This window comes from Uloborus diversus, chromosome 1, assembly GCF_026930045.1.
Source record: "Uloborus diversus isolate 005 chromosome 1, Udiv.v.3.1, whole genome shotgun sequence".
Classification (NCBI taxonomy): Eukaryota; Metazoa; Arthropoda; class Arachnida; order Araneae; family Uloboridae; genus Uloborus; species Uloborus diversus.
In genome coordinates, this window is record NC_072731.1 from 108898224 (window position 1) to 109450219 (window position 551996).

General features: G+C 33.9%; 8 protein-coding genes and 1 long non-coding RNA gene across 11 annotated transcripts in view; 6 read left to right on the forward strand and 3 right to left on the reverse strand.

The window, feature by feature from the left end:
• The window catches only part of LOC129219371 (putative deoxyribonuclease TATDN2), a gene marked incomplete in the record, with an annotated part of 46060 nt that extends 34318 nt beyond the window's left edge, over positions 1-11742 (forward strand). The window contains 3 exon segments of the mRNA XM_054853785.1: positions 1750-1879; positions 8019-8231; positions 11513-11742. Coding sequence (XP_054709760.1) covers positions 1750-1879; positions 8019-8231; positions 11513-11650 — 481 coding nt within the window.
• A 34059-nt stretch (positions 11743-45801) lies between these two features.
• LOC129231254 (uncharacterized) lies at positions 45802-189628 on the forward strand. The gene is made up of 13 exons (XM_054865536.1): positions 45802-46007; positions 134845-135107; positions 143450-143575; positions 149070-149218; positions 157251-157451; positions 159711-159884; positions 162866-163007; positions 165696-166069; positions 171304-171591; positions 172724-172982; positions 175278-175655; positions 184554-184803; positions 186482-189628. The coding sequence occupies exons 2-13, from the start codon at positions 134849-134851 to the stop codon at positions 186891-186893; spliced, it is 3012 nt and encodes a 1003-aa protein (XP_054721511.1). The 5' UTR covers positions 45802-46007; positions 134845-134848; the 3' UTR covers positions 186894-189628.
• Positions 189629-211675: 22047 nt separating this feature from the next.
• On the forward strand, positions 211676-218238 carry LOC129219459 (splicing factor 3A subunit 2-like). Its single transcript, XM_054853871.1, is given in 3 exon segments — positions 211676-211702; positions 211704-211830; positions 217248-218238. Coding segments are annotated over 3 exon segments (1116 nt in total). The 3' UTR covers positions 218210-218238.
• Positions 218239-251092: 32854 nt separating this feature from the next.
• Positions 251093-277724, forward strand: LOC129231273 (astakine-like). Of its 2 annotated transcripts, none has more exons than XM_054865560.1 (4): positions 251093-251237; positions 251675-251780; positions 273335-273420; positions 277455-277724. In XM_054865560.1, the coding sequence occupies exons 1-4, from the start codon at positions 251184-251186 to the stop codon at positions 277533-277535; spliced, it is 327 nt and encodes a 108-aa protein (XP_054721535.1). In that variant the 5' UTR covers positions 251093-251183; the 3' UTR covers positions 277536-277724. The 2 variants fall into 2 exon arrangements, with proteins under 2 accessions (XP_054721535.1, XP_054721543.1); XM_054865568.1 differs by lacking the exon at positions 277455-277724 and adding an exon at positions 275931-276076.
• An 800-nt stretch (positions 277725-278524) lies between these two features.
• LOC129231264 (probable leucine--tRNA ligase, mitochondrial) lies at positions 278525-356177 on the reverse strand. Its single transcript, XM_054865548.1, has 20 exons — positions 355875-356177; positions 350942-351025; positions 339371-339496; positions 337318-337409; positions 335446-335506; positions 335274-335363; positions 332333-332476; positions 331355-331706; positions 327341-327447; positions 315328-315492; positions 314746-314861; positions 313324-313490; positions 293620-293793; positions 290652-290743; positions 282650-282740; positions 282234-282394; positions 281514-281591; positions 280386-280538; positions 279220-279288; positions 278525-278819 (listed from the first exon to the last, which is right to left on the reverse strand). The coding sequence occupies exons 1-20, from the start codon at positions 355977-355979 to the stop codon at positions 278583-278585; spliced, it is 2664 nt and encodes an 887-aa protein (XP_054721523.1). The 5' UTR covers positions 355980-356177; the 3' UTR covers positions 278525-278582.
• A 219-nt stretch (positions 356178-356396) lies between these two features.
• LOC129231300 (60S ribosomal protein L13-like) lies at positions 356397-387755 on the forward strand. The gene is made up of 4 exons (XM_054865591.1): positions 356397-356508; positions 356690-356942; positions 368244-368417; positions 387497-387755. The coding sequence occupies exons 2-4, from the start codon at positions 356697-356699 to the stop codon at positions 387719-387721; spliced, it is 645 nt and encodes a 214-aa protein (XP_054721566.1). The 5' UTR covers positions 356397-356508; positions 356690-356696; the 3' UTR covers positions 387722-387755.
• Positions 387733-431008, reverse strand: LOC129231288 (probable phenylalanine--tRNA ligase, mitochondrial). The gene is made up of 5 exons (XM_054865580.1): positions 430402-431008; positions 422390-422549; positions 419435-419566; positions 399860-400020; positions 387733-388115 (listed from the first exon to the last, which is right to left on the reverse strand). Exons 1-5 carry the CDS (start codon positions 430999-431001, stop codon positions 387831-387833), a joined length of 1338 nt encoding a protein of 445 aa, XP_054721555.1. The 5' UTR covers positions 431002-431008; the 3' UTR covers positions 387733-387830.
• A 17642-nt stretch (positions 431009-448650) lies between these two features.
• LOC129219866 (uncharacterized) lies at positions 448651-463202 on the reverse strand. 2 transcript variants are annotated; one of them, XR_008580440.1, is made up of 4 exons: positions 463059-463202; positions 459824-459928; positions 455960-456184; positions 448651-448823 (listed from the first exon to the last, which is right to left on the reverse strand). It is a non-coding gene; the product is annotated as an uncharacterized LOC129219866 (long non-coding RNA). The 2 variants fall into 2 exon arrangements; XR_008580442.1 differs by lacking the exon at positions 448651-448823 and adding an exon at positions 449192-449403.
• Positions 463203-465487: 2285 nt separating this feature from the next.
• On the forward strand, positions 465488-483491 carry LOC129231309 (LYR motif-containing protein 4-like). Its single transcript, XM_054865602.1, has 3 exons — positions 465488-465592; positions 479128-479248; positions 483188-483491. The coding sequence occupies exons 1-3, from the start codon at positions 465513-465515 to the stop codon at positions 483266-483268; spliced, it is 282 nt and encodes a 93-aa protein (XP_054721577.1). The 5' UTR covers positions 465488-465512; the 3' UTR covers positions 483269-483491.
• Positions 483492-551996: the final 68505 nt, after the last annotated feature.

A 551996-nucleotide genomic window follows, 5' to 3' on the forward strand; every position in this document is an offset into this window, starting at 1 on the left:
AATTTTCATACTTTTTAGATGAAAAACTCTTAAAATTTGTCACTATACTCTGTTTATCAGCGCATAATCACACAAAAGTTTTGAAATGGTCTACAAAATTTTTAATTTATTTTGAAGATTAAAATAATTTGTACAATTTTTTCAATAGGATCCATAATACTGAAATTGAATTTTCTTTATTTCAATCTCGTATGAGTAACCTTATGTTTCTATGCCAAAATGAAACAAAAGCTTGGTCGAAAATTGTTTGTTGTGTTTGAAATTAGTTCTTTTGTACCCTGTAAATATTTCAATTATTTTGAAAGTTGACGTTGTTTTGGCCTTGACTACTTTTATTTGGCTTATTATAGTTCTTATTTTAGCAATTATTTTATTCTTTAAAGTTTTTTTTTTCTTTTTGGTTTGGAAATTGTTAGTTCCTGTTTTGTTTTTGGGAAAATACTAATTTTCAATCAATATCAATTATGTTTTATTAACTTTCACAATAAAACATATTTCAATGGTTACCCCCCCCCCCCTATAAACAAGAAACTAGTCCTTAAAAAGTAAAATAAATTCCTTAAGAACTCCTTACTTTTTAATTAGAGTGTGAACCCTGTATTACTATGACAACAGAAAATTTATGGATGAACACTGTATATTAATTTTGTGTTAATGAGTAACACAAATATATATGTATTGCTTACTTTGCATTTTTCAAGCAGTCTCTTACCACCAACTCACATTAAGAACTTTGTTATAAAGAAATAATGATTATACATTTTTCAAGTTATGTAGCTACAATAATTAAAGTTAAAGTAAAAATTATGATGCAAGATGTTATCTACAAAGTTACAGTAGTCCTTTGGATTCGGCATTCAAACATGCATGCCCGAACTAGTAATTATTTATTCAGTAAATTACCGACCCATTTGCCAGGGCTAAAGCAGAAATGCATGAAATACACCGCCAGCTCAGTCATTTCCATCCGAGGACTGCAGTTTCGTGCTTATTAGCACTCATCAGCCCGGCATAGGAAAGTGACTGAGCTGGAGATGGAAATCCTCTTAAGGAAGCCAAGAGTGCCAAACAAACTGGTAGCTAATATAGAATTAGCAAACCAGACGAGTGACTGAAGCAATGGTTTGGTTCAACTCGAAGCTTGAAGGCAAGACATGGTATATTCAGTAAATTACCGACGCAGTTTGTTTGGCACTCTTGGCTTTCTTAAGAGGTTTTCCATCTCCAGCTCAGTCACTTTCCTATGCCGGGCTGATGAGTGCTAATAAGCACGAAACTGCAGTCCTCGGATGGAAATGACTGAGCTGGCGGTGTATTTCATGTATTTCTGCTTTAGCTCTGGCAAATGGGTCGGTAATTTACTGAATATACCATGCCTTGCCTTCGAGCTTCGAGTTGAACCGAACCATTGCTTCGGTCACTCGTCTGGTTTGCTAATTCTATATTAGCTACCAGTTTGTTTGGCACTCTTGGCTTCCTTAAGAGGTTTTCCATCTCCAGCTCAGTCACTTTCCTATGCTGGGCTGATGAGTGCTAATAAACACGAAACTGCAGTCCTCGGATGGAAATGACTGAGCTGGCGGTGTATTTCATGTACGTAATTATTTGTTTGTCATGTGGATGTGTTGTACACTATAACTTATAATTTTGCTAAAATTTCTTTTCCACTAGTTTCGAATTGTTGATAACTGAATGTTTTTATTTCCTTCAAATTTGAATCAATACTATGTTTTAAAATTATTATTACAGAAATAATTGTACCAAAGAAAAGCAACATGAAGTTTTTAGGCGGCAGCTGAAAATTGCAAAGAAAATTAGTTTGCCACTAGTCATTCACTGCAGAGAAGCTAATGAAGATTGTATGGAGATTTTAAAAGAAGTGAGTGTGCATTATCTGTTGTTTTTTCTGTTTGCTTTCTGTATAAATATTTTCAGTTGTGTGTTCAGGTTCCATCTAGTTTTACAGAGCCTATAAAGTGCTTAGTTTCAGTAATTTGTAACAAAAGGCTCGTTAAAGTGCTTAATGTTGAATTAGTTTCTTTATTTTTTCCTAAAAGTCCTTTTTTGGGAGACCGTATATTTTCCTGCTTTTTTCTCAATTATTTCTTTCTCTTTTTTTTTAAATTTATAGTTGAATATTTATTTCTTTTGTGAAAATTTCAAATTTCTATTAGTTTATATCAGGGCTTCCCAAACTTTATAGCCAGTGGACCCCTTTTGTATGTCAATATTTAGAGCAGACCCCTTAAAAAAAGTTCTTAGGGGGCTGTCCATAAATGATGTCACGCTTTTTTTCCACATGCTTGACCCGCTCCCTCATTTGTAACAAAATCTCACACTTCACCTTTGCCCTTCTCTTCTCCTTGTTACATGTCACGCTATTTTTCATAAGCATATTATTATAAAATTGAGTGTCCCTCTTGTTTCTCTCCCCCTTTCTCCTATCACCAACTAAAACAATTTCCCAAGCCCCCTCCTCCTCAAAGCATGACATCATTTGTGGATGGACCCTTGGTAGGTAGTTTGCAATGCATTACTTTATTTACAAACTCTGAAGTACAAAAATCAAGTTGATCAGACAGAAATAAATTGGTAACGAAACAAATGAAAATTTAAAATTGAAGACCGAATTAATGGGAAGGGTGAAGTTTGTTTAGTTGGCACAATTTGAGTAGATATATTGGGTTTAATTTTTAACTACTGAAGTCAAATAGCAGGTTCAAAATCTAGACAGCTTCAGTTTTCAATTTTTCAGAGTAATCTTATGATAGTTTTTGAATTTGGACACTTGTCCCCTTTTTAAGCACTTTTATTATACTTAGCCTGTTTGTTCTTGGAGTAATCTGAGGCCTGGTTTTGCTTATATTTCAGCAACTAGATCACTTAGAGATTTATGGATATCACTAAATGATTTGCTTAATCATAAGGTACAACTTAACGCTGAAAAATTAAAATTCTGAAATAAAATTAATATTTCGGTTAGGGTGGAAAATAGCAAATTTCGTGCAATTTTCCCATTAAATGTTTAAATATAAAACCCATTGTTACTACCATTACAAATTTTGTTGCCTTGCAACAGTAATGTTAAAAGCAATCATAATGAAAATTTGGAATCGATGCTTCTCGGAAGTAAGGATGAAATTAGCAGGCATAAATCCTAGTGAGGAACAAGGATTAAATTTTTGTGCCAACTGCTTAAAGTTTTAGACACTTATATAGTTTTTTCCCCCTTTATGTACCGAGCATTTATATAAAAAAAATGAGGTGAAGTTTCGTGACGGTAAAATTATTCTATTCCTAAAATACATTTACACTAAAAAGAGTAAAATAACAGAATTTTTTAAAAAATACTAAGCACTTTTCATATGCACTCAATTCTGGGTCAGAAAGGATAATTTAAGCATTCCTGTAGCTTTCGAAAATTCCAAGAAAATGACACCACAAACGAAGAAAAGTGCGGTTCTAGCCATTTCAAACCAAACTTTCCCCTTAAGAAAAATATGCATGTTTGAACACTCAAATTTATGATTGAAAGCTAGATAATGATAAGAAATTCTCTTCATGACGAGCCACACTTTTCTTCGTTTGTCATTTTCTTGGTCACTTGGTCTTCTTCGTTGGTCACTTTCTCATTTTTTTTCGTCATTTTCTTGGAATTTTCAAAAACTACAGGAATGCTTAAATTGTCCTTTCTGACCCAGAAAGGTTATTTTGTCCTTTTGATTGCATTATGAAAAGTGCTTAGTTGTTTAGAACACTTTGAAGCATACTTTATGGAACTGCTTTCAAAACGTTTCTGAGAACACTTTTCAGAACTTTTATTTGGCTCAACAGAAGTTTTTACATCTTGGGAACAAACGCATTTGAAAACATTTTCGAAACACCGACACTCGTCGACATGCTTTTTGTTTTAGAGCGCAGAGTTTTTGAGTTTTTACAGTACTGATGGACCACTCCTTTGAGTATACCAGTAGTTTTTGTTGTTAGTTTTACCAAAATATTGTGATGTAGAATTAACAGTTGTCTGCATTTTTGTCAGCAGTGGGACGGTCTTCGACCAGGGAAGGCCTTCCTTTTTTCTGCCATTCTCGACATCGACCAACAGCGATCATTGAACAAAGTTTCTTCTAGTATCATGTTGAGACATTCCACTAATAGAAAAAGGTGTTAATTATATTTGTTGGAAAGAAAAAAAAATGTTTTCACTTTCTTTTTAACGGAGCAAATTTAGAACACTTTTTCTGACTGAAAGTCTTTCAAAAATGATTCCCATATGTACTGGGAATTTGCAGTGTGGTGGCTGCATGATCTAACAACATTGTATCTCCAGGTGTCAAAATGTTGTGTTCAATGGATAACTCCATACTTCGAAGGTGGAAATTTTGGATTTGAAATATAAGAGCATTATTAAAATGTCATTTCACCTGTTTAAAACATTTTTTCCCCAGAACTTGTTGCAAACCCCCAAGGGGTCCACGGGCCACAGTTTGGGAAGCCCTGGTTTAAATGATTAACCAATGCATTGGATCAATTTTTTTGAAAAATTGATTTTTTACTGAAGATTTATAAAAAAAAAATGTTTCCCTTACTACTAAGGAAAACTAGTATGTTGTGGCCATCACGAAACTTTCTACTACAGGGTTAAAACCTGGAATTGTCAAGGAAAATGAAAATCACCTAAAATGGTCAGGGAAATGTCAGGGACAATCAAAAATTATTGAAATACTGGAAATGCCAGGGAATTCCTTCCCAATTATCCATCTGATGGGTGAAATTGCTACTTCGTTTAGGCAAAAATGCTGAAGTATGGTAAATGTCGCGTTCCAGATATGCGCATTTTCCTCATAGTTAAGGGAATATAAAATTTTAGCTTATTTTTGGAGACTAATTGTAATATGTCTACAAAAAGAAAAAAAAAAGATATCCAATCCATACAAAAACCATAAAGTTCTGATTTATGTCATTACATTTCATTTTGCTTCTTTTGGCAAAAAAAAAATGCCATGGTTAGCTAGATATTACTAGTTTTTTTTTTTTTTTTGCAATGCATCTGGAATCTCATTAGTAGCCTTCATTCTGTGTAATTAAATTTTAAATTTATCTTAACTTTACCCAACTATAGATTAGAAACATTGATAATTTTTTAAACTATATTTGGTTCATAAAGTAGGTTTATTTACATTGAAAGTATGTTGTTTTGGTATTTAATAACTTAAATCGACATTTATTAACATGGAATTTTTACTTTCTTCTATATCTAATATATAGAAGAAAGTATTGGATTCGTGCAAATTTTCGAGTTTCGAATTTTGACGGATTCGAACGTTTTGAGGTGTGCTGAGTCCATTTCAACTATTTTTGGAAAATGTCTGTCTGTCTGTGTGTATGTGTGTCCGTGTGTGTGTAACATCTGTGTGTGACCAGTTGTTTGTGGCCGCTCTACAGCAAAAACTACCACATGAAATCGAACGAAATTTGGTACACATATGTGCCCCTATGTGAACTTGTGCCTATTTGTTTTCGGCGCGAATTCCTTCAAGGGGGGTGGAGCAATGGGACGTTTTTTGAGTTACACGTGCTTGCTATTCCTCAGGAAGTAACTGGCGGAATCAAACAAAATTTGGTCCATATGTTGCCATTAACAGGAACAGGTGCTGATTCAATTTTGTCGTCAATTGTGACTGCTGTATCTCAAGAAATAATGAACGGAATGAAAGAAAAAATTATCTGCAAGTAGCCCTTAGTGGGTATAGGAGCTGGTTTTATTTTGGTGTCAACAGCTAAAAAGGGGGGGGTAGCGCAATCGCCCGTTCTTTTTTTCCATTGTGAGTGCCCTATCTCAAGAAGTAATGCTACGTTCTGGTTGAAATTTGGAATATATGTGAATCCATATGTAAACAGGCTTTGGTTCAATTTTGACACCAATCGCTCCAAGAAGTGTTTTTTTTTTTTTTTTTCCCCAAGAATAAAAATAGCTTTATTAATGCAACAATAAGAAAGATAAATCGTAATAGATTGTCGTCTGCGTATTTCTCGTGATTTTAATTGTATGGAAATGATCGAAAATATTATCTCAATGATTTAAAAACTGTTGCCATCTTATGTTTGTTAACAAAAAAAATATTTGTAATTAATTCAAGCAAGGTTTTTAAAATAACTTTCAATTTTCGTTTTTTGCTTTGCTTTTGCAATAATTCAGATATTGTAATGGTCGTCAAGTTTTTGCATGTGTAATTTTGTTTTTGTTCGGAATATTGCTTCCTCGTCAAGCATGGGGAGGGATCAGAAAAAAAAAGAAAAATATAGAAGAAAGTTTCGTGATAGCCACAACATACTAGTTTCTAAAAGCAACTAGAAATGTCAGGGAATTTAATTCTTGAACTTGTGTTTCAACCCTGTTCTGCATCTTTCTTATAATTCTGATCCCTCCCCATGTTTGACGAGGAAGCAATATTCCTGACAAAAACAAAATGACACACGCCAAAACTTGACGATCATCACAGTTTTCGATTTATCTCAAAAGCAAAGCAAAGAATGAAAATTGAAAATTATTTTAAAAGCCTTGATTAAAATAATTACAAACATTTATTTGTTAACAAACACAAGATGGCAACAGTTAAAAAGTTTAAATCATAGTAATTTTCTGGTCATTTTCCAACAACATTCCATTGCACAATTCCAAAAATAGTAAAATTAAGATGTTGAGTTAAGATATAAAATGTTTGAAACAAAAAAAAATGTGCAGTTATCTTTTATATGGTCCCCGAATCCCCTACATTTTATTTAAAGATTTAAAAAGCTTAAACAAAACAATTTGAACACAGAAAGCTTGACCTTAGAGCAACCAACATTCATTGAGATATAAAAAAGGTATCCGGGCACTTGGAGAGTCAGGGATAGTCATGGAGTACAACCACGATCAAAATGGTTCTGGAGAGTCATGACATCTTGGTGGGGAAGGGGGGGAGATGTAGCAGTTTACAAGGGTTTAAAATTATATGTGCTCACAAAGAGTGTTTTTCGAACTCTGCAAGCTTTTGTAATGTTTTCGTGTTTCATGGCATAACATTTGCATTTTTTTTCAATAGCAATAAAAAAAATATAAATATTTTGTTTTTTTACTTTGAAAACGTCTTCTGAAAGGGCAATAAGATCCTATCTTGCCTATTTCATGATCCTTTAAAATTTGAAATCTTTTATCACCTTGAGTTTTGATCACACATGTTTTACTGCAAATTGCATTCAAGGGCACTTTTTATAATGTTTGTTCAGGTGTGCCACCCTCCAACCCCCCAAGAAAAAGAAAAATACCCCTCAAAACAGCCCACCCCCCATTTTAAAAATTTCAATGACACTCTCTGCCATGACCCCTTCCCCCCAGGTATGCACACCTGGTTTACTTTATCAAAAGTAGAAAGGCAATATTTTCTTTTGAAGCCTAAAATTGTGCTAGCATTCCTGAATTGAAACAAAAAACAATTTAAAGTTTAGGCTATCAAAATTAGATGCAATATACCAGACAGCCTGGTTACTACATCCAGAGACTGCAGTTTCTTTCTGATTAGAACTCATTAGTCTGGATTAGTGCATAACTGAGCTGGAGGAAGAAGCCATCTCATTGCAGCTGAGAGTACCAACAAACTGTTAGATGAAGTGAATTTATCTCACCAGTGAGTGTCCGCAGCATGGTGCGGTTCAACTCGTAAGTTGAAGGCAAAGTTTGGATTCTGCCATGCTGCATTTTTCCTAGTGCAGTTTCTTGATAATTTACAAGTGAGTTTTAAATCTAAAATTGTATACCATAGGGCTCCTATGTAGCTTTTGAAACATAACTGATGTTGTTCCTATTTCTAATTCTTAGTGTGTTAGCTTTTTGTGTTGGAATTAAGTCTCTTTTTATTGGTTGATGCAATTCTATGCTACTTAAGATTATGAATTCACTTTCAATGTACGTATTTTCAGCATTTTAATTATGAAAAACTAACTTGTTCCCCCCCCCCTTTTTTTTTAACCTTCAGGTTGTTCCAGAAGACTATCATATTCACCTACATTGCTTCACTGATACGTGGACTTGGGCAGAAAAGTGGTTAGATACTTTCCCAAACTTGTTTATAGGAATAACAAATGTCGTAACCTTTCAATCAGCTGAGTGTGTCCACGAAGTTGTCAAAAATATTCCTTTGAATCGACTTCTCCTTGAAACAGATGCACCATATTTTATTCCTAAAGCTGTAAGTATCATGTTTTTAGTATCTTAGGTTTAGGACCTTTAATTAGAATATGATGTAGAAGATTAAGATGCTACTTATTTTTAAAAAATGACGTTATATATGTATTCAAGCAGAAATTAGGTTTCAGTAAGAGCTGAGAAGAATCAAATTAAAAAAAAAAAAAAAAAAAACATGGTGCTGCTTGCAATTTTTGCAAGCAATAACTGTATACGAGCATATTAACTTTTAAAACTAGACTATTCTGAGGATTATAGGTTTTTGATTCCATCCACAGCCAAGCAATTGTAAATAATGTGCCGAATGCAAAGGAAGCAGATGGTCAAGCCTATACCATGGGTGACATCTTCTGAGTGGGCGGGAAAATCAAGTATGGTGCAAAAGCACAAATCCAAACCAGATTATTACCCTCTTGAAAAAGATTAAAAGGTGCTTAAAATGTGTTGTTAGGACATTTAATATTGGAAATATAAGGAGAGAGAGCCCTCGGTTCACACACTCCTCTTGAATGTCACTAAATATGATTTTAAACTGCATTTTTAGGATCAAAAAAAAATTTTGGTTTAGATTTTCTATTTTCAGCCTATTTTTTTATTTGTTATTAGATCAAATCCTAAAAATGCTGAAATGATTAAAGCAATGACAAAGGTTGAGTACAACACCGCTTCAGTAGTGTTGTGGATTGGGTAAATGCCCAGTGAGTAGGTAAATATTTTTGGTTCCCCCCCCCCCACGTATTTACCCAAGGCTTGGGTGAATACCCCATACTTTTTGACTCTGTATAAAAATCAAAGGCCTGGTACCTGTACCTATCCATTGGATCAGTGATTAAGAATCCACTTTAAAAAACCAAGCATTTACCCTTGGTTCATAAGTTTCTAATTTTAAGAGCAAAAGTAGAAAAAAGATTCAAATTTCAATATACAGTCTTTCTAAAGGCTATGTTCTTTTCAAAACATGTACATATATAAACAGGGTTTGTGCGCATTTTTACAAGTGCTTAAAAGTCCTTATTTTAATGCCCCAAGTCCTTATAAGTCCTTATTTTTACTCTGCCATTATTTAAAAAAAATCAGATTATTGTTTTTCTAATAGAGCACTTGCAGCTCAGGTCATCACCCTAACTGTGGAGGGCAAGCAGCGGTATTTTTACAAATTTCCTTTCCCTTAGCGATCTGCTAAGCTGGTGAGCAAGATTACAGTTGCTGATTTAAAAGTCAAGTGATTGCAAGTGCTTTATTTCCAGTAGGCCACAGCTTTAATCTCACACCTTGTTCAGGGAACTCTTGAAGAATTGCGGGAAGGGGCGAATGCGACCCCCATCTCGGCTGGCGTTCTAGGAATCCACATTCATCAGTGCAACTACCAAATCCGATACAATTAAACAATCTTAAACAACTAATATGAAAACTGAACTGTAATAGGCGATTGCAGCTGGCGCTTACATTTCTCAGTGTGTAATTAATTAATTTATTAAATTGTCTGGGTCTGTTAATCAAAGGAAAAGAATAAAACAAAGCAAGACAAAGGTATAAACAGTAGGAAGTACATTTTTTTTAAAAAAGAAAATGTTTCTCGAAAAAGACATAATAAACAAATGCGAAAGCAAATCATTTGGCAGATGAGGCTGAAAAATTAAAAGGCATTAACTTGTTCATTCAATCACATGAGCTAAAGACAACACTAACACTCCAACTGAAAAATAAATAGAAATAAATTTCTTGGATGTAAAATTAAAGGAAAAAAATTTAATAATTTAATTTAAAGATATTTAATCTAATTGCTAGGTTTTGACTCCCCCCTCCCCTTCATCATTTTATAATGTCACATTTTTAGGAATTTTTGTTATTATTTTTATTGTATCTTTTATGTTCTATATTGTTCATTTTCCTCTAATAGATTGAATTTAAAAATGTGTGCACCAATTTAATTAATTCTATTCTGAGATCCTTATTTTTTAGTCTTTACAAGTCAAGTCCCTATATGTCCTTACTTTTGTTTTAAAGCAGTGTATACTAACCCTGATAAAGTGTATATGTATATGAGATTTGAACATGATGAAAAAGAAAAAGCATAGGTATGCAAACAGTGTAAAGAGCACAAATAAACATAAGATTATCAGCATTATTGTGATGTTTCTTTGTCAGTGGGTGGGAGCAGCCTACCCTAAAAGGAGCCTCACAGGTTTCAGAATACCTCGCAAGTCAGCAAGAAAACAAAGTAAAAGCATTTTTTACACAACAAAAAACAGAGGTGTTGTAGCAAATAAATCAAAAAGTACATAAAACAAGAATTATAAAGAACCAATTTCTTATCAAAATGGCTTAAAAAGACTTGCTGAATCGCAACGTCCCCATCCATACCTGCAAGGCAAAAATTAATAAATTTAAAAAACTCAACTGCTCCCACAAATTCATCTGTTTAGCTTTTTCTAAAAAAAAACGTCATTTCATAGTCTTAGTACCATAAACGATCAGGTGAGTCTGCTAGACCACAAAAATTAATATATCCAGCTTTTACCGTTCCGCACAAACTTGAGCTAACAGTTATCATACTGGGAATTTGTATAACCGTGGTTTGGAGCCACTGTAATATTGAATGAATTTTAAAGGAGAATTTTTATTGTAGAATAGATTAGCAAAGAGTAATCCATTTCTTACCTCTTTATTAAAGTTGTCATAATTGTTACAAATCTTATGGAACCATTAATTTATAATTCTTGTCTTATATACTTTTTAAATTGCTGTCATCTTGTCTTTTTTTACATCTCATTTTATTTTACTTAATCTCTGCAACATTATTTCAAAATTCAGTATTTACTTCAACATCTTTTTTTATCCATCGAAAAACGCTTTTACTTAGTTTCTTTTTACTAGTTTATTTTTGATGTTTACATTGCTTACTGTCTGTCCTTTACGAAAAAAACTCTTGCCGTAAAGTCTAAGCCCGTCTACTGCCACAGAAACCAACTTAGTTCATTTTCTGGAAGGGTTAGCAGGAGGATTTTTTTGGCATGGTTTCGCTACTCGCCTTTGTGCAGTTGTACTAATTTTTCCAACATTAAGCTTTTCTTGGAAACATGAGACATGCCTCGTTGTTATAGCAATAGACAAGCAGACATTTCGCCCAGGGCTCTTATAGACAGTACCTAGGCCTTTTCTTTTTCCATCATGTTCTAATTGCATATATTTTTGTATAATTGTAATTGCTGCCCGTTACGCCTAGATTATATTAATTTTTTAATTGTTCCAGTATCTGTAAAATTTATATATTTCTTTTTTTAGGTTTCAAAGAAAGTAAAATGGTCCCATCCTGGTTTAGCTCTTCATGTTGCTGCACAAATTGCTGCTTTGCGAGGCATCCCGTTAAATGACGTTTTAAAATCGGTTAGGAGAAATACAGAAAGAATGTATGGAATATAATAAATGTTGCTTTTTGTTAAATTCGCTTTCTTGTTTTTTTTTTAGTTAAAAACTTATTTCTCATCATTAATATTGGCTTTTATTGCAGACTATGTTTGAATGAGATGTTATTGATTTTTTTTTTTTTTTTTTTTTTGAGCAATCCCCAGATTGCTAATTGTTTTTACTTGACGTCCTTGGCGTCCAGTTCCTTTTACAACCACACTGCAGGCGCCGCTCCTCCGGCCCTGAGCAATGTCCCACTTCTCTGGTCAGTGGCGTCCACACACAACACACACACCAACGTGCATACACACAGGTTATGCACACACACAAGAATATACATACACATACTACCATTTGCAGGTAAAGGCCAATAACTGCAAATTTTGCATTTTTGTCATTTATTGTACGTTATCTTTATTGTACAACCCCGCTTATTTGGTTTCCGCGGAAAAAAAAAGGCGCGAAAAAGAAATCTAACTCCAACACTTTCCTATTGTTAGTATTAAATCCACCACACATTTCTTCATATAACTCAAACTCATTTCTGCGATGCTTGGGGCGACAGGAACTGTTTCTAGAAACAAGTGAGTAGGGTCCTGTCGCAACTTGTGGTTGCAAAAAACACAATTTAAATTCAGGATTCAGATTAATTTTTTTTAGAATTAATTTGAGTACAGTTTTCAAGTTTGACCATTTGTAATGGGGCATAAAATAAATAATGAGTACCAAATGACAGTCATTTAAAATTTTCAGTCTTCCTTTTACAAAAAGAAAGTATTGTATTTGCGAAAAAAATTTCACTCAAAAATCGACTTTAATTTCCATTTTGCTCACCCCTGAATGAATTTTGAGTTTTTTTTTTTTTGACTCGACCACACGTGAATAAGTGCTTAAGAATGTATAGAACCGCAAAATATCTATTTTGACGATTCCTGAGTAAATTACAACGATTTTTCTCGTGACGTCTGTATGTACGTATGTGCACTCAAGAACGGTATGTCAAAGAAAATTGAAATTTGATACGTAGACTCCTAGTAGGGTCTAGTTGTGCACCGCCCCTTTTGGTTGCATTCTGGTGTTTCTAAAGGGGTCTTTTTCCCCTGTTTGGGAGGAAATCATTGTTAATTTAGATGTAAACTCAAGTGGTGTTATAATTTGTTGGACACTTGGCGATATATATCGCCAGTCTTTTGGTCGCCAACTTGGCCATCAGGACCAGCACTTTTTCCTCTTGACATGCAATTTAGTCGTCTTTTAAATTCCAAAAAAATTAAAAGGCGAAGAGAAAAGGCTATTCCATGCTTGGTCATCACCAGAGGGGATAATTTCCCCCCTCGTAATCCTAGTCGGTGGGTTAAAATTATCTATCTTGCAGTAAAATTTCAAGAAAGCCTTAGCAATATCTTGCTCTTAGGTCAAAGTTCTTGTGCCAATCTTCATAGGTTGTTTGCAAGCCTGTGTGCGTTTACCATTTAACGCAGATAAAAATCTAAGAATAAATCTTTTGAAAAAGAGTTTTTTCAAAGTAGATGGGGCAAAGCGGGGCAACGCAGCTATTCGATACTAATATTATAAAGAGAGAGAGCTGGCTCTTGTATGTTTATATGTTTGAGGTATTCTCCGGAACCATTGCAGCTATTTGAAAAATTCTTTCAGTGTATGAAAGATGCACTCTTACTGAGCGACATAAGCTATAATTTATGCATATATGTATTTAAACTATTTTTTTAAACCAGGTGTTTCTCTTTGCTACCATTTTATGTTTTGTATTGTTTTGTTCTAATGCGCAGAAAAATGAACATTGATTGTCTCGTATTTGGAATGGCCGAATGGTTAAAAGAAGGGTTCAGACTCGGTGCTGAGGGATGGAAACACATGACAGAAAAAAAAACCACAATGTTAGCATGACAAACACCAAAAGCTGTACATATATTTGATACTGCAGAGGATGAAGTATATAGCATTCTATTTGCAGAGTCACAGAATGCTTATGCTTCAAAAATTATTGAAACAAAGTATGAGATTTGCTTTGGGTAAATTAGTTTTTGAATTCAAGCAGTGAAGCCAGATGATTCTAACAGCTGTTATTTTGCATGCATTTTGGGATATCCTTTAAGGTTTTTTATTCATACTAAAATTAGAAATGAGAAACATCTGCTAATGAATTACCTTAAGTACATTTAGTTAAGAAAATTCTCAAGTCAAAAGAGTAATTGCACATAATTACTGTACATTCAAAGTATGAGCTAAAACCATAACAAACAAAAACATTGGATAGGAAAGAATTTGACAAAAAGGAAAAAATATATATATATGAAGGACTATTCTACACAATGACCATATTTAAGCATTTAACACAGACTTAAATAATATAGCCCACATGTATCCTATCAGAAAGAAAGTTCCAAAAAAAAGTGGAGCCATGTGAAAAAAGCAAGAATTTCGAATAAAACGAGTACTAGAGAAAGTTAGTAGAGTATACAGTATTGATCCTAATAGCCAATCGGAATTTTTTCACTTAAGATTTATTACACTAATTTATTTGGAACATTTTTGATCCTACATGATTCCAAAGTCGTTTGACAGGTAAATGTCCTGCCAATCTATCAAGCAGCATGTAGACAACTCGGTCTTATAGAGGACGACAAACTTTGGAAACTAACCTTAGTTTATACATGTAACTTTCTGACTTCGCTTCTAAACTCAGAGAATTGTTTATAGCTATTTCAACTTTTACGTCAACTTTTAGATCCTATTACTTTATGGCACATTTAAAAAGATCTCTGTGACAACCTATTGCAAGGAATCAAGCAGAAATATTACGATTGTCATTCAATGCCAAGCGATGTAAACCAAAGTCTAATTTAAGGAAAATGTGTCAATGAAGCAGTCACTCAATAGGAGAGTTCAGGCCGAGGAGTCAGTCACCTTTCTCACCTTTAGTCACCTTTTGAAAATTTGGTTACTTTTAGTCACCTTTTGCAACTTTTGTCACCTTTCTCACCTTTCTTGAAATGCGTCTTAGGATTTTTTTAAAATAATTAAATCTTTGAAAAGTATCTGAGTGATAGCTTTAACAGTGAAATTAATTAAAAAATAGCCTTAAATATGCCCCTCCCCCTCACCTTGTTGTTTAAGAAAAATAGCTATGCTACCGGGAAATCAGGGAATTTTTTTTATCGCTTGCAATTGCACCCTATGAGCAGAACCAGTCTTTTTATCCCTTCTACAGATGGACTTGCTCCTTATTTTCGGGAATGTATGTTAAAGGAAGCATGTTTATCCTATTATACTTTGAGCTTTGATGAAACTACCAATGTCAAAGACAAAAAAGAACTGAAACGAAGAATAAAATATTGGTCTGAAAGCCAATGTTGCATCACAACAAGGCATCTCAAAACTTTCTTCTTGGGCAAGGCAGTTGGTGAAATTTCGATTGAGAAGCTACGTGAAGCACTTACCGAGAGTAATTATCCATGAATAAACGTCTCATGCTTTCCTTTGGATGGTCCTTATGTTAATAAAAAGGTTTTTAGGTTGTTTGACACTATTATCCTTGAGACACGAGAAAAAAGCCTAATAAATATTGGTACTTGCAGTATTCATACAATGCATAATACGTATGTCAAAGCATTGCAATATTTAGGTGAAGAAGCATCTTAGTACTTAAAGTTGTTTTGATGGTTGGCCTTCCCGTTAGGAGGACTTCGAAGAAGTGCAAGCTCAACTAAATGCACCTCATCGCAAGTTCCTGAAACACACAACTACCCATTGGCTTACCCTTGGACCTGCAGCAAACAGACTACTGGAACAGTGGGATGCTCTTCAGTATTATTTTTTTAAACATGTGCCTTTAAAAAAGAATTCAGCTATGCAATGCAGGTCATATAAAGCTGTTGCAAATGTTTTAAAAAGACCTTCTATAAAAGCTGAGCTGCATTTTATCTTTTCATCTGCTGATTTGTTTATGCAGTTCACGAAACGCTTTCAATGCCAAGCACCTATGATACATAAATTGTACCAAGAAATAGAGACCATTGTTCAGAGTTTTATGACTCGGGTTATAAAAGCCTCTGTCATAAAGTAAGTTGATTTTTTAAACGTAGACACGGATGAACTGTTTGCAGTTGGTAACAGACTACCTCTTGAAGATGTCGTTGTTAGTGGAGAGGTGACAGATGAACTGTTAAAACTGAAAGAAAATGAAAAGGTTATGTTTTTCAGAGCTGATAAAAAGGATTGTGTGACTGCATGCAAGTATGTAATAGAAAAAAGTTGCATATCAAATGGGTTACTAAAAAGTTTTAAATTTTTGGATCCAAAAGAGAGAAGTAAATCTAGAAGCTGTAAGGATTTGATAAAGGTTGCCAAAATCATGCCTTTTAATGTCCCACTCGATAAGTTGCAAGATGAATGGAAACTTTTGCAGCCGGAAAAAGATGATGAAGCATCCGAAAACAAAACCATTGATATCTACTGGCAGCAGCACATTTCAAAAAAGGACTCAACTTCCAATGATCTAATGTTTCTAAGGTGATAAAAGCTTCACTTGCATTTTCACATGGTAATGCTGACATTGAAAGACTATTTTCTATTTCAAATCACCTTTTTGGTGAAAATAAGACAGCAAGGACTGAAAGATTTTTAAACAGCATACTTATAGTTAAAGACGCTGTAAAAGAATATCCTCATTTGCTTTCTTTACCAATTGGTCCAGAAATAATTAAATGTGCACAACAAGCACACGTAAATTACACAACATACATGGATGAATGTAAAAGGAAAAAGGATTTGAAATTGAAACAGAAGCGAAAAGAAGAGCAAAAAAGAAATGATTGTGAAGAATAAACTAAGAAAATGGCAAAAATTAAAACATATATTAAAAGTGAAACTGTAGAAATCTTTACAAAAGCATATAGGGCTATTTTGGTAAAAGTCGGTAAAAAGGGATAATCCTTTTCTGTTTTTTGAGTTCTTAACAAATTGCTTTTGGTCACCTTTTAGTTACTTTTTTGTCACCTTTTAGTCACCTTTGTTTTCAAATTTGTCACCTTTCTCACTTTTTTCAAAGGCCATCAGCAGTCCTCGGCCTGGAGGGTTTTATTTGCCACCGCCACAGAAATTCAACCAAAACAATTCTATTAAAACTTGATAAGTACACAAAAGCCAGAAATGCAAATTAATGTTAATTGGCATATCCAATGGAACTGAAAACAACACTATCCGAAAATCAATCAACAAGCTTTTGCAGTGTTTTTTTTTTTTTACGGAACTGCTGGGATTTTCCTTAGAGGTATAAAACTGACCAAACTTCATTAAAACTACTTAATTACTACTGAATATCTCCTCTAGGTATGTTTTGCAAGAAAAACATGCAGTTGGGAGAACTTCAACAGGGTGTCCCATAATTTTGGACGAATGTTCGATGAGCCACTGTTGGGCGTAAAAGGCTTAGATTGAACTCTGAAACGCAAAAAATGGTTCAAACAAAATTATGAGAGGTAACACCTTCGTATTTGAGGACTTCAAGCATAATTAAAGTCGTTTCCTCTTTGGAGCCCTTTATAATCTCTGTATCTTATGAACAACTATGAGAACCAGCTTAGGAGATGGTGGTATGTATTCCTAGCAGGCTTGGAGTAATCGCCAATTACGTAATCTGAGTAATCAATTACGTTTTTCCGTAATCGAAATCATAAACGGGATTTTCATGCGATTTTACATTTACTGATACTAAAATAAGCAAAAATTCAAAAATACCTCTTGGAACATAACATTGCAAGAATTTGATGCATTCATAATGTTTTTGTACGTACAAAGCAGCATTAGCCGCTAATTTCTGAAATGCAACTGAAACAACGCTGGTTATCTTCAGTGTCTTTTAAACTTTTTGAAAATTGTTTTATTACACATTCATAAAACCTCTACATATTTTAGATAAATTGAGTTTATGTTTATTTTACACTAAATTTTACTAATATATACCATTATGTGGGGAACTATGGGGTCAAAATTCTAGGTATGCGAAGATTGCCGTAATTTTAGTGATAAAAAATACACTTCTAATAATAGAAAGATAAAATTGTGCGTATTATGCAAACATTCGCTTGGAATGTTCGTATCAAGATCTCCCAAAAAATTATTTTCAAAAACAGGAATTAACGGCTTTGGATTGTCTTGGTGAATCTCAATCAAAAATTGGTGGAGCATTGTAAAGAGACGTGTGAGTAAAATGGACTGTTCAACAAAAATTGAATATGTTATAAAAATTTTATTTGGTAAGGATGAGATCAAATAATTTATGTTCTAATTTAGTGAAATCCATCCCAAGCCATGGACAAGATCTCATTCAAGCTAGGGGAAGACATATTTCATACTAGATTGTTGTGCCGTGCGGGTAAACTTATAGCAATTGAACAACATTTGAAAAAAGTTTTGAGCTTGTCTCAATTACTTTGCTCAGTGCTGTACAAGACATCACTTATTTTCTCCCTCCGTTACTGTTTAATAATTCAATTATATGCATTCTTATTTTTCACTTTTGTATTTTTGGAACTACCTTGATGAAATTTTGGGACAGAACGTTTTTGCCTTCAAAGTAAAAAGCGTGCTGAAGACGAGGAGGTGAGATCAATCCCACATTTGATTAGATTACTTTATTCTGTCCCATTGAAGATGATCGAAATGAAGTTAGGTTTAAACACTGAAGAAGAATGAACATACTCTTATGAATAAATATGAACTTGAGACTGGGCATGAAACTCAATTGTAATCTTCCACTGACATTTTTAAGGGAAGCAATCTTTGCATGATAAATGTTTCATTCTATTTAATTTTATTACAATTCCTGCCTTTAGACCAGGAGTTCCCAACCTGTGGGGGCGAAGCATTTCTTAGGGGGTCGCGACATTACCCCTACATTTAAAAATGTATTATTATATAGTTAAAAAATAATATTACATAGGGAAAGAATACAACCCAAATTCAAAATAATAGAATACAATCTTCGGAAAAAAGTTTATTCTAACTAAATATAAGTGAAAATTAGGTATTTAAATGAACATGCCACCTTTCTTAGACCATATAGTGTACATTTCATTTCAAATACACTTTATTAATAATAATCTTATAGTCCGGTCAATTTAGACAATTGAAATAACAAAAATTCCGGGAAAGCTAAATTTTTGTAGGGACCTTTGGCTTGCTATTACAAATAAGGTGCCAAAAGTCCCCATCGATCCCATGTGCGCTAAAAAAGTTATTCAGGGTCAAAGGTCAAAATTTTAGGTTTTTTGGATTTTTCTCAAAAACGGTAAGTTTTATCGAAAAGTACCGCAGACCAAAGTTGTAGATCTCAAAATTCTCTATAAAAATGGTCCTTATCATTTTTTTCTCCAAGACCAAACCTTCCCAGATATTGCGTACTCTCAAAAGACAGCCAGCCATTTACAGAATCCCCTCTACTCGCGTGGCCTTGAATAACATCTGGCTATTCCAGTCCGTGTGGCATCGTTCACGTACCCAGAGGTGCCCAACTGACTAAGAGCAAAGGCGCACCCCCCTCATTTTCGCGGAAATCCCCCCCCCCCCAAAAGCATGCCTCCCCCAAAATAAAAAATATTCCTCAAAACAATCCCCCTAAAAATTTCGATGGCGCAGTCTGGGCCATGACCCCTCCTAGGGGGTTGAGGGCACCCCTGACGTACCTGCTTCTTTTAGAGTTAAACGTGCAGTTCGAGTGAATAAACGTATTTATCACAAGCGTCTACTGCTGTTTGTGCTGATCAATATTTAAGAAAAATGTAACAATTTCGCTTTATTTGCAATAAACTTTTGACTGAAGGTGAAACTGTTGTGCTGCGCAGTTATGGAATGCCAACTTTAATCGATGCAAGTCTCGAGAGAAGTTATAAGAATGCTGATTATTTAAGAAGTCAAAAGTCCGTTACAATTCGCGTGAATTGCAGAAAATCATACACCCGGAAAAATTCAATCTCTGCAGCAACGTGAGGATATAGAGGCCAGTACTTCAAAAGTAAGTCCTCCTCGTACTGTAGCGCGATGAAGTGAATTTGAATCCAGCTTTTGTTTTTAAAAACACTGCTTATTTTGTGGCTGTAAAGCGGATGAGGAGGCTGAGAAGAAGAAAACGCAGAATAATGAAAGAAAAATTGATAAAGCAGCTACTAAATCATACTCAAAATTAAAACGTGCAAGAGCAGCTTTTGACACACCTCAGAACGATCTTTAGCTAATTTTAAAAGTGATTCTTTGAATGTAAGTGTGGAAACTTTAAATTTTTCTGCGATAATTCTGCGTTTTGTTCTTCTCAGCCTCTTCATCCGCTTCCTCGCCACAAAATAAGCAGTGTTTTTTACAACAAAAGCTGGATTCAGATTCACTTAATCCCGCTCTTGTTTGAGGTGGACTTACTTTTGAAGTACTGACCATGCTCATTAGGGTGGATTGAAAAAAATCAAAATCTGATCAACGCTAAGTAATAGCCCGGAAAAGTTGCCTTTTGTAGAGATATTTGGTTCAACAAAAGGATTTCGACCGCAAAAAATATCTAGAGGTGCCGCTCGCGCCTCGAAGTTGACCATAAATGCATAAAAACTGGAAAAAGTTATAATAATTTCATCAAATATCAAAATTTGAGAAATTTAATGTTATCGCTTTTAAGAGCAGGCTTTTTGTGTAGATTACACATTGCATAAGATCATTTTAATAATAAACTGTATTTTAAAGTTCCACACATGCGTTGAGTCTTCAATTTGACCAATACAGACAGAATTGAATAACATCGTGTTGCTTCGTACTTAGAGAAAAAAAAATAGAAGTTATGATTTGTAAAAGTTTGTTTTCATATTAATTAATTCTTACATAGATACGAAAAAAATAAATAATAAAAGCATTTCTTATCTAGTAAAAAAAATGTTTAATTCTCCACTTAGCAGATAACTTTGGCTCAAAATGTCAATTTTACCTATGATAGAGAACACAAGTTAAGTATAAAAATTTTTAAATAATATGGCTTGCAACAGCCCACATCAGTCACCCTTTGAAACAAAAGACGTTGCTAAAGAAATTTTAATGGGTTTTGAGCCCTCAAACTGTAACCACATTGATTACAATAAAACATAAGTTTGGCATGCGAGTTGAACTATTTTACTTCTCATAATTTTCAGTCTTGATTGAAATTGTGGCTTGATGGTACTGTGGCTTAATATTTCTATATTCTTATCTGACTCGAATAAATCCATCCCTTTTGGTTAGGCAGCAAACTGTACCTGACATTTATTTTTCTCATATTACCTATCGTCTCACTGCATTAGTATGACGCGTGAGGTTTTGAGTACCTGACACTTCTTTTTCTTATTTTACCTATCGTCTCGCTGCTTTAGTATGACGTGAAGTTTTGAAAACCATACTACTCAGTAGGTACGCCACCAAGCAATTTCTTTCAAAGTTTTATCGGAAGTCCACTTTTTGAAAGAGGGAGCTGCCGAGTTTTACCAGTTCTGCTTATCGATGAGCTCATAGCAGTCTCTCTGCTTCAAAATTGAAATCTGGAATTATACATGTTCATTGTCCATCTTCGAACTGATCGTCGTAATCCGTCTTGAAACAAGTTCTCTGATGATGGTCATCCGCAATGCCTAGTGTTATATTTTTTAGATTCTCAAAGTAACCAGTTTGCAGAACAAGAGCTGATGTTCTAAATATAGTACGATGGCAAATTTAAAAAATTCGATTGTATAGCGAAAATTTCCAATTTCAGATTTCAACTTGAGTTCTTTGATAAGCAGAAGTGGGAAAACTCGGATCATCTTCTTAAAAAAGGAATATCAGATAAAACTTTAAAAGAAATGGTGCTTGAGGGCGTAACTACTGAATTATATGATTTCCAATACATCACGTTATACTAAAGCAGTGAGACGATGCGTAAAATTAGACAAAGATGCGTCAAACACAGTTTGTTGTCTAACCAAGAGAGATGAATTTCTTAGAGTCAGATTAGAATCCAGAAATCTTACTCACAATGTATCACTAAGGCCAAACATTGTTAGAAGTCAAGATAATAACGCGACTCGCCAGCCAAACTATGTTTTATTGTATGAAATGTGGTTACAGTTTGAGCTCAAAACACATTTAAAGGGGGCTGTTTTGAGGGGTATTTTTCTCAATTTTTGGAGGGGGACTCTTGCTTCTTAGGGGGGGGGGGGGCTCCGCGATATTGAGGGGTGCGCCCATGCCCTTAGTAGGTCCGGCCCCTTTGGGTACGTGAACGATGCCACACGGACTAGAATAGCCAGATGTTATTCAAGGCCATGCAAGTAGAGGGGATTCTGTAAATGACTGGCTGTCTTTTGAGAGTACGCAATATCTGGGAAGCTTGGAGAGAAAAAAATCATAAGGACCATTTTTATAGAGAATTTTGAGATCTACAACTTTGGTCTGCGGTACTTTTCGATAAAACTTACCATTTTTGAGAAAAATCCAAAAAACCTAAAATTTTGACCTTTGACCCCGAATAACTTTTTTAGCGCACATGGGATCGATGGGGACTTTTGGCACCTTATTTGTAATAGTAAGCCCAAGTTCCCTACGAAAATTTAGCTTTCCCGGAATTTTTGTTATTTGATCACTATTTTTATGTCTAAATTGACCGGGCTATTAGAATAATCCAAAACTTTATAGTAATGAAAGTTTACATTGAGTCAAAAAATTAGAATATTCAAATTAAAAAGGGAAAAACATTTTAAAAAAACAATATAAGTACTTGAATGCGTCATTTTTTGCTGGAATCTGCTTTAATCCTTTCACATACAGATCCTACCACCTATTTACATTCATCGCTTCTGACACTGTTTTAAAATCGTCCTCAATGTGGCAACGAGTTCAATTTTGCTGGCGGGCACTAGATCTTAAACCGCTTTCCTTAGATCTGAATGTGACACAAATTTTTGATCGTAATTAGATTTGTTGAATTGCTTGACCAGTTTAATGTCGAAATCCCTTTTTCTGTTTAAAATCTACTAGTCGATTTAGAGATGTGACACGGAGAAAAACCTTGCTGAAAAATAAATGTGTCACTGGATGTGACACTGCTGTACCTCAGATGAAGTATCATGCAGTAGTCTTGATAAACAGTGGAAGTTACACATTGTTTTATTTTAAGATACATACAATTGCCCAATTCCAGCAGCCCTCACGTATCCACATACCATAAAGGATGTCTCAAATTTGAAAGAACATCTTACACAAGATTTCTCTTACTCTTTACTTTTTAAACGTCAAACCCGAACACCTTTTTTGTTCACAGATATTTTCAAAAAAAGATTCATCACTGAAAACAATACTTTTCCAACCTTGTTGCCCCTATATGTGTTTCTCTTCGCTCCAGGAGAGTAGTGCACGTTTCTGATTCATGTTTATCTTTGGTTTTACTTCGTATATTCGCAATTTAAGCTGCAAATTTTGCAACTATCCAAGTGTGGTTGACTTATACACGAAAACTAGAGAATATTTCAACACTTATGGACGCAATAAGCATTTTTGAAAGATCATTTTGGACAATTCACTTTAATTTGGGTTCACTTCTGCCAGTTGTTATAATTTTTCTACTTCATTTACTTTTGTTACTTTCTAGTTGGTCAGTTCTTCCACATTCCTTTAAAATCTTTTGTACCGTAGATTGTGAAACGTTCATTTGAATTGAGTTGGAATGTTTTTTGCTAATTTTAAACAATGATGCAGTACGTTACTTTGTTTTTTTCCTATTTATCCCCTTGATGACCCATTTTGAGCAATAAAGGGTTTTAAAAATGGCGTAAAATTATCCGGCACCAAGCTTCATACCTGTGACAAACGTTCGGTTAACAAGTATGTAAATATTTTCGCTCCTTTTTCTAATTCACATTAAACGAATAGATTATTCTAATATTTTGACCCATATAAAAAACTAATATAAATTTCCAATGTGTTAATGATCATAAGTTGGTAAAATAATATCTGCAAAGTTGTTGAAATTGATTTGCCCATTCCTCAATAACGTGTTTCACTCTTTTTATTAATTTGCATGCATTCATTTTTCTCGACTCAGGGACAAGTTTTGTTCAAACAGTTCTGATATTCTATTATTTTGAATTTGGGTTGTAGCATTATTTTGGAGTAGCATCAATACTTGTAATCCAGTCAATGAGTGCTCAAAACTGGGGAGTAGCGTGCATGGAATATGCGATAATTTTTGACTTCAGAATATTGTTAGGAATAGTAAGTAAGTATACATATTAAATGTCCCCGCTCCTAGGGGGTGAGCAAATTTTGGGTTTTTTCGAGAAAATGTCGGAAACGGTGGGGGAAATGCGTTTAAAATAAAAATTCAAGCTGAATAAACTTCCTATGAAACTGTTTCTACATATTTAATATTTTCAATAATTTTCCGGGTTATGAAAAATCGATAATTTTTGGAATTATTCTCTCATTTTGCAGGGGTAGAAGTAGTCCTATATATCCTATATTTCCTATATTTTCAAAAAAAAAGTATCCTATATTTCCTATATTTTTGAAATTGTCCTATATTTCCTATATTCTTATAGTTTGTTATGAAAAATTGTAGAAAATTATCATTGAAAAGCCTTCTGGTCACTTGATTCGCACTTTCTTTCACGACTTGACAGTTCAAGACTGCTTAAAAACAAGTTTATAAAAAAATATTTTTTTTTGGAATCTTTGGCCAGCACCCGTCTCTTTAAATTTTGTAGAGTATTTTTGACAAAATTTTAAATTTGTTTTTAGAGAAAGCTTCAATGATTTATATTTTATGACAAGCTCTCCAAACTATTGATGAAGCACTTTGCCAATGAATTTTCACCAACAACAAAATGTGGGGAGATTATTAATTCTAAAAAAAAGTTCTATTTGAAATATTTAAAAGTAGGTAATTATGCAAAAATCAAAAATAAAAAAGATAAATTAACCCTGCCTGGATTCAAAATTTGAACTTCTTACTAAAATCAGAATTTTACATTATTTGAACACTGTATTTTTAGCAGAATTTGTTATTGAAAAAAAAAGGCTTTTCAGAAATTTAAAAAAAGAAATAAAATTTTTACAGGATCCTTCCATTGATATGTCACTATCTTGTTAAAAATTTTGAGGAATGGGGATTGGATGTTACTTGGATGTAAATTTGTTCATTTTGAAAAAATGCTTATTAATGATAAAAATTGATCAGCTTTCTAGATGCAAATACTTAGGTTTTTAGTAGTGAAAGTCTTTAGCACCTTTCATAAGATGTAGCATCAGTTGAAAGAGGTTTTTCTCGCAAACAAAAAGATACTGACGTAAGAAAGATCATCTTAAAGCATTGATTCTGTAATAAGAGTTTTAAGGTTAAGTAAGGTACTGCAGTTGGGAAAGCAATAAATTATGCATGCATTACCAAGGAAAGAGTTCTGTTTTATTATGATTTATTACAGTACTAAATACAAAATTCATAAAGAAATGGGAAATTCTTGTAGAGATGCATAACAATCAGAGGCAAAAGAAAAGCTTCGTGTATCTTCTCAAAAAAAAAAAAAATATATTGAAACTTAAAGAAAAAATTGAATTTGCACAGTCTGATTAATGTAGACTGTCAAGGCATAGAAAATGGCCTTAAACGTAAATACATAAGTATGTATTAACTTTTTTTTTACTGAAGCTATTCTTTAAGATCTGCAGACTCATTCTAAGTAAAAATTATAACTTTTATTTGGGTTTTTTAACTGTATGCAGAATGATTAATTGAAATCATTGATAATAATTTATGCAACAATATCTAGGTTATTTATACTATGTACTATTTATTTTTTTCATATCGGTATTATTCATAAAACTTGTCCTATATTTTTCGTGGAAAATGTCCTATGTATTAAAAGTTGACCACTTCTACCCCTGATTTTGTCAAACAATTGCTTCTACTGCCTCCCAGGATCAGTATTCATGAAAATTGTTAGTAACGAAGTTGTAGAGCGTTAAATTTCCTTCACTTCGATATGCTATTTTGTTATATTTTTTTTACCCAATCAAAAGTTAAAGAATTTTAAACATGCACTTTCATGACAAAACATATGGAACACTTGCCATTCACAAATTTGAAACTGACTTGAAAGGATCATCGCGCACTTGCTCTTTCCTCAATGAGTTCGACAAACCTGATGGACAATAAAGAAGTATTTGTAGATTACTACAACACAAATGACGTTTAAGCAGTGGTTGGAAGTAGCGCGCTACAAGTAGCGACGCTACTGTAGTAGCTACATTTTTTGGTAGTTTGTAGTGTAGCGCACTACTTTAGTTCGCTACAAAAAAAAAAGTAGTTTGTAGCGATTTCTGGAAACTACTTTTGAATCAAGTTTCAAAAAAAAAAAAAAAAAAACGCATTTTCAAACGAATCTGACTGGTGCAAGTCTTACGCGAGTAAAAGTTGCACCAATCAGATTCGTAAGACTGAAAAATTCGAGCTGACCTCTAACATATAATTTTGACGTCATGTGTTGTATCTGTTTGACGCCATTACTTTGTTTGGCATAGAAACTTTCACATTTTCCCAATATTCGCCTTGAATAGAGCATGGCTTAAAAAGAAAGAAACGATTTTTTTTTCCGTTTCCTGCAAACTTTGCCAGTTAAGCAAAAAGCTTTCGGTATCAATGCCATTTGCACATGCAATCGAACTAATATTTAGTACCCAAGAAAGAAGGTGATATAAGCCCTGCGCTTCCGCTCCGAAAATTTTCGTGTAGCGGGTGAGGAATTCGCGTCAGCTGCAAAATTTGTTTCTCGAGTAAAACTCGCTCTATATAGACATTTCGCGTTAGTCGAATTGCGTTGTAGTCCTAGTCCACTGTTGTTAAAAATTACACATTGAAGTAAAGTAATCATTTTTAGTTATGTTTCATGTTTCGGATAATTAGTAGTACCGATTGGGATATTTTCCCTATTTCTTTATTTTGTCTTTTTTACTGATTGAGTGTTGATATATTAACATATTAAAAGTCAATTATTAAATGTTGTGAGTTTTTGAGGTTATTGGCAAAATAGAAAAATGCTTTTATTTCATTTTATCAGGGGCGTAAGAAAAGAGATGGTGTCCAGGTCTGGAACCCTAGCTTGAAGCTCAAAAGCAATCAATTCCTATGAAATAACTAATGTTATCCCCTAACTATGAAATATAAGTTTCTTTAAAATTAACTTATATAATGAAAATTTAAGTTTTTCTCTTTTGTTTAAAACATGCTCTTCATCATCTATAAATCAATTTTATGTATATGTGTGTCTAGTCAATGTAAAATTTAAACTAAATTACGATTGGATTTATCTCAATTTCAAGTAGCCGAGTTGCTCTTCTTGAATGAAATACTATTTACATTCAGGAAAGGATTAAAAATTTGAAGGCTGAACTCCTTCCACTTTTAAATCCATTCTTATTATTCGTGCAATTGGTAAAAAATGTTTAGATTGACGAATCGTTTCAGTAAAGGAAGAAAGAATAAATAATTTATAGCAATATTCCATGTTCAAATGAGCCAATATATCAATCTGAAAATTTTGTTAATTTTTTCATTCAATCTCAAACGGTGTGTATGTGTATGTTATTTATTTATTTAATTTTTAAAAAGTAGCAAAGTAGCGACTACATTTCAAAAGTAGTTTGTAGTTGCTACATTTTGAAAAAAGTAGTTGTAGTTGTAGTTAACTACATTTGTAACAAAGTAGTTGTAGTTAACTACATTTGTAACAAAGTAGTTGTAGTTGTAGTTAACTACATTTGTAACAAAGTAGTTGTAGTTGTAGTTAACTACATTTGTAACAAAGTAGTTGTAGTTGTAGTTCGCTACAAAAAAATGTAGTTTTTCCAACCACTGCGTTTAAGGGGGGAGGGCAGGGTTGTGAAATTGTCACTCTGTGACAAGGGGGAAGGAAAGAGTAAGAAATGTGATATCGAGCATTTTTTAATACGAATGTGTTTATAAAAATTAGTACATGAAAAGTACTTTGTGACAAAACGGGGAGGGGGTCAAAAAGTTGAAAAAAAGTGTAGCATCAGTTATGGACAGGCCCTTACCAAGAAATTGGATGAATATTTGCAGAACTAAGTATAGGAAGTATCAATTAGCTCCATAGTCATCGCATTATTTAACGAAAGTGAATTGAGGGAGTGCAGAAAGCCATTATTTCCTCTGTAAGAAATTAGTTAGAAGTAATTACAAATACAAATGCCACGACCAGCAACAGGCTCTGGACCAAGCTAGACTGGTCCTAGTCAATATATTAGTCCTCAATGAAGATCAATGTCCCTCTTAAATATATCCACCCCCTTGCTTATTACCGCCTCTTCCGGTAAGCTGTTCCAAGTGCCCACAACCCTAATTAAGTGATAGTTTTTCCTGATTTCCAAGTTAGCCTGAGATTTAAATAGCTTAAAACAATGACCCCGTGTCCTGCTTTCCATGCAAAAATTTAATCCATTAACATCTTTCCCTTTGATAAATTTAAATAACTGAATCATGTCCCCTCTGACTCTCTTTTGCTCCAGGCTATACATATTAAGCCTATTAAGTATGGTATCATAATCTAAATCTGAAAGTCCCCTTAGTCTAGTTACCCTTCTTTAAACCCTTTCCAATACAGAAATATCTTTCTTCAGATAAGGCGATCAAAACTGAATGATGATACAAAATGAGGGGTAAATGATGATTGATAAATAAACATAATGAAAGGCCCCCGACCCTAGAGGGTGGGGAGGGAAGTTAAAGGTGGGAAAGCAGCCAAATTTTGTGGTTTTCGATTATACCTCGGAAACGGCAGGAAAAATTACGAATAAATGTGAAAGTTAACTAAATTTATTGTGAAATTGTTTTCGTACATATATGTTACATTTTCAGTGGGTTTTTAGGTATGCGGTTTTGAAAATCAGTACTTTCCAGGGAAAAAAATATCTCGTTCTTTTTGTCTCGGAGTGCTACGCCAAGCAGGCGCTCAAGGAACCTTGTGCAGCAATCATAGAAATACCAAGCCTATGCCAAATCACCGCAACACCCAGCTGACAAACAATCAAGAACTATAAAGTTCTAGTATGTACTCAATTTCGTTATTCTCATTGAAATGAAAATGTGACACTATAGCATGATAATGAAAATTTTAATAATAGAAATAAGGTAAATGTAGCTGATCGACAGCACCTTTTTGTAATTATAGTATAGTTTTTATTACATTATTACTAATATTTTGAAAGCGTTTATATGAAATATGGACTGACAGTAATTAGAAAATCGAAATAGCATCTTTAAGGTGACATCTTGGTTTTATTCTGAATCGGAGGGGTCTTGTCACCAGCAGTGGAAAAATTGCTCTAAGAAATTGGAAATGTATTGATGCCATTGTCTTCCCTTCATCCAGGATAAATATTTTGATTCCGTTATTGCAACTGCCCATGCAATGCAAGATTGCGACAGCGTAGTTTAACGATGATTTTCTTCAGTAGACCTTCTGGCCACTTGTAGAAAAGTAATCGGTCAAAATCATCTTCAAAATTCCGTCAGGAGCAATAGTCAGGGTGCCATTTCGAAAAGCTTGTTCCGAGGTATGAATAAAATGTTTTGACTGTTTTTGATAGCTTATATTATGTACATTTCAGATCCGATTGATGCCACTTTGCCAGAGTTGAGCATTTTCAATAATTCAAGATAGCATCCAAGATGGCGCCCAAAACATTGAAAATTTTGTTATGAAGCAACATTAACTTTTAATACATTATTATATGGTCGAACCCGCTATAGTGGACCGTCTACGTACCCAGGTTTGTCCTAAAAAATAATTGTGACTGGGCGAATATTCTTCGCCCCCCCCCCCCCCGCGAAACACTTTTTTATAAACATTTAAAGACCTTCTTTTAAAACCCCGAAAATCGCATTGACAAGCTACTTAGGGCTTGTAATCGTGTGATAGAAAAGTACCGAACGTTATCATAACTTAATTTTTAAACATAGTTGAACAAGTAATCTTAAATGTATGCGTATCTTACGAAATCAAATCTAATGTTTGAGCATTTAAAAATTATTTTTGACAAAAAAAAATAATAATGATAATAATATTTTAGAAATTAAATTACAATGCATCAAAAATTTAGTTTACGACCTCTTCTCATATTTTAGTGCCTAGGGGCATCGCCCCGCTCGTCCATCTCTTCCGACGGCCGTGTGTGCACCCAGCAGTAAGTCCACTAAAACAGATGGTTTACTATAACCAAATCAGTATTTCCTTGCATAGTTTTCGACTGACTGCTGCCATCTTCAATATATTTGATAATTCTAACCTTATTCTCAATGGAAAATGTTTTGAGTTTTACAGAATTCAAAATTTATACATATATTGTCTGAAATCGATTCTAAGATAATGAAGAGAGTTACTGTAAAAACGAGGAAATTCATAGACTGTTCTACTTTCCGATTTTAAAGGGTTGATTTGAGGGAACAAAAGGGTTCTGACAAATTGCCTTTACACAAAGGAGAAAGTAACAGAAGAATCAGTCATGATGTTGTAGATAGGGATAAGTTAAGGAGAAAAAACTGGAATTGTGTATACAGCCTTGAAATCCATCAGAGCATCCTCAAGGATTGGTAAACATTGTATTTGGAAAAATTGTATCAGCTAAATCAGTTAATGTGGACAAGGCTTATGAAATGGCTAAGATAGTAGTGCATAATTTTCAAGAAAGTCTCCCAAGTGGATTTCATGTCAGTCAAAAAAAAATTTAATGTACGCATGGATGAGGATAAAGAGAGTGGCGAAATTCCAATCGCGTTACAGATGGAGGCTTCTCTTTTTTATTCCAAAATCATTGCTCTCCAAGCAAACAGAGATGTAAAAATGACTGATGTCTTAAAATACGAACTTTCTTCTGTGCCTCCATTTATGTTTAAAGACGATGGAAACATGAGAGAGGTTGTTGGTTTGTCTACCTTAATGAACACTGTGAGTGTGTTGCAATCTAATAGAAGTAAGCCACCGACTCTAATAATTGTTGACGGTTGTGCTTTACTGTGGGTTGTGCATTGGCCGGCCTGTAGGAGGGTCTGTGTATGATTTCCTGAAAAATTTCCTTGAAAAAAGCACTGACATGTTGAAAGATGCTCATGTCCACCTGGTATTTGACAGATACTATGACTACAGCATCAAGAGTGCAACAAGGGCCAGTCGTAGGAAGAAAGTATCAAGGAAGTTTGTGCAAACTGAAACGACACCACTTCCCTCACAAAATATAACGCTGTCCAATTACGAGTCCAAGTGCCAATTGATATACAGCTTTTATGTAACTTCATTTCTACAAAGGTTTGTATAATGTCCCATTTGAGAACAGTTTGGTTGTTACTGGACAAAATACTAAGCCATTTCAAGAACATAGGGGAAACCTCAGTCAGAGAACTGATTTAAAAACAAAACAAGAAGAAGCAGACATTATAATGTTCCAGCAGCTAGCATTTGAAACTAAAATGAAAAAAAAAAAAAAATAAATAAACTGTTCATGTTATATGTGACGACACTGATGTATTCGTGTTACTGTTATACTTCTACCATTGACTAGGCATGAAAAATGAAGTCTGTATGGTATCGTTAAAACCAGGAAGGGCATCAGTAGACATCAAAGAAACAGTTTAAAAATACAAGGATATAATTTTAAGTTTGCCGGCTGCTCATGCCCTGTCTGGCTGTGATTCTTTTGCTCCATTCGATGGGATAGAAAAGAAAATAGTTCTAAAGTATCTTCAGACTGATAAACAGTTACGAAAATTGGGCCATAAAGAGAGTTGTATGACAGAGGTAATTAAGGAATGCACAGCATTTATTGCTTCTTGTTATGGTGTTGAAGGTGCTACTGATATGACAGAAGTAAGAATTTCTCTTTGGACAAACACAGCTACGAGTTCCTTCATTGCTTCATTACCACCCACTAGGGACTGCTTTGCCGAAAATGTAAAACGGGCTCACTTTCAAACTATTTTGTGGTTATCTGCAAACATCCCATTATTTCTTCACCCAGATCCAACATCATTTGGTTGGCAAAAAGATGAAATCAACAAAGAGTTTTTTTTCCCATTGCCATTCCACAAAATACTCCAATTTCTCCAGACTACATTATAGCAATACGAAGTGTTCATGCCGATCTGAACAATCCTGCATAACTATGAGATGTAGCTGTAGGACAAATAATATTTCATGTAGTATAATGCGTCAATGCTTACATGCTGCAATCCAAATACTAATATAGCTAGCATTGTAAATGAAAGTGACTCTGAAGAAGAATTTTAGCTTGATTTGTACTTTACAACTATGTAACCTTGAGCTCAGGTAACAATTTCATTATATATCTTTTTTATATCAACTTCAGTACTATCTTTTAAACTGCAACTTTAGAAACTAATCCTTAATGTTAACATTTGAAACATAGTTTCTTGATTTCTTATTCAAAGCATTACAATATATTTTTGTCAACTTGATACAATAAAACTTTAATTCAACACGCTTACATGCATTTTTCACCAAAAATGACGTTGTATTCTGATTCCTCGACCTAAAAAACATATAAAAAGATATATCACATGATAAAATCGCTCCAAAACTAAATTTTCACCTTTTTGAGCGCCACCTTGGACGCCATCTTGAATTACTCAAATTGCTCAAATCTGGCAGAGTGGCATCAACCGGATATAAAATCTACACAACATAAGCATTCAAAAACAGTGAAAAAATTTTATTCATACCTCAAAACAAGGTTACCCTATTTTTGAGCATTTGGCGCCCAGACTACAACATTCGATTCAGAGGTTTCGGCACGAGTTAGTCATTCCTCCTTTCCCAAACCCCCAATCCGGTACTTCACCATTAAGTTCCTAGCTGCAGGTGTACCTGGGAGTACGGTATGGTACATGTTGACAGTAGAATGTTGTGATCAGTTAGGGATTTGGCTGTCAAGAGAACAACCAGGAAAACTTCCTCTCAAATGATAGCTACCGAAGAATTTTGTCATCTGATGATCGCCGTCTTCGCAATATCAACGTCAACATCACCTAAAGCTCGGAGTGTATTTGTCTCGTTTTTCAACAGCTTAATCTTAGCGGATTCGTCAGCTGACTATTATGAAAGTTGGACAGAGACCTTCTTGCTTGACAGTCGTTTCAATTTTCTAACTGACATTGATGTCCATATGGTTTGTACAGTCGTCTCTTTTTGCCTAACCATTTTGCAGATGGTATCCTCAGTAACAACAAATTCAAATTAAATTAAATCAATGTCGTTATCAATTTCCTTAAACAGTATGTAAGTGCTGATTTTCTGCACGTCCTCAGTCTACCAATTCATACTGCATATGCGTAATTTTGCAAATCATCGTCCGATTCCTTGGTAAAGGACTGTCCATAAATAATGTCACTTGTTTCCAACATTTTTAACCCCCCCCCCTCCTTGCCTTTATGATTAAGTTCGTTTTACAAGCTACTTTTCATAAACATATTCGTAAAAATGCTTGATGTCATACTTCTTACTCTTTCGTTCCCCCTTTTCACAATTTTACGTCCCCCCCTCATAAACATCATTTGTGTTGTAGTAATCCACAAATTCTTCTTTATTGTCCATCAGGATTGTCGAAGTCATTGAGGAAAGAGGAAGCGCGATCCTTTCGAGTCAGTTTGAAATTTGATGGCAAGTGTTCCATGTTTTTCCATGGAAAGGCGCGTTTGAAATTCTGTAACTTTTGATTGGTTGAATAAAATATAACAAAGTAGCATATCAAATTGAAGGAAATTTAAAGCTCTAAAACATTGTCAGTGACAATTTTCATGAATACTGATCATGGGAGGCACTAGGAGCAAATGTTTGACAAAAGGAGAATTTTTCCAAAAATCATTGATTTTTCGTAGCATATACCCGGAAAACTATTGGATATTTGACAAATACGTGTAGAAACATTTTCATAAGTTTCTTTTGCTTGAATTTTAATGTTAAACTCATTTTTTCCACTGTTTCCGACATTTTCTCGAAAAACCCAAAATGTTCTTCCCCCTTCCCTCCCCCCCCCTCACGCCCTATGGGCGGGGACTTTTAGTATGTTTACTTACTAACTACCCCTAAAATATTCTGAAGTCAAAATTATCGCATATTCCGTGCACACTACAATGTGTTCATTGACTGGACTATTGGACGCAATGGCGAATTCAAGAGAAGGACTATGGGGCTACAGAGTAACCTCTCCGACCTTCCTCTAAATTATCTTAAGCTTTGGTTTAAGGACTTCGGTCAAAACAAATTTCCGCGAAAGAGTCCCAAATTCACTCCCTCTAACTTCATTTAAAATCGTCTAAAATTTTGTTTTTGGAACTTCAATTTCAAATAATTTCTGCGAGAGATTCTCTAAATCCCAACCTTTATCCTGAAAAGTGTCCTGTAGTTGCATTTTTAAGACTTAATTTTGGAAATACTCCGTGGAAGAACCCCCGAACCTTAACTTAGTCAAAAATAGCCAAGAAATGGATTTTTGGGACATAAATTTCGAAAACTAAATTCCAGGGGAGTGCTTGCTGTCCCCCCTTCACATAAGGGTTGGCCGGATTGGACCCAATGGGCCTTTTTGAAGAAAAAAAACCATTTAAAAAAACTCATTATTTAGCCCACTTTTGGGTTTTTTTAAATTTTTGTTAGAAGTTTTTTAAAAAATTAATTTAAATACTTTCAATTTAAACTTCTTTTTTATTTGTTTTTACCACAGACAATGGACAGAAAAAAAATGAATTTTGAATTTTAATAGTATTTCTTAACTCTTAACGACATTAAAAATACTTCAAAGATTTTAAATAAATATATATTTAACTTTTTTCTTTAACTGGTAAATAAATAACTCAAATTATCGTGACTAAGTCATGTCACGTCTGATTTTCTCAATATTTGTAGATTGTACAGAGGAAACTACTCTAGCTAAAAGGCTTTCGTGTGAATTATTTTCTGCAAACCAACACGTCACAAATCTCGAATAAATAAGGTATATTTTTTTAGAAATTTACAAGTTTTACAAACGGCCGGACAGAAAACAGAATAGGATGTACAGTATTTTAATTATCTTACGAAAAGGTTTAATATTTCTTACTCTGTACACAGAAATAGAAAAACAGGCAACATAAAATTCAAGGAAATGTCTTGATTAAGCTGGAATTCAGTAAAAAGGGACTTAACGTACTTGAGGTTCTACAGTAGTTTTGCATGACAAAATGAAATACAATAAAGTAAAATGCAAAAAAAAAAAAAAAAAAAAAAAAAGAAAAATGCAGTAATTAAAAAGTAACTTTGCCCTAACTGTTGGTAATCATGGAAACTAAAAAATCTGAAACTTCACCATTCTTGGGTTTCGTCGTCTTTTTTACTTTTCTGCAGAAAACACTGAATTTTCCAGCTTTTTTTTACCCCAAGACAATTTTTGTGCTTTGTCCATATACTTACGCTACAATATGCTACAAGCACTCCACATTTTCCCTAAAAAAAGGCAAAAAAGTACACATTTCTTTTTTAAAAAACCCAGCTTTAGCTGTTTTTTTTTTGGGGGGGAGGGGTTATTTTAAAAAAACAACCTGGGTAAATGGGCTTTTTTTTAAAAAAAACACGAGTTTTTGCCAACCCTGCTTCACATAGTTTTAAAGATTACACAAAATCTCGTTTTTAGGACTTAAATTCCCAAAAATAAGTTCCGGGTGAGAATCCCCGAAAATTTCCCCTTGTTATCGAAGATAACTTACTATTCTGTTTTTGGGCTTAAATTTCGAAAAAATTCCTTGGGAGTTAGCTGAAATCCTCTACCCCCATCCCTACCCCACATCATTAAAATATTTCTAAAATTTCGTTTTTGGAACTCCGAAAAAATTCCGAGAGAGTGGCTCCGAAATCTTACCTTCTTTTTAACGTTTACAAAGATAGCTTATAATTGAGTTTTTATAATCTCAAATTCAAAAATTTTCCGAGGAAAGGCCACCCGAACCCCTTTTCTTCTTTAATTTCAACAATGGTTGTCTACAACTGAGCTTATTTAGGACATATCATTTTCATAAAAAATCAGAGAGCATCCCCAATCCTCCTACCCTCTTGTTAAAAATATTCTTAAAAATTCATTTTTAGGACTTCAATTTCAAGAAATTTCAAAGGCAGTCTCCCCGATCTTAAACCGTTCATAAAAGTCTCTGAACCTCTCCTCCTCCGAACAACATCAGAGATCGTGTAAACTGTAATTTTAGAACCATGCATAAATCTGGACTATATCTATCTTGCTATATATACGTTTGAAAATAATTGAGTCTTTTTCAAACGCCCCTCTCCCAATTTTTTGAAGTGGCGACAGCTTTATTACAAGAAAATGCCGCCATTCACTTCATTGAAAGTTGAAATAAAAAAAACAAATCCTGCTTTCGCCACTGCAAGGAAGCAAGAATTTTGAAAGTGCCGAAATGTATGTTTAACATTATCGAGACATTTTTTTTTTCCTGCAATTATTGTAGAAATAAAAAAGTACCGTTTTAAGCATAAATAAAATCTCCCAACTACCTTGCGTTGATGTGTAAAATGTGCGCATATGCATGCACAGATACACGCGCGCATACACACACAAACACACATCATATACAGGGTGATCCAAAAGTCAGAACCAACTTTGAACATGAATAATTTGGAAACAAATGAAGATAAAAAGATGCAGTTTGCACTGAAAAAATCGAAATGAGGCCGGGTTTTGTGTATCAACGAATCAAAAATAATTTTTTTTTTTGACCAACCCAAATTATTTGACCAACAGATGGCCTCTATAGTTTTTTAGTTCTCCATATTTTTTTTTTAATACAGCTAAAATAACGGGCTTTCTTAACTATGGACAGCATTGAGATGCATATTAGCTCCGATTACCACTACCTGCTGTCATCGCTCCTTTTTATATCGTTTGTTGCTTTGCATGATCTTAGATCAGAAATCCGACTCGCCATCTGTTGGTCGCCTCGTTGCCAAACAAAACCCGACTTCTTTTCCATCAGTTTAGTGCAAACCGCATCGTTTTTATCTTTATTCGTTTTCGAATTATTCATTTTTAAAGATGGTCCTGACTTTTGGATCACCTGGTATATATGGAGTACACTTAGGGGGTCGCTAGTTTTTTAGTTAATGAAAAGTAGGTCGCGACGTGAGAAAGGTTAAGAACCACTGCTTTAGACCCACATTTTATCTAGAATTCCTGACGCTTACTGATATCGAAATTTACTGAAGAGAAGTCAAAAAATGTCTCTTGTCAGAAAACAAAGAGGTTCTGTTTCTTCTAAACCACACCAGCGCATAATTTTTATGAGATGCTAATAACGAGAGTTAAGCTCCTGCACTTATTTTCAATCTTATGTGAGCTTTCATATTTAAGCAGGAATTCCGACTATTTCAATAAACTGTATCTTTTGGAGACTATTAAAAATTAAGCCCTGCTCTACCCAACTCTTAGCTATTAATAGGCAATAATTATCTTCACAAAAAAAGCAAAAAATATAATTTAAAAACCAATTAATGAAAGCAAGACTTGTCTGTCTCCTGTCGGTCGTAAAACATGCGGAGCGATTTCTATTTCTCTTGATCCTCTAATCTTCCAAATCTTCAACAAAGACATTATCTCCTCAAAAAGAAAAAAATACCGCTCTGATGGAAAAATAAGAATGTTTCTTCGTCCATCGAGTAGCAAAGGAACACTTCCCACGGAAACCGCTTTCACTCGAGTAGCTTTTTCCGCACTTTGGAAACTGAGGCAGTGAACCATCCCAAGCTGGGAGCATCCAAGCGGAAAACTTTAAGGCCTCATCACAAGTAGCCCTGGGGCTGTGGACGGAACTATCTGGCTCCTAGGTCGCTAAACTTTCATGAAGCAACCATTAAGTGTAACCATTAAGTAAGACTTGGAGAGCGACATTTCTGTGAGCTTCTGTAGGTAATTTATACTCGAAAACACTGTTCTTAGTTTTCTACGAAGTAAATAATGAGTAAAAAGTAGAATTGGTTGGCTTTATGGTTTGAGTTTAAGTTCATTAAATTCAGACAGCAGGGCCGATCGCAGAACCAAATATTTCGAGTTTGGATACTCCAGCAAGCATTACGACGAGTGTTTCTTCTATTCTTCATGGCCCAAATAACGAGAAGCCAACTTGGAGAGTTCTTTTCTGCTTGAGAAAAGGAGGAGGTTATTGACATACATGTTTCCGATTACTGAAAGGTAAATTTGTGGATTATTAGAGGAAAGTGTTGTACCTTGATACACTTTTCATATTTTAATTTTTTGTGTCAATTATTTCAATCAAATTTAAAATCTAAAAGTCACATTAAAATACCCCAACATATTTCTCTGCAATGTATTTTTTAAAATTCAGACAGTTTAAAAATAAAATATTGCCTGCCATTTAAAGTAAGTTCCAAACTGTCCCAAGGTACAACATCCTATTGTACCTTCGGACACATCCTGTTGTACTATGGTACTCTCTTCATGATTCAGGAAATAGCCATATACTTGAACCGATTCTGCACCAAAAAACAAAAACTTTTTTTCATGGTAATAAATTGAATTATGAATAATGAATAATGGATTAATGAAGTATTACCTAACATTAAATGTGTTTAAATGACTACTTCAGATTAGAGATCTAAGACTCAGAAACTGAACATACCTTAATTATTAAGAACCATGCATATGTTGCACCTTGTGACGTGTTCAAAGTACAGTACAGTATGTTTGGCTGTCCCGGGGTACAATCACCACGTGATTTTGAAGGGAAACCAAAATAGTGGTCAATCTAAATGCACTATCATTTTTGTCTCATAACCAAAATATTTTTGCAAAGTACTGCTTTTTTTTGTCGGATAACGCCAGTCTTTTGGTCGCCAAGTTTTGTCGCCAACTTGGCGACAAATTTGGCGGAGTTTTTTTTTTTTTTTTTGGTTTCAATTTGGCCATTGTTGGTGATATTTAGAGAATAAATATTGAATCACATTAAAATAGCGAATAATGGGGAAATGACATTAAATTGGAGTAAAAGGAAGTCATGTGATGCACACATCAGCTCGTTTTATAACAAGATAAAATTCAGTTTATTAGTTTTACAAAAAGACAAAAAATGAAATAAAAATGGAGAAAATATTTACTTTGGAGTCATAAAATTTTCTTCCTCTCACAAAATCCTGAATTTAACTCTTTTGGATGCTGATTGCTACTGTGGCACCATTTAGTGGTGGAGGTTACTATTGGAGATTGCAAAAAACATGGTTGCTAAAAATAGATTCTTAGAAATTAGCAGTGTCCCACAATGTACAACACTCTCCCCTACTAATAAAAATCAAGTGGTTTACTTTAAAAAGAGCTTAATTACTCTTTCGATTATTGTACTTTTTGACCTCTTAAATACATTGAGAAAACAGCTATTTTTTTGGAATTAGCTAACATATTTGACACATTGCTTGGTATTCTTCTCTTGTTACTAACTTCAACTCGAAATTCGGCAGTCTTCTTCCCCCTTTAAACGTGACATCATTTTTGGACGGCCCCGGGTTGACGAATGAAGCACTTTCTACGTCATTTCTCAAGATAAAAGCTTTATAATACCAGATGAAGGCTCAAAATACACGTGAGACTAATAGAGAAATAGAAGTTCGTTTTGCCATGCATGATTCTATGCGTTGATTGCATTAAAAATCTCAACCTTTATACTGAAGTTTCAATGAAACGGTTAGCTAATTCGAAGGAAACTTTCAGAACTCAAGTGATTAAATTCTGTTTGAATTTCTATGATAATTTTTCGTTCAACTGTTTCTTACGAAGCTCCACAAGCGCGACAGAACTTGACCTGTTCTGAACCTGCTTATTTCACGGTCAAAGAGAACCCAACCTCAACATCAGAATTAAGATTCCATTGAGGGACAACAATTTTCGCATCATTTCGCTTTTCAAAACAACACTTAGCTTATCTGTTTGTTTAAAAAAGACAATGACTTGGCCTTTTACTTAAACTTCCTTCATCTTTTTCTTTTTCTTTTTTTGCCAGATAAGTCAAAGCAATTGCTGTGACTCATCATACAGAGCGATGTTTTCTTGAAAATCTATGGAGAACAAGAACTGATAATTTTGTGAATAAAATCAGACAAAAATATACTGGCTATATACTTTTTTATTTGTATACTATTTAAAATAAATTAAGACATCAGTGACATCTACAACATCTGCAGCAATGCTTTTCTTGAAGTATGTTTGCTGCAGTTTTACATTGTAAGCAGGTTTGCTCAGTGCTGATCCGTCCGAAAGGGATTATGCATCTCTTTAAAAACTAAGGGGCACCTAAGAACGAGAACCCACCAAAAAGGAGAAAACATACTTTAAAAGTTTCAATCGCGCAGTTTGAGCTATGATATTTCCCAGTTTGTGGAAGGAATTGTCGAGCAGCAATGCGCTTTCAAAAAGCGTCCCAAACATTTCCAATTGAATTTAGGTCCGGGCAATGCGCTGGCCATTGGCCCGCTATGCTTGGACCGTTACCGACTTCCGGATATTCTGACACAACTGGTGTGCGATGTCATGTCACTTTAACTTCCAAAAAGCAAAACCTTTCTTTGACAACCACTGAAGACTTTTCGCTGAAAAGTTGAACATTATGTAGAAGAACCTCATCAATGCACCGTCGGCTGGTCATACATCCTCGGTCGAGCACACCTAGATCTATGCAGTCATTGATCCTGATTCATGATGCCTGCTAAGATTATGATAGAACCAGTAGCATATCTATATCTTTCTAGAATGTTTCCCCTGCAATATTTTTTTTTATATTTCCAATGGCACATTTAAAGACAGTTGAATATCAAAAGGATAACAACAGAACTATAAATGAAAACGAGCAGTCCAATAGCGTTCCCAGATGGATGTCCGAGGGAGAGCAGAACATCTGGACAAATGAGGCATGTCCATTACTTCGTGGAAATCTCCTGCAATATAAGCACAGGCAATCTTGAAACATGCGTTTACGGCTACAACCATCTGATTGATTGAATTTATTCATCTGGAGAGCAGATGAAGACCAGTCGTCATCAAATCAATTGCTAGGACGTGTTAGATGAGAGGAAGTGATTTTGAGATCTCTATGTGAAAACGTTTTGAAATTGAAATCTTAAAGACTTAATTTCAGGCTATCTTTAGTACAAATATTAGTAAAAGTGGGTATTTGGGAACTCGTGTGAGGAAATGTTTCAAAATTGAAGTCCTAGAAACGCATTTTGGGGAATATATTCAAACATTAGGGGAAGAGGTGCTCTCTCTCTCTCGGAAATGATTTGATCACGAAGATCTAGAAATGTATTTTATGGCTGAGTTTGGTGAAGTCAGAGAAAGGGAACGGATTCAAAGGCTATACACAGATAAACTTCATGTCAAAGCCAAGGTTGTAAAGCCGCAATTTTAAGCTGTATTTTGAGATATTAAGAGCCCCTTGATCAGCGAATGTCTGTAAATTATTTTGGCTATATTTTCATATTATAACCAGATATTCTTAATTTTGATATTTGATTATGACATGAAAATCATAACCAAATAAATAGAAATAATAAATATTCTTATTTCTTCTTATTTTAGAAACTTTTATCTCATTATTTCTGTGGCACGGAGATCCGAGAAAATTTCACATCATCAAATTGTCTCTTAATCTGATTTTACCTTACGTGTCGAACTGGGTAGTTCTTTTCTCTCCTCTCTCCTCTACCTCAACGATGAAACAACGACCACGCTCATCTATTTCTGCAATATTACTATTATTATCACCATCATCGTTTTTATATTATGGATGAGATGGACTCTTTGTTTCTAGCGTCAGAAGCAAAGAACTATCATTTGTCGAAATAACCTTGACCTTTGGTGGATCTCTTATTTGAACGACGTGACGGGCTGTTGAAGCAATCAAATGTGCAGCTCTCTTGTTGGAGGCATACATTTTTTAAGTCATTGATTAGTCAACTTGTAATATCTTGGCTGTTTTCCTTTTGTGAGTTTGTGTTTGTCTTATACGCATTACCGTAAAAGATGGACTGTGGGATGTCGACTGTGTGTGTGTCACCGTCACTGGTGAATCACCGGTAATGTTCTCTCTTGCCCGATATCTTTAGTAAAAGTAAATGTTGATAGTCTTTTGCCGACATTTTTCAGATTTCGAACTTTTACAGTAACATATGCACAGGGGTGGATGCAGACTAGCGTTTTACGGGGGGGGGGGAGCATGCTGAAAAATATGCAGTTTCGGTACGAAAACTTTCTGACACTGGTTGAGTGTCCATAAAAAGTACCAAATTTGGGAAAATAAGGCGCCTAGTATTGCTCAAACGTTTTGATTACTATCAGAAACAATGAAAGGAAACATTATTTCAAATATAAACTTAAATAAATAATTAATAAATCAAAAGGATTACGGAAAACACTTACATTTTACTCCTGAAGCATTTGAACACAATGTGTAAAAATGTAGATGCAGGAAATACTTTATCCATCCATCTCGTGTGCATTTTATTAATTATAATCACATACAATAACGATGGATGGATAATATTGCTGACGGTTTAAGGGGAGGGGAGGTCATGAATCCCATAACCCTCCCCCTGTATCCACCCCTGCATACGCATTGGTATTTATTTTTATTTTATTTTTTGTTTGTGTCCATTGTATTTATGTTATCATAAAAACAGACTCTGATTTTTGATGCTAATATTCATACAATTAAACAAAGAACCTATATAATTAGGGTCATTATAGGGTGTTTTGTGCAACAATTGATACGTCTATCAAAATGGAATTGACCTTTTGTAAATATAATTTCACAAATTTCAGCTCATGCCATACTAGCAATAACAAATATATAAAACTTCAGAATAAATGCGCAAAAATAAATAAATAAATAAATAAATACATAACCCTGAATTTTATAGAAACAACCAACTCCGAGTAGCATAGCGTTACAGTCATGCGGAAAAGAGTAAACGCATGTGACATTGAGATCTATTTGCCATGATCCATTTTTCCTGACCCAGTCTTCCTCACGGCACTGTCACCTGCCACTGAGACCTTAACTCCAAACTCAGATTTATCGTTTGCAATATTTATCGTACCCACTCCCACCCATAGATGCTCTCTACACGAATACTAATGCAATCAAGGTGACTTGATGACATGCATATTAAATTAGCCTTCCTAGAATGCTGTGTCTCAATCAATGCATACGTTCAACAGCAGTTGGCGCGATTTTAGGAGCTGATTTTTTTTTTTTAAAGTTGGTACATTTAATTTAAATAGTCTAATCAAGCCCATTTATGAGCATTTATGAGTTCGAGCTCAAAGACATTACGTGGGCTGTGATTACATCCGGGAGTATGCATTGGAAACCTTGCTAGAATGAAGCGGAATTCTAATTCTAAAAAGCAAAATTGAGTTACTTGGCCCGAGTTTGTAATGCAAATTACAAAATTGTGTTTTGCTGATTCTCAAAATCGGAGTCTTTTTCAAAAAGTACAATCTTAAAATTATTGTTACATTTAAATTTTTGAAATATATATATATATATATATATATATATATATATATATATATATATATATATATATATATATATATATATATATATATATATATATATTTGTAAATTCAATGTTCTGTATACTTTAGATGTGGCCAGTGTATCTTACTATTTAATATTTCACTAAAAAATAAATAATAATAACCATTTTTCATAACACATTTGTTAGTGGCAATGTGCAGAAAAATTCATGCAATGATACTAGTGTTTGTATGTTTATGATCTCATGATTGTATTCTTATGTCTCATGTGTATGTATGTATAATCTCATGTGTATGTATCTTTATAATCAACAAATGGACAAATTTGAACTTATATGAGATTATAAACCTTACAATAATAGCAACGTAATATTAACTTTCAATCACATTAAAGCATACCAAAGTTCTATGAAAATCAGTAAAATATAAAAGATTGATTGCTAATTTAAAATGAAAATTGCTATCTATTCTAATGACATAAAGTTGCTATGTTCATCTAACATTTGACTTTTCTCCCCCAAAATACCACAGATGCTTCTGTTTGCACACTTATTTAAAATGTCCACTTGTTGCCTTAGAGAATCGTGTTTTTTTTTCCAACTGTTTGTTGTTTATAAAAATAAAAAGAAATATTAATTACTAGCCGCTAAAATATGCGTTTGCATTAAAAATGAAATATGGAGAACGAACTTTTATTTCTTTTGTTTGGTATCATAATTTTTTTAATGTGTTTTTTGAATAAATAATCTCTTTAAATTCATTTAAAGAAAAATGAGTTTTTGGTCTTAAGTATCGTTCTAATACTTCAAAAATGTAGACAGTATACGAAGTATAGCTGCTGCGCTCATCCATGTTAATGACAATTCAAATATTTATTCTGTTTCAAAGTGTTTTTCACTGAAATGTAAATAATTTTTTAGTTCAAATAAAAAATGGTAGAAAAGCAAACATATCTGAAGCTTAAAAAATTCCTCAATGTATACGAAATTATTTTGAATATTTAGAGACAGGAATTCTCTTTATTTTGAAAATCACCCATTTTGAAGTTGCTTCTCCTGTACGCCCAACTCTTGACCCAATGGTCGTATTCAGTTCGAAATTTTCGGTCGATTTGCTAAAACCCGGCATCAAATTGCTTGTTGCGAATTTTTCCTAATTTTCTCTTGTTGAATGCGCAACTGCCCTTTAAAAGTCCTCCAGGATGACAGTTCTTCCTGGATCATCGGAAGTAAATTTATCAGACCCGAGCTTTTCCATTATTATACTTTAAGCACACAACGATGCAGATTTCTTATTCAGAATGCTGCTACGCGAGAAAAACATGAGAAACTCTCCCCATTCTATTTAAACTATTCGCGTAGAGTGATGAAAAAAATTAAAAGGTGCAAATAGTAAAGAAGAAGAAAAGAGAAGAGGAAATCTTTCCTCCCCTCCATCACTTTCCAATTTTTAGTTCAAAAAATGATTTTATAATCTAAAAAAAAAAGAAATAATTGTTTCAAAGCGAACCTCTGGATTAATGACTTTGCTGTGAATCCCCTCCATCATTTTTCAATTTTTAGTTCAAGAAATGATTTTATAATCTTAAAAAAATAATAATTGTTTCAAAGCGAGCCCCTCTGGACTAATGACCTTGCTGTGAAACCCCTCCATCATTTTTCAATTTTTAGTTCAAGAAATGATTTTATAATCCTAAAAAATGAAATAATTGTTTCAAAGCGAGCCTCTGGATTAATGACCTTGCTGTGAACGAGTTAACAGCCAGAAGAGGCTTTCAGAGATTAAAAGAGAACCTATTTAAGGGGGATGTGAGGCAAAATGTAAGATTATTTACCTTTTTTCAAAATCAATAAATCGGAATTGGTTTTGAAATTTGCAGTACATTAAGAAATAACAATGTATTAATAGAACTTGCGTTGGAATATTATTTTTCGATTTTGGTAGTATATTTGTAATTAAAAAAAAAGGAAAATGTATTTTTTTTTTTTGGCATGTGCAAAGTGGATTTTTTTCTCTTTTGTGTACCAATTTTGATTTTCGATTCAATATCATTTATTGTCGCAACGGAACTGTAAATGTTTTTATGTCTTATTATTAAAAAAAAAAAAAAAAGATGAAAGAAAGAAAGAAACTTTGCAAAATGGTGGATGTGTAGAAAAACATATTCAAAAAATCTCAACTCAGTGCTCGTGAAATTCCTTGTGTTCCAGAAAATTGTGTTATCTTTTTTTTAATGCATGATTTACACATTTTTGGTACAATAAAAAAACGTTTAATAAATACCACAAAAGAATGTTAATATTCTTTTTGAAAAAGCTCATCTTCGGTTAATATTGAACTTCAAAACTAAGTGCGAAAAGTCTTACGAGCGCGTCATTGGCGACCTTTAGCGGCTTGGCGAGAAAGTAACATTTTCAATGGCGGGTCACGCAAATTCTTCTCACAAGGTTCTCAAACAGCGTGCACTAGAAGTTCTAACAGGTTGATAAAGAGAGGAGCGTAGGGGAAAACCTCCTCGTCTTCTTTGGGACAGTTATCTTTTTTGAAACGAGGATTCAGAAGGAAGAATAATTGGAGAAGTGCGGTTTTTAATTAAACTGTGAACATGTGATATCATTCCTCCAAAAGCGTTTTTCATAATCGTCTGGAATTAAACTTTTCGAATTTTACAAAGGATAAGGATTTATTACTAGTTCAGGTTAGTAAGGTTTTTTAAAATTTTGTAGTTTGAGCTTATCAGGAGAAATTTTGATGTGTTAGATTGTGTATCTAGTTTGCAACATTCAATTTTCATCCCAATGAAGAGCTATTTTGCGAATGTAAAATTTTTTTAAAAGAAAGTAAACAATCCATCACAACAACATGCCTAAAATTTTTCTTTAAAATTATATTTTATGCCAAAGTTTGTTCAGAGACAGCATTTGTAATTCATTCTTCAAAATAGAACACTTAAAGTGAACCGTAGTTTAGAAGTTAAGTTTCTTTAAAACATAATTAGAGAAAATGAGTTGATTTTTCAAAAAGTTGTAGTTTTTGCTAAATAAGCAGTTTTTTTTCAAATTATTTAAACTTTTGTAATATTTTGCTGTTCTATTTTACTGTAGTAGAATCCAAGGAAAAGAAAAATGCACCAAAGTTTTATTGAATAATTTTATATTTTTTCTGTGCGGGATTAAATAAGTAACATTCATCAGTTTCTTTCTTTTTTTTTTTTCTTTTTCGTTAGAAAATGCTTCTTAAAAATGGAAGATTTAAAACCTCAAAATTTAAAGAATTGCAGCTAAGTTTTAAAATGCAACTATTAATAAATGCTTTTTCTTCTTTTTTATTGCGAAGTACCTATTAATATAAAGAAATATATTTTAAATATAGGGTAGACCGGGGCACGTTTACGCAGTACCCGTTTTTCAAAACGAATTATAACTGAGGAGCCAATAGTCATAACACATTGATGCTACTCCGTAGCAAATATTCTCACAAGTTTTTGAGCATTACTGGAGCTACGGTACAGCATGCAGAAAGAATAATCTGTTTTTTACCAAGTTGAGTAAATTTGTGTTGAACGTTTTGAAGCTTATTGTGAACAAAAAGCTTAGTTAAGAAAAAACAAATATATAAAAATTAGCAGATTTTTATCCTTTTTTGAGAATTGTATTTGTATAAACTGAAATATTATTATCATTTTTTTTTTTTTTTTTTTGCACGTTAAAAATAAATCTAAGCTTGGCGACGGGGCAAGTTTACGTTTTGAACGTCGGAGCACTTTTACTATCGTTCTTACTGTGTCTTACTTAAACGTGCCCCTGCACTTTTTTCGCTCCAAACTGTCTCACCGGCAATTTAGTTTTTAAGTTTACCATTTAATTTTTAACGAAGTTACTCATTCGTATCTTATAGCTTACAATCATATAGTGCTGTCTTCATGCCCTTTCAGCTTCAACGTTATACACACTTCAGTCTATAATAAATTTGCTTTATTTTAGCGATGGTAAGACATTATGTTCAAAACACTAACCGAAAAAGTTAGATGTCAAAATAAATATGCGTAAACGTGCCCCGTGTTCGGGGCAAGACGTTGACGACTTGGACCCCAAAATACACTCATGTTTGTGAAAAATGCAACACCAAGAAGGAATCATGCAAATGAACTGAAATTCACAGGAAATGTATGGCAGGATAAGATATGCAAATGATTAGAATTACAGAGTCGTCGCGTATGCGTGGACCGAGTTACGCTCTGTGAACTGCTGCGTAGACTCTGTACATAAAGGGCTGTAAAAGTATTTTGGAATCATTGTATGATTATCTGCCGATCATAGATGTTTCTCTAGTATTATTCAATATGAATTGTTCAAAACGCAGAGCGTCATACGAACGAGTAACGGAGTTCGAATGTAGCCGCATAATCTACATGCGTTAGGGTGAACTTAATTATAGAGAAATTAGTGCCCACACTTGGTGTAATGCCTCAACTGTGGTGTGCAGTTGTAAAAGATGGACAGAGGACGATGAAATTAGCCGAAAGACTCAAGCCAGCCCACGCAACCGAACAACACCACAAGATTATCGACACCTCTACCGTCTAGCTGTGATGGATCGTATAGCGCCCTCTCGTACACTAGCACAACGTTGGAGTATGGCTCCAGGAGTCACACTTGCTGCATCCCCGTTCGTCGACGTCTGCTGCCTCTGAGCCAGCATGCAAGGATTACCCAATGCAGGATTTCCTTTACCTTTAACCATTGTCACTTCCGGCTTCAATGGGCTCACCAACACACCCAATTGCGTGCGAACTAGCAACAGGTCGTCTTCTCTGATGAGTCTAGATTTAATCTGCACTATAACGATGGACGTGTATGCGTCAGACGTTACACATGGGAATATCACCTCCCAGAGGGTGTAATAAGACGTTATGCCGGCATAACGCCAGGCGCCATGGTCTGGAACGCTATTGAATATCAAGGGCAGCCCCATCTAGTCCGAATTACGGGTAAACTCAATAGCGAGCGCTGCTTCAGGGACGCTGTGACGCCGGAGGTACTACCCTTTCTTCAGAGCATTCCTGGTGCAGCGTTTCATCAGGACAATGCACGTCCACGTGTCTCACATAACGTACAAGTGTTCTTCGGTGCACGACAGGTTACGCTACTAACTTTGTCTGCGCGTTCTCCGGATATGACACCCGTCAAACATGTCTCGGATTGCGTTGGTTGGAGACTCGCCCATGTTTCTCGTCCGACAGTTGGTACGGAAGAACTTCAGCTTCAGATTGAAGCCATATGGGATGTTATTCCCGATCGTGACATTTAGAAACTCTATGATTAGATACAAAACGTGTACAGGCTGTCATAGCTGCGCGGGGTAGCTACATTCGATATTAATTTACGCCAGTTATTTTCATTTCAGTGATCTGTAATATTGATCGTTAATTTGTAGCACTATGAGTAACATGTGTAACAAATTTTATCCTTTTCCAATGAATCCTTCATGTTGTTGCAATTTTTACAAACATGAGTGTAATATTTTTAACGGTTAAAAACATAAGCTGAGCAACTACTGAATATACCAATTTTGACTCCTTAACTGCTTCATAATACCGCAATGTCTGAAATTTCCTAAGTTAAAACATAGAATTAGAAAATTCTTTGAAAAAAATCCTCGTAAACGTGGCCCGGTCTACCCTACATTTTTTAAATTATATTTTGGCAAACCACATAAATGTGTCATGTACTCCCATAACTACTATGTGGTATACATATGTGGCATAAATATATATCTATTTTTGTATGCATATATCTATACATTTTTGTAATACAGAAGTGTAGAGGCGACTACTATCGCTATATTTATTGCTTATCATTCGGATTCACTACTGGCCATTAATTTGCAGATTTGAGTAATGAAATCTGTTTTCAATACAATATAATTCCTCATCAAAGTTGGAATTAAACAGCCCTGCAAGTAAGCTAGAACGATGTGATTATTTATCACTTGAGACCAGTGCTAGATTTACCTATAAGCTAAACAAACAACTTTGGACCCTCGATTTATTGAGGGTCCCCAAATCTCGAAAAAATACATGATTCCTTTCTTAAAAAAATTAAAAGTACTTGAAAAAATTAATTCATTTCCAAGTATTTAAAAATTTCGAAAATGTTGTTGGTACACCTCGAATAGAAAGGGGGTAGCGAAGTGTACCAAATTCAACTTCTTAATACACCCTGTGCATCAAAATGCAAAAATTATGATTCTCGCGTTTTGTTGCATATTGTATGAGATAAATCTTTGCGACTCACAAGTTTCACATCTTCCTATTTCTTTGATCCCGAATTCAGTATTTTGGAAGTCCTTTTGTTACTGCTGTCCTTTTGTTTACTGTTTTTGTTACTTCTTCTGCATACTGTTGATCTGTTTAGCAGGAGGAAAAAACATTAGACTACTGTTCTTTTTCATTTTCTGCACTACTTGTGTTTGAAAAAAAAATGTTGCTTTGAGAAAGCTTTAGTTATATCTCTTTTTTAAATTTAAAAGAGGTGTTTCTTATAAAGCTAGAGCAATTCTGTAAAATTATACAATGAAGTATTAAATTGTCAGAGATTGGAACGTGTAAGTGAACTGCTTTAAATAATTTTATTTGTTCTGAAGTGCTTAAAAATAATGAAATATGTCTTTAAAACTTCTTGTAAAGTGCTTTAATGTTATTTCTTCTCAAGTGTATATAAACCATTTAATTGTCTGAATGGCCAGGATGGTACTCTCTCGTTACATACTTTCTAAACAATTCTATCGCCATTTTTAGACCATTTCTCTTAAAGCATTTTATGCATATTTTACTAGAGATCATTTTACATTTAATTCAGTACTGCGTTTGTTGGTCGATTGTGGGGATGATCAAATATCAAAACTAACTGTACAGAAAGCTGATGCAAGCAAGTGACGATGCGTTCACTTTTCTTCCCCCCCCCCCTTCTATTCTGTTGATTAACTCAATTTCCCACATAAGGCCTCAAATGAAGAATTTTATATCTATTTTTTTAAAAAACTCTCAGAGGGGGGGGGGACACCCGAACCCTCTAAAATGATGGGTATTTCATACTCCACTTAAAGGGAGTCATTGCACCACGCTCCTGATACCCACCACCTCCGAGGTCAATAAAAAGAAAAAATAAGACAGCTAAAGCATTGTTGAAACGAAACAAAAAATGCCATATAGCTGCCAAAACTCTCCCGAAACGTTCGGAGGCTCTCGAACTCCCTAACGAAGTAAACATCTCATTAAAACAAGCGAGATTTCCCCAAAAATGGATTTTTCAGAGATTAAAATCCGGAAAAAGTACTTTGGTAAAACAATCGCGATCGTAAAATCGGAACTTTTCATGCAAGTGTATGAAGATTGTTTGGGTCCGATCATTTTTGAAACACTTTTATTCTATTTTCCTTCATTCAAAAAGTTTTTGTTTCCCAAATTTTTTTCTGAACTTCCTTAAATTTTACCTGGTGCAAGGATTATTAAAAATAGTATAACTTCAATTTCCGAATTTCGAGTCCTATGTAGATTAAATTTAAGAAATCCCTACTTGTACTTAAAACATCCCTTTCACACTGAAACTTTTGAAACTAAATTCATTCATGCTCCCTAAATTTACACATAAGTCTCTCGAATTTTCATCCTTCAGTGTTAGGAGCTATTGTTTCTGTATCAGCGAAACAGACACATAGTGAAAAAAATGGCTTATTTTGCCTCCAGTAGAAATGTTTGGACTACAAAAGGGGCACCCCATACCTGAAATTGCTTAGGTCAGCCTTAAGTCTAATTCCGGCCCTGTATCAGAAGGCGATATATGTTAATCGTTTTTCAACCTCTTTTCTTTTTCTGACCCCCAATAAAAATAGGAAAAAGAAAGAAAAAAAAATAGATAGGCGTTTGAGTTAGGCGAATAAAAACTTGTTGATAGAATTTTTTATATAACTTATGGCCCGAAAATAGCTTTTAAGTTCAATTCTTCGTTTGCTGTATATCTTCTTTGTTAAAAGATTTGATACGCGTGATTGCAAATACTGCGTCAGAAACATCAAGCTTTCTATTAACCCCTTGATGACCGTAAGCTTTTCGATGAAATATGGTTTTAATAAGGTGGCTTTGTGGTGGTTACAAGTTTGCGGTGTTTTCAGAAAAAAAAAAAGAGAGAGAGAGAGAGAGAGAGAGAGAGAGAGAGAGAGATAGAAAGAAAAATAACTTTACTTTTTTTTTGAACAACAATTAATTTTAAACAACTTTTTTTCCCTTTTTTTTTGCATTAACTTTTTTTTTTGCAAACATTAAGATTCTAATGTCTCAATAACATGAAAAAAAAAAAAAAAAAACACACACACACACACACACACACACACACAAAAGCATTTGTATTTAATAATTTACAAAAAAGAAAATACTTACAGGAACAGCACTGTTGAACTTGAGTACTCCTTTAACTTCTAAACGTACTATTTCTTAGATGAGTATTTTCGTTTTTGAATTTACGCCCTGGGTTATCGTTTGACACATGCCTGATGCCAGATAGTGAATAAAAAAATAGTGTGTTGTAAAGACATACGATTGAAGTGAAACTTTTATCGTTTCTCTTCTTTTTCTTTTTTCTTTTTTTTTTCTTTTTTTTTTTTTTTTACATTCTAAACTGTCACTTTACCCGCACGTTCTCTCTCATGCCATGCTCTTTTTCTTTCGTCGCCTGACTTGGGCATATTCACAACATTTTTTTTTTTTTTTGATGAAGGAAGAAAAATTGCAAACAACGAGAAAATTAAACAAAACTCGAAATCCGCTTTTTAATTGTTTCTAAAAACAATGAAAAATAGTAACTATTATAAAATTAATTTTGTTAATAAAAATTAACAAACTAATTTCAAGGCTGAACTTTAGCAATGTGGATTACATTTTTAAACCAATGACTTGAGTTAAATCAAAAAAATCCTCGAAAAACTGTATAAGTTGAGAAGTTCAGTTAAAATCCACAAATATGCTTGCTTAAATTCAGCCTTGAAATTAATTTGTTGAATTTATTAACAAAACCAACTTTATAACTACTATTATTTCTCATTGTTTTTGAGAACAATTAAAAAGCGGTAGTATTTTAACTTTAGAATCGCTATAATTTTTCATTGTTTTTGCAACAATTCAAAAACAACCACGCCACACAAAAAATGTTGCGAATCAGAATTTCAAAGCACTCGCATAAAAAGTTTCACTTTAAAAAACATTGGAGGCTTTGTTTCTTCACCATTTATCTATAGAACATCAATTAAATCCGTGAAATGCATGCGTGAATAAAGCAGTAATCAACAAAAGTAAACACAATAATTTTCATAACGAAAAAAGGAACCTCCTTATTTTCAGTCAAAAAAACGACTTCTAGCATTTTTATTGACATTTACCTTTTTTTTTTATTCAGAAGATCAAAAGTAGTACTATGAACTTGACATCTAAAAATTCCAAAGAATTCATTGCCTTTACCACGAGAGCAAATTCACTGACTTTCAAGTCACTCCGTTTCTTTTCTTGCTAACTTTTCTGCGTCGCATTTTTTCCTTTATTGGTTTCGCCTAATTTAATTGCGATCGTCTGTCAAAAACTGGCCGTGAATGGTATGTTTCTTCCTTTCAACGTATAGTGACTGATGCGCGTGAATACTGAGAGTGAGTTTTTTTTTTTTTTTTCCTCCCCGGCAATGAATCATTATTCAAAACAATTTTCTTCAAAAAGTTTCCTCCACTGTCCGTAGTACTGTAATTTATTTTATACTTGAAAGCAAAATGATATGTTTTGTCATATAAGTTATCGTAAAATATCTTCATATACACGAGAAAAATACTTTTGAAAATACGACTGAATACCGTCGAATGATCTGATAATATGAATTAAATGTTTCAAAGATAACCTAAGACGAAGTTATTCTGCAATGTAGTATTGAAAGTTTAAATTATAATGCTTGAGCATTTTTCTTTAAAGACTCATCGATTTTTTTTTTTTTTAATTGTTATTATTTTCATGAATTCGACTTGATGTGTGTTTTGTATTGATGAAACATTATTTAGACGTGAGCAAAGTCTTGAAACACCGACATTTCATCACATTTGAAACATTAACAGATTGATTCTTTGTTTAAATGTCATTTAAGGATTAGCCAGTGAAAAGAAATATTTCGATTTATTCATGATATTACTATGTAAGCAACAGCAAGTTTCGAGATTTAGATTCAAAATCGGAAACATCAGTGATGTAATTTGTTTCCATTATAGATCTATTTATTGACTGAGAAATATTTCGATTAATTTTTGTTAGAATGTAACCGGACGGCAATTTTCGGAGATTTAAAAATTAAAATGTCAAACATAGGTAATGCAATTCATTTCACTCCATATTTATTTTTCCCTTCAGCCTTTTCTCTCTCCATCAAATGAGTGAAATACAATTAAAAGAAAATAATTGTTTGGAAATTATATAAAAAGACAGCTGTTTTGTTATAAAAAGAAAACTTATTCGAAGGTTTTTTTTTTTGAGTAGTCACAAATTCGTGAAATACACCGCCAGCTCAGTCATTTCCAGCCGAGGACTGCAGTTTCGTGTTTATTAGCACTCATCAACCCGGCATAGGAAAGTGACTGAGCTGGAGATGGAACTGAGCTGGCGGTGTATTTCACGTATTTCTGCTTTAGCCCTGGCTATTGGGCGGTAATTTACTGAATAGTCACAAATTGCTTATTGCTCTCACTTGATCACAGATGATGTTCCTTTGATTTCTTTTTTATACACAGAAATGCAAACTCCTCTGGTCCACGGGTCTCCTTCAGCATGTCCCTCCACCTCGGCGGGGGCTTCCATGTACACTGGAATCAAATTTATTTGTACTCAGTTCTCTCGACTTTACACAATCCTGTTTAAACAAAAACAGCATCCGACTCACAATATCCAGCCCATGGCATCAATTTGAGTTTTGACGTCTTGAATTCAAATTATTCTTTTCGCAATTATGATTGCAATAGGAGCCATCTGTAGGAATAAGAAACTCCACGAGCAGGATCCTATCGCAATTCGTGATTGCGAGAAACATAATTTTGATTCAAGGTGTCAAAATTCAAATTAATGCCTTAAGCTGAATGCTAGTTGTTGTCTGTTGAGTGCTGGATGTTTTTTAAAATTATTTTAAAGTTAATATCATGTATTCTTCATTACGAATTAAAACATAAAACTTCATTAAATCATCTGCCCCACAGCTGTCAGTTTTACTAAATTGCAAAAAAATATTTCACTCACTTTTACTTCTAAAAGATGAAATAGTTTTTTAAAAAACAATAAAATAAAAAAATGAAATAATTATCTCCAATCATCGGAATAGCAAAAAAAAAAAAAAATATATATATATATAATTCTCATCCTCATATAAATAATAGCCGATGATCGAGTAACTCGCATATTTCAACAATGAAACTCGCGCCACGGCATGATAATTTGATAATATGTTTGGGTAATGTTTAACATACAGAGAAATTCTTTATTAGGACAAGGCTGATCTGGTAACTTAATTGTTTTACTGGAAGACTGTGTCATTTCAGGGCGATGATGAAACGAAAACATGGTCTATTGGAGTTTAGGGCTAATCCATTGCAAGAGTTACCATTTCAAATATCAAAATACCAAAAAAACAGGCAATTGCTTCCGTCAAATGTGGGAGCAATTTTCACCCGTCATACCTTGACGGGCAATTTTCTTGTAGTAATGATAAAAGTATGTTCAGCAAAGAATGGTATTTTTAAATCTGAAACATCTTGTGAGGTTGTTGAGCATTGATTTAGAATTTATGCTTATTAGAATGTTTAAGTTATTGGGCAAGGCTTGTTCCGTTAAAATAGTAGTTGAAAGCAGATGATATCTTCTGTAATGACATTTAAATATAAGTGACTGTTTAGTATGGAGTAAATTTATTTGTCGAAAGCGGATAATATTTTCTGTAATGAAATCACAAAAGCGCAATAGACACGTAACGAAATTCCATTCTCGTTCCTCATCCTATAAAAACAATTTCTCTCTGCAAAGAACCAAAACTATGACGTAATTTTCCAACCGATTCACTTAAAGCACAGCAAAAAACATTAGAGATGTCTTTTTATCACTTAGTAGCTTCAACCGAAGCTTCCTGGATAACAAGATCTCGAAGTTGTAGCTGACTTCTGGATGCTGTTTCACTTGCATCAAAATCCTCATCTGTCAACTTAAGGGCAATTTCTTTGTCTTATTACGTCGCTCATTCTACCATGAAATTTGTTTCGTTCCTTTCTCTTCTTCCAGAAATAATCTGCAAACTTTTTCGTGAGCGTAAACATGACACTGGTGGAACAAACTTTTACTGTGTTCATGTTGAAACTGTAGGAAATAAAAATATCGTAAAATCACTTGTGAAAAATAATGAATGATTAGTAAAGTAAATCACCAACTTTCAATGTGAGTATGTTAGAAGTAGCAGATACTGTGTCAAAAGGACCGGAGAGGCATTTGGTCGCATCAAATTCTCTGGCATGCTTAAGAACAAGGGTTTGCAACTAAAGCATCACGAGTATCAGAGCAACCATTCCGGAGGCGCTTTCACTCTTCGGTGAAATTGTGTGATAAGAGAAAACAACAATAACCAGATTTCTAAGCAGCCACCTTACATCACCTTTAGTGATGGTACCAAAATTTTCCCTAACTCCTAAAAGTCGCGAGATGCAAGCGTCCTCGCATGTCCTGTCCGACTATTCAAGAGCAAGGTTCTAAACCGTCCTCTTCTTATATTGAACTAGTTTTGAATCTATTAAATCATAGACATCCTTGATTATGTTAGCTGTAATAGGGAACTAGAAAGAAGAAGAATATAAAACTTGCAAGGAATCATATTAGAAACTCTTATTTCAAGGTCACGTTAAGCACCTTCCCCAATTTACTAAGATATGTGCGTTCATTCAACTTGATGTGCTCTACTTTTCGCCAACATGACCCCCCCCCCCCTACTTTTCCCTTTTAACCTTACCTTTAGATATATTGGGGGGGGGGGGGGGCGGATTTTAACTGTCGGCAAAAAGTAGGATAAACCACTCAGCTCACATCAGTGCATAGAACGTCTGTGAACTGTTGAATACTCTTCGCCTTGAAATTGCTATCTCTCGTAATTCCTTGACAATTTGTGAGTTATTAGTCACCTCAATTTCTCATTTTGTTCACATTTTTGCCGAAATAGTTTTTGATCATTTTTCATTAAAAAATGTATTACTTATGGAAAACTGATTATCTTGCCGTTGAATAATAATATTAGTTGTTACGTGTAATTAATCAATTGTAATCTTTAATCACAAAAATGTTCAACTTTCATTAAAATTATTTGTTAACTGTTGGCAATTACATCGACAGTTTGTACAATACAAGGATACTCGCAAAAAATGGCATTATAGGCATACCATGTATTTTCTCAAGCATCTCATCTTCATAATAATTATGTGAGGTATTTATTTACTTGCTTTTTCAGCATCCCAAAATTTGATGAAATTACTTTTGTCTTTCGGCTCTCTGTTGTTTCAAAACCATTTTCATCATTTTGGCTTCCCATTCAATTTTATCTCCTGCAACTAACAAACGATTGCCTTTGCAGATAAACTCTATATCACAGAGTACGCACAAAAATTATAAAAATTAATTAGAAGATATAATATTTACAAGGATCCCTAGTGAGCCCTTGGACATCTGGGTAAAGAATTCGGTTTCAAGTAAAGTTTTGGATATTCCCAGTGACGTCACTACCGAGGGCTAGAGGGGTGGTTCGCCCCGGATGTCACCCGTCTAGGGGTGATAGCCAAAGTGGAATTGCAAGTTTTTGAAAAATATAAAGGCTTTAATTCAGAAAATTTCCCCCAATATTTAAATTATATTTACTCTATCAAACGCAGTTGCATCACCAGGACGAACCTCTTCTTCCCCGAATAATTATCAAAGATCATCTAAAAAGCATTTTTAAAACTACAAATTTTAAAATTTGTTGGGAGAAACCCCCAGACAGTGATTATTATATTCAGAACTAGAATCATACTGTCAATACTTAGATCTAGTAGTGACTTCCTCTTAAACCAAAAAACTGAAACCCAATATCTTTTCCTGTGTTTGAAATAGTTGAGAAGCGATCAGTTTTATACATCACCTTACTTTTTTGATCTCGCAACGGTCCTCATAGGCGTCTAGGGCAAATTACATAAAAAGTGTTTTTTTTTTTTTTTTTTTGTGCAGTAGCCAACTTAAAATTTCATGCTGAAAGTATGTAGTAGTTTTTGAACATTGTATGAATTTTATGTTGACATAGAACTCTGAAACCGTTTTTTCTTGAGTTTGTAAAGGGTGGGGGGTGACACCACAAATTACCGCCTCAGGGATCACCTGTGCTATGTACGCCACTGGTATTACGACAGAGTAGTAGGAATAAAGTATGTGGAAATGTGTATACCAAATGTTTCAGGGAGTTATTTTTCTTTTCGAAAGATACTTGCATAAGCGTCAGAGACCATGTATTTTTTTTTTTTTAAATTTGAATGCTTCAAAATAATTTATCGCTAGGTCTCAAGGAAAATTTAGAAAATCCCTTGTGAGTCCTGATCTAACGCACGGATTTGTTTCGAATAAACTCCACAAAAGATAACTTTTGAAGTAGATTTCGTTTAGTTCTGGGTGAACTTCCCGGGAAACTAATTTCCTTATTCATTATTTAATGTTTTAATTCAACCTTGAAACGGTTAAATTGTTCAAACTATTTTCCTTAACTTTTTGTTTTCGCTCAGGATCCAGAGTAATTACCATAACAAAAAAATTTAAAGTACTTTTACTTTCATTCCATTTTGCAAATCAGCTATTAGAAAACGATAAAAACTTGACTGTCCATTTCTGGAAAATAATGCAGACGATTATCATGCAATCATTTTATGGAAGTTCCAAATGGGTTGTAATGTTCGAAACGTAAGAAAATAGCATACTATTTTGCATTATTCGAATGTCGTAAAAAAATGCGTCATTAAAATAAGAGTTGTAACAGTTCTTAAGAACACTTCAGGAGTATTTCTAATTATAATCGGTGAGCAAAAAATAGCTCTAGAACTGGTGTGGCGAGAGATTTTTTTGTGGTTGATTCGCTCCATATGTTATGAAGGACGATCTTAGTTTGTCCATTCCGTGTGGAAAAGCATAAAAAGGACATCAATCTGTAGTAAAGAAAATGGCGTTGAGTTGTAAGGAAATTAATTCGTTTTCGGAGGCATTGAAAAAGAAAAGAGTGAAATTTGCATGGAGAAAACTAATATCAAAATTCGAAGTCAGATACAAAATTATAGTAGAGAGAGAAACTTCATATATCTAGTTATTGGGAAAGAAAAACAGAAAGAAAAGTAATTTGAACTACGAACTTATCGGCTTAAGATTTTCTATGAATAGCTAGATGAAACCGAAAGTATATTTGAAGTGAATTTTATCCCACAATTTCTGTTCTATGCATTGATAAACCAGTCGGTGTTACTCCAAGGCACGTGTATACAATATTTTTTTGAATTTTGCGCTTTGATCCGTTCTTTCTACAATCTATATTTTTAATGATATACATTACTTCGAATCATTATGTTTAATTAACCCTTTTATTTGGGGAAATCCTTCTCCCATAAAGCATGCTACGCTTAAGTTTACTATGACTGACAGATTTCAAATACTGAATTTTTGAGCTTGTTATACAATTATAACATTTTTATTTCGCAAAACACACAACGGAAAAACTCGTTGAGAAAGCAAAAACATTTATTTACTTAATACAATAGAATATTTTTTTCAAAAAGATTTTAACTACGAAAATACAAACTAATATGTATGGTTGTGTAAACGCTAAGCGGCTAGAGGCCAAAACAGTACAAAAATATTCAGTAAAAACACAAATTATCAAGACAATAAAATATGGAAAAATATCAAAATTATAAAACTTGAAATATTAAGTTACTTCTACCCCGATGCTTTTACTTTATGTATTGATAAAGCCATTTGTTGTTACTCTGAAAAAAGAGGAAATACAAAATAAGACCTCAGAATGAACAGTAAAGCAAAAGGTACTGGTCCTTCGTTTCTCCATTTTATTTATTTATTTATTTATTTATTTATTTTTTGTAATTTTGGTATTTATGTCTTATTTTACTGTATTGATAATTTATCTTTCTATTGAATATATATATATATATATATATATATATATATATATATATATATATATATATATATATATATATATATATATATATATATATATATATATATATAGTATTAGAAAAAGAAAAATAACAATGCAAAAAAAAAAACGCCATTTTGCAAATTTAATTTTCACGGCTTAAAGGTAAAGTACGTTGAAAAGAATTTAAAAAAAAATCGTAAATAAAATTCATGTCATTAAAGGTTGAAATCGCTCATTTGTACTTTTCCAATCTCGGAACAAAAGCAACTTAACGTGCTTTGAATAAAATGCAATCCATGGAAGATTTATTAGGTATCCTTCGACAGCGACTCCCCAAAGCTTACAGTCTGTTATCAATTGGGTTCTGAAATCGTACATGTGCTCATTGTTGTTTGATTCTTATAGGATCTTGTTTTTATACGATTTCACTAGTCGATGCTAAAGCCCTTTTAGACGATGCTATTCATCAAATTGCATGAAATATAAGTTATTTCTCTTAGGAGCTTATGTCATTTGAAATGTTAAAACGTATAATCCGGCTCTTAACCTTTTCCTTTGTAATCCTCGCTTGGAAATGTTCATACAGTAGAACTTCGATTTTCCGAAGCCACTTTAACCGAAGTCGGTTTCTTTGAATTTTTTTAGTAAGTGTGGATCGCTGTTAATTCAAGTTTTTGAAACGTTGTTAAACTTGAGGGCAATCGAATCTTAAAGCATATTTTCTTACAGCGTATTTATGTTTAAAACTAAAAAACAATAGATCAATTTAAATGCATCAATAAAGTCACAATGCAAATTGAAGTTAGCTGTATCAGGCATTGTTAAATTTGCATTGCATTTCCCGACTTGTGTGATTCCTATTGGACGAATTTCATGATTAAAGTAATGGCCACGTAATTAAAAACATCACATTTAGTAGTTATTTTGTAAATATAAAAATGCTTAAATCCATAGCTAAAGCTTCCGTGGCCTTTTAAAGTAGCCTCTTTTTCCCTAAATTTAGGATTTATCGAAAGTGGTTTAATTCAGATCACTTCGGTTAATTCAAGCAGGGGTGCTCCGATGGAGATCATGGGAGGTCATCGTGACCTCCAAAAATGCCCACATTTAGCAAATGTTGTCTGACAATTTTGAAAATTTGGAGACATTATTGCAGTTTTTATGTGTGCATACCCTTGATTTATCATTCAGAAAAATTTGGACTTCTTTTCTACAAATTGACAATTTTCGCCCTCCCAAAAATTCTAGGTTTTACTGTATGTTAATCTAATCACATTTATAACCTTTTCATTCCAAATGTACTTGATGATTAAAAAGTTGCAAAAAAAAAAAAAAAATCTTCTGTCCCCAAACCATTTGAAACTAATGAACTTTTTTTGAAAATAATGATAATAATAATAATGTCATTATCATCATGTACATGGCAGCACGGGTAGGTCAGTCTCAAGCACAATTTGCAAATGATAACTAGTTAAAGTTGGTTTTTTTATGGTGTGGATCGTTAAGCTATTTTCCTCTTCTGCTATGAATTTTTAACAATCAAGTGTTTTATTTTATAACTAGCCGCCTACGGCGACCAGCTGGTCCACCTTTTTGCGCCAGGGTTGCCGCCTTCGGCGGCTGCTTAAACAATTTAGAGACGGTATTAATCAATGTTTTTCTCTATATGTCAATATTATCATTCGCCTTTTAACGCCAATGTTGCCGCCTTCAGCGGCTGTCTAAATACATTTCGTCGCGATATCAATCAATCTCAATCTACCTATATCATTAGTAGTTTGAATAAAATATCTTCTAGATCTGTCTCCAGTTCCGTCGTTTGGCATATTTTTAAAAGAGGGGGAGGGGAGACACAAACAGTGTACTCTTCATGCAAAATTTGTCGAAAAATAACAAAAAGCATTTCCACTTTTATGTGAAAGCATTGTTTTTTCAAAGTCATGGTGTGTGTGTGGGGGGGGGGCATTGACACCCCGTTGAAGTTCCTTAAATGACGGGCATGTCTCTTTCTTGCTGTCCATCTACTATATCGACCTCTATATTTGTCTATCTATATATCTATCTATATATCTATCTATACGATCTATGCATATCTACCTCTGACCAGTAATTAACAATCTTTTTACTTTCTTCTATATCTAATACATAGAAGAAAGTATTGGATTCGTGCAAATTTTCGAATTTCGAATTTTGACGGATTCGAACGTTTTGAGGTGTGCTGAGTCCATTTCAACTATTTTTGGAAAATGTCTGTCTGTCTGTGTGTGTGTGTATGTGTGTGTGTATGTATGTGTGTGTGTATGTGTGTGTGTTACGTCTGTGTGTGACCAGTTTTTTGTGGCCGCGCTACAGCAAAAACTACGGCATGAAATCGAACGAAACTTGGTACACATATGTGCCCCTATGTGAACTTGTGCCCATTGGTTTTTGGCGCGAATTCCTCCAAGGGGGGTGGAGCAATGGGACGTTTTTTGAGTTACGCGTTATTGCTATTCCTCAGGAAGTAACTGGCGGAATCAAACAAAATTTGGTCCATATGTTGCCATTAACAAGAACAGGTGCTGATTCAATTTTGGTGTCAATAACTCAAACGGGGGTTGAGCTATAGAACGTTTTTCGTCGTCAATTGTGCCTGCTGTATCTCAAGAAATAATGAACGGAATGAAAGAAAAATTTACCGGCAAGTACCCCTTAGTGGGTATAAGAGCTGATTTTATTTTGGTGTCAACAGCTAAAAAGGGGGGTAGCGCAATCGCCCGTTCTTTTTTTCCATTGTGAGTGCCCTATCTCAAGAAGTAATGCTACGTTCTGGTTGAAATTTGGAATATATGTGAATCTATATGTAAACAGGATTTGGTTCAACTTTGGCGCCAATCGCGCCAAGAGGTGCTGATTTATTTTTATTATCATTATTTTTTAGCGAATAAAAATAGTTTTATTAATGCAACAATAAGAAAGATAAATCGTAATAGATTGTCGTCTGCGTATTTCTCGTGATTTTAATTGTATGGAAATGATCAGAAATATTATCTCAATGATTTAAAATTTTTAACTGTTGCCATCTTATATTTGTTAACAAATAAAATATTTGTAATTAGTTCAAGCAAGGCTTTTAAAATAACTTTCAATTTTCGCTCTTTGCTTTGCTTTTGCAATAATTCAGACATTGGGATGGTCGTCAAGTTTTTGCATGTGTAATTTCGTTTTTGTTGGGAATATTGCTTCCTCGTCAAGCATGGGGAGGGATCAAAAAAAAAAAAAAAAGAAAAATATAGAAGAAAGTTTCGTGATGGCCACAACATACTAGTTTTATTTATATAAGTATTAATTCGAAAAAAACATTGTTTGTCCACTTAATCTCTATCTATCTCTGTATCTACCTAACCTAACCGCCAATCCGTAACAGAAACAAAGATCGTGCAAAAATCCTGGAGCTTTATTTATTTAATTAAAATTGCCCGCAAAAGAAAGGCTCTATGTTCCCCGTAGTGTGCAAAAAGTAGCGCTTGCAAAAAGATTCCTATTGCTATTCAGAGTCACAACTGACTACAACTGTATTTATGTCGAGGACTGCATACTAAGTGTCTTGCCTCCATTATTTTATATACCGATAGATGGCAGCACCATCACCGGATCGGACAGTTAATGAGAATTTAGAACTAGTCTAGGAGCTAATAGCTACCTGGTGCTAGCACCCCCAGAGGTATCGTTTCACTTGGAGGACATTGAGACCACTAGCATATTTAACGTCGCCCAGTCCCCTTTAATAACGACGGTGGGTCTTCGACCATCGAGGTTCGAACCCAGGACCCTCCGGCCCCGAATCCGATACTCTACCGATCGGGCTACCACGGCCTTGCAAAAAGATAAAAAAAACTATTTAAAAAAAAAAAGTGAAGAGAAGGCAAACGATTCCAGTTGGATCACGTGATGCGGTAAGTTCGGAATTCAGCCGGCAAGCGAACAGCTCGCGTTGTGTTCTGCATTAAAAAAATTGTAAAAAAAACAAGCTGTTACGTATTTTTTAAAACTTTTTTTCTTCTGAAGAGAGCGGAATGTTTTTACTATTACCAACTAAAATTTTAGAATTGAGGATTCAATACATTTCGCAGGATGGGTTTCGAAAAAAAATAAACTCAGAAAAAAATGTTAAATAAAGGTTTTTTCAAAAATCTATAAAAAATACAAAAATTGCTCCATCTTCAAAATTTTTTCATTCATCATATTTAAAATTAAATTTCCTACACTATAGTACAAAAAATATCCGTCTGGCGCGATTAGTTCTGGGTCTGTGAGGTTAAAAGTACTAAAAAGTGCTAAAAATAACATAAAACTTTAAATAACTTTTTTTCTAATTAAAATTTCGAAAATCGAAGCCCGAGGTGCACATCTTCGGCAAAAACTACACCCGTATACCAAATTTCATCTTTCTAGGCCTTACCGTTTTCCTGGGATGCGTGCCACAAACACACACACACACACACACACACACAAACATCTTATTTTATTATATGTAAGAAGATAGATAGAAGAAGATACAAGTATCAAACATGAAGTTAAGCTGAAAAAAATTCACGTACAGATTTTATTTTCGTCTCTTCCGTTTTCAAGTTCAAGAAACGGTACATCTTTTTTGCCCTCAAAAAAACAGATAATTATTTTATCCAAATAATTTTGTGTTATAAGAGTCCCAAGATTCCAATATAAGTATATTAAAGTATTAATGTCTTCAAACTCTGTTTTTTCTTCGGGTATGATGCGGTTAATCCAGAAAACTTCTTGCTACACAGAGTTTGTAGAGTTAGCATATGCCAAAATGATAACTCCAAACCATATGTATTAATTAACTTTGCATCACTTCATAATTTTTCAGTGCAGTGGACCTCAAAAAGAAATGCTGAAAACCCAATGCTGCAAATTGCTTGCAAGATTATATTATCAGGTTTCTCCTTTTAGTTTTAATTAAATTTTGTGAAACAGACCTTAAGTAAATAGGTCTATGCAAAAAAGCCTTCGCATTTAAATTAGAAACAACCAAGTTTTAGTAAAAGTATTAGGTTTCAAAAGAAAATTACTTATTTTTAAGTTTCTGGCATTCAGTTACATCACTTCTTAGATACTATTATTGTTATGAATTATAGGCAACTTATCACTCAAACAGATTTGTGACGTTTAGGGGACAGATTCCTCATTGCACTACTAAGTTCACGGGAACTTAATAATTGATAATGCACAATCACACACATAAAAAGCAACGGGTTTCACTCTAAAGCACATGCACACAAAGCAAAGCTGCATTCAAGGGGTGGGCTTTTAGGTTCAAAACCCCTCCGAACATTTCCAAAGGCATTCCAAAACCTGCCTTTTATCGTACTATTATTTTTGCTGGAAAAAATATTATTATTATTTTTTTATTCATTTATTTTTTAATTTCATTTAAAAACTGAAATGTTTATTATTAACAGAATTATACAACTCAGAGCTGTATCTTCAGCATATATATATAAATTATTATTGTTATCATCATCATCATCATTATTATTATTTTGTAGTTTGTGCGAACATCATTTCTTACAAAACAAAGCAGCGTTGTCCTTCATATTCAAAAGCATCATAAATCTTTAAATTTGAAAGGGCTAGATTCTATATTCCACATCTTTTTTGTATTGTCAACTAATCAGAATTTAAGAAGTATTACTTAGAATGCACGTGTATGAGTACACACATCAATGCTTTCGAGTTATCGAAAGACACATCAATTAATAGGGATGCAAGAAAGTTATGTAGTGTACTCATTTTTCTTCATTAAATTACGTCACCAGGTACCTACATTTTTGCATAAAATTGCAACAGAATTCAATAGAATACATGAAAAAAAGTTTAATTGATCAAATAAATTTCGCAAAAAATGCGTTCGGTAAAAAAAAAAGTCTGGTTACGGTCCTGATACAAAGATAGAAGGAAAAAAAAAGACCATACGTTTAGAACAAAAGCAGAGCTTCTTTTACGTTAAGAAATGTGTTTTTATTGTCGGCAGGTGGTAAAAAAAATGATGATCGCTTCGGGATCTATTGTGTTTTAGGAACGAAATCGAAAATTCTTCCTCAAATAGTGACATTACTATTTCGTCATTGCACGAATTTTTGTGTTTCCGCTTGGATGAAGTTCAGCTTATACTTTTCCTCCTACTCCTCTTGATATATACATGTCATGAAGAACAAGCGCCTGTGTCTTCGATGGTATAAAATAGCAGAGTTTGCAGGAATAAAAATGTATCTTTGTAAAAAAAATGAAAAGCGTTTTCTCACTCTCTGATTAGATTGCCATGAGAAAATTCTAACTCTTAAAAGGGTGCCGTGGTTGGAAAAAGTTTGTTGATGCTATCCTTTGCATCACTACATAAGTATAAATATCAAAGCTCTAGTTAATGATCTGTCGATATTAGGATATTACTAGGCACATTTCATTTCAATATTCAGCAAAACCTCACTACAGTAATACTTAATGAACCCAAGACAAATGTGTCGAAAGGCAATACTTTTAGTTTACAAGAAAACGGCTGATTTGATATGCTTTGGGACATATTAATAATTTTGTGAAAAAGATCAAATCGTAACAGGCAGAAACTGCACTATCACTGCACTAGCTCCAAGTACCTTCACCACAAGTTCAGTATCCGAAACAGACTTGTCATCGAAGAGATTTTTAGCGCAAGAGGAGGGAGAAATCAGAATATTTTTCTTTTGTCCATTTGACACTTTTATAGATCTTCAACATAAAAGCATGATTTTCTATTTTGTTTGTCTTTAATGGGACACTAGACGTTCAAAAGGAAGAAATTTCTGTCAAATTTTTGACATTTTTATTTTTTGAATTTATTTGAATATGAGGACAATTTTGTGAGTTTTGTTTTATTTATTATAGTATAGAGAATGACTTAAAATAAGTTTCAGTGTTGTGAAATCAAAATAATTACGCAAGGGACTTTTCAAAGTTTTGTTAATTATCGTTAAGGTTATTTATATTTTTTTAAATAATTGGTCTTCTGATTAAAATTTTTTAATGAAATTTTATAATTAAGCTTGTACCAGTGTTTAAAGTATATGGTTGAAATTTCATGCAAATCCATCAATAATTAAAAAAGTCCGTTTTCAACGTTCAGTGTCCCCTTAAGCATTATTTGCTTGTGAAGGGCATTTCACATCTTCTACGAGGGTTGATCCAAAAGTAAGGTTCCCATGAATTTTACGAATATGTCTATTATTGAAATTTACATCGTTAGAAGGAGAAACGTTTCTCTATGTTTATACATAATCACCATCTTTTTAACCGACGAAAAAACGGAGGAGGTTCTCAATTCGACACGTATATTTTTTTTTTTAATGTATGACCACGCATAACTTTTTACAAAACAGTCTGATTTTGATAATTCTTTTTTTATTGGAAAGTGTATACCCCGAAGGTGGTCCCATAAAAATTTTGAAAAAAAAATCCTACCCTAAGGGTGGGAAAAGGGGGTTGATTTGTTGTTCACTCACATATTTTTAATGTATGACCACACATAACTTTTTACAAAATAGTCCGATTTTGATAATTCTTTTTTTATTGGAAAGGTTATACCCTGAAGTTGGTCTCATAAATTTGGAGAAAAAATTCCTACCCTAAGGGTGGGAAAAGGGGGATATTTGTTGTTCACTCACAGATTTTTTTTATCTATGACCACACATAACTTTTTACAGAATAGTCCGATTTAGAATATTCTTTTTTTTATTGGAACGGGAAGCCTGAAGTTGTTCCTATATAAATTTGAGGGAAAAATCCTACCCTAAGGGTGGGGAAAGGGGGGAGATTAGTAGTTCACACTAAGATTTTTTGATGCTGAATTGGGTATAACAAAAAAAAAAAAAAAAAAAAAAAAACCTTACGATGAATGAGATGCAGACTTGTATGTCTCTCGTGTGTACTGTCTTGAGCAGGTAAACGACAGTATCTGCAGAAATGAGTTTTCGAGATATTTGAAGAATTGTGCGCTGGATTCAGTACTATCAACTAGGAAATGTTGGAATTATATTTTTTTTAGCGGAAACCAAATAAGTTAGTTTGTACAACAAAGCTAACGTACAAACAATGATGACAAAATGCAAAAAAAAAAAAAAAAAAAAAAAGATGAAATTGCAGTTATAGCCCTTTACCTGCACACGGCAGTGTAGACCTCTCAATCTCTGGTACTTGTGATTAGGGTTAGTTTTCAGTGCCAGTCGTCAAACATTTTTTATATTCAGGATTTGTATGAAAAAATAGGGCGAAGTTTAGTGATGGTGACATACTATTTTTAACCGACGAAAAAACGGAGGAGGTTCTCAAGTCGACACGTATATATATATATTTTTTTTAAATGTATGACCACACATAACTTTTTACAGAATAGTCCGATTTTGAATATTCTTTTTTTATTAGAAAGGGTATAGCCTGAAAAAATTCCCCTATAAATTTGAGGGACAAATTCCTACCCTAAGGGGGGGGGAGAGGGGGTGATTAGTTGTTCACTCCAAGATTTTTTGATTCTGAGTTGGGTATTACAAAAAAAAAAAAAAGCTCACAATGAATGAGCTTCAGACCTGTATGTCTCTTGTGTGTACTGCCGTGGGCAGGTAAGCGGCAGTATCTGCAGAAATGAGTTTTCGAGATATTTGAAGAAATGTGTGTTGGATTCAGTAGTACTAACAATAAGAAAATGTTGGAGTTATATATTTTTTTCAGCGGAAACCAAATAAGTTAGTTTGTACAACAAAGCTAACGTACAATAGATGACAAAATGCAAATTCGTCAGCAATTTGTGTTATCGTAGAAATATCGATCACAGTAGGAAAATGCACACGAACATCTTTATACAGTGCATTATTCTTTAGGAGCCACTGCAATGCCACTTGAAGTTACCTATATCAATTTGAAACTCCCTAGAATGTTCTAAATTTTCACGACTTTCTACTACGAGCACTAATCCAGCTTGATTAGGTTCAAGCGGAAGTTATTCCGCCAGCTCGACCACATCCTGAGCAAAAAGGATTGCCTGCCCTTTGCACCAGTCTTGGCTCAAACGATTTTGAACTTTTATTATTTTAAGAAATGGCACTACTCTGCAAATAAAACGTTTCTCAATTTCCGATAACTCATCAATTTCTGTAGGTATTGCAGCTACCGACATTTTGTTCCAATAGGCCTGGGGTGGAGTTTTATGTTTTTTAATATTGTTTGAACATCGTGAACAAGTAATTATATTACCTAAAGCTACCAGTTCGTTAGGCAAAATAGAGCCTAAATTTTTAGTTTGCAATTTCCTACGTTGCTGAGGATACAATTTTTTTTTGCATATTGAACACGACAAGTCAGCATAAACATTAATTGATTTCTTAAAGTTTTCTGCGTTACACTGGTTTCTTCGCTCGCGAGCTGCTTGTCGCATGGCGCTTAGACAATTAGTTCTCTCCTCGGAAGATTCGTGAAGTACCACCATTGCTGAACAGTTACGAGCAGCATCCAAACGCAGCATACGTTCGTCCTCAATTTCATCTGAAACTTGCTCTCTTATCAGATCTAAACGATGAGGCGCGTTGCTCTTCACTCTCATTTGAAAGTCGCTCTCTTATCAGATCTAAACGATGAGCGCGCTGCTCTTCACTCTCATTTGAAAGTCGCTCTCTTATCATATCTAAACGACGAGCGCGCTGCTTATCACCTTCTTGCAATAACCTATCGTTATTGTAGCTTCTCATTCTCGACAGTCTTTCCTCGCGCTGACCTAAACTCTCCTGTGAACGTGTTAATGTAATTCTCTTCTGTTTGCTTACAACCTTTTTTCTTTCTCATTAATAGATTCTTCTAAACATCTTTTCCTCATCCGAGCAGCATTTTTTGTAGGCCTACCCATGTTAGTATATAAAGCCTGCTTTTTAAAAATTATTTATATAACACAACAGATAATTGTTAAAATACGATTATATATATATATATATATATATATATATATATATATATATATATATATATATATATATATATATATATATATATATATATATATATATATATATGTTAATAGCTAAAGTAAGGTAGGTAGCTATTTTAAAAGTAATCAAAAATATAAGCATACAGATAATAGCCACATTAGTAGCTTATAGCCACAAAAAATTATAAAATAAAATCTTTTTAACAAAAAAATTGAACCGCCGAAAAAACTGAAAAGCAAAAAATAATAAACCATTTTAATTACACCTTAATAACTAAGTTCTTAAACTGATGTAAGTATACCTAAGTATATATTTTTGTAATAATTTAGAGTTTTTAATTAACCTTAATAACTCAGTTCTTAAATTAATGTAAGTATACCTAAGTAGTTTTGAGTCGGTGCCAAACAATAAATAAACAAAGATCCCTAAATTACCTAAATTTAAAGAAATAACCAAATAAAATTAGCAATGTAATGTGAAATATCCGGCGATAAACATAAATGTTTCAAAAAATGCTCCCTCCACACGCCATCATTAAATCATGAATACTAGTAGAGCGTATACAACAAAAACTACCTCTCGTTGGAGCTTTGAAGCCTTTGGGGACCTCGCACGAGAGATGCAAACAACCAGTGAGAAAAATCTTCAGGATCATGTATGCAATTAACGGCTACAGTTGTTATGCCATACTTACGCTGAATAATACTATGACCCACAAAACCATTTATTTGAGCTTTTAACAAGATGAGAAATCCTTCTTCAGTATGATGAACAATGATATAAACATTTTGACTGTTGTATATGAGGCAAAAGCTCAGTAGCAGCCAAATACTCGACACGTGCTTCTTCGAGACCACTCGACGACGTTCGGGATTAACTTCGTGAACGCTCGGCATTTTCCAGCGAAGGGGCGTGTCGCCATACGCCACCGCTGCACCTCACGCTTTACAAAAATAATTAATTTGCTTGTTTGGCACCGACTCAAAACTACTTAGGTATACTTACATTAATTTAAGAACTGAGTTATTAAGGTTAATTAAAAACTCTAAATTATTACAAAAATATATACTTAGGTATACTTACATCAGTTTAAGAACTTAGTTATTAAGGTGTAATTAAAATGGTTTATTATTTTTTGCTTTTCAGTTTTTTCGGCGGTTCAATTTTTTTGTTAAAAAGATTTTATTATGTGCATTATTGTCGACGGTGCACTAGCTTCTGTATCGAGTGTCAAAGAATTTCACCGCCAACTCGTTGAGCAAGCGTTTCAACCCTTTTCTGACTTTGTCGTCGCTCCGGAAACGTTGGTCATCAAAGTATTCCTTAAACTTAGGAAACAAATGATAATCACCAGACTCGAGCTCCGAGCTGCAATCAAGAACGGAGTGGTTTGTTGATTGTCATGTCCCACTCTGCCGGTGGAATTCTGTGACACTCGATACAGAAGTTAAGGAACCGTCGACAATAATGCACAGAAAAATGATGGCGATTATGTATAACTAGGGGTACACAATAGGGAACCCCGCTCTGCTATGCCATCTGGGGCTTCCAGAGAACGGACCTTTCGGCCGGGGCCCCCTTACCCATAAGGGAACGAGAACTAAACCACTTACGACTCTAGACACCGTGGACCCAGGTACGGACCTGACTCCGGTGGTGCCCATTGCCTACTCACTGTTCCACTCGATAGCCACTGGGCAGATACAGATCTGCTCAAGCGTAAGTAAAGAGTGGTCGTTTTACATGCGTGGATGCTACACCATCGCAAAACCCTCCCCATTTACCCGGGCTTGGGACCGGCATAGGGACGGGCCTGGTCCCCCCAAAGAACAAACCCCACCTACGGCTGGGTTGTATAACTAGGGGTACCCGCACGGCTTTGCCCGCAGCAGAAACTTAAAAGCTCATTTGATCGCCTGTATATTTACAAATAATGGATGATGAGTTTCTCGCCAATTTGCTATGTTCATTTGCTCGCACATGTTGCGGTTCCACGTTATGATAATTTGGTAATTTACTTGTCCACGTTATGATAATTAGCTCGGTAAAATGTTGTTAAAATAGGAATAGAAAAAGAACAAAATCGAATTTTCAAAAAAAACGCTTCGAGGTGCTCATCCCTAAGCTACGAACTAATTCTGTGCCTAATTTCATGAAAATCGGTCGAATGATCTAGGCGCTATGCGCGTAACAGACATCCAGACATCTAGACATCCAGAGACACAGACATTCATAGACACACAGACATTTATAGACACAGACTTTCAGCTTTATTATTAGTAAAGAAAATAGAGAAACGTGTTTTTTTTTTCCAGCGATTTAAATTTCAATGGGAATAGACAGTGCTGCATATTTGTAAGTCAACCGCAATATCTTAGAATTTGCTGTCCATTCGAAATTGCGAGTAGCTATAGTCATTAGGGAAATAAACTTCATTCTGCCTCCAGGGGAAGGGTTATGGACGGTCACTGTGATCTCCTAAAAATTTCCTTCTTCGGCAAATTTTGTCGGGCAATTTAGCAAAATTACCATCATGTGGAAAAATTTAGAGTTCCATTCGGCAAAATTATCATCATTCAGTTGAATTTGGAGTCCATTCGGTAAGATTTGCTGTTTCATTCGGCAAAATTACCATCATTCGGCGGAATTTCGATTTCCATTCGGAAAAAAATGTCATTGTTCTGCAAAATTTTGAGTTCCATTCGGCAAGTTGAGAATTTCCGCCCACCAAGAAATATAAGATCGGAGCAGCCCTTGTCTTTCCCAGTTATGCTATAACGTGGATACAAAACATTCTCCAAGCATCCGTGGAATGGCGGAAATTGAATTCAGTGTATTCAATTCTCTGGATGATTCAGATTGTTTCGATGTTTTAATATGATTAATTAAATCATTATCCTCGAGCAATCTCTTGAACGCAGATCTGTTTCGTGCAGAGGACAAACACACAAAGAAATACTGAACCAATGATTTTCGGAAGAATCGGGATGTTCCCGAAGATCCCTTCAGCAATAGGTGACGTCCTTGAACCCATCTTTCGAGAAGGGGTCAGGCGCGGCCATCAAAGGTCGTTCGAGACCATTTACCTTATAGCCCAGAGTATGGAAGGATTGTCGGAAGTTGCGATCGGCATTGTGGCTGGAACAATAAGTTAGGACATCTTTATGGTCTCTGCTGTTAATTTTCCTCGAACCTGCTTCTGGAATGAGGAGGAAAAGAGATGGGCTTTTGTCTCGAGAAAGCGAAACGTTCGCTTTTTATGAGCAGGGGATAGGGGAATTGATTCAATTATTATTCTTGTTGGGAAATGATGGAAGAGAAGCAAGTGCATGAGATGGCGTTAGTATGTTTTATGGAGTTTGTTCCAGAGAATAATGCAATGTTGGTATGAGGGAAGAATGACATTCGGACGGTTTCTTTGCTGTCTAAACCAGGGGTCTTCAACGTTTTTGCTTACGGGCCACATTCAGTGGCGTAGGTAGGGAGTGGCGAAGGGGGCAATCCGCCCGGGCGGCACTTTTCGAGGGGCGGCAAATTAACCCTTTTCATGCGAGGAAAAAAAAACCTGTTTTTTAAATTAGGAAATTATGGTTTTAATCTGTTGCTGTAGGCGAAAAGAAAATCTTCGAATTGTAAGACTTTTGTGTCACTACCAGAATAAAATTACTTTTATACAAAAGTTTCTGCTTTCTTTCAAAAACTTTCCAAGTCTTTCTTGATAGCGTATTAGTACAATTCCTTGTTTTTTCTGAGAGAGCGACAGCGGACAGTCATGGGACCAATATTTTTTTTAGACTATAGAAGTTAACTCCAGGAGGAAGAAAACAATGAATTTTTCCAATTTTCGTTATAAGAAAGAGTTAACACTGGGTTTTAAGAGAGTTTTTTGAAAACTTTCTTGTGAAACAAAACCTTTTTGTTTTTAAACTTCAGGAAAATGGTGACAAGAGCAAGAAAGAGGGGAAGTGGGAGGAATGAAAAATAGTTCACGAAACAATTTATTACTCATCAAAGGGGTGACTTTAAATGTTGCAGAGTTTACTTTGATTTCTCATTCAATACAAGAGTTCTCTATTTCATAAGAAGTAAAAGGGATTTCTGTTTCTCACTTTTGAGAGTAGAAAATGTACCCAACAACTTTGAATCACATGTTAGACTATTCCTTATGGAAGGTAAGCGAGTTTCATTTTTCAACATTTGGTTTGGCCCCTCAACTTGGCCAAACATAGTCTAAAATTGTTTTTTTTTTTTAGCGTACTTTCAGTTTCAAATAATTCCGGTTTGGGAACCTCTTCTCCCACCTCCACTCTAGTCTAACAGCGTGAAAGATTGATTAAAAATGTTTTTAGGAGGGAGAGCTCTCGATTCTTTCATCTCTTTTCTTGATATCACCAAAGATAGCCTTAGCAATACGGTTTTAGACCTCAGTGTTTAAAAAATTTTGGGTAGAACTTTGAACCATGTCTTTTCCTCTAACGTAGCAAACACAGCCAAAAAGTACATATTTAGGTCTTTAATTCTGAAAACGTTAACGCAGAAATTTCCTATCCTCTCTTCTAAAGCCTCAATATATAGCCTAAAATTACGTTTTTAAAACTTCGATACTTCAATATCAATTTGTGAAAACAGCATTTGAATCTTGACTTTATGTCCTAACGTGATCAAAGATAGCTTATAACACGTTTTTAGGACTTCAGTTTCGTAATTACCTTAAGAGAGATACCTTAATCACCCCCCCCCCCCCCCATCTAACGTCTCCAAAAATTAAAACTGCGTTTTAGAAACAGGAATTTTGAAAATTTTCCGAGGAAGGAAACCAGAAATCTTCAGACCTTTTTCTAACATCCCCAAAGATAGCCCATAACTTCGCACATAGCAATTTGCGTGGGTTGCAGAGCTCGCTAATCCTTCTTTCTCAAAGATAACCTAAAATGAACTTCAGCTTTAAGAAAGATTTTGGGAGGGAAACCTACCTCTGCCCCCTTTTGCTCATAACGTTATCAATATCAAACAAAGCCTTAAGTCGGGCGTCAATTACATAAATTTTCCATGAGAGAGCCGCTTGGCTTCACAACATTTTTGGTGCCGTTAGATGTTAGAGAACCCTTTAATGTCATCAAAGGTAGCCTGGAATTCCGTTTTTAAGACTTTAGTGCTGAACGATTTTCAAAGAAAGAAGTCAAACCTTCCCCAATCCAGTAAATCACCAATACCTTTAAAATTGATTCAAACTTAAAAAATATTTCAGTAAGAAACCTCATTGCTTCTCTCTCCCCTCAGGGGTGCCCACAGGGGAAATTTTTGCGCCATCAATTTTTTTTATTGGGGGGGGGGATTTTTAAATTTTTTTTAAATATATTTATTGATTTATATATATATAATTTTTTTTGTTTAAATTATTTATTTTATTTTATTCTGTTCGTATTTTATTTCATTTATTTATTTTGTATGTGTGTGTGTGTGTCATTGGCTTAGCACAGAACTTTTCTAATAAAATAATAATAATAACAAAAAAATTCAAAAAGCGAGCTAAAAAAAAAACGAAAAAAAGGGCGGAGGAATTTTTTTTTTGGAGGGGGGAGACTTGGGCCATGAACTTGGGGAGGGGGATGGGCACCTCTGTCTGCCTGTCTCCCCTAACACCTACAACTACGTTAGAATACACATGCAAGTGCGTTGCTAAAGATAGCCTAAAATTGCATATTTCAGAGCAGAAAATTTTCGAATTGAGAATCCGACCATTCCTGCTTTACTTAAGATCTCTACAAAGTAACCGAAAACGACTTTTAAAACTTTGGTTTCGGAACATTCCCACCGATCCCCTAACGTGAACAAAAAAACACTAAAAGTGACTTTAGTTTTGAAAAAAATTCGGGAGCAAACCTAACCCGCCCTTTCCTTTTACTTTACTAAAAATTACCTAAAGTTTCGATCTTTAACGTAAATTTAGCAATTTTATCCAAGTGTGGGCCTCCTCCACCCCTAATTTTTTCTTTTGTGAGTATGTAGACATTAATTACGTCATTTTTCTCTTTAATTAAATTTCTAGCTTTAATTCAATCACTCTTGACAGTTTAAAATATTAGTATTTCACAATGAAACGGTGGCAAATTAAGGAACCGCCCTGGACGGCAAACACTGCAGCTACGCCACTGGCCACATTGTAGATTTTTAGGGACGAGAAAGGCAAACAATCTATTAATGTTTCAGCTCAGATGGTTATTAGCCATAACCCCGCCCATACACCAGCGATTTTTTTTTAATTAGTAAGCTTTCAGTGGTGGGTTTTGAGATTTCTGGACTTAGTTTTCTTAAATAATGCTTAAAAATAAATGTATGAGAAAATGTCAAAAAAAAAAAAAGAGAGAGAAAAGAAAAGAAATTCAGTTTGTAAGCTTTCCGAGGGCCAGATAAAATTCTGTTAGAGGGCCGGATGTGGCCCGTGGGCCATAGCTTGGAGTCCCCTGACCTAAGCCCATTTGCACTCTATAAAAATATCTTGCTTTTTTCTAAGACGTACATGATTTTAAAGAACTTCGTCAAAGAACTCCTCCTTTCCCTATATTTTATTGCATAAATCTGCAACATGCGCTGTGAGACAATTTGATGACGAACTCCGTGTTGAAACAGCATTCGTATACAAATCGTTTGTTTCACTTCACTTCAGGCAAAAGAACAGCTGCATTGCTTAATCCGTGTTGGTAAACGAGAGGAGCTCATGAAAATTGTCCTTGAAATGTTTTTCACGACCTCCCCCAGCTGACCAAATAGCCAACAAAAGGCATAGTTCAAATCTAGAATCGCATTGCAGATGTGGGATAAAGCTATGTAGGTACATAAGCAAAAGAGACACATATTTTAACTTTTTTAGTTAAAGGATATGAAGTTGTTGTCCTTCCATTCGAAACAGACATCAGCACGTTTTTTTTTCTCTAAGCCAATTAGTATTTTTCGGAAAAATTAATATATCTATTCGACGAACCCTTTTAGTATTTTTTTTTCAGGCATAGTACTCAGAAAATTAACTTTTTTCTTGATTTTCGTAATTCGTTGGGTTTCTTGTTTCTACAAATGTCTCCTATCCATCGCATTCATAATATCGAAAAACGTAATGTGAATTCAAAATGTCAAAAGTTAAATTTATGCCAGGGGCTTGATACTAAGACGTTGTGTGCTAGATGATTGATGTTGTCTGCTGGATGCTATTGTTGTCTGAAGCAGATTGTGCAAAAGTCGATAGGGCGAGGTAAAAAGTCAAGAGAGCATTCGATGAGTATTGGATATTGTCGAGAGACCATAAGATAAAGTCCAGAGACCATTGATTATAGTTCAAAAACGATTGGATAATATTCAGATAGGATTGATCATACAATTTGCATTTTATTTGAATATATTTAGAAGAACATTGTATGTGGTTCCAAGACCATAGGGGTCCAGGGTCGTTGCATAAAGCTCAGAGATAATTAGTTATAGTTAAACCAACATTGCATCTATTTTTCATCCTTTAGATTTAAGAGTGATTTTTGTCGCTGCTTATGATAACTAATTTGCAAATACGAAGTTCTTTCCTTGTTCAAATATTTTGACAAATCTAATCATTACAACAAAAATTAATGAATGTTTAAAATGTATAAACCGCGCTATTTGGGAATAAGTAATAATTAATACAAAGAATTCCTTCATTTTGCCCCTTCAAAGAAAATGAACTCTACTTATATGATTACGAAGGATTTAAGTACCGCCCAAATAATGGCATTCTGACTCATTTTTTCAGACATTAATTTCACGGCTTTCCAAGCATCGCAATTATTTATAGATGTCGCTTTCAAGCATTGTTATTGCACTCGAAAAGAGCGAAATGAGATAAAAAGAGATAATATTTCTCGCTCTAATACGAGCATTTATTTCATCTCTCAGTTCCATTGTCCGGCGAATACCAATTCCACCGCCAGCATCGTGAAAGTAATTAAAGCGGGTTTGATAAGAGCGTTGCTCTTATTTCCCTTTCCATGGAGGTAGTAATTAAGTGGAGAAGCGCATTCAGTGGGGGCTGATGATCTGGGAGGTAATCCTTTCGCGGGAACTTGAGGAAAAAGTATAGAATCGGGAAAATTCTCTCGTGTTCTAGTTTAGTGATATTTTGCGCTGTTTGTTGTAAGCGGGTAATTAAAGTGTGAGGCCTATGTGGATGTTATGTTTGTCGATATTTCTGCATATTTTACAGGGCTACAGAATCAGAGCTGGAGTCGAAGAGTCGGAATCAGACTGATTTTTGGGTAAAGGAGGCGAAGGTTTAAAGTTTCAAGAGTCAAATATTCAAGTTTCCCTCCGACTTCGCAGCCCTAATATTTTAACACTTGCAAAATCTTTTCGTCAGTATCAAAGAATCCTCAACGTGTGCTAGCATTCTATCCAATATTAAGTTTCAAGGAATTAGCATTTAAACTACATAAAAAATCAAATCTGTTATTTATTTCTTTTAAATTTCTATTTCGGCTGCGTAAGAGGTCTTAGCTTTATGAGGACATAGTGCGATTCCTTGATTTGACATTCATTTTTATTAAGTGTCACTAATAAAGCGCGGATGGCAATGGCATTTCAAATGGCTCTCAAGATGCGACACTTCCCTGAGGAATTTAACTAAGCCGTGAGTGACTGAGTCAAATATTCTGGAAAAATAAATAAATTGATTAATTAAATTAATGAACAAATAAATAAAAATAAATAGTAAATAAAATTAGTCTTATTCCATTATTTCAACTACCAAAAATTTGCATAAATGAATCGGTATTATGAGAATAATTTAAAATTTTAATGAAAGAAGAATTTTGCAAATGTGTGAAGTAGTTCACTCGAAAACAGGCCAGCAGATTTCACTGACGATTTCAGCTGGTTGACAATCATATTTGAACCAGGAATGGTTTAGAAAATGGTTCTAAAGAAATTCATCGATTGAACGTGCTCATTAAATCCGCGAGTTAGAAAGTCCTGTGATCAGTCGCTGCAATTGCCTTTGGTACAGAGCTACTGGAGACTTTCCCTCCCCTTCGAAACCTGGTCTAAATTGTTTGGGCGGGCGGCCATTCATTGAAACCAAAGTTGAACTCCTCCCCCCTTAGAGACCTCACTTTCCCAGATGCCGCATCTTTGCCTGAAATCCATACTTCCTACGTGAATGGGGGGTGAGTCTTCCAAGTGATATCAATAACAAATAACAACGACAACAAAAACAAACATATGCTAGTTGCAGAAATATTTTCAAATTTCAACACTGTTAAAGATCTTGGCTTGCTTCCTTCCTTCCATCTTTTACCATCCGGTAAACACTTCTAGTAAATATGTAGCAATCAACAAAGTCCAAGCAGGTTAATTTGCTTTTTATACGTATTCGACGTCGCTTTTTTTCACCAGTTTAACGATCCCGGAATGCCATCGGGTGAGTAATTTGCTTCGCAAATTAAATGCTGTAGTCTAGCGTTTCCAATCTTCAAATCTCAGTCTCAGCTCATCAAGTGTAAGCAAGAAGACTCAAAAACAGTATCACTGAAGTGTAAGTTAGGACGAAGCGTAACAGTCGATAACCTAGGGGATGGCACCGGCCCATCACCTTCTACCCGCAATCCTTTCCTGTCTTGAATCTACAACAACCTGTAGGACCTTGGACACGGTGAGCTCTTTCCCCCACCTTCCTCCTATCTCAGTTGTAAGCCAGCGCTGTGATTTGCAATTTGCCTGTCCATGCTTAGCGAACTGGACAATTTAAGCAGCTTGAGTTTCCAATGTGTCTTTTTTCCTTTTTGTCTTCTGTGGGAACAGGCGAAAGTCGTTTTCTTTTTTTGCAAAAGAGATAAATTCAGAAAAGATTCCTAAGAAAACAATGTCTTGGTTTCTCCCAACTTTGAGAACAAGTGAAACGGAAAACGAAACTAATTAAAATGAAATCGATAGTCAGTAATCAAATAATAATGCATCGAAATCGATTTTTCCTCGTACAGAATGTAGATGATTTTCTGCTACATCGTTGAAAAACGTAACAAATGTACTACTATATGTATAGAGTTTGGATTTTTTTTTTTTTTTTTTTGTAAAACTTAGTACTGAAAATCTGACCAATACTTGTTAATTTTAATTTCCCAATTGCGGTAATAACTTGCAGATTATTAAATAACTGCAAAAATAAATAAATAAATGAATAAATAAAATAAAATAAATAAAAAAGCATTGTTTTAATAACATTCCATTTTTTTTTTTTTTTTTTGTAAATAGCAAAGAGCTAACACAAACAAAACAACAGCTTTGAATGCGAATGCGTTTCATTTTCCCTGAAATTGACTGGGGGGGGAGGAAAAAACTTTAAAGGAATCCTATAATGGGATTATTTCTCTTTTTGAGGGTTAGAGCTAGCGCCGGATATTCGATTTTTTCGAGCCGGGGCAAAAAACTTGAAACTGCAGCCTTTTATCCTTGAATTTTCATATCGAGTTTTAATAAAAATACACAAAAATAGGGTGAATTTGATGTTCCTCCCCAAAAATTGCCACCCAGGCAAGAGCCCTGGCTTGCTCCCTCCCCCTCCCAATGACCTACACTGAATAGAACTCTAAGCGTCGAATTTACTTGAGAATTTGTTAAACTATCTTTCTCATAAGATAAATAAATACCTTTGTGCAGAACAGTATTTGTGCTTTTTAGACGTTGTTACTTTACGTTACTTCACTATCTTTCTCATGTTATTAGACATATAACTTAAAAATAGTTGGTTCTCTGCATTCTTGACGTTCCACAACATTGTATTTTATATTTTTAGCGCAATAAATAAATAAATAAATCTTTGTAAGAAATGGTTTGAAATACAAACAACATTAAAACATTGAACAATGAAATTTGCAGCGTAGTTTCTGAAGAAAAGTTTCGAGACAATTTTACTCAATGCAAACTTTAATCAGTTGTAGCATTTTTCTTTTCTTTTAAATAGATATCTTATTCTAGTGAGTACCCATGTTTAGTAGTGTATGGAGAGCTCTACTTTCGTTGCCATTTGACAATCTTTTTTTTTTTCGGGTAAAAAATAAAGCACTCCAAAATTTCATTTCATCGGTTTGTTGGCATGTAAGCTAAAAAGAGTTTGAAATTCTTCGTAGGCGTTGATGTTTACATGTTTTGAACTTCTCATTTAGGAAGTTGATTTATGAGCATATTCTTCGACAAGAGCCTTTTCAAACAAAATTGGTTTCAAATCAAATCTGTCTTCAAGTTCAGTGTCTATATTTGTAGGCGTTAATGTTGATTTTATTTCAAATGTTTATTTTGAACTTTCGTTTTTAAACATGGTATGCGTTCAGAGCTTTTTCCAACGAAGTTTGTTTGAAGCAAATCCGCCTTTAACTTTGGGATCCATATTCACCTTAAATTTTCCCGAAGGCGTTAATGTTACATTTTTGTCATTAGTTCATTTTGAACGCTTGTTTCTTAACATGTTCCTTATAAAGATCTTTTTTCAACAAAGTTTGTTTGGAGCAAATCCCACTTAAGTTCGAGATCTATATTTGCTCCAAATTTCCCAGTAGGCGCTAATATTAAAAAAAATTCAACTGTTCAAAATTGAACGAAAACTTGGTTCAAATCAAAAAATGAAATTTGAGATTGAGGAGTCCAATCCAAAATCTTTTGAACAAAAAAATAGTTTGTTCAAATCGGATTTTACCTTCAAAAGTTATTAGAGGAGCGAGGAGGGGGCAGACAGACCGACAGACACACATTTTTTCCCATCTCAAAACCCAACTTTCCATTTCTTTAATTTCCCAATATTTATTTAATTATTTTATTTGTTTTAAACTTTTTTTGAGCATTATTTTCAGGGTACATTAAGATTTTGTTCACGCTTTTTTCATTAAAAAAAAAAAAAAAAAAAACGAGAAAGTTAGCTAAAAAGAACAAACGGAAGTTAAATGTACCTTTTAGAACCCATAAAAAAGCTAAGAGTATGTATTACTTTAAACTTCTTGTGTGAGATGCGATCTTTTTGCTTAAGACTTGGCCCGAGATGGTCATCCACTGATCAAAAGCTTCGGTCATTAACTGAACGGAGAAAATACTTGGTAATGAAATGTGTTCTTTCTCGTTGTATTTCTTTTAGTTCCAAATGCCTTTCTGATTAGTAATATCGAACATTTTCCTAGTGAAAAAAATATGCTTTGAAGTTGCAGTAAATGTTTACGAACAGCTTCGAAATTGATGTTCGAAATTCAATCCTCAAATTCATGAAAGAAAGAATGAAACCTGGCGGAAAAATGTCTCTGAACTTAGAAAAAAAAGAATTTTTTTTTTTTTACTATTTATCGTCAGTAATCCGCTTTTGCCTACAAGGCAAAGAAAAAAAAAATCACCTAGCAGCTAAATATGTCTCGACTTCGCACGTGATGAATTCCTCTCCACCAAATGGCGAAAGTGAGGAACAGAAACAATAAAAGAGAGGGAGAGAGATGAGTTTTGCACGCAACTTGAATAAGGACACGCATGAAGACCCCGTTCTCAGGTTTAAATGGATTAAGTGAATTAAATTACGTCTTATCTGCAATTCTCAGTCGGAATCTCGAATGTATGAAAACAGATATGAGAAGATTATGAACTCCTTGGTTAAGTCAGAAACAAAAAGATGTACACATTTTTTTTTTAATTTTTTTTAAGTATGTACTGTGTATTGTGCTCATTTGGAGGTTAAGGGAAATACGCAATTGAAAATTCATGAGTTTTTCCGATTGACTGTTAGGGTGCCGCATTCAAATGAGAAGTTACTATCTTCATGTTACATTAATTCGTTACATTTTTTATTGGGTTATTTGTTAAATTGTTGTTGTTTTTTACTCATTATTTATTAAATTGTCATTTTTGTTATTAGTTAAATTACTGAGAAATCGCCCGTCATTGAAAATTGCTTTCTACATTCGAACGAAGCAATTGCCTGTTTAATGGTATTTTGATGGTTGATATTTTAACCCTAAATCTGGTGGATTAACCCAAAACTCCAGGAGATAGCGCTCATTGTTGACCACTTTTCCGCTTCTTCACTTGCATGAAATTGAAATCTTACCTGTAAAAGAGTTAAGTTACCGGATCCAGTTCAGCCTTGTCAAAATAAAGTCTTTCCTGCATGTCAAACATTGCCAAAAAATATTATCAAATTATAAATTGCTTACTGAATTTTTTGCGCTTCAACAATGAAATAATGCCATCACTCATGCTATATCGAGAGTTTCATTGTTGGTGATGTCATTAGCGTTTCTCGATCATTAACTTTCGCTATTTTGTCTATGAGGATTGACCTTAACTTTGAAATGTCGTTTAGCGTCTTAATATATAATCTGTGATTCAAAAGATCTTTTGACGTCTAGGAAAATGATTTAAAATTTAAAAACATGATCTACCTTGAAAAATGTAATAAGAAATTCGAAAAATCTTTCGACATCTAAAAAAATAATCTGGAACTCAAAGCATCTTTTGAAATCTAAATGTGGGAGAAGAATCTCTCTTTCTCTCTCTCTGCATCCGTACACATGATGGTATGAAATTAAAAATTAACTTTCGCAGTTGGAAGTAAGTCTAGAATTCAAAAATATTGTAGAACATCTTAAAGTGAAATCTGAAATTCAAAGATGTCGACCAAAGTTTGTAAACTTGCTTATTGAAAATGAAAGAAAAATAGAAAAGAGAATATCCGCCTAATCTATCAACGACAAATTCAAAACTTTTAATTTTAGTGTTCTTCTCTGTTTAAAAATTTTGTCTAAAGTTACTTATATTTCAGCAGCTGTGAAGTTGCAATCAAAGTTGAAATTGGAATTAAATCGAAATGAAGTAGAAATATGTCTGCGGTAAATCAATTGTTATAGATATAGAGTTCCTAATCTCATGGTATCGGAAATATTGGGGCCAGAAATTGTCAAACGGGTATACGGTTTTGTAGACGTGACCTTGAATTCTTGACAGTGACACCACTTGTTGAATTGTGAGCCCGGTGACATGGAACGGAGTCACTGAAGGAGAAAGTTCCCGATCACCTCCACTGGTCGAGATGAAACGGAAAAAAATATTATGGAGGTTATCGATAGATAATCGTTGCGTTGGGGAGTCCTCGTGGAAAATGCTTTTCTCTTAAATGAAATAGCAACTCATTAAAAAAAAAAGTTCTTTTAACCTCCTCCCACCCACTCATGGCACTTTGCAAAATGTTCGGGTGAATCTTTCAGACACAGACTCCCACCAGACGACCTACTTTAGATTTTTGAGTGGACATATAAGAGCCCTCAGGTTTTGTGAGGGTAATCAGACCCTTCCAGAATGCCACTGGTGTTCTGCTGGTGCATCCTCACCTGCTCACATTTTATTTTGCTTGGGATTTGCAAAGAATGAGGTCCTTTGCAACCCATATTTGTTTTGGACTTTTTAGAAATATTCGGATTCATGGGGATTGTCTAGCCCTGGTAGACAATTCCGAGATAAGTCAAAAAAAAAAAAAATGAAACTATTTCATTGAAATGAGTTCAAATGTGAATGATGCTCAAGCAATGTGCAGTAGGGTGGAGTGAAAAAATTAAAATTGGATAAAAGCTAAGTAATAGTACGGAAAAGTTGTGTTTTGTACAGATATTTAGTCATGCAAAAGCATTTTTAAAACAAAAAAATATCTTGAGGGTCCGCTTTTGCTTTGAAATTGACCAATATTGCATCAAAACTGACAAAAGTTATAAAAATTTCCTCAAAACTCGAATTTTTTTTAAAGCTAAGCAATAACGTGGAAAAATTGCCTTTTGTATAGATATTTTGTCATGCAAAAACAGTTTTATGATAAAAAATATCTTGAAGGTCCTCTCGCGTCTTGAAATTGATCATTATTTCACCTAAGCTGACAAAAGTTTAATAGTTTCATAAAAAATCAAAATTTGATTAAAGCTAAGTAATAATGCTGAAAAGTTTCCTCTTATATAGATATTTTGTAATGCAAAAGCATTTTTATAACAAAAAATATTTTGATGGTCTACTCGGATCTTGAAATTGATCATTATTGCATCAAAACTGATACAAATTCTAATGATTCCATTAAAGTCAAAAATTTTCCAATATGATGAAAAAGCACTTCCAAGTTGACCGTTTGTGTAAATTACATACCAAACTCAAATATTTAAATAATAAAATATACTAAATATCATATAAATGAAAAATTATCATATAAGCTTTGTGCTACAATATGATTAAGGTGAAAAAACAACGTAAATAAAGCACAAATATTAGAGATTTTTTCCTCCAATATTTGTGCTTTATTTACGTTGTTTTTTCACCTTAATCATAAATATCATATACCTTAAAATCACCCAATATCGAGTTAAAATTAAATAACATTACAATACTTAGCACACTGAGAAAAATGTATTCAAAGTTATTCCTTTAAAAAGATTAGCTTTAATATGCATCAGTTATTATTTATATAAAACTAAAAATTATAAAAAAACTAACAAGTAAAAGCATTTTTGACGAAAAAGATTCTCTGCTTGACAAATGTGACTTTGCACCAAAATGTGATTTTTGCATATGATAGATTACAAAATTTAAACATAAAAGTATGAAATTATCAATCCAATTTTTTACAGTCACAGAAATCACACAGCAAAACTAAAGAAGTTACTAAATGAATTCTCAAATTGTTGTTCCTTCAAATACAAACTATAATCCGCACACTACAAACAATGACGCATAGTTTGGCGGAAAAGTTGGCTTGGAGATCAGTTTTATGACTGACAATATTCAGATTTAGTGTTATATTGCGGCATAAGTTTTCTGGATTCTAATCTTACTCTAATTAATCCTCTCTTGCTTACACCACAAACCGTAGACCATGCTTCTGTGACTAATTTAACGCATCGTTCCACTGCTTGAGTGTGACATGGGAGGCTATGGAAATCAAACAATTCAGAAGGTACGCCATCAAGCACCGTTTCTTTCAAATCCTTATCTAGAATTCCACTTGTAAGTGGTGGCTCCGTGTGTTCCCAATTTTGCCAATCGATGAGTTCATGGTAGTCTTCAGCATCAAAATTAAACTCTGGAATTGTAAATTTTCGCAATCCAATCGGTGTCATAGATCTTGCATTCATAATTCGACGCAAACCAAGTTCTCTGACACAGTGTCAATCATCTGTGATCATCGCTATCAATATGTTTTCCGGATTCCCAAAGTAACCATTGCGCTGAATCACAGGATCGATTACAGCTTTTAAGAGAAAGAAGAGAGATAACGTGATTTTTTGATTGTATCAAAGAGGTTTTTAGAACCATCTTTGCAAGAGTGGTTAATCTTAATGGTGAACCACATTGGTGCATACACTTTCATAACATATTCTGCTAATGTGTATAAGTTCTGCGGCGGATTGTCAGTTGTCATGTACAGCCGTAAAATTCTATTTGCCGTCGTTAACCACCGTGAGTGTACTAATGTTCCAGGTTCTCGTTTAGACAAATTTTCAGAGCACTGACCGCTAGCTACAGCTTTACAAACATCAAACAAGTACTGTTGATCAGTGCTCATCTCATTTCTGTTTACATTCGGAAGATTAACCTGAATCGGTTGAAACGTTACAACTGGCAACTGTTCACTTGCATTAAAAGTGGAATTTTAGGAAAAAAGTGTAAATTTTGTAAACTTCAAGATCAAAGCGGACCCCCAAGATGGAAAGGTAGAGCAAAAATATTTGAGCCCTTTCTTTGTGGAACCAAACCACAACTTTTCCGCGCTATTAGAAGTTGAATTTCGAAAAAAAAAATTTTTTTCCCATACTTTCACTCCACCCTAATGTGCAGGGCCGAATTGAGCTTGATGCCGCCACTAGGCAGGTCAATTTAAATACTGAAAAGCACTTATTTTCACGAGTCCGTCATAATGGAGAAAATTTAAGAATCGCGAAATATTTCAACTCTATATTATTACTGTTTGACCACGGATTGTATGGAATTGGCAAACATCCAGTTTAGGCAATTCCATCTGAATGAGGGGAAAAATAAAAATTTTATGCGCGTATTCCGCTCATTTGAACGAGACTCTGCTTCATTTAGAGGCTAAAATACATCTGAAAAATCTGACATCCCTGAAAACTAATAGATGGGTCTATTTCCGCGTGTAAACCGGATGTTTGCCTTTCCATACAATCCGTGGTTAGACAGTACTAGCTTTTACCCGCGGCTTTGCTCACGTTGATGTAGTTTTTTTTCAATCGATTCAAGTTAATGGTCAACATAGGGAGAGGTCAAATAGTTACCAAAAATTGGCTTTTCCCCAGTTTCACCTACATTTGAAATGGCCTCCTCTTTTAATATATCAAAAGATATGATGAAAACTGAAAATCAAGGGAGGGTAGGCGGGTAAATGAAATGTCGGCAAAACTGGGAAGACACCCCCCAAAAAAAAAAAAAAAAATCACACAACATAAATCAGGAAAACGTTCAGTAGTTGTAAAGAAGTTAGTTTGGGTAATTCTCAAAAATTCCAGTTCAAGTGAGGTCAACAATTCTTAAATAAAGTCAATCATTTCCTTAATCTACATTCATAAGATATGAATTTTAATTCCGAACAGAAGATGCTACAAAGGAAATGTTTTGCATGTCTTTGGCCTTTCCTGGTAAAAAATAAATATTTTTTTGACGGTAACTGTGGATAGGGGGGAGGCAGACTATATTTAATAACTTTCTTTATTTAGTTACCAGATTGTTGTACATTGCAAAAATACCCGGCGTTGCCTAGGTATGTAATAATTGTGAGAAACAATATAATATAGTTACTTCTATTCGTTTTCTTCTGTAACTGAAGTAACTCAAAACACACCGCTTTGACGCGATTAAAAATCGAGCTTTTTCCTTACCCATAAAAGTAAAATGGCAATAAATACGAAGGATAAGATAGCACTCTTTTAGGAACGAAAAAACGACATTTAAGAATATACAAATTTGAGGAATTTCAAAAATATGAATTTAAACTTCACTTGTTTAAAACGATTTACCCCCTTTTTTTTAACATACTCTAAAATCGTCTCTATATTGCTATTGAAGTAGAAACTTTTGAAAAATGTAGCCGCCCGTAATCCCTTACTGCGATTTAAAATGTTACAAAATTTGCGGTAATCGTTTTGGGATACCTTGGATAAGTCTCCCCCTCCCTACTTTGTAAAACTGTGTGTTGCTAATTTTATCGAAGAGATAGCGTCGCCAAATACTGAGATACTTCTGGTAACCATGAAATGATGCTATCCGAAAAATAAGTAGTAAAGTTTGGCAATTGTGTTTGAAATTGTGCGCAAACTTGTGCTGTTTATGGATTTGATTAATTTAGTTGGCGGATCATGTTACATGTTAACAAATGATGTAAAGAAAGAAATATTAAAGCAATGGCGATATTTTTGTTACGTGGGGAAAACCGAGAAAGTAGTTTTAAGCTTCAAAAACAACGACAATTGAAAAAATTGCCACTTGATTTAGCTATTGAAATGATACCGCAAAAAAAGTTTGGCGAGATTCTAGGTGGTCGATCAAGCACCCAGTCAACACAAATAATTTAAAAAAAAAAAAAAACATTAATTGCCTCAAAGTTGCGTAAGACTGGAAAATAATCAGCCAAATCCATGTATTATTTGCCTATCTTGTGCAAAAAATCTTACTTTAAAATTTAACTTGAGAAAAGCCTTGAACAGTCAGACGAAAAGCAAAAATAGTCAACAATACAACGATTGTCGCTATCGATAGGGAGTTGAGATGATACCCTAAATACCATATTGTGTTGAGGAAAGCCTTCGAACATGGAACTAAAAAGCTCATAACTCGTTTTTTATTCTACTTAGAAATTTGGAACAGGTGCCATCTTTAGCAGAAAAATCAGAGCTTTCGATGGACATATAATGTTGATATGTGCAAGTATTTTTTCATCCTCATATTAGAGAATTTATACGAAAATTGGGTTTTATCGCCCCCTAGGAGGGTTGCCAACATAACGGGATGAAAACTACCCTATGTGTTATTCTTATGCATAAACTATATTATTGTAAAGTTTCATCAAAATCCATTCAGTAGTTTTTGGGTGTAAGAGTAACAAACATCCGCATACATCCATACAACCATACAGACAAACTTCCGCATATATAATAGTAGTAAGATTATCAAATTTTGATTCTGTTAATAGTAAATTCACAAAATATTCAAAGCGCAAAATCACCGATAGCTTTATTTTCGTGAAAATATATATATATATACATATATATATATATATATATATATATATATATATATATATATATATATATATATATATATATATATATATATATATATATATATATATATATATATATATATATATATATATATATATATATATATATATATATATATATATATATATATATATATATATGTATGTATGTATGTATGTATGTACTCTTTATACTCCTTATAGTCATATAGTGTATCATGTCATGTGTATAGTCATGTGTATAGTAGCATACACCCCATTTTTTTTTTCTTTTAAATATTGCAAGTATTTTGATTGCTATTAAAATTCGCAATCACAAACTTTTTAGGCAATCTGTAAGGCATGTTGAATTTATATGGGGCTTTAAATCTACACAAGGCTTAGAGAGTGTTTTTATTCTTTTTAGTTCGTTTCAAAAGCCTGATGATTTCAAAAACTATTTATTACAATTATATTCTGCCTTTTAGTATTTGTGTGTCCAAAATTTTGCTTTCGATTTTAAACACTTTCATAAGACAGTGACAACGGCATTTAAACTGACAAAAATAGAATTAAATTTATTTTTTCGTTTACAAAGTAACCACACAAAATTAACTGACCAATAAAAAACACCGTAATTTCAAAATCATTCGGTTCACTTTTTTTTTCAATATTCAAATACATATATTAAAATTATCAAATTGTGGCATTTTAAAGCGTCATCTTTCGTAAATAAACAATACATATTAAAAATTAAAAAAAAAAAAAAAGAGTGTGTCACGGGACGCTCGGCAGAAGTGATAACTTTCTTAGGATTAAATTATTGTCATTATTTAATCCTATGAAAGTAACAATTGGTTTATGGTAGCTATTTTAAGCAGCGAAATTTTTGCATTGTATGTTATCTAAAAATCTTGCAAAGACTGCATCAAGTACAGTGCCGTGACTTGTAGTGGCTTCTTCTGGCTTGTTAATCATTTGTAATTGTAATTTGAATTCTAGAAACGATACTAAATTTTTATCTCGTTGAGAAGCAAAATTAACAATAAAATCTCCGGTTAAAATTAAAGGAATTGTATAATAATCTTCATTAACTAAAGCAGAACCTTCTTGTGTATAGTTTAAAAGCTGTTTATGAATAAATTGAATAATACTTGAAATACTTTTGTTTGGAGACATAGGGTAAAAGCCCCAGTAGTCGGCCATTTAAGAGATCAGTTGTTCAGTTTTGTTAATCTATAAATTTCAGCTATCAATACAACAACAAAAACAATGTAAACCTTTAGGCTGTACCTTTTGATAATGATTCACTAACTTGATTCTGGAATAAAAATATTTTTATTTTAAAAACCCAGCTATCGTTAATACGAGAAAATGCTCCAGTAGTCGGCCATACACGGAAACCCAGTGCTCGGCCATGCATGAGCCAGTAGTCCGCCGTTTCATTTTCATTACTCTTATGAGGTGTAAGTGAATAAATTTGAACAAAATTGAATGCGAAACGTACAGCACAGCAATGTACTTAAAAAATTAATTGTTTCAGTAATTACGAAAGAATTTTGCATTCTGGATGCAGTGATGTTCCCATCAATTTTTCTGAGGGTATACGAATCCCAGTAATCCATTACGCACAATTTATGTATGCGATCATATACAATACATATTACGTCATAATATGAAAATTTTTGAAGTTTGAGGGTACACGCTATATGTCTAAAAAATGTTTGAGAGTATACGGCGTATATGAAGTATGGGAACAACACTGTCTGGATGTCTTCATAACGTTTTTCTTTATATTATCTTCTAAATTGCAATCAGTTTGAATATGCATCTCATGCAATATTTTATTTTTATTATTTATCTTCTACATCAGCGGTTCTCAACCTAGGGGGGGGATGCAGAAGAATATCAAGGCGGGGGAGGAGGGGGGCGATAGGGCACACACACACACACACACACACACACACACACACACACATATATATATATATATATATATATATATATATATATATATATATATATATATATATATATATATATATATATATATATATATATATATATATATATATATATATATATATATATATATGCATTATTAAGATTGTGAAAGTGACGAATGTGCACGCCAACCTCACTTGGAAACCAAATTATCTCGAAAAATTGCGTTTACTTCTTTTCATCTTCGATTTTATATGTTCTAGTAATAAGCTGTTCAAAATAAAGCTTTGGATAGTTGAGTTCTTTGGTGTGTCAAACTATCTAGATTTTCCTTATTTACTAGTTTTCAGCAATCCATATCAGCTTCAGTTTACCAATTAGATTGCTTGTATTAAGCACGTACGGAGGGAGAGGGGGGTTGAGAGTGACATCATGTCAGTCTTCAAAGGAGATGTAGAGCCTGAATGTTTGAGAACCACTGCTATACGTCATTAACTAAAATGATGTCATATGCTGCAAAAGAAGAAATTTGATGAATGGAAAAGACCCGAGTAAAGTTGAAATTTGTTTTGGGGAGAGAGGCATTTTGAAAATTTCCAAAAGATGAGAATTTGAACTCCCCCCTCCCCCAACCCTGGCACAAAAAGGTTTCAGTGTTAACTGTTTATGTTAGCATTAAGACTGAGCGAAAGAGTTGATAGAATTCATGACCAATAAAGAGTGAATTATTGATCGATATGATTGACATTTGACTAGTCTATGTCCATTAGAACGAAACTTCAACATACGGAATACAAAATTAAAATTGTAGTTTTGGAAATAATGTCACTAGAAAAACAGTAAAAGTAAAAAATCCTTTAACTTAAAAGATTAGTAATCAAGCTCACGTCTAAAGCAAAATTTATCATAAAAAAACAATGCTACTTCGTTGTGAACGAACTACAGTAAGAGGAATTATGTAGGCTCGTTTGTATTTTCAAAAAAAAAAAAATGTTTCGGCGAGAGGGGGGGTGTTTGCAAAGGGTATGAATTCAATTCATTTGAAAGGAAAAAAGCATCAAAATACAAGCAAAAATTCATAATTGCATTATGTTGTAAAAACCCAGAGGGGTCAATCGCCACCCCCCCCCCCCCACTGACAAGTTAGGATCAGTTATGTCGCTGTTTTGGGGGAAATTGAAAAGGAACTGATGTTTTATTTTCAAGAATAATAATTTAAAAAATTAGATTTAAGCAAAATTTGCCGCCCCTAAAAATTTTGCCGCCTTAGGCAACTACCTACTCTGCCTACTGGGAAATTGGGCTCTGGCAATGTGCCCAAATATGACTGATGCTAGACAGGCTCGAATCTATAACGTTTGCCTCCCCCTCCCAACTAAAAAGAAATAGAGCCCCCCATTAACTTCATTTTCCACCCCCCAACACCAAAATGTAGTAATTGTTTACTTGTGTTAGTTTTTTTTTTAACTTAACTTTTGATTTCATTTGTTTGTTTTAATTCATTATCATTCTTCTTTATTTTTTCTGATTTTTTAACTAATTATCTAGTTTTCTTGGGAAAGTTTAATTTTTTCAATCCCGCTTCTTTGAAATTCATTTTCAGAGTTTCAACTTCTCTTTTGATTAAAATTTTTTGGACTGTTCACCCGGTTAGACTTTGGATTTCGAAAATTTTCGACATTCTAAAGTCCACGGAATCATCTTAATTTGATGTAGGGCCTTAAGAGGAACGAATGTATGGAACTTAAGTTTAACAATTGGAAACCCTTTACTTGCATTTTGTTGCCTTGAAGCAAGGAAATATTTATAAAAGAAGTTCTAAGTCTTATCCTAAAAATGTAATTTGGATTCTGTAGGTGACGTCAGAAAAAGGACAGAAGTCTCTTCTGGAAATGTTTCAAAATTGAAATCTTAAATAACCCAATTTTAACCAATCTTTATGATTTTAGGAGAAACGAGCTGCTGTCGATGTATTATTCTCGGACCGGAGTCTCACAAGTGTATTTTGCATTTTAAATATCGATGCACAGTTTAAGCGTGAAGAAATTCATTGCAAATAATTCTTGCGATCAAATTTCGGTCACCTTGCCAAGATGTCACAAGAATTCTTCCAACTGGATTTCGGTCAACGTGCCAAGAAGGCAGGAAAATTCAAAAGATCGGGGAAACCGCACCGCAAATCGAAGAGGTATGCCGCTCTACATTGTGGACCGCAAACTCCGTTTCTTGAAAACAAGTAACAAAATAGTACAAAATAGTAGGAGGGGGTGAAGTGCGAATGCATCCGGTATACTCGGGAAGTGGGGAGTTCACCATCTGCTTCCCATCCTTGGGAACGCTCCCCAGTTTTTCGACAGGTGGGGTGGAGCAGGTACTGCTATCTTCCTCCATTTGTCAAGATTTCTCTTTTCTCACGTTTTTTGCTTCAAAGAAAACGATATTTTTGCTAAGCTTGTTATATTCAGGGAAAGTATGCATCCTGTATTCCTTTGCTTCTATTTGCAAGCATTTACGTTTAGTAAAGTAGGAAAAAATTGCAACAAACTTTGGCAACAAGGTTTTTTGGACTCGTAAAAATAAAATCGTTGTACAACTAAACATTTAGTTTTCCTCATTTAATTTTATTGAAAAAAATTTATTTTATTCTGGTCATTAAGCAAAAGTAACGTAATTAAAATAAAAAAGTAATAAAATTGGAGATAACGTGTTTCGAGGACACATGAAATTCCTTTATATGTGCATTAAACCATCAATGTAATGTTTGATATATTGATAAAAGGGCTTCCATGTAGTCCAAAACTGTTGCTTGGAATTTTGTTACTCATTTCTGCGTTTGAAAAAAAAAAAAAAAATCTCCATTCAAAATGGTTAATAGCAATAGACACTGACACTTTTAACACAAATAAGACTTTAAAATTAGAAAATATTTAGTTAGAGGAAGTATTTATAAAGTATTGTGCCTGATTAAATTGACTTTGTCACAGCTACATGCTACTTTACTTCTTTTGCAAAGTCTAAAGAGAATGACAAAAAGCTATATTAATGATTCACTTAGTATAATTGTCAACGTCTTTCTGTTTTCAAGCTCATTATTCGCAGGATCACTCCGAACTAGATTGATGATCTATTTTAAATATACAGGGTGTCCGAAAAGTCCTTGACACATTTTAAAAATTCATATAAAAAGAACAAATAGTAGTGTGAATGTGTGGTTTGTGCCATAATACTTCACAGGTTCAAGAATTTTTTAATGACATCTTAAAAAAAGTTAGAAAAAAAAAGGAAAGAAAAAAGTGTAATGGCGTTGTTTCCTTCAGCCAAAAGTAGTACTTTTTGTCACTGAAATTGATAGAATAAGTAAAAAAAAAAATAACATGGACTCAGAAAATACTTCTATTTTCCCAACAGTTATTTTTTGATTAATTTTTTTAAAATGTCCGATTCTTCAAACAAGGCGTGGTCTTAATGACTTCACAAATGATGCACTATGACGCATCTTTCTACCGCATTTCCACGTAATGATAATCAAGAAGCGAATTTTACAATTACACTCTACGCTTGCTATCAACCATATCGTTGCCAATACACGTGAGTAAAGATGCGAATTAAATATTTTGGACCGTGAATGGCAAGACTGAATGGCATTTCATCATTTGTGATGTCATCGGCAGAAGCGTTAAACGATGAAAGAGCACCGATTTAAGTAATTTTTTTTCAAACATTACACTTTAAAAAAAAATGATCAGATTCTATGTTTTTAAACATGCTCTTTCAGAAAAAAATACTTTGAAAATTTTGGAAACGACCCCATTATAAGTAATTGCTGTATCGTCACAGTAAGAAAACAAACGTCATGTGATGGTGTTTATCATTTTATTATACAGAAAACAATACCTTTCATTACCTGTGTTCAATGTGTGCACCGTATATTACTCATACGACATCTAAACGGTACTCCAGTTCATCTCATGTCTACGAACAGTGCACACATTGAACTCTGATCTCTGATAATGAAAGGAGTTGCTATCTGTTTAATCAAATGGTTAAACTTCGACGCTTGTGTTTCTTACTGTGACGATACAACGATTACTTATAATTGCAATTTTTTTTTTTAATACGATGCTACAAAAAATTTTTTAAACTTGTGAAGCATTATGGCGCCAACCACATATTCATATGACAATTTGTTGCTTTCCTATGAATTTTTTTAACGTGTCAATTACTTTTCGGGCACCCTGTATATTCACTTCCAAAAGTTAAGTACGGCTCGATAAATATTCCACTCTCACTCTACCTCTGCAGCAAAAAGCAACTTCTCCGTCCGTGGCAGAATGTTAGGTTAGGGGGCCCCATAGTCCCCGCATGGGAGATGCTAGGGGATACAACAGAAATGGGTGCTGGGCGGAAAAGGGGCCCGGTATGCGAAAAGCGAGATAAAACTACTTTTTAAACGTAAAATTCTTTAACTTACAGAGAAGCCGTCGCATGATCTGGTAAAAATGTGGACTGTGGTTGATAGAAGCACCTTTGTACAGCGCTCTTAAAATAAGAATTTGAGAAACAGGTATTTTTTGGAGCCCTTATGTATGTTTCCAATTTATATTGACTTCCCTGGAAATTAGCACTTTTCTTTGGTGCCTAAGTTTTGACAGTGAGGAGAGTTTCCATAATTTTGGAAAACTAATATTTAAGGAGTTTTCTTAAGTGTTACACCAATAGTTGCAATAACACTATGAGTGGAGCATTTAAAAATAGAGAAATTGCGGATTAAAGTTAGCATCACAGTGAATATACTGCAGGCAGCTTTGATGTAGTACGAAGAATATACAGAAAATACTTTTTTCCATTTATCTCTGGGGAATTGGAATCTCCGTGAGAAAATTCAATATGTGTGGCTGGGGGGGGGGAGGGGGCATCTGTGAGAGATAGAGAAAGTTTCAGACTGTGTCCGTTTTCAATTACAAAGGAACCAGTTCTTTTGGTGGTAAAAATTATGGGCGGAAGATTTTCACGGATGTCGATGAACTGTGGATAGAAACTGACGGTCATTTTCTTCCGCTAAAGTATCGCTTTCAGCAGCTCGATTGGAGAAGTATTGCAAGTCGGTTGACGAGGGGGAGGGGTGATGAGTTTTTTTTTTTTTTTTCTTCTTCTTTGATGGACCGAGATAATGCAGAAAGACTCGTTCGGTCTTCTCAAACATTCCAGAATTTTTATCGTTTTTTTTTTTTTTTTTTTTGGAAGAAAACGATGAGTCAGACAATGGAATAGAAAATGTTTGAAGTTGTTCATTTGTGCTATTCAGTTACAGTTGTGGTTTCTCTTTCCCAGGGAGGGGGTTGCTATTTTCACTTAAACAGTCGTAAGAGGAGGAATTAACAAACAAAAAAAAAAAAAAAGCTTTTGGACTGAAAAGTAAAACTAATGCAAAAGGAATCCTTATAACCTAAAAAAACAAGCGTGAGCAATTTTTTTCTGTCTTTACTGTTATTTTTTAGCTGTAAGATGATGTTTGTTTATTTCAATTTTTTATTTTCTTTCTTCTGAATCTGAAATGTCTTTATGTTCTGCCATTCACAGAACAGTTTTTTCCTCACTGTAAGCACTAAAACTTACTGCAACAGAAAATTCAGTATGAAATCTGGCCAAGTTCGTTTTAAATATTTTTAAGGTTATTTTTGAAGTTTAATCTTTTTTTCGTAAAAAGGATTAGAATATTTAAAAAAAAAAGTTAGTTGTTTTTCAGAAAGACAGAAAGATTTTTAAAAACAAACAAATGAAATAAAACTAAATATAAAATGAAGTAAGATTGCAAAAAAAAAAGCTTGTTAGTACATTAAAACCAGTCACGAATTCAAAAGAATATGTTTGAGTAGATGTTTCTGCTATATAACGAATCCTTTTTGTTTCATAATTTCTAGTCTACTTAATTTCTTGTTAGAAACTAGGATACTTATTAGAGACTACAGCACATGTTTTGGAAATAATCGGAATGAAACAGAGAAAGTAATCGCCATACCACGTCAATGTTTCCTTTTCTGAAAGGCGATCTACCTGATTAGCTTTTGCGAAAGACGGGAATTTTGCTTTCAAACATCTCTGGCACACATACTTCCACTCATTTTCCGCATTCCTTCGGTGATTTTCCAGTCTAATTGTTATCTCTTGCAATCAAAATAACGGAAGTTCGCCTCTTTTAAGTATGTGAAATAAGGTGGGAAAGTAACAGATTGTGGGACTTGAAAGAACTCCAACAAAATGTCAACGAATGATAATATTGACTAATATGCTTGTGGGGGAAAAATCAGCAATAAATTATCAGAAAACTTTTTATTAATTTCTTAGAAACAGGTTCATTTTTTCAGCCGGGAGGTATGATGTAATTTGCAGTTCCAGAGCTTGGATACACCACCTTGAGGTGATTTAAGAAATTAACCAGGGAGGTAAAACATTACAACTTTCAGTGGACAAGGTAGATGTCTCGTTGGACAGGTCATATCTTGCGTGAGAGAGGCAATCTTAGTTTTACCTCTTTCAGCCGCCATTAGTCAAAGACTGCAGTAACTCCTATAGTTTATTTGAATTGAGAATTACAATACCGCCGTGGGCAGGTAAGCCGCAGTGTCTGCGAAATGAGTTTTTGAAATATTTGAAGAAAATGCGTTTTTGATTCTTCTCAATAGTAAAATCTCTCAGCAATAGTAAAATCTCTTAATTTGACGCTCCTTTCGTGCACTGTTTTCGGCTTAAACCAAATACGCAAATTTGTTCAATAAAGGTAAATTAAAATAGATGGGAAAAAAAGCAAAAAAGAAAAGAAAGAATAAAAGAAAATGTGAAAGTCATAAGATTCAAAGCCACAGATAGAATATTAAGATGGAGATCTGTGAGTATGTTACCAGCGTGCATAGTTATTTGCATTGAAATTCGCCGGTAATTCGTGTTTAATTCAACTACGTTTTAAAGCCGTCAACGCATTTGAGGAGGTTCCAATCAAAACCACTTATGTTCCATTTTAAATGTTTTTTGGGAATTAATGAAAAACGTGCATCTAAATAACTTTTTATGGAAAAATGTATTTGTATATTTCTACAGATTCATTTAGTCTCATTAATAACCTTGAGAGAAAACTTTCAAATGTCATGTTGGAAGACCAATAAACCCAATTTTAAATCTGAGAAAATCTTCATTTGATTGGATCTAATATACATGTTTTTCTGTGATAAAAATCACGATGAACATATTTGTTTTTGAACGAATTAAGAACCTAAAAACATCTACAGGCGTCTATCATAACCTCAACAGCAAGTGGCACAAAGCTTGCCAGCGTAGATCAGCTCCAGATCACGTGACCAAAATGGAAGCCTCCAACTGGCTGAAATGGACAAAGATGCTTTCGAATTGAAAAAACCCTATGGGCATTTTCTTGTTTTATTTAGGAGACTTAAGAATTTTAAAACATATTTAGATTGAAAAATTTTTCTTTGACTGAAACTAACAATACAGTGTTGAAGGAACAGGAACCATCTTGTAGTATTTGAATCGGATGCTAACTCATTTTTCGTTGAAACTGGACTTGTGTGGTTCTGAATGGAACCTACTCATTTATTAAACTTATTAAAACAATTATTGAATTGGGCTGTCCAATAGGTACTATACATTTTCAATCAACATCAACCAGTGCGCATCAAAAAAAAAAAAAAACTATTTGATGCTTAACCAATGCTGCAATTGATAAAAATACTAAAGACCATTTTGTGTATAAACAAATAATAAAAAAATATATAAAAACCTAAGAATATTGCACAAAAAAAGAAAAAAAAATCAAATGTTTACAAAAAGAAATAGCAAGTAAACGATCAGCAATATTAGTCATTGCTTATTGATTGGAGAAATTTTTAACGACTGTTTCACCTCTTGACTTTCGCTCGTCGCTAACGTTTCCAATCAACACTCTCAGACATGACTTTCCTTAAAAATGTGATGCTCTTGGGCACTAATGCATCGCAAGAAAGCGAAACCGAGCAGTCATGTGGACTGAAGCATACGCATGACGCATTAGAATAAGTTGTCTCCAAAGTTTTAAAACATTTCACTTCGATATGAGCTTTTAAAGCCTTCTTCTACTTTTAGTTAGAGGATTTATTTCCTCAATTCGATCATCTGACTTCAATTCTTCAAGCAAAACTGCTTCATGTATTTTCACTGTATGTATTTTGTGATAAGATATTTGAAATATGCACAATGTGTGAGAGTTTGTAGAAAAGTTTGGTCCCGTTGTTTAATGAAATACAGGCAATTTTTCGAGAGTTTAAAACTTCACAAATATTTATATTTCAAAACAAACTTTCAGATAAAAATGAACTGGCCGAGAATATTACTTGACATTCCGTCGAATTGCATTCCAAATTAATTTCAACAATTCTTTTTTATCTTTAGAGCCTTCACCCTTGGTTCTTTCGGTAAAAATCATATAATTAAAAAAAAAATTAAACACAAGAATTATCTGCTTACTCTAATACATGTGAAATAAAAATTCTGTTGGATACGCCACCTTGTGATAATTTCAGAAATTGGCAAAAGAGGTAAAAAATTTCAATTTTTGGCGAGCATAGCAACGTCTTATTGGACAGTTGTTACTGGATGGGTCTTTGTTTTATCTCTTTGAGCAGCCATTGGCCAGAGCGTGGCCCAGAGACTGCTGTGCCTCCAATAGTTTCTTTCAATTGCGAATAGTTAATTATTGAATGAAAATATTGCAAGATTGTCTGCTCGCAATAACATACAAAATTATTGAAGTTAAGAGAAATAAAAGGAAGTGGATGTATTTAAATTTAAATTGGCATTTTTATCTCTCACCTGGAGAATCTACTCTACATAAAGCATGCGCCAGATTTGGACATGAAACCTCATCTGTTTATTAAAACATGATTTGAAGTACCGCACTTCACACAAAATGTAAAACTAATGGTTTAACATTAAAACAGTGGTTTATATTTTTTAAAGACAGGTAATAAACATATCCTCGTGGACATTGTTGTATGAGAAGTCCGGTCAAGTAATCAAAGGAAAAAAATCATTTTCTTTCTTTCAAATAGAGATGCCGTATACAGTTATCAACAAAACTTTAATCGCCCTTTATTAAATTTGCTTCAACGATGAATCGTCGTTTGTGCTGGTGGAAAACCTACTAGATAACACTCGCAGCAGTAAGATTAAAATATTACTGGAATGTATGAGGTGGGGACATTTTGATGAAAAGATAAAGCAGTAACTCTGGCAATTGATATTTACTGAAAAGAAAGAAATGTAATTTACACACAATTGTACGAATATTTACACCAGCACATAAGTTCACAAACGTGCAATCCTCAAATATATAATAACCGATGATCGAGTAACGCGCACGTTTCAACAATGAAACTCGCACCACGGCATGATGTTTTCATAATATGTTTTGGTAATATTTAACATGCAGGGAAAGACTTTATTGTGATAAGGCTGAACTGGATCCGGTAACTCAAACTGTTTTACTGGTAAGACTGTCATTTCAGAGGAATGAAGAAACGAAAAAGCGGTCAACTATGAAAGCTATCTATTGGAGTTTAGGGTTCACCCACTGGAGTTAGGGTTAAATTTTCAACTATCAAAATATCACCAATCAGGAAATTGCTTCGCTAAAATGTACACTGGTGTGCAAAAACTAAGGAAGAAGTCGAAAAATTAGCATATCAGCTGAACGAAGAGGCAGAGCGGACAGAAAGACCAATCAGGAGATTAAGTAAGGTGATGTACGGTAGCACATGCGCAGATATGCAGGCAGACGTAATGAGGGAGTAGTATAAAGCATGTTGTCGGTGTAAGATCAGTATTTCTGGCAAAGAGATTGCACGCCGTATAGCAGTTAAAATCACACCGAGTTGCTGCCTCAGCGAGAAATGGCGAATAATCGATCTGTTAGACGACATCTGGATGCTTTTACCCGAGGTCGAATCATTGGGAAGCTGGAGGAAGGCCGCAGTGTGACAAGTGTGGCTGCAGAGTTCGGAATTGCTCACAGCATCGTTTCACGACTTTGGAGACAATTTCAAACTACAGGAACAGCTATCCGGGGATTCAGTAGTGGTCGTCCACGAGGAACCACACCCGCAGATGACTGGTATATTGTCTTACAGGCCAGAAGAAACAGGCGGCAGACAGCGGGAGAAATCGCTAGACACACGACACAGGCGACTGGACGACCGATATCGCGTTTTACCGTGGCCAGAAGATTGCACGGTGGTGGTCTGTTTGCACGACGCCCTATACGGTGTGCACCTCTAACGCCTGCCCATCGGAGAAGGCGTTCTCTGTGGTGCCGGGAACACCGGAATTGGAGAGACAATGAATGGGGACGAGTACTCTTTACAGATGAGAGCAGATTCAGTCTGAGTAGCGATTCTCATCGCATACTCATCTGGAGAGAGCGGGGAAGCCGCAATCATCCCTCGAACATCATTGAAAGGGACAAGTATGGTGTTCTCGTTTGGGGAGGCATCATGCTTGGTAGTCGTACAGACTATCATATCTTCGACGCAGGTTCAGTCAACGGGACCCGTTATTGTAACGAGATTCTTCTTCCATATGTGCCTCTTTTTAGAGGCGCTATGAGTCTGCAGTTCCTTTTCATGGACGACAATGCACCATGTCATCGCACAGTAGCTGCCGAACAGCTCTTAGAGAGTGAGGATATTGAACGTATGGATTGGCCGGCACGATCTCCGGATCTCAATCCCATCGAGCATGTATGGGATTTTCTAGGCAGACGCTTGGCAGCTCGTACCTTACCACCAGTAACGATTCGGAAGCTTCGATTGGCGCTGCAAGACGAATGGGCAGCAGTGCCTCAACAACTCATCGACATCCTCATTCTCAGCATGGGCAGACGCTGTGAAACCTGCCTAGCAGTCGGGGGAGATCATATCCCCTATTAAAGACCGAATGTTTCTTGCTGGAAACCCATCACAGGGATGTTTCGGCCTTCAGTCGCATTGCGCTCCATGCTACTTTTTCAATAAAGCTTCTTTTTATCCCTCTGATTTCTCTTTTAGTAAGTGTTGCTTACATTACACATGTCCTTACGTATTGGGGATCCTACGGTGTTAAATGTGTTGATTTGGAAAGCTTTTGTACAAAGTTATATTGAAAAAACCGTCTCGTCCTTAATTTTTGCGCACCAGTATCGTTTTCGCCTCATTATGTTTTGTTATAAAAGTATAACACTATAAAATCACGAACACCAATGCAGCAAAATTTCAGTTTTAACGAAATAAATGTTCAACCCAATTTTATTTCCGTTACATTGCTTGAATTCCATTACAACGAAATTCTCCATACAACGAACAAAATTTGCGGTCCCTTGAAGTTTGTTGTTGTAACGGAGTTTTACTGCATAAACAGATAAATAAATAAATAATGTTTATACGTTGCGTGTGCTTTCGAGTACACGCGCACATCAGTCGCCAACAACAATAGTAGCATAATTCAAAAGATAGCTTTAGAGAAAATCAAGTTCTTAAGCTACCAATTAAATTTTCCGTAAAAATTACCGGACATTGATGTTAAGTGATTATAAATATAGCTTAGTTGCATGATGAAAAATGTTTATCATTCTTCCAATGCCCAAGTGCCTCACAAAGAAGAAGCGGTCATTAGAATCATCAGTGCAAACTCCTTGGCCACCTGTTCATTGATGCGGAGAGGGGAAGCCATCGAAAACGCGAAGGTTGCTTTATCCGAGCGGAAGCAGGGTGATTTGCGTCCGTCATGAGGCGGAGGAGGAGAACCTGTTGAATCTTCGGCAGGGAAGCGAGCACTTGCAAGGAATACAAAAGAGAGGTTACTTTCGTTTTTTTTTTTTTTTTTTTTTTTTTTTTTTGACAAACCGAGTTTAATTTTCGATGAGTACTTTATTCTCGGAAAGAATTTGCAAACAGCTGTGATGATTTACATCATTTTATCATCAATATAATTTTTTGCTATCACTTATCAGTAAAACCCAGCATATAAGAAAATGCGTATGTGCGCAATTATTTGTTTTGCTTCTTTTGACGGCAGTGCACATAAATGTACAAAAATTACGAAGCTTTTAACTACACTCACACTTCTGCATTTGTTTACTTGCAGTTACCTTTTTTCAAATTAATATGTACTTTTTAATTATTTTTGCTTTTAGGAAAAGTTAAAACAAATACATTGTGTTTCATCCCAAAGATCCATGGATAGTCATTTCGTAGAAATGAATATAGTCCCTTTCAGTAACCATTAAAAAATTTTTAAAAAATGAATTCGATGGTGGGGGGATACCCTTAATTAGAGTATTTGTCTAAGGCACATTATGTATATACACCAAATATTATACATGAAATAACCTTGTGGGTGTAAGATGTGATCAAAATGTATGACGCGTATTTCGATATTAAAAGCAAATTTTTAACTACAATTTTTATTTGAATGGACTCGGTCGTTAATACCATAAAACATTGAGCGATTGAATATGTATCACTTTGAATTATGACTTATTTTGATCAAGAAAAAAGAAGTAACATCCATCTTTGGTGAAAGAGAGAAAACGAAAACTGCTTGCCGCAAGCTGGCAAAAGGAAATACAAGTTGATTGCCTTGGTAAACATTCCACGCATTTGTGAGAAATCTGCCCTTTGGACAGACGAATGACTTGAGATTTACGTCTTCTCAGAGTTGATCTTCCAATTTTTTCTCAATTTTCTCCTGATACGAAGTTTGATTTCTTAATCTCTTACTTCAAAAAAGATCTTACGTCAACCTTCTTAGAGTCAATCCGTTTTATTTTCATCATTGAACTTCCATTGCTCTTATTTCAAATTAAACTTTTCAATAAATATAAAAAACATTTCAGGTTTTTGGGTAGTTTTTCTCCAATTCTTCGCTTTTCAACTAATTCTAAATAATTCGTCTCAACAAAATATGCAGTACAGTCGAATCGAAGAGTTCCAAAACTAGTCACCTCCATTGTTTCAACTCAGGGGATATTTGGTTTTCGGACTTATTGGTTCAGCCTTAAATTTTAGAACCCTTAAAGTCGATCCTTTACTTCGCTTCTAATTTTAAAAGTAGGACTAGGGGGAAAAGAAAGTACGCAACAATGAAATATGATGCACTTTTTTTTTTCATGGTTAGTCAGACATTTTCTCTTCAATCTGGAAAATTAAACTTGTGAAAGTCAGACTATACGGGGGCTGTCCACAAACGATGTCACGCTTTGAGGGAAGAGAAGGTTTCGTGAAATCGGGACAAGGGGGTGGGAGGGGGAACAAAAAGTGCAGCATCACGCCTTTTAAAAAATAATATGTTTATGAAAGGAAAATTTTTATATGTGAAATGTGACAAAGGGGGTAGGGGTAAGGTGAAGTGTGGCACTTCGTGACGAAGGGGGAGGGGTTCAAAATGTTGAAAAATGTATAACATCATTTATGGACAGCACTTTGGGTGAAAAAGGATTCAAACGGCACTTTGGCGGTCTGACCGATAGTCGAAGTCGAACCATCTAGTGAACTCGAGTGTTTGTATAAGTTAGCTCCGATTTAAGATTAATTTTTACTATACACATCAAAATATATAAGAATTAATTTAGAACCCCCCCCCCTAAAAGGACAAAAAAACTTATAAACCTTCCTAATAAGCAATAAATGACCTCAAGTTTAAAAAAATTTCAAGAGCAGTTATGTACGTCTATTCCGACTTTCAGTCTGATGTAGTTACTGGAATATCAAATCTAGATAAAAAATATAGACATTACTAAGTTTTCTTTCTTTTTTTTTACATTTTTTTCTGGTGCTTTTATAAACCTAAAAACAAATGAAGCATTAAGCATTAAAAACAACACTTTATAAATTGCTTATGTCATTCAAAAAGTTTCAGAAAAGTACCGACTCAAACTACGGTCTGTCACAGTTCTGTGACGTCATACATCAATTGTATTATATGAAGCAAATAAAAACATCTTTTTAGTTTCTTACCTCCAAGAAATCAGCCCAGAAATTAGGATCGTGTGGGAGATGTCTTCAATCCTATCAACGGACTTCCTTGACTAACCATGGGATAGCGTGTTTATCGATCTTGACGTCATACACTGACTCGTTATTATTCAAAACAAAAAGGCGTGAGGAACGAAAAGTACGCCAATTCATGTTCCAAAAATGTATTAAATAAATATTATTTAATACTGCACTATGTTTTATACTACTTCAAATAAGTGTTACTAAAAAGAATTCGATAATACATTCGTATGTTGTGCTATTTTTTAAAAAAACAAAATGTCAAGCATTCTAAATGTTAAAAATTCAAATAGTGCGCATCTCATTTTCCACAGCATCTTATATTTTATCCTGATGAACGGAAATGTTATAAAAATTGATCACTAATATGTTCTTCAACATTTTGGTATATTTCACCCCTACATGATGAATTTTACCCCTTGAAAAAGCAAAAACCTATAGAGTAGACCTTCGTTTTACGCGAGGCTTACGTTCCACGGAAAAGCCGCGTAAATCGAAAGCACGTAAATTGAGACTTAATACTAGTGTTAAAATAGGGATTAGGTTCCTTAGATAAAAAAAACTACTTCATTCTAGTGATGACTAATTGTATAATAAGTTTAATGTGTACTTATATCGATTTTTATGCACAACATGCATAAAGAAAACATAAATTAATTTCGTGTTCTGTTTGTGAAGAGGAGCTGGCAATGATAGTCTTTTGGAGTCATTAAGAAGGTTTTTCTGTAACTCTTTGCAGAGCATTAACGCATGCATGACCAAATGCATCATTTCCATGACAGAACCTTCCTTCACTAATAAATCAGAAAGATCATTTCTATTGTCTAGGAATGGATCAAAATTTTCAATGCACGCCAAAATGCAGTTTATTACGTGTAATCTGCAACCTTTAGGAGTTTGAATTTTGAAAGAGAGGAAAATTTTATCTGTTTGCATTGCAGCATCCGCGTAAAACCGAAACTCATCCGCGTAAAACAAGTCCAACGAGCAAAACTTCCATTCCCCTTTTACATATTTAACAATTGAACGTCTCGTGATAAATATGCGAGGATGATGAACAATTTCAATTTCACACTTCCTTAAAATGTACCCAAAAATGCTCTTCGCTTAAAATTTTAATAATATAAATTGCTTTCTCACAAATTTTTCTTTTCGTTTTTTCACAATAGGGGAGACTGAGGGTACTTGATCCCGAGGAATACATGATCCCATAGCCAAAAACGTACCAAAACCCTTAAGTAGATATTTCAAACCTGACTATTGTATTAAAATTATGCTTGTACATAAAAACTGGCAACATTTTGCTTTTTTTTTTCGGCCATTTTGTTTTAGCTTAAGATATGATCGTCTGAATGCGTCAAGGAAAACTTTTTTTTAGGAAAGCATTCCGAAGTTTACATCATCCGTCAAATCCAACTTTAAAACAATTCCGCAGTGCAATGTTAAAGTATAGACAGTCTTTAATAATTGAGACGTATTTTTAGTAAATTGCTTCTGATTTTTATTAATAGAACAAGTATGTTTGTAAAAATTGCACGTTAGGGATACTTGATCCCTTCGTTTAGAGGGATACATGATCCCAGGGATCAAGTATCCATATGACAACATAAACACAATGAAAACAATATAAATGTTGTTTACTTAGTTGACCTTAACTTTAAACATTCCAAACCATGATGACATAATAAAATTTATCATAGTTTGAGTAATAGATTTAAACAATCACTATACAGTAAATATACTAAACAATTATAATATCAGTTCGCACTTGTAGCCCACACAACACCTCAAACATCTAAACATAAACTAACTCTACTGATAAATTAAGTTCTGATCAGCCAAATGAGCTTGAACAAGTTGAAATAGTTGTCAAATCTTTGTTTGAAAGGAAAAAAAAAATGATTTTGCTATAGTTAGATTTACAACAAAAAAAAAGTGAATTGCCCATTGTAGACCCATTAACGGATAGAATGCAAAGTTGGATTTCTGGAGTTTGAAATAAGTTTTATGAAGTGAAAAGGTAATATGCTTAATGAATCTATTTTTCCTGAAAAATTGACAAAATGTGTTTAGCTGCACACATCCAGTTGGGTTGAGCGGAACTTTAAGAACTACAACAAACGAATTGTTTGCATTTGATTCTTCAGGTTTTGAAAACATACAAGCTAGGCTTCCTTTTTTATAAGTGCACTGATGCTTACATGTTTCTTCATCTTTTTAAAAATTAATTCAATTGATGAAACTCTTAATTTTATTATTGCAAGACAAGAAGCAAATAAGATGATTTTCGTGCATATTATCCTTTTTTTTTTTTTTTTTTTTGGAATTTGATTACGCTATTTTAAAAAAAATTGTTTGTTTTATGTATAAAATATAGTATTTTTTGATCACAACTGTATTGGATAATAAGTAACTGATCAAAAGCATCAAAAGTTCATGAAAGTTCTGTACATTTTTCTTTACAAATGTCTAGTGAAATTTGAAACTATGCTATTTTGTGTTCACATTGTTATAATCTAATAAAGAAAATTAGAAATGGTGTTATTTTTTAGAAATATTATGTACAAAACTAAAATCTATAAATAAATTGCCGACCTAATGAATAGTGTACGTATTTTCTCAGTGGGATCAAGTATCCCTCCATGAAGGGATCATGTATCCCTTGATGTGGGGATACATGATCCCTTTATGAAATTTTTGGAAAAAAATATTTTGCCAAAAATATCTGCTTAATTTCAACTTAAAAAAATACTGTCAGATAGAGGAACAATTACCTTTGCTCACGTACTTAAAAAAAAGAAAAAAGAAAGAAAGAAAAACTGATAATTTGCAGCAGAGAAAAAAATTGAAATTTAAAGTGGGAATCAAGTATCCTAAGTCTCCCCTAAGTAACGAATCACGTTTCACTTTAGCATATTTCACAAATCCCATAATTCATTCATGATGTTTCCCCTGTTGGGATCATTGGATATTGCATTTGTATGTGAAGCAGGACTTAGCGTGCTCACCACTACTATTAACAGTGGCCGCGGGTTATAGGTCGACCCCTGATAACTGGTTCCGAGTACGGGTCAATGGGCCGAAAACTTGTGGCCGCGCTTGCTAATGCTTTAAAGAAATAAAGCCATTGCATAGTTTCAACTTCAGTTAAAACAGTTTTCACCACCCGTTGTAACATAAGAGTTAGATTTGAGAAATATTTTTCTGAAAAGTAATTCAGATAAAAGTTAATCGACAGAACACATTTCAAAACAAAAACCGAGCACACCTGATGAAATTCATTATTTAGTAAAATTGCTGCCATGGATAATTTTGTATTAGGACATGAGCTGTAGATGAGATCCGGCTATTAAATGGGTACAAAGTTGGCATAATCGTAATCGAAAAGTTGATTGCAAAGAAACTTGATCTGTCTAAAATATATATGTTTTTTTTTTTTTTTTTTTTTAACTTCCTGCTCATACATATTAATTCCCAATTCCTACACTAACGGTCATTAAAAAGGTGCGCAAAAGTTTTGATTACTAAATTGAGATAAATACTATTTGTAATTAGAAGCCGAAAGAAAAATGAGTGACATCAAGGGAAGCTTTAAAAGTTTCCAATTGAGATATAGTAATTGAATCCTTCTAACCCTTTTGGAGAAGAAAAAGCCCCTTCAACTGAGTTATCTTTTAAAGCGTTGGCTAAATATCGTTTTATGCATCCGTGTGTTGTTTTATTGATATTTATTAGGAAAAGGACACATGGTTAGACATGATTTCGGACAATTTTTAAGTCTTGTGTAATTAGTCCCCCTCTCTCTCTCTCAAATATCTTTCAGCTTTAAATTTCAACAGAAAATAAGAAAAAATGGTGTTTCGTCTATTAAACATTTTTTTTCACTGGTAAAAAGGAAATGTTAAGAGTATTTCAGATGATCAACAACTATAAGTTAAATTAATTATGACAAAAATATAATGATACAGAGTTATCAAATTTGACTTATGTTTCGGTCTCTTAAGTAAATATCTAAACAATAGATATTTAACTGCGAAAAATCTTGAATCAAGAAAAATCATTTCTTTAATCTATTGAAGTATTTATATGCAAGATCGTACCCAAAAAAATTATTCGGAGGGTGTCCTATATACTAGAAGCGTGTTTGACCAGTACGTATATAAGGGCGTCGATGGCCCCTAGCCTAACTGAGAGCTAAAAATTTTTAATACAGCAACGCTTTTTGACGTAAGTAGCAACAGTTTTCTGCTTCAAGAACTATGAACTATCAAATGTACACATTTTATAACCACATAGGTAATTGTTACAATAATCATTTTCTTAGCCAAATATTTTGATGTTTCGTATTGATATTAATCCAAAGATCTCACTCAGGCTATAAAGAGAATACTGATGTGTCCTTTTAGTTTGATTCATCAGAAAAGTGCCCCACAAATCCAGATTTATGCCCACATTCGCATTCCGAGGCTTCTTCTGATCATGGAATACGAACAATTCAAATCGGGAGTCGGTGATAATTTCTGACCTCTAATCGCATTTCATTCGTTAATCATAAGGATTGTTTGCTGCAAGATCATGGAAATTTTTTCTCCGTCTGTCTGCATTTCCTGTTTTGCTGACCTGTTTTCCCCGGAATACCAGCGGTCGACAAGAGATTATTAAGAAGGAAGGATGAGACAAATGATCCCATCTTCTAATTCTTTCTGTTTGGTGGTAGGCGTAGTTTGGTGGAAAAGGAACGAGTTTTAGCTTATTGGAATGCAAGTTGTTCAAGATTATGTCTTTTGTGCTTATCTGCCTTCATCATTTCCAATTTCGCTCTGCTATCCCCAAGCATGTTTTTTTATTTTCCTTCAATAGGTAGGGTAGACCGGAGCACGTTTACGCATGGGGCACGTTCACGCAGTGCTCTTTTTTCAAAACGAATTATAGCTAACAGTGGCGTAGCTAGACCCGACTTTCGGGGGGGGGGGTTACTTCTTTTATATATATATATATATATATATATATATATATATATATATATATATATATATATATATATATATATATATATATATATATATATATGTAATCGCTTGGAATTTTTTCGTTTCTCTTTTCTCTTCTTTTTCTCTTTTTTTTTTTTTTTGAGACTAACTTTTCGGGGTGGGGGGTTTTTGTCCCCAAACCCCCTCCTTAGCTACGCCTCTGATAGCTAAAGAGCCAACAGTCATAACATATTGATGCTGCTCCCTAGCAAATATCCTCACAAGTTGTTAAGCACCTCTCGAGCTTCGGTCTAGCGTGCAGAAAGTATATAATAAGTCGAGTGAATTTTGAGTTGAGCATTTTGAAGCTTATTGTGAATAAATAATTCTTAGCAAACAGACTTAGAAAGAACAAATATATAAAAAAATAGCGAAATTTTATCCTTTTTTGAGAATTGTATTTGTATGACTGAAATGTTATTAAATTTTTTTGCACGTTAAAAATAAATCCAAATTTGGCGACGGGGCAAGTTTACGCGTTGACGTCTGAGCATCTTTATACGCACGTTCTTTCTGTGTCTTACTTCTAAACGTGCCCTGACGCTTTTTTCACTCCGAACGGTCTCGAAACTTTTTAGTACTTTCAGGCTATTTAGTTTTGAAGATCACCATTTAATTTTCAATTCAGTTACAAATTCGTATCTTATAGCTTACAATCATAGTCTTCATGCCCGTTCAGCTTTTATTTTATCCACTATTCAATCTGTAATAAATTTGCTTTATTTTAACGATGGTAACCCGTAATATTCAAAACACTAACAGAATCACGTTAGGTGTCAAAATAAATATGCGTAAACGTGCCCCGTGTCCGGGGCAAGTTTACGCAAACAACTTGGACTGAAAAATATTTTTTTAACGGTTCAAAACACAAGCTGAGCAACAACTGAATACACCAAGTTTGACTGCTTCATAAAACCGCAATGTCTGAAATTCCCTAAGTTAAAACATAACATTTAGAAAATTCATTGAAAAAAATCCACGTAAACGTGCCCCGGTCAACCCTACCCATAATGGAAGCTTGTGCCAGGATGTTCTCCCTCCCCCTTCGGATCCAGAGGAGAGTCAGGGTCATAATGACCCACCACTTAAGCGATCAAAAATAGCGTAGAACTACATTTTGGGGACTTATATTTTGAAAATTTTTCCCGAGAGCCCTACTTGTGCCCCAATATTATGCCTCCACTCCTCTCGTTTCCGATAAAGACCCCTCCATAATTGGGGGGACAGACGATGGATCCACCCTAACTGTCATAAGCTCAGCTCCTACTCTAGCTGTTTTACTGAAAGCTGAAATCATGACCAATACAATCAAGAGCGGGAGGGTCCCCCCCCCCCTTAAACTTATCAAAGATAGCCAAAAACTTCGTTTGGAGAATTTCATTATCGAGGAGTTACCGGATGCGAGTTCCAGACCCTCTATTTGTGTCAGGGTGTTATGCTAATGACTACTAACTCATGAAATAGGTAGTCATCTTCACATGTAAAGTAGCCAATCAATGACGAAGTAACGCTCCTGACGTCACCAACAATGAAACTCGCACCACAGCATGTTAATTTGATAATATTTTTTTGTAATGTTTGTTTGACATGCAGGGAATTGCTTTATTTTCACAAGGCTGAACTGGATCCGGTAACTTAACTGTTTTGCTGGTAAAGCTGTAATTTTAGGAGAATGAAAAAATGAAAACAATGAACGCTATCTACTATAGTTAAGGGTTAATCCACCGGAGCTGGAGTTTAAAATTTAAATCATCAAAATATCACCAAACAGGCAATTGCTTCGTTCAAATGTAGAAGCAATTTTCACCCGTCATACCTTGACGGGCGATTTTCTAGCGTTTTAATAATGACCACCTCTAGAATCAGCAACTAGATCCGTCCTCGCGAGCCGCAAATATACATATTAAAATTAAAATGAGCTGTTTGGATTTTCAGGGCCCGACGAGCGCACAGGCCCACGAAGTCTTGGCTTGAAAATGTCAACCAGAAAAAAAAACTGCTCTCAAGTGTTAATTAATTTAATATTTTTGAAAAGTAAATAAATAAATATGAACCAACCAAAAGTCGACTTGCACGGTTTAGGAAGAACCTGAGCAGATTCATTCTACTGAAGATGGTTTTCAGCTTTTTACTTCTTTTTCTTATTTTAATTTTTTAATCGCATGATAACGATTAAATACCATTAAACCACGACGATATTGCACAAAAAATGTGCTTAGTTTAATCTCGTAATTAATATTTTGCATGCGTCGGTAGTCGGAAAATAGGGGCCTGAAAATATTAAAACAAAAACTAATCTCACTTATTTCACTTTTTTCTCCGAAGAACATCCTCGAATTTAAACGAGAAAGAAATTAAAACTTTTTAAATGAAATTAAGTCACGCGTGCTGTGAATTAATTATGAGCCTTGCAGGCAGCAGCGTAAAACCATGATCAGGTTTCAAAAACCTCGAAAATAGAAAAGAAAAAGGTTAGGAGCATATCTCTATGTTGCTTAATAGAATATGTTTTTGCTTGTCTAAAAACGCTCCGCGTAAAAACGCAATTTATTCGCACTGAATGCGTGAGTGTAAATAAGTTATGAAATATACTAAAAGTTTAATGTAATTCCTTGTTTGGTGTTTACTTTTGGGATTAACATTTCAAAGAATAATGTCATGAATGTTTCATAAATATACTCTTATGAAATATTTTCAAAAATCTATTCAACTACGCTGCTGCTGAGTTCAAAATATTTATGCATTACATTTTTTAAAAACTCGAGTAATAATCATATTTTAAATCCGTGAAATGCGAAAATAAAAGGTGTTTCTTTTTTTCAAAACTATTTTTCACGTGTCCTTTCCAGTATATTATCGCTAGGAATTGCAATACCGGACCAAAAATTCAATACCGGTATTCGGGATTTTTAAAACGTGATACCGGAATACCGGTATTAATACCGGTATTTGAAATTTCTCAAAAATTGCTTGAAAACATATTGTTTCGCTGCCATATTTCATAATTTTGTGCAAAAATTGTATTATTATGAAAACGTATTGAGAACAAATATAAAATGAAGAAACAAATGTCATAATAAAACATCAATGCTAGTAAAAAACATAATGCATCTATTGAATTGTTTTTAAGCCTGGAACTCATTTTAGTGCTGAATTTTCCTACAGTTGAAACTGCTCCTTCTGAATTCACGCAGGTCGGTGGTACTGTTAACAATGCGTGATACACCTCCTCTAATTTAATTGCTAAAATTTTTTATCTTCGAAAAAATTCGGTCTGTTGCATGTCATTTTTAGTAAACCCTTTTGTGTGTGTATGTTTCTTTAGTATTGTGTGTATTTCTATTATTTTTTTAATTTAAAGTTAGTTGAAATTCCTTTTCTGAGAGACGATACTTTTCCAATATTAACATCATTTTCTCTTGAATACGAGAGGTTTGTGTTTACTTTTAACCAGCCCTTTAGTTTAAATTTACGATAAACTTGACTAAATTTGATCTTGTTGGTTTATCTTATTCGTTTTAGCTTTCTTTTCAAAATTCTTTGCAGTTATAATTATGTAAATATTTGAAAATATCTTTAAATTCGTGAAACATATTTATGATTTTCCTCTATGCAAATTTTCAAGGAAATATATTGTTTCTGAATATTATCTTGCCAATTATGAAGCCAAATACTGAGACGGCACAACAAACGAATACTGGTAACAACAAATTGCCATTTGCAATGCTAACAAGAAACAGTTTTTGCCAAAATTTAGTACAGTTGTGACAAATATTTAAGAAAAAAAATCATAAAGCATTCCTGCAATTGATGGTTTGAATCAATTTTTCATGGGACAAGGGGTTGGGGGAGGCATTCAAAATTACACTCGAAATTGATTTTCCCAAAAGGGAAAATGTGCGATCAGGGAAATGGAAACAATAAATACATGTTGCACAAAATACTTTTGTTTAGTGATATTCTATTAATTCAAGCTTTTGAAGCTAAGTTTTTACATCAATAGATTGATTTCGGTTCTGTATCATAGAAAAAAAATGTATATTTTAAATATAAGTAGATATTTAATAAGTTAAATTGAAAATTCTTGAATTAAAACTATTTATTATTTTCAGCTAATACCGAAAATACCGGTATTTTCCTCAGCAAATACCGGTATTACGAAGTTGCAAAATTACTCGAAATACCGGTGTTCGGTATACCGATATTGCAATCCCTAATTATCGCAAAAACAGAAATCTCATAGATAAATATTTTGTCATTTATTGAATAGTCTCGGTGAAAATGCGAAATTGTGCCCATATTTTTGAATGATCGTTGTAAGACTGTTTTACTTGCTACTACACAGCGAAAAAAAAAAAAAAAAAAAAGAGCGTGACACAAAACATATGTGTGTTAACATAATACAGCTGATTATTGCTGTCCATAAATGATGCCACACTTTTTTTTTTTCAAAAATTGCCCTTTACTTAACTTTTATCTATTTACTTAAAGAAAAACAATCAGAAATTATCCCAGTATTTATTTCTGTTAAACAAATTGCGTCGTAATAATACATTTCCAATTGAAGGGAAATGTCGGTTGATTTTTCCTTCATGGTGTAATTTTCACGATTTATATCCCAAGATTCTTTCTCTTTCCTTTCTACTATTTTTTTTTTTTTTTTTTTTTTTTTGTCAATTCATCGGGGGGGGGGGAACCATTTGAAAACTTAAACCGTATTTTTAAAAAATGAGCTGCCCATTTTCGTACTGCATAAAGTAAAATTTCATTAAAACGAACTGCAAGAGATAACAAATTTTATTTGTTGTAATGGAATTTAGGCAACGTTAAGGAAATTAAGTCGGGACTGAAAATTTATGATTTTGTTCAAACCGATAATTCATTGTATTGGTATTTGCTATAACGGAATTTCCCTGTATATAATTCCCCAGGCTTCTATACTGGCGAAAATTTTGCAAAGCAAATGAATAAATTTTTAACCATGATAATAATAGCAAGTGATTCAAAGGGGTGATAAAGAAGGGGAGATCCACTAGGGACTATTTCAGTATTTTTGCATAAATTTGACGAATAGAAAATCTCTACTTTGAAATTTTATGGATTTTACATTTAATAACTAAACTTGACATTGAAAACATAGAAATTCCTTAAAACAGGAAAATTTTTGTTTTGATATTCTGCTTTATCTACAACCGTTTAAAAAATTTTCCCACTGATTGCATTCATATATTCATACTATTGGTACCCGCACGGCTTCGCCCGTAATAGAAAAATTAAAAGGTCTTTTGGTTCGTCTGTATATTTACAAATGTATGGTGAATTTTCTCGCCAATTGGCTTGTACCCATGTTACGGTTCCACGTTATGATAATTTCGTAATTTACTCGTTCATCTTATGATAGTTTTGTTCTTTAAATTGGAATAGAAAAAGAACCACATCGAATTTTCAAAAAATCGCTCCGAGGTGCACACCCTCATGCTACAAACTAACTTTGGGCCAAATTTTATGAAAATCGGCCGAACGGTCTAGGCGCTATGTGCGTCACAGACATCCTAGACATCCTACATACATCCTCAGGACAGAGAGATTTTCAGCTTTATTATTAGTAAAGAGTAAAGATAAAGATGAAGGGTTACTATAATTTACATAGGACAAACCTGGACCCTTTCATGATATTGAGAGAGAGGTGAAAGGAAGTGAAAAAAACGTATAAGGCTTCCCCGATTTACATTGATCACATTAGGCTGGAAAGCAATTTGGTATTTTTTTTACAATTCATAATGCTTTATGTAATTTTTAAATAGCGCATCAATATTTTACCCACTAGAATGCAAAAAATTCAAAAATTCAAAAAAAAAAAAAAACAGAGAAGAAAGGGGGGAGGGAAATTAAAATTGGGGGAATATAAATAAAAAAAAAACAAAAACAAATATGAATTTTAAAACATTTGATTGTTGAAGTGAAAACCTATCAAAAACTCTTTGTGCTAAACAAGTCTATTTAAAAAGTAAAATGACGCAGCTTTGTGCAGAAACAGTCAGTGAGAACAACGAATTTTTCGCTTTAAAAAGAGTTTTTCATAACTAGGAAACATACTAGTAAATGCCTCTCAAAAGTTATTCTCTATTAACTTATGACTATTAGCTACAGAATGATAGATGAGGGTCAGCATAAATCACAAACAGGATTAGTAACAAGCTGTATAACACTTGTTGAATAACTATACAAATTAAAACAATATTCAAGATATTTTCAGATTTTTTTTTTTTTTTGAATAAAATTAATTTTTTTAATCAAATGCATCGCAAACTTTCCCGTTTTTGTAAAACTACCCGAATATACAATGCAAGATATTTTTTTCATGTCCTCAGTAATTAAATTCAGTGGAGATTGGCAGAACACGAGTTCAACGATTTTTTCTGCAGTTTCCATTACTTTTATCTTGAAAGAAGTCGAGTAGCCCCGCGGTTGCAGTTTGACCGCTGTTCACCGGGTCGGCATTCCTCGCCGAAAAAGCACGTTTCTGTCCGCTTCCTCAAACACTCGAACGTGCACTGTACTGCGGCTGGAAATAAACGGCTCCACCCCCAGCTTAATATCCTCTTAATATCCGACCGGTAGTTTGCATTATCGCCATTGTTGTTAAAGATCGCTGGCTGAATATTTATTATTTTGTTACTTGGAACGTGCTGTTTTTCATTCTTTACTTGTTTAATCGGAATCACACTTCAGGAGGAGTTCCTTATTTAGTATGTGAATCAAGTAAACAAGTTAACCTGGGGAGTAGTGATCTTAAAAATGTTAAGGCGACTTTTTGAACTCGGAGAGTAGCGATCTTAAAAAATGCTAAGGCGATCTTTTGAACCCGGGGAGTAGTGATCTTCAAAATATGACTGAGACTTTTTAAACCCAGGGAGTAGTGATCTTCAAAATATGACTGAGACTTTTTAAATCCAGGGAGTAGTGATCTTCAAAATATTGCTGAGATCTTTTGAACCCATGGAATTCTGATCCTTAAAGTATTAAGGAGACATTTAGAAACCGAAGCGTAACAATTTTTAAGCTACCAATATGAGTTTTGAGTAACTGAATATTGGTTTGGAGTAACTGAATCTGCCATAAATGGAGTGCTGCTGGTGCACACTTGTCAGGGGGAGAGGGTGATATGAAATTGCTCTATAATCTTAGTAAAATTATTTGCTGGTTTTCATTAAATATAGTTTAGCAATTTTTTGCATCAGACTATTTATGCAGGCATTCGGCTTCATTTGAGTAACATTTAATTTCATTGCTAATATTTTCTCTTCGTTTCTTTTTTTTTAAATCATTTTTCTTTTTGTTTTACGAAAATGATCACTTGATGACTTTAGACAACAACGCGGTATATTGTGCTAAAAAAAGTTTACTTCGTGATTTCTTCTTTTTTTGCTGAGCCCCTAGGACACAGTGAAGGGGGAGGAGGACTCTGGAGGTCAACCCTCAAAACCCTTGGTTTCAAGTTTCATTTTCAATAGCAGTGCGATATTTTAGTAACATGTAAGGGCTATTTTCAACATGTTTATACATGTAAGACCTCCCTCCCACCGCTCCACATTAAAAGGTAAACTCAGGTAACCAACCGTGTTGAATAGGAGGAAATGAGGATATCAAGAAATACGAGGAGAGTGGTAGATAGCGTGCCACAAAAAAACCTTGATTGGGCTCGAAAAATCCCTAAAATCATGTAACTAATAATTATCATAACTTATTCACTTTTTTTGGGTAATTGATGCTACTGTAATTGGTCCATTATATTAATGTTGAAAATGATAAAATAAAAACATATGATAATGAATGTCAAATTGATTTCTCAGCAATTATTTCTTAGGAACAATTCCTTTGAAAAATTGAGTAAAAATCGTCTAATGCAAATAAAGAAAAAAAAAGTTTAAAATATCGATACAATTTTACAGATAGTACAGGACAGATAGACAGGAAATATCTCCCACAGAAATTACATTCAGAGATGTTTGAGAAGTTTTTTTATATTTATTCTCTGCTCCCCTCCCCCCACCTACTTAATCATTTTATTTACTGTAAAAATACTCATTTTTGCGAGACTTTAATTGTTGCGAGCCCGTCATAATCACGAAAATTTAAGCGTCGTTTTTCTTTTGTATAAACCACTAAGGTTGATAGTGAAGCCGAAAATACTATATTTGCGTGTTGAATACTCATCGAGAGTTGAGGTATGTAATTTTTCTTCGTTTCATTTTGCTTGACCGAACATATGTATGATCTTCCCGTGTGTAATCCGTTATTAACCTTTATTATATCTATTTAATAAAAAAAATGTGGAACTGTTTTTTACATTTATCGCTACCGGTTTGACGAGGGGAAAAAAAAGGCGGCAACGCGTTTTCTTACAGTCGCCACTGGCCAAAACTTGGAATCTAATCTCAGTGCACGCTTTTCTAATGGCCAACACAAGACTTGATGCCGTCTTGCAATGGATGTGACTGTAATAATTGCGGTGCATATTAAGTTATGGAAAGAACGTGTTTTTTTTTTTCAACTAATTATTTTTTGGGATGGATTTAAAATGAAACATTCTGTTTTGTAATAAGTAAACGAATCATTCCGAGGGGAAAAAAACAATTATATGATTTCAGAATAAATAAAATATAATTATGTTTTAATAAACATAATGGGGTCGTTTCCGAAATTTAAAAATAGCCCAGTAAATTTAAGATTTTTTGCACCACAAATTTATAATTAAGAAATATTTTCAGAATTAGTTCCTCGTGGCCTGTAGAGTAAATTCTAAAAAGTTCCCTAAGTTTGTATGTGAGCTTCCAACCAAAATGGCGGATCAAAGATGGCCTCTTAGTGCTTTTTGCCTTCATCATAACTCGGTCAAAAATAAAGAATTTTTTAGTTCTAAAAGAAACTTGTATGCTCTAAAAGTTACACTGTTTCGATATATACCATAAAATAACCAATAAAAAAGTTCAGACAATTGTTTGGACACCAAAAGCTAAAATTTCTATTTTCTACGTAATATACAGCAGAACAAATAAGCTACTAAAATAAAGATTTTTTTAGGTGTTCTTTTTTGAAATATTAACTGCAAAATGATTGATATATTCAATTTATTGAAAAACCAAGTAGCTTTTATTATATTTCTGAATGAAATCTTGCTATTTCTAACTCTGGAATAAGAATGTGATAAGGGGAAAAAAGTGACCTTATAAAGAATTTTCAAAAAAAAAAAAAAAAAAAGCAGAATATCATTCTTTTAGTACTATCAACTGACATATAATATCTTACTGAAAAACATTTAAAATATATAAAGAAAAAATAGTAATGTCAGTAAAAATCTAGAAAAAAAAACATCATCATCCAATATCATCATCTTCTTCTTCGAAACTGTGCACAGAAACTGAATTTTTACATGTTTCACCTAAACAATGTATGCAAAACTTGGAACATTCAAGGTCTGCGTTTTCACTGGCATCTAGATCAGTTCTCACATCATTACTGTTAATTTGTAGTCACAAAACATTAAATGCAGAATTCCATCGGAAACTTCAGGAAGTGACAAAAGCGTTGTGAACAGATCACCTTCTTTCATAACACATCCCCATTTGGATTCATGTTTTTCCTAAGCTACTGTTGTACTTTTGGATAAACACAAAATGGATGCTGTGAAGCTCAGCACTCGTGGCTGGAAGAGTTGCCAAGTTTCAAATTTTGAAGGAGTTTTGGTTACTTAATTATTATAACGGTTATATCGTAAGATGTCTAGAGAATTAAGTGTTAATCCCACCAAAAAAAATTTTCAGCAACACTTCTGGAATCTGGGTGACCTTTTCTGGATGGATTAAGCTGAAAACTACTGAGCTGTGAGATGAGAGAAAGTAGTTTAAAATTTTCTTGTAGAAACTTGAAAGCTCGAGATTTACTCTTTCTGAATATAATTGACGTGTAGTCACATCCTGTGACTGTGTGGAGAAAAACCAAGAAGATCCTTCATGGGACCCAAGGCGTCTTTCAATATATTGAAACATTTTTCTTTGTACTAAATTGGTTTAATGGTAAAAAGTACTGTGATGTCCCAGACATTCCTCTTTCAATTAAAATCGAGAGCAGATCTGTATTAGTACCTGTTACTGCATCTGATCTGGAGCTGTTCTGGCATGTTTTGATTGCAATTGAGCAAATTAATATGTAGACGTCCCTATCCAGTTGTATTCCATCATAATTTGAATTGATCTTGATTTGTTCTCCGAATTCTGGAAAAAGTCAGTCTATTTAGTCGTTGCGACTACATTTTCTTCGAAAAGCAATAGTCTCAAACATTTTCAGCAGTATTCTACTTTGTTTCTTCACAATGTTAGTTGGTAATACACCAGTGTAGCTATTAAAAACCAAGGTCTCACATAAAGGCAGGTTCTTTCTGATGAAACCTGACGTATTTAAGGCACATGTCTTTTTATATCTGTCTCGTCCCATGCCAACGTGTGCATAAGAAATCCTTCTTCTATTATGCACAAATAGATTGGTGGCGGCTTAACAGAAGGCTCTACCGATTAAATGATAGCTGTCACACTCGATTTTTTAACCTTTCTCAGAGCAACCCAATCAAAAAGCGGAGGAAGTTGAGGGGTAAATTCATATTTGAGATGATCTCGTAAATTATTGCTTTATTTGCGAACAGCTGCAATCCTTGCGAAAGGCTGTGGAAGACTGAATACAGAAAACTTATTTCTTAATAATAACCATTTCTTTCCGAACTTTAACTTCCAACTCCTTAAAAGAGCTTCCTAAAGTTGAAGGCAGTAATTTTTCACCCACATTTTTTCGATTGTCACATAATTATATTTATATTTTTAAAAATCATTCTTAAGTAACTATTTGCTACTTAAAATGCACAAAAATATAATTCTGAGATAACAATGGCCTTCTTTATTTAAAATAAAAGTTTTGAACCATTTTTGACAAATTTTTATCGTTACCATAACTGTTTTTTTTTTTTAATTCTCACACAAAATCAAAAAAAGAATTCGGCACCATTTTACGTTTTACGGTAGTTTTAAAGAGCTAAGCAGATCACCAATGAATTTTTCAAAAGGAAAATTGTTCATTTCAGACAAAAAATACGATTTGCAGATCATATATGTTTAAATAGCTTTTTATAGGGAAATGTCGGTAAAAAACAAGTATCAATTCAAACAGAGTTCGTAGTATTTTTTAAAATCGAAGAATGAAAGCTAATAATAAGATACTAGTGAAAATATTCTTTTTACAAAATTATTTATTTTAGTATCTTATGTGTTGTGCAGCATATTACGTAGAACACAGAAATTTCAGTATTTGGTGTCGAAACAAATGTTTTAAATTTTTTATTGGTTATTTTGGGTTATATATCGAAACAATATTACTTCTAGAACCTGCAGGTTTTTTTCAGAACTGAAAAATCGTCATTTTTGACTTACATAAGAGAGGCAAAATGTACCAGGCGGCCATCTTTGATCCGCCATTTTGTATGGAAGCTCACATGGGAACTTAGGGGACTTTTGAGGATTCGTTCTACACATGCTCAGGAACTTATTCAGAAAAATTCATCTAATTATAAATTTGCGGTGCATCAACCCTATTTTTGGCTTAAATTTACTGGGCTAAAAATATTTTTTCTTGAAAGAGCATGCTTAAAAACATAGGATTTCACTATTTTTTAAAATAATTTGACAAAGTTTAATATTTTTTAAAAATTATATTTTTTGGTGCGCAGATTCAATTTTATTTTTTACGCCTCTGCGCATGACATCACACGTGATGAAATGCCACTTGCTGATGCCAATAGCGCAGAGCGCTATATTTAATCCACTTCTTTACTCGTACGTACTGGCAACGATATGGTTGATTCTAAGCGTAGAACGCAATATTTAATTTACTTCTTAATTATCATATCGTGGAAACACTGTAGACAGCAAGCGTAAGCATTCAGCTCGCCAGTGGAGTACACGCCAAAGTTCATCATTTGTGATGTCATAAAGACCATGTCTTTATTGAAAAATAGGGTATTTAAAATAATTAATTAAAAATTAAAAGTTTTGAAAATAAAAGATTTTCCTCGATCTTTTTTTTTTTTTTTTACCCATTCTATCAATTTCAGTGACTAAAAGTAGTACTTTTGACTGATGGAAACAACCCCATTTTCGGACATTTTAAACGCAATGATCCCCTCTCGTTCTCTCTCTTTTTTCTTTTCTTTTCTGTCTTTGTTTTAAAACTTCACCATAAAGCGGGAGTAAGAAAACGAAATATACAAACGAAAGTTATGACAGAAATTTCCACTAAATCCTAGATTATCTTGTTGATGATTCACCAAAAATTACCCAGTCTCAGTGAAAATTCATCTTTTAAGTTTAATCGATGCACTTTTGCATTTTTTATCAAAAACAGCAGTCTTTCATCTGTCAAAATTGTTGTAAGTATAAATAAAGTAAATACTAATTTAAAACGAGCTGATGTGTGCATCACATGACTTCCTTTTACTCCAATTTAATGTCATTTCCCCATTATTCGCTATTTTAATGTGATTCAATATTTATTCTCTAAATATCACCAACAATGGCCAAATTGAAACCAAAAAAAAAAAAAAAAAACTCCGCCAAATTTGTCGCCAAGTTGGCGACAAAACTTGGCGACCAAAAGACTGGCGATATATCGCCAAGTGTCCGACAAATTATAACGCCACTTGAGTTTACATCGAAATTAACAATGATTCTGCTTCCTTAAATCGGGGTGTTTCTCTAGTTATTCTTATTCCAAAATGATTTACTAGATTCCAAAAAACGTTCTGTCCTTATACGGTATGAATTGCTATACATCAGAATTACAAAATTAAGTTAGACGGATTATAAATGGTAGCTAGTTTCCCAAACAAAAAAATTGGTATATAAACTGGAGCATGCAGGATAAAGTGAATAAAATAAAATATATAATGATTAAATTCCGTGCAAATTTGGATGTGCTTCATAACCCCCTCAAGAAGCGGCAAATAACATTGGTAATATAATCAAGATGATACTTAAAAATAAGATTTTCAGTTCCAGAAGAACCATACACAGAAGAGAAAAGCATAAAAGGATCGGTAATCGTAAATGTCTGACGACCGTATTCAGTAGACTATTTGACCGGCGATATAACAGCCCAAACTCCGGTCGAAGCCTTTTTCAACCAATAGCATGGCCACAATATGTGGTTCAGGTGTCTGAAAGGGAGTCAAATTGCCTGGTGAATACGGGCGTAAGTTAACAGCCTAGCAACAGTGTTGATTCATATGAACTGGATGCTTACTTTCTTGTAGATACTGCAAGAGCTGTGTTTAAGAGCAACAAGAAAGCAACGTATCCTTGCGATTCCAAAATATCAATCTTCCCGATCGAACACTCTAATGCCTCTGTAGCTAAAACAGGTGGTCGAATCAACCACCACTGAGTTTCCAGGGCTACTTGGACACCGACAATGAACAACAAGGTCAGCATCTGATTGCATCGGTTAACACTTCCTCCTAGACCTAAGTTGTTCTGAGCTCTCAAGTACATGCCTGAAAAAAGAAAAGAAATGTGTACTTTAATCTTAAAAAACTGATGCGTATTACAAACATGATTTGAATAATAAAAATTAAATGAAATTATGTGATTCTAAGAACAAATTGTGGAATTTATCTGCAGGTGGTCAGATAATATCTGACAATTACTCGTTACTATTCGCTGAAAAATAAAACGCATTTTAAATTTACATATTTGTTTCAGTGTATAAATCTTTTTTGTTGTATAAAAAGATGTCTCTTCCCCTTTTCATTTTATAATTAAAACGAGCTGATGTGTGCATCACATGACTTCCTTTTACACCAATTTAATGCTATTTCCCTATTATTGCAATTTTAATGGGATTCTCTCTCTAACTCTTTAAATATCACTAGCAATGGCCACATTGAAAGCAGATTTAAAAAAAAAAAAAAAAAATCGCCAAATTTTTCGCCAAGTTGGCGACAAAACTTGGCAACCAAAAGACTGGCGATATATCGCCAAGTGACCGCCAAATTATAACACCACTTGAGTTTGCATCGAAATTAACAATGATTTCCCCCCAAAAAGGTGCAAAAGACCCCTTTAGAAACACCCGAATGCAACCAAAATAGGAGGTGCACAACTAGACCCCACTACGAGTCTATGTACCAAATTTCAACTTTCTAGGACATACCATTTTTGAGTTATGCGAGATACATACGCACATACGCACATACGCACATACGCACATACATACAGACGTCACGAGAAAAGTCGTTGTAATTACCTCGGTGATGGTCAAAATGGATATTTCGCGTGTCTATACATTCTTAGGCACTTTTCCGCATGTGGTCGACATCGAAAAAAAAACTCAACATTCATTTGGGGGTGAGCAAAATGGAAATTAAGGGCGATTTTTGAGTGAAAATTTTTTCGCGAATACAATACTTCTTTTTGTAAAAGGAAGTAAAAACAAATAAACATGAAAAAAATATTTTTGAAGCATAACTTCTTTCGTTCGTGCTATCGTGCATGAGAACACATAATATTTTCCAGCTTCAACTCGAATATTTTTCTCTGTTCTTTAATATGAGTAAATGCCCTCACAAAATACAGAAAACTCCGGATTATCCAAGGAATTGGGTGGCACGGTAACCGTGGATATACGAAAACCGCGAATATTAGGTAAAGAACTATACTAGTGAATATCCAAAAAAATAACAATAGCACTCACACATACCTTAAATTATAGCTATAAACGATAACATTGAATGTAAAACATAGATGTGAAAGCTAAAAACGAAAACAATTATAAGTTTTAAAAACATATAATAACTTTAATATTAGTAAATACCGGTAAAAAGGTTTTGATAATCCGTCCACCGATGATCGGGAGTTTAATGTACGAGCAGTTCTTATTATTTTTACTAAAAAAATAAAATACTTTTTTTCCTCAAACCTATATTAATTATAACACAAATAGTATGGCAGCTGCATTCATTAAATCTGAATATTCCCTTAAATCTTTTTTTTTCCTTTCCTTGCACTGAATCGATGGCTGCTATGGGATTTTTCTTTACATTACTCAAATATTTGAAAATTTGGTAAAAAGCTGAAGAACACATTAAACTAAATTTTTAGTTCGGGGTATTAATTGAGAGTTGCTAATTTTGGATTTGGGGATGGTGGGGGGAGAAGGGGGAGGAGGTTTTTCATGTCCAGAAATATGTGTAAGAGATGCAGAGATATTTAATCTCTAAGTTCGTCAATTTTGAACCAGAGTCCGAGCTAAAAAAAAAAATTGCTTTGTAGGTCTTTTGCAGAGTCCCAAAAGGAAAAAAAATAATTAATTAATAATACAAAGGGAGGAAAATAGTGAGTTTTTCAAAATTTATGAACTTCGAAGTTGAATATCTCCACACTTTTTACAGCTGCAATAAAAGGAAAAATTGCGTTTTTAAAAGTGATTTCATGCTCTTCAATTTATCAAGGAATGATTTTACTCGCCAGTGAATAGTTTTCGTGCAATGAAAGGAAAAAGAAAAGGAAGCTAACATCCATGATGGCAAAGCGAGCTATCCCTACTTTGGGCCATATTTTGATAGGCAACTGACAAAAACATATTCCTGTAATCATAAATAAGTAGAAAAATTGTGTTTTGTTTAAGAAACAGATGGGGACAGAAACCTTCAGTAAGATCTTGTACTATATGTAACCCTAAACAAAACCCAAGTTTTTTTAAACATAGCCAGATTTTCTTTTTTGAATGGATTGAGACACAGAAAGCACCCGCCACAAAAGTCATCGTACCGTGAAATATTTTCAGATAAATTCATGATTAAAATTTATCATCTGACGCTTTACTTTTGTATTTTGTTGTGAAATTTAAAAAATCTTTTATCTTTAATTTCTTCTTTCTTACTCCACAATAGATTTTACTTGTTTTTTTAAACCGGCTCATAGTCGTAAAGAAAAAACGAACATCATTCCAGATTTAAACCCAAACATATTTCAAAAGAAGTGGATGTTTAAATAAGAAATCACGACATTAAAAATAAAAGCGAACTAAACACAGTAATGACCGAAAAAGGGAACAGAAACAACTTTTTTTTTAAAAAAAAAAGAGAGAAAAATAATGAAATCTATTCCTCCAAAAAAAAAAAAAATGAAGACTAGAAGTAGAGTTTTAGTATGTTTAAAAAATATTGTATATGAGGCCTTGTTAAAAATAGGTTGTAGATCTTACTATTAAATACCAATTCTCCAATATTAATTTAATTAATGAATAGAGCCCTATTTAATTGAACATCATAAGTGTGTTCACTTTTGGGATCCACTGTACCATAGGCAGATTTGCGGGGATGCCAGTGGGTGTGACACATCCTCGACATTTTTGGTTGGATTTTGGAAAAAAAAACTAAAGTTAAATATATATTTTATCAGGAAACATGAAAACAAAAAAACACAATAATATGTGGTTTGTTGTGTGACCCGTGGGTGTCATAACATATCGCCAATGTGAGAGAAATATGATTGTGCTGCGTATTAAGAATAAGAGAATTTTTATACATTTGAAAAAAAAAAGATAATGAATATTACATTTTTTAAATGAACTAATTTCTTAAATTATTTATTATTCAGTGCTGTATGATGGAATAATTATGTAATCTGTGATTGGGTATTTATGGTTCATTAAAATTTCTTTTACTTAGAAACAACCATAGTTAATAAAGTCAAAGAAAAACATTACTATCGTACCTGTATTATACTTTATCAAAAACCTTGTAAACTGTTTAAAGTTCTTGTACATCATTTACTTTAGCAGTGTTATAAAATCTGATCAGAAAGTCTGAAATCAACTAAAGCCCAACATTTTAAAGGTTAATTTTTAAAACTTTTCGAAAAATTCCCCGGATCTCTTGTTTTTCCTAGAGAATGACCTGATCCCCAACATTGTTGCACCTTTAGAATTCACAGCCTAAATCTATCTATACAGTATACATTATTCAATCAGGAAAGTACAAAAATATGACTCATTACATCACAAATAATCATCACATAAGCAAAAGTTATTGCAGAAAAGGGTATAGGCTTTTCCGTTTAGCGCAACTTGATACGCAAGAACACAATGAACATATTAATTTAGTAAGATTTTTAACAATGCAAACATTCGCAGAGATTAACTTTTGCATTGTTAAGATCTAACTTTTTCTTTTCTTTAATAATTAAAGAAATTATTAAAGAATAATTTCTTTAATTATTAAAGAAAACATCTTTAAATAATGCTCTCTTCTTTAAATAATGCAAGACTAAGAGTTCCTTTGTGATTCCTAAATACGCAATTCTCCATTATGTCTTTTGATGTAACTGAAATAGCATGGGATAATGATGCTTGTTTAAGTGTTTGAGAATGGTTGTTATCAACAAACCATTCTTCCTTTGATAGTGGTTACTTCGCAGTGCGTGCTTTATGTTATTTCAAACAAGCTACAGGTCTTCGAGTTCAAGCATTTAATTAACTGGTAAACACAACAATCAAGCCGGAATTCGGAAAGATTCTCTTTGCAAATTGGTTGAAAAGCCGCATCAATCTTTCTATTATGTTTTGCGAAAGAAAATGAAATCTTGTTTCAAAGAGCAATAGCCCTTTTAAAATGATGATTCTGTTTTTCCATCCATCCAGAAAAAAAAGTACTTAAATAAATAAAAAAAGTACCATACTGGAAACGTATTTCTCCTTCATACTTGTGGCCAAAGGGCTTCCCGAAAAGTCATTCCAAGCTTCAAACAGCGGCATCTTGCCTTTGATCCCAGCTTCCCTGCACATTCAAGCAGAGCGCAGATGTCTAAAAGGTGAATGCCATCTTGTTTGGGAAATCAGAAGGTTAATCGAGTTGCATAAAAACTGTCGTCTATTTATGCGTAAAGCAGGAAATAACTTTGTGGATTAGCACGCAGCGTTCAATCTTGCGGTTGACTTTGCATTCATGCAAAAATAAAAATAATAGACCAAGTAAAAGTGAAAGTATGAAATGCTTTTTTTTTCGTAATTGAAGGTAGTAAGCTTTTTTTATAGTAATTCAAAAGAAAGGAATTAAAGGCTCTTCTTTAAAAGAATAAAATTAAAATGTTGCTGGTGGGAATCAGAGACAATTTATAACTAGAATTACGACAGTCTTCGTATAACTAGAACTACGGTGGGGGTCATTTAGACTCCTAAGAAGAAATATGCATAGTTCCTATATAATGTATGTATTTGTAAAAAATAGTTTAAAATAAACATATTTATAGTAAATGCGGTTTATTTAAAGGGTGCAGAGATTTTAGGGCTACTTAATGAATTATTTGAAAAAAGTTTGAAAATACCATCAAAATAACGAGCGCTGTCTCAGTTGCATTTCAGGAACCAACGGCTAGGGTAGCGGCACCAGTAAGAGACATGCTTAAGACATAGCTCTCAGGTTAACACAATTTTATGAGCCTTTTAATGTATTTTTTAATTTTTAACTATTTTTTGCTCGTGCAACTACATTTCATCTAACGTTCGGCTGCTTCTGGATCCTCTGAATTAGTTAATTCTATTTCTATTTGCTCAATTTCGAAAAAAGATCCGACCCCCAGTAACAGACAACGACAATTCTGGTGACACCCAGTAATAGAAGGGATGAGGAAAGGATGAGTAATGGACAGAATTTTCCCTTTGCTCTTCAAAATGTGCAAAATTTCTTTGTTTTTAGATCTAAAACTTTATTTAATTCAGGTGAACATGAAACAAACGTAGACCATATGGTAGCTGTTCATAACCTTCCACCACTGCTTTGTTGCCACCAACTGGCTCATAAAATTCACTTTGATAGCACTAGATGGTTGCGCCATATTCATGGGTCGCGGCAACATCAGTTTTACCCGCCTAAAATTCTTATTATTTCAATCCAAACTTACGACTGCATGTTACTGGACCCTTGTCTGTTTCTGGTGCCGTTACCCTAATTCTCCTTTTCATGTTCAAAGACATTATGAATTCTTCATACTCTTGCAATGATGTGTTCCAAGAGGCATTTTTGAGTTTCTGCTTTGCTTCAGCATCAGTAAATGTATTTGCGTTTCTTTTTTTCTCAAAAGGGTAAAATGACACCTGCCCACACTTTTAGGTGTAACGCTTTGGTTTGGGTTTAAAAAAAAAACAAATTTTTTTGAAAACTTTATATTATTACACAGCACGTTAATTTTGGAAAAGTCAAGGAAGGATTAAGCTTTTTATAAAAATACAAAGAAACAGTTAGCAAAATAAGTTTGCTTGGGGTCAAAAGACGCCTCCCGTAATTCTAGTGTTAAAGTCCAGTGGCAGATTGGGAGGCGACCACTCCCTCCGTAACCGTTACTTTCTTAAAACAATAATATGAAATCGAAAAAAATACTAGCAATAGCTACCATTATAATCAAGAAAATTCTATAAATTTGCTTTTAGTTAGTTTTAGACTGTAGTGTGGTCGAGGATGGACGGCATTACCCAATTTTTCATTTTAACCCAACCTCGCCCCATCCCCCTTTTTCTTAAACTTTAATTTTCAGTTTTCCACAGTTTTATAGCCATTATTTTCATTTGGAAATAAAGGGAGCGTTACATTAGCGATTAAGACTCTTCTGAGAGTCTAGAGAGATTCAAAGTTCAAAAGCATGAACATTTGGAGCAAGTTGGAAGACTCAGGGGTGTATTCCTTCTTAAATATTTTAAAAATCATCAAAAGCAATCTTTTTTTTTCCTAGGGGGCTTGTTTTACAATGTTTTCACTTATTTTCGGCATAAAACAGAATTATAGGACTCAAATTCTATGAGCCCCAAGTTCGAAAAGTGTTCACTTTGTGGAAAAAAAAAGCTCAGGGGGGGGGGAGAGTAATGGACTCCCTACCCCCACCCTACGTGACTGTCTGGGAGTGGCATTTACGGTTTTCAATCGCCACCCCCTTGAATAGACTATAAATCCGCCCCTGTTACAGTCCATCGTGAGCAAAGTGGCTTAGAACTTATACTTTAACACTTCTTAACACTCGGTAAAATATCATAAAAACTTTCACAGAAAAAAAAAGGAAAAAATTTTTGTTGAGTAAAAAAAGAAGGAAGCACATATTAAAAAATCTTCCCTAGTATTTCCAAACACCACTTTAAAACGAACAAAAATCCTCTTAACACACTTCTTATCTTTTCTAAAAAAATTTATTTTCTAAAAATAATTTTAACCAATTCCGAAACATATTTTAAAAATTATATAAGTTTAAAAAGCAGAAGCAAAGTTTGGGGAACGATAGTTAAAAGTAGTCGCGATAGAATAATTCAACTTTTCTTTTATTTTTTAATCTAAAACTACATTTAGCTCTCAAAAGATCGCTTTTTTCCCAAAGAGAAACGATCGGAAAGGAATTTAAAAAAAAAAAAGAACTAATTGTAAAAATAGGAGCTGCAGAATGATGCACATGATATATTTATTACAAACTACTACCATAGATTCACTTAAGCGTGTTGATAACTGCAATACACTGCTCAAAACAATTAGGGAAGCACGGAGCAATCACACAAAAGTGAAGAAGCCGTTGTGAAATAGCCTTGCAAAGGCATAAAATGGAGTTTACGTGTGTATTAAGATGCAATACAGCAAAAAAGAAGCAGAAATAATTTGACTGGGAACTTTACTCCTCTAGAACAGTGAAACGAACATGAAATTATGCATTTCCAGCATCGTCTGCTAGTTTTTTCTGTTTGTCCCGATTCCAGTCCCCCGATAAAGTGTCGTAGCATTTTTGAATCGAAAAAAAAAATGAACGGTTGAATTTTACGGCTCCCAAATAGCGAAAAAATGGGCTTCTGTCAAATCGCGATTTCTGCGCTTGCATCGTTTTTCTGCTTTTCGACGACAGAAAAGTTGATTTGTTTCCAAAGTTTACGCTTTATTCTCATGTTTTCTGAAAACATTGAGACTTTATTGGAAATTAGTTTCCGCAATAATATTTTTCTTAATTTTGTTAAAACCGTGTGCTCCCCTATTTTTTTTTGAGCAGTGTAGTAAGAGCATACGTAAATAGGAATACAAAACACATACACAGAAATGAAGATATTTTTTTCAATTTATGGTAACGAAAATAATTTAAAAAAAAATTCCCTTAGAAAAATTTGAAACAGTATTTTGAATTAAAGAGAAGTATAAAAAAGTGCTCCGAACAATACTTTAGTGAAAGGCAAAAGATGATAAATATATAGTTAATGTATGATAGTATTTCTTCAGTCGTATCATATTTATCTGTATTATTTAAATGTATTTACATCACATCTAAGATAGTTAGGGGAGGGTGGCCCGAAGCGGGTAGGTCGCCCAAAGAGGATATGCATTCGTATGCCGCCGCATGATGTACAAGCTGTGATGTCTGTGCATATCGGGTTTACCCGAAATCCCCCGAGTTTCAATCAGTCACAGTGAAGCCGCATGGCGTAACAAGACTTAAAATAAGAAAAATAATATATATTTTAAAAAAAACTGGAAGTATGTAGCAAGGGAAAAGTAGAGGACCAGTTTATTTTTTTTTTAAATAAAATAATATTACGTTATTCTGAAATTATCCACATACAAACCTCAAGGTTGCACATTCAAGCTCTAGAATGGTGGATGTTTACTTAATTGAAATTAATTTCATAACTTTATTGACAATCATTATTGTAATGATTAATATTCATTGTTATTTTTGGTAACGGTTAAAAAGCTTGACTCAACCACCAACGACAGAACAAGTTCAATAAAAGTTTTCAAAATACATATAAATGAAAGCCTTTGTACGAAGATATGAAGCACTTTCTTTACAGAAAATAAAATTCTCTTCTCGTGAATAGAATTATTTGAATGCAAAAATGTTACACGGAAAAGTAAACGTGAGTTCCTTACTTTTTTCCTTCAGGGTAAACACGTGAACTCAGTTTCAAAGCTGAGTGCGTATGCCTGGGGCCAAAATGGCTGTGTTCATGCAATAAAAAAGGATTAACCAAATAGCTTTGTTTGCAAGTTCCTATTTTGAACAAAAGATATTCTAATTTAAAAAAAAAAAAAAAAAAAAAAAAAACTTGAATTCAGGGGCAAGTAGGGATTGCAATACCGGTATACCGGTATGCTGAATACCGGTATTTAGGGCAATTTTGCAATTTCGTAATACCAGTATTTGCTGAAAAAAATACCGGTATTTTCGGTATTAGTGGAAGTCATAAATAGTTTCAATTAAAGAATTTTCAATTTAACTTATAAAATATCTACTTATATTTTAAATGTAGGTAAATATGGGGCAAAGTGAAATAGAGCGGGGCGAAGTGAAATGGTGAAATATTTACATTGCTTTTAGTGACACATATCTAGCAATATTTTAACTATGTAGTAGCACATGTAGTCTATTCCAATGAAGAAAAAATTACCTCTGAAAATTATATAATATGATAATACAAACAATTTTCAAAAATTGATACTCATATTGTAATATTTTGTTGTAAGTCGAAAATTACTTTTGCTATAATTAAATGATAAAATGTCATTACTAGATGGCGAGATGAATCACATTTTTTTGCGCTTTTGTGTGCACCATGTTTTTATTTTTTCCATTTCCCTACTCACTTTCTCTTTCGTGAAAGTTAATTTCAAGTGTAATTTTGAATGCATTTGTCCTATGCACAATTTATTCCGACCCTCAATTGCGGTAATACTTTATTATTACTTTTTTAAAATATTTGTCTTAACTACTAAATTTTGACAAAACCTTTTTCTTGTTAGTGTAACAAATTGTAATTTGTTGTCACCATATTCGTTTGTTGTCCTGTCTCAATATTTGACTTTATAATTGGCAATGTAATATTAAGTAATTATGTAGAAGAGTTATGAAAAGAAAAATATAAAACGAATAAGAGAAAATAACAAGATTAAATTTTGTCAAGTATATCGTAAATTTGAAACCAAAGGGCTAATAAAAAGCAAACACAAACCTCTCCTGCTCAAATGCATTGGAAAAGTATCGTCCCTCGGAAAGTTCAGCTAGTTATAATTATCTACTAGCTATATATTAGCAAACAATAAGAATAATAATATACACACTATATATTAGCAAATAATAAGAATAATAATATACACAATACAAAAGAAACACACACATACACAAAAGGAGTTATTCAAAAATAACACGCAAGAGACAATAATTTGAAAATGAAGGACTTCTAGACAATTAAATCAAAAAGAGCAATTTCAACTATAGGAAAGTTGAACACTAAAAAGAAATCCAGAATTAGCGAGAATTCAATAGATGCACTATGTTTTTTACCATTATGGATTTTTATCATGACATTTGTTCCTTCAATTTAAATTTGTTTACAATACCTTTTCATAAATAATACAATTTTTGTACAAAATTATGAAATGTGGCTACGAAACAATATGATTTGAAGCATTTTTTGAGAAATTTCAAATACCAGTTTAATACCGGTATCACGTTTTGAAAATACCGAATACCGATATTAAATTCAGGTCCGGTATTGCGATCCCTAGGGACAGGTACATACACACACACTCTCTCTCTCTCTCTCTCTCTTTTTTTTCCAACATTAAAGATTTAGTTTTTCTACATTGGTCACTGTTGCACAGGCCCGTTTTTAGGCAATCTGGAGGTGGGGGGGGGGAGATAATTTCTCCTTGATTTAGAAACATAATGCGATTATGCATTTATTCATGTATTTTGCAATTTTTCCCTTCAAAATATATTGAACTCTTTGATCCTCCCCTATCTGTGAAATTTTGAAATGACGGGTTGGGTATTGTAAACTGAAAAACATTTCAGAGTGAGAAAATCATATAAAGCCAATTTTTAGTTATCAAGTTAAGATTTATTGACTTAATTACTATTTTTGAATTATGATATATTTTGAAAAGGCTAATTTGTTCTGACAAAATTATTGTTTCTGATAGTCATTGTAAAGTCTGTAAAATTCTGTTAATTATTGTTATCACAGTTGGTGTAAAAATAATAATGATAGATTAATTCATCAATGTTTGCAAAAAGAGTTATGATCAGACTTCAATCAGTGTTTATAAAAAGAGTTATGTGACTAAAACATCATTCTTAGAAAATTTTCTTTAAAGTTTCGGAAGCAGAGGGTTTTAGATTCTTGTACCACAGGAAAACTCTTTATAGTTGGAGAACTATTCCGAGCATTAACAACCTCTAAGTAGTATAATTGTTTGAAAGCTCAAGGATTGGAGAGCATTTTCTGAGAGGAGAATCGATGTTTCCATCGATTACAACTGAAACTTTAGCAAAGAAAAAACGTTTTAACAATTGAAAAAGTTGAAAAAACATGAATCACATAATGGCTAGAACACCATGAAAAAATCACTGACACATCTACCTACGATGGTGTCATTAGGTTATTCATATCGAAATAGAATAACGAAATGACTAACTCATCATGGCAAAATCACTGACAAATGCATCTAAAGTGGTGTCTTAGAAGCAATATGAAACACCGCGTGACTAAAACGTCATGGAAAAAATCATTGAAACATGCATTTAAGGCGGAGTCTTTGGAAGCAATATGAACCACGACATGACTAGAACATCATGGAAAAAATATGACAATGTATTCAAGGTGGGGTCTTTAAAAACAATATGAATCACGGGATGAGATTATCATGGAAAAAATCATCAACACACGTATAAAGGTGATATCTTTAGCCGTCAATGTTATAAAGCGATAACGCGTGGTCATATTTCTTCGTTTTATGTATATCATTGAAGTTTTTAAAGCATTTAATAAATTCGTTTTGCTTAATATTGTCATGCAGTGTTAACGTAACTTTCTATCTTTTCCAGGAACATGAACATCATCTGGATTTTACTGCCCCTTTCCTACATCGTCCTAGCCACCAGCCAGGAACTGAGATCAGATCCCGCACCCATCATTTATCCCGGACAGGTTAACATCGGGCTGCTGTCCAATGTCCACGGACCGTCACGGAACGGTACGGAGGGATGTGGCACCCTGAGACCAGAAGCCGTTAAGCGCGCCATGGCTTCCGTTTGGGCTGCTCACCAGTCTAATTTTTGGAAAGATGATCCTCAAGAACTCAATATTGGTGAGTCAGCTTTGATGATGTTTACTTTCTTCTGCATGTTACACATTTTAAGATTTTCAAAAAAATATTTTCACAGTTTTAGCTGTCTTAAAGAGTGTTTGAACACGTTTCACTTATTTTGTTTTTGTGCTTGAATTAAACACTTCTTTTTACGCCGATATAAGTCATTACGTAGAATCGAATGATTTTGGGGCACATTTTGACCCTGATTTCAACTAGTACTGGTAACTTTTTTACACCAGTCGCTGCAAGCAGCAGGTAGTACAGAAGTTTTTTTTTTTTTTTACAAAGCCTGATTGCCAAATTCAAGAAGTAGTGCAAAGACATTGTACAGTCAAATAAAAACTTGTAGCGTTCAAATGCCTACACAAAGGAATTTCAGTACTACGATGCTCGAATTTGAGAGATGTATCATCATCATTATTATTGTTATTATTATTAATTATAATGATTTTGTTTCACTGTAAGAGCTGAATAAAAGGAAGAAGATTACCACTTCTGGAAAAAATCGAGTTATGATTGCAATTAGAAAAGAGAACAAGAAGTTCTGTCTAGAAATAAACGAGCCTACTTTGCCGTATACCCATATCTACTTTCTATTACCTGATCAATGTTCTCAAAAATAGCTAAAATCGCCTTTTGTTTAAAACATATTTTTTAAATATTTTAAGCTGATTTCTTGGGATAAAATATGCATCACTTATCTAAAAAATTAGATTCGTAAAAAAATAAATAAATAAAAAAACGAACAAATAAAATAGCAGCACATTTTAAACAAAGCATCTAATACACTTTTTTCCATTAAAAAAAAATTCTTTTACCGCTTTCAAAACGAAAAAATAATAATTAAAATTAATAAGCTCATTAAAATAAATACATCATATCAACAAAAAAAAAAGTCGTTTCTTTTTCCCCTGTTGCCAAAAATATTTTTTTAAATGAATTAATGCACTTACCAAAATAAATAAGAGCAAGAATCTGAGAAATTGTCACGCCTAGCATTAGGAGGTGATTTTTGTCATCTCAGATTTTCTTCAAAATATTAAGAATTATTACTTGTCTTATTAAAAACCAAAATCCAGAATTTTTTGTTCTGAAGTTGAGTTGTTCAGTTTTTATGGGGCCCCTAAAGGTCAAAGCGCGGCTGCAAAAAATTGTGTGGATTTATAAGACATGTAACTTGCTATGAGTCGCAATGAGGTCGCTTCCAAAATTTTAGACGTATTTTTTTCTGAAAGAACATGTTTAAAAAACATAGGATCTAACCATTTTTTAAATAATTTGTTTAAGTTTAATATTTAAAAAAAAATACTTAAATCGGAGCGCTTTCATTGTTTACATTTCTTGCCGATGACATCACAAATGATGAAATGCCATTCTGTGTGGTCATTCACAGAGCAAAATATTGAATTCGCATCTTTACTCACGTGTATCTGCAACGATATGGTTGATAGCAAGCGTAGAGCGCAATTTTAATTCGCTTCTTTACTATCATAACGTGGAAACACGGAAGAAAGATGCGCCAAAGAGCATCATTTGTGACGTCATCAAGACCACGCCTTGTTTGCAAAATCAGACATTTTAAAAAATTAATTAAAAAATGACTGTTGGGAAAATGAAAGTAAAGAATTTTCTGGGTCCATGTTATTTTCTTTGCTTATTCTATCAATTTCAGTGACTAAAAGTACTACTTTTGACTGAAGAAAACAACCCCATTGTTGCCGAGAACTATTTGCCTCCAAATTCTTTTTGTGCATGAAGGATAGAAGGTTCAAACTTTACAAAATGAATGCTAAATTTGTGGCAAGTTATTGCCACAAGGTCAATGAAGGTCACAAAAAAGTGGCCTTTTTGACGTTTTTAAGCATTTTTGAGGTTGAAAAATAGATTGCACCTTTCAGTTGCCTCGGCAAAAGTACTGTCGCTTGAAAGGTAAGTATGTGCATTTTGAAACAATGCATAATTAACTGAGGCAAGTTTAATGTGCTTTTAGTTACATTAAGCAGAAATAGAGAAAATGTCACATTTTACTGATATTCAAACTGTCATAACTCCTTGCGCGAACAACATGATGAAATATTTTTTTTTTTTGCCCTTATCATGCTCTTTATTGGTCTTACCAAAACAATAAATTCCATTGAGGCGAAATGCTTTAAAACTAAAAAAATAATAATAATAACTTTGCCTATTTTTGTCGTCATGGATTTTCTTTTTTATACTACTTGCCTGAATTTCTGGTATTCTAATAATATTGTTAGCAATATAAATCTAAGTTTTATTGTTCTGTGACACATATATGATATTTTTGACACTCATTCAACTTAACATAACACATTAATAACAAAGTTTGCATAATAAATTTTGCATATTTCAGTGCAAGGTAATTTAGTCAAAATTTTCAATGTTATTATATTGATTTTTTTTTTTTTTTTTTTTTTTGAAATCAAACATATAGCTCCACCTAAGACTCCTTAATGTGTTTTTAGCACGACACTTTAAACGTATCAGTACTGGACAATTTCTTTAAAAAAAAAGTCTTTTTTTTTTTTTTAAACTTTGTACTCAAGGCTGCTTTTTCTTCTTAAAGCTACTTATTTGTACATTTTTAACATTCGAATAAGAAATGAATGTAAAATAAATGAGTTTTCGTTTTTGACAAAGTATATTTTAGAACATCATTGATTCAGTTTCTAAAATTTACATCTATATTGACAATTCGCAGCAAAACGGAATTCCTTTTTTTTTTCGTTTCTTTACTTTTGTATTCTTACCACTACATCTTTATCTTTATCTTTACTAATAATAAAGCTGAAAGTCTCTCTGTCCGGAGGATGTCTGGATCTCTGTGACGCGCATAGCGCCTAGACGGTTCGGCCGATTTTCATGAAATTTGGCACAAAGTTAGTTTGTAGCATGGGGTTGTGCACCTCAAAGCGATTTTTCAAAAATTCGATTTTGTTCTTTTTCTATTCCAATATTTTTAATTAATCCAAAACATCAGAACAATAAAGCTATTGAAATTGAATTTCGAATGTTTTAAAATTAAAAAAAAAAAATAGAAGAAGATAGAAAAAATAACTTTACCTATTTCTGTCGTCATGGTTTTTTACTTCTTCTATTTGCCTAAACTGCTGTATTTAATAATATAGTTTGAAATATAGATTGATATTTTAATGTTCTGTGACACATTTGACATTCATTTAAATTTGCACATGACATTTAACATTTACAACTTTTATACTTAGGCGCAAAGTAATAAAATGAATGGAGAAATAATTATTTTTCTGCATCTGTAAAAAGGTGGATTTTACCTCTGATATTTTCTTTTTTAAAAATGTCATTTTCTTCAATTGTTACATGAAAAGTTCATCATCGTCATCTATTTCAGCATCAAAATATATAACCGTCCTTTTTATTCTGCTAGAATAGGACATAACCTGTTCTTGTGTTAAATATTCTTCTGGATTAAACTTTTTCTTACCCTGAACAGTTACATCTCTTCATTTTTACAACATTATGAGCTGTACATTTATTTCCTTTTTTTTTCCCTTTGTTGAACACTCAAGATGAAATTGCTTTTGACTTTAGTTTAGCCGAGTGACTTTTTTTTTCTTTTTTTTTTTGGGGGGGGGGGGTTTAGTGCCCATCCATATTGTGAAATCTGACTTGAAAACATTGCATAGCTATTCGATTTAGTAGCACTTTCAGAAGAGTTGATAATTGGAAAGTTTTTTTTATGTGTGCCTCCATTGCTTTTGCAAATTTATTTTTCACTTTATCCATTCCTTAGAGAAATTATGGAATTTTGTGCTCACCTCTTGCTATATGAATTGATAATTCATGCCCAATTTGGCAGTTGGGCAGTTTTAAATGTGCAAATACAGTTGTCTGCAGGACAAAACTTGAACTTACGAATTTTCAACCAAGACGTATATATTTCTGGCTCTGATTTCTGTCGGAGGTTTTTTTTTTTTTTTTTTTTTTTTTTCTGAGCTAAATGGGCGAATTATTTGAAAACACACACATACAAAAAAAAACTAATTTATCTTACATTTATTGCTTATTAGAATGTTAAAAATGTAATAGTTCAAATAAGTAACTTCAAGAAGAAATAACAGCCTTGAGTACAAAGTTTTCAAAAAAAAAAACTTTATATTATTTATATATATATATATATATATTTACAGAATATATTTACAGAAATGGTCTGAAACGGATTCGTTTCAAGTGCTCTGCTAAAAACACATTCAGGATTCTTAGATGGAAGTATATATTTGATTTCAAAAAAAAAAAAAGAATTTTCAATATAATAACATTGAAAATGTTGACTAAATTACTTAGCACTGAAATATACAAAATTTAAGTGTTATTAATGTCTTATGTTAAGTTAAAAGAATGTCAAAAATGTCATTTATGTGTCACAGAACAATAAAACATTAATTTATATTGCAAACAATATTATTAGAATACCAGAAATTCTGGCAAATAGTATGAAGAAAGAAAAATTTATGATGAAAAAAATTGGCAAAGTTATTTTTTTTTTTTTAATTTAAAGCATTTCGCCTCAATGGAGTTAAATGTTTTGGTAAGACCAATAATAGGGCATAGTCCAATTCGAACAAAAACAAATTTGTTTGAATCGGACTTTTCACTCAAAAGTTATTAGGGGAGGGCGACAGAGAGACAGACCGACAGACATTTTTCACCATCTCAATACCCTACTTTCCAATTTTTAATTTTTCGACATTTATTTATTTATTTTATTCATTTATTTATTTATTTATTTATTTTTTTTTTTTTGTAATATTTTCAAAATGCATTAAGCCTTCTTTCATTTTTTTCTTCTTTCTCTGACTTTTACTGTTAAAGTAGGCTAAAAAAGAAATAAAATCGCGAGTTGCAGAAGGAAAACGCAAGAAAGAATTTTTTTTTTTTTTTTTTTTTTTCTGTTTCTTCGGATTAGAAGATAATATAATTATCCATTCGACAGTGCTGATATTTCCTATTTTAATTCGTAAAAAATTCTCTTGAAGGATTGAACATTTATGATCCATTCAAACAGTGCGTCATAAATGTACCTGTGCCATTTTAAACTTCCCCTCGTAAAGCTATAAAAATTCGGTATTTTCTGAAGATCCCTTGTTATTAACTCTAAATTTTGACTGTAATAGGCGGAAAGAAGCGGATACAAAAGAAAGTCTATTTTTTATGGAAAGAAAATAGCGGGTAATTACTGTTAGACATTTTCATGGTTGTAACCTTGAGTGAAAAGTTTCTTTTTTACATTCTAAATAAAACACTGTATGAAGCAAGTTATAACACTGAAGTAAGATGTTGCGGTTAGGCGAAGGTTAATAATAGTTTTTATTTATTTTATTTATTTATTTATTTTTTCAAGAATCAAAAAAAAAAAAAATAATTTATAAGCAGCGAGACAAGTAAAACTTTCATGCCTAAGAAAGTACTGACATTTAAAATTACTTTATATATATATATATATATATATATATATATACATATATATATATATATATATATATATATATATATATATATATATATATATATATATATATATATATATATATATATATATATATATATATATATATATATATATATATATATATATATATATATATATATATATATATATATATATATATATATATATATATATATATATATATATATATATATATTACTATATATATATATATATATATATATATATATATATATATATATAATTTAGATTGTTGTTTATCTGTGATATTGCGGTTTTAGTTCATGGGAAATACTAATTTTCACGGTGTTAGAACTTAGAAATTGCATTTTTGTAGCAGTAAAATTTTCATTAGTTCTGTGATTTGTATATATTTTTTCACATAAATTGGAATACACTGGTTTGACCAGTTGTGGTCACAAACGCTTAGATGACAATGATATATTTATATTTCTTTCAATTTCGTGTTTTAAAATAATTTCTTATTTTAATTTCGGATTTTACGTTAGTTAAATTTAATTGCAAAATTTTGTAATCTAAGTTGCTATATTGCTATTAATACATACGGAATGAACCAGCTGATTCTCGTAGACGGCTAGTTCATAATGAACTATTTCTTATTACGCGAATTTAAAACTATTTCTCTTTAATTATAACAAACTATCTACCACTTGTGGTCCACTTAACTGCTAGTGATCATCATCGTGTTCCACAAAGTGTATAACAAAGTGCGTGCTTAAAATAATGAGATGTGCACGACTCATTTCTCGTTGAAGATGATATATCATCCGAAAAGGTCTTGTTATTTATTCATTCTTAACAGGTAATTACCTCTTTTGCTTTAAATAAAACTGGTTATTTGTATATGTACTGATCCTTCGTTGATGCCCGATAATAGTAAATAGTTCAGGTAGTGTTAAATTCGTCGATGATACAAGATATCGGATCATTTATTATAATAGATAGGATCTTGTTATCAGCTATCGGTATGTATAGATAGCGATAAGTTCATGAAATGTCAAGCTGTTATAATTTATATAATTGCTGCTGTATTTTTTTTTCTGCGTTTTATTACTTTATGTTTTCTATTTTTAATTAAATTCGCACCAAACGTTATCAGCTATCGCTATGTATAGATGATACTAGCATAAGTTTGTGAAATGTCAAGTTGTTTTAATTTATATAATTGCTGCTGTATTTTTTTCTGGGTTTTATTACTCTGTTTTTTCTATTTTTAATTAAATTCGCACTAAACGTTGAAAGTTATTTGGCATACCGTACAATATTTTATAGTTGACAATATTCTGGCAAACAGTTGATAGGCAGATAATGTAATCCGATATAATAATTGAATGAAAGACTTTAAGAATAACATTTATGTTTGATATAATGGTTCAACTAAAAGAAAGATGCTGTGCAAAATTATTCATTAAATAATTTCGCAATTTAGCGGTTTCAAAGTTTTACCAAACCTCTGCTTGAGAGGCACATGAGTAGAAACCCAAATCTCTCGAAGAAATTAGTTGATACGATCCATTTTCCCAGTAGTTGTTGATTGCGTAATTATTCGTCAGATAATATTTTTCAGTACATTAAGAGTGATTTAAAAAAATCATGAGTGCTAATTGATAATTTGATCTGCCGTAACATTCATCAAATTTATTTTAAAATTAGCAGTAAAAAATACTTGTGACTCCAACTTGATTCATGATCTTTTTCTCTTTAAAAATAATTTTAGAAGTTATAGTAAACTATGCAAAAATGTTTCAACCAATAAAACCAAATGTGTCGCGTTTCATTAAAAATTCACTGGCGAGATATTCTTTGCGAAAAGATGATCTCGTACGACTATTTTTACTTATAGTCTAAGATCCCACTAAGCTTGACCCTCATCAAGTTTCCAAAAATTGTTACCATAGATAAAGAGTAAAAGTTGTAAATAAAACGTGAAAGTACTACTCTCTTCCTCTTTCTTTCAATAATATTCAAGTTTCAATAGTGAAATTTCAAATAGCGACAACCCTATGATTGGACCTCTTTTACTTGGGCAACCCTATACCATCGATTTCGTAATATTTGTACTTACATTTTTTATATAACTTGTGAGGAAACTCAATGAGGGTAAATTACTCATTTTTTGGCCACCTTTTAGCTCCTGGCAACCCTGATTAGCTCACATGGCAACCGAATGTAAGCGTTTTGTTAACAACTTTTACTCTTTACTTAGATAACAATTTTTGAAAACTCGATGAGGGTAAATTACTCATTTTTGGGCACTTTTTACCTCTGGCAATCCTGCTTAGGGACCGGGAAAAGGTCGAAAACCGTACTTTAGCGTGTTTTTTACAGCTTTTACTCTTCATTTCTAACCAGAACTTCCGAAAACTCGGTGAGGGATAAATTATCTCTCTCTTTGGGCACCTTTTAGCCCCTGATGACCCTTATTGGGGATCAGGTAGGCAACCTTATTTAAGCGTTTTATTTCCATCTTTTACTCTTCATTTAGGATGACAATTTTCGGAAACTCGATGAGGGTAAATAACTCATTTTTTGGCACCTTTCAACCCCTGGCAACCCCAATTAATTCACGTGAAAGATTTAGAAATTCTTTCTTTCGCGTTTTATTTACAACTTTTACTCTTCATCTATGGTAACAATTTTTAGAAACTTGATGGGGGTAGGTCAAGCCTACTGGGATCTCGGACTATTAGTAGAAAAGTTATTCTCTATTAAATGAAAATGTTTTGAAGGCTAAATTGTCTGTTAAAAGTTACTTGAAGCAACAATAGAATCAATGATGATGTTCTTAACTAAATATATGGTTTTATTTTTATAGGTATCTATATATATGACACTTGCGGTCGCGAAGATGTTGCAGAAAGGCAGATATACAGGCTTCTCGGACACGTGGGACACGTACAGACAACTGATTGTTCTGAGAAGCGAATTCCACCTCTTTTTGGTAAGTAGCTTGCTTACAGGAGTAACATCATTCGTTTTTGTACAGAGCAAATAAATCGTAAAGTCAAGGTTAATTTAGCACAAATTTACGAAATTATTTCACCTGTTTCACTAACATATAGTCTATTCCAATCTACCACCGAAGATTAAAGCATATGATAATACTCGTACAAGCAGTTTTCAAAAATTGATAGTCATGTTGTAATATTTTGTTGTAAGTCAAAAGTTATTTTTGTTATTATAAAATGATAAAGTTCTTGCTATTAACCTTTTAAATATTAACGGAGACCTTTTAATATTCGGTGAAGTATTTATTTAGTTGATATTAAGCTTATTTGTATTTTACATATTTTTTACTATTAGCCAAGTACATGCGGGGCAGGCAAAGTGAATGGGACAAAGAGTTAGAGCTTATTTTGTTTGCTTACTCAATAGTGAACGAAATCAATTATGGATTCATTTGTTGATTAATTAATTTACATTCTTTCGTTTAGTGATTCACTTATTTATTCATTCATTCTCTTATTTTCTTATTCATTAACTCTTTTACTCACTCATTTATTTTTCTTCATATTAATTAATTTATTTATTTAGTTACTCGTTAGCTTCGGTCGATTTAGTTACTTCGGTCACTCGTCTGGTCTGTGCTAATTCTATATTAGCTACCAGTTTGTTTGGCCCTCTTGGCTTCCTTAAGAGGTTTTCTACCTCCGGCTCAGTCACTTCCTATGCCAGGCTGATGAGTGCTAAAAAGCACGAAACAGCAATCCTCGGCTAGAATGACTGAGTTGGCGGTGTATGTCATGCATTTTGCCTTAGCCCTGGTAACTTACTGAAAATTACTCGTTTACTGTTTCATTATCTTTTCATTTATTCATTCAACCTTTTATTTACTAATTCATTTGATCAAAAATAAGTTTTATAATGGCGTATAAAATATTTCATTTAAAAAATATTTTATTTCTTTCTTTGCCCCATGAAAAAAAAGTGAACATTTTCCTCTTTTTTTAAAAGCACAAATTTACTGCCAAATATAAAAAATACTGTTTCAATGCAAGTTTTATATTAAAAAAATTATACAATGATTTTCTTTATAAACTGTTTTTGTCGAAACAAATTTTCCAATTTTTTCATTTTGAAAAACTTATTAGTTATCTTATTTCACTTTGCCCTAGATTTCCCTACTAATATCCCTGATAGGTGCGGCTGTACAGCGTGATTTTCTTAAAAAATCAGCGTAAATCTACCTAGGAACTGAACTTTAGACGTATTTTGCTCAAAACTTTTAAACGTCCACTTACATCTCCTTGCTTCTACACTGTAAAAACGATTCAGAAACGTTCCTGGAAAATAATGGGCAGCTGATGTGCCCAATATCTGCCAGTAACATATCTTGCAAATTCCAGGGACTTTTTCCGCTAAAATTCAGTAACCTTCCTGATATTATCCTGGAAGCTTCCTGAAAAATTCAGAAATCTTCCCGTTTAAAACCAGTCGTGTCCGTAGAAATAATATCTTGGCATCATTCTGATTTATCAAGGAAGTTAAAAGAGCATTATTGCAAACATGGCCAAAGCTATGCCAGAATTGCAAGTAAGTAACGAGAATTTTACTTGTCTGCAAATCTTGCAAAACAATGCAGTCCTCACTTTTTTGCTCCCTTTGGGAGCTTAATTAGCATGGACGGGCCGTACTTGAAGTAAAGCCGATACACTTTATGAATACGCTCAGTTAATCTTTAAACTGGCAGCTAAAAATATTTTTCACAACAGAGAAAAGTCTGCATTCTTGCGACTTGTAGCAATTCAGGAACTTTTTGTTAAGAAAACTTAAATTTTCCAGGAAGTGGATAAAAACCATTAAAATCACGAAACGTGACACGGAAATACCCAGTAACGTTTCGGAATTTTTTTACAGTGTAACTGCCTTAAGTTATTCATTCTCCTTAGAAATGCTCAGAAATAGAGAAAGACTAGAAAAAACACCTCGTTCGCTGTAAGTGCTGCAAAACGGGTTTTGATTAGAGAAACATAATATATGTTGTAGCTTTTGTTTAAATTGTGAATATATTTTCACAAAAACGAAAAAAAAAAACGGAGAAGTTCCTTCATTAAAAGCTTGTTGCATTTTGAAAACAAATGCATAGCGAGTCAGATTAAGTGTTCAGTCACCCAAGGAACTTTTATGTTGCTAGTGTGAAATCTGACCCATCAAAAGAAACTGACCTCTTGCTTATGCAAAATGTGAGAAATGAAAAGTTTAAAGGCATTACCTTTTAAATATTAATCATCGAGTTGCTTGAAGTTTAATTTATATTCATTCTGCAAGCGGTAACCGCAATTCTGAGCTAGGGAAGCCTTTAGTCACTCCTTGTCAAGAACGTAATATAAAAATATTCTTGAAAAATTCGTGAATCAAAGTATGGGGAAATATTGCATCAAAAAGATATAGTTCTTTTTTAATCGATTAGCTGAAATGCTACAAAATTTTTTGATGAATTAAATTTTTGTAAATTTTGGTGTTTAGGAGTCGTTTTTTATGGGTAAGTGTTTAATCGGGATGATGAATTCTTTAAAATTGAGTTTTCTTAGTCAGAATTAGAAAATATTTGCATCAGCGAATATAAGCTCATTTCATAAGCTTCTATTTCTATTTCTATTCAAGAGTCACAACTGACTTCAACTGTATTTTATGTCGAGGTCTGCATACTAGTGCCTTGCCTCCATTATTTTATATACCGATAGATGGCAGCACCATCACCGGATCGAACAGTTAATGAGAATTTAGAACTAGTCCAAGAGCTAATAGCTACCTGGTACTAGCACCCCCAGAGGTATCGTTTCACTTGGAGGACATTGAGACCACGAGCATATTTAACGTCGCCCAGTCCCCTTTAATGACGACGGTGGGTCTTCGACCAGCGGGGATTTCATAAGCTTATTCGTCTTTTTGACTAATTTTTAGGTTCGATGAAATTTCGAACTATTTAGGCATAAATACAGTCGAGTCCCGACTTACACGAGGGATGCGTTCCAAGACATCTCGCGTAAGTCGGAATTTCGCGTTGTGGAACAAGGTATGTTTAGTTATTTTTTGTAAGCGTACCCAATTGTATCAGACATTTGTAAAAACCCTTCATATTGTTTCAAACCATTTATTAACTATATATTGCAGTATCTTTTACAAAAAGCCGACTTTTTCTGTCTTTTAGAAAAAGCGTTATTATTTGGCATAAAATTCTGTAATTTAGCAAAAAATCAATGATTAGTGGGGGAGAGAAACTTAAAATAAAGTAGTATGGTACTTACAGTATGTACACAACAGCATTATTATAGCATTTAACAATATCGATATAGTAAATATATTTGTAATTTAAAAAATGAAGAAGGTTTATGTAGCGCGATCGGACTGTTATCAATGTTCAACGTATTTTATCAACGTTCTCATGTAAAATGAAAAAAAAAAAAAAAGTTAAGAATCGGCATGGTTATTAGTATAAACTAAAACAAAGCGTTGTTTAGACTAATACAGTGGGCGAACTTCCGCTTTCAGTGATGCTAAAGGGATGAAAGTCCATTCACAAAACCAATATTTAGTGTCAACGAAGCCCATTCTAATGCTCCGCCTCTCTTTTCCGAAAAATTTCATGTTGCAGGCGAGTAATTTGTGTCCGCATTAAAAAATTCATTACTCATGAAAAACTCGCGTTATAGCCATTTCGCGTAAGTCCGATCGCGTTGTAGCGGGATCCGACTGTAAAAGCTTTGAAGGGTTGAAGCTCTTGCAAACTTTTTTTTTTTATTAAGCTTAAGATTGTAGAGAAAATTACTGCAAGGAATTGAGCATCATTTGTAAAAGTGTATGGTAATTGATACTAAGGTAATCCAACCAGTGAATGAACAATTCATAATTTAAGCTGTAAGTTACCACCCAGTAAGTCAAAGACGAGGCAGAACTGCATGCAATATAGAATATACCGCTCGTTTATAATATTCAGAGAATGCAGTTTCGTCTTAAATAATTTTTAGCCACCTTTTTTTTTTTTTTTTTTTTTGGCATCCTCAGTTTCTATGAGATGACATCCGCCTCCAGCACGGTTATTGTCTAATCCAGACAAATGAGTCCATAACAAGGACAAAACAGCAGTCTATGGATGTCATGACCAGGCCGTCAGTATATTGCATGTAGCTCGCAATTTATTTTTAAAAAATGAATTTCAAAACATTTTATTTCCCACATAAATTGACAACAGCAGCTTCTTTCTATATGTAATTCCGAAATGAAAATGACTGGAATGTGTTGTAATTACCCACTAATTGGACGTGTTTACTTATTGAGTTACAAAGCTACTTTGCACTTAAAGCCCCCAAAAACATGAAGAAAGCCATATAAATTCTCTCAGTTTTGTAAGTAAAATTAATATTGTATACACCGATAAAAAGGTTTTTAATTCCATGTTCCAAATACTGCAGATTTTAGCAATTTTATGAATTTTTGAAAAAATAAGTTGTCTACATATTTGCTGGTCAGATAACTTTAACGTTTTTTGTTTTTGAAGGAAAGGATATTTATGTGATTTAAGCTCAATTTTGACTTTCGCCATGTTAAGTGGTAAAGATCAAGATTAGCCATCACCAATCGCCAGGTGGTGACTAAGTGAAAACAAATGGCGACTAAAAACACAGCATCATTCGCCGCTCTGTTGCCGTCCTTCCCATCGCAACCTGTGCTACAATTAGTTTCTTTTATGGCCAGAAATTTCAACCCAACAATACAGAGTAAAATAAGAAATAACAGCGACAAATGGCACAAATTGCAGATTACTGCAGACAAGTGTTTCGGCGTTAGAAGAAACGCCATTTTCAATGCAAAAGAAATGAGCTTATGGATGAAAAGACATCCGACAAAAACTTTAGAAGCTATATTTCTTATTTTACTTCTTATGCACAAAGGTATTTATTTAACCAACAATATATTTTCACCACGAACAGTTCGGCATCGAATGCTGTGCGGATGTGACTCCGTTCGGAGCAGATGTCTAAATTAATATCATTTACAAAAAAAAAAAAAACTTGTTAATTTTGTTAGTTCATTATTTTGATGTTTGTTTTCCTCATTTAATTATGGATGAGAAACTTATGAATGAAAGTTGAAATAACTATATTAAGTGGTTATAAAACATTTTTCTTAAAAATAAAAAAATAATCTTGTTCACACAATCGACACTTGTTGATAATAATACGATTAATGTTAATGCCACTAATTAGTTATTTAAACGTATAACACTTAATGGCAATTAGAAAACTAATATTTTGTCTAGTTACTTTTTGTTTTGATTTACAAAAAAAAGGGGGGCAATAAAAAAAAGAGTAGCGACTGATCAATTTGCTTCTACTCGCCACTGGCGACCAGAAAAATTCACCAGCATTGACCTTTATTAATTGGCACAATAAACTGAATCATCATTAATTTTTGAAACGTTATTTTATTTACAGCCGTCATCACCGAAGGGGACAGTGAGTCCTTAAAGGTACCGCTGAAGCTGTTGAGCGCCTTTTCGGTCCCTGTAATCTCTACATCTGGACCAACAATGCCTCAAATTCAACTTCTGAGCACAGCACACTCCACGGAAACACTTGCTAAGGTAGGAAAAGACACTCGTTTGCACTAGGGATGTGTCGTTCTTCAACGAACGGGTCAAAAATAACGAATCCTTAAAATGAACGGATCCGTTCGTTCACGTAAAAAATGAAAGACCTTTCTTTTGAACGATGATCAGTTTGGAACATTGAACTGATACACTTGTGATAAAATCGCATCTTTTATTTATTTATTTATTTTTGAATTACGTTCATCCCAATCTCAAATTTCCCTTTTCTCAGTGCAGTACAGGGCGTTCCTTTCAAATCTTTTTACTTTCTGCTTTATTCATCATTTTTCTTTTTGCCGTTTATTTGCAATTTTTCAATGTATCCATTTGAGTAATGTCTCGTGTAACTTGTTTGGGCCACTAACAAAATGTTTGGACTTTACACTTCCTGTCCCACGCACCTGCTAAAATCCTTCTCATGCTTTCTGTCGCAAAAATTACTTCTAAAAATACCTTTTATCACTTTTCTGGCAATCCTTGTATCTTCTATAACATCTCTATCAACAACCAATTACATTGATTTGGCTTTATTTTTAACTTGGTAGGTAACTTCGAAGTCGCTTATTTAACATTCAATATCCAGAAATTTTTAATGAGGATTGTAACTGTCTTATTTGTTCCCACATTTAGAAAAATGTTGTGGTTTTTTTTATTTTTTTTTCATCGGTATTGTGGAATAATTTTGGAGCTCCCTAATATTTAGGTGAGTCTTTTTTTAATTAAGTTATCCGGTACCCCAGCTGCATATAAGCTACCTTTACTCCTGTTCGGGCACAGGAAAATTTCAGGCCCTCTCATTGACTTATTCGAGTGTCAATCAAACCTTCAAAGCTGTGACGCCACTGTAATGTTGATGGTCGTCTTTCGCAATGTGTTTCTTGTTTGTAATCTGCTAAATACGAATAAACATTTGCAGATGAGATCTTTAATTGAATATTGCTGACAAAAACAGCATTATTATTTCCAATCAATTTCATCCTTTGCAAAACAAATGAAAGCTGCCTTTGAGAAACTATGCTTCGAAATAAAAATAAGTGGCACCATCTTTAAGCAAAAAATGCATGTTTTACGACATCGTTTTAATTTAAATTGGAATTATTTTTTAAATAATTCTCATGGTAAATTATTTTGTTGATGGAAAAGCGAATTCTACAATTTTTCATATTCTTAACGATATTTAATGCAATTTAAACAGCTCTTCTTAAAGAAATGATTACCATTTAAGTTAATAATAAATACTTCCAGTGAATAATTTAATACATAATAATTTCTAATATAGTTTTCTCTTGTGCCAGTTGATGTTGATTTCTAGATAATTTCTATTGAATAGGAGTTAGCATCCGAAAATTATACTTCCAATTAAATATTGAGTGAGTCAGGCGAACATATCCTTCTTGTCACATACTAATTTCATTACTCATAAAATAAAATAATGCCCTGCTTAAAAAAAAACACGTAAAATGTATAATTAAATGAATAAATAGCATTATCTTTAAGCAAAAAATGGCACTTTTGAAAAAGGTACTATTGGAGTTTAACTAAACTCATTTGTCAACAAATTCTCAATGTAAGTGTTTTAAATTAAACATGGAAATCTTTATCTTTTAATAATCTTCTTAGTATTTAAAGTTATGTAAAAAGGAATAAGTAATTTAAACCCTTTAAATGAAATAATTGAAAATAACATTAAAAAGCAATGTTTCTTAATGTAAAATCATATATATGTTATTTAAAGTCAAATCACTTTCAAGTCAAACAATCAGAAATCGCATCCTTTGACACCTTAAATTCATTTATTATTTTTAAAAAATTATCACACACAGTTGATGAGGCAATTCAAGAGAATTTCATGCAGTTTCATTTATTATTTAACATGAACACATTTTGGGGGAAAAAAGTTTCACAAAATTATAAACACATTTTGGGGGAAAAAAGTTTCACAAAATTATAAAACTTGAAAATTCAACCATGTTTGAGACAATTTTGAAAATTTTGAAATCAATCTATGACTTTTAATGTGTTGTAATAAATGCAACTAAATTTTTTAGACAGGGCCCATGAAGAGATCAGCAGTTGCTAAATATTTTCAGCAAAAGTAGCAAAAACCTTCGACCGTCTATCGTCGAAATAAGTCCTTCGTGGTTTCATGAATAGTTCTGAAATCATTTGAATGTAATCATTCAAATACATTGAATATCATACATTCATTGAAAAAATTTTCAAGTATTAAGAAAAATTTAAATTTAAAATCTTGTGAAAATATTTTTTTTTTTTTTTTTTTTTTTTTTGTACCAAACTTAAATTGTCTTTAAAACAAGCTGTTTTACAACTCTGTGTTTCTCGTGGAGCTTGAGAAGTTGAAAATTAGGGTGAACACACTTTCATAATTTGCATTTATTCCCCTGATGTACATATTTTATTAATAAAAGCGTGTGTGTGTGTGGAAGTATTACAAAACTTCTTTGGTTCTGAAACGTTTCGCAACTGCTTTATGAAAATGTAATTTCTCTTCATATGATGTGGAAGAATTATTATTTTAATAATTCTATGGCTTTCTAGTCCAGTCACATGTACTTGAAAACCAACAGGGAACTAATCATAATTTATTCATATTGAACTCACATAAAAATAAAGTAAATATTGTAAAACAGATGTACATAATATATCAGCCAGATACAATGTGAAACAATAGATATAGCAACGAGAAAGAAAAGTTATGCGATAAACGATTTATTTACTGGCACAAGAGCAAGTTATATTAGAAATTGACAAGTATAAAACTATTCACAATAAGTATTTGTTATTAACTTAAATGGTAATAATTTCTTTACGAACAGCTGTTTAAATTGCATTAAATATCATTAAGAATATGAAAAATTGCGGAATTCGCTTTTTAATTAACAAAATAATTTACCGTGGGAATTATTTAAAAAAATAATTTCAATTTAAATTAAAACATTGTCGTAAAACATGCATTTTTTGCTTAAAAATGGCGCCACCTATATTTATTTTGAAGCATAGTTTCTCAAAGGCAGCTTTCATTTGTTTTGCAAAGGATGAAATTGATTTGAAATAAGAATGTTGTTTTTGTCAGCAACATTCAATTAAAGATCTCATTTGCAAATGCTTATTCGTATTTAGCAGATTACAAACAAGAAACACACAGACGACTAGCAACATTACAGGCGTCACAGCTTTGAAGCTTTGATTGACACTCGAATAAGCCAATGAGAGGGCCTGAAATTTTCCTATGCCCGTAAAGGTAGCTTATAAGCACCCCGGCTGTTCTACCGATATATGTGTTGTAACTTTTTTCGCTACATATGGTCTATTGGTAATACTACACTATATGACCAAAAGTATTAGAACTTTCAAAAATTCATAGGTTTTCAAAAATTCACATTTTTACAGATTTCTCGAGAAATAAGAGACCAATTCTGCCGTGCTAAGCGCAAAAGTCGTATCTGCAGCTGAGGTCAAACCGAAAAACTACTATTTAAAGTTTTACGCCTCCATGTATTTGATCCAGATTTCACTTTTTTAGATTTTTTTAAAAAATAGTTCCAGTTCACAAATGACAATAAAATATTGCATAGGGGTAAAACATGTTATAAAGAACCACCTCGTGACAATAACTCAATTTTGACAAAAAGTGTAGATACCACTTTTGTGCTTAGCACGGCAGAATTGCTCTGTAATTTTTTCACATAAAAGGTATAGGGGAAGACCGCCTATATTGGACCCCCAAAGAACAAGAGTCCCGTGTCGCTAAATGTGAAGCAAAACAAAAATAAAAAATAGAGCATCTGAAGCCAAATTTAATTAGGAACCGACATAGGTACTTACATTCTCTGTAAATATGATAATAATTTTTTAAAAAAAAATATTTTTGACAACGCTGCAAAAGTCCAATTTAGGAATATATGCGCCTATATTGAACCATAATTTCCTAAATTGAACCGTAACAGTAAATGATATAATAACTTGCATTTGAACTGTACTCTTTTTACAAGCTTTGCAATAGAATTTCCTTTGCTTTGGGCTAACTTGGCGCAGTGTTGATGAACCCATTGATGGCATTTCACACACTAAATCATACTTTGCACTTCATCTTTATGGCCAATATTGCAATACCAGTTGTTTTGCACGGTTTTTTGCTCCTCCTTTTGTGGCCTTTTTTCTTCTGTGTCCTTTATCTGTGGCGATGACGTTAGAATGTTTGCCAAAGTAGCTTTCCTCTATCTGCCTTCCATTTTTCATGCAAATTTAATATGTGTGCCACCTTCACAAAATCATCAATAGAACCGACGATTATAACTTGATGAGAACTAACCACTGATTCCTCGGAACTAGTGTTAATTTACATTGTTCTTTTGCATCTTGAACAGCTGACACCGAACATGTAGCATGTTTACTTTGGTATTCTCATCTGGACTGCAAACTTCTGACTCGGTTGCTGCAACACAATTATACAAACAGTTCAAACACCTGTTCTAGAGAATCCATACACAAAATATTGGCCACTCTTATTTTGTGCTGGGTAATGGACCTCATTGGATGTTCTCGCATCCACGTGTCACAGGTTCGATTGAAATATGTGGACAGAGGCTTGGAAAAGGCCACGTCAAAAGGCTGTAAACGATGCTTAGTGTGTGTTGGAAGAGGAAGCATTATTATTATCCTGTTATTGTTAGCCAAGTTTATAGAAGAGCCCCATATCATCAATCCTACAAACAGCTTATTTTTCCCGCCTATGAACCACATTTCCCCTTTTAGACATCTTTTTAAACCAAAAATGATAGAAATTAACGTAGCTTGTAATTAATAAAGAAATTAGCTTTAAAAAAAAAGGTTAACCAGCACAAATTTCAGCCAATTTTTTTTTAAAGGAATTGTATCTAACAAAATTGGAATTGAAGCTTCTGGCTAAAAAAAAAGAAGGAAAAAATCTATTTTATGAGATTGAAGCTTCTAAGCAACTTACTTAAAAAAAACCAGTGTGAATGCTTTAATACGGCTTATAATTTACATTTTAAGTAATTCTAAATGCGCATTTAAATGTCACCACTATCTTATTTTCTATAAAACATTTAAAAGTTTGTTTGAATTTCATGTTCTCAAACTGGAATACCGGTCCTTGTAATTTAAAATAATCAGTCAGCAAGTGAAATAAATAAACACAAATTTCAGCCAAATTGAAAAACTATATTTAACAAAACTGAAATTGAATCTTTTTGGATAAACACCTAGTTTTATGGGTGGCAGCTTTTAGAAAGTGTGCTTGAAAAAAACAAAAAGTCAAAATGAATTTCCTTAATCAGTGTTAAAGTATGATCAAAATAATTTTTAATTCGTTATTAAGTTATACTAATCACTTCTTTTATAACTCGATAAATAAAAAGTCTTGCTTAAGTACATATTCTTAAACTGAACCACCGGTCCGATATAGGAAAAATTTTCGGTCCAATAAAGGAAAACACACCATTTTTTATTCTTTTATTTACTTCTTGTCAACAAGTTTCCCAATCGTGCATGTAAATACATTGCTGTAATCCCCATTAAATACTATTTATTGAGACTAAAAAGGCAATTTTTTCAGTTCACGAATTTTAGTATTATTCTACTTGATACAAGTTCCCAAAATAAGATCCAACACGTTTTCAACACAAATCACGTTTTAACTCAAGCTAGGCAGATCGAAATGTGACGAAACTTCATCCTCAACGGTTTGAGACACAAATCTTTGTACACCGGTAGAGTGTAGCACATAACTCTATGCTAGATTTTAAGTCCCTTGCCCAATTTAAGCAGTGGTCCAATATAAGCGGGTTTCTCCTACTCCAGCTATACTTTTCCAATAACAAATAAATCTACTATTCATTTAAGGGCCACCAACAAATTGAGTAAACGAAAAAGTTTTTTGAAAAACCTTCATTGTAAACAACTGGAAATGAGCTGTAAAGTCATCGACCTATGTGGAACTTATTTTTATATTTTAGCGGAAGCATCGCTTATATCCACGGAGATATAAGCATTCCTTTCAAATTTTTTTTTTTTTTTTTTTTTTTTTTTTTTTTTTAAGGTTTTTGGCTCATAACTGGCAGTTTTCTGTCAAACGTTACTAAACTTTCAGATTAGTTGACAACATACAAGAGAAACATAATAATAAAATTTTAATTTAAAATATTGAAAATTTGAGGAAATATGAACGTTTAAAGCAATTGAATGTTCACTGCACATGCGCGAAAGATAGCAATTTATAACTTTCGTAATCCAAAGCGCCAGTTGATACTGCAACTCATAGGAAAATTTCAGCTCGGTATCCTTAAAATTTAAAAAGTTATCAGCGAGCTGATTATCCGGATCTGAATAATTCTTGAATAGCGACGAATCGTAAGGGATCGTTTACAAACCTCGCAAACTGTCAACATTTTCCTGTTATCATGCAGAGTGGTTCATGACAAAAACAGATTATTTGCGAATGAACCCTCACGATTCGTCGCCTGTCCAAGAATTATTGAAATTCGGCTCATTAAATCGCTCACCACTTTTAAACTATTACTGATATCCAGCTGGAATTTTACTATGACTTGCAGCATCTATATGGGCTTTGGATTACGAAAGTTATGAATTGCTATTTTTCACGCATGCGCATTGAAAAATCAATTGCTTTAAACGTTCATATTCCATTAAATTTTCATTCTCTTAATTTCAAATTTTATTATTATGTTTCTCTTGTATGCCATCAAATATTCTGAAAGTTTAGTAACGTTTGACGGAAAACTTTGCGTGTTATTAGCCGAAAATCTTCAAAGAAAATTTGCACTTATGAAAGAAATGCTTATACTTCCTTAGGTATAAGAGATACTTTAACGAAAATACAAAAATAAATTGTACATAGTTTATTAACTTATTTTTGAAATTTATTGCTTATTCCCTGCTATTTACAGTGAGGGATGATCAAAAGCCAATTTTTGTTTCTCATTTTATTGCTGGATCCTTAAATGAATAGTAAATTCAATTTTTATTGGAAAATGACAGCTGGAGTATACCTTTTATATGAAAGAAATTACAGAGCAATTAGTCTGTTATTTCTTGAGAAATTCGTAAAAATGTGAATTGTTGAAAGTGTCCCAATACTTTTGGTTATATAGTTTTTTTATGTTAATATACAGTGTTGTAGCTAGGAAAAAATATTTCAAGGAATACATCTCTTTCTTTTGGGTAGATGTCATGGTGGATAGATATTTTATGCTTGGTGTCAAAAAAGATCGGTTTCGACAACTTACGCCACTTTTTATTAAAAAGGCAGATGTTTACTTAAAGAAAAGAAAAAGAACTCTGCTTTGAAACCAGTTTACAGTAAATTAGCTGTATCTACGTTAATTCTTTTTAAATTAATGTCATCTTTTCTTTTTTTTCCAAATCATATTCTAAATTGCTTTTAAGAACATTAGTTCTGTAATTACTTCAACATTCGCTTTATATTTAAAAAAAAAACGCTATCGATTTGTTTACTTGTTGACTCGTGACGCGTTCCGAAACCTATGAGGCTCTTTTTAGGGTATGCTGCTCCCTCACACTGACGAAGAAGCAGCTTAAGTGTGCTTATTTGAACATGCTAAATCTGACTAAAATATTTTTTGATTAATTTTTCGTAGGCATATTTTCTTAATGTTAGATAATTTTAGTTATATTTCCTTCAAAGAATATAACTGATCAAATGAAAAATTTTAAATGTACGTGAGTATGTCGTGCAGAGAAATCACCTGCAGCTTTTTTTAAATTAACGAAGTCGTTCAAATGAACGAGTTGAATGACCGGAGTAAAAGAATAAACGATCCTCTGATGAACGGTTCATTAAAAAGAACGACATCGCCTACCTCTAGTTTGCACCGATTACCCCCGTATAATTGAACACTGATAATACCCATACGTGTATATGTATAAAATTGGTGACATACTAAAATCTTCGCCAAAAACATATGATGTTTTTTTTATTTAACGCTTAATTTCTTTAATGCAGGCTGCAGTCAGTGTCCTGCGGAAGATGGGACTGTTCGATGTGGCCGTGATGGCTGAAGACGACCCTCCCACCAGCCTCTTCCGAGACTTTTCCGCTCAAGCCCAGGTGTCTGGAATGCAGCCGATTCAGGTGGAGCAAGCCACTGAGTACGACGACGATGATTTTCTATCCACTCTAAAGATGATTTCGCAGTACGGAAAGGTACTCAGAACCAGCAATATACAATCAAGGGATTTTTTTTATTGTGGATAAGTTATGGCCATTAGAGATTCTATACCCGCTGCTGCCTGTAGAACATTGCAAAATAATTGCATGTTTACCCACATCATTCCACGCAGCTGTGGTGCAACATTCGCAATTTCTTTGGGAGGTTTCACTGGCACATCTGTTGTTTAAAATATAATCGCCTTTAAAACCATATTTTTGACAAAATATGTTGGAAGACCATGGTATACACACTTTTCTCCACAACACCCCCACCTCTTAGCTTTTAGCCTTAGGTTATGGTATACACAATCAGCTTGGAGGTGTTAGAATTTTTAAAACAATAATACTCCTCAGGGCCGTAGCCAAAAAGAACACGGGGGGGGGGGAGCAGGTCCGGAAGTAACCGTACTGAGAAAATGTTGGCTCGTACTGGGATATTCCGCAATCATTTTTGGGGAGGGGAATCATAACTTCCATGATACTAAGAAAAATGCATGCTTCATTTTTTGCGCTCCCTCCATAAAAGCTGAAGACCGACTTAATGTTCATTCTTGGCTGCGGCCGTGATACTCATTTTGTGACCCATAAACCGTATGCAACCTCCAAATGTACCAAGATATAATTCACTGAATAAAATATTGCAAAAAGAATAAATATATATATATAATAAACATATATGCACTAAATTTTTTGCAGAATACACACGCAAAAGTGTAACTAAATCAAAATGTAAACTAAAATCTAAAACGAAATCTTCAAAAAATATAGGAAGAAGGACAAGTTTAGTTGTTTCCATCTATTTCTGGTTGTAAGGGGTAGTTCGAACCACCTAAACATAACTTGCACGTCAAAAATAGAAGAGAAGGTGAAGATCATGACCTAAAGATTTAATAAGACTCGACGTGAAAAATAAGTCTAACCTCTTACTTAGCTTTTGTAGATCTATTTGAGGGGGAAGATGACTCAATTTTGTCAAGCATGTTTTTTCAGTGCTGACACCATCACAGTTGTTTCGAAATAATATGCGAAATTTTCAGAATGTTCCCTCTTTATTGCCTAATCGTCACTTGCCAATAATTTACTTTGAAAATAGCCACTTACCTGTAAGGTTATGCAGCTTGTATCCATTCACCCTAACTGACTCTAATTGAAAGTGATTACATACTATTTCAATTGAAAAAAATGATTAAAGTAGACATTTCCTTTTTATTACCATGTTTTTATTAACTTGGTTTCATTGGTGTCGGTTCGGGTGGAATTTTGCGACACAATTTTCACCCACTTCCTGTGATCGGATTCTTTTGAACTTTTGCATGTAACCTCAGATCCGATAACAATGCAATATTCCATAATCAGGTTAATTAATTAACCTTTAGTTATTAGTTTATTCCAATTTTTATCCACATTTTTGCAAAAATCCTCTAAGGCCGAAAAACTCGCACAAAAAAAAAAAAAAAAAAAATCCATTGAAACCCATGATTTTCTATGATCAGATTTTTTTTTTCAAACAATCCAAGGTAATTAGAACGTTAACTATGTATAATTGTTTTTAACTAATTTCATGCAAAAATTTAAAACAGCCTTCAATTGAAAATTCATTGTTGTTCAGGGTCACTGTTGAACAATGCTTTTTATTACAATTTGCCTAAAATGTTTAAAACAATATGCAAAATCCTAGCAATTTGTATATGTAAAAGATGTTTCAAAATTGGGGTGGACTTTCAATGTAAATAAAATGTTAGGTTGAACTGCAACTTTTTAGTAGATATGCGTTTTTATTTCTGCTTAGTTCATCTCTGGTATATTTTTTGTAGTTCATTCACAGAGAAATAAATGTAGTATTTTTTTAATGTTTCCACATAAAAATATTGTACTTGCATGGAGAGAGAACCTATGTCATACATAGAAATTGCTTTTTAGGATTACAATGTTATTTATGATGCGGTTTATTGCTTAAGTTTATTTTAACGATTGAATAAATTTACTGAATTCCGTCATAGTCAATTTAACCGTATCAGTCATTGTCTATTCGAAGTATTAAAATCAAATGGAACATTTCAAACACACAATACTAAAAAGCAGAAAATCTAAGAAATTCTGAAATTGTATGAGTTTTTAAATCTACATGAAGATTAGAGAAATTATTTCATACTTTTTAGTTCATTTTAAAAACATGGTACTTATTTTTTTTTTATTTCATTAATTATTATATTGCAGTGTTTTACCAACACTCTTTAATTCATTATATTGCAGTCACGACTCAAAGCTGTTGTATTCCTGCTGGGACCAGAGCAGGCTCTTCATCTATTGCGAACCGTCAATAATACTTCTCTACCCGAAATTCCATGGGTTATAGTGACTCCGTCCGACATTGCATCTGAAATAATATCAACATTTTCAAAGAAACAACTTCGGAAGTTAGAAAAGGTGAGAAGTAACCGTTAACATATTTATAAAATCAATTGCAAATTGTAATTAAGATAATTGTCACCCTTGGCCTGGCAATAAGGTCTCAGAGATGACGTTTATTTTCTGTGTCATTGTGGATTTTGTTATTTTCCAGAAAGCCTTCACTTAAAGGGCCATTGAAGGCTTAGATGTCTCCAAGGCGTCAATCATTCCTTGTGCCACTGTAGACTATGACGTCTCTAAAACATCATTCATTTTATGCTCCTTTGTAGATTTTTCTTTTTTTCTTTTTTTTAAATTTTTTTTAATTTATTTTTTATTTTATATATATATATATATATATATATATATATATATATATATATATATATATATATATATATATATATATATATATATATATATATATATATATATATATATATATATATATATATATATATATATATATATATATATATATATATATATATATATATATATATATATATATATATATATATATATATATATATATATATATATATATATATATATATATATATATATATATATATATTTGTCTCCGAGAAGGCTTTTATTTCAAGTGGCATTGTAGACTGAGATGTCTCAAAGAGGTCATTTATTTATGCGCCTTTCTATACTTGAATGACTCAGAGATGTCATTCATTTTGTGTACCATTGCAGATCTAGGCGACTCCTTGGAGTCGTCATTCGTTTTATGAGGCATTGTGGATTTTGTTGATTCCGAGAAAGTACCTATTCCTTTTAAGAGTCATTGTAGAGTTAGATCATTTCATATGACATTGTAGACTATGATGACTCCTAAACGTCATTCATTTTATGCGCCTAAGTAGATTTTTTGTTTCCGAGAAAACATTCACTTCAAGTGCCATTGCAGACTTAGATGTCTCAAAGTCGTCATTTATTTATGCCCTTTTGTACACTTTGATTGCTCAGTGACGTCACTCATTTTACAAGCCATTGCAGATGGACGACACTAATTTAATGAGCCATTGTTGATTTTGTTGTTTCCGAGAAGGCATTCCTTTCAAGAGCTAGTATAGATTTGGATATCTCTGAGACGTCATTTATTTATGTGCTAATGTAAACTTCGATGTCTCTAAAATGCCCTTCATTTTATGTGCTATAGTAAACTATAATGTCTCCGAGGCGGCGCTATTCATTTTCTGTGCCACTGTAGACTTTGATGCGTCTAAGACGTCATTCATTTCAAGTGCCATAATAGATTGACGTCTCCGAGAGTAAATGATTCACTTCATGAGTCATTATAGTTTCTTTGATGTTCACATAAATTCAGTTCACCGTAGATGGATTAATCGAAATTTTATCACAAAAGAAAAAGAATAATCAAAATATTTAGTCAAGCATTTCAAAATAATCAATGAAATCTCGCACTAAAGAGTTTTTCATGAAAGAACATAAATCTTATGATGATCAAGTTTTAGACATGTAGTATTTTTACTTTTCCTTAAAGTAAGAGAAAACATCTAGAGAAAATGATTATTAGAGAACCTTTTCATTGCTGCATTAGTGGAATCAACCGCTCAAATAGTGAGAAAAAAACTAAATTAGTGTTAAGTACACTCTGCATTTTATTCAGTGAATTTTCTCATAAATATCAGAATTAAAAAAGTAATAAATGGGGTAGTCTGACCCTGACCGGAGAATGAGTACTCTTCAGTGATCGAACAGTTCATTTATTTATTTTATTTTTTTATTCTATTTATTTATTTATTTATTTTATCTTAATTATGATTTCAAGAAGATTTTTACCAACATGAATTGGCAACAGTGAATGACAATTCCAAAAAGAAACTAAATCCAGAAAAGTAAAGAAAAGAATATCCATGAAAAGATATTAATATTGAAAAAGTGAGAAGAAAAAAAAAACATAAAGCACAGAAAACAAAAGAAGAGAATGAGCAAAGATTATTTTATAAAAGACGAGTATAATGTAAATTAAATACACAGTATGAAGTCTCATTGAAACTTGATTGAAAGCAAAAAATCCACATGACCACTGAGGGTTTTTTTTTTTTTTTTTTTTTTTTTTTTTGAGCAATCACGATTGCTTATTGTTCTCATTTGACTGTTTTTAATTCCTATCATTTTATTTTCCCACCAGCATCCGCTGCCAGCACCACCGCCACGTCGACCGGCCTCACGATGCTGCTCCTCTTGCGAAAACCGTCTCCATGTCGCTTCCATATCCTACACACACTCGCATACACACACACGCCTACATACACATACACACACTCATGCCTGCACACAGACACAAACACATATGCCTACATACACACACACACACCACCGCCTACACACACAGCACTGCATGCACAACACGCACACACATGCATACATACATACACACACACACGCGCACGCACACACATGCGCCTACACAAACACACACGCGTATTCAAACACACACGCGTATTCAAACACACACGCTCGTGATTGCGAAAAACATAATTTGAATTCAAGATGCCAAAAATTCAAATTAATATTTTTTTATTTTTTTTTTTTTTTTTTTTTTTGTTTTGTTTTGTTTGTCTGTTCACTGGTGGACGTGTTCATTGGCTGAGTTGCTGCATCACTTTTTATTGAAATCACGAATAAAGCTGAAGCAGAACTGTTAGACTTGATTCAGTTTCCTTTTTCAACAGTGACATTCATCAATAAAGTATTTTTATCCGTCATGAACCAAGTTCCACACTTAATAATATATTAGGAATGTTTAAGAATGAAATTGCTCTTTAGTAATAAGAATACCCTAACCGACTAACTCAATCAACCATCTAGTGGTCAGAAAAGTTTTTATTTTCAGTTCACTTATAAATTTATAAATTGCACATTTACGGAAATTGAACCAGAATTGAGATAATTTTCCTCGAAAAGTAAAATAAATGTTCTAGTCTTCTGATAACAAAACTGACACATTTTTTCAAACTAATAATTTTAATTTTTTATAGGTTCTGATACTGTCCCCGAAATCGACTACCATTCCTGAGTTTGAGACTTATTTCAATCAATTATTAGAAGAAGACACCATCAAATACCATCCTCTACTTCAGGAATATTTGCAGGTTGTTTCTGGAAATAAATCTGAAGCTCGTAAGTTTCTTAATATTTTCCCAGAATGGGGCTTATTAACGTTTAACACGACGGTTGAACGTAGTTAACGTGCTTTCGTTAACCATCGTGCTTTCGTTAACGTTTAACCATCATTCGAAAATCTTCAAGGAGCAAAGCTCTTGATTTATGTTGTTTAGAGTTCTCTTCGAATCTCCATAACCATCGTAATTTTATAGGTTAAGATCTTCGCTAGTTGGTGGTTTGCGGATTGCAATTATTCTTTGATTGATGAGATTACAGTTAATTACAGTTTAGTCACGACAAATACCGGGTTTAGATTAACCACGGAGAGATGGCAGGTGAACTCGAAGCGGAAACGCACCACTTCATTTTGTCGTAGATAGGAAAACACGAGACTTATAGGGGAAGGTTGCCATCAATGAACCACATAACAGTTTTCAATTTTTTTAGAAAGGAAATCCAACTCTACTTTCACGTTAAATATAGGAACAATTTCTCAGTATTTAACTGCTTTCTTAGGACTACAATTTTAAAAATTTCTGCGGCCCCTTGCCCCCCTAGCAGGTTCGGGAAATTTTAAGCCCCCCCCCCCCAAAAAAAAACAGATTCTGGTTGTGCCACTGTCGGACAGTGTAGGAAGATGTGGCCGATAGATTGACGAATAGCCAAAGACGACGACAAAACAACTGCTTTCAATAATCGCTTTCGCCCCACTTCTAGCAACTCCAACCAGGAGTGCCAGGTGGAAGAGGGTTAACAAACGTTAAAAAAATTCCGCCAGGCATAGGAATTGCTTTTTTTTTTTTTTTTTTTATGCATGAACAAGTCACAATGTTTTTCAAATGCTCTGACGTTACTACTGTTGATGCAATTGTTGATTTTTTACTTAACTAACAAATAAAACAATGGCTTAAAATTCCTTTTTAGCTTGAACAACAGTTAGATACTTCATTTTCCTTTTTCTGTTTCTTTCATTTTCCTATATGACATCGATTTTACATCGCGTTTCCAGACGCATCGCCCTTTTTTGTACTGGGCTGCATGATTTAAATTCATTTTAAATTCATGTTCAAAGATTCAAACAGAAGTTAACAGAATAAATTATAACAGAAAACTCTTTCTTTCTCCACTCCAAAAAAAGTTTTAAAATGAGATTTTAGAATAAATATTTCAAACAATACAAGTACCGAATTACGGTGCTTGTTCTTCTGCAGTAGAATTAGGCCTTAGAGTTCCCCAAGGGGGACATTAACACCTTATGCTCCAAGCGAAAACCTTCCCAAAAATGCATATGATTTTTTTTAATTAAGCGTTATTTTTTTAAATATATACCCCCCCCCCTTTATTTTATTTATTTATTTATTTTTTTTTAGAAACGGTGCGCCCTTGGATTGCTTGTCCACCGCCCTTTTAGGGGTCCCAGTCCATCCCTGGTAGGATACGGCTTCCTAAGGAGTCACAGAATCATTGTAAAGAGGGACAAGCAGCAATTACCAATTACAGTGAAATCCCGTTACAACGAACTTCTAGGGACCGTAAATTTTGTTCGTTGTTACTGGAATCTCGTTGAAATGAAATTCAAGCCTCGTAATAAATCTTGAATCAGAACATAAAATTCATTTGGTTAAAACGGATATCTCGTTGTAGTGGTTGTCGTTGTAACGAGATTTCACTGTAGTCATAGCTACGGCATTCACGTTTGAGCACCCGCACAAAAAACTGCGCTATCTTTCCAATGATCAGTGACATCACGGGATTTGGAAAAAAATTGCACCTAAAAACAATCCCTCCCACCCATTAACGTTGTGTTAATGAATTTCCCTAGTGTTGTACTTTTAACATATTTTATAGTAATTTTGTACGCTTTATTAATGAAGAAAAACCATGAATACCTACATTACAACATAGTAATAATAATGTGTATTAGTGCACAGAATACACTTTCTATAAAATATGATGATTTTGTATTTCTAACCCATTAAGTTTCATTGTAACATCAGGGTATAAATAGCATTTGTGAAGGTAGATTATTACGAAATTGAGGACTGGGGCAGAACAATATTTGCATGAAAAAAAAATAGGAATGAGGTTGATATAAAAAAAGGTTGGAAACTCACTGTCCTAGCCTAAAACTTTCATCAGGTTTAGGATGAACGAAAAAAAAAGAATACTTAATTATACGCATATAAAAGTATTATCACAATTATATCTTTATACACAGATTATATACAGATTACTTTATATCTATAAAATATATACATAAATATATATTATTATATATACATAAATTGTACACAGATTACTTTATATCTTTATATACATAGATTAAACACAGATTACTTTATATCTTTTTATACACAGATTACACAGATTACTTACAACTTTATATACCCGATAAGTATAACTTTTATCTCTAATGCGTAAATAAAAGTAATATTGTATTACATGCAAGTAGAAATGTATGTTTGTGGAACTGAATCGAATGTTGTTTCAAACATATATATTTTTTTAATTTTAACTACATATTCAAGCTTATTGCTTTCGTTACTGCTGGTCAATTAGTGTTTCGTAATTCATGCAAAATTATCGTGCGTACTATTATTTTGGCGTTTGTATGAGCAGAAGCCGAAATTTCTGCAACAGTATGATTGTCTCTTAATGGAAACTACTAATACATAAGCTAATAAACAATAATTTGTTTTCCAGCACCGTTTCCTGACTTATATATAGACACTGAACCAACAACTTTGCAACCTATGACATTCAGAAACGTCACTGTTGGCCACTCTTCGAACATCAGTCCTTCTGACGTATCTGCAACTGTTAAAGCCATTTGGACCCTAGCGGCTGCTTTGAAGTCAGTCCAGAAGAGATCCTGTCGACGTGGTACAGATTGTCTGTTGTACTTGAGAAGGAGCCTGAGTTCCTATGTGGCCAGAGCTGCTACAGGTTTGGATTATATGATGGATCATGGTGCAGAAAGCCTCAAAGGTGAGCGTTTGAAATTCAAAGAAGATGGTTCCCTAATATCTGCAAGATATATCCTGCGTGGATTTACCCCAGAAGGAGACATGAAGGAAGTGAGTAATCTATTTATTTTTCAATAAAGCTTCTAAGCTATATCAAAAGAACAATATGTACTGTAACTATAAAATCTCATTATTATTATTCTTACTGTTATTATTGTTTTACACTAGCAGGAACATAAAACTTGAAAATCAATAAACGTAGAATAGTTGCCTGGGTTGCTTTTGTTACAAAATTTTTCCCGGCACGGGAAATTCATAACATGTTTTTAAATATCTCTCTTCAATAAAATTGCATTCCTTTTTGATGGAAATGTGCAATTTTACTTAGAAATAAGTCAAAACGTTTGCATTATCGAATACATATTGCTCAAATAATGAACTTACTCAAATTGCAAATGACAAATCCCAATGCAGATGCATTTTATGCGAAAGATCTAATCCATTAATATTTTTTTGTTGCTCTAAACTACATGTGACGTGGGATGAAAAACAATGGTGCTCAAGATTAAAATGCTGATGACGATAATAAACCAAGCAATATCGATGTTTTCTTGAAAGATCGATTTTTTTTCAAATGTGTAGGGGAAAGGGGGGGGGTGTCACATGAGAGCACGGAGCATACGTAAGCATTGTACCTATGTTTTATACTATGATAACTAGAAGCAAAAAATCTTGAAAATTCTTCTGGTTGGGTTTTTGTGTTACCTGTTTCGGCAGCTGTTGGCCTGAGATTGAAGCGCCTCATATAGAGTATTAAAATTGCAAATATGAAAATGGCAGGGTTTTTTTTTTTTTTTTTTTTCATTTATAACTAAGATTTCTTAGCTGTCCAAATGTAGTAAAAATAGCTGAAATACATAGATTCAGCACTCTTAAAAGCAGTAAATTCACCAAAATTCAAAAACTAAAAAATTCCACAAATCCAACTGTTTTCTATATTAAAATTACGGAACAGAACAAAAATTAGTAAACTTGCACTAGTAACAAAATTTAAAAAACATTTACCAATGCTTTAATTTTGAAGTGTAGCAACTGCACCCAAAATCTAGCATTTTTAGGACAAATTGGCTCTAAAAATTCCGTCTGTGCTTCAGATTGAATCAATAATGTAATATATTCACAGCTCTAGAGCTTGAATATATTACCATATATCGTGACGCCACCTTGCAGTGGTTTGGGATACTAGCCAAAGAGGTAAAAAAATTTCATTATTCCTTTGGGGTAAAGACGTAGGTTTCAAACAGCTTGTGATGCTAAAGTTATTTTTAAAAAAAAATCCTAATAACGAGACCCATAAACACGAGGAAAAAATACTATCATTGATGAAGCTTATGAAGAGGTTATAAGCTACTGGATTTGTTGGTTTTACCTCCTTAAGCAACCATTAGCCAGAGATTCCAGTGCCTTCTATAGTTTATTGGAATGGGTTCCAAAATTTTAAAAGTATTTTTTCCTAAAAGAGCATGCTTAAAAACATAAGATCTGACCATTTTTAAATAATTTGTTTAAGTTCAATATTTTTAAAAAATTACTTGAATTGGTGCGCTTTCATTGTTTACACTTCTGTCGTGTGACATCACAAACGATGAAATGCCATTCAATGTTGCCATTCAGAGTACAAAATATTTAATTCGCATCTTTACTCAAGTGTATTCGTAACGATATGGTTGATAGCAAGCATAGAGCCCAATTTTAATTCGCTGCTTGATTATCATAACGTGGAAACGTAGTAGAAAGATGCGCCAAATTGCATTATTTCTGTCGTCATAAAGACCACGCCTTGTTTGAAAAATCGGACATTTAAAAAAAAATAATTAAAAAAAAAAACTGTTGGGAAAATCAAAGTGTTTTCTATGTTCATGTAATTTTTTTTTTTTTTTTTTTTTTTTTGCTCATTTTATCCATTTCAATGACTAAAAGTAGTACTTTTGACTGAAGGAAACCACCCCATTGTAAATAAATATTTTCATCACAGATTTCGAATCTATGTCTCGGTTTACCTCAAGATTGGTTACTAAATTCTTCGTGATTACTAATTTGTTTGATGCCGGTCGATTAGGAAGCTAATTTATTTTAAGATTCATAGATAGTTGACGATATTCTAACAGGTATTTTAAATGACCGTTGTTTATGTTGTACTAGGAGTTTTTAAGAAGTTTCAGAGGAATGGTTGACATTATTTACGAAATACGGTCTTTCGTTTAATGAGGATTTTAAACGCTCCATCCCGCATTCTCTTTTGACGACGTGCGAACTGAAATTTGATAGGCATGTGTATAAACATTTTTACGCGAATGCTCCTGCTTCTTCTTGAGAGGCAACAAACAGACTTGAGGCGAACTTCGCCATGTTCCTGGTAGCGATTGATGCCCCCCCCCCCCCAAAAAAAAAATCAAAACCAGTTCCTTAAGAGCCATTTCACAGTATTCTGTCAAAATGTAGATTTCGCAATCTGACACTTTTTTTTTTTTTGCCGTAACTGTTTATTTTACTCTTTGATTAGCACATTCTTTTTTTCCCCTGAGTTTATGTGTTGATAGGATTAACTCAGAATAAAATTTTGTGCTAATCAAACAGTAAATTAAATAGTTACAGCAAAAAAAGTATCATGTTACTGACTCTATAATTGGACAAAATACTGTGAAATGGTTCTTAACCGAACCGAAGCTCGGGAAGAACCCCCCCCCCCCGTGGGGTGCATTCGTACACTTACCTCCCCCCCCCCTCTTCCCTCATGAGTAGGCGAAAAACCCTATGACACTTCCTCACCATCAAAAAACCGCTTTGCCAAATTTGGCACAAATCGGTCGAAAAACGGATTCGTAAAAACAAACCCCCGACGGGAGGGGGGGGGGGGTCCTGATTGCGAACGAAAACTACCCTACGTGAGTTTTTGTGCATACAGGAGCTCTCTGCCACATTTTGCAAAAATCTGACGCAAACTGAATTTGCATTAAAAAAAATCATCATTTACATAATTAAAATATTGTTACAAATTCTGTAAATAGTAATTATTGTAGTAACGTAACCTGTAAATAGTTTCCCGTAATGAATATACAACCCCTATACATTCGGCTAAAGTATACGAGCCCCCTATTTCTTTTTTGTTCATTGATAAAATTTGATAACGGTCTACTATTTTCGAGAAGCGTTTGGAATCTTGTGGAATATTTGAGAGATTTCTTTCGATGTTTATAAAAGCGTCCCGCGTGATAAAAAGTTTAGTTTCGATTGAGAATTTGTGCTAAGAGTGTATTAGCTCTGTTTATTGCGAGGCATTTCGCTGTGTTGTTTTTCGTATTTGGAAGTAAATACGTGTGTAACCGTTGAGTTTACGGTTTGTGTGATATTTGCTTAATTGCTGATGATTAATTTAGCAGTTGTTGACGATCTTCCCTGTACATAGTGTAAATAAATTTCCTGTATTCTTAATCAAGAATCTCACCGGATCCGTTACAATATGTATTACAAAAAAAACTACTGCTTTCCTAATTTTTTTCTAAAGATACACACATTTTTTAATATTGATTTTAAAAAAGCAATCAATTTTTCTTCAGCAGATCGGTCGAAATACGGATTCGTAAAATCAAACTCCCGACGGGAGGGGGGGGGGGTCCCGATTGCGAACGAAAACTACCCTACGTGAATTTTTGTGCATACAGGACCTCTCTGCCACATTTTGCAAAAATCTGACGCAAAAGGCATATTATCATGTGAATCAATTATCTCATCAATGTTATTATTTTTTAAACAATTTAACAGAAAAATGAATACGAAAATTTCTCCACTTTTTCAATTCTGGTATTTGATGACTCTCAAGCTAAATCAAAGATTACCAAACGAAAGAGCTGCAATGTACTACCGAAGTAACTTAAACTCGAAAGTATGCTCTGATTCGCATTGCTGTAATCATTACGGCTTCAAATACGATAATGCGTAGAACTTACATAAAATCCCTACTTTCGCGCATGCATCCAAAATATGTTTCAATTTCGAAAATGCGTAGAACTTACATAAAATCCCTACTTTCGCGCATGGAACTAAAATACGCCGCTTGTTTGGCGACAAGAGAATTTAGAAAGTTTCAGTTTCTCTCGGGGCTGCCAGCGATAGCGAAACTTAAGTTTCAAGTGGTGCCGTGTGTTATGAATGGAATTTATATTTTCCCTCTTGATTTCGAAGTACAAGTTATATTCGTTCAGATGTTACAGTTTGAAAGAGATGAGTTGCGCTCTCTCTAGTTAGATAAATATGCGACAAAAGTAATCTTATTAGAATTTTTTCGCTTTTCAGTTTTTTAAAATAAACATATTTCTATTCAGTATTTTTCTCAAACCTTTTATTTCGGACAATATCAATGGTTTATGTTTAATTTGAACTATGAATCGTGTTAATACCTCAGTCGGTTAATCTTTTAACTGTTGCATTAAGATGCTTTTTTAACCAACACACATTCACTTTTCTGGGCCCATTAGAGGATATGTCAGCTTTGTCAGAAACTAGGGACGCGGTCCTTAGAAGGGCTCCGCTTTGAATCGTAGTAGTATAAGTTTTGAAAACTTTATAAGGGGAGGGGATCCGGAGACCCCCAAACTGACAAGGAATCCACCATGACCTTCGACGGCGTAGTTAATTTCCACTTTCATTATAATTAAAAGATAAATATTAAATGACTGTTTGAAGAATGCATATAATTTCTTGAAATTTCAAACACTTACCCATCACACCGAACTATGAAAGATTATGTATTTTTTTGAGTCAGTGTTTCAATTTCTCCGTAATTACGTCCCGTATTTCCTTTTTAAGCTATATATCGGACGGATAGAAATCTAAATAGTATCGTTATTGTTGTAGTACAGATACGTATATATCGATAAATGACGGTATATCGGTATATTGCCCAGCCCTAACTGTGTACAGGTTGAAGTTTGTCCTGTTATACAAGTTGTAGCTTTTGACTGGATGTTAATGATTAAAATATAATTTAGTCAATATTTTTAGTTCTTATAATATATTGAAGATTTTCCAATAGATCGCAAATTACTGCAGACACGTGTTTCGGGGTTACAAGAAACCCCCTTTTTCAATTAAAAACAATTATTTAGCTCTGAAAAAGGTATCTGCATTTATCGCAACTTCTGCTGTTATACGTTGTTATCTCTGATTTTACTTTTCAAGCACAAAGGTACTTATTTATCTTTAACTTTAATTCGAATTTAATTTGCAGATTGGAGTTTTCATGATTAACTTCATAAGGGTTAATGCAGTTTGACTATTATTTATAGGTTGGTGCTTATAACGACTATGAAGGCTTGGACCTCGATGCTACAGTCTTGCAACCTATTACAAGCCACACTTTCACTGAATCCACAGCTGTTCCGACAACCACAACTCCAGAACCAGACATTAAGTTTAAACTGAAACCAGATAGAGTTCTACCGTCTCCCAATCCAACTCCCTCGAATGCAACAGAAAAAGAGTTCCTGTCCTCTGTATTGCCAATCAATGCTAAAGATTATTTAGAATGGAAGATATTAGATGATACTTCTGTAACTGAAATGTCCACAGAAAAGGTAAACTAAAAAAATTTATCTTTGTTTTAGAAGCTACTTGTCAATTCGAAGTTCGTATAAGTCAAAGTTCTTATAGTTCTAATAAGTCTTAGTTAAATTACAAAGTTTTCCCTTATGTTATACCCATTGGACAAAAAAATTATTGCCATGCACTTAATGCTTAAGAAACATCAAATGTTATCAGGGTCGTGCGCTTATTGTAGGCGATTCACTCAGGAATCTCGTGTCAAACTTCTTAAGCTTAGCAGGTCTTATCTTCAAAGTTGGTTCAATGCTTGAATGTCTAATTGTGCTACATAATCCGTCCTTTGCACCCCTTCTGTTTCATTATCTTTTCAGCTCTTTATTTACTGATTCTTTTGATCAAAAATATGTTTCACAATCGAATAGAAAATATTTCATTAGAAAAATATTTTATTTTCACTTTGCCCCATGAAAAAAAAAATGAAATTTCTCCACTTTTTTTTTTTTTTTTTTAACCTCGAATTTACTGACAAAAAATAAAAATACTGTTTCAACGCAAGTTTTATCATAAAATAGAATGCTCTTTATTTATGTACTGTAATTTTCAAAACAAACTTCCAATTTGTTCATCTTGAAAAAACTCAGTCATCTTAACCATTTCACTTTGCCCCACATTCGCCTACGAATGCTGAAAGTACAAACTGGAAATTTGAGTCGTCAGTGGTAGGTAGAAGAAATTTCATTAGTAGCCACTGTTTTGAAATAGAGTCTAGTTTTTTTTTCTGCTTAAATTTGCTAAACTATAATTTTTAAATTCATAATACCAAATACATTAGTTAGTGCAGTATATATATGTTTTAAACTTTGCTCCTAAATGCTGCTCTAGACTTTGGCGGAAAAAGGTTTTACCAATATACTTGTTGTCTTTTGTACATTTTAAGGTCATATAATGCTTTTTTGAGGTGGCAAATCAAATGGAGAGTAAGTGAAAGGTAATTTTTTTAGTAACTTTTTTTTTTCCATTTAGTCGCCCTGTGGCCGGCGGCGACCGCTAATGTAGCCTTTTAGCAAAAAGGTTGAAAAGAAATTACATAAACCAATACAGTAAGAGCAATTTCTATGAAATACTTTCATGATCAAGATCTATATAATTTTGAATTTCCCCCAGATCATTGAAATAACCCCCCGCCCGATTTCTGGAGGGCTTGAGAGTGACATCGACTTAGTGGTTGCCGTCCATGAAGAAGATTTACAGAATATCGGAGGCAACCGTTCATCTACACACCGTGAGTTAGAGGAGGGAAGAGATGTCGTCATCATCGGACCCTCGTACAGAGGCGAAAGCAGAGATTCATCATCTTCTAATATGAGGTCCATTTCTCTGACCAGTCACCATGAGCCCAGACTCAACGATGCTTACAGAGCAGGTGAAAGCATTTGAGTCATAATGATATTTTATCCTTCACTATAGTAGAGGCAAACCTAACCTGGCTTGGCAGCATTGGGACGGCTGCGCAGATCCTAATCACAGCATTACGACGCTGCAGGGTTCGGTTTGCCACAACTATAAATACTTTTCAAAATTGATAACACATCTGCCCTTCCATTAGTGTTCATGAGATTCAGGACTGATAAGGATCTTTTCAATTCAAGTCCGAAATATCCGATTTTTTTTTTTTTTTTTTGCAACTGCAGTAGTCTTTAATTAATCCCCTAGAATTAATTATACTGATATATCCGCTTTTTTGACATGTTTTCCTGTGTCTTTTAGTATTATATTATGAATCCGATATTAATTTTTAATATAGCGATGCATTGTAGGAAGTTATGGGTCTATTTTATAAAGAACTATTACAGCAGTTTAATTCTGAGAAAATTTATTACACTATTGTCTACAATTCCAAATTTTCCTTAGTAATGCCAATGTAACTTTTAAATGTAATTACATCATTCGCAATGTGTTAACAGCATTTAGAGATACATGATAACTTTTCACGGTACTTATCTCCCTCAATCTTCACTTTTTAACATGAAGCCATAGGTTTTACCATGAGGAGTCTGCATGGCTAAGATTATAACTGTCCACGGCACTGGCGATGGCGTGAGGGGAAGAACGTCGTTCTGACACTGATAGTTTTTAATAAGTGAAAAACTATGACGATTGTAAATGTCCGCTAGGCGTCAGTAACGTTCAATTTTGCAGTAATTATTGAATACACTGACATGAGAATCATTATTTGACATCAGTTGCTCTAGTAACCTCCAGAAAAAAAATCTATAGCACACACATTAACACACATTATCTTTAATCAAAAGATATCCATTAGACATCATCATTAACCATTAGAAATATGGAAATGAAGGAGATTCAATAACCAGCAGATATATTGAAATGCACTCGGCTTTTATTTTGAAATTCTTTTTTCCTTGCAGCTAACCGCTAACCAATGCTTTAATAATAAATTGATACAGTAAAACCTCGCTGCAGCGATATTCGATACAACGATAAATCCATCTGTAATGACATACATACTATTTTCAGACTCCTTTGAGTTTGTGCACAATATAACATTAATAGCCATTACTCTTTTTAGTTTTCAACTCCTGTAAAACAATCTTTTCTCAAAAATCATTGCTAATTCCTAACTCTCTGCAATGTTAATTCAGTTTCGAATATCGTTCGGTAAAATAAAGAGAAATTTCATTCCTCCCCAGCCTACTATGAAATTCTCTTTGATAATAAGTCAAAAATGTTGGAGACTTTTGATTCAATCAAACTGTTCAGTGCTTCCCTTTTGGAACGCAATTTTCACTAGTTAGGTTGCCTCACCCCTCCCCCTCCTTAAAAAAAATCTTAGTTGCTTTAGATATTTATTAGAGGGCTCACATGAAAAAAAAATCATTATAAGTACTGAACCTTTATTTGAGTGTTTTCATCCGATGAATCCAGAAGTTATAAACCGAAATCTTTATTTTAGGTCTTGTGTTCTGTTTTTGATGTATAGATAGTCCTAATACTGTTTAAGTAAAAACGTAATGAACTCATTAATACTCATTTTCAGTTTCTGATTGCATATGTATCGTCATTGTTTCCTTAAAACCTTCCGAAACTCTACCGAACATTTCAACATACTAGTGTTTAACTATGTCTTGTTATCGTCGAGACAATAAATGGATGGTTACTATAAGTTATACATGTGTCTAAAATAAAGTTTGAATTCTGAAAACTGGACCTCACGGCCAGACTAAATAAGTCCAAAGATGGCGATTTTTAGGTTATTACTAATGTTTATGCATTCCATACTGAGCCATAACAATATAATTCTAAAATAAAAAAATAAAATCCTTTATTATCATTTACCAGCGTTGCAAGAGCGCGAGTCCCAGCCTTTGTATACAGCAGACGAACTTTTACGCTCTCTTGCTAAGTAGTGACAATGTGTCTTAAGTTATTCTAGCTTTAAGATACAGAAATATTGTTCAAAATGCGTATGAAAGATAGCTTAGCTCAGTCTGTCTTTGTTATAACTTTACGAAGCTATAAATTCAAGTTTGCAAATACCTAACAGCTATACTCAGCGTTTATTTATCAAAGAAAGAAAGTGTAAATACCTATTAGGATATGCCCCTAAATGCAAATGCGATTAAACTTTTGACTGAGCTATTGCTTGATCAAATGTTCTGTGATTCTCCTTTGCTAAATGATTTTTATTTCATTTCAGAACCTTCTCCTAACCAAATACCCAACGTACCAAAATCTTCACCGACTTCTACGGAAGACGTGAAAGTAATCCGTGCTGCGCATGGCCGGCACGTATCAGCGTGGCTAGGACGTCCCTGGGCTTTGTCTGTACTAGGCGTCTGCGGCATCCTCATATTGATTACCCTGTACGTCCTCGTATTCCTCATGGTAAAAGCTTGCGAAGGGACGCTGAAGAAAACAAACTGCTGCTTGGCCGGGACGCAACTAGTATCTTTACTTTGCCTCTATTTAGCAGCTGCTCTTTATACGTGGAAACCATCAGCTCTTCTTTGCGGACTGCAAAGATTAATGCCAAATGTGAGCCTTGCTTTCTGTTATGGATGCCTTCTTCTGAAAGGTAAGATGCTTTCTAGTGTTTTAAATAAGCATGTTCTTATTTATATTTTTAATTAATCTTTGAGCCCACTAATAGAAAAAGAAACTCTTAGTTAATCTAGTTATTGTGGTCTTGTCTATAAAATCGCAATAAGTTCTAAACATTTCCAAAAATTTGGAGAATGGATGTTGTGAGTTTTTGTGCAAGAAGGCTATATAAGATATTCTCTGGTGGCGAGCCAAGCCTAAAAAGTGTAACTTGGATGACTTGACAGTTTAAAAAGTGTTCGGGCGTTAATTAAATATAGGGACAGTGTTTGCAAATCGGGTATAATCCGGTCTTGTCTTGAGAAATCTTCATGCCCTTGAAATGGGTATGAAGATTTCTCAAGTTTTCCCATTGCGGAGTCTTGCTATTATGGATGAAAGGCCCCTAGCACAGTTGAGGTCTGGAATAGAAAGCTTCTTGAAAGGTTGCTGAAAAAGTTTGCTCTTGGCAACTGCATTTGCGTCTTCAGCGGTGATGAGGTGAGTCTGATCCAAATTTCGGGTTTTTTCAGCAAGAACGTCTGCACATTCGTTTTTCCGACATAGGCGGGAATCCACCGTAGAGTGCAAAATCATTTTATTTGTCTCAGACGGTTGTTTGTGCTTTGAGTTAAGTTTGTTTCTCCTTTGCATATGTCTTCTAATGCTGATTTTGAGTCAGAGAAGATGATCGGTCCTTCTGTTGAGTAATATCAAACTATTTAAATAGCATCCAGTGCATTAATAGATGCAGCTGGTGAAATTGCTACTGCAGACAGACCTAATGCTTGCGCTTTCAAGGTAACCCACTACAGGAGTTGAGCTCGATATTGAATTTTGGATGCCTGAATGATGCCATGATCGAAAGGCTTTCAAGGGCAGGACTTTCAGTGCCTCATTTGTAAAATTGTTCGCTTTCCGACTGACGCATGTTGCAAAAATGAATGACCCCCCCCCCCCATTACGTAAAATGCGGTGGGAGCTGCTTTTTTTTTTCCGTTTTTAATAATCTAATTTCACACCTGAAATAGACAATGAGACACTGCACGCCAAGCTTGGTGGAGTTTGAAAAAAAAGGCATAAACAGATGAAAAAAACTCCCAAAAGAGACTCCCCGCATGGAGAGATTTTTCAATAAACAGAAAAAAAGTAAAAAATAAATAGTCAAGTTTACAGAGAGTAGATTAACATCGGGAGTTACAGTTTATACAGTTATGAGTGATGAACACACAACTTAAGAGTCTTTTTTTTTTAAGCTGGACACTTTTGATAGTTCATGTCTTCAATTTTAGTAAAAATTTCAGGATGTATTAGTGGTGCTATGATAAGAAAAAGTGGAGTTTCTCTTTTTTTTTAAGAAACTGACTTGTTTGTCCTAGAAAAGGGGTCAAAGTTTAATGTCGTGAAAAAAGAGTTAAATATATGATTGCTTTACTTCAAAAGTAATGAATGATCCAAGCCAATTCTTTTAAATGTGGATACTACTTAATAGTAGGTACATGCTAGCACAAATATTTCGGTGACTCACTCACGGCTTTGAAGGCAAAAGTCAATTGAAACTACTACTTTTTTTTTCTTTTTTTTGCCTTGTTCAGGCCTGGATGTCTGTTAAAACCGTGAGTAACCCTCGGAAATAAATATATGATTAACTACTCACCACACTATAGTACTAAGAAAGCTATAAAGTAGCAATGGTTTCTCTTGGCTTTAGTATTGTGAGGTTCTGAGAAGTTGAGCTCCGACTCTGACAATGTTTTCTTCTGTTTCGGAAAATAGAAGGGGTAATTGGCGCTAAGTTGAGTTGAGAAACTTTCTTAGTAGTTATTTAAAAATATTCTAACTAAAATCCGAGCCAATAACGCGTCCGTTTTTCACTAAACTCCCCTAAAACCGGTAAACATAGTCAAGATCACATTTCAACTAACCAGAGCTGCACTATAATTAAACGATCTCAAAGTCGATGATTTTTTTTTTTTTTTTAGGCAAAGTTTAGAGGTCAATAACTTTGCGCGCGACGTTCAACAACTTTGGGACACAGCTTTAGTTATAGTTCAAGTGGTGTAATTTAAGGTCCAGGTCAGAAAACCATAGCAACTAAACAACTTTTTTAATTACTCGATCTCAAAGTTGGTAATTTGAAACAAAAAGAATCAAAGTGTTAAGCAAATTACTCTAAAACAGCTGAGTCAATAGCTTTGAGCAAGAGCTGTTAGTATACTCTACGTGGTGTAATTTTATACTCATGTCAGAAATCCATAAGATCTAATCATCTTATTTAATTAAGCGGTCTCAAAAATGAGAAGTTCAGTATAAAAGAGCTTTTTTTAACGAGTTTATATGCGTGCTTCTCTAAATCTTATGAGCTGAAACTCACAAAAATACTAGAACGAAACAACAGCCAAATGTTTTTTAAGCTCCCAAAATTTCATGCTTCCATGTAATAAAATTTTCTGTAATCTTGACCACAACATGGCGATTCTTCTCACAAAGCTGATCCGCCATTTTGGAGCACTATATTTTGGAGATCCTAGATGCGGGATTCGAATCCCGGAAACTGAAAAATTGCATCAGGTAGTTTTAAAGACATCTCTACGTCACTATAAAATTTCATCCCATTCGGGGAGGACCAAACGGGGACAGTTTGAAAAATGAGTTCTGTTGACGTGGAATCACTCTGATATAAATATTATGCACATTTCACTCGCATCTTTTATTATTGTCTAACAAATCTCTGCTTTTTTTTTTTTTTTTTTTTGACGTTATATTTATATTTTTACTTTTGAGTCTTAATTAATAAATTTATTTATTTATAAAAGTTTATTACTAAGTACAGTCGGATCCCGACTAACGCGAGGGATGCGTTCCAAGACTCCTCGCGTAAATCGAAATTTCGCGTTGTGGAAAAGTGTTGTGTATATGATTTTTTTGTTAACATACCCAGTCATTTTAGACATTTTTAAACACCTTTTAAACTGTTTTATAGACCATGTTTTAACTATATATTACCGTTTCTTACAAAAAGAGCTGAATTTTTTTATTACCGTATTTTTTAAAAAAAAGCTGCATTATTCAACATAAAATACTGTTACAAATTCTGTAAATAGTAATTATTGTAGGAACGTAACCTGTAAATAGTTTCCCGTAATGAATATACAACCCTTTTTTTCATTCGGCTAAAGTATACGACCCCTATTTTCTTTCTTTTCATTGATAACGGTCTACTACTTTACAGAAGCGTGTGGAATATTTGAGAAAAATCTTCTCAGTTCGAAATATCAATCGAAACTCACTGTTTATCCATCGCTAACGGCTTAAATACACCGAAAAGAAATTTCTCAAATATTCCACACGCTTCTGTAAAGTAGTAGACCGTTATCAATGAAAAGAAAGAAAATAGGGGTCGTATACTTTAGCCGAATGAAAAAAAGGGTTGTATATTCATCACGAGAAACTATTTACAGGTTACGTTCCTACAATAATTACTATTTACAGAATTTGTAACATTGCCCCCTTCCCAAGGACTGCACGTCCCGGGCAGTACAAGCCCCACGTTGGGCGCCAAATTGTAACGGATTCGGTGCGACTTCCACTTTCTTGAAATGAAGACACAGTTCTTGATAAAAACACAGTTCTTGATAAAAACACAGGAAATTTATTTACACTATGTACAGGAAAGATCTTCAACAACTGCTAAATTATTCATCAGCAATTAAGCAATTATCACACAACACCGTAAACTCAACGTTTACACACGTATTTACTTCCAAATACGAAAACAACACAGCGAAATGCCTCGCTATAAACAGAGCAAAAATCTTCTCAGTTCGAAATATCAATCGAAACTCACTGATTATCCATCGCTAACGGCTTAAATACACCGAAAAGAAATTTCTCAAATATTCCACACGCTTCTGTAAAGTAGTAGACCGTTATCGATGAAAAGAAAGAAAATAGGGGTCGTATACTTTAGCCGAATGAAAAAAAGGGTTGTATATTCATTACGGGAAACTATTTACAGGCTACGTTCCTACAATAATTACTATTTACAGAATTTGTAACAATACTGTTACGATGCATTAAGTCAATGATCAATGGGAGAGAGAGACATAAAAATAAAACAGTACGGTACATACCGTATGTAGTAATAACAAAGCATTGCACTGTAGGAGTAGTATATAGTAGATACAATAAGTTACATTTATATCTTAAAAAGTGAAGATAATTTATGCTGCGCAATCTCTGATCGTCATCCTAATATATTTTTAAATACAGCAGCTTCGCATTTACTTTTATAACATTTACATCTATGACAACACCCCTCTTTCAAGCTCTCTATAATCTACAATACAAGAGCAGATTCCAATTTCATATTGTTTGCATTGTGCTTAAAAACTACTCTGCGAGCTTCATACTAAAACTAAGGTCTGGTGTCTGGACTTATACGGATCGCCTTCTCTTGACTTTTAACTATACGTGTGAAAGATTCACTCATACCTACTTGTCGTGCTACCTTCGGCGCAGTTTCTAGTTGTTCAAGCGTATCAAGAATTCTTACCTTTTCTTAAATTGTCGCACACTTTCGCTTTTTGCTTCCATCTTCAAACTTTAGATGAAGCAGCGTGCCTAGGTTATGTGGGCCTCCAAGTTAATGTGGACCTAGGGCCTCACCTTTAGTTAGGCGGGCCTTGGGACTGCTAATGTATTTTTAGTGGTGCAGTAAAAAATACATTAATTAATTTAAAAAAAAAGAAACAGTGAAACCTTAGCGGTCGTAAAAAGTTAAAATACTTTTGGTCTCTTTGACACTTTCATTTATAAATGACAATTCACAATTGCTATAAAATGCAATTTACAACAAGGACCGTTGTGAGGTCATGGTCAGCTTAGTTGGAGAATAGGAGCCCGTCTCAGAATTGAGCTTGTGCAGAGGGTAAAATATCCTAATGGTGAAAGTTGTAGAAGGGGGCTGTGAAAAAATTGACCTATGTCATTTTTTTTCCCGGATCCGCTTTTGCTCTTGGCGACCCTATTTATAACAATGGAATAAAAGTGACAAAATATTTTTTTTCCGTAAACTTATTTTAAAAAATGCAATTTTAAAATACCATTGAGGAGCATGAAAGACTCTACATTATTGAGATTATCAAATCAAATGCCAAAGGCCGCCGAAATGTTAGTTTCAAACATTTTTTGACGAAACATAAAGTATTCTGTACGCTGTACAAACTCACGGTTTCGGGTCCCTCAGTTTAAAAGAAAATAAATTAATAAAAACCAATGTCGAAAGAATTCCGGTGGTCCCCAGACCCCCCCCCCCCCCTCATAATATCATCGAAGATAGCGTAAAATTTAAATTTTTGGACTTCAATTTTGAATAACTTTATAAGAGAACAGCCCAATCCACTTCCGCCATAACATGGAATTCCAGTTTCGAGAATTTGTTGGAGGAAAGTACTCAAACCTCTCCCATTTTTTTAACATTCCCAAGATGGTCTAAAACTGTTTTTAAATTAACAGTATCAAAAATTTTCTGAGAAAGTGCTGTCGGCTCTCTGTCGGCATCATCAATGAAGAACGTTTTAAATCTCGTTTTTAGTGCTTCAATTTCGAAATTTTTCCGGGGTGAGCCTCCTGAAAACTCCTTTTCCTAATATCACTGAAGGACAGCAAAAATTTCGTTTTTGGAACTTAACTTTCGAGTAACTGACGGTGCCCAGTCTTTACCAAAAAAAAAAAAAAACTTTTAAGACTTCGATTTGAAATTCTTCTGGTGGATGACCTCGGAATTTATCTCGACTTAAAATTGCCGAAGATCTTCTGAAACTACGTTTTCAGAGCTAATATATTTTTAAAAATTTCAGAGAAGAGCCCCCGGAACCGCTCTTCATACCATATATTCGAAGATAATTTATAATTCTGTTTTTGGATTTCCACTTCCTTAAAATTGCAGCAGGAGAAACCTTGATCCTACGCTCCCCTAACATCACCAAATATTGTCTAAAATTGAGTTTTTAAGACTACAATTTCGAAAATTTTCCGAGGGAGAAACCCCCAGGACCCCCCGTTTCAGTTTGAATGTTAATCTTTCCATTAAGTTTTATATTGCTAATACTTAAATGACCCCCAGAAACCAGAAAGCTAAGTCTAGTCTCTGTCTCTTTGTATTGATACATGCGTTTGAAAAAACATTAAGGGCCTTCCAAATTCGTACCCGACCCCTCTTACCAGGTTTTTGACCTCGCATCGAGTCTGGGGGTCGTCAGGGTATGGCAGTTTAAAAAAGGGAATGTTTGTGACAGTTCACAGTAATGTATGTTTGTGTCGAGGGACTCATCACGTTCTAAGACGGCCCTAGTCTTTCACCCATGAACATCGCTAGATCAGTTTCATAAAACAGGGCAATTAAGTTACTTGTTATGACTGCAGGAAAGGACATACTAGCCAAGCAGTGTTATCATTACGGAAATATTCAGTCAAGTTCCGGGCATTATAAAAATACTTAAATGGACAATTACAATCACAATTTTCCCCCAAAATTAGGTTTATCTAATACTGTATCAATTTTTTCACCATTAAAGCGCAGAAGTGTTCCTATCTGTTAAATTTTGTTTAAATAAAACATGTATAGTTGTTAAGAATAATTTCCTCATATTTAAGTGATATCCCAATCGTTAGGTAAAATTTAATATCTATAAGAACTATGGGGCCGCTACATCTCCTAATGCCAGGGTCGATTTTGTCAACCAATCCGCCACTGGATGTAGAAAGGTCTTTGAAACTAACCTATGCAAGTTTTGATGATCTAGGATCTCCACAATATAATAATCCAAAATGGCGGATCAAATTGTGAGAAGAATTGCCATGTTGTGGTCAAGGTTACAGAAAATTTTATTACGCTAGAAGCATGACATTTTGGGAGCTTAAAGTACATTTGGCTGTTAATTTGTTCTAGTATTTATGTGAGTTTGAGCTCATAAGATTTTGAGCAGCTTGCACATAAACTCGCGGAAAAACGCTCTTTTATACTGAAATCATCATTTTTGAGACTGTTTAGTTAAGTAAGATGATTATATCTCATGGTGTTCTGACATGAGTCTAAAACTGTACCACGTAGAGTATAATTACAGCTCTTGCTCAAAGTTATTGACTAAGGCGTTTTAGAGCAATTGACCTAACACTTGGATTCTTTTTGTTTCAAATTATCAACTTTGAGATCGCGTAATTAAAAAATTTCATTAGTTGCCATGGATTTCTAACCTGAACCTTAAACTACACCACTCGGAATATAACTACAGCTGTGTCCCAAAGTTGTTGACCTGTCGCGCACAAAGTTATTTTCCTCTAAACTTGGTCATTTAAAAAAAAAATTATCGACTCTGAGACCGTTTAACTACCTAAGCCAAGAGGAACCAATGCTACTTTATGGCTTTTATAGTACTATACTGTGGTGAGCGGTTAATCATACACTTATTTCCGAGGATTATTCACGGCTTTAGCAGATATCCAGGCCCAAACAAGGCAAAAAAATGTTTTAAAAGCTGCATTTTCAACTGTCCTTTGCCCTCAAAGCCATAAGTGAGTCACCAAAATAGTTATGCTAGAATGTACCTAGTATCAATTAGTATCTACATTTAAAAGAATTGGCTTGATTCACTCATTGCTTTTGAAGCAAAGCAATCATATATAAAGCTCTTTTTTTTCACGACCTTAAACTTTGACCTACACTCGAGGGTCAACAAGCCAAATTTGTGAGGAAAGAAGCTACATTTTTTCTTATCACAATACTAGTAAAATATCCTGAAAGTTTCAGGAAAATTGAAGTTTTCAACTATCAGGCCCCCATTCACTTTGTCCAGTTTTTTAAAAAAATGACTCTTAAAAGGTGGTAAATATAGTGATATTTATCTTCACTAAAAATATACTATAAGCGCTCAATCAATAAAAATTTCGGTCAATTTAGGGAATTAGTCAATTAGAGGTTCTACTGTGATATATTCCACTTGAACCGATAGCGATTTATGGAATTTGAAGTTTTTAAAGACTTAATAAAGTTTAATGCTCCAAAAAACTGGAAAGTTGGTTAACATTCAACTTTTAAGGTAAACAGAGTTTAGCTTAGAGTTAGCAGAAAAGTTTCAAATTGAGTTTTCTGCCCAGCTCAATTTGAAACCTCTTGCAAATTTCGAAATAAAAATTGTTATTAAGGAATTTTCAAGCGATTACACTTCGCCATTTATTGGTCATGTAAACTAAACTAATTTCTGGTGCAAAAGACTTATTGTACCCATCTCAGTTTTGAAGACCTAGGGATGTGGGGTGCAAAGGCAGATGTTCTGGTCAGCCGAACACGGAACTCCCAATCTTAAGTTCGCAGGCACAGTTGGTACTCATTTTATCTACCCACTGAGGGGATGAAAGACTGAGTCGACCGTGTCTAACCCAGGTATCGAACTCAGGTCTTCGGCACGAAAGCACGAAGAGCTACTACTAGACTACTCAGCTTCGATTGTTCATGTATGGAAGCATAAAATACAGACACAAAAGTAGTTGTTGAAGTACTTCAGACATGTCACATAAAAGAGTCAGAATTATTGCTGCAATTTAAGTGCTGGTCATAGCATTTTTTTAATTATAAAATGAAAAGGGGAAGAGACATCTTTTTATACAACAAAAAAGATTTATACACTGAAACAAATATGTAAATTTAAAATGCGTTTTATTTTTCAGCGAATAGTAACGAGTAATTGTCAGATATTATCTGACCACCTGCAGATAAATTCCACAATTTGTTCTTAGAATCACATAATTTCATTTAATTTTTATTATTCAAAACATGTTTGTAATACGCATCAGTTTTTTAAGATTAAAGTACACATTTCTTTTCTTTTTTCAGGCATGTACTTGAGAGCTCAGAACAACTTAGGTCTAGGAGGAAGTGTTAACCGATGCAATCAGATGCTGACCTTGTTGTTCATTGTCGGTGTCCAAGTAGCCCTGGAAACTCAGTGGTGGTTGATTCGACCACCTGTTTTAGCTACAGAGGCATTAGAGTGTTCGATCGGGAAGATTGATATTTTGGAATCGCAAGGATACGTTGCTTTCTTGTTGCTCTTAAACACAGCTCTTGCAGTATCTACAAGAAAGTAAGCATCCAGTTCACATAAATCAACACTGTTGCTAGGCTGTTAACTCACGCCCGTATTCACCAGGCAATTTGACTCCCTTTCAGACACCTGAACCACATATTGTGGCCATGCTATTGGTTGAAAAAGGCTTCGACCGGAGTTTGGGCTGTTATATCGCCGGTCAAATAGTCTAATGAATACGGTCGTCAGACATTTACGATTACCGATCCTTTTATGCCTTTCTCTTCTGTGTATGGTTCTTCTGGAACTGAAAATCTTATTTTTAAATATCATCTTGATTATATTACCAATGTTATTTGCCGCTTCTTGAGGGGGTTATGAAGCACATCCAAATTTGCACGGAATTTAATCATTATATATTTTATTTTATTCACTTTATCCTGCATGCTCCAGTTTATATACCAATTTTTTTGTTTGGGAAACTAGCTACCATTTATAATCCGTCTAACTTAATTTTGTAATTCTGATGTATAGCAATTCATACCGTATAAGGACAGAACGTTTTTTGGAATCTAGTAAATCATTTTGGAATAAGAATAACTAGAGAAACACCCCGATTTAAGGAAGCAGAATGTATGTCAACACTTGCTTCAGACATGTGGAGGAAATCGTTTGATACCAGTTCAAAACGAATGCAGTTAAACTTAACTGTTAAGCTCGTTTTAGCTATAGTTTCTAATCGGGTCTTTTTTTTTTCCGAATTACTAACGCGAATCGAGAAATTTTTCTTCTGCAACGAAGTTCATGCATTCACTGCAAAACATTTTCTAATGCTAAATGGATACTGTAAAATAGCTTTAAACTGGCAACTACACATACACATTGAAAAATAGAATTGTCTGGTAGTCGTACCCTTACTGCAGAGTAGTTTTAACCCGCGTTATCAGACTGCAGAAGAAAAGTTTTCGGCTGTGAACTGCCTACTGCAGACAGTTTTAGGTGTTCTCTAACATCACTGTTGAACACTTGCATTTTTCATCTTTTAACTGAGTATTGCAGAACATTCTGCCCTTGGATGCTCATGTCAGGGTCGTCCTAAAAGACTGAAATTGGTAAAATGTTAAATAGAAATTAATAAAAATAAATAAATTGCAATGGAGCAAAAGTTCAGTTTATGGAGCATTTCATATCTTGATGCCCAGAAAATAAAATTATGACAGTTTTTGGTATATAAAAAATTCTACGGTATGTCGAAAGAAACTTTATTTCACGTACACCGGAAAAATAACAAACGTAACAAACTGTTTTGCGAGAATTTTTTAGGTCGTGGGGATTAATTCAAGGCAGGAGAGAAAAAACGCGATAGATGGCTGTAATGTGAGTGATATCGGTGAAAATCGGCAAATAGAACGATTATTAGAATTTGTGCTCCTAATAAACCACCTGTTAAATTATACACTAACTAGTTGCAGATTCCTTAGTAACTTCTCATTTATGTGTTTCCAACAAAGTCACTTGTAGTAGCGCATTCTAGCGGCAGTTTTTACAGTCGTTTTATCTCCTGCCATGAAAAAAAAATCCGTGACGCACCAATTCTAACTCCGCAAAAAGTTTTTCGGCTATTTTTTCCATTTGCAAGATTCTGTAAGTTTACGCGGACTCTTTTGCCCACCTTTTACTGTGATAAGCAATAATGAAAAGAGACTTCATTTTGTTCATTTCTCTTGTATTTCAGGATTCCTTACAACCAGCCAGAAAGTCGAAGCTTGATAATCACCTCCCTTTCCTGTCTCATGATATTTCTTTCGTGGGATATAGCTTGTTGGCTGCTACCGGATGCTGCCAGCAGAAACATTGCAGCACCTTCCACCCTAATGGCAACAGCATTGGTCGTTCTTCTTGGCGTGTTTGGACCACAACTGGTCACTATCCACAAGTACGGGGGATTCCCACACAAGCCATTGTCATATGCAGACTCTTTGTCGACAGTGTTCACCATGTTCAAAGATCTGGACAACGCATCGAGTAGCGGCACCACTGCCCGTGGCAAAAAGAATGCCAAAACTCTTGAGACTCCTTTTGCTGCGGAACTGGGCGAAGGAACGAGAAATCCTTTGTATAACGATTATCAATCTGCTTATCCTTGATGCTGGGGATTTAATGACTTACTCGAAAACGAGTCTTTGGATTTATTTATGAATCAAATGAACAATCTTGATTGGGTATTATAATGTTGCTGGGCTGAACCAACTTTATAACCAAGTATGGACATTCTTCAACTGTTCTGTTCATCTACTGGATATCGATACCAGCAAGCGATTAAAGAATGGAATCTTGTGGTCTTATCTTTTCAATTAATTCTGACTTCCCTAGCACCAAAATTTAATCGCTTACCGCTCAACTGTATCGCTACCATATGCATAATATGAACTTCTCAATAGCTTATATAAACTTCAGATAATGTTTTTTATGATCAAGATGCTCTTTGTTTTGTTTTGTTCCTGTTAAGCTCATGATGCCCATTAACGTTAAAAACTTCATTTCACTTTCAGAAAAATCAACTCAATGACCTTTGTTAGCTTTTCCTAGTGGCATTATCTTCCTATAATCAAAAGAACGTCCTTTCTCATCTCGCTTTACAGCTATAATTTTCAACTGATTTAATTCATCGTACCATAAAAACAGTTGAAAATGTGGTTGTATTTTTGTAAAATTGTCAGTTATATTTAAGATCAAATAACTTAACATTTGGTAAGCGAGTGGCTGCATTGTATGTCTATTTGAAGATGTTTGTGGTACTGCACCACAATAGCCCCATTTTTCCACAAACAAAGGCAGATATGAAAATTTTAAATGTATTTTGCTAGTGGTAAACTCTTGATTTTTAGACATAAGTTTCATTAATGTCCTCCTGCCAAATACAATTTTATAACTTTGAAAACAGCTAAAAAGAAGCAGAAAAACGTTGCGCCTTTAAAAGGTGTTACCTTCTTTTTTTACCCTCGCAATGGTAAAATTTACATTGAATTTAAAATGAATATTTTCCACTGATGCCCTGTCACGAAGATGAAAATCACAGCAATTTAGAACATAATACCTTGTAGTAATCTAGGTAACTAATATAGGATGGGAAGAACCCACCCCGAATATTGCTTCTGGCTGCGCCTTTGCGTCTTGAACGTATCGAAAAACATTCCTTTCTATTATAAAATGAAGAGCACAGAGAAAGTAGGTTACATGTCATTTCTTGTTCGAGTTGAGTTCAGTATAGCCGCAGATTGAGTATTAGTTGAGTAGAAATTTGCTGCACTTTAAAACTAGTTTGAAAAGAGAAGGATTAAGCGAAAAATCATCCAAAAGTGTTTCTGTACAATGAAGAAATATTGTAGTTTTGAATTATAAAATGCAGTTTTCTTCAACATTAGAAAGATTGACCTCTCGCCTTTTTTTCTCTGTGCACTTCAAATGGGAGATATTTAAAATCAGAATACTAGTCGATTGACACAATCTGATGAAGTCAAATAAAATTTCCTATTAACTGTTTTAGCAAAATTTAAATAGGTATTGCCCATTAAATTTCATCTATCACTATGCCTTGTCGTACAGAAAGCGAAAGGGCCGAGGATTTTTTCCTTAAATTAAGCAAACTTGTGCTCTTAATATACAGGATACTTATAAGTCTGGCCTGATAAAGATAATTCATTTAAAAAAAACATTTCAGATCTAAAGTTTTTTTTTTCTTTCCATTTTGATCCTTAGCTCAAAACATTTTTTTTTTCAACTGAAATGTTTCTCTACGCATGAAACTTTCGCACTTCTGAGAAGATTTAGACGATTTTCAACTTTGCACCAAACACTATAGAGTAGCCAAAATGTAGTTTAAGGGGGGAAGAGAGTTTGGGAAGTGCGACAATATCAGGGACTAGGGTGCAGACACTTTGTCATTGTCAAAACTCCACCGGAAAAAGAAATCAATGAGTTTTTTTCTTTCAATGATGCCATTTCCAGTTTTCGATACTACAGCTATCTACATCAATTTAGATGGTATTGTAGCAATGGAGTTTACCAACTTGACGAAGTAAGGATCAAACTGAAAAAATATATATATATATATATGTATAGCTAGTTATTAATTAGTTTTTTTTTTTTTTTTTTTTTTCAAATTTAAATTTTTTATGAGAACAAGACTGTATGAACAACCTGTACAGTTCGCTAAATCTAAAATTCCATTAAAAGAGCGCTGTTTTCCCAGTTGCACTGAAGGTTGCTGTTGAGTAAACTAAGTGTAATAAGTGGGAAAGTAGGCTTGATTAGTTCTGGAGAACCTTATTGATAATTGGACGATACGTCGAACATGTTGTCGTGATGTTTAGTACGGCATTAAGGTATGCTTTTGCACATAACAAGAATTCACTCGCTGCTTCTTTTAAACGAATAGCTGTAATTCGAATGAAACATCAAATTATTTGTATGTGTTCCAGAACTTTTCTTTGAAGTTTCTGGGCTTCTACTTTGGAACTTATGAAATTAAAAGGGGAAAAAAACGCTTTATGGAAATTTACATGGAAAAATGTTTGGAACTGATTTTTCTTTTGACGCAAGGCATGTTCTTAAAGTCGCTAAAATAATGGTGATAGTTCTGCAAAAAAAAAAAAGCTTTTTTTGTTTCTGAATAGAAATTGTATGTTGTGATATGGCTTTTGTATCTGTTTACTATGTGCTTGTTCTATTTATTTGAGATCGGAAATTGTTCCTCGTGATCTGAATGCATTTCAATGTGTTAAAATGATTAATGTGACTTGTAATGTATCATTTTATGTTTTCAACTTGTCTGAAGAAAATAATGTCAGAGAAGTTTTACATTAAAAGTATTTTTTAAAATTAAAAGTCTCCTCTTGATTTAATTACTACTTTCTTCGATGTCTAATATTTAGGAAAGAAGTTTGATTCGTACAAGTTTCCAAATTTTGACGAATTAACACGCTTTAAAATGTGCTGAGATCTTTTTGAAATTTTTTGAAAAACTTCTGTGTGTGTGTTTGTACGTGTGTGACCGGTTTCGCGTGGGCTGCTCTAAAGCAAAAACTACTGCATGAAATCGAACGAAATTTGGTACACATGTGTACTTCCTTGTAAATTGAAGCACTATTATTAGGCTGTCTATTAGTAGGAATGTTAATAGCAATAGACTCCTCATTCATTATCTGTAAAAATGTAAGTTGGGATTCCAACCTTCAGAAAGGCAGGGCTATAAATTCGCCAAAAGTCACTTCACCTTTTCATTCTCTTAACTAACTTCAGAATACCAATTTTTCCTCGATATGAGAGAGGCTCTATTTTCGCTTCGAGTTGTATTGCCGGTATTAGGGTTGAAAAGGCTCCACCTGAAAATAGTTTAAGGGCGTTATTTTTAGAAATTTCTACTCGATTATGTACCGCCACAGATGCAGTTATTAGAAGCTCATTTCCATATTCAATAACAGACCTCGTTATTCAATTAAAACCAGTGCGCGTCTATCTGCGTGTCTGTGCATTTTTAATCCTATCTCCTAAAGAATATCAATATCTACCAAGTCAATACTGGTACCGTCAGATCCTGGACATCCAGCTGACTTTCCGCATGTCTCACTTCTTTATACCTTAAGGGGCTGGAAATAAGGATCCGAACATCCAGGATGTCCTGAGGATATATAAAGGGGTAAAAGCATTAAAACTATCAATTGTCACCTGCTGCATTGAGCGGTGTTGACGAGCGAAACGAGCAGAGGCGGAATCCCCTAGTCTATACTATTAAAACCCGAGTGCGTTTGTAATCCTATCCTGCCACTTGGTTGGAACAAGCGCAGAAGAGAGGTACGCTTGACCCAAGGCCATTGGTGCATATGTACCTTCTATAATATGTTAAATTTTACAGAATGAAAGTGAGAGAATGGTCGTTCTGGAAGTAGCAGCACTTATTGAGGTTCAAAATTACTTTAAATATAAAGCGATAGAACATTTTTAAATAAAATGAGAAAGCCCGCAATTTTGTCTTCGAAACTCAAAGAAGGGGGCCCTAGGGGCAATTGTTAATATTCATGGATTGAATTAAAATTTTAATTTTGCAAGGATCATTTATTTTCAAGGATTTCAAAAATAAGGACCACCCTAATATATATGTATAATATGTATATGCGTATATATATATATATATATATATATATATATACAGTGACATATATATACACATATACAGGGGCGGACTGGCTGGCTTTGGCCCAATCCGCAAAAGAATATTTTGGCCCACTTCTGTAAATTAGTCGAGCAAAGACATTAAACTACCACTAGTTCCTATTTTTCTTTAAGTTCCTAAATCAAGATTTAAAGTTCTAAAATAGAAAATTGTGAAACGTAAAATATAGCTAGCACTGACACATTTTTTATGTGCCTTGAAAGGATACTTATGGTTATAAGCATGAAAAGGCACTTCTTTAGGCTTCTATACTGGCAACTTAGGAAGGACATGAGGAAAGAGTTGAGGAACCAGGTAAATCCCCTCGGAAATTTTTTGAAATTGGTTATTCTATATAGGCCTAAGAAAAGAATCGGGACACTGGGTTCTAATGTCTTCCCTTCCAAGCGATATTTTCAAAGTTTATGTCAACAAACGCAATTTTACAATTTTCGGTAGCGTTAAAGGAGAGGGAAAACAAGGGGTTCCCCCACAATTTTTTTTTCTTAACATTTTTTTTTCAAATTTGAAATCCATTTTAGTCTATCTTTGTTTACAATAGAATGTCGGGGGCTCTTCCCAGAAATTCTCCGAAATGGGAAGTTTTAGAAGTGCAATTTTAGGCTACCCTTAGTAAAATTAATGGAACAGCATAGGGACCTCTCTACAAAAACGTTTATAGTTTGAACTATTAAAAAACGCAAAACTAACTTTGATCACGTTTGAGAGAATAGGAGGGTCAGTGATCTCATTTGGAAGCATTTAAAAACTGAAGTATACTTGACCCAATTTTAAACTACATTTCATTACTATAGGGAATCTGGCGACTCCCCTTCGAAATTTTCCGACATTGAAATTTTAAAAATATCATCTTATAATATGTTTGGAAACATTGAAAGGAAAAGAGAAAGGTTCCCCCAAGGTTTTTTAGAAGAGCACCGTGCCCATCCGCTTTTAAGCTAACCTTCGACGCCTGTCCTTGAAACGTCATTCTTTCGTTTCAATCATTTATCCATAAGAATCTGATTAGAATATATCTGAATGTTTTTTGCATTACCTCTAAAACTAAACATCAAAAAGCTTTTCAATATTTTAAAAATAATTGCTATCGAAAACACTTGAACTATGTATGTACCTAGTACACCAAAAAGTAAAAGAAGCCTTTTTTATTGAACAAAACTTCTCTACCCTTTTATCTGAAAGCGCACTACCCCTTTTTTAGTCTGCAGGAATCACTAGTTCTCTCTGGGCATTTTTTTCTGAAACTGAAATCAATTTTTGGCTCTAGTGCAAATTAAAGGGTTTCGAAGCTCTCCCATGAAAATTTCAATAAGTGAAATTCTAAGCTGTCTTTAGTGACTTTAAGGGAATGCCTAAGGTTCGAAGACATTGGCAATTTTTCAATATTTAAGGGGGTCCGGGAAACAAAATGTGTCAAATTTTGCATTTTTTTATAATCATTTAAAAACCTTCTCCGTCTTTTTCTGCTTAAAAGGTCGTTTGAATCTTATTTCTATCTTAATTAAAACGAAAGATATAATTATTTTTGTTGAATTCTTTTAACTAATATTATATTTAATTTTAAAACTCCATGATGCAATTTTTCCCGATATTTCGCATTCAAACTCTTATAAGTCAGGAACTGATAAAGATAAAGTCATGAAATTTGGAGCATATTTTTTTAAACAGTTTACTTTGATTTTTATGCGGTGAATTTGAAAAAAATCATTACTTCAAAAAATATGATTTTTTTTAAGTCTTTATGAATTTTTCGAAATTTTTCAATTATTTTCTATTTTTATTGAATTAATATTTTTTAAATCGTCGAATAAAAATTAAAACTTAGATATTTGTGCATAGTTTATTGAAAAAAATTTGAAAATTTACCAAGAATATTTTGAGTTTTAGCAAATTAAAGCTACCCCTTTGTTTTTTAGACAACAATAACTAAATTTAAATATATTTTTTATATACATTTATGTTATGATTTTGTGAATCAAACTGTTGGTGAATCAGTGCAAAAAATTTCAAAAATCTAAATTGTTTAATACCATTTTTTTTTTTTCAAAATGTGTCCCGGACCACCTTAAATCTGTAATACACAATTTCTTTCTTAGCAATTGATGCAAAAACCAAGAACCAGGTAAGTCCAGAGTCACTCATTTTTGGTAAGACCAATAAATAACATTAGTATCCGATCTTTCCCACATTATTTACTACAAAGCTGAGGTCTAATCTTACATTTGTGACCCGTTGTTGCCCCAATCGGAACAACCAATTCTCCGCACGCAAAAATGAATTTTTAAAAAAAGGAAAAGTTTGAACTTAACTCGTTCCTGCATCAAAATCCTCAATTGTGACTTAATACTATCGTGACTTTAAGACTACAAAGGGACCTCATACCTGAAATAACATAGGGACCCAGGGTTGCCAACTGCTCCGCATTTTGCGGAGTTGCTGCGCAAAAATGGCGAAACTCCGCGGCTCCGCAAAGAAGTTCTTTTGCTCCGCATTTCCCTGCCGAAGTTTTCCAGCTTAAATTTTGCTATTTCATCATAACAAACATGTAAATATGGGAAATTAAAGATGCTTCTACTCAAAGATTGAAATTGTGTATAAAGCTGTTTTATTAATTTAGAAATAATTATTTTCATACTAGTGCTTAAATTAATTATTAAAGCTCTAAAAAACATCAGATAAGTGGTTTTAGTTAATTTTATTGATTTTTATACAAAATTCCGAACTGCTCCGCTAAATTTTAAATTGCTCCTTAAAATTAGCACAGATGCTACTCAAATTGTTTCTCCAAGGTTGGCAACCCTGGGACCCCGTTAAGTCTAAGTCTGGCCCTGATTACAACTAATGTTGCTCAAGAAAAAAAAATGAAAGAAAAATAAAATTTTGCGCTCCCCCCCCCCCCCGGAACTTAGGCCTAAATCCGCCTATGTTTAGGAACTCGCCCTTTTAAGTTGATATTTTGTCCTGTTTCAGATTCAGTTTATCGTAGTCCAGACTTGCTTTCCCGATGCGATTCTGAGATGAAAATACTCGTACAGCGATAAATTACATTAGACTAATATAATCGATTGCCAACTGACAGCATTTAATTGAATCTGCCGCAACCAGTGAATATCAGGTCAGGGGCGTGTACAGAAATTTTTGAGGCCCGTCACAAATGCTTTTACGGGCCCCCCTCCATTTTGTTAACCACTACGTCCCTACTGTATTTCACCCCTCATTAAAAAAATCCGGGGCCCCCTTCAGGCTCGGAAACGGGCCAACAAATGTTCCTTCTCCCCCGCCTCCAACCTTGTGCATGCCGCTGCTCATGTATCAACACCTCAAAGAATGGCCCACACATTTATAGCAGGGCCGGGGCCGCTTTGTCTAGTGGTGCAGGTCAATTGTTGTTAATAGACGTACTAATATAAGATTTTGAAAGCTCTTTTTTCGTCCCGATCTCTTTTTCAGGCCGCGTCGGACCCTAATTTCTCTGGAGCTCTCCCGTTACCTCAATGTGGGAGCCATGGATCCCAGAGCTCTAAAAACTAGAGAGAAAGTTGACAAAGAGAGGAAAGCATTCGCACTTCGCACAGGACTTCGGCTATTTACTTTGGCCCCTGCTAAGGATGGGAGAGAAAAAAAACCATCTTCCAAACACTTTTTTCCCATAGAGTGAACAAATTTCATTTTTTCTTCTATTATTACGCTTTAAAAAATGTTAGATGTGAATTAAATGTATTAAGTTCAATAGAAAATTGCTTAAAGTGGCCCACTCGGCGGTTGACCCAGTCGGGGATCCCCGACTAGCCGACCTGGCCAGTCCGCCCCTGCACATATATATATATAATAAGCTATTTGCCGCTATTGCGTAGATGCATTCTCGTGGACAATGGTGGGATTTCGAGCTAAAATTTGCACTTGAGGGATTTTACGGTGTTTTAGGGAGGTTTTTACCTTTTGAACTTTGGAAAATGAATGAAAAGTTGTAGTTTAGAATTAAAATATCTTTGTTCTTGCGCGGGAAATGTGTGAAGACCGTTAAACGCCATTCTTTCAACGGAAAAAAACAGAAAAAATCATGTTTTTAATGACTTTTACGGTGGAAAAAAGCATTTCTAAATACCGGGCAGCGATCAAAAGCTGTGTTTTATCATCCAATTCTTCGATTTATACTAAGCATTGAGCCACATATCAGGGGGAAAATATGGCCATACTTTTTAGTTTTCAAAATCGCTACTTGGGTCCATTCTGAGCTCTGCTCAGAATTTAGGGGGTTAAGAAATTCAAAATTGTAGCACCACTACGAAATAGTTGAAGAGTTTTACCGCATTTTGAGCTATAATAGAAGATTCTAGCTCAAAACCCGCGGGTTCGGTGGATTTTTGCCCACTATTCCACACTGTGCAGGGAAACTGATGTTTAAAATATTCATGACTGTCGCTCGGATTGAGAGCATTAGAGTAAAATGGGAAAAACGCAATTTCAGTCTAAAATTTTAAATTATTTTAATTTTTTCAACAACTAACAACATGATATCCACGAACATATGAAGCAATCAACTTTTTTTTTTTTTTTGTCTTGTTTTGGAGGAGCATATTTGAATATATGTTGAAACTAACGAGATAAAGAGATAAGTTCGTTCATGCAGTGATCCCCTAGCTCTAAATATGGAACAGAAAATTAAATTAATTTTAATTTAAATTAGAAGGACTCAGATCTATAGTAGAATTCAAAAGTGAAAAACGAGTAAATGTTTTATTTAGCTTGTAACAATGACTGAAAGCTTCGTTGTCGTCATATTTTATGCATGATTGTTTGCCCATACATGTATGTCAAAGCTATGCAATGTTACAGTTGATATTTTTGTCAGCCTAGAATTTGCCTCTTCAAATCTGCATTTAAGGTTCTGTTGAAATAGTATTTCAGCGTAATGGTATTAATGAACAAAAATCAGTTTTATTTACTTCAAGCTAAATGCGAATTTCATATGCATTTTTTTTTTTTTTTTTGAATTCTATTCCTTGTACATATTGACAGAAAATTCTGTTTCTTCAAAAGTTTCATCAAAGACTACAATATACAGTGGTGGTAAAAAAAAATTGCATCACCGGCGCCGCAAAGTATAGGAATATCATTCCGACTGCATTCAACACACAGTCAAGCATCCCGTATCCCAGATGATTTGGGGATGTATTTCTGATCAAGAAGTTGGTGGGCTTCACTTTGTGCAAGGAACAGTAAACGCTCAGGTGTATATTAGCATTTTGGAGGAGAAATTGCTTCCTACTATCCGGGATCACTTTACTTCAGTTCCAAACGTCATTTTCCAGGATGATTCTGCTTCGTGCCATAGGGCAAAACTGGTAAGCAACAATTTGAAAACCTTTATTCTGCCATTAGATTTAAATTGACATGGGGTTAAGTTTTTTTTTTTTTTTTCTCTCTAAACTCACACACAGGTTCAGAAATGGAAGAGCATGGGGTCAGCAGTTTGCCTTGGCCCGGAAACAGCTCCGATCTACGTAAACAATTATCGGATTCCTGCTTTTAAATGTTTATTTCATAAGTTTTGCAGAATTTCACATACATTCATCGTTAATCTGTCGACCAAAATTTCTCACATAATCTCATTGTTGTGAAAGTGCGAGGGTGATGCAATTTTTTTTACTAGCACTGTTCTTTCAAATTCAATACTTCAACTGAATAAGTTATTTTTTTTTTAAGCAAAGCAGCTGCATTTATCCCATGTTGACAAGATATGATAGTTCCAGCTGTGTTACAGAATACTCTTAATTTTCATATTTTTATTCAAAATGATTATCTTTTCTTCTCTAAAGTTGCCATATAAAGACAAAAAAGGATATATTTTAAAAAAACTCTACAAAGGTACCGGTAGAAAAGAGGACTGCCTAGATAAATATTACTTTGCACTAATTTTCCGTGTGAACCTTTGCTTAGCTTATATATACACGATAGCAATCTCAATTTGTACCAGGATATGTGTGCAACATATTTGGCACAAGTAGAATGAAAGGGGCATTTGTTGTATTTGAATACCATTATAGTAGTGCCACTTTCCTTCTACTTGTGCGATGTATGAATGCTCGGCTGCTTTTCTAGTACACAACAGCTACATTGAAAATATACGGATTTTCTCGTGACCCTGCCTGTTCAACTTTTTTGGGGAAGGGGGTATCAGAGAGATTGAAAGTACAGTTGAACTCGGTTAATATGAAATGTCAATAATCTGTGATTTTGTTGGTATTAGTCGTTATTCGTAACAGCTGTGAATGATGGATACGGTGAAAAAACAAAGAAATGCTTGTATATATTTTAAAAAACATTACTACTGATAGGCACACTGCATTCTAACTATTAGTACATTCAGAAAAAAAATCACTTATTTTTTATAACTGAATGTTTTTGAGAAAACAAAGTGATAATCGGCAATCGCAGAATAGATTTTTAATTCACAATGGAAGATGAACACTTTTATATCCGAGTAAATTGAAATGTGCACAGGTAAACAAATGTACAGGATTTATTTTCTATGTAAAATATTCAGTATTTTCTTCTCTTTACACAATGGGACTGTTACTACCTAACAAAATGGTGAATAATCCCCCCCCCCCAAAACAAAAAAAATTACAGTATTGAACAACGAACATTTTAAGTAAAGAGGTCAGAAAATCTCGCTTGCCTGCTTAGCCGAGACCCCTCAATTTAATGTACGTATTGTACGTCAATTTTTTAATGTAATTAGATAGCGAACAAACTTAACGAACAAAATATTCGTTTTCTGTCGTGATTTTTTACACAGGTCGTATTAAGAGAGTTTAACTGCATCTTGATACAGTATACAACAACAACAACAATTGAAGCTCCAAAAACGCAATTTTAGGTGATTATCGAAAGTAGCTTCAAGCGATGTTGTTTGTTATTCGAGGACTTTCCCTGGAAATTTTACGAAATTGAAGATCTGGAAACGAAATTTGAGATGCTCCATAATGCTTTTGGTGGCGGGAGAGGGAGAGAATCGGAAGAAGAGCATTTTGAAGACAATCTTGCTTTCAGACTAACTAGAAAAAAGAAAAGTAATAAGGAAAAAAGAAGAGAGATAGGACGGAGGGCGGAGTAAAGTTTGAACAATTAGCTATAACTACTGAAAATTTTTCACTCAAAGAATTATTTTTGAAAAAAACTTAAGTTTCTCCCTAACATCATCATTTTTTTTCTTATCAAAATCACTTTTTTTTTTTTTTGGTCTTCAATAATAAAGAATATTTTTGAAAAACATTCAATTCAGCATTCTGGAGGTGCATAAATTATAACACAACATATTCACTGCAAGAACCAAAATGGGGAATAGCAAATTTCTTGCGCTGCTTCGTATAGGGGAGATCGGGGTTAGTTGTTACAATTTTTTTTAATATTTTTTTAACGCTAAACTATTTTAATTATTTACACGCGTGAAACTTTAAAATACATCTAGATTGTTTAACATTCATAACATATTTTTTAAAAACTGATTAGAAGCCACTACTCTAAAATATTTCAAGTTTTTTGAATAGATGTAGATTGTAACAACTTACCCCACCACGGGGCATGTTATTACAGTATATGGGGTTAGTTGTTACATGAATGAAATGAATTTTACATATTTTGTGGTTTATTCTGTAAAATTTTAAAAATTCTTAACCACGTTAAAAATCAAAAACTTTTTGGCTTTACAGATTTTACTTCATTAATGACTTATTCTAATAAACTATCATCATCATTATCATTATCCGCGAATTGCAATTTTTACAAGCATATAATTTATAAAATTTAGCACATCGGTCATGTGTCCATTTGTCACAATTACGACATTGAAGCCGTTTAGTTGGATTTTTGGATTCTGAGTACGGTTTAGAGCACTCTGTGCAGAACCAGTCTTCATCATCTTCATCCGAAGAACGCACTGTTTGAACGCACTTTTTTGTATATTTTGTGTCTTTGTGTCTATTGATTTCTTCTCTGTTAGACAAAATTTCCTTTTCACAGATTTTTGTTTCCCGGCTTCGGCTTGCAAAACATTTTTTACTGGTGTATCTGTTAAAGTGGCGCTGACCTGTGGTTTCCGCTTGCGAACCGTCTTCACTTCTGCACAGCCTGCAGCGTTGGAGAAAGACCTACATTTGAATAATACATTATTTATTATTATTATCATTGTTGTAATTATTATTATAATTTATTTAACCATCAATATTAACAATAAATTAAATCATAGAATGAAAGAGATCAGAATTATTATTAATTATTGTTATTATTACTATCGTCATTCAACTACAGTATTTTATATGACTTAAATCATTCAATAAAACAGATCAGAAATACTACTGATCACCACTAGCATTTTTCATCTAACTGCAGAATCTCTCTAGTGTCATGCAACTCATCGGCTACCTTTTGTAATGAACTACCTACAATTACTTCTTTAGCCACATCCAGGTATGTTTCTTTAAGTGTTTTGCCCCTGTCCGTCTTGTTTTTATACTCCCCTGCCATACCACATTTAAAAAGAAAACATAATATTAAATTAAATCTTGCATGGGGCAAGTTGTTACTTGTAACAACTAACCCCAACAAAATTGTAACAACTTGATCCATATGACGGCATTTTAATTCTGGGCAGATATTACTGGTATTATATCTTTGTACAAAACTTTTAAATATGTTAGCACTTATCTGAAAATGTAGGTTTTCACGTGGTATAGAATTAAATTCGTTATCTGCAACGGCTTCGTCACAAATAGAAAAATAACAACGGAAAGAAAAATTACTTCCAGACTCAAAAAACCGTTTTCCTTGAGCACTCTCCCTGCTACTGATTGCAAGCACTTCATTTATCGTCAGGGAATGCAAATGGGTGAGTGCTATCATCTACTGCAAGGAAAGTCAGTTTCTCCAGGCGGTTGATTTTAAATTCGATTGTAACAACTTACCCCGTGTAACAACTAACCCCGGTCTCCCCTACTCAACCTTGTGAAATTATAGACATACCGAAACAGCATTCACGGCTCCACATATGAAGAAAAATGCTCATGTATGCATAAATTAAAATCATTTGTTTTCAGTGTGAAAGATTGCGCTTTTAAATAACATGTTTGGACAAAACAAGGCAATTTTTTCCTTTTAGAAAGACAGCGAAGAGGATTGCTTGTTTTAATGAGTAGTATAATTTCACCGTCACTATTAGATGTAATGAAAAGTTCAATTTTATTTTTTTGGTTTGAGATTTTTTTCCACTCATTTGGAGCATTTTTGATTGATAGAACTCGGCGCCTTCTTGACTCTGGCGCCGTCGTGCGCCTCACGACCTTGCACATAGGGACGGCGCGGCCCTAACTCCCAGCTGGGCAGACGGCCAGCACGGGGACCTTCCTCGGCGCAATAAACACCAAAACCGTCCGTAGCAACCAGACGACTATATCGACCGTCGCACCCAGCCATGTTACGCGGACCCCCCGGACGATGAGACCTAAGGCTTACAGCTAAGTGGTGGGGTGTGTGCGGAGAAAAGTACAGATTAGAGTTATTAAAATTTGACATTTTCCTCAACTTATACATTAATGGCTGGAGAAAAAATGTTTTTACATTTTTACAAAGAAAAAAGTACTAAAAGCAAGGAAGTTCTCATTTCCAAGGAGGGGCCTAAAGCTCCCACTCCCCCCCCCCCTATATGGACGCCCATGATCTCTGAGCGACCAACAAATGTTGTTCGCTAATTGTGTGTTTCTCCCAATTAATAGTGTTGAAAAAAGAACAAATATAATTAAAACAACTTGCAGATATCATTGTGGTACTCTACTCACTGACATTTTTGCTGTTGGTTATGATATAGCACTCGAGACGCTCGAGAAATGTAGCGGTTTTTTGCAGAAATTTTTTAAGAGAATTAGGATTCATAGTTTTAAATTTTATATCTTGGTTGAGGTTGTACTGTACTGTAAATTGTTTCTGAATTCAATGAAATCCATCAACTTGAAATAGCAAAAACATGCGAAAAAAAAATCAGGTAACTTCAATTGTTAATGGAGTTTTTTACTATAACAACAAACAATGTCAATACATCCTGATTATTACATTACGCAAGCAAATGAAACTAATGTAAAAATTTGAACACCAAAACACCATAATTGAAATGACATTGGACAAGAACTATTCTTACCTACCTGTCACAATCCAAAAAAGTGTAGCATATAGAGCAAAAAAGTCAGCAATAGAGTATGTTACATTTTAAAGTATATCAGCACACTATTTTGCTGCCCATTTTGTTTTCGATGTTTCCATAATAAAGTTCGATTGATGCAGTATCGTATTGCACTGACTAACTTGATTCGCAACTAAAGCGCTCGAAAACGCTACCTTGCGGTGATTTATAAAATTAAAGAAAAAGGTAAAACATTACATTCTACGTGTGTCAGTTGGTAAACATAGACAGTTTGTTATGCGTATTTAGTAAGGCATTCGATGTGACTTAGATTGTTTTCAGCAGCAGAAATTGTTTCGTCCCTTAATGGTATTCTCGAGCTTCTCAAAATAATGTTAGTTTTCATTATTTCCCTGTAAAAAGTGAGTTGATTGTCGTAAATGGCGAAAGCGTAAACACAAGAAAAATCTGGATTAACAAACTTCGCATTTGCATAAATTGAAAATAGGCTCGTCTGTTCTAAGCTTTTTTTTTTTTTTTCGAAAGAGGATAACGTTTATACCAGGTAATTTTTTTTAAATTGTTTTGTGTAATTTGTAAGAATATGGGGTGTTTTTTTTTTTTTTTAAATCTTAAGCTCGAAAGAAGGATTTGATAACATAAGTAGAAGAATTACTGCTTTCATCACCGCCTATAAAACAATTAATTTAACTAACCTTATTTTACTGCAGCATTTAGTTGGATATGGGCAGTACGCAAAACATTTTCTTGAATATATCGTAGAACGAAATGAAAAATGTTTAACACTGAGAATTTTCATCGCCAAAATAGTGCGATTATAGTTTAGGGTAATAGTTTTAGTATTGTGCAGACTAAGGCCATTATAGGGGTTCTAGCTCTGTCTCTTCCTATTTAGAAGTGGCAACGATTGTTCATATTTTTAGAGGGCGCTGTCGGCGAACCACTCCCGTCAATCGCAGCAGATCAATGTAAATGATGCTAAGTTTCTCATTTTTTTAGAGGCAGCTATTAAAGCAAAAAATGGAAAATACTACTGGAAATTGGTTGTAATAAGGGGCTAATATAGTGGACGATGTACGGCTTTCGTCCACAGGAAGTTTGCACAGTATTTTGATGGAAAAATTAATTTTATTTTTCATCACCAACCTGTTGAATTCGTCTGCTATTAATATTGCGCTGTGCGATGTTCTTTTTTTTACGAATTGGAACGTTTCTATTCCTGTAAATAATTGACGAAAAGAGAATATAGTAGAATTAATTACATAAATACTTTTTTTAATTAGTTGTAAATTTCGTGACATGTTTCGAGAACTAATTAAAGCGAAATAACTTTTACTTTCACGACCTTTAACAGATAAAAATAAATGTTAATGTTCTATTAACTTAACTTCAAGCTGATATTGATTATAATAATTTTATTCATGTATTTACTCACTGCTTAAACAGAATTGTTATCATTATTTTATTTTATTATTGCATTTATTTCGACAACCAAATGGAAAAAAAAATCGAGAAACCTTACTCATTAAAAAAATTATACCTTTTAACGCTTTTTTGAGATATTTGTAGGATTTTCTGTTGAAATTAATCAAGTTTTCAAAAATTAAAATTTACTCTTATTGTACATGGTATTTTTTAAATAAAAAAGGTTTTCCGATTTGGTTGTAGAAAAAAATTCAATAATAATAAAGAGCAATGATAATAATTATGTCTAAGCAGTGAGTAAATACATGAATAAAATTTTTATAATCAATATCAGTTTGAAGTTAAGTAAATAGAACATTAACATTTATTTTTATGTTAAAGGTCGTGAAAGCAAAAAATTATTTCACTTTAATTAGTTCTCGAAACATGTCACAAAATTTACAACTAATTAAAAAAATGTATTTACGTAAATAATTGTACTACATTCTCATTTTTTCAATTATTTTACAGGAATAGAAAAAATCCAACTCGTAATAAATAAAATATCGCACAGCGTAATATTCGCAACTCCAGAGCTCGAATACGCTACTTTGCGGTGATTTACAAAACTGCCGAAAAAACTAAAACATTGCGTTCCACGTGTTCATTTTTGGCAAAACAAACAGTTTGTTATGTGCATTTTTTTACTTGCGTAATTCATAATTTGGAATCGTCATCAGCAACAGCGTAACATCAAAAATATCTGATATAAACTGTGAGTACACATTTTATTTATCTTGTTCTGAGTGAATTTGAATAAATATCAGTTTTTCAATTCGATGAAAAAAAAGCGGACTTAACAACATTGACTGGACACCATGCTGAAAAATTACTGCTTTTTCTTAACCTAATTCCACATAAATGATTTAAATAACCTTGTTACTATAGCAACCAACTGAAATGGACAGTACACAAATAAAATTTCTTGAAAATATTTATCGCAGAACAGATTGAAAAATCCAGAAAGAACGTTAAGAATTTGAACAATAAAAAATAAAAGCTTGGAATTTTTATCGCTAAAATATCGCGCCAAATTTACTTTATTGCTCGGCAAAAGCTGACATTATCGGTGGATGAATTTCGCCAAAAATCTGTTTATAGGGTTTTGGTTTTAGTATTGTATGAAAGAATAATGTATCTTGAAAATATTTCGCATATCAGTAAAATCATTTCCGTGACGAATGAATAAAATGCATGATGATTTCTTTTTGATATCCAATCATATAGTCATAGAAATAAATTATCTAGTGTTAAATGTTACTCTTGACATTATGTCACGTATGTGCACTATGTGACAAAAATGTCAACAAATGCTGTAAATGTCACGAAACCGGACATAATATGTACTAATGTATAGAAAAAACAGTACAAAATGAAATTCTGTTTGAAGCGAACCAAAACTTTTTGAATATCGAATTCAACATCGTGAAAATGGCTGCTTCAGAACAACTTACTGTGTATTTTGCATTATTTTTTTACTTTCGTAATACTTTTTGATTTCTGATCTCTTTCTACATGGGTCAAAATAACAAAAAGACTTTGAAAAATCTTTTCAAATGAATAAAGAACAAAAAATCATACCTGCGAACAAAAATTTCTGTCATTTCCTAAGTTTAGAAGCAATTTAGTACGTTACGGCGTGCGTTTGTTTTAGTTTTTTCGTCCGCCATTAGACAGTGACTGCAGCGTCCCCTATTCGCAACTCCAGCGCTCGAATACGCTACCTTGCGGAGATTTACAAAACTGCCGACAAAACTAAAACATTGCGTTCCATGTGTTCATTTTGGGCAAAACAAATAGTTTGTTATGTGTATTTTTTTTATCTGCGTAATTCATCATTTGGAATCGTCATCCGCAACAGCGTAACATCAAAAATATCTGATATAAACTCATTTTATTTTTCTTGTTCTGAGTGAATTTGAATAAATATCAGTTTTTCAATTCGATGAAAAAAAAAACGAACTTAACAACATTGACTGGACACTTTTCCTTAACCTAATTCCACATAAATGATTTAAATAACCTTTATTATTACAGTATCCTACTGAAATAGACAGTATGCAAATAAATTTTCTTGAAAATATTTATCGCAGAACAGATTGAAAAATCCAGAAAGAACGTTAAGAATTTGAACAATAAAAAAATAAAAGTTCGCCAAAAATCTGTTTATAGGGTTATGGTTTTAAAATTGTGTGAAAGAATAATGTATCTTGACAAGATTTCGCATATCAGTTAAATCATTTCCATGATCAAGATTTCACATATCAGTAAAACGGTTTCCATGACGAATGAATTAAATGCATGATGATTTCTTTTGATATCCAATCATATAGTCATAGAAAAAAAAATATCTAGTGTTAAACGTTACTCTTGACAGTCTGTCACGTATGTGCACTATGTGACAAAAATGTCAACAAATGCCGGAAATGTCACGAAACTGAACTTAATATGTACTAATGTATAGAAAAAAACGGTACAAAATGAAAATGCGGTTCGAAGCGAAGCAAAAATTTATGAATTAAATATTCAACATCGTGAAAATGGCTGCTTCAGAACAACTTACTGTGTGTTCTGCATAATTTTTTACTTTCGTAATACTTTTTGATTTCTAATCTCTTTCTACATGGGTCAGAATAATCAAAAGACTTTGAAAAATCCTTTCAAATGAATAAAGAACAAAAAAATCATACATGCGAACAAAAATATCTATCATTTCCTAAGTTTCGAAGCAATTTATATGTTACAGCGTGCGTTTGTTTTAGTTTTTTCATCTGCGACAACATTAGACAGTGGCTGCAGCGCCCCCTATAGTTTGTTGGAGTTGCGAATAGTTTGTTGGAGTTGCGAATTAATAGCAGACGAATTCGGCAAGTTGGTGATGAAAAATAAAATAAATTTTTCCATCAAAATACTGCGCTAACTTCCTGTGTACGAAAGCCGTACATCGTCCACTATATTGTCCCCTTATTACAACAAACTCCAGTAGTTTGTTTCTTTTTTTGCTTTAATAGCTGCCTCTAAAAAAAAATGAGAAACTTAGCATCATTTACATTGATCTGCTGCGATTGACGGGAGCGGTTCGCCGACAGCGCGCTCTGGTAAAAGTGAACAATCGTTGCCACTTTTACACTAGCAAACCCGTAGGACATTCTTCTAGAGTCCAAATAGTTCTAGTTCTCTTTGCTAGAGTCCCTAAACGCACATTGTGAGTGGCCGGTTAACCGGTCATTCTGTTTGGACACATCCTTATCTTTTGCCGATAGTGTGGGTGTTAACTGCGACCGCGTCTGCTTATTTTTAATTTTGTTTTGTTTACGCCATTTAGTATGTAAAATGATGTATATCGTTGTAAGATATCTTTAAAAAACTTTTTTTGGTGGTAACTAGTAGGAGTAGGAGTAAGTAACTCCTTACATTCTAATAAAGTTTTGCTGTCCTTAATGTTCCCTATAAGAATCATCCTAATTTTGGAAGAAATTCATTTCATATTTCCAAATTCTTTTAATCTAACATCAGGGGTTGGCAAGGTTTTTACCGCCCGGCAAAAATAGGTTTTTTGCCAAAGTGGCAAAAGTAGATTTTGTGTTAAAAACTTATGGACAGTTTTTTTCCCTTTCATATAAAAGTAAAAGCATGAAAAGATTTTGATAAAATTTTAATTTAATTTCTTTTATAGTTTAAAAAAAAATTTAAGGTTTAACTTACTTTTAAAGTTATGGAGCATTTTTACTTTTGAATTTTTAAACATTAACATAAAATTTCAGTTTGTAACATCTAAGACAAATAATTAACTTACAATGAAAATGTAATTAGCTTATTTATTATAGCATTTTTTACAGAATACTAAATATCTATATAAAGTATACTTAATCAAAATGCAACTATAAAAATAAAAGTAATTAAAGTAATTAAAAAGCAAAATACACATTTCTTTAGATTGAAATATCACTTAAATCATCATAGTTCTATACCATCTTCATAATCACTTCCATCCTCATACCGAAAAATTCATATGTTAGTTATCACACCAAACAACACATTGTCCACCCCACAGGGGTAACTTCTTACTGATAATTGATAAAAGGTTTTGCCATTTTCTGTAGAGTGAGCTAGTATTACTAAAAAGTGGAGTGAATATGGAATGCACATATTGATCAGCTTTTTTTTTTTTTTCTTCTTTTTAAATTCTTCTCTTGGCTTGCTGGGGGCGGGAAAAAAACCACGGTTTTTAAGGGTTTTTGCCAAAGTGGCAAAAAAAAGATTTTGTGTTAACAACTTATGGACAGTTTTTTTCCCATTTATATAAAAGTAAAAGCATGAAAAGATTTTGATAAATCTTTTCATGCTTTTTCATTTTCCCAGTAAGTGAGAAAAAAAGCATTATATTTTTAGTTAGGAAAAGTTAATATTTTTCTATATTCAAGTAAATATTCTGTTTATTAATTAAATAGCTTAAAAATTTTAGTGGGATCAAAAAAAAAGTGATTAATTAAATATATGTATATATAATTAGAATTCAATCTTTTTATTAATTTACTAAGCTTAAGTAAATATTTTTTGTGTTAGCATTGAAGGAATTGGCTCATTCTGAAAAAATTGTTTTAGCAAACATTTAAAATCTTAAGTTTTGCATGCCCAACATTTGTTTTTTATTTATTTTTCACCTTATAAATTAGAAATAACATGGAGAGACATAACTAAAATATTAAAGTGCATTATTTATATTGTATTGTCACTATTTCTTGATTAACAATATAATGCTACTTTATTTACAATTAGGTTTTTTGCCATTTTTTTCGGTTTTTTCCATTTTTGCCATGGTTTTTTCCACTGTAAAAACCATGCGTATTGCTGCCGGCAAAAAGGTATTTTTTGCCGGCAAAAACCCAACACTGTCTAACATAGAATTCTTAAATAACTAACCACTTATGAAATTGATCAAAAAGAAAAAGAAAGAGAGAGGGTGATTGACTGTTATCACTTCAGATTTGAGTTCTGGAAACATTCGCGGAAGTCTGATCAATTATCTACTTTTGCTACAGAATGATATGCTTAATTTTTCTAAACTAATCTCTTTACGTGTAAAATCAAGCAAATAAAATTATTTTCTGGCAAAAAGAAGGCAATCGTTATATCTTTTTGAAAAAAAACAGTAAATCACGAATTTTTATTGAAGTTTTCATTAATAAATGGTAAAAAAGTAGCCCATTCTTACTTTTAAAGCTACTTAGTAAAGGACTAGAAAGAAATACTGGACTGATGCTAGCAGGTGTACAGTGCATGCATCATTTCTCAACTCCTTAAGTTTTATTGGGACTTCCCCACTATAAACTTAAAATGAGTCAATGTGCTGAATTTTAAATGTTTATTAAAAAATCAAAATAGGTTCCGATTTCCCAATAACATAGCTTAGTTTAAAGAAAAAATAGAATGTTAGTGCATGACATTAGACCATTAATGTCTGCACTTTACACATATCCCTTTGATCGCAAAATTTATGCCAGGAAAAGTTTATGAGGGCACTTGCTATCTCCTGAAGCAGTAAAGGGTAGGACCTAAAAGGGGGTGCCGAGGGTGCCCCACTACTGCTTCCCCTCATGTTTATATCTCGACCCTTTTACCAACGGATCCTAAACTTTTCCAACTCACGGCACTTTTTTAAAGAATTAGAATTTTCTCACAACATCCTTCTCTACCTGTTTTGTACACATTGATACTGTAAACATCTTGCGACACCAAGTTTGAGCACCCCTGCCCTAAATATTAGGGCATATTTTAGAAAAAGCTATTCTGAAGATACATTCACTAGTATTTCAATCACGTATCAAGTGTTCAATTAGCGTGGAGACTGGATAATTGCCACTTCTCCAAGAGTCAAATATGAGCAATTCTACGGTGTCGGAGGTAAAAATTGCACTAAATTTACTTCAAAAAAACAAACGCGTTTACCGGTTAACAATTTTGTAAAACTGATCAAAAATGATTTTTTTTACTACTTCCCCATGTATAGAGCATAATAAAACATAAAAAGAATTTTTGATAAAAAATTTATGTATAAAAAAAATTCAACCCTTGGTGTTAGACATGTGAACTGAATCTGAAAAATGAGACTTACATAACTAAAATTTAAGATTCAGGTCAATGGCTACACCTGCAATTTTTTTAATTTTATAGGTATTAAGTATTGGATTATAGTATTGGTGTGGGATGTAAAATATCCAATATTAGCTTATTTTTCTGGTTTTAGATGTAAATGACAGTTTTTAAAACCAATTTTAATTACTTTTATTTTTCCTCTATGTTGTTGACGATAAATGAAGCATTTAGATATTTTTAACACAGCACATGTAAAATATTTTCCATATATGTAAATTGTCCCCTACTACCAGTTAGTTAGAGGAGAAATTTTTTAAAAAATATTTTCTTACATATAGAAGATTTTATCTTGTCCTTTTTTGGTCCTTTCTGCTCCATGCATCACAGAGGCTTCAATCTCTTCATCCTTTTTTAACTGGCGTGATGCGGTCCTGGGTAAAGTCTCTGACTCGTAGTTCCCCAGCAACCCAGGCGTGTACTTTAACATTTACAATAAATTCTGTATTGTCAATTTTATCTAATGCATCACTGTCAGATAATTCTTCTTTAAATTGAACAATCATCTTAAGTGTTTTTGAGAAGAAAGTGTCTGAATAGCAATTTCATTTGATGAAGTTGTTTTGATACAGTGCATGAAGTGAATACTAGGAACTGCGAGGATTTTTCTCTCAATATTGGTGCAAATTGCAGAATTATGCATGTTTTCTTCTGATGATATGTATTAAATGTGCACATCTCTTATTAATGAAGAAGCCACAGATGCAAAGTATACTCTTGTGGCATACTGATAAACACCTTTCGAGCTTTACCACTGTGCTACACAGTCAGAGGCAGACTGGTCAGGTCTGCTAGTCGGGGATCTCCTGACTGAGCCAACTGTCGAGTGGGCCACTTTTATTAAATTAAATACAATTAAATTCACACCTAGCATTTTTTAAAGTGTCATAATAAAAAAAAGCATGTAATTTGTGTACTCTATATGAAAAAGGCATTTGGAAACAAATTTTTTTTTTCCCCTCATCTTAAGCAGGGACCAAAATAGCTTAAGTCCATACGTGTGAATGCTTTCCTCTCTTATCAAGTTTCTCTGTGGTTTTTTTGAGCTATGGGGGCATGACTCGCACATGAAACGAAAGAAGGCTGGAGAAAATGAGGTCTGACGCGGCCAGAAAAAGGGCCCAGGACGAAAAAAGAGTGTTAAAAAAGTTGCATTTTGTACATCTATTAACAAAAGTTGAAAGGGCCTGCACCATTATTAGACAAAATGGCCCCGGCCCTGCCATAAATGTGTGAGCCATGCTTTGGTGTGTTGATTCATTGTCACCTCAGAGCAACTGTAATATAGCTAAGCGTCATTTCTGGGTTTAGATATCTTATGGTTGCTCTGAGGTGACAATATGAGCAGGGGCATGCACAAGGGATGGAGAGGGGGAACCCCTGTTGGCCCAGTTCCGAGCCTGAAGGAGGCTTGAGATTCTTTAAATGAGGGTTGAAATCTATGTAGGGACGTAGGGGGTAAATAAAAGGGTTTTTTTAGCAATATTAATTGCAATCAGGGCCAGATTTAGTCTTAACGAGGTTCCTAAAAGGTATTTAAGGAATGAGGTCTTTTCGTAGTCCTAAAGTTACCAACGATAGTCATTAGTCGCTACATCCATCCTTTTTTTTTCTTCTTTGTTGAGTTCTGTGCTATTTAAAATTAATTTTAAACGAAGCTGTGCACAAAGGTACTTGTAATAGTATATTTCAAGTTTAAAAAATTAAAAGCAATAAGTGGTTAATTTATTACTCGTTAAGTTTAAAAAATGCATCATATGTGTTAAACATAATTATTTCAGATAAATACAGCAAAAACAGAGTTTTAACATTTTGACAAAATTTAATAACGTTTTAAAAAGCGGAAATCGCCATAACTTCTATAGATTTGTGGCAACAGAAGGAATTAAACCACAGACTGTAAATTTTTTACGGGAATTGAGTGCCACCAATAGCAACTTTTCAGCAGTATGCATCATCAAAAATTAAAAAATACTTTTTTTTTTACTAATTTTGCTGAAAACATTGAAAAACAGCATTTAGTGGAAACTTCAACACGATTGTGGCAAATCAAGAAATTGTCAGAAAAGTATTCAAATTTTTTATGTACACTTTGCTCCACCAATGGCTCCTTTTCCACACTACCCATCATCGAAATAAAGAAAAAAAGTTTTTCGGCCCACACTAATGCATATTCATATTGATTTTGGAAAAAAAAAGGGTTTGTCTAGAACAACACAAAATGGCCTGTCTGATTTATTAAGTAAGTTAGAATTTCTTGTTGCACTTGTTTTGAAAAACAGAGGGGCCGATCTAGGCTTTTTTTTTTCCTGACCTATGTTTTTATCACAACAGAAAGAAATATGCGAAAGAACTTCACTGAAAATAATTTGAAAGCTAGAATTATCTTTTACTTCTAGCTTCTCTAGATGTTTTGGTTTCAGATAAATTAAAAATGAAACTTTCTGAAAGGTCCTTTTTTACAATATGAAGTTTTGTGAAGGGGCTGCAAAGCAAACCCAATTTGTGTCTGAATCGACCCCTGACAGATAAGCTCTTTCAACTGGCTTCTGATATCAATTCATAGAACCTTACAGACTGGGTAAGTTCACGGTGTAGGATAGTTTCAACAGGAATAACCATGTTTTTAAACTGACGTGAACAAACTCGCAAACTTGTAATTTTACAATTTTTTGCACTTCATCATAACGAAAGTTTTTTTTTGGGGGGGGGGGTATTATGCAAAAATAGGTGCATATAAATTGTTTTTCAGGGGGCATTATGACTTTGATATTACCATATTCCTTTTTCATGCAAAAGTAAACATAAAACATTACTTTTAAAAATGAATGAATGATACAATTTAAATCTGAAAAATGATTTCTATGTTGCAGTTGATTTGAAGGATGGATTTTCAGCACCGTGCAGGTGGCAAAAACCGGCACAGGAGGTGTCGCCTCATGGTCGGAAACAAATAGGGATCGAAGAGAGCGATTACGTCAACTGGCTCTGGAAACCATTGATTTGAATAAAGATCCCTATTTTATGAAGAATCATTTAGGTAAGTGTTTGGCTTTGGTACGGTCAACTCGGCCGTGGTTTTTTCATACAGATACAATTCTGGTCCCAGACCAGTGAAACTTGCCTTTTACCACTCTAAAAAATAATCAGTGGTCCATGGGGACCACCAACCGCTGGCTATTTCTGACCACAATTGGCTGGAAAACATTCAAAAACATTAGTCAAGTCGATGTTTGAATATTTCTTATGCCCTGAAACTAAGTCAGGGCCCAATATAGGCTGATTTTGCTACCGTTTTTTTCGGTACCTTCACAAAAATCTTGTTTTGAAATAGGTACTTTCACAAAAATCAAGTAATGAAATCAGGTAGCTTCACAAAAACATCGAAAATTTCACAAAAATTCGCATTTTAAAATATAAAATTTGTTTCTCTGTTTAAAACAAAATTTACTTATAACATAAAATTCTAAGCAAGTTTATATGAACCAATCGCTTAAATAGCAACCTTTTTGTGGTATTTTTACTAATTTTTAGCTGTTTCTCACCAAAGTGTATTTATGCAATATTATCGCAATCTTTTAACATGTTTTGGGGGAACCGTTTTTCTCATAATTTCCAATATTGTACACAGTACATAGCCCATTAAGCTGAAATTACGATGGTATTTTTTGGTACTTCTTAGGTTTTTAGCTCCCCCCCCCTCTCCCCAAAAAACAAAACCTGTTAAAAATAATACTAGATGACATTTACACTTTTCAAACTAAAATTTCACTTGTTCTACTTCTCTTTTACAAAAATTAGGATGCTTATAAAAGATCTCGTTAGCTCTAAAATTTTGTAACTTGGGAAAAAATTCGTGTTATAGCCATTTTGCGTAAGTCGAATCGCTTTGTAGCGGGAAACGACTGTATATAAATTTTTTATATTTTTAATCTTTCATTTTACGATTTATGTTTTAAATAGAAAATCCTCACCTTTTGATACCATCTAATTTTTTTTTGCAAAAATGCGCAATTACTAGGGGATTTACCCTGCCTTCGGATGAATACTCAAAAAAAAATGCTTACCTTGCTTACCTTCCCACCCTACATCACTAATTGCATGTATTAAAAATAAGTTTGAATAAATTTTCATCATGAAGTACCGGTGAGCAAATGCTAATGAGCAAGGCAACAGAAAACAATATTTTGATTTTTTTTTTTTTTTTGTTTATTAATGTGAAAACTTTCTATGTTTGCCACATTATCACTTAAACAGCAATTAAATAATTAAATAACATCTCAATAGTCTTAATAACTTCTCAGTTTATTCTTCCAAATATCCCTCATGCTTCCTTTTTTTTTTCATTTTGGATATGACTAACCTAGATTGTGATTTTGAAATCCTAAAGTTCATCGTTGAATTGCTTATACTTCTCCAATTATGAAATTGAAAAGAAAGATTCTTTGGTTTACTATATGTTTCTTTCATAATTTCATCAAATCTTCCAATAAATAATATTATAAATTGTGTAATACATTTGTATGTATCAGTTTTACCAATTATTTCATATTTAGATTTAAAAAAAGAAATCCCTTTCATTTTTTCGTAAAATACTCAGTTTTTGGGTATTTACCCAAAAAATATTTAACTTCCCGCTAGGTATTTACCCTATCCACATTTAGAGTCACTAAATACAGTAATTATGCACTTTCAAGTATCTATACTTATGCCTGTATTAATAGTCGCAATTTAGTGTTTCATTTAATATTTCATAAATTAGTTGAAAATGAAAGTTATATTTAACTTGATAAATGTAATCATAAAATGCAAATAATTTCAGGTGCAAACATATTACTGTTAAATTTAAAATGGACCAGTGATGTTGTTTGCGGACCAGTATACATTCATGTTGACTTGTCCGAAAGACCAGTAGGAATTTTTTCTAACGCTGGTTTATGTTAAATAAAAAACCCTACATTAGGGTGTAGTTGATTTTTTTTTTTTTCACATTTTTACTTCTCACACATTTCTCTCCTTTGGTTTTATTTAATATAAAAGAAATGCATTAAAATTTCAGGATTGGCGAATTTTTGAAAGTTGGTGATTTATTCGGTTTTAATCAGTTTTTACCTAATGTCAAACCCCCTATTTGATTTGGTTTTCAACGTAATTGTCAAAAACATAAATTTATGTCCAAAACCTATTTAAAAAGAATATTGACATACAAAATTACCTTAACAAGGATTCTTAGTTTTATGAATTTTGATTTCAGACACTAAAGGAAACTAATGGCCTGTTTTAGATTTTTTAAAAGTACAATTATTATTATTATTTTTTTTAATTTAACAAGCTGCTTGTCTGTAAAAAAAAGAGGGAGAGAGAGAAATAAAAGAGCTAAGTATATTTTTACAACATAATAATAATCATGACTAATTGGTCACCTCTGAACAGTAGTAAGAGATTTGTTCATATCCTACTGTTGCTCTGAGGAACAGTGGTGTTCCCATAGGGTATATAGTCTGTTAGCTAGACCGAAAAATAGCGTCATTTCTGCGATAAAGCTGGGTGAGGTATCATTTTCTTCAGTTTTTTGCGTAGATTACGAATATGCGAAGGCAGAAATTCAAATCAGTAGCTTTTGTATAGTAATTGCCAAAAAAAGCATCAACATCAATTTTTGAAGTTTTGGCTTTTTGTCAGTTGGAGTGACTTTTACCAGAAAAAAACTCCAATGAAAGTTAGTCAGTTATTAATTATATGCTGGGAGCTCCGCACTCTGCTTGATCCGCTCGCTAAGATATATACAAAGATAATAAATCTTATATACAAAGAGTATTTATTTTTTCACAGAAAATTTAGGGCAAACAAAAAATAAATATAACCAAAAATATTTAGATAATTTATAAATTTATCGCTGATCAGCTTAGTTTTAAGCCTCCTTCACACAGGGCAGTTACCAGGATGGGTAGCCAGATCGAAAAGTGAAGGAGTCGCCCGGCATTGTTTCACACAGCAGTAAACTCGCCCGGTACATTTGCCGCTACCATTCTCATCCCCCTGAGTTGAATCAAATAAAAAATCATTGCCAAGCGTTTGCTCTAGAAACAAGTAAACTAAATGAGTCTAATAGATTCAGTTTTGACAGCCTTGTGGAGCACTGCTCCACAACAAGCGTCATTGTTGTCCTGTGCCAGCTAGGCTGGCAATTTGAAGTGTGCTGTTCCAACTGTACCGTAATTTGGTGTGAAGTCTGACTTCTACAGTACACACATGCCATAAAGACCCATTTATAGGGTAAGCAATTATTCACAACATATTCACACAAAGAAAAAACAAAAGGAGAGAGAAAGTGTGTCCATGCCTGAGCTGAGATTCAAACTCGGACCTTCCTGTCGCTTGCTCCAGTTGTGTGAGACGTGAAATTATTATGTACCCTTTTTCAGAAAGAAAAGTTGATTCAATTAACCCCCATGCCTCATGTGTAGAAGTCTCTATTTTTACTCAAAAGAAATAAAGACACTTCATAAATTATAGCTGGGAAGGATTTTTAGATCGATAAATTCCTTGTAACTTTTTATTTTAGTTATTGAAAAATATTCAGAACTACTTTGAAAATTGTATTTTGCTGTTTTAATATTCACTACTATTTTTACAGCTTAATAGATTAACATTTCAAGAAAAAAATTTACTAATTTTAATTAACTCAATTGATAACTAAGTGTAAATTATAGTTAAATGATTTTTTAGTATGATGAGATGTGTGTTTGTAAACAATGTCAGTACTTGAGTTTTCGGCAGGTTTTTAATGTGTCAGGTGAGAAACAGGTTTTTGGAGTCAAAAAACCATACCTTGACTGAATACTAGACTTTCATTCTTTGTGAAGATTTTAAGATAATCTTAAAGTACCAAGATAGGGTGTAGAGAAGAGTATTGGAGGGCAACGCATGTTGCAACATTGAAAACATGCATATTTATTCGAAACAAAAATTATCAAAATCAACATTACTTCAACAACTAAACTTTTGCTATCAAATGATTAGTGAAATAAAGTGAAGGTCTATTTACTGTATGAGGAATCAATCAGCCAGAAATAGTTTATGTCCTGAAATACTCATTTTTGCATTACAATTTAGAACCGCCCAGATTTAATTTTGCTCAATAGTTATATGTTAATGTCAGCTGTGAGGATTAAATTCCATATTTCATTCAGTTTTATGCAAATTTTGTATTGTTTGACTTATTTTAGGCAGTACACTTTCATGCTACATGTTATACGGTACACTCTCGATATTTAGAACTTCGATATCTCGGAAAACTTGATATGACAAAAAATTATTTTTCCTCTTGATTTTGCATATGTATCTAAAGTTTTAATCAAAACCTTGTTATGTCGAATATTTTTCAAAATCAAATATAATTTTTCCGGAAATACCATTTTTTTTTTTTTTTTGCCTTGAAACAGCGCAAAGAATGTTTTCAAAATTTTCTCACACCCTTCATTATTTCTCACAGGAGTTAGGAATGATTCGGAGAAGCTTATCTACTGTCCCTTTTATTCTAGAGCCCGCGGTGTCAGAAGTCCTGAGAAGCCCAAAAAATCTACTTAAAACTTTCCACCCCCTTCTCTCACGCCATTTCGTTGGACCTTTTGACTCTATTTTCACCTCCGTAAAAAGGGGAGATGAACGGACAACTTATTTTGTTCTGGGGCACTCGAAACTCGTTTGAAACTGTTCTGCAACTTGGTAATCCAAGTCTTTGATAAGTTTAGTCGAGGTAAATTGTTACATTTTGCTACTTCTCTAGGGCGATCTTTTTTCTCTATTATTTTCGGTTCATTTTGAAATTAAAATTTGTTACAGTATTAAAACTTTTTTTCAACTCTCATTACATGTTTCTACTTATTTTTAACTATTGTGACTAATTTTTAGTTTATTATTTTGTTATTACTATGACCTTGTTATCTTGAAAACTCGAAAAAATTTTTATGGTCCCTTCGACTTTGTGATATCGAGAGTATACTGTACTTTATGTATGTTGCACAAAAAAACATTCATTTATTGTTAATAAATTTATTCATCTTGGTTTAATAGGTTCTTGGTTCTAAAAAAACTTAAAAAATTATAAATATTTAATTTTTCTTTGCAATTAATCAGCAAAATTAGGCCGATTATGAATAATTAGCAAAGCAACCGGTTATTGCAGATTAGTCAGCGCATCCGTAACCTTCATCCCCTGCCTGTTGCCTACTATACCATAAGTGCGCAGTAAGTGAAAGAAGGATTGTTGCAGAAATCATTTGACGAAGCATTTCTTTTCTGTTAATAACACAATTTTAAATAAGTGTTATTTTGTTTACAAGTGCAAAGTTTTCATTTTTCACAAGATCACAATCATTTCTCTTGGATTTTGCTATTTTTTTAAAAATTAAATGTGAGTGCACACTTGTTATTTTTTATTGTTTTTACTGCTAGGATCTTATGAATGTAAACTGTGCTTGACATTACACAACAATGAAGGAAGTTACTTGGCCCACACCCAAGGAAAGAAGCACCAGGCCAACCTCGCAAGGAGGGCGGCGAAAGAGGCGAAGGAATCCCCCCAGCAGCCGGCCCCCGCAAAGCCCCGCGTCGACATTAAGAAATTCGTGAAGATCGGCCGTCCGGGCTATCGTGTCACCAAGCAGCGCGAGAGGGAGTCGGGGCAGCAGAGCCTGCTCTTCCAGATCGACTACCCGGAGATCGGGGACGGCATCGCGCCCCGCCACCGCTTCATGTCGGCCTACGAGCAAAAAGTGGAGCCCCCCGACCGCAGGTGGCAGTACCTGCTGTTCGCCGCCGAGCCCTACGAGACCATCGCCTTCAAGGTCCCTAGTCGGGAGGTGGATAAGAGTGAGGGGAAGTTCTGGGTGATGTGGAACAAGGAGACCAAGCAGTTCTTCCTGCAGTTCAGCTTCAAAGTGGAGCCCAAGCTCATCAAGCTCCCGCCTCCTCCTCCCCCCGCCCCTCAGACTCAACGCATCGAGCGGGACGACAATCGGCCGCCTCCCCCTGCGCCGCCCATGATGCAGCCTCCTCCGAGACCCATGGGGATGCCTCCGCCGCCCCCTCCGTCCGGCATGCCCCCCAACTTCCAGTCTCTCCCTCCTCCGCCGATGGGACAGTTCCAGCACATGCAGTCTCGGCCTCCGCCGCCACCCATGAACATGAGTTTTGCCCCTCCGCCGCCCCCGATGATGCGACCGCCACCACCTCCCACTGGCATGGCTCCTCCTCCTCCTCCTTCTCTTCCTAAATTTGCCGCGGCTCCCTCGCCTCCCGCTCCACCACCCCCACCTCCGCCTCCGCAGCCAAAGTTACCAAGTGCACCGGTGGAGTCTCCTCCCGCTTCGCCTCCCTCTCCTCCTCTGTCTGACGATGAAGTAGAAATGCACTGATTGTATTTATATAATTTCAGAAATTAAAAACTTTTACAAATAGTTGTGTCTGGTGATGTTTAATTCAAGCCAAATAAAATACACACTCTTCTAGTTTATTTTTCATTGTTTATTTATTATTATTTTTTGTATAATTTATGATGAACATTACGAAGACTAAACGCAATGCCTATCACATTTGCCTCAAAAAGCGAACTGCCTCAAAATAAAACTAACCCTGTAGTATGCTCCACAAGGGCGGATACAAAAAATGTTCAAGGGGGGGGGGGGGGCGATTGTTTTTTACTGTTCACTCTTTGGAACTTTAATCTCTTAAAACTTTTGAAGGAGTGTACTGAACCCCCATCGCTTACCCTTATGTAAACAAAGGCGTCCTATAGTGGTGTTTCTTTCAAAACATATCCAGGGTGAGCCTTTGACCTATCCCTAATTATCATCTAAGATCGTCTAAAATTGAGATTTTAGAACTTCAATTTTAAAAAAATCCTATTGAAAGTTCTAATCCCTATCCCCAGAGTAGCAAGAGATGGGCTATGATTGCGTTTTCAAAACTTCAATTCCGGAATAGCTCCCTTTCTTCTAACACCATCTAAGATTATGTACAATTGCGTTTTTGAAACTTTAATATCGAAAATATACTTGAAGAAAGTACTAGTTTTTCGGCTCAAGGAGGGGTCGATCACCCCTCCCTTGTATCCGCCCTTGATGCTCCATCTAGGGGTCATACAAAGACGGCATTGTTATGACGATGGACCCAAATAACGAGAGTTAAGGATGAAATTATTATGATATATACAACTAACTCAATATTGTTAAGAAGGGTTATTTTAACTGCTTTTTTGCTTTGTGTTTGTGTTAAAAGCGAGAAAGCGATAATCATTAAGAATTACCTGGGCGTTACCGAAACAAGCAACATAGACAAAAAAAAAACGTAAAAAGTGATCATAATGTTACACAAGCCGCCTGTGGGCAGGTTGGTGTACACCTCCATTACTATGGCAAAGGCAGTGCACTTCTGGGGTTTCGCCCCTACGTGGATGATGGGCTGATAATGTCTCCAGAACCTCAAAAATTAAGGAATTAGTAGAGCTATAAAAACAGCTTTCAGAAATGTTCAAAACATGTGGAATGTTAGAAACTGCATTTTCAACTCTTGGGAACAAATCATAAGATACACAAAATGCGTTGGGAATAAGTCGGAACCCAGCAGAAGATCAATTTTCCTTCACGGTATCTTTAAAATCCAAGGAAACTTACAGAGATGGAAATGTTCCCTTCGATATAGCACAACTGTATAGTTGTTGATTGGTCCAGTGATATGATTGGTGAAAATCTTCATGAAAAGACTTGCATTTTAAACTAAATTGGGATTACAAGTTACCAAATTCAATCGCAACAGAAAGGCAAATTTTGTGGCATCCTTGAAAAAGATGCAAAATATTAAAGTGCAGAGTTAGGGCGAGGCTGCTCATTGGTCTAAGAAAATTGGGCCCAATAATGCCCGGAGCCCAATCTGCGGCTCCCTACCTATCACTGTAAAATGGCTCGGTTTCAGGAGAGGGTTGACTCCGTTTGGGCAGCATTATTTTGCGCCGTAAAGAACAGGGCCATCTGACTACCTAGAACCCTACATTCTCATTTTATCTTTAAATGTTTAGTACATGGTTCGCAAATAAATCTACAGGATTAGTGAAATGGATGCTGCAATGATGAGCTTGCATGTCTTAAGGTTCTTGACTTTCATTGAAACAAAATATATCGCCAAACGAAAGCACTAAGTTTAGGTGAGAAGGTTTCTCCAACAACGAGAAACTTACGGATACCATCACACTCTAATCGTTCTATTGCTTTCTGAATTATACATAACCACTAGCATTCCCGTACCCGGTATTGCTCGGGTAATGGAATTAGCAGGGGATAGCTGCTTGGTGCACCTAGTTGGGAAAACCCCTATAATAATTACTTATTACCTATAATTTTTTTCCAGTTTTTGGATGGTCCCGAGGCCCCTAGACTTCTTATACATATGCCCTTGCCCTTAACTGTCATTAACGATCCTTTTAAAGTATTAATTTTCGTTACCCGAACAATGACGGGTACGGGAATGCTAGTATATACATGTTATCACAAGGCATTGATTTTTACCATTTACTTTTACGATGTAAAATAAAACTTAAATGTCACGGAAATATAAGTTCGTTTCTTGAGGCACCTGGGGTCCTGCCCCTTATCCTCTGGTGTGCTATTTTGATATTTCCCCGGTTGGGGACATGGCTTTATTTTGACGCAGAAGATGATTGCCTGGATGTTCGAGGGATGTGGCTTCCTCTAACGGGAGTACCATAATGGTTAGCCAAGGGCTCATCAAGGTAAATTTTAAGTAGAGGTTGTTTTTTTTAAATAAGTTCAAGATTGTTTTTTATTTATTTTGTACATCTTTTTTTTTTCCCCGTGGGGGATTTCTAGGCTATTTGAATGAATAAAAATAATAAAATAAAATAGAGACAATGTTAAAATGTTTAGAAATAAAAGGAAATAGAAAGGAGCATGCTCTCAGCCAGAGTGCAGTACAATAACTAGTATCGTCCATGGGCGGAGTTAAGCCAAGCCCCCTTGATAGCTTATTAGCCCCCATAAATGAAAAAGTGGAGAAGGTTTAATAACTGCTTTCTGCACATTCTTTTTATTTTTCAAAAAAAAAAAAAAAAATCTAGCAATTCCAAAGAGAGTAAGGTGACTAAAAATTACCTTTCTTATCATCACCAAAGATAACTTTAACAAGTGTTATCAGGATTAGTGCTGTTAGAGCTCCAGAATCTACCACTGCTTTCCTTAGCATCCCCAAAGATAGCCGTGGAATTGCATTTTTAGAGCCTCAAATTCAAAAAAATTCTGAGGAGAACTTGAACTCTCCTATCTCTCGTGATCCATGAAAGTAAATTCCTTATTAAAAGTAAAGCTCTAGTCTAAGAATTCTAAATAGTAGGCAGTGGCTACCTCATTCACAAAAAATGGTAGCCACTTTTGGTGGCCTTTTAAAAAATACAGGATTCCCAATTGTTCCTCTTTTCCCGCCAAAATTCGCTTTTTAGGTTCAAGGCCGCTTTAGACCGATTTTTAACATTTTGGTGCGATTAGTCCGCTTTTTATTATTTTACTTGAAAATTAGATTTTAAAAATTTTCCATTACATTAAAAGATACTGTACACCCAAACATGCGGTCACGGCGCCCCCATAAAAATGAGAGGTTTGAGGGAGGAGTTATGACGTCAAATCGGAGCAGGGTGCTATACCGATATTTCTCGGAATTTCAGCCTCACCTTTGCAATGACGAATGAACTTTCCGATCTCGGATCTCGATAACTTGAATATTCCTTTATCTCAAAGTTTTTATTGGATCCCAAGCTCTTAAGAGACTGTTGTGGAAACTGTTTGTATCTGATAAATGGTATTTTTTCTCATCAAAAAAAGGCATACAACATTCTCTGCATCTTTCAGAATTTTTGAGAAAAAAAAGAAAGATTCCGATAATTTCTGTTTTACATTTTTTCAAGTATGTTATTTTTATTTAAATTCATCTAAAACGAACCAGGGACCAATGCCTCTCTATGAGGGGAGGGAGGCTTCTCATAAATCCTCCATGACTTCAGCTTGTTAATTTTATTGACTTCATAATTTTTGTAATTCAATTTTGTTTTTGGAAACGATTAAAAAGTGTCCCTCCAACCAACGACAGAGCAAGTATGATCAAAGCTAATTAATGACTAGGATTAAAAATGGACCAAGTACAGAGCTTATAACGGAAACGTACTCGCGGGGTTCGCATACATCGAGCATCGGCCACATTTTACTGTTTGCAGGATAGTCGAAATTCTTCTTCACCAGCTGCTCATCAGACAGCACGCAACATCCTTTGGAAGCACAGATTTCTGTCCTGAATCGCTCTCGATTAAATAATTTGATGACCTATGGATAATAAACATAATGGTTTTAACCTCTAACTACACAAGAAGCAAGGACGGTCGCAGGCTCAGACGAGTCTCCCACTTTTAATTTTGAAACGGTTTGCTTTTGAAAGGTGTTCCATTGACTACCTTGGGTCACGCAAAGTCTTCTGCATATGCCACAGTCACGCACTAAGCAGTTTACTTTAAGTGTTTTCAATGTGCTTATAAAACCATGTCGAGAATGCCATAAACGGTCAACATTATCGCAATAACTTTGCTTCACTAAAACTTCGATGATTCAATTTCACGTCCGCCAAAACGAAACCTCTGAACCATTTGTTGATGTGTTCTTGTACTTATCAGGGCGGCCCGAGCTTAAGATTTTGGGAGGGCAAAAGTTCTCAATTCGTCGAATGGAATTTTAAATCTTACCGAATGATAAAATACGGGTCTGCACACACAAGTAAATTTTATGAAAAGGGACCTTCGGTCATTAATTGCAATATTGCAATTATGTCTCCAGTTTCGCCGAACCGTCAGACAGCTGAATGAAGGAGTTTTTGGGAGGTCCCAGTGACCCCCCCCCCCCCCCCCCCCCCCCCCCCCATCACGTCTCTAATGCTAACGCATGGAAATATCGTGAGTGCAAATCACTTAGTAACATCTTTCCTTATTCACTGTAATTACGTGGTTCATAACATCAATTAGCCATTGTTCATTTGGCCAAAACTGAGGCTCTTCTCCTTGTTGTGGCGATAGCTGATTACAGATCGCTCTATTCGGAAATAAAAATAATGAAGCCTTTAATTTGCATACAAATTTTTTAAACTTTTGCAGAAATTATTCTCAAAACGATTAAGAGAATCATATAAGTCACCCAAATAGATTCGAAGTTCGAAATGCTAAAACATAAATCAATATTCCCTATTAATGCTAATTAAAAGAAAACGTTACGACGTTAAATCGAACAAATTTGCAGATAACTGCATCCGTGTGTTACGGATTTACAAGGAACACCTTTTTCGATCGGAGGTCTTTTCATCTATAAGCTCAACTCTTTTGCATTGAAAAATGAATTCCTTGTAAACCCGAAACCCGTGTGTGCAGAAAATTGCTAGTTTGTGCGGTTTAATGTAGTAATATTATCTTTTAGTTTTTTGCACGAAGGTATTTCTTTATTTCCCATTGCTCATATTAGGATCTCCACTAAAAATATACCATTCTATGGGGTAAAAAATATGACTCAAAATAAAATCGTGTAGAACGATGTTCCAATTCTTAAGGTTAAGTGGAGAGCAGTACTGTTACTGTATCGCAGACGATTCTTTAATTACATTAATATATTCATGGTATTTATCTATTCTACTAGATAAGCCTTAAATTAACGCTTTTTCTTTTTTCTCCCATTTTTTGGATGGAAAATTCAGTGCTAGAGTTACCGCCATAACTCTCTTTCTACTCAATCTTTTCTTGCATATTAAGTTATGATTCGCTCCAATGTAGAAAGTACATGTTTTATATTTCATAATTATCAAATACGGAATAGAAAAAATCTTGGTTATTTGAGAAAAATTTAGCATAAATAAATTGGGACATATATTTGGAAAACTTCCTCCTACGTCAGTAAAATACATATTTTTTAAAAATTATGTCTCAGTACGAAATTGGACTATTTTATACTTTTTTATTGTAAGCTTTTAATTGACTGCTTTGAGCTTCTGAAACAATAAAAAACTGTAACATTCAACAATGACTAAACGTCCTTTATGTCTCCATACTGCTCTGCTCTCTCATCATTGTTGAAAAACAATTGAAGTTGAACGAGGCATAAAAAATTTAACAATTCATAAAAACGCAAATCGCTTTGTTACTCACTAACATATGACGTCTTCTAGCCTCAGCATCGATTCGTTTAGTAAACAAAAATACATACACGTTCTTTGTTTTCTTCCGTATTAGTATACAATTTCTTGTGATTTACTACCGGTTAAAATTTTCTAAGATTTTATTACTTTTTTTTTAAAGTTTTCTACAGGGTTTTACGGCTAAGTGCACTCATATATATGTAAACAGATTGAAATAACTGCACAGAGTAACTCATTGGATTACCTTTCTGTATTTTCCGACTTTGCCAGTTTTGCAAAATGTTTCTTTCGATTTTACTTCTGATTGCTCTCACGCTTACTTTTCAAGACGAGGTAAAACTTTTAAGCTACTAATTAGTTAATTTTTTCATTTAACTTTTTCTTTAATGCGATTGAAGATTTGTAGCACAGCTTTCAACTTCACTTAGGATAAAACATAAACTGTGTGAAGTTTGAGAGAAATATCATCACATGGATTGCTTGGCGCATTTTCAAAATATTTCGCCAATGTAGTCGAATTTAAGTGTTTTTCTACTTTTCAAACTTTACTAAAAGCAATATTGATGAAGTTTAAAATTTAATATTAAGTTTTTAAACAAAGCCAGCCATTAAACGAGGCTAATAGCTACATTAAAATTGGAAAAAAAAAAAAAAAAAACTGTTGAATAACTAAACTAAGCCGTTAAAATATAAAGAATATATCCATTTTTGTGGGAAACGTATGAAAGGGAATCAATGTTAATGTTATCCAATCAGGGTAATTGATGAAACTTATAATCTTTTTTTTTTTTTTTTTTTTTTTTTCTGCAATGCTGTTTATTTTCTTTTTTTCTTCTTTAAAAATTAGCTCTCATTTTAACTCATTAGTACTATTATTATTGTTTCATTACAATTTTATAATAATCCTATGCTGTGTTTTAATCTCCTTTTGCATATAAGTGGTATAGAGTACGCACCATTCCCCACAAACGTATAAATTTTCAGTTTGAGGAAATCCTAAATTGTATGCTCGAGAAAGCAATTTTTTCGATGATTATACCATAGTTAAACTCATAGTTACTGAGATCCAAGGCGGACGCCTTGTCAGTTTCGTCGTAGTCTTTTCCCCACATAAAACTTATAAAAACTATATTACTCCGATTCCGTGCCGGGCCCTCTTCCAAGGCCGGGGTCCCTGGCTTTCAACTAGGCTGACTTGGCTTCTCGTCGGCCCTGTTTGAACTCTTATATGGTAAGTTGATGCAAATTTTAAGTCACGTATATACCTGAAAAAAACTCCATAAAACTTTTTTTTTCTAACAAAATTTATTTTCAAAGCATTAAAATGACTAGTCTTTACTTCTCAGGACCAGTCGGGAATGTTCAGAGCTAGATGAGGCTCCCTTTTTCCTTTATGGACTAGATTATTGTGGGAGATTATTCAAACTTTAATCCTTCATATGCAGAGAAACACATTTCAGTTTACTATCACTTAGGGGCGTGCTCCACATAGGCAGACACAAACCGAAGGCAGAAACGTAAAGAATCTTACCTACATCCGGGTCTTTCCCTTTTGGTTCAGCGTAAACGCGGAGTAACGATGCCGTCGCAACACACCGTCGTCTGCTGCGACGGTAACGGGAGTAATCAAGACCTGAAAAAATGTTGAACTCATAATGTTTCCGATTAGATTTTCACGTTATCCAACAACTAATGGAAGTTCACCGTCAAATGCAAGCATATTTAACGACGAGGTCCGCCATGGTCATGTTGCATGAACGAATGGTGCATTTGGTACATGTCCATTAGAGAAGATAGACAATACCGATTAATTAATAACAAACAATCAATTGAAAGTAGTTGAATAAACAGCAATCGGTGATAAGCTAAAAACAAGCTTTATTTGAGGTTTCCAAAGTTCATTTATCCGAAAGGTGTAATCATGTGAACATGACTCGATTCTAGTCATTTCATTGAAAATTCGTCAGGGTTACAGAAATATGATTTCTTGGCGCGATTCGAAAAAATAACGGAACTTTTAAATTATGACATGTTTTGTTGAGTTATTGATCGCTTGGCGAGATTGGAAATAGATATTTAATTTAGTTCGTGACGAGTTTTACATTTTTAATGCAGCCTTTAATAATTACTTATGACGTTTTTTGGTTGGGTTATGCATCGCTTGGCGAGATTGAAAATATGGAAAGTTGTTTGATGTAGTTTTGATGGAATATTTTATTTTTAATAAAACTTTTAATGCCACATTTTTGGCTGGATTATCATAACGTGATCGCTTGGCGAAGGTAGAGATAAATAATGGAATGGGTGAACTATTCTATAATTTGATGAATTTTTAATTCACAACTCCAATGAACTACAGGGGGCGATGCAGCCACTGTCTAATGGCGGATGAAAAAGGTAAAACAAACAAATGCCGTAACTTATAACTTGCTTCGACGCTTAATGAATGACAGTAATTTTTTTTCGTGTTTGTGGGAAGCTTTCTTTTCTATTCTTCTGATATAACATTACACCACAAACTGTCTGAAGCCAGTAATTTACCCCAAAGAAAACACGTGGAATGGAATGTTTTACTTTTTTCGGTAGTATTGTTAATCACCGCAAGGTAGCGTATTCGAGCTCTGGAGTTGCGAATGAAATTTTTAGAATCGAGTCATGTTGACATGATTACACATTTCGGATAAATGAACTTGAAAAGCCTCAAATAAAGCTTATTTTTAGTTTATTACAGACTGCTGTTTATTCAACTTCTTTCAATTGATTGTTTGTTATTAATTAATCGGTATTGTCCATCTTCTTTAATGGCCATTTATCAAATGCACCATTCGTTCCTGCAACATAACCATGGCGGACGCCATAGTTATTATACATAGTAGTTATGTTTGCATCTGAACTTTGATTGGTTGTTGGATAACGTAAAAATCTATCAGGTGGAGCTCATGATCTCCTACACTGTTAAAACTACAGGGTGCATTCGGCACCTTTCAGGGGAGAAACGCTTGTTCACCAGCGGCACCCAATACGGAGCCGAAATGACGCCTCTAAATAGGATGAAAAACAGGCACCTTTTAAAAAATAGACAGCCAGAGTGAAAAAAAGGAACCTTCGGAGAGAGAAATGGCACCCTTACTACAGATCCCTCCCGTATTGTGTGCGTTTTTGAATATGGTTGTGTATTTTTTTATTATTATTATTTTTTTTTTTTTTTTAAGTTTTGTTTTGGTTTATGATATTCTATGTTTTGACATTTTTCACATTGAATTCGGTACTGGAAATGATTAAAACATGTAATTACAGCATTTGATCATATTTCAGAGTTTTCAACATAGCTAAGAAGTGCTCATTCCTTTAATTCATCTGATCGTGCTCTAACTTAGTGTTTCTCAACCTCTTTTGATCCACAGGCGCGGTAAAAGCAAATGAAAAATTTTGCGGACCAGTGAAATCTTTATCGTTTTCTTAAAAATTCATAAAATAAATAATATTAATAATAATAACTCTGGGGCCGTTAAAAACTAATAAAACAAAAAATATCTGCCCCTTTACTTGGTATCAAAGATCTGTCACAAATACGTTATAATTTAAAGACGAGTAATTATTTAAATAATGTGAGAAATTATACATTTACTAAAACATGACGCATTCCGAAAATGAAGCATAGCTGTACTTATGGATTATTTACATAAAGAGCCAAAAATATTCAGGGATATTACAGTTGCGGAAAAACAAAATCGTTTCATAAACGTTAATCAAGATTAACAAAATAAAATACACATGAAGTTTTTCGACACTTAGAAAACCAAAAGAAATTTCTAACGCTATCGAGACATTAACCGCTTATGCATCGTTTGGCGAGATTGAAATCATGTAAAGGTGTTTGATGTAGTTTTGATGGAATATTTTATATTTTAATAAAACTTTTAATGCCACATTTCTGGCTGGATCATCGTAACGTGATCGCTTGGCGAAGGTGTAGATAAATAATGGATTAGGTGAGGTATTATACAATTTGGATGAATTTTGAATGTCATTTATACTTTTTGGCTACATATTTTTAAATTTTAACTAAAATCTTAATGGCTGTTAGGATTTTTTTTTTTTTTTTTCGTACACATCAAAAGTTTTTTTTTTTTTTTTTTTGAGTGGTCGAGACATTATGATTTTTTAAAGATGTAGAGCCCGCCCCTTAGGCGCGGGCTCCACATTTCCGTAAAACAGAAACGTAAAATGGCTCGTTTTCGGTTTCTCTTCAGTTTCAGGGGATCATGGGTTCCACTTGGGCAGAATATTTTACGTCTAAATGAACAGCGCCCTCTGGACAGAAAAATCTTCACAATCTCGTTGGATCTTTAATATTTAATCAACACCCTCGTAATACTTTGGATTAGGGGCCTTATTATTACTGGGAAGTGGTTAAGTTCAATAACAGTAGTATAAATGGACGTGCGATTGCGTTGTATTTTTTTTACTACCATAAAGTGGGAGTGGTAACTTGACAAGATTGGTAATAAATACTAGGGCTTTTACCATCGTTTAACTTAGCGTGTTATTTTAGATTATGATGAAATTTTAAATGAAAGCTATTGACCTGTTTTATTTACTTGGCGGCTTTTTAATTTTAACGGATTTTTCGCAGAAGCGTACCAAAAATTGACGATAAATTTCCAATTGTTTCGCTTGGTATTGAATAAAACGCCCTCTTTTGTGTTTTCATCATTTATTTATTAATATATTCAAAATTTTTCAAGTTAATAAAATTATAACAATAATAATAATAAATAAATAAATTAAATAAAATAAATAAATTACTAAAAAAATAAAGTTCGTTTAAATTTTGACTTCTTGAATTTAAATTATGTTTTCTTATTCATGAATTGCGATAGATTCCTACTCGTTAGATTTCTTGTTTCTACAAATGGAATGGAATGGAAATGGTCAAGAAGTTTGCACACGTCATATTATGCCTGGTGTGGCAATAAAGACATAGATTTTATGGCTGATATCCAAAAGTACACTTTTCATTAAGATTGTTTACAGCGTAACGTTATATGTTTTTATATCTTATCAATCTTAAACGGTAGAAATTAACTGAACTCAGTGGGGCAACAACCCATGGAATCAAGGCCTGTTGTGCCCATCTCAGTTGACGAGACCGAGGGCTCTGGGATAGAAAAACAGATGTTTCGGTCAGGTGGTCAGCGAAACGCGGAACCCCCAGCGTTAAGTTCGCAAGCTCGTTTGGTACTCCTTTTTAGTGATGTTCCGGATATCCGTATCCGTATCCGCGGATATCCGAGGGAAAATAAAGATCTGTATCCGTATCCGTTTCTTTTTTGACGAATCTTAAACGGATCATTTCTATTCTAAAGAATTTTAAATACTTGAATAAAAGACTCTTAAATACCGGTTAAATTAGGTTTTATTCCCTATTTGAATTATAAGGTATCATTTCAGAAGTCAATTTGTACCCCCCCTCCCCCGTTACAAAAAGGAAGGGGAAATAAGTTTTAAAAGTGTGTATTTTTGTGGCATCGTAGCTCCTAAACGGATGAACCGATTTTGATAGTTCATTTTTCGGTGAAAAGGTGACTTGATCGAAAGTGTTCTTAGCTTGGCCTCGTTTTTGTAGAACTTTAATTACCGGAAATATTAATTAAAAACCGACACCGTTTTTCACAATTAGGGTAGTAAAAATTCACCCGTACGTTAAAAATATTGGCCCGAATTGAAAGAACGAAGTTTTCTGCGTTTGATATTTATTTCAAACTTCCAACTTATATACAGTAGGAGCTATAATCTTGTTAAGTAAATTTTAAACCCAATTCTAAGCCTTTATACGCGTGATTGGTAGCAATTTCATAATCATTATTCTGAGAGGAATACCTTCCGTAGCAAATTTTACACTTGGATAGTTGAATTGGGCAAAAAAAAAAAAAAAAAAAAAAAAAAAATGAGATCCGCATCCGTATCCGCGGATCTTGACACTAATGATCCGTATCCGTATCCGCGGATCTACTTTTTAACGATCCGGCACATCACTACTCCTTTTATCGACCCACTGAAGGGATGAAAAGCTGAGTACCCAACCTGAGAATTGAATATGAGTCCGCGGTGTGGATGGGATCTAGTAATCTGGAAATTAAATATATAGATTATGTTTTGTTGTTTAAATTCCATTATGCAGGTGTTTTTTTCCTGAAAAAGCGTTTACACATTTTTTTTTTTTAAATCTCAAATCTACTTGCGTTAAACCCTGAAAAAATATGAATAAAATCGAACAGCAGGCGATTTGTAACTATGACAAGGACAATTTCGCTGTCTAAATAAAAAAAAAAATAAAAAATAAAAACCATTTTTACCATTACTTCTTGTCTTAACATTTAAATATTTGTGTAACATTTATTTTATAAAGTTTTATTTATATATTTATCATTTTTACTTTGTAAATAAGGAAGGGGGGGGGGACTTCAGCCGTTCGTTTTTTTTTCACTAGTTCTTAACGGTTCGCGAACATTTTTTTTTTTTACAAGTTAAAAAAAAAAAACAGCACAGGTCCACGTGAATTTTTTTGATAAGCTTCTGCAGACCCGCATGTCAAAAAAAGTCGAGAGACACTAGAAATTACATTGCTGTTTTTCATCAGATCGCAGTTCTATTGGTACGTACCTTAGCTTTTTTTTCTATCATATAGGTATAATTTTGCCCTTAAATAAAATATTTAAGATCCTTTCAAGCTAATGTGCCCAAAACTGGTCGATTAAATATTTTGTTAAGGGTACATGTGTGTGACCGTAATTAATTTTTCATCCTCTCTTACTCAAAATTATTATTTAATAATGATGATAAAACATAAGTTAAATTTGAAAGTCGATAAGTAAAAAATGCAGCAATAGAAATATTCTGTTTATTTCTTTTATTTTATTTACTTATTTTTGTTGTTGTTCAGACGGACCTTTTAGACGCGATTTAACGCGATTTCAGTTATCCATGTTTTAATTTTAAGGTTGCTTGAATTGTTAAGTCAAGATGCTTTACTGTAATAAGAGTATTTTTATAAATATTGTTGAATACCTTTTTGTGCCTGTCCTGAAAATAATTTAATTCACCTTGCAAGACCTTTTTTTCCTTGGGTGTTTTCAGTGGTAAGGAATGCAAATATTTTTCAATTTCGAAACCTTTTATTTTCTTTTTTTTTCATTCTTACATGAAAGTGTTACCTTCTTGAAGACCACAAACAATGGCCCAGCTAAGTTCCAATTATTTTACTCATTAAAAAAAATGCCTTCTTCACGGAAATAAAAAAAAACCTTTTAATATTTAAAAATTGGGGTCAATTTAATATCAAAGTAGTAATTTTGTTAGTTGTTCAAATAATCAGCTGTTTTAATGATTAGTGGGAATATAATATTGGGCTCTCTTTATTTATGTACGCCTTAATTAGTAGTTTCAAATGTGTGTTAAAAATAGTATTAGTAGATTTGAGAATATACTGGCAATTTTTAATTTTGGTAGAATGCCTATTATTGATGAATTTCCGCTCCATCAGTTATTTTCACCTCAGAAATAATGACATTGATAAGGTCTGTCATTGAGGTGAGATTCACGGAGGTGGGGATTTTTCCATTAATATAGGCCAAATTGATACGTTTTTCATGGGAAATTATTTTTTTTTTCGTTGCTACAATCTGCACAGGTTAAGCATATGAAAACATATTCACTTCTTTTTTTACATTAATTTACATCCCTGAAATTCAAGTTCACGGAGGTGAGAAGTCAGAAAAACCATACCAAGTTTTTGAAGCAAAATCTCTCTTTTTGTTTTCGACAAAAATCTAACAACTTCAACTATAGGGCAATTCCATGATAAGGTCAACCAGATGATCAAATTTTCAAAATTAAAATTTCTAAACAAATGAGGTGTCAGTTTAAAGGTAAAGAGTTGTATATTTTGGAAAGCCTGTCTAAAATTTGATCACTTCAGTTTTAAATAAGTTACAGGAGGTTAAACTAAGGTCATCAACATCTTGAATATTTTCAAAACATATTTGGTGACTCTCGAAGAAACTGTTTTTTCCAAAAAATACATACTAATATTATAAATTGAGATGAATAACCATTTAAAGATACCATGTGTTTCCTGGAGATGTTGCAAAAATATGTCAAAATATTATTCATTTTGATTGTAGAAGAATTCCTCTGGGGTATATTAAGTGTTTTACGTCCGACACCAAAATGCGCAGATAATTATGCGGAGCCAATAATTTTTAAAGCTACATACATGTATTTTTGGGTACAAAATAGGAATTTCCGTCTCTTTGATGTAACCTATTTTCATTTTGTAAAAAGTGAATATTTTTTACTAAAATCTAGGTGTCGGACGTAAAAAATTTTTTACGTCCAACACTGTTACATTCCTTTAAAGAACATATGTTTTCAACTGTGTTTCATCTTTTATTGCCTTTAATTTCAAAGTTAAAGTGAAAAATGCATAAGAAACAACTTAGTGAATTTACTGTATATACATTTAGGGCTGATAGGGGTAAGTAGCACCCCTTTTGAGAAAAAAGTGTGTTGAATGAAAGTAATACAGTTGATTAAGATCAATTTTGGATAAATTTGTCAAAAGAATAAGTGGAAAAAAAAAGGCAACACTAAGTGACTGAGTCTGTGTAAAGTTGGCTAAGAAAGAACCATTATCAACATTCAACCCATATAAATCTTGATGGTTTTCTTTCATGTAAGTTTCACAAATAACTAATCACTAGCTTTTGTAGCTGAAGTATCAATTCCTACTAAATCATCATAGTTGTCTTGTTTTTCACTAATACAAATATTTTATCAGAGTTGCTTTTGATTTTCAAATCCTTACTGTTATGGGGAGAACCACTTACCCCATAGTATGGGGACCTCTTATAGCGAAATTATACCAGGTAAGTAGGGCCCCTCCTCTAAAATTTTTTAATAATATTTTACTCAAAAATTCTGATTGCAGTATGCACTTTAAGTTAAACTGTACATGAATGTTTAATGATCATAGAAAAAATAAATAAATGCTAACCGGGAAACACTTTTTGAAAGATGCTGCTTAAACTCGCCAAAAAATATTTTTCAGATTCTTTTTTTTTTTTGGACTAAGTTCTCTGACCTATAAAAAAAATTCCACACAACCCAAATATATGCAAAATTAATCACTGTGATGAACCATGACATGATCAATGTAAAAAATCATAAAAACCATAAGGATATTCTAGTTTTTGGGGGTGACCCACATACTCCAGTGAACCCAGTTCCCCCAATCAACCCTACTTTTGAATTTACTTGGTAAATTTTGTTTCAGTATATGTAACCTATACTTTATATATTTATAACTGTAATCATTGTTATGCATTTACATTTAAGAGCAATAGTTTACATCCAATATGAACAATTTACGCCCGACACCGGAAATTTACGTCCGACACCAAGCTAAAAATATTTTTTAAATAATTTTACTCCTTATAATATCATTTGAAAACTGTGAAATATGCTTCAATCATAAGTATACTTTAGAATTATGTTATTTTTAAAATAAAAATGTAAGTCAATTCAGACTTTTATAATAATATTTAAGTGAACCATCAATTTTACTATTTGTGTGTTTACGTCCGACACCAACTCTTTAAAATTTTTTAATTTATACTTTGGGGATCTATTTTGAAGAACTAACATGATTTTTCATTCAGTGGGATGTAGTAAGTATCTTGTAAATAAATTTGATCATTTTGGAACAGTTTATACTTGGTAAATGGAATTAAAACTGAGAAATTTTTCTTCATTTTTTACGTCCGACACCATGGAATTGCCCTATAGCTGAAAATAAACAAGGGGACTCCTTTGTATCATGGAAAGTAAAATTTGATGTCATTACTGCCACATGTTAATGAGGAATGGTATTTTGTGTTTAGGTAACAGAGGTGAGAATTTATTGTGTGACATGACCCCTTGTCCTACTAAAACGAACTATAACCCAATATTAAAAAATTAAATATACTTAAACAATTAGTATTTGAGACACCTGGGAAAGGAACAATAAATAAATAAGTATATACTTTTAATTACACAAGTTATTAAGCAGCAAAAACAGTCACACAAGGTGTGTGACATGCTATGGAGGTGAGAAATCACATGTTGTGAACCAAAAATTTTCTAAAATAAGAAATACTATTAAAAAATTGTTGGCAGGTTTAAATAGATACATTTTTGATGAAATTAAAAATCATTGTTTAATGAATTGTTGCCTAAAGTTTTTACTGTAAAAACCGTGTGACAGAAAAGTTACACTTTTTGAAGAATGACCCATAAACATAACTGCGGGCCCACCCACTAAATTAAGGCACGAGCCACCACTCCCTCACCCCTACTTTAACAATTGGAATAGTTTAATCCTTCGTGCATCAGAAGTTATCTTTATGGAGCTATTAGCTTCATGAATTATCTTATCCCTTCACTCACGTGTCCCACACGAGGTTTAACCGGTTGGATTGGAAACAGAAGACAGCTCTGTACTTTTGATCTAGACTAGGAGCCGAGCAACCCCTGATCCAATGCACCACACGAGGTTTTATCGGTTAGATTGGACCCAAAAGACAGATGTGTTCTTTTGATCTAGACCTGGAGTCGAGTAATCTCTGGTCCAACACCCCCAGAGATATTGATTTATAGGACTTTATAACCACGCAGTGGCGCCGACTCCATGGGGCTTGAGGGGGCCCGAGCCCCCTCAATAGTTTATTTTGGGAGGCAGAGCCCCCTCAATAATTTAAGAACATTATTTGTCATATTATTGTTTCTAAAATCACAAAATTATGTTGGTATTTTATACTTTCCTTGTTTGAAGATAGTGACATTGTAAAATACATTCAGTAATGAATTAAAACAAATAACTATTGCGGTAGTAAGCAGGTTAATTGAAAACGAGTGGTGTGAATAATGATAGTGTTACGGTGCTGAGAGCACTCATAGAATTTGTTCAAGTGCGCGAACCTTCGGATGAAGTCTGTCGCCGGCGGCGCTCTCATCTAAGTGTTACTGATCTGGAAAAAATATATCAGGGTTTGATTTGTATATTAAATGGAAGGCGTGATAGTTTTCTTCAATTATTAGAGTTAATAAAGTAATTTTTGCATTAACTTTTTAAACTCTATTAAAGCATTAATTTTGAGACATTATTTTTATTTAATGAACTCTGAACCTTATTCAAAGCAAGCTTAAATTAGTTATTTCACTTATAGTAATCAAAGTGCGACAGCAATCTTTTATGTTTTATTCTTTTAATGATAGTTATTTATTTAAATATCATTTCAATCTTTTCAGAGCTATATATTCACTGCTCTGTAATCGACTAAAAGCATAATTATTACTGTGAATTAAATTAGCTTCTTACGAAAATACCATGCGTGTTTTTTTTTTTTTTTTTTTTTTTCAAAGCCAAAAAATGTGTCGGCTTGTCGAGTTTTTCAGAGTGTCGATTTACTGAGAGTCGAGTTGTTGGGGTTCTAATGTTAATCACATGACTCTAAAATGCTTTAAAAACTTTAAAACTCACTATTTTTTTATCTCAAATTTAGAAAATTTCCTCTGGCAAGGCCCCCGTTATGGCACCCTCCCCCCAATAGCTGTTATAAATCGCTGTCACTGGGAGTGCCTTTCAATGCAAGTTAAGTGCACTACCTTGTATAGTGCCGTAGCCTAGCAATGGCACTGCACGGCTCCCCACAAAATGGAACTGTAAAATTGTCCCTCACTTGAGGCAAGTGACATGATCTAATTGAAGCAGAAAATTTGTGTACCATTTTTTAGATTGTTTCACTTTGAAAACGCCATGTCATATAATGTCATACCTTCCAACTCTACTGTTTTTAACGGGAGACTCCCGTTTTTTGCTTCCATCTCCCGATTTCCCGTTTTTTAAGATTTTCTCCCGTTTTTTCAGTCAATAATCAAAAAATTTTATTTTCTTCTCAATAGACGGCGCCCTTTTCTAGTCTACCAATGTCAGGGGATAAGAATTTTTCCAATTAATAACTCCGTTAGTAAAAATTAACTTTTTGGAAGCTTTCTACATTGCATGTGCAACGAAGCACGTGCTCTGCCGAAAATTGCAGCAGATTTCAATCTTTTTGCATCTTGAAAATATTTCAACTATTTTGAAAGTTTGAAGTTATTTTAGCATGTGCTACCCTATACCTACTTATTATATATATTATTTTCATTATATATTGATTTTTTTCCGGATTTTAGGAATTGAATTTTGATAGTTATTACTTTTCTGGAAGAGACTGGGGAACGTATAGAACTTTAAGCAAGTTCACTACTTATTATTAGGTTTTTCCTTTGCAGTATGTTTTTCTTGCTGCTGCCAATTAGCTTACATCTGCGAAAAATCCCCATTTTACTTTAAATTTAGTATTCATGTTATTTAAAAGCACAATTAATAATTACGTTGCAAAGATATGTCCCTGGTGAATCACCTATATACCTCTAAAGGAATCTCCTGTTTTTTTCTCTTCGAAGGTTGGCAAGTAGGGGAGAGTCGGGTAAGTTGGAGACCCTAAGACTTTTTACATTTCTAAGACAGAACTAACTACATTTGAAAAAATATTTTTGTACTAATATCTTCGTACAACTATTGCCTAATGACAGTTTATTTCCCTGCCATGTAAACAATTTATATTTTTGTTAATCTTGCTTTTTTACTCCCATCACAAAGTATCCATCTTACCCGATGGTGCGGGTAAGATGGATACCAGTGGAGGGTAAGATGGCGATTACGTAGTTGATTCCATTTGACAAAATAAAATAAACTCGTTATGTCAAGTATAATAACTATATTTTATTTTATGCCCAAAATTATGAATTTCCAAAAAATTATGAACAAAAATCACATATCCAAGACTTCTTTTTTGCTTCGGAATTTGACAGTCCAGTACAAGCCGCATGAGCCCACTTGTGGCATTCTGCACAATTGAACCACAGTTCATTTTTTCCGAAGTCATCACATATGATGCATACTTCATCGACTTCTTCATCTGAGTTATCATCTTCGTCCATGTAATGTATGGATACGGAGGAATCTGATGAATAGTCAAAATAAGTTTTTGAGCATTTTTTCTTCTCTACGACCTTAGTTTTATTCTCTACGACCTTAGTTTTTTTCTTTCCTTTTTTTGCTTCTCTTCTTTCCTTTTGCTTCTTCCTTTCTAATAAATATTCTTTTACAGGCGAACTTGTGGCATGTAGCGATGGAGCTTTAGTCCTTTGTTTCTTTACCTTTGGGGGAGCTAAAGGGAGTACCAGGATATCGGGGGCATTAGATGGACCAGCAACAGGTTGGATATCGGAGGCATTAGAAGGACCAGCAATAGGTTGGGTGTCGGCATCATGAATTTCGGAACTAGATGTGGCATAAGCCGCTGTTGTCACAGCAGGTTCAAATTCTTCAGCTGAGAAAATTTGTGAATTGAGGGGAACAATCCCCGCTGCTTCAAATCCTTTCACTGCGTTATTTAGCGTAGCCGCTTTGGCATACGCTTTGTGAAAGAGGCTAGGTACATTCTTCACAGCAACAGTTTGGCCAGGATTCATAGTTAAAAAATCATTGCACACATTACTGTAGGCAGTTTTCAAAGGACCGAAGAAACTGACGTCCAAAGGCTGCATCCGGTGGGTTGTGTGCGGGGGAAAACCAAGGAGAGTGATAAAGTTGTCCCTGCAAAAATTTACTGCTTCTAGGGTTATGTGTGATGCGTGATTGTCCATCAACAGCAGAATCTGATTGTCAGCTGAAGGTCCTACATTTTTTTTAAAATGGCTCAGCCATTCCAAAAATATTTTGGCATTTATAAAGCTGGAGTCTGGATTGCAGGCAGCTTGGGATCCAGGTGGTGCATCATGCAGCAAATAATCTTGCATGCGCACTCTTTTAAAAATAAAAAGTGGAGGCACATAATGTCCAGTTGCGCTGACACAGCAGACCACACTCACATTTGAGCCTCTCTCAGCCGAAGATACTTTAACCACCCGTCGTTTGCCTGTTGGTGTTATAATGAGAGGGGATTTTGTTGGTACAGTTGAGCAACCTGTTTCGTCAACATTGTAAATCTGGTGTGGCTCATATCTGTGTTTCTTCATAATTTCAATCAATAAATTAAAGAAGTTTTGCACACTTACTTCATTAAATGCTGCTAATCTTGCCACTGAGGTCGCCTCTGGCTTACGTAAAGATAAATTAAATTTACTTAAAAAGTTGCTCACAAAATCTTTTCCAGCCATCCTTTCTTCTTTATTATTTAGATGTTCAGCATAATCAAATGCGATTCTTGCAAAATCTTTCTTTGTCAAACCAAATGCACGTCTGTCTATATCTGTAACATAGGTTTTTAGCAAGAGTAATTGTTCCTCAGTAAAAGTATTCTTAAATCTTCCAGCGTTCTCAGGAAATGGCTCTTTGTTCTTCCTTTTATCCACATAACGCCGAAGAGAAGTTTGAGGCAGAGAATATTTTTTTGCTGTTGTTAAAATGAACGCTCCTCTTAGTACCTCTTCAACAGCTTTATCCATACCTTCTTTGGACCAAGATTGTCTTTCCGTAATCCTTTTATATTTCCCCATCGTTTTGTTTCTAAAAAAATAAAGTTATAATCACTTTAAGGATGCTGTCATCAGTTATGAATTTTACCCCCCTTTAAACTATCCAAGAAAAGAAAAGTTGATTGATATCTTTAATATGCCTCAATTCATTGTAGAAGAAAAATACGAATAAAAATAAAGAATTCTTTTTTTTATTTAAACAAATACCTAGTCAAATTTTTTAAACATTTAAAAATATTTTTTTAAGTAATTAAACAAAATAAAAGTAAAAAAATGTCTTAAAATCTAGTTTTTACAGATAATATGTAATCCTTATAGGCACAAATATTTGATTTGAGACTAGTAAATTGCCTGCTTTTTATTTGCGTGTAAGATGGAGACCACCATCTTACCCGCCATCTTACATATCCATCTTACCCGACGACGTCATGTCGAAATTAAAGTACAAAACGAGAATAAAATTAACCGTATTTTAACTTAAAAGCAATATTATATCATTAATCGAGAAGACTAATTATGTATAAAATTGAAGAAAAGCCCAAAACACTCACCAATTTAACGCAATCCACTAATGAAAAGGTTGACAAATTTAGATATGTTCACGCTGAAATAACAAAACACAAAATGGCGGCAGTTACAGTTATTTTTCCACGCTAGGAATGTAATTCAATTGAAAGATGGCCAACACTGAAGCATATATCCCAATAAGGGGCTGCCATCTATCGCAAATAAAGAGAAACATTCAAGTCACCATCTTAGCCGCCTCTCCATCTTACCCGACTCTCCCCTATGTAATGTTTGTTTGTATAAATTATACACACCAGAAAATATGTAATTTGGCATTTTCAAGGCACAAAAATATGAATTTTTTTCGGGGTTGGGGGGGGGGTGTCTCCGTGCTTTAACATACTCCCTAGACACCGGTGATATCCGGCACCCCCAATAATTTTTCCAAGTCGGCGCCCCTGTAACCACGATAGATTTAGCGTGTACCAGTTGTGATTAGTGAACACAGATGATCTTTCTTTGACCCGCTGACATCGAACCCACGACCCTAACTCGATCCCAACGACCCTAACTCGATCCCAACGACCCTAGACTCGTGACCTCAGATCACGAGTCTAATATCATACCGATCAGGTCACCACGGTCCTCGAATCGGTTTCATCAGAGCCAGACTGTAACAAAGAAAAAGATTATGTGTAGTTGGGACAAGCCTAACCTGGCAGAGTCGTTATGCAGCGATTAGGATCTGCGTTACCTTCCCAATGCTGCCAGGTTAGGTTTGCCCCAACTATAGACAAAGTATAAGACTTAGTAACTACGTATCACATTATGTGGTTTACCCCTGCCGTCAGTTCACATGCAATAGGATACAGTTGCGTGGCGATGAGTGCCTCCTTAATAACGTGTTGGCTATATCGAACTGTATTTTTAGCCTGTTAATTCTTATTCATCCTTCCAGGCAGAAGCAGAGAAGAGTTGCTCGAAAGAAAATCCCTCTTGTCCCAAGCATATGTGTTGTGTTAACTCAAACGATAAATACACCTGCAAGCATTTAAGTAAACAAGGTAAGCATCAGAAACGAATAAATATTTTTGAACTGAAAAGTGTTGATAAAATTAACGTTAAAAAAAGTACAAATTTGCTGGCACGCATTTCGGGATAATACGAAAAGATGTGAACTTCTGGAAGTAAAGACATTCGAAACAAAGCGGTTCTATCCATGTTCTTCCAAGGTTCCACCCCTCGAAACATCACCTGTCAGATTAACAATCGAATGTACTTCCTTTGCGAAAGGATATAAACTTCAAATGCAGATTAACGATATCCGCCATTACTGGTCACGCAAAAAGAATTGTCAATTTGTGCGGTGGACCTCGCCAAGAGAAGGTCAAAAAAGCCGAACTGGTGCAACCTTTCAAAAAGGGGGATTTTTATTTCAGTTGTCCGTAAAAATTAGTTTCGACAATGACTAACAGTGTAACGATCTTTTCAACCATTCCAAACTTGAAGAACTAAAATCATTTTTCGTATAGGAAAAGCGGTTTGAAAAACGAATTAAAACAATGTTTCACGTTTCCAACAATGGAAAACAGATAAAATTTTTGAGTTTCGCTAACTAAAAACGCTTATAACTTTTTTTCCAGTGGATTTAGGTTATTGGACTTTGGGCGCCCTGACAGTTTCTTTGTTAGGAATGTTTTTTTAAGACCTTTCCAAACATATCAAATTTGAAAAAAAAAAAAAAATGGACCATCCGTACGCGTAGAAAGAGCTATTTGGGACGAAAATGCGTTTTTTATTAATATCTCCGTTAATAAGCGTTCGATTTCAAAAACTTTGATTGATGACACTAAAACTCGGCAATAGCTACCGAACAAAAAAAGAATGAAGGAAATCGATTCACAAACAGAGGAGAAATCGGTACCAAAAGAAAACGGCTTGTCTATTAATATATAAAGAAAAGCTTACTGGAGAATTGGCAAATGTTTGTGTTTTATTTTTTTAATATTTTCTTGTTTCAGGCAAAAAATGTTCCACTCACAGCAAAACCAAAAAGGTTTACCTTAATCATTGCTACTGTGATAAGACGTTAACCTGCAATAGCGACGTAAGTAACTTTTCTTCGTTCACTGCTTTGCATTCGGTATCCAGGATGCTATGTTCAAATATTTTTTTTCAGAATGAAATGACGAAAACCTGCAAAAATGTTGATAATTTGTGTACGTAAAATGGCGACCAGGATGGCACGGTTGAAAGTTCCATTTGAAGAAAAACCACCAAAAGAAGTGGTTTCCGGTAGAAAGAGCCATTTAATGCCATTTTGCATCACAAAATGTTTGTGAGATTCTGAGAAACACTTTTTCATGTACATTTTTACAACGAAATGTGTTACTTTTTACTTATTCTTTTAGAAAAAAGTATCAACAATGTTTTAAAGTTTCCATCAAGCACTTTTAATAAAATGCATCTGAAAAATATAATATCAAACATTTCATTTAAACACATTTCAGGCGTTCTGGTTCTACGCCCTCCTCTTTCATTTATTCCCCTTTCTCTAGCTCTGAGAAAATATGAAAATTGAATTTTTAGTACTACAATTTCGAAAAATTTAGGGATAAGGAATCTCTGAACTTCTTCCAGTACCATCATAGAAGAACGCTCTCTAGGACTTCAATTTCGAAAAGTTTCCAGTGGAGAGCCCTAGTATCTCCCTTTTCCCTGACATCACTAAGATTGGCTACAATTGCGTTTTTAGAACTTCAATTTCGAAATGATGTAAGGGAGATATAAATCAAATCGAAAAATTGATCAAATACAATTTCTGAGTCATATTATTTTCCATAACGGCCACAAATATGGTCGCGATTTAAAGACATCAATTCCGAAAATTTTCCAGGGAGGGTATTCAAACCTTTTCTCCTTTTAACATTACCATAGATCGTCAAAATCTTCGTTTTTAGGAGTAGAATTTCGAAAATGTTTTCCGGGGAGGGGGAACCCCTGGGCCCCTCTATTTCTACGTACTCCATCTTTGAGTACTGACCGACCCCTTTCCAAAACCAGAAGTTTTATTACCTCATTCTCTCCATATACAATGTATACTTTAGATATGATTGGAAAAATTGCTGGGAAACAGAGAGAGAGAGAGATGGAATGATTTTGAGACGTCCATTTCAAATGAGGAAATCTTTTGCCCCTCCCCCCTAAAATTATTTTCTGGTTCCGTCATTGCATCTGCCTCTTGGATCCCAGACACTTTCCTCTATGAGCCCCAGCTCCCCCTTGTTTTACACCTTGTTGTGCTACTGATTGCGACTTGTTTAGAGATTCCAAACCCGTCCCGCCATTGTTTTAAAAAATGATAGGTTTTCATTTATTTAGTTTTAAATGACAAATGGGAGAAAAGCAACAGTTTGAAGTTACCAGGATTACTTTTAATGTACCAGTCTATCTAGAGTATTTGATCCCGGAAAACAGTTTTAAGGCTGGGAAGTCAGGATTTTATTTCTTTTTTTTATTACCGATTTGTATTTGAATAACTTACTTTAGAAAGAGCAATGGGGGGGGGGGGGACGGCACTTGTCAACGTCGCCTAGGGCGGCAAAACTACTAGAGCCGGCCCTGCCCACACATGCACGAAACTAGCTCTAAGCAATGGATGTTTTAATTACTAGCAATTTAAACATGATCAGTACCGGAGTTTTTAAATGTCGTTTGCACTTGAAATGAACTGCAGTAATATTTTTAATGATTTAGCAAGTAAAATAAATGTGACTGATAAGAAGCAAATATTATTCCAAGTTCTTATTTTTCCAAAACTGAGATTCTTCTTTTTTCCCGTTTCTACGAAATCTTAGAAAACCACGCTAAATGTCAGTAATGTTTTCAGGCTAGCGAAATTGAAACATTAAAAAATTTTACCTTGCTAATCTTATTTTTGCTAATAAGCTTGAACAAATGGCTAGTATATTGAAACCTGTGTAATTCGACCATTTGCAGCGTAGATATGTAGACTTTCCGTTTACAGAGCATCAGTAAGATGGAAGTTCGATTTAGCTCAAACAGCACACGATAGATAGAAGCACCATCTAGCAATTTTTCGACAATTTTGACCCAAACCAAAAATCGAACAGCTCCTGGTTCAGCACACAGAGGAATTTTTATTCGGAATGGAAACTTGGAGGACTTTGTGACCATGTATTTAGCGTGCTCCAGTCGCCATTAGTGAACGCGGAGGATCTTTGACCGGCTGGCAATGAACCCTGAACCCTCCAATTACGAGTCCAAAGCCTCACCGATCAGGCCACCCATGGACTCGCTAATTTTGTACCAAACAAAAGCTGTCAACCTCGACAGATGGCCTACTTAGAAGAGGGGGGGGGGATCAACTTTATATTAAGTTTATGGAAGTTGGTTTTCCTTATTAGCGACAAAAGGAATCTTGTATTTTGAAAATTACTTTTAAATAAAAAAAAAAACGCCTTCAAAAAAACACTTAGGAACTAAAAAGCAAAAAATAACCGATTACACTTACATAATATTTCCTACCCAAACCAATAAATGAAATTTATTTTACAATTCCAGTACAAAAATCAACTAAACTAAACACTCAATTATAAAATAAAAACTGATTTTAATTACTATACGATGAATTATTTTAAATACCTAACTAATTATATACGATCTCTTAATTTTTAATGACTTTTTGAAGTCGGGACCTCCTATAATTACTACCTAACGTAACTGAGAACCCACCGAATCCTGAATCAAACACTAATTTATCTAAACACGAAATTAGTCTTTAAAACAAAATCTATTCAGTTACGTTAGGTAGTAGTTTATCATTATAGATGAAGATAAAAAAAATTCCACCAGAATGAATATTATGTTTGTTTCAGAGAATCCCCTTGATTCAAAATTTTCATTATGATTACTCTTAATAATAATACTTTTAGTACTTTCTTTCACTATGAGTAAAGAAAACACATACCTTTGTTTTATGGCATTTTTTTAGTGAGGGAAATTACATGAAGTTTATTGTTTTTTTACCCATAACTTTTCTCTAAAGAACAAATAGGGCAAATCAAAGATTTGGAAACTTAGAGTAAAGTTAGATCACCCCCTATCCACTAAACAAAAAAACCCATAAAAACCGGTTCACTAAGTGAGACGATATACAATGTTAATAAAGCACAAATCAATTTAATTCTGAGTATGATATTTCAAGAGTTTCCTCAATTTCATTAAACCCGAACTTCATTACCATTAGACTGTCGGGAAAGTATACCGTTTCAAAAAAAAAAAAAAAAGAATTTTTTTAATCGGTACAAGCAGGAGCGTGCACAGAAATTTTGGGGGCCGCCACAAATGACTTTTCCGGGCCCCTCTCTATAGTGCTGTCTTTACCCTTATAGTTCACCCCTAGTTTTAAAAATATTGGGTCCCCTTTATTCTCAGACCCGGGCCAACAGGTGTTCCCCCTCCCCCCACTCTGTGCTCCTGGGTACAGGTGTCTTCGAGTATTTATGGAACATTGTACAAAGAAAAAACAAATCCGACGACTTCAGAGCCTCTTCCTTTTTTTGAAGCCTGCTAATTAGTATAACCCTAATTTCAAATTAAACTGGCGGCATTCTGAAATAGTAAATCTAGAATACTGGTCAAACTTGAGAAATCAGACACCAGTTACAACATATTATTAAAGAATATAAATAAATCATCCAGGAATGGAGTGTTCTGTATTTAGTTCCCCTTGGATTGAACACTAAATATGTTTAAAAACTGAAATATTAAAAAAAAAAAAAAAAAAAAAAACATTTTACTGACTAAATAAAGTTATTTTAGTTAAAAATAATATTAAGGTAATTGATTCAGCTATTAAAGTAGCAAAATATATTAATTTACTGCTTTGCTATGTAGTAAAACATTAGTAACACCTATAAGTAAAAATTAACAAGCGGCTAAAATTAATCATCCATATGCCGCGAGAATTATCGTTCAAGACGAAGGCAAAACCTTTGCTGTGAAAATACACTGGTCACGGAAAAACCACGTGACCTGCGGCGTATTCCGCCCGCAGACGTAAGCTGAATTACGTATCCACAACTTGTGAAATTCAAAGTTTCTTGGATTTCTCCGGGACCCCTTATTCAATCCAGACCAAATTACCATGGGACCATCTGGGAAGTATACCCTCCCAAACAAAAAAAATAATTTTTCAAATCGGATCAGTAGTCTTGGAATACTACGAAAACATACATAAAAAGCCCCACGACGAAATCATAACCTCCTTTTTTGAAGTCGGTTAAAAATTAGATTTACCTTACAATAAAATTTTAAATCTTTGTGTTCTCACTTGATCACTTTAAAGCGCTTTTCGTTACACAAGAATATTTATCATCTAACCCCACTTTTTTTTTTCTCGTTTTAGGAGATTTGTGAACCGAAGAAGTAAGGAGATAACTGGATCTGTTAATGTGTATTAGTTGTGTTTTGTAGCAGAAAAATGTGAATCAATGCAAAATAATTTGAAATAAAATATGTTTTGCGCATCAGTATTTTTCTCTATCTTTGTAACAAATCACAAGTAAAATTGTTCCATCAGATTTTAAAATTTTTGCAATGCAGTTTGTTTACAAGTAAATTATATATTAGATGAAAATGATATTTCAGTTATTATATATATATAAACTTCAGAAGAAAAAGAAAAAAAGAGGTTCAACTTACATTTTTTTTATGCAGGCACATAATGATGAATAATAATGTATCTAACGCATCTCTGGTGGATTTTTGTTTTTTTAATTTTTATATTTTCAAAATAAGGACTGTGACTGAAATGTAAACTTGTATCAGTTCCAACAACCTAAAAGTACAGCAGCCATATTGCACCATTCAAGTCACATTGGTCAACAAAGGAATAACGCTCCTTTTTGGGAAATATAATGATCAAATTTCATGTGACCTCTGAGTCTGAGTAGTAGAGGATTAACAATAAATGAATAAACTGAAAAAATCTTTAAATTAAATGTATAAGAATGCTATTAATTTCTGTGAGCGTCTATCTATATATAACCCTACTGTCAATGTCTTCTGGGTCAATACTGCTACAGTTGGAGGCAAGGCATCCAGAAGAAGTTCCTCCACCCTGTCTCACGCTCAAAGGGACCGAACGTCGAAAGGTAAAAAAAAATTTAAATCATCTATTTTCATTTGCCATAGGCGGCATTGAGTCACCGCAAGTGGCGAACGGGGGTAAGCGAGTGAAACGACCAGGGTCGTGACCCCTAGTACATTGATTAATTTTGTTACGTAAAAGTAATTCATTCCTGAAAATAATTCATGATTAAAAAACATATTTATTTATTTAGAAGCTAAGCAGCTTCACATACGTAAAGGACTGCGTGCCAAGCGCCTTGCCTCCGGACACACACAGGAAAGATTTACAACACAAGAGAAGGAAATAACATCCAGGGCACCGGCGGGAATCAAACCCACGACCTCCGGCATAGAAGACGAAGCTTCTGCCACAGAGTCACGGAGGCCCCTTATAAAACATAAGCGTACATTTAAAGAGTGCTAGATTATACGAAATAGCAATTTTTAGCATACTGATCATTACTAGTGCAACCAGAATTTTCTCCATTCCCATTCCAGACCCGCATACATTTTAACACACTAGGATTGGCAATATGGTTTAACCCTTAAACGTCAAATGTTTATGTTAATTAATGTACCTAATTTAATCGTCTAAACTTCTATAAGAGCAAAACTGAAGGTCTGTAAAAACTAACAAGATACCCACTGAAGATGCTATTAAATCAATTTGTCACTAGTCATTGATCGCATTTGTTCTAATGGAAACCAAAAATACCAATAGAGTAATTTTTACAGCATTTGCTTCATGCATGTTTTCTTCAGTTTTGTAAGCTCGAGAAAATTTACTTCTGGTTTTTCTAACGAAGAATAAAATATGCTACTTGAGCAGTAAGGTATTTTTACAATATAAATTGTTCTAGGATATTTGCTATTCAAATAAACTATAGCAGGCGCTGCAGTCTCTGGCTAATGGCTGTAGAGAGAGGTCAAACCCCAAGACCTCGCCACTTACATAGGAAGTGTCTTGTCCAATGAGACAAACGCCTTGTACGCGCATAATTGAGATGTTTTACCTCTTTTGCTAATTTCTTAATTCACCACAAGGTGGCGTATTCATGTTCCAAAACTGCGAATTGGATTGGAGAGTATCTGTTTCATTTTTAGCGAAAGCCCAATGTTGCCAAACGGTTTTTTTTAACCGTAAACCAATAATTAAATTAAGAGATGCCTTTTTTAAGCATTTCCCCTCTGATTTAAGCGAGAAATAAAAGTTATAAACGTTTTTAAAATATTTTCTAAATCAGGCATTTAAGAGCAAACATTAATAGTTCCGAACGCTCCTCTTCCACTTACTGCACCCCTGGTAAGTGTTGCTTACATTTTACCTCGTGCTAAAGTTTCAAGAACGGAAATGCTTTTATATAAGGTTTTAATAAAATCAGTCTTAGCCTATGCTTCAGAGAAGTTGACTCTGACCATGAGACAAGAAAATGCTTTGATGACCTTTGAAAAGAAGATTCTAAGATCCATTTTTAGTGCCATTTTAGAGAACAATTTACGGCGCAAGTGCTTTAATTTCGAACTTTTTAAAATTTATTAAGAGGATGACGTTAAAAAAATCCATAAACTGAATGAATGAGATAGACAGGCCACTTTCTAGGAATAAATACAAAGAAAACAGCAACAGCCCTTAAGGTCTTTAATGCAGCTTCTGCTTGTAGAAAATCAAAAGGGAGATATAAAAATACATAAAAACTGGGACTTGATCAGGGTTTCACAATTTTCTGGCGAAAGGGTGTAACGGGAAAGCTTCTGAAAATGATCAGGGCTCACAAAGGGCTGTCGTGCCAATGTTGTTGGTGATGAAAGTTTCAAGTCAAAGATATAGAACATGGGAACAGAGATTAAAGATAACTCGTTCAATCATGTTTATTCATTTATATTTTACTTGATTTGGTCAACCTGCAGTGTATGAACTTGACAAAAGCCCCTCGTCTCTTTAAGCGCTATGCAACTCCAGAGCTGGATATTAGCTCATTGATTAAATGATGCTTTTAGTTCTTTAATAACCCTCATGATATAATTAGCTGCCGCTTTTGGGGGAAAAGAAGAAAAAAAAAAAGAAAGAAAAACTGATGCCGACAGCACATGATCTCCTTGATAGTACATATTCTATGTTTTTTGGTAATTAAAAAAGAATGGGTACGTGTAACTGTGTTATAAGATATACACTTCTTAAAAGCATAATTTTCAACTTTTAGAGTCCCCCCCCCCCATGAATTCTTAGCTTCTGTTTTACACTAACATAGAGTGTTGTAAATAAAGAGAATGGCATTTTCGCTTTTGAAAAACTTTGAAGTTTCAGTTGAAGACAGAAATCTGAAATTGTAACAACGTAAACTAAGTGGAACGCAAGGGGAACCCAAAATAATATTTCGAACTCAAACCAGAAACAAGAGGTCGACTGAAACGCGCAAATGGAACTGAGAGCCAGTTTTTTACCTACTACGTATGTCTATTAAGTAACAATTAATAAGGATAGATTATGAGCGTTAGATAACGATATTAATTAAGTAATACAACAAATTTGCATTTAGGCAAGTTAAACAAGATTATCTGAGTGCTGGGCAATCGTCTTTAGCATCCCCTTCTATCTCCAGATTTAGAGACTCAAAGAGCAAGACTGACTCTGATGAGTTGATTTCCGATCTTCTGAAGCTTAAACGTTTCCATTTGTTGAAATAGGGGTGACAAAAATACGTTGCTGATAATGATTAATGGCGTTTTGCCAATTTGAAAGAACTTGTTTTGTTTCAAGCCAAACAAAAATGAGCGCGCCCAAAATCACGAATCTTTTTATCAGGGCCGGATTATATATCGTTCGCAACTGCGTAACAAACAAAATTTTAAACAAACAGAAGAAATTCAGAATATTTGAGTTAAAAAAAAAACAGTAAACTCACTTTCCCTCGGCCGATTAAATACGAAGGTACAATTGGGGTAAACGGAAACCAGATTTTAATGTTTTAACTTTAGGTCCTTTTCCTCTCGTTGTGAGATAATTTTTTTCCAAAACGTATTTAAATTCACCCCGGAGACTAGGGGATAAGCGACCACAGTAATCTTTTTCCGCATGAGATACATGCCAACAGATAGTCCTAAAATATACAAACAATTTAGAGGCTTAAGAATTTTACTACACCCAGGATGCTCAAACTACGACCCATGGTTTGCAAGGGACTCACTGAATTCTTCAAATATACTCTGAAGTCGTCTAAAATTAAAAATCACACATTTTATATAATTAAAAACTGAGCGCATGTATCTATGTATCTACCTATGTATCTATGTATGAATGTATCTATGTTCAAGTTACTCCACCCGAACGGCAGTGAACTGACCATCGAACCAGGTATCGATTGATTCGTATAATTGATCTTCCAATAATAATTAGCGGAGATATCAATTAAAAACTTAATTATGACACTTATATTTCTATATAAAATCCCTACTTTTCGAAGGCTTTCCTCCATTTAACTTATTATTCAGTGCTTCATCTCAACTTTACGTAACAATGCTTTTATTAAAATTTGTAGTGTGAAGAAAACCATTAAATGAAAGATCTGATGCTATATTTTTTCTGGAATTTGAATAAATAAAACTCTGGGTTTTGTTTTAAAGCCTTTTCCTGTAATCGAGGATTTTTAAAGTGTTTCCTTTTTGGTTACTTTTTTCGCAATCTGCAGCAAAATTTTACTGTTTTTTTTTTTTTTTTTGTTCAAGCCTGATTGTTGAACACGCGTCACTTGACATAACTTTTATTTTCGAGATGGACCGTGCAAAGCCGGGCGACGCAGATAGCAAAAAAAGTAAACTATGCTTTGAATTCATGTAAAATACATAGAAAAGTATAATTTGCACCAAAATCTAATCACCGAATCAGAAAATAATGACAAGCTTACTTGTTTCTACTTACCCCCCAGTAGATTATGTATGGGGTAAACGGAAATATCTAAATTGCACATCAGAAATAGCAGGGAAGGGTAAATTCACAATATTTTTAGTAGCATTTCACATAACAACTTTAAGTAATCTATTTTAAGACAACTCTCAAAGTACCTTCAATATGTTGCACCACACACCACACCAAATCACCACAAGTTTGCATTTACCCCAACTGACCCAACTGCAATTGAAGACACAGCTGATATTGACACTGACACTGCTTCTTTTGCATTTGAACTTTTTTTTTTTGGAGAGGAAAATATAACTTCACTAATCTTTGATTTACACTTCGTTTTCTCAATGTCATCTTCAAACAATGATGACGCCTACAATTGCTTGAAAACACAATCGGAACTCTCAAAGTATCTTCCCTATGTTGCCTGATTTTCACTCACCATTAGTTTAGTTTCAAAAATCACCAGAAGCGGGGTAATGTAGTTTGTTTCCATTTACCCAACTGACCCTTCTGCAATTGAAGATTTAGATGATATTTGAGCATTCGGAAAAATCCACCCATTTTTCTTTGACGAAGAATAAGAATGAGTATGATGATATTTGAACATGCTGGAACATTCCAAGTTCTTCTTCAAAGGCTTGGATTCCTCTGCATTTAATCAAAATGTGATTAAAAATTATGTAAATAAGGTGTTCCTTGCTTTAAACATTAGCTCAACCACCAGCTCATGGAATCTTTCTTACATCATTCCATTTTGATGTAAAAGAGATATGATGCCATTCAAATGGCTAGACTTGAAGTTTGCGTGCTGCTGATGATTAATATGTGATAAATGCCATAATTTTGAAATTGCTTGATTTTAGTGCTGAGGAAATCGTAAACAGAGAGATATATAGTTATAAAGTAACCGTCAGCTTTATAAACTGTTCGGCAAAAGTATCACAATTTGCAGCTTCATCATCACAGAAGACATGCAGCTGTCACTTTTTTTGGGAATGGTTCTGACTCTATGTCTCCAAATAAAGGTAATTTGCGAATAATTATTTTTTTCCCCTCGGAAGGTGTTTTTCGCGGCAAAATAGCTCCAATAGAGAGTAAAAGAACTTGCTTTTCACGGAAAAGTTAACTTCACGCAATGAATAAATTTGTGCGCACATTTTAGTGCTTCTACTTTGAGTCAGGTGCTTATTCTTGAGTTGTTCATTTAACATTCTTTCATTTCAAAGGGAAGAAATTTCATAAATATTTCTTTGGTAAGTTAAATGTGAAGTTTTTTCACTCTAACTGCAGAACTTTTTCACATGTAATAACCAGAAATAGTTTCCTGTTTGTTGCAAGCATGATGATGTTTATTCTATACAAATTAGAGCAAAATGTCTGTTTACAGTAATAGGATTTAAAAATTTCCCCGTACTTTGATGCTTTTCTAAAAACTGATCCCTGAAAATTTATTTTTCCCCAGACATCAGAAGCTGCGAATTGTTCTCAGGCGGATCCATCCTGCCCCTCAAATTTGTGCTGCTCAAATGTCAATGGATCAGTTAGATGCAGGAATTTGGAAAGCAAAAGTAAGTTAGTAAGGGATCTCTTCCGATCTATTCGGGTTCAGTTAAACAAATTTTACACTTTTTCTTTACAAAATCTGAAGTAACGAATATTAAATTGCAAAGAATGAGGTGGACAGGACATGTTATCCGCATCTCTCCCGAACCCATCTCACTTTAACATCCCAAATGCAAGAACCACTGGCAAGCGTCCAAGAGGAAGACCAAAATGTACATGGCTGGATTGTTTCGAAGGAGATTTTTAAACAATCAAATCCTCGAATTAGAGAAAAGAACAAAAAAAAAAAAAAGAAAAAAAGAAAAAAAGATCCAACTGGAAGGAACTTACGGAAATGAACAGGACCCACAATGGGTTGTCGAGCCAGTGACAATGATGATGATGATAAAGTAATGAATAATTTTTTGTACCAACCAGCACTGTACGAATTAGCTCATCCGACATAAACTAATACGCTGTTGTTGTCTCTCCTGATGTTCTTCAAAATCAAATTAGCACATCTTCTAGATCAGTGATTCTAAACCTTTTCATTACTGCGGACCACTTAGTACCCTTCCGAACCCTAAGCGAACCACGTAGAATAGAAATACTATTTGCACAACAATTACATTCGGCGAAAAGATACCATATGTTTTCCTGAAGAATTTAATTACAACAATACAAACTAGTATGTTGTGGCCATCACGAAACTTTCTTCTATATTTTTCTTTTTTTTCTGATCCCTCTCCATGCTTGACGAGGAAGCAATATTCCCAACAAAAACAAAATTACACATGGAAAAACTTGACGACCATCCCAATGTCTGAATTATTGCAAAAGCAAAGCAAAGAGCGAAAATTGAAAGTTATTTTAAAAGCCTTGCTTGAATTAATTACAAATATTTTATTTGTTAACAAACATAAGATGGCAACAATTAAAAATTTTAAATCATTGAGATAATATTTCCGATCATTTCCATACAATTAAAATCACGAGAAATACGCAGACGATAATCCATTACGATTTATCTTTCTTATTGTTGCATTAATAAAGCTATTTTTATTCGCTAAAAAATAATGATAATAATAATAAATCAGCACCTCTTGGCGCGATTGGCGCCAAAATTGAACCAAAGCCTGTTTACATATGGATTCACATATATTCCAAAATTCAACCAGAACGTAGCATTACTTCTTGAGATAGGGCACTCACAATGGAAAAAAAAGAACGGGCGATTGCGCTACCCCCTTTTTGAGCTATTGACACCAAAATAGAATCAGCACTTATACCCTCTAAGGGCTACTTGTCGATAAATTTTTCTTTCATTCCGTTCATTATTTCTTGAGATACAGCAGTCACAATTGACGACAAAAACGTCCTATAGCTCAAGCCCCGTTTGAGTTATTGACACCAAAATTGAATCAGCACCTGTTCCTGTTAATGGCAACATATGGACCAAATTTTGTTTGATTCCGCCAGTTACTTCCTGAGGAATAGCAAGCACGCGTAACTCAAAAAACGTCCCATTGCTCCACCCCCCTTGGAGGAATTCGCGCCAAAAACCAATGGGCACAAGTTCACATACGGGCACATATGTGTACCAAATTTCGTTCGATTTCATGCGGTAGTTTTTGCTGTAGAGCGGCCACAAAAAACTGGTCACACATAGACGTGACACACATACATACACACATACATACATACACACACACACACAGACAGACAGATATTTTCCAAAAATAGTCGAAATGGACTCAGCACACCTCAAAACGTTCGAATCCGTCAAAATTCGAAATTCGAAAATTTGCACGAATCCAATACTTTCTTCTATATATTAGATATAGAAGAAAGTAAAAATACACAGATAACTTTTTACTAGATTTTTGCTAAATTTTCACTAGATTTTCAATATCTTCAATTTGAACAATAAATTTTCAAAGTATATCTTTGATCAGGGGCGGATGGAGTCCGCCCAGAGGGCGCCAAAATTAAGTTCCAAAACGTGCTCAGATTCGAGGGTGCAAAGAAAAAAAATTATTAATAATAATAATAACTAAGTCGCACAGGTTCAGAGGCGCAAAAAAGAAAAAAAAATCACGAAGTCGCACAGGTTCGAAGGCGCTAAAAGAAAAAAAAACAGAGTCGCACAGGTTTGAGGGGGGGGGGGGCAAGTTCGAGGGCGCAAAAAAAAAATCAAAAACAAAAGTCGCACAGGTTTGAGGGCAAAAAAAAAAAAAAAAATACACGGAGTCGCACATGTTCGAGGGCGGGAAAAAAACTGAGGCGCACAGGTTCGAAGGTGTACAAGAGGGAGGGCGTACCGACCCGCAGGCCGATGCGCTGGCGGGGCTAGATCGCCCCTGGCTTTGTAAAAAATTTATTAAAGGTATGTCACACGCAGGAAAATTAGTAAAAACCATGATCTAGAAAATGCTCAGTTATAAAACTTGTTACTGGAACTCTTTCTATATATATTGATTCTTTAAAATACGTCAGTATGTGTTTTGCGATTAATAATTTATTAAGTCATATTTATTTATGACTGCCAATCATCAGGGCGTCCAAAGTTAAAATTTTTGGGAAAGGGAAATTGTCAACTTACCGAATGAAACTTCAAATCTTACCGAATGACAAAATACGAGCATGCTTATTACGTACCAACATCACACACACAAATAAAATAGAGAAAGCAGAAATTAGACATCCTTACAAACAAAAATATTTTATGTTGCCTCCAAATTTTCAGAACTGTCAGTCATTTTTTGTCATATAAGGAAAGTTTGGGGATGTCAAATCGTCGAATTGGAGAAAAGAACAAAAAAAAAAAAAAAAAAAAAAAATCCAACTGGAAGGAACTTACGGAAATGAACAGGACCCACAATGGGTTGTCGAGCCAGTGACAATGATGATGATGATAAAGTAATGAATAATTTTTTGTACCAACCAGCACTGTACGAATTAGCTCATCCGACATAAACTAATACGCTGTTGTTGTCTCTCCTGATGTTCTTCGAAATCCAATTAGCACATCTTCTAGATCAGTGATTCTAAACCTTTTCATTACTGCGGACCACTTACAGTGGCGGATACAGCCGGCGGGCAACCGGGCATTTGCCCGGTGGGCCGGCCATGCTTCGGGCCGATCAACTAACAGCAAAGTCTTTCGGGCCTGTCTACTATCAGCAAAATCTAAATTTTGCGCGCATGTGTTTAGAATAACGCAAATTCGCAAAACACAGCCTTAGTTCCTCTTTACGCATGGGCTAAAGCTTGCGGGTGGAAGGAGGCAGGGTCGTCACCAAGAGGGGGGGGGGGGATTTCTGAAATGGGGTTGCCCAGGGCCTGATTACCACACGGGTTGACTAGGCCTAGGTTTGGGTTCCCATTTTCCTGAAGGGCCCCAAATTTTAAAAAGAATTATGCATAGCATTGCAACGTTATGAGAAATACATGTTATTTTTTAAAAATAAAAAATTATGACTTATTAATTGGAAAAAAAATTCTTTAAAGGAGAATTTTTAATCATTTTGCCAGTAACGAGTTTACTTGGTCACGATTATGGGGGGGTCCAAAGAGGTTTCATAAATGCACATGTCGAGGGACTCATCACATTCTAAGACGGCTCTAGTCTTTCGCCCATGAACATCGCTAGATCAGTTTCATAAAACAGGGCGATTAAGTTACTTGTTATGACTGCAGAAAAGGACATACTAGCCAAGCACTGTTATCATTACGGAAATATTCAATCAAGTTCCGAGCATTATAAAAAAACCTAAATGGACAATTACAATCACAATTTTCCCCTAAAATAAGGTTTAGCTAATACTGTATCAATTTGTTCACCATTAAAGCGCATAAGTGTTCCTATCCGTTAAATTTCGTTCAAATAAAACATATTTTAGTTGTTAAGAATAATTTCCTCATATTTAAGTGATATCCCAATCGTTAGGTAAAATTTAATATCTATAAGAGCTATGGGGCCGTTACATCTCCTAATGCCAGGGCCGATTTTTTCAGCCAATCCGCCACTGACCACTTAGTACCCTTCCGATCCCTAAGCGAACCACGTAGAATAGAAATACTATTTGCACAACAATTACATTCGGCGAAAAGATACCATAAGTTTTCCTGAAGAATTTAATTACAACAATACAAAAAATATACAGATAACTTTTTACTAGATTTTTGCTAAATTTTCACTAGATTTTCAATATCTTCAATTTGAACAATAATTTTTCAAAGTATAGCTTTGATCAGGGGCGGATGGAGTCCGCCCAGCGGGCGCCAAAATTAAGTTCCAAAACGTGCTCAGATTCGAGGGCGCAAAGAAAAAAAAATATTAATAATAATAATAACTAAGTCGCACAGGTTCGAAGGCGCTAAAAGAAAGAAAAAAAAACAGAGTCGCACAGGTTTGAGGGGGGGGGGGGCAAATTCGAGGGCGCAAAGAAAAAAAATCAAAAACAAAAGTCGCACAGGTTTGAGGGCACAAAAAAAAAAAAAAAAATCCACGGAGTCGCACATGTTCGAGGGCGGGAAAAAAACTGAGGCGCACAGGTTCGAAGGTGTACAAGAGGGAGGGTGTACCGACCCGCAGGCCGATGCGCTGGCGGGGCTAGGTCGCCCCTGGCTTTGTAAAAAATTTATTAAAGGTAAGTCACACGCAGGAAAATTAGTAAAAACCATGATCTAGAAAATGCTCAGTTATAAAACTTATTACTGAAACTCTTTCTATATATATTGATTCTTTAAAATACGTCAGTATGTGTTTTGCGATTAATAATTTATTAAGTCATATTTATTTATGACTGCCAATCATCAGGGCGCCCAAAGTTAAAATTTTTGGGAAAGGGAAATTGTCAACTTACCGAATGAAACTTCAAATCTTACCGAATGACAAAATACGAGCATGCTTATTACGTACCAACATCACACACACAAATGAAATAGAGAAATCAGAAATTAGACATCCTTACAAACAAAAATATTTTATGTTGCCTCCGAATTTTCAGAACTGTCAGTCATTTTTTGTCATAGAAGGAAAGTTTGGGGATGTCACAGTGACCTGCCGTGGGGCGCCTTGCCAATCATATCACTTATTTTGTCCAAATATTCACCATAGACTGCTTTAATTCTCTGCGCACACATGCATTGCATGCAAGTTCCTAATAAATAATTTATAATACACAACTTTATACATTTTTATTTATAATTATAGTAGTTATTGAGGTTTGCTTCCAACATATTAATTTTATGAATATTTTTCTTCAAAATTTCATCACGAAGATCACAACAAAGTGGATAAAAATAAATCGGATTCTCCACAATATGCTTTAAATAGAAGAAAAATTAAAATAGAGAGAGAAAGAGTGGTTTAGAACATTGTAAGGAAGAGACACAGCCGTTCTAAATCTTTTTAAGGTAAAAATGAATGAAAAACAAAAGCATATCAAGAAATTCAAGGGCAATGATATTTAAATTTAAATAAAAAGGAAAACATTACGTAAGATATCACTGTTAAATATCACCTCAATTCAAAGCGCCAAAAGTTTTTTGTTCTGCGGCCAAAACGTTTGCTTTTCAAACGGACTAGAATTTGAGGGGGAATTTGAAAATTCCATTTTACGCACACGCGAACGTCGTGTGCGGATACATCCGCTGACGTGCGGATACATCGCCGCGGAGTTGCACGCCATTCGTAATCGTAAAAGTTCATACTCTTTACTTCTAATTCGTTTTAAATTGATATTGATATTATTTATTTAGATTGTAAAAATTATTACCAGACAGTATATACACCCGCGCGTTCGGTGGATGTATTCGCTGCGGGCACGGATGCGATAATCGTTCAAAATCTTACTTCTAATTTGTATAAACTGATATTATTTAATTAATTTGGAAAAATTATAAATGGATAGTATATACGTATAGTAAGCGCGCAAGGTGGATACATTCGCTGCTGTGCGGACACATTCGCTGCAAGCACGCGCATGTCGCCATGATCGTTCAAGTTCTTACTCTTCACTTCTAATTTGTTTTAAACTGATATTATTTAATTAATTTGTAAAAATTATTAATAGATAGTATATACGCAAGCGCATAAGGTGAATATATTTGCTGCTGTGTGGATACATTCGTTGTGAGTACACGCATCTCGCGACAATCATTCAAGTTCTCCTTCTTTACTTCTAATTTGTTTAAAATTAAACACTGCTAATGTAAAACGAAGTAATCATAATTAGATACAGACGGACACAGATACAGTGGCGGATTGGTTGAAAAAATCGGCCCTGGCATTAGGAGATGTAGCGGCCCCATAGCTATAATAGATATTAAATTTTATCTAACGATTGGGATATCACTTAAATATGAGGAAATTGTTCTTAACAACTAAATATGTTTTATTTAAACAAAATTTAACAGATATGAACACTTCTGCGCTTTATTGGTGAACAAATTGATACAGTATTAGCTAAACCTTATTTTGGGGGAAAATTGTGATTGTAATTGTCCATTTTTAAGTATTTTTATAATGCCCGGAACTTGACTGAATATTTCCTTAATGATAACTCTGCTTGGCTAGTATGTCCTTTTTTGCAGTCATAACAAGTAACTTAATTGCCCTGTTATATGAAACTGATCTAGCGATGTTCATGGGTGAAAGACTAGGGCCGTCTTAGAACGTGATGGGTCCCTCGACACAAACATACATTACTGGGCCCTCTCATGAACATTCCCTCTTTTATACTGCCATGTCCTGACGACCCCCAGACTCGATGCGAGGACAAAAACCTAGCGGGAGGGGTCGAGTACGAGTTTGGCAGCCCCTTAATATTTTTTCAAACGCATGTATCAATACAAAGAGAGAGAGAGAGTGGACTTAGCTTTCTGGCTTCTAGAAGTCACTAAAGTAATAGCAATATAAACTTAATGGAAAGATTAATGTTGAGACTGAAATAGGGCGGGGGGGGGGTGTCCGTGGGCCTCTCCCCCGGAAAATTTTCGAAAATCTAGTCTTAAAAACTCAATTTTAGACAATATTTGGTGATGTTAGGGGAACGTAGGTTCAGGGCTTCTCCTGCTGCAATTTTTCAGAAGTGGAAATCCAAAAACAGAATTTTAAATTATCTTCGAGTATATGGTATAAAGAGCGGTTCCGGGGGCTCTCCTCTGAAATTTTTAAAAATATATTAGTTCTGAAAACGCAGTTTTAGAAGATCTTTGGTGATTTTAAGTCGAAATAGATTCCAAGGTCATCCAACAGAAAATTTTCAAATTGAAGTCTTAAAAGCCTTTTTTGGTAAAGACTAGGACACCGGCAGTTACTCGAAAATTAAGTTCCGAAAATGAAATTTTTGCTGACATTCGGTGATGTTAGCAAAAGGAGTTTTCAGGAGGCTCACCCCGGAAAAATTTCGAAATTGAAGCAGTAAAAACGAGATTAAAAACGTTCTTCGTTGAGGAGACGGGGCACTTTCTCAGAAAATTTTTGATACTGTTAGTTTAAAAACACAGTTTTAGACCATCTTTGGGAATGTTTAAAAAAAAATGGGAGAGGTTCGAGTACTTTCCTCCAGCAAATTTTCGAAACTGGATGCTCCTCAATGGTATTTTAAGATTGTATACTTTTAAATAATTTTACGTAAAAAAATATTTTGTCACTTTTATTCCAATTGTTATAAACAGAGTCGCCGAGAGCAAAAGCGGATCCGGGGAAAAAATGACAAAGGTCAATTCTTTCACAAGCCTTATTCTACATCTTTCACCATTAGGATATTTTACTCTCTGCACGAGTTCAATTCCGAGCCAGGCCCCTATTCCTCACGTCGGCCCTTGTTGTAAGTTGCATTTTATAGCAATTGTGAATTGTCATTTATAAATAAAAGCGTCAAAAAGACCAAAAGTATTTTAACTTTTTATGACCGCTAACATTTCCCTGCTTTTTTTTGTTTTTTTTTTAAATTTATTCATTAATTTTTTATTATAACACTAAAAATGTATTGGAAGCCGCAAAACCCGACTAAATAAAAGTGAGGGCCTAGGTTCATATTAATTTGGAGGCCCCTAGAAGACTATGCAGTGTTTCATTTACATTTTAAAAGCACGAATGCACTTTTGGAGGCCTCTTTGTCTAATCACAAAATTATGTATAAATCACTTATGTGCATTTATGAATCCCCTTTGGGCCCCCTCATAATCGTGACCGAGTAAATTCGTTACTGGCAGAATGATTAAAAATTCCCCTATAAAGAAGTTTTTTTTCAATTAATAACTCATAATTTTTAATTTTTTTAAAAATACATGTATTTTTCATATCGTTGCAATGCTATGCATAATTCATTAAAAAATGTGGGGCCCCTTAGGAACATGAGGCCCCAGGCCTAGGTCTAGTCAAACTGTGAGGTAATCAGGCCCTGGGCAGCCCCATTTGAGAAATTCCCCCTCCTCTTGTGGTGACGGCCCTACTCCCTCCACCCTCAAACTTTAGCCCATGCGTAAAGAGGAGCTGAGATAGTGTTTTGCGAATTTGCGTTATTCTAAACACATGCGCGCAAAATTAACATTTTGCTGTTAGTAGACAGGCCCGAAAGACTTTGCTGTTGGTTGGTCGGCCTCAAGCATGACCGGCCCACCGGGCAAATGCCCGGTTGCCCGCCGGCTGTATCCGCCACTGCACAGATACATTCGCTGCTGTAAGAAAATATTTGGTGCTGGCCGGATACATTCATTGCGGACATGGCTTTGAAGGCAAAGGTCAATTGAAACAGCTACTTTTTTTTTTAAAACCTTTTTTGTCTTGTTTAGGCCCAGATATCTGCTAAAGTCGTGAGTAACCCTCGGATATAAGTATAAAATTAACTACTCAAAACCGTACTAAGAAATACATAAAATAGCTTTCGTTTCTCTTGACTTTAGTAGTGATACGGTCTCAAAGTAGATGATTTTTTTTTTAAAAAATGCTTAAGTTTAGAGGTCAATAACTTTAATCGCGACTAGTCAGTAACTTTGGGACACAGCAGGATGATCGAGCAGGGACAATTTGAGAAATTTAGGTCAGTTGACTTGGAATCATCTTGATAAAACATTGTGATAATTCACATGCATCTTTTGTTATTTTTGACTTTATAATGTTCATAAATCAATGCTATATTTTAAGAAGAGGTTTGCAATTGGGTAAGAGATTGAGTTCATAATTACAGTAGAATTTGCATACACACTACTTAGTAATAAACTTTTATAAATAAACAAATTTATTAAGTAAGGCTCAAAAGTAAAAATATATATAAAACGTCAAAAAAAAAAAAAAAAAAAAAAAAAAAAAAAAAAAAGAAAGAAAATTAACTTACATTTTGAATTTAAATTATGTTTTTCGCAATCACGAGTTTCAACAAGACCCTGCACATTGGGGGCTATAGTTTCTAGAAACGGCTCCTGTCCCCCCAAGCCTGCCCCTCCTCCTGGGCGTTTACGTGTGTATAGTTGTGTGTGTGTGTGTAGGCGCGTGCGTGCATGTGTAGGCTTGTTTGTGTGCGTAGACGTGTGTGTATATGTGTAAAGGCTTGTGTATGAGCGCGTGTGTGTGCATGAGCGTGCGTGTGTGTAGGACATGGATACCACCGACCAGGAGAAACTGATTCGAGGAGGCAGTGGTCGGAGCCGCGCCTGCTGAGGACGGTGGGCGGTGGTGCTGCAGAGGCCCCTGGTACAAGCTGAAAAAGGCACGGACATCAGAAACGGTCAAATAAGAACAATAAGCAATCGTGATTGCTCAAAAAAATAATAAAATAAAAATTAATTTGATTTTTTTTCATCTTGAATTCAAATAATGTTTTTCGCAATCACGAGTGTGTGTGTGTGTGTGTTTTTTATAAAATAATTTATTTACAGCATGCTCCATGACGCAAGTCATACCACATGCATCCACAATCAATTACATTCAGCTAAAGATGCATAGAGAACAACACGTAAATCAGGTGTCCTTACAGCGACAGACAAAGATGAAAAACAGAAAGCAAATTCAAAGACAAAGAAAAGGAATACTGTGAATAAATTCAAGGAACTGCACACTGTACATGTGTGTGTGTGTGTATGTAGGTGTGTGTGTGGGGATATGTGTGTTTGTGTGTAGGGGGTATGTGTATGTGCGTGTAGGCATGTGTGTTTGTGTCTGTGTGCAGGCATGAGTGTGTGGGTAGTTGTGTGTTTGAGTGTGTGTATGTGTAGGTGTCTGTATGTATGCGTGTGTGTATGTGTTTGTGTGTGTAGGTGTATGTATGTGTGTGCATGTGTTTGTGTGTGTACATGCGTGTATGCATGCGTGTAAGTGTAGGATATGGACGCAACCTCGAGACGGTTCTCGCTAGAGGGGCAGCATCGTGAGGCGGCCGGTCGACGGTGGAGCTGCAGAAGGTGATGGCGGGAAAATAAAAGGAAAGAACAACAAAACAGTCAAATAAAAGCAATAAGCAATCGTGATTGCTCAAAATAAATAAATAAATAAATAAATAAATAAATAAATAAAATTTAAAAATTAATTTGAATTTTGACATCTTGAATTTAAATTATGTTTTTCGCAATCACGAGTGTGTGTGTGTATGTAGGCGTGTGTGTTTGGTGTGGGGGTATGTGTGTTTGTGTGTAGGGGGTATGTATATGTGTGTGTAGGCATGTGTGTTTGTGTCTGTGTGCAGGCATGAATGTGTGAGTAGTTGTGTGTATGTGTTTTGTGTGTGTATGTCTAGGTGTCTGTATGTATTAGGGTGGAACGAAAAAAACAAAGTTTTTATTTTCGAATCGTAATAGTGCGGAAAAGTTGCGATTGGTGAAGACTTACAAAACAAAACAAAAATTTTAAAAATCGGATAATATCTTCCGATCCCGCAACGAGACTGAATATTTGAAAAAATGGAAAATGTCGCGTTTTCTTAGTGATTTTTCAAAAATTTTGTTTTAATGTTTCTTTTTAAGGCTCTAAGACGGAAAAGTTACGATTAGTAAAACCTTCAGAAATAAAAAAAAAATTGAAATCGAATAATACCTTCTGATCCAGAAACAAACCTAAAAAATCGAAAAAGTTGAGAATTTCAGGTTTTTTTTTCATGAATTTTTAACATTTTTGGTTCAATGTACTTTTTCAGGCTACAAAACGGAGAAGTTACGTTTAGTGAAGACTTCAAAAAAAAAAAATTTTTTTTGAAATAAAACAATATTTTCCGATCGCGCAACGAACCTACATGTTTAAAAAAATGTAAACTTTAAGCCCTTTTTCAGCTTTTTTTTTATTTTAGTTTAACGATCCTCATAAGTTCGGTATGAAATACTAATAGAAGAACGTTCGTTTATAAAACAAATGTGATATTTTAGTATTAGCCTGCCTGTGAAATTGTCGACATGGCCCTTTAATCCCGCGAGTGTGTGCATCTAATACACCCCATTAGCGCCTCACGATCTTGAATTTATGAGCTTTTTAGTTGGCTTGCGTCTATAGGTATCTTACTTAAATGAATAAAGCATCAGTATTTCTAAATGTTTCTAATGTGCGTGTGAAGTCGATTTGCTCTGCTAAACGTGTTTTAATCATGAATCCATCTTTGCAGAAAAGAATTACGAGAAAGTCCTTTCAGTGCCTTATATTTGGCCACCCGAGAGATTTGCCAACAAACAAGCTCCCTACTTATGAAAATGTACTTCAAAGTTGCTTTCAAGAGAGATTTGAGTTAGCTAGAAAAGTCAAACACGAAAGTGAGTTTTTCTATTGTTAAGGACATAGTGGCGCAAAAAGTTTATATGTATCTTTGATAACGCCTCGATTCCTACAGTTTCCTGAAAAGAATTGCTCAGCTCATCGATATCTTCTACAAAAAATATCTCAATTTCATGAGATCTTACAACCGAGACAAGGATAAACCAAAGTTTAAAGAAAGGATTGATTAATTTATATTACACGACCATTGCAATGGGCTATTTGTTTATAACATTTCATTGAGTTGCCTTTTCGCCATCTTTTTCTGCATTTGGATGGTGGAACAACTGGCCCAAATTCGTTTTCTGAACCAATAGGAGAACAACTCAGAGATTGCAAAAAACTGCCAGTAACAGATTTTCAAGCAATTGACTGTACAATTCCAGATGTAAACAGAAAGTGCTTGAGCAAGGATCAAAGATATCTTTTAGATATATCTCAGGCAATAAAGGGTGGCAATTGCACAAATGATTTGTCAAATCGTGACCACGGTCCATTCTCACAGTCCAGATGGCGCACACTTGTGCAAATAGAGCCCTTAGACTGTACGCAAGTGTATCGATCCCATGAGGTGAGTTAAAAGACATAGTGACTTTTATTTTGAGATGTTACATGCCGATCTGGTTTGAAATAAAGAACCGCAAAAATTTCACAGATGGTGCCATTCATGTTTACAGAACAATTTAAACCTGTCGATACTTACCTGGCAATCTAAAACAAGTTGTTTACCCTGTCATTGAAAGAAACTCTTTCTTTGCGCATCCCGAAAACTTATTAATGTCAATGGTGTTTGATGAAAGGAGGCACATAAGAGAACTAGCGTTTAAAAACGTCTTGAAAGTCAGAGTGTCTGTTTCTAAAGGCAAAAGCATTGGAAACTTTGTCACTCCATCTCTAAATTTCGAAGCAGAAGATTACACAGAGATTATTAATTGGAACACGACAAAGCTGTCTTCTCCACCTTTTCTTCGAAAAGTTCCTAACAAAGACATTGAAAATCTTATTGCAACAGGCACTATACCCGACTGGGATATAAAACTATTCCCCTGCCATACGCAAGCTGTCGAAAGATGTGTGAAGCTAGTAACGGAGGCTTCGCTCAAAGTGTGTGGATTTAAATCAAGAGATGGCTACTAAGAGCAACATTGAAATCTAGATCAATTATGCCCGAAATTTCCAAAAAATCTGATTATAAATTAGCTTCAACAAGTAACACTTAAAACAATAAGACTTGTATACAGGATTGTAAATTTTTTAAATATTTTATAACTTTCTATTATTTGAAAATGTTTCATTGTTGTAAAGAATGGTAGAGTTTTGCATGTTTAGAAGATACCTTAAAAATCAAGAAATAAATTAATGTTTAAGTGTAATATTAGGGTTTTTTAAAAGGCTTTTCCCAGTAAAACCGGGGAAAAAAACAAGAACAATTTTATTTTTAATCACTAAGAAAAGATGAAATTCTCCCGTTTTTTTACTTTTCATGCTTGTTCCTGGATCAGAAGGTATTATTTGATTTCAATATGTTTTTTTAAATTTCTGAAGGCTTTAACAATCGTAACTTTTCCGTCTTAGAGTATTAAAAAGAAACGTTTGAGCAAAGTTTTTAAAAAATCGCTCAAAACATGAAATTTTCCATTTTTTCAAATTTTTAGGCTCGTTGCGGGATCGGAAGATATTATCCGATTTTAAAAATTTTTGTTTTGTTTCGTAAGTCTTCACCAATCGCAACTTTTCTGCACTATTACAATTCGAAAATAAACCCTTTGTTTTTTTCGTTCCACCCTAGTATGTATGCGTGTGTGTATGTGTTTGTGTGTGTATGTGTTTGTGTATGTGTGTGTATGTGTTTGTGTGTGTAAGTGTGTGTGAGTGTAGTTGTGTATGTATGCGTGTGTGTGTAGGATATGGACGCAACCTGGAAGCGGTTTTCGCTATAGGAGCAGCATCGGGAGGAGCCGGTCGACGGTGATGCTGCAGAGGGTGCTGGCGGGAAAATAAAATGATAACACATCAAAACAGTCAAATGAAAGCAATAAGCAATCGTGATTGCTCAACAAAAAACAAAAAAAAAAAAAAATTGAATTTTTGGCATCTTGAATTCAAATTGTGTTTTTCGCAATCACGAACGTGTGTGTATGTATGCGCGTGTGTGTTTGTGTAGGCGCATGTGTGTGTGAGTGCGTGTGTGTGTGTAGGATATGGACGCCACCTGTACACGGTTTTCGCTATAGGAGCAGCATCGTGAGGAGCCGGTCCTCGGAGGTGCTGGTGGGAAAATAAAATGATAGCACGCCAAAACAGTCAAATGAGAACAATAAGCAATCGTGATTGCTCAAAAAAAAAAATTAAATTTAAATTAATTTGAATTTTGACATCTGGAATTCAAATTATGTTTTTCGCAATCACGAGTGTGTGTGTGTGTGTGTATGTAGGCGTGTGTGTTTGTGTCTGTGTGCAGATATGAGAGTGTGGGTAGTTGTGTGTATGAGTGTTTGTGGTAGGGGGGGAAGGTGTATGTGTGTAGACATATGTGTTTGTGACTGTGTGCGGGCATGAGTGTGTGGGTAGTTGTGTGTAGGTGTCTGTGTATGTGTTTGTTTGTACGTGTGTGTATGTACGCGTGTAAGTGTAGGATATTGACGCAATTTGGAGATGACTTTCGCTAGAGGAGCAACATCGTGAGGAGCCGGTCGACGCACGGTGATGCTGCAGAGGGTGCTAGCGGGAAAATAAAATGATAGCACATCAAAACAGTCAAATGAAAGCAATAAGCAATCGTGATTGCTCAAAAAAAAAGAAAAAAAAAACAGGTTTATTAGACAATAACAAACCTAGACGATCATCCCCGAATGGGATGAAATTTTATAGAGGCGTAGAGATGTCTTTGAAACTAAACTGATGCAAATTTTCAGCTTCCGAGATCCAAATCCTGAGTATCTAGGATCTCCAAAATATAAAGCTCCAAAATCAGATTTGTGAGAAAAATTGCCATGTTGTGGTCAAGGTAACAGAAAATTTTATTTCACTGGAAGCATTAAATTTTTGGGAGCTTAAAGTACATTAGGCGGTTGATTCGTTCTAGTATTTATTGAGCAATCACGATTGCTTATTGCTTTCATTTGACTGTCCTTGACGTTACGGTTCCTTTTTCAGCTTGAACCAGGGCTGCAGCACCACCGTCCACCGGCGGCAGCGCGGCTGGTCCTGAGCACTGTCCACCGGAATCCACTTTTGCTGGGCGGTGGCGTCCATGTCCTACACACGCATGGTCATATACACTCCCCAACGTGCGCACGCCTTTACACACATACACACGCCTACGTGCACACACGTAAGCCTACACACACAACTATACACACGTAAGCACCCAGGAGGAGGGACATGCTTGGGGGGGGGGGAGCCGTTTCTAGAAACAATAACTCTAATCAGTAGGGTCTTGTCGCAACCCGTGATTGCGAAAAACATAATTTGAATTCAAAGTTTCGGAATTCAAATTAAAATTAAATTTTTTTTATAAGTTTGAGCTCATAAGATTTTGAGTATCAAGCATTTTAACTCGTGAAAAAACGCTCTTTTATACTGAAATTATCATTTTTGAGACCATTTAATTTAGTAAGATGATTAGATCTCATGGTTTTCTGATATGAGTCTAAAACTACACCACGTAGAGCATAATTACAGCTCTTGCTCAAAGTTATTGACTCAGGCGTTTTAGAATAATCAACCTAAAACTGTGATTCTTTTTGTTTTAAATTATGAATTTTAAGATCGCGTAATTAAAAAAGTTGATTATTTGTCGTGGGTTTCTAACCTGGACCTTAAACTACACCACTCGTACTATAACTACTGCTGTGTCCCAAAGTTATTGACCTCTAAACCTAAGCATTTAAAAAAAAAAAATCATCGACTTTGAGACCGTTTAACTACTAAAGTCAAGAGAAACGAAAGCTATTTTATATTTATCTTAGTACTATACTGTGGTGAGTAATTAATCATATACGTATTTCCAAGGGTTACTCACGGCTTTAGCAGATATCTGTGCCTAAACAAGGCAAAAAAAGTAGCAGTTTCAATTGATCTTTGCCCCCAAAGCCATGAGTGAGACACCAAAGTATTTATGCTTGCATGTACCTAGTATCAAGTAGTATCCACATTTGAAAGAATTGGCTTGGTTCTCTCATTGCTTTTGAAGCAAAGCAATCATATATTTAACTCTTTTTTTTTTTTCACGACCTCAAACTTTGACTTCTACTCAAAGACAAACAAATTAGTTTTTCGGAAAAAGAAACTTCACTTTTTCTTATAATAGTACCACTAACACATCCTGCATTTTTTACGAAAATTGAAGACATCAACTATCAAAAGTGTCCAGCTTTAAAAAAAAAATGACTCTTAAGATTAATTTCAACGGGTTCGGAGGGGGGGGGGAGAGTCCTCGAACTCATCCCATGCTCTAAAATCATCAAAGATAACATACAATTACGTATGTTACGTGTAATTCAGTTTCGAAAACTTTCCTGGGTGAGTTCCGAATGTTAGTCACCTTCGATGGTCTAAAATTGCATTTCTAACGCTTCAATTTCTAAAAGTTCCGGGGGGGGGGAAGCACCCCCAAACCCCTCCCTCCTTTTTTTAACATCATCGAAGGAAAACAAAGAAAGACATTTATCCCTCATTTTGTCTAGAGGGGAGCGCGACTGGGGAAGGGGAGGGGATACGATTTTGATAGAGTTCGGATATGTGAGGTGGGGCGTAATCGCTAAGTTTGGCCTAGGGCGTAAATGGATGTTAATCCGGCTCTGTTGCTTTCATATTGCCTTATTTACAGGCCCAACGGTTCGTCAGTTACTTTACGAATTGACTGTCATTTTTTTCTCCAAAGTGAAAAATTACTTTCATTCAAAAGACCGTGGTTTGTTGATTGCATGATATGAAATGTCGCAGGAATTTTTGTCGACGCAGATGTAAAGCCGTAGCAATGGCCTGCAGCAGTGCCGAAATAAACAGGCTGTCTCATTGTCAACATTTTGATGCCATAACGCACACTAAAAAAGAAAAAAAACTGCCTGTTTATTACAAAATTGCTAGGAAAATGGGCTTTCGTAAAGGTCTCTAGAAACAATACAGCTCCTTCTTGAGAAGTGTTACAAAAGAATAAGCTATATCGTTGCCGGAGAAATTTGTGGAATACCAGTTTCCTAGAGAATTTCTAGTGAACAGGCAGTATTTTTAGTATAGCGCTCGATATCAGTTGTTGACGGTCTCGTCGCCGAAGAGTCGTGAGTTCAATACTGGCCAGTTCCAAAAACTCTCCTTGGACACTAATAATGACTGGTGCACATCAAATCTATTTCTTAATCATAAAATTTTCCAAGTTCTCGTCACAAATCAATGTCTCAAGAGGTTCTGCTCAGCTTCTGGTTTGGGTCAAAAAGACTGAGTTTTCTTCAGTGCCCCATCCAACGTATATACCATGTGGATTCACTGGGGCCCTGAGATTTCGAGACAGAATGCACGAGCCAGAGGCAGACACTACTATATTTTGGCATCACTTTCCTATACATGCTTTTCTTTCTGAATCATGCGAGATTCAATACGAATATTAGCGAAATATGATAACTTAGCTAACAACTAACTATGCAAGTCGAATACTACCTATGATCTCAAAGGGGCTGATAGTCAACTTGTAGTTATAGAAACCTTAGTCTATAGAAGGTAGAACAATGGCTGGCATGAAAAGCTTAAAGTCAGCAAGACGTCACGAGCAACCGGGTATTCTTAGAGAATGTTGCACGTCTTGTTCTTCATCTTCGTGTTTCTTGCAGTTTTGGTTTGATGAGGACTACAATCTAAGTGTTTCGCCTACTTTACATATGATATATTTTATTCCATATAGTACAGAATTCAACAATGCATGAAAGAATTTGCAGCACAAACCAGCACATCCGGAACGAGGGTAGGAGTCGAACCCACCGCTTTAAGTGTGGAAAGCAATCACTTAGACCAGGTCTCCCCAACCTACGGCCCGCGGGCCGAATCCGGTTCGCGAACAGATTTTGTCCGGCCTGCGGGTGTTCACCCCATGTTTTTTCACTGTATTATCCATCAACAAGCCTTGTGTGGGAAATACTTGAAAGTAGCTGAAGTACTACGTAGTTGTAAAAACAGTTAACTTCATTAGATCAAGTTCCATCAAACATTGTCAATTTTTTTTTTTTTTTTGAGAAATCACGATTGCTTATTGTTCTCACTTGACAGATTTGATGTGCTATCATTTTATTTTCCCACCAGCCCTACTGTCCCTCGGCCGGCCGCCTTACGATGCTGCTCCTATAGCGAAACCCGTCTCCAGGTTGCATCCATGTCCTACACACACGCACATACATACACAGCTACACACACACACGCACACATACACACACACAAACACACATACACCTACAAACACATACGCATACATACAACCTACACATACACACAACTACCCACACATTCATGCCTGCAAACAGACACAAACACATATGCCTACACACACATACACATTCTCCCTTCCCCACACACACAAACACTCATACACACTACCCACACACTCATACCTGCACGCAGACAAACACACATGCCTACACACATACCTCCCCTACACACAAACACACATACCCCCCACACATGCCTACATACACACACACTCGTGATTGCGAAAAACATAATTTGAATTCAGGAAGTCAAAATTCAAATTATTTTTTTTTTTTGCTGAAATCGACAGAGTTTACCCAGATGTTCCGTGCCATTGTGAAGTTCGCTGGTTGAGCAGAGAAGTATTGCAGCGGTTTTTTGAACTTCGAGAAGCGATTGACATTTTTATAACTGAATTGCGTCGTCCGGTAAGCTGAACTTTCTGACAGTGTATTTGTTTGAAAATTGGCTTACGTTGTTGATCTCGCGACCAGTGGCGTACCCAGGGGCTGGCAGGAGTGGCTCTCACCAGGAGCGCATCAGCCAGGGGTTTTTTAATTTTATTCAAAAAATGATCATATAAGTAGAAAAATGCTTTAAAAAATTAAAAAACTCGCAAGAAGAAGAGCTAGAGGTGAAAATGAAACAATCGTTAATTCTCAAAAAAGGGGGGAGGGGACTTTTACGCGTAGCGTTGAATTTCATTCCTATTCACTGAGTTAGCTAAAGACTTCTATACACAATTTGTATACCAGGGAGCAGTGGTGGTGGACGTTCTATACTGGATGATTCTACTAATGAACTAAAATTTTTGGGAAGGTGAAAATTCTCAATTTGCCAAATGAAATCCCAATTCTATGAATGATAAAATTCAAGCATGCACACATTTTAAGACCTCATTTGGAGTATGCTGTTCAGTTTTGGTCTCCTTATCTTAAGAAAGACATTGTATTGGAAAGGGTTCAAAGGCGAGCTACAAGGCTAATAAATGGACTTTCTCATTTAGACTACGATTGCAGGCTTAGAAGGCTAAAAATGTATCGTCTTGAGCAAAGAAGAGACCGAGGGGACATGATTTAGTTGTTTAAATTTATTAAAATGAAAGATGTTACGGGGTTGAAGTCTAGCACTGAAAACAGGACAAGGGGTCATTGTTTTAAGCTATTTAAATCTCAGGCTAACATGGATGTTAGGAAAAATTATTATTTTAGAAGGGTAGTGGAACCTTGGAACAGTTTACCGGAAGAGGTGGTAATGAGCAAGGGAGTAGATAGTTTTAAGAGAGCCACTGATCTTCACTGGGGATAATGACTACTGCGAAGAAACATTGGCCATCATTGAAAAAATTTAAAAAAGAGAGAATATATATTAAAGTTGCAACACATCCTTATTTGCCGAATCAATTAGTCAAAATGCCCCCCCCCTCACCCCCCCCCCCAAATGAAAGAAATTTCTGTGAGATCTCTGTGACTTCCGGTGAATTTCCATCGGGGCGACCTTGAAGGAAGGCAGGAGGGGCGCAATTTCTTAAGTTCGCCAGGGGTGCTGAACCCCATAGGTACGCTACTGCTCGCGACACATATTAATTTTATGAATTTGAAACTGCAAGGTGAAAACTCTTCAGTTTGTGACTTATACTACCGTGTCAAAGCTTTCAGACAAAAACTCATACTTTTTGAAAAGCATTTAAGATCTTTGAACTTTGACCGCTTCGAAACATGTAAGAATTTAAGTGCAATAATGGTGCTACCATCTATCGGTATAAAAAATAATGGAGGCAAGGCACTTAGTATGCAGTCCTCGACATAAATACAGTTGTAGTCAGTTGTGACTCGGAATAGAAATCGAAATCGAAGTGCACTAAGCTCTGCTACCATTCCCAAGGATCACGTTTCGGAAGTCATGTCTCAGCTACGTCATGATTTTGAAAACTGCGTTGAAGACTTTGGCCGTGCTTCAGATGAAATTTAACTCTTTAAAAACCCTTTTAAGTGTGATATTGACAATTTGCTTACTTAAATTCAACTTAAAATCATCGAGTTAACAACTAATGACTTACTCAAGACAGCTTTCCATCAGTAATGCCACAAGGGAGATAACCTACCTCCATTTTACCGTTCTCTAGCAGAAAAAGACTTTAAGAACTTAAAATATCATGCTAGGGCTATGTTTTCTCTTTTTTGCATCCTCTTGCAAGTGTGAACAGACGTTTTTAAAATTGAAGGATGTTAAATCTAAGTATAAATCTTCTTTATCAGACGAACACTTAAAATCTCTCTTAATGATCGGAACTACGAAGTTTGTCCCTGAATGGACTGAAATTTTAATCGATAAATAAATGTAATCTTCTCGTTGATTTTTTAACTTTTTAAATTTTTTTAAAAAGGTTTACACGTGTTGTGTTCTCTTTTATTTCCAAGTTTTTAATCATCATTAATTCAACAAAATAAATTTGTTGTTCATTGCAATAATTTTGTCTTGTATCATTCACTCATTAGCCTTTTTTTTAAAAAAAACTTCACTTTTTTTTGTGACAAAGAATACTTTTTATTTCAGTTTTCTGAACTATTCTAAGTTTTACAAAACTCCCTAACGTTACATTAATAGAGATTTACAGGCACTTAAAGCATAACTTAATTTAACTAATAGCAAATACCTATAAGGAAATGTAGCAACTTAGAAGCAAGCTAAGAAATTTTCAAAAACCACTGACAAATAAACCATCTGAGCTAAAATATTGTTGGTCTGTCCCGCCTAGCCTCCAAAAATGTACAATGTGGCCCGCGAGTGAAAAAGGTTGGAGACCCCTGACTTAGACTACTCGGCCACTGAGGAGACTGTTGCACGTCTAATAGATTGTGGAATAATAACGAGATTCAGTAAGGAAGGAGGTCGCTCCTGCATGTGTAACGTGAAAGGAGGAGAAAATTATCCTTATCTGGCGAGATTTCTTAAAATTGTTAGAAGCAGAGATAAATTATCTGCCAAATTGCAACCGTGACTCTGTGTTAGAAGCTTCGTCTTCTAAGTCGGAGGTAGTGGATTCGATTCCCCCGGTGCTCTGTGCGTTATTTCTTTCTCTTTTATTGTAAATCTTTCCTGTGGGTTTCCGGAGGCAAGGCACTATGCATGGGAATCTGTTTAACTTCTGTATAAATAAATAAATAAATCTGCCAAAGTGTACTCCAATCAAAAGAAGGTTCCTATCGGTGTGACTAAAACTTGTATTGCGGAAAGAGGCGCTGGTTACCTCGACAGAAAAAGCATGCTCCTTTTAACTCATGCCCTTCTCTATGATTCAAACGGCTAAAACCTAGATAGATGTTCAAAGTATTTTGTTTCGCAACATATAAAAATTTGAGTCATTGTTTTGTGTTCCAGATACGCTCTGCAATCCAAGAATGGGGAGCGTCGTCTACATAAATTACTGCCCCTGCCGTGTAGGATTAAGCTGCTCACAAAACAGTGTAAGTTGCTTTTATACATTAATCGATAGCTACCATTTCCCCCCCCCTCCCCCCCCCGTTACCAGCTGGGAACAACAATCAATTTAATTTAGAAAACAAAGTAATGAACTGAAAACGAAGAAAATGTTTGAAAGAAGTTACGAACGTGTTCATTTAGTAGAAATCTAGAAAACGTCGTTTTAGATCATTTATGCCTAGGTTACCGGAAAAGTGTGTAATTCAGTTATTCCATGGAATGATTAGGTATTTCATGAAATAATTTGAGAAATCAGCTAAAGTGTGTGTAATAGATGAAGAATTTTATACTTCACATAGTCTATGAAATAACTAATAATTGACCCTTAAAGTGAAAAATTAAAAAATCAAAGTTATTTTACAAAATAATTGATGATAAATAGCTAAAATCTCTCAAAAAATACATTTTTTTTTCGTATTGCAGATGATTGATTGATAAATAATGAGGGAAAACAGAAGATATAATTTATTATGGCTCATATTGCTAATCTTAGTTTAAGCACCGGAAGAAGCTCATATAGGAAGGTTGCCATCAGTGGATGAAGTAATAGTTTTTAATTTTTTTAGAACGTAATTCCAACTCAAATTTTTCACTGGCTATTGAGATAGTTAATCAGTATATTTCTCTTTAAATAAGAATATTCATTTTATTCATAAATATATTCAATAAAGGTTAAAAATTAAAAATAAATATTTCAGCATGCGGTCCATTCATGGCAACCGGTTGCTATAAGTAGACATCGAGTTTCCATAGATGGACCACACTCTCAAATAAGAAAATCAATGTGTAAATTACAAATATTTCCTACTGGAGGACAATAAACACTACAAATAATAATAAGTTATTGTAAAAGAAAATTTTTAAAATTATTTTTTGCATAGGAGGAACATAAAACCCCTTTGCACTCGCACAGCACACAGCTGTTGTCATCACACTTCGTTCACAACTTGATATTGTCCCAACCTGTGACTAATCCTCCTTAGCTAAAACCTTTTGGGGCCTCTTTTGAACTGCTTTGCATTCTGTTTCATTTATAGTGAAAATTTTTATTCCATTGAGATTGTTCTAATCGACAAGGCTCTATAAAATTTCAAAGAACTTACTGACAATTCCCTTACTGAAACCAGAAGCTCGAGCTATTACATTATTATTTGGTAACCAGAGACTTAATTCAGGGTACCGTTGAGGGAAATCAAATCTAGAGGACATTCCACATGACACTGAAGCGAAAATATGCATTCTTTCTTTTTCAATTATTTTTTACAGCAAAACGTGAGTATCTTAGTGTTTTTGCATGCCACCTGCGCATTAAAACGCTACTTTTCCTGTACTGCTGCATTTTCTTTGGTCATATTACAGTGAAGTTACCGAAAACACATCATATCACTTTAAAGAATGTGATGATTCTTACATTGGTAAAGCAGTGGCGTACCTAGCATGGAGGACACCCGGGACGGTAATTTTTGATGTCAACCCCCTACCCCCTACTAACGCGAAAAAAAAACGGTTTTAGTGTTCTATGTCAACATGAAATTCATGCAATGTTCAGAAACAACTACATACTTATAGAACAAAATTTTAAGTTAGCTAATGCATAAAAGACAAAAAAAAAACTATAAACATTTTTTATAATACTTGCCCTAGACGCCTATGCGCAGGGCCGTCGCTAGGTCAAAAAGTAAGGGGTGTATGAAAAAAAAATCGCTCCTCAAATTATTTCAAACACAGGGAAAGTTAATGTATTTTAGTTTTTTGACTTTAGAGAAAGTTACTACTAGGTCTAAGCATTGACAATATGATTCTAGTGCAATTTGTAGTCTTAAAAATGCATTTTAGATGAGCTTTGATAATGTTTGGGGAAGAAGAGATTCTTCGTGGTGATGCAATCGCGTTTAATAGGGTAAATATAACTTAAAATACAGGAAGGGCCGTGGTAGCCCGATCGGTAGAGTGTCGGACTCGGGGCCGGAGGGTCCTGAGTTCGAACCTCGATGGTCGAAGACCCACTGTCGCCATTAAAGGGGACTGGGCGACGTCAAATATGCGCGTGGTGTCAATGTCCTCCAAGTTAAACGATACCTATGGGGATGCTAGCACCATGTAGCTATTAGCTCCTGGTCTAGTTCTAAATTCTCATAAACTGGTGAAATTCCGGTGATGGTGCTGCCATCTATCGGTATAAAAAATAATGGAGGCAAGGCACTTAGTATGCAGTCCTCGACATAAATACAGTTGTAGTCAGTTGTGACTCGGAATCGAAAATACTGGAGGAAATTTTCTGAATATAGAAGCATATATATTTTTCGAAAACTTACAATTCCACTTTGGGTGTCTCCTCCCCCCCCCCTCCGACGGGTGTCACCCGGGGTGGACTTCCCCCTCCGACCCCCGGCAGCAACGCCAAAGGGTAAAGTGTTTAGAATTCTTTTTATGAAATACACTAAGCTTTAAATATTTGACAAAGTATTTCATCGCAATAAATTTTTCATTTTAGAATCGTTGCAGAGCTTGAAGATTACGAGAAAGAATATTGCCGAACATTTTATTCCGAAGAAATACGTGTGTTATCACAAGAAAATATGTGTACCAAGTTAAATAAAAGAAAATATTGCAAAAATCCTTAATGTGAAGGCTTCATTTATTCAAATGAATAATATTTCATACAAACGATCAACTTTATACATATAATTACTTTAAGGACATGTACCCCATTGCTCAGAAGGAGGGGCATACTCGAGAAGGCCGACGGACCAAAGAAGTTTGCATTATGAGCATAGAAAATATAAATCAAAGGAACATCAACTAAGGTCAAGTGAAAATAATAAGCAATTGTGATTGCTCACAAAAAAAAGTTTAACTCCTTTACATTTGAAAAAATTATTTTCTACTTCAAAATACCTTACGGGAGCAGGAAAGTGTTAAAAAACTAATTTGAAAAAAACTAAAATGCATAGAAAAAGAAAGAAAACGAAAATGCAGTAAAATTTTTTAACAGGTGCATGGGAACACAAATCCTTTTTTTTTTTTTTTGGCTATTGAAATTTTTTTACAATATACAATAAGCGTTCAAGGATGTTATGTGATTTGTACATAATGATTTTTAAATAGAATTTTAGAAAAGGAAGTGAATAAAAAATGATCGGATCTTTTCTAATGAGATTTCAGTTTACATTAAAGAAACTTTAGTTTTTTTTATAGCAAATTCCCTCAAAGAAATTCAAGTTTCATTCGTTTGGAAATGAAGTAGCAGTTTTTGAAGTGTAACCACAGACTTCGCTCATAAAGATTGAATACAGGGTTGATCCAGAAATAATTTTTAGAGAGGTCACAGGAGAATAAAAAATGGCTCTTCATAAAAGTTTGCTCAAGAAAGTTCAAGATAGGATTTTAAAACGTTCTTAGTATCTCCTAAAGACAATTAGAGCCATCAAAATAGATGAAAAAAATGCAAAAGTTTGGAAAAATTCGCATGGAGTCGAAAATTGGTACAGAACAAACCTTTAGGACCCCATTAGAAATGAGATGTCAAAATTCCCCATTGAACCCCATGGAGCTAAAAATTTTATTCAAGGTTGAAAATCAAATATTTTGATAATTATCTATAAAAGAAAATCTACATATTCAGAAAATATCAATTTATGCCTAAAATTCTATTGAAATACATAACTGTTCTTAGAATTCTTCTCAACAAGCTGCAAAGTAATTTCTCTCTCTATATACATATGTGTATATTTATAAATCTGTCTTATGCAAGGGTGCGGTGTAGTGAGTGGGGTTTGGCAATCAGCTCTCTCCAGAAGACAGAACCCTTGGCTTCAAGAAAACCATAATGCCATCTTATGTAGTTGTGAGAAAAAGGGCAGAGTTGAATTTCTTTATAGTCCTTTGCTGACATGCTCAATATTAATTTATTTTCGGCCCCCTTTTTCCCAGTTGACATACTTTTTCAATGAAAAGGGTTCAAACCCCTCCCTACTTCATGTCCTGTATACTATTAACAATACCTTTCTACTTTCAGGGACGTTGCAGAAGAAATTTGGAGCTAGAGCTTCCCCTGTTGGAAATACCAAGTGTGGAAGTGAATATAGCTAGAAAATAGTAAACTGCTTCATAAACTACTTACTGTCTTTATAATATTAACTAAATAAAACTGATACAATGAAAGTTTCTAACATACTGATCAGTTATTAGTGGAAATGAAAGCCATCAGAGAAACTACTATAGTAAGCTTTTTCATGAAGTTTTTTTCTTGTAGGCTCAGGCCCGGATCTATAAATTTTGGGCTCCCGTCCCCTTGCACAAAATCTGTAGGGCCCCCTCCCCAGAGGCCAACAGTAAATATTTGCAATGTTAATAAGTCTTAGTGCTTGTTTTTTTTTTTTTGCTTTTTCAAGGACTTAAGATCCATTTTAATGTTTTTCAAGTACTTGAAAATTAAACTTTTTACTTCTAACTTTTTTAAAAGCATACCAACCATGCTAAAAGAATATTGGGTTGATGATGTCTGTTCAAACCGTATAGTCTCTGCTGTTAATATCTATTTGCTGTACAGATTTCAGTTTTCTGAAGGAATGCTTTGCAGGCAAGAATTTACTCTATATGCTAGGGCCAGCAAGTTTTATCAAATTAGTCAGCATATTATTTTTTATTACACAAAAATATTTCTTAACGAGAAAAAAAAGAAACTGGCTAATCTTTGAAATTTGATTACAACTTAAAATTTTCAATTTTAATTGTGAACCAAATTATTAGTTAATAGTTATTCTATTAAAATGTTGATGATGCCAATGCCCACAAATTTCTATTGACCTAAGGCTATGTCACTTATATTGGGGATGTCACTTATATTGGGGCTCTCCCTTTCTAATTTTCAGCATCTATTCCCCCAATATGCAGTTTTAGGGTATTTTTGGTTGCATTATGGGGATCATCACCCTTATGACCCACCTTCTAGATCTGTGTATGCCTCTTACCCAGATTATATATAGTAACTCCCACTTTCTTAAAAGATAAAATTTCCAAGAAAACTCATTTATATTTTAGGGCAAATTACTTTTCAGGTTTTTTTTTCAAATAGATAACAGTAGCTACAACAATAAAACAAAATTTAATAGACTGTACAACTCTAAAATACAATGACTAAGGATCAACTGTAAGCAGTTTTAGCTTTATGTTTTGTTTTCTTCCCAATAGGAGTGTACACTATATTGACTTCTGAATCATATTTCGGCCACACTTTATACCTTGCGTGTCGAACTTTACTTCCATTTAAAATATCAATTACTTTCCTTTGTCTAAGAGCTAGTTCAATTGCTTTTTCTTCTGACATTTTCAAAAATTCAGGCCTTGAAAGAGCAATAGCATCACATTCTTCTCCATTGAGCTAGGAAAGGAGTAATATACACTTTTTAGATTGCAGGAGTAAAAAAAATATATATATATAAATAAAAATAAAAATGTACTTGAGGTGGGATTTTTAATTTATATTGTAATTTATAGTTTTAATTTATATTGTAATTTTTACAATATTCACATATAATTTCTCAAACTAGCAATTAGCTCTTGACGATGTGCAAGAAAAAAACAAAAACTTCTAATTAACTACAGATAGTAATTAAAAAAAATAATTTGCTACAAAAAATAAAAACAAATTCAAAATCCTTATAAATGCACAAATTGGCAAACTGTTGCAGTTATAAAATGTTGTTTAATTTATTTCAACTTTTTAGCTCAAGTACATTTAATTAATGCATTCCTTATGGCAAAAAGATGATTTGAATTACCTTGATATGAATCTCCATTTCACAGTCATGGTCCAGTTCAGGCCATTTTTGATGCAAAACAGGAAGATTCTGTAAAGACAATGAAAAATAAGGTTGAATACGTCAAGCACATAACGCAAGATTAAATAGTTGCTAAGTGATGCTACAGTTTTACTGAAAGTCAAGTAGAAAAAAGGGTTAAAACTCTAAACATGAGAGAAGTTAAATAAAATAAAAATTTTGTTGCTGCAATATCTATACAATGATAAATCCCTCTATAATGATATTTTAAAGGTCTCCATGATTTTGAGTATAGTAAAATGGGAAATCCCCTTCATTGAACAATGTTTCTTACAATTTGAATGTCTATGAACAATATTCCTTAGAATTTGAACCCTCTTCTAAGAATGAGTGTTATTTCATATCCCTTTACAATGATAATTAATTTTCTAACATTGCTAGGAAAAAGAAAGAAAATTCTCTTATTTTCCTTTTTGTTGAACACCTTCTTTCAATCAAGGATGTCCAATGCACTTTGAACTGCATACAACTAAAGATTCACAAAACCTTAAAACAAAGATGGGGACCCCCATTTCTTATCTGATCATATGTAACCCTACATGTGCCTCAGATAAGAGCTGGGGAGACATTCTAAGGTGAAAGACAGTAGACAAACCAAGAGATAAAGCAGTGGCCATTATTAGGATGGAAATTGACCATGATTGCTTATCTCTATCATATTGGTATTTTCAGCTATCTAAACAGCCAACTTTGCAGCCTAAATGAGGAACCACACTGATAAGATGCCTTACACTGCAAGGAGCTTCTGAGGTGGAGAAGTAGGGCAGTGCTAGAAGGCAAATGATGAGACATTGATTTTTGCTGTTTTGTTTGCTAAACATATGTCTTATTCTCTGCCCATTGCAAAAAAAAAAAAAAAAAAAAAAAACATTTTTGAACTGTTCACACACAGGCTTTTCATAATTTAAGGATTTCAGAAAGATATTAAAAATTTCATATTCCATACAGGTTCCTGCCCAAAAACTGCATGATTCCAATATGCAGCACATGTAATAAGTAATATTAAACAGACCGTGAAGTATGCACTCAGTAATTATCCAATTTCGAATCATATTCATTTCAAACTTTCCAATTATGGAATGAGCAAATTTGTAGTATATACTTACTAGGTCATATGCACTGCTGCTGTTATTTGCTACACTGCAAAATCCAGACCATAATTCAGAAGAAAAATGCGGGGCTAAAGGAGCCAGCATGATGATGAGTGTGGCCAAAGTTTCCTGAAAACAATCTTCCAGGGCCATCATTTTAGGAACTCTCTGGAAAAATATACAAAAACTTTAAATATCAAATGAGCATAACAATCAATAAATATTCCTAAAATGTATGCTTCATAAAAATTGACGTCAAATCCACTTAACTTAACATTACTTTCCTTTTCCTACAGCAGAAAGGGGGTTAGTTTTGAAAAGAACAGGGATTAGTTATTAAGTCAAATAAAGCATTTTCAAGGACCCGTGGGAACCCTGTATTGATTATTCGCAAACAGCTTATCCATACTGCGGGTAATCTGCAATCTTTTACATTAAAAGAATTGCCGAAGAATTACTGAATGTAGATAAATGCACCTATTTTAGCATAATGAGGAAAAGTGTACTTTTAGACTATTATATTCGTTTCTTCCAATGACATAAAATCTTCTGTCACTGAAAACTGACTAGTTGAAACCTGATTTTTAGATCTACATCAATAGCGTGTGTAAACGAGTGACCAGACAAGATTTTGTGTGAAACAATTCCTTCCCTCTTCTCCATAAGTTTTTGGCATAATCTAGCGAGATCTGTTTCATTTGAGCTGTTTGCACGATGTGCTCCAGTACATGGGGAAGAGGGTGTTTTCTGTTCCAAGAGAAAGTTCTAGAATATTTTTAGGGGCCTTTTCCAGTTAGCTCCATAGCTGCGTGAAGTTCCTTTTTTCAGCATTTGTAAACATCAAGACTCAAAAAGAAAAAAAAAAAAAATGTGGAACATATTTACCTTTTATTACGAATGTGTTTTATAAGCATTTCCTTTTGTTTAAAGTCCAAAAATAAACAAATAAAAATACGCATTTTGTAGGCAATAGTATGCTATTTTAGATGCCAAACATTTGACCTATGGCTAACTTTTGGAAAAACTGAACATGACACATCAGTAATAATTTATTTAAAAAAAAAATTTTTTTACTGGTAAAAAGCTTGAGAACAAGGGTATTTTTTCCACACTAAAAAGAGATAAATAAAGGACACAACTTACTCTAAGATCTCCAGTCAAACCTTGTAATTTGGAGATTGCTACACTTAACTGCCTTGTGTTCATATAATTGTGAGTCACCTAGAAATTAAAATACACTTTTTTTCAAAAATTTCCATAATTTTAAAAACGTTTTTTGTTTTTTAAATCAATGGTGTAGCTACTTTCATTCTCAACGATCCTTTCCCATTTGCGAATGAACACATTTTTCACATTATGTTTGGGTTATATTGCCAAATGTTGGTAAGTTTGCAGACTTTTGACAACTTTAACCATACAAGTCACAAACTAGTGAACCTAATTTTTATAACTGTTGAGATTATCCTTTTAATTATGTGTGTGTGTTTTTTTGGGAGTATCATGTTGAATCAAGATTCATTAATTTCACTGATTTTATTTCATACACAATATTTACACTTAAAATATATATGCAATATAAACTAATATTTGAACTAACTCCACTTTAACTCATTTAATAGTTGCTGAGAGTAAACAGTCCAATAAAAAAGGAATGGCTTTATTTTTAATTTATATGAATCCAGAGTGCTAAAAAATGCATCAAAACTTTCATTAACATAAATTTAATTAACATATTCTAAAATGTAATTGAAAACATATTATGAGAAAATATTCAATTCCAGGAAATTATGCCACAGAATATTTTTTCTAAAATAACTATCACATCACAAAAAATAAGTATTTTCAATTTAAAATTTTGCTTACCCCTTTGATATAAAAGTTTCTGGCACTTTTTAATTGTACTGCATGCTTTTCTATATCCTCTGCACTCAAATTAACTTTTGAGTCAACATCATTTCTTAACTGCATGAAATCAGCTAAGGTCAACCAAATTCGCCATTGCCAATTCTTTATTCCAGGGAACACTAAAACACCACAAATATAAAACATCAGCAAAAAAAAGTGCAAAAGGTGGTTTTACTTATTTACAAACATGAAATAGAAAATAAGTTATAATCAGAATTAATTATACATAGTGTCAGCTACATAAAAATACTGCATATTTCTTCAAATTGATGAGTTTAAACTTCTTAATTCAGGTTTTGTTTACAAAGATAATTAGCTTTAAAATCTTTTTTTTTTTTACGAAAAGAAAAATAGAAAAAAAAAACTTGTCTTACATTCTTCATTCCATTTTCTAGGAGATTGTGGTGCTACACTACCCAAAACAAACAAACGAGTTGTGTCAATACCATATTCATTTATCACTTCCTATAGTGAGAAAATATATATACCCCAGGTTTTTTAAGTGTCATTAATATTCGAATTATCATAACATAAAATAAAAAAATAAACATTTTTCTTTTATCTTATAAAGAAAAGTGAAAAAACAGGTTTTTATTTTCCAATGAGGTAATGCAGAATCAATTTTCATTAAAATAATAACATTGATAGTACAGTAGAGTCTCAGAAATCCGAGTCTTGAAAGTTCGAAGTTCCGCTTAATCCGAGGTGCTTCATTCATATTTTTAATTTAATTTTTTAGTCGCTCAACAAATATTTTCATTAAAATATGAAAATACAAAATTTTGCTTCCTTAAAACTAATAACCTTCCAACAGGAAATAAGAAAAAGACATTGAGAAGTTTGTTTCAACAACTCAGAGACACGAAATATTAGATTAAAAGATAATGTATTGTGACTACAAGAGATGTATTTAAAGATGCCTTGGATATAATAACATGATACGCAAAATTGACATTGATTTTTGATAAAGAACGTGTTAACATCCCTTTTGGAGTATCTGATTGCAATAAAAAGTAGGTGCACAACTCGACGCCACATGAGCTTCAAAAAGGAAATTTTTCTCAAATAACTTTTTTTGTGTTATGCAAGATACATCTCGTACATACGCACTCTGATAGATACAGAAAACTCAACAAAATGGTATTGGGCACAGTCAAAATGCATGTTCTGGTTGCTTAAAATTGCGCACATAAATACGCTCTGATATCGTGAAAAACTAAAATCATAATTCCTTTAGACGCAATTAAAACGTAAATTTATGTTAAAATTTTAGTAAAATTTTCCGTGAAGAAAATATTTTTTTCTTTGCACAAGGAAGTAAAACGTGTTCCTCCTATGTCGCCCAAATAGTGTCAAATTTTCAATCTCGAAGAATTTCCGGATAATCCGAGGTGACATGAGCCCCAATTAACTCGAATTTTCGAGACTGTACTGTAGCAATAAAAGGTCATTCCACATTTTGAAACGAATTCATATGAAATATTTCAATATGAAGGGATTTGAAAAATCAAATTCTGAAGTGAGAAATTGCACGGGAGGAATTTATCTCCAGGAAGAAGTCCTTTATTAGTTTTATAACCAAGTAAAAAATATTGCAAATGCTTTTCACTAAAATCAAGACTAATAGTGAAAAAAAAAAATTTTTTTTTTTCAAACTGTATCTTATTTTAGCACACCTTGTTTACAAAGTGACATCAGCAGCATGCTTTAATTTTACTCAAATCTATTAGAGGTTTTATTACACATATGATTCTAGAATATGTACATGCATGCCAAGAAAAAATAAATAATCAACACAAAGCCTCAAAGAATTACAGCAACTGGCTATTCAAGGTTCCTGTGGAACCTCTAACCCTACACCACAGTGGAGCGAAAATGCCAAAAAGCGCTTAAAAGTGTTTTTAAACCTCTCGCTTGTTTGTTTACACAGGCATGTTATAATGGATTTTTCTCGATTTACTTATGTTCAGGGTCCAAAGTTCGCAGGTTTACGCAGCTAATTCTTTTTTAGGGTCTTTCTACAGGCCATTTATGTCTAATTAATATTAATTTCTAAGAGGACATAAGGAGACATTTTTTTTGTAGAGTGTTTTAAAGAAAATAACCTTGAATTTGAAGTTTTTGGCTCCCTTCAGCTTTGTAGTGGACGAAGGGCTCTAAAATTCTAGTTCTGATTGCCTAAGAGGTAGGCCTGTGCAAATTTATTAATCCTCAATTGGTTTAGTATGGAAAAAAAAATCCCCATTTATAAGCACTTTTTGGCATTTTTGCTCCACTGTGCACCAGTGTGAAAAAGCTGAGTAGCAAAACTGTGAAGCTGTGAGTGGACCAGACAACGATAAAAGAAAAACAACAAAAGTGTTGAATTAGGCCTGGAGTCGACAACATCTTTTTACAGCCACTTTTCAATTTATTTTCAAAAGAATTTTTAAAGTCTCTGCATTATATAAGAATACAGAAAGTAAATGCATTATAAAAATACAATAAACCAAGATACTTTAATCATTTTAATGGCTTCCTTGATCCTGTTTCATTATCACTGTAAGGTTTGAACTTCTGAGTGATTATCTGATGTTAAAAGAACACAAGTTTTTGAATTTTTGTTAGTTAACTTGTTTCACGATGAGTTGAAAATGAATTTCATAAGAGAAATACATGTTTGCCTGAGCAGCTGGACTCAAAAGATGACAACAAAGCAAAAGAAATTTAACTAACTACCAAATAAAAAAAATATATTCATGTCAAATAAGTATTAAAATAAGGCAGGTAATAACAGTTGTGAAATCAATGAAAATAAAATGTATTGCAAAATTTAGATTTTATTTTGTTGATCCTGTATTTACATTGCTGAAAAACTATTTTCAAAGCATTTGATGCAATGCATTTAGCAATCTATCTTAACTTTTGATCGAAAACTTGCTTATAATAGCATTGATAATAATTTCTTAGCTGGAGCGAACATTTTTAAGGCATCAACTTTTGAAATTTTGAGCTCCTTTTAACGAAACCAAAAAAATAAAGGATAAAATTACATTTCTTTTTAATAAGTGGTCACTTACATTCAATTTTGCAGTGAAGAATTCCTGACTTTGGCGGATCTTTAAAAGGTTTATTATTATTATTATGTACTGATTTATTTTTTTGCATGAATATTGACCAACGTAACTCAATCTCTATCAAAGACACATTTCAGAATTATTGAAATTTGTAAGAAAGAAAACCTTATCACTTCATTCTACCAATGATTAGAGAAAAACGGGCTTACAGTGAAATGGACAGAAAACAATTATATAGATTCACATTGAATAACCAGTTAAAGCACAACTAGTTGATGCAATTTCTCAATAATAAACAATACTTTAAACTTCAGTATTTTATAAAAATTCTATTTGGGAAGAGGTAGAAAAATAAAGGCCTATCAATGATGGCAAACTGTCCAAAATATGCAACAGACAATTCTACATCAGTTAGAATCATAAAATATATAGCCTAGGGAGGATACGTTTTAAACAATAAAGCACAACAACTATGTGTATAGATAGATCTACACTGTAGTGAGAAGGTAACACGCAGCATCTGCAGAAATGAGTTTCAGAGATATTTGAAGAAACGTATTTTGGATTCTGTACTAACAATAGGGAAATGTTGGAGTTTGACATTTTTTTATGCTTTACTTTCAGGGAAACCAAATAAAGAAATTTGTACAATAAAGATAAAGTAAAGTAGATGGCAAAAAAGAAAAATTTGCAGATACTGCCCTTTACCTTTTCACTGCAGTATCTATACATGCACGCAGGGGCGGACTGGCTAGGTCGGCTAGTCGGGGATTCCCGACTGGGCCAACCGCTGAGTGGGCCACTTTAAGCAATTTTTTATTGAACTTAATACATTTAATTCACAGCTAACATTTTTTAAAGCGTAATAATAGAAGAAAAAATGAAATTTGTTCACTCAATGGGAAAAAAATGTTTGGGAAGCAGGCTTATTTTTTTCCCATCCTCAGAAGGGGCCAAAATAAATAGTCGAAGTCCACAGGTGTGAATGCTTTCCTCTCTTTGTCAACATTCTCTCTAGTTTTTAGAGCTCTGGGGTCTATGGCTCCCACATTGAGGAAACGGGAGGGGACCAGAGAAATTAGGGTCCGACGCGGTCTGAAAAAGAGCCCGGGACAAAAAAAGAGTTTTCAAAATCTTATATTAGTACGTCTATTAACAACAATTGGCCTGCACCACTAGACAAAGCGGCCCCGGCCTTCTATAAATGTGTGGGCCATGCTTTGGGGTGTTGATACATGAGCAGCGGCATGCACAGGGTTGAGGACTTTGATGCAGGAATAGTGATGTAAAATACCCGGGTATTTATTTTTAGGGGTAAATACCCAGGGTATATACCCGGGCAAATACCCAAAATGGGTAAATACCCGGGTATTTATTTCAAAAATTTATATTCAACTAAAATACTTTTCTGTATATATTCCATTATGTATATATACAACCAACCATATACAAAACAACAAATTTTTGCCCAAAAATTGTATTTTGATCACATATTTAAAGAATTATTGTGTGAAACAGCTTAGCAATCTAATATGATATTCACATTAAATGTGTTGGATACGCCTAATCAATGTTGATAGCCAAATTTCAGATATAAAAAGCCATTCTACAAAAAGAAAAAAGCTTAACTGGTTACAAAAAAAAGCAAACATCAATTTTTTAAGGTCCTAGTCTTTTATAACCCAGTAATATGTCCCTGCATGACACCAAAATGTAACGAAATGTTGTTCAATTTATTATTACTATTTATTTACCTATATCTTATGCAGAAATTTCCTCCAAACTTAGTTCAATTGTTCTGGTGTATTCTGTATCACACACATATATATGTATATATATAGACACACATAATATACATAAACATTTGAAATTCATTTAAAATTTTTAATCTTTTATTTTAGGGTTTATGTTTAAAAAAGAAAATAGTCACCTTTTAATACTACCTAAAAAATTTTTGAAAAATGAGCAATTACTAGGGGATTTACCCTGCCTTCGGATAAATACCCAAAAAAATATTTACCTTCCCACCCTACAGGGGAGCAAATGCAAATGAGCAAGGCAACAGAAAAGAAAATTTTTGCTTTTTTTTTTGCTTATTAATGTGAAAATTGTTTCTATATTTTCCATGTTATCACTTAAATATCAATAAAATAAATAACACCACAGTGTCTTAATAACTTCTCAGTTTATTCTTCCAAACATCCCTCATGCTTCCTTTTTTTCTTTTTGGATATGACTAACCTAGATTGTGATTTTGAAATCCTGAAGTTCATAATGAATTGCTTATACTTCTCCAATTATGACATTGAAAAGAAAGATTCTTTGGTTCACGATATGTTTCTTTCATGATTTCATCAAGACTTTCAATGAAAAAAATTATAAACTGTGTAATACATATGTATATATCAGTTTCACCAATTATTTCATATTTAGATTTTTAAAAAAAATTACTCATTCACTTTTTTGCATTTTTTATAAAATGCCCAGTTTTTGGGTATTTACCCAGGCCTTGGGTAAATACCCGGGTAAATACCCTAAAAATATTTACCTACCAGCTGGGTATTTACCCGATCCACATCACTATGCAGGAACGAGTTAAGTCCAAACTTTTCCTTTTTTAAAAATTCATGTTTGCGTGTGGAGAATTGGTTGTTTCGATTGGTGCAACAATGGGTCACAAATGTAAGATTAGACCTCTGCTTTCTAGTAAATAATGTGGGAAAGATATTAGCCTTTCAATCGGACACTAATGTTATTTATTGGTCTTACCAAAAATGAGTGAGTCTGGACTTACTTGGTTCTTGGTTTTTGCATCAAGGCCTAAGAAGGAAATTGTGTATTACAGATTTAAGGTAATTTGGGACACATTTTGAAAAAAAAAATGGTATTGAACAATTTAGAGTTTTGAAATTTTTTGCACTGATTCACCATCAGTTTGATTCGCAAAATCATAACATAAATATTTAAAAAAATATTTAAATTTAGTTATTGTTTCCTAAAAAAAAATGGAGTTGTTTTAAATTGCTAAAACTCAAAATATTCTTGGTCAATTTTCAAATTTTTTTCAAAAAACTATGCACAAATATCAAAGTTTTAACTTTTATTCGATGATTTAAAAAATATTAATTCAATAAAAACAGAAAATATTTCAAAAAAAATTTTGAAAAATTCAAAGATACTTTTTTTAAAAAATCATATTTTTTGAAGTAATGTTTTTTTTTTTTTTTCAAATTCACAGCATAAAAGTCAAAGTAAACTGTTTGAAAAAGATATGCTCCAAATTTCATTGGTTTATCTTTATCAGTTCTTGACTTATAAGAGTTTGAATGCCAAAAAGCGGGAAAAATTGTATCATGGAGAGAAACGTATTTGAAGTTTTAAAGTTAAATATATTAGTTAAAAGAATGCAACAAAAATAGTTATATCTTTCGTACTAATTAGGATAGAAACAAGATTCTAACATCCTTTTAAGCAGAAAAAGACGAAGAAGTTTTTTTAAAATGATTATTAAAAAAATGCAAAATTTGACACATTTTGTTTCCCAGACCCCCTTAAATATTGAAAAATTGCCAGACAAAGTCTTCAAACCTTAGGCATTCCCTTAAAGTCACTAAAGATAGCTTAGAACTTCACTTATAGAAATTTTTATAGAAGAGCTTCGTAACGCTTTTATTTGCACTATAGCCGAAAATTGATTTTAATTTCAGAAAAAAATGCCCAGAGAGAACTAGTGTTTCCTCCAGACCAAAAAAGGGGCAGTGAGCTTTCAGATAAAACGGTAGAGAAGTTTTGTTGAATAAAAAAGGTGCTTCTTTTACTTTTTGGTATACTAGGTACTTATAAAGTTTAAGTGTTTTCAATAGTAATTATTTTTAAAATATTAAAAAGCTTTTTGATATTTAGTTTTAAAGGTAATGCAAAAAAACTCAGATATATTCTAATCAGATTCTTGTGGATAAATGATTGAAACGAAAGAATGACGTTTCAGGGACAGGGCTCGAAGGTTAGCTTAATGCGGAAGGCACGGTGCCCTTCTAAAAATTCTTGGGGGAACCTTTCTCTTTTCCTTTCAATGTTTCCAAACATATTAAAAGATTATATTTTTTAAATTTCAATGTCGGAAAATTTCGAAGGAGAATCGCCAGATTCCCTATAGTAACGAAATGTAGTTTAAAATTGGGTCAAGTACACTTCAGTTTTTAAATGCTTCCAAATGAGATCACTGACCCTCCTATTCTGTCAAACGTGACCAAAGTTAGTTTTGCGTTTTTTAATAATTCAAACTCTAAACGTTTTTGTAGAGAGCTCCCTATGCTGTTCAATAAAATTACATTAATTTTTATTAAGGGTAGCCTAAAATTGCATTTTTAAAACTTCCCACTGCGGATAATTTCTGGGAAGAGCCCCGTATATTCTATTGTAAACAAAGATAGACTAAAATGGATTTCAATTTTGAAAAAAAAAAGTTAAGAAAACAAAATTGTGGAGGAACCCCTTGTTTTCCCTCTCCTTGAACGCAACCGAAAATTGTAAAATTGTGTTTTTTGACATCAACTTTGAAAATATAGCTTCGAAGGGACTTAGAACCTTGAGTCCCGACTCTTTTCTTAGGCCTGTATACATCAACCCATTTCAAAAAATTTCGGGGGAAATCTACCTGGTTCCTCATCTCTTTCATCCTGTCCTTCCTATGTTGTCAGTATAGAAGCCTAAAGATGTGCCTTTTCAGGCCTATAATTATAAGTATCCTTTCAAGGCACATAAAAAATGTGTCAGTGTTAGCTATATTTTACGTTTCATAATTTACTATTTTAGAACTTTAAATCTTGATTTAGGAACTTGAAGAAAAATAGGAACTAGTGGTAGTTTAATGTTTTTGCTCGACTAATTTACAGAAGTGGGCCAAAATTTATTTTGCCGACTGGGCCAAAGTCAGCCAGTCCGCCCCTGCATGCATTTTTGTCATCTATTATACATTAGCTTTATTGTACAAGTTTGCTTATTTGGTTTCTGCTGTAAAAAACCTCTAATTCCAACATTTCCCTATTGTTAGTATGGAATCCAAAATGCGTTTCTTCTAATATCTCGAAAACTCATTTCTGCAGATACTGCCATTTACCTGCTCGTGGCAGTATAAGAGACAATTTCACTTATTGGACTTCACTTATTTATCTCCCCCCCCACCCCTCCCTATGACAAATTTCCTGTGCCCACTGTCCACAATTGTTATTTTTCAGCCTTTACATTACAATGTTTTCTTTAAGACATTTTTTTTCTTGGTGTGAGGGAGGGAGCAATAGAATACTTTTTATGATCATACCTGAGGATCAATTCCATTATGTTTGGATTTGCTCATTTTCTCCCACTCTTCAATGACTTGAAGCCCAGAACCTTTCTCCACCGGAGATGACTCTAAAGACAATGAAATAAAAATTAGAATCCCAAATTAAATTTTGACAAGCTTAAGAAACACTGAACTGGCGATTCTCAAAATGGAGGCATCAGAAGAATGAAAATGTTAATTAGAGAGCTTTTCGAAATAAAATAATTTAGAGAATTGCATTCAATATGGCTAAGATGATCAATACCAATTACTGACATGATTGTTGAATTTTAGGGTAAATTACAAATATATAATGAAAAAAAAAATAAATAAATAAACCCCCCAGTTCAGGATAAATTTTTATAGATTTTTCATATATTAGATATTTCATGGATTAGGTAACACTGTTGAACTCAAAAGGGACCCTACGGTTCTAAGTCTGATGCCCAAATCACTTGATTGTCCACAATCCCCGTCAAACAGATCTTTTCATTTTTTTTCACTTTTTCTTTCTTTTTTGCAATTTCTAGGTTTAAAAGTAATATATTTCATCAACATTGGTTTTTAGAGCAATAAACTTGAAAATAACATCCAGACATTGAGCCCTCATATAATACTTTAAGTAATTCTGCAAAATGAGATAAACATTTTAACATGAACAATGTTAAAATATTTATCTGCCTAAACTAAACATTTTAATACTATTTACAAATAAAACTAAAAATAATGTTAAACATAGGATGGCAAACTAATGGTGCTGATAACAACAAAAACAAGGAAAGAATCAACCTTTTTAATTTATATGCTGAATGTTTCCTGCAGCCACTAACCACAAATGCTGAATTTAACAAGAAGTTCTGTCTAGAACTAGACGAGCCTACTTTCCCGTATACCCATACTACTTTCTAGTATCTGATCAATATTCTCAAAAATAGCAAAAATCACAAATGTTTTCAAACATATTTTAAAAATACTTTAAGCTGATTTCTAGGAATAAAATACTCTTTATTCATCTAAAAAAAATTAGAAGCGTAAAAAAAAAAAAAAAAAAAAAAAAAAAAGATTAACAAATAAAATAGCAGCAACTTTTAAACAAAGCAGCTAATACACATTTTCCATTAAAAAAATCTTTAACAGCTTTCAAAACGAAAAAATAATAACTAAAATTAATAAGCTCATGAAAATAAATACATCATATCCAAAAAAAAAAAAAAAAAACCTTTTCTTTTTCCCCTGTTGCCAAAAACAATTTTTAAATGCATTAATGCACTTACCAAAATAAATAAAAACAATAAAATGTCAACTTAAAGAAATAATTTTCATTGTCAAAAAAAAAAAAAAAAAATCGTCTGCGCATATCTTTATGTAGAAACATAAATGAATTCGAGTTTATTCGCCGAAAACTGAATACCTAAATTAAAACTTTAGCGTAAAAATAAAAACAAGTCAGATCACCAATAATTGTTTCACAGTCAAAACCATAGCTGCGGAGTCGGAGTCAATCTCATTTTGGGGTAAAGGAGTCGGAGTCGAATATCTAAGAATCGGAGTCAGTCACTTTTCCTCCGTGAATAAATTTTTGCCAAAGCTACGAAGTCAGAGTCGAAGTCTGGGAGTCGGAGTTCGATTAATTATCGGGCACAAGAGTCTGAGTCGGAGTCAAGTGCCCCTAAAATCTCGGAGTCGAAGTCTGGAGTTTGGCGTCAAGAGCTATTTCCAACAAAATTCGTTAGAAGTAAATCCGCCTTCAAGTACGGAATCTACATTGACTTTCAGTTTCCCCGTACGTGCTAATGTTAAGGGATTCGAACTGTTCAAAATTGAACGGAAAATTGTTCAAATCAAAAAGATATTTTATACACAAGTTTATCATCAAAAGCTTTTTCCTACAAAGTTAGTTTGAAGCAAATTTGCCTCACAGTTCGGAATTGCCATGAATTTCCCCGTAGGCGCTAATGTTAAGTTTTTTTGAACTGTTCAAAATTGAACGAAAAATTGTTCAAATCAAAAAATGAATTATGGGAATGAGATGTCCTCGCCGAGATCTTTCTAACAAAAAAAAAATTGTTCGAATCGGACTATTCATTCAAAAGTTATTAGGGGGGGACAGACAGACAGACCGACAGACAGACCGACAGACAGACAGACCGACAGACAGACAGACAGACCGACAGACCGACAGACAGACAGACCGACAGACATTTTTCCCCATCTCAATACCCTACTTTCCAATTTTTAATTTTTCAATATTTATCTAACTATTTTATTTATTTTTGACTTTTTTTTGTTTTTCAGGATATTTTTAAGATGCATTAAGCCTTCTTTCATGCTTTTTTCTTTTTTCTCTGACTTTTACTGGGAAAGTAGGCTAAAAAATAAGTACTAACTGTTGCCATTCTGCTGTGCTAAGAACAAAAGTTGTATCTGCCCTTTTTATCAAAATTGAGTTCAGGTGGTTCTTTGTAACACATTTCACCTAAATACAATGTGTTTTATGGTCATTTGCAACCGGAAATTTTTTTCAAAAAATTCTGAAAAAGTTGCATCTGAATCAAATACATGTAGAAGCAAAACTTCAAATGGAAATTTCTCATTTTGAACTCGGCTGCGGATACGACTTTTGCGCTTGCACGGCAGCAGACAGATAACCAAGTTCTTGCTGGTAAGTTCGCAAAAATCCAAAATATAGTCAAGTGAATCTCTACCAATGTACACTAAATTTAATGTGTGTAAAATTAAAAATCAGGCAAGCTTTTACTTTTTTGGTGAAAAATATAAATTAAACCAAATGCAACAACTTTCAATTACTAACAGCTTTCAATTACTTACAACTTTTAATTACATATAAAAAAAAAAAGTGTTCTACACAGGGGAAATATAAACGTAAATTGATTTATTTTCTACAAAAATGCACATCATTTTCGTGCACTGCAAAATTTATATTTATTAAAATATGTAAAATTACCTGAAAAATCAACTTCATCTTTTGCAATGTATTTTCCACTTCCTTTAATTCTATACGATTTTCCAAGAACCATGCCTTGCATTAACAACTGTAGAAATGGCTCTGGGTAATGTATCTTCTTTATGGAGTGCAAAAAGTGGCACATAAATCGAGCATAAAACATATGCAATCCAGCTGTAATAAAATACATTTTCAGCAAACTGATTTTTAACAATTTGGTGCATGGCAACTGTCAAAATAAAACAAAGATTTTTTTCTCCTTAAACCAAAACTTTCACCTTTCAATTTCAAGATCAGAAGCATAATTATTTCTCATTTTCAAAAATCTAACATTACAATTCATGCTAGAATGCATAGATTTAAAAATAGTTTACTGTACTCTACAAACTGTTCAACCCAATAGTTAATTACTAAGCCATACAAAATACTAAATTTAAACTTTGCTGCATACTAAGTCTATACAGCAACATGAGTGCCCATATAGGGGGGCAAGTGGGGGCTCCAGCCTACCCCCCCCCCTTAGAAATTAGAACTTTCTCCCTTTTAGTGCTTTTCTTTATAAAAAATGTCTCCTCCAGTCATTAAGGAATAAGTTATTAAAAATGTCAAATTTTAATAACTTTAATCTGTACTGAAATTGGTTTCCAAGGGGAAAATATCCTGTTAAACCATGGGGAAAATATCTGAGCCCCACATAAATTTTTTCATATGGGCGCTCATGTGCAGCAAGTTATACTTTGAATTGAAATAGTATTTAAAAATTTGAAAAGAAAAACTTATATTGCATTATGTATGTGCATCAAGTCAGTAATTTGAATGTCCCTAGAAGAAGGGCATATGTTACAAATTAAAATTTTTTTTTTAATTTTTAACATATGCCCTTCTTCTAGGACAGGAAGGACTAAATATTAATGAAGATTAAGTGTAACATTTGCCATTCTACTAGAGACTCATTCAATTATGCATATTTCATAAAAACTGCAACACTTATTTTTTTGTTTCAATACAATTAAATTTCTATTGAACACAATGAAAGACAGGCAGGATATTGAATATTATCTTTAAATAAGCAGTGGGTGGGAAGGGAGATAGTGATTTCACTTTTAAAATTAAAATCTATAATCATCTTTTAAAATTAAAATCTATAAATCATAGATTTTAAAATTAAAATCTATGATTATATATACCATCAATTCGCAATAACTCCAATCTAGAGAGATCGACAAAAAACTTCGACTTATCGGAAGTTCAGCTTACCACTAGTTTCGGTTTTCGACATTTTAATATTAAAAACCATCAAATATTTTAATTAATATGTACATATAAGAGACAAAATTACAGAACTTAAAAGTTTTTTCGCACAATATGTAGTTTCTCTGTGAAGAGTTCTGAAGACGAAGTTGTGTGTGGTCTTTAACTTCTCCAGTCATCCAGCCCTGGCGTGGAAGTTTTTTATGTTCAGTAATATGGCAAAATTCATTGCTTTTTCACGCAGCAAAGATCCACTTATAGGAATGGAATGGTGTTGATTTCGATACTGCTGGCACCACTTGAATGGAGCCGATTCTACTTCAGGAAGGGTGTGCATCTTCATTTGCTTCAAATTCGGATTCATGGATTTGTACCGCTTTTGGAGAATCTTTCTTTTTGATTGTTGGATTCCTTTCAATGTCACAAATAAGATTCAGTTTACTTTCTAAATCTAAGGTTTTTAGCTTTCACTTTGACGTCTTTAATAGTAAAGAAAAATCTTCCTCACTCAATCAGCAAATGATTGAACCAAAGAATGAAAGGGATTGCATCATTACTTAAGTCAGCCTTTGAATAAAGGTACAATCAGTTGAGTTGACAACTTGACAAATTAAAAGCAGATTCGTAGGCCAGCAAACATGTCTAAGTGTAAACAGTACAGTACACAACAAAAGAAAACAAGCTATACTCGTTCCCGCACGTTTAACTCCTTTATCACACATTGGCTCAACAGGTGTTCTCCTTGATTTAGAGGTCTAATGTGCAGGCATTCCAAGTGAAGGTGAATGACTTTTTCTCTCATAGTCACTTGTTTTTTCTTCCTCTTTTTTTTCCATTCTTTCGAAATAAATTTCGAGTCATCTTTGAAAGAACTTCGTGTTAAAGGAAGTTAACTTTGAGATATAGAAAATAATTAGCATGGAATTAAAGACAAAGGGATCGGGACTTGCTAAATACTTCGAGTTATAGTAATATTCAAGTTATCGGACTTCAAGTTATCGCAAATTGATTGCATATCTTTACTAACATTATAAAGAGAGAGAGCGGATTTTTGTGTGTTTATATGTTCGAGGTAATTTCTGGAACCACTGCACCTATTTGAAAAATTCTTTCACTATATGAAAGGTGCCTTCTCACTGAGTAACATAGGCTATAATTCGAAAAAATCCGATAAATAGTTTTTTTTTAATTCCAATTTAGGCCCAAATTTCACGTAAATTGCCTATTATTGGCTATTAAAGGGGTGAAAAACTACTTGCACATATTAATACTATATATCGTTAAAAAGGGTAGAATTTTCTTCGTTCTAAACAATTTATTTCAATGCTCTAACTTAATTACGGCGGGAGTAATGTGCTTTTTTATCTCGAACTTTTTTAGGCTTAGCTGAAATTTTGGTACTACTTTCTTCATTAAATCTATCAATAAAAAGTGAGGGAATTGTCCCACAGTTTTCTTTTTAACAGTATTGGAAAAAGTTAGATTTTTTACTCCAGATCTCTTTTGACCCACGGTCGACAAAATTAGCTTCTATCTTCAAAGGAAAAAAAGTTACAAGTGTTTTTAAATAAATTTTGAAATATGTCATTTTGATTCAGGTTGTCAACCATTTTATTTTCGCGTTTCCATGGTTACGCTTTTTGGATCCATTGTTTATTCCCTTATTTCTTAAACTTATTTTATTCCATGTTTCCATGGTTACACTTTTAAAATCCATCTTTTGCATTTTAATTTCTTAAAAGTATTTTAATATCTGTCATCATTGTTTGCAAGGGTAATTTTGCATGGTGTTTTTTTTTTCTTTTATTTAAGTTATTTTTTGTTATTAAGTTATTCTTTTAATAGTTGAATATATGTCAATTGACACAATTTTTGTTCTCAAGGTAGACTGGGCAAAGCCGGGCAAGGCAGCTCTTAATATATAATGATTTGAAAGCTACTGTTATTGTGATTTTATACATTTTTGTTTGTTTGGCGAAAAATTTATTATTGCCAAAGAAAAAACATCCGCTTCACTCACAAAAGGGTTGGGTTCCGGTAGCGTGGTCGCTTGACATGTTAGGCGCTGAGCAGGGGGTTTCAGTTTAGGATTATTGTTTTAAGGCAACTGTTAAAGAATTCATTGTTTTGGCGATTTGTTTTGAAAGAAAATAAACTTTTTATTTGTTTTTATCCGAATGAAATGTACGACATTTTCTTCTTTTTTTCTGATGATGATTTTTGAATGTTCCACAGGATGTTTTCTTTTTTCATTAGACGAATGGATTATGATAGCGTGATTGCTGGGCAAGTTTGGTGATAAACAATAGAGTTGCGGAGTTATTTTTACATTTGAAAGATATTATTTCATGTCTTTTTTTGTTTATTTGGCGAAATATTTTAAATTGCAGTAAAAACCGCTTCACTCGCCAAATAGAGTTTTAAAGCAACTGTAAATCTAATTTAATGATTTGACGAAAAGTTTTAAATTCCAAAGAAACTTAAATAGTTTTTTTTTTTTTGAAAAGGTGTGTACGCATTTTATACAAAGAAAAACGATCATTTCACATCAGAGGGGGAGAGCGCGTCAATTTTTTTTATTCAACGGACTTCCATTTAATTTTTAGCACTGGCATCGCTGTGCGGGTACTGCTAGTATATATATATATATATTTTAAAACAAAGGCTTAAGTGAAGCAAACATGTAATGAAACAACTAAGTAAAATGGAACAAAGGCTTAATATGTATAGCTCGGAACAAAGGAGAGTCAGAGGAGACATGATTCACTGGTTTAAATTTATCACAATGAACGATGTTAATAGGTTAAATTTTGGCACGAAAAGCAGGATGAGAATCATTGTTTTAAGCTATTCAAATCCCAGTCTTACCAGAAAATGAGGAAAAATTACTACTCTAGTATGGCTGAGGGTACTTGGGACAGCTTAACAGATGAAGTTGTAATGAGCAAGGAATTAGATATCTTTAAGAGGGTCATTGATCTTCATTGGGGCATAATAAATTGACTAGGACCACTCCAGCTGGGTCCAAAGCCAGTAGCTGGTCATCACCAGGGTTCGAAAATATCATGATATTTTTTTAAAATATCGGATATTTTGATTTATATCGGATATTTTCAATCAGCACAAACTAGCCTTCAAAATAGTAAATGCATCCTCAAATCACTTTATTTTTTTGTATCATTACAATATATGGACATAAAATTCGGGTTTCTTTTATTATTTACATCTAATACTTCATTTTACATTTTAATCAATTTTAATGGAGTTAATTTAACATTAGCTGTTTTACTCATTTTTCTTCTGTTAGCTACCTTTGCAATTATATGATTCAGAAATAAAACATATGCATCAGTCGGCGCACAGTCATAACATATTTTCTTTAGATCTGACCAATGCTTAATATTTAATTAGGCACTTTTAATGTGAATCAAAATTTTTACATTACTCATAATTTTATGAATATAAAAATCCAAGTAAAAAAGGAGTATAATATTACTTTGTTAACATTAATGATGTATTAATACATCATAAAAATATAGTAAATAACTTTTTGGTTATTTTTAATAATAAATGAACAATACTATGATTAAAATAATTTTTACATTGAAAATATTGTAGGTAGAAAAAATAAATATCAAAAGTATCAAAATATCATGATATTTTCAAAATAAATATTGGATATATAACGTGATATATATCATGATATATATCGACAAACCCTGGTCATCACATTTGTATTTTAGGAAATGCTTCAGAACAAGGGCGCCCATATAGGGGGCAAGGGGGGGGGCTCGAGCCCCCCCTTTGAAATTAGAACTTCCTTGCTTTTAGAACTTTTTTCACTGCAAAAATGTAAAAATATTTCTTCTCCAGTCATTAATGAATAAGTTATTAGAAATGTCAAATTTTAATGACGCTAATCCTACCTGAAATCAGTTTCAATGGGGAAATTATCCTGCTAAACCACAGGGAAAATATTTGAGTCCCCCCTTGCAACTTTGCATATGGGCGCCCATGCTTCAGAAGATATGCAAAAATCTGACAAAAGAAATTTCCTTCCTAGTTGTTAAAAACAAAACTAGATCTTAAAAACCTATCAATGTTACCTATTCTAATTTCTGCATTGAATTTGATGTACAGTGGACTCTCTCTATTTGAACACTCTCTAATGTGAATACCCTGAATTCCGAACACATTTCGATGGCCCCGGCGAGACCCCACGCTGGCCTCTATATACTCTGAACACCCTAGTATTATGAACACTATTTTTTACCCCCTTCAATTATTACCTCTCTATACACTGAACATGTTCACAATCTGCACTTGGGAATTCTTATGAATCAAATAGGAAAACTTGAAATACCTTCACAATTTTATCAGAATGATTGAAGAGCATAAGAAGATGAAGAAAGAAAAGAAAAAAAACATTGTTTTTGTGGATTTTACTGCATTACATAAAATTATTCAGCTGAGCAATATGAGCTAAAGTTTCTGCTACTGAACTGCGTATTTCAAGAATCCAACCATTGTGAAAAGTAATATTCAAGATCTTTAAAGTATGATCAATTACAAGTAATATGCAGCTGAGAATCACATGGAAACCTTTTTGCTTAAACAATTTGATGATAACCTGTGCCTTGCATGAGAATACACAATGCAAAAACAAATTTAAATTACTTTTTTTATCAACAGGTATTGTATCAATATCTGCATTATAATACTTTATAGTTGAATGTTAGGTAAAACTTTTGAAATTAAAAAAGAAAAAAATGCAAGATAATAAGTCCTACTAAGTTTAATTGGACATTGCACTAGCTGCCAATTCAAAACTCAGAACCTCCATCTCAATAACCGGTATAGTTCACTTGGCAAAGTACTGAGCATATTCCATGTACACCAAAGTTTTCAAAGCAGGTGCCGTAAAATGTCCATGGTATCAATGTATCTAATGTAACAGAGATACGCTAGGGTGTTGGGAGAAAATGCTAACTCTTCAAAGGGTGCCGTGATTCAAAAAAGTTATGGAACCCCTGCATTAATGCAATAGAATACATATGCACATGCATTTTCACTTCATCCCCATAATCTGAACACTTTTGTTCGGTCCCATGAGTGTTCAGATTGAAGTATGAAGTGAAAAGGGGGCACTTGAAACAAGCATGAGCACTTAGCGCTCAAATTAGAGTGAGTTCACTGTAATCTATGGTTACCCTTGACAAGAGGTAAAAGCTGTGCCATTTAGGGGACCAAAGTCAGTTTCTTTGTTAAAGTTTTTATCCGAAACACAGTTGATAGTGGACAGAACAAAACAAGTAATTTTTAAAACTTAAATCTTTTTGAAGAGTTAAAACTGAAAAGAATTACAAGACTAAAATTTCAGCCCTTTTCTGCTAAGAGTTGATGATACTGTGGAAGCACAAGCTGTTAGTCAGTGTTGTTCAGCTTTTAATCAGGTGATATTTTTCTTCACACTCATCACTCTAGACACTATCTTTTTGGTCTTTTTTTTTAGAAAAAGTAGATTAAAAAAGTTCAGAAACACTGAGCTAAAGACATGTTAAAAGAAATAAGCTAATACAGTCGGACCCCGATAACGAATTAATCAGGACCAAAACTTTTATATGTTAAATTGGGGCTATTTGTAATATCGTGGTGAGAAAAAAATAAGCACTTACCTTACGACCAAACGGCACGACCTTGAGGGTCACGGATTTGGACAAAATCCTAAATAAAGGTCAATTCCCACTAGGTATGAGCCCAGGTAAAGCGGTTTGACTGCACTGGCTCTAGTTCGGCTGCAACAGGGTCCAAAGTTGATAATTTTGACCCATAAATGCAACGGAGTTACCATTAAAATTACCATTTTTATCGCTTTTTCTACTATTGTACTGCAGTATGAGCCGTTTGCATGCTTAACTTTAAATTAATTACTTTGAATACTAATTTTTAATAAACGGTTCTCAAATTCAAATTGGCAACTACTTTTAATTTCACTAACTTGAATACCAAAATAACATATTTACAGGATATTTATCGTTTGCAAATGGAACTAATTAATTTCGTTTTATATTAATCGTCTGCTAGTAAAAAGTATTTATCGTATGCTAATAAAAACAATTACTTGAACTGGATATTTATCGTCTGCTATCAAAGGTATCCCACATTGATAAGCAAAAAATGGCAGAAGAGAAAAAGCTCTGATTTATTGCACATGGCACACTAAAGTACAAAAATTCAAGATCGTTTCGACTTTTCAAATTACTTAGATTATGCCCATAAATAAATCTGTGTTCTCCCTCATATTCAATTTACTAACAAAAGATGCCAAATGTGTTGGGAGATCGAACCTAGTGTCGAATTCTGAAATTCCAATGGAAACGCCATAGCATTTCTGGGGCCAAACTAGCAAATTTGGACCCTCGTTGCAGTGAAACTAGGGTCTATGCAGTCAAACCGCTTTACCTGCCCACATATCTAGTGGGAATGGACCTATAGCTAGAATTTTGTCCAAATCCGTGACCCTCAAGGTCGTGCCGTTTGGTCGTTAGCTAAAAGCCCCAATAAGCAACTGCACAAAAATATCCATGACTAGAAAGTGCACACTTTTTATTCAGCATTCCCTGACTTATTACATACTAGTTAATTTGAAATTTTAAAGTGCTAAGTAGTAGATGTTTGACAATTTCCCTGATATTTGACTTGAAATAATTCTCTTTCAACTTTATGGAGAGATGCGTCACTTACAGCCTATTGCATGAGATGTATTTTAGTTTCCAGGCCATGTAAAGCATTTGAAAAAGTAAGTTTTAATGGGAGTTTCATAATCACTTTCTACATCAACATTGCTAGTCATTAATTGCCCCCTCGCCCGTTAAAACTGGCCGATTCCAAGAAAAATCATTTTCTGCTTCGGACAAGATGGATGTTTCATTTGGAAAACAATCCAATACTTCCTAACTCAAATTAACAAAAAAAAAATTTTTTCTTGGCTGTTAAAATAATTTGTTAATTTCGGGTTCATTATTTGGTAAATAGGGGGTTTTGCCTTCATTTTAGTCGGGGAAAACGAAAAGTTCACTGAATCGCGAAATTCCTTAAATAGAGGTTTCTTAAACTGGGGTCCGACTGTACATAAATCTAAAAATAGTATAGTATTGTTACAAATTCTGTAAATAGTGATTATTGTAGTAACGTAACCTGTAAATAGTTTCCCGTAATGAATATACAACCCCTATACACTCGGCTAAAGTATACGACCCCCTATTTCTTTTTTTTGTTCATTGATAAAATTTGATAACGGTCTACTATTTTCCAGAAGCGTTTGGAATCTTGTGGAATATTTGAGAGAATTCTTTCGATGTTTATAAAAGCGTCCCGCATGATAAAAAGTTAGTTTCGATTGAGAATTCGAACTGAGAGCGTATTTGCTCTGTTTATTGCGAGGCATTTCGCTGTGTTGTTTTCATATTTGGAAGTAAATACGTGTGTAACCGTTGAGTTTACGGTGTTGAGTGATATTTGTTTAATTGCTGATGATTAATTTAGCAGGTGTTAACGATTTCTCCTGTACATAGTGTAAATTAAGCTAATGTGTTTTTATCAAGAACTGTGTCGTCCTTTCAAGAAAGTTGGAAGTCTCGCCGGATACGTTACAATTGGCGCCCAACGTGGGGCTACTTCAGGACTTTCTTGGAGTAAGTGTGACTTTGGACATTTTTTTCATAAAGACTTTTTTTAAATTTGGAATTTATTTTTATGGTGATTACTCGCGCAATGGATGAACAATTAAAACAACTACTTGATGCAATCACCTCTGTGAAGAGTGATATGGCGGCTAATCAAGACCAATTAAAAAGTGATTTGACTGCAAGTTTTACTGCAAATCAAGAACAATTAAAAAATGAATTAGCGACTAACCAAGAACAGTTAAATAGTGATTTAACTACTAAAATTACTACAAGTCAAGATGAAATGAAAAGTGACTTAACGTCGATGAAAACCATGATGGAGAATCAACTAACCACCGTGGCAGATAAAGTCGATGCTCTGGAAGAAAAATTTGATACTGTGGAAGAGCGCATCGCCAATGTGGAGAATAAGTTGGAAGAAGAAGACAAGAAATTTACTTCATTTAAGGAAGAAATAATTAAGGACATGGAAAGGAGATTGGCGACCGCGGAAAGCAGCTCTGTACAGTTTGGCGCTCCCACATCGGTTGCTCGACCGTCCATTAAACTTGCCACATTCGATGGGAAAACTTCGTGGCAGATTTACAAAACTCAATTCATGATAGTAGCGGAAGCAAACGGATGGGACTCTGCTACCAAGGCCTGCGATCTTACAGCATCCCTGAGAGGTGACGCAGCGGACATTCTTCAGACCCTTCCGGACGGCCAGCGCCTGGATTTCGCCGCCCTCACATCTGCGTTGGAGCTTCGCTTCGGTGAGAAGTGCCAGAAAGATTTCAGCCGACTCCAGTTGAAGTCCCGTTTCCAGAAAACCGGGGAAACCCTGCAAGAACTTGCGGCGGACATCGAGAGACTGTCTCATCTTGCTTTTTGCGACTGTCCTGAGGATGTTCGAGACAACCTGGCACTCAATTACTTCATTGATGGAGTTCGGAATCCTGAGATCCAGAAGGTATTCCGGATGGCGAATGTAAACAACCTGAAATCCGCTTTGGTATATGCGATGAGATACGAGGCAACCCGTGTGGATCCCATCTAATCCGGATGCAGGAAGCTGACGAGTCTGATTCCAGGTCGTCCCACCTCGCTGAACTTGAGAGACAACTCGGTGACTTGGCAAGACATCTGAACAGCATAACAGCTCAAAAGAAACAAGAGCAGAAGTGCTGAAAATGCGGTAGTGAAGGTGTTGGCCTAGAGCCATTATTTTTTTTCTTGGAGAAATTCCTAAAGTTTTTAGAAGGATTAGAAAAGTTTCCAGAACTTACTTCCTTCTTTTTTCGAACTTTGAAAGTCATCCCGCTATTTTACCGGCGCTCGAATCGTTCCCCAGAGCCAACATTCCCTGCATGCGTAGCATGCGTTTGTTGACCCGCCACGATGATATGACGTCATAGGAGAGATGTTGAGTAGATTCTTGCTGTATGCATGTGGGAAACAATTTTAAAGAATTTAGTTGTAAACTGTGTTGAGTTGTTTCCTCAATGTAATTTATGCATGCTTTTTGATATACGTCACGCCATCGCGTAGGGAGATAGGGAATGCTATTTAAGTGTGAACTCTCAATCAATCATTCTCTTATTGTTTCACCTCTTGTTTTAATATGTTGTGACTGCAGTTCAATGTTTTTCTGAGGTGCTGAGATTGTACCTGGGAGCTGTGTGCTCCGAAGTTCCACGTAGTATAGTGGATTCTTTTTGAAAGATGTAGGAAGTTTTGTCGTTGAGCCCAGCTAGAAATGCGGGCATGTTCCAGTTGTTGCCTTGAGATGAGTTTTTAAGTGAGGGATTTTCTCTCTAAAATTGAGAGTTTAAATCAAGTTGTTTTTTTTGCTGTGAAAAGGCCTAACAAACAGGACCATTGAAGGTCCACGCTCGAGAGCTGGATTGGATGTCCGTTAGATGGATGGATGGTTCCTGTTGTCCAGGAGGACAGGTTTATTTTCTGAATTCAGCATGGTGGCAAGGAATGGTCACGGACATTTTGATATGGGATCCAAATTTGGTGGATCGCGCCCTCACATGTTGTGCCAACTTTTAAGAAAGGAATAGCTTGTTTGGTATGAACTTTTTAACTCGTTCGTATGAACTATTCCGTTTATGGCATTGGACTCAAGGTTGTACTTATATCAATCTAGTCATATAAATTTTACTGGAACTTTAAACGATACTATTTTTAAGAAATGTTTCCTACTGATATTTTGGGGGATTTTTTATTCAATTGTTGGGGAATGTGAATTTTATTTACACTTGTTATTATTTCCATGTTTTGACATATTTATTGTTTAATAAAATGTTTATTTAATTGTTAAATATGTGTCTGTATGTCCTTTCTTCCCGAGCAGATCATTCCACAAATTTTCAGTTGGGTTTGTTAGCTTAAAACCTGCTTTTAGTTCTTTGAACTTCAGGTTTTAAATTGAGCTATCAGTTCGAATTGCCCAACAAGTGGTAGCAGAGCGTGGTTTGGTCTGCTTGGGTGAATGGAATCTTAAAGGTCATTGGAAATGGTGCTACTGGTCATATGAGATTTGAATGTTTTTTTAGAAAGGGATTTTTTAAATGTTACCCTTGATAAAATATAGGCTCTCAATATGAAACATGGAGCAAATTTAATTACATATGTTGATCCCCCTGTAGTTTTTGACCAGTTTAGCTGTATTGTGTAAATATTTTTCCCCACTAAAAATATAAGATGGCAATTTTAAAAGTTCGGCGCCAGGTTGAAAGGGAATGGTAAACACTTGAATTGTAAATCTTTTAGAAATTTAAAAAAATATATATAAGAATTTTTTCCAATTGATATTTAGCCGTAAGTTTTTAATAGCATATTATGTTTGGCTATTTATCGGCTGTAAATATAAGTAAAAGTTTTTCATCAATTGGGGTGATGCCGTGAATTTTTAATAGCATATAATGTTTGGCTATTTGTCGGCTGTAAATATAAGAATTTGTCTCTCAAAACATAAAAAGCCCCCATTGGGGAATGTTTTGGAGACGGGGGGAATTACTTTGTTTGGATTAAGTTCCTGGCAGGCAGCTTTTGTTTGAGGATGTATTTTTGGCTGACTTGCAGTTTTTGGTCTTCCCAAATAGAATTTGAATTTTTTTGAAATATAATCATTGAATTTGAAACTAAGAATTTCTAAATTAGATTTTTGCCATGTGTTATAATAGCATATTAGTTTTAGCTATTTTTGGCTGTAAATATAAGAAATTGTTTCTCAAAACATGAAAAGCTCCTATAGGAGAATGTTTTGGAGACGGGGGGAATGACTTTGGATTTATTTCCTGGCAGGAAGCCTTTCTTTAAAAATAAGTTTGGGGCTGTCTTGCATTTTTTTAGTCTTCCTAAATTGAAACTATCAATTGTTTCTGAAAAGAAATCTAATTAATGAAATGGAACTGAAATGTGTTCCTGGAAGTTCTGAAATTATGAAAGTTTAAATACACGTGTTTCTTTGGATTTGAAACTAAAATTGTTTCCGGAAATATAAATTAAGAGAAACTGAATTTGTTTCTGAAGCTTTGAAACTTAGTGTTTCTGAAATTTAAATAGTGAATTTAAAACTGAACCTTGTTCCTAAAAATATAAGAATTTTTGAAATGAAAATTGTTTCTAGGATTTAAATTGTTGTAATAGAAACTGTGTTTTTAAGGGTCTGAATCTGGATTTGTTTCTGTGAGAAACTGGAATTGTTTCAGAACCCTATATAATGGAAAAATTTAAATTAAGATTAGTTTCCAAAAAAAAAAAAAAAAAAATTAAAATTTGTGAAGATATTTCAAAGTATGAAAAGTTTGAAACTGTGTGTTTCAAGGGGTTTGAAACTAAGTGTTTCTGAAACCAAAAATTAAAGAAAAGATTTGAAACTGTGTGTTTCAGGGGGTTTGAAACTAAGTGTTTCTGAGACCAAATTTAAGGAAAAATTTGGAAACTAAATTTGTTTCCGGAAAAAAATGAAATTTAGGTGTACTTTGAAAATTTGATTTTATAATGGGGGGGTTTGTTTCTTTTTGAAACTGAAACCAAAATTAAGTAAAAGGTTGGAAACTAAAATTGTTTCTTGAAATTTAAATTAATAAGAAGCTTGGAAACTAAAATTGTTTCTTGAAATTTAAATTAATAAGAAGCTTGGAAACTAAATTTGTATCGGAATGGTTCATATCTGAAACTGTGTGTTTCTAGAAATTTAAGTTTGTAAAAATTGTGAAACTAAAATGTGTTTCTAAAAATTATAGTTCAAAGAAAAATGTAAAGCTAAAAGAGTTTCTTTTGAAAAATTGAAATTAAAAAGTGTTTCTGGAAAACATGAGCGATATTGTTTGAAACGAGAAAGGGTTTCTAAAAATAAATAAAATAAATAAAATGTTAGGTTTTCACTAAAGTATTAGATGGGGGGAATACAAAAATAAATAAATAAAATAAAATAAAATGAGAGAGGGTAACCGGATTGGAATTTTAACCGGTCTCTATTTGTAAAAATATAAAAATCAAAATTTTGGAATGTGTGTTCTGTGAACCCCATGTGTGAAAACATGTATTTTAAAATGTAGAAATTCGTTCAATGTTTTCATGTAATGTTTTCAATGTGTTTATAGAATTGTTGTTCGAAATGTTTTTAAGTGTCTTTATGAATTGTCTCCAAGAGGGGGGAACTTGTTGGCCTAGAGCCATTATTTTTTTTCTTGGAGAAATTCCTAAAGTTTTTAGAAGGATTAGAAAAGTTTCCAGAACTTACTTCCTTCTTTTTTCGAACTTTGAAAGTCATCCCGCTATTTTACCGGCGCTCGAATCGTTCCCCAGAGCCAACATTCCCTGCATGCGTAGCATGCGTTTGTTGACCCGCCACGATGATATGACGTCATAGGAGAGATGTTGAGTAGATTCTTGCTGTATGCATGTGGGAAACAATTTTAAAGAATTTAGTTGTAAACTGTGTTGAGTTGTTTCCTCAATGTAATTTATGCATGCTTTTTGATATACGTCACGCCATCGCGTAGGGAGATAGGGAATGCTATTTAAGTGTGAACTCTCAATCAATCATTCTCTTATTGTTTCACCTCTTGTTTTAATATGTTGTGACTGCAGTTCAATGTTTTTCTGAGGTGCTGAGATTGTACCTGGGAGCTGTGTGCTCCGAAGTTCCACGTAGTATAGTGGATTCTTTTTGAAAGATGTAGGAAGTTTTGTCGTTGAGCCCAGCTAGAAATGCGGGCATGTTAAAGTTGTTGCCTTGAGATGAGTTTTTAAGTGAGGGATTTTCTCTCTAAAATTGAGAGTTTAAATCAAGTTGTTTTTTTTGCTGTGAAAAGGCCTAACAAACAGGACCATTGAAGGTCCACGCTCGAGAGCTGGATTGGATGTCCGTTAGATGGATGGATGGTTCCTGTTGTCCAGGAGGACAGGTTTATTTTCTGAATTCAGCATGGTGGCAAGGAATGGTCACGGACATTTTGATATGGGATCCAAATTTGGTGGATCGCGCCCTCACATGTTGTGCCAACTTTTAAGAAAGGAATAGCTTGTTTGGTATGAACTTTTTAACTCGTTCGTATGAACTATTCCGTTTATGGCATTGGACTCAAGGTTGTACTTATATCAATCTAGTCATATAAATTTTACTGGAACTTTAAACGATACTATTTTTAAGAAATGTTTCCTACTGATATTTTGGGGGATTTTTTATTCAATTGTTGGGGAATGTGAATTTTATTTACACTTGTTATTATTTCCATGTTTTGACATATTTATTGTTTAATAAAATGTTTATTTAATTGTTAAATATGTGTCTGTATGTCCTTTCTTCCCGAGCAGATCATTCCACAAATTTTCAGTTGGGTTTGTTAGCTTAAAACCTGCTTTTAGTTCTTTGAACTTCGGGTTTTAAATTGAGCTATCAGTTCGTATTGCCCAACAGAAGGGCACCTGCGAAGGAGTTGTCCGGCTCGCCAAGCTACGCGAGGGAAGGAAATCACCACCATCAGAGCTCTGCAGATGTCCTCTTCTAGTAGCGGCAGTAATGGACTTTTCATTTACGCACATGTAAATAGGAATCCCTGCAGACTGATTGTCGACACTGGAGCCAATGTGACGATCATTAGGACAGATGTGGCTCGTGAATTTGGATTGAAACTGCTGTGGATCTCGCCACGCTTAAGTCTCCAAACTGTGACAGGTGACAAAATCGAGATTGAAGGTAAAGTGGACTTGGAAATAGTGTTTGGGAATGCCATCTACCATCATACGGCATTCGTCGCTGATATCACGGACCCCTTCATTCTCGGATTGGACTTTTTAAAGAAATATGACTTCACCCTGGACTTCAAGACTAATGAACTGCACTCGATGAGAGAATACATAGCCATCTTCAACGCTGAAAATGATGTAAAATCCGCTCATGAAATAATAGTCCAAACAGATTTATCGATTCCCTCTAGGTCAGAATCATTAATACCTGGCTCCACTGAAGAAAGCAATAGTTTTCGATTTGGACTCATTGAATACCCTAACCTAAGCAATAACCTAAAAGGAGTGCTGGTAGCATCTACGCTTGTGGACCTTTCTAAGGATGTAATTCCTGTGAGAGTCGCCAACGTGAGTGAAAGGCCAAGGAATATCCGGAAAGGTGAAGTGTTGGCAACTTGTACTCCAGTAACCTGCATCATTAGAAGAATCAATTCCCCCGAGACTGTGTCTTCTGAGTCCTTGACATCGAAGTTAATTAGGAGTGCGCCATTATCAAAAGATCAAAGAACTGCTGCGGAACAATTGGTGGACGACTTCAAGCATCTGTTTTTATCTACATCGGAGGATGTTGGCCGTACGAATTTAACGCAGCATAGGATTTACACTGGAGAACACCCCCCTATTAAACAGCATCCAAGACAACTACCGTTCGCCAAGAAGGAAGAGGTTGAGACCCTCCTGAAAGAGATGCAGGAGAATGATGTCATCGAACCCTCATCCAGTCCTTGGGCCTCTCCCATCGCTTGGTCCGAAAGAAAGATGGCTCCACCAGATTTTGTGTTGATTACCGACGGCTGAATGAAATCACCAAGAAAGACAGTTACCCTCTTCCACGGATAGACGACACCTTGGACACTCTTTCCGGACACAAGTGGTTTTCTACCCTGGACTTGAAGAGTGGCTACTGGCAGGTTGAGATACACCCTGATGACCGAGAGAAGATAACGTTTACAACTGGACAAGGCTTATGGCAGTTTAAAGTGATGCCCTTCGGCCTCTGCAATGCACCAGCTACGTTCGAGCATCTTATGGAGACAGTGTTAAGAGGACTTTCCTACGAATCCTGTCTGGTCTACTTAGACGATATCATCATCGTGGGACGCAGTTTCGAAGAACATCTGGCAATTCTTAGGAAGGTGCTGCAAAAGCTTAAGGAAGCCAATCTGAAGTTAAGCCCGTCCAAATGTAATTTGTTCCGCCGGGAAGTGAACTACCTTGGTCACATCATCTCTTCTGAAGGTGCACAAACCGATCCAGAAAAGGTATCTACGGTCAAGAGTTGGAGTCGTCCCGAAAACATCCATCAGCTGCGAAGTTTCCTGGGGCTCTGCACGTACTACAGGAAGTTTGTAAAGGGTTTTTCCAACATTGCATGACCTTTGCATAAGCTGACGGAGAGCAAGCAAAAGTTTGAATGGTCCAAAGAATGCGAAGATGCATTTCTACGACTGAAGGAGGCTTTAACATCAACGCCTATCCTCAGCCTGAAAAATCCTTCATCCTGGACACTGATGCGAGCAACAAGGGCATGGGAGGTGTTTTATCCCAAGAAATTGGCGGCAATGAACATGTCATCGCTTACTGGAGCAAATGCTTATCAAAGTCGGAGTGAAATTACTGCGTCACCAGAAAGGAGTTACTGGTCATAATGAAAGCTGTAGAACACTTCCATCAGTACCTCTACGGCCGAAAGTTTCTGCTTCGGAGAGATCATGCCTCGTTAACTTGGCTTTTGAACTTCAAAAATCCAGAAGGCCAGATAGCCAGGTGGATACAGCGACTCCAGGAATATGACATGGAGATCAAACACCGAAAAGGGTTGTCTCACGGTAATGCAGACGCTTTATCAAGGAGACCCTGTCCTGAGAACTGCAATTATTGTTCCCGAATCGAGAAACAGTATGGAACGAGTAGCCCTACTGCCTATCAGGTGACAGTGACTCCAACATCATCAGAACCTGATCCATGGAGTGACAACCAAGTTCGAAAAGATCAACTTGAAGACCCCGACATAAAACCAGTTTTGGAGTTCATGGAGAGTGACAGTCGGCAACCTAGCTGGCAGGACGTTTCCATCTTCAGTCCTGCAACAAAACATACTGGGCTTTATGGAACTCACTCCATTTACGGAACGGCGTGCTACACCGAAAATGGGAATCTTACGACGGCAAAACATCTAGGTGGCAGTTACTACTTCCCCGATCAAGGATTTCAGATGTTCTGAAAGAAATACATAGTAGTGCGACTGGAGGACATTTTGGTGTCTTGAAAACCCTGAATAAAGTTCGGGAGCGCTTCTTCTGGAGCAAGGCGAAGGATGACATGGAGAGGTGGTGCCATTCTTGTGACGCCTGTGCTGCTCGTAAAGGATCGAAGAAGAGAAGCAGAGGGCAGCTACATCTGTACAACGTTGGAGCTCCTTTCGTACGAATTGGGATCGACATCCTGGGTCCTCTACCAAGAACTGCTGATGGGAACAAATACATTCTTGTTTCCATCGACTACTTCACCAAATGGCCCGAAGCGTATCCCATTCCAGATCAAGAAGCTACCACCGTAGTAGAGACTCTAGTCCAACATTGGATCTCGAGATATGGAACACCTTTGCAGATTCATTCCGATCAAGGGAGGAATTTCATCTCTGCTGTGTTTAAGGGCCTATGTCAAATTTTCGGAATTGAAAAAACTAGGACAACACCACTACACCCACAATCGGACGGCATGGTGGAGAGATTTAACCGCACAATCCTGAATAATCTCTCGCTTATGGTATCCAGAAATCAACAGGATTGGGACAAGAAGCTACCTTTGTTCCTACTGGCCTACCGCAGTGCTGTCAAAGAGAATACCGGATATGCCCCCCTTCGGACGAGAGCTTCGGCTACCTTGTGATCTCGTCTTTGGTCGTCCTCCGGATGCACCTTCATCGCCTGAGGAGTACATCCAGGATCTCGAGGCCCGGTTGGAAGACGTTCATAACTTCACACGAGAGCGAATCAATATCGCGGCGGAGAAGATGAAGACCTGATACGACACAAGGTCTACTGGACATGAATTCAACGAAGGTGACAAGGTTTGGTTATGGAATCCCATCCGACGGAAAGGTCTTTCACCCAAATTGCAGTCACATTGAAATGGACCCTATAAAGTCCTTAACCGACTGAATGACGTCGTAGTGAAGATCCAAAAACCACCTAATGCAAAACCTAGGGTTGTACATTATGATCGGTTAGCCACATACTATGGCCATTGCTCATGAGTATTTACGTAAACAACCATGGTTGATAACATAAAAGTTGTAGATAATTTTTTTGCTATTAATGTTTAGTATTATTTCTTGTTATTATTGTGTTTCCTATGCATTATTGGTTATTATTTAATGTGTGTATTTGTGAACTTGTGATAGAAGTTTGGCACCCTTTCTGGGGATTGTACTGCCCGGGACGTGCAGTCCTTAGGAAGGGGGCAATGTTACAAATTCTGTAAATAGTAATTATTGTAGTAATGTAACCTGTAAATAGTTTCCCGTAATGAATATACAACCCCTATACATTCAGTTAAAGTATACGATCCCCCTATTTCTTTTTTTGTTCATTGATAAAATTTGATAACGGTCTACTATTTTCCAGAAGCGTTTGGAATCTTGTGGAATATTTGAGAGATTTCTTTCGATGTTTATAAAAGCGTCCCGCGTGATAAAAAGTTCAGTTTCGATTGAGAATTCGAACTGAGAACGTATTTGCTCTGTTTATTGCGAGGCATTTCGCTGTGTTGTTTTCGTATTTGGAAGTAAATACGTGTGTAACCGTTGAGTTTACGGTATTGAGTGATATTTGTTTAATTGCTGATGATTAATTTAGCAGTTGTTAACGATTTCTCCTGTACATAGTGTAAATAAAGCTTCTGTGTTTTTATCAAGAACTGTGTCGTCCTTTCAAGAAAGTTGGAAGTCTCGCCGGATCTGTTACAGTATGTTCCTCACAGATAAGCATCCAGCAGAATTTTGCAACAATTCTTCGAAAAAATTATAGTATTTCTTTAAAACAAGTTAAACTTTTTTTAGAGGGCTTAATTAAGCTCTGGAAGGCAAAAAAAAAAAAATTTTTCACTACATTCAAGCATGTGTTACCATGCTGCTAATTGCTTTTTATTTAACCTAAGATCACAGTTATTAAAAAAATAAAACACCTGACAGTAGGTTAACTACATAAAATGTTCTAACCTTACTGTCGTACTTTACTGTTTTAATTCAAGGGGGGGGGGGGTATGTAACCTTTTCTGAATTAATTTCTTGTGTCTAATCTTAATTATTCCTATAAAAAATAATTTAATTGAAGGCAGTACACATTAATGGCATAGAAATAAAACCTTCAAAAAAATCCCCTCTATTACGCAAACAATAAACATAGTAAATAAACATTTGGTTAAGGAATTAACTTGTAAATAATTATCAAATGAATTCATTAAGAAGGATAATAGGTTCAATACATACGTTTTAGACATGTGTATTACTTACCATGTTCTTTTCCACCAATATATAAATCAACAGGCATATCTGAAGATATTTTTTCAAAACTAAATGGTTCAGATTCATTTTTTACATCTAAAAAGCGAAGGAAATACCAAGAACTGTCGACAAATGTGTCCATTGTATCCAGTTCCCGAAAGGCTGGTCCACCACATCTGTGAAACAGTTTTCATTAGAAAAAAACCTTTTTACATAGACCAAGACATTAAATAAAAAAGTTCAGATGCCATCATTTTAAAAATTCTAAATCAAGGGTTATGAAACTAATTAAAATGTTTTGATGAGTATTTCAAATGTTTCTGAGGGTTGTTTACATTGACTGAAGACTTGGAGCCAGTACCTGCTTTAAAGCCTTCTTTTATAAGTAGGCAAACAGTACACTACTTGTCACATGATTTGTCAAACTTACAAAATACACGATTATCTACAAAGTTTACATGAACTTGGCTTTAGGGAAATGTGCTGAAAAGTCTTGTTTTTTAACTGTGTACATAAAATTAACGTCTCTAAACAGGTATGAGTATTTAGTTCACTTGGAGGTTGGGAGCAAGTGGGGCAAAATCACACCTGTAAGCTTTGAAGTGAAATTAAAAGATAGTTAGAGATATTTTCAAATAAAAAATACTCAGTATATTTCCTTAAAAAATTGAGAAGTAATATTTTATGTTACATATAAGATGTTTTTTTTTTTTTGTATGTGCAGATTTAGCGATTTTATTATTGATATTTTGTCAACAGTTCAAAAAAATATTTTTTGTCCCACGGTAAAGATCAAGATAGAGAAATTTTTCTGGTTGGTTGCCAATAGTGAGTAGAAGCAAAAATTTAGTAGTTACTACTCATTTTGTTTCCAATAGCCACTGTTTTTTTTTTTTTTTTTTTTGTAAACCAAAAAAGTAACTAAAAACAAATTAACTTTTAAATTGTTGCTATGATTTCATAATTTTTAAAGGTATGTTTCCAACAACTTAAAATTATTAGAGATACTTTCATTCACAATTTCATTTATCCATAACCTAAAAAAACTATAAACAAGAAAAATAAAATAACAAAAAAAAAAAAAAAAGCAAACTTTGACTTGCAAATACTATAAATTTAGCCATCTGCTTAGAATAGTGTGAGCTGTAGAAGATAAGGTTTTTGGAAAGGGAGGGGGGTGGCTGTTCAAATTCCAATTTCTGCAATGAGTTAGTAAGTTTGAGCAGATACGGAGTAAGTGACAATAACCTATTTTAAACAAACAATTATTTTACTTTAGATAAAAATAATGCAGTAGAAATGATTACATTAAGTACTACAGAATGCTTAAACTTTGAAAATGAAGTATAGTTGAATTTTAAAAATAATAATAAGCATAAAAAACCTAAATAATAATTTTAAAAAAGCTTTTAAATTTTTACATTTACATACTTAGGACAGCTAACGTTTGCCCAATCAAGTGCTGCTTTTAAGGAAAAGCCTTTCCCACTGAAGTCCTCTAATTTAGGCAGAAGAACGGGCAAGTCTTCTTTCGGAACAGCTACTGACTATCAAAAAATATTCCAAAGCAGAATGTCAATAAATCACTGATATTAAATCAATCAAATAAACCTTTCATTAAAAATTAAAAGAAAAGTTTATTTCAAAGCACAACATCTTTAGTGAAAAAGTATTACACCTGAAGAATTATGAAGTTATTGAACAAATTCTATAACTTATATATAGCTGGGTTTAATTCGATATTTCTAAAAAAAAGTCTGTTGATTACCTTTTAAATAAAGGGAAAGAGAATGCCAAAAAATAGTTTTGAAAATAAATCTTTCTATATTTCAAAAAAAGTGCACAACAGAAAGGAACAGAGAGTGAATTTGCCAGTAAACATTTTGCAAATTATAACAATTAGAGAACTATGTACAAGAGAATAAATGAAACATTTTTCAAAATGTAACATATTGCTTTTACAACCAGTTGCTCATAATTTCAAGATAATAAAAAAAATATTAAATGACAAACCTTGCAACGAGGACAATTTATAATAGGTAAAGGCGTTCCCCAGTATCGCTGTCGAGAAATCAACCAATCTCTTAGTTTTTTACTTGCTGGATAAATGACAACACCATTTTTCTTTGCTTTGTTTAGAATTCCTTCCCGGGCATTTTCTCTCTGCATTCCTGAAAACTACAATAATTAATATAGATCTAAGCAGATTAAATAGTATTGTGTGGCATAGGTCAAGTATATATATAAATATAACAAATGTTCAACCATATTAAACATTCACATGTTAATATATAAATACACTTAATAAGTAGGGGAGATCGGGGTTAGTTGGCATTGAGATTAAAAAAAACTCCACCTTTGCTTCAGAGCGCCTCAGAGCCTGTCAAGTGATCATCGTTGATACGTCTATCTTGTATGAGAATGGCAACTGGATCCAGTCATTGCTTTGAGTGGAAGGATTGAAAATGTGATTTTCGTATCAGTAAGTAAAATTTTGATTATTCAGTATTTGTTGTTTTGTACAGTAGCGTATTCACAGAGGTAACATTCACAAGTTCTTAGTATCTTTGGACATTTAGCTAAGAGATTATAAGTATATTTCTGCTGTTGTTGATGAACATTTGTTTTGGTCGCCATGTTTATTTTACTTGCTGTGTTGGGTTTAGTTGGCATACGTACTCAGGGGCAATTTGACTTAAGCTGACTGGGTATGTCAACTAACCCCGCAATAACGGATAAGTTAAGGTAAGCTAAAACTCATGCCAACATAATTTTAGTTAAGTATAGGGTACTTCATAATAATAAATTATTAATATTTTTATCTGTTTATATAAATACGGAAGGCAATTTCTTCAATAATGGCTGAATGGATATTAATGCTTGAGGCGTCAAATTCAAGGTACTTTTACGTGAATTTGCCAAACTTAGTGTTTTAAAAAAGGGCATAATTTAAGTACTAAACAAATTTTCTCTCGATTACGAAAAAACGGTTACCTAGTTATTATTATGTAACAAACAGTTACTGTAAGCTCACTTTTTCTGCCTTACTTATCTATGATAATGTAAATATTTTTTGTTCAGATCATGAGGACCTATAAACGGAAAACTGAGAGGGCTACAGTGACAGCAGATGATAGAAAGAGAGCTGTTGAAGCACACACAATTGAAAAAAGAAGTTAGAAAGAAGTAGCTGATGAATTCCAGAACTCTGTTAGAAGTCTCGCACGGTACAGTGGGAATGCAAAAGAAAATAGGAATGCTACTCAAAGGGTACCAGACGGCATTGGATGATGTGAAATAGGGCAGCAGGTGTTCATTCCTGAGCAAGAGTTTGCTTTGAGTGAGTACATTGTAAAAGGCAAGTGACATATACTTTGGCTTGAGCCAAAGAGGTCAGAAAGTTGGCATATCAATTTGCAGTTGCTAATGGCATTGCTCAAGTAGTTGGGACTCGAAAGAATTAGCAGGTCTTGATTGGTTTTCTTTCTTCCTAAAACATCACCCACAACTGTCAATACATACTCTTGAGGCCACGAGTTTGGCTCAAATGGCCAGTTTCAACCCATATTATGTTCAAAGGTTTTTCAACTTCCTACAATCTGTAGTGAACCAACATTCATTTAACGCCCAGGACATATGGAATATGGATGAGACTGGTATTACTACCGTTCAAAAGTCAGAACGGGTGGTTGTTCCATTCTGCCTTTCTTTGTTTTTCCAAGAATCAAATATTATGACCGTTTTGTCTTCAGTAGGCCAGAAAATAGTGACGGGGATAGTAATACCTCAAGCTGGATGGTGGAAAGAAATTTTATCAAATTTGCTAAACACTTCGTTTTTCACAGCAGGAATACAAAAGAAAGACCAACTCTGTTGTTGCACAATTCACACCTTTCTGTGACTGCACTTGACTACTTCAAGGATAATGTGGTAACAGTCCTCTCGTTCCCTCCACACTGTAGCCACTAGTTATAGCCATTTGATCTGAGTGTATATGGTCCATTATAGAAGTATGTCAACATTGCATGTGATGCATGTATGACAAACAATAAAGGGAAAAGAATGGACATTTATGATATCCCTGGAATTGCGGCTGCAGCTCTTTCGAGTGCTATAACCCCAACAAACATCTAGAGCGGGTTCAGAAGAGCTGGCATTTCTCCACTTAATCCAGATATATACACTGAGGCAAATTTCATGCCTAGTTATGTAACTGATCGCACTGAACGAGTCATGGAAGTGACCTCTGCTCCTTCAGTATCTAGCCTAGAGATATCCCCACTTCCCGACCCAGTTGATCCTGATCAACCTAGGACATGCGAAACTGGACTTCTTGCTACACCAGGACCTTCTTATAAACCAGGCACTTCAAGGGATACCTTTCAGAACTTATCTCCTGAAGATATTAGGCCATTCCCCAAAGCAGAGTCACAAGTAGTAATATCCAACCGTGGTCGCAAAACAATACTCTGCCATCTTGACAAGGACACCGGAAAAAGGCTGTTGGAAGATGAACAGAAGAAGAAAGAAAGAAAATCCAAAGTGAATACAAAAAAAAAAGTCTAGACCAGGGTTAAAAAATACAAAACCAGCAAAAAAGGCAAAGAAAATGAAATGTGTACTTAGCTCCACTGATGAAGAGGAGGATTTAAAGATTACAAATGTAGTGAGTAAGAATAGTTTAGGTGGACTTGGATTGAGTTTGAGCAGTGATAATGATGAAGAAGATGGAATTTTGCCTTTGCAAAGTGTGAGGTTGGTGTGAAAAACTCAAACGAGAAAAAGGTCATAGGGACTCAGAGTCATAAGATTGATGTTGGGGATCTCATTGTGGGGGGACTATGAAGCTGTGAAATACATTAACAGGGTATACCCTGGAAAAATTACGGACACTTGGAATGACGAATTTAAAGTATCTACAATGGAGAAATATAAGGGAAACTGGTGTTGGCCTGAAAGCATGGACATAACCTGGTGCAAATCTAATAACATCATCAAAAAAATTGAACCACCCATTATGATACACAGTGACCCCACTTTATTCAGTTGCCATGTGACTTAACTGGATGATTTGATTTTGACTTCTTATAATTTGTATGTTTTTGTCAATATACTTTTTGTGTACTTAAAAATGTGTTTATTTTTCTTTTTCGACACATACAAGGTTCAATTTCAAGCACATTAACATTATTTCTAACTGCACCTTTCATAAAGACAAGTAGAAACGCTTGCCTCACATCATATGCCAACTTATCCCACTACCTATGCCAACTAACCCCGACTCAGGGGTTAGTTGGCACTGTTGAGGCGTCTTCGGAAAATATTTTTCACTAGTTTCCCAAAGAATTTTAGATGATGCTTGAGTTTTTTTGTAGCCAAAATGTTACCCTACCAGAGTCATAAGTCACTTTTACCGTAAATACTACAGAAAAAAATAGAAAAATCAAAAACTGAAAACTGCTAACTAGCCCCGGTCTCTCCTAATAAAAACTGAAAGTACACCAATAGTACGAGTCAATATCATACTTAATTCTTTTACTGTTTTATTTCCCACAAATTATTAGGAACCAAATTTAAACTCTTAATTCAAGCATATATTGTAAACAACTTTTGTCAATACTATAGTATTTACGACACATTTTCTGCGTTGTCTCCAAGGAAACGGTAAGAGATTACATAATGCCACACTGCATTTGAGGGGCCTCATTGAAATAAGTAGTGTTAGAACTTGTAATTTCAAAATCATTTTGTTTTTTCAAAATTGAAGGTAAATGTTTTTCCTAATTATTAGGAAATGTGTCTCAAAAGTGCCATTGTAGACGGAGTTTAACAATAAAAAATTGTTGCGGAATCCAGAGCCATTCAACATTAAGATCAGTACCTGGACGACCGAGCCTCGCTCGGCTTTAAAAGAATTATTTTTTGTCAACTGTGTTTTTTTAAGGTTCAATACTTTTCCAAATATATACTTGAAAAGCTTCACGTTAACGAAATATTAAGCACTCGACCTTCTTATAACACTAAAGTATCAAACAAAGTAGATTCTGAATGTAATTAAATCAGCATTTTGCTTTAAACTATCTGTTACATTTGTTTCCACTATACAATTTTCTTGTCAGTAATTAAAATTTTTTGACCTTGGAGCCAGTTTTGCTATGGTGAAAACGGTTTTTAACCAAATACTTCCTTTCATACTATGACGCGTTTCACGATTTTATCCCAATCGAGATTTTCTTTTTGAATAAGTACTTCTTGTGTAGTTAGTCACTTTACGCCAGAAAATGCTCCATACAGCATGACATCCATTAAAACTGATGATACACAAACCATTCCAACAAATGATAACAACTGTCTTATCAAAACATGAACAGTCTCAAGACATACGTTTCTTCGAAATAAAATTTAGATGCGTAATTTAAAAATATGTTAAACTATTTGAAGTGTAAAAAGAAAAAAAATAAATAAAATAAAATAGGACGGTCAAGCAATAGTTTCACTTAAAAAAGAAAAAAAGCCTTACATCGACTTACATAATGCTTTTGAATTTGTTTTCAGCCAAGTGTGTTTGAAATTAGCCAAAGTGGCCAATATCAGCCAAGCCTGGCAACCCTAAGCAAGTATAAAATTTTAAAGCGAGAAGAGACAAATTTTCATTGTTATGGTTGCAAATCGTCTGCCTGATGCGTCAACTCACAGTTTACTTCAAGACTTAACTCAATTTGACTTTATATTAAAAAGCTGTTTTTTGTAAAAAATTGCATTTTTACAGAAAAAACATTGATGTAGATGAACTTAGAATGCAAAACTACAATTAAATCCAAAATTTCATCCAAATCGTTAGAGCCGTTTCCGAGATTAGAAATATATATATACCCACAAGAATTGCTCGTTTAAAGATATAAGATATGTCAAATGTTTAACACTTTGAAAAAGCGATGTGACATGCAGGGTGTCATCAAATCCGACTGTCGCAATAACAAAGGCAACAAGGTTTGACTGTATACATATATAAAACATTTTACCAGTTACAAAGCATTACAGCTTTCTAAACAGAAAAACTTGGGTATTTCTGTGCAGTTACACACATTAGGTAACAAGTGGTCATAAAATTGGTTTAATATGAATAAAAATTAGAGTTTAGAAACAATTAAAATTTTGATTGATTGTCTAATGAGTTATCATAAAAAACATCTCGATACTCAAGTTTTTACACCTTTTGGAAAAGTTTTATGCATGATTTTTTGAATTCGGAAGAGCAGGGAATCATGTTACTATCAGTGCCCAGTGTCGTGCTGTTTTGCCAGTACAGCCAAATAGAAAAGTTTTTTTTGCCCATTGTGTTTCGAAAATAATTCTCTAACCTCCTGAAACACAAAAAAATCTTTCACTATCAGCTGAGCTGATTGTAATCGTTAAAAAATAATTGGAGTAACAAAGTTATGTATGAAAACACTTTGTATATCTTGCTCTTCAAAATTACCCAGGCAACTTCAAAAATTGTGTGTGTGGGGGGGGGGGGGGTTAGTTTTTCATCACTGAATAATCTAGTATCATCGGCGCTCTCAGCTTCAATGGGATGTCATGTGCCTCCTGCTATGTTATTCACTATTCCAGTCTGATGAGTCCATAACAAATACGAAACTGCAGTCTCTGGATGTGATAACCGATTTGTCGATATATTGCTTGTAATTTTTCTTGCCTCATACTAAAAATTTTACTCATAATTGAAACATTTTATTTTTCGTTTTCTAAATCCAATCCTGATAATACAGAGCCAACCATACAGAAAAATAATGATCATCAAATCTTGTAGTAGTTTAATTCGAAACTGAATCGATTACTTCATACAAAATATTAAAAAATCAATGTTTGACTTCACATCATCATGTGGGTTTTTGTCTATACATCTATGTAAAATCTATTTTCAGTTTCAATTGTAGATTGAGCTATGGTAGTATGAACGCACAGTTCAATTGCAGATTGAACTGTCGTTTGAATAGTCCGAAAATTAAGGATAGCGGATGGAAGATGTTTTGATGGAGTAAAGCATTTTTCAAAAACTTTCCTCTCAATACATACAAATTTAATAAAAATTCAAATGAAATCATGCATGCTAAAGGGCATGAGCTTTTTCATCATTGAAAGAATTGTTTTACAATAATTCTTCCAGTCATCAAATCACTGCTTTGAAGTTATAGAGAGATGTTTTTATGGTTTTAACTCTTGAAGACCATCTTGTGTCACTCCGAGATTGCATAATTATAGAGCCCCATAAAAGGTATTTGTTAGGGTTTTTTTTAATCAATAAGCACATGAATTTTTAAGAAATTTCTGTGAAAGCATATAATGCATCGAGCAGCTGTGTGCAACGTGTTTCTAGCAAATGAAAGCGATGAAAACTCATTAAATAAATATACTTAAAAAATGAGCGTAAAAGTGAATGTAAAATATTAAGGAACTTTTTTGAGCAATCCATTCAGCCACACTACTTTGCTTGGGCCTCTCATATTGGACGGACATACCATCTCTACACTGGGCACACTAGCCTATATGAGAAAATGTCTTCTTTAGTTTAAATTAACCATGGTTCTCTATCAGTTTTCTATGTTCTGAGATGGCTGGAAAATACTTCATGAATTTCTAAGTCATCATCCAAGTAACGAAAAACTTTTTCTAGTTTGGGAATATATCGAGTTTCATCAAATAGTTACTGAGAACCAGCGAGAGTTTTTTTAATTATACACATATAATAATATATACATATAATATAAATATACACATATATAACATTAATTTCCGACTTACATAAATTGAATTCGACCATTTTCTATCATTCTGCTCAAAAAATTTGGGGGTGCGACTGTCCCCTCTTGACCCCACTATTTGCCACACTTGCAATGAGCGATCTATTTGTGGTGCATGTGTAGCTGAAGCTATAAAGCAGTTAGACGTCTATATTTGCGTCCTCATTTTGTGTTGTGATTCCTCATGCATTGTAGACCCCCATATTATACATAAATATGTAACAAATCTTCCATTCTTAAGGAAGGAAACCAGTTTAGACGGGTCATAAAAATCACTTTTTTAAAATGTTCTAAATGTTAGTGAAACTATTCAAGAATATGTTGCCAAAATTTCAGTGGAAAATTCCGATTTGTTTCTATGCTAATGAGCACTTTAGTGATTATGGAGATTTGAAAGCATTCACAGCAGCTTTTTTCTCAAACAGGTTTTTCTCAAAACAACTTTTTTCAACTGGTAGGTTTTCTAGCTCTAAGAGTTATAGACCAATTGTTCTGAAAATTCATGTGTATATTCTTTATTCAATTATACTCTATATGAACCTAACTCTGGGATGATATTTTTAATTTAAAAAAAAAATGCAAGAAATGTTTAAAAAATGGTAGAAAAACATAACATAGTAATCAAACACCTTAAAACATGCAATTTTCAAATTTTTTGATCACAATTAGGTTTATATTCTTAGGAAATATGTTGTTTATGAGAAAGAAAAATTATAATGATTACAGATAAAACTGGCTTCGGTAATGCCCACTAGCAACAAGCTCTGATGGCGACCATCTATGGACAGCAGCTTTTAATTCCACTATTTCTGGTGGAAATGATTTGAAAATATGAAACGATGTACTTCAAAAGAGGAATAAAATATCCTCCAAATTTAAAGAAATTCTGAATATTCTTTGCTATTAAAAAAATTTAATACAAACACCAAAATTTCGACCTCCTTAACTGGTTTCCCCCCTAAAGTTGCAATTTTGGTTTTACTAACAGAAAAACTTTTTATTTTTCAAAACTGTACTCTCAATCACACTGGAAAACATCTTTCCTCACTTATATTTTAAAAGCAAAAATTTTCTATATTTATATCAAGCTGCCTGGCTTCAGGGGGAAAAACTAATTTTCCAGCAGTGGACTGTATATTGAGATTGGTGACTGCATTGATGAGTCGTGGTTAAAACAACAAACAATTAAATTTATTTACAATTAGAGTATGAGCATAATATTGAAGTAAGACTAGGATACGCATCTATCCTTGCAAGGGATTGGGAGCGAGAGCCCTATGGCTGCATCCGCTACAACGTTGGAAGTGCATCTCCGAGGGGTGGTTTTCCACGCTCCTCTCACAATGGGGGCTTTAGGGTTGCTTGGCGAAGCCAAGAGCCAAGAGCCCAAGCGTTGCTTCTTATCGCTCGGGGACCCGCGCAGAGGCGTTAACATGCCGCCCGGCGTTGCAATGCATTGCATTCAACAATTGAAAAACATAGATTTTACCTAAGAATCGAACAAATCCTTTACCAAAATTGAATAATTATGAAAACAATAACACATGTTAAATAGGATAGCATAATGAGTAACATAATGAGCAATACAATCGAAATAAAAAAATTACAATTACAAATATTTCATCTGAATAACAAAAATAATTTCAATACTAAACACGTCTTTTGGTCTATCAGCAGCACACAAACTTTAGAGAATAATCTCTTTGTTATCCCAGTTCCAATCAATTTCTGACTAACAGACATTAATTGTTGTAGAAATTTTTGCTGCTCAGCAGTGCGGTATTTCATGATGGCAAGTTCTTTGATTTCTTTTTATAAGTTTTATAACACACGATTTTTTCACATTTGCTGAAAATGCTGGAAGAGTATGGCTTGGCACAATAGAACCATTATCCGCAATTTCAACAGTATTTTCTCTGTTTCTAATTTTCTCAGGATCAGCTTGCACTTTGTTCGAGTTTGCTGTATCAGCAGGTACCATAAATGTAGATAGCACAGTTTTGGGGGTACCTTGTACAGATGTCCGAGAAGAAGAGTCACTAGAAACAACCACAGTTTGAACCCGGAGTTCATGTGATTAATACGTTTTTGTTGCACAGAACTTGAGATCACCGATGTCACATGATTTGAAGATTCCTCCTTAGAGATGAAAAACTTATCTGGCGTGGTGTTGGATATTGCTGAAGACGGTTGCACTACGTAATTACTGGCATTACTAGAACTGTGAATGTTCAGGCTCTGAACAGTCAATGGCACAAGAGTTGTTGTAGTGGTAGTAATTGAAGATGTTGCTGTATCTCCTATGGATGTAACGATTGCCAAGGATGACGTATCAGAAATATTTATTGCTGGGGCAGCATTCAGCCTTGCGAGCAAAATTGAATAGTTGCGTACGGTAAAGGGCTCAATGGCAACAGGCACTGAAACCGACGATGTCGTGACAGTGGGTAGGATGACAGGGGCCACTTTATTGGTTGTCCTTCCATGGATCTTCGAGGAAGGTATAAACTGCTGGATTCTCTGTGAAGTGCTGCTGAACGTATTATGAGGCTGAAAAATGGCACTGCCATCTTGTGTCAAAGCAAGATTGATCAGAGATAGGGATGTGTGTCCTATAGGAATGTGACTAAGTTGTTCCGTTAAAGAGGGATTTGCCTTATAACAAGTGATACAACTATGCACAATTTTTCGGCATTGATTCCTACCATTCAGGGGCCAAAATCTTTCTCTTACAAAATATAATAAGGACTGCGGTCCAACATGTAAATTTTTTACGTGAAAATGCTTTATAATAATTTGAGTTAGCTTGTGCTTAGCAGGGAGTATCGCAGGATGCTTTTGAGAATAACAGAGGTTCGAATTACTTAAACGACCTCCTACTCTAAGGACGTTATTTTTATCTAAGAAAGGGTTTAGAGATCTTAATTTACTATTACCTGTTACGAAATTTCCCTTTGATAAGTTCGTTATTTCCATTTCGAATTCTGTCCTTTGAACAGCCTGAATAAGAAATGTTTCCGCCTTCACTAACTCTTGCGTCTTGATTGGGCCAGATGACCTTTGATCAGGGTACCTGCAGTTTTGAATAAATCTAAACATAAAACTTAGAGTTCTCACAAGTTTTGTAAAGTTATTAGAGATTCCTAGAATGTCATTAAGAAATGAATTGTTATCGATCGTAACAGTCAATGAAATGTTCGATAGTTCATTAGGAGTATGTCTCTCAGCTTCAGTCTTGTTCCCCGAGTGTCTCCTAAACTCTTGAGAGTATTCTGCAACATCAGCTGGGGTGCAGATCTTAACAGTTGACAGTAGGATAGCTTTATGACTTGAAAGTAAACAAGTGTCTCTGTTCTTCCCCCGCTCGAGTGAGGGGTTTTCAACACCTGTATTGCTTGAGGCAAATTGTGGAGAAGAAATTGCGCTTCGTTCGCCATGGGGGTTGAGGATGAATGCATGGGAATTTCCGGTCGAGCTGTCCTTGTGTAGTAAAGAGTGGTGCCTTTGTGAACAGTTTCGGCAGCTGTTCTTAGATTTGCAATCTTGTACTCGGTGAGATAATCCAAAACAATTTAAGCACAAATTGTTTTTCCGCACTAGGTCATACCTTTGTTTGACATTTAGACGCTTGAATTCTTCACAATTATGCAGATTATGTGAAGCACTGCACAATTTACAACTGTTCAACGGCAATGGCTTATTTACACTGCTTATGGATGTTTTTTGAGTTAATCTGGGTTCTATTTGTAAAGTGTATTGAATTTGAGAGTTCTCCAAAAAATGATGCCTCTTTTCTAAGAGTTGAACAAAATTGCTCCATTTTGGGAGGTCTGTAGAGGTTAAGGACATCTCAAATTGTTTTCGTGATTCTGCATCCACCTTTTGAAGAAATATGTTGAGGAGTAAAACTTCTGTAAAATCGTTACATTGCAGATCCATTTGCTGGAGTGCACGCAGATGCTTATGAATCTTGTCCACAAGATTTCTCAGCTCATCTGCAGACTCATGAGTAATTTTCTGGATGTTTAACAGCTCTTGTATATGACTGTTCACTATTAGTCTCTTATTTTCGAACCTCTCAGTCAAGGCTTTCCACAGGGACTGGTAGGTATCATCTATTGTTTCTATTTCTTTGGCGCGGCCGATAAGTGATGATTTCAGGTAATACAGTTTTTGTGAATCTGAGAGGAAAGAGTAGCTATTGATGATGGAGTTAAATTGTTCTTTGAAGAGGAACCATTCTTCATCTTTACCGTTAAATTTTGGAAGTGATATTTCGGGAAGCCGGATACTGATTGTTGAGTTAGGTGGTGTATTATTAAAGGAGCGGGAACTTGTTGTTGAGCTGCTTGAACTTACGCTTGAGGGTGACTTCTATTTTTTCTAATTCTTCTTCGAGTTCAATGAAAATCTTTTCATTTTCGTCCAATTCCTCATCCTTCAGCACCGAATAGTAATCCAATTTCAGCTGCTCGAATTTGGTTTTTAGAGCTTGCACATGTTCAAGTTTGCATTCGATTTACGTAGAGTCCATATCACTTCCTATAAATGATAGCAACCGCGTGACTTGTCCTTTGAGACCTCCTCGTCTGTGGTTTAAAATGTTGAGGTCCGTCATCTCGTTAAGTAGAAAGTCCGCTAAGAAATCAAATACGCTGATTCTCCTCCGGTGAGACTTGACCAAAAATGAAGCCGCCTGGCTTCAGGGGGAAAAACTAATTTTCCAGCAGTGGACTGTATATTGAGATTGGTGACTGCATTGATGAGTCGTGGTTAAAACAACAAACAATTAAATTTATTTACAATTAGAGTATGAGCATAACATTGAAGTAAGACTAGGATACGCATGTATCCTTGCAAGGGATTGGGAGCGAGAGCCCTATGGCTGCATCCGCTACAACGTTGGAAGTGCATCTCCGAGGGGTGGTTTTCCACGCTCCTCTCACAATGGGGGTTTTAGGGTTGCTTGGCGAAGCCAAGAGCCAAGACCCCAAGAGTTGCTTCTTATCGCTCGGGGACCCGCGCAGAGGCGTTAACATTTTATTTTTTAAACTTCATTTTATAAAACAATATTTTTCTTAAATATAGTTAATATTACTTTCTTGGAAATCTGCATCAAGTGTCATAAATAACTCACATAAATAATTTCCCTTACTTTGACTTTGTTTTCTATAAAAAGAAATTTCAATATCATAAAATGTTTTTTTTTTAAGAGTACTTACTTCTTCCGAATTAATTAGGCAGTTTGAAGGATCCAAAACTGGAACAATACTTATGCCATGCTTTGAAGCAAATTTCAAAATTTTTTCATCGCCATTTGAAGAAATACCTACATTGAAAAGATAAATGAAGCAAAAGTACACTGAAATATGTTGTGCTTATTAGGTGCTAAGAACTCAAATTTTTAAGTGGAATGGATCAAAGGCTTTTAGATGGTTGAAAAAGAAACAATTTTACTTGGTTTCACTAGCATTTTTGTTACCTCACATTCTAAAAGCCTTTGTTCAGAGTCTTGGTTCTCCACTAATTTATACCAATTCTTAACAATAGCCTCTTCTTATACCATTAAAATTTTATATATATTCCAAAATTTGAAATCTTTGAAAAAATACAAACAAATATTAATATCATTTTAACCTGAGAGAACGCGCTCGATTTGATAATGGAGTTTCTTTTTTTCAATTGGCCTTAAAAGGTCATTCTCTTTAGTAGTCGACTTTTACACACCCCTCTACTCATAGCCGGTGGCAAAAATTCTTAAGGGCATTATTTCTTCATTAACAAAGGGTTTTTTTTACACTTTGGATCTGGCTGGACCCTACGCGCGTTATCGCGTGAGTCAGATAGTTGCACTTTATCATTGCTACTTTCCGTGAGTGGACGTTCATTTTTAGCTTCACCATTGTGACTCTGTAAGAAATAGAAATTGAGAGGCTACGAACTCTTTTGAAGGAATTTGAGAGCGAAGAAGATAATTTTTCAGATGATGAAATTTGTTCTGATCATGAAAATATAAGTGAACACGATTCAGAATCAGAATTTGATGAAGATTCTGATGTACAAGAGATAGTTCTACACTAGGAGGGTGATTTTATTGGGAAAGATAAGTGTACATTATGGGCGAAAGAAAATCTTAAAGCAAATGCTCGAACACTTGCACACAACATCATTTTGCATCTCCCAAGACCCAGACTGGCTGCAAAGAATGGAATCAACAGCAAATGAGACTTGGGATATTTTTATAGGTGAAGAAATTATTAATGAAATTATAATTAGCACCAACATTTATATTAAAAAAAATATCGTATGATTATTCAAAAGCTAGAGAGGGTAAAGAAACTGATGAAATTGAAATTCGAGCGGTCTTTGGATTTCTATATTTGTGTGGATTACACAAATTGTCTCACCTGAACGTTCGTGATCTATGGGCTACAGATGGAACAGGTATAGAAATGTTTCCTGCCACAATGTCGTACATGCGATTTTTACTTATTCTGAGATGTTTGAGGTTTGATGACATCAATACAAGGAAAGAACGACGAAAAGAAGATAAACTTGTGGCAATCAGAAGCATTTTTGAAATATTTATCAAACTTTGTCGAGATTCCTACTGCGTAGGGAAGTAAGTCGCGATTGACGAAAAACTTTTGAAGTTTCGAGAACGTTACAGGTTTAGACAACAAGGCCAGTTTTTGTGCAAAGAACACACACTGAACCTCTGTTGATTCTGCATGGATAAAGAAGAATAAAAATAGAGCTGTAAATGAAGTCAGGTTCGGAAGTTAAATTTGCATCATGTATGTATATTCTTTAATGTATTCAAGAGATTTACTGAATTATAAAAGGTAGAATATCTTTAATTTTCTCATTACTTTACTCTTAATTTTTTCATTACTACACATTCTGCCTTGAAATATTACTTAAAAATTGGATTTAACTATAAGTTAGGTGCTCGGGGTCCGTGCGGACCCCACGCGCGCTTCCGTGTTTGAATGAAAGGCGCACTTTCTCCCGGGTTAAGCTCAATGGCAGTTAAACTGAACATTTTATTCGAGATAATCTATTTCTACAATTGCAACAAAGTACTCTTAAAATAAAGTTTAATTTAAAAAATATCAACAGCCTTTTATAAATTAATGCTAAAAACTAAGAGAAACTTTCAAGTTCAGTTCAAGGTCGAAAAATGTAGCACCTTTCTAGAGGTGTTGAAAAACAGAGTTTAAGAAACTTTTTTTTTTTTGTGTAATCTCAGTAACTTTAGTAGACTTAAGTTTTTTTAAAAAGCTAATTTCTACCTTTCCACAAAATATCTTTTCATAGCTGCATAGAAAAGTTTGTAACATGAAAACTTTCTTATTTGCATTATTAAAACAAGAAATCAATACCTAAAAGGAGGGAGGGGGGGGGGAGTCAAATGTGAAAAAAATTAAAAGATTTAATTTCGGAATAGACATTAAAAAGTGCTGCTCAAATGAACATGACCTGAATTTTCATGCTAAGGGACTTTTGACAAGCACCACTTGAGGCAAAATGGTACCTAACAGTGTAATCACAGTAAATTTTTTCTGAAGCCATTTCTGAATAATATCTGATTTTCAAGAGAAAAATAAGAAAATCATAATAATAATCACTACTAATAATAAAGCTGGATGTCTGGATCTCTATGACGCGCATAGCTCCTAAATTATTCGGCTGATTTTCATGAAATTTGGCACAAAATTATTTTGTCGCATAAGTGTGCACCTTGAAGCAATTCTCGAAAATTCAATTTTGTTCTTTTTCTATTTCAATTTTAAGCAACCATTGGTGGATTTAATTTCTCTGCAGCAATATCGAGGGATTATCATAACATGGAGGAGTAAACTACCAAACATATACGAGCAAATTACCAAAACTTGGACGAGCCAACTAATATAGCATATTGGTAAGATTGGATCATCTATTATTTGTAAATATATAGGAAAACCAAATGAACTTTTAATTTTCTACTATGGGCAAAGCCATGCAGGTACCGCTAGTAATAAATAAATAAATAAAGGTTCTCCTTTGCTAGAAGGCAAATCCTACATCATTGGCACTAAATTGGCTTATTTTTTCTTCATGCCTTTGGCATGATAATAGAGTCCTTAAACATTTTTAATTAAAAAAAATATTATTCGGTCATAAATGTAGTTGCAAGAGTGATGCTTACAAAGAACCTCTACAGATGAAAAATTAAATTAACACTGACAATGATAAAAAAAAAAGTCCAACCCACAACTATCCCTAATTGGTCAGGCAACTGTAAAAACTTCTTATCCTTTACATTGCTCTTTCTTTTTCTTTTTTACAGTAAAGCTATATTAAAATTGTTATTGGGAATGAGATTCATTTAAGAAAAAAAACTTGTTTGTTTTATTAAAAACAGGAACCAGTAACTAAACTTGTTTTTCTGTAATGCATATCATTTATTCGATAGTGGACCAGAGTGGTCTCATTCAACTGTCATAGTTTCAAAGCTTTTAGTAACTTTGCATTGGAAGTACAGACTATGTGTTTGCTCTGGTGACCTACTTTTGGAATGAATTGTTCCAACAGACTGGGAAGGAAGAATCTCTCCTCCCCTCCAATAAAAATAATTATAACAACATGTCATATTAAAGCATAAGACATATAATTCAGTACAAATGTAAAATTATACTTATAAAAGAACAACAATCAAGGTCGAAATCACATTTTGAAGTGGAGGGGAGACTTCATTCCAAGATTTATGCACAGATTACAAGCTCTTCAACGGGAGAAAAATTAATGAATAATACAATTTGTTGATCACTTCAGCATTTTCTGTTACCACTCACTATATGAAATTAGGCTCTGTGTACTTTTTTTGTGCACAATTTCATTAAAATTTTTAACAATCGTTTACTTTTCTGGACCAATAAGTCAGCAAAACAAGTCAGGATGAGACAAATTATTTTCAAAGAGGAAATTAATATGTATACTGCCTAGCAAAATGAGAATTGAGGAGGCATCGTCCCATTCTTTGAAACAGAAGATGTTAAACTGATGGGCTAAATTTCTACACAGATTAGAGAATCAGGGACAATTTAATCATTTCAAGTTAGGAACAATTACTGCTTAATAGGGCTATTGGTTTTGGAATGGTTTAATTAAAGATAGTTCAGCTGTATTTGTATTTTCTTATTCATATTAATCTATTTTTATTTATTTATCCCGTTTACAAAAGATATTCTCACCAAAACAGGAGTCGGTTGCTGAGCTACAATCCAATTCGTCTGTAACAAAAACCGGCAGAGGCACACCGGTCAATGGATGCTCTACAGACAAATCTAGTGAGTGGCTTTCACTTCCACCATCATACTCAGGGTTATTAAAATGATTGTTGGGGGAGATTGCAACAAAGGTAGCACCATAGAGCAACTCAGGAGAATCTGTCCACACAGTCAGGGTATCGTTCAGCCTCTGTCCTTTATGGTACAGACTCAGCTGATATATAAAGCCATCGGGCTCCCCAATCCAGTGCTTCTGAATTTTTGTAGCGTCTCTCCATTCAACTAATTTTGGATCATTTAAACCATCAAACAAATCCTAAAAATATAAAAAATGTTATCCCATTAGCTAGGGGTCTGAGAGACCTTTTCTTTAAATAAGTAAACAAATAGAAATTTTTAAATTAACAAATCAGTTTGATCAACTCTCCCAAATACTGTCTTCTGTCTCTATCCCCAAATATTTCTTTCTCAAAGTTTTTGATGGGTCCCAAACTTTTGAGAAGACTGTAGGATCTTCCCATAGCTCAAACTACCAATCGCTGGAAGGTTTTAGCCAGACCCTAATTTTTTTAATTCTCTGACAGGCACACCCAATATGCTGGTCCATGTCAGTAGGTGTAAGGGGACATAAATGGTTTACATAATATGCTGTGGTTATTAACATTATTACACACTCACACACTAATAAAACACTAATCCAGTATTTGAGATAATTAAAAGAATAGCCATTTTACAGAATTTTATTCTGAGTTAATTCTACCAACACATAAACTCAAAATTAAACAGTGTGCCAATCAAACAGTAAATTAAATGTTTATGGCAAAAAAAGTGTTATGTTGCCAACTACATTTGGACAAAATACTATGAAAAGGCCCAGAAATTGAACAATGCAAGAATAAAGTGATAAACTAATAACTACTGGCTACTAATTGAACACTGTACCTTTGAAAAAGCTGTTGTACGCAAAAACCACTGCGACAATCTTTGCTTTTCAACTTTGCAGCCAGACCGCCAAGAAAAGCCATTTTCATCAACTTGCTCATCAGCCAACACAGTCTGATCAATTGGATCCCAATTCACAAGTGCCTGGTAATAATTTCATTGAACAAAAACATGCAAAATTTTACGCAATATGATATCAATTTGCAAATTAAGTTTTCACTTGCACATAGACAGGCTGAGATAATATACACAAATATGCAAACGCTGTTCCAAGAAAATTTTCAACAATTGTAGACATTTTTTTTTTCAACTTCTCGGCACTCAGGACGAGCACAGCGTTTTCTTGCAGAAAATATTTAAGAAATTATTCAAGTTTGCAGACAGTTTGAAATTTTATCTGGGATTACACATAAATAGAAAAACATTCACTCTTAAATATATTTATCTTCCCTTGTGAAAAAAGGAAAACAATACTTTTATTTTGCAGGGATATTTTCCCCTCTATCTCACCCTCCTCTTTAAAAAAATTGATTGTAAGTTCTTCATTGCATTAGCAGCAATCTTTATTATTGAGCAATTAAGGTTGCATATTGTACTGTGACCATGATGTCACATCTATTTGCTGTGTCATCGGTAGCAGCAAGTTTTGTGATTTCTAGCAATGTTTCCAATGAAATTTATAAATAATCTGGAAATAAGAAATGAATAAAATATTTTTTTATATTTTTTTTTAAAATTTTTTTTAAAACTTTTGCATGGATAAATTATGTTTATTTGTATTGATCTTTTTTATTCATTTTATTTATTTATAATTTTGTAAGCAGTAAATCTCATCCTACTGATCTTTTAATTTTTTACGAGGTAATTTCTTTTAAATTGGATAATTTTACGTTATAACTTTATTATTTAATTTTAAATACTTAGACAATGTAAACATGAATAATTATTATTAAAATTATATTTTTCATTTACTTATTCATTTATTCTTTTTCTTTTTTGGCCAATTTCATTCAAATTGAATGCTTTTTACACATTTTGTTATTTAATTTTAAATGATTAAATGCTGAAAGTAAAAATTGTTATTCTTTAATCACATTTTACTAAAGAATTTCGTTTACTAAAGATATTTAAATAACTCCATTGCAAACGTTTTCATTATCATTTTGTTTCCCTTAAAACGAATAGGTTTTTAAAATTTTTCATCATTATAAATTTTCAACAATATTTCTTCATAAAAATTATGATTACAAAAATTTTTTGACGCATAGATAATTTATTTTTTGATGACTGCTGCATGTAGTATGGTATTAAGGTTTTACATATTACAATTTATTAGTGTTATTTTGGTACTGGGGTCGGAGTGATTTGAAAAATTTTACGACACAATTTTGATAAACATTTAAGACATTTTCAAGACTAAAAATATAAAGGTGTTTTTTTTTTAAATTTAATTTTTTATTTATTTATTTATTTTTGTTTTTAAAAGTTAAATGTAGTTTATAAGCTTGATTTTTGTAGTAAATGACAAACTATTTCAAATTCAATTCTGAAAACTACAATAGAATGTATTCAATCTTTTATTCTTTAACACAGTGGCACATTATGAAGTAGAAGCATGAATCACATACCAGTAGGATAAATGTATGTCCAATTGCTTCTTCACTTGCCTTGCTGTTGTTTTATCAAATGAATTACAAAGAATGAGGAAAAAATATTCTTAATAAGGAGGAATTCAAACTAGGGTGCAAGGCTAAAATTTATTATACACTTAACTTTTATCAGATAATTAGATACTTTTTGCTATTTCCAAATCATCAAAATGATTCCTGTAAATTACAGATAAATCATTTAAAGATGCAAATGAATGATTGTTTTTTACTATTACTAAAACTAAGAAAATCTCTGCTTCCAAAATTTTATCTTGGGGTGAATTTGAAACAAAAGCTTTGGATTGCTTCATCATAACCAATTTGTTTTCAGTCGAAGGCGAAGAATATGGAAATTAAAGCAAATTAAGGCAAATGACAAAAAATGCCGATAGTTATAAATATATATATGATGCCTTTTGTTAGGTTTATGGAAAAGTGTTTCATTCTTTTTTTTGTTAGAACTCCGGAGAAAGGGGATTTTCGGACAAAAAATTAAGTCTAATCACATGATTAAAGACGCATAGAGATTTCTACGACATAAAACTTCAATAAATGTTCTGCTGTGAATTCAGGTTAATTCATCTATAGAATGATCTAAGTAACATAACACCTGTGGTACCAAGATGTGCACTGTAAAGATCTGTTACAGTATTATCAAAATAGTAAAATTTGGGGGACTTTTCAGCCAGTATTTTTTTTTTCTTTTGAGGGGGGGAGGGTAAGGAAAATGTGTCCTTTTGTATTTAAAAAGCAACAGCATCTTATACAGGGTGCAAGAGAGACACGGAAGATGTCCTGCAAACCATCTAAGAAGCAGTTTACATAACCTGCCAACCATCCTGGTATTAAGATGACACGATCAACGCTAATTAAAGCATGAGCACGCAAACTATAATAAAGTGTGTTTTTAGATAACAAGTAATCTTTCTGCACAAAAAAAATGTGTACCTTGTAAATCCCAAATCATGTGTATGGAATAGTTTTGCAATTTTTGTGATTCATAAACAGTATTTTTATAAATTTATTTTAAGGATAAAGGTATTACTTCATCTCTTAATATTGACGCTGTTTAACTTATAAAAATAACGAGAAAGCACAGTAATATGAATGGCATGAACTTAAATGGAGGTCATACTTTGACAAAGAACTCAACTAGAGAAGAAGGAGATTCATAAATGCTGACAAGCAATTACACTAAAACATCATACTGATAACAAAAAGTCATGCAAAGAACATTACAAACATGTAAATAAAATTCAAACTATTACTGGTTATTGATTTGAATAATTTACTTGTTTTTTATAGGCTAATCCTTGTTCAAACAATAAAATAAACAGATATTGAGTCCACTTATAATATGAAGGATCACATGTTGATAGTTCCTAGAGTAAAATTTAAAAACAATTATTTCAAAATAACAAATGTTTTTATAAATAGCAACAGACTAGCCTGAAACAAACATACCATATCCCAATCGAAGCTAATATTAAGGTCCTTTAGTTGGTTTTTCATAACATTTATGTTGCTGGAAAAAAAAAATGGTTCACACACACATGCTTAAAAATGAAAAATATTTTTTTTAAAGAAAAAGTTTATTTTTAGCATCCCTGAATGAAAAAAAAACTTATGATAGGCATAATAAGTTGTACAAAAACTGAAAAAGATAAACTTATTTGAAACATTACTTGTTTAGCTCTATTCCCAGATTTCAAAATTAAAAATGTTAAGTTTTGGAGCAAAAAGAAATATTTTTATTACGTCAAGAAAAGGTCTAGGGTTCGAAATTCCCTTTCGGGAACTTTTCATAATTAAAGTTTCAAAAAAGGAAATTCTAGGCAATTTTTGGTGGTTTTAGGAAAGAAGAGTAGAAGCCATTATCCGGGTCAATTTGCAAAATGTAAGTTTTAAAGACCCGATTGTAGACATCTCGGGTAGTGTTAGATTAAATAATGACTTCAGTGAGTATCCTCTGATAAATTTTCAAAACTGAAGTTTCAAAAAGTGCAATTTTAGACTACCTTCCATGATGTTAGAAGGAGCGGGTTTTGAAACATTTATCCAGAATTATTAAGAAACTGAAGTTCTAAAACGTAATTTTAGGGTACCTCATTCAACGGAAAAGGAAAGTAATAATTTCGGTGACCTCCTAGTCTAAATCTCTATGATTTAGTTATTTTAAATAAAAATGCTGAGCCCTCCCCCGCCCCCATAAAATGTGCAAATCAGATAAGTAGTAAGAGGTCAGCTAAAAAATCAACCGACCCCTCCTTGAGAACATACTGGATCCTTCCTTGTTCAGAGCTAAGTGGATCAAGTCCATTTTAACTTGGCTCACTTTAGCTCTGAACAAAGCAGATTTCGGGTATGATATGTTACTTTACAATTGTGGCGTTTAGAACTAAAATAAATTAAATTGAAATTGACTACTTTAGTTCTGAATGCTTCATATAAGGTCTTGAAGTCACCAAAAGAGCCAATTTTAAAGGCTTGGTGAGAAATTGAAGGTGCCACACAACTTCGCTGTCTGCATGTTCCAGGCAGTGGCGGCTCGTGCCTTGTAAATGTGAGGGGGCCTGATGATGGGTGCACTAAGATATACAAGATACAGGCAGAAAAAGAAACACACAGATAATCCGCGGCAGTGTATCATTTGAACCTCATTAATTTTACTCTTTTTCCTGCAGATTATGTGCAGGAAAATACAATACAATCCATTTTTTAAATGTCAAGAATGTACGCACGATAAAAAAGGAGTAAAAAGTTATAAATTATTGTCTGAAAAAAGTGAGGGGGCCGGGCCCCCTCTAGCTCCACCGAGCCGCCACTGGTTACAGGACATCTATCTGCAAAGTATGTGAAAGATGTCTTCCACTTCTCACCAAAACTCACTAAACTTGGCGATATTTCTTAAAGTTTTGGCAGTTTTAAGGCCTTATATTTTTATAACAGGGACAGGATAGCAAATTATTTATGCGCCCAGAAACATGTTTCTCTACGCTCTTTCACTTGCTACTTATTTATTTTTCATTGAATTACAATATCATATGATTTTCTGGTCAGTAGATTATGGTCTAATAACTAAAATGTATGAAGAAATTAAAAACTTCTAATACATCTGACAAAAACTTTCAGCATTAATTTAATAACTAAGCATCTTCAAAATTTAGACAAAACAATAAGAAATGCAAGAATTTCTTTTCTTTATTGAAGCATTAAAATGAAACTGTTCATACTACAAATTGTTGAAAAAGTATTTTCAAGTAAAATTTTTGCCCTAAAGTTTATAAATTTTATAACAAAAAAAAAACTTATTTTCAAAAAGGAATCAAACCATACTTTGAAGTCCAGTCAAATGGATGTACACTTTTTTCAATAGCAGCATTTTCTGCTGGAAGCCCAAATGCATCCCAACCAATTGGATGTATGACCTAAAGATAAAGAATTACAATGACTAAAAGAAAAACTAATGATTTATTTCATTTTTATATAGAACCAAAATAGAACATTTAAAAGTCTATCGTTTTAACTTCTATTGTTACATTTCCTGAACTTTTTAAAATTAAAAATATTTTCATAGGTCATTCAAAGAACAAACAACGTTAAAGAATCAAATTTCCAAAAAGTGCAGAGTTCTGTTTCAGGGTACGAAGGGTTTACAACCCCGAAACTTCAATCTAGTGGGATCCCACATGGTATTTAGCAGGAGTAAGAGTAAAATCTAGCAGGATCTCCAATCTCGCAAATTTTTTCCATGCAAACGTTTTCCAACTTTTGCGCTTATAAAACAAACATTGCAACAAGCATCATTTGAAGTTTGTGTGTGTGTGTGTGAGAGAGAGAGAGGGAGAGAGAGAGAGAGAATCACTTTACACGCATTTCTGCAAGAAGAGCAAGAAAAACCTTGTGTCTCATATGATAAACAGTGGATTTATCATTTCAGGAACACAATAAAAGAGCAAATTTTTTCTGAAAATGAATTTCAATTCTCATTCGAAGTTTCAATTTTCATACTTTCAACAACTGATAAAATGTGTAAAATTTATAAACATTATCAAAAACCATCACAAAAATTTAAAATCCAGAAAATTACGCTTTAAAAAAATAGAGAGAGCATTACAGATCGAAAAACCCACTGGAGTAGCAACGATATAATGCTGGGCATTTTGTAAGTTTAAGGAATGCACTCAAACCTTTAGCTTATAAAAAGTGCACAATATTTTTCTCCAAAGAAAAAAGCAATGAAAAACCTGACAATATTTACATATTCGACTTACATATACGACCCTAAAAGAGTTGGATAAACCACAGGATAACTCGCTTGCAGTAAATGGAGCTACTCAAGTTTTTGAATGGCTCTTTAAAGTGAGAGGTAAAATTAGCGAAGTTATCCAAAAACTTTTACTGAGACTGTACCTAGGTGAAACGAAGCAGCATTCACCTGTTGCTGTAATGAATCAAATTCACTGATACAATGACCAAAATGTTAATGAAGCAACAAGGGTATTGTTAAATTGGATACAGCAAAACACATTTCCAATAGACATCGTTTTTGCCTGAAATTTGCAGTTCTTGAGCAAAAACCAAGCACAAGAAATGAAAAATCTATTTCAGAGGGGATCTTTCACTAAATTTCTACAATTATTTAATCTCAGTAGAACGAACTGCAGAGTCACAGCATGTGTTTTCATCAAGCGCACTATTTTTTGAGAAAATTCCTTTCTCATCCCATACGAGCGATGATTTGTTAAGATGCATTGAACTTTTTAAGGGTACTTTTGGGAACCAAACAATAATTTCTAATTGGGACTTTGTTGTGCTCTACAATTAGTGTACTGAATTGGAGAAAACTACTAATTCAAGCTGTGCTTCCTAAAAAGCACAACTTTTCTATTTAACATTAAAATTTAATTATTAGAAGAATAAAGTCAATTCCCCGTGATTCTTTGACACAAGATCGGAAACCCTAGTTAAAAGGAACATGTCAGATATCCTTACATCTAGGACTTCACATGTTTCTTTCTTTTAAATTAACCTCATAACACCTTCAAGTTACCCCATAAAATGAACAGCACCCCCCTTATAAACACCTACTTTTTCAGCACAGTAAAGTTTTCTTGAATGATATACATACTTTATAAAATGATATGTACATTCATGCTTTCTTTAAGCAAAGAAATAGTTATACACTAAACTTATTAATTTATAACTTGAATGAAGGTGTTTCCTTTTTTTCTATCTCTGAAACCTAACCCCAATTTTAATACTAATATTTAGTCATAATTTATGCTGTTTCAATTTACATGGCCTTATGTGATGAAAGTGATTTTGTTGAAAGTATCAAAATTGTTAAAATAACCAACAAACAATAAAACATAAATGCAGCATTTACTCTTTTTCCGTTCATTCTAAAGAACCTTGCAAGAGCATCACTGATGGTGTAGACTCGAACATGTCCCATATGCAGTTTTCCAGATGGATAAGGAAACATTGAAAGCAAATAAAACTTTTCTGCATTCTGTAACATAAAAAAACATAATGAAAAAGAACATATCAAAACCTACAAAATTATAACAGATGAAAAATATTATAAATAATAATACCTCAACTTGTTAGCACTACAAATTTTATTATTTTAATTATTTCGAATATTCTATCCGAAAACATTGAATGCATGGAACATGAAGAATTTTGCTAGTTAAATTACTCTTTATGGCACTAGTAATATTGAGGAACAAGTAAGGCAACTTCAACAAGATTCAAACAAAAATTCTAAGAGAGCAGTATGCAAAAAAGTAGGGCACATGTTTCAGTATTCGTCAAGCTCTCACACAAGGTAGGTGGCGATTGCCTCTCCCTTGAGTTAATCTGAACCGTCACTGTTCCAGGAGTTAAGTCCTAAACACAGGGTTCATGCTCTATTTGAATGAAAAAATTCCACGACTTTTCCAAAAATTTTTCATGATTTCATAAAAATGTTCATGACCTTGTTACATGAAGAGAATAGTAGTATTTAAGATCAAAACCAATTTTTGGAAATGAGTATTAACAAGACTTCTATGTGAATACCACTACCTTGTCAAAGTATTTACTGGTGATTGAAAAAATATCAGTGTACACCTAAACTAAATTATTATTATTTGTCCTCATCATATAAATTTACGTAAAGTAAAAATGCAGTGAATGTGATACAGTAATGGTTGAATGTCTACTTTTTTTTTTAAATATAAACAGGCAGAATGATAATGAATGGAACAAAGGTGGAATGAGTCATTACCAAGTTTCAATAAATTTGCTTCAAAAGTTGCCTTTTAGTGTCAACAGTGCATTTAACCATTCACATAACTGGAGAGTATTTTGGTTCTTTAAAGTGAAGCCACATTCTAAACCAGATATTTATTTCAAAAAAACCCATTCAGTAGTGAATAAATCTTCTGATTCAAAAGTACTGTTTACTTATTTGCACATTTTCAAAGAGAAGAAATGAAGTTATGAATTCTCTCCCGGAAGTTTTTTAAAACTGAAGTTTAAAGGTCATTATAGATGATCATTAATGTTAGGAAGAGATGGTTAGAAATTTTTTCGTGGATAGATTTTGAAAGTGAAGACTTAAAAACCCTGTTGCAAACCATCGCATCACAACTAATGTAAAGAGAAACCATGCAGTTCAGGGACTTTCCTTCGGTAATTTTTGATACTAAAACTCAGAAAACAGGGGATAATTAGACAGATGTCTCCATTCTATAACTATCTGCCTGAAAAAAAACTATTTTTTAAATTTTTAGGGTAATACCTTGCTTTACATATTTATTTTATTTCAACTCATTTTTGCTTTTAGATTTATTTTCACAAGATACTAAACTTATCTTTAAAAAAAAATGAATGTCTAAATCAGGGATCCTTTAACTGTTTTATTCTGTGGTGAAACCCCTTGCTGATTTTTTTTTCGTGGACCTGCAACAAGGTTAAAACAAATAGTTTTTTTTTTTTTTTTTTAACTTTGATGCACTTATTTAGCAATCACAAATTTATTTTCAAGCCCATTTTGAAAAAAAAAAAAAAATAACGTTTCATTTATTTATTTATTTTTTATTTTTTTGAAAAACTTAACTTCTTTTTAATTGTGGACATATTTTCAAAAGATTTTTCTGTTTCTGCTAAATGCAACATCAACCCTACTGCAGTAATCAACCCTACAAATCCATTACATATTTGATAGAAGATATTCCGCAGTCAACATTAAAAATTAAGAAAATTCTTTCAAATATTTTGCTTGTTTTATACAAATGTATAAAATGCTTAAATCTAATGCAGTTTTGTTAGAAGTAACAAACTGACTATAAAAAGTATTACCTTAAATCTATATCTTTAACACAAAAAAATCCTTTGGTGTTCGAACGCCACTGAACATAATGGAAGGTAAGGTAAATCATCAATTGTGTTTTGAAGTTTTAATTGCAAACAATGACCAAGAAATGGTCCCTCAATATCTCTCCCTACAGTACCAAAGATGGTCCAGGGTTCATACCCTTCAGTGAGAAAAAAAAATTCAAGTACTTTTCAAAGCAAAAAAATTTTTTTTCAAGGTAATATCATAAATTTGTACTAAAAATATTGTATGCAGATTTCATTTACTGCAAACACATAGAAATAAGGCCATAATACAAAAAAGTATAGGAAAACAAAATTGCTTTCTCTACAACAAGAGACTTTGATGAAAGATCTACTGTGTTGAAAGCTTTTCTGAAAATGAATGAAAAGTTCGGTCATAAATTGAAACAGATCCCAAGAGGTTTAATTTTGCAATCTCTACATTCAAATAAATATATTTTCTACAATCAGCAAATTATTATTAAAAAAAAAACCTTTCATGAGTGCTTTTAACTTTTATGGGAAAAAATCAAAATACTCAAGTTCAATGGCATTGTCAAAGAGGAGTTTTTGAAGGCCCCCCCCCCCCCCTTTGGTTTCAGCATTTATTTCCAATATTAATACAGTGGTTTATTATAATATTAGGGCAGTTAAGACAAAAACACCACCTAGAAAGTAATTTCAGGTTGCACTATTAAGTTCTAAAATATTAGAGGTTCGCAAATCATTTATAATTATGCAAATCAATTATTCATATGTATGTATTAGTTGTTCAGCCAATAAGGCATTTCAACTGTCCTTGAGTAAATTCAAAAATTAGTAAATAAGAAAAGTTAAATACTCTGAATGTAAACTTGAGCCTATTCAGCTTTCACTGAATAACTTGTAATAGTCAATAAATGTGCAAGTTCAGATTCATAGAGCTATATTTCAAAATTGAAAAGATTCACAAGAAGTTGACATATACTATGACAAAAGTAGTTTTATTTTGGAAACAAATGGGTTATTGTTGAAATTAGAATTTAAATTTAGAAAGGCAATAATATTCGGGTGTGATTGTGATTTGTGAGTTCATAAAAACTTACTTGAAAGTTTCAAAGAACAAATTGGGGGGGGGGGGGGAATTTTTAAAACTAAGACCCCTATTACTTGAATATACATATGTACATTGATAACTTGGTCAAAATATTCTGCATAGAAATACCAGGTCCAGTACTTGTTGATAACTAGCAACAGGCACTGTCCCTAGCTAGACTGGTCAATTTAATAGATCCAAATGAAGATCAATGATCTTTCTTAAGCTATCTACCTCTTTGCTGATTACAGTTTCTTTTGGTAAGCTGTTCCAAGTACTCACAACCTTACTAAAGTAGTGATTTTAAACATTGGAGGTAAAGGGGAAAATTGGAGACATAGGGAGGTAAAAGCATAAACGAACTACTACACACTTTCCAGTGAATAATCATAACACAACCACCCTTGTTACACACCTTAATTATTTTAGCAGACATAAAGAAAACATGTACTTATAAATTCAACTTTATAAAATTATGTAATTCAACTTCATATTTAAAATATAAACTTTAAGTTAATTTGTTAGGTGCTCAATTGCTTTTTTTTTTTTTTTTTCAAAAAATCTGTTATGACTGTAAAATTAGCTAAAGATAACTAAAGTCTAAATTGCAAAAATAAATAAGCATAAAGTTAAACAAGATCAAAGTAATTAATTCTCTAATTCGTTAGTTACTAAAATAAAAAATAAAATAAGCTAATCTGATGTAGCATGTATCAAAATAACTTCCAGTTGCCAAAAATATAAAAATATTTTCAAGATGCAAAAGGATTGAAATCTCAAAGAAAGGAAGCAAATTTTCGCGAATATTAAGTTCAATGTTGTCATGTTTCCCATAAAATAAATTTATATTGAACTAAAATTAAACATAAAATATGCTCATCTAAGGTAGAATATATGAAAAAACCATCTGGTTAGTCAATATATTTAAATACTTGCAAGATGGAAAAAGATTGAAATTTCAAACACAAGAAGCAATTTTTCGCGAAGTCTGCGTTCGTTCAACTTTGGCATGTTTTCCATAAAATAAATTCATTTGTTTTTTATTAAAATAGAACAAAAAATATACTAATCTAAGGTAGTAAAGGCGAAAATGACATTTGATTAGCCAAAATATTTAAATTTTTGCAGGACGCAAAAAGATTGAAATTTCAAACACAAGAGCAATTTCCCGTGAAATCTGAGTAAGTTCAATGATCTCATGGTTTCCAAATTAATTCCTTTGTCAATTAATGAAATTAAACAAAAAATCAACTAATCTAAGGCACCATATGTCAAAATATCTTTTGGTTGTAAAAAATATCAAAATACCCAAGTAGCATTTTATCTTGGCTCAATATTGGCAAGAGATTGTTCACGTTGGCAATGTCTTGGCCAATATTGGCACGATTTTTGCAATATTAAGCCAATATTGGCTTCCCATTGTATTAACAATATTGTTCTTAGATTGGCAGATAATCTTGTGCCAATATTGGCGTCTTATTGCATTAACAATATTGTACTTAGATTGGCACACAATCTTGTCCCAATATTGGCTTAACAATGCGCAACCATTATTGTATTTAGGCTGTGAGACAATATTGGCGAAAAATTGGTGGAATTATGGAAAGCCAATATTGGGCGGAAGATGGCTCTTTGATGTTCAACCGATTTTGAAACAAATCTGAAAAATGATTCCTTCATTTTCCTAAGTGAGCAATTAAACACTGAGTCTGATTACCTGAAACTCCACAAACTGTTTTAAAGCTAAGACAAATTTTGAACGTAGAGAGAGTCCTCAAAAATTGGAGCTATTTTGAGTTCACTTTAAACGCTTTTGTAATTTTTTAAAACCCGGCGAAAAAGAAACTTCAACTTTGTCTGCTCTGCATATTTTGTGTTTTGTTGCTCTTCCTCGCCGCTGCACATGGTAAATGCTTTTGTCCGAATATCGGAGATATTTTCCTCAAAATTTTATTGTTGCCTTCATTTCTTAAATGATATTTTATCATTTTCATCAGTGAATTTTTTTAACTATGTCTAATCCACTCTAAAATTTTAAAAAGCAAAAGAGAAAAGCGTTATTGGAGCAACTCAATGAGAAAGCTTTCTTTTGCAGTGATGAACTTTGTCTTCCAAAATAAAAGTAATGAAATAAGGCAAAAAATTTTTTGAAGAAATATTAAATACTGAATAAAATTCTGGATAGATATCCAACACTGAAGAAATTGCTGAAACGATGTGAAGCAGTGAAACTTTTGGATCGACATTGTGTTTTCATAACTCGAAATCATAATCGAACAGTGACATTCTAAATTACGTCAAACATTGAGAATTCTGAACTAACATTTGAAACTGGAGTAAATTCTGGATCATATTTGACTTTGAAAACACTGGATCAATATATAAAGATTCCAGAAGTTTTATTTTCATGATTCTAAAGTGAGAATGTATCATGAGACAAACTTTCCGTGAAAATTCAAATTTCTACTGGAAAACTGCATTCCTTTTCACAGTGCTCTATAACACCTAAACTTATTGACAATAATTTAGTAAACTTTTAGAAGTCTGAATGCAAAATCTGAAAGATTTTACGGACTAGTTTTATGCTACCATGTTCATTTCTCTACACGGATTTGCGTTTTGATGATCATAAGACTTTTGGCTCATTACGGAATGAGAATTAAGTTCCATGGTCTATTTTCAGCTGAGCATGTACGATTAAATGGCAGTAAAGGTAGTGTAAACTATTTAGCGTCAAGCATTGTTACGGAAATAATTGAAGTTCTATCTGATAAAGTAGTTCAAGAAATGTATCCGAAATTGAATAAAACCAAGATGCTTTGATTAACTATGATTTTACACCAGTGTTGAATTTTTTGTGCCAAATCCTTATTTTCTAATGACATGTCAAGAATCTCTTGAATATACGTTCAACACCATGAAGTTTTTCATATTTCAAGTTAGAACTTTTTTCTAGAAATTTCGTAGGTTTTTTTAATTGTTTCTACATGCATAAGTATTGAGCAAAAAAAAAAAAAATGACTCAGTCATCTAGAAAATCTGAACTTTTATTGATAAATGTTGCGCAAATTCTACGTCCAACACTGTGGAATTGTCCATTTGCTTTACAAATAATTCTATTTAAACCGTTGCCTGTAACAAACTGTTCTAGTGAATGTTCCTTTTCAACCTTATAAATTGTTTCACTTCATCTCTTTTGCACAAAAAAAATTAAGTGTTCATACTCTTTCGCCTATTAAAAGTAGATTAAAATTTAATAATGTTGAAGATTTTGGAAATTTAAAGGTGAGGGGAAAAACATGTAAAGTAAGCCGTAAGTTCTTTTGCATTATGTATGGAATATTTTTTATTTGTTTAGAAATAAAAATAAATGTTTTTATTTTTTATAAAAACTAAGACAATACAGAGCTAAAAAGTGATGTCAGAAGTTAAGCCAAAATGCAAAGGGTTTAATAATCATTTTCAACTTTTTAAATTTTCCTTTCATTATGGTAAGTGGAAGTATTTTTTTATGTGTTTTAGTTTTCAAACATATGTACTAGACTGACTGCTTGTCCATAATTTCGCTGCAATAAGTGCAACCTATATTTGCATCGATAATAAATGATTTTCAGATTATTCAGTGTTCATTGTCGCCTACATTACATCCATTTTAAAAAATAAAAACTTAACAACTTTGTTTGCAGTACACTCAAACCTGTTTGTGTGCGATCCTTTTTCTTTGTGGTACATGAAAATTTCAATCAAATTGTGATTCAATTGACTAACTTGTCTATAAAACAAGTGGTCGGTAGTATTTTTAAGTGATGAATCGTTCTCTGATGTATATTTTAAAAGCGGATTTAAATGGTTGGTGAGATTCAAAGTAGTTGCAAAAGCAGAGCTGTCTTCAGGGTCCCATCTAACTGGTTAAGTCACAAAAAGTGGTAGGTACGGGGAACTCTGGAGTGAAAAGTGTCTTGAATTTGTTTAAAGAAGAAATTCCTACAGTTGTTTCGTAAGTTTTGGGTTATTTTCAAGTGAGACTGTGTTACGAAAGCATTTTTTTTTGTAGCTAATAGTGAAGTTTTGAGTGAATTTTTTTATGCGGTCCCTATCCACCACACAAAACTAGGTTTGAGTGTAGTTTGTTTCCACATTTATTATAATGAATGCCAATTTTGTGAAATAGATCTTATTATTTTTCTTTGACAATAATTGTTAGTTCATTATTGAATACTTTTTGTTTATGTGAAAATATTAGACATATGCTGGAGTATTTGATAAAGAAATTTTAAAGATCTACTTACTTTATTTACATAAGCATGGTAAAACATTTTACTGAAGGAGTTAATTCTTGCAAAATTAAGTTGCTATTTCTGAACTATCCGGGTCAAAGAAAAAGGTACTTAAAAATGATGTTCATATTTAATTTTTTTAAATAGGAATAAAAATTCCTACCACTAATTGTTCAATATTGCAAAATAACTTTACTAATCAGTTATTTCAAATTTAAAAGTTTATTATTAATTTGAATGACAATGAAAACGATCAAGCAAAGATTTTGAGCAACTTTTGCACTGTACTTCAATTACATTTACTTTCTGTGCAACTGTAGAATTGCAATGAAACCAAATGTGTACAAATCTTCTATTTGTTCGTCGAGGGAGAATTAACTCTAATCTGAATTCTGCTCAGGAACTTTTGTAACTAATATTTAGCAATGTTAGTAAGTTTTGAGCAGAATTCGGAAATATCCGATATTTTCAATTAGCACAAATTAAAGTCTTTAAAATAGTAAATGCTTCCTCAAATCACTCTTTGTTTTCTTATGTTATTATTACAATATGTAGAATTAAAATTAAGTTTTCTTTTTATTATATTTCATTTTACATTTTCATCAATTTTTATGGAGTTAGCATTGACTGTTTCATTTTTCTTCTGTTAGCTACTTTTACAGTTATATGATTCAAAAATAAAATATACATTAATTGGTGCACAGTCATAAGAAATTCTCTTTTTTTCTGACCAACATTTAATAACTAGGCACTTTTAGTATGAATTGAATTGATGATGTTGTGAGATTCTGGGCTGTTCTGCTGTGGTCTGAGTGTTGTTACCACGAACGTTTCAACTGCATCTGCGGCAGTCATCTTCAGTGCTTACGTGGTCAAAGCTTCCAGGAAAGCGACTTTTAATTCCTTCTTCCTTTTCGTTGAAATTGTTGGAATCCTAACAATTTCAGTCCTGGTTAAACTAACAGCTACCTACACTGCTGGCCACACGAATTGCAACACCAAGAAGGATAGTAGTCAGAGTGAAATGAAATTTTATACACGTGATGGCAACCTTACTATCAGAAATTGATTACAAAATGAGAACAAATTGATCATTTATTACTGGAAAAATCCCAAATGAATGGAGGTTTAAGTCTCCTGTTGAGCTACCTATTGCGTGAATGTACGAGGTAATACAGTCAAACATTGAAGCATATCAGTCTTGTAGGATATCCTACTACACAGGTACTAGAAATGTGCACCTAATTCCATCAAGCTCATAGCCTACGCAATTTACCATCTCAAGTGATTCCAGATATGCTGAATTTGTGACAAAGCAGGGTGACGCACTGGACATAGAAAGTGGAAAAGGAAGTCCCTCACACCCTTGCTGTGTGTGATCAAGCAGTGTCTTCCTGGGAGCCCCGCCATGAGTGCCAACACATGTGACTGAATAATGATATTAACGTCATGGGGACCGCAGGGTGACCTGTCATAGTGCTGTGGATCAATATTAGAAGTGACTATGTTTTGTACATGATTGCAACCCATAAAGGCATCCCAGCTGTGGGTGGGGTATGCCGCTGAAAAGCAAAAGCATTATTTGGTAGTTCACAACGTGTTCTCCATAACCTTACAAAAATGTTATTTTTGCTAAATTCGATCTGGATTCATCCCTATGAGAGCAATCAAGAACCATTCGGTTACTAACAAATCGATTTGAACTCCAACCTACTCCAAGTGTATGCGACCCTAATAAAGCCTGCTTTTTAGGAGCACACCACATCGACAGCTGTAGTGATGCTATGGGGTGCTATATTGTGTGTGGGACAGGATCACTTCTAACATTGATTCGCTGCACTATCACAACCTAATGGTATATTTTTGTCATGTGTTGAGACTCGTGTTCAGTAGAGCAATGCACCGTCACACACAGCAGGGGGGAGGGGGGTCCTCTCCCACATTATCACCTTTTCTGACCTGCGTAATGTCATGATTTGTCACAAATTGAGCATATCTGGAATGACTTGACAGTAAATTGAACAATCTATGAGTTTGATTGAATTAGTAGTGCTTTACATTAACTAATAGGAGTTGACCTATTACATCATATGAGACTAGTATACCTCAATGTTCGACTGTATCGTGTTGTACATTCAAGCTAGAGTTGATTCAACAGGGTGTACTTAAACCTCCATTCATTTGGGATTTTTCCAGTAATAAATGTTCATTTTATTTTCATTTTGTAATCAATGTTGCCATCAAGTGTAAAATTTTGTATCATTCTGACTGCACCTTCTTGATGTCGCATTTTATGTAGACAGCAGTGTATAATAACAATAACGGAAGCCACTATTTAACCAATATTGGTTTAAAATCGGCATGCAATAATGGCTCAAGAGTGTGATTGCAATATTGGCCAATATTGTCAAAATGTATCCCCTCCGTGCTTCAGCCAATATTGTGAGCCACTATTTAGCCAACGTAACGCCAATATTGGCCTTAGATCGGCATGCAATAATGGCTCAAGATTGCAATAGCAATATTGGCCGATATTGTCAAAATGTATCCTCTCCGTGCTTCAGCCAATATTGTGAGCCACTATTTAGCCAACGTAACGCCAATATTGGCCTTAGATCGGCATGCAATAATGGCTCAAGATTGCAATAGCAATATTGGCCGATATTGTTAAAATGTATCCCCTACGAGCTTCAGCCAATATTGGGTGTAAATCGTACGCCAACATTCAGCCAACCAAGTACAATATTGCGCCAAGATTCAATGCTACTTGGGTATTTACAAGATGCAAAAGGATTGAATTCCCAAACATGGAAGCAATTTTTCGCGATATTGAACACATGTTCAGAAAATTGCATTGGTGAAATACTTTTTAAAGCTTTTAAGCACAATCCGATGATTTTTGGGAGAATTTAAGCATTAAGAAACTTTTTTTAAGGTTTTCAAGCACTTGAAAATAAACTTTTTTTTCAAGCACTTTTCAAGGTTTTTCAAGGGCTTATGAACCCTTGGTCTAAAATGGAATTTAAAAACTAGGTTTGAAAATTTTCCCATGCCCCTAATTTTTTTATGAATAATAAACTTACAATCATTGGTACAGAGCCTTAATATTTAAATATAGTAATGTCTCCTTCCTTTACCCCAGATGCTGAAAAAAATCTCTCTCTTTTTTGTTTATTTATTTGAAAAAATAAGGGACTGCCAACTCATATTCCCCCCCCTCTCTCCAGTTTTTGAAATCATGCCTTTCATTGGATTTTGACTCCCCTTTTTATCTAATGCCCCTTGCAGTAGTTCTCTAGCCACCCATCACAGGAAGTAGGTGACTGCTTGGGTTCACTCCTGAGAAAAACGATCATTCCTTGTAGCAAGCAGTAAGATAAGGTGGGGGAGAGCTAGAGGACGGATAGGCATAGGCACTTGTACACAGTTTGTGTGCAGGAATTTTGTGAGCAGGCCGCTTTTATGACGTAAATGGGCCACTTTTACAATGCAAAATTTGTGAAGGAACCGCAAAGCAGACTCAATTCAGGTTTGAATCGACATCAGCACAAAAAAATTGAGTAAACTCTCAATTATCAGAGATCGGATTAACCGCAGGGCTTTTCCCTATTTCATTTTTTTTAAAGGTAATGACTTACTGATTTACTTTATGTAAAAAAAAGCACTTATTTTAACTTTGAGAGTACAAAATCTAGAGAAATTCTCCTTTCTTTCTTCTCCTTCCTTTCAATGATATCAAAATTCCAAAGTCACCAAAACCAGACTAGCTGGAACCTGATTTGCATACCTGCAGTTTTTAAGCACATTAGAACAAATGTTAAATAAAAATCCCCTTTTTACCCTTTCACGATTTTAGGTCAAACCCAACTTATTCTAGGAAAGTAAAGCCCTGAATTTCCAGCCCTATTGCAAGAAAACAATCAGAAGCATTTTGTTTCGGATTGACCTCATAATGAATCCTTTATCTCCGTTTGACAAAATTTCTATGCATCAAAGGGGAGATGGACTGGTCAAATGTATGTGTGAACGCTACTCATTTTTGTAATCTATTGTATACACTGGTACTGTTTTTTACCTATTATTCCGATTATACGCAGTTATCGTGCCACCCTATTCCGCAGATAATTGGGAATTTACAGTACTATAGTCAACAACTTTTTTTTCCCTCAATTGAAAAGTAAAAGAGAAGAAAATGTAGTATAAAATACTACTGACATTAAAACCAAAGCTATTAACTTACCTTATAAACTGGATAGGTTGCATTAATTTTATCTTTCCAATAAACTTCAATCTCCTTTTTAGCCTCATTGGTTAATTCTTCATACTATAAAGAAGATGTAAACGAAATAACATTAATACTGTTTAAGGCTTTCACGGCCGGCGTCAATATGAGGAGATAACATTTCCGGGCTTATTGGCCATGGTCTAATTGGAGTAGAAATTCCAGACGTTTCGGCTTGCTTTGCTGCAGCCGTCATCAGTGGTTTGAGTTTGTTGAGACTGATTCCTGGCTCCGGTGGCTCCAGTATTTCACTATTTTGAGAACGCCTCCCAATCAGGACCAGCAGCGTAGCAGCAGTTTGCTTAAATACCAGAGCCACAAATCAATCTCAACAAACTCAAACCACTGATGATGGCTGCAGCAAAGCAAGCCGAAACGTCTGGAATTTCTACTCCAATTAGACCATGGCCAATAAGCCCGGAAATGTTATTTCCTCGAAATAACATTAGACGGTGATATTGGAGGCAGTTTTGCTCACAAAATTATTGCAATTAGCATGCACGCAAAAATTAAACCAACAAAAATAAATTTTAGAACTGTTTTGAAGAGGTTCAAACTATGACAAATCTGTATGCTAAAGTTTTTGAAAAAAAAAAGAACAAACTTCAAAACAGCGTTAAAGGTAAAGAATCAAACAAACATTTATTTCAGGGTTCAGCAAGTAATTTTAGTTGGGGCTGCTTAGGGCAGCTAGTATGGGAGCGGGGTCAACTACCACTCACTTTCAAAAGTAGTCACTTTCGAGAATAAAAAAATCAATGAGCGATTGAAATTTTTCTTTTTTTTTTTTTGAATGGATTGATTGATTTCACGAAAGTAAGAACTAAAAATTCCAAATAATTGAACTTTTCTCTTCGTATTTTGTAAGAATCAAACTTTAAAATGGATGGGGGAAGTCTACTGTGGCAATTCATCTCGATGTTTGAGGGATCACGCCACCTAACTTCTACTCTTTGTTTGACCCCCCCCCCCCCCCCACCTTTTTTCTACACCAGCTGCCTTTGTGGAGCTGAATGCTTTTGAGAATTTTTATCAAGGTCCAAAATACCTCTACATTGTTCACTGAATAAGAACAGTCACTAATTTACTTAAAAAATAATAGGAAAAAGGATAAAATGGCACCTTAAAATATTGTCTCCATTAAAATATTTTTAAATAATTTATTCACGCACTTTCTTTTAAAACATTTGGTTGCCCAGCTTTTAGTTTTCCGTGGTTGCCAGTTGCCGACTGCTAATTTATATAGAGAAGAACCTTCATTTAACATTTTTCCAGGAGTGCCTACTGCCCGAAGAGCAAGGGTGCACCTCAACCCCTCTAAATATGGCAAAGACCCCCAATAATATGAGGGGGCGCATACTCTAAACATGGCCCCAAGAACAAGAGCTCTTCAAAACAGAGATATGTCCCTTAAAGTACCCCCCCCCCCCCAAATTTCAATGCCAGTCTGAGCCATTACCCCTCCTAGTTTGGCATCCCTGTTTTTCCCACCTTAAAAGTTTTTTCTCATTCGTCCCAGTTTTCTTCAAAGCTGTTAGTGTCTTTTCTTCTTGTATATTATGTATATTTCAATCCACTGAATTCCTACTTTTAATGTTTTTACAGTATTAGGTATATGATTTTTTAAGAGTCGACACAAAAAATGTTAAACTGCCACCCTTATCCATCTTTCACAAGTTTTTATACCAAACATTAATGGAAAACACTAAGAAATAGGGCAAATTCACTGCCTCTCATAAGTTGCTGCCTGGGACAAGGACCACGGCTTGAAATCTGGCAGTTTTTTGCTCAAATAATGCCAGCTTCTTTTGCTCATTTTTCTATGACATATTGCACAGGTATATTTCTTTCGAAATCAGAAACATGATCTAAATCAGTTTTGACAACTTCTTTCCATTCAGCTTACTAAAAATTTGACGGGGAAAAGATTCATACGTTACAGAGACATTGCATTTCATAAATTGCTACTAAATGTGACACATACATTGAATTCCCTGTTCGAATAATTTTACCATGGGTAGCCTAAATTGCATTTTTAAGATTCCCATTTCGGAGAATTTCTGAGAAGAGCCCCCGATATTCTATTGTAAACATAGATAGACTAAAATAGACTTTAATTTTGAAAAAAAAAAAAAAAGTTAAGAAAACAAAATCGTGTGGGGGAACCATTTCTTTTCCCACTCCTTTAACGTTACCGAAAATTGCGGTTTTCGACATCAACTTTGAAAATATTGCTTTATTTTACGTTTCACAATTTTCTTTTTTTTAACTTTAAAATAATTGTATAGAACTGTAGTTGTAGTATAATGTCTTTGCTCGACTCAGAAGAATCGAGATCCGGTACTGTTTAATTTAACTTTTTTAATTCACAATGGTGGGCCAAAATATTCTTTTGTCGACTGGGCCAAAGTCAGACAGTCCACCCCTGTATATATGTAAGCAAAGAAGAGACCGAGGGGACATGATTCAGCTGTTTAAATTTATTAAAACGAAAGATGTTACGGGGCTAAAGTTTAGCGCTGAAAACAGGACAAGGGGTCATTGTTTTAAGCTATTTAAATCTCAGGCTAGCATGGATATTAGGAAAAAATATTATTTTAGCAGGGTAGTGGAACCTTGGAACAGCTTACCGGAAGAGGTGGTAATGAGCAAAGGAGTAGACAGTTTTAAGAGGGCCATTGATCTTCACTGGGGATTGTAAATTGACTAGGACCAGTCTAGCTGGGCCCAGAGCCTGTTGCTGGTTGTCACTTTTGTATTTGTATATATATATATATATATATATATATATTCTGTAATAGTCTAAAAACAAAATTACACTACAAATTAAATTAATTTTTTACGAAAATACCATACATGTGTTTTTTTTTTCGTTTTCAAAGCCAAAACATGTGTTGAGTTAGCGAGAGTAGAATTTTCAGGGTACTAATGTTGATAACATATTACTCTAAAATGCTTAAAAAAACTGTAAAACTTACTTTTTCCATCTCCAATTAAGAAAAAACTTCCCGGGGTTAAACCCGCGATATGCCCCCACCCTCCCAATATTTTTTGTATTTAGGCGCACTGGGAGTGGTCTTCCATGCAAGTCAAGTGTCCTACCTTATATCAATGCCTAGCCACGGAACTGCACGACTTCCCCCAAAATAGAACTGTAAAAATGACTCACACTGAAGACAAGTGACATGATCTAATTGAACCAGAAAATTTGTATGCAAATTCTTTGACTTTGAAAACGCCCTGCCACATATATATTGTTTGTTTGTATAAATCATATGCACCAGAAAATATGTAAATTGGCATTTTCAAGGTTAAAAAAATCTGAACTTGTTTTTTTTGGAAAAGTGTGTGTGTGTGGGGGGGCGCTGTGGGATTACATAACCCTTGGATCAAAGGTAACGTCTAGCCCCCCTCAATAATTTTTGTAAGTCAGCGCCCCTGTTTGGCAAAAAAAACGATGAATAACATATGTTCACATTTTTTAAAAACGACGCATAGAAACATTAGTATCATCACAAAAATACTATTTAACTGAGGAACCAGGGTCAACTTAATTTATATTTGTGACTAATTTATTTTTACACATATTTTTTTCTATTGCTTTCAAGCCAACATCAAAAGTGTACTATCAATTGCATTTAAAAAGAGAATTTTTTAAATTTAAATAATTAAAATCTAGTTAAATGAGTAGTTATTTGATAAAGTGCATAGCTTGGCACCATCCCTGTTTATGAAGATGCTTATGGAGATTTACCGTTCTGTGACATAATTTTTTGTGCATTGAGCTACTTGCACTTACATATGCAAGCACACTATAAAATTTCGACAAAACTGATCTAAATGGAGTCATACAAATACAAATGTGATGACCAGCAACAGGCTCTTGGTCCAGCTAGGCTGGTCCTAGTCAATTTATTAGTCCTCAATGAAGACCAATGGCCCTCTTAAAGCTATCTATCCCCTTGCTCATTACCACCTCTTCCGGTAAGCTATTCCAAGTGCCCACAACCCTACTATAGTAGTTTTCCCTTATTTCCAGGTTAGTCTGAGATTTGAATAGCTTAAAACAATGACCCTGTGTCCTGCTTTCCATACAAAAATTTTATCCATTAACATCATTCATTTTGATAAATTTTAACAACTGAATCATGTTTCTTCTGACCCTCCTTTGCTCCAGGCTATACATATTAAGCCTATTAAGTCTGGTATCATAATCCAAATCTGAAAGTCCCCTTACTAGTCTAGTTACCCTTTTTTGAACCCTTTCCAATACAGAAATATCTTTCCTCAGTTAAGGCGACCAAAACTGCACAGCATACTCCAAATGGGATTACTAAATCATGCATATTTTTTAGTTCCAACAAGTTTACACACCAAAACACTTTTAGATATCATGAAACTAACAAATCAAAATTCCTTTAGGAATAATTTAATGGAAATGTATGCTGAAATGTGAGTAAAAAATTTTCGTGAAGATAATTCACCCTCTTTGTGCACGGTAGTAAAATGTGCACATCTTTATGTCGTCCAGATTGCGAAAATTAAAATCACTATGATTCTTTCATATAATCCGAGTTTTTGACAAATCGAAAACTTCTCCCCTCCCAAAAATTCATGTTCAGTGCTGCACCTGGAAAAGTCACAACAGTAATTAGCCAATAGTTACTATTAAAAACATGCAAAATTGGTTAAAAATGAGTTATTGTCCTCACTGAGACCAAATGCGGTCACCCCATACGGAGAAACACTGACATTTTTGTTTTTCAACTTTTAGCAACCAGGGCAGTAACTCAACTATGTTTCATTGTATGAGGTTATTTCATGTATATTTGGTTCTACTTTACTTTTTGGAGTTGCGTCAGTGTTTCACCGGAACAGCGAAAAATCTTACCCATAAATTATTGACAGAAAACACCCAGCGTCGAAAATTAAAACAATGTGAATACAACAAGGAAATGTCAAAACGTATTCCCTTGGCTTTATTGAAGAGATTCATTGAAAGTTATTTATAAGGATTCTCTACAAATAACAAGTTATTTTCGTTTCAATGAAAACGAAATCATCTGTATATTTTAAACTTCATAGAGCACAGATTTATAAACTTTTGAAAGAATTAAAAATTGAATGAAAACAGCTAAAACCACTACACAAATATTGTGCTTATTGAATGCAGAACAAAATTCATGCATTTTGATTGTTTTGTTGGTAATCGGTTAGATCTCGGCGAGGAGACCCTCTCGTGACGTCATATCCGCCAGACTAAAAATTTATCATTTATGCTGCCACCTATTTCACAAAAATTTCATCCTATTTCTTTTAATCTGAAAATGAGTTTTCGAATTTAACTTTTTCCATTACTAAGTAATGTAAAACACATGTTGAGTTCTACTTTTAGAGTTATTTTTCATTTTCATGTATGCGCATAAACAATTATTAATTTCCTGTCGCGGGTAAGATGGCAACAGTTTAGGGTTTGTGTATACTTTTTAATGAGAGGTGCTTCTCCGTCAGAAATTACAAGAGAGGTTTGTAAATCGCAATCTGTTTCCATATCTTTAAATTTTGTCATAATAAAAATAAAGTGTTCGAAAATCTTAAAACGAAATCACGCCGCTGGATTATAATTTGTTATTTTTAATGTGTACAATTCGAATAAATATATGTATGCTTAATTGTCCTATGCTAACTTAAGACTTATTCTTGCAGATAAAACATGGCACCAAAAAGGAACAATATGATACCTAATGGCCATTTCCACAAGGATTGGCAAAGATATGTTAAAACCTGGTTTAACCAACCTATGCGAAAAAAGAGAAGACATGTTCAACGTGTGAAAAAAGCCAGGCTCATTGCACCAAGACCTGCTGCTGGTCCAATTCGGCCCGTAGTTCGATGCCCCAGCTTTAGATATCATACAAAACAAAGACTGGGTCGTGGATTCTCCTTAGAAGAACTCAAGGTATTTGTTCAGGCTTAGTTAATGTTGTGAACTGCTTGTTTGATTAGTTTTAATAAGTCCATAAGCCTTTATTTACAATTTCGCGATCATGTCGGTAATTTTCACAAATAATGGCCTTATTAATAATCTAGTTCTAAAAATAATTTTGTAATATTTCCTCCCTTTTTTCCTCTCCAGCCTGTACAATGTGTGATCTTTGTACATGGTTTTTAGAATAAGATAAATCTAGAAATTCAATACAATATCTGTAAGGTCATAAAAATCAAGCTAATTAATTATGCTGTAGAAAAAAGTTTTCAGGGGCAAATCCAGGATTTTTTTTTCACTGCCTATTTTTGTGAAAGTACTGTACCAATATTCTATTTTCATAAAAGTTTTTTTTTTCTTATCAGCATTGATTTTGTGATCTTTTAAAAGCACATTCTAATTTTTGTCTCACAAAATTAGAGCAATTTAAATGTTAGTTTGAAAAGTGCAAATGTCATTAACTAATCTTTTGAATGTTTTTTTGGGGGGGGGGGGGAGACCTAAAAGGTAGGGAAAATATCACTGTATCTCAGCTCAATAAGCTTTTACTGTGTACAATTCAGGAAATCACCATCCCCTAAAACTGATGCTAAAAGATTGCTTAAAAGCAATTTGGCGAAAAACGGTGAAACTTGAGTTTAATGCTATGAAAAATATGTTACCTATGTGATTGTTCGTATTAATCATCTTAGCATTTTATTTTATGAGTAAACTATGTTTTAAACAGAAAAACATGTTTTCTATTTTAAAACACAGGTTTTTGTGAAACTTTCGTTTTTTTTTTTTATGTTTCCAGAATGTGTCGATTTTCAAAGTTAGTTTTGTGAAGCTGCTGATTTTATAACTTGATTTTTGTGAAAGTACCGATTTTAAAATAAGATTTTTGTGAAAGTGCCGAAAAGCGGTAATAAAATCAACCTGTATTGGGCCCTGGTTTTATTTTGTCATTTATTCATTACCAAGCTTTATTTTCCAATTTGAGCCTTGATTAGCATCATTTGAAATCTTCTGAGCTCCTCGTATTACGTACAGGCTTTAAAAACTTATCTGCATTAATACTTTTAAAAACTGGCAGATTGGTAAATGTATAGTAAATGAATTTTTTCCATTCCCTAAGACAAATTTTATGTTAAGTTCAACATTCATCATTTCACTAGTTGTTGTTTTTATATTGGCAACGATGAAGAGAGGAGTTTTATCGACACCAAGGGAAAATATGCCTACAGGGGGCTACATTATTGACCTTAAAACTGCCAGAGAAGTGAAATTCACACGCAAAACTTAAAAAATCAAGATTACTTGTTCTTTTTACCAGAACTTAGATGTAATCTGTGATGCCTACACACTAAACATTGCATTATACAAACATTTAGGTAACGATAAAATTTAAAGACTTATATTTCATAGGGGAAATAGTGAAACTACGGGTAGGGCAGTGTTCGCGCTCAACTATCCGTAACATGGGTCCCAGGGACCCATTAATGAAATAGATTTGGGTCCTTTGGTGGAAAAAATGAGTCCTTTAAATTTTAAACAGAAAATCTTAGTGCGTAAATGAATAATATAAAAATATTTATACTTGGGGGGGGGGGAAGGCATGAAATAAAATAAATTGGTTATTTTTGCCCTAATTTTTTTGTGATTTTATCATTGTAAAATTATTTTCAAATAATACACTTGCAAGACTCAGTTATGTGAGAAACTATTTGGTCAGTTACAATGAGGTTAACTCATAATTTACTTTAAAAATGGGTTTTAACATAAAATATAAAACAAGTGCCTCTGATTGATCAAGCAAAAAGCACTCCCTTAACTTTTGTTTTCCTTGAAATTTTTCTTAGTGAAAAAAGCGAACAGACCCCATCCCCCCTTCCCAATTATCACTGGCAATTACATAATAATAATAAATTGCAAGCAAATGAACCCAACGCAAAAACGAAACATTTTCTCATATGAGTGAAAATTTGCAATCTTAAATCAGTATTTTTGACTTGTTCAAAATATGTTTTGATTTTTGTTCTATTTTTAAAATCGCGCCATTTTGAAAATGGCGCGATCGATTAATACCCGACTTTTGCAAGTCCAAATAAAAATAACCCATCAGAAAGAGATGAATTATCAGAAAAAGAACAAGGTTAAAGTGCTTTTGTATAAAATTCAAGTATTCATAAGCAATTTAACAAGAAAAATGTCAAGTTCCAAACTCTTTGTGTTTAGCGCGATCTGGAAAATATTCGCCATTTTTTTCTCCCCTCTTTTTATTGGGGATGCAAAATGATGATTTTCAAAAGTAATTCTGGTTACATGAATACCAAATTGCAATATTTTTACTGTACAATTGTCTTGTATTAATCCTGAAGATTGCATTGAAAACCTTTCTCATTTTTAGTCTTCATTTCTGTTTTTAGGAATTTCCTCAGGACAAAAGTTGAGGGAAAGCTTATTCTTAGAATACAGTACAATGGGCTATTTGTGAACTTGCTCCCTGAGCTCTGCCCAGGAGGTCACTGTAAGCTCCAGTCTTATCACTAAAATTCCATTGACTGGTCCACAATAGGGGTGTGTTTGAATAGCTGATAAACAGATAGGGTCATTTTAGTCCCTTTCTGTTGATTCTTCTGGTCCTTTTGAAGCTTAAAAGCATTTACTAAATAGATCTTTAGCATTTTCTCCCATTTTTTTTTCTGGTTCTTATCTTTTTGGTTTTCTGGGACCCGATTTTTCGCGGAAGTTGCGTCCCTTTCCCGCGAATTTGCGTAAAAAATCCGCTATAGCGCGTAAACGCGAACCCTGTAGGGGTCTAGCCAGAGGATATTTCGGTCCGTTAACGGACCCTTCACAAAAATCCGATTAATGAGAATGGATCTTTCCCAAGTTGTTTATTGAAAGAGCAAATCTGAAAGCAAAATAATGCATAGAAAACCTATAATTTTTGGAACCTTTTTTAAAGTCAAATTAGAGGGATCAGCTTATACAAAATCTGCTAATTTTGTAAAGAAAATAAAATCGGCACTCTTGTGATGCTCCTTCAAGTGATAAATAATTGATACTGCCGAGTAAATATTGTTTGTTGTTTGTTTCTTGGAAAGAAATTGACAGCTCAAAATGTTTGGTTTTAAATAATTTTGTTTGTTTTATCACAGCTAATTAGCAGTGGCGTTGTAATTTTTTCTGAAAAGGGGGCTTTTCTCTCCAAGCACTTTTCTCCTTTTCTACAGGGGTGATTGTGTTTCGGTATTTTACCGAATTTCCGGTATTTTCGGGCGTATTTCCGGTATTTTTATGCCCGAAAATACCGGAATTATGTTCTTTTTCTCGTTATGCTTTTGACAAATGTCAAGATAATTTGTATAACACCAGCTTAAAAGTAACTTCGTAAACCATTAAAAATCTAAATGTTCACACAATATTTTGATTCAGAACTATATATTAATACTATGGAAAAGGTGCACTTAAGTACTAGGGGCCAAAGATTCCCCCCCCCCCCCTCTTGTTCTCGCTTTGAAACTTTCAGGTATTTTTTGATGAACTCACAATCACCCCTGTTTTCTAGCTCATGATTCAATAAACAGCTGCAAAGGGATAGTAAGGGTGGGGAAATAATATGATCGCTTCAGATGGGGTTACCAACTTCAAAATTATAGACATATTTAGTGGTGATGTCAAGGGTTACCAGAAACTCAGGGAAGCTTCCAATCATGCCGTTGCTAAGGAAAAAACAACATAGGATCTTCATACGAATAGGGTTAGAGCGATGATGGTTTCTTGCCAATTAAATGCTTTAAATATTTTTTTTTAGTGTTTTAAGTTAAATATAAGCCATCGATGCATTGCAGCGAATAATTGCATTATGATTAAAGCATAATTGCAGATCATGTATGCCGTTTTAATATCTATATTATTTCCAAAACTATCATTTCGCTCGGCGTATATATCTTAATTTGCGTAGTCGGCCATATATTACTCGTCCGACCGCTTAGAATGTCATTGGGAAAGTCTTAATTTATGTGGTCGGCCATATACATAATTTGTCCGACCGCATAGAATGTCATTGGTCAACTGTTAAAATTAGATCCCGCCCATCATAACGCCCCCCTGGTCGGGTTCATAAACAGTCCTGATCCCAAGGCAGTAATTTCTACTCTGCGCATGCGCAGAAGGTGGTCGGTGCTTCATTACATTTTAGGTGGTCGGTGCAGCAACCACTTCCTTGTCTTTATTCTAATGCATGTTTGTTCTGGATATTTTAATTTTAAAGTTTTCCTTCTGCGAGAACCCACACATAATTTGAGCTAAACTCCAATTCAGCTCAATTCTGAATAGGAATAAAAACTAGCTTGAAGAAATTGATAAAGTTCCCATTGAAACTAGAAAAAACTATGTATATCCTTGTCCCGCAAAAAAGAGCAATTACTTAAAATTACGTGCAGCAAGAAGAAATATCCCCCTCCCCCCACCACCGAAGAAAAAAAGAATTTATTTAAACTATGCATTGCAATATAGAACAAACTGAAATTTTCAATATATATTTATGTTTATTGATATAAAAAATCTGCATAACAAGAAGAGTAAAGTAAAAATCCTCCACCTCGGAATACAAAAAAAAGGATTAAAATACTCATGACAGGTCGAAGAAAACACACAATTCCCCCCCCCCCCCCCCCCCCCCCGCCTCTCAAATAGGGACCTGTCACAAATGACTTGCGTGCCCCCTTGATATTGTTTACCCCTACTTCCCTACATATATGAGACATGTTATTAAAGTATACCGTATTAAAATAAAGCAGGTAGAGATAGAGTAAAGAAATTGATTGCACAAAAATCTACTTCCTTTACACTATTTTTCAGAGGTGAGATTTTTCCGGCTTTTGCTGAAATTCTGGCTTTTTCTGTTGGTTTTTTAACCTTTCCTCCTTTTTTGCCTCTTTCATGCCTTATTTTTCTAAAAAATAGAAAAAAATACAATTTTTTAAAATTTTCGGTCCCAAATTTCTTATTCTTCATATTTTTTCCCCTTGACTCTTCATTCTCCGTGATATCTGCCAAAAATGTATGTTTTGAAATTATGCCAACGACTTCAAACACGTGCTGCGCCAAAAGTTGCATGCCTCATTTGAGATTTCAATCTTTTTGCATCCTGCAAGTATTTCAATTATTTTTAATGTTGAGTGGTTTTTTTACCATATGTTACCGAATATCTGCTTACTTTATTCATCATTTTAATAATATATATATATTTTTTAATTTAGGAGAAAAGCTGCAAAAGTTTATCAAAATGTAGCTTGGGCCCACAGCCTCGAATTTTATTGAAACTTGGCATGGTTACTTTTTTTGTGTATTTAAGAAGGTGTAACAAATATTTATGGTGGATCTCAAATGGTTTAGGCTTTACAGCCTGTTAAAAGTTTGAAATTTCATGATTAAATGAGGCTTATCTCTTAATTTGGGGTTTAATAATAGGTTAAATTCTTACTATTTTGATGTGGTTTTGGAAATCATCTCTTTCACAAAAAAATTTCTTTTTTTTGGATATCATCCCTTTTACGAAACTTTTTTGGATTTCCTCCTTTTTGCTCTAACCATTCTCATCCCTGATTTTTGGACACTGCCCCCGTGATTTTCCGAGCATTTGCCATAGCATGGTTCTGGCTTTTTATACCTATTAGTAGAAAGTTGCTGCCGGGCCATTCCACACAAACAAGTAACTCGATGGCAAATTTTAAAACTATTGTTGAAATGTTAAATTTAATGTTTTGAGTAAGATATCAAAGATTCTTTTTTCTAGATTGGCAACACAGTATTCTATTTCCAGTTGCGAGCAAACGTGCTGCATTTCAGGGTCAAATTTGAAACTCTGATTAGGTTTAAAAAAAGAGATTGAAATTTTTGAAGTTAAGTTTATAGATAAGTCTAAACTTTATTGTTTTCACATTATTAAATATTAAGATCCAAGATTCATATTAATAACTACTGGGACATACAAAAACCTTAATTTTTGTGTCCCACACGTGACGCAAAAGATGAATATTTGTAGTTAACGTAAAAAGGAAAGTCATTTATTTCGTGTATTTGTTATTTCTAAAGCTAATAATAGCAGTACTCTTATGTTATGACAGTTTTAGAACTTTAAATCAAGGTTTTGCCGGAGGCGGAAAAAAACATGGAAAAAACCACGGTTTTTACCGCCCGGCAAAAATAGGTTTTTGCCAGTGGCAAAAATAGATTTTGTGTTAACAACTTACGGACAGTTTTTTTTCCTTTTATATAAAAGTAAAAGCATGAAAAGATTTTGATACAAATCTTTGCCATTTTCTGTAGAGTGAGCTAGTATCACAGCAGAGTGAATATAGAATGCACATATTGATCGTTTTTTTTTCTTCTTTTTAAATTCTTCTCTTGGCTATCCATTTTCCCAGTAAGTGAGAAAAAATGCATTATTTCTTTCTTCTTATTTCAAACCTCTCCCTCTATTCTTACGTAGGGTTTTCAAAATAATAAAATTTTGTTAGAAAAGGATCAGTTACACTGAAACTCCCAGTTTAGCGTTCATAAAGGATTTTTTCAAATATGTTATATGATCTGATACTAGTTAAAAAGAAAGCATGCCATACATAGTGAGATTCTTTTATTATATTTTACACTATTCATTCTTTGTAAAACAAGTAAAAAATAGCTTATCCTATAATACATTTTTGCCTTTCAGACGAAAATGAAATATGATCACTGCCAAACCACTTGACCGCGTGATATCTAATATAAAATATCAACTTGGGGAAATATTACGTAAGAATGGGTTTGAATCTCCCCCCCCCCCCCCCAAGTAAGCATATGTAAAGATTTTTCTAACCCTCCCCCTCGGCACCCTTACTTGATTAATGAATGGCCCCTTAGATAAGCAGTTACAACTTGAAAATATTGAATGATACATTTTCCACATAGCCAAAGATGACTAAAATATATTATTCTGGAGTTTGAACTAATTTTTATTTTACATACATACGACGAAAAAAAAAAAATCTGTTTCTACACATTACTGGAATTCTGTTCCGGAATCATCAACAGTGCCGCAAGATACTGTTGATGAAAAGGAAGCGGCTTTGTTCACTAACTTCAAAAGTTCATTTATATTAGTAAAATTGTTGTAGAAATTTCGTGATAACATTTTTATTCCTCATTGAATTTCAAATAAAATTTTACTACCATAGCTCAAAATAATAATTTAAAATGTAAACCAGACAAAAGCTCTGAAAATATACAAAACAATGAATTAATAAATTTAAAGGAACAAAAGCATAAAAATGTAAAAAATAAATTCTAAAATTTTGTTTTAACAAAACTTTTTTTTTTTTTTTTGCAAAAATATTTCACTTTTCACAAAAAGCGGACCCTGTGAAAAATCCTGGAGACCCCTGCTACTGGCACAAGAGCGCTTTGTGGCAGTGAAAGAGAATTGATGCCATATTATTTAAATATTGCTCAATCCTAATAGCTTGCTTTTAACTTTATAAGCTGGTTATTTGAGTGTATATTTTGTGTGTTGATAAGTATTTTTATTTTTTTTTTTTTTGATAATATATGTTTTGATGTCTATTAAGTTTGGTTACATAAAAAAAAACATTGCACCAGGTCCTTTATAAAGAACGTTGAACATGTTTATAAAAAGTAGAAAAAGCAGCAAGCGACGGCTATACATTTATAACTATTTTCAGCTATTAATGCTAAAATGAAAGTTACCAAGAATTGATTTTTCTTTATTAATTAAGCATACTATAACAATAATTGAATTAGTTCACCTAAAAAATTTCTATGTGCCATTGAAGCAGAATAGTATATGCACCCAGATATCAAATAGTTACTTCAATTTTTTATGCATTATTTTGTAAATTGTAGCCAGTATCAACTTGGAAGAAAAATTGGTAGTGAGAAAAGCAAAACATTCTGGTGGCTACTAAAAATTCCAAAGTTCTAGAGCCCTGCTTTTGTGTTAATAACCTTGACAAAAATTATTTGATTTTGATAACTTATTCAAAGTTGAAAATGTATTTATTAAATTTTGATTAGGGCATTGCTGTGTGATGATAAAGTAAACTGATAATTCCTGATGTTTAAACCTCTAATTTTTTACTGACAGTTGATATGCTCATATAGTTTTGTTTTCTATGATTTCAACAGCTATCGATATTATAAATTAAATTTACTCGATAAAGCGTACCGAGTACTCGGTTGGCCAATACCGAGTAGTTGTAAAAAATTGAATATTGTTCAAAGCAGATTTTACAATTAATAAAATAGTGCAAGCATATAATATACTGCAATCATTTACAATTCAAATTTACAAGTCAAATTCAAATTTTGAGAATAATGAAGCTTGTTATGCTTCAATGGAGTAAATCTCATATTTTAATGCCCCAAAGAGAATGAGGTGGTATAATGAGCAAAAAAGGTAAGTACAGAAAATGTGAAATTTTATTATTAAATGGATTTTTACCACGTACAAAATTATTTATAAGAAGCATAAAAGTAACTTTTCTTAAAAAATGAAACAACGTTAAAAGCACAAATGTGCAACATGTTTTGGCACTACAAGGAATGTTTTTTCAATGCACAAAATGTGAGCTTATAGATTTAAATTTTTTATTCATTTTAAGCACTGAAAAAGATGTTCCTTGACATGCAGAAACACGTGTCTGCAGTGCTCCTGCACATTTGTGCTTTTAACGTTGTTTCCGTTGCTTTTAAATATTATTTACATTTGGCGTACTAGAAGTATATATTGATATAATTTGTTTTAATTCCAACTTGATTAATCCTATTTTTTATGCATGTTTCTTTTTAATTTAAAAAATAACTTATTTGTAAAATTATTGCCACAATCAAAATCTTTTAAATAGTGCATAATTAAACTTCAGCTAGAATTTTGTTTTAAAACTAATATTTGGACATGGAGGTCTATACTACTATTCCAATAAATTTTTTTCTGCCATGCATATTTTTTGCTAAAGATCAATGCTGTGTGATGATAAAATGAACTGAATCCTGATGTTCAAAAACTCTAATTTTTTACTGACAGCTAGAATGTTCTTTAAAAAAAAATTGCAAACAGAAATTTAACCGAGAGCCAATACAATCAAACCTCATCATGTCACCTTCGAGACTGTCAAGGAAGTGTCGTCATAACCGGAATAGTTTAAAAATTCATAATTAAACGTTAGTTTATAATGGAATAGCATATTTAATACAGAAATTAGTAGTTTTAATGTTTTTTTAAAAAAATGAACGTTTGAATTATTTGTGGATAAAACTAAATTTATAAGAGAAAAATACTTATTTTTTTTTTTTCCAACTCTAAAATTCTTTCAAAGTTTATTTTACTTTTTAATTAAGTGTTAAAAAAAGGGTTTCCTTACTTATCAGCCCATAGTTGTATAAGATTTTGGTGGCTAAGTCAAAGCCCACCTTTCGAAAATAAGGCGGAATGGCTTTATAATTCTTTTATCCACTTTAAAGTTATGTGTATGTTCCTTCTCAACTAATGAGGGGGTTTTATCTCTTTTAATCTCATGGGAGAAACTTGTACTGATCACCTGTATCTTAGGTAACTATGATCTTTCTCTTCTCATGCTGTTTTCCTACTCCAATATTAAAATCCACCTGCTTCGAATTCCTTTCAATTGTCCCTCTTATCAAAGTCTGAAGCTTGTAACTTTCAGGACTCTGCCTCTTGCTACAAGGTGTCATGTGTGGTCAAGTAAGACGCGTTAGTCGAAAATTCCTATGATACAGTTTTCGAGATGTTAATATTTTACTCGATCTATGTTGTTTTGCAGTTGGAATAAAGATTGTACAATGAAGCATTGTTAAATTAAGGGCCACACATTCTAAAAATGCAAAATTAGTTTAAAAATAAAATAAAAAACTGATTTAAATCGAAGATTAAAAAATCACTAGATTTAAATCAGGATTTTAATCACAATTTAAATCAACAAAGCCTGCTTTAAAACTGATAAATTAGCAATTTTTTGTTGAATTTTTGAATATCATGACTTCCAGGTTCTATTTTGATGTGGCTTTGGATATCATCCCTTTCATGAAATTTTTTTGGATATTGTCCCTTTTACGATTTTTTTTTTATTTCCTCCTTTTTTGCTCTCTGACCACTCTCATCTCTGAAAAAGAGCAATTTTGTTTTCCTTTACTTTTTTATACTATTGCCTATGATTTATATGTTTGCATTAAATGAAATCTGCATGCAATATTTTTAGTATTTTGCCTTGAAAAGTGCTTGATTTTTTTTTTCTCCCTAAAGAGTAAACCCTGCTTATGTTTCTATGCCAAAGTTGAACACAAGCTTTGCTGAAAATTGTTTGTTCTGTTTAAAGTGTCCTTTTGTATCCTGTAAATATTTTAATTATTTTGACCTCTACTACTTTCAGCCGGCTCATTATATGTATTAGGCTCATTTTAGCAATAATTTTATTTTTAAAAGTTTTTTTTTTTGGTTAGGAAATTGTGAGTACGTGTTTTGTTTTTGAGAAAATACTAATTTTCAATCAATATCACTTATTTTTTATTCATTTTCAAAATAAAACATATTTTAGTGGTTTCTTCCCCCCTCCCCTCTAAGTAGTAGTAAATGCGTATTTTACTATAAATGTAGTATGCTTGTGCATTCAATGTATTGTATGAAAGCAAAAATAAAGAATATTAGAGTTGTGCATATTATTTTTGCATTAAACTACTGGTCCTACTTTTCTGCAAAAATATCCTATTTTTTGGCTGTCAAAATGCGCTATGATTCTGGAATATTTTATAAATGCTGTAGGGCAATTTCACAGTATTTTGTCCGAACATAAAATCTGCAATGTGACAATTTTTTTCCCTGTGACTATTTAATTTACTGTTTGATTAGTTAATTGTTTCATTTAGAGTTTATCTTCTCTGTATTTAGACAAAGTACTGTGAAATGGCCCTGTATTGTTTTCCCCTTAAATTGCTGTAGTTTTAATGCTGGTAAGCCATTGTCTACTAATTTATCTTTATATAGGGCTTAATTATGTTTTTTTTCGTGACAGATAATAGTATTTTATTGCAAAGTTAATTTGCAGATTTGCACTGTAGATTGTAGAATGCTTAGCTATATGATGAAAATATAAACTGAATCCTACTGATGTTTTGTCAACTCTAATTTTTTACTGATAGCTAATGCTTCTTTTGTGATGAAATTATGTGATACTAGCTTTTGTGCATTGTGTAAGTTAAACTGAATTTTTGTAGGCTGCAGGAATACATAGAAAAGAAGCAAGGACCATTGGAATAGCTGTTGATGTCAGACGAAGAAATAAAAGTGTTGAAAGTTTACAGAAAAATGTTCAAAGGTTAAAGGTGTATAAATCTAAGCTTATTTTGTTCCCAAGGAAGCTAAGCAAGCCTAAGAAGGGAGATGCAACTGTAAGTCTGTTTCTTCATTTATTTGAAAAAAAAAAAAAATATTGTTAAATCTTCTAAGGAAAGCCCCCCACTTTAACAAATAATAGTTATCAATTTACTTGGATAATTAGGTATATTTATCACATAAAAGATATATTTTGCAATGCATTATTAAAACTACTAGTGACTTAACCTTCTTGTTCCATTCATTACATACCTCCTTGTCCACTGATTTTCTGAATTTTATTTTATTTATTTATATTTTTCTTACAATTATTTTAAGTCATGGGTGCAAGACCTTCCGTCTCAGGACGGATTGCCGTCTTGGACAAATTTCCGAGATGGAGGTCGGGACGGAAAGAAATTCGATGCGTTTCTTTCAGCTTTTACTTAAAAAAGAAAAATTGAGTGTTTGAAAAATATGCTTTAATTACTGGACCGTTCCAAAACCACGAATTTACATCGATATTCTCTCGGTTTTCTGCCATGGGCTTGTTTTGTTTGCAACGTGCTTTTGGAGGAGTGGCTTTTCGACTCGCGCCGTTTGACTTTTTTTAGGTATAGCTCTGTTATTTCCAACTCACTGCATTGCAGACTGATGAGTTACTCGCTATTCTCCCTGTTTTTTCGAAATAATCGGCTCTAATTGAAAATTTAGCCTTTTCCCATGCTATTTTCGATCATTTTTTCATTTGCGGATTTTTTTTTTTTTTTTGAAAACTTTACACGCATAAATGAAAATTATGTACGCTCTTAAAATATCTTAAAGAGCTGAATCTGAATCACCGATTGAGAGTGATTGCTGACCAGATGAAATGTTTTCGCCACATCAAAGGGCATCCACATACCAGGTAAAACGGAAACTATCAGGGATTTTGAATATTTCAATGAAAATGGGAATTTTGGAAATAATCGAGGGGAAATTTCAAGCTGGTTGGAAACACCGATGGGCAACCGTTCCTGCATTTTTGACAAAGACTTGTGGAATCACTAAATTCCAATGTCATTGAATCTAACACTCGCTAGAATGTAAAAATGGGAGGGGGGAGAGAGAAAGAAAAGGAGAAAAATAACGGCAACACGAATTTGCAAAAAAACGCTGCTCTTCCAAAGAGGGTAATCAGTTCGCAAATTAACCCACGATGCTGAGGTCTTAAAACGTTGATATCTTGGACAATCTAAGAGGAGGGGATGACTCAAGGGTTACAGTATAAAATATCGAAAAACTGAATAGAAAGCCATTTTTTAATAGTGTTCACATTTTTTACAAAAAGGGGCAGGGTAAATTTCTCAGAGAGGGCATTTTCCATTTAAAAAGGGGCACTTTTGGGAAGTAAAAAGGCACTCGGGGATGACCCAGTAGGAGGTCAACACAAGGGGTGCCCCCCCCCCCCTCCAAGAGCAAGGATGCACCCCCCCCCCCCCTCGGCCAAAAAAGAAGAACATGAGCTTCTAAAAATTCCCGATTCAGCAAATTCGTTCACAATAATGCAACATACTTTTTTTTTCTTTTAAATAACACTTAATGACCCCCCTATTAGATCTAGGTATGAGTGCATGGTCGTATTTTATAACTCGGTCAAATTTAAGTTGAGTAAATTGCGAATTTCTTCTTCCTAAACAATCAGGTTTGGAGTGATCCTGAAGACACTTTTGTGACATATTAAACCATGTACTACTATGTGTATTACAGTCATGAAATTAAAAGGAAGAAACTCACAGGAATATACTCATAATTTTCAAATTTAGATTAAAATTATATATCTACTGATCTGGTTTAATCAAATTGTCTTGGAAATTATTGATAGCTGGATCCCTTATGCATCACATCAATAGGAACATGACTTAAGTTTTATGAAAGTTGTTTTATAGATGTGGTACAACCATCAATAATTCATTTTTATAATACTAAGTAACTCTCAAGATGTAAGCAGAGATTGTTACATTTTCTTTAAAAGGACATTCTGGGCAATTCTATGGTGCCGGACGTAAAAAATGAAGAAAAATTTCTCAGTTTTAATTCTATTTACCAAATATAAACTGTTCCAAAATAAACAAATTTATTTACAAGATACTTACTACATCCCACTGAATAAAAAAATCATGTTAGTTTATCAAAATAGATCCCAAAAGTATAAATTAAAAAAAATTAGAGTTGGTGTCAGAACGTAAACACATAAATAGTAAAATTGATGGTTCACTTAAAAATTAAAAGTCTGTGAATTGGCTTACATTTTAATTTTAAAAACAGCATAATTCTAAAGTACATTCATGATTTAAACATATTTCAGTTTTCAAATAATATTATAAAGAATAAAATTATTTAAAAAATATTTTTAGCTTGGTGTCGGATGTAAATTGTTCATATTGGAAGTAAACTATTGCTCTTAAATGTAAATACATAACAATGATTACAGTTATAAATATGTAAATTATAGGTTACATATACTGAAACAAAATTTACGAAGTAAATTCAAAAGTAGGGTTGATTAGGGGAAGTGGGACACTGGGATAAGTGGGTCACCCCCGAAAACTGAAATATCCATATGGTTTTTATATTTTTTTTACGTTGATCATGTCATGGTTCATCACAGTGATTAGTTTTGCATATACAGTAGAATACCTTTATAACGCTGACCTACGCAATTCTCTTTAAACCACACAACTTTTCAGAAGTGAACAATAGGTTTTGTAGCTTAAAAAATCCCTCTGTTTTTCTTTGCAAACATAAAAATTGTTAGGCAAATTGAATTCTGAGAGTTTTTCATCTTTCCATCTGAATTCAAAGCTTTTAAATGAAAATTTGTACTCAAAGTAAACAGAATATACCAAATGGCTCTTACAAATGCAGCTGTTATGCAAACCATGAAGCTTGCAGAAGTGCATGATAATTCACTTTCTTTTGATTGTGAAACATATTTATTTGTGAATGGCTAATTGTAATATTAGTGCTTTAATACACATTGCAGACAAAACTCATTCTGAAGTGCTAAAATATAGATATATGCAATATTAGCTTCAAAATTTATGAAATCATCTATATAATGCAAAAACCAGATAAACCCAAAAGCTCTGGTCCCAAAGTGTGCATTATAATGGTCTTCTACTGTATTTGGGTTACCTGGAATTTTTTTTCTAGATCAGGGAACAAAGTCAAAAAAAAAAAAAAAAATCCGAAAAATATCTTTTGGCGAGTTTAAGCAGCATTTTTTAAAGAAGTGTTTCCTGGTTAGCATTTATCTTTTTATGATCAGTAAACATTCATGTACAGTTTAACTTAAAGGGCATACTACAATCAGAATTTGAGTAAAATATTATTAAAAACTGTTTAAGAGGAGGGGCCCCACTTACTCCTTAAAATTTCGCTATAAGAAGTCCCCACTCTATGGGGTAAGTGGTTCCCCCATAACAGTGAGGATTTGAAAATCAAAAGCAACTATGATAAAATAATTGTATTAGTGAAATAAAAGACAACTATGATGACTCTTAGTAGGAAAATTGAGAGTTCAGCAACAAAAGCTGGTGATTAGTTATTTGTGAAACTTACCTGAAGGAAAACCATGAAGATTTATATGGGTTGAATGTTGATAATGGTTCTTCCTTAGCCAACTTTACATAGACGCAGTCATTTAGTGTTTTCAATTTTTTTTTTCCACTTATAGTTTTGGCAAATTTGCCAAAATTGATTCTACATACCAGGAATTATTTGGTGGAATCATAAATTAACTGTTCTACAGGGACCAAAGGGAACTAATTCACAAAATATAGAACAAAAAATTTTGATGTAATATATTTAATATTTTGCGTAGTCAGTAAAAAAAAAAACTTTATGTTATTCATGAACAAAAAATATTATGCTTATTGATTCAAAAAAAAAAAATGTCATCACAATAGAGTGAGCTGAAATTTGTTGCATCAAACAAAAATATTAAGCATCTACTAATGCTTAAACTGTTTTAGTCAACAAACTGCTTTCTTTTAGAGCCCTTCGCCTTATCTTCAGATGACTTATTTTAGCATTCTGTATTTCTGATGCATTTAAAATATAGAGTATTATTCTCCTGGTATTATCAGTCTGGTGTGAGGCATAAATTATTTTCCTTATTTAAATATTTAATCTGTTATTTTTGTAATCAAAAATCACTAAATTGAAAGGAAAAATTTATTGCTTTGGATAGATTGTTAAATAAGGGCTAGCTTGCTTAGTCGTTAAATAAACTTGTTGTATTTACTTTTTTTTTTTTTTTGAATAGGACATTTTTGGATTAAAACTCAATTTTGTTTTTGCATGTAGTATGCAGTGAAAAACTTATGTTCTATTAATGTGTTGTGCATTTGCTTAGTTGTAAAATATTGTAGATAAATTATTTAATGATAATTTATCTATTTATTAGTGTAAAACTGAGGTTTTAAAAACATTTTAAGTTTGAATACCTACGCAAAGGTTTCATATTTTATTTCTAATAAGTGATATTTTCCTGTTTTATGATCCCGACTCAAGAAATTGCAAAAAAATTTAGTATCATGCAATATTTGTGACGCTTTCCAAATCGTGCCCCCCCCCCTAGTAAGGGCTCACCCCTCCCTAATTATCGCTAAGACCTCCCACTCAAAATAAACAACAGCCCCCCCCCCCCAAAAAAAAAAAGAAAAAATGCCCTCAAACAACCCCACTTAAAAAAAATTTCAATGGTGTGGCTCAATCTGCGCTATGACCCCCCCCCCCCCCCCCCCCGAGGGGGCACCCCTGCTAAAGTTCACCTTTTATTACTGTGCCTTATACAAATACCCAATCAATAAAAGAAACAAAAATAAATATGCGAAAAATATTTTCGTATTTTAGTTCAATATGCATAGTATTCTGAAATATAAATTTTTTTCATAGTGAATGCTTTTCCTAAGAGATTTTTAAGTGAGCCTTAAATTTTTTAAGACAGCTGTTTCAAAAACATTTTGGGGGTATCTCCAACAAGTTTTGTAGCTGTCTAGGAAAAGCTTTCATCGACAACTACATAATCTGTCTGCAAAATTTGTGCGTAGTTCAACAACTCTTTGGGTCAATACTTTTCAGAAAAACTAGCTTCCATAAATGTATCACGAAAATTACCTCCCGTCTCTGTATTGTTGTATCACACCCCCCCCCCCTTCCCCACCACCATTTTTGAGACTGCGAAATCCAATTCTTTCTCTTTGGGCCAATGACTTTCAGAAAAACTTAACTCCCATAATTGCATCACAAAAATTGCCCCCCACTCCTCCCTGCATAATTGTATCACAAAAATCCCCCACACCCTCCTGCACCATTTTTAAGACTGGGAACATCCAAATTCTTTCTCCTTGGGCCAATACCTTTCAGAAAAACTAACTCCCATAATTGTATAACAAAAATCGCCCCTCTCCCATTATTGTATTACAAAAATTTCCCCCACTCCCCCCTGGATCACTTTTGAGACTGGCAACTTCCGAATTCTCTCTCTTTAGGCCAATACCATCTAGAAAAACTAATTCTCATAATTGTATCACAAAATCGCCTCCACTCCTCCCTGCATATTTGTATCCCAAAAATCCTCCCCCCCCCCCCCCCCCGCCTCATTTTCGATACTAACAATTCCCCAAATTCTTCCACTTTGAGCCAATAACCTTTCAGGAAAACTAACTGGCATAATTGTATCAGAAAAAAAAGTCTGTATTCAGCTTAATTTAAAAAAAAAAAAAAAAATTCAAAAAAAAAAAACGGGAACGGTTGGACTTAACACCTTTCCCTACGCTCATCTAAGATCGTCGCAATTAGCATTTCGATTATTGTTCGGGAGACTGCCTCCGTAGCCCAAAAATAGTGTTTTATTTGGACTACAACCCCATCACCCGATTCCAAGAAGATGACGTCATGCGTACACTCCGTTGCCGATGAACTTCGGCGTGCGCGTAAAGATAGCAGAAAAATAAAAAGGAGAGAGAGAGAGAAAAAAAAGATAGTCACATCTCACATGTGATTAAGAAAATAGGGAAAAGATCGAAAATACACGAAATTTTCATATACAGTCGGATCCCGCTACAACGCGATCCGACTTACGCGAAATGGCTATAACGCGAGTTTTTCATGAGTAATGAATTTTTTAGTGCGGAGTGGACACAAATTATTCGCTTGCAACATGAAATTTTTCGGAAAAGAGCGGTGGACAGTTAGAATGGGCTTCGTTGACACTAAATATTGGTTTTGTGAATGGACTTTCATCTCTTTAGCATCACTGAAAGCGGAAGTTCACCCACTGTATTAGTCTAACAACGCTTTGCTTTAGTTTATACAAATAACCGCTCCGATTCTTAACTTTTTTTTTCATTTTACATATGAACGTTGATAAAATACATTCTGCATAAACCTTCTTCATTTTTTAAACTATAAACATATTTACTATATATATACTGTTAAGTGCTATAATAATGCTGTAGTGTACATACTGTAAGTACCCCATACTGCTTTATTTTAAGTTTCTCTCCCCCATTAATCATTGATTTTGTGCAGAATTTTATGTCAAATAATAACGCTTTTTCTAAAATACAAAAAAAGTCGGTTCTTTGTAAAAGATGCTGCAATATATAATTAATAAATGGTTTGAAACAATATGAGGGGTGTTACAAACGTCTGAAACAATTGGGTATGCTTATAAGAAATTACTAAACATACTTGTTCCACAACGCGAAATTTCGACTTACGCGAGGTGTCTTGGAACGCATCCCTCGCGTAAGTCGGGACTCGATTGTAGAGATATAAAGAGACTAATTTTTTAAAAATAGCGATAGTATAAAGAGCTTCCCCGTGGCTTACAGCGCTGTGCTAGAATTATGCATGTGTAATTAAAAATGAAAGTGAAATAAAGCAGCGTAAATAAATAAATCAAATGGTTATAGAACGGGGGGGGGGGGGCTGAAACTTACATTTTCAGGAGAGGGTGGGATTTCTAATTTAACCGAATGAAATTTCTTGAACGATGCACTTATACCATACTTACATTATATTTAATTAGAAGAAAATCATCCAAAAAAAAAAAAAAAAGGAAAAGAGAAATCATAATGTTACGATTCAGATTTGATGAATACGGACCTTTTGGGGAGGTTTTGGCGATCTCCCATCACTGATTCACGCCCTTTATTCACGACATGAATGATATTACGATATAAATGCGAATGGTTGTAAATATTTCATTTGATAAATATTTTCCTGAAAACGATTGTGGGGAAAGAAACAATGCAATATTATAAAGCAATAAATAATGAAAAAAAAAAATTAAAAAAAATCGCGCGATGTACCCTTTTAATGAGAAGTATAAAATACACACTTATTAAGTCAATTTTACTTTTGTTAAACATATGAATTCCTCAACAGTATTATTTTTCGGTCGATCTGCACTTCTTGCGCAAACTAGTTCCTTTTTCTATTTTACTTTTTAAATCGTAAGCTCATTTATGAAACATTTTTTTCCCCTTTCTTTATTTTATTTTGTAGAATGATAATTTCAGGTATGTTAAGGAGGAAATATTGTAATTCAATTTCTACTTTATAACAGCACGTGGCTGCTCCGATTTTCGACACTAATTGAAGCGATGCCGATCCTAAGATAGTATTAAAAATTAATGTAAAAACAAAATTCTTGCACTTTGAACATATCTACTATTTTCTTACAGAATGCTCCTTCCTTTGTTCTTGCATCTTCCCGTTTGCGATTCATAGAAGGCATGGCGGAAAAAATTAGAATAGCGTTCTCAGAAAAACGTAGGCAGAGATCGGACCGCAAATTCGCACGTACTTTGTCCAGTTCACCGCATGGAATAAAAAAAAAAGAGTGCAAGATGTGAGGTGCTGGGTCGGTCAGTTCCCGCCCCTCCCCATCCCAGCTTCCATGAACGTTCGATGGGGAGCGAAAGCGCTGACGTCATGATTTTGAATCTTCCTTTCAAACTTCGTTTCCTCCTTCCTCCCCTTCAGATATCGTAAATATAAATTGTTTGTACACCAGTAAAAGGGCAGGGTGCATGATTAAAATTCTACTGCAGGGGCAGGGCGCGTTTCTTCGGGTCTAAAGAGGGCAGGGCGCATCAGCTCTTTAAAGAAAAGGGGGCAGGGCGCCGCGCCCTTTGAAAAACGCATAACGGGAACGCTATTTTTGAAGCTAGGAGTGGTTGGATATTTCTCCTCTGCAAACATTTAAAAAATTTTAGGCTGTCTTTAATGATGTAAAACGGGGGAGGGGGAGGTTTTAAAAAAAATCAAAAATTTGGAGTCTTAAAAACACTAATTTAGGCAATCTTTGGAGTATTTATGAGAGGTGGTTTTGGTGTTTTAACATGAAAATGTTTTGTAGCTGATATTTTAAAAACTATTTGAGGCTATAATTAAATGGACTTGAGTGAAATGGCATTTGGAACCCTCTCCCGAAAAGTGTTTGTAATTGAAATCTTAAAACTTTTAGGTTGTCTTTGGCAATATCAAGAGGGAGGTAAGGGGCTTTCTTTAGGCGAAATTCCGACACTGGAGTCTTAAAAGAGCAACTTGAGACTGTCTTGGGGTTCGGGGTTCCCCTTTCCCAAAAAATATTCAAAGCTGAAGTATTCAGAACTCAGTTTTAGGTAATCTTTAAAAGATAAGAGGGAATTCGAAGGCTTTCTCTCAATAAGTTTTAGAATTTTTAATATTTTCGTTTCTGAAATTTTAAGAGCTTTGTTTTGGGCAATTTTTGGATGACTTAAGGGGGAAGGGTGCTGGAAGGTGCTTTCAAAAAGTTTCCAAAATTAAAGTATTAAAACTTTTAGGTTGTCATAAGTCATGTTTATAGGTAAGAAAGGTACTACTCCTACGAAACAATTTAGAAACTGATCCCTAAAAAATTGAAATTTAGGACGTTTGTGGTGAACTCAGAGGAATGGTTTCGGGAGTTCTCTTCCGAAAATGTTTTGATGCTGAAAATTTAAAGCACTACTTTAGGAATTTTGGAAAGGATACCTTGTTTAAAAAATTTATGGTTTGTTGGCGCTACCTTATGTAGACATTCCGATCAGAACTGATTTATGTTGCAAAAGTGAAAACCTTATGTCCTAAGCGATTTTATTGCTACAATAACAATGTTTACCATCGGCAAAAACTAATGGTGCGGCGCTGCGAACGCTTTTACCCCTAACATTATCCAACATCGTCTAAAATTGCATTTTTGGAACTTCAATTTCGAAATATTGCCGAAGGAGGGTTCCTGAACTCCATCCCTTCCATAGTGCATTCAAAAAGCATATAAACGTTATAAAAGATGGAGTACAATTTCATTTTTAAAACATCGATTTCTGGGAGAGCTCAGAGCACCCCCCCCCCCCTTCTCTAATATTTTTGAAAGCTGACCAATATTGTTATTTTGGGACTATCAGTTTGAAATAATTGATGTAAGAGTTCCTGAACCCCTCCTTTCCCAAAACTTTACCAAAATAGCCTACCATAGCGTTTTTTGGACTTCAATTTGAAAAACTTCTGGGGAGAGTCCCCCAGACCCCCCCCCCCTCCACCCATTGCTGGATTTTAGATTTTTTGGAATTATGATCTCAAAATGCTTAAATATTACAATTTAAAGGCTTAAAATTTAAATCAAACAGATTCCAAAACTGGCATTGTAAAAATCTACAACATTAATACACATAAATTTTTCCTTTAGCCCGCATGTGGGCAGGGGGGGGCGGGGGAGCTGAAATATTTTCCGTCTTGAACACATCACCAAACTTGCACCCATGTTTTAAGTACTGTACAGAAATATATCTAGTATATCTTAACATAATGTAGGACAGACCCCTGTAATAGTACCGTACTAATATTAATGAATCAATATGCACATAATTTCGGTTTATGCATTGTAATTTTTAAAAAAATGAAGTACGTTTGTTATTTTTATACAAGGCAACGTCAGTGCTTACTGCTTGACCACGACTTTAAATGACGACAACCTTTTCGTATGTAACCCGTTCTCCCCTCTCAATGTCAATCACAAGACTAATTCCACCCCCAATTGCTCATTTGTGCAAAAAAGAACGCGTGTTTGGAAGAATTCGAAAAATGGAATAAAGGTGTGCGATACATTCAAAGAGACAGAACAAGAAGGGTACAAATTTTCTGATAAGCGAAGCACAAATATGCGATTTAACTAAAACTTGAAAAAAGTTTTATTGTGCATGAGTGAAAGGTGCATTTTAGGTTTCGCATATAAATGAACAAGAGTTAACACTGTTTCCTTATATCGCTGGCCGGGCCCGTGTAAAAAAACTCGTGTAACAGAGGTCGCGTATAAGCGAGATATCACTGTATTACTGTTCTTTATAGTTATTTAAGTTTCATAAACAAATGGCCAATAGCGCTTTTTAGCAATTCAGAAAACCGGGAAATTCAGATATCCGGGACAGTGATGGTCCCGAACTTCCTGGATAACTGGTTCTCTACTGTATTTTAATTTTGTTTATTTTAAGAAGTAATTTTGAAAGAACTGAAAAAAGAATCGAAAAATCAAGTATGAAAAAAGAGATAAGGACATCATCAATTGTGCAATAATTGAACCTCAATTCATGCTGTGCTTAAAGAACAAAAAAGTCCCTCCTCGCTATCTGAATAAGTGGATTAAGATAGCAACTAGAAAGAGAACTTTTGCTGATAAAGAATTGTGCGCATGCGTTAACAAAGGTTGTTTTGCTTGGGAAAATGGTACTAGGATTTTTTTTTTTTGACTATCTATGGGTGCAAGACAAAATTTCCGTTGCAGAGGTCGGGATGGAAAGAAATTCAATGACTTTTCTTCAGTTTTACTATAAAAAAAAATTGAGTGTTTGAAAAATGTGCTTTAATTACTGGACCAGGGTGGCGACAGATCAGGGAAAAGTCAGGAAACTTGATTAATCAGGGAATTTTGAAAAAATAACAAAAAATCAGGGAAAATTGATTTTATGAAGAAAAAAAATTTTTTTTTTTTGCTTTGCAGAATTAAGTACTTTAATTCCCTACGCATTTTCCGCCAATTATGTTTAAAAAAAAGTAAAATTAATGAGGTGCAATTATATACTGCCCCATATTTGTGCATCTTTTTTCCTCAACGTCAAAGTATTGAATCTTACTTATTAACCACAGGATGAACTTCCTAAGATTGCTTCTGTGTCTGTTAGGTTGTTTATTTTACCTAGCTTGGAATTTCCTTTTACGCTTTCAATGCTACGTAAAATAAAAACCATACAAACAGGAAGCCTTCATTAACCCATTTAGTGCCAAGTCTCCCATTTTAGGAACCTACAATTAATTATTTTTTTCTTCATCAAGTAATTAAGATATCATTTTGAAATTTTTTAAAATAAATGATAAAGTACCAAACTTTATTCCTATTTTTTTTTTCAAAAAGGTTTGGAATGTAAATTCTTTTTTTAAAAAAATTTAAATTTTGCAAAAATTTCTTGTTTTTGCATTACACGGGAAAAAAAAAATTCCCTAAAAATAATGCGAATGTAGGAAATTCGAAACATGGAATATGAAGCACGATAGAGCTTTTTTCAAATCATAACAAACAAGGGCCAAGAAAAACAATTTAAAGGAGTTTGATTGGACTTTATTTACTGAAGTCCCAAAATGGGAGACTTGGCATGTTCTGATTAGCGGAGCCAGTCATTCCTAACCCATTCTGTATGAATGAACTCCCCTTTTTTCCTGTCCAAGCTACAGCCCCCTTTGTATTTTCTCACTGTTAACACTCTTTTGTTGTTCAAGGTCAAGAGCAGGTGCTTTTATCAAAACAAGTGACATTCCACTCCTTTAGAAAAAAGTTCTGGAATAACAGGGGTGCCAATCCTCCCTAAGGAAGATGACGCATCTCTCTGAATTTCTACAGATCACGAGATTCCTGTAAAAGATTAAAATTCCCTTTAAAACTATTCTTCCCCCCATAAAAATATTTTCCTCCCCTCCTCCTTGAGGGCTCCCCCTTCAATAAGGGAGGTTGAATTTCAATAGAGAAATTTCTTCACTTTTTTTTTTGAAATCAAATATATAGTTAGAATTTTCGACTTTGCTACGAGCTTCAAACAGTATTAAAATAGTACATTTAAGCTTAAAACAAGATGAGTGCAGTATTACTTGTTAGTGAATTGCCAAATTCTGTTCAGATAGTTGAGAAAAATTTGTTTTAATGGAAATCGCTTAGATCACAGATAATGCGATAACTGTCACAATTTACACTTTTTCAATTTATCGTAATTTGTTGGATGAAATCGGAGAAACTAAAACCGTTGATAATTCCTCAATTTCAAGCATGCTAGACATTTATTTCTAAAAACATTATGATGATGCATAAATCATGTCATCAAACATATTATGAAGCAGTCGAAATGTTAACTGTAAAAAAACCCTTGCCTACAATGACACAAATACAGTCATGGAGCCCAAAAATATCTTAGTTTCATTTTGTAAGAGCCATTTTATATAGTGCTTCGGGTCATTGCCATTTACCATCGCTCGATCCCCGACATGGTTAATAAAATAAAAAAAAAACTTACCTCTTCTCTTTTTGTGTATAAGAATCCTAAGGCTTTTTGCTAAAAGGTAGTAAAATATGTGGGAAAAGTTCCGTTTTGAACAAAAATGTATAAGAAGAAGGAATGAAACAAGAATGAAAACCAGAGCTGGAGTTATGTACGGGCAGTTGGGGGGGGGGAGACGTCCTTAAGGGGCCGAACGGCTCAAGAAATTGAAAATAACTAGATACTAATATTTATTGACGTAAATGTACACTGCTAGCCCCTGGGGCTGGCCTCCACAGCTTTTGTTGCAAGGGTGCCCACAATTTATAACTTTGGGTCTCATGAAAACTTAAAAGTTCTACATTTTAAAGCTTGAATATATTAAATATGCATTTAAAGTACCAATAACTAGCTGTATTCATTACATAAAAAGGATTTTAGGGCTTTTCTAATTGGATTTAGCCAGAAATTATTCAAGTATCAACATAGTGACAGGAATATGTATGTTATCCCCATTAAATGCCAAGTCTCCCAGCTACATATGATTAGAGATGTGTATTGAACATCCAAACACATGAAAACTTAAGTATATCTAATGTGGTTCATATAGCGGCGCTTAATAGGTTAATGTCTTGCTCCTTTGCCTTTATTCCATTGTCTCGAAGTAATTAAGTACTGTAATCACGATTTCAAGAAGAAATTTTGGTTTTTGAATTAATATTATAAAAGCTTAAAAGTTATTACTTCTTCGGGTTTTCAATTCAATTGCTAAAATTGAACTTTCAATATAAAAAAAAAAACTTTGTTTTTTGCTGTTATACTATTTGTTGTCACCGCAGATTATAAAGGTTTTCTTTTCTTCAGACTTAAGTAATTCTTTAATTTTATAATCAAGTTGTATTCTTTTATATATTTTAAAATTAACTACTTGCTTTTTTTTTTCTTGCATTTCAAAGTTTTTCGTTACAAAAGCAATCTAAGAGTTTTTTTTTTTTTGTTACATTCTGAAATCATTTGAAATAGAGTTAACTTGTGTACTTAAGTAAATATCTTCATTTTTTTTATTGTTTAAATGCTGTATTCCTTCATTAAAACCTATGTTCTTGATTAGAGAAAAGCTCTCTATGAATGGATGTCAAATGGTTTCATCTGTTTTGCATAAATATGTCAATTAGTTATATAAGAATAATTACATTACTTCTATTCTTTCACTATTACTTTTTATTCTTGCAACAATTATTATATTGTGATAACTTAGTTCAAAATAATTTTAATTACTTTTTAGTTCTATCATAAATACACATATGTTTTTACGAGTAATTTTAATAGTTTCTTAAAATTCTTATGCTAAGTGGTTTCTGGAAGTAAAGTTTTTATTTTTTTTTAATTTCTATAATCTTTCCATGTATAAAAATTTAATATACTGTCTTGTAGGTTCCCCCCCCCCCAAAAAAAAAAAGTCTTTTTTTTTTTGCCATTTTATTAAAAAAAGTAGCATTTTTTTAAAACTTATCTTTAGTTCAACAATTTTACACAACTTAAAATGTTTAAAATACTGCATTTTATACAAACATACAATGGATTTCAAGTAAAGCAAAGAAAGAAAACCATAATCATTGGTAACGTAACTCAGGGAAATTTGGTGAACTTAAATCAGGGAAAATTCAATGTGAACTTTTCCATAACCACGAATTGACATAGACATTCTCTCGATTTTCCGCCATGGGCTTGTTTTGTTTGCAACGTGCTTTTGGAGGAGTGGTTTTTAGACTCACGCCATTTGACTTCTTTTAGGTAGCTCTGTTTTTTCCAGCTCACTGCATTGCAGGCTGCGGAGTTGCTCGCTATTCTCGCTGATTTTTCAAATTGATCCGTCTTTATTTTTTACTTGCTATTTTCGATCATCTTTTCTCATTTGCGTTTTTTTTTTTTTTTTGCAAACTTTACACCCATAAATGTAAATTATATGCCCTTTTAAATTATCTTAGTTGAATCTGAATAACTGGTTGAGTGTGATTGCTGGCAGGATAAAATGTTGCCACATCAAAGGGTGTCCGCGTGCCAGGTAAAACGGGAACTATCAGGGATTTTGAAGGTTTTAGTGAGAACGATAATTCTGGAAAGAATCTGAGGCATATTTCACGCTGGTTTGTAACACCGATGGGCAACTGTTCCTGCATCTTTGACATTTCTTGTAAATTATTCTAAGACTTGAAGAATTACTAAACTCCAATGACTTTCAATCTAACACTTGCTTGAAAGGAAATAGGGGAGAGAGAGAGGAAGCAAGAAAAATAACGGTAGCACGAGTTTGCGAAAAAAGGCTGCTCAAGGGCTCCAGAATAAAAAATCAAAAAACTTAATTTCAAGCCAGTTTTGAAGCTAGGAGTGGTTCAGGATTTCTCCTCTGTAAACTCTAAAAAAGGGAGGGGGGGGGGTTCAAAAATGTTTAGGCTGTCTTTAAAAGGGTTTGTATGCTCCTTCAAAACTCCTTCATTTAGGAAATATTTTTGAAGGGCCCTTCAAACTCCTTTATTTTGGTTTGAACTCCTTCTTTTTTATTTTAAGACTACAGTCTTCTATGCAGGGTTGTTTGGTTTAAACCATGTTGGTTTAAACCATGGTTTGAACCAATTGGTTTTTTTTTTTTTTTTGAAAAGAGCCAAAAAAAAAATCCATTTTACAGGTTTACATTGATTTTCCCACACATATTGAAAAAAGTAAAATTCCATTTATGCTAAGTTCCTAGCTAAGTTGCAGAGATAAATACTAAAATTGCAAAGTTGCTTCTTCAAAATGTATTACAAGCTTTAATCGAAAAAAAATATTAATATATTTTTTATTTCATATATGTGCCATAAAGCAGATTTCAGTCAACTTCCATCATTATGCTTAATTTGCATGATTAGTTAAGATTTACTAAGGATTGAATCTTTTATTGTAGATGCAATCCATTATATTGCTTACTCCTGTTGCAGGGGTGTGACATTTTTGCTCATTTATTTGCACTTTCCTGGAATTTTAACTTTGACTTGTAAGGTAATCAACAGTCTAACTTAATTGTTTGCACCTAAAAATTAAGATTTGTTCTGCAGGTGAACACAAATAATATTTTTTGAATCAAATTTAAAAAAAAAAAGTTTATACTTCACGTATATAACGTTTTTGGCAAAAAAAATTTCTTGAAATAGAATTTGCTACACATTTATTTGTTCTAAAGAGTTTGCATTTAATATTTTTTAAACTTCAATGCTGGATGCAACAACATGTATGCCAGTAAATAAGCTGTAATTTCAGCCATGTTACACCAATTTTTGTATTTTTGATTTGGTTCTTTGTTTTAGCGATAGTCGATATCTTTTCCAAGTCTTTCCAAAACAAGAACGGAGTCGAATATAGAGCAGCACTTTTTTTTTAAAACTTTGTCAGTACAACAGCAATCGATTTTTTGACTGTTCAATCATGTACTGTTGTACATTTTGCTTTACTTCAATATTTGCGACATTGTGTATATAAAAATCAGCATTATGTAAGATTAGAAAGAAAAAAATATGAAAATTGTTCTTTTGAAAAGATTATGCTTAAAAAATATAACTTTTACCTTTATTCGATAATTATTCATATTATGTTGGTTTTATAAAGTTTTTTTCTTGGATCTTCATTATATTTTATCTTAACACGCATCACAACCATTTCGTATCATAAAGGGTCTATATATACATGCATACTAATATGTTAATCAAGTCAAACATTTCAATCAATATTTCCCTGCAGAAAGCTATTTTAATTATTTAATTTAGTTACAAGATTTTGTTCTTATCTCTTGTTCTATAGTAATTAATCAAGAAATAAGGTATAATGTGACTATTGAATAACTGTTAATTACATGGAACCTTAATTACCTTCCGAAAATTAATTGTTTTTCTCGCAAATAGTATTTAAACCAAAAAAACCTGGTTTAAACAAAAAAAAAAGTTTTTTTTTTTTTTTTTGAAAAAAAAAAAAAAACGGTTTTTTACCAACTCTGCTTCTATGACTGTAACTTAATGTATTTCGGTCCACACAACTTACCTTCATCACAGGGGGCGAAGGTATAAAGGCGATTTTAATGTAGTAGTCTCCTGTATTTTTTCATAAAGATGTGATTTACAAATTGATCATAGAAGTTATAAAAATTGAAGGTGAAAATATTATTAGATGACTAAGACATATCATAAATAAAGTAAACTGCTTAAATGGTGCTTGGCTGTGCTTTTCTCTCCACAACACTCATCTGCAAAAGTCAGTTTTTCTAATTATTATTTAAATATTTAGAAATACATAAGCAGATGTACTATGTTAAGAAGTGATTGTGTTAAAAAAAAAATGTTTAGCAAATCGCGGTTATGATATTGTAACGTCCACAAGTGATGTTATGCCTTGAGAGGGGTTCATTAAATTGACAAGCAGAAGAGAGAGGGTGACAAAAAGTAACATCATGCAGTTATTATAACAGTATATTTATGAAAAATATTACATGTGACAAAAGGAGGAGTAAAATGAAGTGACACTTTGAAAAAGGAAAGGGTCAAATATTTGAAGAAAAAAAAAGGGTGACATCATTTACCAGGGTGGCGACAGATCAGGGAAATATCAGGGAATTTCGAAAAAATAACAAAAATTCAGGGAAAATGAATTTAATGAAGGGAAAAAATGTTTTATTTTTTTTTTGGTTTGCAAAATTAAGTACCTTAGTTTCCTACGCATCTTCTGCCAATTGTCTGTTTAGAAAAATGTAAAATTAATGAGGTGCAATTATACACTGCCGCATATTTGTGCATCTTTTTTCCTCAATGTCAAAGTATTGAATCTTAACGAATGAAATACAGGATGAACTTCCTATGATTGCTTCTGTGTCTGTGAAGTTGCTTATTTTATGTAGCTAAAATTTACCTTTCACGCGTTCCATGTTACATAAAATAAACAATCCTACAGGCAAAGAGAAAGCCGTCATTAATACCTCGGCTCCGTTGCCTTTACTCATTGTCTTGAAGTAATTAGCATACTATACGCATTTTGAATTTTTTTTTTTTTTTTTTTTTTTTTTTTTTGCCATCGTATTATTCGCTGTCGCCTCAACTCATACAAAGGGTTTTTTTTTCAGACTTTAAAATTATTTTATTTTAAAACCAGGTTATATATACAATATATTTTGAATTTGATTGTTCTTTGTATTTCAATGTTGTTTGTTACAAAAGCAATCTAAGATTTTTTTTCCCCTGACAAGTAAGGAAATCATTTGAAATTGAGTTACCTTGTGTGCATAAGCGAGTATTTTTATTGTTTTTTAACAGTTAAAATGCTGTATTCATTCATTGAAACCTAAGTTCTTGATTAGAGAATAGCTCCATATGACTGTTTGTTAAAATGTTTCAATTTGTTTTACATAAATGTGTCTATTATTTATGTAAGTAAAGCTACATTACTTCTATACTTCCACTATTACTTGTTATTCTTGCAGTAATAATTATACTGCTTGAAAATTGAGTTCAAAATTATTTCCATATAAACTTTTTAGTTGTATCATGATTAGATATTTCTTTCAGAGTGTTTATAATAATTTCTTAGAATTCTTATGTTAACTGGTTATTGGAAGTGAAGTATTTGTTTTAGATTTCCTATATTTCCCTGTAAATAATTTATTGTGCTTTTTTTACTAAAAAAAAGGAACATCTTTTTAAAATATATTTTTATTTAACAGCTTAGAATATTATTATAAACACTGCATTTTATTTAAAATGCAAAGGTTTTCAAGTAGGGCAAAGCAAGGAAACCATTATCATTGGTAACGTAAATCAGGGAAATTTGGTGAAATTTATCAGGGAAAAGTCAGGGAACTTTTTTCATAGTTTGTTGTCGTCCTGTTTACGGGCAGCACATTAGTACTCCTTCAAAACTCATTTTTCTCCTCCAAAATTCCTTCATTTTATTTCGGAAATTGAGTAAGAACCCTGTTTAATGATGTAAAAGTGGAGAGGGTGAGGTTTAAAAGGCTATATTAAACTATTTGAGGCTATACTAAAATAACTTAAGAGAAAGGGTATTTGGGACCCTCTCCCAAAAAATATTTGTAATTGTCTTAAAACTTTTAGGTTGTCTTTTTGAATGACTTAATTAAAAAGGGAGTCCGAAGTTTCTGTCAAAATTTTCTGAAATTAAAGTATTAAAACTATTAGGCTGTCATAAGTCATGTAAAGGGGGGTACTGTTAATTGAAAAAAAAATGTAGAAGCTGAAGCCTTAAACTCAAATTACGGACATTTGTGGTGAACTTGGTGGGAAGTCATTTAAAAAGACCAAAAACCAATTTTAAAAAATGATAAACCTGTCCTATCAGAGTTAAATGTGGTGATGTGTCTAACCAATTGAACTACCTGCTGCTCGTGTTAAGGGTTTTCATCATCCTTTTCTTTTTGGTGTAATTTCTGTTCAATCGAGTAATAGATTTCTGTAATAATCATGTTCAAGCATGTATGTAGATGCTCAAATAAGGGATTATATAAATGCAATACTTACTGTTAAAAAATTTTTTTTTTGTAGGAGGAAGAAGTTAAGATGGCCACCCAACTAAAGGGAGTTATCATGCCTGTGAAGAAGCATTATACCAGAGAGAAAGCACGTGTACCTACTGCACAGGAAAAGAAATTCAATGCTTTTGCAACGTTGCGCACTGCTCGAGCTGATGCCAGGTTGTGGGGTAAAAGACAAAAGAAAGCCAAGGAAGCAGCAGAAAGTTTAGAAGCTGCTCCTAAAAAAGCTAAATAAGAAGTAGTTGAATAAATGTTTTCACTTGCTCTCATAGTGTGCTTTTTCTTTATCATCAGTCAACAACCTCTGTAGAATATTTTTATTTACAGTAATTTTATGACTTACACTATCTTATTTCAACATTGAGAAATTTCACAGCTGCATTTGCTATTTCTTCATGAATTTTATTAACTTCTGATTGAGACAGAGTTCTTTCCATGTGTCTGTATACAATACGGTAACAAAAGCTTTGCCTCCTGTGCTTTGGGTGGAAAAATTCATCAATTTTATGCACTTGTTCTATGATTTCACCTCCTATGCTTCTTGCAAGGTCATAAAAGTCATTAGGATGATATCCTTCTTGCACCCAAAATGAAATATCATTTGTACATTGTGGGTATTTACTAATAGGCTGGAAAGAAATAATACACATTCAGATAAAAGGATTTTATTTGATAAATAATATAGTTCATTACACAGGGCTACAAAAAATTTTTTTAATCTTTGGTGCCCAGAGTTTGAGAACTGATTTTAGATCTGTTTGAGGCTCTGAATCGAAATATGAAATTTGTTTTTCTCTAGCAGCTCTACTTTTTTAGAAAGTGCTGCTGTTTTACCTAAAATGTGCAGTTTTAACTACATTTTGCGCACTTCTAAAGCAAGTGTAGGCTTCTTAAACAAGGATTGCTTCTGGCATATTCACCCTATTGTCAGCCTTCAGTCTAGTAAGAGTGTGCAGATGCAGTAAAAGTTTGACAAGTTTAGTAAACACGTGCAACAAGTTAAGGTCAATTTGTAAGTTCTTGGCTCGCATACAGTTGACAAAAAAAGTATTAGAACAATAGGAAATTTGTACTTTATAAGTAATAAAATGAATCCACAGGAAGTAAAAAAAAAAATTATGTGAAATTCTTACAAAAATCATTCTGTAACAAATAAAAGTTTAACATAAATAGAACTTTAAAAATTACAATAACCAAGTTTCCATTGCAAAATCAGTATTAGAACATCAAGTTGTTGCATAGTTAATCAAAAAAAAAAAAAAAAAAACTAATTGAAATGTATAGTTAGTACTTAGTATGAAGAGTCTCTTAGCTGCAATTACTGCTTCTAAGCATCTCGGCATAGATTCTACCAAATCATTTGACTTTTAAAGACATTTCGTTCCATGCCTCCTGCGAAGCCTGTTTCAAACTTAATTTGCTTGTTATCGAGGTTTTTTCAAATTTCAATATCTATTAAATGCCGCAGATGTTCTATTGGGTTCAGATCTGGATGATTGTGGTGGAGTTACTAGTGTCTGGGGAGCGTTATATAATAGCCGCTCTTTGATTTTATTGGCGGTATGCTTGAAATGAAGGAGAGGGGGGCTCAGCAGAGCCAAGCATCTTACTATTATGGGCGTGTCATCAGACACGCCCATAATAGTAAGATGCCGTTTCAAGGTACAGTGACCAGTAAGGAGGCCAATAGCTCTTCTGACGCTGTTGTGGTTCAGACTTAAGAGCTCCTTTGCCCTAATACTAGGGCAACCTCTATTAAGTTCTTTCGCCTGCCGCTGTCCATCAAGGTTGCGCCAGTTATTATACTGTTTTTTACCAAAAATATCAAAAACAGCAGTTCTAATAAGATTTTTCGAAATCCCAATTGCTGGCTCAGGGCCAACAAAAGGGATATCAGAACCATTCTGAGCAAGATAGTCGGCCTTTTCATTTCCCTGCACTCCAGAGTGTCCAGGTACCCAGCAAAGGGTAACCTTGTTCAGGGGTTTGTTACGATTCGGCGCCAGATTTTTGCATTCTGAACTTTATGAATTTCAGAAATTTTAGTTCAAAGAAGGAAAAATATTTCTCAAAGAAGAATGTGAATTTAGCGCTCTAGAAGCTAAAATTTATTTTAAAATTTACAGCAGGGGAAAAGAGGGAGCATATGTGATCCACGTATGTTTTACTATGATAACATAAAAGAAAATATCTTGAAAAATTAGCAAATAATGCCAGTACCAGTCCTACCTCTTTGTCGATTTTTTTTTGAATCAATGCTGAGCCGTTTTGTGTTTCTGTGGTGATTATTTCTTTGTTGTAGCAACTATTGGAAATAATTTCACAAGTCTTCGTCACGTGAAAACACGTTTCAAACTAACCAAAAAGCTCGACTTAACTATTACAAGCCCATGTACGGACATCAAGGTAAATTTAGGGCAATGTTTGATTTTTTTTATTGACTAAAAAATCTTTTTTTTTTTTTAAAGTTAGTTCTAAACACTATTATTTTTCTGTAATCAATTTATAAATTTTTTGTAAATTACTTTTTTTTTTTTTAAAGTTTTATTATTATTATTATTTTTTTTTATTATTGCCTTTTTTTTGTTACGAAATAGTCAGTCGACAGTTTAGTGCTATAGAACAGTTACAGGAACTAAAAAGACACAAAATATTTTATTTTTATTTAAAAAAAAGTTTAAAGTATATTTTGTTCATTATATTAGTCTTTACGAAACTTAAAAGCAATAAATAATAATAATCTTTACATAATAAAGTTTTTTCTTGTATATCCTGTATTTAAAGCACACTACACAACTTAACTTTGTAGAGAGCAATGTTACGTGCGAGTCTCTCAACACGTTAACTTTTTCCAATAAAAAATTCATCTTATTATTAGTTGACATTTTTTAATTTTTATAGAAAAGATATTTAAGTAAGTGCACAAATTAATGATCAGCAACGAAAAAAAATCAATTTTAATTGAATGAGTTTTATATTTACATTTCATAGAAAAATGTCAATGCTGTTTCCTAACTTATCTACTTCGAAAAATTATGAAGATGTTTTTAAACTTACATGTTATCAACTAATAATAAAAAAGAAAACAAAATACACCTTTAAAAATATTACTTCATAAAACTTTTTACAAAACTTAAAACAAAAGATATCTTGAATTTTGAAGCAAGGTTTAGCAGATTTACATGCTGACAATTTCGATTTTTGAACAGGTCGTATTGAAATGGACCGCGCCGAATAGTCCCATTCTGCTTGTTCAGCTCTGCAAGATTGCAGAGCAAATTATAGCACTCCCAAACGATGTGGGATGTCATAACAACCTTCTTGAGTGCGTTTAAAGCAGCCTGACTATCAGAGCATATATGAACACAATGGTCTCTATAGCCATGACTCAGGCAAATACCACAACACACCAGGATAGCATAAATTTCAGCCTGAAAAACAGAAGTAAACTTGCCCAGAGGATAGGAATATTCAATACCATCACCGGGACAAAATGCCCCAGCCCCTTCATTCATCTTAGAACCATCGGTGTACCAGAGAGTGCAATCTTTACCATGAGATAAGGTAACATCCCTCCAGTCACTCCTAGAAGGAAAGATAACCTGATATGGCTTATCAAAAGCATACTTGCCAAGCATGTAGTCACTTGGCTGGCCAGAAAGAGGATGAGTAAGTACATCCTCATCATAGTACTTCCAGGAAAGGTAACGAGAGTAGGCTTTCCATTGATTTGAGCGTTTAAGCCTCTCCATACACAAGAAAGCTTCAGCTTCAATCCGCATATGGAGCGGACATAAACCTAAAAGTAGTTCCAGCGCAGCAGTAGGCGTTCTCCTAATACAGCCAGTCATGGCTATGCAGACTAACTTCTAGAGTTTGTTAAGCTCATTTTTAGCAATGTCAAGTTTAGTTCTTGACCACCAGTCAATCGAGCCATACGTAATGATGGGACAGATAACCATCTTGTAGATCCAATGGATAACCCTGGGGCTGAGCCCCCAGGTTCTACCAATAGCTCTCTTGCAAGACCAAAGGACTTTATTAGCCTTTGCCAAACAGTGGGTGAAGTGTTTCTTCCAGTTCATCTTGGAGTCAAAATAGATCCCAAGATACTTGACCTCGTCCGCGCAGCTGAGAGTTTGTCCGAAAAAAGTAATATTACTCACCTGGATTGCTCTTTTACATGTAAAAGCAACCATAGTGGTCTTAAGAGGATTTACAGCAAGACCCTCAGAATGACACCATCTTTCCACACATTTTAAACCATATGATAGGATTGAGGAGACAGTGTCTAAGAACTTGCCTCTGGCCACAATGACTACATCATCAGCATATCCACAGCAAAAAAGGCCAGAAGTAATGCTTTCAAGCAGCGAATCTACAACAAGACACCAAAGGATAGGTGAAAGAACACCACCCTGTGGACGTCCAGCATTTGCGTGAACAGTTAAATCGACACCACTAAGAGAGGCATAGACAAACCTATACCGTAACAGATTTTCAATCCAATTAACAATAGTTACATCAATACCCCTACTGGCAAGGGCTCTCAAGATAGTAGTAACAGGGACTCTATCAAAGGCACCTTCAATATCAAGGAAGACAGCCAGAGCTAACTTTTTGTCCTTAAAAGACTTCTCCAAAATAAAGGAGAGACTATATGGCCCTGTTTATGCAACTGGATTCAACCCGGATTCGCGGAATAAGGCCGTTTTATGCATCCAACCCGGCTTTAAGCCGCGTTCAATACAGGAGGGAATTCCCTCCACCTACATTGAAGGATTATTGGCGGATTTTTCCCACAAGGAGTAAAATTAAATGTAATTACTGGGGATAAAGTTCTGTATATGTATTCGTCAATAAAAATTTTATTTTTAAATGAAATTAAAAACCAAAATAAAATTAATTAATAAAAATAAATCAATTTGAAACAATTTTTTCAGAAAAAAGTATAATAAAAGCATATTTCGGAACAGTTGTGAAAATTTTGGAAGGGGTTGGATCCCTAAAAACCCACCCCTTAAGTGCGGCCACGACATAAACAATCACAAAAGGCAAAAATTTTAATTTAGAAATAGATTTAGAAGATCTAGACATATCTTTACACAATTTGCTGATTAATGCTACTTCTCACAATGATGATCCCCAGTCGAAATTAGTAAAAGCTATTGCATTTGTCACAAGCTATTTTTGATTACATTTATGAAATTCAAGTAATAAATTAAAAGGATGAAATAATAGGATTCATATTGAAATATAATATTATTCACAGTGTAGTTGTGATGAGTAATTAACCCATTATGCCCCTATTTCTTATCAGAAAAGTTCTGCAATGTTTTTTAATGCTGAATTTAACTATAAAAAAGACACACACACACACACAAAAAAAAAAAGGATAATGTACAATGACGGGAACGTAAAGCACATGGACTGATGGGAACGTAAAGGAGAATCCACGATTTGACAAAAACGGGTCTTCCCATCAACCCGGCTGCAATCCCCCTTTTATCCACCTTCCGCTTCAACCCGGGGTGAAGCTGGAGTATGCATAAACAGGGCCTATAAGGCAGTTTCAGTAGACCTGCCAGGCTGATAAGCATGCTGAGAAGGAGAGGGGAGACTTTCAATACCGTTTCCCTAATATGTCTCTCAACCAACTTCTCCAAAGCCTTCAATAAAAAGGAGGTGAGACTAATAGGTCTAAAAGACTTAGCCTCATAGTAGTTATCTTTTCCAACTTTTGGTATAAAGATAACCTTGGTTATTGGCTTGGATGCCTCCAAGCAGTTGGAACGTGCTCGAAAGCAATACAAGCTCTAAAAATCCTACAGAGTACAGGGGCAAGAACCTCAATACCCTTCTGAAGAAGGGCAGGAACGATGCCATCCATACCAGGAGTCTTGAAAGACTTAAATGAGTTGATTGCCCAAAGAACCCTTTCATAAGTGACAATGCTTCTAGCACAGTCCCATTTGCGCTTTGTACACCACCTAACAGGTAATGTGGCTGAAGGGAGTGGGCCATCTATAACATTTGAACCGGGAAAGTGGACCTTTAGCATCTCTGCTAGGGTATCACCTCCAGATTCAGTGAAGCTACCATCAGTGCGCTTTAGTGTATTTAGGTTGCAATTCCTGTCTCTGGTCATGAATTTTGTTGTTCTGGCCATAGCAGGAACATCCTTAATATTATCACAGAAATTCCTCCAGGAAGCATATTTAGCATCCCTGATGGCTTTATTTTAATCAGTGAGGGTGCTTTTATAAGTACCCCAATCACCATTCTTCTTAGCTCTGTTGAGCTTTCTGCATTGCTACGTAGGTCACTGATCTCTCTAGACCACCAAGGAACTAACCTTGGCGAGTCAGTGACATTAGCCTTAGAGTTCTGGTATTAGGATTGGAGAATGGCACGTTGCAACTGGTCAACAGACAACTCCAAATCCAATAATGAATTAAACTTACCAGACAAACCGTGAATTGACAACTTGAGGTCCTCCTTAAAGGCCTCCCAGTTGGTGTTCCTGGGATTCCTAAAAGGGAAAGTAGGTCTCTTTAGACCTGTAACAGAGAAAGAGATTAGTCAGTGATCAGATAAAGTTGTTTCATCAGATACCTTCCAATCCGTAACCTGATCAACACAAGAATTGTTGCAGATTGTAAGGTCAATAACCTCCTTCCTATTGCATGTAACAAAGGTAGGTTCATTGCCCTTATTTAAAAGACAAAGGTCATACATTAAAATGTCCTCCAACAAGTTATCACCATGTTTGTTACAGTCAGAGCTGCCCCAAACAACATTGTGAGCATTGGCATCACAACCGATGATGAACTTCTTATTGTTACTTTTAGAATTCTCAATGAGTGCCTCCACACTCTCAGAGAGAGGTTCTTGCTTTTTCAAAAGGTAAGTAAGCCGACATAAAGATAATTTCTTCCATATGTCCATCATCTCCATAAGTGATCCTGACAGCAACATTATCTCCGTCTAAGTACTTAATGAGATTAAGTGCATTTAACCTAGTGCAAACAAAAATGCAGGCTCTGGGTCTAGCACAGGTAAGATCATAATGCAACTTATGATCTTTAACATTTAGACCAAGGATTTTACCATGTCTGGTCCAAGGTTTCTGAATCAATGCAATATCAAAATCGCCTCTAGCCATCCTCCTACTTAAAAGAGCAGAAGCAGCACGGCTATGGTGAAGATTAATCTGTGCTATTTTAATGCCCATAATCATAATAGAGCAAAAAAAAAAAGAGAGAAGGGGCAAAAGCCCAATAAATACTAAAGAGGCTTAACAGCCACCACCCCTTTAAACTCAAATAAAGTCTCATCCTGCGACATAGGCGAAGTAGGCGTGAGAGTCTCATCAGAGCCAGAGTCAATTTCTAACATACTAAGAGAGCATAGTACTCTCTTCTTCAGAGTTGCTTACCTTTGGGGTTTCCTCCTGTGAAGGAGGACCCTGCTCCTTTGATGTAGAAGCCTACTCCACTTGGGCCACACCAGTCTTGACATTGGGATCACTCAGAATCTTGAAAGTACCACGATCAAGGCCAGTATAGGCTCCATAATCAGCATTTTTGATTGCTTCAGCAGACTCCAGATCAATCTCAAAGATCCATCTTATGGTGTATTGTTCCTCCACTTGGTGGATGAAATGCCACTCCTCAGAATTCAACTCAGGGTTTAATCTGTTGATTCTTTTAAGCAACACTCCTGCATCTCTAGTAAAGACATCCTTGGTTTTGAAGACAACTTTAATAGGCTTTGGTAACTCATTAGCCCAGACAACCTTTAGTGCAGTATCACCAACAACTTCAACATTGCCATTGAGTATGTTCCGGAGCCACACAGTGGTCTCAGTATTGTCACAATGGACAATCAATGCACCAGCATGTGCGACAGCCCTTTGGATTTTTGGCGTATGCTCTCCAGTGGGGATCAGATCCGTTCTTTTGAGGATTTCGAGTTGGATCCTCTCCGCCTCATTTTGGGATAACCTCTCCCTTGGATAGGTTTCTCTAATGACAGCCATCTTAAACATACTTGCTGCCTGGGCATAGGTCGGCAAGTGACCTGTCCTCACTCTTTTAGCTGTGGTAGGTTGAGCAGGAGAAGGGGTTGAAACCTCCGACCGAAGCCGTTTGGTTCCACCAACCTTCTCAGGAATGGGCTGGCCCAGTAGCTTTCACCTCCCGTGCCTGCTTTCTTTTCTTTTGTCTGCGCTTTTGTGATTTTGAAGGTGCACCCTGCCTCCCTACTGCAGAGTTGCCAGATTGCAGAACTGCATCCTCGTCGCCTCCAACAGCAAGGTTGCTTGTTGCACCTTTTGCGCCAGGATCCAGCTCCATAGGAGCCATTTCACAGGCTGATTGGGTACCTTCAGCAGAAGAACCCAACCCTTCATTTTTTTTGTTGTTTTTATTTTCCAAATCATTTTTTGTTTCTTTATTTATAATTGAATTATCCATAAGAGAACCTGAGAACTGGGAGGTGAAAAAACGTCGACACCCGCATAGCCTCCCTGTACAGGTGCAAGGCTGGATACAACAAGGTTTCGCCTGGTTCCTCGAGGGAACCGTTTGAGACATCAGGAAAACCCAGATGCCATTCATCCATCAGCACGGTGCCTCACACCTTAGACTGGGTATCCATTTTAGTCGCTCTTTACGACACGCATGGACTACGTTGGGACTATTCTGCTCCGGTCACCAAACGGAGTGCTGGCGTTCAGTTCACCGTTAACAAAAACAGCTATCCAGGGGCAGGACGAGGACCAACCAGCTCACCCCTGGCGGTATGCTTAGGATCTTGATCTTGTTGAAAGAAGAATGTATTCTCTAGTCCTAATTTTCTGGCACTACTTTTCAAATGATGCCGTAACACATTGATTTATGACAGCTGTCATTTTCTCATCAATGAAATGGATATTTCCAACCCCATTCTGCGCCATACATCCCCAAACCATGACATTACCTTCTCCATGCTTTACCATTTTCAGTGAGTTTTGCGGTTCTAAAGCAGCACCTTTTTTCTCCAAACTGAGTATATGGTTTGGTTTGAAAATTTCAAACTTGCTTTCGTCAGAAAAAATAACATTTTTCCAGAAATCCATTGTTTTGCTCTTATATTTTTTAGCAGACTCGAGTCGTTTGATTCTGTTGATTTCCAAAATAAATGGCTTCTTCCTTGGGCGTCTTCCTTTTATACTATGGCTATGAAAAACATTTCTTACTGTCTCAGCTGTAAAAAATAAAATTTTTCGAGAAATCCATTGTTTTGCTCTTATATTTTTTAGCAGACTCGAGTCGTTTGATTCTATTAATTTCCAAAATAAATGGCGTCATCCTATTATCAGGGGTGATTGTGTTTTGGTATTTTACCGAATTTTCGGACGTATTTCCGGTATTTTTATGTCCGAAAATACCGGAATTATGATTTTTTTTTTTTTTTTGTTATGCTTTTATCTTCCTACCTCCGCAATTTTTTTAAATTATATAACATCAAATATACCTGCAAGAGCCTTAAGATGGACACCTATCCCTTAAGATGGACAAATGTCAAGATAATTTGTATAACACCAGCTCAAAAGTAACTTTGTAACCCATTAAAAATTTTAATCAAATGTACAAACAATATTTTGACTCAGAACTATTTAATATTATGGCAAAGGTGCACTTAAGTAATAGGGATTTACTTAAGTGATTACCCCCCCCCCCCCTCCCAGGGTTGGGTTTTGGACTGTCCAAAACCAGTTTTGGACAGGACAGGTGGTTTTTACCGTCCAAAACTGTATAAAACTGTCCAAAACTATGATAAAGTTAAAGGGGTGTAATCTAATCAAGTCTTATTGACTGCAATATTCGTAATGCATAAATATAGATATAACCAAGGTTTAATTAAAGAGTTTTTTTATAATATTTTTTTCCTTAAATGCTATTTAAAAAAAATATTTTACTTGAAAAAATCGGCAATAACTACTACATAAAAACTTCCTTATATAACAGTTGGTAAAGTTATGAGAGGAAATTCACAACACTACCAAGACAACCAATTTCAGTTCCATTTATAATTGAAAGGAATGTTATTAAATGTGTGCAATATTTAGGTGAAAAAAAAAAGCTTAATTTTTTAAATGATTTTTGCAAATAAGTTTTACATGATGTTTTAACGAAAGTTATTTTTTAAATCATAGATTAAAGAACAAGAAATTGATGAATTAACACTTATATTGTAAAACTTGAGTTATCCCTTTTTTTAGTTCATATTTTTTAATGCATTCTGACACGACAAAAAATTGTAACTTATTGCATTTAAGTCAATTATTGCACTGAATTTTGAACACTTTCTTTTGCACACATGCATAAATGTGAAAAATTTGGTTTATGGAAGAAAAAAAAATTCCTGCATACAAATTGAAATTTTTAATGAAGAATTTAATTTCTACATAATTAAATCAAAATCAGCTGCATAAATAAACTACATATATATTTATACTTGAATGTTCACATTGAATAAATATATTAAATAGTCAAAAAAAAAATAATTTTGACACATTTTGTTCTGTTTTTGATATTTTCTCATAAAACATAGTTTCTCAAGAAATAGTTTTGGACACTTTCGGACACTAGGGCTTTGAACAGGATGATAAAAAACTTGCCAACCGTGCCCTATGTTTTTGCACACATGCATAAACATATTGAAATTTGGTTGCTATTATCAAAAAAAAATAAATAAATAAATAAAAACAATGAGAAGAAATTGAAATTTTGATCAAGAATTCAACTTCTATGCAACTAGATTCAAATCAGCTGCATAAATAAGTTGAATGTTCTCCATTGAGTAAATGTTCAATATAAAAAATTAGTTTGATACATTTTATTCTGTTTTTGATGCTTTCTCACAGAAAGCAATTTTTCTGAAAATATAGTTTTGGACACTTTCGGACAGTTTTGGACACAAGGGTTTTGGACAGGACGGTAAAAAACCAGGGTTTTTACCCTGGATTTTAACGTAGTGTCCAAAACCTTGCCAACCCTGCCGCCCCCCCCCCCCCCCCCGTTCTCGCTTTGAAACTATCAGGTATTTTTTGATGAACTCACAATCACCCCTGTATTATACTATGGCTATGAAAAACATTTCTTACTGTCTCAGCTGTAACAATCTTTCCCGATATTGATTCAATATTAGCGGCCAACATCTTTGCACTTCCTGTTGGATTTTTTAAAGCATCTTTGACCACTTGATGCCCTTACAGTCAACTTGGTTGGTCTTCCTGATCTTGTCTTTGTTATCAACAACACAAGTCTCTTTTCTTTTTAAGAATAATGAATTGCACACAAAAATACATTCACGCACACACAACATGCTTCTTATTTCACGGAATATATTCCCACTTTTATACAGATAAACTATCTGTTCTCTTTTCGCAATTGAAACCTCTTTTATTTTTGGTGCCATGCCAAGAAAATTTCACAGAACCGATTTTAAACTAAATGTCAGCAAAGGAAACGCTGTTTTTACTTGCCCTTGGCATGTATGAGAGAAACTTTGAAAGTCAAATGATGTCACGTTGTAATTTGCAAGTTTTGGTTTTTGTTCTAATACTTTTTTTTAAAAATACTGTATTTATTTCGAACTCTTTATGCTTAGGTATTGCACTATTTAAATAAATACTAACTGGTATTAAATTTTTAGATTTATTCAATTTTATTACCTTGAAAACTACAAATTTCACATTGTTCTAATACTTTTTTTTCTCAACTGTATATTCACTTCGTGCAATGAGCTGGATCTTTGTATACAATATTTTTTCTGGGCCTGATTAATATAGCAGGTGATCTGAAATAAACATTTTTTGGGGGGTCCTTAGAAGTCAAACCTTATAAACATAAACATTAATGGGGAACCACCATTTCAGAGGTGTTGAGGTGTTTTAACACTCTTATATTTGTTGGGATGCGGAGTATCCCACACTCAGTACACGTAAAAAAGGTAAATATATTAGAGAACTTAAGAAAATTAAGGTAAAGTTTTCTTAAGTAAGACTACTACAATTTCAGTCATTTTGTGGCTCTTAAAAATTAGAGACACATGTCCAAGAGCCTAATTGGACTGTTTGGTAATCAATCTTGTTATTTGTACAATACAATATGAATAAAAAATCCCTGTTTTGTGCTTTATTTGATCTATAGATGTAACTTAAACCTGTTTTGTGTATATTTAAATGTTATATCTTTGAAATTAGAGCTTCTGGGCAGAAACTGATGTCATATTTGAACTCGTGGTACTAAATTCATACGAAATCAGTTTCAAAGACTCCAGCACCAAAATCACTGTTGCCCTGTTATCAATTAAAGCTACCAACCTTGTATTTGATTTGCAGTTCCATATTTTCTTCTTTGAACTGAGATAGAAAACCAGAATCCTTGCTCCAAAACAGTCTGATGTCAGGAATACTGAACATTTTCATGGCCAACCGCTCTAAGCCCAGTCCAAATGCCCAGCCTATTTTCTTGTCTGCGCCAGCTGTTATAGAACAAAACATAAAAATAATTGCCTGAGAAAATGTTTCCAGATATGCTTTAATAGTCCAGTCAATGAACAAATTGTAGCTTGAATGGAATATGCGATAATTTTTGACTTCAGAATATTGTTAAGGGTAGTTAGTAAGTAAACATGCTAAAAGTCCCCACTCTTCGGGGGGGGGGGGAGAAAACTTTTCAGTTTTTCGAGGAAATGGTGAAAAAAATGCGTTTTAAATAAAAAGTCAACAGGGTTCGTACGCTCCTTACAAACTCCGTATTTCTTTGTTCTACACTAGCAGTACCCGCACAGCGATGCCCCAGCTAAGAATTTAAAGGAAGTCAATTAAATACAAAAAACAGATGTCCTCCCCTCTTCCACTGATGTGAAATGTTAATTTTTCTTTAATTAAAATGCGTACACACCTTTTCAAAAAAACCTATTAACGTTTCTTTGTAATTAAAAACTATTCTCCTAAACATTTAGATTTATTGTTGCGTTAATACTTAAAATAATCCTCAACTGTATAGTTCATTGCTTAATGCGCCAAGCAACCATGCTACCATAACCCTGCCCTTTGGCAAGTACAGAAGTTTTTTCTGCAATTTAAAATGTTTCGCCAAATAAACAAAGCAATACATCAAAAAGAATCTTACAAAATTAAAATAATTCTGCAACTCTATTATTACCCAGCTGTTAGTGAGCGAAGCAAACTCTGACCGATTTTCTGAATAAAAGAGAAAAAAAAAATGGGACATTCAAATATTGTCATCAGACAAAAGAAAAAGTGGTGTATTTCATTCGGTTAAAAACAAATCAAACGTTTCTTTGGATTTCAAAGTGATTCGCCAAAACATTAAGTTACACATACAGTTGCTTTAAAATTTAATATAATCCTCAAACTATTGTTATTGCTGAACTTGCCAAGCGACCACGCTACCGGAACCCAGCCATGGGCGGATTTATGGGGGGTCAGAGGGGGGCAATGCCTCCCCCCCAAATTTGGGAGGACTTTATGTAATAACAACACATCTTCCAAAAATTGTTAAAAAATCATTATTATTTTTTCTTTTTTGGCTATTTCAGAAAGGCATGGGTGGATTTATAGGGGGCAATGCCCCCCAGTTTTGAGAGGACTTTAAATAGTAACAACACATCTTCCAAAATCTTAAAACAAAAAAAATCATTTCTTTTTTCTTTTTTGAATAGTTCAGTGAAAATGAAGAGATAGCGAATGTCCTTTCCTGATGGGAGAAAAAAAAAAAAAAAACAAATACAAATAGTACAGTTGTCATTAGGGTGCTGAAAATATGCCTAAATTCACTATTTTGGAATGAAAACTGTTTGGGCAAGTATATAAATGGAAATATAGGCTAAAGGAGCTATGCATTCGGCTGCAACACTTATAATAATTGACGATTATTTTTACAAATCAGAACCTAAAATAAAGGGATCCCCCCATCCCTGCCCCATTTGCGCTAACAGAACTATCTACTCGTAATGATTTGTTTTCTTTCTTTTCAGAATGTTTATTTTCAATTTGCATGATTTCAAAAACTAGATATTTCATGTTGTTACAGACAAAAGATTTTGAAGAACCTTCTGGATTCACGCATTCAGATTGGTTAAATTGTAAAAATCCTTTAACCGTAAAAACTGACGAATTGTCGTAAAAATTACAAAAATCTGCAGGTAAGAGTGAATTACATATAGGGCTGGATTTGCCTATAAGATAAACAAGCTATAGCTCCGGTCACTGCTTTGAAGTTGGTCTTAACTCACAAAAAATTGCATGATTTGTTCCTTAAAAAATGGAAAGTGCTTGAAAAAACTAATTTCATTTTCAAGTGCTTGAAAGCCTTGAATATTTGGAAACGTGTGGCTACAAACCTTAAATTTTAAAATTTCTAACAAATGGTAGGGGGAGGAATGCCAAAATATGTGAAATTCAGCTCCTTGCTACATCCTACATCAAAAGTATAAAAACCATGGTTCTTATGTTTGTAATATATTACAGTAGAAGACCGTTATAACGCCGACCTGTATAACGCAATTCTCTATAAACCGCACTACTTTTCAGAAGTAAACAATAGGTTTTGAAGTTTAAAAAATTCCTCTGTTTTGCTTTGCAAAAATAAAAATTGTTAGGCAAATTAAATTTTGAAAGTTTTTCATCTTTCCATCTTAATTCAAAGCTTTTAAATTGAAAATTAGTACTCATAGTAAACAGAAAATACCAGATGGCTCTTGAAAATGCAGCTGTTATGCAAACCATGAAGCTAGCAGAAGTGCAGGATAATGCACTTTCTTTTGATCGTGAAACATATTTATTTATGAACAACTAATTGTAATTTTGGTGCTTTAATACTCATTGCAGATACAACTCATTCTGAAGTGCTAATATATAGATGTATTCTGAATATTAGTTTCAAAATTTGTGAAATGATCTATATAACGCGAAAACCTGTATAACGCAAAAGCTCTGGTAACAAGGTGTGCGTTATAATGGTCTTCTACTGTACTAGAAAAAAATTTTTGTGACTCACATGTTTCATATCTTGCTATTTATTCAATCCCGAATGCAGTATTTTGGAAATTCTTTTGTATTGGTAGTTTTTCATCTTGCTTCTACTGCATATTGTTAATCAGTTTAACCAGGAAAAAAATGATACACTATCTCTTCTCCTTTTCTGCACTGCTTATATAATTTAAAAAAAGTTGTTGTAATGAGAGAATTCTATAGTTTAATTTTTCTTTTAAACTTAAAATAGCTGTTTTCTTTACAAAGTTTGAACAATACTGTACAACTGTATAATCTAGTACTCATTTTCAGAGACTGGAAAGTGCAAATGAGGTGCTTTAAATTATTAAATGTTCTAAAATCCTTGAAAAGAATTGGCGCAGTATAACCTACTAGGGCTCTTGTGCCAAAACACCCAATCTAACCAACCAAACCTGAAAATAATTAGACAAGTCTTTGAAATTCCTAAATAAAGTGTGCCTCTATTTTATTTCTTATCAAGTGCATAAATTATGAATTGTTATAAAAAGTAGTATGTTACTCTCATGTTATATTTTCTAAATCTGTACACCATTACTTTTAAAGTATTAACTTACATCACAAAGAAAATTTAAATCATAAAACTTTTTTTAAAAAATATTTATTTTTTTCCCGAGATTGTTGTTTATCCAATTAACCTTTATAAGGCTTCAAACTGCAGAATTTTATGTCCATTTTGCAAAATTTCTTCTGACCCCCCTAAAATTGGAGATATTCTATATCCCACTTAAAAGGGAGCACTGCGTCACTCTCTTGATACTAGTCACCTCTCTTAAGATCAGTTCAAAAAGGACAGCATGAAAACACACATTAATGAAAATGACAGACAAAAAAGAGTAAAGCATGGCCTTATGCATCACAGGAAAACAGACCAAAACATGGGAGAGGGGGGGGGGGGGCAATTCAAAATGTTGCTCAAAAAAAAAAAAAAAAATCCTGTCCCCCCAGGAACTCAGTCCTAAATCCGCCTATGAACCCAGCCCTTTAGCGAGTGAAGCAGATGTATTTTTTTTCAATTAAAATTGTTTCACCAAATAAACAAAAAAGGGAACCAAATTACATGAAAAGTAGCTTCCAAAAATAAATAGCAAATCTATTGTTTATTGCCAAACTCGCCATGTGACCCTGTTACCGTAACCTTGCTGATTAGCGAATGAAGCAATCGAAGAAAAAAAATCTCTTGATTAAAAGGAATCCCCCCTCTGATGTAAAATAATCATTCTTTTTCAAAAATGCATAAACACCCTTTAAAATTCTACAAAAACATTTGCAATTAAAATGCTTTTCCAAATAAACGAAAAAGACATTAAATCACATTGGCAGTAGCTTTTAAATTGTGAAATGATCCCGCTACTCTATTATGTTTATCTTCACGCGATCGCGCAATAGTAAATCACCCAATTAGCGAGCGAAGCGAACTCCGACCGGTTAGAGATTCAATCTTTCTAACGATAATGTTGAAACGAAAGTTCCCTAGCAGAAATATACTAAATTCAAAAACGTGGTACATCTAAGGCAAAAAAGAAATGCCAAACCTCGTAAAATGTAAGAAATTTTTTAAAATATACAGTAAAATCCCTCTGATGCGGACACTAACGGGACGAATTTTTTTGTTTACAATAGAGGGGTGTTCGCAGGACAGGGGTTCAATAATGGAATCGGGGAACCAAAAATGGTCCGTTAGAAGGGGTTTTACTGTACTTGCATCATCGTCATGTTTGCTCCGTTTTTTCTAATTTCTATTTTAATGGAACGTGCACATTTATTTATGACTCGATACATTCATTTAGCAAATAATTTTACATGTTAAAGGATCATTTAAAGTCTATTTGGCAAATTACTTTAATTGGGTTTTTCTTTTGGCGGGCATTTTTGCTTTAAATGGCTTGGTTTAATAATTTGGAAAATTACTTTTAATTTTATTAGTCTTGTTTCTTGTTTGAAAAAAGTAGATTCTACGTAGATTTAATTAAACATGCCAACAATCACCAAGCTAGTGTGCTGTAACGGAAAAAACTATCCGATATATTAACAATGACAGTTTTCAAAGAGCGTCGACTGCCCTTTAAAATCCGTGTCTGGAATAGCTTTGAAAATATTCATTGGACACCCTTCAATTTATCCTCATTTAACATTTTAACTCCCCTCCTCCGAGGGTCGGGGACTTTCAGTATGTTTACTCATTAATTACTTTTAACGAATTTCTTACTGAGGAAGTGCGGGCTTTCTGCACTATCTCAGTTCACTTGGGTTAAATAATGCCATGGGTATGGAGCTAATTCATACTGCAAAAACGTAATTCAGCAAATCTTCGTCCGATTTTTAGATAAGGGGCTGTAAAAAAGGATGACACTTTTTTTTCAGCTGGCATACAGAGAAGACCGGCGCCTCTCCAATTTAAAAAAAAAAAACCATTACTTATTAATTAACATTCAAAAATATAAATTATAAAAATATTTTATAATTTATTTTAAACTGATAACTAATCAATTATTAAAAATAAATATTGATTTAAATAATCAGCTAATATTTATTAACATCAATAGCATTTCATTTTTAAAAAAGAGCAAGTAATATTTTTTTAATTCTTGTGGGAGCAGCATGTGTTCGAGATACACCTGGTACATGGCGCAAACAGAATTTTTTTGTTTTTTTTTTGGGGAGGGGGGCACATTGAAAGAAATCTGATCTGGAAATCTTTTTTATCTGCCAGGAGAGGGGGCGGACATTTTTTAAATTTTGTAGTCTTAAAATGCAGTTTTAGACTTTCTTTGCTGATATTAGGGGGGAAAAGGTAGTGATCTCAGTGAAAATTTCTAGAGATTGGAGCCTTAAAAACTAGATTATAAGCCACATTTATTGACGTTAGGGTAAGTGATGGATCTCGGGGACTGTCCCGATCGATTTCTTTTTGATAGATCGAAATCGATTCCTCCTCCCCCTGCAAGTTTTTGAAACTGAAGTTTAAAAAATTTTTAGACAATCTTTGAAGATTTTACAGGAAGAAGGTTCTGGTGCTCTGCCCAGGAAAAGTTTTCAAAATTTTGGTCCTACAAACTTAAGTCATTTATATTCAGGGGCTATTACATTTCATTTTTTTGTAATAATGGTTTAAAAAACCTAATTGTGTATGATATTAGAGAAGGGCGGTATAGATACCCTTCAAGTCTTAAAGTCACGACGTAAGAACAAGAAAAAAAGTATGAAAATAAAAAGTTCAAATTTAATATTTAACTAATGATTAATCTGGGAGTGTTGAGCTACTTTTAGTTCAAACAATGGGATTAAGGAGATTCCTGAAGCTTATAGCTAATTTTGCATTCGGAGTTAAAATTAGCAAAATTTATTTCCAAAGCTACTTGTGTCAAATAAATTTCTGGAAAAAAGTTAAATTATCTATCCAGTCGAACATATGACATCAGTAACAGCCACACCTACTGTACCCTATACCAACTGGTCAGGACAAGGTGAACTAGGTAATGGGGCCTCAAGGAACCAATTTTTAATAATTATCGTCGATTAGTGTGGTGTGTAATCAAGTAAGAGCCCCATCTCAGATCTAACTATCGCATGCAGACAAAGCGAAAATTGACCCGAGGCATCCAAATTTTAGGGTCCCCAAAGCTGTTTTTTAAATTTAGTTCCTTTTATTTTGTTTTATTTATTTGTTTCTGGCGGGAAAATGGCAAAAATTCAACAACAATGAAAATTTCTCTTGTATACAATTTACAACAATCTATGGTATAATCTTAAATATTAGTAGCTCCAAATATATTTTTTCTCCCACATGTTAAAACTTGAAAATATGCCTATCATTGTGAGAGTGCCAAAAAAGTATGTTTTATCGCAAATATTATTATTGAAAAGCTCTGAATTATGAACAAAAAGCACCCCTTTCTCGGGTTTTAAACTAACATGTACTAACTTGCAGAGCTATAGGTGCTAAGGGCTCCTGAGTATTGCAAAACAGCAGTTTTGCAAGTCGAAAGGTCTCTTTCAAATTCCTGGTCTCTAGTAATATATTTTGCTCTCTAGCTAAGGACTTGAGTTGAGACTAGGGTTTTCCATTAAAATAGAAACTTGTGACATTATTTTAGTTCTTGACTGTGCTGATGTTGAATAATCGAACAATTTGAAAAAACATTTTTAGCCATACACAGCAAAGAAGGAATTCAGAAAACAAAAACATAACGAAAGCACTGGAGCACTGTATTGGAGGACAAATTTCCTGACACTTGTAAAGAAGCTGTTAAACTTTTTTCTGGAGTAAAAACATTTAGAAGAATCTGATTTTTGAATGAGAAACTTTTGAGGACAAAAGGAAAGTCAGCAAAAAGATTAAAAAATGGATTTTATCACAGTAGAAAGCTTCGTAGAATATTCAGTAAGATTTAAATTAATTACTGTAAGGTAATGTTTTTTAGTGCTCAGACATGAAACTATTTTTTAGTCTACAAAGTTAGCTTTATAAATTTGCATTGAGCATTGATGAGCATTGAAACTTTTAATTCAGTTTACATTGAAAGTAGTTAAATTTTAATTTTCATTTTTAAACTGAAGTGGTTGAAAATGTTTGACAATTACAGTAAGCACCCAATAATTTGAACTTTGCCTAACCCGGGCATCCATTTTAAATGTACATACGTATAAATACAAGGCGCGTTAACACAATGTATTTTAGTAAGGCCGTTTTTTTTTTGTAATTTTCACTAATGCACAGGGTTGGCTTTCTGCCGGCAGAAACTAGTTTTTGCCGTGCCAGTGGCAGAAACTGGTTATAACCGGTAAAAACCGGCAGAAACTGGCAAAAACTTAAAAGTGTCTTTAATAACTCAAGTAATTAGTAAATGATATTTGTTTGAGTAAACTAAAGAAATAAACATCATTTCATCATTTAAAAAAATAAAATCCCATGCTAGTGCCCTTGATTTAGTTCAGAAAGGGAACTTTTCAATTGCAGATGCTCATAATGTTTGGATTAATCTAACAAAGGACAAAAAATCATATAGGTGCTTTGGAAAGAGGAGCGACATACAAAATTAAAAGGCATTTCTGATTTTAATTTGCTCACTTACATGCTTCCTCTCAATTGTTTGTGCAGAGGCTCGTAGTATTTGGATTAATTTAACAAAGGATAAAAAATCATACTGGGGTACTTAGGAAAGAGGAGTGACATACAGAATTGAACGGGCATTACTGATTGTAATTTGCTCACTATGCTTCCTCTAAATTGTTTGTGATTGAAATTATCATGTCACATGCTTCAAGAAGAAAGTGCCAGAATTTTACTTGCCTAGAATTATGTACCTAATGTCACAGCTTTGCAAAATAAATTGGCCCCATTTTTCAAAACTAATTTTCTAGTCAAATTTTTACCACAACCCTAGTTACAACATGGTGGACCAGTTATACAATAGATGAAAGTTTCACGAACATTGCTTGCTCCTTGATGCATTGTTTGCTAGCTCTTCTATTTCAAGAATATTCTAAAGTTTCTCATTTGTGCATATTAAATTGAGAACCTGTTTAGATTTTTGAAACCACCGTTCCGAAGAGGCAATTGCAGGGTCCCAACAATGTAACATTTGATTTTGATTTGTGATAATTTTGTAATAAAATTACAGTGTTACAATTTTTTTTTTCCATTTATTTTTCGTTGTATATCAAGAATTAATTTTGTGAGTTTTTGCCAGTTTCTGCCGCAAATGTGGCAGAAAGTGGTTTTTGCCATGCCGGTTTTAACCGGTTTCTACCAGCAGTTTTAACCACCTCGGCAGAAACTTGCCAACCCTGCTAATGCAGTTATGTGTTTAATTCTCTTCAATTAAAAATTACAATTTTTACTGTGTTCAAGTATTTTTCTTATGTGCATTGGTTCAATTTATAGGTTATTTTCTTTTTTCCGCTTTAATCAATCTGGATGACTTGGATCCCCTCAAGTCTGGGTAATGAGGTTCTACTTTAATTTTCAAAAACAACGTTCATTAAAATTATTGGTTAGAGCTTTGTTACTTAACATAAAAAAACTACTCTAAAAAATATCAGCAGTATTATATATTCAAATAAGGCATCACGAAATTCAAATATGTTTTAGTTATTCCTTATTATAAGGATATATCTTGCCAAGATATAAGTTGGCAGATATAAGTTATATCTGTCTTATCTCTTTCATTTTCTTTAAGACAAGTATGAAATACAATATTATTATCTTTTTAAGTTCAAAGTAACAAAATTAAAATGCACACAAGAGTAAACTTGATGAACACAGTAAATTATTTTCATTTCTTTATAAACTCAAATTTATTGTGCAAAATGGGTTTTTCCTACCCCTTCAAAACGCGCAGATCGGATAAAGTATTTCCAAAACTACACAAAAAGAACTAAAAATTTGTATTGTAGATTTTATTTATGTTTACTGTTTTTAGTATTGCCCCTATCAACCTGTCGATGGGATTCAAAACATTCACCCTTGTATTTCATTATTTTTTGCAGCTTAACACTGAAACTTTTAAATATTAAAACAGGAAAAGAGGGTGAAGAGTTACGCATGCGCCATAAAAATGTCCCAGATGGAGTGTACCCAGTAACGTCACTGAGGTTTTCCCTCTCGTTTTTTCTTTCTCGGTGCTAAGACCCAGCCCTGATCCTTATCAGAGTTTTCAAAGAAGCATCAGTTTTAATAAAGCGTTGACTTCGATTTGCCCCCCCCCCACAGGCAGTTTCCTTTCCCTTTTAAATAAGGCAATATAACAAATAGTTCAAGAAAAAAGACCATTTGAAGAGTAACCCCTATATGTGCCAAATTCTGCTTGTCTTATTCAGAACAATACTGACTCAAGCCAGGGCCGCACACAAATGACAGCTGGTATATTTTGTGGACTGGCAAACTTTGACAAATGAGGTAGGAAGAAGCGAAGGAATGCGAGTGGCAAAATTAAAAATTTGGATATAACCAGTACAAATGGTAGGTAAACATCTCCTCTGTCTTGGGGCAAGATATTGTACTAGTAGCCCTGGTAGGTCCTGCTGTACAGCATGATTTAGAAAAAAATTTCAATGAAAGCCTACATAGGATCTTACCTTTAAACGTGTTTTACTCGGAACTTAAAATAGTCCACTTGCATCCCTTTGCTTCTCACTGCCTCAAATGGCGAGCGATTATTGTCCGTATCCGACTGTGCACTCAATTTTCAACTGAAGTTGATGTGCAATAAAAAAAAACCCTTTCAGGTACATTTTCAAAATTTGCCGACTTGTTTGTTCAAAATGCCGACTATGAAAAATACCTGGAGGTTGTCTCACCCCCCTCTTGCCACGTCCCTGCTTCCAAGCAATTGTTGTATAATAAATTTAAATACACTTCTTAAAAACACATTTGGGAAAGGTTTTATGAAAGCAAACACACGCACATGGTCCTCATCATTTGTGTCAAAGAGCTAAAATGAAACATTACTTTGAGTGAACACTGGAAATCTCAAAATACGACATTCTGCGGAAGGGCCCTAAGCAATAAGTTGAATAAATTTCTCTTGGAAATCTTCCGACATAGACAGGGCAGGGCCTCAAAGCACTTTTGGACACAAAAACGGTAAGATGTTCAATGTAAGCTGATAGTTGAATTTGAGTACTGTACATTGTAATTGTTATCAGCAAAAGCAGGGCGATTTTCCCCTGCTGATGAACACAGGGTCCGCAGACCTCCTATTTTTTTCTATTTTCCTACTTTTTAAAAAATTTCCGGTTTTTTCCTATTTTTTTCAATGCATAATCTTGCTTCCGCCTTTTTACCCATACTACTATATTTTTGTGCACCTTATCCACAGCCAATGGCGGATCCAGACGATCCTGTTGAGAGGGGCGATTGAGTAAGGCATTGGGGGGGGGGGAGGGGAGAAGGGACTAATGAAAATAAAATTTAGAAAATTGTTTAAGTATATTTATTTTTTTAATATTGTGTTTTAGTTTGTTTTAGTAGGACAAGGAGTTATGTCACACAATAAATTCTCACCTTCGTTACCTACACACAAAATGCCATTCCTCATTAACACGTGACAGTAATGACATCAAATTTTATTTTTCATGATACAAGGGAGTCCCCTTGTTTATTTTCATTCATAGTTGAAGTTGTGAGATTTTTGTCGAAAAACAAAACGATAGGTTTTGCTTCAAAAACTTAGTATGGTTATTCTGACTTCTCACCTCCGTGAACTTGAATTTCAGGGATGTAAATTAATGTAAAAAAAGAAGTGAACATGTTTTCATATGTTTAACATGTGCAGATTGTAGCAACAAAGAAAAAATAATTTCCCATGAAAAATGCATCAATTAGGCCTATATTAATGGAAAGACAAGGAAATTGTACAAAAGAAAGACCGCACTTAAACAGGTTTGTGTGTACATAGATTATACAGGGTGTTTCGTTTCCACCTGCAAGTCCTCTATCAGGGGTGATTACGTTCCGGTATTTTACCGGATTTCCGTTTTTTTCATCTTGATTTCTGGTATCTTCCTCTTCGAAAATACCGGAACTCCTATATTTTCAGAAGAACCCACTTTTGTAAAATTTAGGTTGATGTTTAATGAAAAGCCGAAAGTCCAAATTGAAGACGTTTTGTTTGGTATAAAGCAGGGTTCGTACGCTCTTTCAAAACTCCTCCAATACTCCTTCATTTTGGAAAGTTTTTTGAAGGGCCCTTCAAACTCTTTCATTTTGGTTTTATCTCCTTCAAAACTCCTTATTTTTTAGTTCGTCTACATAATCTTCCTCTATGACAGTAACTTAAAATAATTCAATCAACAACTGACTTCGCCACAAAGGCGATTTTAATGTAGCAATTTCGTATGTATATTTTTTTTCTTTTCATAAAGATGTGATTTACAAATTGATAAAAGTTGAAGGTGATAATTTTATTAGATATTTAAGAAATTTCATAAGTGAAGAAAACATGCTTAAATGGTGCTTGGCTATTTTTTCAAGTTGTAAAATGATTCTGCTTTTCCCTTCACCACACTCTTAATAGCAGAAGTCAGGTTGTCTAATTATTATTCAAATATTTAAAAACACATAAGTAAATGTACGATATTAAGTAAATGTGTTAGAAAAAACATTTTTTTCCTGGTAAATCGCAGTTATGATATTTTAAAAAGGGTCATCTACAAGTGATGTCATGCCTTGTGTCAGAGATGTGTTCATGACATTGTGACAAGAGGAATAGAGAGGGTGACAAATAGTGACATCACTCAGTTATTGTAACAATATGTTTATAAAAATATGACATGTGACAAGGAGGAGTTAGGTAAAGTGTGACACTTAGTGATAAAGGAGGAGGGGGAGGGGCAAATATGTTGGAAAAAGTGTGACATCGTTTAATGACAGCCCGTTAGTACTCCTTCAAAATCTCATTTTGCTCCTTCAAAACTCCTTCATTTTATTTCCGATATTGAGTACGAACCCTGTAAAGCGTAAGCTACCGTCATATTTTGCAATCTCTATGGTAATTGTTGAAGAACAGCTGGTTTGAGAGATGGAATAAAGGCGAGATAAGAAGAGGAAGGAGGGTTACTTGATATTTTCCCCCTTAATATTTTCGTTTCAAGATGTCTAATAGCGTTTCTCTGTTGCATATCTTAATATGCTGATGATGTAACTAGGAGTGCCCATTCCCCCCGACTGCGATGGCACCCCACAATTTTACCAAGCCCCCCTTTTTCCTCAAGAATTGCCACCCACTAATAAAAAGACTTAAATTCTTCTAAATTCATTTCTCCAAAAGTTTCTGTGGTATAATATGCCTCATGATTCCCCCCTCCCCCCCCCCCCACACACGAAAATCCTTGCTGTAACTATATTATTAGAATAAATTGCTAAAATATTTATTCGCCAAGATAGCCTATGGCTTTTCTCTGTTGCAGATGCTTATGTAATAGGCTTTTCAATCCCCCCCCCCCATAAAATGAATTTAACGACCTATATATATATATATTGAAAATATCGATATTTGGAGAGCGATATATCGTGGTATTAAAATTCGGATATCGCACAGCCCTATTGCACAGTTATCATAATACATGCTGCCCCTTTTGCCCCAAACTTATTTAATTCTGAAATCTTTATGCACTTTTAGTAAATGAATGTAATTAATTTTTAAGGATTCAGATACAGTGGAGAAAAATTAAACATTCTTTGAAAAATTTTAAGAAATGAGAAAAATTAAAAGAATTTAATTCCCTCCATGCACATGGACATATCAAGTCCAATTAAAACTTCGAGTTTTAGCTCCAGCAAACAATAATGTATATAAATAATGTGTACATACACGTAATGTGTATATATATGCCCATCAAAACACTTTTTCTTCTTGGAAAGAAAGTTCAGGTATTTTTTCATGGAGTCACAATCACCCCTGCTCTATATTTGCAAACGTTAGTCCTAGATGCATACTTCCAATCGCAAAAACGTTCAAAATCAGGTACAGGGTTAATGTATTGAAAGTTTGAAGCAAAAATAAAAATGATTCAAATAATACAAAATTTAACTTTTTATATGGGCCCTAGGTCATCCAACTTATATTCAGGGAAGTCATTGAAAAATAATTCCAACACAAAAGGTTTGACATTAGCACAACCAATATTCACCGAGATATGAAACATAGCGTTTCGTGACTTACAGCCCTTCACACTCACTGTCAATAACACCTTTTTTTTTTGGGGGGGGGGGGGGAATATAGCAGTGTACAAAGGTTTAAAATTTTTGTTTGCATAGTGTGTGGTTTTTCAAATTGATTGAGGTTTTGTAGTATTTTTGTGTATCACAGCATAATATTTGCATTTGTTTTTGAATAGCATTGAAAATCATAAAAACTTTGTTTTTTTACTTCGACAACCTGTCATTCTTCTGAAAAGACGATAAGTTCCTATCACATCTTCTATCTGGTCCTTTAAAACTTTAAACTTGAATATCTCCTTGAGTTTTGGTAGCATAAATGTCAATTTTTTTTGTATTAGTAATATATTTTGATGGAGATTATTTAATATAAGTTAGGGGACCTAGGGCCGTATAAATCGTTATTATTTTTATTTTTTGACTCTTTTTTTTTCGCTTTGAACTTTTACTATCTTAACCCTGCATCTAATTTTTAACATTTTTGCAATTGGAAGTATGCATCTTGGACAAATGGTTACGAAAAAAAGGTCTTGATGGTTAAAACGGAACACCCTGCATATTTTAAATGAAACACTCGGCTTCTCTTAACCGATCAAATTGATAATAATATTAACAGCAGTAATAATAATATATATTTTAATAAAGATAATAATCTCATCAAATGTGCCCTCCCCCCCTCCAAGAGGGGTGGCACTTGCACACCCCCTCAAACATTAAGGAACCAGACTCTCAAAAAGAGAAAGACCCCTTACCACTAAAAACACCCACACAAAAAAGGTCTTGCAAGGTGAATTAAATTATTTTCAGGACAGGCACAAAAAGGTATTCAACAATATTTATAAAAATACTTCTATTACAGTATAAGCATCTTGACTTAACAATTCAAACAACCTTGTAATTAAAACATGGATGACTGACAAATCACATCTAAAAGGTCCGTCTAAACAACAATAAAAATAAGTAAATAAAATAAAAGAAATAAACAGAATATTTCTATTACTTCATTTTTTACTTATCGACTATCAAATTTAACTTATGTTTTATGATCATTATTAAATAATAATTTTGAGTAAGAGGGGATGAAAAATTAATTATGGTCACACATGTACCCTTAACAAAATATTTAATCGACCAGTTATGGGCACATTAGCTTGAAAGGATCTTAAATATTTTAACTAAGGTCAAAATTTTACCTATTTGATAGAAAAAAAAAGCTGAGGTATGTAACAATAGAACTGCGATCTGGTGAAAAACAGCAATGCAATTTCTACAGTGTCTCTCGACTTTTTTTGACATGCGAGCCTGCAAAAGCTTTTCAAAAAAATTCCCACGGACCTGTGCTGTTAGTTATTTTTTAACTTGTAAAAAAAAAATGTTCGCGAACTGTTAAAAACTAGTGAAAAAAATTTACGAACTGCTGAAGTTTTTTCCCCCCTTCCTTTTTTACAAAGTAATAATATAATAACAAATGAATAAGTAAATATATAAATAAAACTCTATTAAATAACTGTTACACAAATATTTAAATGATAAGACAAGAAGTAACTATTGTAAAAAAATAGACATAAGTAAAAAAAAAATAATTTGAAATTTGACCACTTGAATTCAAATTATGTTTTTCACAATTACAAATGTGTGTGTATGTAGGCGTGTGTGTTTATGTGTGTGTGTTTGTGTATAGGGGGTATGTGTATGTGTGTGTAGGCATGTGTGTTTATGTCTGTGTGCAGGTATGAGTGTGTGGGTAGTTGTGTGTTTGTGTATAGGGGGAATGTGAATGTGTGTGTAGGCATATGTGTTTTTTGTCTGTGTGCAGGCATGAGTGTATGTGTAGGTATCTATCTGTATGTATGCGTGTGTGTAGGTGTCTGTATGTATGCGTGTGCATGTGTTTGAGTGTGTGTATGTGTTTGTGTGTGTAGGTGTGTGTGTGTATAGGTGCCTGTAAGTGTAGGATATGGATGCAACCTGGAGACGGTTTTCGCTTGAGGAGCAGCATCATGAGGTGGCCGGTCGACGCTGGTGCTGGCAGAGGGTGCTGGTGAGAAAAATCAAAGGAACGCCAAAAACGGTCAAATGAAAGCAATAAACAATCGTGATTGCTCAAAAAAGCTGCTGAGGAATCAGAAAATTATGAAAATTAATCTCAAAACTGACGTAAAAGATTAAGTGTAGGATAATATTATCATAAGGTATTATGGAGTTTTCTTTCATTTCTTTTTTTTTTATTTTTTGCGTGGACGACCAAAAAATCTGAGGACCAGTCATTTTTTTTCTCTGCCGGTGCGTCAGACCACCGGGCTGCTCTATTATTCGAAAAAAAAGTCTTTACACAAAAATTTTGAGAATAAACATCTCTAACTCCAAAAACAAACAAATAACTAAAAAAAATTATGTATGTGTTGTAAAACAAATGCACCGAATCTCATGAAACCAGAAATTTCCATGCCTTTTGGAAAAACTAAGACAAAAAAACAAGCGGAACGGTACAATAAAAGGTTTTTCCTGACACATGGGCAGGGGGCAACTGATTCTCTGCCCCTTTACATGTTATTCTATTGAGCAACATTGCTAGACTCTTCCCCACTGACCTCTACTCTTCTCTCCAAGCTACTGCTCTCGGTTGGTATTAGACAACTACGATTTCTTTCGAACTCGGCGAAATTTGCCCACCCTTGAGTTGCAATGAATTGCTTCGGGTGTTATCACCCGCCGTTGTTCACTTTCTGATTCAGTCATTGCGATTGGCTAAGGGCAGAGGCGTGACCCTTAGTTTCGGGGGCAGCTTCAAGCGAGCCCGCAGCTCTCAAAGCTGTGCACAGTGCTAAAATTAATGGGATTTAAAAACTTTCTGGTTATGCTTAGAGATATGCGGGGGGGGGGGGGGGGCTAGATGTTTGAAATCTGTTGTTCGCCTTACTTTTTGCTTTTTTAAACTGAAGCACAAAACGATATTTTTGTTAATAATGTATTTTATTGATTACAATTTTTTGGGTGGGCCGGGCCCACCCTGCCCACAGCGACGAGCCGCCCCTGGTGGTCCAACCCCACACACTCCACTAGGGCGCAAAAAACTTAAGTAAATTCCTGAGCATCAAAGGATCGCAGTGGCATGCTTGGAAAAAAATCCATTATAAACTGGATTTGCATTAGAAAATCCCCCCGTATACTGTATTCGCACCCGCCCCCCTTCCCTCATAGGTAGGCGAAAAAACCTATGACAGTTCCTGACCATCCAAGAACCGCTGTGCCAAACTTGACAAAGATCCATCGAAAACTCTTGATTCCTATAACGAAACCCCCGGTGCGAGGGGGCGTGGGGTGGTTCTGATTGCGAACAAAAACTACCCTATGTGAAATCCTGAGCATCAAAGGACCTCTCTGCCATATTTGGCAAAAATCTGACGCAAATTGTGAATTTGCATTAGTAAAATTGTCATTTGGTTAAATTTTCTTTACTAATAATAAAGCTCAAAGTCTCTCTGTCTGGATGTCCGTAGGATATCTGGATGTCTGTAGAATATCTGGATCTCTGAGATGTGCATAGCGTCTAGACTGTTTGGCCGATTTTCATGAAATTTGGCACAAAGTTAGTTTGTAGCATGGAGGTGTGCACCTCAAAGCGGTTTTTAGAAAATTTGTTTTTGTTCTTTTTCTATTTCAATTTTAAGAACATTTTCCAAAGTAAAATTATCATAAGATGGACGAGTAAATTACGAAATTATCATGACGTGGAATGGATGGGAGAGCGAATGAACATAGCCAATTGGCGAGAAATTCGTCATCCATAATTTGTAAATATACAGGCGAAACGAATGACCTTTTAATTTTCAACTACGGACAAAGCCATGCGGGTACCACTAGTATAATATATAACACATATGAAACTATTGTTTTTATAACTGTTTTCTACCGATACACACATTTTTCAATGTTAATTTTAAAAATGTAATCAATTTTCCTTCAGCAGTTCCAATAAAAAACGCATATTGTTAGGTAAATCAATTTTCTCATCAGTGTCATTGTTTCACAAGCAATTTAACAGAGAAACAAACATGAAAATTTCTTCATTTTTTAAATTCCGGTATTTGACAACTGTTATAAAATAAACTCAAAAAATACCAAGCAATAGAGCTGCAATGAATCATGATGGCTTCAAATCCATTAATGCGTAGAAATTATAATAAAAACCCTTTTTCAAGCATCTATCCAATATATGCTTCATCTCGCCTAAAATGCGTAGAACTTATATAAAAACTCTATTTTCGCGCATCCATTCAAAATATGCTTCATCGCCGAAAATGTGTAGAACTTATATAAAAACCCAATTTTCGCGCATATCACCGTAAATGAGTAGAACTTACTTAAAATACTTATTTTCTCTCATCGCTCGGAGCTGCGGGCAATAGCAAGAATGTATCATCGTTTTAACTGGTTCCGTGTGTCATGAATGGAATTTATGTTTTTCCTTTTAATTTCGTTCAGATGAGTTGCACTCCCTCTAGTGAGATAAATATGCCAAAAAAGTAATCTCATTAGGATTTTTTCATTTTTTTAATGAAAATATTTTTGTTCAGTATTTTTCTTAAACCTTTTATTTAGTGCAATATCAATGGTTTATGTGTAATTTGAACTATGAATTGTGTTGATATATCAATTATTTTTTAATTGTTGCATTAAGATGCTTTCTTAACCAACACATATTCATTTCCCAGAGCCCACGAGCTATGTCAGCTTTGTCAGAAATTAGGGGCTCGGTCCTTGGAAGGGCCTCGCTCTGAGTCGTAATAGTATAGGTTTTGAAAACTTTATAGGTGGAGGGGAATCGGAGACCTAACTGACAAGGGGTCCACCTTGACTTTCGATGGCATTGTTAATTTTCCGTTACTATAGGTAAATATTAAATAACTGTTTGAAGAAAGCAGATAATTTCTTGAAATTTAAAACACTTACCCATCTTACCGTACTATGAAAGATTATGTTTTTTTGAGTCAGCATTTTAATTTCTCTGTAATTGAGTCCCATATTTCCTTTTCAAGCGATAAATCGCATGGATAGAAATTTAAATATCGTTATTGCGGTAGTAGATACATGCTGATATATTACGGTATTATCGGTATATCGCCCAGCCCTACTTTACACTTATAAACATAATATATTTTATGCAGTAGATGAATCTATTCAGCTTACTTTTCAAACTAAGATAAGTTCTCTAACTATTCAATACATTTTTAAGATTTATAAATACGTTATAATACTTTGATAAGAAGTGATTTTGTTTTATGCTTTGCTTAAAAATATGGTTTCCATCATCATGTACGTTTTAGTGTAAAAGAATATGTTGAGCAATTAGTTTTCTTAGTTATATCAGTATAGTGTATGAGAAAAACTGAAATTTTTTATTTTGCTCTATACTGAATTGAGCTCTAATTTTGAAGAAAACCAATATTGCAAGAAGGAAAATCACACACATCAAGAGGGATCTATGTAGTTTTGCCTGTTGAAGTTAAGATTGTGTAATGCAAAACAGTAGTTAAATTTAGAGCATCACAAATTTAAAAATGCAAAATTAATTTATAAAAATAAAATGAATTGATTTTAATTAAGGGTTTTGATTACAAAAATCATTTGATTCAAATCAATTGATTTAAATCAATGCTTTTTTTTAATCAATTGATTTAAAATATGATTTAAATCAAGCTGATTTAAATCAACGAACCCTGGAACTTATTCCACTTGGAAAAATTCAGATACATTTTTTTCCCCTTGAGTTGTACAGGTGATGTGTTTCAGTTCTGGGAGGAGTTTTAACCTCCAAACTCCTCCCGTAGCAGTACCATTGCCAGGGAAACATCTTTCAATGTTTACAGAATATGATAGGATAAATAAATGGAATTACTTCCTACAAACTAGCATACTGCATTTCTCCAGTTAAAACATTTGAAACTTTCCAGAGTTAAATGAATAAATAAAAAACCTTTTTTTTTAATCAGAAAATTGGGAAAGAAAAGAAAAAAAAGGGCAAAGACATAGAAAAAATATAAAAACTATTAAAGTCTTCAAAATGAAAAAAAAAAAAACATCAAAATATGCAGAAAAGATTCATTGTCATCAGTTCTGTGAAGAAATATCAATGCACGAGTTCGAGAAAATTTTGCGAAATGCTGCAATAATATATCTAAAAGAAATATTACCTCTGTTGAGAATTTCTTGCTCCATTATGCCACAACCAAGAACTTCCAACCATTTACCATCATGAAAAACTTCCAACTCCCAAGATGGGTGAGTGAATGGGAAGTATGAATCTGTCCATTTGTATTCAATGGCTGTAAATGGCAGAAAAACACAAGTTTAGCTCAAGTCATACAAATTATTTGCAAGATAGGCAATTTCTCTTGAAATTACTGTTTAACTTAGGACATGAATTAGTACTTGAGTGCTAAAATTAAAATTATAAGCATTAACAGTGAAAAAGCCTGAATTTGCCAAAAAAAAAAAGATGTTTATTTCAGGGTCATTAGAAACTTTTAGCTTAATCTGGCAGTATCTTTTAGTTCAAACCTTTTAGCATTGTAAAAGGGTTCCGTGTAACCCCCAAAATGCATGTATTTTTTAACCATGATTATAATTTTAATGCCTTAACATTGAAAGTACACGATTGATTTCATTTTTGATGTGATGAAGTATTGTTTGCTATAAAAAGAATTAATTTAAACTTTTTAATTTTAACTAATTTTTTATTTACTTGCAATGTTACTGCCAGTATTGAAGTTCACAAATTTCAGCTTCAATTGCACGGTATTCTATGTTTATTTAAATCTTTGTCAGTTATTAATATAACAATTCAGTTATCAATATAACCTACAATTTCATTTTTGGAAGTTTCATTTCGAAAATTTTACGGAGAGGAACATCCTAACTCGCCTTCCGTTTAAAACTCCTGAAGATTGTTTAAAATTCCATTTTCAAACTTTAATTTTGAAAAAAATGCAGAAGAGTCCTTGTTCCACTTCCTTTTTGCTACCGAAGGTGACTTAGTAGTTGTGAGACACCCCCTGCCCCCCTCAAAGAAAAAAAAACAACCAAAATTACCCTAAAGCTGATTTTTGAGACTTATATTTTGAAAAATTGTCCCAGCCCCCTATTTATCCAAAAATTACACTTATGACACGCCTTCCACTCACAAAAATAACCTTCTCAAAAATCAGTAGCTGCATCAGCCAATGCTCCTAACATAACCAAAAGTCATGTAAAGTTGTGAGTTTTGAAATAAACTTCAATTTTTGAAAAACTCTGGTGCAGAGTCCTGAACTCCATCCCAACCCAAATGTCATTAACCCCTTGAGGACCAGCGCATGGAAAACGAAGCGCAGCTACGGGACCGAACGTTCCGAAATGGAACACCGCCATCGGCCCGAGCATTTACAGCAGTTAAGCCTAACTGAACAAAAATATTCATATAAAATCAGCATTTCAAAATAATGACTTGAAGTTTTAAATTTTCTTAAACAATGCACCACTGATTACTAATTATTAATATAAAGACTATTACATTATTAGAAGGGAGTAAAATAAGTAGAATACTAAAACTTTAACTATGTGCACAAAGTTAAATAATATGTGCACAAAAACAAAGTTAGAGTTAGACATCGTGAGTGTGCAATCAAAGAAAAAGAAATGTAGCGAAAAAATATGTTCCTTATGTAATTTTAATTAAAACAACTTAGGTCAACGAATTTAAACTAGTTAAATTCCCACGCAACAAGTCTCAAAATTGCTTCATAATTCTCTCAAAAACATTCCCTTTCACTCACTTCGCTAACCATTTTTATTGCAATGTTCCAGTCTCCAAATGAAAAAGAATAAATAAAGAAGAACAATATCAGAAAGGATTCAAAAATAATCATAAACTTCAGTGCCGCTTGAAATCATTCCTGTACTCTCATCGAACGGGGAATCCCAAAAGTCTGGAACACATACGCAAAAATATTTTAACCTTCCTCCCCTCCCCCATAATTTATTCAGCTAAATGTATATCTCTTTCAATTACTCGAAAACAAAAAAAGAGAAGTAAAGATATAAACAAGAGCAATTGAGACCTCATAAATCATATGCGCAGAGCAGTGATTCACTGTTGTTTACATAAAAAAAATCTATCCCATTGAGAGGCCCAAATAAAAAACTAAAGCCGGTACATGAAGGTCAAATACCTTGTGACTCGAATATGATCAAAGTTATAGCCATTTAGCGCCATCTATTATCGTTTAAATATTCAATTCAATTGTTCCATTTCGAGAAAGCGTATATGTGACGCTGGGACGTCAGCGTCGATCAGAGCGCGTAGCGGTTACGTGCCGCTGGGCTGATAAGAGAGGAATTGTTGCGTAGCGTCCATGTGACGCTGGGTGCGAACGGGTTAAAGGTGGCCTAGAATTTCTTTTTAGGAGTTCTATTCAAAAAACACTGCCTGAGGGGATCCTCCAAACCCCTCTTCTTTATGTAGATTGCTTACAATTGCGCATTTAAAACCTTTGTTTTCAAAAATTGACAGGTGGGGCCCCTAAACTTTTCTCCTCCTAATGTCGTGAAAAAAAAAAGTTTAAAAATGTTTTTTTGAAGCTTTGGTTTTGAAAACATCCGAGATAGAATTCCATAACACCCCTTTCTCTAATGGTCTAACTTCATCAAAGATGGCCTACAATTTACCTTTTAAGAGTTCTATTTTTGAAAATTTTATGGGAAGAACCCAGAACACCCTTTTTTTAACACCATTGGAGATCAGCCTAAAATTGTGGTTTGATAATTCAATAATGCAAAATTTCCAGAAGAAAATTCTTTTTTACCCTTCCCCTTATGTCACTAAATATGGCTTACAAGCGAGTTATAAAGACTAATTTAGAAAGATCTACCATGAAGTGCCCCTGAATCTTTCTGCTACTTAACATGCATTGTTGAAAAAATTGGGGCCACCAAACATCTCTCACCTTTAGACTTTGCGATGCCCTAATTATGCTAAAAGTATAGATTAATACAAGTCTTAGGAGAAGGACCAAAATCAGATTTTACTGGCTGATGGGGGGGGGGGGGCAAAAATACAAGTTTTTAAGCTACAGCCCTACTTATATTTTAAAAGATAAAAAATCACTTACTTGCACCAAAAATTCTCTTTACCAAACCAACTAAACAATCTTTCAAATCTTTTTCCATTAACTTTGTAGCTTCTAAAGTATGGCATTCTTGTTTCTCAGGCCTTCTAGTATCTTTTTCAAAAATTTCAAGATCTTGTCCATTCTTCACACTGCTGAACAGCTAAACATAAAACATTCAAATAATTTAAATTTTTTTGTCATGTTTATAAACTACACAAAATGAATTATTTAAAAAAATAAACAGTTGTTATTTCAGCTACATATACAGTAGAAGACCGTTATAATGCACACCTTGGGATCAGAGCTTTTGCGTTACACAGGTTTTTGCGTTATATAGATCAATTCACAAATTTTGAAAGTAATGTTCAGAATATATCTATAAAAAAGCACTTCAGAGTGAGTTTTATCTGCAATGAGTATTAAAGCACTAACATTACAATTCACAGCCATTCACAAATAAATATGTTTCACAATTAAAAGAAAGTGAAATATCCTGCACTTGTGCAAGATTCATGATTTGCATAACAGCTGCATCTTCAAGAGCCACCTGGTATTTTCTGCTTACTATGAATACTCATTTTCATTTAAAAGCTTTAAATTAAGATGGAAAGATAAAAACCTGTTCCAAAATTTAATTTGCTTAACAATTTTTATGTTTGCAAAGCAAAACGGAGGGATTTTTTAAATTTCAAAACCTATTGTTTACTTCAGAAAAGTTGTGTGGTTTATAGAGAATTGCGTTATATAGGTCGGCGTTATAAAGGTATTCCACTGGATACATATGTTATGGTTCTCTGCAGGGGCGGACTGGCCAGGTCAGCTAGTCGGGGATTCCCGACTGGGCCAACCACCCGGTGGACCACTTCAAGCATTTTTTTTATTAAACTTAATACATTTAAATTCACACCCAACATTTTTTTAAGTTTCATTAAAATATAAATAAGTAAAAACATGTAATTCGTATAATCTGCGTAAAAAAGCGTTTGGAAACAGGTTTTTTTTCCACCCTAAGCAGGGACCAAAGTAAATAGCCGAAGTTCACCACATACGAACGCTTTCCTCTCATTTATCAACTTTCTCTCTAGTTTTTAGAGCTCTGGGGGCCATGGCCCCCACCATTGAAAAAAACGGGAGGGGGCCAGAAAAATTGGGGTCCGACGCGGCCTGGAAAAGCGCCCGGGACGAAAAAAGCGGGTTAAAAACTTGTATTTGTACTTCTGTTAACAAAAATTGAAGGGACTTGCACCATTAGACAAAACGGCCCCGGCACTGCTATAAATGTGTGGATCATGCTTTGGGTTGTTGATACATGAACACGAGCAGGGGCCTACACAGGGGGGGGGGGAGAGAAAGAAGGGACAGCTGTTGGCCTGGTTCCAATCCTGAGGAAGGCCCGAGATTTTTTAAATGAGGGGTGAAATATATGTAGGGACGTAGTGGGTTAACAAGGTAGAGGGGACCCCGTAAAAGTCATTTGTGACGTGCCCCAAAATTTCTGTGCACGCCCCTGGTATTCACTGGTTGTGACAGATTCAACTAAATGCTGTCACTTGGCAAGATATTTCATTGGTCTATTGTAAATTATTGCTATACGAGTATTTTCATCTCCAAATCGCATACGGGAAAGCTAAAGCAAGTCTGGACTACTATAAACTGAATATGAAACAGAACAAAATTTCGAATTCAAGAGAGCTCCTGAACGCAAGTGGATTTAAGACTGAGTTCTGGGGTGCTGTGGAGGGCAAGGTTTCTTTTTTTTTTTTTTTTGAGCTACATTAGTTGAGGAGTAATTTATCAAAAGGGAACATGTCCCTCATATTGTTAGAAAAATTCATTTTATGATATTTTCTAAATCTTTCAGACGACCTTTATCAAATCACTTACTCTCAAGAAGTCCGAACGTGGAAAATCCTATTTTATTTAAGGGTAAAGGGTAAAGTGGCTTTTTGATCAAAAGGTAACAAATCCGTCCTCTGCACGTTTTATTTTGAACAAAAGGGGACATATCCTGAAAGAATCTGTAGTACGAAGATTCCTTTTAGATCCAAAGAAACACATGTCCAAAATCCTCAAATTTTAATCCACAATTTTTAGGTTCATGTACTTCGATAAGAGAATATGAGAAGGTGAAATATTCGAGTTTTGGTGAAAGTGGAATTTTCAACATGCAGGTTTTCGTTCAAAAGGGCACATATCCAAAATTAAGATGGCGATAACTCCCTTTTTTTTTTTACAAAAACATTTCTTACTTTTCACCTTTGATTTGCTGTGCTTTTGTGCTCAATTCTGTACCCAGAGAAGTTGATAAAACTATTTTTCTTTTACCTTAATTCGTCTTTCTCACCTCCTGAACATTTTTGGAGATTGGATATGTTCCCTTTTGATAAATTAGTCCTCGGTTGTAATCAGAGCCAGGTTTATGCTTAACGGGGTACCTAAGTTATTTCAGATATGAGGTCCCTCTGTAGTCTAAAAGTCACCAACGATACTAGCCTTAAGTCTACAATTGAGGACTTTGATGCAACAACCAGTTCAGTCCAAACTTTTTTCTTTTAAATTCATTTTTGCATGTAGCTGATAGTATAGAAATTTCGATTGGTGCTACAACGGGAACCAAATATAATATCATACCTCTGCTTTCTAGTAAATAATGTGGGAAAGATATTAGCCTTTTTACCGGACAATGATGTTATTTGTTGGTCTTACCAAAAATGAGTAAGTCTGGACTTACTTGGTTCTTGCATCAAGGCCCTCAATTGTGTTTTCAGATTTAAATATCGAAAAATTGCCAGACAAAGTCTTCAAACCTTCGTTGTTCCCCTAAAGTCACTAAAGATAGCCTAAAATTTCACATTTTGAAATTTTCGTGGGAGAGCTCGGTTACCCTTTTATAAGCACTATAGCCAAAAATCGATTTCAGTTTCAGAAAAAATGCCCCGAGGGAACCAGTGTTTCCCTCAGACCAAAAAAGTGGCAGTGTGCTTTCAGATAAAAGGGTACTGTTTAGAGAAGTTTTGTAAAACGGGTGCTTCTTTTACTTTTTGGTTTTCTAAGTATATGTACAATATTTAAGTGTTTTCGATAGTAATTATTTTTAAAATATTGAAAAGCTTTTTGATGTTAAGTTTCAAAGGTAATGCAAAAAATATTCAGATATATTCTAATCAGATTCTTGTGGATAAGTTATTGAAACGAAAGAGTTACGTTTCAAGGACAGGCTTATGTGAATCTTTAACCTTTTGAAAAAAAAAAAAAAAATAGCTTTTGTGCAGTTTTGTCTAAACTTTTAAGGGGCAAGGAGGGATGATCAAGTTAAGGCTCAAAAGTTAGCTTAAAAGCAGAAGGGCACAGCGCTCTCCTAAAAAATCTGGGGGGAAACACTCAAGAAACCTGTCCCCTTTCCTTTTAATGTTTTCAAACACATTATAAGATTATGTTTTTAAAATTCCAATGTCGAAAAATTAAGAAGGAGAGTCACCGGAATCCCTATAGTAACTAAATGCAGTTTAAAGTTGGGTAGAGTATACTACAGTTGTTAAATGCTTCCAAATGAGAACACTGAGCCTCCTCCTCTCTCAAGCGTGACCAATGATAATTTTTCGCTTTTTAATAGTTCAAAAACGAAACTTTTTCGTAGAGAGTTCCCGATGCTTCCCTGCTCTATTAGTTTTACTAAGAGTAACCTAAAATTGCATTTCTAAAACTTCTCATTTTGGAGAATTTTTGGGAAGAGCCCTTGACATTCTATTGTAAACAAAGATAGCCAAAAATAGACTTCAATTTTGAAAAAAAAAAATGTTAAGAAAACAAAATCGTGGGGGAACCCTCTCTTTTTCCTGCCTTTAACGCTACCGAAAATTGTAACTTCAACTTTGAAAATATCGCTTGGAAGGGAACTCTAGAACCCCTTCTCCCAATTCTTTTCTCCTTATGCCTATATAGATCAACCGATTTCGAAAAATTTCCGGGGAAATTTACCTGATTCCTCTCTTTCCTTGTGTCCTTCCTATGTTGTCAGTATAGAAACCTAATGATGTGCCTTTTCAGACTTATACCATTAGTATCCTTTGAAGGCGCATAAAAAATGTGTCAGTGTTAGCTTTATTTTACGTTTAACAATTTTTTTTTTAGAACCTTAAAACTTGATTTGGAAACTTAAAAGGGAAATAGGAACTATAGTGGTAGTTTAATGTCTTTTCTCAGTTCGAAAGAATCGAGATCTTGTACTGGTTAATTCAACTTTTTTAATTTACAGAGGTGGGCCAAAATACTCTTTTGCCGACTAAGCCAAAGTTAGCCCGCCCGCCCCAGGTTCTCAGTATACATTTTCTCTTGGGTAGCCAAATTTCAACAATTAATCGCCAAACATTTTCAAAAATAGGTGCAGTCAGAATGTCAAAAATGTTAGTATTGCAAAAATTACAGCTAATGTGGGGCAAAAAAAAAAAAGTCTCTTTCTTTCTCTTCCCTCATACTTTCTACATTTTGAAAAGTGGCAGTTCTGTACACACCACTATCTGACACTTAAAAATTTGCTCAAATTTAATTAAAAATGCTCAAAATTAAGAATGATGTAAAAATATGTGTGCAAAGGGTCAATTAAAGCTAATTAGTTTAACATTTAAGTTAACTGATACGATCACCAAAATTTTAAGAAAGTTTAGAAAAGATTTGAAACATCCTGAATTAAAGTAACTCGGAATATTTCCTGACTAATCCATAAATTTATCTTCTAAACTCCTTAATTTCGATATTCCATTGCCGTCATAAAGTTTTTTTAAAGAATTTTTAGAAAAATGAATAATTTAGCTTGATTCAACTCGGATGGAGCTGATTACAAACTCCCGAGAGAATGTGGCAAAATGGTGGTCGTGCAAGACCTCTGCTATGGAATATGAGATATATTAAGTTATAAATAGTGCTAAGCACAAAATTAGTCATATCCATGCAGTAGAATCACATAGAAAACCAAAATGGGAGAAGTCTACAGAAGCAGATGCAACTGGATTTCGGAATGCATAAAAAATCAGGACTAAGGCAAGTAAAATGTTGGTAAGCAGACCTGTCATTTCAAAGTTTTCAAGGGAAGTCAAAGCAAAAGATATATATACTCAATGCTTTTTAAAGGAAAAAAATAATGGTTAATAGAGTAAACATATTACTAGAGTACAAGAATGCTTTCAAAAGTATAATTTTCAAAACAAACTAATTTCAGTGAAAATGTTATGATTGGAAAATAAATATAAAAGTTACTCAGTACATTTGTTCCGTAAATATGAAAGTAATCAATAAGAATTGATGAATAAAATGTATGGAAAGAATTGAATTTAATATATTATTAAGGACATAATAAGCACTCTAACATAGCCTATATTTGTTTTTTCTAAGTAAATGCTTGCCAAGGTTGGCATATATATATTTTTTTTTAACCAAAAAATAAATAAGAGTAAAATCTTATAATTTTATTTCCTCATATTTAGAGATTTCTATAGGAGAATATTGTATGAAAATTTTTAATTACTGTAAAAAATACAATACATAAATGGGTCTCGGTATAAATAATCAAAGAAATAATTTACTGTGATAGTTCAGATATTAATTGCAAATAACCAAGAATAAATTCTTGCAAATTAATTTCCTCATAATCATAGCTATCTACTATAAATTAAAAAATAAAAGTAAAATTAAAATCATGCATTCTTAAACATGTAAAAAGTTGCAGTATCTACAAATGAATCATAAGTCTGATGCACATTTTACAACTTTAAAAATCAAAAGATCAATGCATATTTTGTTCAAAGATTTTAAAAAAAGCTATAAATCATGTAATTTATTTACCAAATCTATCAGGGACAATAATTATAGAAACAGGACAAGTAGGTTTTAAGAAAATCATGTTTTCCATTGTAGATATTATTTCTCTTGGTTTAATGTGTTTAGGAATACAATTTTTTTAATCAAAGAAAAGAAAATAGTTTAATTAAAAGCGTCAGTACAAACTTAAATGAAAATACTCTTTTAACATAGAAGACTGTCATAAAAATTTATGTTTATAGATTCTTTCTTCCATTCATACATGTGAGACTTCTTTTATTATATTGGGATAAAAAAAAATCTTTGAAGGGGAAAAATTGACAATTTTTTTTTTATAATAGCACAGCGTTACATGAATGTTTTCTGTTTTCATAATTTTATACATTTTTTTTCCTTGGTCTGACTGCATCGTCTATTGGTGATGCAAAAAGTGTGCAGGTATAAGCCCAATTTTATGCCTACTATAAGTATTCTTTTATTTCTTTAGTTTTTTTTCTCTTGTAATTTAAATATTCTAGAGTTAAGATATTTTTACATTATGCAACACTTCAATGGTACATAATCTATCTCAATAAATCTTAAATAATCAAGCAAAGTAGGTAGTACATGAAGTTTTGGTTGAAATATGCTTTTTGGACTATTTTGAAATGCAAAAGACTGAAAAATAATGATAATTCAAATTTTAAAAGAACTACACAGTCGAGTTCCGACTTACGCGAGGGATGCGTTCCAAGACCCTTTGTGTAAGTCGAAATTTCGCGTTGTAGAAAAAGGTATGCGTAAAAACTTTTAGAAACATACCCAATAATTTTAGACACTTGTAAACACCACCTCAAACTGTTTTTAACTGTTCCTCAACAAAACATTACCATTTCTAACATCAAGAATGCAATTTTTATCAGTATTTTTTTTAAAGCTGTGCTATTCGACATAAAATACTGTTACAATGCAAAATCAATGATCAATGGGAAAGAGGGACATAACATAAACTAGTACCGCACGTACAGTATATTAACAAAATAATGCACTCTATTGTATATATACTGTACAGTAGATCCAGCAATGATATTTAACTTTAAAAAATGAAGATGATAATGATTTGATGCGTGATCAAACCGTTATTCAAATACTATATATTTTAAATACAGTTGCATCGCTAATTCTTATATTTTAACATTTCCATCTTTGGCAACACCCCTCTTCTAGGTTTATTTAATTTGCAATACAAGAGCAGCTTCCAGTTTCATCCTTTTTGTGTTTCGCTTAGAGACTACTCGGGGAACTTTTATGGATGCCTTTTTCTTGACTTTTAACTGTGCGTATGGAAGAGTCATTCATACCCAATTGTCGTGTTACCTTACTTAAGATAAAACAGTGGTCTTAGGTGTCATTACATTTCATCAACTTGAGCATTTAAAATGAAAAAAATAAATGGAAAGTGAGGAGTAGTTATTTGTATGCACTAACAAAGTGATGTTCAGACTAGTCTGCTATGAGAACTTCCAGTGTCAGTGATGCTAAAGAGATGAAGGTTCGTTTGGGGGGGGGGAATATTTTTAGTAGCCAATAATAAAGCCGATACTTACGCAAAATGATTCAACTTCCGAAAATTTTCGTGTTGCTGGTGATTAATTTATGTTAGGTCTAAAATTCTTTACTGGGAAAAAAATTGCGTTATAGCTATTTCTCGTAAGTTGAATCGCGTTGTAGCGTTAGTCGACTGTACTTGGAATTTTTTTTCCATATAATTTTAGAAAAACTTAGTTGGTCTGCCTTGTATACTTATGTACCCAATAGAAAAGCTGCATAGATTTAAAAAAAGAAACAAACAAAATAAAAACTATTCAGCAAACTTGCATTACTTTAAAAAATATAAGTTTCTAAATTTATTTAATGTGTAAATTATCTATAAAGCTTTGCTAGTTACTTTGCGGTAATTAGATTTTACTCTTTGCAATAATGTGTAAAATTTATGAAAACATTTAGGGGAAAACATGAAATTTTTCAAAAAAAAAGAAAAAACATTTTTGAAAAAAACCACGTTCGTTTTTTTTTTTATTTTTTAACCACTTGATTTAGATCACGGTTTAAACTATGGTTTAAACCAAACAACCCTGATGCTTGCTTTTTTTTTTTTTTTTTCAAATAAAATACAGTAAAATTATATCGGTAATGGCACAATAGAATAAAGTATTAACCTCATGAGGAGATAGCAATCTCACTGCTTCACATTGATGAAAAACAGGATAATGCTCAGAATCAATTTCATCTCTTCTATAAACATCTCCAACAACCAAAAAATTGTCTAAGCCACTTAATATTAATTCCTTTTGATGAGCAGAGGTATGAGGGCGAAGCAAATATTTTGAATTTATAAAATAAGTATCACTTTTCTTGCGACTAGGGTGATCTTTCGGTATCAATAAACTATCGAAGTTTTGATGAGTAGTTACAATGGGTGATAAGTGGTCATAAACAGAAAATAAAGGATTACCACACCGATTCAAAAAACTACCGTACATGTAACGAACGATAATAAGTTTAATAATGTTTAATGGGTGATCTTTTTGGCGATGTAAATTACGTGAAATAAAAGATAATATATGAGGAGTAACATTCGTCTGCTCGTCTCGCAAATAACTTTTGCCAGCAATATTAATGAACTCAGAATCTTTGATTTTTGGTTCAACAAAATTACAATTGCATGTACTTATTTTTTTCACATTTCTGTATAATATTTGGCAATTATTCCATCTAGAAAAGTTTGATAAAATAGAAAAATCACGCAACAACTCCATGTTGTAAACAAATCGAAGTGACTCCGCTGCCGGCTGCCCGGACTCGAAAAATATAAACATTTCTTATGCTGCCGGCCGGTGATGTCATCTTATTCCTATACCCCCTATTTGCCGCTCAAGAATGGGATCGTCCAGCGTCCAACGTGCAACGTGGGTAATGGTCAGGTATGTTCTTTTGTTTTAACGCATTAATTGCTTATCTTTAATTATGCCTTTTTTGATTTCAGAATAAAAAGCTTCAACACTTTCTTTGCTGACTTGATTTGGGTGAGAAATCAATTTCTGAAATTTGTATTGTTAAAATATTCTTTATTTCCAGGTTACCCTCATCCCGATGTAACGAATACTGTGAAGTAAGAATTGCAATTCAAAAGAAAGAATCAAAATTTAAAGTGATACGAAGTAAGTCATTTTAATTCCTCTCATTAGCATCTCAAACGAAATTAATATGTGTAGGAAAAGTGTAAGATTTAGTAGTATCTGCATTTTAATGGCAGCCAATCCATATGAATTGTCTCGATATTATTGTTTTAATTATGTGTTTTAATAAGGAGAAATTTAAAATCCTGTAACCTAGGCGTGTGTGTTACTTTATAGACATTGTAGCTAATTAAACAAATTTTTTTAATTGGAATATTTGGGGGGGGGGAATAATTTTGGAATGTGAATTATGTAGTATGAACAATTGTGTGTACGTTATTAATTATTTTATCCTTGTTTTACTCATAATCCTTTACTTGTGCTACCTTAATTTACTAAAATGTCGTTGGTTATAAAAAGCAAGTCTTCCTGAACATATGTGTATATATTTTATTGAAAAATACCTTTGTTCTGTTAATAATATTTTCTATTCAATTTGTTTCTCTTGCTGTATTTTATAAATTATTCAACCTTCTTTAATGAGAAATTTGCTGCATTCTGTGAATAGTGATGTCATTTTGTAACTAATCTTGTACCTTGGATGTGCTCTTTTATGTACATTTGGCTAGTGCTGTTTGTTATGAAAATCAAGTCTCAGAAAATTGCTTTAGCAAAAGAATAATGTAATACAGAGGGTAAAGCAACTGGAAAAGTGAAATAAATAAATAAAACAACCGGAAGTGAAAAGGATAAATTTTAGAAAGGGGGGGGGGATTTGTTTTCTGATAGTAACAGGTAGACAGACGTTACTTTTACAGACATCCTAAAAAAACTTTTCAGTGGTTAGTCACATGTAAATGTTTATGGAAATGAAGTTGCTAACGGACTGGCACATGAGGGGAGCCGAGGGGTTTCTCCTCGTAAAGGGTGCCTTTCTTCTTCAGGAATTGCAACCAGAGTCAAGCAAAATATCAGCTCCGCTTAGAGACGGGCTCCTGCACATGGGTAAAAAGCAACCCACCCTGTTTTTGCTTTACTTATGGCAATAAGCTAGGAAGATCAAATGATACTAGCCTTACTACGAAGCGCACACAGTCAAGCACAGCAACATGTGGCAGGTCTCAAAGGGCCCTAAAATATGTACTGTGAACCCTTGATTATATAATGCAATGTATTGCTTCAAAATTATGTTTCTATGCTAGTTTATGTTGCTTTTATTTATAGGTGAAGTATGTTTTTTGTTCAGGAATCCAAATTTTTACTGAATAATTATATTATTTACTGAATTGCAAAACACCTTTGTTTTGTCCAACGTGCAATGTGGGTAGCGGCAAGGTACCTTCTTTTGTTTTAATGCATTAATTACTTATCTTTTATTATGCCTTTTATGATATCAGAAAAAAAAACTTCATTGCTCTCTTTGCTGACTTGATTTAGGTGAGGAATCAATTTCTGGAATTTGTTTTGTTAAAATATTCTTTATTTCCAGGTACCGTTCCTGCCCGAACGACAGAAGAAAGAAATTGCTATTGGCAATTCAAGAAAGAATCAAAATGTAAAGTAATTCGAAGTAAGTTATTTTAATTACTTGCATTAACATCTCAAACAAATTTAATATGTGTAGAAAAAGTGAACTATTTAGTATCTGCATTTAAATACAAGCCAATTTATATGAATTGTCTCAATTATTGTTTAATTATGTGTTTCAATGAAGAGAAATTTAAGATCCTGTAGCCTCTGTGTGTGCTACTTTATAGACATTACAGCTTAATGATAAATTTTCTTAATTGGAATATTTCTGTGGGAAATAATTTTGAAATGTGAATTATGTAGTATGAACGTTGAACAATTATGTGTAGTACATTAGTAATTAATTTATCTTAGTTTTAATGCATAATCCTGTACTTATGCTATATTAATTTACTAAAATGTCATTGATTATAAAAAGCAAGTCTTGCTGAAATTACGTGTATTTATTGTATTGAAATGTACTGTTGCTCTGTTAATGCTCTTTTCTATTCAATTTCTTAAGCGAAAGAATAATGAAAACTGAAATCAAAGTTCTGCAGCATAAATGAAACTGGTATAGTGAAATAAATGAAACAAGGTTTGTTTTCTGATAGTGAGAGATACAAAAAACCTGATTGAACAAATTAAGAAACCATGTGTTTTTTTTTTCTTAATTATAAATTTTGACTTAATAGTGAATGCTTTTTTTCCTCTCCATGTTCCTGAAATACGTTTTTTGTGTCTTCTCCAAACTGAATGAAACACAGCAGGGGGATTTGGTTTCATTTTAGTTGCCATTTCCTCTGCTTGTTTTTTTCAGTGTTTTCTCATCCATGGATCGAGGTATTTTCTTTTGTTACCATCCATTCGTATATCGCTGCAATACCTCTGGGGGTGCTCGGCTCCTGATCTGGATCAAAAAACGGCATTCTTCGGTGCCCTAAACTGTGGCACTTGGACCTTGGATTGTCATGTAATGTATTGCTTCAAAATTATATGCTCTGTGTTTCTAGTTTATATTTCTGTGTTGCTTTTATTTATTTTTGGAAAATGTTGTATGTTAAGATAATCAGGTTTCACTGAATGATATTTATATTGTTTATTGAATTCCCTAATACCTTTGTTATGTTGCTATTCTTTTCGTTCTAATTTCTGTTGGTATATTTTATAAACTGCAGGTCTTTCAAGTATAGAGACAAGTAGCTCCAAGTGTTGATTTTTACTCTAGTAAGAGGATCAGATTGAAAATTTGCAGAAACAGTAGTTAGGTACATATTGCTGAAAACTGCCTTAGCAGAAGAATCAACTGAAATCAAAGTTCTGCAACACAAGTACAGTGAAACCCCTCCTAACGGACACTCCTCTTATGCGGACAATTTTTAATTCCCCAGTTCCAATGCAAATAACATTATTAAACCCCTGTTCTGCGGACACCTCTCTACTGTGGACAAAAAAAAATTGTCCCGATAGTGTCCGTATGAGAGGGATTTTACTGTACAACTGGTATCATCAAATAAAACAATTTCAAGAGAAGAGAATGGATTGTTTTTATTTTAAAGGGTTTGTGTTATCTCATAGTGAGAGATACAAAAAACCTGATTGAACAAATTACGAAACCAAGTGTGTGTTTTTTCTTGATTATAAATTTTGATTTATATTGAATGCTTTTTTCCTCTCCAGGTTCCTGAAGTACGTTTTTTGTGTCCTCTCCAAACTGAATGAAACACAGCAGGGGGATTTGGTTTCATTTTAGTTGCCATTTCCTCTGCTTGTTTTTTTTCAGTGTTTTCTCATCCATGGATCGAGGTATTTTCTCTTGTTACCATCCATTCGTATATCGCTGCAATACCTCTAGGGGTGCTCGGCTCCTGGTCTGGATCAAAAAACGGCATTCTTCGGTGCCCTAAACTGTGGCACTTGGACCTTGGATTGTCATGTAATGTATTGCTTCAAAATTATATGCTCTGTGTTTCTAGTTTATATTTCTGTGTTGCTTTTATTTATTTTTGGAAAATGTTGTATGTTAAGATAATCAGGTTTCACTGAATGATATTTATATTGTTTATTGAATTCCCTAATACCTTTGTTATGTTGCTATTCTTTTCATTCTAATTTCTGTTGGTATATTTTATAAACTGCAGGTCTTTCAAGTATAGAGACAAGTAGCTCCAAGAGTTGATTTTTACTCTAGTAAGAGGATCAGATTGAAAATTTGCAGAAACAGTAGTTAGGTACATATTGCTGAAAACTGCCTTAGCAGAAGAATCAACTGAAGTCAAAGTTCTGCAACACAAGTACAACTGGTATCATCAAATAAAACAATTTCAAGAGAAGAGAATGGATTGTTTTTATTTTAAAGGGTTTGTGTTATCTCATAGTGAGAGACAAAAAACCTGATTGAACAAATTACGAAACCAAGTGTGTGTTTTTTCTTGATTATGACCCGTCATTCCGATGTAACGACTGAAGTAAGAAATTGATATTTGCAATTCAAGAATGAACCAGAATTTAAAGTTATTCGATGTAAGTCATTTTAATTGCTCTTATTAACATCTCAAACGAAATTAATATGTGTAAAAAGTGAAATATTTAGTAGTATCTGCATTTTAATGGAAGTCAATCCGTATGAATTGTCTCGATAATATTATTGTTTAATTATGTGTTTTAATAAGGAGAAATTTAAAATCCTGTAACCTACCTGTGTGTGTTACTTTATAGACATCGCAGCTTAATTAAACAAATTTTTTAATTGGAATATTTCTGGGGGAAATAGTTTTGAAATGTGAATTATATAGTATGAACAATTGTGTGTACATTAGTAATTATTTTATCCTTGTTTTAATACATAATCTTTACTTGTGCTACCTTAATTTACTAAAATGTCATTGATTATAAAAAGCAATTCTTCCTGAACACATGTGTATTTATTTTATTGGAAAATACATTTGTTCTGTTAATACTCTTTTCTTTTCAATTTGTTTCTCTTGCTGTATTTTGTAAATTCTTCAACTTTCTTTAATGAAAAATTTGCTGTATTCTGTGAATAGTGATGTCATTTTGTAACGGATCTTAAATGTGCTGTTTTTATATACATTTGGCTAGTGCTGTATGTTATGAAAATCTTTCTGATAGTAACAGGTAGACAGACATTACTTTTACAGACGTCCTAAAATTACTTTTCAGTGGATACCGTCACATGTAAATGTTTATGGGAATGAAGTTGCTGATGGACTGGCACATGAGGGGAGCCGAGGGGTTTCTCCTCGTAAAGGGTGCCTTTCTTCTTCAGAAAGTGCAACCCGAGTCAAACAAAATATCAGCTCCACTTGGGACTCAAGCACAGCAACATGTAGCAGGTCTCAAAGGGCCCAAACCATATACAGTGGACCCTTGATTATAAAATGTAGTGTATTGCATCAAAATTGTATGATTCTTTGCTAGTTTGTGTTGCAACTACAGATCTTTCAAATCAAGTTTAAATTTTAGAATAGAAAAAAGTGGCTCAAAGAAGTGTTTCTAGGTCTAGGAAGAGTATCAGATTAAAAATTTGCAAAAGCATGAGTTAGGTGCAAATTACTGAAATTTTCTTAAGCAAAAGAATAACTGAAATCAAAGTAATGCAACATAATTCAACTGGTATAATGAAATAAATAAAACAACTGGAAGTGAAGAGGATGATTTTGTTTAAGGGTTTGTTTTCTGACATATATATTAGCAGATAAAAAAATATTTTATTGAAAAAGCTACGAAAAAGTTCTGTTTGTAAAAATTAAGATCAACTATATGTTATTGATTTGTATTTATCATGTATTTTAACTTAAAAATGAATGCTTTTTTCTACCCTCCAGGTTCCTGAAATTTGTGTCCGCTCAAAACTGAATGACACGTAGTGGAGAGACTTGGTTTCATTTTAGCTACCATTTCCTCTGCTTGTGTTTTTCAGTGCTTCCTCGTCGACGTATATTCTGTTGGTGCCATACATTCTTCTATTCTCCACCCCAGGGGTGCGCGGCTCTCGGTCTGGATCAAGGAACAGTGGTCTTCAGGGCCCTAAACCATGTACAATGGACCCTTGATTACAAAATGTAATGCATTGCTTCAAAATTGTATCCTTCTATGCTAGTTTATGGTGCTGTGTTGCTTTCATTTATAGGTGAAGTAAATTTTTTGTTCAGGAATCCAAGGTTTTACTGAATAATAATTATATTATTTACTGAATTGCACAACACCTTTGTTTTGTTGATATTGTTTCCATTCTAATTTCTCTTTGTGTATTTTTCAAACTACAGATCTTTCGAATCAATATTAAATTTTAGAAAAGGTTTGTTTTCTGATATTAGCAGATAAAAAACTATTTTAATGCAAAAACTACAAAAAAAATATTCTGGTTGAACAAATTAAGATCAACTATATGTTATTGATTTATATTTATTATATATTTTAACTGAAAAATGAATGCTTTCTTTTTTACCCTCCAGGTTCCTGAAATTTTGTGACTGCTCAAAACTGAATGACACATAGGCCCTGTTTATGCACACTCCGGCTTCACCCCGGGTTGAAGCGGAAGGTGGATAAAAGGGGGATTGCAGCCATGTTGATGGGAAGAGCCGTTTTTGTCAAATCGTGGATTCTCCTTTACGTTCCCTTACGCTTTCGTTTCGGCGCTATCCCATCGAATGCTGCAGTTGGATTTTTCCATAATTAGAAGAAATTAGTTTCGAAACAAAATCACCAACGCAAAAAGAACACGCACATCAACACCAAAATAAATACACACGAGGAGGAGACACGTGACCACGCAATGCACTGTGGGAAAAATCCGCCAATAATCCTTCAATGTAGGTGGAGGGAATTCCCTCCTGTATTGAACGCGGCTTGAAGCCGGGTTGGATGCATAAAACGGCCTTATTCCGCGAATCCGGGTTAAATCCAGCTGCATAAACAAGGCCATAGTAGAGAGATTTGGTTTCATTTTAGCTACTATTTCCTCTGCTTGTATTTTTCAGTGCATCCTCGTCGACACATTTTCTCTTGGTGCCTTACATTCAAATTATTGTTGCAGTAACCCTGGACGTGTTCCGCTCTTGGTCTGGATCAAAAAACAGCTGTCTTCATGTCCTAAATCATCTTATTTATTGTTATAACAGTTTATATTTCACTTTACTGCATGCTGTTAAGTCACTCCTATTAATATAATACTGTGTTTTATATACTCGTACTCTATGTTTTAAATTACGTTAATCCTATGTATTTCTTTTAATTACAATTAATGCTTTATAAGTTGGTGAGTTTATATTAGTAAGAAAGTTAGCGTTGTTTAGATTATTGAGCTGTTTTGAAGTAGGGTAGAATGTCGATTATCAGAAACCCTTTTAACTTGAAGCTACTATAACTGGCATCAATTTCTTGAATTTTAATTTTTGGATAGATAAAGATTGACCTAGAAAAATTTCTAGAAATTCCAGAAACACATTTTAAATATATTGCAGCAAACATCATATAGTTATATGCCTCACACTTATCTATTTGTTGTATGATGAAAAAAATATTTTCAATCATTGTGTGAACTAGTTTATAAATCTTATTATGTTATAATTCTCTCCAAGCAATATTAATTTCACTAATATTGAAGAAATTAGCCCCAAGTAGAAAGTATAAACTCTCTAAAGTAGATAAACATATTTTAAAAAATGCAATAATGATGATAGGTGCAAATGGCAGAAAGCTACGAAAGGTAATTTATTTACCAAAAGCTTTAGCAAGAGAAAAAATGCAACAGTAGTAAAAGTACTGTAACCAAATTAGAACTAACTGGAAGTGTAAAGGATGAATTAGTATAGGAACTTGTTTACTAACAATTGCAGGGAAAAAAAAGATAGTTTTGTTGCAGTTACTGCTAAAAAACCTTTTTTCTGATTGAACAAGTTGCAAAGCCGTTACTGTATTCTATTCTGTTAAAATGTATTCATATATTAATAAATTTGATTTCATAATGTATGTTTTTTTTTCACTCCACTTTCCCAAGAAGCTTATATTTTTGTACCCACTGAATGGCACATAGCAGAGAAATTGGGTTTCATTAACTGCCATTTCCTCTGCTTGTGCTTTTTGACTCATTCTAACTGACCTATTTTATGTTGTCACAATTTTTCTTTATCAGAGAAGTTGAGAAAAGAATTCCTCAGTGCAAAAAGATAGTGATAAAGTTAAATTATCAAGAATTTTATCAAATAGCCAGGGATGACTTTACACAACCATCAAGATAAACGAAAAAACAATTAGTTGGCTGCTATATTTCGGGAATAAGGTAGAATCCCAATGACTCTTTTGACTGGAAACTCAGGATGTCAGTTTCCTTCAATTTTAGCTTTTGATAAGGATAAGTAAAGATTCTCACTTCAAGGTTCCAGAGACTGCCATTTCTACAAAATCACATTATGTGCATTTCTGTCACTACTATGCTTTATGTTTTCTAACTCGCCAGTAAATATTTGGAACACTAACTAGTTCTGGTTTTCCAAAATTTTAATCAATATAATGGAAAAATAACATAATAAAAAATAAATAATTGTTGTCATTGGTAGTTTTTTTCAGCTATTTATCATTTAGGACAAAAGAGAGTCAACTACGTTATTAAAAACAGAATGAAGAATAAAGTTTACTATATTATGTCTTCTTAGATTTTGTTCGTTGGGGAAAGTGGGTCACACCCGTAAAACTTAAATATCCATCAAGCTTTTGTACTTATTTACACTAATCATGTCACGCAGGGTTGCCATACCATAGAAAAACCAGAAAATACAAGGAATTCAAAATCTCCCCCCCCCCCGCGAAAAAAAAGGAAAAAACTAGGGAATTTTGCAAATTTTCTTAAAATGCAGGATGTTTCAGAAATGGAAGTTACAAAAATTGCTAAATGTATAAGCTACTAATAATTAAATAAAAGTTAAAATTAAATGAATAGACTAAAATAAAAATCAATTTTGCTTTAACATACACATTTTTTCCCCAGGTTTTTGTTTGAGTAAATTTTAAAATATCTATCGTAAAATCAAATGGTCTTGAATATTTTATTTGACATGCATCTTGAATTTTATGCTAATTTAATTTAGAGATCATGAGATTAGTCTTCAATATACTGTTCTGCTAACTTTTAGTGTTTTTCTTTTAAGGTACAAGCAATGAATGATTTAAAGAGAGATTTTTTTTAAAAAAAATAAAAAAGTTAAATATATAAATATTCAGTCACCATGCTATTTATTTCAGTTTTAATGAATTCTTCATTTCCTCTTTAATTTATTAATTTATATTTTCCCACCGTCCTAAAATTAATGTCTTAAAAGTTTAAAAGAAAATTAATGTCCTAATTCATTTTCTTATACAAATACACCGATTTAACAATTGCCAAGGGACTGGAGAAAGTTATCGTTAAATCGAGCAGCATATATATATTCAATAAAGTTAAATCCGAACCAGTGAAATGTATCATTTAATTGAGGGAATCCGTAAATTTGATATCGTTAAATCGAAATTATACTGGATTAGTGTTTGCTCAGTTGTGATGCTGCTACTCACACAGGGTAAACTCGAAGAATTTTTTACCTATAAGTGAGTGGCAAATGGCAATCCTGTCATCACAGTATGGTTGGTTTTGCACATTTTTGGGCTTCGTTTTCTGCGTCACAGAATTAAAGGCAAAACAAATTTCCAAAAAATAATGTTTTAGGGAGTTCAAGCAACATTTTTCACAGAAGCGTTTCCAGGCTAGTGTTTATTACTTATGCTCATTAAACTTCAATTATAGTTTCACCTAAAGTGCACACTTCTATAGGAATTTTTGCACTAAGTATTATTAATAAGTATAAGAGAATGGATCCCACTTTCCCTATATTATATGTTTGCTACAAGGGCTAAGTGCCTTATAATAATCTCATCCTCTAAGCAAAGCCTGCTTAAAAATGCGTTTTGGTCCACGTTAAATTTCCGCGAGAGAGCGCTTGATCGCCTTGTCCTCCCCGCATGAGGGGGGGAGGGAATTGGACGTTTTTCTCTTGGGGGGGGGGCTTTGAACCCAATCGAAAAAAAAAGCTTCAAAATTTTAAGATGGAAAGAATGCCAATATCGCATGTGTGTACACACACGCATGCGTATTTGGGGTGTCCCAAAAAGAAAACGAAAGTAGATTTTTCAAGACGAACAGCCTCATATTTTTCCTTTTGGGCAAAAACAATTGTAAAAAAGTTTCATATAATTTGAACAATGACAATCCGTGCCGACTTGAGCCTGAAAGTGTGAACCAGCACTGTACTAGGCCGTATTGAAAAAAAAAAAAAGTTTTTTGCAGTTCGAAATTTCATGATGATAAAAAGTTGGCCCCACATGTGCCACAAAAATATTTAGGTGACACGCAAGAGACCTATATTTTGAAATTTCCTTCAAAAAGTTATCAAGCTGAACAATATAAACAGTTAAGCCGATAAGCGTTGAATAGAAATGTTAGCTCTCCTGCAATATATTAATGTCTCCCACATGGTGCTCAATATATAGACTTTTTCAAATTTAAGTTAAATTTTGAACTTGATATTTTATTTAAATAACTTTTTTGAAAAGAATTATACATTTTATACCTTTTGCTGGACGCCTAAATATTTTCGTGGCGCATGTGAGGTTATAAGGGCAACGCAGTGGCGGCGATTCGGAGGGGGGGGATGGGGGTTATTTTTCTATGGTTCATTTATTTATTTTATTTTCCAATTTAGAAACCAAATCTAAAAGTAAAAAAAAAAAAAAAAAAAACAAATGTCAAAAATTTTTTGAACATAATTCTTTGTTTTACTTTGTATATCTGTTTGCCGAACATTATTTATCACAAGCAGTAACTTTTAGTTTATGTATTCATTGTTTAGATATTAGTAAATCAATTGTTTTACTTAAACACACTCCCGTTTGGGAAAATTGCAACACCACGAATGACTTACGCGAGTGAGCTGAAAATTGCAGGAAATGTAAAGTACGGCATGATATGCAAATGATCAGAATTGCAGACCGGTAGCGCATGCGTATGCTGAACAGCTTCCTCTGAACTGCGGATCGAACCGAATATAAGTAGACGGCTGTAGCGAGGCGTGTATGATTATCGGTGGTTATATGCTAGAGTAATTGAATCTTTACTATGCCTCTTCGACGAAAGAAAGCGAAATTTGAGCAAATTTCGGAGTTTGAATGGAGCAGAATAGTTCACCTTCATGAAGCTGGATTGTCTTATCGTGCAGTAGCCGCTCTTGTGCAGCATAACAGCAGCACAATCATGCATGTTTGGATGAAGCAGTGGACGGACGAAGGTCGGACAGCTCGGAAATCTGGGAGTGGATCCCGAAATGTGACGTCAGCTCGCGATGAAAGACACCTGGTGCGTATGGCGCTGACAGACCGCACAGCTTTTTCAAGACAATTGGCAGCACAGTGGTCAACAGCTACAGGTGTTTCATTGTGTGCTTCATCAATTCGGAGACGTTTGCTACAGCGTAGGCTGCGCGCAAGGATTCCTTTATACAGGATTCCTCTTACGCAAAACCATCGCCGCCTGAGGCTACAATGAGCCAATGTGCATAGGAGCTGGCGTGCTGATTGGCAGCAGCTCGTCTTTACAGACGAATCCCGCTTCAATTTGTGGCACCATGATGGCCGAATTCGTGTCAGGCGCTATGCCGGTGAACGGCACATTCCGGAGTGCATTATCGAACGCCACATGGACGAACACTCGGAGTTATGGTCTGGGGTGCCATAGCATATCATGGACGATCACAATTGCTACGAATTGTGGGCAATTTGAACAGTATTCGATACATAAACAAAGTTTTACAGCCCGAAGTTATTCCTTTCCTGAAGGATTGCCAGGGGCTGTATTCCAGCAGGATAATGCCCGTTCACATGTCGCCAGGACTGTCAAATCCTACCTTGATTCGCAGCAGGTACAACTTCTTCCTTGGCCTGCATATTTCCCGGATATGTCACCGATTGAACATGTGTGAGATTTCGTTGGGCGGCGTCTCGCTCGTGATCCTCGTCCTGTTGTTTCGACAGACGAACTTTGGTTGCGCATACAAACAATTCGGAACTCCAGCGCTCGAATACGCTACCTTGCGGTGATTTATAAAACTGCGTCTGCACCTAAAACATTGCCACGTTGCGCATCACGTGTGTCTGTTGACGTAAACGCGGTCAGTTTGTTCTGAGTAACGCATTCAACATGTCTAAGAACGCCTTCAACAACAGAAATTAATTCGTCCCTTAGTAGTATTCTCGAGCTTCTCAAAATAATGTTAGTTTTCCTTATTTCTTTCAAAAAAGTATTAAATGGTGGAAGCGTAAACAAGAAAACTCTGGATTAACAAAATTGGATAACGTTATACCAGGTAAAATTTTTTATTGTTTTGTATGAATTTGTAAGAATATGAGTTTTTTTTAATCTTAAATTAATTTAACTAATCATATTTTACAGCAGCATTTAGTTGGAATGGACAGTATGCAAAATATTTTCTTGAATTTATTATCGTAGAACAAAATGAAAAATGAATAACCGAGAAAGAATTTACTTTATTCCTTTTATTCTCAGCTGAAAGGTTTCGCCAAATTTGTTTAGGGTTATTAATTTTTAGTATTGTGCGAGCAAAGTAGCCTTGGCGAGATTTCGCGTTTTTAGTTAAACCATTTTTAATTTTTATCATGAGTGGAATAAAATGGTAGTAAGATTACAGAATTCGATAAGTGAAAGGAGATAATGGTCAATCAACTGAAAAGAAAACTACCACCATATATCCGTGAGAATTTTGTTGATGATTTGCATAACATGACACAATTAAATCGTAACTCAGAAATTAGAAAAATCGAAACAGAAAATTTTTAAATGAACCGATTCGGGAATTCGAGAGAAATAACTCAACTACAAATGGAAAAAAAAATAAGCGCTAGCCAAGCAAGGCAAAAAAGTATCATCTTCTTTCGATAACAATTTGTAATGTCACATTGAATTTTCTAGCATTAAGTGTTATTCTTGTCAGGCCACAATTATTATTTAGTTTTATCAAGAATTGATAAATATCGAATTCAACATCGTGGAAATAGCTGCTTAGAACTACGAACTACGTAGTTTGCATGAATCTTTGACGTTTAGTAATGCTTCTTGAATTCTCATTTCTTTCTACGTGGGCCAGAATATCCACAAGACTTTGAAAATTAATTTTAAAAGAATAAAGCGAAAAAATCATACGTACGAACAAAAATCACAACACTTTTAGCATTTTCTTCGTTACCATGTGCGTTTGTTGTAGTTTTCAATTCCGCCATTAGACAGTGACTTCAGTGCCCCCTATAGTTCGTTGGAGTTGCGAATATGGAATACTCTTCTGCAGGCAGATATTCAAACTCTGTTTCACTCCATGCCGAGTCGTGTAGCAGCTCTTATTACGACGCGTGGTGGCCCCACAAAATTTCCTATCTCTTTTTATTGTTTGATTGGTTTGAAAATGTAATCATTTATTTGTACCATTATCACTCAACTGGGTATTGAATTTTATTCAACTATGATGCTTCCTTCATGGTGTTGCAATGTTCACAAACAGGAGTGTAGTTGTTTAATGAAATTTTTACCAACCTTTTGTGACATCTCAAAAAACTTCTGGTAACTATTGTAAGTCTAAGTGTTTCTTCGAAGAAAGTTATTGTGTACAAAATTCTTAAGAAATAAAGTGAGTTCACATCAATTACCCCTCATCTGCTCTCAAAACCAGCTCTAACAAAATTTTACTTTTTTTTTTCATTTTTTTGCTGCCGCTAAAAATCCTATGGCTTTTAGGTTTTTCTTTTTGCCCCCCCCCCCCACCCCCCGCACTTTTCAGTCCCAGTCGCAGCCTCTGGGGCAACGTTTCATTGACATAAAATTTCGAACTTCAAAAAAAAAAAAAAGATTCGACCTAGCACATGGGGGGTGGGGGCAATTGCTCCTCCTGAATCCCGAAATGACGGCCCTCCCCCTTCCTTTTTTTGGAAAGGACCACCACTAAAACCATGCCCTGAATCCACCATTTTGATTCCTTCAAGTTTTTTAATAAAATTTTAAGATTTAATCGCAGGAAAAAGGGAGGGGGGAGGTGAATCTATTAGTAATTTGAAGGTAACGAGTTAAACTAAAATTGCAATTTTTGGTGGTTTTCGTTAATATAAGAGGATGAACAAAGACACCGATTGAAAAATGATTTTTTAATTTTTTATAGAGTAAATTGATTTATTTCACGAAAGTATGAACTAAATATTCCAAATAAAGGGACATTACTCATCTTATTTCATAAAAATGGAATTTTAAAATTGAAAGGAAAAATCTAAAGTGATTCTCCGCCCCGAATTTCGAGGCCATATTTTGCAGTTTAAGAAGTAAATTGAATCAGTAGTATTAAAAGCCAGGAATACTATAGCCCAATTTCACGAATAATAATAAAAAAAAGCTTCAGTGGTTACCCCCCCCCCCCCAACCTCTACACTTCGTTTAACCCCTTTTTTGGTACAGCCGCCTATGATCTTTTGGTGATGTTAAGGGGATGTCTTGTTACTGAAAGAGAAGTTAAGTGGCTCTAGTCCGGAATTTTTTTGAAATTGCACCTTAAAACGGGACTTTGTTTTGTAACGGTATCGAAACTGAAATCAATTTTCTGCTATATATCTTCCGCTATCTTTGAAGAAAATGAGAGGGGGATCTACTTTGGAAATTTTCATAATGGAAATCAAAAGCATGCAATGTCTGACTTTTTTTTTTTTTTGGTATTAACGCAAGAGAAATGGAGGTGGAATAAAGGAACACCTCCCCCGGAAAACTTCTGAAATTCAAGGCCTAGAAATGATTTTTATAGTGTATTACTTAAAAGGTCAGGGTTGGCGCTGCTCTTGAAACTTTTTCATATTGAATTTTAAAAACGCAATTTTAGCCTGTATAAGCGAAACTTTGGAAGGGTGAGAGTACTCTCCTACGGACACCTTTCAACGTAAAAGGGTTTGGGGGTGTCCAAGGAAGAGTTAAGCTCTAAAAACAAAGCTATATTTAGGAAATAATTAACTTTGGGAGTCTTTATACCTATACACCTTAAAACATTTTAAAGCTATCTTTGGCTTTATTACAAGACGAGGGAGGGGGAATCGCTTGGGAAATTGTAAGAAATTACTAATGCCTTAAACTAAATGCCTTTAAACGCATGTTTATGCTCTCCCAGGTCTCGTCAAGGTGCGCAGTGCACTTAAAAATTTTCTCCTTCATAAGTTGCCGCTCCGGCGCTGGGTTTTGTTCCATCTACGACAAAGAATGTGCAATGAAAAAATGTCGCAAACAAGATGTTTGGAAGACTGGCCAATATCACGTAAAGTTAGGATAGCTGACATCAAACGGTTTACTTTATACAATATTGGGCACTACACAACGCCAGTATTGGCTGATACTGGCAGAAAAAAATTAGCCAATGCATGCCGGCAAGCTTTTTGCAACACTGGCAGATGCAGGGCTGGCCAATTTTGTAGAACAAAATTCGTCATTATCGGTCTAATTGGGTCGGCCGCCACCAAACGGTAAAGTTTTTCACAATGTTGGGTAATTATATTGGGCAATACTGCCGGCAAGTTTTTTCGCAACTTTGGCAGATACTTTGGTAACCAGGTGACATTGGCCCTGCATATATTATTGGGCCATACTGTTGTGGAATATTGCCTTCGCTCGTATTAGTTTCCAAGGTCGTTCACCCTCCACCTTTCAGTCATAAGTAGTATTGCAAAGAAAAGAAAAAACTGGGTTTATTCCGGGATTTTTGAAGATTTTCGCGAGAATTCTAAAGTAATTTAAAGAAAGGATGTTACCTAATCAAAATAAATATGCAACGTTTAATACAACCAAAAAATCTGAAAATAATTTCTGAAATGAAATTTTTATACTTTTAATTAACTTTTAAACCCATTCAAGTAGCACCCCCCTTCTTGTAGTAATGCTACTGCGTTTGTTGGATTCTATAAATTTTAAATATTGGAGCAAGTTTTGAGCATGTATTTTTTCGTACGCTCTTAAGACACATTTTGGGTGTCATTCACCCCGAAGGATTAATTCTATATCTTAAAATGTTGGGGATGTTTTTCAAGCAAGGCCGCAGCCAGCGGGGGGAAATTTTCGAACCTTCACAAAAACAAATTGCGAAAAATTTCGTTTTTCGGACTTCAATTCGGAAAAATTCGAGTTGTGTTCGAACTCCCCCTCCCCCCTCTAATATTACCAGAGATCGTTCAAACTTTCGTTTTTAGGCGTTTAGGGCTTCAATTCTGGAAAAAATTCCGGGAGAGCGTCGCCGAAAATTACCGAAAAGTGGCCCCAAATCTCTCCTCCCACAAACAGTACCGAAAATCCTCTAAAACCTGCCTTTTCAAAAGCTAACTTCAAAAAATTTTCGGCGGAATGTTTCTTCGCCCCCCCCCCTTCTCTACCATTAACGATTGTTTGAAATTTAGTTTTTAGGGCTTAAATTTTGAAAATTTTCAGGAGAGGAGCTTCCGAAAATTCTTCCACATAACATCATTGAAAGTCAACCAAAATTACGTTTTTAGAGCTTCAATGGGTAAAGATTGCCGGTCCCCTAAACGTTACCCAAGATATTATCACAATTGTGTTTTGAAGATTTCAATTTCAAAAAATTCCCAGGGATTGGCCCCAATCTTTCTTCCCTCAAACATTACCCAAAACTGGGTTTTTGCAACTGCAATTTCAAAAAATTTCGGGGTATATCTGTTTTGATAATGTCACTGAATATCTTAAACTAAGTCTTTTCCTTCCCCCAAACTGGTTTCCAAGCTCAGCATGTATTTTGTTAGTTGCATGTTAGGTATTGCTTCTAACTAAATGAAACACTAGATAGTAATAAGAAATTGTTTTTACATTACGGATACAAAAGTGAAAACTCAAAACAGGCTCTGGGCCCAGCAAATTAGGTGCTAGTCAATTTATCAGCCTGTATAATCCGGATAAATATCAACAGCTTTGTATTTGTAACTTGAAACTTACATTAAAAAAAAAAAAATACAAAAGATTCAAACATTTTGAAATATTGTAAATCAACAGAAACAAAATAAATGCCTTAAGCAGCAATAGTTCGATCCATACCAACACAGAGTTACATCTGAGTTATCTCATACATCACTCCAGATAGTGAGTAGACATCACTCCAAATAGTTTAATCAATCCATGGGGAGAGAGTTAGGTTTCCACTGAACTCGTAAACCTCGTTAAAACAGAGCCAGCAATAAACTTATACTTGAATAAAAATGTTTAGAAAAATTTTATAGTGCAATACAAATTTAAACACCCATTATGAAATTTTTATATATTTTTTTGTAATTTTTGGGGTCCTTAAAGCCTGTGCTTCTCATGCTTACGCTTAAACCAGGCCCTGAATGTATTAAGATTAAGTATCAGATGCGAACATCCTATTCTACTCATTGATAGTTTAATTCTGTAAGAATGTTTTCTCTAAATGATAAAAGTAAAGCCATTAAAACAAAAAATAGGAAACATGTTGCATTCATGCGCTACAAGATTATAAAAACTTTTCTAATGGCTAATAGGGAGCTTCCAACGGTAAGCAGCCACTATTATTTTAGGAAGTTTGTTTCTTTGTTTTCTTTTTTTTTTCTTCAAAAAGAATATTTTGGAGCAATTTATATATTTACAAATTTATTATGAATAAAAAAGTTTTATACATTTTTTTTTTGCATCTATACATTTTCTTCTTCTTATTCGGATTTGCAAGTCTAGTATCCTTTTTCGATTTTTCTAGAACGATGCAAGTTCCAATCAGCAGCACCAGCTAGCACTTTACTGACTTGATGGCTAATGGAATTAGTCTCTGCTTGTTAGTACTTAATTTTTACACTAGCTAAAGAAAAAAAAAACAATTAGTCACTTAAGATATAATTACACATTAATTTACACAGTGAAATAGGATAAATAAATGCATAGTAAGAATTATATATTACACATAACAAAAGATACAAATTATGTATAACAAAATTTATTAATATGACTTGAGTAGTGGGGCAGCAAAGAGAGTTTTGAGTCCCCAGAGCCCTTCGTTATAACATATATTACCAATTCTAATACAGGGTGTCTATAAAAGAACTCCGGGGTTTTAAGACAAAATATTTTAATAAAGTAAAAAACGTACATACATGTTTTATACATGATTAGATAGCTTACATTTTCAAGATTTTTTAACAACTTAGTAAAGTTCAATGTGAGCTCCGTTAGTGGCATGGCACACGTCGAAACGGTATTCTACCTCTTCCCATGTCCTGGCGAGCATGTCTGGGGGAACGGACGCCACGCAATTCACTATTCGTTCCCTGAGATGGCGAACATTTCGAATTTTCTCCGCATACACAAGATTCTTGATATGCCCCCAGAAGAAAAAGTCCAACGGAGTCATATCAGGGCTCCTTGGTGGCAGACCTGCCAACCTTGAAAAATGAAAAATCCTGCAATTTACATGAGAAAATCCTGCAACTCTTCCAACGAATACTAAAAAATTGTGTTCAACACATATTACAACAAAATTGAATTGATACTAAGGAAACAAATTCTGTAATATTTACCAGAGTTAATTTATTGAGACATCCCTAATATGATTGAATACATTCCATTGATTGTTGTTCTTATTTTAATATATATTTCATTAACATCTTGATTAATAATAATTATAGTTATTCTAGAATAATATTTTACCATACATATTTGAATAATTCTTTAATTTTTATTTAATGCATTTGCAGTGCATGATTTAGCTCTTCTCAAAAAGTCAGAGTCAAATTTCTGATCACAGCAGTGACCCCTTTGATTTGATTTGTTTATCAGTAAATTTTCTATAGTTTCTCTCGACATACTAGACCTAAATTTTGTGCAGACTTTAGTTACATAGCTGAAAATCCTTTCACACTCAGCATTGCTATGCGGAATAGTTAGTATCATGAGCATGATTTTTGATAAATGTAGAAATTTAAGAGCACCAACATCATCTTTAAGATCAGATATTAAACACCATTGAGTGTCGGCTCTTTCCTCTTCTAATATTTCTTTAGGAATGTTTTCAAGCTGAAGACTACAAAATTCAGCCTGAAGTGTATCTAGAGCTTCATCCTCGTTAGGAACATCAATAGCTTTTAAGCAGATGCATGGAAACTTATCTACAAAAAAACGTATATTAGAAAATGATGCTGTTTCTATTTGATTTAAATTTGCTACTTCAGCATTTATAAATATTTCATCATCAATTGGAAATTTTTGAATGATGTAATCACATGATGATACATAAAATTCTCTAACACTTGAGAAAAATTTAATCTTCTTTGATGGAGCCAAACCATAAACTATTTTTTCTGTGTTTCTACCAATGAAAATGTCTTCATCACGACTTTGGTTTTCCATAGCATGGTAGTTTACAGCTTTAATCATTTCAGCATTTTTTATAACGGATGGCAACACAAATTTGGACAAGACATCTTTAAGAAGATTCAGGAGAAATGATCTAGCTAAATCTATGATTGGCTTGCTGCTTTGAAACAATACATTTGTTTTGTCAAACGTTGGTAAAATGAATAATAAAAATGCGGAAACAGCTCTGTGCAAGTCATCAGATAAAAACATGAAGATTCTTTCTTCACGGGTAAGCATTTTGGTAGAGTCAGAAGAATGCTTGTTTTGATGAATGGTTACTTTAGGGGTTCTATCACTTTCTTTCACAATTTTTTTGCCATGTGCAAACTTCTTATTTAATTTGTCAGCTGGGTCTTCATTCTGTCTCTTATTGGAACCCCTATCACTTTCTTTCACCAATTTTTTGCCATGTGCAAACTTATTTAATTTTTCAGCTGGATCTTCATTCTGTCTCTTATTGGAAGCACTACAGATTTTTTCACTCAATTTAGGAATGGTAAAGAACTTTAGGTTATTTCCCACTGCAGTAGCTTTATCTTTTTTTACTTCTTCTTTAAAATATGTTAACAAAGGATCCCATAGCTCGAATAATCTTGACAAACATTTACTTAAAGATAACCACCTTGTAGATACATGTTTTAGTAATTTCCTCATTTCTGAATCACATAATTTTTCAAATTTTCTTTCCTTTTAGAGCTTCATTGAAAATAATAATAGATATCGATTAAATAATCTTCCACCTCACCAGGAAGACAGGCTGCACCCTTTTCTGCAGCTAGATTGATTAGATGACATGGACATCCAATGCAAACAATATGGTTAACCTCAAGTTTAAAAAAAGCTATAAGTCCTTTAAATTTACCAGTCATGACATTAGCATTATCAACACTCAAAGCTAGGCAATTTTCTAAAGGCAGATTTTCACTTTTGAATGTGGTATTAAGTAAATTGAAGATATTTTTCCCCAGTACTATCACCTTCTAAAACAGGAACACGAAGCAGAGACGATTGAACTGTTTTATGTGAAGGATTAAAGAGGGTGACAACAATTGGATAGTATTTCTCAGCTTTGTTGCTTCCATCAGTAGCAATCGAAAATGGACCATTCTGCATGGACCTGATCAACTCCTTTTTAAACGAGTTCCCCATCTCTTTCATGATGTACGATGTTTTAGTCCGTGCACAAGCATACTTTTTAGCTATTTCACTGTCAGGGAACATCTTTTTGAAAAGTGAACTTGCATGATCAGCAGAACTTAATGATATGTTGTGTTCAATTAAGAACGATGTGAACAAACACTCAGCTTGGATACCAGCATTAGAAGAGCTACTAGGTCGAGAAAAACTCAAAGTTTGATTATTTTCAACACTTTGTTTACTGTCCTGGTGTTTTTTTGTGCGGATATGAGAAATACCATCTCCTTTTCCTTTATGGGCTATGGAAAAATCGCAACAGCACAAAGAGCAAAACGCAAACTGTTGACCTTTTCTTGATTCTATAATGCATGGATGATCAACACTGTAAGACTTGTTAAAGATAGAATTGTATTTTCTTCCAGACATCGTCAAGTTCCACCAAAATTCAAAACTTTTCCGAAGCTTTCTTAACATCCATTGCCTACACACTCTGCAGTAGCTAATGTAAGCCAAGTAGCAAGCGCGTGCGAAAGCGAACACGTTACTTGGCACGATGCCAAACATCTCAAACCATCCTGCTGAGCGGATCGCCAACAACGGCGGGGGGAGGAGGGAAACAGCGTTGAGTTTGGCGCCACACAGAGCGATCTGACGTCATGTTGAATAGCGATCGTTAGAAGGGTGACCAATTGCAGACGGGCGGTAGGGAAAGGAAAGTCGCTGTCCACAACGGAAGAAAATTCGAATCCGCACACGTTCTTTTGATTACCGACGGAAAAATTAGAGGAATTCCGGGAAAAAATCACAAAAATCCGGTAACCCGGAAGATGAGGCAAAAATCCGGCATTACCGGGCTAAATCCGGAAAGTTGGCAAGTCTGCTTGGTGGCCATGGAATAGGTCCTTCCCTTCCAATCCACCTGTTTCCCAAACGAGCGTCCAGTGACTCACGCACACGCAAACTGAAGTGTGGCGACGCCCTATCTTGTTGGAAGTAAACTAAACCTTTCTCCGCCTCAATGTCATCCAACTGAGGATAAACATACTCCTCTAACATGTCACAATAGACATCACCATTGATATTCCTTTCGGCAAAAATGAAGGGACCTATGACTCTGTCATGCATAAGAGCACACCAGACATTCACTTTGGGTGTGTCACGTTCGTACTCAATAAACTCATGGGGCGGCACTGAACCCCAAATTCTGCAATTATGCCTGTTTACAGTTCCGTTCACATGAAAAGTAGCTTCATCACTAAAAACCACACTTTTTAAAAAATCATTATCTTCATCAATTTTATCCAGCATGGAAACAGAAAAGTCGAATCTCTTAACCTTGTCTGCCGGTTTTATATGGTGTAAAAGTTGAATCTTGTAGGCAGTTAAACGAAGTCTTTTATGAATGACCTTATGGACTGTTGATCTTGGTAACCCCAACTCCAGACTGCGTCTTGTTACCGATTTATTAGGGCTTCGAGTGCATGAAGCTCGGATTCTGTCCACATTCTCTTGAGACCAGGCCAGTGTCCAGATTTTCATAAAGGGAGGGGTTTTAATCTTACCAGTAGGGGGGGGGGGAGAATTCAACCCCCTTACAGCTTTTAGTTTTACGACAAATTGCCGATCCCAGTATGGCGTTTATTCACATGTAAGGACTGCTGTATTCTTGAAAGATACCTCTAGCTGTACAAGTTACCAAAGTATTCCTTCGTTTCACAGATTCGCTTTAATCAAACTTTGCTTGCTTCTTTTTAATTAATTCTGTTTACAATGTAGTATATTGCAATGAGTATTAAAAACTCTTCACAAATTCTTTTATAATGTAGAATGTATATCAGGTTGTTATGTTCTGAAATAATGCTTAATAAACTAAACAAGAAAGAGCTCTTTGCAGATGCAAATTACATAGCCAAGCACAATCACTAATGCATCTTCATAGATGTAACGTATGCCAAATTCACCATATGCTCCTTACAATAAGCAATATTCTTTCTTTGCATTGGTAGATCATTCAGCGGTTCGTCCGCCATACTTTTTCCGAAATATTACATCAGTTTGTAAGGCTTTAGAAGTTGTAAATCGCAAAAAACTTCAGAGAGAAAATTAAAATAAAATAAAAACGCTGAACTCAAACTTTCTCATTAAAGTAAATTTAAGTTTTTCTTCATTTTGCTTATTTTTTCCCCAAGGGAGGGGTTTAACCCCTAAAACCCTCCCCTTGAACACGGCGCTGCTTGAGACACACGCGGCCTACCCGGCGACTTTTGCTTCAAAACACTTCCTGTTTCCTTGAACGCACTTAACCACTGACGAATTGTTTTGTCTGTAGGCGGGTCAACACCATAGCTACGTCGAAAGTTTCTTTGTACAGTAACAACAGAATTAGTTTCTATGAGCCAAATAACACATTGAGCCTTTTGTTGAGGCGTTGCCATAGCACGGCAGTCCAGACGACACTGACTGCCTGCCGCAGCCGCTACGTCATTTCAAGGTCAATGCTCCGCAGCGCTGCCAACTGTTGAGAGAAACATTCCCAATTGGTATGAGTAAAACTCTTTGAGCTGCTTGTTTCAAAGGAATTGATCAAATTTCCCTGGCTGAGAAATTCTCAAGAGATGATTTAGATCATAAAATTGTTTCATCGATGATTAAGGCCTAACTGAACGTTTTCCAAATCAAGCCCTTCTTCAATAACATTTTTACGATGGTAGATCAAATATGAACCAGAATTGAAAAAAAAAAAATGTCTCAACCAAAAGCAATTTTTATAAGCCATCCTTTTTCATCATATCATTGTTCCATTGATAAATATCAGATTGCCAAGTTTTTGATGCTGCCGTGATAAACATAACAGGGCTGCCACTAAGTTATGGTCTAAAAATAGTGGTCAAAGTAGAATTTTAAATAAAAAAGTCTGCAAAACAGTTGCCAAACAAGGAAAATAGTAACTGGTTAAATGAAGGAACAAATTATGTGAGTGATGGTCTAGTAGATGGATTATTTTCCTAGGTAAAGGATACTGCCTGCAGGGCCAGATTTAAGGGAGGGCAGGCGGGGCTACTGCCCCGGGACCTCCACAAGAAAAGGGCCCCCACAATAAAATTTTTACAAAATATCCTAACTTTCAAGGGTTGAAAATATCGGATATATATATATATATATCAAAATATTCGGATATATATATCAAAGTATCTAATATTTTCAAAAATATGATGATCTTTTGGAACCCTGATTAGGGGCTTCCACTCCTTCATTAACCCAGGGCCTCCACATTTCCAAATCCGGCCCTGACTGCCTGAATAGATTTTGAAAACTTTTGCAACTGAAGTTCTTTTAAAGACTTACAGCCAATGAGAGCCCCTTTTAAAACTTAAATAAAAAATATGACTCTGACAAGAGTCAAAGTTTTTTTATAAACCTTTTATTGGTGAGTAAGAGTATATTATACATTCTGTCAACAGGTCATTATATATATTTTGGTATGCAATAAATCTACTTCATAATACATACTTTTTTTTTTTTCAAAAATTTGTATGGGCTTTCACATTTTTCAAAAAAAGTTCTAAATCTTTTTTTGAATGATCCTAATTTCCTCAATCAGTAAATAGGCATATATTATTAATTTTCAATTAGGATAACATGGCGGGTCACAATTAATGAAGATATGTTTCACTAGAACTTTCAGTTCAGAGACTTTCGTAAATATGCAATCTATTTTTGCGGAATTTCTCTTCATTCATAAGCTCACATGTGTTTCTATTGAAAAAGAGATTCCTTGTGACTGTGAAAACATGCTCAAGCAAGTTTTATTGCTATTTTGGCCATCAAATAGTTCATTACAGTGTATAAACTAGGGATGCACTGATAAGCAAATTGGCCAATTAACCATTAGCTGATTAATTATAATCATAATGGCTTTTACTGCTCTCTCAGTTGAAAAAAAATACCTGCATTAAAAACAAAAACATATTACACAATAACATTTTTGCTCAATTAAAGGGTGTAATTTTTAAAGCAAATTGTAAAATGTTGTAGTTATGTGTATAAAAAGAGAGTACAATAACTGGAAAACTTTTTTTTTTGCTTGAATAGGAGTATTCTGTCAAAAGTTTGAGAGGAAGCGAGGGGAACTGAGTCAGGCTGCTATAACCAACCACCTACTATGGTTCTTAAACAATAAAAAAAAATATTTACTTATGTATAATAAATTCACCCATAGTTTCTTGTTCTAGGCATACTTAATATATAATTTTATTCAAAAAATAATTTTCCTGCCCATTAAAATCGACAGTATGACTAATTACCAACGAATTGGTGCATTCCTAGAATAAACTCTCGTCAGTAAAAAGTTTGGGGAATTTTTAGCTACTTACTAGTACACAACTTTAAGAAAAGGTAAGTTACAAAATTATAAGGTACCAATTTCAGGAATTTTGCTATACTTACGAATGCATCATTTTTAACTGCATCAAACCATTAATGCTTGACAGACACAAAACAAATTCATGTTCTGCAGCATTAATATCGCCAATTGCAGCTGCAACTTGGGAGCTTTCTTGGACATCACATTCATCTCCACCTTTTCCTGTAGCAACTTCGCTTCTCTTTTCAGCTTTTTGCCGTCTTTTTAAGCTTGGCCAAAAGATTCAAAATCTCTTGCAGAACTATAAACTAATTAAAAGGAAAATAAATTCTTTTTAAAAAGGCATCAAGTTATCATAAAAATACAGTCGGATCCCGATTTATGCGAGGGATGCGTTCCAAGACCCCTCGCACAAGTCGAAATTTCGCGTTGTGGAACAACGCATGTTTAGAAATTTTTTGTCAGCATACCTAATTATTTCAGACAAGTGTTAACGCCCCTTAAATTGTCTAAAAACATTTCTTAACTATATATTACCGTATCTGTTATAAAGAAATTATTTTTTTCCGCATTTTAGCGTTAAATAACTAAGCATTAAAGTGTTACAATTTAACATAAATTACTACTACAAAGCACAAAATCAATGAACAATAAGAGACATGAATTAAAACAGTACGGTACTTACATTAAGTACCGTACAAACCGTACTGCATCTTTGTAAACCATCTTTTGTCGGATGTCTTTTCATCCATAAGCTCATTATTTTTTGCATTGAAAAAGGCATTCCCTGTAACGCCAAAAAACGTGTCTGCTGCAATTTGCAAACTGGTGCTTCTTCTAATGTTGTTTTGTCTTACCATACTGCATTATATTAGCACTGAACAGTAGATATCGTAAACGTAATTATAATTTTTAAAAGGATGAAGATGATGGTTTATGAAAGTGTGGGAGCACCCCTCTTTCTGGCCTCTTTAAGTCACAATGAAAGAGCAGTTTCTATTCTTATGATTGTATTTTGCTCAGACATTACTCTGCGAGTTTCAGTATCAAAACTAAGTTCTGAACTTTTACGGATTTCCTTTTCTTGAATTTTAATTGCACGTATCAAAGATAAACTCATACCTGATTGCTGTACTACTTTGAATCCACTTATTAATTGTTCAAGCATATTGAGAATCTTGACATTTTCTTTAATGGTCAGAAGCTTTCTCATTTTCTTTCCATTTTCGCCAACTTTAGATGAAAAAGCGTGTTTGGGAGCCATTCTATCTTATCAAGGTTCATATGTAGAATGGAAAAAACCCATTAAGAATCGGAGCGGTTATTTGCAGGCCTGGATTTACTTACAAGCTAAGCAAGCTATAGCTTAGGGCCCCCAACTGCCGGAAATTTGTATGATTCGTTTCAAAAATAAAGTACTTGAAAAATAAATTTTATTTTCTAGTACTTGAAAACTTTGAAAAGATGGAAAAGTGTAGCTACAAACAACAAATGGGAGGGAGTATGGAGAAGGAATGCCAATATATGTCAAATTCAGCTCCTTGCTTTATCCTGCACAAAAAATGTAAAAACCATGGTTCTTATGTTTCTGAAACATATTAAATATTTTTGTGACTCACATGTTTCATATCTTGCTATTTATATAACTCCGAATGCAGAATTTTGGAAATTTTTTTGGTGTTGCTTGCTTTTATCTTACTTCTGCATATTGTCAATCTGTTTAGCCCAAAAATAAAATTACACTCTACTTCTATTCCTCTTTGTTTTCTGTCCCACTTGCAACTGAAGAGAAGTTGTTGTAATGAGAAATCTATAGTTTTTTTTTCTTTTACATTTAAAATAGCTGTTTCTTACAAAGTTAGAACAGGAGTTTAAAAATTTAGGATCAAGTGCTAAAATATCAGACAGAAAAGTACAAATGAAGTGAGTTAAAGAATTTTAATTGTTTTAGAGTACTTGAAAATAATTAGTAAGTTTTTGAAAATCCGAAGCAAAGTTGGGCTCCAATTTTATTTCATATCAAGTGCATACATTAGGAATTGTTCAAATAGGCAGTATGTTACTGTCTTGTTACCTATTTTCTAAATCTGTACACCATATGTTTTAAAGCATTTTTTACAATTGATCATTTTATATTTAACTCGTTGTATTTGTTGGTGGGTTGGAATGATAGTTAAAAACTAACTGTATCGAAAGCCAATGTATTGTCTTTTCTCTTCCCACACTCTTTTTCTCTGTCAACTTCTGTCATTGATTCGTCAAATCAAAAACAATTTCTACTGTACATTATCTTAATTTGCGTTTTATCTTAATTAAAGTATATAACTTAAAAAAAGTTTTGTTTGCCTATTTCTGTCCTGATATTTTTGTAGTTCCAACTACATCTTATAAGGCTTCAAAATGCAGAACTTAATATCTATTTTTCAAACTTTCCTCCTGGGGAGAAACACCTGCACCCCCTACAATTGGGGATATTCTATACTCAACTTAAAGAGGAGTCCTGGGTCTCCAGCTCTTGAAATCATTCCCCCTCTTAAGGCCAATCCCAAAAGGACGCCAGGGAAAAGCAATCAAAAAAGCAAAAGTATTGCTGTATGTAGCAGATGAAAGAGACAAACATAGTAAAGGAGAAAAAAATTAAAAAATTGTATCTTACACCACTGAGAGAAACATTATCCAATCGACAACAGGTGGCCCCATACCTGAAACAGCTTAGGGCCCCGCTAAGTCTAAATCCGGCCCAGGTTATTTGTATAAACTAAAGCAAAGCATTGCTTAGGTTTAGATTAATACAGTGTGTGAACTTCTGATTTCAGTGATGTTAAAGGGATGAAAGTCCATTCACAAAACCAATATTTAGTGTCAACGAAGCCTACGCAGCTCCTTTCAAAAAAATTTCATGTTGCAGGCAAGCAATTTGCGTCAGCAATAAAAAAATTCATTATTTTGGAAAAAAACTCGCCTTACAGTCATTTTGCGAAAGTCGGATGGCGTTGTTGCGGGATCCGACTGTATATATGTGTTGCAATCAGGGTTGGGTTTTGGACTGTCCAAAACTGGTTTAGGACAGGACAAGTGGTTTTTACTGTCCAAAACTGTTTAAAACTGTCCGAAAGTGTCTTACTGCCCAAAAGTATGCTAAAACTAAAGTGTAATCTAATCAATTTGTATTTACTGCAATATTCGTGATGCATAAATATAAATATTAATTAGTTTTAATTAATGAGTATTTGATAATATTTTTCTTCAAAATGTTCACTTACGAAATATTTCACTTAAAAAAAATTTGCAAATAACGCTTTACATAAAAACTTTCTTATGTAACAGTTAGTAGAGTAATGAAAGGAAATTCACAACAGCATCAAGATAACTAATTTCAGTTCCATTAAAACTCGAAAGAATGTTACTAAATGTGTGAAGTAAAGTGTACAAAGAAAAATCTGATTTTTTAAAATAGTTTTTGCACTTAAGTTTTATATGAAGTTTTAATGAAAATTCTTTTTTCAATCATACATTAACGAACAAGACATTGATCATTAAATATATGCACTCGAGTGGCCCTTAGCTATAGGACATTTTTCAGAAGTTAAAATTGCATTGATACCCACCCTCTTATTTTGTTCCAATGGACAAAAGAACAGCCTGTGCAAAATTTCCCTTCAATTGGACAATTTCTAGGGGCACCTCAAATGCCTTGTTTTTGATACTTTCTCACAAAATATAGTTTCACTAAAAATGCAGTTTTGGACAGAATGGTAAAAACCATGGTATTTACCGTAGTGTCAAAAACCTCGCCAACCTTGGTGACAATGTTATTAAAGTAAGTAGTAGATTTTAACTTTCAGCTCCAAAGTCAGGACTTAGCAAAAAGGTCAATTGGACCAGAATTGAATTAGAAAAAAAAAAGAAGCTGTTTTCAATGTTAAGGCAATAAAAACTACACTTACACCTTTCTTGAGTGTGAGACCTCTTTACAAGTATTCACAGCAGTAGATTCCTCTAGTAGAGACATCTGACTGTCGCAGGAAATTACAAGAACCAGTTTTATTTTTCTACAATTAAAGTAAAGAGTGAATATTTAATTTAAATACAATTATAGATATAAAGATGTTAGTAAGGAAATAAATCTGGCATACACTTACACTGACAGAATTTATTCTTAAATTGTTTCGTGGTAGCACATTGTTTAAATTATCTCCTTCAGACCCAAGCAAAGAATGAAAGCTTAATATTTTGTACAATGAACTTGAATAATTGTTTTGATTAGTACAAAGTAGAAAAGAGCAATGTTTTTTTTTTTCTATTTGAGGGTGGGCTTAGGGGGGATGTATCACATGTGATATAGTAAGAACCAGACACTACACTCAGGAGTGTTTTATTTCTGAATAAGATTTGACTAGTTTGTTTAGTTATAGTGCTAACGACACAATATATGCACAGCATAAATACTAGATGAAAATAAGCTTTATTTTTATGTTGTGGTAACGTTACATGATTCTTTTTACTTTCATGAAATGACTTAGAACAACTTCTTTTTGCAATGAGACAAGTCAAGGAAAAAAAAAAAAAACTTGCAGTCTCTACAATGGGTATAGTACTTTGTCAATCATCTGCAACTGAATGAGCTCCAATTAGAATCATAGTGACTAATAAAATCTAAAATTTCGACCAGTATTAAAATTTTACTGAGTAAAAAATGGAAATTAAAGAAAAGGGCATAACAACATATATAGCAAACAATTCCAGTAAAAAATTAAAATGAATTGAAGGATTCGGAGGGGAGGGGGTTGGTTTTACTAACCTTAATAGCTTACATCAATACACCTCTCCCCCCCCCCCAAAAAAAAAAAAAAAAAACTGAAACTGACATAAAAGTTATTTCCAATAGCCATGAAGTCCCATTGCGTCATAAATATACAAATAAATTGTACAAGCTACTGTGTGGTAATATTTCAGAGAAAATTTTTTTCTTTGGCTTTAAATTGTGCAGAGTACATATGAAAAGGAGGTCCCCCCTCAAACATGTTTCTCTCAACTACAGCATTGATTACACTTAAAAAATTTATTTTTTTACTGCTTACTAAATAATTTTATTCTTGAAATCTTCATAACCTTTATCCTTGCACTATAAATAACTCAACGAAATACATATTTGACCTTTGATACAGCATACAAATTTAGCATAGTGAGTATTAGAAATAATAACCACACATTGATATTCATCGAAATAATTTGAACGAATGTAATTGTAGAACTAATACTTCTTAATTCCTTACTTCTGAAATGCTTACTAATTTGGAGCAAGGACCCATTGAGATTAAATCTCTCATCCCTCTTATATGATAAAGATCTGTTAAGAAAACAATTAAGCCATGGTTGCCAGCTTTGGTACTAAAAATGCCAGTGTTTAAACCGAAATTACTAATATACACCAGCAGGCTGAATTTGCAAAACTTGTAACTGAATAATTACTAAATTCCGCATCTAATGTAAACTCCGTCCAAGTAGCAAGTTTCCAGACTTTACCGCTCAGTGGATTTCCATTTTTGGTTTCAAGAATGGGCGGGGGGGGGGGGGGGGGGGGGGGCTCTGGTCACAAGTCAGAAGTTTTACCAATCAGGCCACCACAGTCCCTAAATAACAGGTTGATGGCATCCCTCCCTCCTGCAGAAACAACTTAAGAATTCAATTCATCCCTCTCCCCCAAGGTAATCGCAAACCCTCTCAAATGTTAAAGATTATTCATTTAGAAAGAGACTGATCTCGCACTCAAAAATAAGACAAAACAACGCTCTCAAAAAAACTGCCCCTTTAAATTTTAGTGGTGCTGTTTGTGCTATAGACCCCCCCCCTCCTCTTTTTAGTGGGCACCCCTATCCAAGTCAACTCAATTTTGAAAAACTTGAGTTTTAATTACTCAAAAACGCAGTTTAAACATTTCAAGATCTCAATTTGAAACATTGTGAGATATGAATTCAAAATACCCCAGCAGTCAATCACTCGAGTTCCCGATTTCAAAAGTTCTGTCATGAATCACTCGAGTTCTTGTTTTCAAAAAGTCTCGATTATCAGAAGTACTTGATTCCTGAGATCTTGATTATACCCATCACTAGTCTTTATGGTTAACTTAACAAAAGAGCTTGATAGGCCGCAAGCAGCCTATCAGCTACTGATCCGGTACTGCTGGTTTAGTCACCTGCAAGATTTTGAATGCATACAATGAGGATTAAAAAATTTTCAGCAGAAATTATAATTGACTGGCAAGGCCGCTTAAAAAACTTGTCGCTTTATGCTAAAATTATTGCTAATTCATTCGAAAAACATTCAGCATAACATGTATAATTGCTTTAATTCCTTTTCTGCAATGGAAATTGGATAATTTCTCATGCTCCTTCTTTATGAGATTTTTTTTTGTGACCCTCTTTAAAACAAGCCTGGTTTTTCATAATCCCTTTGAATAACACCACTCCCTAGCACCAACAAATGACCACTTCTTTATACACATACATTTTCCAGATGTGCTAACTGAAATAGTTTGTCAAATGGTTAGTATCATAAAAAAATTAAGATTAAGTCAGTAAACATGATAGTAAGATCATGGGTTATCAGTGAATGGTAACTGTAGGTTATTGCCATGGATGGATCCAGATGATTCCCTTTCAATAAATTCCAAAACCTCCGCCCTTTAACATCACCGATGATCGTCACAAATTAAGTTTCTTTTGCTTTATTTCTTTTTGTTGGGAGTGGATTGGGACGTCCTAGACCCTTTCCTTTAACTAAACGTCATCAAAGGTGTCCTAAAATTGCTTTTTTGAATTTCAATTTATACTTTCTGGGGGTGATCTCCTGAACTCCATAATGTCATCTAGAATAGAGTTTTTGGAACTTTGAAAAACTACCTGTGTTCCGATTAATATTACTAAAGTGTTAAGCAACATTCTACGATTGCATTTTCAAGACAACAATTCTGAAAAAATTCCCATCGAGAGCCCACTTTTTCACAACATTATAGATCATATAAAATTACATTTTTGGAACTCGAGAAACAAAAATAGGTTGAGGGACAGTTCCTGCATCTCGGCTCAAGGAGGAGCCGATCGTTCCTCCCTTGCATCCGTCCTTGGTTATTATAGAACCTTATCATAAAAATCGGCACTAAATAGGTAATGTAAGGCTTACTTATGGTCAAATATCTGTTCAAACAGGAGAGTATAGCACAGCAAGACTCGGGAAAGCCCCGACTATTGTGGCAATTACGTAGTGAATTTCTGTTCTTTAATCCATGACTGAGGAGAGAAATCTTGAAAAGTCTCTGAGACTTTGTAGTGGCTTTAAAAAAAAAAAAAAAAAAAAAAAAAAAAAAAATCAGGACACAAAATTACAAAAAATCAGAACACTTAACATTTTTTAAAGAGTAGTGCACATATATACTATTGCACTCAGTAGCAAAATGAAATGTATATCATCAGATATTGCAAACAAGTTTAGTACACATGTTTTTCATTTATTATTATTTTTTGCACTGGAAATTTGTCATAAAAAGACCAATGCAAATTGTAGGGCTCACAACTGGACACTGTTACAAGTTTCTAAAAGTCCATTTTTTTTCAAAATCAGGCCCTTGTTAGCTTTAAAATATTGGTTCCATTTCGAGTTTTACTCAGTGATTCCTCTGTCCCCTTCTATTTTTTTCTCAAACAAAGTATTAACAGTGGCAGATACAAGGGGAGAGTCATGGAGGCGGGAGGGTCATACCCCCCCCCTAAACAATCGAGAACTTTATGCATAAAATGTAGATGATTACAGTATCTTAACATTTCATTTATTATTTTTAAAAGTAAACATTTGAACTACTTCATCTCATTCCTCATGAAATCAATTTGCAACGTTTATCCCCAGTTAGGTGTCTTATTCCAGGCTGATTTGATGCTTTTTATTTACCCGCAAGCAGTTTTTGAAATTTTTCGTACCTAAAACCATTGGTTCGTTCACGGGGGTCGTCATTCTTCAGCTAACCCTCCCCCCCAAAATAGTTTTCTGTATCAGCCCCTGAGTATCAATATGTTGTTATTAACATTACCATACTTGAAAGTTATGAATCAAATGGTGAGAGAACAGCTTGATGCAATATACCAACTGGAGTTCAAAACTATTGGTTAGGTGTAAATAATTCATTCAGCATAATTTCAAGTGCTTAGCAAAAGTTATTTCAACAATATAAAACAGAATCTATCGATTAATAGGCTAAAATTCAATAAGCATTGTTACATCCTCTATGCGATAATACTTTTAACCAGTCATGTTTTTTCTTTAGGGGTATATATACTCCCAGTAATCCATTACGCACAATGTGTATGCAATCATATACATAATATATCACAGTATGAAAATTTTTGAAGCTTGAGGGTAAACGCTATATGTCTAAAAAATGTTTGAGAGTATATAGCGTATATGGAGAACACTGCTTTTAACATGAAAATGTTCGTACTGATTAAACAGTTTCCAATGGCGGGTAGGTAAATCAGCAAAGCAGTGGATTACCAATTACTGCCGGAGTCTACTAATTACTGATGGTTAACTAGGGAATTGCTAATTTTAACCTTTTGAAGTTCAGATTAAGGACCATGAAGAAATTAGGTACTTTTCCCAAGGAATAAACTGAAAACCTGTTGGGATCATCAGGACCAAAAGTTAATACTCATGACAAAATATTTTTTATCAGGATAATCAGGACAATTAAGAAGCCTGCTGTAAGCAATTCAAGTAGACAAATGGAAAGCCTCATTTTAGTGTCATTCCAGCACTAATAAAAGGAATTGAAAAAAAATAGGCTTCATTCAGAAGTTTCAAGTTTATAGACTCGTTCATTCACAAACAAAAGAACAAATTTGACGGTAGCAGTAGGTAATCACAGAGTACAAACCTGTATCGGTTCAAACTATCATGAACTTGTCGATATTTTTATTAAAAAAGTAACATCGAATTATATATACGAATTGATACGTAGCGACAATACGACTTCCAATCTGTAAACAAACATCTGTTCGGTTTCCGCTGCCGTACAGTGACGTGAAAAACCCGTCAAACAGGTCACGTGAACCAGCCGGCATCCTAGCTGTGGAGACTAGGCTGCCAGCCAGCCGGCAGCCAAGTCTCGGCCTAAACAAATAACAAAATCAAAAACCGTAGATGAAGTTAAAGTTTTTTTTTATCTCAGTAGAGTCAAAGGTTGCGTTCGACGAACCTCACCGGTCAACCGGTAAGTAACCAGTTACTAACCGCGGCGTTCTATGATAAACCGGTTACTGCAGCGGTTACCATTCTAAGCAGTTGATTGGTTGATTGGAGCACGTGATCATTAGTTGTCACGTGATTAACTAACCGGTCGCTCCCGGTCGTGTTCGTCGAATGCACTCAAACAGTTACAATTATTACTTTTAAACAGATTTTTTTTAACCATAAGAAAAATAAGTTTAACTTTATTTTTGATGTTTAAACATTGAAATAAATTTTAAATAAATACTCGATGTAAGTATTTTACGCGTAGAATCATGGGTTTCCATGCAGAGCCGATTAAGCCGATTAATATAAATTTTTCTTTCCGTGTTTTATGTTTGGCAATAGTAATTAATCATGGCATCTCGCACGCAAATTTTGAGAATTTATAAACAATTATTAAAAGAATCGAGTAAATTTTCTAGTTTTATGTATAGGTAAGTAATTAATATCGTAATCATAATAAGTTCTGATTAGTTTCAATTGCATGGGTATGTACTAACAAGCTTTAAAGTGTTAAAAATGACGATTTAAAATATTACCGGTCATTAAAATGTTGACAGTTTACATTTGATGAACTGTATCAAATGCTATTTCGTAAACTTTCACAACAAGTCAAAGTTAGTGTTGATGTAGTTTAAAATGTTTTTCGTTGTGTACAGACGATACGTATTTGATTTCTTTCTCCTGAAAAAAAAATGTAAGGCTCTTAATTTTTTGTAAAGAATCCTTTTCTTATTTAATTCAAACTAGTATTCCTGCATCAGGGGATAATATTCAGGGCAGTATTCGAGCCGAAATTTCTTTGATTCTCTCTTCGGAAGTAGTCTGAGCAGGAGAATATTCGAAACATTACTAAAGATAACAATGGAAAACTAAATGATCCCCTCTTAATTTAAATCTTGAGGGGAAGTCATTCTTGCCCAGGGTTGCCAGACGTCCCGGATTTCAAGGGACAGTCCTGTATTTTGAAAAACTGTCCGCGTCCCGAGGAACTTCCATACCGGACGGCTTATGCCCCGTATTCTAGCCAATAACAATATTTTACAAAACGAGGCATTATTTTATGGGGAAAAAATAAAGTAAAACAAAATATGTGAGATAAAGAGCAATAAGAAAATCTTGTGGCAGTAAACGTTTAATTTGGTTAACGTTAACGGCAGTTATTTTCGTTTTAATTTGTTTTTTGTTTGGCGGCAGACCATGAGGAGCTCTGTTCATTGACTAATGTTGGAAATATATCTCTGCGAATGCGTCTTCAATCACAATGAAAATTTTTTTATTCTTTGATGGGTGACAGTTTGTAAGGTTTAATGCTTTGTTACGATTGAATTTTGTAGATTTATCATGCAGAGACATTCTACATCGGAAAGCACCCCTTAAAAATACCCCACATCCAGACACCCCCCCCCCTCCCCTTCACACTCTTAGAAGCCTGTCCTATATTTACTGTTCTTAAATCTGGCAACCCTATTCTTGCCTCCATTCAAAAATTGTTGTAAGTTATGCTCTGCCTACAATTAGATTGAACCTCCAGTAATTGGCTATTTAGTGAAAGTTTGCAAGTTTCACAGGAAAAAGTTAAATCTGTACCATTAAAATTGAACGGTATATTTGAGTGTAAGTTCTCCAAAAGGTTGCCATTGATTGGCAGTTCAGTGGATTACACCTTGATGATTTTAACCTTGATGATGGTTACACGATAGTGATGAACTAAAAGGTGGGTCATTCCATGTCAATTCAACCACACCCCAACACCCACCATCTCAAATTCCAATGAAACTTTGTATACTTCTACTTTTCATAGTCCTAAGTAACCTCCTAAAGTATTTCTTCTCTATTAAAAATAGTTTTCATTTTTTGGCCCTTCAAAGTTTTGCGATTTTGCGTTAGTTGTCTTTTACAGTTCTCTGAGAATCAACAGCAGCTGTTTGCAAAAAAAATTATTTCTCAAAAGCTAAAGATAAAAAAATTTGGAAAATTTTTATATTATATATTAAGATTTCAAGTATTTCAGAAAAAAATATGTCAAAAATCTAAATTTATATTCAGCAATTAAAAAAAATTAACAAACTGAAAATTTTTAATTTTTTTCAATAAAAAAATGATAGTCAAAATTTTTAAATTTTGGCATGAGGGTCTAAATTAAAATAATTTAAATATTTTTTTTAATGATCATTAACATGTGTGCTAACATATAAAATAGAAATCTTTAGGGGACTTTGAGGGATTCTGCCCCCCTGCCCCCTATTTTGATAAATGAAAAAAAGTTGATCGCAATATTACAAACTAAGTTAATAATTGCATTAAAGAAAATTTAAATATTGAAATACATTGGCGTTTGAACTTAAATGTAAACAATTAAATACTCAAGATTTTTTTGAATTGTAAATAATTTAAATTAAAAATAAACAATAAAAATAATCGAATATCGCGAAATTCGAAATTTTCCTACAACAATTTATGCACACTAAAAATTATTGTTAAACTCAGGGCAATATAAAAATTAAAACTTTTCATCTAATTCCAATTTATAATTAGACAATTTATGCAAAGTATTAAAAATCCTATAAATACGAGTTCAGAGCTTTTAACTTTATTCATTAATCTAATGCAATATCAAACTGAAACTTGGATTTGGTTTAACATAGCAATTTATTGGGTATGAGTTTAAAATGGTTACAATTGCCCAAAATGTTTATAATTAAGGCTTTGCAACAGGGTTGGCCGAATTGGACCCAATGGGTTTTTTTGAAAAAACCCATTTAAAAAAACCCATTATTTAGCCCACTTTTGGGTTTTTTAAAATTTTCTGAGAAGTTTTAAAAAAAAATTAATTTAAATACTTTCATAATTTAAATTTCTTTTTTATTTGTTCTTCATCACAGACAATGAACACAAAAAATGAATTTTGAACTTTAATAGTATTTCTTAACACTTAACAGCATTAAAAAAATACTTCAAAGATTTTAAATAAATATATTTAACTTTTTTCTTTAACTGGTCAATAAATAACTCAAATTATCTTGACTGAGTCCTGTCTCGTCTGATTTTCTCAATATTTGTAGATTGTACAGAGGAAACTACTCTAGTTAAAAGGCTTTCAGGTGAATTATTTTCAGCAAACCAACACGTCACAAATCTTGAATAAACACAAGGTATATTTTTAGAAATTAACAGATTTTTCAAACGGTCAACAGAAAACAGAACAGGATGTGCAGTATTTTCATTATCTTCGAAAAAGTTTAATATTTCTTACTCTGTACACAGAAGTAGAAAAACAGGCAACATTCAATTCAAAGAAATGTGTTGATTAAGCTGGAATTCAGTAAAAACTGATTTAAACTACTTGAGGTTCTACAGTAGTTTTGCATAACAAAATGATATACAATAAAGTAAAATGCAAAAAAAAAAAAAAAATATGTAGTAATTAAAAAACGAACAATAGATTTTATCACTCGAGAAGTAACTTTGCCTTAACTGTTGGTAATAATGAAAACTAAAAAAAATCTGAAACTTCACCATTCTTGGGTTTTGTAGTCTTTTATACTTTTCTTCAGAATATGCTGAATTTTAACTAGTTTTCCAGCTTTTTTTACCCGAAGACAATTTTTGCACTTTGTCTATACACTTACGCTACAATATGCTACAAGTACCCCCACATTTTCCCTAAAAGAAAAAAAAAACCCACATTTCTTTTAAAAAACCCAACTTTAGTTGGGTTTTTTTGGGTTTTATTTTAAAAAAACCCTGGGTCCATGGGCTTTTTTAAAAAAAACCCGGGTTTTTGCCAACCCTGCTTTGCAACAATCTCATTTGACCCTAAAAGTGTGTTTTGTTATCTTGAGTGTTTCTATGATCATAAATGGATCCTAATAACCGGGCATTTAGTACAAATGACAGGTATTTTTATTTTACACTTCACTAGTAATTTTTTCAGATGTTTTGTTTTCTTTTTAATATACTTGCCTGTCACCTCCCTAACTTTATGGTTGCTTTACTAGCTCCCAAAAACGAACAGCTGGTATTAGATGGACAGCTGATCAGCAAACTGTATGGTTTACATAAATAGTTAGTTGTTTATATTATGACTGTGAGATTGGTAACTACTTTTTATTTAAAATACTTTCTTTTTCTTGATTCCTCTTTCAAACTGCTGCATTAGTTTTATCAAGGGTAGTATGTTTTTTCAAGCCACTTTTTATTTTCTACAAATGATTTATAGGGCAGTTCTCAAAAGGTGGGAACAAAAAAGTTAACTTTGAGCAATTTTAAAAATTTTCGAATTTGACATCAATTTTGATTTTATTCTATAGTATGCATACCTAGAACACAATATATGAACATGAAAAGACAGCAGGTATTTGTAAAAATTGTTAATTAGCAAATTAAATCAGCAGTCTGTAGGTAACAGATTTTGGACATTGTTGTCCTGTAGGTAACGGATTTTGGACATCATCATAACGTAAATTTCACCATTTTTGACAATTGTTAATCTGATTTTTAACTTTTCCAATGAAAATTTTATTTACTACTTTTTAAATTTTGCAATTTAATAATAAAGAGGATAATTAATGAAATACTTGAATGGCTATACATGCTGCTCCTTACATATAATAAAGTTTTAGAATGATTTTGAAGAAATTGATGCAAGGTTAAAAAAAAGCTTCAAATTAAAAATAATACAATTGTAAAAAGTGACATCAGTTTTAATAATGAATATTTTTTCTAATGTCATAAGGATTAAAATGATGTCTAAAAAAATTATTGAAGAAAGAAATTCGTATTTCTATTTGGAGATCGTTAAATTATGTTTCCAAAAGGAAGAAGAGAAAAAGAATTCTAAAATAATAAAAGCGGGGGAAAAAAAAAAATGCTAGCGCAGGTGATAAAGTCGCCAAAACTGGTACAGCTGACGATAAACTACATTTGTCAAATTGGAATTCCCCTCTAGTAACCTTTAGCTTATCGTATACTGTGCTGTCGCCAACGGAGGTTTGCTTGGCGATTTTAGCGCAAAATGGCTTTCGGTTCGATCGTAAGCAGCCATGTTTCTACTGTAATTTATGTATTGTTCAATGTGTTAACATATTAATTATGCAAAATACCAATGGATTAAAGAAGATAACATTATAATAACCTTTTTTATTGAGGTTAGAAGACAGTAGATCATCAAAAATTTTGAATAAATGGACAGAATTTATCGGCGTCAAGATCGTAACGCCATTTGGACATCTCACATGTACGTGTAAAAAAAAATTATTTTTCTTCTAAGATACTGCATAAAAGCTTATGAAAACACTTTTAAACAATTAAAAATTGATTCTGAGGCTCGATAAACACTTTTAAAATGAAAACATCATATACTTAGTTCTCAAAAAATAGGCATTGTAAAGATCATAAATTTTGGACATGCATCAAATTTAAAACTTACTATTTTCTAAAATTGTTTACAAAGTGAATAATCTGTCTTTACTTTTGTTATTTGTGTAAAATATTAACAAAAAAATTATTCAGTGTAAGATTCATACCTTTAAATTTTTTTTGAAACGTATGGAAATAATTTTAAAAAATTTTTTCTTTAATGGTACATTTGCTCAGTTAACGTTTTGGTATGTCCAAAATTGCGCCTTTTAGCAAAGAAAATATTTTTTAAGGGCATTTAAAGAGCATTTTTTCCATAATTTATGTCAATTCTCGTCTCTATACAGTATTATAATTTAACTCAAAAATTTTTGAGTTAATTAAAATGAAAGTTATTTGGTGTTGAAGCTTCAAAGTTGAGGGTCTGTGTTTGCTCCCACCTTTTGAGAACTGCCCTATAAATATTAATATATATTCCAGTTTAAATACAATGAGACTTCAGTAACTGGACACACTGATAATCCTTGTAACTTGACATTTATTTTTCTTGGGGTCTGCCCAATGCTAACTTCAATGGCGTGAAATCCTTTCTAACTTGACACACATTTTGCTAGAACCCCCTATAAGTCAACATCCAATTGCTATTCTAGTTCAATTCATTCTTTCATATTGACCTTTTCACAAAATTTTAGAAAAGTTCTTTCAGAGAATTCTATCTTTTATCCAGGGGAGTCAGCAACCACTCTGTGCTGTTAGTGCAATTCTTATAGGGTAGGCTAAAATGTATCCCATGGGAGGCCTGTAGAGAAAGAAAGCACCATTATTTGTTTTCTTAACAAGTGAGAGCAGGACTTGTTTTTTTAGCAGACCTGCTGACTAACAAGAAGCTTTTAATCTCTTGTCAACAATTATGTATTTATTCCTCACAAGATATTCAAATCTATTATTGATTTTATTATGTTTTTTCAAAAAAAAGAAAACAAAAAGAATAGAAAATTCATTTACTGGAATTAATTTTCATAATGTGAATGTTAAGCATTAATAAAGTGATACAGACAGAAAATTTTTAGGAATTAAAATTTTGGAATCCCCAGTAAGTTGAGGAAAAGTTGCGAGTTATGTCATTAAGATGGGGGGAAGGGAATCTGGACAAAAAAAAAATTTCCATGCAAATAATGATTTGGTTTTCCAATTGTCATTAAAAAATATAAAAATCCATTGAATACGAGAGGTGCATAAATACTAATTTATTTCTTCATTTGCTATGAGGGGGAGGGGGGACAGGTAATTTACTTTATTTAAAACATATTATAACTAAACAATCAGACCATTAATTTTTAAGGGGTGGTTAAATGTAATTTCAAGAAATTAAAAGGATGAATTTGTCGTTGTATGGCAGCAAAACTATAATGGAAAAACAGTTCCACAATAGCGAATTTTTCTCAAACGTAAGGAGAGGGGGGGATCCTGAAAGTACTAGTAACTGCATGATTATGAATTGGTGTTAAGACTTGACTTTTGTTTTAACTTGTCTGGACTAAAATGCAGTAATCTGTATGCAGATATTGTTGTCTGCAACTTTTGAATTTCATGATATCTTATTTTCAGAATGTTTATATTTTAAACAATTTTTAAATATTTCAAAATAAAAAATAGCTTGAATATTAAATTTATATGTTTGAGTTCAATATTTTACACACTTTACATTTAAATTTTTAAAATAATTGCTGGGAACTCTTGTTTCAAAGACATGGAAGAACTTTTCTCTATGATGCTTTCGTTGTTTCTAGGGGGGAAGGGGACAGAATCCCTTAAAAATACCCATAACTTTTTTCATAGGAAAAGTTAGGGCACATACTCATGATCATTTTTCTTTAAATCATGATTTTTAAAACTGACCCTGATGTTAAAAATTTAGAATTTTAACAATGGTTTTTTTTGACCGAAAAAAAAAAAACCAAAATGTTTAACGTTTCTGTTTTTTAAAAAAAATATTATAATATAATATAAAAAGATTATTATAATATTTTTTTATAAAAATATTCAGTCTTAACATTTTTTATGACAATTTTCAAAAACGTAATATCATTTGTTGCTGAGAAATAATTTCTTTTTTCCATTAACAACAGCTCAGTTAGTGTCTTTGAAAGTGACAAAAAAAAAAATGCAAAATCAAAAAATTTCAGAAGTCTATAAAATTAAAAATACAATTGAGATTGAAAGAAAAGAAACAAAGGGGTTGCTTTTAACCACAAAATAAGGAATTATACCAAGTTCCATCAAAATCTAGATGGTAAGTGTTAAGATCCCATTTTTGTGGCTGATTTGACAAATTTTAAACTATTTCAAATAGAATAGAAGCTTAAATATTATTATTTTTTTATATTTGAGTTCCATATTCAACACACTGTATATTTGAATTTTTTGTCATAATTGTTGACAATTCTGTTTTTAAGAATATGGAAGAGATTGTATGATGTTTTACGCTTTTTTTTCCAGAATGTGAAGAGGGGGGGGGGGCAGAATCCCTTAAAGTCCCCTAATGTTTTTCATTGGATAAGTTAGGAGTACATATTCATGATCAATTTTTTAAAAAAATCATGATTTTTAAAGCTGACCCTTTTGTTGAAATTCAGATTTTTGCCAACACCCTTTTTTGCAAAAAAAATTCAAAATTTTCAATTTTCTAATTTTTTAAAAAAATTTTGTGCAAACTAAGGTTATTAAAATATTTTTTATCAACATGTTCAAAGTCTTTCTATTTTGTGTAAAAATTTTCAAAAAGATTATAGCATTAGTTACAAGAAAGAATTTTTTTCATAAACAACAACATCTTAGTTTGAGTGTCTCGAAAATGACAAAAAATGTAAAATCGCCAAATTTCAAAAAGGCTATAAAATCAAAACGCTTTGATACTGAAAGAAAAAAAAATTAGGGGGTTGCTTGTAACCATAAAGGGATGAAGTATACCAAGTTTGATCAAATTCCGAGACAGTGGGGTGTTAAAATTCTATTTTTGTGGTTGATTTGACGTGGAATGACCCAGGTTCAAACCAGGGTTGTTTGGTTTAAACCAAGTGGTTTAAAAAAAAAAAAAATATGTGGTTTTTTTCAAAAACTTTATCGTTTTCCCCAAAATGTTTTCATAAATTTTATGTATTATTGCAAAGGAGTAAAATCTTATTAATGCAAAGTAACTAGCAAAGCTTTAAAGTTAAATTAAAGATTAAGAAATTTAGTAATTTAATATTTTTTTTAAGGTAATGCAAATTCTCTAAATCGTTTTTCTTTTTTTTTTTTTTTTTTTCTTTTTTCAAATCAGAATTTTGAATCAAATCAGACATTTCGAATCAATGCAGCTTTTCCTATTAGGTACCTAAATATGCAAGGCATATCAAATAAGTTTTTCTAAAATTACACTGAGAAAAATCCAAGTTGTTCATTTTTATTTATTCAGTTATCATTATTTTTCAATCTTTTGCATTTTAAAGTAGTTCAAAAAGCATATTTCAACTAAAACTTAATTTACTACCTAATTTGCTTGTTTACTTTAAGGTTTAATTTCTTTGATTTTTTATACCAAGGCCCATTTAGGTATTGTAATTTTTTAATAGCTAAAAGTAGAGACGTACCGAGTACTCGGTAACTACTCGGTACTTGGCCAAATTCTGATCAGATACTCGGCCAATACCGAGTACTAGCAAAAATTTGAATATTTTCCAAGGCAGTACTAAAATTTATATTAAAAAAAAGCAAGCATCATATTCTGCAATCATTTACAATTAAAATTTATAAGTCAAATTTAAGTTTTGAGAATAATGAAGTTATGCTTCAATGGAATAAATCTTTATTTTAATGTTCACAAAGTTAATAAAACTTATTTATTAAAAAATATGGCAAAAAAGGTAAGTATAGAAAATATGGAATTTTTATATTAAAAATTGGTTTTTTTGCTACAAACAAAAATTAGTTACAAAAAATATTAAAAATACCTTTGCTTAAAAAATAAAAGGAAATAAAACAACATTAAAAGTACAGTGCAGGAACACGGAACTGATGTGATATACCCCACCCTTGGCGACTTTTTCCAGTTGGTGCCAAGAAAGCGTTGCCAAGAAAACGATGTATGACGACATATGTCATACATCGTTCTTAGCGATGCTTTTTTTAGCGCCAACAGGAAAAAATCAGATAAAAAAACATGATCAAAGCACTTCAGAACACAATATATATAATAACAACATAAAAGCACAACAAAAAACATCACGAATATATGCTTCAAAAATGTACAGGGCCGGGGTTTTTTGTAAACATATTAAAATACAATGAAATAAATTATTGTATTAATTACAAGTCGAAATTAATGCATTAATTTTTTTTTCATCATTTCTCCGGGATACGAGCCCTCGGTCCTCATAGTACTTTCGTAATGAGACCTCGGCTCGGCGGCCCTGCCTCGGTCTCATTAACGAAAGTACTATGAGACCTCTGGCTCGCCAGGACCTCGCTCCACTCGGTCCCGTTATCCCTCCGACTGTTGATATACATTACAGTCGGAGTATGGTCACAGTTATGTATATTTTCATGGGAGACACCCAAGGGTGGCTTCTTCCGTTCAGTGTACAATAATGACACAGTTTTTAAGTGTGAAATATGCACCATTATTGTGCAGATTTATTAATAAAATTCAGCATTTTTAAGAGTACAACCGAAAGAACTTTCAATTGTTAACATAAAATTCAGTACCTAAAGGAGGCACGTTAACAGAATGTCTAAATAATTCGTGGCATCGATAAGAATTAACTTTTAGAACAAAATAACCGTACTATTTCTGTAAAATTAATTTACATACAGTAAAAACAAAGTTAAAAACTACAAGAACCCTTCATGGATTTGTAAAAACAAAGAATTTTGGAAGTGAGAGGTTTTTTTTGAATTCTAAAATAAAGAACTTACCTTTTTATATGGTATAAATATTCACACTCAGTCTAAAACAATACATCATATGACAATGGCACGTTACAGATACACACCACGTTGGAGTTAACTTTTAATTAACCTTCAAGTTTGAAGAAACTGGCATTTTCTAATGTTTTTACTTCAAAACACAACTACTGAATCTAAACTAACACAAAATAAGCATTTCTGTAAGGTATATTGCACAAAACAACACGTATCTCTCCTGCGTAAAACCAAGTAAAGAACCCAAGTAAACAAGTTCGAACAAGTTTGCCTTCGCGTTGCCAGCCACAGGTTAGTTTCACCAGGGATGCCATGCTTAAAAATTTATCGCCTCATTGGCGAGAAAAATATTTCAATTTTGTGCAAAAAATCGGATGTCGCCAAATGGGGGGGGGGGTATATCACATCTGTACCCTGAACACTGCAGACACGTGTTTTGGCGTTACAAGGAATTCCTTTTTCAATGCACAAAATGGAAACTCGCAGATTTAAAGGCATCTGACAAAAGTCGGATTTTTTTGTTGAATGTCTTTACATTCTTTGGCTCACATGTTATGCACTCAACCTTGTAACGGGGGGGGGGGGGGGAGGTGTCTGCAGTCAGAAACACGTGTCTGCAGTGTTCCTACATATTTATTGTATTTAAAAAATTATTTATGTTTGGCGGACTAAAACTATAATTGATTGGTATACAGTGAAACCCCTCCTAACGGACACCCCTCTCATGCGGACAATTTTTAATTCCCCAGTTCCAATGCAAATAACATTATCAAACTCCTATCCTGCGAACACCTCTCTATTGCAGAAAAAAAAAATTGCCCTGTTTTACTGTATTTTTTTTTTTTAAATTCCAATTTGATTAATCATACCTTTTATTTATTTATTTTTAAAAATAACTTTTTTGTAAAATTTTTGACACAAAGAAAATTGTTTATATAATGCGTAATTAAATTTCAGCAGGAATTTAGTTTTAAAAACTATTATATGGACAAGGAGGTCTGTACTACTATTCCAATAAGTTTAAAATTCATCACATGTGTGTCGGTGGTTCTTCTTAAAATATAATTGGTACTTGGTAACTCGGCCGAGTACTCGGTACTCGGCTACTCGGCCAAAGTGCTACTCGGTACGTCTCTAGCTAAAAGTGTTTCAAACAATATTCCCCTGTAGAAAGCTCTACGTATGTGGAAATGAAATTACAAGGTTTTACTCTTAATTATTCAATTAATTATGCAGAAATAAGGTATAAATATAAATATTAAACTTTCTTAAATAAATAATCCGTGAAATCTTCTTGACTTTCCTGAAATAAATTTTTTCTCACATATAGTGTTTAACTTAAAAAAAAAAAAAAAGATTGATTTGATTTTTTTCAAGAAAACCGGTATTTTTTACCAACCCTGGTTCAAACAGTCACCAAGTCTAGCTGTCTTTAGCAATTTCTCACCAAATATAAGTTGTCTAAAATTATACTAACTTAGCAATGCCTCTAAATTTCACCTAGCTCATGGACTCTGAGCAGATATGATGTCATCACTATGTGAGTCACCTCAGGACCCAAATCCAATCACAATAGGTGCTAGAATAATGCTTAAATATTGAAACATTACTATTAAATACCAATGAAATATATTTGTAATAATATACACAGGCTTAATGACCTTTCCACTGAACTAATCCAGCCAAAATTTTAAGATATGGTTGTTTGAAGGTATGCCCTCAAGATGGATTAGTTTTTAATCACAAATACAGATACAGAGAACGAATCTCTAAATTTTCAAATGGGAACAACCCATTTTTTCCCTTGCGTAAACTGATCAGCGTAATGAAAAATCACAAATGGCAGTGGAATAATCAGTGTGACAAAAATTACTCATTGGAAAATTTGAGCACTGAATGAAGAAAGTCTTTCCACTCTGCATTTTAATGTTTTTTTCCCCGAACCAATGCTTTGCATGTGATATTTAATGATTTGTGCTTCTACTACTCTCTAATTCTATGAGTTATGCAAAGTGAGTCAAAAATCCTTTGCTTTTATATTGTGACTAGGACCAGGCCTGACAAGAGGCCAAGTCAGCCTTGTTAGAAACTGGGGGGCCCGGACAGTGGCAGATTTTATGGGGGCCCGGGCACCTCGCCCCCCCCCCCCAAAAGGATAAATTAATTTAACTATTTGGTTTATTATTTCTAACTGTCTACTCTATAACATAATTTTTTTAGAGTTATTTAAAAAGAACACACACAACATATTTTGAATAAAAGCACTTTTGCCTGCTATAAAGAAGTAATACTGGAGTCAGAGGATTTAGCTGCAAAATACATTTAATTCGCTGGTTTCGAATTCAAGGGAACGCAGTATTACGATTATTCCATTAATTCTTTAAGATGGAATCAATAATGAACAATTATTAGGCATAGACGTGCCTAAAAGAGTTATTTTGATCCAGGAAGTTATTTATGGGAAATAATAGATTTCTTTTTCAGCTTATGAAAAATGAAAGAAATCACTTGGTAGGTCTTGGTATATATCATTTATCTTTAAAGCAAATTTTTGTATCATATGAAAAAAAACATGCAGAATGGACAGGTGAAGGATCACGTTGTAAAGTAGATAAATATGCATCAACTGAAATCGATTCACTGTAGCTACTACTTGAACTTGTTTTCTCTTATTTACTTAAAATGATGCTAAAGTGTCAAGCTCTCCTTATTTACTGAAATTATTTGTCCAGACTACCAATGGTCATCGAAAAGTACTGCAATCCATTGTCTTTATATTTGACTTTATACTAGGTTAACTATTAATATTCGCAATTAAAAAAATGGTAATTTACTTTTCACCACATGGTTATAACATACTTGAAAGATTTTTATCAAAGGTACAATTTTGGGAAAATGTGCCTATTAATTACAGACAAAAAAATTTAAACAAAAATTAAAATTTTGTTGCAAAATTTAAATTTTTTTGCAACAAAATTTTTTAAATTTTTCTTTAAAATACACAATTGCTCAATTATTTATAATTTGATTAGAATATGAATTGAAGTTTTAAACATTTCTTTTAAATTAACATTAAAAAGCTTTTTATTTATGATTTAAAAAAAGAAAAACATTGTTGAAAAATACTTGCATTTTCTATGCATTATACAAGAAAAAAGGAAAAAGATGCACCCTTTTCTACTACAAAATTTCTATTCAAGGGCCCTTTTAATGGAATTATCATACATTGCTTTTATCTGGAAGTGCCTTGCCCTTTTTTAGGTCTGGAGGAAACACTATATTGAAAAGTAACTTATTATGAAACAATTTATAACAAAGTTGATCTGGAGTTTCCAAATATATTAAAACAACTGACTAGTTTTTTCTGCACTTTTTACGGTTTAGCAGAGACTTTTATTTTTTACATTTTACGTTTTCGATGGGATTTCTCCGACAATATAAAAAGGATAGAAAATATTTCTGAATTCTTCTCTGTTTTCAAATATAAGTACGGGCACCATAAGATGTCCCTGTAAAGTCGGTGTATTGATTTTAAAATGCATTGGAAATTTACTTATACAAGTATATTTTTGTGTTAGTTCAAAGGACTATTATTGGACATCTGTTTTTATTACCCTTACACATAATTTTTATTTTCAATTTTCAGAACGTATTCCCTGAGAAGAATAAAAGATGCCTTCAGAGAACATAAAGAGGAAACTGATAATGAAAAAATTCAAGATTTAGTCACTTATGCAAATAGTAATTTAGAGATAATCAAACGTCAGGTATTTCTTAAAATTTCATATTCATTTATCATTTTGCATTGTATAATAGCATTTTAATACTCCACAGACCATTGGTTCACTTGAGACTTGATGCAATGAAATTTGTCTGAAGTTATATATGATGTATCATCCATTCAACAATCATCACTACCTAACTTCTGCTAGAAATGACTAGTTTCTTTCACTCAAAGATATTGATTTAATATTCTTCATTTGTTTTAGCCCTGTTTGTGTAGCTTCAATGAGGAGTTTTGCATTATATTATCGGTGTTGTTACAGCCTTTTTTAACTAAAACTAAGACCCAATCCAAAAGTAAAAATCTTCTGTTCTAAATCAATCAAGAGGAAATCAAATTTGGTAATAAGGCTAATTTTGAAGTTAGTTTCATTTTGAAACTCAGGAATATATCCCTTCCATTTTTCCTTTTTTGGTCATAGAAAAATACTAAAACTACCATAGAACCCTCTGAATTTTTTTTCAGCCATGCCACTGCAAATGATTTTTATGTTTTTCAGTCTCTAATTCGTTTGCACGTGCAAATCATATACTTTTCTCACAGAATTGCTTGACTTTTTTTTTTTTTTAAATCAGCTCTTTAAAAGCTCTTGGTTTCCATCTTATTAAAAACTTTTTTTTTCATTAAAATATCACACTTCAGTAATCTTTTTTTAATGTTATTAAATCATATATATTAAGGATGCGTTTATTTGAAAATGACTTTTGAAGTAACTGCATTTATTTCTCAATCTCATTTATATTTTCTCCCCTCGTCAATTTTCATGAGTAAATTTTAATGCTATTTTGGTTTTGATTTGCTCAATCTAATTGCTGGATATTATAAAGTACATATGTTCTTTTAAAAACTTTCCTTGTAGTAAGTTTTTGTGCCTTTTTATGAAATATGAGGGAGACAAAAAATTAATCAAATATTTCAGAAAGAGCAAAATACCATTTAAATAAAAAAAATTTTTATTTTGTAAAATTGAGTTGCTGCGGTTTTTGCCATTTTTTTACGCAAAGGAATAGACTAGTGTAGAAGAGAAGTGAATCCTTGTAGAGAAATGCACTTTATTTGTGGGCCAAAATTTTAGTTTAGTGCAGAAAAGACGCAAGTCCCTGACATATGGCGTTTCTGTTCTCAGCTCAAATGAAGGAATAGTAAGAAGCAATGCAAATATGGTATGGTTATAGAAGGACTAGATTTTTTAGCATAATGAAGTAAAAACAAATAACACCCTTACTGTTGCATTATTACAGTAGAGGCAGGTTCGTCATTTATGGGGTCGGAGGGAGGGGGGGGGGGGTCCCCTTCCTCCAACTTTGAAAAGCTAATTCTTTTTAAAAAGTGGGCATTGTTTTCATTGCTTTCCAATAAAATTTTCATCAAATATACACCTTTTACTCTTGACACCCCCTTCCCCTTGGAAAAATTTGAAATCATTGGTCTAGGTACAGGTAAGGCAGAAAAGTATTGGAATGAAAATTTGCTAATTTCTTAAGACTGTACACCTTGCTTATTTTTTAGAGTTTTTAATAATTTAAGAGCAAAATAAAAAACTACACCAAGTGTAAAAAATGATTTTGAGTAAACTACTATTAGATTAAACATTTGTCCATCAATTCAAAATATGAATTTCTGTAGCACTACATATTTTCAGAGACATTTCATTTGATATTTTGATCAGCTATGTATTATTTTTTGGCATACTTTTATTATTTTTTCTAGAAAATCGCCTGTCAAGGTATGATGGGTGAAAATTGCTCCTACATTAAAATGAAGTAATTGTCTGTTTGGTGATATTTTGATAGTTGAAATTTTAATTCTAAGCTCCAGTAGATAGCTTCGTTTAGATTAGACTTAGATAGTAGATTTTTCGTTTCTTTATTTTCCTTAAATTACAGTAAAACAGTTAAGTTACCGGATCCAGTTCAGCCTTTAAAAAAATAAAACATTTCCCTGGATGTAAAGCATTACCAAAAAATATTATCATGCTATAATAGGAGTTTCATTGATAATGACGTCAGAGCATTATTTGATCAGTGGATTCGCTATTATATGTATAAAGGATGCTTATTTACTATTTTTATGCTTACTGCCTAATTAAGAAGCATAGAAATGTCTGCAGTCCAGGTTCTTATTTTATTAGCAAAGTTATGATGGGTACTATTAACCGAAAGTTATTTGAACTGCCAGATGCACCTAGTTGTCATGAAAATAAAAGCCCGCAAAAACTGTTGGATGGTATTGTTGCAAATTGAAGAGGACAAGTTTTACCTATGCAAGAAACATTTTAATATATGCAATCGAGCAAAAAATGAATTAGGTTTCAAATTAGGGTACTTAAAGCATGTAAAATTTCATTTTTAAGATATATTTTAGGGTTTTTTACTTCTTTTTACAAAGTAAAGGAAGTACTTTATTCGCGAAAAATTTTCACTCAAAAATCGGCCTTAGTTTCCATTTTGCTGACCCCTAAATGAATATTATTTTTTTTCAACCTGACCACATGTGGATATATGCCTAAGAAAGTATAAACACCCGAAATATCCATTTTGACGATCCCTGAATTAATTACAGCGAGTGTTCTCGTGATGTTTGTATGTACTTACGTATATATGTTCGTATGTATCTCCCAGAACTCAAGAATGGTATGTCCTAGAAAGTTGAAATTTGATACATAGACTCCTGATGAGGCCTAGTTGTGCATCTTCCCTTTTGGTTGCATTCGGATGTTCCAAGGAGGGCCTTTTACACCTTTTTAGAGGGAAATCATCGTTAATTTCAATGCAAACTCAACCAGTGCTATAATTTGACAAACACATGGCGATATATTGTCGAGCTTTTTGTCGTCAAGTTTTTTCACCAACTTGGCGACAAATTTGCTGTTTTTTTTTTTAATTTTAATTTTAATTCTGGTTTTATTTTGGTCAATATTGGCAACATTTAGAGAGTTAACTATTGAATCACATGAAAGTGTTCAATATTGGGAAAATGAATTTGTATAAAATGTTTTTTTTTGCTTTAGTTCGCAACAAACTCGGGGAAAAAATATTTAAAGTTTCTTTGCTTACTCCAAGGCACTATTTTCAGTAAATTGACACAAAAGGAAGTCATGGGCACACACACATCAACTTGTTTTTTTTTTTTTTTTTTTGAGCAGTCACGATTGCTTATTGTTCTCATTTGACTTTTTTGATGTCCTATCTTTTTATTTTCCCACCGCCACCCTCCGCACCCTGTCACCGTCGACCGGCTCCTCACGATGCTGCTCCTATAGCAAAAGCCGTCTCCAGGTTGCATCCATGTCCTACACACAGGCGCATACATACGCAGCTACACACACACATACACACAACTACCCACACATTCATGCCTGCACACTGACACAAACACATATGCCTACACACACATACACATACCCCTACACACAAACACACACGCCTACATACACACACTTGTGATTGCGAAAAACATAATTTGAATTCAAAATGTCAAAATTCAAATTAATTTTTTTAATTTTATATTTGACTTTTTTTTTTTTTTTTTTTTGTACTGTTTTAGCAGATTATTAAGAACAAAAATGTTGACTAGGAACAGTGGCTGCTAATGACATTTTAGTACACACTAATATTAAGCCTCCGCATTAATGAATGTTTTTTAACCCAGTTAAATTCATGTTATTTTGTTCTTTAGAAGGTGACAAATAATGAAAATTTAAAAATGGAAAATTATTTTCTAAGGTTGCTATGAACCTGAGATAAGAAATTGTATCTTTCTTGAGAATTGCAAATTTGATGTCATTTACATTGAAATATTGATTATGTTGTTCTTATTGAATTATCATAATTTCAGAAAACTAATACTCATCTTTCAAAAAGTCACACTTCAATGTTTGAACATTTAAAATGATTAGTTGTCATGTTTTCTCACATTGCAGGTAGTAATCGGACAGTTGTTCCGAGGGCCAGAAATTGTCATCGAAAAGCAGCTGAAATCAAACAAAGCACTGAAAAATTAGGTCTTAAATCAACTTATGATGCAAAAAATTTACATTTTGCTGCTTTTTTAAGCATTTGAATTCACAGATGAAAATGAAATAGTTGTTTCTAAATGACTACTGTTGGCTTGCCTTTAATGCAGCATTGAAGTCTTCCTTTTGCTGTAAAAATTGTTCTAATCATGTAGGAGATTCTTGCTGTATTTTTTCCATGCTCGCATTGTTTTGTAAAATAAATGTTATATATTTTACTTTTGTACATTTTCTGTGTTGATGTCATCACTGATCCATATTAAACCTTATACATTTCTTCTTATTTTTATTTTATTTGCAAAAGATCAGCAGTTATAGTTTATAGATAGGTCACAGCTACTAACTTCTGATGGCTTGTTTTTTGAGTTGAAAAATGTATTGGGAGTTTGTCATGAGTCATATAACATTAATAATTGCCAATGTTTATTACTTTACTATTTCCAGAACAGATATTAGTTTAGTTGATGAAAAGTTTATTCTCTTCCGTAGTATTTTCTTGTTTAGTTGGAAGGAAGCATTATGCAGTTCAAAAGGCTCAAATTCACACAGCTGGGAATCGAACATCTTTCATTTTTCACAGGGCATAAAACTGGTCTGTACAAGTTAATATTCTTCAACTTGGTCAGTGTTTGTCAGTTTTTTCAAAATTAATCAGAATAGTCAGTATTTTGTTTTTTTTTTTTTTTTGCAAATTTGCCGACAAATTCAATTTAAGAAAAATATTGGCCAGTGATATTTCCCGTTTACCTTATAAACTTTATAAAATGCCAAATAAGTGAGACAGTGCCAATACTGCAACCTAATTTTACCAACCTGATCAAGTTTGCCTTATTTTATAAGAATATAATTTGCTGTTAGCTTCTTTTTAGTCTATTTTCCACAAATATTTTTAAGAACAAATATATGCTTAGTCTGTTGTAAAAAAAGTCTTAAAAATTTAAAAAAAAAAAAAAAAAACCGACTTAGTCACAAATGTAGAATCGAGGGAAAATTGAAAATCCTTATTCCTATTGTCTTATACTATTAAAAATAAATTACAAATATTTTATTTGTTTACGAATAGAAACTGGCATTAGATTAAAATTTTAAATCATTGCTTTTAATTTCCTTGTCAGCCAATAATGAATTTGGTTACCAATCGCTTGAATAAAGGCTTAGCCGTATTTAAAATCTGCTTTACAAAAGCTTTATAATTCGAATTCTATATAACATGGAAGTTTCAAACACATTCTATCAGACGCAGGAAAAAATACCCGGGCACCTTCCCCAAAATTTAAAACAACTTGTACTAACTTGCATAGCCATAAGGGCTAAGGGACTCATGAGCATTGAAAAACTGCAGTTTTGTACGTTTGACAAGTCGCTTTCATATTCGGGGTCTATAGTAATATTTTTTGCTCTTTAGCTCGGGACTTGAATTGAGTTGAGCCTAAGATTTTCCATTAAAATCGAAACTCTTAAAGTTTGTGAATAAGAAAGAAGAAACATGCGAATCGAAAAAACGTAACTATGGCAACGCCAAATAAAACATCAATAATTTTAATGCAGATGAGATTATTCTGAATTGATTTTTAACGACTTGTAACTTTTTTTCCTTTGGAGACAGAAGTTTGGTTTTTCGACCAAAGGTCAAGTTATATCTGGAGTAAGAAAATCTGCTCTTTTCACTGATGTCAAAAAGAAAACTGTACTGCAATTCCTTCGCTTTTTACTGATAGATTTAATGAAGAAAGTAGTGCCTAAATTTTAGTTAAGCCTAAAAAAGGTCAAGCTAAAAATGCAAATAACTCTGCCTTATTTAAGTTAGAGCATTGAAACAAATTGCGTTGAATGCGGGAAAATTCTACCCTTTCCAATGATATATATTAATACATGTAAGTAATTTTTCACCCCTTTAATAGGCAATTTACACAAAATTTGAGCTTAAAAAAATTAATTACAGAAAAAACTAATTCGAATTTAAAAAAATAAAACCCCACGTGCACATACCCGGGACTCGAAGTAATTTTGTACAAAATTTCAAGGCTGTAGGTGTTATGGGGTCTCCTGGACGCACATCCGCCACAAACTTCCTTCCAGACTTTCTTTGAAACCTTACTTTTATTTACTGATAGGAGTACCTGCACGGTTCTGCTAGTGCTATAAAATTAAATAAACTCTTAGAGCAAATAAAAATTTCCCTTTCTACTCCAAAATAAAAAAATAAGATTCTGTTTTGTTAGTCAAAATGTGCACATATAATTTTTTCTTTGCTCCAAACATAGTCCACAAAGTAATTTTTAAAAAAAATCCTGATATAAAGATTACACCTGTGCATCAAAATTCTCTCTTTCAAAGAAAATAGCATCTAATTTAAATATGCTTAGAATCATTTAAAATCACTGTAGAAAAGCTTTTAAATAAATAAATAAATAATATAATTTATTTTTTATGATAATAAAAGTTACTATCATAAAACATTATGATAGTAACTTTTAACTATACAATCCGAAAGATACTGCCAATAAAAGAACCAAAGAAATAGAAATATCACTAAACTTAGATTTATCCTCTCAAAATATTTATTAGCAGAAAAAAAAGTAATCAATAAAAATAGACACTGTATTTGTACGTTCAAAAACATGATAATGATCACTTTACTCGCTATCTACCGTTTGCAAGGAGAGTAGGTTTTGACAAGCGTAAGACATTGGGCAATGTGACCACTATGAGCAATGCTGAATTAGAATCAAGTGAAAAATCTCCCAGCCCAAAGAATAAATAATTTTATTGAAATACTATACTTAAAGAACGGAATGAAAATCCATGCCACTCCTGATAAAAAGGTATTTTATTGAAACATCTGTTATTTACAATAAAATAATAAACGAAGGCAAATTATTACCGAAGAAAAAATCTTGTCATCAAGATACTCACTCCAGTTGAATCAGCTGAAACTACACTCATATTCCTACCAAAACGAATCACAGATTTTATGATAAAGTGTATTTTATGTGTGTAAAAACAAATTTTTACTGTGCCTCTAATTTCAGTGAAGTGCAATTCCACGAAACTGACAATTTTTACGAAAGAATTTTTTTTTCATTAATTTATTGGAATGATTTTGTAAACTATATCACTCATTATGCTTTGGGGGCCTTCGTGGCTTTGTGGTAGAAACTTTGCTTCAAATGCCAGTAAATATGGGTTTGATAACCTCGGATGCTCTGAGTGGTGTATTTCCTTTCTTTACGCATACGCTGAAAATCTTTCTCATGTTGTCTTTATGTGAATAAATAAAGTCCAAAATCTCGAGGCAATGGCCCTCAATCCTTCCATGGTTATTAACCATGGACACGTAAACAACAACAGTAGTGTCATATAAAGGCAACAACTTTTAACTTAAATAAAAATATGGTCTTTTTTATAGTAATGAATGGACTTTAAAAGTCACTCCACCGTAGTCATTCCGTCAAAACGCATAAACTTAAATTTGTCAACCTAGTGTATGAAAAATTATTTAAACTAACAGTTTCTTATTGTGACTTCTCTATCACGAAAGTATTCGTCAGTTGAATTAATACACAATTTCACAAAAATATCGTTTTATTCTAAGAAGTCCAAAAACTTGGTTCAGAAAAGTGTCATTTCATCACGGAGCAGAAAATTGCACAAACATTGAGGAAAAAGGAATAGAATTTTTTTTTCTCTGTCTTGTTTTTCATATTTTAACAATAAGAAGTGCAGAGAGAAAAAAAATCAGCTGAAATGAAAATAATTTGACTAATTGCTTAAGCTTAAAAAAAGATTTAAAAAAAACCCTTTCCGTTACACATGGAATTGCTCTGAAAAGCATTATTTTCTCTATTGTCATTGAAATAGCAGGGCTGTGGTCATTACTGTACACTGTGGATCGCTGCAAAATAAAATCCCAACAATACATAAATGAAAAGGAGCCAAGTTCGATCAAAATGAGGCCCTGGGTAGAGTGTCACCGATAAAATAGTTCAGCTCTAAACGAGTACCAAGCTCCATAGCTGTTCCTCATAGAAGTTCGATTGTCCCATGTTTTTCAATTCATTCAGAAAACAATTTTTTTATTTTCTTTGATTCAGGATTTTAAACTTGCGACAAGTTTTGGTCGTCAATCAACAATTTCCAAAACATTTGACTACTCCAATTATACAGTAACTTGCCAAGTTTAAATCCGGGATCAAAGAAAGTAAAAAATTGTTTTCAAAATGAATTGAAGAACATGGGGCAGTCCAATTTCCATGAGGAACTGTTATGGAACTTGTTATCCGTTGAGATCTGAATCTTGACACCAACAAGAACTCAGAACCTCATTTCGATCGAACTTGGCTACTTTTCACATTGATATTTTGTTTGGATATCATTAAGTTTTGAAAGCTAAATCATAGTAATGTTCTTATTTAGAATTAAATGTAAAAGCGCGTACAAACACAACTTCCATACCCCCTGCTTTTACGATGCACTGATTTCTTTTCATTAGTAATTTGAAGATATTTCGATAAATGGGAGTTTGGCACTATCGTCAATTATGGGCTATAATTGTTTACTTCTGGCACTATCAGCAAGGCCATGGCCATTGAAAATATGTCTAAATTCACTATTTGACTGAAAACCATTTGGGCAAGTATTAAATAGAAATATAGGCTAAACGAGATAGCTGCAACACTTATAATAATTGACACTTATAATAATTTGATTATTTTTACAAATTAGAACCTAAAAGAAAGAGAACCCCCCTCCCCCATTTGCGCTAACAGAACTATCTACTCGTTATAATTTGTTTTCTTTCTTTTCAGAATGTTTATTTTCAATTTGCTTGATTTCAAAAACTAGATATTTTGTGTTCTTACAGATGAAAGATTTTGGAGAACCTTCTGGATTCACACGTTCAGATTGGTAAAATTGTAAAAACCCTTTAACCGTAAAAACTGACGAATTTTCGTAAACAAAAATCTGTAGGTAAGAGTGAATTACATACAGGGCTGGATTTGCCTATAAGATAAACAAGCTATAGCTTAGGGCCACTACTTTGAAGTGAGCCCGTAACTCGCAAAAAATTGCATGATTCGCTCCTTAAAAAATGGAAAGTGCTTGAAAAAACTAATCATTTTCAAGAGCTTGAAAGCCTTTAATATTTGGAAACGTGCGGTTACAAACCTTAAATTTTAAAATTTCTAACAAATGGTAGGGGGGAGGAATACCAAAATATGTCAAATTCAGCTCCTTGCTATATCCTGCATCAAAAATGTAAACTTCATGGTTTTTACTTTTGTAACTTATTACTTGAAATAAATTTTTCTGACTCACATGTTTCATATCTTGCTATTTATTTAATCCCGAATGCAGTATTTTGGAAATTCTTTTGTATTGATTGCTTTTATCTTGCTTCTACTGCATATTGTTAATCTGTTTAGCCCCCCCCCCCCCCAAAAAAAAAAAAATGATACACTACCTCCATTCCTCATTTTCTGCACTGCTTCCTAGTTTAAAAAAAGGTTATTGTAATGAGAATTCTATAGTTTATTAGTTTATTTTTTCTTTTAAACTTAAAATAGCTGTTTTTTTACAATGTTTGAACAATACTGTACAACTGTATAATCTACTACTCAATTTCAGAGACTGGAAAAGTGCAAATGAGGTGCCTTAAATTATTAAATGTTCTAAAATCCTTGAAAAGAATTGGCACAGTATAGCTTACTAAGGCTCTTGTGCCAAAACACCCTATCTAACCAACCAAACCTTGAAAATAATATTAGACAAGTCTTTGAAACTCCTAAGCAAAGTGTGCTTCAATTTTATTTCTTATCAAGTGTATAAATTATGAATCGTTCAAATAAGTAGCATGTTCAGTAAATTACCGCCCATTAGCCAGGGCTAAAGCAGAAATACGTGAAATACACCGCCAGCTCAGTCATTTCCAGCCGAGGACTGCAGTTTCGTGCTTATTAGCACTCATCAGCCCGGCATAGGAAAGTGACTGAGCTGGAGATGGAACACCTCTTAAGGAAGCCAAGAGTGCGAAACAAACTGGTAGCTAATATAGAATTAGCAGACCAGACGAGTGACCGAAGCAATGGTTCGGTTCAACTCGAAGATTGAACGCGAGGCAAGGTATATTCAGTAAATTACCGCCATTAGCCAGGGCTAAAGCAGAAATACGTGAAATACACCGCCAGCTCAGTCATTTCCAGCCGAGGACTGCAGTTTCGCGCTTATTAGCACTCAGCAGCCCGGCATAGGAAAGTGACTGAGCTGGAGATGGAACACCTCTTAAGGAAGCCAAGAGTGCGAAACAAACTGGTAGCTAATAAGCACGAAACTGCAGTCCTCGGCTGGAAATGACTGAGCTGGCGGTGTATTTCAAGTAGTATGTTACTCTCAGAGGCGTAGCGAGGCGTGGGCGAAGAGGGCGACAACCCAGGGCCTCACATCTCCTAAAAATGCAGTTTTTAACGTTAAAGTGTTGAAGATAAGAACTAACTGGTAACTGATGGGTCAAATTGACTCCACCTGAAGAAAAAAACTAAACTAGAGGTTGGAAGATCTAGGACTGTCTGCTCAAACACGTTTGGCTGATCCCTCATTTGCATCCGTATAAAACACAACTTTGTTTCTTTTAATTGTTTTCGAAGACCAGACCCGGACTGGCCAGGCCGGCTAGTCGGCGATCGCCGAGGGTCTTCGAGCTAGGGAGGGCCCCTAAGTCAAGCGAGAGAAAAAAAACATTGTAGCGAAAAATGATTTTACAGTTCTTTGATTTCTTTTGTACCTATATTTCGATCTGCTTCCTTATACTTTTTGCCAAGGTCATACTGGAAGAATTTTAGCTTCCTTTTTCAACTGAAAGACGGTGCTCAACCTCCTCCCCCAAACTTTCTAAGTCAAGGGAGGGGGGGGGGGCGGTTAAAAAATACATTGAACTGAAAAAATAATGCTACATATTATAATATACACTAGTAATATGCGTATATATATTGCAATAAAATAATTATTTACAAAAAAACAGTTGGGGAAATTAAATGTTTCGAAACATGTGGCATTTTCTATGCTACGGCTAATGTTAAATTAAGGGGTCAAGGTCATTGAGCACCATCTTAAAATTTGAGCAAAAAGCTAGAACTTTTACAGCATAATAGTATAAGTAAATCTTTTTTTTTTTTTTTTGCGTCAAATGAAGCTTGTTACAACTTTTTCTCAGTTAATTAGAACAGCATACTTATAAGGGTTTCTATTTTAACGGAAAACCCTTGTCTCAACTCAAGTCCTTAGCTAGAAAGCAAAATGTATTACGAAATACCACGAATTTGAAAGCGACTTTTCAAAATTACAAAACTGCTGTTCTGCAATAATCAGGAGCCCCTTAGCACCTATTACTCTGCAAGTTAGTACATGTTAGTTTGAAAACCGAGAAAGGGGTGCTTTTTGTTTCAAATGGAGCTCATAAAGCATTTTTAATCTGATTATTTCAAATTGACGATTTAAATCTTTGCAAATCAAATTTAAAATTGCAATTTTGCAGTTATATCTCGAAATTTTCCAAATCTTCAGACAAAATTTGCTGAGCATATATTTTTTGGGAGGTCACAGCGATCTTCCGTGACCTCTCATCGGGCGCAGTTGGTTAAAAACATTCTTTTTTGTATTATTTTATTGTAGTATGCATCTGGAAAACATAATAATGCGCTTGATATCAAAACTCGTAATTAAACTTTAAAAAATGAATAATTGAAAAAAAAGCATATCTTTTCAGATTATTTGCATTTAATTATAAATATGCATCAAAAGTACCGAAACAATATTCAAGTTTGAGAGCTGTGATAAAATGTAAAAAATGTTTTAAATTCTAAAGACTATATCTAAAAGCTTGATTCGCATAAAAAGTATACAATAAAATACGTATATGGTTTCTTAATTGCAACACCGAAAAATTGCAGTTGACCTTGAAATCTTCTTTTTAGGGAAATTCTAAAGCAGTCAATAAAATTTAAATTAAAAATTTAGAGAATAATAAATAGAGGTGGTATAATATAAAAGTTATTCATAAAAAGCTGTGTACCCGCTTAGTTTTTTCTGTTTCAAATTTTTAATTTAAATTTTATTAGCTGCTTCAGAATATCCCTAAACAAAAAAATTTAAGATCAACTGCAATTTTTTTAGTGTTTTAATCAAGAAATCATACACTTGTTTTGTTTCATACTTTTTGTGCGAATCAAGCTTATAGAAATAGTCTTTAAATTTAAAATTTAAAAAAAAAAAACATATTTTTTTTTTCTATTTTGTTTTAAAGTTTTATGTTTTGAAATTTATTTGAGGTGTGCCTTTTTGAAATTTAAAACACATTTATTAGTTACCTATCCTTCTTTGGAAAGGAAAAAAACAACAACAACGGTATTGACTTTCGTTTTAATATAAATATGTTGCACCTAAAGAGAGAGAAAAGCTTAAAATTTACTGTTCATCTTTTTTCAATATTGTTGATTTGTATGCTCGAATTTAAAAACATTTTGAACAAGTATAGCGGAAAAAGCGCTTTTAAAAACACCAACAAATATATAGTTTCTTAAGTTCAGTTTTGGTTTGTTAAATTTATTAATAATTCATCATTATTCATTATTTTTTAGCAGCAATTAAAAATTAGAAGTATGATAACTTTATAATTACTAAAGTTTAAAGTTACATTAAAGCTATTGTTTTAAGTTAAGGTTAAATTTTTCATTGTAAGCAAATTAATTAGATTGAGAGGCATGAAAAATGCTTCTGACACAATTTCTGCTGGTTCTTATTGTAAAATGGCCTCCTGATCCAGAACCAAATATAAGAACCGTTCCCCCATTTTCCACCACTTTTTGGAAATTCCTCCCCTGTACAAAAATGTGAGGAAAAAAATTTCTCGAATTTTGGATCACACACACACACACACACACACTTGACATGGAATGACCCGACTCTCTTCACAAAAATACGCTGTTTAAATATTTCCAGAGTAGTTTCCTTCATTTAATTTTTTTTTTCTCATTTCTCTCTAAGCATTTCTGGACAAAGAAAAAACACTTAAAATTTTTGAATCTAAGTTACCTTGGGATCAGCTTGACCAAAGCAACATCAGCTCAAAAACGGGGAAAAGTTTCGAATATAAGCAACACTGTATCTTGGTTAATATGATATACTACAAACACCCTACGCTACAGTTGAAAGCAAATTATAAAAATTTACTTTACTATTTTTTATGGATAAGTCGCTAAGAAAAAAAAAACGGGTTTCCCTGCTTACATAGGGCGAATTGTTTATATCGATAGCAGGAAAAATCCGGCATCGTAAAAAATGATGCATAGGAGCTAGTGGTGCGACATCGAGGGCAAAACATCGATATTTCAGAACATCGATGTTGGAAATTAAAACATCGATGGTATTGATACATCGACCAAAAAACATCGATGGTATTGATACATCGACCAAAAAACATCGATGTTTTAAAACATCGATCGTTTTGTCGATATTTAACATACATTTTTTAGTATACTACACTACAAACTTACATAGATGATAATCTCTAACAAATGTTTCTTAATGGATCAGGGCATTACGTCTAGCATACAAAGCAATTACATAAGCAATACAAAATAATACGAAACCCATGAATATATTGAAACTACTAAACTGCAAATCATAAATACAATTTAATAGGAATAATTTCGCAACATCTTGGTACTGTAATAAGACAAAAAATGATAAGACATGCAACAATTAATAAACTAGTTAAATCTGCGAAAAAATATACCATAGCACTTACAGTCAGTTGTATGATGAGAAAGAGTTGTGCAAATTATATTAAAAGTACAAAATTAGTTCTGACAATTATTATTAAGAGCAAGAAATATGTTTTGAACTGTTAGTGCAAAAAAGTTAAATACAAATTGTGAGTAATTGGTGGACGGCTTATTCAGGGTAGACGCAGTGGCGGATACGAGTGAGGGGGTCATAACCCCCCCCCCAACCCGCAACAGTATTTGAATGTTTTTTCGAAAAAATAAAAAACTTGATCGAAACCGTAAGAAGTGTATACAAGGAGGAGGGATTCAGGTATCGCTTCAATCGATAAAACATTTGAGTCCATAAATGTTTTTTTTTCTATAAAGTCTCTATAGATTAGAATTTCTTTTTGTTGTAATTTTTAGATAGTTCAGTTTTTAGTCGTGCTGAGTTTATTTTTAAATGTGTTGTAAAGAGTTTATTAGTTTAAATCAGTGTTTAATATTTATTATCGTGCAAGAAATGTAAACTTTGAGTGCCATGTTAGAGCAAAACCTCATTATACATAGGTTCTCGCAGTTGTGCCCACATAGGCAGTGGCGGATACAAGGAGAGGGTCATAAGGGTCATGACCCCCCCCCCCCCTAAAACGTCGACAATATTATCCGTTCGCATTGTATTCAAACGCCTTATAGATAAAATGTAAATAATTTCAGTTTTTGAATTGTTTTTACAAGTAAATACTTGAAATACTTCTTTTAATGGTTTAGAAAATTTATTCGTGAGGTTTTTGTCCTATTAGGTGCCATATCCCTGACCGATGGGTTTTTTTTTTTAAATCTAAGCAGTTTCAGAAATTTTTCTTGCCAAAAACCATAAGTTTATTCATGGAGGAGGGGTGAGGGTCACTCTTTAGCATGAGCCCCCTAAAATGTTAGTCTGTATCCGCCCCTGGGTTGACGATAAGTTATCCCCAATATTTGGTGTTTAAGCGCATTTCTCTTTTCGCTGACTATTCCACCAGGCAGAGAAAAAACTCTTTCCGATGAAACAAAAGTCGCCATCACTATCAAATACTTCGACACAACTTTTAACAGTTCTGAAAATTTGTACAGTTATAATATTCACCGTAGTAATATATAGGATTCTCCTTTAATTTACGAATTGGAGTCTTAGAATCGACTGCAAGAACTGGAAACAGACTACCATTGCCGAGTTCTTCCAATAGCTTTGACCTCTTCCTCACCCTCCAGTTATCTTTTACCATCTTGTAGTGATCTTTCCAAAAATCATCCTTTACACAGAAAAATCGATATTTTTAAATATGCGCAAATGAATGAAATTTTTGGAGCAATTCCATACATAAATTTCATTACCTAGCGAGAAAATTGGAGCAAATTTTACTATAATTTTTAATTATAATACAAAAACATCAACATCGAAAAAACATCGAAACCAAAACATCGATCGTCTCATGCGCCTATGCAGTGATCCGCCACTGCTAAAAAGAGGTTCTAGTATTATTAAAATAGTAAGCTGCATTTACTTTGAAAAATAAGACAAGAGGCTGTGGGTAATTCTTGGCTGGCCTTTTTCCGTCTAGGAAGAACTAGGAACAAAGCCACCGTAAGCTTAACCAAGCCCCGGTAGAAATTACACGCAACCTCCCCCCCCCCTCTTCATACACAACCTTTACTGAAATAGCAGCGTCACGAAGAGAACGAGAGGAGATCAAAACACTCGTTAAAAATATCATAAAACTACTATACGTCATACAAAAACACACACATATATGTATGAAGGTGTGTTATCAGAGGGCCACGGCCGGCGCGGCGCGGCTGCTCCGCTCCTGAGCTATCCGCTTCTGCTCGGAGACGTCCATGTCCTACACACACGCACGCTCACACATACACACACACACGCCTACGTGCATACACACAGGTTTACGCACACACACAAGCCTACACACTTACACACACAACTATGCACACGTAACCGCCCAGGAGGAGAGGCATACTTGGAGAGGGGAACAGGAGCTGTTTCGAGAAACAATAACTCCAATGAGTAGGGTCCTGTCTCGGTTCGTGATTGCGAAAAACATAATTTGAATTCAAAATTTCAGAATTCAAATTAATTTTTTTTTCTTTTATTTTGTTTTTTTCTTTGTTTTTTATCCTATGAGACCTGTATTGATGAAGATTTTTGGAAATAATCATAACTGAGAAAATCAAGGGAGATGTTTTTTGAAAACGCTGATAGGGACCATTCTAATAAAGACTTTTGGGAATTTTTCTCTTTGTGAAATGAGAAGTTTTTTGTACTATTATCCTCATTTAAATGGGAACTAAAAAAAAAAAAAAACTGTTGTGTTTACTCTGATTTTAATGGTATTTTTACTCTGAACTTTTTCGTATTGTAATCAGGATCGTTTACGTTATTTGGAAACAGTTGATTTCCTTCTGGTGGGGATTTTAAAGGTTTGATGTTCTGACTCTAAAGGGACATTATTAGAATCAGGATTTGTAGTGATTGTTGACCCTTTTTTGAGACGATTTCTTCGGTAAGAAGTTATACATTATGCAATAATTTAGATTGGCGGTGTAGCGCTGGATGTTATGTATTTGACAGAGATCGGGATTATGAGGGAACTGTTTCACTTTATTTAAGAATAGTTGACCTCACTCGAATTGGATCTTTTGAGAATTAACCAAACTAACTTCTTTACAACTCCTGAACCTTTTCAAGATTTATTTTGTGTGATTTTTTGAGCGTCTTCCCAGTTTCGCCGACAATTCATTTACCACCTTTCCCCTTGATTTTCTGTTTTAATCATACTTTTTGATACATACATTTAAGGGGGCAGGCAATTTGAAATGTCGACGAAACGAGAGACAACAATTTTTTGGTAAATATTTGACCTCTGCCTGTAATGATGATTAACTTGAATCAATTGAAAAAAACTACATCAACTTGAGCGAAGCCGCGGGTAAAAGCTAGTAATAAATAAATAAATCTTACTGCTATTATATATGCGAAAGTTTGTCTGTATGCAGTCTGGATTAAGGGTCGCCCGCCTGGGCCAGGGTGGACTATTTTTCCACCAATATTTTGAAAGAGCCCGAAGTTCAACTACAATCTGAAACAAGAATACATAGGTTTTAGATATTATGAACTGTAGCCAGGGCCGTATCCAGCGCCCCCCCCCCCCTCCGAAATATTTTGGGACGTAAACTTGAAAAACTTTTTATTAGTATCACTTTTTTTTAAATCTTTCTATTGGCAGAAAAAGGAAAATTGTAAAGTTATTTTTTATTTTTACTTTTTTAAACATTAAACGACTTAAAATTTAAAGAAATGCAGAGAAATTAGACTATTCGAATTTTTATTAGCTGCAAGACATATTTGAAAACGAGACATTTATTATGTGTATTTCCTGCTCTTTCCTAATTCTATTAAAAAGTGAATTAAGACTTCTTTTTTGGATCTACAATTTAAAAAAAATGGCCGAGCCCCTAATGTTACCAAATATGGTCTACAGTCGCATTTTTCAGACTTCAATTTCAGAAAACTTCTAAAGAAGGGAGCAAATCTGAAAAAGAAAAACTACAATTCCGAAAAAAATTAAGGTGGAGAGCTTTGAATCCCTCCTCCTAGTATCACTAAATATTGCTTAAACTTCTATTTCGAAATGCTTTTTCGGGAGAAACCCTAGAGATTTGCTTCCAGTAATATCATCAAAGTCTGTCGGTAACTGAGTCAATCAGAGACAGCACCTTATCCCATTCCATACTCTGACGACGTCAACAAATATCGCCTATAATCGCGTTTTAAGAGCTAAGTTTCTAAAAATGTCCTTAGAAGGCCGCCCAAAACTGCAATTCCCGTAATGTTACCAGAGACCGTCTGATATTGCGTTCTTAAGACTACAATTTCAAAAATTTCTCCAGGGGAGGACCCCCGGACCCCCTCTATCAGCAACGGGAAATTTTGAGTGCGCCACCTTTAAATATTTCCTGATTGCGCCACTGAAGCGTATGTGACCTAAAAATAAAGTTCATCCTGATTTATTTATTTATTTTTTAAATGATGGCTTATTCATTGAGGCCATTTCTAAGAATGTTGTTGTGGTATCTGTTTTGATGTTTCCCACCCCCCTCTTTTTGCATACTTTAAATTACAGCCTTAATAAATATGTGGTTTTATTTTCTGACTTTTTTTTGTTTAACAAAATTTATTGGCTCGTATTTAATGGACAATATATTTTTGAAAAGTTTAAACGTGGGGAGGAGTCGGCATTTTGCATTTTAGTCCGGGGTGAAACTGCTACAGCAGACCCTGCACTGAATACAAGAACAATTTCATTTAGAATTTATTTTAATTTGGGGGGGGGGGGAGGCCTCGCAAAATTCATTTGCCCACTCTTAATGTTGCTGTTGCTACGCCACTGGTTACTCTCATGTTACTTACAGACCCTGATTACCGCAGGGGCATGTGGGGCACAGGCCCCTCCACTTAGATTTCAGGGGGTCCAAAATCCCCTTAATTTATTACACTAATTAAAAATAAATGATTATTTTACTCAGAATCTAGAGTAAAATGACATCATTGATATTTTTGCGATTGCTAAGACAAGGAAAAAATCTCTTATTTGTTGATAAAAATTCCCCTTAAAAACTTGATCTCTTTGCAAATAATACAACCACTCCAAATTTAGTCTGTATTTACTATTAAAAGTTATATCATATATAACTTTGATACTTACGATTTACTGCAACGGGCAAAATTTAACCTCAGCTTATATAATTATCGTATGCTATATTTCTTCTACTTTTTAATCGTATAATACTATATTGTAATATGAGGTATCACCAAATTTAGCATGGTTGTGTAAATATGCAAGTATTGAAATATTTCATAGCTTCATTATGTAGATAGGTGGCAATAGGAGGGGGTGGGGACACAAAATGAATTTCATGCTCAGTGTCTTCAAAAATCTTAGTTGGGCCCTAGGGGAAGGGGCCTGAAATAGAACTCTGCCTTATGTCCAATGTCAGAATGATCGGGCTCTGGTTACCTATTTTCTAAATCTGTTCACCATTTCTTTTAAAGTATTAACGTACATCACAAAGTACATTTAAATCATAAAACTTAAAAAAAAATTATTTGTCTATTTTTTCCCGAGATTTTTGTCTATCAATTAACCCTTATAAGGCTTCAAAATGCAGAATTTTATATCCATTTTGCAAAATTTCCTCCGCGGGAGAAACAACCAGACCCCCTAAAATTGGAGATATAAAATTTCTATATCCCACTTAAAAGGAAGCTTTACGTCACTCTCTTGATGCCAGTCACCCCTCTTAAGGCCAATTCAGAAAGGAAAGCATGAAAAAACACATTAATGAAAACAACACACAAAAAAAGTAAACATGGACTTATGCATCACAGGAAAACAAAACAAAACATGGGGGCGGGGGGCAGTTAAAAATGTTGCTCAAAAAAGATCCTGCCCCCTGACTTTCTATTTAATTTGGAAGTCGCTTGGCAAATTTTCCGATAAACAACGTAGTAGCGGATTATTTGTTTATTTCGCAAAATATTTTAGATTTCAAAGGTTTGCATTTAGGTTTTCAAAGGGTGTTCACGCATTTTAGTTAAGAAATATAATTACTGATTATTTGACATCAGACGAGGGGGGGAGACATTTTTTTTTTATAATTGTAAAGGGTTTTTTCTCCTTTTCGCAGACGACAGCTTTTCTATAGTTAAATTTTTCGTACGGGGTGCGGGATTTCCTTTCTGTCCTAGCTGTACCTAGTTTTTTAATTGTGTTGTTTTTCTGCTGGGGAGTTGAATCCTTTTTCGTACGGGATATGGGATTTCCTTTTTGTCCTCTTAGTTCAGTCAATGAACACACTGTAGCGTGCATGGAATATGCGATAATTTTTGACTTCAGAATATTGTTAAGGGTAGTTAGTAAGTAAGCATACTAAAAGTCCCCGACCCTGGGGGGTGAGCTAAAGGTGGTAGGGAAGGGGGAAGAAAATTTTGGGTTTTTCGAGAAAATGTCGGAAACGGTGGAAAAAATGCGTTTAAAATAAAAATTCAAGCTACATAAAGTTACTATGAAAATGTTTCTACACATATTTGTCAAATTTCCAATAATTTTCTGGGTATATGTTATGAAAAATCGATGATTTTCGGTAAAATTCCCTCTTTTTGTCAAAAATTTGCTTCTAGTGCCTCCCAGGATCAGTATTCATGATAATTATCCCCGACAAAGTTGTAGAGCTTTAAATTTCCTTCAATTTGATATGCTACTTTGTTATATTTTATTCAACCAATCAAAAGTTACAGAATTTCAAACACGCACTTTCATTGCAAAAAATGGAACATTTGCCATTTACAAATTTCAAACTAACTCGAAAGGATCGCGCACTTCCTCTTTCTTCAATGAATTCGACAATCCTGATGGACAATAAAGAAGTATTTGTGGGTTACTACAACACATATGATGTTTAAGGTGGGGGGGGGGGGGGAGCATGAATTTGCGACTTTGTGACAAGGGGGAAGGAAAAAGTAAGCGTGACATCAAGCATTTTTTAATACGAATATCTGAAAAGTAGCTTGTAAAACGAATTTTGTGACAAAGGGAAGGAAGGGGGGAGGTAAAGGGTTAAAAATGTTGGAAAAAAAGTGTGACATTATTTATGGACACACACACAGCCTTTTACCAAGGAATAGGGCGAAGATTCCAAAAATAACGTACATGCAGGATGAATTGGTGGACTGAGAACGTGCAGAAAGTCATCACTATACATACTGTTTAATTAAATTGATAACGACATTGATTTAATTAAATTTGAATTTGTTGTTACTGAGGATACCTATAGTCTACAAAACCGTTAGGCAAAAAGAGACGCCTGTATAAACTATATGGAGATCAACGTCAGTTAGAAAATTGAAACGAAAGTCAAACAAGAAGGTTTCTGTTCAACTTTCATAATAACAGTCAGCTGACAAATCCGCTAATGATAAAGCTGCTGAAAAACGAGACAAATACGCTGCGAGCTTTAGGTGATGTTGACGTTGATATTGCGAAGACGGATCAGATGGCAAAATTCTTCGGTAGCAATCATTTGAGAGGAAGTACTCCTGGTTGTCCTCTTGAGAGCCAAATCCCCAATTGATCACAACATTCTGCCAGAAATCTAAAATCATACAACATGTATCTAAGGTATATCAACAGTTCTTCTTCCCCTGAATCCATTGAGGCAGCTGGGGTCATATGTATCTCTCATGGTATGGTGCTCTACGACAGAAAAGTCCCTCAATGTGTTTCCATTATAGATTATTTATTAAAGTAGCTGCTCAAAGACTGATCTCTAACTCTGCCGTACCACCAAGTTAACCTGTAGCTAGGAACTTAGTGGTGAAGTACCGGATTGGGGGTTTGGGAAAGGAGGAATGACCAACTCGTGCTGAAACTCTCGGAATCGGATGTTGCTCCTGACGGAATCTTGAAGATGATTTTGACAGATTGCTTTTCTACAAGTGACTAGGAGGTCACTTGTAGAAAATCATCGTTAGGCTGCTCTGTCGTAAGCTTGCATTGCAAGGGCATTTGCAACAACGGAATCAATATATTTATCCAGGACGAAGGGGAAGACGATGACATCAACACATTACCAATTTCTAAGAACAATTTTTCCACTGCTGGTGACATGCAGTGGAAATGCAGTGTTTCGATTCCGCCTCAGAATAGAACCAAGAAGTCACCTTAAAGATGATATTTTCATTTTTTAATTACTGTCAGTATTTATTCCATATAAACACTTTCAAAATATGCTTAGTAATAATGTAATAAAAACTATAATTACGAAAAGGTTCTGCCGGTCAGCTACATTTACCTTATTTCTATTATTAAAATTTTCATTATCCTTCTATAGCTTAACATATTCATTTCAATAAGAGTAACGAAATTGAGTACATGCTAGAACTTCATAGGTTTTGATTGCTTATCAGCTGGGTGTCGCTGTGATTGGGAATAGGCTTCGTATTTCTTTGGTACCAGGTTTGAATCTGCAGTTTAAGTGTTCAGCCGGTGGATTTTCAAGACACATAAAACTGTCAGTGTCCTTGTCACATGTTTGCTGCGCAAGATCCCTTGAGCGCCTGCTTGACACAGACACTCTGCGACAAAAAGAAGGAAATAATTTTTTTCCCGAAAAGTATTGTTTCAAGAACGTGTACCTAAAATAACACTGGAAATGTGACATATATGTATGAAAACGATTTCACAATAAATTTAGTTAACTTTTACTTTTATTCGGAACACATTTTTTCTGCCGTTTCCGAGATATAATCGAAAACCACAAAATTTGGGTCCCTCTTCCCACCTTTAACTCCCCTCCCCACCCCCAGGGTCGGGGACTTTCATTATATTTACTTATTAATTACTTCTAACAAATTTCTTAATGAGAAAGTGCTGACTTTCTCCACTTCCTCAGTTCATTTTCGTTAAATAATGCAATGGGTATGGAGCTAATTCATACTGCATATACGTAGTTCTGCAAAATCTTGGTAAGGAGCTGTCCATAAATGATGTTACGCTTTTTCTCAACATTTTTTACCCCCTCCACAATTGTCACAAAGTACTTTTCATAAACTAATTTTTATAAACATATTCGTATTAAAAAATGCTTAATGTCACACTTCTTACTCTTTCCCTCTCCCTTATCACAAAGTTACGACCCTCCTCCCCCAACCCTTAAACGTCATTTGTGTTGTAGTAATCCACAAATACTTTTTTATTGTCAATCAGGATTGTCGAATTCATTGAAGAAAGAGGAAGTGCGCGATCCTTTCGAGTCATCAGTTTGAAATTTGTGAATGGCAAGTGTTTCATTTTTTGCCATGAAAGTGCGTGTTTGAAATTCTGTAACTTTTGATTGGTTGAATAAAATATAACAAAGTAGCATATCAAATTGAAGGAAAGTTAAAGCTCTACAACTTTGTCGGGGATAATTATCATGAATACTGATCCTGGGAGGCACTAGAAGCAAATTTTTGACAAAAAGAGGGAATTTTACCGAAAATCATCGATTTTTTATAACATATATCCAGAAAATTATTGGAATTTTGACAAATATGTGTAGAAACATTTTCATAGTAACTTTATTTAGCTTGAATTTTTATTTTAAGCGCATTTTTTCCACCGTTTCTGACATTTTCTCGAAAAACCTAAAATTTTCTTCCCCCCTCCCTCCCACCTTTAGCTCACCCCCCAGGGTCGGGGACTTTTAGTATATTTATTTACTAACTATCCCTAACAATATTCTAAAGTCAAAAATTATCGCATATTCCATGCACGCTAACCCCCGTTTTAAGCATTCATTGACTGGACTATAGATGTACCGTGATTTTTAATCGCAATTGCTTACCTCCGTAGGCGTCAAACTTGGCATAAAAACAGGGGGGAGGGGAGTGGATTTTTTTTATTCAATGGATTTTCTTTAAATTCTTAGCACGCGCATCGCCGTGCGGGTACAGCTAGTTTACCATAAAGAGATAAGCACGAGTAATATGTATATACATTGCAAAAAAATAATTATTTATAAAAATAAAATAGCTGGAGAAATCAAATGTTTCTAAATTTGTGGCATTTTCTATGCTACATCTAATGTTAAATTAAGCTTAATTTTACATCAGATGTAACACCCTCTTAAAGTTTGAGTAAGAAGCTAAAACTTTTATAGCATAATACTATTAGTAAGTCTAAAAAAATAGGAGGTGTCCTGAACTCTAGCTGAAAAAAATTTTTTTTGAATCATCCTAAAGCACGCCCCTGCCTCGATTTATGTAATCAATTATCACTGCATAATATCATGGTGTGTATATTCTATTTTTAAATCTGTACTAAACCGTTAATCAGGCAGTAAATGGTTAATAAGGGGTAATTTCTCAAAAAATTGATTCATCAAATTGATTTTTTCCCCTATTTTTTCCCAAATGCAACAAAGAAAGAAGTGGATGACAGCATTTTTTGTGTACTAGTCTCAAGAAAGACAAAATATATTTTTATTCTTCTTTTAAATATCTCGTAACTTTCATTGTGTTCAAATACATTAATCGTGATACAAGGGAGTTCAGTTTGTACCGAATACTTCTTATTTGCAATTGATCTTCTGAACATTATATGTTCTCGGTTTTACTGAAAAGTTTTTGGATATTCTTTTTAGGCTGTTTCTCTCTCTTTCTCTCTCTCTCAATGTCTCTTCATCTTCTTTTTGAAATATAAATGCTTAAAGCTTTTTGAAACATGTACAGTTATTTTCACACTAATAAACATATGCTGCTTTGTTTGAATTAAAAAAAGAACATCACTGAAAGTACCATTTATAGATACTTTACCTTCCGTCTCTTGTTCCTGATTTCGGAATTTTTCAAAGTTTACAGTGGTTTAAACAGAAAAAGTAATAAGATTGGTATATTCGAAATAAATGATAGGAATGAGGGTAACTTTTTTATTTTAAACTCGTATTACCTGCACAGCAATGCCCGTGCTAAAAATTTAAAGGAAGTCCGTAGAATAAAAAAAATTGACTCCCCCCACCCCCCTGATGTGAAATAATCTTTTTTTCTTTTTACTAAAATGCGTACACACATTTCCAAAAAATCCTATTAAAGTTTATTCGAAATTTAAAACTATTCGCCAAAACATTAAATTAGATTTACAGTTTTAAAACTTTTTAGCGAGTGAAACGGTTTTTTCTGAAATTTAAAATGTTCCGTCAAAAAAAAAAAAAAAAAAAAAAAGACATCAAATAGTAGGGGAAGGTCGGGTAGTATCGGACACCTAAGCCATTTCAATTATAACACTTTTTGTTTTATTTGTAAAGAATTAGTTTTTACACAAAATTATGCTGTACTAAGTTACCTAGCATAAATTGTAAACTTTGGTAAAAAAAACATGGAGTCGTATTTTTTAAACAAATTTTTGTTAAACTCTATTTTTGGCCAATTTTAAATTTTGGAGAATTGTATCGGACAAAACATTAAAATGTTGAAATAAAAACAAATAGTTCAAAAATAGCATCTTAATGTGCAAAAAAATGAAACGAACAAAGTAGTTGGTTACTTAGAATAGTATACAAGTCTATAAATGAAAATAAGTAATAATTTTTTATAAAAGTTGAAAAATATAGCCTATGGTTGGTTTAGGCCTAACTGAAACAAATTCATTTTAAACTTCGGAAAACAAATCACATGTGTGGTAAAGACTGTCCGGTTGTAGCTTAGTACATTTTTCATGTAGTGAGCCATGGCACACCAAAGAGGTACGGGGAGATATCCCGTATCTCATGGCGAGCAAGGTTCACACATTAAGGGGTACACTCCAAGATGGGCTGACGCCCAATACGGTGACCTTCCCCGGCGCAATAAGCACCAAGAGCGTCCGTAGCCCAGACGACTATCGACCGTCACACCCAGCCGTGTGGAGGACCCGCTATGCGGATCCCCCGGACGGTGGAACCTAAGGCTTACAGCTAAGTGATGGGATGTGTGCGGAAAAAAGTACATTTTTCATGTGCCCAAACCTTACACGTTTGGCATTGGATCCAATCTTCTTCAAATGTCTCATTACAAATTATGCAGCGAGTCAGCTCTTCGTTTTCCTGCTACTCAGCATCATACTTTAACTTTCTTTTAGCGTTTTCTTTGTTTTTCATTTTAGGTGTTTTTTTTTTTTTCTTTGGTTAGAGTTTTTCCCATTTCTCTCTCTCTTTTTTTGGCGCTTCTCTTCTCTCAATATTTTTTTTTTCCTCTGCTAAAGTTATTTTCTCCTCCTTTTCTTGTTTTTTCTTCTTTAATTGAGCTTTTAGTGGCGTAGAGATTAGAATTTCACTTTTTTCTCTACGGTTTTGTCTTGTAATAAATTTTCTGCTTGAGTTGCTGGGAGAGGTGAAATTGTGTCCAAGATCAGTTGTGGTGTAAAGTTTTAAGATTCAGCCAAAGAGTTGTTTGCCTCTTTAGCACCTTGAGCTACCTCAAAAGCCTCTTACTGGTCTTCTTCCATAGTTTCATCTAGATATGGCATTAATGGTGGCAGAGTAGAGGGATCAGGGATTCCTGCCATTGGCGACTCGTTGATGGTTGGTAACTTGTTGATGATTAGCGTCTCTTTATTATTCTCAGACATAGCTGCTAAGTATTCTTCAGCTCTTCAAGTTCTTCAGATTTGCTCAGTGGGGGGTATAGTCTAAATCACTGAAAATTCCTTTATCTAGTGGCAAAATACCTGTGCACTTGAAGCCAGATTGAGCCAGTTCCATTCGGCATATTCTGGAAAAGGCAATATTTACCAAACCTGCTATGTTCTTCAAGGCAATTTTTAAGTTAGGATATTTTCTCATCCAGAGAGAGTAGGCCTCGTGATATGCGTTTTTAAATGGTTTCATAACGGTTCAGTCAAGTAGCTGTAACTTGTGACTCGTATGAGGGGGCCAACTCAGCATATGAATGTGGTTGTTCTTGGCAAAAGTTATCACCGCAAGGTCTTTGTGGCTGGAATGGCCGTCTGCAATAAGAAGGGCGGGATCTTTTTCAGTTGGATTCACTCGACTTTTAAAAAGTTGTAACCATTTAAGGAAACCCTCGGCTGTTATCCAGCCGTTTGGTTGAGCATCAAACTCACTTCGTATGGGAGCATCTTTTTTCAAGTCATTGTCTAGTCTTTTGCGGGGAAATACGAACAAGGGAGGTATGAACAAGTCCCCAGAAGCATTAATTGAGAGCAACAGAGTGACATTTCGACCTCTTTCAGCTGAGGTCAGTTTCTCTTTCTCCACTTGTTTTTTCCCTTTCACAGACAAAACTTTAAGCCGATTAGAATGCACGCAGGTTACGCCTGTCTCGTCGGCATTAAAATTTTTTGTAGGACTAAATTTAAACTTGTCCATCAGCTCAACTAATTTACCAAAGAATCTCTCAACCTGTTCTTTACTGAATCCGGCTGCTCTTTGTAAGCTTGAGATTCAGCTGTTCTTAGACTCAAATTTTCATGTCTTTTCATAAATTCATAATAAAAATCTTTACCAGCTTTCTTGTTTTTCTCTATTAAAACGGTGCTTGATATTTAGTTGCTCTGTATATTTGTAAACCAAAGCTAAAAACTCGTTCTTACTCAAAGGCATAAGTTGACTACCAAAATTTCTAATATGATCATAAAGTATTTTTTCTTTTTCATCTGTGAATGTTCTTGGGAAAACTTTGTGACTTCCTAAGACAGGCTTCATTACCACTTCTTTGTTTTCCCGTAAAGGTTTGATCCTATCACCCAAAGTACTTTTCGGGACTAAATATCTTTCACTAGCTTCTCTAAGTGTCATTTTATTAAGTCCAACTTTTTCAATATCTTCTTTCATGAAATACACCGCCAGCTCAGTCATTTCCAGCCGAGGACTGCAGTTTCGTGCTTATTAGCACTCATCAGCCCGGCATAGGAAAGTGACTGAGCCGGTCGGCTGGAAATGACTGAGCTGGCGGTGTATTTCACGTATTTCTGCTTTAGCCCTAGCTAATGGGCGGCAATTTACTGAATATATCTTCTTTCATATTTGTTTCATCCCATTTATGTCGTCATTTTTCCATTTCAACCTGTTGGACAAAGAAAAACACCGTCAGTATTTTATTTTGGTGCCAGTAACTTTGCCCGATACACAGTTGCGGATCACGGCAGCTGCGCGTGACGCGCTAACTGGGGTCTCCAGCTAAGCAGGGGGCCTCGGAGCCACGAAATGTCACATCCTCAAAACCAAAATTTATTTTTTTTAGGATTTGCCACGGAAAATCATAATTTTGAGTGGAAAATGCTCAAAACTCATGGAAAATGACAGTGACAGTTAGTCATGGATTTTAGGTGCGGGCTAATTGCTCCCAATAGGGCCCCCTGCGCGTCTGGGGGCCCCAGGCTTCAGGTGCCTTTGTTTGGATTTTTACAGAAGAGAAAATAGGGACATTTTAAAAAAAAGTTTTTTTTTTGTATGTACAAAATTCAAAGTTTCAAAATATATTTGCTTCTTTTCTCCGGAATGCTTCATCCAGCATATTTCTCTCTCTACCGCAACTCAGCACTTTTTCTGAGATCCAAGGATTCCCGTTTCTTTGTTCAAGGTCGTTTGTGTCCCCAGGAAAGTGGGGTGTTAGATAAGAAGTAACAAAAGGAAAGGGTCAAGTGTCTGGATCAAGTTTCACGTTAAATTCAAAGGACAGGGGGGTTCGGCTGCCCTTGGAAAATCGGCGCGAGAACTGTTCTTCTGTTTGGTACATTTCAATCCAATTCATTAGTACAGTGAGTATTGTCTTGTAACAGTGTTCAGAATCTTGAATCTTTCTTAATGAAAGAAAAAAGCCTTTTCCCTAATAAAACAGCCCTGGGATTTAGGAGAGCATTCACATTTTTTTTTCTCTCCAATGCCTTAACTTCCTTTTTAGTCATAAGTTTAAAAACAAAATTGTTTCATAAAGTCGTGTAAAGTATTTCTTTTTGACGCAATACTCCTACGCATCATTTTTTTTTTACGATGCTGAATTTTTCCTGCTACCGAGTTATGACTATTCGACAGAATTGTCTTTTTTTGTTTGCACGTTTTCCCGATTTTTTTTTTCCTGCGCACAAAAGTATATTTTTATAGTTTGCTTTCAACTGTCGCGTAAGGTGTTTAAACAATTTTTCATATTAAACCTTGATTTGTGTTCCTTGAATAGAAGACATGATTTTTCCTAACAGAAGTTTCTGATATTCGATGAAGGTTTTCCTTCCGTTTCTGAGTTAACGTAATGGTGTTGCTTCGATCAGGTTGATACTGATACATTGCGTTGCGCTTTGATCTAGTTGAAACCGAGTAATACTTAGACTCACAAATTTTAACGGTTATTTTCTTTTTCCAGAAATGCTTAGAAATGACCCCCTCCCCCCCAAAAAAGGCATCCAGGATTCGCATTTGAATTTCGAGGTCTTGAACTCAAATTATATATGTTTTTGCAATCATGAATTGCGATACGAACCTACTCGTTGGGTTTCTTGGTTCTACAAATGAAAGAGAATGGAAATGGCCAAGAATTTACACCCGCCATATTATGATTGGGGATTTTCTAGAATTGGTAATGTGCAGGGCGTGCACGGGGGGGGGGAGGGGGGGGCGGAGGAGAAGGGACACCTGTTGGCCCAGGCCCGAGCCTGAAGGGGCCCAACAGGGGCGAAATATACGTAGGGACGTAAAGGTAAATAATAAATGGAGGGGGGAGCAGGTAAAAGTCAGGTAAGTTGTGACGGCCCCCAAAATTTCTGTGCACACCCCTGGTAATACGAGGCATGTCCACAAAAAAGAAATTGTGATTAGGATGCGGTAATATTAAATAAAGAATTAATAGCCCACATCCACCAGTAAGTACACCTATCATAAAGATTATTTGCAGTGTATAACGTTATGTATTTTTATTTCTTATCAATCTTAGATAATGGGAATAAGTAATCTGGAAATTTTGTATTAAGATGAAGTTTTGCTGTTTATTCATCCAGATAAGTATTTTTTTCTTGAAAAAAACTTGATTTTACACAAAAAAAGCTTTCTTTAAACGCTAAGTCTGCTTGAGCTAAGCCTTTGACGATTTGTAACTATGACGACGAAAGTTTTGCTCTCTAAATAAATATTAAAAAACAGCCGTCGCCATGGTAGTCTGAAAAATCAGAACAACATCAACTTTGGTCAAATGAGGGTAATAAGCAATTCGTGATTGCTCAAAAAACGAAAAAAAAAAAAAAAAACCCTCAAATGAATGAAACTACTCAGGAAATATTTAAAAGAGCGTATTTCGGAGAAGATAGCCATACTTTATTTACATTAACTAAATCAAATTTACTTTTAGCATCTTCTTTATCTTTTCTTTACTAATAATAAAGCTTAAAGTCGCTCTGTCTGTCAGGATCTCTGTGACGCGCATAGCGCCTAGGCCGTTCGGCCGATTTTCATGAAATTTGTCACAAAGTTAGTTTGTAGCATGGGGGTGTGCACTTCGAAGCGATTTTTCGAAAATTCGATGTGGTTCTTTTTCTATTCCAATTTTAAGAACAAAATTCTCATAAGATGGACGAGTAAATTACGAAATTATCATTACGTGGAACCGTAACTTGGGCACAAGCCAATTGGCGAGAAAATTCACCTTACATTATTTTTAAATATACAGGCGAACCAAAAGACCTTTTAATTTTCTATTACGGGCAAAGCCGTGCGGGCACCACTAGTAATCGAATAAAATATTTTATGAGAATCTTCTTTCAAAACAATCCTTAAAAACTTCAATTCGCTTCTTATTACATCAGCACAACAGTTTATTAATTTGTGTATCAACTTGACCCACGTTGGGTATAGTTGATAAATTTCAAGAAGAAATTTCAGATTTTATTACTGCGAATACATTATGTCAACAAGGTTTGAAATCATTATTTAATAGGAATACTAGCTGCGTCGCCCGGCTTTGCACGGTCTACATCAAAAATAAAAGTAATGTGCAGTGACACGTGTTCAACAATCGGGCTTGAACGAAAAAAAAATCAGTAAAATTTTGTGGCAGATGACAGAAAAATATCCAAAAAGGAAACATTTTAAATCCTTCGATTGCAGAAAACACCTTAAAACAAAAACCAGAATTTAATTTGTTCATATTCGAGGGAACAAAATGGTAACATCTCTTTCATTTAATGATTTTCTTCACGCTATAAATTTTAATAAAAGTTTTGCTACGGAAAGTAGATATGAAGCACTGAATAGAATTTGAACGGAAGAAAGCCTTCGAAAAATATGGATTTTATGTCGAAATCTAAGTGTCATAATTAATAGTTTTAAATTGATATATCCGGTAATTATAATCGGAGGATTATGATTAATAACCAAGCATAAAGACTGGAAGATTACGAATCCATCGATACCTGGTTCGAGGGTCAGTTCACTGTCGTTCGGGAGAAACTTGGACACACATAGTTACATACATAGGTACATACATAGGTACATACACTCAGTTTTTCTTTATCTTTACTAATAATAAAGCTGAAAGTCTCTCGGTCTGGATGTCCGGAGGATGTTTGGATGTCTGTAGGATGTCTGGATCTCTGTGACGCGCATAGCGCCTAGACCGTTCGGCCGATTTTCATAAAATTTGGCACAAAGTTAGTTTGTAGCATGGGGGTGTGCACCTCGCAGAGATTTTTCGAAAATTCGATGTGGTTCTTTTTCTATTCCAATTTTAAGAACAAAATTATCACAAGATGGACGAGTAAATTACGAAATTATCATAACGTGGAACTGTAATATGGGCACAAGCCAATTGGCGAGATACGAAATTATCATAACGTGGAACTGTAACATGAGTATAAGCCAATTGGCGAGAAAATTCACCATACATTATCTTTACTAATAATAAAGCTGAAAGTCTCTCTGTGTGGATGTCCGGAGGATATCTGGATCTCTGTGACGCGCATAGCGCCAAGATCTTTCTGCCGATTTTCATGAAATTTGACACAAAGTTAGTTTGTAGCATGAGGGTGTGCACCTCGAAGCGATTTTTTGAAAATTCGATGCGGTTCTTTTTCTATTCCAATTTTAAGAACAAAATTATAATAAAATGGACGAGTAAATTACGAAGTTATCATAACGTGGAACTGTAACATGGGTACAAGCCAATTGGCGAGAAAATTAACCATACATTATTTGTAAATATACAGGCGAACCAAAAGACCTTTTAATTTTTCTATTACGGGCAAAGCCGTGCGGGTACAACTAGTAATTACATAAAATAGTACTTGCATCCGATGAAATTTCGTTTTGCTACGTAACATCAGTAACAAATATTCTCATATGTAATTAAAAACTGAGCGTATGTACCTATGTATCTATATCCGAGTTTCTTATCCCGAACGACAGTGAACTGACCATCGAACTTGGTATCGATGAATTCGTATTTTTCCTGTCTTTATGTTTGGCTATTTAACATAATCCTCGATAATAATTAGCGGGGAGATATCAATTAAAAACTATATTAATTAGGAGACTAAGATTTCGACATAAAATCTTCATCATCGACTTCAATTCAAATTATTATTCAATGCTTTATCTCAACTTTCTGCAACAATGCTTTTGTTAAAATTTATAGAGTGAAGAAAATCATTGAGACGAGAGATCTGTTGCCATTTTTTCTCTCTAATATGAACAAGTAAAATTTCTTTTTTTGTTTTAAAGACTTTTCCTGTAATCGGGGGATTTAAAATGTTTACTTTTTGGTTATTTTTTCGCAATCTGCCGCAAAATTTTTCTGATTTTTTTTTTTTTTTTTGTTCTAGCCTGAGAGTTGAACACGCGTCACTTGACATAAATTTATTTTTGAGGTAGACCGTGCAAAGCCGGGCAACGCAGCTAGTATAAGCTAATAAATGTAACAAAAATCAAAATGTAAAATGTGTATAAACTATAACCAGTCTAACCTATTATTAGTTATCTTTTAAGTATGTATTTTATTATGCTGTACAATTTTCAAGCTAGAAACAAAAGCAAATATCTCAGCACGAAGTTTTTCATCAGATTTTAAATATCCCGTAAAGTTTATCGACAGTTGCATTTTTGAAACTACTGTTTAGAAAATTGGGAAAGAGAGGGGGGAATTGATTTCGATCTATTGTTTTAAAATAAATTGATTGGAGGCAGTTCCTGAGCTCCATCCCTTACCCTTACGTCAATAAATATGGCCTATGATCGCGTTAAGTCCCGACTCCGACTCTGAGAATTTCGGGCGGGGCACCTGACTCCGACTCCTGTGCTCGATAATTAGTCGAACTCCGACTCCTCAACTTCGGCTCTGACTTCGGAGCGTTGGCAAAAATTTATACACGGAGGAAAAATGACTGACTCTGATTCTTGGATATTCGACTCCGACTTCTTTATCTAAAAATAAGACCGACTCCGACTCCGAAAACATTGGCAGAGTTGCGGACTCTAAGGGAAATGACCGAACTCCAAATCTTTGAATTAAATACCTTCGGCTCCCGAATCTGACTCTTTTATCCCAAAATAAAATTGACTCCGTCTCTGACTCCGTAGCCATGGTTTTAACTGTGAAATAGTTATTGTTAATATAACTTGTTTTTATTTTCACTCTAAAGTTTTAATTTATGTATTAAGTTTTCAGCGGATAAACTCGAAGTCCTTTATGTTTCTACATAAAGATATGTGCAGACGATTTTTTTTTTTTTTGACAATGAAAATTATTTCTTTAAGTTGACATTTTATTGCTTTTATATATTTTGGTAAGCACATTAATTCATTCAAAAAATTATTTTTTGGCAACAGAGAAAAACAAACAATTTTATTTATTTATTTATTTATTTATTTATTTTTTTGATGTGATGTATTTATTTTCATGAGCTTATTAATTATTTTAATTATTATTTCTTCTTTTTGAAAGCGGTTGAAGAATTTTTTTTAGATGGAAAAAAGTATATTAGCTGCGCTGTTTAATAGGTGCTGCTATTTTATTTGTTCGTTTATTTACTTATTTTTTACGCATCTAATTTTTTAGATGAGTAAGACATATTTTATTCCTAGAAATCAGCTTAAAATATTAAAAAATTATGTTTGAAAGAATATGCGATTTTAGCTATTTTTGAGAATATTGACCAGATACTAGAAAGTAGACATGGGTATACTGGAAAGTAGGCTCGTTCAGTTCTAGACGGAACTTCTTGGGTTTTTTTTTTTTTTTTTTTGACTCTATAATTCCTTGGGTTCCATGTCGCAGGCTGCACCATTGAAATTTTTAGGTGGAGGGAGGGGGGTATTTAAGGAGATATTGATCTTGTTTTGGGGTACTTTCGTTATGGAGTTGGTGTTCCGTAGCATTTCAAGAGGCTATATCGCCATGGCAGGGGGGAGGTAACCCTGCAAATACACTCTGTAAGCCGCGAGAAAACTCGTGATAATTAACTCTGAGATCATAAAAATGTATATTTCGGTTGATATACGTTTGTAGGTACTAATGCCTGATGTACGTGCAGACGCGTTGAAAAGACTAGTTAGCATTCATTTTGAGAAAAAAATATGTTGTGAACCTTATGGTTACAAGGACATCGGACTTGTGATTGGAGGATTGCGGGCTCGATGCCCGATATCATGCAGACTCCTCGAATAGACTTTTCTTCACAGCTTAGCTTTTAGCCTTAGGTTACCCCGATTAGACACGCATTTGTTTAATCAGGACCGAAAACCCCGTGGTTAGTCGTGAAGCAGGTTTACCACGGATATTACAGATTGAGAATAGTATTTCCTTCCTTTCCAATCCTATATCCAAATTGTGGAAGTGGAGATGACTGGTGAAGTCACCTCTCGATGCTTTAGCCAGTTATCGTTAGCTTCATGTTTGGACAACGATCGCCTACCTACTAGGTGTCCTTACAAATAGCTTTCCATTTCGTAGCATTGAAAGGGTAAGTGCCTCAATAGCATTCCTAAACCTGTGCATAAAAAAAAAGGTAATGAAAAAACGCACTATGACCGGGTTGTCCACCTACGCCTTGAGGCGTGGGTGGGTTCAAACCTACGGTCCAAGTATTCAATCGGTGGGTTTTCGAGATACAGAAAATCGTCAGTGCCCAAGCGCATTATCATGAAAGAAACATTTAGTATTCGTTTAGTTTTAAATACTCCCGGCAAAATTAGGGGTTGAATCGAATCGTAAGAGCTCAGATGCCTCTAATGGGGGACCAAAATTATCAAATAGTTATGGAAATCCGCCGCTGTTAGTGGTGCCAAATGAAAAATAGATACGAATCCTGAGAATTGCACTCGGAACCGAAATGGCAAAGAGCTAATAGTCAGCTCTACTGTGAAAAAAAAATAAATAAATAAAAAATGAGGGAAAAAATATGTTTGCAGTAGTCTATGCACTATCTTTCACTCAACTTGAACCATTACTGTACCTTTATTATCTTACTGCGCAATTTACATTTTTGATGCTGCAGGACAGTAAGTAATTTTTTCTTAAATTCTCCTCTATTCCATAAATACGTAACTCGTAAAAGTACTAAAGATACCAACTCTTTAATGACCGTCTTGCCAAACTCCCGTGACAAAAAGATGCCGCTTACCTAATTCATTAACTGAAAAATGGGACTATTTTCATCACAGAATCTATTATTATACGCCAAAAGGGTTTTGAAACTTGCATCCGCCCGACGCATGACTCTGAATCACGGTCGTCCATCCCTATTTTTAGGCGCCACTTCTGACAAAGACCTGTTGCCAGTTCTCTTCTTATTTGATTTGTATGCAGGAGAAACGTATCATTTGTTTACACCTCAAAAGTACATTTTTTTTTTCATTTTAATCTTTAGGCATCATACCCCTCCTCACACGGAAGACGGACGTATATATGGCAGAGATTCAGAGTGTCTGTACACCCACTTTTATTTACACAAAAACGGCAATTTCCAAGGAATAAAACTGGAATCATACAAAAAAAAAAAAAGCGAAACGTCTACCACTGAGCTTCGGAGGTCTCCATATGAAATTTTAAAATTAATGTCTAAGTTTCACTGGGATGTAGCGGCGAGCTTTTTAGTTGCGATCGGAGAGTAATCGGTAGGATGACCACACGTTTACTTTTTTCATCATCAAAGGTCTTCGAAATGCTTTTACAATTTCAGTTTCAAAAAAAAAAAAAAAAGAAAGAAAGAAAGAAAAATCTCGAGAGACTTTCCGAAGATTAACGTCGCCAAAGATAGCATAAAATTTCGCTTTTAAAACTTTAACTTTGAAAAGTTCCGGGGGAGAATCCCCGAACTTCCTCTTTCCTTTCACCAATTTTCTACTAGACTACAGGCTTAAAATTGTGTTATTAACTCTTTTTTTCCTAAGAAGAGATCCCCATCATAGCTTGAATTGCGCTTTGAAAACTTCAGTTTCGAAAACATTCCGGGTGTAAACCTCGTTCAAAAATTCTTCCTTCATAAGCCATCGAAGAAAGCATAGATAATTAAGTTTTTGGACTATCAGTAATTTCGGAAAATTTACGGGAGAGAACCTACGAACCCCTTTCTCTTTACGTCCCCAAAAGAATTCCTCGAGTTAACGTTTTTAAAACTTCAATTTCTTATTTTTTTTTTCCTAGAAAGAGTCCCTCTCGCTACCTTTTCATCACCAAAGGCAGCTTAAACGTTTTTAAGGCTTCAGTTTTGAAGAATTAAAAGGGGAGAGTCTTCGGACCTCTTTGCCCTTTTCTCCAAGTCGACAAAGATAGCCCAAAAATTTGTTTCGATATTGCAATTTCGAAGTATTTTCAAAGGAGAACCTCCGAAGCCTTTCCCCAAAAATGTAGATCTTCAGCTTCTAAAAAAATCCAATGTTGCTTTCCAGCCAACAAAAAACAGGATTTTTTTTAATGGTCACATGACGATCAGTCATGCCGTCGAATTTCTGTGAAGTCAAAATGATATTTATGACTCTTTTTTAGAAGTGATATATTTTGCACAATTTCAAGTCGAAGCAATTAAACCAGTAACAACCAACTACCGCCAATGAATTGTTTCTTCAAGAGGAATGTGAAGATCTGTCATCTGACTTTGAAGAGGGACAGGTAGTTTTTCTTGCGATTCCAAAACGGAATATTCTGTCTATTCGTATAGTTTCTCTAAGGTTGAAACTCATATTCATAACACCAATGACTTCGCTACGCTATAACATTGCCTAGAAGAAGAAAATTGGACAAAAACAACTGAATACCATGACGTCAGAAACAATTGATATTTACGCCAAGTACTCTTATCTATGGCGGCAAAAAAAAAAAAAAAAAAAAAAAAAAATCCGTACTCTGCATTCTTTATTTAGCACGACCAACTTACGGCGTGATGCTATGAGATGAGCCGAAGAAAAATGAAACTCTGCTTTAATGAATCTTTGCCAAAAGTTAAAACGCCATGCTACTGAGTGATAATTAGATTTGAGCTAAGTAAATCTTCATCCGCAATGATTTATTAAAATCAGTTGCGTTTATGACGATGAGGAATTTTATGGGTTTGTTGGTGCTTGGAATGCACTGCATTTCGTTGATCTCATGTGGTATTTAGAGTTGATAAAAGCTCTTGAACATTTCTTTAGAATTTGTTATTTAGAAATTCTGATGGTTGTTAGGAGATTTGTACCGGAAACTTTGAAAGATGGAAATCGTGATGGCGAAAACCGTAAGTACTTTTTTTTTTTACAAATATCTTGAAACTTTTTTTTAGAAAGTGTTTTCTATCGGGAAAACGGACATTTTGTTCCCACACGTGACAACTAATATATTCCATAAAAAATATTAATTAAAAAAGGTAGTAAACAAAACATTGTTGCTTAAGAAATCACAAACTTATGTGGGATTTCTCAAACAATTTTTTTTTAATGAAATATATTTGCTGTTACGTGACTTTTCCATGGAATTACATTTTCATTATTTTAGAATATTTCTGAAAATGATACTATCCTTTAATTTATAGATGAGCTTTATTATTGGGAATATTGCAGTGTCAGTGGGTTCAATCTTTACTGTAGGAGGAATTACAGCAATGCTTACATATTTTAATTTAAAAAAAAAAACATTATTGTTATCTTTTGTCGTTTTGAAAGTGTGCCATATAACTTAAAGTGTGAATCTGTTCCGTTATCTCTGTAATTTCGGTAAGTTGTACATTTTAGAAAGGGCATTACTGTGGTAAGGATATGTCACTATTTTTTAAAATTATGTTAATAGAATTAACAGCGTTTTTTGTTTCAAGAGTTATTTATGAATTTTATAATACAATTTGAATTGAACACTATTGTCAGTACTTTTGAGTCGCCTTATTAAGCATGATTTTGATTTTTTAAGAATTTCCCTCCATAGCTTATAGATTCTATACAGTTCGCAAGCTTTGTAATGTAGCTTACAGTAAGAATTATTTACTTTATCGTCGAATCTTCGGCAGACTAGCTAAATTATACTATTACATTTAGAACCTTTCTTGAATTTTGTTCTTATGGTCTATATTAAAAACAATTTTTTAATTCGGCTACGTAGCGTAGTTCAAGGACTACTTTTATTGCATCGTTATGAAAGTTTTCCTAAAGAGATGAATTTAACTGTTTCCTTCATTTAGAATAATTCCGAAAAATTTCGCATACAGCTTGTGTTAAAAACAATATTCAAATTTTTTAAAGATAATTCTCTGCAAAAATTCTTTTTTATTTTTATTGAATCTTTCTGAAAGTTTTGTAGTTAAATTTATTTTAAATCTTCATATCTTTTCGAAAAATGTTCCTTTGACTATATGAAAAGCAAAGTTTTTAAAATTTGTTATATTGCTTATAGTAAATCTACATTTATTATTATTAAATTTTTCTCAAATCTTTGTACCCTAGCTTGATTTAACTATAATCTTGGTCTAGAATCGATCGGTAATTTGGTTTTAACAACTTACATTCTAGAAAAATTTCAGCTTTTGAAGTCTTGCCTGCTGTAAGGACAATCGTTTTGAATGTGTCTGAAAGTTCAGTTGCGTAACTTGATTTAATAAGTTATCTTCATTTATCTAGCGTCTCTATCTGGAAATTTCATAATATATCATGACCTGAATTTAAAAAAAAAAGAAAAAATCAACACTTCCTTTTTTTTTGGTCACATTTTGCAGTACTAGGCTGGAGACTAGATCTTCTTATTGAAAGAAAGATTTTTGTTACAGCATGGCTTTCGAGACAATTCAACAATAAAATAATTTTGAAAGTTTTGTAGGAAATAGGCATTATATCAGAAAGTTTTTGATTCTTCAACTAACTGCTCGTAACTTTAGACCATAATACTACCTAATAGTTGATTCTTATTGTTGTAAAAACTATGTTTCAAAATGTCATTTTCTATTCTTTCCCCTTTTCAGAATTTTTCATAATACATATTAGCAAGAGCACTTTTCAGCTTGGTATCGATTTTTTTCAAGATAAGTTCCTTCATTTTATAAAATTCGGGAAAATTTTAATGAATATCGCATCAAAAGAAATTAAGATTTTAAATTTAGGAATAGAACTTAAGATTTGTGAAAAAATCACTACTTTATTTGACAAGCTATTTTAATACATTTGCAAAATCTTACTTGAACCGCTTCTGTCGGGACGGAAAAAGTTTGCAAACTTTGAGGAATTATTTTCAATTTCATATATGTACATAGTTTGGTTCCGAATGATTTATACATTTCGTATATTGACTACACATATCACACACTGTTTACTTTTTTTTTAGTTTTTTATATATTAAGTTGCAAAATGACGAGCTCTATAACAAAACTGTTGAAAATACGGGGCCTGTATAAGGTTGGATACGGCTATGCTTCGAATTGTTTTTAGTTTTATTGCTTGACTCAAAAACTTTAGCCATTCAAACATATTCGACTAAGTGAAACTGCACGCAATTTCGGCTTCGTTGTAACATTTTCTACTTTTCTGAAATCTTTCAAATCAACATCCTTTACGAATTTACTGTTTTCTAACCTCCCCCAACTTCCTCTCGCACCGGGCTTTAAATGCCATAATGATTTTCGCTTTCCTCCAAAATTACGCTACTTTCGTCCACTTGAACGCTTTTTAGCCTACTTTCCCAGTAAAAGTCAGAGAAAGAAAAAAAAGCATGAAAGAAGGGTCTCATACATCTTAAAAATATCGCTAAAAAAAAAGTCAAAAATAAAATAATTAAATAAGTATCGAAAGATTAAAAACTCGAAAGTAGGGTATTGCGATGGGAGAAAATGTCAGTCAGTCGGTCTGTTTGTCTGTCTCCCCCCCCCCTTAACTTTTGAGAGAATAATCTGATTTGTAAAAAAAAATTTTGTTCGAAAGACCTCGGTGAGGGCACCTCATTCCCAAATTTCATTTTTTAATTTGAACAATTTTTCGTTCAATTTTGAACAGTTGAAAGAAACTTAACATTAGCGCCTACTGGGAAATTCAAGGCAAATATAAATCCGCGAATTTGCTTCAAACAAACTTTGTAGGAAATAGCTTTTTATGAGGAACATGTATAGAAAATGTCTTAGTTATTTGAACAACTTAAAGGATTTGAAATGTTCAAATCCTTTAACATTAGCACCTACGGAGGAACTAAAATTCAATTATATAAGATCCCGAACTTGAAGCCGGATTGATTTTCTTCAAACAAATTTTGTTGGAAATAGCGACTCTACCCCAAATTCGCCCTCTCCGCATATTCGCCATCCACGGCACTCAAAGAAGAAGGTGTGTCTGCTCTGCAGGAGAGGGGGAAACATTGCAAATCAATGAAACGTAACTGAATTGTAGGGATTTTTCTTAACGGCATAAAAATTTTAGGGAAAAAGGGATCTATTCATGATTTGGGTTCGAGGTTAGGGGAATCACGTGATCAGTGAGTTAACATTTTGAATATCATTGCTAAGTACCGGAAAAGTTCGCCGTTAAAATTCAGGATTAAAAATGTTTTTGTTGTTTTCATGCTATATTTTGGTTTGGGAGAAAGATTTCATTGTGCCGCGCTTCTGTTTGGCACTCAAATGTGAGAATAGAGAATGAAGATCATGTTGCAGCGTAAAATGTAGAAGCTTCCATACGTGACATTTGCTCGATCCATAGTCTTAAGAAAAAGCATGTAAAAAGTCAATCGGATTCGTCTTAAGTATTCTGTGGTGGTCTATTTAGTTCTCATTTTTGATTTTATTGAATATGCATAATAGGGCGTCAGAATCAAAGATTTTTCAAAAAAAAAAAAATGTTTACAAGCCTTTTTTGTTGTCATTCCTGCATCGTTTTTTTGTATATAAAGTTCTTCTGTATATTACGCTATGCATCAAACGAACTTTGTTATGGAAACATCGATAACAAAATGGGCAGCAAAAGAGAGTGCTAGTATACTTTAAAATCTAACATATTCTATTCCTGACTTTTGTTCTGTATGCTACACTTTTTTGGATTGTGACCAGGGGCGTAGCTAAGGGGGGGTTTTGGGGACAACCCCCCCCCCCCCCCGAAGCGTTAGTCTCAAAAAAAAGAGAAAAAGAGGGAAGAGAAAGAAAAAAAAGAAAAAAAAATCACTAAGACTTTTTTCTGTGTAACAAAGGTCAAAAATTCACTTCGCTCTCCCCCCCCCCCCCAATGCTATTGAAAATCTGCTCCATGAGTGACCCTCAAGTATAAAGACGCCTCCCTCTGCTGCGACATTTTTTTGATAATTGAGTGAAATTTGACACTTCGCTTTAGAAATGAGATTGTTTGTTAAATCCACGTATAGGCAGCCTTTCTTTGTCATAGATTCTGCAAATTGTTACATAAGTTTAATTTTATGAGTTGCGCAGTGGGAATATTGCATACAGTCGAATCTGTATATTTCGAATTTTACATTAAAAAAAATCGAGATAGAGGTTTTGAATTATGGAGGCTTTAAGAAACTTTTTATAGAAATTTGAAAGATGATGGTGAAAATTTGAAATCGATGCTAAAGACAAATACAAATACAAAAGTGACGACCAGCAACAGGCTCTGGGCCCAGCTAGACTGGTCCTAGTCAATTTACAATCCCCAGTGAAGATCAATGGCCCTCTTAAAACTGTCTACTCCTTTGCTCATTACCACCTCTTCCGGTAAGCTGTTCCAAGGTTCCACTACCCTGCTAAAATAATAATTTTTCCTAATATCCATGTTAGCCTGAGATTTAAATAGCTTAAAACAATGACCCCTTGTCCTGTTTTCAGTGCTAAACTTTAGCCCCGTAACATCTTTCGTTTTAATAAATTTAAACAGCTGAATCATGTCCCCTCGGTCTCTTCTTTGCTCAAGACTGTACATTTTTAGCCTTCTAAGCCTGGAATCATAATCTAAGTGGGAAAGTCCACTTATAAGCCTTGTAGTCCGCCTTTGAACCCTTTCCAATACATTAATGTTTTTCTTAAGATAAGGAGACCAAAACTGAACAGCATACTCCAAATGGGGTCTTACCAAACTTCTATATATTCTATTCTCTTGATTAAAATTCCTCTTTATTAGTTTTGTTAGGTATTTATTCTATTATTACATTATTAAGTGCTTTATTGTGAGTTTAAGGAATCATTTTGACAGTAAAAGAAACTTTAAGCATATCTTTTCAAGAAAAGTCTTTTATTGCTTTTTGGTCCCTGATTTTTTTTTTTTTTTTGGATTCATTATTTATCCTCTTGAGGTTAGCAATTGCAGCAAATCTAACTTGGCCAGTAGTCTACGATTTTCCTTTTTTCATCACTTGAGAAAAAACTTATACTTTCTTTTCACTCCTATCATTTCGGTTTTCTAAGGAATCACAATTTTAAGAAAGAGAGCAACCAAAGAACAGTACTAATCCAGATAACAGAGCGAAATGGCTTTTAACTTGAATGACCTTTAACCATGAGCTTTAATGTTCATCTTAAGGCTCTTCTAAACCTCTCCGTAAAATCTGACACGGCGAAATCACGAAATCTGTGGCAACACAGAGGGTGTTTCTGGGAGGGTCTAACTCGATTTTTTTTGCACTGCTAATTGGTCAGATTTCATGATGGACAGCGTCAATCACTGAGTACGTGAATGGACAGCCATAAATCTAAGCTGTGCCCGAAGGTACTGTCTTTGCGATCGGACGAGGGCAGAGAGAGCTGCGAAAGATTCGAAGGATCCTGTTCCAAAACATGTTTCCCACCCGGCCTGTTTCCCCTCCGTAAATCAGTAAACATGTGTTTTCGTTTCAAAGTGTTTCTAGAGCTGACTGCTTACGATTTCCGAGAATTTAGTATTCAGCGAAAGGAATAGCAGGGAAAGCTGTCTGAGTTTTCCACTCAAGTTCTCCCGCCAAAGGGTGACAGAAGAAAAGAAGAAAGAAGACCATGTGTCAGGAAATTAACTTATTCTGCAAACTATAAAATTTGCAGAATGCGTAGAAAATAGAATTGAGAAATGAAGGCAGAAAAAAATGAGAGAAAAGAAAAGTTATAATATAAATTCAAGTGCTTTATTAATCATCTAAATTTCAATATTGAACATGGTGCGCACAAATGATGAACAAAATTTTTAAAAATCGAATTTCCGAAACTACTGCACATATCACAATAAGTGATACTTGAGAATAAATAGAAACATTCTAAGGTTTTTTTTCCCTTTTCAGTTACAAACAGGGGCGGAGGGCGGGAACAGAAATTAACGTTGCGAGGGGGGAGGGGGATGTATAATAGTCATTGAGATAAAAGGCGCAATTTCAAGAACTATCACTAACAAAAACAAAAACATATTCCACTATAAATATGGATGTTATTCTCAGACATTAGTCATTCGCCCTGAATAAAATTTTATCAGTTCCACAATGCTACAAGTTAGAAATAAATTCCCGTTCCTTGAATCTATTTTTTCATATCAACTGATGTATTTGACTGTACTCGGGTTTTCAACGCAACATTTCAATCCGAAGAAAGGAGCAAGTAATAAAAACTACCTAATAACATAACATAAAATCAAGTTACATGAGATAAAGTGGAAACAATAGATCGCAGTCCGACGGAAAAGGTATTTCTACTTCTTTCATTCGATTTAAAACTGCTCAGGGTTTGAATTTTTTAATGCAGTAATGAAAATAATTCAGATCAATATCATTAAGTACAATAATGACACCTTGAGAACAAAAATTAACATTACACAAAAACGGTGAACTGTGCACTGGAAAATTGTTAAAAGCCATTTTATAACTGCCGAGCACAGACCAGGCATTAAAAAAAAAAAAAAAAGGTTCAAAAGGTTCGCGTACATTCAAGGAGGATATGATAAAAATTCTAATTTTATCAACCCAGTATGTCGAAGGGAAACATGTTAGGAAATATTTTTTTATCATTTCATTGAACAAAAGAACCTTTCAGTAATTCATGCATTAGAGACGTACCGAGTAGCACTTTGGTCGAGTATCGAGTTCCAAGTTCCAATTATGTTTTAAGAAGAACCACCGACACACACGTGACGAATTTTGAACTCAGTGGTCAGTGGAAGAGTAGTATATACCTCCATGTCCACACACACACACACAAATAATAGTTTTAAAAACAAAATTCCAGCCGAAATTTAATTGCGCATTATTGAAAAGATTTGTTTCTGTCAATAATTTTGACAAATAAGTTATTTTTTAAATTAAAAATAAACAAATACATAAAAGGTAGTGTTAATCAAGTTGGAATTAAAACAAATTATATCAATCCATACTTCTAGTCCGCCAAACGTAAATAATGTTTAAAAGCAAGTGAAACAACGTTAACACACTCTCAGAAATGGACTTTCATATTCGACGAAATTTTCTTCGTTTCTGACGAAATCGCTTCCAGGGATATGCTCCGAGCGAACATTTCGTCAAATTGAGGAAACTGCTTTCGTCTCTGGTTTGAAGATGCGAATTTCGTCAAATGTAACGAAATATTTCTTCATTCTAGTTTCGTCAAATCGACAATCATTTTCGTAGTTTTGAGAGTATTAGTTTCGTCAAATTAATTTCGTCATATTTGAGTATGTTAATTTCGTAATTTTTTGAGTTTATTTTTTATTTTAATTTTTCTTTTTTGAGCTGATTAGTTTTCTTTCTTTTTTTTTTTGCCAATACTGACGAACCTCGTTAATTCGAACACGCTTAAAAAGAATTACTTCTAAAACGGACTTTTTTGTATTCTCTGTCCCATTGTTTTTGTTTTTCGAATAAGACGAATTCTGTTAAGAATAATCGATTTTAATGATCCATTAAAGTTCGTTTTAACGAGGTTCGACTGTATCTTATAAGATTTAGTCAAATCTTCACTTCAGAATCTTACCACCATAATTTCCCACTTTGATGCGCATAGTCACACTCACAGGCCCGTCATTTACGGGGGGGTTGACATTCCCCCCCCCCTTGATTTTTGAACATTTATTCTTTACGTACGAAAGGCCGTGGTTTTAGTTGGTTCTCTATAAAAATTTTGAAGAGTGTACACCTTTTTCCACAATTGGAAAAAAAAAATCGAAATGACTGGCCTGCACTCCCCCTCTCCGCCTAAAGCAAAAGGCAAGTATTTGTTGAAAAAAGAGACACATAAAAGATGTTAAAAAAAATTTTATTAATGTAAAAATACAAGCAGACAATTTCTTTAAAATGTAAAAATAATTATTGCAAATTCAAGTTAAAGAACAATGAAATGATGTCTGGGAATTAGGGCTTTACGATGCATCGATGCATCGTAAAGCCCTAAAATTAAAATTGTAACGGTTTGGTTCTTTTTTTGGCGTTCCAAAAACCACCTACGTTCCTACTCGGGTGCCCAAGTACCTCCCTGCCGTGTGTGTGTGTAACGGAAACAAACTGTTGATTATATATAACTAGCGACGATTATTCATAATTTTCAATAGACTTGGTAAATATGATACATTATGTAATGTTTATCAAATTTACTAGTTTATTCACATAATTTCCTATTCGTGGATAATGCAATAAATTAGGATTATTTGTGGAGTAATGAGATCTTAATTGCAAAAACTGAACATTTTCAAGCAACACCAGAAAACTCAATCGTCTAAAAAAAGAAAAATGTCTCGGTTGCAATTAAAATTTCTAATAATATTTCAATTAAAAAACTGAAATGTGCCTTTTTTTTGTACATTACTTTCATTTCTTGCCGTGGAAAATGTATATTAGATAATAGTTTTAATTCTATAAAAAAAAAAAGTTTATATTATTAACTATTTAATGTTTACCTAAACAAAACGGAACTTCAAATTTAATTACATATTTAGAATTCTATATAATGTCAAAGTCTTGAAAATTAAAGATCTGAAAGTAAATGCATAACACACAAAGCCTCGATATCAAAAAGCAAACCAAGCCAATATTCTAAAGAAAAACATTTTCTTGTAAGATAACCTATTCAGACTCATTCTGTTGTGACTTTCCGAATTATTAGCAACTTTTTTACTAAACTTCATTTTCAAAGGCATCGTTGTGTGTGATATATCTGATCCTTCCAGAAAGAGACGATTATTTTTAATTAATATTGCTAGTTCAGGAACATTGTCAAGCAAAATATTTTTTCTATACAAACTGACCTGATTTTTAGAAAAGCTATGGACTTTTATTGTATTCACCACTACGAGTCAAGAAATATATTTGATAAATATTAAATAGTAGTCATACCCACACGGCTTTGTTTGTAGTAGAAAATTAAAAGGTCTTATGGTTCGCCTGTATAATTACAAAAAATGTATGGTGAATTTTTCGCCTATTGGCTTACCATATTACGGTTCCACGTTATGATAACTTGGTAATTTACTCGTCCGTCGTATGATAATTTTGCTCGGGAAAGTGTTCTTAAAATTGGAGTAGAAAAAGAACAAAATCGAATTTTCGAAAAATTGCTTCGAGGTGCACACCCCACGCTACAAACTAACTTTGTGCCAAATTTCCTGAAAATCGGCAGAACGGTCAAGGCACTATGCGCGTCACGGGAACCGGACATAACGTCCAGATCCATAACGTCCACGGACATAACATCCATGACCAAAACGTCCAACGGACAAAACATCCGAGGGACATAACGTCACAGAGATCCAGACAACCAGACATCCAGACAGACTTCAGCTTTATTATAACAAAGACTATTTCCCAACTTTAGTGGCAATGGGGTTGATTCCAAAATTAAAAGTTTTTTTTTTTTTTTTTCCTGAAAGAGCATGCTTAAAAACATTCGCAACTCCAATAAACTATAGGGGGCGCTGCAATCACTGTCTAATAGTGGATGTAAAAGGTAGAACAAACAGATGCCGTAACTTATAACCTGCTTTGACGGTGAATGACAGTAATTTTTGATCGTGTTTGTGGGAAGCTTTCATTTCTATTCTTCTGAAATTACATTACACAACAAACTGTCTGAAGCCTGTAATTTACCCAAAGAAAACACGTGGCATGGAATGTTTTACCTTTTTCTTTAATATTGTTAATCACCGCAAGGTAGCGTATTCGAGCTCTGGAGTTGCAAATAGAATCTGACCATTCTTTAAATAATTTGACTAAGTTTAATAATTTTAAAAATTTATTTTAATCGGTACGCTTTTATTATGTACGCTTCTGCCGATGACATCACAAATGATGAAATACCATTCACTGTTGCCATTCGTAGAGCGTAATATTTAATTCGCATCTTTACTCAAGTGTAATGGCAACGATATGGTTGATAGCAAACGTAGAGCGCAATATTTAATTCGCTTCTTGAATACAATAACGTGAAAACGCAATACACAGATGCGCCTAAGTACATCATTTGTGACGTCATAAAGACCACGTCTTATTTTCAAAATCGGACATGTTAAAAAATAAGCATCTGGAAATGAAAGTTTTTTCTCGCTTCATGTTTTTTTTTTTTTTTTTTTTTTTTTGCTTATTCTATCAATTTCAATGACTAAAAATAGTACTTCTGACTGAAGGAAACAACCCCATTTTGAATAATCTCTGAGGAATATGTATAATCGCCAGATTAATCTCATTCTACTGCACATACACTCAGGAGTGGGAAATTTCATGATTTACTCGCCACTTTTCCCCTAATGTGGCTAGTGTATTTTAAGTGAATTCGTTTATATTTTTGCAAATTTCACATCGAGATATAAATCGCAATCACTGTACTTGGCTATATATTTTTTAAATTAATAATTTAATAAAGAAATACATAAATAAAAATGGCATTTCGAATTTTTTTCCCATTATAAGATGCGGTAATTTTCACTGATTTTTCAAACAAAATAACTTCTACATTTAAACGGGGGGTACTTATATTAAAACAGCATTGAAAAATATATCACCTAAATAATTTCAAAAACTTATCGAATAGAACTCGAAAGAAGAAAAAAACTTCTTTTTAGAACGAGTTTCGTCGATGTCACAGAAATACAAGACCAACACACAAAACGACAAAGAATGAATGGTCATTAGTAGGGATTCAGTAATTTATTGCCTGCCATTGAGGCAAAGCGGAGGAGCGGAGAAGCAGAAGACAAGACCCCAAGACCCTGAAGACCCTGGGGGAGAAGAGAAAGTGGCCCCTCAAAGTGGGAGGAAATGGGTGTGGTCTGGTGAAAGGCGTGTTTTTCGCAGTTTTTCACAATTTTTCGAAAACAAGGCTTTACTCCGTGGAGAATATCAATAGAACAAATTGTCTCAGAAACAAACTCAAAATATGTTTTTAAAGAGAAATGTTCAATCTTTTGCGCTCCTTTTTCAGTTTTTCCATATCATTTTTCAAACGTGTTAAAATAGTCGTTTAAAGTTTTAAAATGCTATTAAAAAAATTCAAAATAATTACAGAAAAAATAAAAAAGCGCATATCTAGTTCTGTGTCATAGCCATCGTTTAAAACAAACCGCATGAAAATATTCCAGTAATTTCTCGTGTTATGCTTTGCACAGGTAGCAGATTTTCCCGTAGAGAAAGCATTAGCGTCGAAATCCAAGATGGACGGTATAGAAGAGCCTTAACATGCCAAACCTGTGAATTTCACCCCTTAACTCTTCTTCCAAGAAAGTGCGCGAAACGACTGTCCTTTGGTTAATCTTCCTGGGAAGCCTATTCGTGGAACGCATTTACTGCCTCCTCGGCTCTTGAAGACAATTCCTATGTTTCTGACTTGGAGAACATGTTTTTGTTTGCTGCTTTGAAGATCATTGGGCTTTGAATCCGAAAATGATAGCATAACCGGAATTCGAGACGATAGAGGTTTTTATTGGTCTGGTCTCGTGTGTGTCATAGGTCATAGTCAAAACAACCTTTGCTAACCAGAGTATCCATTGCAATCACATTGATTCTTCAGCCAGTATTTACTGCGTATTCTTTTGGAAACGTACAGTGTGTTTAAAGTAGTACATTCTAAGTGAAAGTTGCTGCATAATGAAACGAACAAGACCGATAACAAGCTTTTTTCAACTCAAAGAAAAAAAATTAAAATGACGAAAAGGATTGCTCTAAAAAGAGAAAGTTAACGTCGTCTGAAGAAAACGAAGTACAGTCTGCAAAGCAGCGTTAGTCCCATCGGACCCTTCTGAAGGTAATTTTATTTTAATTCAAAAGAAAAACTACATAGCATTACATGAATAAAATGTTTAAAAACAAGTTGAATCTAGATTATTTCTTTTAGCTTGGTTCGGATTAAAAAGTAGAAAATAAAAGACTACTGTTTATAATGCCCGAAAATTGCTGTTGCTCTCTCAAATAGATATTTATGTAAATTCTACAGCAGCTAATAAAATTAAAAATAAATATCTTTATAGATATATCATCATAAATATAATATCTTTATAGTCTGACCATCGATGAGATTGAAAGTTCAACATCCAGTTTACAGGCGGAAATGGAAGTATCTATTAGCTTTTAGGGATGCCAGCTTTTGTAGATGTGTGTTAGCCTCTAAATTAAGCAGTCACACTGAAATGAACGGAACACGCTCATCAGATGTTTGATTTCCCCCTGATTTGGATAGACTGGTTTTGACAAGACGTTGCTAGAAAATTTCACTTTAAATTAAATGGAGGGGAAAAAAAAGTTGAATTTTCCATAACATTAAAAAATTAAAAAATTCTTTGCTTTTGTTTTGTTTGCCACAAGTATCGGAATTGGGGCACGCCATTCAAAGTATGTAAGATTCACCTCCCTCTTAATTTTTTTAATACTAAAAAAATTTACACACAAACTCACACACACACATATATATATATATAAAAGAAGAACCCCCCCCCCCCCCGAAAGTCGGGTCTAGCTACGCCTCTGATTGTGACAGGTAATTAAGAATAGTTCTTGTCCAATGTTATTTCAATTATGGTGTTTTGATGCTCAAATTTTTACATTAGTTTTATTTTATTTCGTAATGTAATAATCAGGATTATTAATATTGTTTGTTGTTATTGTAAAAAACTCCATCAACAATTGAAGTTACTTGTTTTTTTTTTTTTTTTTTTTTTTGCATGTTTTGCTGTTTTAAGTTGATGGATTTCGTTGAATTAAGAAACAATACTTTACAGTAGAGTACAACCTCAACCAAGATCTTGATAAAATTTAAAACTGAATTCAAATTCTCTTAAATTTCTGCAAAATACCGCTGTATTTCTCCAGTCTCCAGTGCCATATCATAACAAATAGCAAAAAAGTCGGCGAGTAGAGTACCACAATGACACCAGAATGTTTTTTTTTTAAATTATAATTGCTCTTTTTTCAACATTATTAATTGGGAGAAACACAAAATTAGCGAACAACATTTGTTACTCGCCCAGAAGCCATGTCAGCCTAGTCGGGAAATAGGGGCCCAGCTTGGAATCTGAGACATATAAATGTGCAAATTGTATGAGAAGAGGGAGACCTGGCGAGCGAAATGACAATGGGCCCGCATCGGCTCTATGCGGCCCTGCGCTCGCCAAAGTAGGTTCGATCCCCGACTGGAATTGTATCCGCTTTGCGGCCATATCACAAAAATCTGCATTGTAAAAGCGGCAGCTTCACAAAATTCCACATCGTAAAAGCGGCTCATTCACAAAAATTTGCATCATGAACTAAAATTTAAGATATAGGGTCACCCCTTGCCACATGGTGATTCAATGTAACGAAGTGGCGACCTCCAAAAAAGGTTTTTGTGATTCTATCACTAGGACATTAACAATTCTCTTATACTTCATATTGTGAATGAGCATCATTTTGCCATGTCCATATATAACCTGGCAATTCACAGTAACTTCATTCTAAAAAACAAAGAAAATTTAGGAAAATATTTTGTTTTTTTTTAACAAAATGGGGACTTAGAAAATAAAACTTGGATCGACCCCTTAAACATTTTCTGAAAATTTAATAAGTTTTCGAAATTATTGTCAAAGCAAGGGGCCATTCAGTAACTACGTAAGGATGATTTTGGCAATTTTTGACCCCCCTCCCCCATGTAAGCGTAAGTAAGATTTTCACCCCCCCCCATCTTACGTAAGATTCCACTTCGTTATTCAAAATAATAAAATAACGAATCGTACATCACTGGAAACGTTATTAAATTCACTATTAAATTTTTTAAAAACATTTTTGTGCAAAGAAATATTTATTAAAAGAAATCGTGACTGAATGTTTTTTCGACAAATTCTTTTTTGTATATGATGCGATACTAATTAAAACTAAGGCATACCATACACAGTGCGATTCTTTTATTATATTTTACACTATTAGTTCTTTGAAAAACAAGTAAAAAACATCTCATCCTTATACTTTTTTAACCTTGTAGAAGCAAATGAAATATGATCCCTGCCAAACCACTTGACCGCGTGATTTCTAATATAAAATATCGACTTGGAAAATTTTACGTAAGGATGGGTTTGACCCCTCCCCTCCTCCCAAGTAAGGGTATGTAGAGATTTTTCCAACACCACCTCCTCCTCGGGACCCTTACATAATTAATGAATAGCCCCTAATCTCATTGAGCGGAGACTAGCGTATCTGTATACAGGCATCCCTCATATCACATGGTGATTCTACAACACGGTTTCGATATTACACGAAACAAAATTTTAATTTAATACTACACGGTTTCAATATAACACGAATTTCAAAAGATAGAATTTCATTTTTGTATAATACTGTTAAAAAATATATAATAATAATTCTAAGGCCACCTATAACACTAACTTTAAAATTTTTTATTTTCTCATCGGTGTTCTATAAATAAAGAGACAAAAATTGTTTTGTTTCCAAAATGCATTGTAAGAAAATAACAATAGAACTAAACATAAGCTAAATTTGGCAAACGATAAATAAAAAACGTACAGTCTAAACTATATACATTGAAATAAATACAATAATTCCATTTATTTTATTTTTTCTTTTGTTTGGTCGTTGTTGCTCAGACAAACTTTATTGCTATAGAAAAGCTCAGATTTTTTCCCCCCTTATAAAATGCGTTTTGTTCTTAGTAAAGAAAGTTGATAAAGTTTTTTTTTTTTTTTTTGAGCTGTATATTCTAGCAGTCAGTTTTTGTTTGTATGTTCTCTTTAGTCGAAATTTCAGCTATTATAAAATTTTTACCTTAAGACTTGGTTTCAATATAATACATTAGCATTTAATAAAAATGCTAAATTTGAAGTTGTACGTTTTGTCATTTTTTATGCACGGTACGCTACGTAAGCGAATTCCCCAAAACCTTAAAAATGTTGCGTGATCGGTGTACCTTGCAAACTATGGAATTGGTTATCCAATGGATGTGTGTCCTTCGTTATACTAAAAATTTTTTTGGATGCTAGCCTTCAATCTTCGTCTAAGTGACAAAAATCTGGCTTCTGAAAATGTCCGAAGATGTAAGCAGGGGGACTTTTGAACCAAAAAAGTGGGGGGTCAAAAGAAGTTTAGAAGTTAGGGGGCGTGGTCCCTAAAGCTGATTTGTTGTTGTTTTTTCCAGAAAATTGGGCTATATTACTGTCTCTTAATATTACTAATTTAATAACTTCCAAAAATGTGGAATATGGCATCAAAAAACGAACTGTATGACCACTGCAGGTTTTCCAGTATAATTTTCCGGTTCTTCTGTAAGCGATGCGATATCCTTGGAACAAAGCTAGTTTCCCTCCGCGTTGAGATCGTACGAAATTGACCGCCATTTTTCTAATGCGTACCTCTCTTCAGTCCATGTGCAAATGAACACCAACGAGATGATAAGGGGCTAGGGAGGGGCAAGAGATCTTAAAAATTTTAGAAATATTTTCTCTTTAAGCTCAGTGATAGGGATAAATAATCCCTACGACTTTTTCCTACCTACTTTGTAGGGAAATCACTGAAGTGATATGCCTCACCTGATTTCACCTGTCAATCATTTGGATGGCGAAACGCTGGAGAGGGAGCGAAAATTAACTACCGACCAGGCCCGTGTCCAGGATTTCATAAAGGGAGGCGTTGAAACCTTTTCCCTTTGTAACTTGCTTTGTCAAAGGAAAACTAACTACGCGTGTTGAATAGTTCATTTTAATTCGATAACTAGGCTTTTTTTAAATACGTTTTGCGTTTTTTTGTTTTTTTTATGAAATCTTATTTGTACAGTTGAACATTTTGTAAAAGCACACATATTTCTTTTATGCCACCTCATTTTCCTTCTTTTTTTTTCTTTTGTTTCTCCGTCAAATAACATTGAACAGGAATTGAATGAAAATAAAAATTTTATTAAAAAAAAATTGCTGTTTCGCATAGAAACATTTTTTTTTCTGTGTGAAACGACTAATTCATCCAACACTAAAGGCGTACCATAAAAAAACAGTAAGCAAAGTAACCATTTTCCCTGCCCTAAGTTTTTTTTTTTTTGGGGGGGGGGGAGGCCACGTCATTGTCTAATATTCTTTTAAATAATTTTCCCCTGCATTCTTAGAGCATTGCCGGACTCTCCAACCATTCCATGTTTTCAAGCACTTAGAAGCGAAGGTGCTTGGGAATCCTACAATTGAGGAAAATGTGAATTGTTAAAGTTGGGGAAATATTAAAGAGGTTGAATACTGTATCAGAGTTTAACTCTAAAATTAATTAAAGCTTAAAATACGTTTTGGAAAATCGTTTAATGATTCACTGATTTTTTTTTTTTTTTTTTTCAATGGGAGGGGTTTAACCCCTAAAACCCTCCCCTTGGACACGGCTCTGCTACCGACTCGTAGAATTTTAGGACAGTCGACTCCGGCTCGAATACCCGAAAATTAGTCGGACTCCGAATTCCCGACTTCGACTCTGATTCCGTAGCTTTGGCGTAAATTTAGACACGGAGGGAAAATGACTGTGACTGACTCCGACTTCTGGAAATTTAGTCTCCGACTCCGCAAATATTGACAGTTGCGGATTGCAAGGGAAAATGACCCGTGTCTCCGGCAATTCGCCCTCTCCACCGTTTTGCCATCCAAATGATTGACAGGTGAAATCAAGTGAGGCATCATCACACACTTCAGTGATTTCCCTACAAAGTAGGAAGGGAAAAGTCGTCGGGATTATTTATCCCTAAAGAGAGAAAATATTCCTAAGTGTTTTAAGATCCCTTGACCCTCCCTAGCCCCTTATCACCTCGTGGATGTTCATTTGCACATGGATAGAAGAGAGGTACGCATTGGAAAAATGGCGGTCAACTTCATCAACTTTCTTTACTAAGAACATTTTACGCATTTTATCAGAGGGGAAAAAATCTGAGCTTTTCTATAGCAATAAAGTTTTTCTGAGCAACAACGATCAAAAGAAAAAAATAAAATAAATGGAATTATTGTATTTTTTTCATTGTATATTGTTTAGACTACGTTTTTTATTTAACGTTTGCCAAATTTAGCTTATGTTTAGTCCTAATGTTATTTTCTTGCAATGCATTTTGGAAACAAAACAATTTTTGTCTTTTTATTTTTAGAACACCGATGAGAAAATAAAATGTTTAAAAGTTAGTGTTATAGGTGGCTTTAGAATTATTATCATACATTTTTTAACAGTATTATACAAAAATGAAATTCTATCTTTTGAAATTCGTGTTATATTGAAACCGTGTAATATTAAATTAAAATTTTGTTCCGTGTAATATCGAAACCGTGTTGTAGAATCACTGTGTGATATGAGGGACGCCCGTATACAGATACGCTAATGTCCGCTCAATGACACTAGGGGAAATTCATTAATTATGTATGTGTAACGAGGAAGAGGGGGAGTTGGAAAAAATCTCTACATACCCTTACTTGGGGGAGGGAAGGGGTCAAACCCATTCTTCCGTAATATTTTCCAAGTAGATATTTGTTATTAGAAATCGCGCGGTCAATTGGTTTGGAAGGGATCATATTTCATTTGCTTCTACAAGGTTAAAAACGTATTAGGATGAGATGTTTTTTTCTTGTTTTTCAAAGAACTAATAGTGTAAAATATAATAAAAGAATCGCACTGTGTATCGTATGTCTCATTTTTAATTAGTATCGCATCATATTCAAAAACAATTTGTCGAAAAAACATTCAGTCACGATTTCTTTTAATAAATATTTCTTTGCACAAAAATGTTTTTAAAAAAATTTAATAGTGAATTTAATAACGTTTCCAGTGATGTACGATTCGTTATTTTATTATTTTGAATAACGAAGTGGAATCTTACGTAAGATGGGGGGGGGGGGGGGGATGAAAATCTTACTCCCCTTATGGGGGGGGGGGTCGAAAATTGCCAAAATCATCCTTATGTAGTTGCTGAATGGCCTCTTACTAAGACAATAATTTTGAAAACTTCTTAAATTTTCAGAAAATTTTTCAGGGGTCGATTCAAGTTTTATTTTCTGGGTCGCTATTTTGTTAAAAAACAAAATTTTTTAAATTATCTTTGTTTTTGAAAATGAAGTTATTTTGAATTGCCAGGTTAGATATGGGCATGGCAAAATGATGCTCATTCACAATATGAAGTATAAGAAGAGAATTGAATGTCCTAGTGATAGAATCACAAAAACCGTTTTTTGGAGGTCGCCACTTTGTCATACTGGATCACCATGTGGCAAGGGGCCCTATATCTTAAATTTTAGTTCATGATGCAAATTTTTGTGAATGAGCCGCTTTTACGATGTGGAATTTTGTGAAGCTGCCGCTTTTACAATGCAGATTTTTCTGAAGGGGCCGCAAAGCGGACCCAATTCCAGTCGGTGTTGACCCTATTTTGGTAAGCGCAGATCCGCATAGAGCCGATGCGGGTCCCTTGTCATTTTGGTCGCCAGGTCTCCCTCTTCTCACAAAACTTGTACATTTATATGTCTCAGATTCCAAGCTGGGCCCCTAATTCCCGACTAATCTGACATGGCCTCTGGGGGAGTAACAGATGTTGTTCGCTAATTTTGTGTTTCTCCCAATTAATAATGTTGAAAAAAGAGCAATTATAATTAAAAAAAACATGCTGGCATCACTGTGGTACTCTACTCACTGACATTTTTGTTGTTGGTTATGATATGGCACTGGAGACTCTGGAGAAATACAGCGGTTTTTTGCAGAAATTTAAGAGAATTTGAATTCATAGTTTTAAATTTTATCAAGATCTTGGTTGGAGGTTGTGCTGTACTGTAAAGTATTGTTTCTGAATTCAATGAAATCCATCAACTTAAAACAGCAAAACATGCAACAAAAAAAAAATCAAGTAACTTCAATTGTTAATGGAGTTTTTTACAATAACAACAAACAATATCAATAATCCTGATTATTACATTACGAAATAAAATGAAACTAATGTAAAAATTTGAGCATCAAAACACCATAATTGAAATAACATTGGACAAGAACTATTTTTACCTACCTGTCACAATTCAAAAAAGTGTAGCCTATAGAATAAAAAAGTCAGCAATAGAGTGTTAGATTTAAAAGTACTGTCTTAAGTAGCACTCTTTTGCTGCCCATTTTGTTATCGATGTTTCCATAACAAAATTCGTTTGATGCAGTAGCATATTATACAGACTAACTTTTTATTCAAAGGAACGATGCAGGAATGACAACAAAAAACGCTTGTAAACATTTGTTTTTTGAAAAAACTTTCTTTGAATCTGACGCCTATAATGCACATTCAATAAAATCAAAAATGAGAACTAAATAGAAGATGATAGAATACTTAAGGCGAATCCGATTGACTTTTTACATGCTTTTTCTTAAGACTATGGATTGAGCAAATGACAGGTATGGAAGCTTCTACATTTTACGCTACAACATGACCTTCATTCCCTGTTTCCAAATTCGAGTGCCAAACGGAAGCGCGGCGCAATGAAATATTTCTCCCAAACCAAAAATATAGCATGAAAACACCAAAAACATATTTTTAATGCTGAATTTTAACGGCGAACTTTTCCAGTCTTAGCATTGATATTCAAAATGTCAACTCCCGCGAATCACGTGGTTTCCCCTAACCTCGAACCCAAATCGTGAATAGACCCCTTTTTCCCTAAAATTTGCAATGCCCTTAAGAAAAATCCCTACGATTCAGTTACGGTTCATTGATTTGCAACGTTTCCCCCTCTCCTGCAGAGCAGACACGCCTTCTTTGTGAGCGCCTTGGATGGCGAATATGCGGAGAGATCGAATTTGGGTTGGAATCAAATGACCGATTCCGACTCTGTATAAAAACCATCAACTTCCGAATCTGACTTTTTTTCTTCAAAATGAGACTGACTCCGTAGCCATGGCTTTCACTTTGAAATAATTGTTTATTTGATTTGATTTTATTTTCACGCTAAAGTTTATGTATTCAGTGTTTGACGGAGGAATTTAGAATCATAAAGACATGAGCAGATGGTTTTTTTTTTAAATAATCAAAATTATTTTTTAAGTTTACATTTTATTGTTTTTTGTTTGTTTTGAAAGTACGTTTATTTTTTTCTTAATATTTTTTGGTTACAAGGTAAAAACACCTTTTTTTTTTGGTTTTCATAATGTGTTTATTTTAATGAGGTTTCTATTTTTCATTCTTTTTTTTTTCTTTTTGAAATCGAATTAAAGTTTGTTTTAATGGATAAAAATGTAATAGCTGCTTTGTTTAAAAGGTGCTACTACTTAATTTGTACTTTTATTTTATTGTTCTTTTACACATCTTTTTCTTCCGATGAGCAAGGCATATATTATTTCTAGAGATCAGGTTAAAATGTTAAAAAGTTATGTTTAAAATTATTTGTGATTTAACTAATTTTAAGAATATTGATCAGATATTAGAAAGTCTATATTGGTTTCCGGAAAAGTAGGCTCGTTTAGTTCTGGACGGAGCTTCTTGTTGGTCTCTTCAGAATTTATATTGACGTTTTTCATTATGATCCATTCATGATTTAATCTCGCTCCCCTCCGCTCGAAAATCAGATTATGACCTTTAGATTTTCTACAAGCACTTATTAATTTATGTTTATCTGGTACAACTCAACGCTTCCCCCGCCCTCTCAAAAAGAAAAAAATAATTAAAATTCATGTCTTCAGATTTTTAATAGAAATTTTATACTGTTTAGCTTTGTTTCAATCGTGGGCTGTAATTAAATTAAAGTGCGCGCTTGAGTTATATTTTGGCTTTATACATGAAAGAGGTTTTGGAATGGAGAAGTTGAAAATGGAGGGAGTGAAGTCATTCATTCGTGAAGCAAAGAACCCAAGTCATGTGATATATTTTAAAGCGAAGGACGAAATCAGGTTTCTTTCACTAGTTTCTCGCAAAACGTGTCAGCCAGTCGTCGTTGAGTCACGTGACTTGGGGTCTTTTCTTAAGCTTTTGCTGAGGTTGAACTTGTTCCCTTCATTTACCAATTCCTGCTCTGAGTTTTAACCATTACTTTTTCGCGAGCGCAGCTGTCTAAAGCGTGCGAATTTAGCTTAACATGCTCTTGAACTTTTACTCCAAAATTATCCGAAAAATATGTCTGTAATAATTTTTACCACAACCAATTTTTCAGAAATTATGGACATCTTTAATGCACTCAATTGTAATGGCAGAAATATTGGAAATATTGAGTATCATAACTTTTTAGTTGTCCTTAACAAAAAAAAAAAAAAAACTTTTATGTCATCATATAATGATCCACAACTCACACAAAACTGAAAATTAGCTACAGCTAAAGGTAAAAAAGTTAAAAATCTATTAATAAATACAGTAAAACCCCTCCAATGAAGACATAAACGTCAAATTTTTTTGTCCGCAATAGAGGGGTGTCCGCAGGTTATGGGTTTAATAAAGTTATTTGCCTTGGCATTGGGGAATTAAAAATTGTCCGCATAATAGGGGTGTCCGCATTTGAGGGGTTTTTCTGTACTATGATCTATTTTTACGGATTTAAATCCTTTTTTCTTTTCTCCCGATTTCTTGAAGGAGTGAAATCACGATTTTTCTTTATTGATAAAAAGGATATCCCCCCCCCCCTAATTTTAACTGAAGTCAGAATTTTTATTTACAAAAAAATTCTTTTCTTAATTTATTTTATTTCTTAAGTGAAATCTCGTTGATATATTCTAATGAATTTTTTTCAAACTTCATTAAAATAAAAAAAAAGTCATCATTCAACAATTGTTTCAACAATGTTTATATATATATATATATATAAATTAATTTCCTTACCGTAATTTTTTTTGAAATTATGATGCATATTTCTTATGGTTTTTAAAAATATTGTTATTTATTCTGCTATCATTCAATAAATGTTACACATTCATATTAAACTAATAAAAATTGTTACCTCTCTTGTAGAGGCATTTTTGTACAGCTTGTTCATTGTTACCACTGATACAGAGATGAAACTGTGCATTTATATGCGGTGGCTTCGCTACTGAGGGTGGGAAGGGGATGGTCGCCCGGGTTTTATCCGTCTGGGGAGTGACAAAATTAGTGGAATTGAAAGTTTTTAAATTATGAAGCTAAAATGCATTTTTAAAACTACAAATCTGAAAACTTTCGCGGGGGGGGGGGAACCCCGGGACCCACCTTTTCTTTCCCCAAATCATAGTGAATAATATACTTAGGATTCGATTCATATTGTCAATACTTTAACCTAGTAACAACTTCTCTTGTACGAAAAAACTGAACCCCATTATCTTTCCAAGTGTGTGATAAACGTTTAAAATAATCAAGGGGGCATCAATTTCATACACTCACTTACTTTTTAACCTCAGGACGGCCTGCACATTTGTGTCTAGGGCAAGTCAAAAAAAAAAAAAAAACTTTCATAGTTTTATTTGTCTTTTGTACATTAGTCCACTTAAAATTTCGTTATAACACAAAGAAGTTGTTTCTGAAAATTGTATAAATTTCATGTTTACATAGAATATTTCCTTTTTTATTTTTTGCGTTTGTAGGATAAGGGGGATGACGGATGACACCACTAATTACCACCTCGGTTGTCACCCATGCTAGGTACGCCACTGTTATATGTTCATATTTTATTGTGAATATTTCAAAATTTCTCCCCTACAGTTATGGTGGAACTCGAATGTAGTTCAATGTTTCTCTCTTTTTTGGAGTCTCCTCACAAGACTTCCTTCGGGGGCCAGCTACTATTCGGGCCTTGAGAGAAGATACATAAATAAATGAATATAAGCCAATAAAGTGTTTCTCTGATAAGCTGAACAATGACCTTGACAATGTTCATCTCTTTGTAGGCTAATAGGGAAGGGAGGAAAGGTAACTGGCGCTGAGTTTAATTGAGTTACTTTTGTAGTAGTTAAGCAATATTTCAATTCGAATCCGTGCCAATAACATCTCCCTTTTTCCCCAAATTCTCCTAGAAGAGGTAAACCTTTTCAAGGGAGGGGAAGGGGTGGGGGTAAATTCCTTGTCCCGGTCACGTTTGCTTGTGATTTTTTATTTTTGCATATTGATGGAATTTTTATTGTTTTATTCACTTGATGGTTGATAAAAGTATTTGGCGGATTATTTTTCACTTTAATGGAGCTCATAATGGTGACTTTTGTTGGGTGGAGGGGGGTGGGATGGGGCGGGTTACTTTGATGGAAATTTAAATGTTATTTAATGACTTAAATTTGGTGAATTGTTTTACATTTAAAAAATAGTTAAATTTATCTATATTTTTTACTTTTAATCTTGAGTAATAGCTTGTTTCAAAGGGCAAATTTTGTTTAAAGAGATAAAATGATTCATAGTACCGCCAAACAAGTAGTTTCTTGGTAACTTTGACTAACACGATGACGATAAATAAATAAATAATAGTAATAAAAAGAAGAAATAAAAAATAGTTGTGATTACAAATATGCCAAATGTAGTACTTTTAATGAGAAATTACAAATTCCAACTGCAAGAATGAAATTTAATTTACATGCTTGGGCATTTTAAAGTTATCCGTTTAGTGATTTACCACGTAAGGGTAAAACGGTAAACGAGGATATGTGTTTGATACTCTACTCTTAAAAATATTTTTGAAGATTTTGCTACCATTCGCTTTCCTTGACATTTAATTTTGCCCATGCAGAACTTTTTATAATCGCTATCAGTCCCTTTTTTCGTTTTATCTCCCGCCGAGAATGCCAGAGGCTCTTCGCTCATGTAAACAAAATAATTGCTGTCGCCAATTTTAAACCAGATTTATCCTTGCGTCCGGATGCCAAGTTTTGCTCTCTTTAATATTCGAACCTTGAAAATGATATAATAAATTCGGGGCGTTTAACGATAGAGCAGATGAAACAAGTGTTGTATTTGACAACAATCGTAGCAGCTACTAGGCATTAGTTGGCAATCTACTTCGTGTGAAGTGTGTTGTGAACGTGTGATAAAATGAACGTCGGAAAATTTTACGTATTTATACCAAGGAATGAGTTTCTTGCTGATTTTGATGTTCAAAGTGCTGCATTTGGTAATGTATGAGGCTATTTGATTCATTTGGGTCAGTTGGTGTAGCTGAAAATACATTTTAATGTTTAAACTCTGGTCCTATGGTTTGTTTCCTTTGACCCGATTTTTACATGTCCCTCATGCTTCCGTTTACCCCAATTGACGATACGTACTTGATTTCGTTCAGCTAATTTTTGAAATGTTTTGTAACATAAATCCCAACAAAACATAAATGTGAAAAAGAAGCCAAGTTCGGTCGAAATGAGGTTCAAGGTAGACGGTGTCACCGACAAAAAATAGTTCAGATCTAAACGGTTACCAAGTTTCATAGCAGTTCCACATAGATGTTGGATTTTCCCATGTTCTTCAATTCATTTAGAAAACAATTTTTTACTTTCTTTGATAATATATTTTAAACTTGCGGCAAGTTCTAGTCATCGCTATTTTTTTTTCAAACTTGCCAAGTTTTAAATCCAATATCAAAGAAAGCAAAAAATTGTTTTCTAATTGAATGAAAAAAAAATGTGCATGAAAATCTATCTTTATGCCAAATTTCAAGTATGTGACACACTTGGAAGTTCGTAAACATTTTGATGAGTGAGTGAGTCAGTGTTAAAAATGACACTTTTCAGATCTTAATAATTCCATAACTATAAGAGGTACACTCATGAAATTTAGGATTATAGGTCTACTATGCAGCTCTATTAGACATACAAAATTTCAAGCACGTAGATTTAATAGTTTTTGAGAAATGAGGGGGTCAAAAGTAGCTTGAAGTGGTTCGTGTAAGATACACACTGGCAGATGTGTCGCCTGATTTCCGAACTTGGCTGACACACTACCGTGTGTCTAAATCTAAAATAAATTGCTAATTTCACGGTATTTCACTCAAAAGTATTAGTTATGGAGGAGTAAAAAATGCAATGAAATAATTATCAAGAATATCCAAAATTGACTTCAAGCGAAATTCGACAACACCACAAACTAAAATAAAATGAAAGCGTCATTGCGCATGGAATAGGAAAATAAAATGATGTGTCATGCCGAAAAGTACAGTGTCTGTTGCCAACAAGCAAACAAAAAAAAAAATGTTCATTTAAAAATAATTTTATTTTTCAAATGAAATATTTTATAATAGGTGGTGTGACCTTTGGATTACCCTGTATAAAGGTGCCGTGCCTGGAGAGCAGTGCTAGATCTGCTTTTTTTCTGAGCCGGAGCAAATCTTAAAATTGCTGCCCTTGCCTATCATCATTCAAGTTTTTGCATCGAGATTCAAGGAAAAAACACAGAAATAGCGAGAATTTGAAGCTCCTCAGTAGTTTCCAACCGGGGAAGGGCCTTGCTCCCTCGTAGGTCCGCCACTTCTGGAGAGTTGATATTTGCTAAAGCTCTCTATTCCTCTTTCAATAACAATGCCATGCTAAACAGTTTCATAAGTTTCACTTCTTTGCCAAGCTAAACAGTTTCATAGAAGTGAAACTTATTTAAACAGTTCAGTTTCCTATCAACAGCATTATATAACCACTTAACAGTTTCATTTCCCCTCCATTTTATGATTCCAAAAAAAAACTTTTTTTCCCAAGGATCAATTTTAGTTCACACCGATTATATGAATTCAAACCAACAGTAAAAACTGTTGTAAGTATTGTAATCTTCAATTCGTGATAATTTTTAGTGTCGGCGAAAATAAGGCATTTTTACTTAATAGTGGCTTTTTTCTGAAGGAGTAACTGAACCGGAAAGAGCGTTTTACAGGGGGAGTAGGGGAGATATTTGGAAGAGAGTATGCGTTTTTAAAATACTTTTCCCGCTTCGGCATCACTACAGAAGTTCGGAAATGAACTCTCATAACTATTTAAATCCTATAGAAAAAGGATCGACTACTTTCGGTCCGCCGGTCTCTTTGTCCACATTGTACATCCGTCCGGCTCACTGACGATAAGGAACAAAAGTGTTCAGTAAAAATAAAAAGTATGAGGAATGTTTTTAGTTCAGAAAATAAATCTTATATGAATGAAGGAATAAAAGTGCTAAATTATTATTTTTCACTCAAGTACTTTATTTTAAATGCAGATTGGGTCGTTCAACACTCCTATTAATTTTTAATTTACTAATTCTACTTCTGGGGGAAAAAAATCATCTTGTTAAGTCAATTATTTCTTTCTTTTTAAAGACTTAATAAATACTAAAAAAAGAGGGCCCTTTTTTATACTGTTTATGTATTTGATTCATATTAATCTTCCGTTAAATCTCATCCGGCCTAGACCTCTTTCCCTTATCAGTGCGGTTCACTTTTCCAAAAACGTTGCAGAAGCGTGAAAAAGAGAAATTTGAAATTCATTATCTGATCGATGTTTGTATTATTATATTCTGTTGAGTTAAGCAGTCATGGCATTCTTGTTTTAACACAAAATTAAACTGGAAAGAAACATTCGCATCACTTAGATCACTGAAAAAGTGCAAAAAAAAAAAATAATAATAATAATAATAAAATAATAATAATAATAATAATAAAAATATATAAAAACTTCAAATAAGAAATAACAACGCTCAACAGCACAAATTGCAGATTACTGTAGGCATGCGTTTCGGCGTTACAAGGAACGTCTTTTTCAATGTAAAAGAAAAAGGCGCTCCTTCTGACGCCGAAACACGTGTGTGCAGTAATCTGCAATTTGTGCTACTTGACGTTGTTATTTCTTATTTTACTTTTTATGCCCAAAGGTATTTATTTAACTCAAAACAAACTTGTTCAATTTTTGTGCCTAAATAGGCCCATTGCTTCAAAGTTCCCCACGGGTGTCAAAGAACATGTACTCAATGTATATTATGTCACAAAATAGCAAAAACAACGGTCACATATTTATAAATACATAAATTTCTCAAATCTAGGGGGACGCAATTGCTTCCTCCTGATCCCTCTAAATGACGGACTTCCGCCTACACAAACAGTAAGACACGTATATTGAACTGGGATTACAATCAAATTTCTATTGCTAGAGACATCTATTAAAAGCAGTGAAAAGTTTAAAAAGATAAGCGGGACAAATTATTAAATTGTTATAGAAATACATAGACCCTCCCCCCCCCCCACCTGGATGTTCGGGCAATTCAGGCAAGTTTAATCTCACGTTGTTGAAACGGTATTCCAGTAAAACTTCAAAAAAAAAAAAAAAAAAAACCTATAAAATTCCATTTGTAGATAGGGAACGGGAAGTGTCGTTTATCAGCGTGATCTTCGGGGGTGCCCAATCCCCCCATCCCCTTCCCCAAGAGTGATAGTACACCCAAGTACTACAGAGCTTCCAAGAACAAAATTCTACTGAAAATCAAAAAAATACCCTTAAAAGCACGCCTCTTCTAAACGTTAATCGCGCAATACCCCGTGATACCCTTCTCTATTCAAAAGAACGGTACCACCGTATTGTTTGTTTTATCTATATAATTTTCCTCGCTACAAGCGAATGAAGGAAATTTTTCAAAAAATATCCTCTGTATTCAATACTTGAATTTGAGTTTCTGTTGAATATTTTTCTTCTACTCTTTAATTGCCAGTGAAAACAAGAACCATAAAGTGAATGAAATATTGCAGGTTCATTGCTTCCTCGACAACTGAAATGACCTCTGCTCTAAAGGTGCCTTTCGAATTTCAGAGGGCGCGGTTTGTTTTTCTGAAAATAACTTCAAATCTTTCTGGACAAATAACTTTTTAAAACTTTCGATTAAATTCATTTTCATTGGATAAACAATACGACTGTCTTGAACAGTCGTGTTTTGTTCGTGAATCTTTCACGTTTTTCTCGATTTGCGCACCTCAAGAGGGGGCGCTGGCGTCGCCTCTCCTCTCATCCAAGGACGTTTGGCGGTCACACGGCCGGCGCTGATCGTCGGAGGAGGATGCGGCTCTCCCGCCCGGTGGATGGTAAACAACGGCGTCTCGTTCCAACCTTGAAAAGCACGGAAGGTTTCTAATTTTAGAACCTCTTTCGTCCCATGCCTGTGCTGGGAGCCGGAGATCACTGGGCTATGTCGTGCAGTTTGAATCTGGCAAGTTGCCGCTTGAGAGCGGAGGCCCTAGCTCGCCAACTCCACTCGAACCTGTGGAGCGGTCCCAGGTCGGCCCAGGGGTCCCCGGGAGACAGCGGCTGTGTGTCCCCCTGCTTCGGACTGCCCCCCACGAGTGTGCTCGGAATCGTAGACCGTCCCCCCCTCAAGCTCGAGCACCACCTGAGGATGTCGAGCCTCGACGATGAGGAAGAGCAAGAGCAACTGGTGTCCGACAAGGGGGGTCGTCGCAGGGAGAACGGGGATCTGGAGATATGCTCCTCCCCCACTGCGATCTCCCCCCCTTACAGCCCCTTCGAGAGGATAGGATTATTGCCAAAGGATAGTGCCACTGTTTACGGTAGGCCCGCTTTGTTTATATACATACGAACCCTGTATCCCAACAAACATACGCTATTCTCCTGTCATAACAACTATTTAACCAAATTAAAACAAATAACTTTCGTGTACAGTGGCGAAATTTATCATGCCACGATTGCGAGATGTACCTATGATATCATCGGAGCCTAGAAGGGAATCCAAAAAGGCACTCGAAAAATATTTCATTTAGTTGCAAGGATCCCACAAAAATGCATTTGGTCAGCATTTGTGTGTATGTGTGGCATTTAAAATTACACATATATTATATTGGTTAACTGTCGTTTACCGGCGACAGTGGAGGCACATTATGGTTATCCATTATAAATATGTTATTAATGCTGATTTTAGCCACAAGACTGGCACAAAGCTATGTAGTTTACACAACTGGTCCGTGATGGCATATAAACGATACAGTCAATAGTGACTCATCATTAAAATTCAGCAGTTTAGAAAGATTTTTTTCAAACTTTAACTATTAACTTGGACTTGTATACATTTAACTTGGACTACAAAACTCAACCCGTCAACATAACATCACATTTTTTCAATTCCTTCTATTAGTTCACCCTCTCCCTGTATATATCTATAAATATTGTTCAAACTTTCAATCGTTAATAAAATGCTTTTATTTATCCACTCAAGTTCAAATGCATTTTTTAAACGTCCAATGGATGACACTTGAGGTTAATGCAATTATTTTTTTGAAATATTAATTCATTAATTAAATTTAATTTCTATTTTGCCACTTAATATTGTGATTCTGTCATGTATTTATGTATTTTTATTTATTTTTTTGTAAGTATTAAATGAAAGTAACTAAAATAAACATTTTCCTTGTTGATCTAAGTAGGAATCGACTTAACTTTTTTAATTACTTTTTTCCTACGAAATCGTCCTCAGTAAGCGATACTTATTTCCTCCACTCACATGTATATTTGACGTAGAGGTCATCCCACAGTATATGACTTCACATCTTAAAAAAAAAAAAAATCTGACAAACAGCCAATGCTATTCAAAGGGGGTAATTTTCATGACAGCTCACTGGAGTTCAGTTCTTGCCTTGTTTTTTTTTTTTTTTTTTTAAGTGTTTCTTTAGTAAGTAACATTTCTACTAAAACTAGTGAGAGTATAAACGTTTATTTTTGCTATTGTTTTGATACAGATATCAAAAACTTAACTTTCACAGTAAATTTCTCTTTTATTATTCATGAAATAAATAACAAAATTATTTTTTTAGAACGTTGAAAGAATCGTCCTGCATGCAGAAATAAAATTTCGTTTTGAAAAGTTTCATAAATTTAAAGTGTTAAAGAATTAAGAACATTTATTTTTGTTGTTCAAAGTTATTTTTATGTCGTTCAAGAGGCGAAAAAAGGTAACAGCTATAGTGATTGCAATACCGAATACCGGTATTTAGAGCTGATTTTCAATTTTGAAATACCGGTATTTGCTGAAGTAAAATACCGGTATTTACGGTATTGGCCTGAAATAAATTTATTTGGGTTATGAATAGTTTGTTCCAACCGTTAATTGCGGCAGTACTTAAGGATATTTTTTAAACAATATTTGTCTCAACTGCCTTAAATCTACTATTCAACTATTGTCAACTTTGAATGGCCAATTATCACGAATAAAACTTAAAAAAATTAAAATAAATAAATAAATAATTTTTTTTATAAGAAATGGTAATTTGTTGTCAGTATTGGTGTGCTGTACTGTCTCGTTATTTAGGTGCATATTTGGCGAGATATTTCTCAGTGGCTTGTCTACATAGTGCCTTGAAAATTTGCATAGAGGAAAGGCATAGCAAACCGGAACATATTTTCAGGTATTTACATAATTTCGAAGACTTTTGAAAAGAAAACGAATAAAAGAAACTAGAAAAGTCGAATTAAATTAAGATCATTGCAAATTTCAAGTCAACGGTTTTATCAAAAAGTACAAACAAATCTATCCTGATCAGGAGGATATTGTTGAAGATGACGTTAATATTGTAAAAGAGTCATCTTTCGAAGAGAAATTAGAATTAACAACACATTAAAAAAAAAAACAATGCAAAAGAAACACATGCAAAGAAAAAAAACAGATGTATCCAAAACCAGCACTCAAGTAGATCGCATTACTTGTGAATGGGGGACTACCGACGCAATTAGAGAACGTGTATCGCACAACATTACCACCGACCGGCGTGAACTCAGAAAGAGTATTTTCAACTTCAGAAAATTTGTGCTCTAAAATGAGTTGCAGACTTAGTGAAAATTCAATAGATGCTTTATGTTTCTTACTATTAGTGATTTTTTATTAGAACATTTTTTCACAAAACATTTTCATGATTAATGCACTTTTGTTATAAAATTATGAATGATGACAACGAAATATGTTTTGGGTGATTTTTTTTGAATTTTTGAATATAGGTATTTCAGTATCACGTTTTAGGAAATACCGAATACCGGTATTGCGTTTTTGGTCCGGTATTGCAATCCCTAGTACAGTAAAACCTGTGAAGTTGACTACCCTTGTAAGCTGACCACCAGTCTAAGTTGGCCGCTTTTTTCAGGCACGAAATTAGCCATTACCACATAAATCAGCCTTTGTAAATTGACCACCTGTTTAAGTTGACCACTAAAGAAAAGCACCGCAAGTGGTCAACTTACGCAGGTTTCACTGTAACAGCAATAGCTGTCAAATTTTTCATCCTTATTTTACGTTTAAATACAACCAGAAATTTGGATGTTCTTGAAATTTGAAGGATCTTTCTGTGTTTTGAGTATTCTGTGGATTAATCAGTTTTGTATCTTACTACAACGTGTGTATATATCAATGAAATGAGTACATGTGTACGTAGATACTGATGTAAAAGACCGAAATTGAACTGTTGATATTCGCCAGTGAATGTTAACATTAGTTGCGCTTTGGCAAAAAGACCGAATCATTTTTACACATTAACCACTAAATGTTGGCATTCAATTCATTTTTCGGTTTTTCACAGTAATATCTATAAGTACAATCACATAATGTATACATGCATGTGCTTAAATTATTTTCAGAGATCGATTGTTTTTCTCCCCCCCCCCCCCCCAGGTTCTTTTAGTAGTAATTTTGACTATTTCTAAAAGCTCATTAAAATGTCTTTCCTTTATCGGACTATTTTTAACATTCAGATTTATTGTCTCTAATATTGTAGGGTAAACCGGGGCACGTTTACGCAGTGCCCTTTTTTCAAAACAAATTATAAATTGAGAGCCAATAGTCGTAACAGATTGATGCTATTCTCTAGCACATATCTGCGTAAGTTTTTGAGCATCGGTCGAGCTTCGGTCTTGCATGCAGAAATAATCTGTTTTTTACCAAGTTGAATACGTTTTGTGTTGAACGTTTTGAAGCTTATTGTGAATAAATAATGTTGAAAAAAAAAAAAAAAAACATGAGCAGAATTTTATCCTTTTTAGCCTACTTTCCCAGTAAAAGTCAGAAAAAGAAGAAAAAAGCATGAAAGAAGGCTTAATGCATCTTAAAAATATCGCGAAAAACAAAAAAAAAGTCGAAAATAAATAAAATGAAATAAATATCGAAAAATTAAATTGGAAAGTAGGGTATTGAGATGGGGGAAAATGTCTGTCGGTCCGTCTGTCTGTCCCCCCTACCCCCCCCCCCCCCCCCAATAACTTTTGAATGAATAGTCCGATTCGAACAAACTTTTTTTTGTTCAAAAGATCTCGACGAGGACACCTCATTCCCATATTTCACTTTTTGTGTTGAGCTATTTTTTGTTTAATTTTGAACAGTTCAAAAAAACTTAACATTAGCGCCTACGGGGAAATTGAAGGCAATTCTGAACTATGAGGCGAATATGCTTCAAACAAACTTTGTAGGAAAAAGTTTTTGATAAAAAACTTGTATATAAAATATATTTTTGATTTGAACAATTTTCCGTTCAATTTTGAACAGTTCAAATCCCTCAACATTAGTGTCTACGGGGAAACTGAAAGTCAATGTAGATTCCGTACTTGAAGGCGGATTTACTTCAAACAAATTTTGTTGGAAATAGCTCTTGACGCCAGACTCCGACTCCGATAATTTAGGGGCACATGACTCCGATTCCTACTCCTGTGCCCGATAGTTAATCGGACTCCGACTCCCCGACTTCGACCCTGACTTCGTAGTTTTGGCAAAAATTTATACACGGAGGACAAATGACTGAGTCCGATTCTTGGATACTCGACTCTGACTCCTTTATCTCAAAATGAGATTGACTCCGACTCCGAAGCTATGGTTTTAACTGCGAAATAATTATTGTTGATATGACTTTTTTTTTTATTTTCACGCTAAAGTTTTAATTTAAGTATTTAGTTTTCGGGGAATAAACTCGAAGTCATTTATGTTTCTACATAAAGATATGCGCAGACGATTATTATTATAATAATTTTTTTTTTTTTTTTGACAATGAAAAGTATTTCTTTAAGTTGACATTTTATTGTTTTTATTTATTTTGGTAAGTGCATTAATTCATTTGAAAAATTATTTTTGGCAACAGGGGAAAAAGAAACGATTTTTTTTTTTTGATATGATGTATTTATTTTAATGAGCTTATTAATTTTAATTACTATTTTTTCGTTTTGAAAGCTGTTAAAGACTTTTTTTATGGAAAAAAGTCTTAAAAAAGTTAGCTGCTATTTTATTTGTTCGGTTTTTTTTTTTTAATTTAATTTATTTTATTTTTTACGCATTTTTTTTTTTTTAGATGAGTGAGGAATATTTTATTCCTAGAAATTGGCTTAAAATATTAAAAAAATATGTTTGTAACAATTTGCGACTTGAGCTGTTTTTGAGAATATTGATCAGGTACTAGAAAGTAGTATGAGTATACGGGAAAGTAGGCTCGTATAGTTCTAGACAGAACTTCTTGTTGAGAATTGTACTTGTATGAACTGAAATGGTTTTTTTTTTTTTTTTTTTTTTTTCACGTCAAAAATAAATCCAAACTTGGCGACGGGGCAAGTTTACGCGTTGACTTCGGAGCACCTTTATGCACGTTCTTACGGTGTTTTACTTCCAAGCGTGCCGTGACGCTTTTTTCGCTCCAAACTGTCTCAAACTTTTTAAGTATTTTCAGGCTCTTTAGCTTTGAAAAGCACCATTTGTTTTTTAATTGAGTTAAAGATTCCTATCTTATAGGTTACAATCATGTAGAGCTGTCTTTATGCCCATTCAGCTTTTACTTTATACACTATTCAGTCTGTAATAAATTTGCTTTTTTAATGGTGGTACGACGTTATGTTCGAAACACTAACAGAACCACGTTAGGTGTCAAAATAAATATGCGTAAATGTGCCTTGTGTTTGGGGCAAGATTACGCAACAGACTTGGACTCAAATAATTTTTTTAACGGTTAAAAACAGAGCAACAACTAAATATACCAATTTTGAATCCATCAACTGCTACATAAAATCGCAATGTCTAAAATTTCCTGAAACATAAAAATTAGAAAATCACTGGAAAAAATCCGCGTAAGCGTGCCCTGGTCTACCCTAATCTCTAGTATTTATATGAACTTTGTAGGGGTACTCACGAGGAGGGGGAAAAGTCTGCGGTGCAGACTCCGCCCTTGATTTTTGTTGGGGGGGGGGGGGCACACGAGGTAATTTTTTTTTGGGGGGACTATCTTTTAAGGGGGTACGCCATCACTTTTTTTGGATAGTTGCTCTTGATTTTTGAAGACTTGAGTTTGGTCATTATATAAATGAATCCCGTTCATTAAAATCACAACTAGAATTTGTACGTGTGTGGGGGGGGGGGGGAGGATAACAAGATATTTGCTCCTTAGAAGTCTTTAATCATAAAATCCTTACTATAAACATTGAAACACTAGAATTGGCAAGATGACTTAAGAGCAAGGTCCCTCCTCCCTCTCTCCACTCCCCTGATCCTGTCCCAAAAAAGAAATCCAACATTTTGCCTAATCGATAAAATGTTGTAAATAACTCACGAGAGTATCATGGGTGATTTGCCATCAACATAACTTCTGTAAGAGTGTATTATTCTAAGTATTTTTTATTGTGAATTTAACTGTCATTTTCAGTTGTGCTAAAATTTAGAATGCATGAATTTCAAGTCTCTTTCATCTCCTAATCAGAAGAAATTTGGCCCCCGACCAGCGGTAGACATTTTAAAGGCATAAATCAACCTAGTCGTAATTACAAGGCTCATTTAATTACGCTATGAAAAATTCTTTGTATTAAAATTTTAGAAATTTCTGATCACACAGTCTAGGATAAATGCAACGATATTCCTGAGTCAACATAAGATTTAATGAGGTTATACCAAACATTTCTAACAGTCTAGGAATCGAATTTATTCACGAATGATAACAAATGATGATTAATTACGAAAATTTCAATGGAGTCGGTAGCTAGTGAAAGAAGACTTTTTGGAATACATTAAGTCACTTGGATTATTTAATGTTTTAACTTATTGATTAATACATGAGTTCTAACTATAAGAGAGGTTACAGTTGTAATTACAGTTGTTGATTAATCAGACATCTGAAGGATAAAAACTGAAGATTTGATGTAAAATTTGAGACGTGTTTTGCCGGCGGAAGACGTGGAAATGCCACAACAACGCTTTATTTATAGAAATAGTTTCTCATGTTTCGATTACTTTCAATACACTAATTTGTCTGCGTTCTGAAGTACATTTTGAATGATGAGCTGTTTCTGTTTGAGTACTGTCCCTCGGTTCTCGAAGTTTTACAAAATGGCCCTTCGAACAAAAAGTTTGGAGACGGCTGATTTAAGGGGTTCAGGAGGGGAACAATTTTTCTGATGACTGGGTGGAATCAATGTATGTGCATGTATGTGGGCATGGTTTTTGACAAAAATCTATTGAGTATTTTCCTCTTGAACATCTTCTGTCACCTCTGCCCCCCCCCCCTCCCTTTAAAAATTTGAAGCGACAATCCTGGTTCCCGTGCAGGGGATCGAACCCAGATCGCTTGAGTGAAACGGAACTAGGACCACTAGTGCAGCCATAAATGGAGGTTTTTTAAAAATCCAAAATACCTTCCGGAGGGGGTTTTTTTGATCAAAAATACCTTCTGGAGGGGTTTTTTTTGATCTT

What these genes read in the sequence shown, in the direction of transcription:
- LOC129231273 (XM_054865560.1), top strand. Translation starts at nt 251,184, where the DNA reads ATGCAGCTGTCACTTTTTTTGGGAATGGTTCTGACTCTATGTCTCCAA. An exon ending in CTCTATGTCTCCAAATAAAG is followed by an intron (nt 251,238 to 251,674) that starts GTAATTTGCGAA and finishes ATTTTTCCCCAG; the next exon opens with ACATCAGAAGCTGCGAATTG. An exon ending in CAGGAATTTGGAAAGCAAAA is followed by an intron (nt 251,781 to 273,334) that starts GTAAGTTAGTAA and finishes TTTGTGTTCCAG; the next exon opens with ATACGCTCTGCAATCCAAGA.
- LOC129231309 (XM_054865602.1), top strand. Translation starts at nt 465,513, where the DNA reads ATGGCATCTCGCACGCAAATTTTGAGAATTTATAAACAATTATTAAAA. An exon ending in TTTTCTAGTTTTATGTATAG is followed by an intron (nt 465,593 to 479,127) that starts GTAAGTAATTAA and finishes TTCAATTTTCAG; the next exon opens with AACGTATTCCCTGAGAAGAA. An exon ending in TAGAGATAATCAAACGTCAG is followed by an intron (nt 479,249 to 483,187) that starts GTATTTCTTAAA and finishes CTCACATTGCAG; the next exon opens with GTAGTAATCGGACAGTTGTT.
- LOC129231254 (XM_054865536.1), top strand. Translation starts at nt 134,849, where the DNA reads ATGAACATCATCTGGATTTTACTGCCCCTTTCCTACATCGTCCTAGCC. An exon ending in CCACGGAAACACTTGCTAAG is followed by an intron (nt 149,219 to 157,250) that starts GTAGGAAAAGAC and finishes TCTTTAATGCAG; the next exon opens with GCTGCAGTCAGTGTCCTGCG. An exon ending in CTTGCAGTATCTACAAGAAA is followed by an intron (nt 184,804 to 186,481) that starts GTAAGCATCCAG and finishes CTTGTATTTCAG; the next exon opens with GATTCCTTACAACCAGCCAG.
- LOC129231264 (XM_054865548.1), bottom strand. Translation starts at nt 355,979, where the DNA reads ATGAATCTCTTCAATAAAGCCAAGGGAATACGTTTTGACATTTCCTTG. An exon ending in TTAGAATGAACGGAAAAAGA is followed by an intron (nt 337,410 to 339,370) that starts GTAAATGCTGCA and finishes CTTTATCTTTAG; the next exon opens with GTCATACATCCAATTGGTTG. An exon ending in GTACAACAGCTTTTTCAAAG is followed by an intron (nt 331,707 to 332,332) that starts GTACAGTGTTCA and finishes TTATATTTTTAG; the next exon opens with GATTTGTTTGATGGTTTAAA.
- LOC129231288 (XM_054865580.1), bottom strand. Translation starts at nt 431,001, where the DNA reads ATGGAGTTGTTGCGTGATTTTTCTATTTTATCAAACTTTTCTAGATGG. An exon ending in GATTGCTATCTCCTCATGAG is followed by an intron (nt 422,550 to 430,401) that starts GTTAATACTTTA and finishes TTTTATGTTTAG; the next exon opens with CTGTTCAGCAGTGTGAAGAA. An exon ending in GCAAGAAATTCTCAACAGAG is followed by an intron (nt 400,021 to 419,434) that starts GTAATATTTCTT and finishes GTTCTATAACAG; the next exon opens with CTGGCGCAGACAAGAAAATA.
- LOC129231300 (XM_054865591.1), top strand. Translation starts at nt 356,697, where the DNA reads ATGGCACCAAAAAGGAACAATATGATACCTAATGGCCATTTCCACAAG. An exon ending in TCTCCTTAGAAGAACTCAAG is followed by an intron (nt 356,943 to 368,243) that starts GTATTTGTTCAG and finishes GAATTTTTGTAG; the next exon opens with GCTGCAGGAATACATAGAAA. An exon ending in CTAAGAAGGGAGATGCAACT is followed by an intron (nt 368,418 to 387,496) that starts GTAAGTCTGTTT and finishes TTTTTTTTGTAG; the next exon opens with GAGGAAGAAGTTAAGATGGC.